This window comes from Platalea leucorodia (genome assembly GCF_965183815.1).
Source record: "Platalea leucorodia genome assembly, chromosome: W".
NCBI classification, from domain to species: Eukaryota; Metazoa; Chordata; class Aves; order Pelecaniformes; family Threskiornithidae; genus Platalea; species Platalea leucorodia.
In genome coordinates, this window is record NC_138859.1 from 26,784,415 (window position 1) to 27,361,130 (window position 576,716).

Consider the following 576,716-nt stretch of genomic DNA (forward strand, 5'->3'; position numbering starts at 1 on the left):
TTAAGGCTGAGGTGCATTAAGTATATTCATTTCACATTAGTTCATATGCAAATTTAAAAATTTTTGTACTGCATCCCATGTGTCCAAGAGCTTGGGAAAAGGGAATTATAATTTCACATACAATGCATGGTCTGAGATAGGGTGAATACATGACTTTAGTGTATATTTAAATCCATCCTTGGTCAGAACCTTCCCAGGGAGCAATATTTAATACAGGCTTCAATACCGTGCTTCTGTTCATTTAGAGGTGATTTAAAACCATGTCTGGAGTAAGCATGTGTTTATGAATTGTTTTTCAGGGTACAGATATTTCCTGAATCGGGCTGTAGAAGAAACCAAAAGTTTCCGAAACCAAAAGTTTCTGAAACCAAAAGTTTCTGAAACCAAAAGCAAAAATTAAAGTAATAATAGCTTATTATTGAGAAGCACATAAACACCTTTGCGGCCAAAGCTCCTCTTTTAAACTTCATCACTGGGACATGTGTTGCTAATTTGCAGTGCCCATTTTGAAAACTTTAGGCATAGTATTTTTTTGTATTCAAAATGTCAAAAACATTTATAAAAAGGAAGCACTTTCTGTAAAGAAAAAATTGGGAAAGGAACGCAAATTCGTTTTTACTGCTTGTCAGAGCCTTCACATGGGTTTTAATTTTGATGAAAACAATACACAATCATCGAAAACAAAACCAGCAATGATGATGTAGAAGATTTGAGCAACTGAAAGTTTTATTTTTGATTACTAATTCCTGATTTTTCATGCCTCCCCTATATATTTTCAGAGAAATGCCTTCTGGAAAGTAGCTACATATTATAAGCTAATTTATTTTAAAACTCTGGTTTGGTGACATTTACAGGATATTTAACACTTTCCAAAACTGTGACAGTATTTATATTCCTGGATATAGTTTTAGGAACCTAATTTCAAGTTTAAAAATACTGACTCATAGGCTTCTCGAGATGTGTGAGAAATGTCCTTTAGAACATGCATAAGATGACAAGAATAAAGGTGTTGGGCTAAAAACTTGGTCGGAGAAATAAAAACCCACCAGGAAGGCTGTTAATCTGCTCATGTAAAACTGCACTGAGCAGCCTGCAATCTCCTTATGCAAGGTTTCTAAACAAAGGATGTCTCGGGCTGTATAAAGACTTACTGAGCTAGAACTCAGTAAGTCCAGCTTAGTAAGTCCTCAGTAAGTTCAACTTGAGGATGCACATGCTAGGATGTAGCCAACAGGAGAGGAAACTTGGTTATTAACATTTTATTATTGAACTAGGCAATAACACTTTATGAAAGTTCAGTATTTCTATTTACTGGAGTTCCCTGAGTCCAAGAAGCAGGATATGTATTTCCCATGAAAAGGATTTTCTATGTTGGCAGCTTTCAGAATACCTGGTGCTTGTCATACAGACCTGGATTCAGGTGATAACACAATATCTGGTTTTATTATGAACCCAAAAGAAACCCCAAACAAAAATACTTTCACTATTAATTATAGTGGTTGCAAGGAAAAAAAAATATTGAAACAGCAGCCCTTACAGTTATGCTAGCAGAGGGCAAGGCAGACCCAAAGCTGTTCTTTCTTTGCCAAAAAAATATCTCATGATCTGAACTTCTTTTCAGGATTTTAGAAATTACTGGGTTAGTCAGTAGTTTTCTGAAAGCTTGAAAACTCACACTACAAATTTTTTTGGCAAATTTTCCATCACTTGGTTGGATTGAAGAAATTAGAAATGTTCTGCTTTCCTGGGGCTTTTCAGCACCTCCTCCTTTCCACCCTCCTACAGATTAAAAATGGTATGATATAGCAAGACTGGCCAGAAAAAAGAATATGGAGAAGCACGTCTCAGGCTTTCAAACTCCAAAAGACAGGGATGAAAGCTCCCGACACGCGTGCAGCCATGCTGTAAGAAGGTGTAGCCCCAAGATTATGTGTAATGTCCAGTTGAGAAATCTTCCCTTAAATTTGAAACTCACAGGCTGCTCCCCTCTGCTTCCTCCCTTGCTGCCTAACTCCTCCAGTTTTAATTAATGACACTATTATGTACCTCCGTTGCAATATAAGACTCTGTTCAGGCAGTATGCAGCAGCACTTTGAAGAAGCCCTCCAGACAAACAAGAACTGTGATTACTCTTTTCATGTTAAGACTTCTTTAAAAGATATGTGGACATATAGAGAGGTCATTGCAGACTTCTTAATTGAAATCTGTACCTGCATTAGTGCTCTTCAGCAGCCGAAATAGGTTGAAGAGGACTAAGTATAGAAAAAGCTCAGATTCATTTCTGTCTTCAGAGTATGCCCTTTCCTATCCAACCTCTAAATACAGTTCCTGTAGTGCTTTGTCCATGAAGACCATTCAGTAGTCCCAGTGATTTACCAATGGCCAAAATCCTGCATCCGGATATAGGCATTACCCTTAATTGCAATGCCCTTAATAATTTCCTATGCCCTTAATAATTTATTCTAACTTTTGGTCAGCCCTGAATTGGTCAGGCAGTTGGACTAGATGATTGTTGTAGGTCCCTTCCAACTGAAATATCCTATCCTATCCTATCCTATCCTATCCTATCCTATCCTATCCTATCCTATTCTAATTGCTAGCTCCAGACTCAGATCAGTACCTTATCAAAAGCTTCCCCTCACTGATGTATGGAAACAACTCTTCCTCTGGAGCTCCCTGCCTTGGAGGACAGCTCTGGGAATACAGCTGTAAGAGCTAGACGTTATGAGGATAGGGGCGAGGTACCACAGCCTGATCCGAGAGGTTTTTTTGACCTCCATCTGATATTTTCCCTTATCTCCATCTCCTGTACTGACACAGAGATCTTGCTACATCATTTCTGTCCCTGACCAGTATCGGTAGACTTCTTCTATTTACTAATTGCCTTATCTCTGCAAGGTTTCATCCTCCCCTACTTCCACAAAGATCTCTCAAGACAGTATGTGCCAATACAGTGTCCAGGTGTGGCTGAAATGGCCCAGAGATATAGGAAGAGATTAGTTCTCTGGTCTGGGACACAATGTTATATCAAACTGCATTACACAAAAGTAAATTCCCTTTTGCTTTACTGCACAGCAACCTTTGATTGCTTAAAGCTAAGTCATTTTTCTGAAAGAAAGGGAGGGAAGTATATCTGTAAATTGTTTTATTCTGCTTGTTTGGTAGTCACCATTGTGAATCAGACACTGCAGCAGATAAAGGCTTTTAACTTAAGCTGAAAACCAAAGCATCATGACTGCGGCCGTAACAGCCGCCTCTCCTGTGCGGAGAGGGGAGGTAGGGGAAGCTAATCACTGGATTACCACAGATCAATGCAAACTGAATGACCAAATACTTTCTTTCTAGTCTCTTTCACTTCCTGTGTTTTTGGTTTTTTTATTTTAGCTCAGTGTTTATGTGCAAGAGCCGAATGAATAAAACATCCTTACTGAAATGTAAAAGGGGAGAGAGAAGAGTGAAAAGAAAGAGGGGGAAATATTTCTAGGGCTGGTTTCTATAACACTGGTTTCCAGTGTGTTGCAAATCTACTGGTGTCCCTTTAAGAATACTCTTATCTTGGTTTATAAAAGCTAACAGCATTAAAAATACAGTAATTAACATGTTCGTAATGTAAAAGCTAATCATTTAACATGTCAAGCATCTTCATCCCCTACTGAATCAATATGAATTATTAAAACAGACTCTTTAAGACCTTTAAAATCAACTCTCAAAGCATGCACTAAACAACCACACTGTTGGCATACAGGAGCATCAAGTTACAAATTCATGTGTTAGACTGTCTGACACACTCGTTCTCTTTGATGGGAAAAAACAAAGCCAAAAAACCTCCCATCAAAATCTTATATTCAAAACTGCATAATATGTATGCATAAGTGAAATGATTTTTTTTTTCTCAGAGATTTTCTAACTTTTTAAAACATAAAACTTACAGAGAGGAAAAAAAAAGAAAAAAGAAAAATAATCTATTCAAATTAAGGAATAAGGTTTTCCACAACAAAATTGTGTGACAATCCAAAACGCTCTTGAAACAATAAGTAAATAAAGATAATAAAAAATAAATCTAATAAAGTAAAATTTAAAGTTCCTAGTTTTAAAACAGTTTCTCTCAAGATTGTTATTGGTCATGAAGAAAGCTGTATATGCATTTGGAAATTGATTTTAAATATTATAAAGACTAACTCTTAAAATCAAGGTTATTCCCATGTTTACTGCAGAAAGGGAAAGAAAAAGGTTTATTTTCAAATATCTGCAAAATAGAGATGGAATTATTAGATGGATGCATCTTACCTCACAGTCAGCTCACGATGCTTTGAGAAAGAGTCATGAAGTCTCTTTTGCGTATGTATATGTATGTAGAGACAGCCAAACGTCTGCATCAGATGGCTGTTTCCTGGTCAACCCATTGAAAGAAGATGTCAGATATGACTTTTTTTTTTGTTACAGATCCAAAATAAATGAAGTTTTGCAATCGGGTACAAAACCCATCACATAAACAGTGGGTCTCAAATACTTTCCTATCAAATTACACAATGCTCATGTTAACATCTCATTCTACTTGAACAACCAGATAACAGACTGGATGTTAATAGGCCAGAGGTTGTTCTTGCTTTGGGAAAATCTTCTATGCCCATGAAGTTAATTGATAGGCATTTTTCACAATGCCACAGTACTTCACTACAATGAGACCAGATTTTCAGTGGGAGTGCAAGAGTACACCCCCCCTGCAGTGTATACAGCCAGATTAACTTACACCAGCTGGGAATTTAGCCCTCATTTTCTATATTTTGATCCACCTGATCCAACCAGGTATAAGTTGAAGTTCTACCTGGGCAATCCTAAATCCCTTCTTTATTGTGAGAAAGGAGGAAACTCATTTCAGAAAGGTTAAAATTTTACAAAGTTTGAGTACTCAGGAATAATTTATGAGGGGTTATATGTCTGATTGATAGAAGATAAGAGCTCACGTATCTTGCTTTCCTAGCATGAAAAATAGGTCTTAACCTCCTACCACCAGACTCCCCAAAAAAACCCCAACAAACCAACTAGGAAAAAGTTCAGCACTGCCTCAGATGCTCTGAGATTAACCCAAATTACAGTCAAAGGGCAAATAGAAGATGGAGAATTCCAGATCTGGGGCAAAAATAAGTCAGCTGCAGTTAGGGAGGCTTTTTATGCCTGTCGAAAGGAGAAGAAGCTACTTTATATTTGAGGGACATGTCTTGCTGCCAGTCCCTTGTGACTTCATAGCAAAAACTTCTTTTTACAACAGGATATGAAATAAGCACAAGAGATGTGAGCATGGTCTACTGTTTTCTAACTCATCTAATGAAAAACATTACCTCCAAACCACTCTTGGTAAGCTCTTAAACCATTATGGCTATATTTTTATTATTTCTGAGAACTCAGAAGTATCATTACATCAAGACCTTCTCTGCATTCCTATTTGAATTTCCCAAACTGTTTGTTAAGGCTACATAGTCACCAGGTTGATGTGGGCTCTTGATGTTCTAATACCTGCCTCTGGAGATAAACACAGTCAGACTTTGAAGTTCTGTAAAAGGTGGGGGAGCTGAAGCAAAAATCTTGCTAGATTTCCCTACTTAGGTTCTCATGATGTGAATGTGACATAACTTTTCCTTCCTTTTTTTGTCTTTTTTTAAAAAACTTAAACACCTGTGACAAATGTTCCTAAAGTCAGAGATCCAGAGTCAAAAGTTTGACATAAATGCAAACAGAATTACAATACAATTAGCTTTTACAGGATATTATTTGTATTGCTCTTTCACAACATCAAAGCACATACAGAGCAAGCATTAGGCTACAAGTTTACCAAAGTGGTTAGGGAAATTACATAAAGGCAAGAAAACAAACACCAGGAGGAAAGATTGGGGACAAATGTGAACCTCCTTCAGTAGAAGTACAACCAAACTAGATTTTTACTTTTTTCAGTGATGGAATAGGACAACTGTCCAGGAGAGATGAGGTGAGGCTGAAGCCATGAAGAAGAAGGAAGAAGAGAGGCAAAGGGGGGGAGATGTTAGAGTTGAAGGGGATGTTCTTTGAACGTGATGGCTGTTTGTCACTGTGTAAATATAACCAAATAGTATGACCCTTAAACCACTCCAGGACTGTAATTATGTAATAGAAATAACAGTCCTGAATGAGAGGGACAGTGCAGAAATCCCTCAATATGGGTAAAACACAGATGTTGGAAACAGGAATCTTCTATAATGCATTACAAATCCTCACAAAATAGGAGACCCTAGAGCCTGTCAGTATAAAACTGATCAATAGTTAAGTGGGGTATGTGAGACTAAATAAGACAGGGTGGTTCAATGGATTCATTTGCACTTTCTAAGACTCACAATACTGTGAATTGTTGTCCAGGACCGAGCCTCCCAGAAACTTACATCACACTAATGTTGTCTTGTACTAGATGATTTGCTACGATTTAATTTTGCAGAGATGTAAATGGACACAGCAGTATCAGAATGTGGTAAAAGGATTATCATCTGGAAAGGCTTACACTAATGGCATGAAAAGAGGACAGGATAGAAAGCAAGCAGATACAACAGAGTTGTGATGAGATTACTTGATCATGCGTAACTCCAAACTGAGTCTTTAATATAAGGAATTATTCTTTAGAGAAAGAAGCACTGAGCAACAGAACATATTGTTCTTTTAATGTCCATAATTTTTTCCCCCAATATTTGATTTTAAAAATTATGTCTTTCTATTCTATAACAATGGTAATTTGCTCATTACCACATGAGGAAACTGATGATGAAGCACAGCCCTTAAGTGTGCATGGCTATAATTTAAGCAAATACAGTATCAAGGCAAGGTATTAATATACAAGCCAGCTTGGTAATGTCCAAGTTTAGATTCTGTACTATGCAAAGAAGGAATCAGGAAAAAAATCTAGAATTTGCCTTATGACTTGCTGTCAGCTTTGAGCATCTACTGACTTAGAAGAGGTATGGCCAGTAGTTTGTCATTTCTGTGGGAAAGGTACAGTGAGTGGCATTTCTATTAGGGATACAGACATGGTGAACTATACAGTATCTGCAGTGACAAACTATCTGCTGAGAAGAAAAATCATGTGGTTGTCATGCATATCTGATCCTCTAATTACACATATACACACAGACACTGTTTAAAGAAGGGGCTTCTCCAACAGAGAATGCTTCCAGCAGGATTGCAAACCTCTGCAGATCTGTCCATTTTAAGGTATGAAGACAAATCTTAAAAGATTAATTAACACGATGGTCTGGTATTCGTAGAGATGGGAAATTAAAAAGAGGGACAGGGAAAGGAAGTGAAGTCACACAGAAGCTTGTTTAGAAGACCAGAAAAAAGCTAAGGCCAACATTCTTCGAAGCTGGCCACAGACCTGAAGTCAAGATTAGCACTCTGGGGGAACCCAGAAGTTTGCAAATTTGACTTTCAGATGGCTTATTTCTGACCATGGCAGAACTTTGGACCTCATCTACCTTGGAATCTATTGTCAGCCAAAGAGGACCTGTCACCTCTGAAAATCAACCTGAATTTATTCCCTACTTCTCTTCAAGATCCTGTGCACAAATTTGACTTACATCAGATATGACTGACTTCACAAGGCAAACGCACAGAAAACTTGAATTCAAGCTGAAAACCTTTTCTAATTCTTCTATTACAGTGAGCAAAAGAATCAAAACTGTCATCCCACCTGTTAGTTTTATATGCAAAATAGATATTCATCATGTATTTCACATCAATGAAGGTGCTAGGTCATTAATGTTTGGATGGAAGGACATGGAAAGAAGTATATATTGAAGCAGAGCTCTGTGTCTCGGAGGTCCACCTTTCCTGGAAAAGGCCTCATCAAGCATCATCATCCCCATGAGCTGTGATGGTCCCTCTTCCAGCATGTGACATGAAAGACCAGACTCATTCCTGGATCTGATGTTGTCTAGGCTATGGAAAAAGATATGGACAAGATCTTTCTATCATCCCTCCTGCCTGATGAAAGGGAAGATGCTTATGCCATTTTTGAAAAATGGTGCATGCTGCTGTTATATGTTATGTTGGGACCAAAGGACTGCCAGACCAGTGACTGCATTTACACATTGTGAAAAAGGAGATGGGGAGAAATATCTGCTGGAGTAGAAAGAGATGGAATCACTCTTGCCTGAGCCCAGGCTTGGGTGGGATTCCTTAGGTCCCTTCCCAGACATCAGTGATTTTAGATCCTGTCTATGCGAAAAGAAGGCTCAAATCCTTCCTGAGCTCCTTGACCCTTTCCAGCCCATCATAGCAACTCCATGTATCCACAAATGGCCTTCAAGTTGCGCCAGGGCAGGTTTAGGTTGGATATTAGGAAAAACTTCACTGAAAGAGTAGTCAGGCACTGGAACAGGCTGCCCAGGGAAGTGGTTGAGTCTCCATCCCTGGAGATATTTAAAAGATGGGTAGATGTAGTGCTTAAGGGCATGGTTTAGTGGTGGACTTGGCAGTGTTAGGTTAATGGTTGGACTCGATGATCTTAAGGGTCTTTTCCAACCTAAACGGTTCTATGATTCTATGATTGTCACCAGTGAGAGTCCAGTCCTCAATTCCTGCAGGAGGACCAGTCTGTAGAGCTCACATGACTCCTCTCAGGTCCAGTCTAACAAGGAGTCAAGGGTGCCAATCCATGACAAGTTGCAAGATGTGCTCCAGAGAGCAGAAGGGCTTGGGGACAGTTTTCAGTACAGATTTGCAGTCCTTTAGGACTTTTGCACACATGGTCTGAATACTCTGAGCTACTGGACTGTCATGACCTTAATCTTGTCCAAATCCACCACAATCAGGTCTATAGCTGCAGCTGTAAGGGTTACACTGGATGGAGTAGGGGAAGCCAAGTGAGATAAGTCACACTGACTGAGGTTAGAAACCTGGTCATGGTACCTCCATATATTGGAGCCAGTTGATGCCAGGGAAAAGAAACAAAACACACACATCTGTTTCTTTCATTCCCTTTTTTCTTGGCCGAATGCAGTGACAGTGAGAGACCTTGGGGACAAGATTGCAGGAAGCAGAGGAAATCACAGGTTTTTCAATTTTATAGACTACCAGCAGGCAGAGTGGCAGCTCAAAACCAGAAGAAATGTACCACGCTGACACTCATATGCCTCCTGTGAGCTGGACTCCTTTATTCTGTATAAAACAAATGTTCGTTGTGGGATCAGTTGGCAGGGCATTAAATACCTCCTCCTGCTTCCCAGCAACACCAGTCCTACAATGAGGGATCATCTCGAAATCACTGCTCTTGCAAGGAAAATATTTCATGCATCTCCCAGTGCTCATCTTTTTTTCCATGGAAATGCTGTTATTTGAAGAAGAGGAACCTGGTTTAAACAATTTTCTCTGCTCTTACTGTGACAGAGTTTTATCCACCTGTCTTGCTATTTTTCATGCAAGTTTTCTGGCTGCCCTGTGTCTAAATTCACAGAGCTTAACATAAGTCTCACAGCTAGGAAACAGCCGAAATATAAGAATACAAAGTTATTGGATCTCTGACTTTAACCAGCTTCACTGTGGCTCTCCTCACCTTGCAGTTCCACTTCTATCACCAAAATTCTTTGCTGAAATATGATCCCTAAAGACATGGAGCCTCACACTGTAGCAGAAAAACAGTGTGCTTTTCTGGGAGCCACCCATAAGTGAGCATTTCAGTGTTTCACTTGGTGATTTTTCAGCTGAAAATATTAGGTAAAATAGTATCAATATATTTAGGCTGTGACAATGTCTCCCACAAATAATTTCCAATTTTTTTTTTAATCTTCCCCAAGGAAATTATTTTTTTTCAAAATTAAAAAACTTTCTTTTCCATGTGAAGCATCAATACAAATATTATCCCCATATGAGACATTGGTACAAATGAAATGTGTGTAGTGATTGAAATAGGCTGTGCTAAAACATAGTGATGAGCTAAATTCCATCAGCTGTCTGCAGTTTTCTGGAAAAGCTCTATTTTGTTTTGGTGTTCAGATAAATGTCTCTTCTCCCTTTACTTCTCATTTAGCCTCCCGTAGTACCAATATAACATGCATGCAGGGATAGATGATTCCAAGGAACAAAATCTTCAGGACTTCACCTGCCTTAAAGCAAACAACTCGCTGACTGTTTTTAACCAAAGACTTCTTGAGATTTAAAACTCTCAGTCCACAGTTTGCTGAATCTGGCTGGTGTCTGTCTCAGCTGCATGGCTGTGAGTCTGGCACCAGCAGGGTTTTATTTTCTGCTCAGACTCCAGCAAAACTCTTGTTGACTATTTTAACAGTTTTTACTTCGGGGACTGCCATATTATTTTTGACTCTAAGGAAGGATGGACAGTTTATAGCAGAGGGCCCTGGGGGACCTGTGTTTGGCACCTTGCTGTTATCACAGGTATTTGTTATGTGGATACTACTATGAGGGCTAGCTTCCCTCTGCCTACATCTTCTTTCTATGAAACAGGAGAGATGCAGCTATCATCATTAAGCTGGAGAGGAGCTATCAATTAGAGCAAGACACGGCAGTCAGAAATCCCTACAAGCACCTCACCTGCCATTCTGTTTCCACAACCACTAACTACAGAGGCTCCCGAGAAAAACAGGAATGCAGCTGTCTTCTTACTTCAAGTGAGATCATTCAGTTTGGTAGGCAAAGGAAATAAACAGCTGAGAGAGCACTGAAGTGGAGGCTATGTTTCCTTTGGAGCTGCTGTTTATAACGTATGTGCTGCAGAAGATGCTTATTTACTCCCTTTAAAATAGCTTCTGCACTCAGAGCAATTTTTGTTGTGTTGCTCTTACGATCCTCAGAGAACAGCAGGGAGTATCATTTTTTCACACAAATCTCTGAGAAGCCACTTGAGATTCAGGCCTTCTTTAACAGAGCCTCTCTCCACCTCTTGGGAGCAGGAAGACCTGTACCACTGCCTCCCTCTTCCTGAAGAAGTCTGCAATTTTGATGAATTAAGAAAAATTTCTTTTTTATTAAAAAGTAACCATATGGTCTCCTTCTGTTAGGAAGAGTAGATAATAGATAAATGGCTTTGGAGTCAGTAGTATAACATGCAACAGTTCACGCATAACCTTCACTATGTTGGCATCCTCCCCTCCACTTCCCTCAAGGTTTTTTCGAGTCTAAGCACACACAGCTATTCAGTCACACACATCTCTGCAGGTACGTTCTGCTCTAATCTGTACCTCTGTGGAGACCACCAGGGCATACCAGAAACACTGTTATGTGATCTTTTGTTTAACTTACTTGTTGCAAATTAAACCAATAAAAATATAGAGTCAAAAAGAAACTTTCACAAGTACGAGTGGTTGTGGCAACTCTTTTGTAGGTCTGTGGATAGAGATGGACTAGATCATCTTGGGAAGTCTTGTGTCATCTTCCTTCAAGTAACATGTTGTTCTGTGCCTAGACTTAATTACCCTGGAGACAATACCTTCAGGGCATCAGGGCACTTCCTAATTTGAGTATCAAATTTCAGATATAAGGAGATATTTTACTAGCTGATGTTGGCAACCTTGTTAGCAAGACTTTACAGAACTTTGAAAGAATGACTTGACTTACCACAAATACTTCCTCTTGTAACATAAGAATCTTTTGGTCTAGACACAGAAGTGGCAAAGGATATATTGTGCTAGCACATGTATGAGAGAGCAAGCTCGGCATCTAAACAAAGGTTTCCCACTGCCTGTCTGGCATTCATGAGTCCGGTTAATTTGTTAGATGTTAGAGAAGAAGATTGCTGAGAAGATTTCCCTATGTATTGCTAAAAGAGAATGCTCTCCTCAGAAATGTAGCCTGAATGGGAGGCAAATAGACTGCAAAAGTTAGTCCTGATTTCACTGTCCTTTGCTTACTGAATGCTAACTTAGAGAGAACAACTCCATTAAAAAAAAAAAAAAAAAAGGAGGAAGAGGTCTTGCGTTGCCCTATAACTATAACTATCATGCAATTGGGTATCATCAGGGGTGTGCCTCAGAGCACACCAAATGCACTTTGTCATGAATTCCCTGCCTGGTCCTGGAGCTCCTCTGCTTGTCTTTGAGTAGGCGAGACAAAGGACTGGTTTGAGATGATGAACTGACTTGGGACAAAGTGGTTGACTGAATTCTTAGCCACCTTCACAACAAAGTATTTGACTAACTGGTGCAGCAGCTCTCCAAGTGGGGATTTTAGACAGTCCTGGAGATACCCCAGCTTAAGTAGCCCCTGCTGTGCCCAGATCAATTCACAGACACTATTTGTATGTGATTTTACATAAATAAGACACTTGTAAATTGTTGATAGAAACTGTTCCTGCAGATACAGAAATTGTCACATAGTACAGTCTTTTGTACATAGTTTGGAGACATAGTGTACGTAGTTTAAGCAAATTAACAGCAATGGATCTGGTGTGGTCATGTAGGACCATGGGCTGGCTGGGTATAAGGATTGAGAAGAGCAGCAGTTTGGTGACCAAACTGCTCATCAGGGTCATCATTCCTGTGACTATTAGAGTCACTCTTAAAAGCATGAGGAGTTCTTTCCTTTTTCTGTTAGAAAGCATCATGCCACCAAAGTCCTTTATGCAACCTCAGATCACTTCATCCAATATGGCCTTGCCTGATAGATTGCAGGTACTATTTTCTGTATAGTGTTTTAGAAAGCAGGAAAGAAGTGTGAAGACCTACTGGCCAATTATCCTGCTAAGCTTGTGAGACAAGCCCTTAAGACTAAAGTTACTTGCAAAATACTGTGGGAAGTGTATACATGACTTTCCTGAAGCATCCTGTAGGTTTGAGTGGTTCTGGTTAATCTGATGGGAGAGGCAAGTGCACACACACATGTGTGTGTATGTGTGTACATAGCGAGAGATAATAAAAATAAATATATGAATCTTTATTCATAAGAGAAAAGGGGGATTCTTTTTCTTGAAAAAGCAGCCTCTGAAGTCATTCAGGGCAGTGCTATTCCAGCTCAGAGCAAGTTGCACAAGATGAATTCACTGAAAAACTAATGTTTTTTTCTTCTTGGCCTGGAACCTTTCAAAAGTGTTTGGCAAATGCCATGAAGGAATTTGTCTGCATGGACCTCTCCAAAAAGCAAAACAAGAGATGCTTCACACTCCCATGTGAAGAAAGCTTATTGTATCTGCTCTAGGGGGGAAGGAATATGTAACACATGCTCCTGCAAGAGATGAAATTCATTTTAATTAATGGAGAACTCAAAAATCAGACACAAAAGACATTAATCAACTAACCAGCTATCCATGGTGTTGGTTTTACCCACTAGCCCATGCTCCTTAATGACTCAATTTAGTGTGTGTAACATTTAACAGCCAGGACAACACCAGGACTCAAGTTAGAAAACTGTTGCCAATAGAACGTGTTGGATCCTGTCATTAAATCAAAGCATTGGTTCCCTTCGTATTACCCAAAGGTTGCTAAAGGATGCTTTTTTGGCAGGGAAATATATGTAAAATAAATAAACTGTCAGAACTGACTTTCTTCCTGTCCTGGTTTCAGCTAGGATAGAGTTAATTTTCTTCCTAGTAGCTGGTATCAGGCTGTGTTTTGGATTTAGGATGAGAATAATGTTGATAACACACTGATGTTTTAGTTGTCGCTAAGTAGTGCTTACACCAGTCAAGGACTTTTCAGCTTCCCATGCTCTGCCAGGTGCATGAGAAGCTGGGAGGGGGCACAGCCAGGACAGCTGACCCAGACTGGCCAAAGGGCTATTCCATACCGTATGACATCATGCTCAGTATATAAATGGGGCGAGTTGGCCGAGGGGGAAGCGATCGCTGCTCGGGAACGGGCTGGGCATCAGTCAGTGGGTGGTGAGCAATTGTGTCGTGTATCACTTGCTTTGTATATTATTATTGCATTATATTATTATTATTATTATTATTATTACTATTACTATTACTATTACTATTACTATTACTATTACTACTATTCTATTTCATTTTACTTCAATTATTAAACTGTTCTTATCTCAACCCACGAGTTTTCTGACTTTCACCCTTCCAATTCTCTCCCCCACCCCACTGCGGGGGGAGTGAGCGAGCGGCTGTGTGGTGCATAGTTGCTGGCTGGGGTTAAACCACGACAGTCCTTTTTGGCGCCCAACGTGGGGCACGAAGGGTTTGAGGTAATAACAGATTAATCAGAGTGTATTAAGGAATTTGTAGCTGTTAACAGTTGCTGGTCACAATATTGATTCATCTGTTCTCAGTATTAGTCTACCTGATCTGCACCATGCTCTTGTTTTTGCAGTACGTGTTAAAGATTGGTGTTGGGTGTTGCAGTTAGCTGTGCTCTGCAGTGATTTTAGTGATGTTTTGCCTGGGAGATTTGTTATTAAAACACTGACCTTGAGTGCTATCTGGTATTTGGGTTCTGTACTGAAGCCATTACTGTACTTTGGGTACCACCTCATGGAGACAATTAGCAATTATACCTCTTCCTCTGAGAGGCTTTTTATGGAGGAAATACAGAATGGCACCTTCGCTGCCTTCTTCTATGATGTTTCCTCCTTCATTACAACAACTTTTCATTATCTTGAACATCCTTGGGTAGTTAAGATACATCTATTGGTATTTCTTGGGTATATTGTTTCGGTTTTGTCTAGAGTTAATAAGCATTTTAAGAATATCATCCAGAGATCTGCTCCAAGGCTGGATAGTTATGAGTGGCAGGGGGTGTGGGAGAGCATGGGCAAATGCCTAGGATGGTGGGCCCCTCCAGTGTTTTGGAATTTCACCCCTGAACAAGTGCAGAATCCTGAAAAATTAGTAGAACATTTGGGAAAAGTATGCTGTCATCCTGACAATTCTAGGGAGACACAAATCACTGCAATGTGCTGGGGCCTGGCCCATGCCTACCGAGCCCTATTCAACACTATTCAGAACCCTCAAGGGGAAGAGAAGGTCTCTGGATCTGACGACAAAACAACAGGCACTGCAGCTATGCCAGCCCCAGCAACAGACACTGCGGCTATGCCAGCCCCTGTGACGAGCGCTGCCGATAAGCCAGCCCCCGCAACAGGCGCTGTGGCTACACCAGAGAACCAACCCGTGCCAGTATCAGTTGCCCCTATACAGAAGAAAAAATACACAAGGAAATCAGCTCGTTTAGTAAGGGCTGATGATGAACCAGGGCCATCAAGAGAACAGGAGGAGGAAGAGGCAGGACCCACAAATGAGATGGTAACAACCCGATCCCTGTCCCTGAGTGAGCTGCGAGATATGCGAAAAGATTTTAGTCGTCATCCAGGCGAGCACATCATCACTTGGCTGCTCCGATGCTGGGATAACGGGGCCAGTAGCCTGGAATTAGAGGGTAGGGAAGCCAAGCAGCTGGGATCCATTTCTAGGGAAGGGGGCATTGACAAAGCAATTGGAAAAGGGGCAAAAGTCCTCAGCCTCTAGAGGCGACTTCTGGCAGCTGTGAAGGAAAGGTATCCTTTCAAGGAAGATTTTTTATGTCACCCAGGCAAGTGGACCACCATGGAGAGAGGTATCCAGTACCTGAGGGAATTAGCTGTGCTGGAGGTGATGCATAATGACTTGAACAATGAGCAGTTATCCAAAGATCCAGATGACGTCCAGTGCACACGACCCATGTGGCGGAAGTTTGTACGGAGCGCATCATCATCATATGCAAACTCTTTGGCAATAATGACCTGGAAAGATGAAGAGGGACCAACGGTGGATGAAATGGCTGGCCAACTCCGACAATACGAAGAAAGTCTCTCTTCCTCCCTACGGGCCTGCATCTTGGCTGTGGAGAAACTGCCAGACATGCTAGCTAAGAAATTATCCCGGGAGTTCCAGCAATTCAAAGAGGACATGTCCTACTCCTCACCTGTATGGACCAGTATCTCAGCCATCAGGAGTAAGCATCCCTCTCTTCAAGAGAGAAGATATAGTGCATACACACCACGGGGCACCCTGTGGTTTTATCTGCATGACCACGGAGAGGACATGAGGAAGTGGGATGGAAAAATCTAGCTCGACCCTAGAGGCACGGGTACGTGAGTTGCAAGGAAAAACAACTACAAAAGGTGGTTCTTCCAGGAAAATGCTGCTCCAGTTTCCAGCGAGCAGTTCCCTAGACAGGGTAGAAGGGCTGATTTTGCTTGTGATCTTAATAAAGATTACAAGAAGTGAGTAACGAATGCTATGACCAGGACTAGAGGGGCCCTGCCTCCAGCCAGGTGGAGGAAAGGGACAATCGGGTGTACTGGACTGTGTGGATTCGATGGCCTGGCACATCAGCCCCACAGGAGTATAAGGCTTTAGTAGACACCGGTGCACAGTGTACCTTAATGCCATCAAGCTATGAAGGGGCAGAACCCATCTGTATTTCTGGAGTGACAGGGGGATCCCAAGAGCTGACTGTATTGGAGGCTGAAGTAAGCTTAACCGGGAAGGAGTGGCAGAAGCACCCCATTGTGACTGGCCCAGAGGCTCCATGCATCCTTGGCACAGACTACCTCAGGAGAGGGTATTTCAAGGACCCAAAAGGGTACCGGTGGGCTTTTGGTATAGCTGCATTGGAGATGGAGGAAATTAAACAGCTGTCTACCCTGCCTGGTCTCTCAAAGGACCCTTCTGTTGTGGGGTTGCTGAGGGTCAAAGAACAACAGGTACCAATCGCTACCACAACGGTGCACTGGCAGCAATATCGCACCAACAGAGACTCCCTGATTCCCATCCAGAAGGTGATTCATTGACTGGAGAGCCAAGGAGTGATCAGCAAGACTCGCTCACCTTTTAACAGTCCCATATGGCCAGTGTGAAAGTCTAATGGAGAGTGGAGACTAACAGTAGACTATCGGGGCCTGAACAAAGTCACGCCACCACTGAGTGCTGCCGTGCCGGACATGCTAGAACTTCAATACGAACTGGAGTCAAAGGCAGCCAAGTGGTATGCCACCATTGACATCGCTAATGCGTTTTTCTCAATTCCTTTAGCGGCAGAGTGCAGGCCACAGTTTGCTTTCACTTGGAGGGGCGTCCAGTACACCTGGAATCGACTGCCCCAGGGGTGGAAACACAGCCCCACCATTTGCCATGGACTGATCCAGGCTGCATTGGAACAGGGTGGGGCTCCGGAACACCTGCAATACATTGATGACATCATTGTGTGGGGCAACACAGCAGAAGAGGTTTTTGAGAAAGGGAAGAAAATAGTCCAAATCCTTCTGGAGGCGGGCTTTGCCATAAAACAAAGTAAGGTCAAGGGACCTGCACAGGAGATCCAGTTTTTAGGAATAAAATGGCAAGATGGGCGTCGTCAGATCCCAATGGATGTAAACAACAAAATAACAGCCATGTCTCCACCAACCAACAAAAAGGAAACACAGGCTTTCTTGGGCGTTGTGGGTTTTTGGAGAATGCATATTCCAAATTACAGTCTGATCATAAGCCCTCTCTATCAAGTGACCCGGAAGAAGAATGATTTCAAAAGGGGGCCCTGAGCAACGACAAGCCTTTGAACAAATTAAACAGGAGATAGTCCATGCAGTAGCCCTTGGGTCAGTCTGGGCAGGACAAGATGCAAAAAATGTGCTCTACACTGCAGTGAGGGAGAATGGCCCTACCTGGAGCCTCTGGCAGAAAGCACCGGGGGAGACTTGAGGTCGACCCCTAGGGTTCTGGAGTTGGGGATACAGAGGATCCGAGGCCTGCTATACTCCAACTGAGTAACTCCGCTATACTCCAACTCAAAAGCAAAGGACATGATGGCATTCAGACATGACCACTTCTGTTTCCCTAGTCCAAATGAGCAAGTACCTAATCACAGGGGTTGGTTAGTAGGGAACATGTTTAGATTGAAAATGAATTTGTAAATCAGAGCCCTTTGGAAATTCCTCATTACTTACTCTCTACTGAAATTTCATGTTGCTGGAAAAATCATTTTATTGTTGGAAACTACACAGGTGCCATATTAAGAAATGCACAGTCTGAAAGACAAACGTTACTGCTTAGTTCTCCCTTCTCCAGTTTTAATGCCTTGCCCTCAAACCTCAGTCCTGTTATCTGCTTTTACAGCGTCTCACATTGCCCCTGTCAGTTCCACTGAATAAATGATGTCATCCTTGTCTGCTTGAATGTTTACTTCTTTCTGCACTGCCCTTGGCACAGAATACTCTTCCCAAAACTAATCCACCCTGAAAGCCATTTTTCTTTTCCTTCCGATCTATCCTCAAGGCCCGCAGTAAAATGGCAGCTGCAAATGGCTAAGCAGATACTAAGAATGTAAAAGCTTTTTAAAGTATCTGCCTCCTGAAGCTAACTCTGCAATCTCAAAGTGAGCACCTAAACTCCCAACACAGGCACAGGAAGACCCAGGAAACCCAAGATATGACTGACTGCAAAAAGCAGAGCAAGGAGATGATTAGTGTTAGCCTGCTGAACAAGCAGCTTTCAAACCCACTAAGGGCTGGTGCATGTCTGAAAAAAACACCACAGTCTTTACGTCTTAGTTATCTTGGAGCTTCAGGGACACACCGCCCTCTGATCAAAGCCCAGTGGAAAGAAGCCAAGAAAACTGTTTTCCTTTACAATGGAAGGAAGTGGTAACAGCAGCTGCAGCTGATGCCTTGTGTTTGTACACCAGTTCGCTGGCTAGACTCTTCCACCAGGAAAGAGAAGTGACAGACTCACACTCGGTTTCTTGACATGCTGGAGAACATCTAAGCATCTACCATGCTTTGAAAGAAAGTAGTACACAAAACTTCCTCTGACAGACATCTCCTCTAACAGATATGTAATAAAACCATCACCCCCCCAAAACCACTACAACAAACCAGGGAGAGAAAGAGCTTACCTGTGAATGTAGATGGAGCCCGACCAGCCAGGTGGGGATGTGCTGAAATCCAGTGTAGCAAACCTGGTGAGCTTCTAAAACCAAAGGAAACCACTAGATGGTTAGGGTGAGGTGGTGGCTTGGAAGGTTGTACCTTGCCAAGGACTTAGGTCCCAGTACTACTCTAGATTTTCTCATGGTTTATATAATTTGTCCTGTGGAAGAGTGGAGAAGGTAACCTACATTTCTAGCATCCCATTTCCTAAGTCTTTCTCCTAAAATGCAGCTACCTGGTATTTCTAAGTTTACCACTGCTCTTTGGAGGACTATATATTTATACCTTGTCCAGTATAATGAGACCATAAGCTAAGTGTTTTGGGAAGGACTAATACAAGTTATGCAAATGATAACAGAAAAATGAAGAAAAGCTATGAATCTGGAGCAAAACCCCACATCTTCTCTGAGTGCTTGTTCCTTATTTATGAGCTCTGTTATACTGTGTGATTATGTGCAAGGTTCTGAGTGTGCTCTTCACTTTACACAGCATAATCCGAACAAAGAGCTATTTAACAGGCATTTTCTCTTTATCTTCTTACACATGTATCAAAAAACCACCAAGTGAGCCATTCAAATAAAGTATACTCCTTCCCTTTAATTGAATTGAATCATCACCTGGCTGCTCCAATGCTGGGATAATGGGGCCAGTAGCCCTTTGGCCAGTCCGGGCAGGACAAGATGTAAAAAATGTGCTCTACACTGCAGCCGGGGAGAATGGCCCTACCTGGAGCCTCTGGCAGAAAGCACCGGGGGAGACTCGAAGTCGACCCCTGGGGTTTTGGAGTCGGGGATACAGAGGATCCGAGGCCCGCTATACTCCAACTGAAAAAGAGATATTGGCAGCATATGAAGGGGTTCGAGCCGCTTCGGAAGTGGCTGGTACTGAAGCACAGCTCCTCCTGGCACCCCGACTGCCAGTGTTGGGTTGGATGTGCAAAGGGAGGGTCCCCCGTACACATCATGCCACTGATGCTACATGGAGTAAGTGGGTCGCACTGATCACACAACGGGCCCGAATAGGAAACCCCAGTTATCCAGGAATCTTGGGAGTGATCATGGACTGGCCAGAAGGCAAAGATTTCAGAATATCGCCAGAGGAGGAGGTGACGCGTGCTGAAGAGGCCCCACCGTATAATAAACTACCAGAAAATGAGAAGCAATATGCCCTGTTCACTGATGGGTCCTGTCGTCTTGTGGGGAAGCATGGGAGGTGGAAAGCTGCTGTATGGAGTCCTGCACGACAAGTTGCAGAAACTGCTGAAGGAGAAGGTCAATCGAGTCAGTTTGCAGAGGTGAAAGCCATCCAGCTGGCTTTAGATATTGCTGAATGAGAAAAGTGGCCAATGCTCTATCTCTGTACTGACTCATGGATGGTGGCAAATGCCCTGTGGGGGTGGTTCCAGCAATGGAAGCAGAGCAACTGGCAGCGCAGAGGCAAACCCATCTGGGCTGCCGCATTGTGGCAAGATATTGCTGCCCAGATAGAGAACCTGGTTGTAAAAGTACATCACACAGATGCTCATGTACCCAAGAGTCGGGCCGCTGAAGAACATCAAAACAATCAGCAGGTGGATCAGGCTGCTAAGATTGAAGTGGCTCAAGTGGATCTGGACTGGCACCATAAGGGTGAATTATTCCTAGCTCAGTGGGCCCGTGACACCTCAGGCCATCAAGGAAGAGATGCAACATATAGATGGGCTCGTGATCGAGGGGTGGACTTGACCATGGACACAATTGCACAGGTTATCCATGAATGCGAAACACGCGCTGCAATCAAGCGAGCCAAGTGGTTCAAGCCTCTCTGGTATGGAGGACGATGGCTGAAATATAAATACGGGGAGGCCTGGCAGATTGATTATATCACGCTCCCACAAACCCGCCAAGGCAAGCGCCATGTGCTTACAATGGTGGAAGCAACCACCGGATGGCTGGAAACATATCCTGTGCCCCATGCCACCGCCCAGAACACTATCCTGGGTCTTGAAAAGCAAGTCCTGTGGCGACATGGCACCCCAGAAAGAATTGAGTCAGACAACGGGACTCATTTCCGAAACAGCCTCATAGACACCTGGGCCAAAGAGCATGACATTGAGTGGGTATATCGCATCCCCTATCATGTACCAGCCTCGGGGAAAATAGAACGATACAACGGACTGTTGAAGACTACACTGAAAGCAATGGGTGGTGGGACATTCAAACACTGGGATACACATTTAGCAAAGGCCACCTGGTTAGTCAACACCAGGGGATCTGCCAATCGAGCTAGCCCTGCCCAATCAAGATTTTTACGTACTGTAGAGGGGGATAAAGTCCCTGTAGTGCACATAAAATATATGATGGGGAAGACAGTCTGGGTTACTCCTGCTTCAGGCAGAGGTAAACCCATTCGTGGGATTGCTTTTGCTCAAGGACCGGGGTGCACTTGGTGGGTGATGTGGGAGGATGGGGAAGTCCGATGTGTACCTCAAGGGGATTTGATTTTGGGTGAAAATAGCCAATGAACTGAATTGTATAATGTTAGTTGCTATATAATACTGGATGTCATCACTTCAATGATCACTATGTGCCATATCAACAGTATACAGTCAGAATCACCCAAATTAATGAAGAATGAACTTTGAGGAGACCGAACAAAGTGCAGTGGTGATGGAACCAGAACTGGCTTCAGCATGCAACAATCCAACACCACACACCATCTCTCCTGCCCTGAAAGGCTGTTATGACAGATGAAGCCCAAAGTCATGGACTAAATGAACTCAACAAATGTTTTAGAGGGATAGCCTATATATAGACTAAGGAATTTATATCTGTGTGTGTGTATATCTCTATCTCTATCTCTATCTCTATCTCTATCTCTATCTCTATCTCTATATATCTATATCTATATCTATATCTATATCTATCTATCTCAAAAGACTGGAAAAGTGGTGGTGATTAATTGGAATGTATTTGAAAGTGTAAGACCTGGGCATGACGTATATGGTATGGAATAAGGGGTGGATACTGTCCTGGTTTCGGCTAGGATAGAGTTAATTTTCTTCCTAGTAGCTGGTATCAGGCTGTGTTTTGGATTTAGGATGAGAATAATGTTGATAACACGCTGATGTTTTAGTTGTCGCTAAGTAGTGCTTACACCAGTCAAGGACTTTTCAGCTTCCCATGCTCTGCCAGGTGCATGAGAAGCTGGGAGGGGGCACAGCCAGGACAGCTGACCAAGACTGGCCAAAGGGCTATTCCATACCGTATGACATCATGCTCAGTATATAAATGGGGCGAGTTGGCCGAGGGGGAAGCGATCGCTGCTCGGGAACGGGCTGGGCATCAGTCAGTGGGTGGTGAGCAATTGTGTCGTGTATCACTTGCTTTGTATATTATTATTGCATTATATTATTACTATTACTATTACTATTACTATTACTATTACTATTACTATTACTATTACTACTATTCTATTTCATTTTACTTCAATTATTAAACTGTTCTTATCTCAACCCACGAGTTTTCTGACTTTCACCCTTCCAATTCTCTCCCCCACCCCACTGCGGGGGGAGTGAGCGAGCGGCTGTGTGGTGCATAGTTGCTGGCTGGGGTTAAACCACGACACTTCCTTTCATAGTTTGTGTTAGTTTATGAAAGCATGATGGAATTAATGGAAATATGGCTGAGATGCACAACACCCTGCTTCTGTGTCAGTCACAGGTAATCTGTGATATAACATACCTATGAAAATATCGCATAGTTTAAGAAGAATGAGGAATAACTTGAGTATCAGAACTCATGAATTCCAACAGCCAAAGTTTTTGTCTCCTGCACATAGGGCTAAATAATACTGAATACTGAATACATCCCTTACTAGACATCTGAGAATCTGTACAATCCCCTTGACTGAGAAAAGGCCTCTTTGCTGTCCCGGGTTTAGAGTATTTCTGATTCTCCCATATATTTTTTAATTTGTTAATAATTCTTTTAAGTCTGAATGTTAAATCTGTTGAATTCTTTCTCTTTGGGGGACTATTAATGGGGCACCTTCCACCACTAAGCCACTTCTTTTCAAGAGTGCTGTGAGGACTGGGTAGCTTTGACAGCATCACTCCTCTGTCAGATCTGCAGCTGATGAATGTATCCAGCAGTTATTAAGTGGGACTGACAGACAGAATGATCATCCAAGCCTCGTTTCCTGAAGAAACCAGGCTAAAAATTGTTCAGTAATTATCACTAATTGGCCAGGATGCATCTCCAGCATTCAACGAGGAATATTTAATCTGATATTTAAGTTCATAATTTTTTTTCCTTTCACCACTAAAGCAATGTTTTGTCCCTACCTTACACCCTCCCAGTGGTTCTTCCAAAGACCTGCCTCCCTAGAGCAGCCATCCAGGGCATTTCTCTGTCTAGATTCCTTGAACAGAGCTCCTAAGGGTCTTTTTATAAACAAGATCATCTTGGATAACATGAGGATAACTCATGGATAACTTGGATAACTATCAGCCTCTGGCAATAACAGAACTATTTCCTCAGGTAGTCAAAATAACCAGGTAACTGAGTCTCCTAACACCACCAACAAAATTGAGCATGAACTTGGATCACAAAGCTACCAGAACCTGGAGGTAGAATTGCCTTTGTCTTTCCATGAACAAGCTGAAACCATCCACCCAAAGGTTTTGAGTCTCTCATGCTGTGTTTTACTAGACCATGGAAAAGAACAAGGTTTTCAAATAGACACAACTCCAATTTACTGGGATGGAAAGCAGCTCTTTGTATCTACAGGGTCTGTGAAAAGCAGCTACTCTCCTGCAGTGTTTCAAAGCAGTTGCAGCTTCTTGGACTGCAACAAGCTGGATTGGAAACAAACCCATTGGAAAGCTTCCTTCAGCCACCCTAGACTTGACTATGTGTCTGCTCCCTGATCTTCTCAGCAGCCCCAGAGAACCCACTGTCTCCCTGATTGCTGGGTTTTTCCTCTAACGCTCTAACGTGGAAGAGAAGACGTGACCCTTCAGTGGGAAGCACTGCTGTACGTGTACATCTCAACTCTGTAAAATGGGTTTCAACACTGCTCTGTGGGATAAACCATGATGTTTGCATTAGGCCATAGTTTAACAGCTACTGACACATAAGGATGTCATGCTACAAAGAGAATGACATCACAGTGTGGCTTGATTGCATTACAAATGACCTCAACAGGACCCTAAAAGTGGTTCTGTGATATTCTGTTAAATACATTTAAAGAACTCTAAAGTCTAAGAGGTTATTTCCTTGGGGAAAAGTGAGGGAAAACAGTGGGGTTAAAGGTATTTACTGGTAAAAGACAGGGGACAGAGAACAGAGTAGTCTCTTCCAAAGGGCTGCAGCACTTCACCACAGTCAAACCAAAGTGGCCAGGTCTGCAAGACTATGTGGGTGAGATTTTTAATAAAAAAAAGATATATTTTTTGGTCTTGCAAAGGAGAGCACATGGCATGGATTTAATGTGGTAAAAGAGCAAGGTATTAGAGAGAAATTGCTTTTTGTGAGTGTCTTTTTCAGTTATTCAGTTGGTTATAAGGTTAATGTTTCCAGGAGAAGATTCTGGCTATCACAAAACTATACTTAATCTTATACTCTTGACTTCAGCCTAGCTCAAAGCAACAAAAAGTGCTGAATACAGAAAAGAAATACACATTTTAAGTGCAATTTTATCATTTCTATATTTCTTTATTTATAAAAAGATAGAGTCCAACAAGTAACCTATTATTTTCTTTGAGAGACTTGGCTTGTGACATTTTCATATAACTCAAAATTTTCAACATCTGTCTCTAATTAAGAGGCATTTTTCTACTAGGAACAACAATTACACTGTCTGAAAGTGCTGTTACATAGATATGATTCGTATCTCCCTCCTAAGAAGCTTGTCTTATGTCTTGAAATTCGAGATTTATAAATCCTTTAGCTAAACATTTATATCTGCTACTTAGGCCTTGATTGTGCAGGTGCTTAAATTTGCAATGTTTTGCTGAGGTTGATCTGTAAATGCATAACAGACATGTAAGTGTTTTGCAAGTCTTGGAACTTTTCTGTCAAGGCTTTTCCAGTTTCAGGTAATGTATTGAATTCTGTCTCCTGTGCAATGCATTTTACAGTAAAAAATGCCCCGTGTGAAAAATTAACTTCCTGCACTGATTGCCAACTGCTTTCCTCAAATTATAAAATAAGCAAAAAAATATGCCCAATTGAAAAAAAAAAAAAGAAAACTGGTTGTCTAAATTTTAATTTCAGATAAGCATTAAGGTTTGGTTGGTTGGTTGGTTTTGGTTTTTTTTGTCAGCTAATAAAAAGAACCATTTCCTATATTATACATTGTGGAAGACTGTATCAGGAATATCATCTGAGCTGTATTTATTTCTGCATACAATTCTCTGAGGTGAATTTATCTAGAGATTAAGATGACCTTTTCCCTGACAATTCAGTGCTGCTTGCCAAATGTTTGATGGGAGAATGATACATGACAGTGCCATGTCCTTTCCTCACCTAAGATAATACATAAGCTGTATACAACCTTGGAAAGGACACTGTTGTGCTTCAAATATATATCTGCACTACTCTAATTAAAAAGAAAGACAAGTAAGGTATTAGTATGGTTTAGCACAGACAGCACACAGAAAGAATTAAAAAAAAAAAAAGGTAAAAGTCACCCTATTAAAATATACAAAAGAAAGGGGAAAGCCCCTGCTAGTATGGCCAAGAGTCCTCTATTTAACTCTGAGGGCTGAGTGAACCAAAAGCAATTAAATTTTATCAGTGTGGTATTATCTAGCACAAGCAAAGCATAACACTTACATTGGTATTTGGCTTTTTTGTCCTAAGCTACTGTCTTTTCCCGTTCATCTCTGCTTTGTAGATAGGTTAAATCACTCTGAGTTGTCTCTGAACAGACAAATCTGTGTCATGGCTGTGTGGCAATGTTGGGTGCCCAAAGGGGCATATGAATTAATGGATTCAGTTGCAGAGATCCCATTTCAGATCATTTCTATGGGGTGCATTGAAAAAAGCTAATACTATGGAAAAGAGACATCAAAATATTTTAATATAAGGAGATTCAATTCTGCTCTGTGAACCTGTGAGAATTTGGGATCTTCTCAGCTGACAGAACTTCCTGTCCTCGGAGCTTGAAAGGATTGGGAGTTGGTTTGAATTTGGGATGGGTTTTTTTTGTCAAATATTTAAACATTGTCAAAATACCCTTTTTGGACACTTGCAAAGGAAAATATTTGGAATTTTATTAACCTATATTTTTGCTTTAAAATTTGAATGCATTTGTACTTCAAAAACAGTATAAGAAAAGGTCAAATTTTAGAGCAGTTAAATTCTTCATTTGAGGTGTAGATGTATTTTTTATTTCAGTTTACAAATGTATTTGAGGTTTTGAGTTTTCATCCCTCACTGGGATGAAAATAATGAAGAAAATAGCATTCATGTAGTTTCTTACCACCTCTATGCGTCACACTACTGCAATTGAATTCACCTAAAGTATTTATGCTTTATACAAAACAAAGGTGTGTTTTTCATGAAAAAGACTTTCTCTTTAATAGCTTTTTTTCCCCCTCTGGCATATGTTCCTTCACTCCCTTCTCCCTCAAGTCTGATAGATAACAAACACATTGTCCTCCAAGACCTTCAACATGGCATGTGCTCTTAAGAGAACTCAAGTAAGGGATGACTTAAAGAAGGAGGAGAATTATTTATTTTGTGGTGTTTTCTAGTTTTGTGATCTTGCTGTAAGTTTAGGCCTGTCTTCTTTGTCCATTTCGTTATTTTTTAAACATATTAGAGAAAGAGAGAGAAAGAGGTACCACTGGGTATTGCTTTATAATCTAAACAACATAATAATAATATTTAATATGGTAAATTACAAAGGAATAAATCACCTCTCTAGAATATTAGTATTGAAGAGGAATGACATAGAAGCATTTAGGGCTGGCTACATCTGATGCAGATTCAGACATTAATTTTGTATCTGCAGCCATCGTTAAAAGGGAGCAGATCTTGCAAAGATTATTTTACATACTTAGCCACAAACTTTGAAAGTCATCCTGTTGATTTAAATCAAAGTAATCATTTAGGTAAAACTAAAAGACATGATGACAAGTACGTAACCATGAAAATTAGGCCCTCTCCCATAGGAGAATGAAGCTGAAAGGTAGAAATCTTGACTGTAAAAGTAGTTGATGACATTTTAGGCTCAGTGACTTCCCTGCACTTACTTAACTGTGACCGTTTCAATGTGACCATGCTCTAATATGATTATTGTCCTTTATGTTGGTCTGATGCACTTGAAAGGAGTCAAAGTGTCTTCAGTGCTGTTCTCTTTTGGCCCCTGCCACATGCTGACCCACATCAAAGCCTTGCACACAGGTGCCAAAAGCTCCAGATGCGATAAAGTGTATGTGGAAAATATGCAAATCATCCTCAGGAAGAAATTTCCATTTCTGTACCAGTAGTTTTTACTTTAATCCTTTTGCCTTGAAGATTTCATTTTCTTGGAAGAAGGGGGAGGAAGGGGATGGTTAATCGCTCTCTAGTTCCATTTCAGTTGTTACAAGGCCCTGATACTGAGATCCCATTTCTCAAGCTTTATTGACTTTGATAAAAGCCTTTGACTTGCTGAACTTGCTCTCACTTTAGGTACAGCTATAGAATTATGGATTTCCTGACAAAATAATTAATCTTTCTCTTTCTTGCTCTCTCTTTACATATGTGTGGGAACCCAATAAGCTCACTTACTTATAAAATGTTTTTATGCAACTTCTATCTAAAAACAGTAACATTTTTTTTCTCATAAACTTCCAGGAGAAATGACCAAGATGATCTCTGCTTTGCTGTGCTAGATACAAGAAACCATCATAAGTTCTGCCATTGTACAAGTCACTCTAATGTCCTTGCAAGAGAGCTCAACAATGAGGCTAAGAAACAGATGGACAACTGGAATGAATTATCTCTTTTGATAAAACAACTAAATGGAGAGGGACACATTCAGATTCCACCCTAACCTTTTTCAGATCCCTACTGTTAATTTATTTAGGGAAAGACTATAAAAATTAATTCAGTTTAGCATCAAATTGTGAGATATAGTGAGACTGTTGCTCTGCCACTTAAGTGCTGTATTTGATGACCATAGTATATCTGGACTTGGAAAGAAAGTAATACACTATGACCTTAATGTATTTATTTTGTTATCGTATTTTGAAAATTTATTGGGACAGAATACTTTATATTCTGGATATAAACACCTTTAGGCAGAAAAAAAATGTACTGTAGCTAAAGAATTGTACAGTCATTTTAAAAACTTGGAAACTGGAGCCAAACTTCTTGAGTCACATAGGAAACCTGTGGTAAAACCAAGAAATTTATATCTTGGTTAAATTCTGTGACTCAGCTATTTAAGGAAGCTACCACATTTTAACAAGTTTCTGTGGGTCAGTTGAGCTGCGGTTATTGTCTGTGTGTACACTTTTAGCCCACATCCAACAGAAGATAATGCAAGTTATCTTAATGCTCTTCATTGCAGTCTAAGTTAAGATGGAGGATCCCACAGTAGCAGTAGAGTAAGAGCATACACAAGGGTGGTTACTGTACTCTGTAAGCCATGGCAAATTGGTTTGATGTTTAACCCCTCAGTCTGGTGAGCAGAGCGTGAGACTTTTCTCCTTTCTTTTACCAGGTACCCCCAAGTGACAGCTCCTAACTCTGGTGTTGTCATCACCTCTCAAAGTAGGGAAAGAATATCCCGATGGCTACTGACCCATGTGCAAAATAAAATCTAAACTGATATTGCAATAGTGAAGTGATAAGAGTTTTCAGTAATCTTTCTGGGTCAGTGTTCATGTTTTCCAGACACAGTGGCATGGTTTAACCCCAGCTGGCAACTAAGCACCACACAGCCGCTCGCTCACTCCCCCTACAATGGGATGGGGGAGAGAATCAGAAGAGTAAAAGGGAGAAAACTCATGGGTTGAAATAAAGACAGTTTAATAGGTAAAGCAAAAGCCACGCACACAAGCGAAGCAAAACAAGGAATTCATTCACTACTTCCCATCAGCAAGCAGGTGTTCAGCCATCCCCAGGAAAGCAGGGCTCCATCACGCATAACGGTTACTCGGGAAGACAAATGCCATCACTCCGAACATCCCCCCCTTTCCTTCTTCTTCCCCCAGTTTATACACTGAGCATGATGTCATATGGTATGGAATAGCCCCTTGGCCAGTCTGGGTCAGCTGTCCTGGCTGTGCCCCCTCCCAGCTTCTTGTGCACCCGGCAGAGCAGGGGAAGCTGAAAAGTCCTTGACCAGTGTGAGCGCCACTTAGCAACAGCTTAGCACTACTTAGCAAGAACCAAAGCATCAGTGTATCATCATCGACATTGTTCTCATCCTAAACCCAAAACACAGCCCCATACCGGCTACCAAGAAGAAAATTAACTCTATCCCAGCTGAAACCAGGACACACAGGCATGCTGGCCTTCAGAACTTGCAACAACTCCCCTTCCCTCCCCTTACACACACACGAGGAGACATTAGATATATGATGATGTGATTGGTAAGCTCTTTCTTTTTTGTATCAAAGTTGTGAATAGCATCATAAAAATTAGACTCGGGAATTCCAGAGAAGGGAATATCAATGAAAATTAATGATACAGATGCAATGGGTTTACTTCTGAGTCCAGAGTTTCCCTGTTCACAAGGATCCAAGTTTCAGTGCTTCAGGTGCCAAGGTTATTGATGACTATTAATCTCTTAAATCCATCTGTTTCTCGCAAGTGCACAAGCAGGAAAACAAGGACCCAGCATCCATCAGTTTTAGTGAAGAAGATAAGCTGTACTATGTTAAAGAAATCAGAATATTGCAGGCTTTTGATACAAAAATTCACGGATGCTTCTCCTCACAGTCCGAATCTCCCCAAGGGAGAAACGGAGTATTCAGAGAGTTCCTGAAATGAAACTCAATAGCAACGAAGTTACTATTAAGCAGGTATTCTTTATTGCAGCGCTGGGCAGCACTGGGGATTCTCCACCATAAGTGCTCCACCGATCTGGTGGACTTTCAGAGATTATATACTATAAAATCCTACATATTCACAGGATTTCCGAGAAATCATTTACATAAACATGAGATTTACTGGAACTTATTAACATATGCAAATGTCCGATCCGCATGCGCAGTCGTCTCCTGTGGTGGTCTTCAGGTGGTCTTTGGGGGTCTTCGGATGAAGGCTCGTAGTCTTCTTCACTGTGTTCGCTGATTGACCTTTGCTTCTGTGCAAACTCAGTCCTAGGATCATGTAAATGGTGTCCTTCAAGGCTGTTGTCATTCTTTTGTGACTTCCTATCTTCCATGCATTTGTTCTCCCAAGGCCCAGTTGTCTGGGATGGGATTATCCTGGAGCCCCCCTTATTTTATAACTATTCTTCTAGCTACTCCCTAAATCACATCAAACTGTAAGGCACCCTTAAATCACGCCAGGGTGTCTTCTGATCTAATTAAGTGACTAAGGTATTTACAACATCTTTCTTGCTCTTGTGGTTTTTAACCCTTTCACTTTTGCTGAGGAACCGATTTCCCAGTCTTTCTGTCTCTCTACCGTGCAGCCATCATTTTTGATGCCAGGTCAGATTGCCACATCCAGCCATATCAGATTGTCTTCCCTCTCCACCCTTAGATGCACGTTTAGGGAGAACAAACCACAGCAAATGCTCTGACCTACACAGCCTGATCCCTTCCTCATCGCTTTTTTATCTGCCAGAGTGTCTTCTGTTTATTTATTCATTTATTTTTTCCTGAGCCCCTTTGGAGATTTGTGGTTGATGATGATTTGTTTGTTGCAAAAAGCCTTTGCAATGGCATTCAGGAGCAAATTTCGTGTCACCAAGAGTATGAAAGGATGGAATGAAGTCAGTGCTAAAAGGAGCTGAAGGCTGCTGTGGTAAGTAAAGTTCCAGCTTTCTGTTCTATGGCTATAAAGTTATAACAAGAAAATAGGAAGGATTAAAGCAATGAACAAAAAAATGTGCTTTTAAAGAAGACTTAAAAAATAAAACAAGGCCTTAGCAGTAGTTTTTATAACCTGAACGTAACGGATAACTCTACTGAATATTTATCTGGGAGTTTTAACCTTTTTACTAACATTATGAATGGCTGGATTGTACGTTGCCTCTGAACTAGATAAAATACATAGTGTTCTTTTTCATATTGGACACAATAACTTTTGCAGCACAGATCTAAAATATTATCCTCATAGCAATGCCAGAACTTTATTTTATGTTTATTTCAAATTCCGGGTATAAGCAGACAGTTATAGGTCCTCATATTTGCAAATGCCAGAAAGTAACTATCTAGGAGAGGAACAACTTTTAACTAACCCAGTGGCCACTCCTTGTCCTGGCATAATAAATGCATGCAAAAAGTGTCCCATAAACTATTCTTGTGATACAATCTTCATTCTGCCTTAAGCTTTTTAATCCCATTGTAGAGCTAGTAACTTCCCAAGCTGTACAGTTAGGTTCTCCCAGTTCTCTATTCATACCCTATCTTTCAGGTTCTTTCTGATGGCTCATGATTGATGGGTCTGATGCAACAACAGAGGTGACTTGTCAGCTCTTCACCCAGTAATAAAACAGTTACTAAGGAATTAAATGTCATAATATACCTTTCTGTGATCTAAGCAGTAGGCATAAGCCTTGTGTTCACTTTATTTGCCACGGGTATTTCAAATGCACATAATGTCTTTGGGTGTATGTAACAGCGGAGTCAGGCAGGTATCCATGTATTTTGGCCTGTTACTCTCCTAGGGTCTCTGCTTCGCCCCATGGAAGTGGGAAATGGGTTCTCTTTCTTCAGCATCTCCAGCACACAAGAATCCATCTTCACGTAAACAGCCAGTGAAGGTGAGCTTGATCTGATTCATGGTCAGACTCCTCCTGCAGCATAATCATTTCTAGGGCAGAGCTGTGGCAGGGAGCCGAGGGGCGCCAATATCCAAATCCACTAGACTGAGATTTACCAAAGACAGTGTGTCAAAGTCCTAATTTCAGAGTTTTTCTTGACAGACTGTCATATTATAATAACAAAACTGGGAAAACGTTATAACATCCCAACAACCACATTTAAAATGCATATTAAATTTTCTATCAATTTAGGTATGTGATTGTGTTTGTGTAAATAATAAAGTGATAATAAAGTACCAAATCATTTTAATACATTTTAACTTCAGATCTAAGACACAGTTCTCCAAGGTCTGGAGGGTTGTTTTTTCCTTCCTCAGTATCAAAGACTTGTCCAACGTACCTTGCAGTAAGCTTAAGTGTGAATTTTTCCTGTGACAGCAAAATTCCTCCTGGATGGGGTGGTATTCTGGTCTTTTCAGACAATTTGAAGTCACTGGAAAATTGCTGTTCTTTCAATGTCCTGTTCATCATGTCTCATGGGAAAGTACATTTCATTAGTTTATACTTCCCATGGTTTTGTCTTGGGTTTGGTGGGAATGAACTAAATGGAAGCTTGGTTGAAATAATCTTACTGTCCATTACCATGTTAGAAGGTTGAGTTTTTATCTGTTCAAGCCATTTAGCTTGCTTCACAATGTGTGGTTTGTCCTGGGGAAATAAGTGAATCCTAACAAAATCTCAGCTATAGACATGGAAATGTTTCTACAATCCAATATCGAGTGTTGGACCAGGCTTCTGTTAAAGACTTCTGCGAGTTTCTTTACGAGCAGCATAGCAATTTGATCTGTCAAGCTGATGGCTTAAGTATGGAGATGATGTGATGTGACCGAATTCCCACTCTCATATAAATAACATAGCTCTCTGCCAGTAAACTGGGACTGCAGTCTGAAATTAAATAGTTTGGGATGCTTTGGTTTCTGAAGTACTACATTGCTTGCCTTACAGTATCCCAGTAGTAATGTCTAGTAGTTCATCTATTTCCCAGATGTCTGAGTATTAGTCTACTTTGAATAACTTGGAATGAAATGGTCCCTTCCCTGCTCTGCTTCTGTTCATCTTCTGGGGAGGCTTTGCATTTTACGTATCTCTTTTCTTTGTTTGCCCTGCTTTTGCCCATGTGTCACCCATGCTAATCAGGTCTCTGATGTCCTTGGCCATATTTAGCCAGGATACTGGTTTTGTAGACTCCTGTTTTGGGTTCCCAATATAGCCTCTGCTTTCAGTGATCAGAGTGTTATAATTCAACTGACTGCATCTGTGATGGTACTATGTATCCTTTATTCACACATCATGATGCTTCCAGCATTTCTGAGAGTTGACTTGGCCTTCTTCTGTGTGACTGTCAACTCTAACAGAATAGTACATCAACAGCTGGATATATTTCCTGGTAGATAATCATCAAATCTTTTACACACAAGCCAGCTTGGCTGAGGATTTCCATATCTTTCCATGTTTTCTTTAGTTTCCTCCAGTTGAGAATCTCATATGCTAGTTTATTTTCGTATTTTCAATATGCAGAGTTTTCTGGGTGAGAAACCAACTTTATACATCTCATTTCATTATATGTGATACTGCAGGCTTAGTGGCATGCATTGAACTCACACTGAAAATAGGTTTTAGCAATTTTCATTTCAAATGGTTCCCCTTCCCTGAAAAGAGAGCAAACCTTATTTGTGTCGGTCACAGTAACATCCATACAAATCTTACCAGGTGTCCCTTGGAGGCAATGATGCCATATGCTTCATTCAGGCCACTCTGTGTAGCCTCTTTCTCCATATCATCTTCTCTGCATGGATAGCTGGCCAGCAGTTTTTTTGAGACGAGATGATAGCTGAATCAAGTGTCATGGTTTAACCCCAGCTGGCAAATAAGCACCACACAGCCACTCACTCCCCCTCGGTGGGATGGGGGAGAGAATCAGAAGAGTAAAAGTGAGAAAACTCATGGGTTGAAATAAAGACAGTTTAATAGGTAAAGCAAAAGCCACGCACACAAGCGAAGCAAAACAAGGAATTCATTCACTGCTTCCCATGGGCAGGCAGGTGTTCAGCCGCCTCCAGGAAAGCAGGGCTCCATCACGCGTAACTGTTACTTGGGGAGACAAACGCCATTACTCTAAACATCCCCCTCTTCCTTCTTCCCCCAGCTTTATGTGCTGAGCGTGACATCACATGTTATGGAATATCCCTTTGGTCAGTTGGGGTCAGCTGTCCCAGCTGTGTCCCCTCCCAACTTCTTGTGCGCCCCCAGCCTACTCCCTGGTGGGGTGGTGTGAGCAGAAAAGGCCTTGACTCTGTGTAAGCACGGCTCAGCAATAACAAAAACATCCCTGTATTATCAACACTGTTTTCAGCACAAATCCAAAACATAGCCTCATACTAGTTTCTCTGAAGAAAATGAACTCTATCCCAGCCAAAACCAGCACATCAAGTAACTATTTTTTGGAGCACCTTTATCCAGTTGACATATCAAGGATTCAAAGACATTTAAGAAGCTTAGAAGATGCTTACTTTATAAATCCTAACAGTAATAATAATTTTTATATACTTCTGAGAAGATATTTGCTATTTAGTTATTTAGTTATTTTAGTTATTTAGTATTGGAAGCCATTGGAGCAGATGAAGTGTTCGAGCTATCATACCTCAACCAGTTGCAACCTTGTCTTAATTTTGTTTGTATTCAATTTCAAATGTATTCAGTGACTCATTCTTGCAAACAGATGGGGTCGTGATTGTGACCTGTCACAGCTTCTGTCATGCTGCCTCTGTGGCAGCTTGTAGGAGCTTAACTGAGGTATGGCAATATTTCAGTGGTAAAGGTAAGGAAGTATTAATGTCATGACATTGCTAAAGACTCTGAGAGGGACATATCTGCAATACTGGGTATAGCTTTGCAGCACTTTGTCACATTGCTGGTGTAAGCATGCATTTGCTTCTTGGACCCTCTGGCACTGCTTGTCAGTGAGATGATATCCCATTATTTCCTCCAGACAAAAGAAGGTAAAGAGACTAAGAGCTAAAACATACCCCCAAGGAAAGCTTTAGAAAAAGAAAATGGAAATGGATCCTAAACATGCAAAGCCAAGACTAGTCCCAAACAAGTCAGGGCACAGAAGACGAAAACAAACACCTCAACCTGTGCCTGCTTAAATGTGCAAATAAGCAGCTCTAACTCATGGTGCACAAGAATGAGCTGTATAAGGAAGACATTTGCTCTGAGAAACTGAAGAGGTGTGCAAGCACAGAGAGGAAACAGAGCTGTCAAATTCAATACTGCAGTCTGAAAGAGTTGAGAAGTCAGGGAACGACGAGGTCAGTGCTGTTTCTGAATAAGGACAAGGTTATAGATTTGCTGTACTATCTTGGAAAAGTGAAAATTTTGAAGAGCTTACGCTTAGGAATAAAGTAAAATCATCAACAGTTGAAAAACTGAGTGGCATAGAAAGAAGTGGAGGAATAACCAGCTCAGGGGTACTCAGAGGAGAGAGAACAGCTCCCAGATTAAGATGATTTAATTTAGGTGTTCATATGAAGGTGTATACATATGAGTTAGGTGCCTAAGTACCTTAAACTAAAGTCAATGGAGAGGGAGTCAATACAGTCAATGGAGACTGGTGTAAGATTCAGCTCATCATATGACTGCACTGGTTGCCTGAACAGTCTCTATTCAGCCTACTGTACTAATGAGATGCTTGATTCAGTTGCCAAAACACTGGCCTTTTGTGCCATCTGGGATGCCCTATATTATTTGAGACATTCCCTGGGGCTATCAGGTATGACCCAGGACCTATGGGAGGTACATACTCCTCTAGATCAACAATTAGAGACTATGTTGTATTCTAGAAAAGTCTCAGACAGCATCTGCTACCTACATTTAGTCAACTGAATTGGGCTTTGGATTGTACAGAGATCACAGATACTTATCTGTACACACCTAAATGTATGTGTCTCAATCTGTGATCTGAATTCCATCTTAAATAATCAATTACACTGAGATTAATTTGAACTTGATATTTCTCATGCAAGCGAGACTTGTACGAGTAGGAACATACAGAGATTTAGGCCTTGCAACAGGATGCTTTTCTTATCATCTAGTGTGTGAGGTGTATATATCTGTGGCTTTGGAAAATAGATTTTGCATTGATACTGTCTAATTTATTTATTTAGAAAGAAACTGTGAGATATGGGCACTCAAGGAGACAGAAGTAGCTAGGCAAGAACTAAATAATTAAGACAGAAAATGTCAGTAAATGAAAATGCTCGCATTGGTTTGAAAACAAAAACAGAAAAAAGACAGGAAATCATTGTATACTCCTTTACCCATCAAAATATTAAATATAAAGGGAATAAAAGTCATATTTTCTATGAGAAAATTTCAGATTTGCTGTAAAACTTTGATTTTCCATGAGAAAACTAAAATAAGGAAAATTGAAAATTACAATATTCTTTCAGGACAGTCCTGACATTTCTTTCTCCCTGTACAGGTAATTTATGGAAGATTATTTCCACAAAATGAAAGATGACAGTTGGGGGTTCCACACTGGTTTGGAGAAGTCCCCTCTCCTCTAAAGAATTAAAACTAAGGAGCTTGGTCTTGCAAAAAAAGCCTTTGCTATTTCTCAGACAGCTTTACTGGTCAGTAATGTTGTCATTCTGTTTTGCCAGTGATGTCATATGGCAAGAAGTGAAGCATGATTTATATTTATAATTATTATGTGCTACTGTTGGGGAAGGAATGGTTAGATTCCCCCAGTTCATAATGCTCCCTATCTGTGACATGTCCTGTTCCTTTGGCTTCTCTATAGCAGTTTTGAATAGGTTATTTTTAGTCATCTTATTATTCCTTGCTGCCCGTGCTTTCAAGTTTCCCTCTGACTTTAATTAAAGTGTCCTTAGGCTTGTGCATGTAAAAAGCTAACAAGTTCACCCAGTCAAGATCTCTCCTAATTACAATGCAAAGTAGGAGTTCAAGTGAGGAGAACATCAAACAGTTTTTATGTGACATATGAGAGCTTGACATTGTATTTTGACAGGCCTGTTGTAGAATACATGATGCCACTAAAATACATTTTAAAAGTAATATCCCAGCTTACACATCAGCCACAAAACAAGCTGATGGTGTAGAAAGCAAGCTGTACAACATGCTATATAGAGCAAAAGACAGTGTTTGGTGTGTTATTGATGTGTTCTATAAACAGTAGTAAGATCCAAAATACAACAACTTTTGGTTTTGCTTCTTACATGTGATGGCATTTACAGATGAACCAAATCTATAGGCCAGTTCTTCCAATCTAGGTGCCTACAATGTATCTGCTTGATGAAAGATTAAGTGGACCTTCACCATTAACAAACACAACCTGCCATAGCAGGAGCTAAACAGTGCAGCCTTTCTAGGCAGGAGTAGAGGGCAACCATATTTTCTGTAGATGTGACACAGAGAGAAGGCATAATACAACCTCATTACACTAGGAGTCTAGGCACCAAAATACATTCTTTTCACCCCAGTTGCCTTTATGAACACTATAAGCTGTAGGTCCCACACTGCAGGTGCTTAGAAAGCCAGGCTGTGAACCCAGCATGTGCCTTCCTTTTAGGCTGCAGTTCATCCACTCTAGGCTGAGACTAATCATGCCAAGAGGTTTCATTTTTTCCCACTGCTTGTAAGAGGAGCCAAAGGTGACTAGCTTAGATGTCAACGCTGCAAACATCTTCACTTAGTCACATGAACGCCACCAGTGTACCAATCTCTCTGTATTTTCTATGTTCTCTCTTAAAATTTTAGCTCTCCAAGTAAGCATATAGTATGTAAACTAGTTGAGGAAGAAGACAAGCTGGGACTGGGAGAAAGGAAGAAGGGAGGGTGGATATGATTAGTGTATATTATCAGAGCCAAAACAAACAGGCAGTTTTTACTGAGAGCTTTTCTCTTTCCATGGAATGTTTGTTGCTGTTGCTAAAATTGGAATTTTCCTGGAAAATATATTGTTTGGTTGAGGTCTTGAGGTATTGCAAATAAGATCGAGAAACAACAGAAGACGTGTGAAGAAAATGTCAGTGAAAAGTATGAGAGGTTAATTTCCTGACCTTCAGCTCCAGTCATAACTCACCCTTGTCAGCAATGCCATGAGCACCCTGCAGTCAGAGCTGACACTACATAGCAGGAATGTGTGAGTCAAGTCCTGTGGGTGTGCAGATGACTGTACAGGACTTCTGCATGACAAGCACCTTTTATTTCACCGTTCATGGTGCCACTCAGCACTCAACAGTGACCTCTTCAGTTGCAAGATCAATACACTGAATGAGAAGAGGTGGAGAAAGGAAGAATGGAAGAGAGAAAAAGACCAGAAAGGCATAGAAGAACAGAGAAGGGAAGGGAAGGAATGGGATCTACAATGTGAAAAGGGCACTAATTTTTTGTTTTAATAGTTGCACAGAGTCAATCATATGCCTCTTTGGTCAAGGGTGACACTTCTGGGAGATTCCCACAGCATCTCAGCTGCAATTTCTGCATTCCACTGTCAATACGAATGCAATGTTAATAGCAAAATTATTTCATACAGTGTGTTGCAGCTTAAATATTTAAAACAGCCTAACTGCAGAGCATCTGAACTGCAAAACAGCCACTTATCTGAGCAAAATTTAGGACTGAACAGCAGAGGTATTCTGCATTGCCTCACAACTCAGGCCAAAAGGAGGCAACAGACACCAAATTTTGCTTTCTGCTCATCCCCAGCTGAGAAAAGCAACAATTTCCTTAGAATGGGATGCAAGTACAAAATATGCTTGGAGGCAAAATAATGTGCAGAGACTAGAAACATAGTGTCTCATATCTTAGAACATCTTAGGCATCCATTATTAGAGCTGCATTTACCTAAACGTATTTCAGCGTAAATTGTTTTGTAAGGAGTGTATGTAGACAGCGTTGTAGTTATTGTAACAGCCACAGGGCCTCCCTGGATGGCATAGCACAACATACTGTACTTAATGTTGACACTGTTCAGTGAAACAATTACAATCAATTTGACTTCTAATGTGACTTCTCTTGTAAATCTCTGGGTCATTTGTAAATCTCTGGGTCATTAACCTTAACAACATCAATGTACTATCAGTATCCAATTCCACCAAATTAGTGTCCAAGGTAACAGGAGAAGGAATGTATTAATGTGTTATTGGTGATTAATAAAGACAGCAACCTTCTAATGTGCTATGAAGAACAGCTGAAGCATGCAAGGGAAGAAGAAGCAAAGTCAGGGCAACAGACACATTTGGTGGTATATATCAGGTCATCAAATTAGGTGTTAAACAGCTTAACCTCTTTACTACAGACTCAGGAGGACGAGGGATGGGGCTGGGTCCATGGCATATGACAAATGAGCAAAGCATTTCATTTTGGGCTGGGCAAAAAAGCCCTTCTTCACAAAGTAGCGCTCCATGTTCCAGCAGCTGAACAGCAGCATCATGTAAAATCATATGGCTGTACTAGAAAGAAAGGGAAAATACTCCAAACTATGAAAGGATTTAACTTTTTTAGCCCCCATTGTGCTCCATAATATAGCTTGCACTTCAGAGAACTCAGGTTATGCTGGGCTGATATAAATATGCCTTTGCATCAGTGCCATCCAGTTTATCTTCCAGCTGACAGGCTCTAAGTGACGTCTTCTGATATTGTTTGAGGCGGCTCTTTACTGAGACGATAGGTGTCACAGCCCATCACATCCACCACCACGAAAGGAACGCTGAGTGCTCACAACCCAGCAGAAAGGGTGCACCAAGGCTCCGGAGGGAGCGACCAAGTGAGTGCTGGAAATCCCACTGACATCCAAGTGTCGGGAGAAGTGCCGTGTTTGAAGTTGACTCCTGCCAGCTTGCATTAGCGGAGAACAGTGTGGTGGGTGAACATGGCACAACACAGGCAGGATTTGGATCCCCTTTAATGCCCTGCAACATCAGTCTTTACCTGCAATTACTGAATGGACAATACATTCCTCTTCCAAGAAAAGCTGTATTCAGATGGCAGATATAGCATAGAATAATGCTTTAACAGACATCTCTCAATAATAATAAAGAAAAGCTACGATAACATTATTTTCATCCCCACATTCCCAAAGATCTTTATATAGGTTATAAACCAAAATTACCAATTCAACACCAAAACAGAAATCCTTTAAAATCAACCTTTCAGAGCAGAAGAAAGGGACATGAAAAATTAGTGACAAGTTTAATCATGAAGGCAACATTTCTTGAACAAAATAGATTAGACACTTCATTTAGGGATTAGCAGGATCACGGGGTTAATACCTTTTCCTATAGAAAAAGTGCTATAGGATTTTAAAGTTTATCCTATAATTAGGATTCTTGTTTTAGGGCTGAAAAACATAATTCCGTATTCTGGTAGGGTACTGTCCCTGATGCTTAATTTCTATTCTGCAAATCCATACACAAAAGAAAATTATTATTATTATTATTAATGTAGTAATGCTTATATTTCGGCAAAGCAGATACTAAATGTATAAAAATACAAACAAAAGACTTCAGCAAGTTTTATATTACTGAGAACTTTTTTCCTGCACAGCCAATCAAGCCCATGGTTATTTATTTGCTAAAAATTCCAATTTTCTCATATCATGAAAACCCGATGAAACATGTAATAGAAAACTCATAATGAATGAAATTTTAACCATCTCTACTCTCTAAAAAAATCCAAAAAACTCTGCTATGATAGCCTGATACCAAACCTATCAAATAGTTTCCAATAGTATTGATGAGTTCTGGATGAGGCTTTTGTACATGGTTAAGCTTATCATTAGTCTCATCAAATGGGATTAGTTTCACCTAACTTCAGACATTTAATAGGTTAGGTGTCTAAACTGAGATAGCTAAACGATCATCTTCTATAACCAATAGCTTTAGATAAATCCCTTGGGGTGGGGTGTGGGGACAGAAGGGGTTGCAGTTACCTGAGGTAGGTAAACAGCCTGGGGGAAAGAACCAGGTGTCTCTCCATACTGATGGAGGAAGGAACCGAGATGACTAGTTTAAAGATGATTAAATCTTTGGCTTTTGTATGACTAAATACAGCTGTGAGATGAGTCATACTTCCTCTGATTGGTTAGCTTGTGAGGTGGGGCAGTGGAATGTCATGGAGTGCTTTGGTGACAGGCACAAAAAAGTGTTTTTACCTAATTAAAAATATTATAGCAATGGGAATAAAAGGTGGGACATACTTTCTTGTTTTACTGTGCTACCATGGGTTATCATTTTGATTTTCTCCCTCTCCTGGATGCCAAAGCAGCATAGAGTTTACCTTATCTTCATCTTTCTTTCCTTGCTTTTTTTAATGCTACGGGAACATGGAGTTTGACACTTGTATTGTTTTGCCTTGGGCTGTGCCTGCAAGAGAAAATGGAGGCAATAGCTCTACTTTCAGCAACGGGTAGCCTAAGAACTTTTTTTATTCAGGAGGATCAGATGAGGCAGGAAGTTTTTATTTCTCCAGACCATTTCCATGGCATGAATTATGAATATCATGGAACTGTGGCTATTACACATTTGAGAACATGTTACTGCATAAGACCCACAAGTGGGGAGGGGGGAGAGGGAGTATCATACTCAATTTTAAATTATGTGAAGAAACAGAGTGAATTTTCAGCATGTGTACAGATTATAATTTTGCTTTCTATTTCTATCATTTAGCCAAAACAAGTATGGTTTGTTTCATAAAAATATACAGGATATTTTATATATGGATTAATTGGTATGCCAAATGTCATAAATAATACCTAATATTTGATAGCACTGTCCTTCAATGTAATACTCTATGAACATTGGGTGGCATTGTCTCTTGTGATTCAGCCTCTTTGCACCACTCAGGAGCTGCAAAAAGACCTGAAACCATTAGAAACGGCCAAATAATGCAAAACAGCATATTCACATAGAATCATAGAATCAATATCCTGAGTTGGAAGGGACCCACAAGGATCATGGAGTCCAACTCCTGTCCCTCCATAGGACAACCCCAAAAATCGCACCATATGTCTGAGGGCATTGTCCAATTTCTTCTTGAATGTTGTCAGGCTTGGCGTCATGACTACCTCCCGGGGGAGCATGTTCCAGTGCTCCACCACCCTCTGGGTGAACAACCTTTTCCTAATGTCCAACCTAAACCTCCCCTGGCATATCTTCTGGCCGTTCCCTCGGGTCCTATCATTGGTCGTCAGGGAGAAGAGATCAGCGCCTGCCCCTCCTCTTCCCCTTGTGAGGAAGCTGTAGACTGCGATGAGGTCTCCCCTCAGTCTCCTCTTCTCCAGGCTGAACAGACCAAGTGACTTCGTCCGCTCCTTGTATGGCTTCCCCTCTAAACCCTTCACCATCTTCGTGGCTCTCCTCTGGACACTCTCTAGTAGCTTTGTAATCCTTTTTGTACTGTGGGGCCCAAAATGGCACACAATACTCAAGAGGAGGCCGCACCAGTGCAGAGTAGAGCGGGACAATCACCTCCCTCGACCGGCTAGCTATACAGTGCTTGATGCACCCCAGGACACGGTTGGCCCTCCTGGATGCCAGGGCACACTGTTGGCTCATGTTCAACTTGCCGTCGACCAGAACCCTCAGATCCCTCTCCGCAGGGCTGCTCTCCAGCCTCTCGTTCCCCAGTCTGTATGGACATCCAGGGTTGCCATGTCCCAGGTGCAAAATCCGGCACCTGCCCTTGTTAAACTTCATACGGTTGGTGATTGCCCAGCTCTCTAATTTGTCCAGATCTCTCTGCAGGGCCTCTCTGCGCTCGAGAGTGTCAACGGCTCCTCCCAATTTTGTGTCATCAGCAAACTTTGATAACAAACCATCCAGTCCTGCATCCAAGTCATTTATGAAGATATTGAAGAGCACTGGCCCCAAGATGGATCCCTGCGGAACCCCGCTAGTGACTGGTCGCCAGCCCGATGTAACCCCATTCACTATAACCCTTTGAGCCCGACCCGTCAGCCAATTGCTCACCCATTGCAATATGTGTTTATCCAGCTGTATGCTGGACATTTTGTCCAGGAGGATACTGTGAGAGACAGTATCGAAGGCTTTACTGAAGTCCAAAAAGATTACACCGACTGGCTTCCCTTGGTCAACTAGGTGGGTAATCTTGTCATGGAAGGAAATCAAGTTTGTCAAGCAGGACTTTCCCCTCGTGAATCCGTGCTGGCTGGGACCAATGACTGCGTTGTCTTTCAGGTGTTTTTCAGTAACTCCCAGAATAATCTCCTCCATGATTTTGCCAGGCACAGAGGTGAGACTGACAGGCCTGTAGTTACCAGGGTCATCCCTGTTGCCCTTCTTGAAGATTGGGACAATGTTTGCCAGCTTCCAGTCAACTGGGACCTCCCCAGATTCCCAAGAGCGTTGAAAAATCAATGAGAGAGGTCTCGCTATGACATCAGCCAGCTCTTTCAGTACCCTCAGATGAATCCCATCGGACCCCATTGACTTATAGGGATCCAGCTGGAGCAGCAAATCCCGCACAAGTTTGGGGCTGGTTGGGAGTTTGTCGTTCTCGCAGTCATGGTTCTCTAGCCCAGGGCTCTGGGACCCCCAGTACTGGCCAGCTTCAGCTCTAGTTGAGCTTTGGCCGCGCGTATTTCCACCCTACAGTGGCAAACAGCATCCCTGTAGTCCTCCCATGTCACCTGACCTTGCTTCCACTGGTCATACATTTTCTTTTTTCATCTTAGTTCTAGCATAAGATCCCTACTCAGCCAAGCCGGCCTTCTACCTCGCCTACTTGACTTCTGACATTTTGGAATTGCCTGCTCCTGTGCTCTTAGGAGGTGGTACTTAAAAAGTGACCAGCACTGATGGACCCCGGCACCTTCAAAAGCTTTTTCCCATGGGACCTTACCAAGTAGTTCCCTGAGCAGCCTCAAGTCAGCTCTCCTCATATCCAGAGTTGAGGTCCTGCTGGCAGTTTTCCTCCTGGTACGATAGATTTTAAACTTGACTGCTTCGTGGTCGCTGTGGCCAAGGCAGCCACCAATTGCCACTTCACCCACGAGACCCTCTCTGTTAGTAAGCAGCAAGTCGAGGAAGGCACCTTTCCTGGTCGGTTCTCTTAGTACTTTTACCAAGAAGGTATCATCCAGATGCTTTAAGAATCTTCTGGACCTGCTTGTACCAGCTGTGTGGTATTCCCAGTTGACATCTGGCAAGTTGAAGTCCCCCATACAAGACAAGGGCAGATGACTTGGAAGCATCCCTTAGTTCCTTAAAGAATAACTCATCCGTGTCATCATCCTGGCTGGGTGGCCTATAGTAGACTCCCACAACAACATCCGCTTTATTTGTCTGTCCCTTAATCCTTACCCAGAGGCTCTCAACTGTGCCATCGCCAATTGCTAGCTCCGTGCATTCCAGCCCCTCCACTACATACAATGCCACCCCCCCTCCCTCGCCTGCCCTGCCTATCCCTCCTGAAGAGCCTGTAACCATCCATCATGGCACACCAGTCACAGGACTCATCCCACCAGGTTTCGCTTATGCCTATGACGTCATATCTCTGGGACTGGGCCAAGGCATCTAGCTCCTCTTCCTTGTTCCTCAGGCTGCGTGCGTTTGTGTAAAAACACTTCAAGTGTGGTTCATTGTGCCTGTTGCCTCGTGGAGCAGCCTGAGGAATCTCACTAGCACGCAGCTCCTCGAACTTTGGCGTGCCATCCCATTGCTCATCGCTGACTAGCCAGGTATTGTCCCTTTCCCCCTTCCTATCTAGTTTAAAGCTCTATCAAGCAGCCCTGCTAGCTCCTGGGCAAAAACCCTTTTCCCCTTCTGAGAGAGGTGCATCCCATCGGATGTCATTAGGCCTGGGGATGACTAGACCATCCCATGATCAAAGAACCCAAAGTTCTGCTGGTGACACCAGCCTCGGAGCCACGTGTTGATTATCTGGGTCTGCCTGTTCCATTCACTGTTCTTCCCTGCTACCGGAAGGATCGAAGAGAACACCACCTGAACACCTGATCCTTCAACTAACCGCCCCAAGGCTCTGAAATTCCTTTTGATTGACTTAGGATTTTTCTTTGTTATCTCTTCACTGCCTATATGGAGAGCTAATAGCGGGTAGTAGTCTGAGGACCTTATCAGACTGGGGAGTTTTCTAGTGATATCTCTTATCCTTGCCTCGGGGAGGCAGCAGACTTCCCTGTGGGTTGGGTCCGGTCGGCCAGTCTAAACGGTTGGGCCAGTCTAAACTGACATAAACCAACACTGCTGTTGAAAGAGGTAGTCATATGTCCCATCATTTATTCCTGCTCAAGCCATACAATCCAGCCAACAAAAACCCAGGCATTGAATTGATTTGTTTTAATCAGCTCCCTTAACCTGTTCGGCATGTGGTTGCACAATGCTTTTGTTGGCATATGGAAGGAGGTGTCATAGGGATAGAGGAGGATGAGGCTCACTCCTTAATTGCTGCACTAGCTCATTCTGTCTTAAAGTTGAACATGAAACTGAAGATCATATCACCTACAGAGAGAGATCCACCAATAGTGGGTACTATGGTTCCACCTATATCATATGGGTTGTGCATGGGGAAGCAGCTGTAACTGAGCACTTCTTCCATCCTGTGTATTAGGACTCTCCCAGTACTGAATCTTCAAGGCCAAGAAGGGCTGCTCTACTGAAAGAACTATGTTAGTCAAATACAAATTATTGGACTCCATGCAGCAGTAACTGAATACATTTTTTATTGCCTGCGTTATGCCAGAGGTCAGACTCTAGATAATCCTCCTTTATGGCCTTAAAGTGTATAAAAACAGATAAAATTAATCCAGCGGACACTCTTGTGCCTGTAGATGCCTAGCAAGATATCTGCTCTATCTGACTTTTGGTATTTGGGGTAATTTTAATTCACGGTCTCTTATTTTTCTTCCATTATTGGATTTTCTGTCCTTGCAGCTCCCAGCCTTTATTGGCTCATAGGCAGAAGTAATGAGTGAGTAATGTGAGCAGCATCTTTCTTTGCTCTCCCTGCCAACCTGGACCACAGCCACAGTCCCCTTAGTTTTAAGGGATTTTAATTTTATATAGCTATGAGGAAAGTCAGAACATCTCCTGGGCAGAATACAGTCTGCAACTCACAGGTCAGAGGCCATTGTTCTAATACATGGCTTCTCTGGAAGAAGGATCACATACATGTATCAGGCCCATCTTTCCTTTCTTTGATTAATAAGAAAGGGGGATTTTTCATCTCCGTCATGGTTCAAAGAAGTCTGAAGGGTCAGGTCTGATACAACAACAGTGTCCCAGGAAAAAGGTTGAGAAGCATTGCCATAGTACTTTTCAGGTTATTTCTGTTTCCACTTGTTTAATCATAAAGTGTATTTTTTTTAATGTGGACTGAATGTGACATTTTGTTGTATACTTGCACCTCATCACATTAGCATACCAATAATAATGCTTTCTGACAGGTATTAGTGAATTTTTCTTTGCAGCTCCCAGGAGACATGAACAAGTGCTGTTCTTGGTTTTTTGGATGGAAATCAAGGAATAAGTGTCTTGCCTCATAATACACATTGAGTCAGTTACAGAGTTAGGAACCAAACATATGTGAACTTGACTCCCTGTATGGATCTGTAATCAAAGCACCAACTGTCAGTAAATTAAAATCTTAATAATACCAATATATGTGAAAAACATACATGTCTGAAGATGGATGAAGCAAAATCTGGTGGAAGTTTCTACAATACTTTTTTTTTTTTTTCATTTTAAATCTTTCCACCAGAAATGCATGACCCATTTCCCAAGTACAAAAAGAAATGTGGACAGTCAAAGAATACCAACTCATGGAAATAAATGGGAGGGGTGTCTTGTCTCTCAGTTACACAGATCCTTTGTCACAGCTCAAGTGTGTTCTTTTGGCTTGCGAGTGAGATGGTTTTCTTACTAAGTCAGGCACTGGCAGAGTTTTTATCTTCATCATTTTAATGGAGCATGTCCATTATTCGATGAGTTAATTTCAGAAAGGGGGCCAAGTTTGGAAGGATTAACTGCCAGCTAAAGAAACAAAGCTTTCATGATCTCCTGCCTATCTTGCTGGGGGGGGGGGGGGATTGATGCAGCTTTCTATGTGTGTGCTCATTTCCAAGTGCCTTCATGAGACATGGCATGACAAAGGCTGCCAAGTGTTTAGCACAATAAATGGAACCACATTTTAAACACAATAAAAACCTAATGAAACTAGCCTCTTTTAAAGCCACCCACCTTTAGCACATCACATTAGAGGCTTTGTAATAGGAAAGCAAAAGGAAACAATAAAAGACATTTCTTTATATAAAAAAACCCCTCTATATAGGCATACAAACACAGGACCCTTAGTGGAAATAAAAATAACAGCAGATTTAAAGTTATTGCTTAAAAGGCAGCAGTGGTAGAAAAAGAGGTGCACTCAAGGGAAGCAATCTCCATGGTGGAGCTAAAGATCTTAGGGAAGGAGCAGGCAACACCTCAAAGTGAGCTGTACCCCTAGAAGAAATGTGAAGAGTCAGATTGGTGATCACCACATTGGGAACTGAAGCTGATATTGAATGCTTATGAGGCTTTTTTCTTCAGCAAGGGAAGTCAGACAAAGCTTCTCCCTCTGGCCACTGTTTGGACTGGTCCAGCCTAGCCTAGCAAAGGAGATGACTGAGGACCAGGGAGAAAGAGCTATTTTCTGTGACTGTGAGGACGATTTGGAGATGCTGTCTGCTTCCAGACTGCATAAATTTCTTCTCTCCCAATAGAGCCGGGTGTATGGACAGGGTAAGAGGCGAGGGACATGAGAGAAGAAGCAGGAGGGGAATGTGCCCTTGAAGGGGTCTTTTCTGAGAGTATTTGGGGTCTCTGGGTGGCACATCCTTGGCTTTAGCACAGCTACGCTGGCTAGTTATTGGGCCACAGCCTAGGGGAGCAGCATTCCTGATTCTCATAGTTTTCCCCCAAAATGAGAGACAGGAAGTTCCCAAAAGCTGTGGTGGAGTAGACAAACAGTTTCAGTATGTGTTTTTCTCCAGGTAGAATTACCTGATCTCCAATTCAAGATACTAGAAATGCTAAAACTGAAGACTGGTAAATATATTATTGACAGGTTTTTTATGTTACTGGTTCAGATAGCAACAAAGACATTTCAGTTCTCTGAAAGCAAGTGTTTTTCAGCTTAAATGTATATATGTGTATATTTAGAAAAAAATAAGATTGATACACTTCTCTGGTCTTACCTTCAGCTAAAGGGGAAGGAGAGATCCTGTTGGGAGCGGTACATTTGTCTTTATCTTCTACTAGTGAAAGGTTTCTCAGGGAAACTTATAAACAATTTTGCAAGTTAAAATGGCTCCAGTGCACCTCTAACATAACACTGATGGCCCAGATCGGAGAGCCATAAATGGCTTCTCCCTTTCTTCCACATGTCCAAAAAAAGTGCAGAAAAGTGTGAGGCACCTATAAAAGTGTTGAAACCTATGTGGCTTCTAAAAAGAAATACTTCTCTAGAATATGGCACAGAGTTGCATGGTGTAGAAATGGCTTCATATATTCGTAGTATAGAAATGGAAAAGTTTTTAAAGCTGCCTTCCCCACACCTCACTCCTAGTGAGTACAAGAAGGCAAATCAGGCCAATGGGTGTACTCTGGCACTCTCCTCTCCCTCAATAATTTCTTTTTAATACTGGCTTCAGAGCTCAGAGAACAGAAGAAATTCTTGCCCTATTTGGTTGTCATTCAAGTTTTTCCTTGTATCATATGCAAAAGATATTAGTCAAATAAAATGTAAGCCTATCTGACTCCTAACCAGAAGATACGATGATGATACTATCTGTGTTTTTTTTTTTCTTTTGTGGTAACCTATTTTTGTTTGGCCTGAGGGAAATAGTGAATACTTAGCTCAGAAGCTTGCAATACATCAAAAGTTCTCAGACTGACATGGAGCTTCAGTCACATTCCTTTTGATTTAGTGACAATGACATTTTTTGTTGTTGTTGAGGTGGCTTTATTCTTTCAGAAGAACCAATTTCTTGGAAAGGACTGGTTTGAATATAAATCAGTGTCCTGAAGCAGCCTGCATATTTTCCAGTCTGACACTTTTAGGTCCCCGGGTGTCATCTCTAAGGAGAAAACTAGCAGTAAAGATGCCTGCAGTTTGTAAACAACGGCAAGAAGAACATCCTGACAGGAGGCTGTAATGTGGTCTTTTTTGTCTTAGTTATTTACTTGGCTGAAGAGTGGGATTTTTTCCTCTGGCCCCTTCCATGACAGAAGGATCACACTCTATGCACTGCAATAGCATTCAACACTTGCCATTTCCACAGAGATCTGCCTCCACAAAGGGCGCAAAGAGAAGCCCTTGGGGCTGCTGCCTTGGCATGCTCCCCAGCAAGCGGGACCTACAGAGACACAGCCCCATGTAACACGATTTGGCAGTTCCCCCACCATTTCAACGGAGCAGCTGCGTTACACCTCAGGGTCTCCAAATCACAAAGATATGATGCTTTCCAACCTGTGGTTAGTGTAAGGCATCCATGAATGATCTAGTCACAGCCAGAAAGTAAAGGGGTCAAGACAGTGATGGTTTCATGTAACGTGAAGAAACCCAAGTGTGGAGGCTTTCCCTCAATGCTGGAGACAGTTGCATGTGTGGCCTTGCTGTTTGCCAGGGAGATCCCAGCACCGACTGTGCCATATAATTCTGCCATATAACTCTGCCTCCAGAAGACAGGGGATGGCAACATCCAGCCTGTGCCCTCAGCTGGAAGAAGTATGGATGCAAAGACACAACCTGATATATCACAAACCATTAAATATGCTTGTTTTCAAAGAATAAGGAGGTTTTCTGAGTTGCTGAACAGAGCTATTTCTTCAGCTTTCAGCCACTATCTTTAACTAGTTTTAACAGACCAGGGAGTTTGCTTACAAATATTTCAACATAAGGCTTTTCAGTTGTTATGAAATGAGTCAAATGTGACTAGATAGAGCCAGCTGTCATGCAAGCTTCTCCGCATACTTTTGCCAGGCTGTTGCTATGTGCAGCACCTATATACCACCATATAGTATGTTGGCTGTTACAGCTAAGGATTTTGAATAGCAAGGCTGAAGATACGAGCTGGCCCTGAATGTCTTTAGTCTTGAGGAACATATATATGATCCCAAATATAGGAGATGCAAATTAATTGCCACCTTAAAGAAGACACATTGTGCTGATAAGTAGATGGCATTACTAACGGCTCCTGAATATCCTTTTAATGTTTCAGTGATAAATTTATATGTTCAGAGAGTGAGTTTGGTTAATGGAATCAAACATGCACATTTTCTGAGGTTAAGAAATTACGTTTCCCCATATCACTTTGAAGATTATTTTTACAGAACTGTTCATTCAAGGAACCTCACAGATAAGTGCATGGGGTGATCAGCAAAGGGCAACCCCATCTGCCCCAAACCCGGATTCCCTTTAGAGGATATTATTTTTAATGGTTTCTTCTCCTCCATTTGTTTCTAAGACTGCAAATTCAGGTTCCACCCATGTTTAAAAATATCATGAAAGGCCCTTTCAATTTTAAGGTGAAAAAGGTATTGGTACAAACACAAATTTTGCTCTTTAGATTGTCACCGGTCTCACTAACTAGTGAAATAGCATAAACACAGTGGTGAGGGAATGCAATACTTTCCACTTTCTGAAGGGAGGAGATTTTGTAGTCAGACAGCTTGCGATTATATTTGGATTTTAGTCTCAATGGTCAATTAATATTTTCTGCCTTTTCTAACCAAAGTAAAGCAATAGTCCTTTCAGTAGGCATCCCCAAGATCTCCCTGAAGACCCTTAGGAGAAGCTGGGACACTCGGCTGTTTGTGAGAACATTGATGGTGACACTAGTGTCATGCCAGAGCTCAGGGTCAGAAGAGGTCTGCCCAACCTCTGACCTCCAGCCTGCTCCCTCCAATTGTCCCAGGTTATTACCAGGGATATGTTACCACCACCTGATGGCTGTGAGATGGCTCTGAAGTGAAGTGAAAAATGCTCAGGAGACGTTTGGCTTTCTCCGTTCATCTCTCATTGGGCAGCTGTCACATCACCAAAAAGCACTACCAAGAGCTGACCCATCACCTGCCTGTCTTTACACAAGAGGCCAGAGGAAAATGAATGTGGAGACCAAGCGATCTTCCCCCATGTAAGGGTTCAGGTCAGGGTTGAGGGCACTTTGGCTGGGGGCCAGCCAAGCCAGGCAGGCTGGTGGGAGTGAGCGTGGTTTTGCCTCTGATGTCCCTGCGTGTTCTTTGGGTAAACTCAGGACTTCAAGGTCCAGAGCTGCCAGTGGAGCACTTTTCATCAGCACAGAAAAAATCCTCTCACTTCCCTCGCCTGCCACTTCCCAACGAACCTCTGAAGCCTGCTGAAACTTTTATAGCAGTTTCCTGCTTGATCCTGAAAACCAGCACTATGCTTAATACGCTGTTCAGGTAGAGTGGGCCAAATCCCTTGCTGGTGTAAACCAGAGGCAACATTTTACATTGCATTATATTTACATTAACCTCTGTGAACATGTACCAACAGGAGACTTGGCCCTTTAGCCTCGGGAGCTTTTAAAGAACACACATTAATGAAAATAAAATAAGACAACAGCAACATGAAAGTGCACGTAGACTTGCAGATTTCAAATCCTTTCTTACCCCAAACAGAGCACAAAGGGAAAGATAAATGGCATTTTGTTGCAAGCAGAGAACAGATGATAAATGTGTAGGGTTCATGATCTAATGTGAAAAAATGTTTATTTTCTTTGCCTGGGGAAAAGAAAATAAAGTAAATCCAGCTAACTAACAGCTCATCCATTTTTCTCTACACTCAGTTGCCCCCACCTGATTGCATTATGGCAAGACTGGCTCACGTAGGGAAATTGTTCATTCCCCGGTACAGCTTCATGGCAGGAGGGCAGGTTGAAGATGATGTTGTTTTCTTTTCTTCTCCTCTAAGGTGCCTCCTTCTGGTGTACCAGCTTGGTGCTGCTCTTTTTGTGTATGTGGGATTTCATCTCCCCACTCTGTGCTCCATGTTGGATGTCTCTAGTGTGATCATTTGGACTTGGATTTCAGTTGGCACTGATGACCCCCAAGCACAAAGGTCTGAAGATAAAATGGGATTGCTGAATCTTTTTTCTTTTTTTTTTTTTTTTTGATGGAAGAAGGATTACGGAAAAAAGACAAAAAGGAAATAAATTCAATTTTCATGTGAAACTGAAACCTTGGCTTAACTGAAGTCTTCAAGAGTTTGAGGGGTGGTTTATTTTAGAAATCAGAACTGGACTTTTCACTTAGTCATTAGAATAGAATCATGGTGTTTCTTTCTAGTCCACATTTTATATTGCTTTTTTTCTCCTTCTTCCATCTTCAATCCATAAGAAGTTTCTCTTTGGAGAAGGAGCTGGGGAAATGAACCGTACCAGGCCTCTCTAACGAGCAGTAGGATGTTCCCCCCCATCCCCCCTGCATTAGCATTGCTTTGGTTCCAGACCTGTTAAAGAGTTTCTGTAAGTCAGTACTGACTAATGTCAGTCTGGTTAGTCCTTGAACATAATATATTGGGGAGTGAATAGAGGTCTCATCCTGGTCCCTAGCTGACAATGAACCTACCCTTGAAGAGGAGGTGGTAATTAGTTTCTCTGCTGGCATCCTTCGAAGAAGTAGTTAGGGATTGATTGGGCTCTGTAGACCAAATTGCCTACTTGCCACTAAAAGAAAAAGATCAGCGTATTGTTTCAGAATAATGTAAGAAACACTGGTGCTGCTCCCATTCAGACAGTATGGAGTGAGATGGATCTTGCGTAGTGTAAGTGAGCAATGGTCCATTGAAGAGAAATTCAATGGGTGATCTTGTCTGGTACGAAGGTTTGTTTCAACTCATGAATTATGCATGAGGCTCACTCATTTGATCACCATTTCATGCTCCTCTCTCAGAGTCCCTCGCCCAGCCGCATCACAGGGAGAGAACACACTGCTGTGATGGTGTGCAGCTTTGTGTGACTTGTCCCCGTTCCGTCCCCAGCCCAAGGGTAGCGCCTCTCCCAGGCTCCTGCCTTGCAGAGTGAGTCCCTCCCCATCAGCACGTGCATTGGGTACAAATATATTTCAGAGAGCCCAGGATGAAATGGCTGCAGTGCCAGTTTGGCACTTTTCATGAACAATAAAATCACCACAAAATTTAAATATACAATGAACTAGTGATCAAAGGGTTTAGTTTCTTAGTAAAATTCTACTTTTCTTGTTGTACCTGATAAAACTCCTAACTTTTCCCAAAAAAATATTTGTAGGTAGTGTTTCTTTCCTGTCAACTAGCAATCACAACTAGAATGACAATATTGCTGAGAAATAGTACAAACCACCGTGGAACATCCAAAAGCTTGGATGGCTTCAGCCTGTTTTCTGCACAGCAGGCCCTGACTTTAATATATCGTCTTAACAGAGAACAATTTCTCTGGGAAAAGCAATAATCACACAATTTGCTCACTGTGCCTCTGTATAGTTGCAGGCTCTCAATGGGAAAGGAGGCAAGCCATTTGGATTTCTATTTTAATTGGATGCAGCACTGAAAAAATAGACATTGCTGAAACCTTCAGATGTGTTCATCTTATTTTTGGTTGTGGACTAGCTTCTGTATGCTCAGAGACACCTCACATTAATGATTAAACTTCTCAAATGAGTAATATGGGAAAGGAGAGAAAATCAGCTTTTTCCTTTGACAATCCTTTGTGAAACCCAAATCCCAGAGGTGAAAGTGGGAAGGCAGGCATGCCAACAAGGCAACTTACATGTCACGCTGGTAACAGAAAACATCTTATTTTGTGCTAAAGGGTCTCTCTGATAAGGTAGCTGGAGTGACTGCCTGTATTGGCATTCCAGGTTGATGCTGATTGGGATGGTGTAAATTAAACCTTTTGGCTTCTTCCTAAGACTCCAACCCCTCAGTCCCTGGCACTGGACTGAGTCCTTCAGTGATGACCCAGGAGACCTTTCTTCATCCCAATCTTCCCCATGAAATGCCCATGCTATAAATCCCACTTCCATTCCGACAGCTCACTACCATACCGGTCATTATATACTTTCAAGATTCTTTGAGCACAGTGGAGAAACAGAAATATTACGGAAAATCACCCCTGGGAGCACACGGCTGATCAGCACCGCTGGATATTTTCTGCAGCGTTCATGCCGTGGGTGGCATCTCATTGCTTTCACCATTGGGACCGTCTGCCTGTGTCTCCTGCGATCGTGGAGGGCTGAAGACCCTCGCAGGGGACATCACTCAAAGGCACAGCCTGGAGATGGAGGGGGGAACACCTGTGGAGGCAGAAAGAATGGGGGAGAGGGTGGGAGTAAGAGATGCTGTTAAGGTAATTACTGTAAAAAAAAAACCCTTACTACATGCTAAAATCCTGACTTCTGTCTTATCACTCCCTTTTTAAAGTGTGAATTTAATGCTGCTGTAAAGTGCCTGAGTGGCAGCTCTGGGGAGCGATGGTCTCTGTCCCTAGGACAGAGGGAAGAAACCAAGCAAACTTTCTTCCACGCGAGCCTGTAAATGTGTTCAGCTCCAGCTGTGTGGCTAGCTCAGGAGTGGTGGGGAGGGGAGCCCCTTCCAAGTAAGGAGCCCAGAGAAATCCCACAGCCATTCCAGTTACACGGTACAGGGCCTCTGGAGGAAAGTGCAGTGCAGCCGAGCAGCACCACACAGCCGCTCGCTCACTCCGCCCCCGGTGGGATGGGGGAGAGAATCAGAAGAGTAAAAGTGAGAAAACTCATGGGTTGAGATAAGAACAGTTTAATAGGTAAAGCAAAAGCTGCATGCACAAGCAAAGAAAAGCAAGGAATTCATTCACTACTTCCCATCGGCAGGCAGGTGTTCAGCCATCTCCAGGAAAGCAGGGCTCCATCATGTGTAACGGTTACTTGGGAAGACAAACGCCATCACTCTGAACATCCCCCCCTTCCTTCTTCTTCCCCCAGCTTATATACTGAGCATGACGTCATATGGTATGGAATAGCCCTTGGGCCAGTCTGGGCCAGCTGTCCTAGCTATTGTCCCTCCCAGCTTCTTATGCACCTGGCAGAGCATGGGAAGCCGAAAAGTCCTTGATTAGTGTAAACTCTGCTCAGCAAGAACTAAAACATCAGTGTGTTATCAACATTATTCTCATCCTAAATCCAAAACACAGCACTATACCAGCTACTAAGAAGAAAATTAACTCTATCCCAGCTGAAACCAGGACAGCAAGTTAAAAGCACAAATTAATTTAAGTGCATGGTTAGCTGCTTTGCCAAGTCAGGAATAACAAGTCGGTCACGTTTCATGCTTCTGGTTCAGATATGTGGCTGAGCAGTGCTGGCTGAACCAAGTCCTGCAGAGAGGTTTACAAGGACCACTCTGGACCCGCACACCTTTACTATGCCTGGATGGCTCATTTCACGCCGGTGTTAATTCCACTGGTGTGAAAACTGACTGAATTCGGGGGTGAAACGTGAGGCTGATGGGTTTCTTTTTCCAACATTGTTTGCCACTGGGTTACTAGGTCCAGCAGTTGCAAGAGCCGGGCTGGATGGCAGTTCCGGTTGTCCTGGAGATATGGCATTATCATTCTGCTACCAGCTTCGCTCCATCTGGCTCTGTCAGCATCATTCACTGCCACCCTCCTGTGCTCCTCTGCATGTCTCAGGCTGTCTCTTTGAATCTTTCCTTGAGACTGCCTGGTTTTCCTCCAGGCAGCGGCTGCGAAACACTGACTGCTCAGACCTGAGCGAGAGCCCCATGCTGAGCAATGAAGAGCCACATGCAGTTCGGCAGCCGTAGCCTTGGACTCTGTGTCGGTGAGCAGCAGTGCAGGCCAGGACTGGCACATGGTTCACATCAAATGCTGTGTTATTTTTATTAATGGCTGTTTCTAAACAGACTTCCTGAGCTGTGTTCACAATGCACTTGCTAGTGTAAACTCCAGTGTGTTCACACCTCCAGCTGGTTACATGGATACTGCATTTCTATGCCTTAGCTGGCCCTGAGTCTGATTTTTGCCTACTGGAAGCTTGCACTTATTTTGAATTTCCACCAGAACCAGTGAGGAATTGTATGAACCCAGAAAGCAGCCCACAAAATGGTGTCACAGGATCATAGTGTTGTGTTAACAACACTAGAACATAATTTAGATAAAGCTTTATTTCTTATCCAAGCCTGTTTCTATAAAATGATGTTATTTCCCCCAGTTAGAATACACACCTTGGTTTTGTGCTGCATTTTGTTTATTTTTTCTGGTTGAGATGAATTAATTTTTCCTTAGATGATGCTTATACTTCATGGAGCCACTTCTTTGCTTTCCCATTAGGATATTGGGGTTAAGTTATTTCAGAGCAGTGGTCAGCCTTAACTAAGGATAATGCTGTTTCCTTTGGACACGAGGCAGTAGGTTTTAATGTTTCTGTATAGCTAAGCCCTTTCTTTAACTGACTTAAGGAGAAGGCTGAAAAATCAGTGATAATGGGTTAAATCCACAGCTAATAGAGATGAATGCAGTTGACTGTTACAATTGGATGTTATCATACATGGCCGAAGTAACTTGCAGCCCTGAAATTACTGGTGAACTAAGGTATGATTTTATGACGTATGACATTTTTGAACTTTATAGACTGCAGTCCGTGGAAATCTAATGTCTGAGGAGCATTCACGTCTAGTCCATAGAGTGGTGGCTCATCGAATGCTGATTAGTATTCTGCTTGTTTCCAGCTTCTAAGGTTGTTTTAAGGAAAACTAAAACACTACTTATAGCTTTTTAATAGTACTTTCTGCTGGAAGCATTTGTAGAAGTTGGCACAGAGACATCCTGGTGACTGAAACAGACAGACATGGCTAGCAGGTTTGTAATGCAGAGGGGAAGTGCCTGTATAGAAATTTATGTGCTTGTTTGTGGTCTGCTCCCTACATTTCAGGATCCTTATTCAGATAATAAATTCCTTAGAACAAAATGAAAAAATTGCACTAGACAATTTTTTTTATTGTTCTATGATCATAAATTTCAAGGCCAAGCAGAATGATGGGGATCATCTGCTTCTTGCTTACCGCTGGCTGTGGAGAGTTACTTAGTAATTCTTACATCAAGCTCTAAATTCTGCTGTCAAAACCTTGACAAACTAACCAAAAGCAGAGGAAAATCTCCTTCATCCTGGGCAAGGTATTCCAGTGGTTAATACATGCTGTGGGTGAAGACTGACCTTTGTAAACAGTGAAAATGTTGTTATGGGCAATTTTTTAACTGCACTTTCCCATTCATTTATTACAGAGTCTTTTGAAGAGGAATTTCATGTTGATTCGGTCTTGCGTAAATTTAATACTTGGGGAAAATAAGTTAATAGCACTGATTTCTTCCAGGTGTACGGCAAAAAATGGATTTGCAACATTAACTACGCAGCTAATGTTCAGTGTTTTAGAAATATGCTTCATTTACTATTAAACTGAATTTTTAGTGTCAGAGGTGACGAAGGTATGGCTGAGCAGGACAGCATGTAAAAGAAAAGTCTTACACCATCATCTGCTGGCCATGACTACTGTTCCACACTACCCACCCAAGGCGAGAGCCAGATACAACCATCATCAGGGAGAGAAGGGCCAAGAGCAGTTTTTTAAAACAGCTGAGAGGGAAATTGTTGTACAAGTAGGCAAAGAATATTGGGAAAAAAAGCATGGAACAAAAAGAAAATTGTAACCAAGTATCTGAAATAACCAACAGTCCCCTTGGAAGCAGGAAGGTGAAAGATTTGGAAATTACTAAGGTACCATGCACTATTCTTGCTGAAGTAAAATGCTGTTTAGTTTTTCTACCATCAGATAGCTGGGTTTATTGTGCATAGAAATGAATCCACACCACATATCTGCCTAGATATCTAGCTCGGATGAGGACTGATATGCTAATCTGCATCTCAAAAGCGAAGGACATGATGGCATTCAGACATGACCACTTCTGTTTCCCTAGTCCAAATGAGCAAGTACCTAATCACAGGGGTTGGTTAGTAGGGAACATGTTTAGATTGAAAATGAATTTGTAAATCAGAGCCCTTTGGAAATTCCTCATTACTTACTCTCTACTGAAATTTCATGTTGCTGGAAAAATCATTTTATTGTTGGAAACTACACAGGTGCCATATTAAGAAATGCACAGTCTGAAAGACAAACGTTACTGCTTAGTTCTCCCTTCTCCAGTTTTAATGCCTTGCCCTCAAACCTCAGTCCTGTTATCTGCTTTTACAGCGTCTCACATTGCCCCTGTCAGTTCCACTGAATAAATGATGTCATCCTTGTCTGCTTGAATGTTTACTTCTTTCTGCACTGCCCTTGGCACAGAATACTCTTCCCAAAACTAATCCACCCTGAAAGCCATTTTTCTTTTCCTTCCGATCTATCCTCAAGGCCCGCAGTAAAATGGCAGCTGCAAATGGCTAAGCAGATACTAAGAATGTAAAAGCTTTTTAAAGTATCATCTGCCTCCTGAAGCTAACTCTGCAATCTCAAAGTGAGCACCTAAACTCCCAACACAGGCACAGGAAGACCCAGGAAACCCAAGATATGACTGACTGCAAAAAGCAGAGCAAGGAGATGATTAGTGTTAGCCTGCTGAACAAGCAGCTTTCAAACCCACTAAGGGCTGGTGCATGTCTGAAAAAAACACCACAGTCTTTACGTCTTAGTTATCTTGGAGCTTCAGGGACACACCGCCCTCTGATCAAAGCCCAGTGGAAAGAAGCCAAGAAAACTGTTTTCCTTTACAATGGAAGGAAGTGGTAACAGCAGCTGCAGCTGATGCCTTGTGTTTGTACACCAGTTCGCTGGCTAGACTCTTCCACCAGGAAAGAGAAGTGACAGACTCACACTCGGTTTCTTGACATGCTGGAGAACATCTAAGCATCTACCATGCTTTGAAAGAAAGTAGTACACAAAACTTCCTCTGACAGACATCTCCTCTAACAGATATGTAATAAAACCATCACCCCCCCAAAACCACTACAACAAACCAGGGAGAGAAAGAGCTTACCTGTGAATGTAGATGGAGCCCGACCAGCCAGGTGGGGATGTGCTGAAATCCAGTGTAGCAAACCTGGTGAGCTTCTAAAACCAAAGGAAACCACTAGATGGTTAGGGTGAGGTGGTGGCTTGGAAGGTTGTACCTTGCCAAGGACTTAGGTCCCAGTACTACTCTAGATTTTCTCATGGTTTATATAATTTGTCCTGTGGAAGAGTGGAGAAGGTAACCTACATTTCTAGCATCCCATTTCCTAAGTCTTTCTCCTAAAATGCAGCTACCTGGTATTTCTAAGTTTACCACTGCTCTTTGGAGGACTATATATTTATACCTTGTCCAGTATAATGAGACCATAAGCTAAGTGTTTTGGGAAGGACTAATACAAGTTATGCAAATGATAACAGAAAAATGAAGAAAAGCTATGAATCTGGAGCAAAACCCCACATCTTCTCTGAGTGCTTGTTCCTTATTTATGAGCTCTGTTATACTGTGTGATTATGTGCAAGGTTCTGAGTGTGCTCTTCACTTTACACAGCATAATCCGAACAAAGAGCTATTTAACAGGCATTTTCTCTTTATCTTCTTACACATGTATCAAAAAACCACCAAGTGAGCCATTCAAATAAAGTATACTCCTTCCCTTTAATTGAATTGAATCATCACCTGGCTGCTCCAATGCTGGGATAATGGGGCCAGTAGCCCTTTGGCCAGTCCGGGCAGGACAAGATGTAAAAAATGTGCTCTACACTGCAGCCGGGGAGAATGGCCCTACCTGGAGCCTCTGGCAGAAAGCACCGGGGGAGACTCGAAGTCGACCCCTGGGGTTTTGGAGTCGGGGATACAGAGGATCCGAGGCCCGCTATACTCCAACTGAAAAAGAGATATTGGCAGCATATGAAGGGGTTCGAGCCGCTTCGGAAGTGGCTGGTACTGAAGCACAGCTCCTCCTGGCACCCCGACTGCCAGTGTTGGGTTGGATGTGCAAAGGGAGGGTCCCCCGTACACATCATGCCACTGATGCTACATGGAGTAAGTGGGTCGCACTGATCACACAACGGGCCCGAATAGGAAACCCCAGTTATCCAGGAATCTTGGGAGTGATCATGGACTGGCCAGAAGGCAAAGATTTCAGAATATCGCCAGAGGAGGAGGTGACGCGTGCTGAAGAGGCCCTACCGTATAATAAACTACCAGAAAATGAGAAGCAATATGCCCTGTTCACTGATGGGTCCTGTCGTCTTGTGGGGAAGCATGGGAGGTGGAAAGCTGCTGTATGGAGTCCTGCACGACAAGTTGCAGAAACTGCTGAAGGAGAAGGTCAATCGAGTCAGTTTGCAGAGGTGAAAGCCATCCAGCTGGCTTTAGATATTGCTGAATGAGAAAAGTGGCCAATGCTCTATCTCTGTACTGATTCATGGATGGTGGCAAATGCCCTGTGGGGGTGGTTCCAGCAATGGAAGCAGAGCAACTGGCAGCGCAGAGGCAAACCCATCTGGGCTGCCGCATTGTGGCAAGATATTGCTGCCCAGATAGAGAACCTGGTTGTAAAAGTACATCACACAGATGCTCATGTACCCAAGAGTCGGGCCGCTGAAGAACATCAAAACAATCAGCAGGTGGATCAGGCTGCTAAAATTGAAGTGGCTCAAGTGGATCTGGACTGGCACCATAAGGGTGAATTATTCCTAGCTCAGTGGGCCCGTGACACCTCAGGCCATCAAGGAAGAGATGCAACATATAGATGGGCTCGTGATCGAGGGGTGGACTTGACCATGGACACAATTGCACAGGTTATCCATGAATGCGAAACACGCGCTGCAATCAAGCGAGCCAAGTGGTTCAAGCCTCTCTGGTATGGAGGACGATGGCTGAAATATAAATACGGGGAGGCCTGGCAGATTGATTATATCACGCTCCCACAAACCCGCCAAGGCAAGCGCCATGTGCTTACAATGGTGGAAGCAACCACCGGATGGCTGGAAACATATCCTGTGCCCCATGCCACCGCCCAGAACACTATCCTGGGTCTTGAAAAGCAAGTCCTGTGGCGACATGGCACCCCAGAAAGAACTGAGTCAGACAACGGGACTCATTTCCGAAACAGCCTCATAGACACCTGGGCCAAAGAGCATGACATTGAGTGGGTATATCACATCCCCTATCATGTACCAGCCTCGGGGAAAATAGAACGATACAACGGACTGTTGAAGACTACACTGAAAGCAATGGGTGGTGGGACATTCAAACACTGGGATACACATTTAGCAAAGGCCACCTGGTTAGTCAACACCAGGGGATCTGCCAATCGAGCTAGCCCTGCCCAATCAAGATTTTTACGTACTGTAGAGGGGGATAAAGTCCCTGTAGTGCACATAAAATATATGATGGGGAAGACAGTCTGGGTTACTCCTGCTTCAGGCAGAGGTAAACCCATTCGTGGGATTGCTTTTGCTCAAGGACCGGGGTGCACTTGGTGGGTGATGTGGGAGGATGGGGAAGTCCGATGTGTACCTCAAGGGGATTTGATTTTGGGTGAAAATAGCCAATGAACTGAATTGTATAATGTTAGTTGCTATATAATACTGGATGTCATCACTTCAATGATCACTATGTGCCATATCAACAGTATACAGTCAGAATCACCCAAATTAATGAAGAATGAACTTTGAGGAGACCGAACAAAGTGCAGTGGTGATGGAACCAGAACTGGCTTCAGCATGCAACAATCCAACACCACACACCATCTCTCCTGCCCTGAAAGGCTGTTATGACAGATGAAGCCCAAAGTCATGGACTAAATGAACTCAACAAATGTTTTAGAGGGATAGCCTATATATAGACTAAGGAATTTATATCTGTGTGTGTGTATATCTCTATCTCTATCTCTATCTCTATCTCTATCTCTATCTCTATATATCTATATCTATATCTATATCTATATCTATATCTATATCTATCTATCTCAAAAGACTGGAAAAGTGGTGGTGATTAATTGGAATGTATTTGAAAGTGTAAGACCTGGGCATGACGTATATGGTATGGAATAAGGGGTGGATACTGTCCTGGTTTCAGCTGGGATAGCATTGATTTTTCTTCCTAGTAGCTGGTATCGGGCTGTGTTTTGGATTTAGGATGAGAATAATGCTGATAACACGCTGATGTTTTAGTTGTCGCTAAGTAGTGCTTACACCAGTCAAGGACTTTTCAGCCTCCCGTGCTCTGCCAGGTGTACAAGAAGCTGGGAGGGGGCACAGCCAGGACAGCTGACCCAGACTGGCCAAAGGGCTATTCCATACCATATGACGTCATGCTCAGTATATAAACTGGGGAGAGTTGGCCGGGGGGCAGCGATCACTGCTCGGGGACGTGCTGGGCATTGGTCGGCCGGTGGTGAGCCAATTGGATAGTGTATCACTTGCTTTGTATATTATTATTATATTATATTATTATTATTATTACTATTACTACTATTCTATTTCATTTTACTTCAATTATTAAACTGTTCTTATCTCAACCCACGAGTTTTCTGACTTTCACCCTTCCGATTCTCTCCCCCACCCCACTGCGGGGGGAGTGAGCGAGCGGCTGTGTGGTGCTTAGTTGCTCGCTGGGGTTAAACCACGACATGGTTTCAACATAATTGCAGATTCAGCACTGTTATTTAATTTCAGGATTTAATGAATGTTGTCAGATCTCCTTAAGGGATACACGAGGCTGATGAATTGGCTCCTGGTTCACTTGTGCTATGTAGTCTTAAATTTCATTTAACCAAATAAAGGTTTAGCCCTCTTTCTTCCCTTGACCTATATGACACATTTCTGAACATCTCTGTGTGTTACACCTGTAGGAAAATATTCCCTTGTGTATGCAGCCCCCTTACACCTTCAGGGTCATTGCTAGCCTCTTATTCTTCCTTGCAGCTTCTGTTCATCTTGCACAGAAGCAGAAGAAAATAGGCTCTACAGGGATTCAGCTACTGCATTTTCTCCAGGTATATCTACCTGATTGGGATGTCATCCAGGTCTGTTGATCTTGATGTGGCAGATATAGCACAGTAGCTATCCCCACACAGAGGCATTTCATGATTTACCAGTGCAGTTGTTCAAAGGCTCCCTCCTTCCCCCAGATTATCATACCTCCATTGTGACGATTCATGGCCTAAGTTTTGGGAGGTGATAAGGGCACCTGATATATGAAAACTCACAGTACTGCTGTACAGGACAGAAATTAATGTACTATTGAATGTGATAATCAGAGTAATTAACAGAGATTAGTAGGAAAATATTTCAGAGACCTATTTTTGAGCTATATCACAGGGCCATTCTCCATTTTAAAAAGGACATTGTATTATCATTAGTCACTTTAGCTTTAAACATTAAGAAAATGTTTGTAAAAAACTTCTCGGTGCCCCGATGATAATTCAGTCTTGACTCACTACCACCTATGTGACCAACTTAGCCAGCTACTGTCTCAGAAAACAGCTACAAATTTTACTTTCTCCTTCCTTCTACAACCATGAACATCCCTCATTTTTCCTTCAAAAATCAAGAAAGAAAGAAAGTATTCTCAAAGGTCATAAATTATTACCCCAAATAGCATTATGTTTCTTCCTATAAAAATGTTACCAAAAATCTAACCTGCTTATAGAAATGGAAGATAAGAACCTAATGAGATAAAATTGGGATCAACTATAACAAATAAATGCCTTGCTTTAAGCAACTCGAACACAACTTGTAGGCCAGAATGAAGGAACAACTAATTGCTCTTGCTTTGCAGCATATTTCACCAATACCAAATAGAACTGATTTAAACAAGAAATTAGAGCTGGTAAAAGGGATGAAAAGGAGGGGGAAGAAATATTGATATGGGTTGTATCAGAAATAGTGTGGCCAGCAGGACTAGGGAAGTGATCGTCCCCTTGTACTCAGCACTGGTGAGGCCGCACCTCGAGTACTGTGTTCAGTTTTGGGCCCCTCACTACAAGAAGGACATTGAGGTGCTGGAGCGTGTCCAAAGAAGGGCAATGAAGTTGGTGAAGGGTCTAGAGCACAAGTCATATGAGGAACGGCTGAGGGAGCTGGGGTTGTTTAGTCTGGAGAAGAGGAGGCTGAGGGGAGACCTTATTGCTCTCTACAACTACCTGAAAGGAGGTTGTAGGGAGGTGGGGGTCAGTCTCTTCTCCCTAGTAATATGTGATAGGACGAGAGGAAATGGCCTCAAGCTGCGCCAGGGGAGGTTTAGGTTGGATATTAGGAAAACTTCTTCACTGAAAGGGTAGTCAGGCACTGGAACAGGCTACCCAGGGAAGTGGTTGAGTCTCCATCCCTGGAGGTATTAAAAAGACAGGTAGTTGTGGTGCTTGAGGACATGGTTTAGTGGTGGACTTGGCAGTGTTAGGTTAACAGTTGGACTTGATGATCTCAAAGGTCTTTTCCAACCTAAATGATTCTATGATTCTATGATTCTATGACTGGATATGTGGAATAAACATAAGCAAGAGGTAAGGAGTGAAAATAAGAGTATTGGAGAACAATGGCACACTATAAAAGTATATTTATATCATGGCCCTCCACTCCTAGGTCCAATTTAGTCTTACAGATAAACTATGAGTGAAGATGCAACTCTAAAGTCTGCTTGTAAATTACATATGTATGTTTGTTTAACAACAAAGATCAAAAATCTCCAAGCCAGTGTCAACCCAAGTACATGTTGGTGTAGACAGTTTAGATAGCAACAATACAACCAGACTGCATGACTCTGTCCCTTAGGTGACAAAATTAAATACATAATTACACCATTTCTGATTTCAGAGCCAGCTCTCTTGATGCATAGCCTGGGGTCATTTCACCAGGCTGTCTATGCAGGTAACTAGATCATATTGTACGTATATGCCATCCATTGCACTGGAATTATTTAGAACTGATAGAAAATCAGAACCTTTTGACTAAGAGTCCAGAAATGTAGCAAGCAGAGCTTACTACCATAGTGATCCTTTACTGTAACATTAAAAGATGTTAACAAACATATAAGAGAATGTCCTGGTTTCAGCTGGGATAGAGTTAATTTTCGTCTTGGTAGCCGGTATGGGGCTGTGTTTTGGGTTTAGGATGAGAACAATGTCGATGATGATACACTGATGTTTTGGTTCTTGCTAAGTAGTGCTAAGCTGTCTCTAAATAGGTGCTAAGTGGTGCTCACACTGGTCAAGGACTTTTCAGCTTCCCCTGCTCTGCCGGGTGCACGGGGGGCTGGGAGGGGGCACAGCCAGGACAGCTGGCCCAGACTGGCCCAAGGGCTATTCCATACCATATGACGTCATGCTCAGTATATAAGCTGGGGGAAGAAGAAGGAAGGGGGGGCACATTGGGTGTGATGGCGTTTGTCTTCCCAAGTAACCGTTAGGCGTGATGGAGCCCTGCTTTCCTGGAGATGGCTGAACACCTGTCTGCCCATGGGAAGTAGTGAATGAGTTCCTTGTTTTGCTTTGTTTGCGTGCACGGTTTTTGCTTTGCCTATTTAACTGTTCTAATTTATTTTACTTCGATTATTAAACTGTTCTTATCTCAACCCACGAGTTTTCTCCCTTTTACCCTTCCGATTCTCTCCCCCATCCCATCAAGGGGGGAGTGAGCGAGCGGCTGCTTGGTGCTTAGTTGCCGTCTGGGGTTAAACCACGACAGAGAATTTGAGGGAAAAGAGGGATTTATGTATATCTCAGCCTACCAAAACAATAAACAGTTTTGCAGCAGAGTAAGCACAAGTTTGCTGTGTGGCTTCCATTTCATCACGTACTCCCAGTTACTTAACAAATTGAACCAACTACAAAATAACAGAAGACATCTTGTTTTATTAGGTTAATGTCAATGAATTTAAAAATTATCTACAGCAACTGTCAAAGAGCATGTGCATTTTCCCTTCAATTATTTCCCAAACGGAATATATTTGAGAATCCCTGGAAATCAGAATGTGAGGAAGATCTACAGGCAGGTGTGGATAAAGAGAAAGAGTAAAAAATACTGACCAGAACCCCAGTGTTAGCTCAAAAATCTTCCTCCTCCTGTTGTAATCACAAACATGCAATCCAGTACTGTTAGCAATACTCAATGTGTTGGATGCTATCATCTTATCTTTTTTCATGGAAGCAGGGGACAGATGTGTTTTCTGAGTCAGTATCTCAGCCCCACTTTTGTAAAGATTTAAAAAGAAGCTTTCTGGATAAAAGGAGTGCTGATTGCCTCTTTCTCTCATCGTTAGCTGCCAATCTGTATCAACCACTGCTGAAGGTACTTCCCTGCCAAAGAATTTGTTTAAATTTAAAAATCATCTTTATCTATGATACTGAGCTCCCAAGCTGATGCTGATGAACTATTTTGATACTGCCACTATATCATTCAAGTATGATGTATGATGCATTTGCATTTAATTTCTCCAAGCTGTTTTCTAATTGGAGCATCAAACCTGTCTCTAGCTACAAAATGAGAATTTTGCTTTTCTTGTGTCAAGGATTTTCCCATAATTACATAACCCTCTTTCATCAGTGATAGGTTTTTTCTCAAGAGGACTCCTGCTATGAACATCCCTTAGAAAGAACTTTGTACGGATTCACAAGCAGAATGCAGTTAACCATTGTTTTCTCATCGACCCAAACTGCTTTGGGCACTGAGTTTAGTGCCTCTGGCAGTCATGATTTATGCCACGGAAGATCTAAAAGTGTCATTTTGGGTAAAGTACATTGCAGTTGCTGTATAGGAAGCTTCCAGGTGCTAGGTTTTTCTTTTGTTCCCTAAGAAAGGGAGCAGAAAACTTTCTTCCCTTGGTCTTGATTTTGTATCTGAAAGTTGCTCTAAAATTCTCCAGTAATGTAATGGGAATAAGGACCATGGAGCCATTCAGGAACCTGAAATTGCGTACTCAGCTGTCTCATTGATATACAGTGTCAACTATGCTGGGATGCTTCATCGTCTTGATTGTATTTCTGCTGCTTCTGACCTGCTGCCTGTCTTCTCCAGTTAGAATATAATCTCACCCAGGAACTTAACTGATTGCCTCCTATCACAGTAGTACTTTAGTGTTGAGTAGGATCACAGAATAATAATGAAATAAATCTAATTAATTCAGAAGATCTGATGGGTTTTCACATATTTTGGATATCCTGGTGTCTCAGCTGACCCTGAGTGAATGTACTTTCTCTTATCAGATCTTGAGCCTGAGCAGTCCCAGCTGTTTCTCTAAAGCTTGAAAGAGAGACTACTTGGAGATTCCACACAGAAACAGAAAATAGGAATAAACCCAGGAACCATGATGAAATGGATGGAAAATGTGAGGTGGCAGAGCTGGGACTACAATGGAAGAGTCCATTTGGTCCCGTATCTGTACCGCTCTTCCAGTGCAGTCAGTTTTTATCCTCCTCTACCAAAGAATAACACATTGCAGTGTCACTTCATGAGAAACAACTCTATATGCCTTGCTTGACCTGCGGTCCCATTTTCTGCTTTTGCAACAGTCCTCTAACAAGAGATTAACACTGTGGTTGGTTACTGGATATTGTGTAGTTGGCATCCAGCTGGGTGTCATTCCAGAACTTCCTCCTCCCCTCTCTCAACCCTTCTGATGTATTAAAGTCTGGATGCTTATTCCAAATCATCAGACCATATCATTTAACAATGTTTGACAAGTTTTATTTATTAAATATTTTTCAACCAAAGCCTGTAAAGCAACAGAAAAGTAAAGCATAAAATACATTTGACTTAATTGGCAGCAGCAGACTGCATGCATCAGAATGAATTAACCTCCAATAAAGCAGGATGTGCAGGAAACACAATGTACTAGTTTGATATGGTCTTTCAAAGATACCACTTCCTGGAACAGAGGCAGAAACACAAGTTGGCTAAGCCTGGAAAAGTCCATTGGATTTATGTGCATGCAGTAACTCTCAAAAGATCCCACACAGGCACATCTAGAAACTTAGCAAGAAGGAATTCAGGATTCTCTTGCCATGTCAGGGATTTCATACTCTTTTTCCCATTCAGTGTTTGGATCCAAGGCAGATGGAGCAAAACATTTATGCTTCATGTCCAGTGATTCACCCACAACGTCCTTGCCCAGTCTATGATCTGAATATCAAAGCAGTCAGACCAGACAACTATTGTTTTTGGGACACCCTTATCAGTGAAGATAGATACAAATAAATGACTGATCCAAAACTACATAGCTAGTATCTTCAGAAGCCCACTCAATGTGAACAGATGTGCTTGAGAACTATTTATAGAAAGCTGAAAAAAGAAAGGATTTCATATTATTTTTTGAGGTAATGAAGGATGGACAGAAACATACAGCTGCAGTAAAGAAGAACAAAGAAACCCTTGCCCTGGTTTAAAGATTCATTTTCACTTTGTTGTGTAAATGACACGACCTCATTTTTCATGGTTAAAAGAAATAAAGAAGAAGCTGACTTGGAGAGAATGTCCTGTCATGAAAGTCTTGATAAGGATGTTCTCTTATACAAATTGCACCTTTCCTGCAAGGAATTCACAGCCTTTTGGTAATGTTAACAAATAGTCCTTCAATGTATGCAAGCACTACTCATGGTAAACTGAGGCCTGGGGCTAGGAACACCTTGTCAGATTGTTTAAAACAGGACTCGATCAATTCCTGTTTCCATTCAATAAAATAATTAAACTTGAGTTTGGCCGACTGGGACTAGATTTTGGAATTGGAAGTCAGATAAATGCTCATTCTTGTAACAGCAATTAATCATCTACTTAATTTTAAAGTGTTTAAATCGTATTGATGTCAGTGGGACTAAACCAAAGCTTAAATGCAAGTTCTTGTTTATATTATGTCCTGAATTTCCATAAGTGTGTGCTAATGTGATTTTTCTGAATTGAGACGACAGCAATTCAGACCCCAGAAAGGCTATGCCTCCTCATTCCCCCTTTTTTTCAGGAAGAAAAAGTGAAGTCATTCTTGGCTGATAGGATCTGGTCCCTCAGGGTCACTCTGGCCATTCTGGAGATAACATTCTGGTGAACCACCATTTGAAAACAAAGCAAAGCAAAAAACCTTTTCACAGTATCCTGAGCAAAAACCTAATAGCTGGCTTCAAACCAGATTCTTCATTTTTATTTTATTCACACTTTTACAAAAATCACCAAGAGCCACATTTTGGAAAGTTTGTCTCTAACAGGCCCCTCAACTACCTCCATGGCCTCTTCTTAAAATATTCAGAAAACACAGAGCTATGTGTGGTACTTCAAAATGGAAGTACCCAATAGTACTGTACAACTTGGATGATATGGGCCTCATTTTCTTAGTGTTTCAGTTGCCTCCTCTAACAAATGGGATTGCTTGTTCTAGGGCACAAAGCACCTTGCATCCCCATGAGAAAGTAAGTTGCTGAGATGCATAGCAGGTGGAAGTATTTGACCCTCGGATACTTGGGGTAGATGTTCAGTCAGCATAAATTGTCCATGAGAAGCTACGGCATCAACAGCACCTAAATATTATTATAATATTTTTGAAGTAAATGAAGGTAAGTAAGTCCATTTACATCAGAGAGGGCATCTCCTTGAAGTCCCATCTTTGTAAGTAGACTTCTGTACAACTGCTGTCTTTATTATCAGAGCTTTGTTGTCATTTGCTGATCCTTGACCAGAATTTGGGGAAACTGTAAGTATCAATAATGCAAACAAAGAAAGTTTTACTTCTTGCAGTAACTATCTATTTATCTGCAGTTTAAAGAGAGAGAATTGAGGACTAATGGTCACTAACTATGCCCTGATGGTAGCTGTTTAATGAGGATAAATGATGAGTGTTGTGTCAGCTTAGAAAGCAACAATAAATTCCCAGTAAGCAAGCAGGCTGCCTCTTCCATCTTCTGTTGCAAGATCCATTTTTATACTCTCTCCATGACCTAAATCTTCATATCCTGCAGCCTCTCCCTCCCTTCAATGAATGTCCTTTTGTGTTTCTGAACTCATCTCTTCCCCTTCAAGTGTGCTGCCTTTTTTTTTTTTTTGCTGTCTTCGAGAAAACCAAGCAGTGTCCTCCTTTGTCATTATCTTCATTACAGCTCTGCCACATCATTTGCTTCCTTCAGAGATCACTTTTCGTCCCTTTTCTAATTGTGTTCTTGCCATGCTCTGAAAATGCTCACCCGCAGATGCTCTTCATGTGCTCTCTTCCTTGCCTTTACCTTGCAGAGGCTTTCACAGTTTGCCCTTTTTAACTAATTTTCTGCTTGATATACTTGTTCTTTGAGTATATAAACAGAATATTGGGCAAGGCAAGTAGAAGACACTAAGAGCTATTTGAGTTCACAAATAGTATTGTGGCATGCTAAATCAGGGACATGCAGCAGGGACTTTTGTTCCTTTTGAGTCAATGAAAAAACTTCTATTGATTAAATTGGAGCATTATTTACCAATAACATTTGTGGGGCAGTTTAAGAACTGCCAGATATGAGCATGTGTGGGAGTAGAATGGAGACAGGTAAGAAATTTTTCATGCCTTTTCAAAGATGCTCAAGGCCAATCAAACAATTATACCAGAGATTTTTCCCCTCTTCTGGAGCAGGTCACCTGGAAAAGGATGTCTCATCTTTTTCCCAAGGACTCTTGACTTCTTTTCCCCTCTTCTTTCCACCACAGTTCTTATAAAACCATAGTGATCTGACTGCTAGTGTTGCTGAATCAACTTTCCAAACATTTGATTTTTTAATAATGGTCTATATTATCAATATGACATTTCTTACAGGCAACAAACAACAGTAGTTTGTACTACATCATATTACTAGTGGCACTCCAAAGCCACTTTGGGATTAATAGTTTCCATAAGGAAAATGAAAACAGATCTTTTGCTCCTGCAAACTACTTTGATGCATTTGAAACTGATAGTGCTGATCTGCATAAGCTGAGAATGTGAACCAGTGGGTTTTGCTCTGTGTTATAAAGTTAATTGTCATAATCAAATGAGTTATGATTACACTAACATTCTGTTAATCTCCTCTTACAACTCCTGTGGTGCTTTCACACCAGTTATTCCTGCAGCTCACAGTAAAAAAAATAGATCCTTTGATACACCACACTTCTCTGTGATTTCTATACTTTCTATTAGCTCTGAAACCTCTATGTTAGTGCACTAGTGATGTGGTTCATTAATTGCCCATAGAAGGCTAAACATATTTTTTAGATTGACATCTATGCTTCCCTTTGCTTTCTAGAACATGCCAGATGTTTTTTACTGAAGGGTTTTGAGTAGGGTCCTGTCACTGATCCCCTCAAAGTCACTGGAAAATTATTCTACTTAGTAATAGTAGAAGTATTCTAAAATTATGTGCATACTTTGTGTTACAGAATAGCAAATAATGCTGTCATGAGCTCACACAACTTGCATACAAGCTGCAGGCATCTGCACCAACTAAACTTTCCTTGACACAAAATAAATTCAACATATGAGATAGCTGTGGAGTCTAGTGAGAAATGGTACCATGAGGGAGAGCAAGGCTGAGGTTGAGGCTTGTCTCTGCCAGCTGAGGATGAGTTAAGGTCACCATGGTCAGCCTCCTTATCCCAGAGGACATGAACAACCTCCACTATCAAAAGTGAATTAAGATCCTACTTTGACCCAAGGTATAGTAGTCATCTCTTTATCCATACCTTGAGGGTGGAGTGCGAAATTCCCTCCTAAGTTCAAACTCCAATAATATGGAGGATGACCAAAGAAGGTTTGCACAGAGCTTCACTACTTCTATGAGCAAAGGATGCTCAGAAAAAAAGGAGGATAAGCGGAAAAGAACATTATTTCTGATGACAGCTGTTTCAGACACACTTGGTGTTTTCATTATTTTCAGTTATTTCAGGGCAGAGATGAATGATGAAAGTATTCTAAGTAAATTTGGAAAACACTGAACTCATGCAAAATGAGACAAGAGAACAATATCTCATTAAACAAAGAGTACCTAAAAAAAGTTACAACCTACCAGAGCTTGTGTGTTTCCTAAACTTTGTTTCTAAGACTTTCAAAGGTTTTTCTCAGAGGTGGTTTAATCCATAGGAGCAGACAGTGCTGGAGTAGTTACCAGGGATGAAACAGTCGCAGAGAGGTCCTAGAAAGAGCCTGACTTTACCCTGAGAAAGCAGATGGGGATGCTGATCAAAGACTCCTCCCTGTCCAGAAGGAGACTGGTGAGGAGTATGGTACTCTGACACTGTACATGGTGTCAACAGTCTTCTGAAAAAGAGATCAGAGGCAAAAAAGCATGAAAAACTCACAGATGGAGTCTCTCACCCACCCAGCCACCAAATGACAGAAACCCAACATCCACAACTCTCGCTGTCCCAACGGCTGCTCTCCCATCCTTGCTCCATCGTGCTTGCAAGGTGACACCACAAAAGTACAGCAGAGCTCAGTGGCAGTGGGAGGTAAATCTCAGAAAAGAGCTGGCAGGAGGGGAGATCAGTCCTGAGATACTACAGCAGCAAGCACGAAACTTGACAGTTCACAGGCGCTTCCAAGGGAGCCTTACTGCAGGCCTTTCAAAAAAAATGTGGTTAGAGTTGGAGACCAGTGGCTTATACATCACACACCCCAATAAAAGCAGTGAGCAAAGATGTCAGCGCTTTTGAAAACTGTTGTCAAAAGCTGGGGCTATGCATATGTTAAAGCGAGAAAGAGAAAGAAAAAAGCACCATCACATTTGAGATCTTTGGAGCAGCTCTACTTCAGTAACATAAAGCGATAGCTATGAAAACAGCAGAGTCAGAGGGGTCAGCTTTGTGGTTGGATGAGTTGGTCTCACCAAGCCAACCCATCCTGCAAAGCTTCAGAAGGGAAGAACATGAGAGGACACTAAGTCATCTATCCTGCCTGAACATCACTGCCTTCTCCAGGAAACGGGATTTACTTTTCACACGCAGGTTGCTGAGCCGTTGGGAAGGTGGTGGATCCCCTCTGAGGAGGAGGAAAAAGAGGAAATCTGATGTTGCTGCAGAAGAACTTGTGGATGTTGAGGCTGACTGTATAATGGAAGCTGACCACTCTCAGTAGCAACTTGGAAAAGAAACTTAAAACCATGCTACAACCAACTCATGGTCCCATAGTCACAGTATGAGATTTCACAGAATGGAAAATACCCCTTGGCCTACAGCCCTTCATCTCTGATGCTCAGTGAGGAGAGGGTTGGCTTCTGTCACCCCCTTGTCCATAACCCAGCCCCTGAGACCCTGTGCCTGTGGACACAATTTGGACCAGAGATGTTTCTGTTCATTTGGTAATACACACAGCCTCAAAGTGTGAATCCCCCTTTTGTCCATGGGACCCATGGAACAGTCCATTTTTAACTTTTAAGGATATTCTGTGAAAATAAAAAAAAAAAAAAGAAAAGAAAAAAGAACAGAACCAAAGCATGTTTTTCATGTGAATTTCTTGTGAATGCATGGTATTAGTATCCCAAAAGCTATTAAACTCCTTAGTGACGAGAAACAGATGGAAAATAAGACAAAAGAATTCACAACTCATGTTAGACTGAATTGAATTCCTTTAATTTCACACAATGAATAACATATGAATAGGATTAACTTTTTTTTTTTCCTTTTTTTTTAGTTAAGTGCTCTATACTGTGCTAACCTGATTTGGTAGCAAAAAGACTGAGCTTTGTTTTAGAAAAACATGTTTAAAAACCAACATCTAAGATCATGAAGGAGCATGACATTAAAGCATGCCAGATGTACCTAAGCCTCAAAGAACATCAAGTCCATATTCATTTTTAAATGTACAAAAATGCTTCATGAATAAAAACTGTTACAAAAAGAACATTTCAAACAATGTACAAGTTTTTTCTTGCCTCTATATTCAATAAAATACAAATACATTTTTTTGCTTTAAAATATGTTTACATACAATCAAAGTAGAACATGCAAATTACACTTTAAAAAAGGCTTTTAAAAAACACTTATGAATACAAACTAAAAATTAGCCAGCACGACTTATAGAACAATCTTGTGCCCCATTCGTTTGATTTTTTTAACTTTTTTGAAAGAAAGTATATACATATTTAACATTTCATGTGCATTTATTATTTAAGAAATAGCTTAAAAATAAAGAAAAAGAAAAGTAAAACAAACCAACATGGGATTGAACTGCTTCCCCATGTTGTCCAATTGGCAGCTCTTTTCATGTTTTTACTTTTTTTTTTTCTTTTTCTTTTTTTCTACGTAGTGTTTTATACAACCTAGGCAGGCATCTTAAGGAGATCTCAAATATGTGTCCTTTGTTGAAATGTGCTTCTAATTATCTCAGAACTGCTGCACCCCAGTTTTTGGATAATATGGAAGGAAGAGGCATTGCAAGGGCATGATGTTTGTTTTCTCAATTCAGAAAACCATCCTGTTTTGTTGGGATTTTTCCTTTTTCCTGTCTTTTTTTTGTTGTTCTTTTTATGCTTCAGGATACTACTTAAATGTGCTTAAGTGCAGTCCTGAATCCAGGCCTGTGAAAATAAGAGTTGGGGAAATCCTTGTGTATGGAACAGTGATTCCTGTTTATTCGTCATATTGCTGTAGTGCTCAGAAGCCCCAGTGACGAACCAGCACCTCATTGTACCAGACGCTACCCAAAAAATGTAACAACACAAACAGAATATTCTACATGAATGATCCAAAGCATTGCTGTCAAGTGGAGAGTCATGGGCCATGCTGTAGGATACCCTAGTAGCTGATGACTATTATCGCTTACTTTTTTTTTCTTTTTTTTTCCTTTTTTTTGGTTTTTTTTGACAGTTACCCAAAAACATAGAATCATTAAGTTTGGAAAAGACCCTTAAGATCATCGAGTCCAACCGTTAACCTATCACTGCCAAGTCCATCACTAAACCATGCCCCCAAGCACCACATCTACATGTCTTTTAAATACCTCCAGGGATGGAGGCTCAACCACTTCCCTGGGCAGACTGTTCCAATGCGTGACTACCCTTTCAGTGAAGAAATTTTTCCTAATATCCAACCTAAAGCTCCCCTGGTGCAACTTGAGGCCATTTCCTCTTGTCCTATCACTTGTTACTTGTCAGAAGAGACCGACCCCCACCTCCCTACAACCTCCTTTCAGGTAGTTGTAGAGAGCAATAAGGTCTCCCCTCAGCCTCCTCTTCTCCAGGCTAAACAACCCCAGCTCCCTCAATCTCTTCTCATAAGACTTGTGCTCTAGAACCTTCACCAGCTTCGTTGCCCTTCTTTGGACATGCTCCAGCACCTCCATGTCCTTCTTGTAGTGAGGGGCCCAAAACGGAACACAGTACTCGAGGTGCGGCCTCACCAGTCCCGAATGCAGGGGCACTATCACCTCCCTGGTCCTGCTGGCCACACTATTCCTGATGCAAGCCAGGATGCCATTGGCCCTCTTGGCCACCTGAGCACACTGCTGGCTCATGTTCAGCCGGCTGTCAACCAACACCCCCAGGTCCTTTTCTGCCAGGCAGCTCTCCAGCCACTCTTCCCCAAACCTGTAGCGTTGCATGGGGTTGTTGTGACCCAAGAGCAGGACCCGGCACTTAGCCTTGTTGAACCTCATACAGTTGGCCTTGGCCCAACGATCCAGCCTGTCCAGGTCCCTCTGCAGGGCCTTCCTACCTTCCAGCAGATCAACACTTCCACCCAGCTTGGTGTCATCTGCAAACTTCCTGAGGGTGCACTCAATCCTCTCGTTCAGATCATCGATAAAGATATTAAACAGGACCAGCCCCAACACTGAGCCCTGGGGAACACCACTCGTGACCGGCCGCCAACTGGATTTGACTCCATTCACCACCACTCTCTGGGCTCGGCCATCCAGCCAGTTTTTAACCCAGCAGAGAGTGCACCCATCCAAGCCGTGAGCAGCCAGCTTCTCCAGGAGAATGCTGTGGGAGACAGTGTCAAAGGCCTTATTAAAGTCCAGGTAGACAACATCCACAGCCTTCCCCTCATCCACTAAGCGGGTCACCTTGTCATAGAAGGAGACCAGGTTAGTGAAGCAGGACCTCCCTTTCATAAACCCATGCTGGCTGGGCCTGATCCCCCTGTTTTTCCGCATGTGCCATGTAATGGCACTCAAGATGATGTGCTCCATGACCTTCCCTGGCACATGCAAGGTGCTTCACAGAAAATTTAATATTGAAGGGCTCAAGAAACTGGCAGTATGAAGCTCTTGGAGACACAAGTGGTGGGGTTTTTTTTTTTCTCTCTCATCTCATGCTTGTCCATTCCTGGTTTTATGCTGTGTTGAAGAATACAAGACCTACAGAGAGGATGCAAACCCGTGGCCTCATTTCATATGGCTCACAGCCATGTGATTTTGTTTCATGTTTTTATTGAATTATTCTAAGATATGTGTTAATCTGTGACACAGCAGAGGTATCTGAAAGGTCTTTTTGGTCTTAATAAGCAAAAGGGCTTTCACCCCAGTTTTATACTGTTCTTGGTAATGTGTAGAGAGAATTTAGAGAGTTCCTCAGTAAATCTTCCTAGTGGTAGGGGGAAAAAAAATCAAAAAACTCATTACTGGAATATTTTTGGGTAATAAATTGCAGGAGTGGGATTTTAGCCTTAAGCCCTAAAACTAAATCCTTTATGATCTGCATGTAGTACATCACCTTATAATATTATTTTGTCAGCAACTTGCTTATCATATTTATAGACTATGCAACATGCAGAACACAAATTCTGAGTGCCATTTAACAGTATTTTCAGCCTGCTTTCATATAAATTAACAAGCTAATCTTCCTGACAGCCAGGACTGGCTGCAATGGGCTGTTGTTTGGACAAACAGCCAAGGCTGTACTGCAACACCACACTCTACCAGCACCTTCTTGCCACAAAAAAAAACCCCTTGCGTATCTGGATAGAGCCCATCCTACGCTGACAGCTTGCAGCTACCAAGTCTTGAATGCTACCCTTAGTTTCTCTAGGAGGAGACTAGTACTCTGTAAGGTCTGACATGTCTTGAAGCCATGATGGGCATTCAGTGACAGAATTTGGTCCTTTCAGACCTTTGCTCCACTTGCTACAAATTGAAATGTCCTTCAGTGCTAATAAAGAGATCACTGAAGATAAAACTAAGGATAAGTTGTTGTTTCAGCTTATAAACTACCTGGAATACCAAATTTATAGTTTTTCTTGCATTTTAAGCAACACTGTCAGGCCCAAGGGAGAGATGGAAAAAAAATATTTCTGAATCAACTAAACCTCAGTCCAATGCTTTTTAAGGAAGAAGGGAGGAGCTTGAGGAGGCTTAAGCATTTTTTTCTGTAGGCCTACTTCTTCAGTCAATAACACTGTGCTAATTCAAGAGAACTGAAAAGCAAAATTGGTTGTAACAGAATGAGCAACTGGCCAGTTTATTTCTAAGCTGCATTAATTGGAAAACAAAAAGCGCAAATGAGTATGAAGGATGATGCAAAACAAATTGGAAACAAAATTCTGCAATCCCTCTTATCAGTTTTAAGGAGATAGGATCTCAAGATTTGTTCCAGCCTTTAAAAAAAAAAAAAACGCCCCCTCTCCCAGTCCCCCAACCTAATCCAAACCCCAAATGCATTCAGTTTTAATAAGCTAAGGTGCTATCACAGAAGAAAAATCAGTCTCTAAAAATAATGATGAGGTGTATTTTTACAGTGTCCTTTAACATTATAGTCTTGATATGATTTTTGTAAATAAATAACAGAATAAAAACACATTTTTCTTTGTGGGGACTTCTTTTGTTGGGTTTGTTGTTTTTTTTTTTTTTAGTGTTGTGCTATTTGAAGTTTCCTTGGCAATAAGCCAGTTCAAAGATTTCTCAAAAAAGGGAATAGCAGTTGGCTTGTGAATCATTAAATAATTCCAATTCCCGCTCCCTTGCTGGAATTTTCCCTCCCCCCTCCCATTTTAATATCCATCTTGCCGTGCCAGGTGTTGAGTGTACTGAAGGACTTACTTTAATAAGAAATGAAATAAAGTTGAAAGTACCTATTTCAAATTTCAACAACTGACTTTTTTAAAAGCATTGTTACTGCAATGGAACAGTTTCACGTTCAGTCTTTGTTTTAGTTAAACATTTTAATTGGGCTGTGGAAATGGAGCTCAGGTATTTTACCCAAGTTAAATCAATGACTAACGTACAATTCAAATGAGAAATGTATAATTTGAACTGACCATTTAAAGAGACAATTTGTCACACACAGTTTGCGTCCATGCAGACTGAGAGCTTTATAATTACATTATGTACAAAAAAAAAATTTTTTTAAAAATTATTAAGGCAACCACAACTTGGAGAACATGTCCAAAGTGGCATTAATACAATTGCAGTGGTGATACCCTTTGAACATTTTCATTTTTATTTTCAGATAAGAACACTTATTCCTTTTCTTTTTTAAGAAATAATTGCCAAGAAAGAACCTATTTTCCATAGGGTTTTGTTCTCTATTTTTTTAAAACAATCTACTTATCTATTTTCTTTAAAAGAACATATCAAGGCATTGCTACCCAATGCAAATTATTCGGATCCTGGGTTTCCCATCAATTTCACTGGGAATTGCAGGTGGTAAGAACTGGTAGGCTTGGGCCCTGTCTTTTTACTCTATTTTTTTCTGTCCTATTTTTTTTCTTTTATCTTTTTTATATTCTTTTTTTGGCGATTTTGTCACTACTATAACTATTCCCCAGAAGTGTCTTGCTGTTCTCTACTCATATGTACCGAGCATCAAAACAACTTGGTTGACGGATGACCCCTTTTTCACATACCATTGAAAATGCCAAGCTGCTTCATAGAAACATGCTATCGTAACTGAATATCCATGTACACCTTATTTTAAATGCTGTGATATTCCGTCATTCCTTGGGATAGCACTCAGAATGAGTGTGCGCGTGTGTAAGGCTCTACTTTTCTATTGCCTATATTGCAGCTAGTTGTAACTAGGCAAGTAAATGAGAAAGAAATATATAGTTCTAGCAGGAGTCAAGCATTTTGGGTTATGCTGTCCCAAAGCCTGGTAGGTATATAAAACTGGAAAAAAAAAAAATTCAAACAGATTATAACCAAGATCACAGTTGAGAAAATTAATTTTTTTTTGGTTGTTTTTTTTTGTTTCTTTTTTCTTTTTTACGGTGATTTCTACTATGGTATGGTTACTCTTAGTTTCACCTGGCCTGCCAAACAGAATCGGAGTCGAGCATGCAGCCCTAGTGACAACGTTCAGCTCTCCGCGAGGACAACCTCCTGCCTCCAGGTACGGTATGAGAACAGCAATGCTGAGATGCTGATTAATTCTGGAAACTCTGCAAAGTAGATGCTCTCCCCAACTTTGACACACATACCCTTCCCCCCTTACCCCCCACCTTTCCCGCACCCTTTCCCCCTCTTTCCTGGGGGGGCTGGGGCCAAAGCGATGGAGGAAGATGCGAACCCCGGCTAGCACAGCTCTCCGTGACGAGTTCCAGCCGCCGAAAGGACGAGTCAGTCTGGTGCTGCCACAGGGGCAAAGTGGACCGCGTGCCCCCAGTCCCTCAGTCCCGGCATGCCCTGCTACCGGCACCCAACATCCAACAGGGTGCACCGGCCTTAGGGAAGGCCTTCGCTTTCGCTCCCTCTGCCTTTCCGGTGCCGCTTAACTTTCACGTCCTCCTCTTCCTCCTGCGGGGACTTGCTTTTCCTTTTCCCAACCCGGGGCATCCGGGGCGGAGGGAGAGGGGGCAGAGGGGGGGGAGGAGGGAGAGGAGGTGGTGGAGGTGGCATCTCTCGAGCCATGTGTATGACAGCCTCGATGGTGGCCATGATTGTATCTTGAGTGGCTGCTTGCTCCAATATCAAAGGGTTGAGTGTCGGTCTCTGACCTCTTTTGCTGGGAAGGTCAATGCATTTTTCCAGAACAGGCATTTGGTCTCTGGAGTCTTCGTCAAAGGAGAGGGGTTGCTTCCTAGGACGCCCCCTCTGCTTCTTGACAAAGTTATTGCCTGTCTTTGATTGTCTCTGCAGCCTCTTGGCTTTCAGGATCTTGTTCACGTGATCCAGGTTCTTCTTCGTGGACAGGATCTTGGTGTAGTTGCACATCTTGCGCACCTCGCATTGGATTGCTTCAATTTCACGGCGCTTGAACCGTTTTTTCAGTGGTGGGCTGGCTGTTGGGAGAAAAGAACAGAAACAGGGGTGGGTCAAACAACAGTGAATGGAAACCCTCCTTTGCCCACTTTCAATGTCATGAAGACTAGATGCTTTCAAGCTCAGTAGGCTGAATGCGACTACTGAAGAAGCGATAGCTATGAGAAAGGACTCTACATAGAAAAGCACCTAAAAGAAAGTTAAAATATTATTTATTACAGTCCCAGAAGAATTGCTGTTACCTCCTTTTTTACTGTCCTAGATTAAAACATAACTTTGACTATTAAGCAGTCCTCGGAGATTTCTCTACAGCTCTCCCCTCTTCTAAAGAAACAAAGCTTTTCTACAGCAATGTTTTACCATGGGTTTGCTTCATTCTCATTTCTAAACCTCTAATGGGAGGGAAGGAAGGGCTGCTTAGCATAGCTGTCATATTGGCCCACCGTAACTATTAAACTTTCTATACTCCAAACATATACTCCTGATGTCTTCACCCTGGCCTTTAATTCTTGCCATGGATGCCAGTTAGTACGAAAAGTGTTTGTTACTGAAACTAGTGGGCACAGACAAGCTGTGTGGGTCACTTCACCTGTGGCAGATTCACTTCACCCCTGCCTGAGTTTCTTTACTATCATTTCCGCAGATACTAGATGAAGCTACCCAGTCATATAATTGACTTAAATGGCCCCCGAAGTAAGCTTACTCCTGGTTCAGATCACGTACTTACTTTAGATCTGAATGAAGTCCAAAGTAGTTAAGTCTCTTGCCAAAGTCATGTTGTGAGTCACTGTCAGAGCTGGGAAGAGTATCCAGCATTTCTTGGCTCCTGGTCCTTTGCTTAAGACACAAGACCTTGCTTGTTTTTCTTAAATTGTCTCATTGTCCTTTACTGAACGTGGCATCTGTTCAGAGTTCAGGATTTGCACATGGATTATAAGTAACTACCTCTTTGTGAGAGAAACAGTATGTATTAATTCTGCTATTGCAATAACTGGTGCTCCCTTTCACTCCTATCTGTTCTGCACTGCTGGAAAAGAAATTATGGAGTTCAGAATTTCTTTTCAGTAAAGCATAAAATATCCCACTAAATTAACCTCAGCCCACATCTACTTGCAAACTTAATTTACACCTGACTGTCAAGCAGTCATTTGGGTTTGAAATCCTTGAAGTTTCCAGAGCAGCCAAGATTTTGAGAAAGGTGCATTTAGGGGTTATCACTCCCTTCATGGCTAACAGGCTAATCTTCTAGCAGTAGTTTAAATAAAGTTGCTATTGTAGCATTTTCTGTAGATAACCAGGAGCCATCAAGTGGTAGAATCTCCTCTTGCTCACTATGGGCTATGACAGACTCAGCATACAAACCTCACTTGCTGTCCTCCCCTTTTGGAGAACATAAATTATTGGCTCTTATACCACCATGTTGCTTGGATTCAGCAAAGAACTTGCGTAAACAAACCCAAGTTACAGTGCAAGAAGTAGGAGTGAGTCATAAACAAAACACAGACATATGCTCTCTTGTAAATAAAGACCTGGATGGCCAACTTCCCAAAGTCTGGTTTTCATTAATTACAAAACAAAATATATTTTCCATATGTAATCCATCCCCCATACCAAAAAGTAAAATAAAACCCACTTGCAGTTTGTGATTCACAGAGGACAAAAGAAAAGAGGAATGCAGTCATTTTGGTACCAAAGAAAAAGAGAAAGGAAATGAAATATCCAAGTTGCTCAGGAGAAGCTAATTAGTTGTACAAAATTCCTCTCAAGTAGGTCACCCCTAAAAAGTGTGAATGCAAGAGCCCTAAGGGCAAGTGGCAGTGAGCTATTTCTCAGTCATCTGATCAAAAAAAAGGTTAGATCCCTGTCACACAAAATGATTACTCTCATCTGGCCTCACTGGTGATTGACATATATAGTCCCAATATTTCCAGCCCTAAGCGTTCAACTCCTTTGAGACCCTTCCAGATCCTGAGAGTAGCTTCAGGTCAGAAGATTTAAGAAATCAAACATTTTGCACACTCTTCGTATTCGCTGTCCACCTTTTGCCTTTTATTGCTATTGTGAGGGCACATTTTCAAGACTTTTTTTTTTAAATTCCCATATTCAAGATGCAATTTTTTCCAGAAAGTAAAGCTGAAAATTTTCAGTTGATGATGGAAATCTTGAAGATGGGAATTTTAGCAAAAATACAGGAAAAATTGCAAGGTTCATGGTGAAATCAGGAGATTTGGCATTGCTCTCAACTTTCATTGGAAAGAAAGTAAGCCAAAGGACAGGAAACGAATTTGAAGTAAAGCATTAGCCAAGTATCTGCAAAGATTTTATGTCTTTACTGAGATTTATCTGTAGTCGGTTGTTTCTGCAGCTTAGTATTACCACCCCATCGCAGTCAATGGAGATCTGTCTGTATAGTAGGTAGAGGATGACCTCCTTTTCTAAAATGGGAACTCAATGCAATTTAAGGTCACCATGGACATCCTTCTGACACCTTAATACTGGATAAGGAAGGTGCAGGTCTCCTGTCCATCCTGCCAAATCCAATGGGTGTCTTAGGCACCCAAGAGGTCCAGGTCACCCAAGTTGAGTGTCTTGAGTAGAGCCTGATGGTGAGTAGACAGTGCCTGAGTGGAGCAAAGGTAGGCATCTGCTTTCTGCCAAACTGCCTAGTTCTCCAAAAAAGACAGTTATGGATAGATATCTACACTTACATGTAAATCTATAAGCTGAACACCACTCTCAGTGTCTTCCTTCACATTGTTTAGATACTTTTTTGCCCTCCTAAAACTTTGCAAGCTGACAGTCCGTTTCCTTTTGGACTGAAACTCATTTTCTCATTTAGAAAAAAAAACCTCTATGCTGTTCTATGCTGGCTTACTGCACTAATTTTTCTTTCGTAAATACTTTGAGGCATTTATGACTTTCTCAGGAAGCTTGTTAGAAGCTACTAATAATGCTTTTGCTTTTCTTCCTAGCAAGCCTCTGAACTTGCAAGCTCTAGAAAGTATTTGAGTTGTGCTACATAGTCTGCCAATAGTCAGAATGCATGTACTGAATAATTAATATTTTAAAGGAGATATTAGGAAATCCAATATTATTTTGACTACTGAGAGTCAGGGACATCTGATTCTACATTTGGAGTATGGAGACTATGCGGAAAAGAGTCTGATGGGTCTGCAGGGGAAGATTTGATGAGGTGTGCATATGACAAAATATCAGGGAGATCTGCCAAAATAAACCACTATTGAAGTGAGAGCCATTAGGTGTTATCAACTCATCTGGAAGCTCTTGGTGAGCAATCTTTGATATAAAATATTTTGCTATATTGCCATGTGATATACTGCTCTGCTGAAAACCAAAGCTAAGTACTGATCTTTTCCATTTTATCCAGACAGACCCTGCCCAACCCTGGACCCAAGTTGGTCTGCATTGTTTTTAGGCTTTGTTGTTCTCTTCCTGCGCATACTTTGCTGTTTGCACATGGAAATCTTGCTTTGGGAGGAAGACTTTTGTCTTACACTATCTGGTGGAATTCATCTAAAAGGGGTTGAAGAGGAGGTGGGAAATAGTAACACTATGTCTGCATGCAGACATATGAAAAAGGGAATACGCTCCTACAGAGATGATACAACATGATGGCAACCTCCAGGTGCTGGGGATGCAGGGGGGGGGGACACTTTGCTGCCTGGGTACAGTTATCTCCCTGCAACTCCCCAGGCTGCAGGGCCACACACTGCCTCTGTGAAGACCTGAAGCTATTTGGCACAATCCAGCCTAAACTGAAGAGAAACTAGAAATATTTGATGCAGCCCAGGCTTTTGTATTTTTCCTCCATCCTTTTCTCACTCTCCAAACAACCTCACCTAGCTGCCCCAAACAAGCAAGAACCAGCATTTGTCTTAAAAAACAGCATTACACATTTAAAATAAGGCACATGGAGGCCCGGTGTTTCTCCCTTCCCCGGGGTACACAGATGCAGTGAGGCTCTGTCTCACAGACAGACACAAATTGAAACAGCTGCAGGCCATGCTGGGAAGTCACGGAGGATTGATATGACGCTGGAAATAGCTTCTGAGGCAAAGAGAGAAATCTCTACCAAAAATATACATTTCCCAGGGCAGCTTAAAGCAGGCTGGAGGACCCACTGCAGCACAGTGGTGTTGAATGAGGAGGTGAGCCCAGGTAGATCAGACCCCTTGAAAGTTCTCCATCGCTCCCCTAACTTTATTCTGGATGGCTTTGTTATGTTTGCAGCACTAAAGATCCTTATTGCCTGTCATTCTCCATCCCTTTGGAGTTGCCTGAGGCCACTTGAAAGAACATGACACAGAGAAGACTGTTTGCTCAACAGCTGGGCTCAGTTTGTTGACTTGGTTTGAATGGAGGAATTTTCAAAGAGCTCCCTATTAATTACAGGAAACCCATAGCACTGTCCTGTTTTCCCATTAACACAGTTTCTTTCAGTTTTCAACTAAATTATTTCAACATCTGGGCTACAGATAAACCAACAATTTAATTAGACTTCTGAAAATGGAAAGAATGAACTATGCAGTCAAGCATACACTTTCATCTTGAAACTGATCATAAAATATTTGTGTGCTTTCATTCTCTGCTGCATTAAAAATCTGTCCTTAGTTTATATATAGGAAAGTATTAAAGACTAAACAGACAATCCTGAATTTTTAATATAAAAATTTATCTTTATAGAGGCTACTTTACAGCATGGACCCCTTGTTTTCACTATTTATTCAGGAAATGAGAGGAAAATCAAAAGGAGTGCACTGAAACAGCACTTTCAATTGCATAATTAAATATGTAATCATTCCATAACTCAGTGATACGAATACATTTTTTGTGAATGTGGAATCAAAGGTTTGGCAAGACTATGAAACTCCTAATGGCTGCATGTAGGGAAATTAAGACACAATGCAAGATTAACTTCTCTATCCATGCCCAAGAAAAGGCATGATGATGCCTGAATGATTTGGCTCAATTTTTAACTGTATAAAGTTATCACCTTTCTGATCTGATTCAAAAGAGAAGCACAAAATAGAAGTTGATTGAAAAACATGCTATTCTGACTTATTTATTCTGATATATTTTAAATCACTGTTCATTGCCCCAGACAATTTCACATTTGCAAGACAGAATATTATGCTAAAATCACTGAAGGAATCTCAGCTGCTCCTTAGCTATTTACTGTGTATTCAGCATGTTCGTGCTACAGGGATGGGAACATTCAAATAAATGAACAACGGGGCTGAGAAAGGAACCCAAGAGTCTTGCTTCAGAGTCCTCTGCTAGACCATACAGGCTGGTGCTACTTGTGTCCTCATTATTGCACAGGTGGTGGTTTGTGAATAAAATAGATTTGATATGCCAAGATATGATCATGATAAGAAAGTGTTAGAAAAATTACAGCCTGATTATTACATTAGATGTGCACATTTGCAGCTACTTCTCCAATCAGGAAGAGCAGTACAAGCATATATTGTTCAGTGCAGTGCCAGGAGGAAGAAGATGGGGAAGAAATAGAGGGGATGGAGGGAAACAACATTACCTGCTTCAGATTTTGCTAATGATGAAGATAGGAGAGATAATACTGGAGTTGGCATTGCAACACTGTCAACAGCTGCTGGTTTCCTTCTGGTCATCATGTTACAGGCAGAACTTTCCATTTTACTATGAAGTGAAGTCTGGTCTGCTTTTAAGTGGGGACCTGCAATTCCTGGGGAAGGAAACAAAATTTGGATGAATATTGATAAATAAACCTGTCTGGGGAATATCTAGAAAAGAGTAGTCAGTTGCTGTCCTTGCTACCCCAATATATTTCCATATTTTCCTGTGTATGTGCCTGTAATGTGGTCTTGACACTAGCAAGGATTATGATTGCTATTTTTTTTTTTTTATAATTTTGCTTCAGGATGTACCATCACTGATCTCTGTAAACAATGGTAAACCAACATAATAATTCCATGTTACTACTTTTTATTCTCCAAGCAAAAACACACTCTGATATATGTATAAAGACAGACATGCTTCTTATCTGTATTTAGTGGGATTGTCTATTTGTCATTCTCTGGGTAGCGTATTCTCCACACTCACACACTTCTCTTCTATAATGACTTGACTCAGTGGATGTTTCATCTGAGTAAGGAGCAGGCATCAGGAACAGCCTCAGTATGTAATTACCTCTCTAAAGTACATTACACCTATATTTATTTTTTAGGAATCCCCTTCCTAATGAAAATTTACTTTAAAACTCATTAAAGAGGTGGGAGTTTAAAAAAAAGAACAATTTGTCATACATTTTTCTACCTAGGGATTACAATGCAGAAGAAATGAGCGGTAGAAATATACCAAAGAGGTCAAATATTCCAGAAAAATAAAACTTATGCACTCAGGGCTGGTAGATTCTTCCCTTAACAATGTTTCTCAAACTCTCTTATGATTTGAACCCATTTTGTTTGCTTGTAAACGTGTCAAATTTAAACTGCTGGGATTGAAATTTTACATATTAGATATCTGCCTAATACACCTGAATGTGTATCTACCCATTTATATGTAACATTTATGTGAGTTCGTGTGTGTATACATATTACATATATATGTATAAATATATGAATTTACCAAGTGGAAAGGCAGCTAAAATGCTTCAGTCACTTTGTACAATAAGACTGGGATTTTTTTTTTGCCCATTTTAGAAAACTCCTAGAAGTTGCTGCTTTGTAAAAATCCAGTAGCCCCGCTCTCATGAGACCAGAGCAAAAGTCTGCTAGTGTGAGGACTTTGTGTTGTGTCTTTGCCAACTTTAGAAAACCTCTCCCAGTCTCTGTGATGCTGGGCTTCAACATATCCAGGAGAGTCATTCATTTTTCAAAGGTAATCCTTCATAAATTCCTTCTCTTTTCAAATCTCAACCTGCACATGGGCCTCAGATAAAATGCATCAGATTTTGGCCATTAAATTACATGAAGATTCAAAAATCACAGAGCAGCTGAGATTGGAAGGCTCCTCTTGAGATCACTTAGTCCACCCCACCCTGCTCAAGCAGGGTCAGCTAGAGCAGGTTGCCCTGGACTATGTCTGGTCAGGTTTTGAATATCTCCAAAGAGGGAGACTCCACAACCTCTCTGGGTGACCTGTTCAAGTGCTCAGTCATCCTCACAGTAAAAATATGTTTTGTGATGTTCAGACATAACCTTCTGTGTTTCATTTTGTGCCCACTGCCTCTTGTCCTGTCACTGGGCACCACTGAGAAGAGTCTAGCTCCATCTTCTTTACACTTCCCCATCAGGCATTTGTAGACATGGATAAGATCCCCCTAAGTGTTCTCTTCTCTAGGCTGAACAGTCCCAGCTGTCTCAGCCTTTCCTCATAGGAGAGATGCTCCAGACCCTCAATCATCTTTGTGGCCTTTCGTTGGACTCTCTCCCATATGTCTATGTCTATGTCTCTATTGTACTGAGGAGCCCAGAACTGGACACAGTACTCTAGGTGTGGCCTCACCAGTGCTGAACAAATGGGAAAGATCACCTATCTATCTGCTGGCAACGCTTCTCCTAATGCAGCCCAGGAGGCTGTTGGCCGCCTTTGCTGGAAGGGAACATTGCTGGATCATGGTCAACTTGATGTCCACCAGGACCCCCAGGGCCTTTTCTGTCAAGCTGCTTTCCAGCTGGTCAGCCCCCAACGGGTACTGGTGCATGGGGTTATTCCTCCCCAGGTGCAGGACTTTGCACTTGTCGCTATTGAACTTCATGAGGTTCCTGTCAGCCCATTCCTCCAGCCTGCTGAGGTCCCTCTGGATGACAGCATGATGCTCTGGCATATCAATCACTCCTCCCAGTTTTGTATCTTCTCCAAATTTGCTGAAGGTGCGCTCTACCCCATCACGCAGGTCATTAATTAACATGTTAAATAGTTTTGGCCCCAGTATCAACATCTTGGGTGCACCACTAGTGACTGGCGTCTAGCTGGACTTTCTGCCACTGATCACAACCCTTTGAGCCTGGCAGTTCAACCAGTTTTCAGTACATCTCAGCATACATTTATCTAGTCTGTATTTCATCAGTTTGTCTATAAGGAGGTTATAGGAGACAGTGTTAAAAGTCTTGCTGAAGTTGAGATAAGCAACATCAGGTTGATCAGGCATGATTTTCCCTTCATAAATCTATGCTGACTACTCCTGATCACCTTCGTGTCCTTCATATGTTTGGAAATGCTTTCCAAGATTATTTGCTCTATCACCTTCCCAGGGCTTAAGATGAGGCTGGCCAGCCTATTGCTCTCTGGGTCTTTCTTCTTGCCCTTATTGGACTGACTTTGCTCTCTTCTAGTCCTCAGGATCCTCTCCCAATCACCACGACCTTTCAAAAATAATCGAGTGGTCTCGTAATGACATCAGCCAGCTCCCTCAGCACTTTTGGGTGCATCCTGTCAAGTCCCATGGACTTATGTATGTTCAGTTTGTTTAACTGTTCCCTAACCAGATCCTCCTCCACCAAGAGTAAGTTTCCTTTCCTCACCAGTCTCACAGGCCTGGGATTCCTGAAGGCCAGTCTTACCAGTAAAGATCAAGGCAAAGAAGACAATGAGTACCTCAGTCTTTTGCTGGTCTTTTGCTACCAGGGTCCCTGCTCCATTCAGCAGTGGGCCCACATTTTCCCTGGGCTTCTTTTTGATGCTTATGTACCTGTAACAGTTCTTGTTGCCCTTCTGCCCTTGCTAGATTCAACTCCAGATAGGCTTTGGCTTCCTAAGCTCATCCCTGTATGCTTGGACATTGTCTCTATAGTTCTCCAGGTCACCTGTTCCTGCTTCCACCTCTTTTTTGCTTCCTTTTTATGTCTGACATTACTCAGGAGCTCCTTGGTCATTCATGCAAGTCTCCTGCCACCTTTGCTTGATTTGATTTCCCACTCAGATTTGGTTTGGTATGTGTCCACAATTTCCCTGATCCAAGCCCCAGGCCAGCAGCAAACCTCCTTGGACAGCAGGTCAGGTCAGCAGATGGGGGCCTTTGTCCCCTGCAGAAGTGAGCCCCCACTGCTATCCCTGTCTGCACCTGGATAGCACCTGGTAGTTCCTCAAAGAGTTCCCACAAGTACTCTGATACCTTTCCCAGAAGATCAAGAAGATCTCGAAGCAGAGCCAGAAACTGCTGCACAAACTTCTATGTCTGTTGGCTGCACTCAGCCTCTCCAGATACCAACCAACATTTCCTTGTATTTGCAGCTTGGAGCTGCTATGAACAGTTCCTACCTTTTTCCCTTGCACATGAAATATGAAATATCAGACCTATGGGTTGTCTCAGAAACTGTGGAAGAGATCTCCAGAAGACTCAGGCACAGAAGAACTGCACTGGTGAGAGGAGTCTGAAAGATGGGGCTACAGAGTGGGCCAGTGGGAGATAAGAGTCCTGATGGACCTGTGACCTGATATTAACCTGGGACTTAACAGAGAAGAACAGGTCTGAGTGCAGAAATAGTCAGGAGCGAGACAGAATTACAGGTCATGGCTTGATGGAGATATGCAAAGGAGTTTCTGCCTATTAGACAATACATCCTTCCAGAGCCTCAAATCAAGTATTAAACATCTCAAATTGTATCCATTCAACTTCAGTCTCTCTCTGCTCAGCTTCTCTATTGCAAATGAGAACAATAATATACCCCTCATCTCAAGAGCAGTGCTGCAAAAATAAAATTATCAACATTCATGAAACATTCATCTATTTATACCAAGGCTTAGAAATGTGGAATAAATGAGACATGATGTCACACACTGAATAGCGAAAGGAAAATCCAACTACCAAATAGCTGTTCATTAGGTGAGCGCTATACATCGAATAAAGCAGTGTCCCATAGAATAACTGGGATATTTGACCAGGTAATTACGCCTATGGGATCACAGCACTATGGAACTGTGCATATGCAAAACTGAGGTTTCACCACTCCATAGTGCTTGAGTTTGAGCCTTAACATTATTTATTAATGAATGTAGTTTGTGCACAAGAAATGTGCATATGTGGGTGTATGTATCAATACACATACACATATATGCATGTGCATATGGTACATAATAATGCTAACAACCTCATAAATTCAACATCTGGTTCTAATTAAACTGAAGGGCCTATATAAAGAGCCATATGAAAACACACAGCTGTAACTTGTTGACCTCTATTGATAAAAAAAAAGTCTCTATGAAGCTGTGCTTCAACATATCAAGGGACAGTCATTCATTTTTTCAAAGGTAATCCCTCACAAACCACTTATCCTCTCAAATCTCTACCTGCACACAGTGTTTGCATTAGGGACCTTGATTTATGGATTCCCACTCCTTGGATAGAGAGGCTGACTTCCTGTTGCCGTGGTTACTTGGATCTTGGTTCAAGGTTAAACTGCTCCCAAATCAAAATCAGTGGCAGGCACAGCATCTAACAGCCAGGTTATTGACTACCCTAGGATGCTTAAAGGTCAAAGACCAAAGTACTGCTTACTGCCTTTGGGGTGAGTCAATATTTTCAATATTTTTATTCTGTTTCTTCTGAAGAAGTAGTTGCTGCTCAATTACCACCTATCTGGGTTCAGCAAGGTCATACAAATCACTGAGGAAAATCCTTCCCCTACCAAAGAGATACAAATGTAATGAATTACTTCAAAGTCTACATGGCCCAATTGCAGCTCATCATCGGTGAATCATGGGTTCAGCCATCTGTCTTTTATTTTAGGCACTTGGTTTCTTCAGCCTATATCACTCACCTCACTGAAATTCTCATCTAAATTGAGGAATGGTAGTAATTTATGGATCTGGAGCAGCCAATAAGGAAGAACCATTAGGTTTCTTTCATAGATACCAAAATGCAAACAGAGACTTGGAGGCACATTGGAAACCCACGGAGGTGCAGCGATTTGCTCACAAGGCTGTGATTCACACTGCAGTATTGGGAGGTCTATCCCTTGAGTGGATGGACCTGCTGGCTCAGTATCATCACCTTTCGTTGGACTTTTTCTTCTCATTTGGGGTGCTCTGTTCAGAAAGCCTTACATAAGAAAACCCCCCAGTTCAACCCATCTTTGAATCAAGTGAAAATAAATCATCTGCAACACCATCACAGAGGGCTCAGAGTTTAAGTGTCACACACAAACATCCATGATCACAATGTATTTTATCCTTTGTTGCTGCTCCAGAGAGAGAACAAGATGATGTATATGGGTGGCCGGATTCAGACCTTATTTATTGCCTGTTTGTTGATCTTTGTGCATTTCCTCCAAATTAGAGCCTGCTTCATCCCATGAAAGACCCATACCTTAACTTTCCTGAGTCCTACTGATAGCACAGACAACACTACGTGCACATGCAAGCAAGCAACAGGCAGCAAAACAGGGAGGAAATCAATCTTTATTTGTTTAATGAGAAAGGGCAAAGGGAAAGGACAGCTTCAAAAGCAAGGGCAGACATGAAGGAGATTATCAAGAATCTAAAACAATGATGGCATGATTATAAATAAATAATCATAATGATCATAAGTAAAAGGGTGAATCAGGAGAAGCACTATTATAGTTCAGGGCAGACTGGCAGAAAGCCTGCGTATGAGGGAACACAATACTTGTGAAACTGGCCTTTTTCTTAGATTTATGGGTCCCCTGATACTTTGGATAAAAAACTGGCATTCTTCATTCACTGGCTAAGCAACTTATGAGCTCTGACTGATAATTAATACATTAATTTTGAAGGCCTAGTCATTATTGCTGTTGTTATTAAGTACTTACATTGCAAGTAATGGGGTCTAGCTCCATTGTGCTAGGCTCTGTACAAATGGATTAATTAACTATCCTTGCTTTACTGTTAAATCATGCTCACTCTGCTTATTGCATTAATCTGTTTTCTCTCATCTTGTACTTATACAGAAAGGTTCTTGGACAACATCCACCATTTCTTCTTTAATTTGTGTACAGAATCCAGCACAGTGTGCACCCAGAGTGGAACTCTAAGTGCCAGTTCAAAAGAGATAATAAATGATAATTTGCCATTGGAAAACAGAGAAAAATCAGCTGATAAAAATTGATCTCAGTGAAGCTTCTGCTAGGGAAGATTTTTCTTTAGAGAATTCATTGCATTGGATTTCATACTCCCCACAGATTTCTGGAAATCCACAGCTGTACTTAAATTGTTTATGCATCTGACCATTGTTATCGGAAAACTCTTATAGATGATTTTTCTCCCAGTGTCTTTGCACAATGTAGCTATGCAATGCAGCTGTACAGGAATGCACATCTAAACATTAAGTTAGTCATAGTATTTGCATTTTGATAACTCCTCCGTTTTGAATAAAGAACCAGAAGAAACCTTGTATCTAGGTGAATCTTTTCTTAAGGCTGATTTTAAATAGATCAGACAAAAGTTTGGCATTGCATCATATTCCAGAAGGGAGAACTGAATTACTATGTGATAAATGTAGTTAAGGAAAGCAATTATTCTTCTTAAAGTGATATTATTACCTAACTTATGGAATTCATTTCCCTGGCTTCTATTTGACATGTATTATAATTTTAAAATAACTATACTTTCAATGTACAGCACTGCTTTATGGCTTTAGGTCCTTTTATCTTCCTCCCTTTTCCACCACTACATTAGAAACTTCAAATTCCACCTCTTCTATGAGGGATTTTCTATTCTGCAGGATGTGTCCCCCTGAGTAAAACCAAGTTCCTATAGAATAAAAAAAAAAAATTGCTCTCATTGCCAACAAGCAAAAAATTAAGACACGGAGACGGCTTTATTTCATTCCAGCTATTTTCCTACTTCTTTCTATTTTTTAAAAATCAGAATAGCTTTAGAGAAATAAAGAGGGAGACCGAGAAAGCCATCATTAGATAGATCTTCTGATCTTTATCTGCAGTAGCACAGTCAGAAGAGCTAATGCTATGATGATAGCTTTGAAATCTCTTAGGAATTGAATAAGGAGAAGCAATAGTGATGAACTCCCAGCTAATAAACACAGAGTGCTTATTTCTGCAGAATGATCAATTTCCAGATGTCCTGAGGCTTGTCTGATACAGTTGATTTACTCATTCTCCCTCACTTCACTAATAAAGCTCAAATCCAACATCAGATTAGAGAAGAGTCAGATTTCTTAAAGGGGCAGGAGGAGGGCTGGCATCATGGCATGCAAATTCTGGGAGACATACTAATCTCTTCTGCCTTCTCCTATAACCACCAAGCTGTCTTAAACAGCTGCCTTCCTCTGCTTGAAATCATATACTTTATCCACTTTGGGTTAGTACAGTAATACAGACAATTAATTTGTTATCTTGTTAGTGGAAATTTAATGCAATGATCTAAAAGAATTCTTACATATTGTGATAAACTTTAGTGCCTCCAGGGTGCTTCTCTTCCATAGTACTCATTTCACATCCCATCCATTATGTAAATGAGATGTGGAAATAGTTTAGTTCCCCTAATGTATCTGTACACTGATGGATTGCACAAAGTCAGCCCTACTGAAACTAATGAGGTTAAATGCATCTTGCCATTCCTTTCTACTTGGGTGAATCTCTGCGCCCAAGTTCAAGAAACGTGGTGCAAGTCTTCCTCTTCACTTCTTTATGAAGATAATTGTGTTTCCTGACAGGGAGCATAGTGGCAACTGCTGCATACCTGAAGCCTCGTAAGGCATTACTTAAGCAAGCAGAGCAGCTACTGTTGCTATATACAGCTGTGGGGTTGTCTATAGAGGCTTCAGATCATCTTCCACTTTTGGGAGGTAGGTCCCAGGACTGTGTGGAGCTGCAGGATGCAGGAATCTGCAGCCTACAATGACATGCAATGTTTGAAAACAACATAGCTGTTAGCGTTATCCATGCAAGAACTAAACCTGAGGAGGAAAGGGTAAGGAAGCATTCTTTTGCTCATCATCAGGATGAATCTCAAATTCCCATTGCCCCTCCAGCTAAGAGGATGATCAGCTGCAATTTGATTCAAAAGGCCAATCTTCCAGCTGTTTCAAGCTTATATTTGCTTAATAATTAATTAGACTTCCTAGGAGATGGAGTCTTGAGCCTTGCCTTTTGGTTTTGTTTGGAATTGCTTTTTTCTGTACTGCTACAGGAAGAATCATGAATCCTCCATCTCATTCCTTTCCCTCCTCCTCTGCACATTGCCAGCATGAAAACAGAGGGGGCCTCAGTCAGGAGACTGAGGAATAAAGGATGTGCAGCCTCGGTCATGGGAGATGAAGTGATATGTGTCTGGAAGTTCAGTCCTTCATGTACTCAAAGATGAAAATGGATTTCATATTCCAGGACAGTACAGGACAATAACCCAAGGAGGCTGTAAGTGTGCTCATACCCAGTCTCCTCTAGACCCCTGCATACCTTTCCCAGGTCCCACAGCCCTTCAGAGTGGGACTGGGATTTGAAAATGTCATGGAAGAAACCACCAAATTCTGTCATGCCAGGAAGTGATTAGCATGTGAAATGAGGATTTCCAGTAGAACTTGGATCAAAGTAAAAGAACATGTTGGTTATATGCAGGTGACAGCAATCAATAAATTTAATGAGAAAAAAACCTGAGGGTTTTTCAGGGCTAATTCAAAGTCCCAGGCCTTGTGAACATGGATTTAAGCTAGAGAGGCTTGCTAATGGGTTTAGAATGAAAGGCTTTTCCTGCCCAGAGCCTGAAACTTTTAGTTGAGCAGAAAGTTACAGTTTACAGTTGTTGGAGACTGACAGAATCAAGAGAGACAGACAGAGATTGATGGTGTCAGAGAAATGAAATTCGCCATGAAATATCTCAGCAAATGAATCATTTAATACATGGTGATGAAGAACTAAATTCTCTTGCAGAGGGGGAAGGAGAAAAAATAAAATCTTTGAAAGAAGTGAAATGAAAAAGAAATGTCTGAAGGAGGATGGTTAGGTGGAAGAGCGAGCTAAAGGGGTCTTTTAAAAAAGACATAAAAAAGGCATAAAAAGCCATTAAGTACACTGAGGGGCAGAAATAAAAAGACCTGCAGCTAGGAGCAAGGAACTACCTAGAGATGAGTAGTCACACTGAGATGAACTGTCATAGTGGATGAGGATACGCTCACTGGGGAGGAAGGAAATAGAAGATAGGATTTCTTTCTCAAGAACACAGCTGAGGAAAGACAGATGGGGAAAGTCTGCAAGTAATGAGAAAAGTCAAGGGTGGTGTTTTGAGTTGTTTTTCTTAACAACAGGGATGATAATTTTTAAATGTGGCAGATAGAGCTGATATCCCCTATGCAAATGGAGTTGGGAGCAGTTCGTATTTATCAGATTAAATGGGACACTGACAGCTTTGGTAGGAGACTGCTGGCATGAAACATGGGCAGAAGAGTCAAGTTGCTACTGGGGGAAGGACGAATGAGGCACAAGGGCTGGGCTGGTATAATGATGGACTAATTTTTCAGGCACATTCAGCATACAAAAAGTGATGAAATCTAAGAGAAGTTAGCAAAATAATTAGCAAAAATCTTGCTGAACAAGTTTGACTAAGAGACTTCCACTGAGAAAAAACAGCGCAATGTTCCTTCAGAAATGGTAAGGCTTCATTCTCCCTGTGTATGCATTCAGCAAAAGACAATATCTGTATGATGCACAAATTCAGCTGAAATTTTTTTTCTTTCTAACTGAAATGTAATATTTGCATTACACCAGTCTAAGTAGTCCTGTGGTGATGTCTGTGTTAGAAAAGTAAACAGTACTAGGGATGTTGCTCAAACCCAGCTGCCCATACTGTTACACAAAAGGAAAACAGAAGAACCAGGTGGGCATCTCCACCATCTAACTTAGTTCAGTAATATCTGAACCGCTCCCCAGATGGGTCCATACCTTTCTACTCACCGCAGCCGCAACCGAAGGCGGCTATGCTATGGTGGTAGACACTTGTGGACAGGTGGGATGAGGATGGGTTGAAAGTCATGGAGCTGATAAGAGCATCCAAGAATGTTGACTTACAAGTTAGCGTTCTCCCTACTGGGCAGCCTAGTCATTTCATTTTTCTTCTTTATCTGTAATAAGCTATGCCCCAGTTCATACAATGAGTAATACTCTGAATATGACACGCATTTGAAGCAAAATCTCAGCACTTAATAGAAGTCCCCATATACCCTGCAATCTAGGAGACTGTAATGGAGGAGTATTTATTTTTAGAAGGTTTCGTGCTGGCTTTGTTTTAATATCTGAGCCTATTCATCCCACTTTAATGCTGATTTATCACTAAAATGAGTGCTTGCTTTATCAGCACCATAGATGAAAAATAATGCACACTGGGAGTGTCTTCGTTCTTCTCTCTCCTTTTCTGTATTTCAGATCAATAGATATGGGGTATTTTTTTACCTTTTATTCTGAAAACCACAGTAATTGACTGCAATATGAAAACTGAAATCTGTTTAAACAGATGCATAGGTAAGATCATAAGTGTTATTGCCAATTAACCTCAGCAAAAAAGAAGTTTAATAGCTAGCATTATGGTATACAGGTCTTTAATTGTTGCCCTATTCTAATGGCATTCTGAAAACAACTAGAATATTTGAAAATTATCAAATAGAGTACAATGTTTGGCTTTATTTTAACAGCTCAGGGTTACTGTGAATGGAGAAAAACCAAACAGACAGATCTAGAATTCAGGATTTTTCCTGAAGTTCATCCTTTCCCTTGTATCCTATTAAAAACCTCAGTAATACGTCATTTCTCTGATATGAACTTTAGTGTAAAATCTTTGGATTTTACATATTTTTCAAAGGAAAATTCTGAAGGAAATACTTTATTGAGAGTGGTTTTCATTAAAATTCTTGCTGGAGACTGCTTCCTATAACAGTGTAAGAAGGATGGCAAAGAGACCACATGTAATAAGGTCAGAGACTGCCTCTGTGGAGTATAGACACAAGAAGGGATCTGACTGATGAAGAAGAGGTTAAAGAGGTGAAGAGTGCAAAGTGGAATTAAATAGGGAAATAGATGGAAATAGGAGACAAAGAATAGATTGGAAAGAAGCTGGAGGAGGCAAATCGCTTATTACAGAAATGTGTGAAAAGCAGATTGACAAGACCCAGAATAAAGAACATACTGGGAAAACTCTAAATGCTCTTAACCACTGACATTTGGAGTTATGCTATCAACTTGAATGCTGCACATCTATGCCTGAGCCACTCTAAATTTCTAGAGTGCTTTTCTGCACAGCTTTGTTGCAAGCCTGTCTTCAGTTTTCACATTTACTGGAGTCAAAACAGGATATTTTAGGTTCTTCAACCAATGAACTTCTCTCCTCTTAGCCTTATATGCTTATTTTATAGCATCAGGCAGACAAAATACAGAAAGGTGTATCAAGATAGGAATATGTTCCCTTTAAGCATCCACTCTGAGAGTGACGATGGAGCAAAGATGATACGAGCAGAGCTTTTCTTTAATTATGATTGCTTTCCTAGGGTGGCAGAATTTTATTATCCAAAAGGAAAGATTTAACAGTGGCTGAGTCTGCTGAAATTATGACTCTGACTGAGATTTTGGTCAGGTCATCAAACTATGGAAGCAACAATGAAATTCAGTAAACTGCCAAGCACAGGCTCTCCAACCTTTATGCTTGAAATTAAGTTGATGATACTTTATTTGCTCAGCACTCCATGTCCCAGTACAGATTTACCTAAAGATAGGTCCCAGTTTCAGACAATTGTTTGCAAAAGCTGGCTTTGAAAGTTTTGCAGAAAAACTTCCCAAGAGGAAGAAGTCTAAAGGGTTTTTATTTAGCAGTTTGGGTGTGAAAAGGCACTCAGGCCTTGTTTTCTCCTACTGGAACAACTGCCCAGTAAAACAGCTCAATCAAATTCAATATTTTGAATTTTATCTTCGAAAACAAATCTAAGGATTTGTACTTATGCCCTTCTGATGGTGGGGGTTTTTTTAGTAACTAAGGGAATAGGGGGTTCATCTCATCTAACTTTAGGTGGCCGCAACCTGAGTGTCTACACAGGAGCTATGTATCTAAGCTGCCACGACAGGCAACAGAGATCAAATTAATGCAGTCAGAAGAGTGAAGTGGGTCTTTCATCTGAAAAAGTGGGGTCTACGTTAGTCTAAGATTAATTACTTTCCAGGCTCCATTGGCTAAACTTTCGCTGACTATAATGAAAGCTGAGAAACCTAACTCACATAGTGATCTTATGCTGTAGACATCCAGATTTGGGTGAGAGGATCCATCCTCTCCCTGAAGCTCTGTGGCCAAATCACAATCTCTCAGGTGTAAATTCCTCCTACTCAAATGGCAAGGCTCAAATGTGGATGGTGCATCCCTGGGCCAGGAGTCTAAGCTCTATACAGGCACCTGGTTGTATTTGAAATGCCCTGAGGTATTCAAAACATCCAAGTGAGGCTGGCAGATATGATAAAGGGCTTCAGGCAAGACCTCTGCCCTTCTGCAAGAGCAGCCGGAGGCCAGGCAGGATATCCTAGGCATCTCAAATGACAGTTGACAACTACGTGTGGGCAAATGAATCGAGCCCCGAGCCTTCATTTTCACTTGTCCCAAAGCCTCTTGTGAGTAGGGAAATATCTCATCGTTGTAAATATCCCCTTGTCACCAATGAAGGAGCAGCACAAACATGCCCTGTCATGTCCCTGAATGGGAAGCAAAACAGCTGCAATGCAAGGCATCAAAGTATTACGTGCAGTAAATTTAAAACTGTGGAAATTTCCCATGATCCTTTAGGATGGATTTGTTACCCAGGAAGAAAATTAGAAATATTTTTCTTGTCCCATGACAAGGGTCTTTTGCTTGACATTATAAGGAAGTGAGTACATTTTTTTTCTTCCAGTAAACAAAGCATAAAAAATAAAAAACCCAACAACCCAGCAATTCAAAATTGCAGGTGAGAGAAAAACATAGGAACTTATGGGACACAGCTCTGTAATTGCTAGTATGTACAGAAGGAATCAATGAAATAAATATAGCCTATCCAATAAATAAAAGAACAAGCCACCCCAAGTGCATAATTTGCTTCATCTGTGTTTGAAGCTAACTCAAAGCAGAGGGCAAAATGTGTCAGAATGATTAGACAACTAGCTAAGCTCAACATTTCCTCTCCCCTCTTGTTTATCCATTCTTCATTGTTCATTTAGTGATGGGAAAAGGCTCTGGAAGCAAAACCGTCATGATGGTTTACACACATGTATCACTTAAATCCAGCTCAACCTCTCAAAGGCAGCCTAAGTTATGGTTAGGTCTTAAACTGGGTTTCTCGACAGGAATTTCTCTCCTCCCACAAACATAAGAGCCATTTCATCTAGAGATGTGAATCCTCAGAGATAGGAAAAAAACCCCACAAAACACTAAAGGTGCATCAGTAAAATATTTTCATTGATGAAGATTAACTGTTTCAATGAATAAAAAAAATGTTTAGCAACTGCTGGGCATTTCCAGGGATTGCTGTGCTATTTCTGTATAGCTGTGCGGCTGTTTCTCATTCCAGGAGTAAAAGAGAAAAAAAAAAAGTCTTCTGTTTTTTTAAATGATCTGGAACCACTTGGCATGTGACTTCTGAAGTGTTTAGCACAGTCTTACAAAAACGTCATGAAAATTTATCAGCCTAGGCCCCAAATCTACTTGCCTGCCTTGCATCATCAGTCATCATGCTAATGAAAATACTAATGACATTTCAATTGCGTTTCAAGAGAAATGAGCTGTTTCAACCGAACAGGAATTAGAAAAAAAAATTTGATTTTTTTGCCCAAAGAGTATATCACTCTCTTTTTTTATTATTATTAATTAGATGAAGCATTTGGCTTCAATGAAGGCTGGGGTCCCACTGTACAAGTCACAGTAGACATAAAAAGTGAGAAACAGGCCACATCACTAAAAAGAGAAAGGAAACAAAAGAGGTAAGAACAAGAAATGGAATGGGAAACAAACACTCAAAATGTTTTCAAGTCACTCAATGAAGTCTAAGCTATTTTAGGATTTTAGATGATCAACAGAAAGAAGACATCTCCAGAGGTCAACTCACTCCACCTGGGCTAAATGCCTATGTTTGGGTACGATTAACTGCCCCTGGAGTTACCCACATTGGCTAGCTCAGACCCAGACATCAAACTTTCAGAAGTCAAAGTATGGCCATATGAATCGCAGGCAAAGCATCTCCCCACCACCTCACAGCAGGTCAGTGAGAGATGGAGCTTCACTCTCCAGTTCCCCAACCCAATTCCCTATCACAGCCACCATCTCAGGGTCATTGCTAGAACAAGTGCAAGCAGTGCATCTCCTCTGGAGCACAGGGGCTGGAGAAACAGGTGGTTCAGCTCCCCAGGTGGCACTACATAGCCTGGCCTTGCATTGTCAGGAAGGAGCTGGACAGAGGCCCCCAGCAGATGAAGGTGTCAGTAGGTGATGCTGGTGACCAAGGGGTGCAAGCCTTGGTTTCACTGCACCAGTGCACCTTGATCATGTGCAGTACCTGTTCCCTCCTGCAGCTCACATTTTCCCTGGAGATCATACACATTCATCGCATCTCCTTCACAGACTGGCAATGTCTAGTGCAAGTTTTGCCTGTTATGTTTCTCAATTGCTGTCTTTATCTTAACCCACAAGTTTTTTCGCCTTATTTTCTCCCCCTGTCCTGTTGAAGAGTGGGAGTGAGAGAGCAGCTGGGTGGGTGTCTGGCAGCTGGCCAAGGTCAACCCACCACAGTAGGGGATAGGGAGGGGGTGCCCTTAGGGGGTCTTGTGATGGATGCATGTGGGTGCCACGGTCTTACAAAGGAGAAGCTGTGGCAAGAAGCGGGGACTGGTGTGGGACAGCAAGGAGGGGCACTTGCTCCCAGGCACGGTCCCTGCTGTGTGGCTTGGGAAAGCACCAGCACTAAAGTAGCTGCCTGCACCCATGGGTGAGCAGACTTGACAACCCAGGGGATGCTTGCCAGGTCTGATCCTAAACCAAACACTTTACATTTTGGAAAAATTGGAAACTTTTGAGCAAAAAGATGAAGGGGGGATGCAATGCCTTTTCCTAAAAAAAAAAAAGAAAAACAAAAAAGTGACCCTGGAAAGCCACAACAGTTCCCATGTTCCAAGCTGCTCTGCCATGAAACCAGAACAAATAGGCTACGGCATGGTTTTAAGAGTCTATTATAAAACACCCCATCAGAACATAAACATCCCACATTGACAAAGTAATCTCTGTGGATCTCAGTGGGCCTGACCTGCTGCTGCCCTCTTCCTTGTATAGTCATGAATACAAATGCAAGGTGAATGCTGGCTGCCTTCTGATCTGGTGACATTTTACACCCATGTTACTGATGTCAACAACTGCATGAGGGAGCAGAGAATCAAACTCAGTATAACCACTTGCAAAAAATAGAAGAGCAAGCTGAGGGCATGTTTCCAAGGAGTTTAGGTATTTCAGATCTGAAACTTACATGGCTAAGTCGATCCCTTCTGCACTCCCACATTTACTTAGGGAAAATCCTTGTACTTTACATTCCACTATAATGCATTGTTTGAACAGACGCTGCCCTATCTCAACAGGAGAGCTGTTCTCCATTCCTGCCATCTCACTTTGTGAGTACTAAATCAGCGCAGAGAAATACCTCCCTAACAAAACTATTCAGAAATCTTTGGAGATCAAAGCCTGCAACTTTTGTCTCTGGTATGCAATGGGAGAAAAATTGACTTGTGTCTCATTCTGTTCAAATGGTCCTTTCTCTTTTTAAGTAAACAAACAAATAAACAGCAAATGCCCTATTCCCACCTGGCATTAGTGCAATGTTATGTTTGAGACTTTAAAAGCATAAAAGTCAAACCATTCAAAATAATGGGTCCCATAGCAAATGTAACATGGTCCCAAGGGTACCTACGTAGTGTATGGTATTGCTGCACATGGTATTAACTTTTATGCCTTCGTCTATATATGCAGTGTGGCTCATTTATAGTTGCTCTGGGAACCACTATGTTTACATAAATTTTAATTTCCTGTCTTCTGTTTGTTCTCTTTATCATCTTTCTAAAACAAAATTTTCCTTGTGAGTTTTAGTGCTCAAACAGTTATCTGTCTGCAGATGGAGGCACAGGACAATTGACATCCTCTGATTTTTCCATGTGGCCCTGGCAATATGCCTCCACTTCAGTTTGGACCCATTAGAAACTGTGGAGCTCCAGCAGTGGCACTGTTTTTCTACCAGACCAGGCCTGTTCCCACAGGTCGTGGTGATTTTGGGCCGTTGTCTCCTGGGATCTGGCCAAAACCTTCCTGCTGAGTTGACATGGGACATATTTACTATATCATAACTAATTTTCCTGGTTTTGTTTTCCTTTTGAATTCACGCAGCTTGTGAATTGAATAAATTTGGTGGTTGACTTCATATAACCACACTTGAGTTATGTGCCTTCAGATTTTGGTGTGAAAGCCCTTTGCCACCTGCTCTGATAACTAAAACAAGGTGTTTACAGCTGCTTGAAATACATCTTTTGTTAAAGCTTGCAAAACCAGTGCCTCACTCAGCAGAGATCTGATGGCACCTTGTTACAAAACATTACTATAGAAGATTGAAACCTTAGAGATGCCAGTTGCACAGAAAAAAAAATCCATGATGGTCCAGCTATAGATTAATGCAGTGATCTTCATGAACTGTTAATTAAAATTCAGTGTTGACAGGACCAAGCCTTGCTACTATTTTTTAGGGAAACAAAGAATAACAGATAAAGCCAAATTATAATAGGTTGGTGCAGCAAATCCAAGAAAAATATTGCAGTTCTCAGCAGCTGTGATAGGAATCCTTCCTCTTTTTGAATAATAAAGGCTTTTGCTAATTTTAACCAGAGCCAAATTTGAAAAACCTGCAGTCGCGTGTGATTCAGAGAGCCCCAAGGGAATGGGAGGTGGGGGGAGATATTTGTGTGTGTGTATGACTGAGTGTATGATCTAACAGTGCCCAGAGCTTTTGAGATCCTGGACCACTTCAATAGCACAGGCCAGATTCATTAAAAACCCTGGCTACATTCCAGCAGTTAAAATTGAAGCAGCATATTTATTGCATTTTGCTCAAATAAATCTGAAAACAGGTGAATCATATTCCTTGGAGAGATGGGGAGAAGAAGTAAACAGTCTTGGGCTCACACTTAGAAGCAGGGTATGATGAAGAACAAAGATGCAGGAGGGTCATTGTTGCAGGGCGCTGCAGGCTGCTTGTTGAGTCAGAGGGTTTGGGAGGCTGAGGGCTCAGCCGCCATTTTCTCCACTGCTGTCATTCTGGCCTCAGATCATCTGTTTAGTTTTCTCTATTTTATTTATACCCATGCAAAAACACACGCACGTATATATTTTAAAGAGCTTCTTAGCTTATGCAACTCCACTCTGCGGTTCTCTGTGGTTTTCCAGATGCTGTTCATGATGCTGGCACCTCACCCCAATTGCAGCTGCATTCAGCTGGGATTCAATTACAGCCTGTCTTGCAAAGGCAGATTGGTTTTTCAAAGATAACATATTTTGGGGAGGGATTTTATTTTTTTTCCTCCCAAAAAACAATTTTTATTAAGAAAGGAGAGGCATGACTTGCAGCTTGATCTTTCCAGGTGCTGAATGCCTCCAGACAGGTCCTTAGCACCCTCAATATTGTTTTACTTCAGCACTTTTTACAGACCACACAGCCCCACAGGGTTCAATTCTGTGAGATTAAAGTGCTGGCAGAGCAGGCTCCAAGCCTGCTGCTCCTGCAGGGAAACTATCAGAAACGGTATGTTGATAACCAGTTTTCTCACGACTGATTTTGCAAACAGTAATTAGCTTAAAATTAGCAAACCTAATCATTGATTTTTTTGGACAGATTTTTTTGGGAAAGGGGGGTAGATAGGTGTTGCAAAACTAGGAGGTGATTGAATAGTCCTCCAAGGCTTTTTCCGCACCCTGGACCACCTTCTTCCTCAGGCAATGTGTAGCTCTCCCTGAGGTGATGCTGTGCAGAGGAGTCCCATGGCTTGGCTGGGTGGGATACAGGCAGTGTGGGAGGTGAAGGGAGGATCGACGCCGATGCCCAGCAGCTTGATGTGGCTGCACTACGGGCAGGGTGAGAGGGAACGGACAGGTTTGCAGGGCTGCGATGGACTCTGAGAGCAGGTTCCGTGAGTACAAGGGCTGGAGGGATGACAGGTTTTGAGCTTCCAGTCCTTGTTTTCACTTAACCACATTTTCCTATTCAATTATCGGTTGCACTAATGAACACAAATTAACAATGTTATTGCTTCCTTCCAGCTTTGGATGGTGCTCAAAGAGGCTGAACACAGTACTAGGACTCGGGACACAGACACTGCTGCTTCTAAAGTATCTTGAGAAATCAAACAGAGCGAAGTCATACATCACCTATTCCTGATATTAGGCAACAAAATAAGCAGACTGACTTTTGGGGATGCCAATTGCCCATGGTATCTGGTGAAATCCTCGGGAGCAGCTGATAGCAGGGACCTTGGCAACCCAGACAATAAAACGTGGAGTTTTGGTGACTAATATTGTACAGCCACTTTGGCAAGTGCTGGTCTACACTCTCCTGCCTCAGTTTCCCCTATCTGTAATAGGAGCAGAACACTTCTTATCTTGGCTAAGGGGCTGGCAAAAATAGTGAGTAATATGAAGGTGGAAAACAATTGCTTGTAAAGAAAAAACAGTGCTTATTAAATGAAATCATGCTGATGCCGTTTGCTCTTTTTGGATCAGACCAGGAGACAATAATAGCCTTATTTATTACTTGTGTACAGCTCTAACTTTCCTCAGTCCTTCTATATGTGATTTATTTGCATGCCATTAAATCCAACTGCCCTTTTCAGAGACTTACTGAAGTTTGTTAGTTGCAGGGGAAGCAGCTTTAGCACAAAGGAAGAGAATTGGATGAGGGATGGAGCTGGGTTTTGCTTTGCAAAACTTCACTGCTTGGAGTTTGGTTTTGAGAAACAGCATCCAGTGGTGGTTCAGATCGAGTTCCAATTTAATCTGAATCCTAGAGTATAATAATAGCTTTGCATGTGCCTCGTAGTGCCTTTTTCTTGGGCAGTACAAAACATTTTTATATATATTAACAACAAATGTGGCTACCCAGAACCCCTGGAGGTGAAAAACATGATCCTTATTTCTAGTGAGTGAAACTAAGAAAACCCATTGATTTTGTATCATGATTTCTCTTGAGTTTTAGTGGGGAGGCATGCACTGTACCTAAAGGCAGACTTTCTGTATTATACCAGTAGTATCTGTATGGGCATTTGAGATAAAGACATTGTTTAATTCCCCAAATAATCTTTCCTTTCCTAAGTAAGTAGTGAATCTGAAGACACAAAGAGTAATTGAAGGTCCATTCAATTGGTCCTAGGGGAGCATCGCCATCACAGCAGGAGGACACTGACATGAGATGGTAGCACAGGGACAGGGAAATAAATGAGGGATCTGACCTACAGAGGAGAACACCACCGCAGACCTTCAGCATCCCTGATGTTCATTCTACATAGTGCAAGCAACAGCCATTAATAATTATTTTAATGACCTGATCCTCAAGTAGGTGCTGGGGTCCATCAGTGCTGGTCACTTTTTAAGTACCACCTCCTAAGAGCACAGGAGCAGGCAATTCCAAAATGTCGGAAGTCAAGTAGGCGAGGTAGAAGGCCGGCTTGGCTGAGTAGGGATCTTATGCTAGAACTAAGATGAAAAAAGAAAATGTATGACCAGTGGAAGCAAGGTCAGGTGACATGGGAGGACTACAGGGATGCTGTTCGCCACTGTAGAGAGGAAATATGCACGGCCAAAGCTCAACTAGAGCTGAAGCTGGCCAGTACTGCGAAGGACAATAAAAAGGGCTTTTTAAAATATGTTAACAGCAAAAGGCAGGCCAGAAATAACATTGGCCCATTACTTGACGAGCACGGTCACCTCACGAACAGGGACATAGACAAAGCAGAGAAGTTGTTTAATGCTTTCTTTGCCTCGGTCTTCAACACCGATGATGGGCTCTGGGACCCCCAGAGCCCTGGGCTAGAGAACCATGACTGCAAGAACGACAAACTCCCAACCAGCCCCAAACTTGTGCGGGATTTGCTGCTCCAGCTGGATCCCTATAAGTCAATGGGGCCCGATGGGATTCATCTGAGGGTACTGAAAGAGCTGGCTGATGTCATAGCGAGACCTCTCTCATTGATTTTTCAATGCTCTTGGGAATCTGGGGAGGCCCCAGTTGACTGGAAGCTGGCAAACATTGTCCCAATCTTCAAGAAGGGCAACAGGGATGACCCCGGTAACTACAGGCCTGTCAGTCTCACCTCTGTGCCTGGCAAAATCATGGAGGAGATTATTCTGGGAGTTACTGAAAAACACCTGAAAGACAACGCAGTCATTGGTCCCAGCCAGCACGGATTCACGAGGGGAAAGTCCTGCTTGACAAAATTGATTTCCTTCCATGACAAGATTACCCACCTAGTTGACCAAGGGAAGCCAGTCGGTGTAGTCTTTTTGGACTTCAGTAAAGCCTTCGATACTGTCTCTCACAGTATCCTCCTGGACAAAATGTCCAGCATACAGCTGGATAAACACATATTGCAATGGGTGAGCAATTGGCTGACGGGTCGGGCTCAAAGGGTTATAGTGAATGGGGTTACATCGGGCTGGCGACCAGTCACTAGCGGGGTTCCGCAGGGATCCATCTTGGGGCCAGTGCTCTTCAATATCTTCATAAATGACTTGGATGCAGGACTGGATGGTTTGTTATCAAAGTTTGCTGATGACACAAAATTGGGAGGAGCCGTTGACACTCTCGAGCGCAGAGAGGCCCTGCAGAGAGATCTGGACAAATTAGAGAGCTGGGCAATCACCAACCGTATGAAGTTTAACAAGGGCAGGTGCCGGATTTTGCACCTGGGACAGGGCAACCCTGGATGTCCATACAGACTGGGGAACGAGAGGCTGGAGAGCAGCCCCATGGAGAGGGATCTGGGGGTTCTGGTCGACGGCAAGTTGAACATGAGCCAACAGTGTGCCCTGGCAGCCAAGAGGGACAACAGTGTGTCCTGGGGTGCATCAAGCACTATATTGCTGGCCAGTCGAGGGAGGTGATTGATTGTCCCGCTCTACTCTGCACTGGTGCGGCCTCCTCTTGAGTACTGTGTGAAGTTTTGGGCCCCACAGTACAAAAAGGATATGAAGCTACTAGAGAGTGTCCAGAGGAGAGCCACGAAGATGGTGAAGGGTTTAGAGGGGAAGCCATATGAGGAGCGGCTGAAGTCACTTGGTCTGTTCAGCCTGGAGAAGAGGAGACTGAGGGGAGACCTCATCGCAGTCTACAGCTTCCTCACAAGGGAAGGAGGAGGGGCAGGCGCTGATCTCTTCTCCCTGACGACCAATGATAGGACCCGAGGGAACGGCAGGAAGATATGCCAGGGGAGGTTTAAGTTGGACATTAGGAAAAGGTTCTTCACCCAGAGGGTGGTGGAGCTCTGGAACAGGCTCCCCCAGGAGGTAGTCACAGCGCCAAGCCTGACAACATTCAAGAAGCATTTGGACAATGCCCTCAGACATATGGTGTGATTTTTGGGGTTGTCCTATGGAGGGACAGGAGTTGGACTCCATGATCCTTGAGGGTCCCCTCCAACTCAGGACATTCTATCATTCTATGATTCTGTGATTGAAGTACACTAAATAAAATATAGTGTAAAGGAGGAAAAGGGAAGATATTTACCCTTCCCTTATTAGGCACCTGGAGCCTGTATCTCTCCATTGCCTGTATCTGTATACCTCTACCTGTATATTGCTGATGTCCTGGTTTCAGCTGGGATGGAGTTAATTTTCATCTTGGTAGCCGGTATGGGGCTGTGTTTTGGGTTTAGGATGAGAACAACGTCGATGATGATACACTGATGCTTTGCTTCTTGCTAAGTAGTGCTAAGCTGTCTCTAAATAGGTGCTAAGTGGTGCTCACACTGGTCAAGGACTTTTCAGCTTCCCATGCTCTGCCGGGTGCACAAGAAGCTGGGAGGGGGCACAGCCAGGGGGAGTGCTGACCCAGACTGGCCCAAGGGCTATTCCATACCATATGACGTCATGCTCAGTATATAAGCTGGGGGAAGAAGAAGGAAGGGGGAGACATTGGGTATGATGGCGTTTGTCTTCCCAAGTAACTGTTACGCGTGATGGAGCCCTGCTTTCCTGGAGATGGCTGAACACCTGCCTGCCGATGGGAAGTAGTGAATGAATTCCTTGTTTTGCTTTGTTTGCGTGCACGGTTTTTGCTTTGCCTATTTAACTGTTCTAATTTATTTTACTTCGATTATTAAACTGTTCTTATCTCAACCCACGAGTTTTCTCCCTTTTACCCTTCTGATTCTTCCCCCATCCCACTGGTGGGGAGTGAGCGAGCGGCTGTGTGGTGCTTAGTTGCTGGCTGGGGTTAAACCACGACAGCTGATTACATAGCAGACTGCTAAAGGTGTCTTGGTTGTTGAATGGTTTTTGACATCAGAGCATCTACCTCATCAGTTTTGCTTTCTAAAAATTATATTAACAAAAAAAACCCAACCCAAAACATAGGGCATAAGTCCCTGCTTCTGTTGACAGGAAGGAATTTAGGGTAGGTAAGGAAACATTGTCTAAATATTGGCTCATCTGACTTCTGGAATGTGTTTAATAAAGACATTTTTCATGATGGCACAGTCCAGTGTCCATTAAAGCCTTGACTGGATTTTTATTGACTGCAGTGTGCTTTGGATTGGGTCTTAAATGAATAAAATAAAATAAACATCAGCTTGATGCATGTATATTTAGTTGAAAGATTTCCACTAAATGGAGGGAGAGTTGTGAAGCTAAATCTCCAGGCGTGACATCAAAGATTTGGCTAAAGAAACATATTTATTAAGGCTAAGCAGGACTTTAGCGAATGCAGTTTAAAAATAAAAGCATGGGTATCAAAATGCAGTGCCAGCTCTCTGCTAATTCCCTCCTCCCTCATCACATATATTTTCCTTTAAGGAAAAATAAAAGCTCACAGACCACTTGTGTGGTATGTTATTTGCCGCCTGCAAATAGAAACAGGCATGTTACAGGCCTCCGAAAAATGCAGTTTGAAACTGTAAGACCAACTGACCTTCAACTGCAGTGACGCTTTGTGGCCCCCACATGCAAACAATCATCTATTGATTCCTAAGGCCTCCAGCTTCAAACACACTCTTGTTTTCAAGAGGCTTTCAGTTGCAGGCAAGACACTGTCCTTGCTAATTCTGCCTGCCCGGAGGCTGCTCAGTATTTCTGCTGCTCGCTTGAAGTGTTATCAAAATAATGACGGCTTGCAAAGCAGAATTATTGAATGTTAGTTTTTCACTGTTTCAGAGTAGAGGCAATGAACTCATAGTCGTACAAATGGGCTTTTATTACTGCCTTCTTTGCACGTCTGCCAGAAAGAATATTGAGGAATATGATATGGGGAATATACAGCACCAGGAGGAGGGATGGAGTAGATCAGTCACCACTGCAGTGATTCCCAGGGCAAATTTCAGTGAATCAAAGGCCATCAAGGAAAGCTGCTTAAGCCTCTGTGTTCTCTATAAGCACATTACTATATGTACGCCACAAACAAATCTGCTTTACGGACTATGGGGAAGACAGGGAGGGATCCTACAGAATGAGATTCAAAAAGGAAATGCTCTCAAATGTATCTCAGATCTTCATCATGACAGCAACAATTTGCATTTCCATTGCCCTCTTCATTTCAAAGTTGTAAATACTCAGATCACTTCAGTATACCACCAAAGTGTGGGTGTGAGGTACACAACAGTTGTGCAGCACACACAACACCGCTATGCCAGCAGCTCGGGATAGGCTGTGACTGTAATATGTTGGCTTGGAGAAGGTGGCTTAGGCTGTGATGGGCAGGGATAAAGCTGGTGACTGCACTCTCTCCCGGCCAAGACAGCAACTAATCTAGTCCAAGCAGAAAGGATTTGTGCTTTTGCTGGTAGGTAGATTAATATCACCTAAGTGAAAGTGCCTGAACATTAGATGGGTACAGTCAGAGCTTGTGACTCAGGGTTTGGAGATGTGTATCTCAGGATGGAGATTCCATTGACTCCTCTCCATGGACTGTAATTACTGACCTATCCACTTGTCATTAGCATCTCTCATCGCAAAGGAAGCAGTCCTTAATCTCTACTACTGAATGAGACCTTGATGGAAAATGGTGCATTACTCCTAGTGTGAGTCGTGGCAACCTAGAGCATTGACTTGGCACAGACTCTGGGAAAGATGCAGGATCTACTGAATTTAAGTCACAACCCTCACTCCCTTGCGGCATTTTTTCCAGGTAATTATGGGGCTTCACTTTACTAAGCATGTGATTAATTAAACACAGAAAAAAAAAAAAAGAACCTGGGTTTGAGTAGAGGAGTTAATAGGTGAGCACTGAAGGAGAGCACCTCATGGGCTAGGAAATATTAATTACTGCTTAGGGACCTGAACTTCCTAACTGTTAAATATCTCCCAATAGATACAATGAATATTTTTGGTAGAAAATAGCAGCCCTTACTTTCCCCTGGAAGAGACATCCAGCAAACTCACAAGAACGACAAATAACAGTCTAAAGCAGAGGAGCTGTAGCTACATACAAAGAAAGAGCCACAAGAGAATTTGCTTGTTTGTTTGACTGAATGTTACTGTATTAAAAACAACTGGACAAAGATTGCACGGGAAGTCTGGGTGGTAATCTGAGCATCCTATTCTGACCAGCATGCAGATAGACCATGGAAAGAGAGAAGCCACACAAATGAATACTGCCAGCTACTGGCAGCCTGAACATCTTGTAATTTTATTGCACTACATTTTTCTTAAAAGTGAAAACTTCTCAAAATGAGTGATGAGTGCATGTCAGATGTCTTTAAAAACAACAAAAAGAGTTACTTGTGATGGGGATGAGAAAAAACTGCACCCTGGAAACACATGAAATAACAAGTTGAATACAATGGAAACCACCTTTTTTGTATTTGCAAATATTGAAAAAAATTGAGTCATTCCCCAAATTGCTGGTGCCTGAGAGCGTTAGAAGCATTTGGGGTGTTACAGCATTGTTAGGACATTGGGATCAATGTCTTCAGATGATAATTCAAGAGAAGGAGGAGACCTCAGTGAAGTACTTTACTGGGAGGCTGTGGAAGAAATCAGCTCTCCTTGCAGTAACCCTGAAGGTTTATGTTTATGGGGCTCCAACAGCCCCTATAGCCTCCTATAGGAGTGGAGCAGCACAACCGAGCCTGCAGTATAGACCTTCTCCCCTACATGCCTGGCGTGCTCTGTGTATCATCATGTCGGCAAATGCTGGGAAGACAAGTCCTGCACTTATGCACTCAGGAAGAGACAGAGATGATGGGGAGGTATTAGTGTAAATGTTGGTGGTGTAAGGAGATATTGTTGATTGCACTCATAAATAAGCACAACAAAAGTCTCTCACAAAATCAGTTTACAAGTGTCAGAAAGTTGGAAAAACTGTCCACGAGGGACCAGATCCAAAGTTAGACAAAATGGAGATTGCGCAGTTTAAGCGACATGAGCTTACAGAGGAGGCACGTACGGACTGATTTTTGAGCTCAGCAGCTCAAAAAATGGGCTTTCACAGATTTTGAGTGATGCGTAGGCTAGTCTTCTCCAGTGTGAAAGATACCACCCCCTTGAACTAAAATGTAGTTAAAAAAACTCTTAGGTGAACACCTTAGTACTTTCCCCCAAAGACTTTCCAGGGACTATCCTTATCCTCCAGCCTGGATTTTGTTCCTTACAGTAAAATCACACTCCAGGACTGACCTGGTCTGTTTTCATCTCCAAGGGGAGAAATTACTGAGGCTTTCACTTCATTTCCCACATTTCACATCCCCTTGCTCTTTTGCCCCGTAGGATATGAGGTATAGAAGGGAGGCTGTGACCAGCGTTACACATTGCTAATGATAAACCAGCTTCCAGACTACAGAAAAGTTGTTTTCCCCTAAGAACAGCTTTCTCACTCTGTATCATTCCTGCAATCGTTGACTGACTTGTGTTGAAGTTATGCCAAATCTCTGACACTGGATCTCTGCTCAAGATACAGCTCTTGATGGGGGAATGTCAGTGTAATTGGTTGCTGTAGTAATTCTACAGCATTTTTTTTCCTGGAAGGATCCCATCTCATCCCTGAAGCTAAACTGACACAATTTGTGTAGTTTGTTTATTCTCAAAGCCCAACTTTCAGAGGGGAAGAATGATGAAACTATTGCAACAGAGATTCCCCAAAGAATTTGGGTTACAGAAACTGAAATGCAAAATAAAATAAGTATATATATATATATGTACACACACTTAGGCTTAGAATCATTCGTATACTCAACAATCACTATGAAAATTAAGTAATACTTTATTTACTTGACTCCACAGACCATGGCAAGAGGAAAAAACAGGTTATGTCTGAACATTAATATCCGTGTTTCCAACTCAAAGTTTATTTTTCCTGCTTGGAGTGATATTTGTCATTTACTTAAAACCTGCACCATAACAAGGCATACATTGATCGTCTAGCACTTTTTTTCTTCAGTGTTCCTTCCATAGTCTCTTCTCTTCTTTCTTTAACTGTTTCCCAAGTTCCCAAACAAGATGACATCAGTTCAGAAATAGGAGGCCTGAGCCCTTGCTACTTTTGGAGAGCAAAGTGTCTTAGCACAGAAGTTGGAGAGAGAAGAAGACAAAAAGCCACAACTGAATGTCCAGGGATCCTGTGGTTATGACTTGTCTGCCTACTAAAAATGCTGTTCCTCATTTTCTGGTGTGTTCCTTGAAAGCATATCTGCCTGCGTTGGTGGGTCCCGACAGTCCAAGTTTAGGTCAGATAGATATATTAGAAATGGAAAAGCCATATTAGCTCAGCTAGCCCATCCTTCCAGGCATCCCAGAATAGGTCAATCCATTCAGCCTTAAATGACTGGGCTTCCCCAACTTTCCTGGGGGACACTATTTCAAAGTCTGATAGGTTTTCCTTGTACGAGCCTCTCCTGATGTTAGATTAATTTAGTTTTGGTTACTGTAGGGGAGGGCTTAAAAACTGTCTTCTGATGTGGGAAGGACAGTGCTGCAGGTGCTTAATTTGAAAGAAGATATTTTCTCAAGCTGCCAAGCATCTTCAGAAAAGGACTTTTAAAGGACCCTCAACTGGGCGAGAAAGACACTAGGCACTTTTGAAAGGTTGTTTTTATATATGTATAGATATAGATAGATATACATATGTAAATATATACACATGTATACGTAATATAAAAATTATGGGTTATTAAAAACTGGTGTCAGAGCAGAACTTATGCTGAAATGCTTGTCTGAAATGTTTCTGAGGGGTCATCTCCCCGGTCCTTCTGCCACGGGCTTGTCGCTGCTTACGGGGCAGATGAACAAGTCCCCTAAGTAGAACTGAACATGATATTTTGCTGTAAGCAAATATGTTACATAGTCTCTTTTATACTCTTTGACATCATACAGTAAGACTTAGCTGTGGAAAGAGCTCTCCACAGCTATGATGAGCACCCTTCCAGGCTGTACATACGTGATGACCTAGATTATCTAACTATTGGCTGTGTATGAGAATAATAGCTTTAATTATAACGGCACAAAAATCTCTCCTCAAGCTGTGCAGCGCTTGTTGCAATGACAGCAGATGCGCTCCTGCAACTGGGAAGATGCTGGAGGAAGCGGGAGGAGTGGGCTGGCTCTGGCATTGCCCCGTTCAGAGTGACAGCCTTTTAGGAAGGTTTGTGCTGAAAACAGTTTAGCAATATTGCCACGTAGCCCACATTACCACTGCTGTTTGTCTTCCTCTGCAGGCACTTGGTGCTGTTATTCCCTTGTCCTGGCTCCAACATGCATTACTCACTGACCTTTTTTCAGTCTCCGTGGCTCTTTTAGTCAATGCAAGCTCCGCTGGCTTTAAGAAAACTGGCCCCAATTCCCCTTACTGGCCTTAACAAAAGAACTGGCAGTAGCTCAGCTCTGTTTTTTATCTGACCTTGATCTGATGTGCTACCTTCTCTCCAGAAATTTGCCCCTTACTACTTGCCTACTAAGAAGTGACTAATTTATGCTGGGGACATAGTAATAATTAAAAATTTAGAAAAAGCTACTGCCCCCAAACAAATGTTATCTTCCTCTGATAGAGACAGGAATAGATGAAAGGGTTTGGGTATAAATATTATGCCACTGAGGTTTTAAATAAAGACATCAGGGCTACATGTAGGCTGAGAGGGAAGGGGGATTAGGGAGACAACACACGCACAGCATCCTGACATATTTCACAAGACTGAGGGCCAGAACCCATAATTTGTCCAGCACAGCGTGGCAAATGGATCTGCCAGCTGACCTGGTCAAGAAACATTTGCCAAAGGCAATGTGAGCACGTTGGAGGTGGCCGCACTGGCATTGTGCCGATGGCACCTGTTCAATAGAAGCCCTAAGTCGTGTGGGGTAAGGACAGCTACTGCACCTTCCCTCTGACAAAGTGAGGGACTCTTCTCTGGGAAATTAATTGGAGGAAAAAAGACATCCCTGAAGACTTTGGTGAGGTTTTCTTGTCAGTCTTTTTTTCATCCTTTTGTCTTCAAAAGTTTGTGTGGTTTTGAGAAAGATCAAGTAAATCTGCATGAACTACATGGGACAGGCAGAAGGGAAACATTATCCTTGGCCCTTGTGCAACAGGGAAAAAAAAATAGGTTTTAAGGAGCAAATTAGGTGCTTTTGTGTCCTCTTTTTATCCATTAGGGATTCACTGAAGGTGGAGTGAGAAAAAGCATTCACTGCCTGCAAAGGGAGGCCAAAGACAGAGGGCAAATGGTGTCTCCCTCCAAACGAGCAGGTTTTGAGCTCCTGGAGTTGCTGAGCACTGCAGTTTCCTCCTGCCTTCTAGTAAATGCAGATATAACTCCATTGAGCTGACAATAACATGACACAGTCTGTGGCTATGATATTATTGTGATTTATATACATCAAAAATGGACTGCCATGACTGCTGCAAACAGACAATGTGATAGATGTGGATGTGAGAACAGACAGGTGGATAAATGGGCAGGGAGACAGAGCAACAAATAACACCCTCTAATCCCAAACTAGAAATGAAAAGCCACAAGGGTGGCTTTGCCCTCTCTTTGAGCTCTTATCTCCTCCCAAAGTTCATCATGAGGAAGTCACCAGGTTTCTCATTTCCCACCACCAATGCAGGGGAAATCCACAATGACGAGCGCTTAGGCAGTTGGCAATGTTATTCTCTGGAAACTATAAAATTCTGAAACCTTTTTTCTTAGCCATATGATTTCTTCTGACCGGAGACCTACAAAGGAGCAGGCCAGCACCAGAACAAAGCCTGAGGCTGCTGCAGACGGCCAGGTCCCTCAGGATCGCCTGTAGATTCAAAACCAGTCCAACAAACAGGCTGTGGCGCTCCAAAAAGTTCACAGCATCTCCATATCCTGAACCACAATGGTCTTAATACCAACCCTAGCTCATCAGAAATGCCCTCAGCACCCCGGGAACAGCTTAAACCCAACCATATGCAGCTCTCTCTGTGATCTCTCCACAAACGAGTGTTAATATTATGCTAAGACCCCATGTGTTCAGCAGACCCCCATTCCTGTGGATGAACCAAACTTGAAGCTGTTAATTTTACAGATGCTGCTAAACCAGAACCTGAGTTATGAGAATCTCTAAACGTTAGCACAGCTGCATGCTTTTGCCCAGTCTTTGCAAATATCCCCTCTCTTTTTAATGTACTGTACTGACCCCTTCCTCATCCACCTTTCTCACACCATGCTGGGCTGGTTGGGTCAGTGGTTCTGGGTTTGAGTCCACTCGCACAGCGCAGTATCTACGAGTGCTGCATTTTAGGTGCTGCAACTGTCCATCACTCACGTGTGGTGTCAGCAGAAATATACAATGCAAATGAATTAGCCAGAATCCTACATCCTTTTACCTGCAACACAGACCTATTACATGGTGCACACATCACCCTCCTTCCTCATATCCATGCTGACTGCAAATTTATGGCACTTAGGGGAGGACAACACTGTCTCTATTATCCCCTTCCTCTTCCCTGCGCCTGTTGCAACGTGCAGTATTTGCCTCACACTCCCTGTATGCAGCAGAAAGGACAGCAGGGCTTGGGATATGTCGCAGCAGCCTACAAAAATGTCTTTCTGCTTTAAACATGCTTGGCGGAGAATGAGGGTCTGATTCCACCTCCACCGTGGCATCATGAAACAGGAGTAACTTCCTTGCAACCAGGGGGATGAGATGAAAATGAGCCTGGGAGACAGGGGCTGCCTGCTTGATTGATTTATTGTATCAAATTTTAAGCTTTCAAAGCTTTTTTCTTTTCCCTTCATTTTTGGTTTTACCTGCTAAAGGGTAGTCGCTCCAGACTAAAATAATCATAATCATCATAAAAGGAGTCAAGCTGCTTCTCCCCTAAATGAGTTAATTTTCTTGGATTCCTCTCTTATAGTAGGAGGACTGAAGCAGGGCAGATAAAAGCTAGAGGCTGCGAACAGAGAGGGTAAAGCCACCCACACATTGTAATAACAACCAGTATTTTAAATCTGGCACTACCTTTGGAAACATTTATGGTCTTAAAACATAATTATAAAGATATGGGGGTGGGGGGGCGGTGGGAGGAAAGACACACACACCGAAAAGAAGAAAAATGAGTGAAACAACTGTTTAATTTCTTGCTGTCATTAATACCAGAGTATTAAATAAAATCTCCCAGATGAATAAAATGGCTCTGTTGAGACAAAAACAAAATTCCACTGGACTGGCCCTGGTTTTTGCAAATAGCAATATGTGTATGCAAAGGAATTCCTTGTCCCTGAAAATGTTTACAACTCAGAAATAATTGAAACCAGAAGCAAATCCTTTCCACAGAAAAGGGGCGCTTTTTTTTTTTTTGCATTTGTTTCTTTCTTTCTCTTTCTCCTTCTCTCCATTTCTGAAGGTAAGACTCCCTGTAATTTTAACCTTTTCCAGCTCAGATCAAGGCAAAAAGCAGAATTGCCTTAGAGATGTGCCAGGTTTTCCCCCAACAATTTCAAGAATAACAAACCTCTCTGCCTAGGTCAATTATAGAAGAAAGGGGTTGTAATTCACTTCATTTTTGTTATTTCATGTTTTTCAGACAAAGAACTCAAAGCATTTTACAGATTTTAGTGAATCAAACCTCAAAGGACCTCTGAAAGAGAGGAAAGTACCAGCATTCCCCATCTGCAGTTGTTACAACCACTTCTTTACAGATCATAATTAGAAACAATTGAAAGGTATATGGAAAAAAAAATCCCATTAGTAGAAAAAAACATCCTGGTGACTCTTTTTTGGCTTTGTTTTCCACAATACAAGGACTGTACAGTTGAAATTCCCCTCATTTTCCCTTCCCCTTCCTTTATGTGCACCATTGGTTAAGTCATCTCCAAGGATTAAAAAATACTGTTGTTCCCTGACTCATTTGGCCTTCAGACTCCCATCAGGACATGGCTAGAAGTGCTCATGAGTAACAAAACCTTGGTGATCTTCTGCTGTGTCTGCAGGGGATTTGAGAGCAGGTCTTCCCAGTTAATTCTTTCTAGGGTCCACTCTTGAATTTTAAACACACAGAAACTGGACAGTCTCACTTGTGCTTTTTTGGGTTGCTCAGAAACAATGTTGAAACAATGCAATAGGTATTTCACTTTTCCTTAAACTTAGTTTCTTACTTCTTTTACTTCTTTTTAGACATACATGTTTTCTATTGGAAACACCAAATTAAGTTTTGATTTTATTTTATTTTTTACATTTTTAATTGGAAGTTATTTTATTTTCAGATAAAGAAACCTAATGTGAAGAATGATACTTTTGACCAGCAGCAAGCCCTAGGAGGTTTCCTGCAGGACCAGCTGCTCCAGTTATTAAACTGTTTTGATATATTACTAAGAAAAACATTGCCTGTTTTCTTTTTTTAGAGACAAGCCACAGAAAATAGAGTACTATATATTAATTTTGATGTATACTGAAGCTTCCAGTTTGCACAAGGGGGAGGGAGGAGCCTGTTGTAGCCATTTTCCTCTATATAACTTCCCCAGGTGCTTGAAAGTGAAAAGCAAAAATGAGCAGCTGAAGATGGTTTATTCTATTTCTTCCTCAAAAACATCTAATGTGACTAAAAGGGTAACATCAGTCGTGCTCCCCTCTGCTCCTTGGAGGACAGTGTTAGGAGAAGGCAGGTTATCAAAGTGGTCCTTGGAGACACCTCCCATCACGTTGCTTCTCTGACATCCAGGAACCACCAAAGGTTTTTACTAGAGATAGCCTTTAATTGCCCAGAAAAGGAAGTCCTTTGACTAACTAACTAACTGATTGATTCAGATAAACACATCAGCATCCACACCCTGCTTGGCTGTGATGCATAACAGGGCAATGGGACATTGACACTACTGGATTCAACTTCATGAAGAAGTACTTGAACAAGTCAGTGCTCTAGATATGATCATTTATGGACTAAGTTGTCCAGGTGAAAGACTACATCTTCCATCATTGGTAGAGGACAACTTTTCTAACAGAGTGGATCCCAATACTCTCTGATGTACCCACACTAAAAACCTGCAGACTGTGTATGTCATGTGTGTTGGTCATCTCATTCATAGCAAGGGAAAAAAATTAACTGATTTGTGGATTGCCTTCATGAATATGTTTACTGTGTCCTTGGAAGTATCTCCATCCAGTGACCATCAGATTTCAAGAAGAGGCTTTTTACATATTTTCAATAATTTTGGATCACACACTTTTTCAGAGTTTCATAATTTACATGTGGTGTCTTTTTTCATCTGGGAAGACTGCAATGATACTTTGTGGTCTTTTTCACAGTACTCATTTAAACAGTACTTCAAATGATAATAGCCATTCAATGAAAACAATTTGTCAGGAAATTTAGAGGGGGAAAAAGGGCACTGGCACTTCTTTCTTCCTGATTTACATGAGGACATTTCTTGCTTTGGCTACAATGGGAGTTACCAGTTACCACTGGATCCTGTCTGCAAGCTGCCCAGATACGTTCTTCATAGGCAGGAAGAAAGCAATGGTAATACCTCAGGAGTGTGATCCTGCATCTGTGCATGGCTTTTGGGTCAGACTCACAGTCCCAAGAAGAGCAGTTGGGGGCTGGTGGTGGGGTGAGAGATCTCTGACAATCTGCACACACACAACTGGGAAGTCAAAGAAGATCCAACAACTACAAAATATCCAAGGTGTCAGAGTTACTGCACCACTTTTAGGGTATTTTAATTAATTAGTCAATTAATTAGCAATCTCAAAGCAATGTTAGCTGGAAAGGGATAGCGTGTAAGGATAAACTAGACTGTGATTTGTTCCAACTCAGTCTAGTTTCAGGGCATGTGAGATTTTCCAATAAGATCAGGTCATGTGTGTCCATGAAGACTGAGAGTGGCAGTACAGCAGCAAGGCAGCAGCCTGTTGTAAGATCAGTGTGTGTCTCTGTCTCATAAGATTGTACTGAAAATATTGCTTAAGATGAGGTGAATTTGCAGTAAGAAGACACAAAACTATACATCTGTGGATTTCTTTCTTTGACCCACCTTGAACTGTATTCAATACTTACCAACTGCCTACCTTTAAATTACTACATACAACTAAATGGAGACAGCACATACCATCATATATATTTTTAGCATCATTAAACATCATGTAGCAATTTCAGTCTTCTTGCTCCAAATAACAACAGACATTAAGACAAGGTCAAAATGGGCTGAATTGCAAAAGTGCCATACAGTCTTGAGGCAGATATGTGACATTTCAGCCATATATGATAATACCTGGCTCAGGTCTCTGTGTAGCCTCTTAGATCTGCAAAAATCCCTACCTAATGTCCCTTTAGGTAGCATTTGCTGCTGAACAGCCTCTTACTGCCTCCAAAACGTGGTGCTAATTAATGTGAACCAAGTTACAATATGTGCTAAAGATTCCAGCTTTGTTACTTATTTAATGAGCTTTGTGGGATTTGAACATGAGGCTCAAAGTAGCAGGGGAAACCTCATAATTAGTTTCAATTAGAAGAAGTTTCTACGCTTTACAACTATTTGATAAACTGCAGAGGGAAAAAGAACTACTAAACAGATACAAATCACTAGCTTTGTTTCATTTGTTATTATACTTATTTTCTTCTTAATTAGTGCTAATTGGCTTATGATCCTAATTAATGCAAAAGAATTTGGAATGGTATACAATGGTATGGCTTAGAAGATGCCAGAGTGTACAACTGCTAAATTATTGCTAATTGTTATTTACATGAGGACAGGAAGACTAAGTAGTGTGCTGCTTAATTAGCATTAAAGATATGGTTTCCATTTCCAAAGTAAATGAAGGTAAATGGGATAAAATCATTACGGTTACCAAAAAAATCCTCATCCTTCTCTCTGAAAGTCAACAGTTGCATTGCCAACAATTTTTTTAAAAAGAAACAACCAAAACCATCCAAGAAATAAAAGATCTTCAAGAAAATGTAGACCCTTAATCCAAAGTGGACACTGTTAAAACCTTTTCAGCTGACACTTCAAAATGTTTAATGCTATATCCATTACGGGGATATATTACTAGCAGCAAGCACCGTGCCAATCTTAATTAGCAAAGACTGTAATGATTTTAGCAGTTAGTACAGGTGTGCCCAGCCTATAGAATTGCTCTGCTTCAGTGGTTACAAAGAGCCAGTGTCTTCAGTTACTCCCTTCAGAGCTATGTGGGAAAGTGTCCAACCCTGAAACATCGGAAAACTCGGACAAAATTCCTGAATTTCACCCTGGCTTGGCCACCGACTCACTGGCTGTCCTTCGCGGTCACTTCACCTCTGCTTCATCTTCCTCACGGACAAAGCAAGAGCAATAGTCTGATAAATCCATTGGCACTGATAAAGCGCTTGTCGAAATAGCAGATATACGTACTCATTTCACAGCATCTCTACAAGAATCACTTAATTCTTTGAATACATAAAATACTGTGTCAGTGTCATGGTAATTATCTCCCTTTTTATTTTTAATCACTCAACATTGGAAACAAGATAAAAAGTCTCAACATTAAGGTTTATGGAAAAATTGTTATGTGAGAAAGGAAAAGCCCAAGGCATTTAAAGAAAGTTCCAAATTCTTTTTTCTTTCTGTATATCAGTTTTGACAACTGCACAACATAAAGCACAGTGGCTGTTGCAGGACTTCTGTTTGCGCTGCTATTGCTGCAAAAAATAGTCATTTTATAGTTTTAATGCTTTTGTTTATTTCTTTTCCTGCTGTCCTGTACCTTGGTGCCAAGGGAATGGCCAGGATGATCTAATAGGTCTTTTCTCTCTCTAATTTCCATGATTTGATGAAAAACTATATTCTGCACACTTCTCAGCCCCATATGCAAACATTATTCTTGGCCACTAGTCTATGTTTAAGGATGTCATTCACTTCTCAGAGTTCCTAAAGGTTACATGTTTATACATACATAAGCATGCATATATTCTGACACTTTCGAGGGCAGAGAGGCCCTGCAGAGAGATCTGGACAAATTAGAGAGCTGGGCAATCACCAACCGTATGAAGTTTAACAAGGGCAGGTGCCGGATTTTGCACCTGGGACAGGGCAACCCTGGATGTACTACAGACTGGGGAACGAGAGGCTGGAGAGCAGCCCCGTGGAGAGGGATCTGGGGGTTCCGGTTGATGGCAAGTTGAACATGAGCCAACAGTGTGCCCTGGCAGCCAAGAGGGACAACAGTGTGTCCTGGGGTGCATCAAGCACTGTATTGCTGGCCAATCGAGGGAGGTGATTGATTGTCCCGCTCTACTCTGCACTGGTGCGGCCTCCTCTTGAGTACTGTGTGAAGTTTTGGGCCCCACAGTACAAAAAGGATATGAAGCTACTAGAGAGTGTCCAGAGGAGAGCCACGAAGATGGTGAAGGGTTTAGAGGGGAAGCCATATGAGGAGCGGCTGAAGTCACTTGGTCTGTTCAGCCTGGAGAAGAGGAGACTGAGGGGAGACCTCATCGTGGTCTACAGCTTCCTCACAAGGGAAGGAGGAGGGGCAGGCACTGATCTCTTCTCCCTGACGACCAATGATAGGGCCCGAGGGAACGGCCGGAAGATATGCCAGGGGAGGTTTAGGTTGGACATTGGGAAAAGGTTGTTCACCCAGAGGGTGGTGGAGCACTGGAAAAAGCTCCCCCGGGAGGTAGTCATGGCGCCAAGCCTGACAACATTTAAGAAGCATTTGGACAAGGCCCTCAGACATATGGTGTGAATTTTGGGGTTGTCCTATGCAGGGACAGGAGTTGGACTCGATGATCCTTGAGGGTCCCTTCCAACTCAGGACATTCTATGATTCTATGATTTGGTCTATAGCATCTCCATGTCATTTTTCTTTTTTGAAATAATTTGAAATTAAAAAAAAAATCAACCCAAAATATCTTAAAGTCAGGGACACTGCAAATATTGGATGTTTTCTGACTAAATACTTGTATACGCATACACATCTATGTTATAAACGTATATGCATATATAACAGGACACTGCCTGTGCTTGTCTGAGTTGCCTTGTTCCAATTTGCTTCAGGGATCAGAGAGTTTGTGCTTTGCTGCCAGCAAGGGGCCTTTCATTTACCAGATCAATGCGGATAACTCAGCAAAGCCCTGCAGTATTGCTGAATGAAGATGCAGGCTTGTGCATGAAAAATACACAGTTTCCCTGGAGAAAAACAAGCACTGAAATCTGAGCAACAGACATTTCTGTGACCAGCCTGCACTTAAGGCTCCAATCCAGCAGCTCAGACTGAGTCCACTTGGGCTTCATTCTCACTTACATGAAGTTCCCTTTTAAATTACAAAAGAGGCATTTTCCCCTGTTAGAGTTTTAGCCTGCCAAACCTATCAAAACAGGGCTTTCTGGAAATGGGAACTCAGCCTGCAGCCTTTACTGATGCCACTTACATGCCTGCAGTTGTGTTTGTGCTTAAGTTGCTTGCTGAAGCCTGAAAGCCTTTAAAAGGTTTCATTTTTGTCTTGAATGGTGTTCACAGTCTTTCATCTTCACTGTAACTCACCCCATGCTGCCCACCCGCACACAGCTCCTTCCCTCCATGCGATTGGCTCTACTCCCTCTCCTGAGCCGCCTCATTGCCCTCTTGCACCCTGTATAGCTGCTGCATGCCACCCCAGACACAGCCATGGTGGCACTGCAGTGGTGGGTGACACCAGCATCATGTACATGGCTGAGGATCCATTTAGAAAGATGGCAGCATATTGCCCACTGTACCTTTCCCTGGGCCATCATCCCCATTTCAACAATGTTTTCCCTGGATGAACCATTCTAACATATTGCACAGCTACACCATGTTGCAGTCTCCTGGCTTTCAGGCTTTGGCTGTCTTCCACATGTCCTCCCTGGCTCACCTCTCTGCTGGCATATTCATATTGTTTAACCTCACTCATCTCTGGGTATCTTCAGCTACAACAGCTCCTACTCTGTCCCTTGGAAATGCCCTCAGAAACCTTCCTTAGCTTTGCCGTTGTACCGAGGACTCCCAGCCAGGCTCTGCCCTGCTGCAAAAATTCACCAGCTTTCAGCTCCCACCCTGCACACCCCTGTGCTTCAGCAGACCTCCATACCCCTACCAAAGCCTCAAGGTCTTGCAAGCAGGACATGGCGAGAGATGTGCAAACATGTTGATGACAGACTTGTCAGCTAGGCTAAACTCCAGCCCACCACACCAATGCTGGGGAAGGGGGAACAGCATTGAGCGTGCCTGGGTCCCAGATGAAGCAGGGGCAAGAGCTCTGGGGTGTCCCCAGCAATGTGCCAACTAGCATGGTCTCCTGGCATGCAGGACCTCACACCCTGGCTGTGCCTTGGCATGGTCCCTCACTGTCCCCTTGAGGAGCCCATGGCAGAGGCACAACCCAGGCACACACAGGAGGCAGCAGCAGGGCACCACTCCTTGCCAGTGCTGCAGGTGAGATCCAGCACATTTTCAATTCCCATTTAATTGTCATCTTGGCCTGGATACCGAACAACTGTTTTTTTCTCAATGGATTTTGCCAAGTTAGAAATTTTTTATTGTCTGGTTTAAAGCATAATCTGGCTGCGAGTGAAATTAATGGTTGCTGTATTCATTTCACCAAGTACAGGTCTATATATTTACCCAGGACCTGATACTAGCACTTATCACAGGAGCATCTGAGAGGCATCAGACTCCTATGCTTGTTATCTTTGGTTCAGTCAATTGACTGGCATTCAGGAGTAGAGAAGAAAAAACACTCTGTTCTTCATTTATTGGATGGGGGAGAAAAAAAGCCTCGGGAACAATGATGTGGATTAAAGGAGACATTCAAATTTGGAGGACATTTCCTGAGCATTATAAGAAATTTAGATGAGGTCACATTCAAGAACTCCTTGAATATATATCTTTCAAATCATTTGTACCTCTCCAATGACACACTGACAACATTAATAGAAATCAGAGGCTGTGAACTAAAATCAGAGTCTGCCTCAAACTTACGAATTTTCAATTCACAGAGCACTGCATGTGGATAGCTCACTGGGCTTGATGCCTTAAGCTAAAAATCAACTTCATATTCCCCCTCCCAGGTTGCTGCAGTTATCATAAAGTTGTTCCCATCCAATTCCTGTTACTAGTGGAGATGATCTTGTTACACGAATAGCATGAAACAGGCACTAATTCTTTGAACTCTTTTTCTCAGACCTTGAAGTAAGGGTTGAGGCAGGCTGGCTGTAGAGCAGTGTGGATGCTTGCTCTGTTATGGATTTACTGTCCTTGCTGAAGAGAAAAGAAGACTTAATTTTTTGAGAGTATTGCATCCAGTGCTTTTCTTCTCATCATTAAGCTCAATTACCTTTTCACTAAACACACAGGAGAGCCTTGGAGGGGGCCACTTGAATTTGCGCTTAGGAATTTATCTTGGATAGACTTTTAAATAGACTAAACCACTACTTATATTTTATCAAACACTGTGATTTTAAAAACAGGCATCATGAAAGTACTCAGTTTCCCCCTGTTTTTTATCGGGATTTGTTGACCTTGTGTGTAGCAAGGCTCGAGGACTGACTTCACCACTGTGAAAGTGTGTGACCAACTCAGCACAGTTTATTTTCCTGGTAAATAAAGGGAAGATCTGAATTCAAACCTCTAGACCTGCCTGGCACAGATGACTGTTTCCCACATTATCAGCTCTGAGCGAGGCCAGTCTTGGCAAAGGATAGAGGCCGAAGAGAAGGACCTGCAATAAGAAGCAACTTTCTAACAGTAGAGATTTACTAGAAGAATGGTAAATCCTCCACAGCCTGGCAGTTTTATACCTTGCCGGACTATCTCCTCCCATTCAATACCAAGCTAAGAAGGTTTATTTAAATAGTAACCAAGAGTCACTCTTTCCTGTGCTGGAGCAATTGGGTGATGGGTTTGGTTTGTGCTTTGCAGCAGGTCACCATGGATGATCCTAACAACCTCTTCTGTCTGTAAACCTCAGACCCAGATTCCTTGAGGACAGTCCCAGCAGCAAATGCTCAGCTTGATGCCTTCTCATAAATAACATCAGGGTTAACTGAAGTCACATGTGCGGACACCAAAACAGAAACCGAACATTGAAATAAACACCAAGTTCTTGATCAATAGTAATTATTAATATATATATTATCTGATAGGGATCTGGACCAGCTGTGACCAAGTCTGTACAGAAATATGTTAACATCTTTCCATCTCTCAGGAAACACAGTAAAACACAGTGAAAAGGCACAAGGTCAGAACCACTTGGTTGGAAACTATCTGATTGCAAATCAACCTCTGTATATCCATTGTTTAGGCAAAACCCCAATATATCCCTTGGAGAAAGTATCTTTGATAAAAGCATCAGTCACCCCATGAGCAAAAGGAATGTACTGACTTGGTCCTAGTACATGATTAGAAGCAATAAGGCATTTAAGAGGAAGGCTGCAGCAAACTTAATATTGAGAAGAAAGCAGCAATGAAATAATATATACAACACACACACACACAGGTGATGTATTTAAGAACCACAGAAAAAAAATATGTAGAAATATGCAGAACATGCTACTCAACTCATAATGCACGAGGGCCTCGAGATCTATGGAGGAAAAGCGCTACAGCAGAACAAAGACTTATTTTATTATCACAATTATTTATTTTTTTAAAGCAGCACATGGCCATTTTCCTCATCTTTTGCTGGTAACCAAATCTCCCTCCTCCCTCTTACCCTCACTGTTTTACTGTTATTGGCTTTAAATTTAGTCAGAAAAATGATGGCATTTTTTTGCAGCCTAACTGGTTAAATGCTGAAGTATAAAACGAATGGTGTCAAATTATATCCTCAAAGCTGATTGAAAGTAATCCTGCAGATGCTAAATATGGATTACCACAGCAATTATTGAAAATTCATAACCTTGCTAAAAAGGCATTCTGATTAATTTCTGCAGCATGCTGTAGTTAAGGGCTGTTTACTTTTTAAAAACAATTTGCAGTATAATGTGTGGAAACGTGGTCTTATACAAGCTTCATCCAGTTTGGACTACAAAATTGTTTGTGGCTGTTGAGAGCTCTCTCCTGGTATCTGATACCACCACAAACAGTGTTTTGGCTATCTCTATCTGCTATTGGACCAACTCTGACTCACATTATGTTCTCATTATATCTCTTTTACAGTTTAAAAAGATTTGAAATCTATTTCATTCCTAATTTAAGGCCATTTCATACTATATGTCACTCTAGGGCAAAGACACTTATTGCATTAAGGTCTGTATGTTCAAGCCTGCCTACTACATAGACTTTATTTAGCACCGTTACACCCTATCACCAGCGATAAAGTAATGAGTAAGAATCTGGCAGTTTTAACCCACAGCCTCTAAATAATATATGTGAACACAGTAATTATGAAAAACTTTCCATATCCTCTCTTCAATGTAGATTTAGCATTGCTTTCAGTGACAGTTAAATCTGTGCTGAGCTTCGGCAAATTCTTATATTGGCAACTCTGCTACAATTGAATTCTCGCCAAACGTCAGTGGTTAAAGTTGTCTTTTCCATGGGTGAGCTCAGATGGAAAGAGAACATCTCCCAGCTTCAGAAACATAGAAAAAAGAAAGGGAAGGGATAAGTGCTCCTCTGTGTTTTGCTGACCTTTCTGGCAATGCAACTCTGTTGACAACAGCAGAGAACTATGAATGTAACTACAGTAGACTGTTGCTGTCTTCCTGAAGTTCATTTTTTCTAGACTGAAGATTTATGATTTTTTTTAATAATAAAAAAATGAATAATTGGGACCTAACTGTATTTTGTTTAAGTGGATAAAGTTCTTAAAGATTTTCTTCGATACATGAGGAAATGTTATAGCTGTAGACTTTTTTCTTATCATCTCCACTTAACCTGGAGAAACAATAAAAATGAATAAGAATAATCCATGCATGAAGAAAACAGCGCTTCAGTTCACCTTACAGAGTTCCTAGGTAAGAGTATTAGAGGATGGAAGCACAGAGATTAAATAATTTGATCTAAAGTTTGGTTAAGGTTAACACATTCTACCCTTCCTCCTCCTAGTGACTTGAAGGCAAATGGGATACATTTGCAAGTTTTGAAATCCGATGCCTCGATTACTTTTCCATTCCCCATTAAGGGAAATGTTACTCTACATATGGGGGAAACTGATTATGAAGGTACAAATACTTTGCCCTTATCTAGCATCAGTCCACAGATGTCATATTGAAACCTAATCCCTCTATATAAGTCTGATAATATCAAAGCAAACAAGAAAGAAATATGTTTCAGCCGATAAAACCATCCTTCCTGTAACAACAAATGAATTTCATGAATCATATACTTAAAAAAAAAAAAAAAAGAGAGCTAGCCTAAGTATTTCTTTTTACACTTGCTGCACTCTCCTACTGCCTGCTGGCTGCAATTACATGCTCCCAATGGATCAGGTTGGTGGTGGTCCCAGTCCCACCAGCAACCACGATGACAAATAAACTCTGCTTGCTTCCACCAGCTCAGATTCCCAAGGAGATCGGTCACTAATGAGAACTTGCAATACAGGCTCTAGAGAGGGAAGATCCAAAATTGCCCTCCTTAAGCAAGATCTGTGCTTCTCTCTACACTCTTCCAAAGGCACTAATCAATTTGAGACCTGAGGACTTATTGTTGCCTCCCACTCTTTTCAGTCTGTGTTCAGTCTCCCCTAAACAGAAGATGCAAAGCTAATGAAGTTAAAACGTTAACTTAGATTTTTTCCAGCCTGCTGGTGTATTGCCTCAAAAGAGTTATCTTTTGTGCGTGTGCCTGTTGAGAGAAGAGGAAAGGCTTTTAATTATATCTGAAAAGGATTATCCCCATCTCTGCAGAAGGGCTCTTGACATTTTTTGAAGACTAGGCATCTTCTGTTGTGCTAGCAATGGAGCGTGTATGACAGAAACAGAGTGTGTTGCCTTTCCTAGTTGCTAAAATGACCCATGCTGCTAATGGCAAAGCCCTCAAAGCTTTCTGTTTAGCAGGATACTACACAAATACAGATCGATAGCTTCAATTTGATTCTCACCAATCCATCTGTAAAAACAGTATCATTCATATGTCTGCTGTCAACACAATCGCTCTCTCTGATCCAAACAATTTGTTGTTTGTTCCTATTTGTTCAGAAAAAAACCCTCTGAACATTTAGATTAATCTGAAAAAGCTATTCCTTTTCATACTCTGTGCTTTATAATACTTTTGCCCTATCTTCTATGCATTAAAGAGCAGTTATCACATGCAATTATTCTTTCTTCTCTTTTACGAAAAAAGCATGGAGTGACTTTGAATGATTCCTTCACTAATAGAATCATAGAATCATAGAATCATTAAGGTGACTTTAAACTAAATAGTAGATAGATTTTAATATAGAATACAGGTACTTCTGGATGGTAAGAGCACTCTTTACCATGCTAGAGATAATGCTGGAACACTTTAAGGTGTTTAAGGAGAAAAGAACATAGAAAGAATGATGGAAGTTTTGATTTGCAGGGAAACATTGCATGAATTACTTAAGCCCAAGTAAATGATGAGTAAAAGTAGAGATGATAATCTGCAGGTGTTTGATGGAGACAAACATAAAGAGGAAGAGGTTTTCTTAGGATGCTGGGTTGCATCAACAAGGGCATCACCAGCAGAAATAAAGAAGTCATTATCCCACTCTACTCGGTGCTTGTCAGGCCACACCTGGAATACTGTGTACAGTTCTGGTCCCCGTTATACAATAAAGATGTGGACAGGCTGGAGGGGGTCCAGAGAAGGGCCACCAAGATGATCAAGGGTCTGGGAAGCCTGCCATACGAGGATAGGCTGAGAGAGCTGGGCTTGTCCAGCCTTGAGAAAAGGAGGCTTAGAGATGATCTCATCACCATGTACCAGTACTTAAAGGGGAGCTACAAAGAAGATGGAGACTCCCTTTTTACAAGGAGTCACATGGTGAGGACAAGGGGTAACGGGTACAAGTTACTCCCAGGGAGATTCCGACTGGACACGAGAGGAAAATTTTTCACAATGAGAACAGTCAACCATTGGAATAATCTCCCCAGGGAAGTGGTTGACTCCGCTACACTGGACACTTTTAAGACTCAGCTGGACATGGTGCTGGGCCATCTCGTCTAGACTGTGCTAGAAAGGTTGGACCAGATGATCCTTGACGTCCCTTCCAACCTGGTATTCTATGATTCTATGATTCTATGATCCAAAGGGTAAAAGTAGCAGTAATGCTAGATGGCCAAGATAGATAAATTAATAGGTTTTCTCCACCTCTAATGACTATGATTCTATTACATTAAAACAGAGAAAAAGCTACAGAGAAATACTGAACCCATTTCTAATCCAGACCTTCGCTGACAGTTTAAATAGTACAGCAGATTGTAATTTCTTCTTTTGTAGTCAAATGTTAATTAGATTCCTCGCAGCTGTCTGTATATCCTTCTGAGTTGGCTGATGAGCACATTAACAATGTGAGCTGATTCAAGAGTAGAGAGAAACTTCCTCATGAAGGATAATGACACATTTGAAGCACAGACTGGTCCCACCAAAATACAAAACCCACTAGTACGCAGTGGCTCTGTTGCATATTTTATACCATGTGCACATGGCTTTGCTGCACTGGCAGGCTCCAAATAATCTACAAATCTCAGCTCCTCCACCAACGCAGCTATCGAGTATTAAAACAACAGAGAAATTGGAAGCTAATAGATATTTTTTTCCATCTTTTCCAACTAGTCATAGGAAATAGTCAAGTCACTTGACACTTCTAAGCCTTCCTCACACATCTGTAAAATGAGGAAACATTACTTCTCTTGTTAGTTTATTTTTAGTCAAACCTCAGTGTCCTTGGCTGAATATTACTGAGATGCAAACTATTATGCCACTACATCAGTGTCAGTTCCATTCATTCCCAGGCATTTTGTAATTTTCCTGGACCTTTAGCGAAGTAATAAACTGGAGATGGAGGTCTCTGTCCTTGTTCTAGAATTGTCTTGAAAACATTTCTTTCACAGTCAATTTTGTTTCCATTATATTAAAGGTAAGAATTAAAGTTCAAATTCGAAATGAAACAATCAATCGAATTCTTCTCAGAGACAAATGAATAAAATACTAAGAATGGGTTTAAAATTTAACTTTGGGTTCCTTCTTTTAGATTAAATTATCTTAAATCACTGCTTAAACATGTAATCCACCCACCTGAAAATCCTGGGACCAAGATTTTGACATATAACTTTCCACTGAAACGAATGAAACTTCATGTCTAAGTAAGTGCTCTGCTTGGCTTTGAAAATTCCACCTTTTATTTTAAAACCTAGCACATAACAGACTGAAACAGCTCTAATTGTAACTGTAAATTTAGAATAAATGACATATATATTAAAGATTTGGGGCATGACTTTTAAAACATCTCCTACTATGTGCTCATAAATAGCCGTGAATACAAATTAGGGCAGGCAGGTGAGCTGACACCACCTTCAAATCAATGAAACAGATATCTAGTTGCCACCATTTCCACCTGCTGTTTATTTTGCCAGCAGTTAGTTTTGGGGGTAATGCCTAAAAACTTTCTTCAAAGGGTGCAGTACTGCACTGTAAATGCCACAGTAGTTACATTACTTTCTGTAAGTCTGATGTTTTGTCCTTTTGAAATAATGAAATTAGACCTCAGGTCTGAAAAATGATTCTGCTGTGGAAGGAGAATGGAATATATGATCTAATAAGTCCTATGATTCTTACTTATGATCTAATTGCCAGCCAAATATAAATTCTTCTTTAAAATCAAATGCAATTTTTTTCATTACATCAAAAAATTGCTTGAAATGTGACTCTTCAAGAGGAACAAAATTTTATTTTTGCACTTTGCTGATGCAGCTTCTGCTTGAGCACTGTTCTTGTGATAACCACATAAAGCATTCCTGTTCAAAGGTTCTGTTATTGTCAAGGAGATGAATTATAAAACAACTTTATATTGTGCAATCCGCAGATTTTATTGACAAAGGCGTCAGGAGCAGAAGAACTGGGAGTGTCTCTGCTTGTCATGGGATAAATAAGAGGATCTTCAGAGCTCTTAGCTTTATTCAATTTGTTTAGATACAAGTTGACTGTGAGCATTGATTCGATGCAAGACCGGTTATGGATTTTTAGGTAGGTACATACACAGTGGGGAGTAATAGATTGCTCTAAAGTGAGTACAAGGCTGCAATTCACTTGTGAGGCTGCAGAGATCATGCAAGTCCAGCTGTATAAGCATGCTGGACCAAGGGCAGATGGGTCTGATCCTACAACAGGAGTGTTTTCTCCTCCCACTCCAGCAACAAAATATCATTTGATCTCTTCTCCCATGGGGGAACATCACGACAGGTCACATATTGGTGCACTAGAGGGTCTCCATTCATAGCCCCTCATTATTTAAAGCTTAGTTTCCCACCCATATCCTCCACAAACAGCAAAAGTCTAAGCTGCTGAGTAACGGAATCACAAAATACCAGCTAATTTGCTGGCTAAGACATGCCAGAGCATGTGACTAACACAATACTTTGCTCTTTAACTATCTGGTTTCTGCTACAACATGTCTTTTCCTCATTCATATGCCACATAGCCAGTCTGCCATTTCCCTGAAGACAGGGTCTTTGCCTTCATATCTGACTAAAAATTACTAGTTTGCTGAAGGCATGCTACAAAGCAGGTGCGGTTAATGTGAATGTCCAAGTAAAAAGCATGATCCTAAGCTCTCATCTCACATTATCATCATTAAACCTAGTCCTGAAAACTCTTCCTGCCTTCAGGCAGAAATACCCTTGGGAGTCATCTCATTGGAAGCCCAAACCCAGTGTGGGTTTCCCTAGGCAAGTGAAAGTCAACATGAAAGTCAGTGGGAATACATTGCTAGGATGGTGGCTGAATGAGAAGATCAAACTCTAAAAGATGATTCAACATCTTTTGCCCAGAGAATAATGTTTTAGTAATATTGGAAGCTCCCCCTGCACTTCTCTGCCAACTGAGCTTATAAAGTATTTCTGCTGGATACCTCCGATGGTGCTGTCACAAAGATGGATGAGGCTCAATGCAGAAGATGAGGAAAGAGGTAAGGGAGGGTGGGATTTATCTAATATTCCAGCCATCTAAAAGTTATTTATCTATCTTAACCAGTCATCTAGTCTGGCTCCATAAGGACAGGCAACTGTCATGTTGATTCAAATCTTTGGTCATATCTCCAAGAGGATAGGATCTTAACTGCAAACCAACTCATTTCAGGCTGAAAATCCATTACACTGCAATTTTCACTGAGTATCAAGATGGATGGGATTTGGTCTGAAATCTCTGGAATAAAGGATTACTTCCGTAGACTTTTGAGCCATGCAGGCACCATGTATTATATCAGTTATCAGGCTTTGACATTTCATAACCCATGCAAGGTAGTTCAAACTTACCCTTTGTTGCTCTGCATGCTGTTGAAGTAATTAAAAATGGAAAATGCTCTGAAACCATATTCTGGTAATGGTACTTTAAACATAAAAGCCCTCCTTCATCTTTTTTGAAACTCTTTGGATTTGCACTGGTATAAATTACTTGTTCAGCACCAGCAGATTTTTTGGCTTAATATAACACTGCAAAGAGAACAACATATTTATGAGGAATTTTTTTTCTTAGAAATTATTTTCTTTCAGCCAGGTCTCTAGCTAATTCTGTTTATTTTTCAATTCCCAGTGATGGTGAGAAACCTGTAATGTTTTGATCTTTCAAACATTCTTCCCAAAATGCTCCAAGGTCTTTATCTTACAGATAAGTCTGTTCTGTTTTATTATTTGTTCAGGCAGTTATTCCAAACTAAGAATTCAAACATTGTGTTTCTCACCACAAGTGTAAGCTGAAAGGGAAAAGGCAACTTGCACTTTTTCCTTACTGGGGTGAACTGTCTCAATAAAAAGCTAAAATAGAAAATGAATTAAAGCCTATATGATCCACTAAATATAACTTCACTGGCTGTTTTCAAGTATTCTGATAATTTTCCAACATCATTCAGTTTCAAAATAACAGATCATTAAAACAAAGCCATGAGAATGTTATCAGCTGATTGCTAAAGAAGAGGAGTGAATTAGGAGATCTGGCTCCTATTGCTAGATATAATCCAGGTTTGGGAAAGCCACTTAGCATCTCTGAATCTTGCCAGTGTTTCATAGAAGAATGTTGAAGAACTCCAGGTTGGACCAGTGCCCACTTCCCAACATCAGCAGCACTGAGTCACTGACATTGGAAATGCTGAAGGTCTACCCACGACAGATGGAAATACAGAACACCAATAAATCATAATACAGAGATGCTCAGATTTTAAGGATAGGGATCGCATTTCAATGAATATCTTTTTATCAAGCCAAGTGATTTGTGTGTGAATACACACTAGCAGGCACCCAGTCTTGATCTGTAATCTTTAAGAAATGGAGCATCTACACTGTGATAATCACAGTCATACCTTTATTATCACCTTGGCTTTCCTTTGCATTCCTCCCAAATTGCTCTTTAATTCCTTTGCCCGCATTCAGGTGTCTGAGCCTGGAGCTGAATCCCAGCCCTTCTCTTCACATTGGAGACCCTTCTGCATTCCATCAGCAAGATAATATCCCTCATTCTCTATGTAAATGGTGGCTGATCTCTGTGATTAATCTATCGCACCATTTTCCATTGGCCTTCCATATATTTCTCAAATTAAACACCTCTGCACTATCTCCCATGGCATTTCTTACACTTTGATGCGGTTTCCTCTAATCACCCACAGAGTTATCTCACTGTTTGCCTTCCAACTGTCCCTTTCTATAGTACCTATAAACCCTTTCAGTCACATCAGTGTCCTTCCTATCAAACTGACCAATACAGTCTCATTGCTCTTGCATCCACCTTTAGCCTCTATCTTTTGTTTTATAATTAGATTATAGAGGGTTTTCATCCCTGACCAGCCCTTGTTATTGTGGGCTAATGATGATGATAAAAACCACAGCATATGTGTGCAAGTGTTTGCGCTCACAAGTCTTCTCTGTATCTCTACAGCACTCTGCTCACTGCACTCATAAACAAGACAGTGGGCTGTTTTTGCAAGGCAGCCACAAGCGCTGGAGGCCAGGTCAGCACAGTCTTTGCACGGCAGACACCATTCACTGGAGTGGGATACCAGGTGCCTGGGACAAACAGTGAATCAAATCTGCAAGAGGTGACCAGTGCTTAATCATAAACGCAGAGTAGGCACGCAGGGTTGTAGCCCAGCCACTGGTACAGAAACTCCAGGAACAACATCCTGGGGTTTTCATTAAAAAAAAATCACTGTGTCTTTGAGTTGCAGTAATACAGTTCTTGCAAGATAAAGCACATCACTGGAGTGTTTTTTTCTCTCTTCCTCTCCCATCTTCCTTTTGTAATAAGGAACTGAAAGTGTATTTGTAGGAGGAAAGGGCTAATTCGGTTAAGGGCATAAGATTAATAAACTCCTCCCCTTATGAAAATATCCTGTGATTTTTAATAGCCATTAAAACCCCAAAGGATCTAATTTCTTAGGATTTAACTCAAAGGACTTGTTCTGCCTGTAGTAAATGGCCAAGTACTCAATAGATCTGCATTAGCTTGGTAATGATCCTGATGGCATTTGAAATAATGGCTAGACTGATCTGAGGCACATGGCTTAAGCCGCTAAGCCATTGCCTGTTGTCTCTGTTTTTCATTTGACTTGGCAACTTCCTGAGGTCCCAAATTCATTCTTGAGGATAATGCAAGCTTTTCCTGGCAGTGAATGAGCTGTCATGACTTACCTATGTGACATTTAAGTGGGGTAAAGAAGGATTACTCTAAATGCCTGACTTAACCCAACTAAAATTTGACCTGGCACATTATATTTCAGTGTCATTTTCGTGTGTGTGGTTTAGTTATTTAGACATTACTGTCTGTTTTCTTTGGAAAGTTTCAGATATTGAACAAGAGCCAATCTTTAGCTCAAGGTTAACATAAACAGCAAACAAGGATGTTCCTAGTACCTGTCTAGAAGCAGTTTACTGACATGCCCTGTTTCTGACAATAATTTTATATGCTTTTGAAAAAATGAACTTAAGAAAGTGTTGGCATGAGAAATGCCAAAATTCAGCCTTTTTACAAAAATGAACTATCATATGCTGCTTCAAAATAACCAGTTGATATCAACTGCAATAAACTGGTGCAAAGGACAGGAAAAGTGAGTCTAGCCTCTGCTAAAACGGCTGATAGCATATATAAAATACACTTGTCTTAAGAGGGAAGGAAGTAAAATGTAACTCTCTTTTCAGCTCTAACATCCAAGGTGGTTTTCTCCTATGCAGTGACACAATGTTTCCAGCAAGCAAATGGCACTTGAGTCACAGGGCTCCAGCCTGCTGCCTGCAATGCCTTCCTATACAGCATCACGCTGAGTTTTGTGGGATGGAGGAGAAGCACCTTGGACCTTTCTTTCATGAGTAGAGATGTTACTGGACTTGTCAGAGGCTGTGCATAGCAGCAGCAAGATGTACTGTCAATCAGGGATTGGGGTTTTGTATGTATCCTCCCAAACTCCCCCATCTCTCCGGCATGCTGTCCCTCTCCAGGTCAACCTCCAAGGCAGCTACTGCGTTGATGCCTCCAAAGCACTCATTTTCTGAGCTCATCACAGCAGTGATCATTTCAGCAGAGATGCATCATTAATCACATCTGGGACCAGAGGAATCCTGGGGAGGAGAGGGAAATCTCTCCAGAGTCATTCCTGCAAATAATGTACTCCTGCCCATGGTACCCCTTCCTTTTCCCAGGAAAGGCATGGCATGGCTGTCTCTCCCACATGCTCCAAAGCCTCCCTCTGGAAAAACAGCTCTAATCAGTGCTGCTCAGCAAATCACGACAGTCACTTATGTTAACTTTATGAGTTACACAACTGACATGCTCATGCAGATGTTGTTTGCAGAATATTGGAGACGATGCCAGCCAGACACTTGGCACCAAGACCCAATCTGGGAGATGAGGAGCTTTCTAGGCTCATTCCTAACATTCATTATTTTCGTATTTAATAAGAAAATTGATGCGACACATCAGGGAGACTGGTCAGTCAGCTAGTATGGAAACTATTAGTGCAGAAAAATGAATAGCCTGGCAGTTAAATGTCTGCAACACCCACACACTCCCTGGAAACAACTTACTTAGAAATAGGGTTATTCATCTGAATTTATCCCATGGTCCCTGGGCCTCATAATGGTGGTTGAAAGAGGCTGAAACACTTTGCGCTGCTTGTTGCTGGATCTGGGTACTCTGTGGTGAACAGTGAGTGTTTTTAAGGCAGAGTTGTCCCGAGTCTTAAAATCCAGCAGGCAGAGCTCAGAAACTTTGCAGAAACACTTGTGTGATACTGAGCATTTTCCTGGGTACAAACCCTCTGGAGATCAGTTTCCTAATGATGGCTTCAAGGGTGATCTGTAGTGTGGTAGGTTTTAGAAAGTCATTTAGGTATAGTGGGGTCCTGAAGTCTGTCTTTATAAATAGTTTTCCATAGTCACTGTCAGTCACTCTCTAGCACCCATACAGGGAATGAGTGTCTTTAAAATTTGCTTAATAAGAAAAGTCTCACTAACAGCAGCTCTTGTCTCTTGGGTTGCTACTTGCACCTGAGTCCCAGTTTCAGACAATGCAAATGAAAAACTCTCAAGTTCATCTTTCGTTATCTTATATTGCTTTCTTCACTGCTTATACCTCTTTGACTATATCTACGCAATTAAATAAAATAAGCCAGCATACATTTTCTGACCCTGAATGCAAGTGGATGGCATGGCTTGTATTGCTAGGGCTAAATTTCCTACCCAAAACAAGGTAGTCTTATCTGTGTCTTGCCAACTGAAAAGTGTCCCTGGCTCATGATGCCCACTGAATCATGCTCAGGTGTTATTTGAAGAGAGCTTAAAATGTGCCAGGGAACAGACTAACAGCAGCTCAGAAAAATCATCTCCTGTCCCCATTCAATCCACCAGCACAGATGTTGCCTTTGGGTTTGCTTCTCAATTCATCAATTCAACACCATTAAGACCAGTGAGTATCAAGGATATTTGCACTCATGTTCACAACAATAAAATTTCCCCCAACTCTTATCTTAGGATGAGATGAATCACCCTCTCAAAGTTCCTTCCTCCCTCCAGTGACTATAGGAGGAGCTCAGATGACTAGTTTCTACTGGTTGCCTAACTTTTGGGTGGCTAAAGTTAGATGAAAATCCCATGCTAAAGGATTAAGGACTTCCATTTTTAAATCTGAATGGTATTAAAACCAACCTTGATTTTTCAGGGAATGAAGATGTTCTACTTACTTAGAACATATGCAGTTCAGTTCTTTCCTGTGAATTTGCCATATGGCAGGGGAGTGATGGGAAGAAGAAAAATATTGACAGTGATGATATATCTTATTACAGAGCATACGAACCAAATTTTCCTCTCAGTTACACTAGTGAAAATCTGGAGTGAACAGCCCTGTCTTGATAGGAAAATCAGATCAGTCAGTGGATATACAAAGCCAATTATGAGAGTGAAACAAAAGCAAACTTGAGAAACATTATGGTATAGTAAAGAAGACGTGGTAGGATGCCAGAAGACAGGAAGTCATTGGACCCAGCATGCTTATTCTTCCTTTGAAAAAATCATCCAATCTACAGTAACCACAAGAGGTCAGGATCTTGTTTCATGCCTGAACTTGGCAAACTGAATGAAAGCTGCCCAAAAACATCTGTTCTGGGTTCCAAACACTTATATAGCCCTTTGTTAGAGTACCACAGATGGCATCACATCAGTAGAAAGGAAGTATTGCAGAAGAAAGTAATACAAGGATGCTAGAGGGAAAAGTCCAAGATTAACACAATGTTTTACACACCAATAACTTTCATTTATTCCTTGCTGAACATTCAGCTGATCAAAACTTTAAACTGTATTTGACAGACAAAACCAGCAAGCGCTTCAAGAAGAGAGACCATGGTGCATTCCTATTTCCATACTACTTAGAAATACATTATAGACAACTTAGCAGCAAAAGCTGCAACGATAGCACTGTTTGTCTACTATGTTACAAAGACATAAAGGCAAACATGTAGCTGAGAAGACTTCAGGAAATATAATGGGAAGCATATTTACTCAATAATAGTTGAGTATGGTTTATTTGAAACTTACTCTTGTAACCAACTATCAAAAGAACTATTTTTTATTCAGGATCCTTTTCAGCCTGTGTAAGATAATCAGAAATGTATAGGTTTTTTGGACCTATATGGCAGGATGATGCCATTCATGTAAACTAGAAGTAAACAGCAAGAACTCAGCCAGACAAATAAAAACACTGAAAAACCCAAATAGAATTACCATCAGCAATTCTGCACACAAAAGAGTTAAACTGCAACTTAATAAATAAACTATGTATATTTTTTCTTGAAGGCCTATAAAGACTGAGGTTTTGCAAACGAGTTCAAAGACAAACACTATAGCCAACTCAGCGTCCACAATTTCTTTGGAAGCAGCATGGAACATTTGGCCAGAAGAAATGATGCCAACTATCCAGTGCAAAGCTTATACTTTAATTTGCAAAAGCAAAAAGCTGTGATTTATACCTCTGAAAGGAAGAAGTAAAAAAAAAAATCTAACAGTACATTCTGTGTAGGTTTATTATTTTGCCAACAGTTTGTGGGTTGGATGATGAGGTACGTTCCTGAAGATTAGACATCACCATTTTTTTTAAACAAACAAAACAGCAGGAAAAATCCAAATTCCCCTAAAACAGAGGCAGTCCTTGTGAAAGTTCAGAGCTATTGTGGCTCCCCCTTGGCTCCTTTTTTTTAAAAAAGAAAATTCATCAACCAATAGCGTTAATCAGCTTTGGCTCATAGACAGCATTTTTGCTTCCAGTTGAGGACAATTAGAGGCACAGTGTCAACTGGTCATTTATTAGGTTGTGTAAAGCTCTGAGGATACACATTGTTTTTGTGACATCAAAAAATTCTCATGAAAAATGGTGCTGTTACATGTAGACATCCCCTGGTTTCTTCTCCTTTTAAACTCAACAGATTCGCTTGTTCAGAGTAAACTAAGTAGTGTTTTGGAGAATAAATGCACACTGAAAGCAAGTAGTGTAGCTCCACTGACAATTTCAACTGAGAAGTGAAAATCAAGTAGGGTAAATGGTGAGCTATTAATCCATTCGTTCATACCTGATGGCATCCTTCATAGCATAGCTAAGGGAATGGGGTCTTGATCTACATAAATGTTAAGTGAAGAAATTTAAGAAGATGAAGATTTGGTCCTTTACAGTTATTGTGACAATATTGCGATCACATTATTGTCCAACATGATTTCTTCAGGCCTCCTAAACTATCAAAACCCCCTTAGTGGATGTCTTTAGTAGGTGATCCACAAATATGTTCATGATAGAGCCTCAAGAAATTATCCAAAATTTGGACAGATGTTATGGTTAAAAATGGAATATTGTTTGTCAGAGAGGAATCTTTTTCATTTTCATGACTTCTCCTAGCCATCAAGGGCCTATTCTAAGACTGTAAATTAAAAGTCAAAATAAATATATCATCAGTGTGCAATAAAAGAGCCCTGCCAAAAAAAAAAAAGCGCGTGAAAACAATGATGAAACAATGATGAAACAATGTCATTCTGCAGCCTGAAAAATATCACTTATTATTGCTGAAAAAAGACACTCATAGGTTGTACATTGTTAGACGGTTCTTCTGGGTTTCTTGGCAGTCAGTCTGGAAAAATCTACTTCTTTAAACTTGCCTATAAAGTATCATCTTATATAATCCTAGTTAGAACAAGAGAAATTTGGGAAACAATAAACCACATTTAGGGCAATTCCAAGTACCTGTTGTAATGCTACTCACAGTCTTCCTGTCCCTAAAATGTGTGTGGGATTTCAGCAGACCACTACACAACTGTCACTCTCCTCCTTAGAGGTAGCTGCCCATTAATGGATAAATGAATTTTCTTTGTAAACTTCATCTCCTTTGGCAACAACCAGGGCAGAAGGCATTCAGGCAATGTAAAGGTATCTTTCTCCAGGTCCTACCTAGTATAAATTAGGATGTGTCCTTATTGAAATCTTAGCCCTGCCCACGGTTTCTCTCTGCTGAGCCTCATATTTTATGAATCATTGCTATTACTCTGGAGCTGGTTTCCATGAGGGCTCTCATCTTTAATGTTTTTGTTCCTAATAGACTGGTCACATTTCAACTTTTGCTTCCTGTGGCGGGATTTATTGAAAGTATTATGAAGACAAAAAAACCCATGAGTTTCCGAAGTGTAGATGGTAAGTGTTTACTATTACATTGGGAGAGAAAAAGAAGGGATATAAGAAGTGATTCACAAGGACAAAAGCCAATCTGTTAACCAGGGGAAGGAGGAAGAGATGCCTTCCACGGGCACATCATGCCATTTTCTTCTTCTATATGCCTTCTCTTCCACGTTCTTTAGATGGGATACCGGATGTGGTATATGCAGTATGGCAATTATTACATTATTCTGAAACATGGTAATTGAATAAAACACAGAAGTGTAGTACATCAAGTTGAAACATGCTTATAGAAATACATATGGCTGATCAGTCTTCATGGCAACTGGATTTTTCTTATTTGAGTGAATTTCACAAACTGCATCTTCCTCCTCCTTTTCTTCTTTTTTTTTTTCTTTCCTATTCAATTTTGTATTATTTTCTAGGACCTTTTAAAACAAGATTATGCCCCACTGGCAAATTTTCCTATAGGAGTGTGATAGTCATCAAGAGAACAATGTCATTTGGATGAAATAAGACTCCCTAAGGAACTCGTTAAGAGCTGGAAAATCTATAAAAAGTTCTTACTGAAAGGTAACCCAACTTGTGATTTGGTAAGTAAAATAAAGTAAAATATTAGGGATGCTTTATAGATTTGGAGCATTTCTCATTATGGGAAAGAGAAGATCACTGCTTTCTTAGGCTATCAATATATATTTGTGAGGCAGCAATAATTTTTCCAGTGAATTTCATGTTCCCATTGAAATGTCTTTACTTGTTTTAAACAAGGCAAGAATTACAAAATGATACTACACTGACAAGATCTAAAAATAAAGTCACTTGGCAACTGTGTTAAAATAAGCACTGCTACTAGCTTGATGTAAATAGGAGGGAAACCGTATCCTAAAAATTACCTCTATTGCAGGTGGAGAAATGGCACCTGCTCTTCTTTAAGTCATTTATCAGTTCTGGGGGAAAACGTCTCTGGAGAGCACATCCCTATCTGTAGAGAAGAGGTCAGTACTGCTCTATTTCTGTCTTTGGTATCTCTGCATAACTTTGCAGTTGATGCTGCAATAAGAATTACTGACACTCATGCACAATGATGCATTTAAGTCTGTTGCAATTAGCTGTTTCTCACTCTGACACCAACCTTCTGGCATTAGACCTCCCTCCACCTTGGTTTATCTGCCCGTGAAATGAGGGTAAAGATACTGGCCTCTGTTGTAAAACCAGTCTGAGATTTATTGCTGAAAAGCACCACGTATAAATTAGGTAGAATATTTAATACCTAAGAGCATATGTAAAAAGAGCACAAACTCCACTGACTTGTCAACTCTCATTGAGAGATGCATTCCTGTGACATTCACTTCTGTCTGAACTTGACTCAAAGTGGCCAGTTTACATGAGACTCCATTGACCACCAGACAGTTTATATCAGTAAAATTTTACTTTGCCTTCAAGGTATCTATCTCTTAACTCCTGAATTAGGAATTATCCCTGGTGGCAAATGTAAATCCTGTCTTTGATGAGGGCATAAGACATAAGGATGATAATAACAGAAGGGATGATGCTTTCTAGTTTCAGTAACGGGTTGGAAAAATGAATATTCTTCTGTGGCAGGGGTCAATACAAAGGGATGATTCATTCGGTCCGATTTAGTGGACTGAACACTATCAGGACAGTGCATGAGGGCCAAGCAGCAGTGCCAGGACCCCTCCTGCACACTGTCAGGAGCAACAGAAGCTGCCAGTACCATGTTATGTGTTAAAGGAGCAGCAGCTGCCCAAGCATTCACACACCATTCAGGGAGTCACACATGCACCACCTGAGACTTTAACTGCTAGGACCGGAGTCCCTTTGCAGTGGGCAGCTCCACTGAGCTGACGGGTGTCCCTTTTCAACTCCTCATTCACACACACACTCACCCTCAGGTGCTTTCTCTCCCCTCAGGCTCGACCCTAGGTTTCCCTGAAGCAGAGTCTCCGACATGACGTACACCAGGCGAATTTATTGAGTGGTACAGCGGTGAAGAGCAGCTCGAGCTGGGTGCCTCCGGAGAGGGACCCCAAACAAAGAAATCCCTGGGCAATTATACCCTTACAGTCTAAGTTCCCCTCCCCTCATGCGATGGTTTGGTCCAATAGCAATATTTGGGTCTGGGGTCTTCTTGTTCCTTATTGGATCCTTTCCCTGTCTCCAGGCAGGACATCCCTTTTCTCATCTTAATAGTTGCAGCTTCTGCTGATGGTTGTGGCTCCCTTATCTTTCTGGTTTGCACTGGTTTCAGGGCCTTCCTTCATGTAGCTAAGTAAGAGTTCAGCATACGGTCAGCATATCTAGGTGAAAGTTCACAGCTTGCAGTCTAAGGCTTCAGCAGGTCTTTGGATCCTTATTTGAGCTAAAAAGTCACTTCTACAACATTATGCACATGAAGAGAGCTGCCCCTGGTGCAGGAGACTTGCTGATAGGACTATACCAGCCATCTGCATGGCCCATCCAGCCACTTCCTCCTGAAGCCATCTCTTCCTGGTGGCTAGCTGAATGGCAGCATCCCTTGGGTGTTTAATGGCATCACCTGGAGTTATACTGTTTAGTGGCAGATGCTCCCCCTCTCTCCTGTCTTTACCCTGTAACATTTGCCTGTGTTTCACATAGCAGTGGAGGCAAAGTGCTTAATGAGTAAGTTTATAGCATTTTTCATTAAGAATTTACATATAGAGACAATTAAACCTGACTAGGAACCTAATGAGCTATTTTGTAATTTGATGAAATGGTGTGACCTACCAAGGGACTTAGTTCAAGGAGTTTTGTGTGCTAATCTGATGCTAAGCACAAGGACTTTGGGGATACCAACTTCTCTTGGGTGAGCACCATTGAAACCGCATGGCTATAATTAACATCAATCATACTAGAGAAATGGAAGACCAAAAGCTATCATCTGTGGGACTATAGCAATCAGGATGAGAATCTGTGCTAGCCAACACTGTCACTGGGGAGTAAGTAGGTCTTCTGCAGATCCTAGTAGGACTCTCACATCTCCAGCTACCTTCTGGCACATCTTGCTTAAACACTGAGCGCTGGGTGACTGAGAACTCCAGTAAAGGTGGGGTAATACTGAGAAACAGGAAAAAAAAAGGGGGGGAGCTGCCAGCACTTTGGCCAGCATTATTGGAGTGAGAAGTAATGTCTCTTCCCTGGAACATTTTAACCAGTGTAAATATATCAATACTATGCACATTTTAAGTAGGCTTCTTTGTGATTCATGATGAATTAGAGGATGCAGCTGTCCTGCTCTGTGCTCAGGTATGGTGTGAAAGTGAAGTAGAAAGTGCCGTCAAGTCATAATAATACACTTCATTTATAGACCTCATTTCATTTTCAACATTTCAAAGCCTTGCCAGTATTAATTAATTAAAATCTTGCAACAGCTCTTTGAGTTGGGCAAGGACTATTATATCATTATATCAGTCGGTAAACGTGGAGACCCTGAAGGTTAGATTGAGACTGCCTGCTTTAGGCACTCAATTTAGTTGTTGCAACATCTAAAAAAAATGCTTGGCTCCAGCAGAATGATTCAGATCACTTACAGCAGGTGCCTACGCAAACTATACAAGCAACGCAGAGATGGATGCCTCTGAAGTAGCACCCAAGCGATGTTCACACATTTCTCCATCAACTGAACGGTGAGCTGTGGGTTCTTCATGGGATGATTTAGCGTGGTTGCACACAGCCACTCATGCGTAGGCACTAAGAAATATTATTCTCAGGAGTGTGGCTGGGTAAGTGCTTAATTCAAGGCTCAACAGTGTGCAATCCTGCTTACGTGGGAATCACAATGCAAATTCCCCTCTGAAGGGCAAGTACCTGTGTTGTGGGATAAGTGGGAGGAGGAAGCACGAGATATTAATGGTTTGAGAATTTATCCAGAAAACAGAAAACTAGAGATCTCTCCAGCCCGAGGGGGTCTGACCCCAGCATTTCCACTTGCCTGGACTATACCAGGCTACAGGTAAGGCTGGAGTGGAGGCATTGCCCCCTCCTGCTGAAGGTCAACTGCTCAACAACCAGAAGTGTAAGATGCAGAAGCTAGAGTTTCAGACCAGTGGAAGGTGAGGTCTTTTGCTTGTAAATCTTCTATTTTAGAGCTCTATCAGATAAATGGCATGAATCAAATTAGGCCAGGGAACAGGCGTTCCCTCATGCCCCAGGCTTAGCTGGCACTTAGGAATGCCCAGATGCTTCCACGCTGTCAGACTGACTTGTCTCTCTCCTGTATCCACGTATCCAGGTCCTCCACACTCTGCACTTGTTAGCTGGCCATTAGGGAGCCATTTGTTCCATCCAAGAGGAAAGCTGGGCATGGCCAAGATGACAGTGTGCTCCAGGCTCTGCTCCAGGCACAGTGTGGACATGCACCACAACTTTGGTTCTTTACCTGGTGCAATATTGCAATGCTAGTCTGAAGTCCCTAAACCCCAGTATCCCTCCTGTCACTTCCCAGAGCACACAGGAAGCAGATGGCTGCAGAAAACCCCCTATTTTGGCATCTGTGTTAGGAAAAAAAAAAACCAGAAATAACTATAATTGTACCCCAGGGCTACAGGGAGATGTTGCCCAGTACAGATCAGGATCAAGCGCTGTGCAGCATGATTCCGTCTGTTCACTCCAGATGCTTCCAGCTCTCAGCTGTGTGAACACAAGCCAGCCTGTAACAAGCAGTCTAGAGGCATAGACTCTCTTTCTGGTTTGGCCCACAAAAACAGTATAAATATGCTCCAAATTTCTCTTGCTGAGGTGTTCCACGCTAGCTCAACATCACCTAAAACTGGTGGGTTTGGTCAGGCTGTGACTTAATGAAGTGGGCCCTTTTCAACACCTCGGGAGATATTAGCAGCTCCTCACCCACTTGTGAGTCATGATGGACTGCCACAAGCTGTCGATCACTGAACACATGCGAAACCTAATGCTTATGTGCTTAAGTTACTCTTAAATCCAAAACACACTGTCCAGCTTTATATACACACTCAGTTTCTCTGGGATGTAGGTTCTTCTTCAGATGAAACAGACTGAGCCATTCCCTGGGACTTAGACACATACATTTCATTCTCACAGGGACTTAAGTTGACTCATGGATGGTCTAAATCACATTCGCTGACTTCTTCAAACTATGTAGCATCTCAGAAACAGAGCTGAGAAAAAGACTCAGGAGTCCTGAACCTGGGCTTGAGCCTGATTTATTATCATTTTTAACTGCTAGGGGTTTCTTTGATCTCAGCAAGACTCTCCTGATTAGCAGTAGAGAAGGAGAATGTGGGTTAATGCATCCTGCTCTACCCACTCTAACATGAGTGGCTCCTATTAGCATTTTAGCAGTTTGTCCTTTTATGCAAGAACTTGCACAGCTGACTTGGCTAAACTTTTAATGGGTACACTTCTAGTGTGGGAGGAAATGTTAAGCACTTCTTATTGTTACTTAGAATTACACACCCAAATGCCATAGCTCCATCCAGAGTTCCCAGGCATCTAGCTGCTTTACTATCTACCACAGCACACTATATCACAAATAAGATCTTCCTTACTGCCTAAAGTAATGTCATGATGCACTGTAGCAGCCAAAGAATGCTGGGTTTGCAAAATGCATGCATTGCTTCAGATTGCAATGAATTCATTTAAGAGGAGATCAGGCAACAACCATTAATTTTAGTGCATTAGATTTCTCTGCTCTTATTTACTGAGATGTTGTCTCACCAGATCAAATCAATGAAATTACGACAATATCTGCCTAGCATCTCGGAGAGGCATCCCTTTATCAAATGCCTCCAGTTTCTGTTCTGCCACATCTCTACCATTCAGTCTGTTCTGTTGGAAATAGAAAAGTTAAAGTTTTCCAACGTACTTGGCTGAGTCAGAAGCTCTTTTGGGCAGTCATGCACAGATGCACATATTGACTGCCCTGCTAGCAGTAAATTTGGCCCCATCATGCCAAAGGAGATGTGCTATTGTCCTTGGGTGCAATTCTGGAGACCACGTGTAGGGCGTACACAACTCCACCCTCAGCTGAGGTGGGAAACTTGTTCAAAGTGGTTTTGAGGTTTTGTTAAGAAGCAAAACAGGAAATCAGCATGAATCTGGAGTTTAACTATTTTTTTAACTTGTTGCTGTTCTGCAGTATTTTTTTTTTTTTTTAAATAGAAAATAAATAACTATCAGAATAACAAACATTCTGCAACTGACCATGTCCCAGTTCTGGGATAAGCCCAAGGTTTTACTGGTACAGACTAGACTTCAGGCAGCAAAGAGAACCTGGAGTAGTCCAGGGATTTTTTCTTTTCTTTTTTAAGCAAACCAAGCAACTCAAAGGCTGTGTCAACTTACTTAAGTGCTCTTTATGTCAACTAATCATAGCTGGCACAGAAAACAATGCTGACTATTGCTCCCTTCCCTGCCTACACTGGAGGCAAGCAAGGCCAAAGACACAGAGCTGAAATGGCAGCTCTGTGCCATCTGGAGAGACTCTGTATCCTCAGCCTGGCTGCTTGGGAGCACAGGAAGGACCACTGAGTTGCTCCTAAAAATCAGTGAAAAGGACAACGAACACATCAGTGGGGTGAGGAGCATCAGCACAAGCCTGCCAGCCCCAACACGCTGACCCCCATATACAGTACTGCTACCATTGCTGAGGGCATCTGGTGCCCTTGTCCCTTTTGTCACCAATATTCCCTCTGGTAACTGAAAAACATAAGAGCTGGTTTTGTAGCCTTAGTAATGGGGGCCCTCCCCAGCCCTGAGAAAATTACGGTGAAACCATCAAGCTGTCTCGGGGAGAGTGCCAAGCAGCCTGGGAACAGGAAAGCCATCACTGCTGGCCTTGATGTGGGACCTAATGGCAAAAACCAGGACTGCAAACTGCTGTGATTTGTGGTACATTGCTGATTCACATTCTGTGACACTGCTGAGCAAACTCTACCTAGATGTCTCTGCAACTCTGTTTCTAGTGCTATATAACGCTGGGTTTGGGTCAGATTCTGTGATGAGATATGCTGATGTCATTCACAAACAAGTGAGTTACTGATAGGTATAATACAAATTGGCTGAGCTATATCTTGCAATTGGGATGAACCAGGCAAGTTCCTCACAGTTTGCTCCCAGTTTATTTAAGCTGCCTGTGTGTGCTGCCTGAGGCACTGGCAACACTTGCTGCTGCTCCAGCATCACTCTGACATCAGCACTTTTATTTGATTTTTTTGTCACTGTTCTTGTAGATTAAATTTCAACCAGTGACCCATGGCTTGATAGCTCATTAGCAAATCCCTCTGAGCCCTCTAGTCCTGCCCTTACTTGACAGTTAACTCTGCATTGCACATACTCCTGAAGCCTCCTGAAATCAGCACCACCCCATGTGAAAGCTCGGTCAGACTCAGTGCTGCTGCAAAAGCCTATGGGGATCCATGCCCAGCTGCATGTTTTCAATGACAAATCACTAACAATTCCTATTATGAGTCATTGGGTCTTTTCAAGTTTTTGAGGTTGTGTAAAAACTCCTCCATGGACAGTCAAAGCTTTCCTTTCCCACCCCTCCCCTCAGCCCTTGATCTATAGGGGAATTATTTTGACTTCTTTCTTGGTGAAACCTTAAAACAGGGCATTCTTACTCCTTTTGTTGTTCAACATCATTGCAATCAGACAAAGGCAGCTAGGATAATGCTCTTTCAGCTTTCTTTTGCTGTGATACATGAATATAAAACTCTTGGTAGGCAGCGGGAATGGAGAAGCTGCCTCAGATCATGCTCTGGAGGTCACAGACCCCAACTCTCACTTTTGCAGTTGGGTTGGATGGGACACAGGTTGCCCTGAGTGCTTTACGATCCCACTCACCGGCGGATATCTTGAGCTCAGCTCTTCCTATGCTCAGCTCTGAGTCACAGTGACCAGCAGGTTAATAGTGAAGATACAGCCATTGCTTCATTTTACTTCCTCTGTGCATCTGAGCCTTGTACCTAGATTATCAGTGCCTTTGAGTAAGAAATTATATTGTGTATAGTCCAGAGCTATAGCACACACTTTTCCTTCTAACTCTTCTTAAACTGCCACTTACACAAGTATCCAGACTGCGCACTGTCAAAATCTTAACCCAGCCTCTTCCTCCAAGCTAAGAAAATCTCTACAAATGCTGAAACAAGACTGTTTTCGGCACCCGGCAGGTAGAGCACAGACGCAAGGAGTCCGGCGCGCCCCTGCAGAAGCCATGGACGGGACTTCCCAGCCTCACAACCTCTTTTTGCCTTGACAGAAACTTCACTCCAGAAGTCAACCTCACCAATTTCAATGGGGAGACACTTGATTTATGCTGGGCCCAGATGAGAATCTGGCCGTGATTCTTTATTGCCTTTTAAAGCAAATAGCCCAGCAGAAGCCAATTGTCTCTGACATGAAGCTGCTGCACACCCAATGTGGAATCTGCATAAACTCCATAAACCAGCAGTTGTCTAAATAAAAACTTCAAACAAGACATTCTGGCATTGACCAGAAAGAGTGAAGATGAGTAGCTGGGAGCCGCCAAGTTGTGAAGGAAGAACTGCTTGACTGTTGGACAGAGAGCAAAGTAAGAGGCAGAAATTAGGCAGGGTGCTGGGATGCTTGTAACACTCCCAAAAAGCAAAGGGGTCACAGCATTTAATTTGATTAATTCATCGCCGGTCCAAAAGACTTTGTACTGAGCCTCAGGCAGCACAATAAACATTAAGAGAGGAAATAAAAGATTAGTTGGGTGGTAAATACTCCAGCTCTCTCTCCCACTCCAGCTTCCCTCTTGTTTCTTCTCTCCTTGGTCAGTGAAAACATTGAAAGCAACACAGTAAGCAAGTGGTAGCATTAAAACAACAACAACAAAACTCACTGTATTTCAAATGCCTTGGTCAAAACACTTTCAAGGAAAACTTTGACTTGCTTTCCCCATCATTTTTGTTTTCCCTCAACAGCCCATTCCTCTAGGAAACGCAGCGGGCAGAATGGAGTAACAGTCATGCTAGCTTGGCCTCCTCTCCCCAGGACTGGCAGAAGACTTAGTGAAAACAACAAGAAGGATGTTTATCCTAAGGGGGGTGGATAATGCTTTTGGTGGTCATTTCAGTAGTTTTGGTTGTACTCCTAAGCATCCAGGGGCCCAAACAGCTGTTTTGGTGAATGTAATTGTATTTACAAATAATGGTATTTTGTAAAGCTCCGATGCCAAATTTTATGGGCCAGATGGTACAAACACTCAGACTGTAATTTTATAGTGCCTGTCCCTCACCACAGGACGCAGGGGGAGGGCACAACCCCCCCACTGACACTGGGGGCTGGAAAATTTTTGCAGCTGCTTGAAGTCATGTAGGAGCCTGGGGTGTCAGAGGAAACCACAGCAGAGGCAGAGCTGGGGAAAGGGAGGGTGACTAATACTCCATACATCCTCATAGAGTAAAGTTCACGTCTGGCTTTTCTTCCATCCGTTTCAAGCAATGCCACTGCTCCCATGCTGCATTTGCTGGGCATCACTGTGTATCAGACCTCACTGTGGCTCTGTACAGCAGGAAACTGCTTTTATCCCCTTTTCCCAGACAGACACTGCAATTTAGACACTTTTCTGCAGTCACATGAGAAAACTATGATATGGAAGATGGGTCTCCAAACCCTGGACCATGCATCAGCCTGCCTCTGCATCTGTGCACACAATGCCATATGACACCTAGGTCCCATTGAGTCAAATACCACTACTGAAGAAAGCAAGGTGGCTTATACATGTATTTGAATTGATATCTAATGAACTTCATTTATCACCTGATTTTCACTTTTCCTGCCTTGTTCCAGTATGTAAAGGTGCATCTATGAGTATATATGCAAGACCCAGCCAGTATAGACATTCATTTTATGTCTCTAAGCTGGTCAGATGAGAAAATGTTCATCAAATATAGTGTTGGACCACTGTTTCCCCTATTACTGAAATAATGCATTCACTGCAGAATAATGAACCAACTCTGTGATTCTGGAGCTATAAAAAAAAATATTAGTGGAAAGTATTATTATACAAAAATCAGCAAAGTTTGATTAATAAGGCAGTTGTCTAACCCTATTTGCCTGTCTTCCATATACATTCAGAAGAACAAATACAACAAAGAAGAACCAACTACTGAAATACAGATCCTTTCTCGGTGTAAAAGTGTGGCTGATTAAGGCTTCATGATAATAGTCCAGAACTGCATATGCTGTTTCTTAAAAAAACCCCAAACAACACCCCCCTCAAACCAAAACAAAACTCATGGTGGCTTTGCCAATATTTCACCATGTTTGTTTTTGCTCATAGCAAGTCCTGTTTAAAATCACACTAATGCATTTGACTTCTGAGAAAGGATGAACCAGAGATTTATTCTGTGCTGTGTGGCAACGGCCCATTCCAGAAGGAAACTGAGCCGTGGAGGGGAGTTTTGTCAGGGAAGAAATCTCATCTGGATAAATGACACTCCCCAGCAGAGCATGGTTACTTATATGTGTGTTTGTACTGACATCAGATGAATGCTGTTCATTCGTTTAATTGTCACTTCTCCTCCCTTCCTCCAGTATTCCTCCTACTCTCCCTTTGGAAGGTTTAATCACCCAATGTCAGGTTTTTTAACAGGAACAAGGGCACTTTTAAGATAAAGATGTTGGAAAACAACTTTAAACAAATACAACATACATTCGTGCATTTAATAAGCGTGACTTGCATATGTACGCACGCATGACACAGCCCCTCTTCTCCCACTCAAGTCATAGGACCAAACACTACTCACTGTGTGATGCCCATCCTCCATCTAAAGCTGATACTGATTCCTTCAGAGTTAAACCAGCACCATACAGACTAGCTGAGGAGGAAAGGTCAAATCAGAAGAAATTCAGCTTGTAGCACTGCTGGACGTTCAGGGGGGAAAGCATGGGGGGGCTTGTAGGTAAGTTAAGCATTAATTTGTTAAGCATGTTTGTCATGCTAACTATCCAGCATTCAGAGACTGATGATTACTACCTTCCTAATAGCTGCATATGATTAGCTTTATATTCCTGTAAATTTACTGTGCATGGTGTCTGTGCTATATCTGATGAAACCCATGTACTTACTAGCTGATCTTTGAGCCATGATGCCCAATATGCAAGCAAGGCAATCTTTGCTTGTATAATCATCGTTTAAAAAAAAAAAAAGAAGTAGAAATACTGTGAGCGTAAAGTAGCATAGACCTTGATTAGTCTCACTACAAAGAAAAGCAGAAATACAGTCCTGCATATAGTGGCTTTTGACCTCTGCTTCACCCCCAGCTACATCCTGGCCTGCAATGATTGTAACTAGGACATAATCAGACAGGTTGTATACACAAATTGCCATCTTATCTATACATCTTAAAAAGTTAAATGTGCTTTTCCTCATTTGCCCACCTAAGGAAATAGGGAAGAGGTAACCATTCCTGCTTTTTTCCAAGGCACAAGCTATGGCATCGAGACTGCTCATCAGAAATGCAAGTGTCTTCAGCATCACGTATGAAAGTGAAGAAGGCAGACACGTGACAAGGAGATGTGGAGTTTGCTATGAGGACCTCTTTAAAATACAGCTCTGCTCTCAGTCTCCCCAGCCCAGCTGTGGCACTAATCTGTGGCCTCTCCCTGGGTCCCTCACCTGGGGCTTTAGTAACTACTGGAGAGCAGATAAAAGGATCAGCCATCCAGCTGTGCACAGTGCCTCGGGTCACAGAGTGCCAGAGGGGCCCCAACAAATTTTTGCAAATGCATGAGGTGTACTTCTGGCTGCGGGGAGTGGAAGGAGGGAGTCAACTGAGTCAATGCTTGGTGCACACAACTTGAAAGTTCAGTTTAGGATGTGCCCAAGTGACAATATGACTGTGGCAAGGCAGGATCTGAGACACCTTCTGCTGTATCCTTGTCTATAGGCCAGACTAATGCCACTGGACTAGTCTTCTGCATCAGCCAAACACGAAAGCACAGTTTAATTAGTTTTGATTAATTAGTCTTTCTAAATGCAGGAGGGTTAGGTGAGCACAAGGAATCTTACAAAAATAGTGATTTCAGAAAAATGCAGCAGGAAGCAAAAGGTCATGGGGAGTGGATAGGAAGGAAGGTGGGAAGAGTTATTAATTAGTGTTTATGGAAAGGACTCCAGTTTCTCCAGAACAATAGTGGACAAACAGGTAGTGCACTGGGAGAATAGCCATATGCATTAACACTGCACATTAAACCCCAAGAGGTCCCAAGAGATGTAAAATGAGCCAAAGCTCACAAGGTCCCCACTAATGAATGGCCAGTGATAGTCCAAGCTGGTGCAGTACAGGGAATGGACGTTTGCTGTGGCCAACCAAGGTGGCTGGTGGAACTCCCTCAATGGGACCCTTCACTCTTGGTACAGATTTCTTGTGCCAGGACTGCAACCAGCTCCTCCAGAAAGTAAGAGGGACAACTCTTCCCTTGACATCCTAATCTTTCTAGATTGTAAAATCATACATAGGCTTTAAGGTTATATGACAGTGTAGGAATAAGTGAGATTGTATTTTACTTTGATGAGATGCAGCTGTGCCCTTGAGGCTTGTTACAGGTTCGCAGGAATGCAGCTGTGGCCTTGAGGTTTGTTACAAACAAGCTTGTGAAACTTAGAGACAGAAAAATAAGGATGAGATTGGATACATCCCTGAAAGAGGAATTCGTGTGCACCAGCTTGAAGAACCAATAAGTAATGCTGAAGAGATGCGTGGACGAAAGACAGTAGCCAATGAAATGGGTTTTGCTTGCTCGTGAACACTAGATCATATTATAAAAGGGATAGATTGTAAAAATAAAGGGTCTTCGCTTGTCTTCGCCTGAACTCATATGCAGAGTCCGTGTCTCATTCCCTTCATGACAGGACTGTTTTCTACCATATGCATGACCACTACATAGCACCAGGGAACACTGAACTTTTCAGAAAGCTCTCATTTTAGACTGCTTTTCATTGCTATAGTCCAGATCCTGGTCTCAGTGAAGGAAATGGAAATGTCTAGGTGGCTTAAACATGAGCAGTCTTTGGATCTCAATCAGTTACAAGTCCATAAAAAACTTAAGAGCCTTACATTGGCAGGTTATACAAATTCTCTGCTCCCTCTGTGTTCTCAGCTGATTCTCTTTTCATTTTGGAGGCTATGAATTATGTTTCTTTGAAGCTCTTTTTTAGCACATCAGAATTTCATCCACCACTGGTTGGTTTAGTAAAGCTCACCCTTTTCCAGAACTAAGTGTGAAATCTGCTTTGTGATAAATATCTGATGGTGCAGGAGCTCTGGGCTTGCTCCCAAGCTAAATCCATTTATATTGCAGCAAAACACCTGCCTCTGTCATCATGAAAGCAGCTCCCTATCATAAAGTACAATTCAGTCTCTCAAACAAGATTCAGATTCCTTTTTTTTTTCCCCTCTGCAAGAGAGGAACAGATGTCCTTAGCAGCCAAAAGGAGCTTCCTCCCTCCTCATCTACGCAGCTTATATTTCCAAGTCATGAGTCCTAAAACTCTTCAGAGTCAATCAGCTAGGGTTTATTGTTTCCATGACACCAGTCCCTTCCCACAGATGCTCAATGCTCAGGATAATTACTTTACATGACACCTGCTGACTGGAAGTGACAGATTTACACTAGGATTGTACCCAGGGTCTCCATATATTCAGCCCAGCTATCACCGTGATGGGTCCCTCTGGATCAGCAGTACACTACACCAATCATGGGACACTAACCCAGCTCCACAACTTCCCACGCGTCCAGTCCATCCCATCAACAAATGGCTTTTGTACACTTTGTGGGCCAGAGCAGAGACTCTCTGCTCAGTACCGTGGCTGTTCTCCCAAAGGCTGGGCAACAACTACCACCCCATGACATTAGACACCAATAAGAGCGATGCCTACCTTGCTAACAGGTATTATAATTGTTGCTGCTGCAGAATGCAATGGTGAGATTTTTGGAGGAAGCGCAACAAGCTATGAGAGATAGGCAAAGGCAGGACAAATATTTATAAAAATGCTGTATAACAACTCAAAGACTTTTAAAGGTTTCGGCTTAATGCGTGACTCACTTTCTTGTCGATCTCCCCAAAGTTTGGATGCAGAATGGGAGTCAATTACAAAAAGCCAGAGAAGTTATTGACTCATAAACATATTGCTGTAAATGGCAAGTCCCTCTTTGTTCAGCATTAAAATTTAAATGCAGTAAGGTAAAATAGAATAAAGCAGAGCTTACCTGAAGAGGCTGAAGAATCATAAGTACTTCTGTCCTTCCTATTTGTCCTGAAGGGCTGAATGTCTTTTTCCCTGTAAGTTCCAAACCCTTCAAAGCTTCTTCTTTTATTCCCACTTGCATCGTTGTCCCGCTTCTCACTCGAGGAATTAATTTCACCAAACATGTCCAGGGACTCTGATCTTCCATTACTCTCAGTATTACCAGAGTATCTCTTTGAGCAAGAGTCAATGGGATCATTACTTGAGTCACTTTTATCTTTACTCTGTGTCCACTGTTGGGCATCAGAAAGTGATAACGTAGACAGCGTATCCACTTCAAAGTTACTCTTTGAGCTTTTGTGTCCGGTTTCACAATGCTGGTGCTTCTGCTTCTCCTTATGCTTGCTTTTCTCATTGAGCAAGGAAAGGTCTTTATCTGAGCCGCTTAGCCTTTCGTTGATCGCATGGCTGGAGAAGCCAGTGGACTTGCTAGCAAAGAGACCACTCAGATCTTCATGTGCCCCCAATATCCGCTCATCCTTATGCTTGTGCTTATGTTTGTGTTTCCTTTTGTGAACTCGACCACTTGAAAGGCTTGTTCCTCCAACCTTTGGAGGAGCCAAAGAGGACTGCATGTCTCCAAGGCCCATTCCCACAGGTGTTTGTAGGTGCACTCCATGTTTCGCTTTATGCTTGGCAGTGGTGGACATCTTCATATGAGAGCTTGCATGGAATTGGGGTGGGGGCACGGTAGGTCTCATAAATGGGGAAGCCGCTCCGAGCGTGTGAGACAGGTACAAAGGAGCTGGATACTGACCATAGTAACCAAGATTCATCATAGGCATTGATGTGTAAGGCATTCCATAGGGTGCATAGTAACTCCCACTGGGAATAGGGTAACCGAACCCTTGTAAAAAAGGCACCTTTGTCATGGTGTCATTGGTTTTGGCAGGTCTACCACGCTTCTTCTTAGACTTCATGTCAGAGGTCCTGCGAAGATAGAGCAATGGGTCATACTGGATATATGGCACAGGGTAGTAGTGATCAAAATTAATCCTGAAGATGCTGGGATATGGATTTTCATGATAAAATGTGTAACTTCTATGGGAAATCCTGAACACTTGAAACTTATTGATGAGTTCCTCAAGGTCTGCCAGAAACTGGAGGTCATCTCTGTTCTGCAGGCTTTTCCTTTTCCTCTTGTGCTTTGGCTTTTTAATAATCTCATGAGAGAGAAAGTTATCCACAATGAGATGTTTCTGCCGGTGACCATGCCTGTTCTTTGTGCTGGTGTCAGATGGGATAGCTTCTGGATTGTCCAGGGTGCAGAAATCAAAGGAGTATCTCCGGCGGGATTCTGAGCTTTTCTCTGCTTGGTCAGAAGTGCTGTTGTTGTCTGTACCTATCCCACTGTCACTCGGTATGGTTTCCTCGCTGTGAGACTCACTCACCGGTGACAGCGTGACTTCTTTCAGAGAACCTATTTCACAGAGGTGGGAAGGTGAATTAGCCATTAACCTGGGTGGAGACAGCTTCCAAGTTCCACTGTGCATTCCTTTCTGGGTTTTTGTAGGAAGAGCACTGATAGGCTGAAGATTTGGCATAGTTTTTAACTCTGAAAAATTTGTTTCAGTGCTTGCGGGGCTAAGGTTGCCGTTAGTCCCCACTAACTGTGTCGAAAGCGGATGAATAGCTGCTGGTGATGATGCCACAAGTGACTGCAGGTTGGAAGGCACTGCTGGGTTTTCTGGCTGGCTGGAAACAGGCCTTGAGTGCTTGATGGCTGTCTTAGATTCTTCTGGCTGAGGCTGCAGCTCTGCTCTTGGCTTTCTGCCCCGTTTTTTACCAATGTAGATAGTCCCCCTCTTGCTGACATTGATCTGCTTCCCTAATCTGGTATCAATAGTGGTTGGCCCAGCACTAGACAGTGGCTGGACTTTTGCTTTCAGAGCTATGCTGCTGGAGCAGGAGGACAAGATCTGATTAAGAATATTCTTCCTCTTGAGGGTCTTCATTTTATTAATGGTCTTGATGGTCTTCTTATCCAAGACCCCAATCTTCCCAACCTTTTTGTGAAACTTGAGTTCATTGATGGACTTGTCCTCTCCTGGGACCATCTGGGCCAACTTGGCCAGATTCCGTCTCCTCTTCCTTTTCTTCGTTCCTGGAAATTCGTGATTGATTGGACTCACTGGGCTGGTGGAGGTTCCCTCATGAATGGTTTCAACAGTGAGCAAAGGCTGTTTCTTTGGTCGTCCTCTTTTTTTCTTGACAGGTGTGATCACAGTAAGACTGTCTGTATTAGTATACAGAGGGCTGGATGGTGTGATGGGATAGGCTGAAGGAGGCTCCACCATCAGCTTCTCAGATGTCATGGAGGTCTCCCGAAGGATAGATTTAGGTTTGCTGCAGGTCCATCGCCGCTTAGCTGCCTGTTTGGGGTGCTGGACCTCGGATAATTTGCCAGCTGTGGGAAGATCAGTGGGTAGGAGAGTAGATCTCACAGCTACAGATTTTCTGAGTCTGGTGGCACTGTTGGGGGAAGCTTTTTCAGTGAGCACACTGCTGTTGATAGCTACTAAGGGGGACTCATTTTCAATCACTTTCCCTGGCTTTGTGGCTCGAAGATCTTTTTTACTCCCCTCTGGTTGAGAGCTAGTCCTGTTTGCTACTTCACTGCTCATAGCAAGTCCAGAAGGCAGGCTTTTCTCCTGGATAGTTTTCTCTATGGAAGATTTTGTGGATTGCCTTTTTTTCCTTTTGTGGCCAGATGTGTCTGTTGTCGGAGACTTTATTGGGATAGTAATTCGTACGTGACTGGTGTCACTTTCACAACTGCTAGCAGAAGTGGGATTCTGCTTTGAGGGTGATGTATCCAACACACTGTCCATTGAGTAAGACTCCTTTTTCCCTTCCATGCTGTCATGGGATTTGCTGTCAAATGCTTTCTGAGCACTCTTCACCCATTCAATGTCTGCGGTTTGGATGGTTTGACTCATCAAGTCCTTTTTGCTGGACTTCTTCTTTGTACTCCCAGTGGGCTGATCAGGGGCCTCCAGCTGCATATCTCCCTCTTGATCACTGAGAGGCAAAAGCCCATTGCACTCAGAGGCACTGCTCGGTTGGGCGACTGCGCTGATGTTGTTGGGTGATGGGACTGCACTGCAAATGGCAAGCTCTTTACTACTGGCCAACAGCTGCCCCCATGTGCTGCTGGCGCAGGACTTCTTTGCTTGGGATTTGCTGAAGGAAACTCCTGACTCCGGAGCGGAGACCTTGGTGGCACTAACTGCTTCTCGACTGGGTTCTGTGTTGATGAAGCAACTTTGAGAAGCAGATCCAGTATCAGAGCTCGCTGACCAGTCAAGATGGTGCTGGTTGCTACTTTTCTGCTGGTGCTTTGATTTTAAGGTGTCACTGGTGAAGTCTTGTTGGAGGCCCGTATCATAGTGCAGAGCAGAATGTTTTTGTGGCTTGTCATAAACCTGGAAGGTAGCAGAAAATAAATAGCAAAAAAAAAATTAGTTTAGCAGTCCATTCATAACCCCTGGTTGCAGCTCTTTATTTGTACAGTGAATGACAACTCTTCTTAACCAATGTCCTTGTAAGGGTTAGGAGCCGCTATAAAGTCTTCTTATACTTGAGCCAAATTTGCATTTAGATTCATGCACTGTAAACAAGTTTTTTTTGTTGTTTTTCCACTCTAAAAACAATGGAAATATTTCTATAAATGCTAAATTGCTAAGGAAACATATTCTATTGTTTTTTAATTTAAAACACAAGTAAAGTATTTCCTTTCAATGGATGAATGGTGCAACTCAGGCTCCTGGTGAGAATCCCTTTTTCCTAAAAAATAATCCCTCACAGAACTTGATGCTCAACAACAGCAATTAAGCTCATCGTTGTAAACAAGAAAAATGCAAAATTATCTCAGAAGTTGTAACAAACAAGAGGAAAACCCATGGGTCCACTTCCCTATGAAGCCAGAATCTGCAAAAATTTACTTGCTTAAATTTCCACATAGATGTGGGATGACGCCCCACAAACTTAGTGCTTAAAATCATATGCATAGCGTCAAGTGTATGAGGCACACTTGGCAGGTTCAAGATTTGCATTACTCCCTTTCCATTTTAATAATCTGCTATTTGCAATGTTGGTAAGAGATATTTTCAATATGATTTCTAATCTGACAGCAGCTCTTCAAGCCACAGAGGTTACAATAAGGGCAGAATTATGCTGAAGACTGTTACAGAGCAAAAGAAAGTCTACTTTTTTTTCTTGGTGGGCCTCCTCCAGCTAAAGAAATTATGTTTGCTACAGCTGTAACCTTTTGAAAAGTCTCTTAAATAAAAAAAAAATTTTTTTTTACTTTCATTAACTGACCTCTTCTAACCATTTGTTTTCTCCTGTTACGTTTAGGAGCTTTTTTTGTAAAGCTCTGGATCAAACTGTGCAACTGATTTCGTACACCTAGTACCGCAAACAACTGTTCTTAGCAAACTGTAATGACACCATTCCGAATGCCAAATAAATGATGAGAGACTTAAATTAAATGTGTAACCAAGCAAAGAACAATAGAAAACAACTGCTAAGTGTCTCGTGTTTCTGCAAACACCCTGTTATAATTAAGTTTCTATCATCAATCAGCAGCATTATGTTAGATCCCCATTCAGGGTGTTTGCAACAGAGGTTTTGGGGCAAGGAGGCTGTCAGCATAAGAGGGTTTTGAGCTGGGAAATGAGGCGTCCCCAGTTCTGAGCAACTTCAGAGGGATTTGAAAACTGCTAATCACCCCTAAGCCCATGGTGCATTATTTAGTGACCAGTAAACATATATGTTATTGGCAAATAGATGTTGAGATATCCTTCATGTGCATATAAAAATGGGCATGTGGCCTTTCTAGAATAGGCAATAACAATGAAGCTGTTCTGCTCCATCGTATGAGGAGTAATCAGGGACTCTTAAATCCTGTGGACAGTTCAGCTGTCGTGCACATGGACCAGCCATGCTCAGGGAAAGCAGAGATTTCCAGGAATTGTGGAGTGAGAAAATGAAAGAACACAGCTGCGGTGGAGCTGCAGATGTCACGGGCGAGTGACACCCGGTTTCTTCAGCCTGAGAAAAGAGCTGAAAGCATAAACAGCCCTCGGGGAATGAATCGGTTCCTGTTCCTGTTCCTCCTCCTTGCAGCAGCCTCCCACATGCGAGCCACACAGCACACAGCGGCCATGACCCATGCCACTGATGCCCTCCTTTGGAAAATGGAGCCCACTCGCATCCATGTCCTTGGGATGAGGCCAGGGAGGGGTCGAAAGGAAATCAGCAGCACTGGCACTGAAGCATGATAGTTTGTTTTTATTTTAATTTTTTAAAACTGATCAGAAAGCTCCTGAGCTTCATTTTACCTCAGCTGTTTGGGGCTTCTCCTGCCCCCAGGCCACCAGGCTGGGTATGCTGTCAGCTGGGCATGAGGAGGTGTGTGGGAGGTGGCCATCCCCTGGTGAGGTCCCAGTGGGCTGGAGGTGGGTGCCCTCCACCCAAGCCTCACATGAAACATCATCTTCCTGAGGTACCATGATCTGTGACTTGGAAAAGCCCTGGAAATGATGGGCTGAGGCCTCTCTTGGCCCCCAGGACCCACACCAAGGCAGGGCCAGTCTGTTTCTGCACAGATCCTGGCCTTACGGCTGCAATCAAAGCAACTCCTTACACCCATGTTATTTCCAAAATATTGAGCTGTGAAACTAAATGACCTGAAAAAATATCATTTGGAAGAAAAAAAAAAAAAAAAAAAGAAAGAGGGTTACAGCAGTGAGTGAAAACATCACACACTGGCAACACCCTGGTCCCTCCAAGTCCACCACACACACAAAGATCTCTAGTTTAAAAGGAGCAATAATCACTGATCTATATTTTAAGACAGTTAATAAGGGCTCAGAACTGAGAAGCCAGCTATATATCAGCGATGAATCTGATATATCACTTAGCTCCTCCAGCCTCATTTCCTTGGCCTGCACATTATAAAATGATGATGCAACTTCCAACATATCCCTAATGATAGCCTTGTCATTACTCCAGCACCGCAGGCCACCACATCTATATTACAATTCATGAGAAAGATATGCCTATGTCATCAAAAGTGCCAACTCTGGAGGCATTTAATTACACGGATAAGCACTCTTGATTTCAACAGGCCTTCAAAAAATGACCAGTCTGCAGGATCACGGGACTCCATTTCCTAAGAGGGATGTCAAAACTATATATCTGCGCAAGCACATAACAGTCCACTGGGTTTCCTCATGCAACTTCTTCCAGTTACTGTTACTTCTTAACAGTTACTATTCGCTCTCCCTTGCCAGATACGTCCATATCACCCCAAAATAATAATTCTTCTGCAGCCCAGCAACCAGAGATCATTTGGCTGCAGCAGGTTGGGTTTGACTGGCTGCAATGGATATGTGGGTACTGTTTACCTAAAAGCACTACTAAATCAGGTGAAAGTAATGCAGCCAAGTGTATTTTATTTCCCATGTATCCATCTGGGTTGCTGTCTGATCCCATTGGTCCTAATGTTTAGGCTTCAATTTTCCCTTCTGGGTGAGCACCACCCTAAGAAGCCAACAAGCCCAAGCTCAGCTAACCTAAGCCTCTGCTGAGCTAGTAGAGGATGCCAGAGCCGTCAATAGGTTGAGGGCAAACAGGGCTCTTCAGAAACCTGTATCACGATGCCTTTCACACAAATTCATTACGTTATTCGTCAGTAAGCATGCAATATACTGCAGCTCCATAGGTCTTGGCAAGGGGCTGTTGACTTGAGTAGAGTTCCTATGGCAGCACAGCCGAGACTGGCATCAAGAATAGTGGGCTTTTTCATGAAAACAGAAAGATTTACCTTCATTTACTTTTTGGTTTATGAGACCCTAAAAATACTTCAAACTTCAGCACCTGCCTCTATTTGTAGTTTGCCCTTTCATTAAATGGGATTTTCTTCAGCAGCTAGCTATTCTGCACTGGGAGTCTGCTCCTTCTTCTTTTGTGAAAGTAGAAGCGTAACTTAACCTATGCAATTTTATCACATCTCACCAGACTTGGTCAATATTTCTCTTGATATTCAGTTTACTGGATGTGCTTAGTAGGTAATAATCCCATCTCTCCTTTAAAGAAAATAAAATACACATAAAGAAGCTAATAGTTTTCATAACTGCAAAGAAGTTTGAGCAACATGATCCAGCACATGCTAAACCTCAGACTAAAAAAATAAAGCTTGAATCCTCTTATTAGTAGTATACAATTTTAATGCCAAACTCATGAGTTTCAGTCCTCAGCTTTGGCAACAGTGGGTAGACCTATGAGCAGGATACATCCCGTATACTGGCAACTGAAGAGCACTGGCCAGAGAGCAGAGGAGGTGGGACTGTGTGTTTACACCTGCCTTGCCAGGCCTGTGCAACCCTGCACCTGCAGAGGTGATTACTCCTCTTAACAGTTTTATTCTGGCCCTTGCAGCTGAGGGGATGAGACAGTATCAGTCCCATGATGAGCAGCACCCTACTCTGCAAGCAGTACCCAGCAGCAGAATCCATCCCTCAGGGACTCTTTTCATTTAACTACTGGATGTTTCACTCTGCCTCCCCATTCCCTTGCCTGAGCTTCTCTCTAAATCCACATGCTGCTTCCAGTCCCAAAGCAAAAAGTGGGAGGAGATGCCAGCAACCAAATCAAGAGCTTAGTAAAATAATAATAATAAGAAAAAAATACAAATAAAAATGAATGTAACTAAAAATAATAATAATGATAAAATATGCAATTAGAGAAACCCATCACCTGAAAAAAATCTGATTGCTTACAGGGGATGGTACCCCCCTGCTCCAAATGCACCTTTTTGAGGAGGTAACATACATACAGCTTGTCAAGAATCTGGCTTGCAAATCAAAGTTAATACTACAACACCCCCTCTTTAAATAATTCGCAGATCCATCTGTGCAATAGCTCCTCGAGTGTAATTCCCTATTAAGAGGCTTTATCTGGAGAGATAAGCAGCTGGTTCCCATGTCACTAATTGCTGTCTGCTGTGATTTTAAAACATCTGCACCATTGTGCTCTTCATTTTCATATTCTAATCACCCTGAAACTTGAAAAAGGTACATCATTGATTGTTTCTGTGGGTTAATTAGTACACAGTCTCCTTGTAGAGACAATTTAAAGGCAGTCAGAACCTCAATCAGCAAGTTTGTTTTAAAAATTAATAACATTGGGAGCATCTGTGGGGACTGGCATCCACAGTGACACATCAGAGTGTGCTCTGGGGACATGCCATCCTTTGTTATCTTCTTCATACGCTGAAAATAAAATTTAAAAAAAAAGAAAAGGAAATGAAAAGAAAAAGAGGAAAGGCTTTCCTAAACAAATAACGTCACTTAGAATCAGAGTCTTGGGAAGTGCTTGCTTTTATCTGAGGGCCACCCCTGCCTCTCCAGCAAGAACGAATCTCATCAAAACACTGTATAATACCTCTGTGTGGTCTAGGAACTTGTAAGCCATTTTTGGTAGCAATTTTGGCAACTGGGAGCCGGCATGTCATTGGAAATTCATGGGGTGAAGCTGTGACTGCTTGGATGTATGTAAGCATTTGCTCTGTTTGCCACCCGGGTTGGCTAGATGCAGGGTCACCAGGTGTTGTCTCCAAGCCATGCAGAGAAGGATATTAGCTCAGGCACAGCACTTTGCTATGACAGTGATATTGCATGCAAACTGGACCTTCCTGAGCCAGCTCAGAGCAAAGGCAAGCCTGAATTCATACCTGCTTTAACTTAAGCTCATACTCGAAAGTACTCCAGACAATGCTGATAACAGACCTTTGGTGCCTAGCAAAAGGTCAACCTGAGATTTTCAAGACTGAATGAATAAATCTGGCGGCACTGAGGTTAAGTGGAAAATGCAATGGGCACCTGCCTTCTGAAAAATCACTCTCCTTTGCAAGGTGCTCCTAAAAACTGGAGAAGCTCCAGGTGATTTCTTCCTCTTGAAAAAGCTTTTTCTTCAGTTTCTGCTTCCTAGACATGCATGAAAACATGTTACTGGAGAAGAAAACCCTTTGAGAGGAAGAAAAAACTGAGATTTCCAGCTCCAACACATGAATAAATAATCCTGGCTCAGCTCATACTTTTGCTCAAAATTGAGCATTTCTTCTTGTGTCCCAATGGGACAGCTGCAAACTGCTCACTCGAAGGCTCTAATCAGAATTACAGGTTGGAGATCTTTCATGCATTTTGGTGAGTACACTGAGCCTTCCTGGGGTAGCATTGCTCTGTAAATAAAAGATGCCAAGCAGAGGAACTTAACTCTGGCCTGATGGCTTACAGGTTGAGCAGTCTGACATGAGATGTGATCAGTTTATAGGAGGGGCCTGTGATCAAGTCAGGTCAGTTCATAATAGCAAGTGTCTGAAATGGTTTCAGGAAGTCCTTTAGGTCCTCAGTGACTCTAACCAGGGAGGAGGGATCACAAACTGGCATATGACACTTGCTGGAAGCGTCTTCTGAGAAACCCCACTGAATCTGGTTCAGAACTGAGGTAGGGGCTTTATTTCCAATTAAAATACTAATGGAAAACATGTCAGCAGGCACTAACATAAAATTCATCATTATCATCCCAAACAAGGGTGATTTTCCAGAGCAGTTTGTCAAATTTATCACTCCCAGAGTTTACTCCTCCCCCAGCTCCCTGAGTCTTCAATAGCACAAAGCCCAAACACCACCATACTCACAGAAGTGAGGATCATTCGTTAGACATCGAAAGAGAGACAGGAATTAACACGAAGCCGCAGGGGGACTACTTGAGAGCAAGACACAGCATGGGGTGGGAGTGCATTAATCAAAAGCAAAGCATCACCTGTTTGTGTGCATTCACTGAACACAAACATCACAGACTGTAGTGCAAATCTCGAGGATCTTCACTGAAGCTGCTGGAGGTCCTTCCAGATTTGCAGTCCCATTGCTATGTAGCTCTGTCTTCCCTGAGATATTTGTGTAATTGTGTCAATACAGAGAAACTGAAGTTCAGGCTTTTGTATTATAATTGTTTTGAGAATACCGATCTAAAGCACTTATCCTTAAGGAAAAGACAAAGAGATGCACAGAAATTACTGAAGGGTCCAAAGATGTTCACGTGGTTGCAAATCATAATTTTTCATGCATTCCTGGTAAAGCGTCATGATTTATTAAATAATAAAGAAATTCCAAAGTTATTCCAAATTAATTTTGCTACCAGCTTTAAACTGGATGATTTGCACACTATTTCAATCTTCTGATGGATTTCAGACACTTCCATTTTCCACATACAGGGATTGAGGATTTTATTTGGGCAAATTGCAACAACATGTTGAATTTATAAAGGTAGGATTTGGTGCTGCGAGCTGATCTGCTCCTTACTAGTGGGATAGACCCATCTCTGCACATATTTTCTTTATCAAATGTTTAAACAACCCTGCTCTTTTCAGGGCTTTGTATTAAGCACCGAGTCTGGGAAAACTCTAAACAATGGGATTTTTCTGTCTTCTCCAACAAAGAGCCCATCACCACTGACATAACAATATCACCATCGACAGTTTAAATATCGTGTTTAAGCATAACACAGTTTGCCGCCTCAGTTTAGGCAGCTGGGAGAGAACAATTGGGCACCAGCTAAGGTGGACTACAATGGGACTCATACAATTTTGCCCATTCATCTGGTGAGAGTTTGGTCCTTTTTTGGCCTCATGCCAGTGCAAAGATTTTTAAGTGAGCATTTCAGATATTATGTTTGTGAAGCCAGGGCTCGCAGAGCAAGACACCTTTGCTAAGCTGCATGCTTTTGTTTGTCCAAAAGCCTTGCTAATGAACTTAACAGCAGCAGTGATATTAAGGCTTTGTTATTCATATATAAAACATACTTCCATCCCTTCGGAAGTGGTATAGTTCCATGGAGCTTGACCTACTCTTCCCAATGTGTAACTATGACGGTGCACATCCAGGTTTCTATCTCATCCTGCTCTTCCACTTTGCTCTGTAATTTCAAGTTGTAGAGGGCAATGTATATCTGTATAGTGACTTGGCCAAAATCGAACAGCAGAAGGATCCCAAGATGGACTGGGACCTGCAGAAATGAGAGCAGTAAGGGGTTTGTGGTGTTGTCCAGGACGTTAATGTTTCAGCATGTCTCAGATTACTAAGCTGGAAATAAGGATGTGAGCAGCTGTGCACCATAAGTTTCTGCTATAGTTTTTAAAAGCCTGCAGTGCTTAATTTGCATTGAAAGATTTCTTTTATCCTTCATTTAGTATAGGAATTGCAGTGTTACCCTGAATACTTTTTTTTTCCAAGGGGTGGGGGAAATATAAATGGCTTTTCCATTGAGGCCAGTGATTCTTTCCACTAGAGTTAAATAATTTGATTATAAATTGAGTCCTTAAATGTTAAGGAGATGCTGAATTCACCTGAAAACAGGCATTTAGAGAAGCTCATAAAAGCTGTGAGCTCCAGTCAGTTAACTCATCATTCTTTCAGCATGCACTTCATTTAGCAGTTACTGACCGCCAGATTAATTCTTTCAAAGCATCCTGATTGCAGCTAAGGTCTAGCATGAAGTATTGCATGTGCAACAGCATTAGCAAAAAGTCCAGAAATCTGCCAGAACATCTATCTGGCGCAGCTGGGTTAAAGCTCATGAAAATTTGCGGGAAAGGTCAAATATCTAGTGTCTTCCCACCTCCCTGCATTAACATCTGAGTCCTGTACCATGAATTCAGAGAGAGAATCACCTGTGCCTTCAGCAAATTCACCCTGAAAAGATGAACTTCAGTGATCTGCAGCAAAATGTGGGAGGTTCGTTCCTTTTGGAAAATCTGCCTAAAGAGGTCATACGTGATGAATTTCTGGCTCCACTGGTTACATACTGAGTCGTCACTGCACTCTGTGCAAAGCTAGCAAATGGTGTGGGGTGTACCATCCGGAGATGGGACGTGTTCTGGACTCTCTCAAACAGCTGGTCTCAGATCAGACTCCCAAGTGGGAATCTCCTTTGTTTTCACCAGTAAAATAATTATCTGCTGATGGAAGGGAATAGGAGCACACTCATCTTCCCTTGCACTGCATGCAGTCCTTCTAACTGTCCAAGCAGGCATGCAGTGAAACCTGCCCCATTTGCAAAAGGCTACAGGATGAGTGGAGTTTCAGAAGCTTTATCCTTCCAGTTTGCCTATAACCTGTGCCTATTTTTCACCACTGTTGGCAGATAAAAAGTGATCCCTCTCCCCTTTTCCCTAGAACTGGCAGCAACCACAAGAGGTGATAACTGGGGAAATTTGCTGCACATGTTGAAGATGTCAAAAGTATGTCAGATGTCTCTGTTTCTGGACTAGAGGTGATGCCCCTGTGACATAGTTGTTGAGGATTTTAGTCCTCAATCAGGTGATTTTAGTTTACACCCTTAAGGAAGGCAGGTTTGAAGAAAGACACCCAGAACTGCACCAGGATGCCTGAGGCATGGACATGTGCTATGAGGATGCTAATGCCCACCTGCAAGTCCTCTTTCAAGACTGCAACAGTGGTGATTTTGGGCAGCAGCAAAATCACAAGCTGCCTTGGCTAAACCTGAATGCTCTCCTGTAAGAACCGATTTTACCATCCCCTGGATTCAGCTCTCTGCAGATGCCTCTTCCACCCAGATGCTTTTGCAGGCTCCCCACCACGCCCGTAGCAAAGGCTTTCCCACTGAGGGAAATTCAACCAGGCTAGCAATAATGTTTAGGAGCAACAAAAACAAACAAAGAAATGACATAAAATATTTCTGTGGCAATGCTAGGTGAGGTGATGATGAATGACACCACATTTTTGGGGCATTGCTGTGCTTTTTCTGAATGACACGTATCTCTGCTTTGATGTTCATCCCTCATCTCTCCTTCCTCCTCTCCCTCCCCAGCTATGGCAAAATCACCTTTACTAATAAACCTCCAGCTCAAATAGCAGGTTTTATTTAGTGTGCTATAAAAACAGTCATTTCTCAGATCATAAAAAGGGCTCAACTGGACTGCATCATTTTGCTGAAGTGAGTTTTCTGGTGGAGCGATTCTCTCTTCTAAATGCCACAGTCCTCCACTACCAGTATTTATGTACCAAAATAAAATGCAATTTTCTGTATTTTATTAAGTGTGAATCTCCGGTGGAAATCCATTTGGGAGCTGAACCCAAGATTTAATTGTCCCTTGATTTTATACTTTCAAGACTTTCTCAACTGTTTTCACAACAGCAGCACCAGGCTAACTACAGTTTTATTAAGGTACAGCAGCATTACTTAAAGGCCCGGACCAAGTTTAGATTTGGCTTCTACACATATAAATCAACAGCAGCACAGACCAGAAAAAGAGAGGGCAGGGAACAGTGGTCTAGAAAAAAGGACTGCAAAGCACCCCAAGCACAGCTTTGTACTTAAATGACTTCCCAAACTTCTCTAGCTTCTCACCTAAGAAATTAGGGGTAAAATTCAGCATACTGAGTCCCCAGTCTTTCACCCATGAGGTTAAATAGGCAGGTGGAAAGCCTTTTAATATAAATTCAGGCCTGGGATTAGCATCCAGAACAGCAAAGCTTGTAGCTCTCCTGGGTCAGAATTTGGCTTATCCTATGCTGAAGATCTGGTCTGGAGAAACCCTTAAATTCTTGAATCTGTGCAGAAATTCAGTGATTTCTATGCACATGCTCCCCTTAGGAGTGGAGACATCGAGACCAGACAGAGCGATGGTGCAGTACCACCTTCAGAGCATTGCCCTTTTAATTGCCCTTGTTCTAATAACTCACCTAAGTACATTTCTTTGCTCTGCACATGTTGATGAAGCAAAACCATTCCCAGCCCTGTTATTGCTTCCTCTTAAGTGCTGACTGTGTGCTCGAGTTGAATAACTCTATAAAAATACTGGCACTGAAGATACAGTCCCCTATCCAAGCAGATTGGCACACAGGGTAAATCAGAAGCAGGCAGTACATGTTTCAGATATCAAAGTGCATTTGTCCATCACTAAGGGAGCAAAGTTATGCTTCTTTCTTTTCAAAATGTAACTTATTCTGAAGGATTGGCATTGGAAGAGTTGTCAGAAAAGAAGTGTTTCCAAGAGCTACTTGAGGAGAGAGAGGGAGATTGGCTAAAGCACAGGTGAACTTGGTGTTATAAGCGTTTGAGATATACATCAAAGGGGCAAAAAATACATGGGGACAAGAGTGCCACAGAAGGTCCTTCAGTTTAGCAGATATACAGGGTTTGAAGACGAAGCTAGAAAAACTGAGATGAGAAACATGGCCCACATTTTTAATAGGGGGTATAAATAATCATGAGAACAGCTTATCATAGCAATGGATTCTCTATTGCCGGAAGTTTCTTTCAAATCAAGGCTGGGTGTTTTTCTAACTGATATGCATTAGTGCACAACAGCTATTGGACTTGTAACAGGAATACATGCAGGAGGTTTGACTAAGTGATCACAATGGCTCTTTCTAGCCTTAAAAATCTGTGACTATATATCCTCTCTATATCCTCCAGTGTTTTGTCCAACCTGGTGTTAAGCAATTCCAGCAACGTCTTCAACCCCTTCCTCTGGGAGGCTATATCCCAGTGTAATAAATCTCACTGTTCAGAGTTTCTTCTCTCTTCCCCTGGAATAATTTCCATCCCTAGACATACCTCAGTTCTGGATTCATCCCAACAATTCCTCCTCATCCTTGGCACCAAAAAGAATATTTCACATTTTTAAAAAATTTATTTCACTTGCCATATTCCTTGCTGCTGTAAAGCAGCGTGTCCCACTGGTACAACAGAGTTGATTTACTAGGAAGGACCTTTCTTTCTCGACAAGCCCACTGAGGTGTGGTTCCCCCCCAACAAGGATGGGCAGTGTTGTACCACACGTGGTTCTGCAAGCGCGAGCGATACCAAATGCCACTGGCTCAATGCACTCAGGCTACCCATGTGGCACAGGGGAAGTTACTGTGATTCCTGTTGCCATTCCTCTGCGCTGGCTGAGCATGGACTTTGGAGAGGCAAATATATGTGAAATATTTCTCCAGACTGACTCTGTCCTCACCAAATAGCCGAGATTTGGCCCTGAACTTTAAGAGGAGGCACCAAGTCTGATGATACTCAATCTGGATCTAAGTCTCACAGACATCTGTAAAACAGCATGAAATCAAAACATCCTGGATCTGAAGACATGAAGAACCCTGGAGTCAGTTTTAGGCATTGGCTTCTTTTTTCTTTCTTTTTTTCTGTTTTAAATATGGAAGAACATATTGATTTGGTCTTTTCTGGTTTAAATTTCTCTGCTGTTTTGTATGCTGCATCAGTCTCAAAACATGAGCCCAAATGCAAACCTCTGAGGTCTCTGCCTCAATCCAAATGTCACACTCCGTGTTGCGAAGATTGTTTGGGGGTTTTTGGGGAGCAAAAACTAAATCTCAAACCACTGTACAAAAAGGTTGCATATGTTGAAGTCACTGGTGCAAATACTATTCAGTGACTGCTTTAAACATACTTCAAATAAGAAAAAAAAATCTATTGCACTCTAGGTAAAGTATTTACATATTACTTAATAGTTATTATTTCTTTTTGTGTTTTTTCCTCCCTTTGTTCTGTTTTCCACTAGACAATGCACACACTTCTGCATAGTGCCCCTTTAAGGATTTCTCTCAAGGATACATGCATATCTATTTTCTGCAACCAGACAGAAAAACCTTCTGAAATCAGTGCAGATTCATCACCTACCCTGCACGTGATCTTATTGGCAGTTGCAATGGGTGGCCCCTGTGGAATACTATGGAAAGGGCAAAGCTGGAAAATGTGTACTTCAAAGTGCCAGAGACTTTAGTTCAGTATGTAGCACTTCTAATTTCTGCTGCTGCAGACTGGTCAGCTTGTTATGGGTATCTGAGAATTCAGGTTTTCCCTGACTAGAGGTCATGAGATTTATTACAGTAAAATGTTTTTTTTGCGTTTTTATTTTTCCTTCTGATGTAGGTAAGGCATAATTGAGGGTGCCAGATACCTGCATGTATAATATCTCCAGAGATGAAAAGAGAAAAGAAATAAAGCTTTCTGGCATTCCTTTCCCCACATGTAACATATTTTGCATTTACTCTTACTGATGAAGGGAATATTTAAAGAGAAGTCAGTGCTGTGCACAAAGGCTAGGCTTCGGTACAAGAGGTATGATTGATAAAAAAAATTGACCTAAATTCTTCCTGCCCCATCCAGGGACACATTTAGATTTGTCAGACTAACAAGGACTCAGGTGGATGGACTGCAGCCATAGGTATTAAAAATTAAGTTTTTAGTCTCATCAACATAATGTTCCCATCTGGTGGTATCTCCTTGTAAATATATCCAGAACAGGCAATCATTTTTATCAGCTTGCACGCACTTCTCCACCAGGAACCATGGACATATATTTTGTAAAAATACTACTTCAGTGAGTAAAAACTGTGTTTGTGTGTTTATGTGTGGCAGGGGGGTATAAACCGATGAATAAACAAGTAACAAAAGTTTATTACATGTGTTTTCTATCATGGTCTTCAGAATAACATTCACCACATCATTCACATGAAGCAAAAAGACCTTGTTGGTAGTAAAAGCCTATCATCTTCAATAAATCTCAAAGCACTTCATGAAAGAAGTAGGAGTCATTATTCTGCATACTACACATGGAAATACTAAGGCTCAGTGATTTGCCCAAGGTCTTTCCATATTCCTTCGCCAATGCCAGTAGAAGAAATTAGGTTTCCTCACCCTTGCTTTTGCCAGTGCCCATGAAGGTTCCCGTGACCAAGGTCCCAAGTCCATGTTCCCAAGGCATTTTACAGTCTAGATGAACATGACTTCAAATAAATGAATGTCTGGATGAAGCGCAAACAAACTGATCCTTTGCTATATGAGTCTGCGCGTGCCATCAAAAGTGGCCATGGGTATCACAGGCGCAACTGGAATCCGTTTGCCAAAGGAGGACAAACATGGGTCTGTGTTTCAGCACAGCGGGCACCCTTTCACAGCCAGCCAGCTTCGGGGAAGTCTCAGACATACAGGACTGGCGACAGATGGGGTACACCTGTCTCAAAGGAAGAAAAGGATCCTAGCACAGGAGTTAGCAGGGCTCATATTGAAAGAGCTTTAAACTAGACTGGAAGGGGGAAAGGGATAAAACCAGGCTTGCTAGAGATAAGCCTGGGGGCGGCACACCAATATTTGAGGGACAGTGTGCTAGCGAGGTCCTTCGGTCTGCCATCTCAGTGGAGGCAGGGGATGGAGAGCCATGCGGCAGCAAAGACGCAAGGGCTATGGATGTGTTAGAATCCACGGAAGCACCTCAGAATGGTCACGTAGGAACTAGGGCTTCTCCCCCAACAAGGTGGCGGGATCAATAGCCCAGCTGAAGTGTATCTACGCCAATGCACGCAGCAGGGGCAATAAACAGAAGGAGCTGGAAGCCACTGTGCAGCAGGAAAACTATGACATAGTTGCCATCACAGAAACATGGTGAGATGACTCCCACAACTGGAGTGCTGCAATGGACGGCTATAAACTCTTCAGAAGGGATAGGCAAGGAAGGAGAGGCGGTGGGGTAGCCTTGTACGTTAGGGAATGTTTTGATTGTCTAGAGCTTAATGATGGTGATGATAGGGTTGAGTGTTTATAGTGTTTAAAAATCAGGGGGAAGGCCAACAAGGCAGATATCCTGGTAGGAGTCTGTTCAAGACCACCCAACCAGGATGAAGAGGCAGACCAAGTATTCTATAAGCAGCTGGGAGAAGTGTCATGATCACTAGCCCTTGTTCTTGTGGGGGGACTTCAACTTACCAGATGCCTGCTGGAAATACAACACAGCAGAGAGGAAACAGTCTCAGAGGTTCCTGGAGTGTGTGGAAGATAACTTCCTGACGCAGCTGGTAAGCGAGCCAACCAGGGGAGGTGCCCCGCTGGACCTTTTGTTTGTCAACAGAGAAGGCCTGGTGGGTGATGTGACAGCTGGAGGCCGTCTCGGGCATTGTGATCATGAAATGATAGAGTTTTCGATTCCTGGTGAAATAAGGAGGGGGGTCAGCAGAACTGCTACCTTGGACTTCTGGAGGGCAGACTTTGGCCTGTTCAGGAGCCTGGTTGACAGAGTCCCTTGGGAGGCAGTCCTGAAGGGCAAAGGAGTCCAGGAAGGCTGGACATTCTTCAAGAAGGAAATCTTACAGGCCGTCCCCATGTGCCGAAAGACAAGCCGGCGAGGAGAAGACCGGCCTGGCTGAACAGAGAGCTTTGGCTGGAACTCAGTAATAAAAGGAGAGTTTATGACCTTTGGAAGAAGGGGCAGGCAACTCAGGAGGACTACAAGGATGTTGTGAGGTTATGCAGGGAGAGGATTAGAAGGGCCAAAGCCCAGCTGAAACTTAAACTGGCTACTGCCATAAAAGACAAAAAAAATGTTTCTATAAATACATTAGCAACAAAAGGAGGGCTAAGGAGAATCTCCATCCTTTATTGGATGCGGGGGGAAACACAGTGACAGAGGACAAGGAAAAGGCTGAGGTACTTCATGCCTTCTTTGCCTCAGTCTTTAATAGTCAGACCAGTTGTTCTCGGGGTACCCAGCCCCCTGAGCCAGAAGACAGGGACGGGGAGTAGAATGAAGCCCCCAATTCCAAGGGGAAATGGTTAGCGACCTGCTGCACCACTTAGACACGCACAAGTCTATGGGGCCAGATGGGATCCACCCAAGGGTACTGAGGGAGCTGGCGGAGGTGCTCACCAAGCCACTTTCCATCATCTATCAGCAGTCCTGGCTAACCGGGGAGGTCCCAGATGACTGGAAACTAGCAAATGTGATGCCCATCTACAAGAAGGGTCGGAAGGAGGATCCGGGGAACTACAGGCCTGTCAGCCTGACCTCGGTGCCAGGGAAGGTCATGGAGCAGATCATCCTGAGTGCCATCACGCGGCATGTACGGGACAACCAGGGGATCAGGCCCAGTCAGCATGGGTTTATAAAAGGCAGGTCCTGCTTGTCTAACTTGATATCCTCCTATGACAAGGTGACCCGCTTAGTGGATGAGGGAAAGGCTGTGGATATGGTCTACCTGGACTTTAGCAAGGCCTTTGACACTGTCTCCCACAGCATTCTCCTGGAGAAGCTGGCTGCTCATGGCTTGGATAAGTGCACTCTTTGCTGGGTAAAAAACTGGCTGGATGGCTGGGCCCAAAGAGCTGTGGTGAATGGAGTCAAATCCAGTTGGCGGCCAGTCATGAGTGGTGTTCCCCAGGGCTCAGTATTGGGGCCAGTCCTGTTTAATATCTTTATCGATGATCTGGCTGAGGGGATTGAGTGCACCCTCAGGAAGTTTGCAGATGACACCAAGTTGGGTGGAAGTGTTGATCTGCCTGAAGGTAGGAAGGCCCTACAGAGGGACCTGGACAGTCTGGATCGATGGGCCAAGGCCAACTGTATGAGATTCAACAAGGCTAAGTGCCGGGTCCTGCCCTTGGGTCACAACAACCCCATGCAACACTACAGGCTTGGGGAAGAGCGGCTGGAGAGCTGCCTGGCAGAAAAGGACCTGGGGGTGTTGGTTGACAGCCGCCTGAATATGAGCCAGCAGTGTGCTCAGGTGGCCAAGAGGGCCAATGGCATCCTGGCTTGTATCAGGAATAGTGTGGCCAGCAGGACCAGGGAGGTGATAGTGCCCCTGTACTGGGCACTGGTGAGGCCGCACCTCGAGTACTGTGTTCCGTTTTGGGCCCCTCACTACAAGAAGGACATGGAGGTGCTGGAGAGTGTCCAAAGAAGGGCAATGAAGCTGGTGAAGGGTCTAGAGCACAAGTCTTATGAGGAGCGGCTGAGGGAGCTGGGGTTGTTTAGTCTGGAGAAGAGGAGGCTGAGGGGAGACCTTATTGCTCTCTACAACTACCTGAAAGGAGGTTGTAGTGAGGTGGGGGTTGGTCTCTTCTGCCAAGTAACAAGTGATAGGACAAGAGGAAATGGCCTCAAGTTGCGCCAGGGGAGGTTTAGGTTGGATATTAGGAAAAACTTCTTCACTGAAAGGGTAGTCAGGCACTGGAACAGGCTGCCCAGGGAAGTGGTGGAGTCCCCATCCCTGGAGGTATTTAAAAGACGGGTAGATGTGGTGCTTAGGGACATGGTTTAGTGGTGGACTTGGCAGTGTTAGGTTAACGGTCGGACTCGATGATCTTAAGGGTCTTTTCCAACCTTAATGATTCTATGATTCTATGATTCTGTGATATGCAGAAAAGCTTAGTGCAGCTCATCAGTCAGAGCAGAGTATTCTCAGAGCTCGGCTCTGGCCACTGAACTCTGACCAGCACCTGGTTTAGAAGCCTGGATTCCCTAAACAGACCATGAGGCCTCCAGAGAGGACATCAGAGCATGCTAACTCACTCCGCTGACTATATAGGGCACCTGAGCAGCTAATTCAGGCACCTAAATTAGACATCTAAAGGGAGGCAGGATGAATATAGCCCAATTTACATCAGTGTCCCATAATACACATTTAACTCCTTTTCTGCCGCTCCATATCAGACTCGAAAGGGCTGAACTATGCCTTTACAAAAGTCTTTCGGAAACATTTCCTGACCAATAAAATGTACAGAGGCCCAACCTGTTCCTGAGAAAGCTTTCAAGGTTTTCACCTTTTTTTTTTCTTTTTTTTTTTTTTTTTTTTTTTGCGTAGAGATCCTTGAAGTTCTTTGAAAACGCATTTTGAATACAGTAAATTGTGATTTATTTGGGGGTTGCCTAATGTCATCCCTCCTGCCTGAAGCAGAGAATTTTTCATTCCTCGCCATCAAGCTATAACATCACAAAGTCTTAATTTGAATTGTTCTTGAATGAAAGACTTTCCTTTCCTTTTTGAGGTAAAACATGGAAGAGCAAAGATATAATCTTGGATACACCACAGTCTCTGTGTCTTTTCTTCACTGTTCCCAGGCAAATAAAAGTATTTTGAAAACAAAAACAAAGAACAAACTTACACATGCAATTTAAATTTAAACCCAGACTTTTTTTGTAAGTTAACAGAAGTTAACATTTCCTTGTACTCTCCCTGAAAATGCCGCGTTATACAAATGGGCATTTGAAAACAGAGAAAATCTGTTACCAGGATTCAAGCTGGTCATGCTGTTCAGATGACCACACTTCTAGCTTCTTGTTCAAACTTTTATTCGGCCTTTTGAGGTTTGCTCATCAGTAAAATCTCTTGTTATGGATATTCTGTTAACCACAGGGTACAGCAGCTAACCACAAGAAGAATGCAACTGAGCCAGCTGCCCACTGCCCATGGAGCAGCACCATCACCTGCCTCTGGGCATCCTTTGCTCCTGCTCCTTCTATAGGTTATTTCCAACAAGAGCACCTCTGCTTCATTTGTGGTGCTTCCAGAGAGGCTTCATCCCATCACCACACCTTTAATGAGCAGTGCATTACTCAGCCCTCTCAGCCAAGTGCAGACAATGGCTGTGAGACTAAAAAGGCTTTCCTCTGCTGTGATTAAATGTGGTCTGAGGTAGGCATACTCTGCTCTAGCTGGGTTTTTTACTTTTGGTCACTGTTCCCCAGGCTTACAGCTTCAGCAGAGGGGAAAAAAAGAACCTATTATGAAAAGTGCTAGGGAGAGAGCACTGTCTGATGTTAGACATCTAACCTGAGCATGGGGAGTAGGAGTCTCGCCACCCACGTGGTCAGTGGATTTTGACCACATTGATGCTGGACCAAGCCTTGGCCCTTACTTGGGCATCCTTTGGAGGGCTCATGCCCCCTCTTCTTTCTTTCAATTACCAATTTATCATTCTTGTCACCTCTAGCAATTTTACCTGGAAAACACACAGGACTGTGGAAGCAAGCATGGTCTAACTGATCTAGGAGTTTGGAGATTGTTGTTGTGCTCTTGTATGTCACTGACTTCAGCATTCCCTGGTCTTTGATACGTCCAGGGACAGTGTTCTGTAGTGTGATTATTGGGCAAAACCGAACCACAAATTTGGCAGAGGCTTCTAACTATAGTATTATATAAATCATGATTTTAGTAAAGAAGATGTTTCAGAGTTTTTTTCCAATTCTAGGGGAGGCCCTGCTGAAGTGAGGGTGTCTGCACTATTTCCTCAAAGGAACACAGGCTGAAAAGCATTAATTTAAAAGAAAAAAACAGTGGATGAAACTCATTAAGTTTAGCAAGAGCTAATGCAACAGTGCTTTTTGTTAGTGAACTGAAGAAAAGAAAGAGCTAAATTTCTCTCTTCCAATCAATACATTCTGATAGGAAAGAAGTAAAGTTTGGCCCTTTCAGGAGAGCAAGGCTTAACGCAGGATTTAGTGAGGGAGCCTAAGAGGCATCAGAGCAGCACAAAATCCCTTCTGAAGCACACAAGAGGGGTCATAGGTGCCTGTTTAAATTTTCTGCCCATGCTACAGTAACATGGGCAGCAAACAAAGCCAGGCTGCTGTCTAACAATCTTGTCTCAGAACTAGCAACAGTTTGGGGAAAATAACTGCAAAGCTATGGTGTAACTCAAATGAAAACATGAAGGTTACTAGGGATACAAGGAGACTCATGGAGTAATTAAATAACCAACAGACACACACACCCACACACAGAGCCTTCATTTACTCAAAACTCTGACAGTTGTTTATTGAGAAGTAGGTGTTAACGGTTCACTTGTCTTGGATGGATTTCTCCTGGAATAAACACCAGTGCTTTCAAAATGCCTGATCCCTTGATTTCTTGTAAAAGAAAAAATTAAAAAAAAACCAAAAACCCACAGACACTATATATAGAATGGGTATCATTACTGCTGTGTGCTGTGGAGAGGGGACTCCATGTATGGGAAAGATTGAGCTACAAGAGTGTTTTGGAAAACAAAGAGTTATTTCACAATAGGCCATGACTTCTCCCTTGGAGAAAACTTGCCCAGATTCTGCAGATTACTTTGCAGATGGAAAAGGGACAATGTCTGATTGCAATATACTCTCAGATAAAGTCAAATTTGACTTGATCTAGAAACTTTCCCTCCCCGGGGGGCCAACACTGAACATTGAAGGCATCTATCCTTCTTTAAGCTAATCTCTATATTCAAGTGCAGGTGTAATCGATAACATCAGTGTAGTCTCCATTGTAAAACAGAGCCCGCTGAATGCCAAAAGGCTGAGTAAAATTCCCCTTCTCAGTCCTGGCGCTGTGCTATCAACAGCTGAAGAGACGGCTGGCTTTTCACAACACAAATAGGAGGAAAGGGATGAAATGAAAGGAAATTCAGGCTTAATATTAGAACCTGCTGACAGCGAGATGTATTAAGTTATAGGGCAGCCTATCAATGCAATAGGAAACCTGGTTTTTGAACATGTAGGACTAGAAAAAATAATAGGGAATGGAGAAAATGCTACAGGGAACAATTGTGCAATGATAGGAAGAGAGACATCAAGGTGATCTATCTACATCTTTCCCATTTTTCCCTTCCATGCTTCTGCAGTAATCCCAGAGTTTCTGCTGTTTGCAGAATTTTATTGCACATAATCAAAACAAGGCTACTCTGATACAGGTCTGAGAAGTCTCTGATGGTCATAAGGGGCAAAACCAAGCATATGTAATGTTAGGCAAGGGTAGATTTCAGTAACTACACTGAGCTGCTGGACCAGCACTTTGATGTGCGTATTAGCCCACATTTACAAGTCTCTAACAGAGGTAAGCACCTTATAAGGATCCCACTCCTGACTTTCCTTGCATTAGAAATGTAGGCACATTAATCCAGGGCATGGTCTATGTTTGCATTATCAAAGCCTGTAGCAAGAATCAATCCTAGATAGCATGAGACTTGTTAGCAACACTCCAGACTCCTGTGATTCTTCTCTCTTTATTCTTTTACTTGGCTTCAAGTGCTTTTAAAACCACTCCAATCCATACATCTTTTTTGGGAAACATGCATTAGCAAACCCATCTGAAGATACTTCTTTTGAAGGTATAATTAAAACCTTACACGTAGTAAAATTTAATTTTTACACTGGGTCTGAAACCATTTCACCAGGATGCTGCTAGGTTTGCCACACTCCCTGACTTACCAGTCAAAGCAATCAAGCAAATAAATAACCCATCTCACACACATGCTTAAACAGGCCTTACACACTTGCTGCGTGCATTCTCCAGGGGACCTTTAGATGCTGTTTTGTATGCAGTGCAGTGTGGGCTTTCAGTGGTGTGAAATAAAAAGGTTAGTGCCATGGCAAAAGTTCCAAACACAGAAAATACGTCTCAGGATGCATAAATAATTAAATGGTGTGCATTTAAAATATGAGCCATTAAAAACAGCCTTCGTAAGGAAAAAAAAACCAAGAAACTGTAGGATGCAAGTTAATCTTTTGCAAGGCAAACCTTCAGACGGTTGCTTCTTCACGGACACTTCACAGTGCTCTGTTTCCTTTTGAACCAAGCATTCATACAAAAAAGCATTTTGACAATCCCACTAGGATGCTCATCCTCTGTGTTCAGAGAGAGATTTATAAAGATCACAAGGCAGGATTGTGAATATAATGTTCCCAGGGATTAGCCTTTCTTCAGAGTATGGTAGGGTGGTCCTTTGGACCTATGTGAAATCAGAGAGGGGGCTCTTGACTGTGAGCCAGCATGCAGCTTTCTTCTCACTACCACTGTCTCTTCCCCACCTTCTCTCACGTGCTTGCAATACTTTAAATACTTAAAAGTTTAAAGCAGTCATATGTTAACTATCACCCTTCCCCATGAAGAGAAAATGAAGGAATCTTCATTAAGAGTCAGTGAACTGTTGCTCCCAGTCAGAGTGGATCTACTACTGGGAAGTACTGTTAAATTATTGATAAAGGAGCATATTTAACCTACTGGAAAATCAAGCCCAAAGGATAAGAAAAAGCTTATTCAGAGGAAAGAAGGTTTTGTGATTAAGACACTGGATAGGTATTTAGAAAACCTCTTATTTCCTCTTATTCTCTTATACCCTCTTTGATTTTGAGCAAGGAACTTGATTGTTACCAGCCAAAACACCAGAAGAGGTCAGCTCCTATTTAGACATTTAAGAGTGGATCTAATAGGAGCTAGGCTCACTCCCTAGTCAAGATGCCTGATTTAGGAACATCGTCGGCAGTCACCCAGAGGCATTTCTGTGGTCAGTAAGAGAGAAAAAGAGGCACTTCCATAGGGTGATTAGGCTAATGAAAAACCTAACTTGTGCTCTCAAGGTCCATGGGCTATGGCTGGAGTCTAAGGATAAAAACAGCATTCTCAGATGATGATGAGACTTTGCAAAATGTTGTCCCAAATGCTGTGGCTTTCTGTCCAAAAAGGAGACGAATAATAATCCTTCCCTTCTCTTGCTGCATACGCCTGGTTTGGCTTTAGCCTATAAGCTCTGAGGAGCAGGACCCATCTCTCACAGTGCCTACCACAACAGGGGTCTTGTTTGGTTCAGGTCTTCTCAGACTATCTGAATACAGTGGAGACACACACATTTAACTGAATTAACTGCTTTAACCCCTTGCACCTGAGGACTAAAGGAAAGGGCAATAACATCATAAAAGTAGTTGAAATAGTATCACTCATACAAGAACAAACTAGTGTGCATGAGGAACTGTGTACTACCTGTCAATATTTCCCCAAATTTTAATGCATGTGAACTTTTAAGTAACCACATTGGTTTATATAAGCTATATAATAAGTAGATATAATAAATGACATAAAAGCTTGCCATAAAAACAGTACACTGGCAAAGACAAGAACCTGAAAGATCTCATGACTCGATGAGTTTATGAGCGTGACCTCAATTCAGTCCATTTCTGCAAACAGATTAATGGTACAGACTTTAATTACATGGTCACATACTGCTCTTTTCTGCAGGGCCCCTGCTTCACCGAGTGCCTGTGAGAGGTTTTCATTCCTGTTACTTTATAGCACATTAATCATGGGTGATGAGGCCATGAATCAGTTATGCAAGTCATCCCAAATACATACCGATGAAATCTGTAAACCACCACCCAGCACCCATATTCTGATTATCCACCTATGTTACAGCTGAACTATTTTTGGATTATTTTAAACAGCTCTGAGGACGTTTAGTGCTTTTGCAGTAGCACAGGGATATCTGACCCACCATCCCCATAATACCATGTGCCTCAGTTACCATGTGGTCATTTATGAAGGGCTCAGTAAGGAAAAACGTGATGGTCCAATATTTAATGCCTTCAGTGGTGACCTTCTGCATGGAAAAAAACTACCATAGCATCTTTAGACACAAGTTGTATCAAACTAAAAAATGTAGATAACCTTTTATGTGCTGTTACAAAGCCCCTAACTTTGTGATCCATTTAAAAAACATAAGCTCTGTGACAGTTTAATATATTTTAAAAAATCTCATTTGTACAAGTCAGAATGTTGCTCATTGCAATTTTACATCTATGTGTGTACAAACAAGACAGTCAAGATTTGGAGGGCATTTCTTTTTTTTAAATTTTTTATGTTTGGTGCTGGGTAGGTGAAAGGAGCTCTTTCTAGGAACAGCAGATGAAGTAATAAAAAGGCAAAGACAAGTAGATTTACCGTATTTCGTTCTTATTTGTCATACAGAGATATGTATACAGGTTGTTGCAACTATTGGTGTTATCCTTTCTTGTTAGTGGCTTGAAATCCACCACTCACTGAGTCATAAATATTATGTTTGGAAGGACCTTTCAGGCCATTCAAGCCACCCTCTTGCAATAGGTACAATGGTCCCTACTGAATATTCACAAGCATAATTTAGTTTTGCCATCAGAAGGGTCATTTGCCTTCTAATTACCATGGAAATAATGCAACGGACCACTAGTTCTTCACCAAAACACAAATTACTTTCCAGTATACTCCAATATATATACACATATATTGTACTTGCCTATTTAGTTCACTGCTAAAATATGTCCAGCCATGAGTACATTGTCCAATAAACCCCACTGCTGACCTAAAGTCTCAAACAAGAAACCTCTTCCTGTGTTTTAAAGTCTAATTTGAAAATGCATAGAGAGCTAAAAGCAGTTTTTCTTTGAAGAGTACTGATAGTTAAAATAATTTGCTTTCAAAAACTCTGTTTTACTAGGATTTTAGAGGAGGAGGAAATAAGAAACAATGGCTTTGAAGTAATTCATCTCAGAGAAAGAAATTAGATCAGGGTTCATATTTTACAGTGATTTACATCTTGTGCAACCCCATTACATTTAATGGGACTACTGAAGGTCTGTGTCAACATGGAATGTGACTCTTCAGGCTTAAGTGCCATGATTCATGGACTGGGTTACAGTGGTCACTGTTTTTAGGATAAGTCTTTATCTCCTGGGACTACTGATAGAGACTTTAGTTTTATTTCTTTGGGGTTTTGTTTTCCCTTTGTTTGCTTCTTTAGGAATATTCAAGGGGATTAGCCAGTCCGTTGGATGTCCATATTTCATGTCTTTTGCTGTCACAATTATTCTAAAGGGCGTACCCGGACTTCTGGCATGTATACTGTCATGTTTTTTGATGGCACACCACTTTATTATTGATCATAGAGAATATGTACCACTCAGAAGGGAGCAGTACTGCCTGCAAGTGAAAACTAAAGGCCAAGGCCAAGAGAGGCAGTATTTTATAAATACATATGGTGATATCCCCCCTCTTAACTTCTATTTGCTTTCTTGCTTTTTCTTTTTTTTTTATCCTACAAGGACCTGAAATGAGTATATGTGGGCTTATATATATTCTTTTCCTGTAAAGATTTATAATATTAAATTACTACCATGGATGAACCAGAGTTGCTATACAGTTTTTGACATTGTTGAAACAACAGACTGCATACATATATTCGAGATGCTATTGAATGAAAATATTTTGGTGCCTTTTACCATCTCTCAGGAGGGCTGTAAGAGTATAATGAATATTTAACATTTCTATTCTATTTTTATTAGATTTTGTAGCACCTTATAAACTACAAGAAGCACTTACTGCTTTGTCCCATATATACTTTTCCTGGCTGGGACTGTAAACTGCTAGACAGCATTTAGAAACCTTCCAGAGAAGGGAAAAATAGTCTAGCAAAATTACTTCAGATTGCTGAACTGCCCTGAAATATATGAATAATTCTGTGGGATATTTCATAACTATAGTTTCTAAGGAGGACTGCAAGCACATTTCTCACCTGAAATGCAGTACACAAGGCCCACTCCCACCCAGGAGTTTCTGTTCAAAAGGAGAAAAAACCCCATCTATAAAGTCACTTGTGTTTTGTGCAGAAACTAATGCATGCAGGAAACAGATATTTAACTCTCCCACCAGTTTATTCTGTAATGGCTGGTGAATTTACAATGGAATATTCCAAAGAAAACTACACTCAGGTCACACTGGTGCAGAAGCATTTTCTATTTGATACTATCCTGGCAGCTGTTGGAAGTGCCGTGTCCTTTCTCTAGGTGCAGCGACTATGCGGGAGTGGGATGAAATCTAATCTGGGAAACTCTAAATTAAGGCATGCCTACGCTTTGTTCTTAGCCTAGGCTCTTAAATTTGTTTTTGATCAGCTACAACTGCTGTCATGCAAAATCTTATTTCATTAAATCTTATTTGTACTTTGAGCTTGCAACTCCTTGCCCAGAAGAGGATATACATACAAATATTACCTTTTTGGTGTACCACTGCAGAAGACTGTGGGTATCCCCTCTCAAGTGGTACCTGAGTGCTCATTGCCTTTCACAACAGAAGTAAGATATTACAGGCATTATGGAAAGACTGTTTTCCTCCCCCAAATTGGACACCAGCTCATTAAAATCAGGGAAAAAGAACCCCCAAAACAAACACAGAGGCTTGAAGAATTACTATGACCCTTCCCATTTCAAATGGCAAGTGGGTGCTTTTGATGGTGTTTCAGCATTTATCCACTGCCTTCCTAAATACGTGTAAAAAGATTTTCAAGGCTCAGTTTGAATCTCCTGCCCTCTGACAAGGTGTAGGACCAGAGGCTGCTACTCTGCAGTTTGCTTCACTTGTCCTTTATTAATGGTTTAACTTTCTCCCTCCTGATACCTCCCAGAGTGAGCACAGAAACCCCAGCAGCTATGTGACCTTTGCAGAGGCAAAGAGGGGGAAGAGAGGAGAAGAGAGTTTAGAGGTAGATTTGATCTATTCCGCAAACACTGACCACGCCATAAAACAAACAGCTGCAAGAAAAGACAAAGAAGGTCTGAGAAAGGAAACCAATATATTCTGAAAGCTGGGAGTGGTTAAATGCGATGAAGAGCCACAGCAGCTGAGTGGAGCTGGGAGTGGGAGGAGGGAACACTCTCACATGCATTCGGTATATTATCATTTTTCAATACTCACATTAAGAACAACCAAACCACAAAGTTTCATAACTTATCATTTAGCTTAAGGGGGGAAGAAGAAGGAAAAAAAAAGAAGGTTAAAAGAGGAATAATAAAAACATCTCTGAACCACAGAGAACTGCAAGGTGACCTTAAAACAAAATCTGGGGTGAGCAACGCACTTCTTGTCTTCAGGCATTCATTTCCTAGCTTGCTCTTTGCAAAGGAAGGACAAAAGACAGTTTCTTGAGTTGGCTGCAGGAAGATGAACAGAACAAGGACTTTCTGTTTGTACTTCTGTGTTCCTCTTTTTAAAATAATAACAGTGAATAGTATGAACAGAAGTGACTGCCTGGGGGATTTTTTCTTTCAGTTTTTAGTGCACTTCTCTCCCTGCTGAGTGAAGGATCCATGCAAATAAGCGGAGGATTTGCACCGAAGAGACTGCACGGGGGAAACAGCCAAATTGATTGCACATCCATCAGTTTGCACACAAGCACTGCCAAGTGCCTGGAGTACACAATCCAAAAAAGAGAACAGCACATTGCGTTCTCTTGAACTGGTTTAACTTCTCGCTGTCTTAGGCACTCCTTATAATAATTGCTCACATTTAAGATACAAGTCTGATTTTTCACTTAACCTTCCCTTGCTCTTCTATTGCAGTTTTAGTTCATAGATCTCAGGAACCTCAGGAGTGTCAAGTTCTTTGATGGCATTTAGGTGGGGAAATGGAGGTGCAGAAAGATGATGATGTCATTTGGTCAATGATGTCACCCGTCCCGTCAGGAGATAATCCTGCAATCTCATTCAGACCTCCAAAATTCCAGTCCCTTCTTTTGCAAATTGCTATCATTTTAAAATATGTATGCGTAATAAGATATAAATTGTCATGTCTCAGGATATAAGCCAAACACTAAGCAGGGGCAGTGGATAAGAAGCTATTTTTTTATGAGCAAATTATAACTACTATTATTGTATACTACATGGTTTCTTGCATGGTCCTTTGAAGCATCTGGTGTTGGATACAGTCAGTAATTGGAAGCTCATAATAAGACAATAATAAGACTTTGACTGGTGTAACAGTTCCTGTGTTCCAATGTCTAATACATCTCAAGAGTTAAGAAACAACTCATTTACTCAATATTAGTATCTAGGAAGCTTTCCTGAGTGAATGAAGGCCAGCTTTTTTTGAATTCAAGTTTTCATTAGCAATAACAGAAAAGGGTTTAGATCCTTATATCCTCATTATAAACGTTAACTTTCTGAATATGAACCCATTCATTTAGTGATGAAATAAAATCTTTCTTGTTTCTCTGCCACTGCTCCCAACTCTGTCCTCCATGTGCAGCAGAGGCTCTGGATATAAGGCACTCAGCTGAGAATTATGAGACAGCGTTAAGCACCTCCCGGACTATGGAAGATGTTCTACATCTCCCAAGATGGGGTTAGCACCTCACAGGACATATGCACCATCACGGGATAAAAGCTATTATTATCTCTTAGTAAATGTTTCCCACAGTATGGTAGCAATGATGCACCTGTGCCAGAAAATCAGTTAGCAATGAGAAAGCATCTCAAGTCATAAAGAAGTCTGAATGGTGGTGTGTGTGTCTCCATGAGGGTGTTGGTGTCTCCATGAGGATGTTGGTATCTCCATGATATCAACTTCTTGAACTACTCCTTGAAGAGGTGTGGTCCTGCTTGCTCACACACTTTTGTATCCTCAAGCCAGCTAACGAATCTCACTAACTTTTTGCAATTTTCCCTTTTGGTGGGAAAAGGGTACAATCTCAGTGACTAAAAATGAGAATGATCCCAGTTTAAAACCAAACAAAATTAAAAGACTTTTCAGGAGAAAATTAAAAAAATTAGGGCTACAAATACAAAGAGGTTTCTGCACTTCTTACAATCTATCAGACCATAGTGAGCTCTGGCAAAGTGGGAAAAACAAATGTCACTTCAGAGCCAAGGTTTCACAGGTCACCCTAAAAGCTTCAGCTGTTTATTTCCTGCTGGAGAAACCCCTTAGGCTTTTTCTGTACCTGTGCAGCAAGTGAAGCTCCTGTTGACATCAGTAGGAGTGTGTCATGCAGGAGAGAAAACTGCACTAAAAGGCCTCTGCTTAATGGGATGGTGAATTTTTACAAGGGGAAAGCATGTGTAAGCTCCAAAAGTGCAAAGTTTCCTCTGTATCCACAGTTCAGGTCAGTGTACAGTGATTTTCTCCTGGGCAACCTTTGCACAGAAAACTCTGTCACAGCAAGATTTGTGCCTCCAAGGGAAGCAGCAGGTTAACACTCACCTCAACCACCGTATTACCATGGGCACCCTAGGAGGAGCTGCTACAGACAGAAAATTCACCACTAGCTGAGGCAATGTGCATACCATCATGTCAGCAACAGCTGGATGTGGCAAGAGTATCATGTCCCCCATAACTGGAGAGGATCAGATATCTTTGCAGCAAGTGGGAACCAAAGAATGGCTAAACAGCCTGTGGTACAGTATCACGGGAGCCTGCAAATTGCATAGGCGAAGAATCAAAGAGAGCTGCATAGCAATGACAATCCCATTCCTTCCCGTGCCATCTGGTTGCACTATTGCTGCTCCACATATCAGGCTGCGCATGCATAGTGATATAGGCAACATATTGCTATCTTCAGGATCAGTGGTGCAGACCCAATCTGGGCATGGCATCTGCAACGACACATGTTTACACAGCTCCTCTACTTCACAGAGCTCCCAAAATTCAAATTTATCCAAACCAGTGAGATATGCCAGGATTGCTCTGCCATTACTTAGGTGGATGGCAGCAGCTGTTGGACACTCAAGAGTAACTATCCAGGAAGATAAAGGACCAGGAGAAGGTAGCCTGATAACAGGCAACTAGCAGGGACCAAGACTTGCTGTATGACCATACTCGAATTCTCTGCAATTATATAAAGAGTGATAAACTCAGTCTGCCTTGGGAATCCTCTATCTACTCACCAATGCACTACAAAGCTTCCTAGCTAGTATGTGGTCCAAGGTCAACCAACATTGCCAATCCAAGCCATCTTGCAGTGGGAACATCACTGGGGCATCTAGGACACATCTCCCTCCCTGCAGTCCATAGAAAGACAACAACAGACTTTCCTGTGCTGAGGAACCTGCCAGAGGCACCCACGCCTTCCCTTGATGAGGGAGGGCGTTTAAGGTGGTTAAGCCTCTACGTTAAACACCACAGTTGCTCACCTCAGATGTGGGCTGAGCATTGCTCCAAGTGGCTCAGAGCACACCTCTAGCATGATGACAGGCTCATCATCTTGAGCGACAGGGCTAGACTTGAGGAATTTGAATATGCTACACAGGAGTCCGCTATTAACAGGATATGCAAGAGGCACAGGTCTAAATCAACACCAAGTGATGAAGTGAATTTGGAGCAGCGCCAGTAAGACTACAGGACAGGAAGAAATGAAAGTTGAAAGTGTTTTTAACACTGTCTCCACATGCTCAACAAGGATTTTCTCAAGAGTCTTTGCTTTATAAATGCTCTGTGATGTACGGCATTTTTTCCAGATCTGCCCTTCATCTGACCATTGCTTACACAGAAAGAATCAAATTGTTATGGCAGTTGGATTCATCCTTTCAAAATGGCTCATTTCTGCTTTTATTCTTAAGATGCAAGGCATGGTAATTCCACCAAAACCTGTGAGATTGCTGGGACTGTATACCAGAGTAACTCAGAACAGGATTTGGCCCACCTTTACCCACATCCGTGCCCCTAAAGAAATGAGAGTGATGTTCTCAGGTCCTCCTTTCAAAACACAGAATGCTTCACCAACATGGGAATACGACTCAAGCAGAAACTGACTCATAAATGATGCAAAGCAAGTACTATCACAAAACAGGTCTCTGCCCTATAAATTAAGGGCTGCTGTTCCACAACTCCTAGGTGTCCCACAGAGGGACGCATCTTTCCTCGGGCATCTAAAAATGAGATGCCAGAACGTGAATGAGTCACCGTAGGCTTCATTGATAGTCAATAGAGAGGAACAGGTACCCCAGAGGACAATTCGCATCGCACTAAAACAGGCATCTAAGGCACGTCAAATGGATTGCTCCCTGGAGATGCCTATTTCTTACTGTTGACTAAAAAGGGAGCCCAGGGTGACCAGTTCAGCCTTAGGCATCTAACTTTAGACATCTAAAGTTGTGTGAAATGAATCACACCCATAGCGGGATTAGTAGATAATCTATCTTTTATATGTCATAGAGCTTTAATTTTCACCCAGTTACTCTTTTGTTGAGCCCCATAACTTTTGTCTAAAATGTTTCCTCCAAAGAGGCCTTCAATCTTGAAGACATCAAAAGATGAAGAATTCATCACTTCCCCTGGCCCCTTGCTGTAATGATTAACCACTATCACTGTGAAAAACACTGCTGGTTCCAACTCACCCTTGGTTAATATTGCATTTCTCCCTGCTATTTTGAAGAGATTGCTGTATTTCCTCTCTGGAAGCACTGATGCAGTTTCAGATCACTAGGACTGAAGGCCAAGTGGTTCAGCCTTTCTTCCCTTTCAAAAATAAAGATGTTTGTACAAACTTCTACCCACCTAGCAGAAAACCTGCTTCATTTTTATGTTGAACTATGATATTCTTTAATAAGACCGATGTCTTTCCATACCCCAGCTTCCCAGGGATCTGAAAGAATGCTGCAAATATTAATAAATTATGTCTCAGTGTCTCTTTAAATAAATATTGCTACGCACCCGTTGGGAACAGAGAAACTAAAGGGCAGAGAGGACAAGTAACAGACTCAGCTCTAGAGCAGAGATGGGAGCAGATCTCCTCTTTCGTGATTTATAACAATGTCTCTTAAGCACTGGATTTCAGTTAGCGCTCTGCCACCTTTAGTCACATCTTGTTTCTTTTCTACTTCAACGGGACATACATGAATTGGAGAGGAGAAATTTTATCTTCAGTACTTGGTTTCCAATAACCAAGGAGCACCTTTTTGTTCTCTTTATACCTGCTCCAAAAGAAAAAGTTTCCAGTCTCTGACTTGGGCTCCATGGCATTACAATATAAATGTTGCAATACTCAACAAGTTGCAATCATAATCTAAGGTGGGATTCACTTATTTTTACCTCTACATCAGTAACCACACCAAATCTCAAACAAATCTTTGCATTTAGTGAAATAAGCATGTCATGGTTTAACCCCAGCCAGCAACTAAGCACCACACAGCCGCTCGCTCACTCCCCACCAGTGGGATGGGGGAGAGAATCAGAAGGGTAAAAGGGAGAAAACTCGTGGGTTGAGATAAGAACAGTTTAATAACTAAAGTAAAATAAAAATAGAACAGTAGTAATAATAATAATAATAATAATAATAATAACAAGTAATAATAGTACAATAGTAATACAAAGCAAACGATACACTCTACAATTGCTCACCACCCTCCGACCGATGACCAGCCCGTCCCCCAAGCAGCGATCGTTGCCCCTCCCCCGGCTAACTCCCCCAGTTTATATATATACTGAGCATGACGTCACATGGTATGGAATAGCCCCTTGGCCAGTCTGGGTCAGCTGTCCTGGCTGTGCCCCCTCCCAGCTTCTTGTGCACCTGGCAGAGCATGGGCGCTTCTGCCACTCCTTCCCGGTTAGGCTCACTTCAGCCTCCAATACAGTCAGCTCTTGGGATCCCCCTGTCACTCCAGAAATACAGATGGGTTCTGCCCCTTCATAGCTTGATGGCATGAGGGTACACTGTGCACCGGTGTCTACTAAAGCCTTATACTCCTGTGGGGCTGATGTGCCAGGCCATCGAATCCACACAGTCCAGTACACCCGATTGTCCCTTTCCTCCACCTGGCTGGAGGCAGGGCCCCTCTAGTCCTGGTCATAGCATTCGTTACTCACTTCTTGTAAATGCGAGTCAAAAATCCCTTTATTAGGATTGGAAACAGAATCAGCCCTTCTGCTCTGTCTGGGGAACTGCTCGCTGGAAACTGGAGCCGCAACTCTCCTGGGAGAACCACCTTTTGTAGTTGTTTTTCCTTGCAACTCACGTACCCGTGCCTCTAGGGTCGAGGTAGATTTTCCATCCCACTTCCTCATGTCCTCTCCGTGGTCACGCAGATAAAACCACAGGGTGGCCTGTGGTGTGTATCCACTGTATCTTCTCTCTTGAACAGAGGGACGCTTACTCCTAATGGCTGAGATACTGCTCCGTACAGGTGAGGAGTAGGACATATCCTCTTCGAGTTGCTGGACCTTCTGGGACAGTTTCTCCACAGCTGAGATGCAGGCCTGTAGGGAGGAAGAGAGACTTTCTTCGTATTGTCGGAGCTGGCCAGCCATTTCATCCACCGTTGGTCCCTCTTCATCTTTCCAGGTCAGTATTGCCAATGAGTTTGCATGTGACGATGGTGCGCTCCGTACAAACTTCTGCCACATGGGTCGTGTGCACTGGACGTCATCTGGATCTTTGGATAACTGCTCATTGTCCAGGTCATTATAAATCACTTCCAGCACAGCTAATTCCCTCAGGTACTGGATACCTCTCTCCATGGTGGTCCACTTGCCTGGGTGACATATATAACATCTTCCTTGAAGGGATACCTTTCCTTCGCGCCTGACAGGAGTCGCCTCCAGAGGCTGAGGGCTCTTGCCCCTTTTCCAATCGCTTTGTCAATGCCCCCTTCCCTAGAAAGGGATCCCAGCTGCTTGGCTTCCCTACCCTCTAATTCCAGGCTACTGGCCCTGTTATCCCAGCATCGGAGCAGCCAGGTGACGATGTGCTCACCTGGACGACGAACGAAATCTTTTCGCATATCTCGCAGCTCACTCAGGGAGAGGGATCGTGTGGTTACCATCTCATTTATGGGTTCCGCCTCTTCCTCCTCCTGTTCTCTTGATGGCCCTGGCTCATCATCAGCCCTTACTAAACGAGCTGATTTCCTTGTGTATTTTTTCTTCTGTATAGGGGCAAGTGATACTGGCACAGGTTGGTTCTCTGGTCCAGCCGCAGTGCCTATCGTGGGGGCTGGCACAGCCACAGGGGCCGGCGCAGGGGCTGGCGCAGCCGCAGGGCCTGTGGCAGGGGCCGGCGCAGCCACGGGGGGCCGTCATTTTGTCGTCAGATCCAGAGACCTTCTCTTTCCCTTGAGGGTACTGAATAGTGTTGAATAGGGCTCGGTAGGCATGGGCCAGGCCCCAGCACATTGCAGTGATCTGTGTCTCTCTGGAGTTGCCAAGGTGACAACGTACTTTTTCCAAATACTTTACTAGTTTTTCAGGATTCTGCGCTTGTTCGAGGGTGAAGTTCCAAAACACTGGAGGGGCCCATTGTCCTAGGTACTTGCCCATACTCTCCCACACACCCTGCCACTCATAACTATCCAGCCTTCGAGGAGATCTCTGGATGATATTCTTAAGCTGCTTATTAACCTTAGACAAAACTGAAACAAAATTCCCAAGAACTATCAACGGATATATCTTAACTACCCAAGGATGCTCAAGATACTGAAAAATTGTTGTAATGAAGGAGAAAACATCATAGAAGAAAGTAACAAAGGTGCCATTCTGTATTTCCTCCATAAAAAACCTCTCAGAGGAAGAGGTATAATTGCTAATTGTCTCCATGAGGTGGTACCCGAAGTACAGTAATGGCTTCAGTACAGAACCCAAATACCAGATAGCACTCAAGGTCAGTGTTTTAATAACCAATCTTCCAGGCAACACATCACTCATTATGGCAAAGCACAGCAAAAACAAGAGCATGGTGCAGATCAGGTAGACTAGTACCGAGAATGGATGAATCAATATTACAACCGATAGCTGTTAACAGATACAAATTCCTTAATACACTCTAGTTAATCTATTATCTCAAACCCTTCGAGCCCCACGTTGGGCACCAAAAAAGGACTGTCGTGGTTTAACCCCAGCCAGCAACTAAGCACCACACAGCCGCTCGCTCACTCCCCACCAGTGGGATGGGGGAGAGAATCAGAAGGGTAAAAGGGAGAAAACTCGTGGGTTGAGATAAGAACAGTTTAATAACTAAAGTAAAATAAAAATAGAACAGTAGTAATAATAATAATAATAATAATAATAATAATAACAAGTAATAATAGTACAATAGTAATACAAAGCAAACGATACACTCTACAATTGCTCACCACCCTCCGACCGATGGCCAGCCCGTCCCCCAAGCAGCGATCGTTGCCCCTCCCCCGGCTAACTCCCCCAGTTTATATATACTGAGCATGAAGTTACATGGTACGGAATAGCCCTTTGGCCAGTCTGGGTTAGCTGTCCTGGCTGGGCCCCCTCCCAGCTTCTTGTGCACCTGGCAGAGCATGGGCAGTTGAAAAGTCCTTTACCACTGTGAGCGCCACTTAGCAACTACTTAGCAAGAACAAAACGTCAGTGTATCCTCGACATTGTTCTCATCCTAAACCCAAAACACAGCCCCATACCAGCTACCAAGAAGAAAATTAACTCTATCCCAGCTGAAACCAGGACAAGGCATTTGCAGATAGAAACTGGGCAGTGAGGAGGGCAGTTACCCAAATCACTACCAAAAATGCAAAAGGCTATGTGAACACTAAATGTATTAGAATTAGCCCTTCGACACAAGTGTCTGTATTCTCTTTATTCGATTGCTATTATTTATATTATCATAGATGAGGAGTCTATTGCACCTTGCACTGCACAATCAAATAACAGAATTGATAGTCCAGGTTTCTATTTTCATAGGGCTCCATCTACTACAGCCAAAGTGAAAGAATATCCTTGAAAATATCTCCATATAAAAAAACCCCACAGCTATATATAGACGCTAGATGGAGTTAATCATATCATGCAGATAACATGTTTCTATGATCAGCTTCCAGATACACCTAGTAACAACAGGGTTCCTGCCAATTTTATGCCTTTCAAGCTATTTCATAATGGACTTGAACAGGAGACACCCTTAAGTATAAACAAACATCTCTCCTGGTCTTAGGTTCTGTTATCTTTATCTTTAAGTACTCTCTTCACTTCATATCTATTGTAACTATGTGCTTTGTTTTTCCTACTTCAAACTGAATACTCCTCCTGAAGGAAGAACTCAGCAACTTTAACGCATCTTGTTATCACTATGCCTGTCTAGAGCAGAATGTGCTGTTATAAATGGTCCCCACTCACAGTTTGGATGATACGGTGACCTAAGAGCTCTGTGATCAGAGTCAGCATAAGAAGATATTGTTGTATGTGCACGCATGCACACACACACTCTTCCAAATACTACTACTACTACTAATTACTATTATTATTATTACTACTACATTTTTCCATATATGTTCTTTAGCACATTTAGCTTTTGAAGAATTGGCTTAAATAGATGGTGAAATTGTTAAGCACCTGCAAGACAGAGCTGGAACCTCATTGGGTTTGCTTTTATACCAACCATGCCAGAGCCTGCCCATCAAACCCTGTGCAAATTACTTTTTCCAAACTGTCCAACCAAAATGTAGATTTAGAAATGTCCACATACCTTCCCAGAGTGTTTAACGTGCTTTAGATGAAGGTCATAATAAAAGTACTAGTTTTATTATTCCACACTTTCAGCAGATGGTCTGAACTATTAAGAATCAATTTGAGCCTATTAAGAATGTCATCTATTCTATTTCCAGACAATATCGCAGCAGTTCAACCTCATTAATTATCTGTCACTATGAAAAGTAGCTAAAACTTCATCCATCACATCCAGCTACTTTTTGCCCAGAATTCTTGATCTATTTTTCCTAGATTTTTTTTTCTGCTAAATTATTCCTCTCCTTTAAGTTAAGTTCTACAGCAATGTGGGCATCCATTCCCTATTCCCACACAAAAAAATATATATGCTATAAGAATATCTAGTCTTCATGTAGCACATTTTCTGAAGCATCTCAAAGTACATCACAAAGGACAAATGTATCATTACACCCATTACTCAGATGACACATGAGGTATGTGGTCATTTGTCAACATAATTTAACAAATTTTGTGATCTCTGAAGGTAAATAAAGAAATCAATGTTGACACAGCACAAGCTTCATTTTTTAAATCATACAGGCTCCCAAAATTTCCAGGACTACTGTCAGCTCTTTTTTCCATTTTCTGCTTTAGCTTCTTAAACAATCATTTTTTAAAATAATTTCCAAAAAATTATTTCCAAATTTTGCCTTGGCTCAAAGCTATTTTTCCTTGGAAAATATGAATAGTATTTCTGCAAATTCTGTTCACTGACTTTTAAAATCTACATGAATAAATCTTTAGAGCATGTATTTTATTTTATTCAAGGAATGAGTGGTGCTTCACACTGCATCTTAATCAATCAGCAAAGTCATTAGTAACTTATTCCCAAGTTTTTAAAAATGCAGTCTGATCTTTGGAGACCCTGTTTTGGAGGATTGAGATTCAGACCCGTATTACATACTCACATCTTTCTTTTATCTCTTTTATCCACAAATTAAGTAACTGCCATTTGACTATTAACAGGATTTAAAACTTCAAGGGCTATCCAGATACATTCATTTTATCAATCATGTAATGCTTAATTATGTCTAACCTATTGAAACAAGACTATCATCAACATCCATGACTACCATATTTATTCATGCTTCTGGACAGATGAGAAGTAATCACTAAAGGTACAGTCATCCAACATGTCCTCATGTGACTGCAGCTGTGATATATTTTATTGCATGAATTCAGAGGGGGAAAGGAAAATTTTGATTGTGATAACTCAATCACATTAGGAGAAAAAATATGTAATACATATCATCTATCTATTTTTATATGACAACATAGAAAGAGACACTTAAAAAAAAAAAAAGAATGATGCTTTGAATTCACTAAAGAGATATATTTGATGATATCTAATACAACTGCCACTTTAGGGGAATATGGCTTTTTTCCCATCACAGAGAATATCTGGAAACATGAGAAGCATCAATTAATACCTTCAGTTTCTTGAGAGGCAGTATTAAACAAGAGAAAAGACCGCTTCCTTTTCTGCTATGTTCTACTATGAGTGTCTACACAGAAGGCCTATGTTCCAGCCAAGGCAATTAATGATTAATGCAAAGCAGACATAGCTTGTTTAAAGAAAGGGGGGAGCCCACAAAACTGAGCACTGCATGATGGCTTCATTAAAAAGAAAAAGGCTGAGCACCATCTTGTGGGGGAAAAAAAAAAAAGTCCAAAGCCTTTTTCCACACTCTTTGAACTTCCATCAAGCAGGTTGCTGAACCTTTTTCCTATGGTGTTTCATGGACTACATGGGAGTAAAGACCTTCACCAGGTAGAGACCTGTACTGAAATTGGCCATCTATGGTGTTCCGTGGTTCTTCTCATCTCTGAGTCACCTGGGTGGGAGATGACTTTGGACTTGATCACTTAATCCACTCCCTGAGGCTGTGGTTACAGCCACTCTCACCATTAGCATCCTTGACACACTGTGGCTGGACTACGTCACACACTGGAGGAGGTATCTCCAAACTTGACAGCTGCTTCTACTGCTTGTAAGATCTTAAGAGCTGTAAATGTTTATATTTACTCAATTTCAGCTTATGGGATGGATTTTGTCTTTTGTAGCCAGCTGGAGGGGCAGTGCGGCAGTCAAAAGCACAGGAGAAATTTGGGCTGGCTTGGCCAGAATCCTGTCTGGAATCCCCTGAGGAGAAGACGTTGCCATGGCAGCTTTGTTGTTCCTTCAGCTGGTGCAATAGCTGCTGTTGCTACATTAAGCCAGCTCTGCTGGTCTGTGAAGGTGAGCAGCCTTCTCCGGGTAATTAGAAAAGTACCTGCTTCCCCACACATTTCTGTTACTCATCCCTCCATCTGCTTAAGATACACAAAGATTTTGTTATCCTTTCTGCAGGAGATGACCTGCCACAGCTGTCATGCTGTTCATCTCTCAAGATTGTAACAGCCAGCTCTGGCATGTAATGGGCTGCAGCTTTTACTGAGGGACTCAAGCTGGCCCAGTAAGGTACCTCCTAGAAATGAGAGTGATGTACTTTCATTTTAGATCTGAGCTCCACAGTGGCATTCGTCCTCTCCTTCTAGGTTTTTTGTGCTTTGTCTAGTGCCTATGGTATCCAAAGCTACTACAAAAAATACCCGATGAAGGGCTGAACCACTCAGGATTGACCCAGTTGAGATCTACAGCCTGGGATCTTCACCTGGTAAGAAGATCTGTGTCTTTTATTTGAAGAACTGAACAAGGTTGTCCCCTTTGCAAACACAGCCAAAGTGCTGACACTCCTTCACCTCTTACACAAGGCCTGCTGGCTGGATCACACAGATGAGCCAGAGTTGAAGCTCTTTGTCTCTCAAATCCATATCTCACACCTCACTGGAGAAAGCCCTAAGGCCAACGATGACTGAGCAGCAGACATTCACCCATCTAGCCTGCTGAAACTGTGTCAGATGAAATCAATGGGATCGTAAGCATTTAAACAGGAATTACTACTGCTCAGCCAGCTAAAAACATCCTTTATCAGACACAGCCTCAGTCGCATCCCTTTGCTTGAGCTATAAACAATGCACATCAAATTGGAGGTTGCGTAGATCTATGTGCAGGTAGCAGCCTCTGCTCCTTGTCTTCTCAAGGTAACAGCCATTACAGAAGAAGGAAGGAAGGAAGAAGTAGGGTTTATTGTATACGGATCTTGCAGTTCTGGAAATGGTACAACTATCATACCCATCTCACAGGGCAGTTCTAAGAAGTGAACACATGATTAAGAGCTTTGAGATCTCTATGTTAAAAAGAGACACAGCAATGTTGCTGTGATTTAATTCATGCATGCATGCACTTCAACCCAGACTAATTCCCCAGGGTTAAAATGAAATAGAGTTTAAATCTAACAAGGGTAGAAACTCGTAACCAATTCCTAGGCTTCTCAAAGAGAATATTAAATGACATTAAATCCTTAATTGCCCTGAATGAGACACAGACATCTGAAATGGAGTTACTTGTCTCCTATCAAAAAAAAAGAAATTAAGTTAATTCTTTACCTTCTTTCTACCACCCCTAGAAAATAAAACTTGTTCAAGCATAACAATAGACTAAGCTTTACTAAAACCAAATGCAGTTTTTAAGCACCTGCTTTAAAAGGACAAGTTGTTTGCGCAACTCATTTGATATTATGAAACTTTAGACATGTCTTTCACAACTGACAAGGAACTGAATGCATTAGGCCTGTTTCACATTCAGAAGCCACAAAGGCTCCCAAGTCCATATTCCTCTGGATTTTTCTCTGAACTCCATTGTTTGTGGTTAAAAAACCAAAAGGGTCTGACCCATTTTAAAAGAAGGAAATCATATTTCTTAGGCTGCAAATGATACTCTCTGCTAGCAGAAAAACAACTGGCGCTTAATCCTCCTGAAGAAAGGAAATGTCCCAGGTCAAAGTCACAACACATAATTCAGCACAGAAAGTAGGGTAAAAACCAAAATACACCAGATCCAGGCTGGTGGTGCAGAACCACATAGCACTGGCAAAGGTTACAAATGGCTCTGTCAAACAGCTGATTTCCATCTAACAAGCAATTAGAGCAGTGAGATGTTTTTGGTGGAAGGTTAGGATTATTTTTTTGGCAAGGCTGAATTGTACCTTTATTCTCAAATATCACTTCATGGTGGGAAGTGTTGCACACAATAATGAAAAACAATAATCTATCTTCAAAGTCCTTCTGAAAGGTCTAGCTCATTCCAGTTCCTCAGGGCAAAGCAAGACAAAGCTAAGTGCAATTGTTGCCATTTCACAGATGGGAAAGACGAGGCAACAAAGCAAAGGATTAAACTGGAGGGGGGTTGGTGTGATTCTGGCTTTGGGTGTTCAGATTGCAGTCACAGGCAACCCTTCTTTTTGCATTTGCATTTGACTTCAGGATAAACATTTCTGCACTTTTTACCAATGTAGCGCAAGAGATCGCTACATCTGCAACTCATTGTGCAGTGTGAGTGCACCAATTGGCCTGAACATCAGGGAAGTAAGCCCACAAGTTTGGATGAATCTCTGTCCTTTTGGCAACCGTGCAGACATATTGTTACTTAATTACTGAGTTAACCTCTTTGCAGGGAGAAGAGGAAATTACAGGAGCCATTTTTTTTGCCAAGTCTTAGCACAAGAACTCAGGACATCCTGGGTCTCTCTCCTGCTCAGATCACTGGGTTTCCTCTACGTTCCAGCAATTCCCAGTGCAAATGGATTTAGCAATAAGGAAGACACATATCCAAGCAGGGAGTTTGCTTCCACTGCTGAAGGAAAGAGAGACAAAGACTCTTAGCATGATTACAGATAATCTAGTACTGAACTTGTGGACTGCTTATTTTCCCTTGGAAACTCAAGTTAATCACTTTCCCTTTTCTTGGCACTCCGCAATGAGTTGTTCTCTAAGGCACTGACCCTGTTACTACTGACTACCAAGCCTAACACTTATTATCATGATAAGTCTCATTGGTTAAAGCAGCCTTCTCCTAATGGTTTTCACATACACTTTACAGCCTGGCATAATTCATCACTGCCTCATCCCAATGCAAAACAACAGTGAAAAACTGACATTTTATTTGCACAGTGTGTGTATTTTCTGTAGTGCCAATATTTCCAAGATGTAGGGCAATGTCCATTAGGACTCCAGTTTGTATTGGCCAAACTGAGGTTGAGAGGTTACTGAAACAAGTCTCTCTGTTGATCACAGATCAAAAGTAAGCAAGATAGATTTCATCTAGCCTTACCACCTGTACATTGCAGACCACACAATTACCCTGGTTACTCCTTGCATCAAGTCCAGTAAAGTTTAACTAAGTCACATAAAAAACCTCCTATCACGTCCCAAGGCAGCAAATCTCCAGGAACCAACTTAGTTTAATCTGTTAAACATTTGCCCCTTTATTGTAACTTGTACTTGTCTGGTTTTAACTTCTGGTCATAGGTTTTGTTCTGTTTTTCTCATTGTGGTGGGTACTTTCCATGGGTAATTTCTTTGTATACAGAACTCCATGACTTGCATTTTATTGTATGACACTCTGAGTTGCCTGGCAAGTCAGTTTGTTTCAGTGTCTGTCGTCATGAAAAAGCAATCTGTCCAGGAGAAGAAATTACAAAAAGGATGTGAAATCATGACAGTCCGGGTAAATTCCTTTCCAACTATAGCTCTGTTGACATTAACTACAACATTAGCAGCTATGAATTAGGTTTGTGATGTACACTCCATGCAAAGAAGAAAACAAATGGAAAAATTAAATATTTACTTTCTGACAGTTTATTTTTTTGCAAGTGTATTTTTAAACTAAAGTTCTCCAAAACCATCCCAAACCATTTTGCCAAGGGAACTGCTGTTTGCAGGATCAGGAGATTGTGTTTGCTTAAGCACGTCTGTGGAGCCAAAAGAAAATAAAAAGAAAATAAATAAAATTTAAAAAAAAACTTCTTTCACCCATTCCTCATCCATTATTTTATTAACCACAATTGCAAGGTTAGAAAAATATGTACTCCATTAACCTTCAAGGCATCAGACACAGGACTCCAAAGCTCATTTTGTACTTAGTTCTGCTAACTTTCAGCACCTACTGATATTGCATGGCACCATGCAAAGTAGACTGGACTGTGATTTTTTTTAAATGGCAATTTGGTCAAATCATGCTTTTGGTTATTAACAAATACCATACCCCAGGGTCTGTTCAAACTTTCCACTACATGCTTGAGGTGACTGAATGATAAACAAATGATCAGTGGGAAATTTTGATGCTGGTATATGCCATCTGGTTAGCTTTTAGAAGGAGGAAGTGAGAAGACATATAGTTGATCTGCCAAAGCAGTTTAAAAGAAAAGAAAAATATTAAAAAAAGAAAAAAGTACAGTTCTTCCATCTTCACTTTCTTATGCAGATACCTATAATCAGACTTTTACTTGTACAGAGAGGTGCCAAAATAAACAGGACTTACTCTCAGAGCATCCATTAACTTCAGTTTGGGTACTCAGTGTTCCTGGGTACTCTGTAAGAAAGTTTACTTTTAAGTGCCTAAAAAGGATTGAAGTAACTGGCTAGGAAACAGTCATCCTGATTTGGACATTTCTGGCAAGGCAAAAGCACAAGGATAATGGGATGTCTGAAACTGATTCATTTCCTGGTTAGATCAAATTCCAGACTGATTTAATATAAGTGGCCAAAGCACAGAGAAAGAAACTAATGTGGTACTGTTCACTGCAGGTAGCGCAAGAAATAATGTAATTAAACTGGGGTGAAGGAAATATAGATGAGACATTAAAAGAAACAAGTAAATGGTAAGGTTAGTTGCATGTCAGTGCAGGTCACCTGAAGGACTCACCGTCACTGAACATGCATAGGAGCAAATTAGATGAATGTGTGTTGAATAGTTTGAGGTAGAGTTGGTCCTCCCTTAAGAAGGATGGATGCAGCAACCTCTCGAGCTTGGTCTGTTAAGACATGTCATACATAGCTCTAGAGAGAAAGTATCCTCTAAAGATGACAAGTGCCAGTACCAGACTGATGCTTCGCTCCCCAGATGGCCATACCTTTGGTACTACTGTGACCCTATATTCTTAAGTAAGTGAGGATGTGATTTAGACCTAATTTAGAAGACTATAGGCCTACCCACACCAGGAGAGGAGAGGAGAGGAGAGGAGAGGAGAGGAGAGGAGAGGAGAGGAGAGGAGAGGAGAGGAGAGGAGAGGAGAGGAGAGGAGAGGAGAGGAGAGGAGAGGAGAGAGAGGAGAAGAGGTAATCTTTTCCCTCAACTTTGTGAGAACTTCTTTATATAAAGCCAATAAAAGAGGAACAAATATCATCTTTCCCTGTGAAGTTATATGGCATCTTTCATGTGAAGATCTCAAAGCACTTTTCAACCATTAATTAAACCCAGGGATTGAGGGGGATGTCATTAATCTGCTCATTTGTAAAATGCAAAGGGACCTTACAAGGTGAGGTGTCTTGCCTGCAGTCTGTATGGCAGAGCAGGAGCAAAGATGGAGGTGCAACCTTGAGGCCAAGTTTTGTCTAAAGTCAGGAGCTTTCCTCCTCCAAGACCACTGAAAACAGGACCAGGTGGCTAGGACATAATGACCTCTTAATTAATGACTAAATAATGACCACTTACAATTAAGCTGTCAGAAGACAGAGGAAAGAATAATGGTAAGTACAATTCCCTGTTTACAGTAGGAGTCCCTCCCATTTCTTATGTCCTGGACTCAGTTCTTAAACACCTTTCTTGTCCACACGTTTTTCCTTTCCTGTTTTGCTTGCATAAAAGAGAAACGCAATTTCAGTCCCAAAGAAGCCCTCCTCAGGAAATTAGGAGTATCTCTTTCTACATTCAGGTTGGGGGGCAGAAAGGGAAGAAAAGACCGCTTGAAATTTTAACAATTGGTGTGGAAATACCCACATATGAACTCCAGACCCTTGTTTTTTCATCTATAGCAAAGTTTCCCTACTGGGAAACCCTTGGGCCTGTCCATCTGCCGTACAGTATGGTGAATACTACTACAATGGCACTTTAACAATAACTGTGCTCTTTTGAACCTCCCCATTCAAATTACTCCATTGATTACTCGGAAGAATGCAGACTCTTGTGTTATTTGATCGGCACATATATTCTGAGCATTTAATCCCCTCAAATATTTTTCAGTAACTTCCTTTAATTACAAGGAAAACACATTGAGTGATGCACGCATTGAAGAGCTTCCCCTCATGTCTCTCTTTTTTTTCCCCCTGTTTAATGAAGAATTTGAATCACTTTTCAGCTTCTAAATCCTATAATCCTGGAAGGAATTCTCTTCCAAACCCTGGGGGTGGTAGGCTTATGCTTAGTACAGTACACCCTGGAGATCTTTCAGCAGAGTCCTTCCAGAGGAGTCCCAAATACCTGCATTCCTCAGCTGTGTGGCCAGCGTGTAACCCAGCCTCACTGAAAACACCTTGCTTAAGTGATTCAAGGACTGACTTCTCCATGGGAGGTGCAGGGATAACATAACACAGTAGCCACAAGGTGTTCAGAGAACCAAGATTTGCCAGGAGGAACGGGTGCATGGCACCAAGCAGGACAGTTTTACCAAAACATTCATTACATTCGATGAGTCCATTCTTCTGAAGGAAAGAAAAAGGCAGGGAAAGGGCCACCTTGCTAATGCTGTATCCTTGCACCCTACTGCCTCCCATTCCCTGGGGAGACTGAGGAATGATGGACAAGTCTGTACAACTGCTCTTGTTGGAAAGGTTGGCCTGAACCTGTTGGCTGTACAGTCTTTGCCTTGAAGGGAGCTGGGTGCATTTGCAGCACGCGACGCTCTCCCCTGTGCTCACTGCACAACTTCAGACTTGTCTCATTTTGTTCAAAGAAAAACCTTTGTTGTTGCAATAAGACAGCTCTTTTTGCAATGAAACCAAAGTCCAAGATTTTCTTCCTCCTGGTTTTCCTGTAGTATCAAGGAACTCCAATGATACCTGAAGAACAAATTTTCCACCTTGTCTTTCCAGGCCATTGTTTCTCAAGGGGTGGCCTGTGGATCTTTAGGGATCCATAAAATGTCAAAAAATGGTGCATGGAACAACTGCAAATGAGTAAAACCACAGTAACAACCCAAACCCTTCCCTCATAATTCCATACGTGCCACCAAGCAGACAGGGGAAAAGAAAGCTGTAAATACACTTTCAAAGCTTCCTCCTCTCTCCATCTTTCTCAATATAAAGTATGCCTTTCAAAAACAAAATTTAAAACATTTCCTTGGAAAATAGCAGCACTTCATGTTTCTTTCCAGAGTGCCTATCTCCATTTTTGGAGCCAAAATTACTGGGTGAATTTAGTCCCAAAATATGAACCATTTATTTGGGCAACACTATACATTTTTTCCCCAAATTTTCTGGTAAAAATACAAAAACCTAAATAATAATCACCAGTCCTCACTAGGAAACCACAGACCCATGCCTTTCTTCCGCACTTGCTGCCTTTGTCCTTGTAATAGTTGTATTATCAGCCATGACCCCAATGCTTACATGGCACTTCAAAGCCCCGTAAGGACTATTATCCCCTCTCAAAAAGTAGAAGAAAGTGAAATTCATTGCACAGAGGAATTGGTGAGCTTGTGGTGGGACAAAATAAACACTCTGGAAAGGGAGCCCTGGTGAGATGGCTCACCCCGAGCAACACAGACCAAGGGCTTTTCTGTAGCAAAAGTTTTTTGCTCAAAAAGAGCCCCGCGTCCAGCAAAGACAAACCTGGAAAGGCAGTGTCGCAGCAGCTGTAATCCTGACGGGATGAACCAGAGCCTTCATCTCGTGGATTTGTTGCCTCTGGAGGGTGTTGGAAGAGGAGACATGGGAGGGGGCACAGATATGTCCCCTTGGCGTGGGTGCATTTGGAGCTGGTACTGTGCATGGGAGCACAGGGGTGAAGAGGAGGGGGATGACCCCTGCCACATCTCTGCTCTCTGCAGCACACAGATGGGCAAATTAATAAAAAGAAAGGAGTCCAGCTACTGAAATTGCCCTTCTCCGTGCTTGCCATGGTTTTCATTATTGAAAGACTCCTTTTTTATAAGATCCCAGGTGTGCTAAATAATAATAAAAAAAATCCTAACCATTCTCATAAACACAGATTATTCTTTTTTTTTTTATCAAAGACAAAACCCAGGGACCCCCCTGCCCACAGCAATCCCTCCTCTCAGCCCGGGCCTCCTCCCTCCACAGACAGCAGGGCCACTATGAGCAAAGGAGAAGGAGCAAAGCCCAAGGGTGCTGGCAAGGGACAGCAGTCAGTGTGTCACTGTGATAATCTGCTTAAAGGAGGAGGCCAGGGCATAATTAAATATCCTGGCCTGAAGTCCTAATAGAGCAGCTGGAAGATCTGATGCTCTCCCCATAATAAACTGCAGCTCATTTATTACCACTTTGCATATGTATCTAGAAATGAGTTCAGCCCCAAGCCCTGACTCTCCCCATTCTCTATCACCAGAGATACCGACCTCCTGTTCTCAGATTATTGTTGTGACTATGACACATACTTTTATCTACATCTGAGAAACCACAAAACTAAGCAGGCAGATTTTGTCACACGTTTTCCTGTGGCAGCCACAAAACCATGCGTGGCAAAATCTTCTTACAAAATCATTGCAAATGCACAAAAAGAAGAGGTAGTCTTTCAGAACACACTTTTCTACGATTTTGTTTTCACAGTATCAAGGAGGATGCATTGAGTTTCCAAACATCCTTTCATTCCATTCAGCAGGATGAGGAGCAACCAGCTGGAAGTCACGCAGCAGCTGGCCGCTGGGCTCCTCAAAAGAGAGGAAAACCTCTCTTGGCTTGTCTAACGAGACAGAGATGATGCATTTGCTGTCTATGGTTTTAACAGATATTTAATAACAGGGAGGTAAGTAAGCTGCTTAAACTCATTTGCACACTGTGAGCATGAAAGAAGAGGGTATGAATAAATTTAGGGTATAGACTGGAAGAAACAGTGGGGACAACAAACCAAATGAAGGTTAAGATGGAACTTAACAGATTTGTGTTGAGGGGATTACAGAACACAGGAGATGCACTCACCGTGAGCTGGATGTGACAACCTGTCCAGCTTTACATTGACCTGATGCAACCTTTGCGCAAACACCATTCAGATAGTACAGAGATGATAGTAACAACGGTGGTTAGGATGCCTAGCATGCATGGCTCTCTGAGATGCCTAGAGCTCTGTTTTGGCTGTACAGGGAGCCTGGAAGTCCAGCTGGGACTAGATATCCACCTTCTTAAGACAGGTAATGGTAGGGTGATAATTGCACCCTTTGTAATCCTGTTTTCTCCTCCATACGTTTCCTTGTAGTCCTGAATTTGAATGGCTTTCCTCATTCTTTGGCACCAGCTATTTTTGGTTCTTCCAGAAAGTGAAATTGAATTTCCCGCTGATGTAAAGCACGATACCTCCACTTCGGCCATGGAGTTACACGAATGTAAAACTGGCAGGAGATCAGTCAGGCCTTCAGAGATACAGAGGACGTTAATGGCTGAAGTTCATTCAAATACTGTAGCTTCCACTTGGATTATCTCACCCTTTTGTCAGGTTAATCAAAATGTGCCTGGCTGCCATATCCCTGAAGCTCAAAGAACAGGCCATGTACTCCGACCTTTTGCAACATGCAAGAGGTCTATATTTCACATGCCAGCTATTTATCAGTAAGAATGGGTAAACCTAATGGCTTCCTGCAAGAATGCTATTTTTATAGAGATAAAGAGAAAAACAATCTAATAAAAGCACTATCTTAGAGAGCAGCAGCCATTTTCTTCTAACAAAAATTCATTTTTGCTGGTAAGACAAATCAAGTTGGCCTCATAGACCTTTTTTTTTTTGCTTTCCAACTGAACAAAAGTAGCTGCAAGGTAAATAAAGTGCTAATTTTCAGGGGGCTGGAATTTGGGAAGGAGCAGACCTTTTTCAGGACTCATTCTTAAGCAGAGGTAGTGGCATGCACCTTTAACGTTTGGATGCCAAGCTGTCAGCAAGCAACTTCAACACCACCTTTCTCTCTCCTCTTTTCTATTTATACATTACACAAAGCTATTTTTTCCTGGGTTTAATTGCACATCAAAGGACCAACTGAATGGATCGGTTTGGGAGGTTGCTGATAGCAACCCTGGGGAATCCTGCAAATGCAGGTCTAAAATTTCAGTTCTTTCCAGTGTTATATTACCTAATATGGGGAAAGCCAGTGAAACACTTAGCAAGCAAAAGCACCCTGGCTGTGCTTCTATTATTTGCAAGTTCAAGCTGGACATAGAGAAGATTAAATGACTATTTATTATATTAACTCCCTCCCTCTAACCACACATCTCCTATCGAAGGAAACACTGATGACAATGCTCATTTCAGTCTTTCAGAGACATAGTGGCAGATCTTTGAAGACATTCAGGTGGCTCAGAGTCCATCATGTCCTGAAAAATGCAGTTTAGCCTCCTATTCATTCAGCGATGTATGAAATGAACCTCCCGGTTACCTTTAGGCCAAATATATTTGCCTTGGCAAATATGGATTTTGAAGGACTGTTCCAGGATTACAGAAACACAAAAATCACATTAAAATTGATTATATTGGACACAGGTATCAGACTGAGTGGTTCACTGACTTGGTAAGTGAATAGAAATGCCTGCACCTCTATATTCCCATTGTAACAGAGATGTGACCACTGCAAAGTACCTCAGCTGGCTTAAAACCATTTTCCCAGCATCGAGCCCATCTCCTCCGAGATTTTATGCACAAGAAAGGTAAACAAGCACAACTCCAGTCTAAGTTGCACAGCCTTTTTTGACACATTGAGTTGATTGATTATTTTTGTCTACTTCCCCAAGCTTTCCAGCTCATACTGACTTAGCTTCTCTCAGATGAAACCTCCAGCAGAACTGCTGGTGTTTCAAGATCCTTAAAACTCCTTTGAATGTCTCAATGTCAGTTATTGCGGGGAAGGGGAAGGGGAAGGGGAAGGGGAAGGGGAGGGGAAGGGGAGGGGAGGGGAGGGGAGGGGAGGGGAGGGGAGGGGAGGGAAGGGAAGGGAAGGGAAGGGAAGGGAAGGGAAGGGAAGGGAAGGGAAGGGAAGGGAAGGGAAGGGAAGGGAAGGGAAGGGAAGGGAAGGGAAGGGAAGGGAAGGGAAGGGAAGGGAAGGGAAGGGAAAGCAAAACACACTGACCCAGACTCAGGAAATAATGAATAGACAGAGTTCTACATTCATAAATAAAACAATATACTTCGTATAGCTCTTACATAATCTTAAAGGGTTGTTTTGTTTTGAAGCCAGCACCATTTTAGTAAGTCTTTTTGTTCTACTACTGTTGTGCTACTTTACTTTTAAGGTGTTTGACAAGTGAATCTTCAGTAATGACAGCTGCAGCTTTTATTGACTTTTTTGAAAATATTGAGCTAACTCAGAATTACTGAGCTCAACAGCACTTGTGATCATAAACTGAAACAATATCTGACTGGTACACATTGCATGAGAATTTATTTAACATTAAACCCAACAGAAGCCAATGGCCAAACCTAGAGACACTTAAATGCTGTTGGAAATCCTTTTCCCTCCCTGGATTGGACATAATCCATCTCTGGGCTTTATTCCACTGCACACACACAAGTATAATTTACCATAATAATTTATGATGGGTGCATAAATTTCTAATAGGGCCGGTTTCCTTAAACTGTTTCTGTTCACTTGCAGAAACGTGACTTTCTCAAGAGCACAGTCATACAAGGAGATGGACGCAGGTTTGGGGTGAGGTAGAAGAGCTGAAAGATGGCTCAGCCCTAATTGACAGTGCTTTCTCATGCCACACAGCTCTGCACGGGCCAGTCCCATGATGAATGCCTCCAAATAGCTTAAGAGAGCATACCCATTTGCAGATACAGCAAACTAATTACTTGGAGCCAAATCTCAATGGAAATAATAATAATAAAAATTAGAATGTTCCAAACAGTACTCATCTGGGAATGTCAATTAGCTTCACAAACAGTAATTAGTTTAGCTTCTTAACTCTTTGCAAGGTAGAGAATTATTAATGTTCCCATTTTATGGATGGGGATATACACATGCAGAAATGTCTACAAGACAGTAGCTAGAGTTAGACAGCATGTCTTCTTATGGCCTGTTCTCTACCTTGTGCTGTCTCCCATCATGTCAGCTGGTATTCTCCCATTCTTTTTATGCAAAACTATATTCTGCTGTTTTGGACCAAAGAAGAAATGTCTCCAAAGTCTCCTAGGGTTTAACATAACCAAAGTCTGCAGTACTTGGCATGAGACCTGCATTAAATACCATTGCTTGGCTTCCCCTGTGCTGTGACAGAAAAATGTGTCCAGACAGGAACCCACTGGATTTGACTTAGTAACCCAACAGTGAAGTTTCCCTAATGAGGCCTATGACAAATTTGGCTTTATTTCTTCTGCTGAATACCCAGAAGATGACCCTACAAAAAAGCCTGCCTTTGACCTTAGATGCAGGGCATGAAGTGTCAGGGCTCTGAGGTCAGCACTCCAATGCGTTGAGATAACAGGTCCTTCCCTAAAATAAACACCAAGCTGGCCATACCAACAGAGCTGTCTCTAGCTTTATAATCCCTTTGCCATTTTAAATCTCCAGATGAGTTGTTATACTGCAACACACACACAATTAGTATGTCATGAACCCTCAATAGTACTCAGTAAGTATATAGAGGATAGGGATGAATAAAGGCTAGCTAAATTGATAGCAATCTTCTTAACTGAACTTGATTTACCTGCTTTCTGAAAAGGAAAATCTTTGAGTATCCTCAAAATATTAAAGATATTTGTTTTAGTTGAGGGTTAACTGAATATGGTATGGACTTAGTGACTGCTGAATTACTAGCTGTTCCACAAATGCTCACGCGTAAAACATCTTTGAATGTGAGACTGTCCCGCAGGTAAGACAGGAGGTAGGAAATGTTCTCATCTATTTTTAACTTGATTGCAAAGTAGGTTTGTGACTTGGAAAAATTATTTTTCATTGTGTCTTGGTTTCCCACAAAGAAAACAAGGCTTGCAGCTGGTGTCCATGGCAGCTGTGCTGCAGTGAATACAAAGTGGATGAAAAACATTACTCCTGGACTGTGTAAGGGGAGATTTCAGACCCACTCACATTTTGTAGCATTTTGGAGGACTACATAAACTGCCAGGCCAAGGGAAATAAAGTCCATTGCAGTGACACCACTGGAAAAAGGAACCACATCCTGGTGTGCTCCTCTTCTGAAGCCTACCTCTGCTTTAATTTTCCCAATTTAGGGTTACTAGACGGTTACCCTGCAAATTTCCTTTGCCACATTTCTTTGACGTGAGCCAGCAGCTCGTCTGCTTTGTGTCTATTTGTGGCCAGTATGAACTGTGAGGGCTGAAAACATGTCCAGAGGATCTTTTACAATTCCTAGTGATGAGGAGGGCTGCGAGCAGCAAAGTGTGTCACTTATACATTTGTCAGCTGCAAAGCTGAAACTGATAACAGGGTATGAATAGAGATCTGATAGCCTCACCTCTAGCTGATACTTCATGTGGCAGATCATGTTTCTGGGGGCTCCTTTGCCTGCCCCAGGGATGGCTAGAAACAAGTCCCGCTGCACCCCAGTGAGGATGTGCTCATGTTATCACACCAACTGCCTGGGATCGAAAGGCCAGGGTAAACCAGGTGCACAAGAAAGCCCTGCATGAACTATCTGCTGTTTGTCAGTGCTTAAATACTCACAGTCCTGTGTTGGTCAGGATGGTGCTATTATGGCTTTGCTATTACTCCCTGCTTGTGGTGTTCTCCGGGCACCTGCACCCAGGAGCCAGCTGTGAAGACAAGCCGGGAGGCAAAGCTGAGCGCAGGCTGCTAAAACCACGAGGCAGCTGGAAGCAAGGCTGGTACATGCAAAATGCACCATCACTGAGGAGTTGAAGATGGCAGTGGCTGCTAAGGGAGGATGAAAATTGGAGGGGAAGATGTTACGCACCTTGGAGATGACACCCTTGGTGTCTCAAGTAGAAGGACAGATATCTCTGGAAGATATCACAGCTGTTTACATTGAAGTTGTCAGTCAGGCAGATGCACTCTTTAAATGGCCATGATTAACCCTCTTCCCCAACTAGCAGGAGAAGAATCACAGCTCTTGTGCAAAGTGGCTATGGAGACACTCATTAATTTCCATGGACTTGAATGTAAACAGTAATGAAAAGCTCCCACTAACTTTCCAGGGAAACTCACTTTGAGCACGCATGTGTCCTTGTGTGCCTTTGCCATCTGGAGAGACACAAGGTCCCTCTTTCTCTCCCTGAGACAAAGGCAATGAGCTCCAGAGCCATCGTCCCCAGCAGATCCCAACTGCCCGTTCCTTGACAAGCTGCTTGACTTCTTGGGAGGATTCTTTCTTCTTTAAACTCAGCAGCAGAAAGGGAAAGGAAGGATCATCTTTGCATTCACAGAGTAATTGGGAACAACAGCACCATCTCTTGCTCCCAAGAAACAAATCACTCCTTGGCAATACCCTGCCCCGGCTGGAAACGAGCACAGGGGGAGGAGGGCTATTCTGGGCTCTGAGCCGGGCCCAGGGAAAAGAGAAGGCATGAGAAAAAAACAGAGAGAAGCTCTGCAAATGAACAGTCAACATAAACAAAGCCTATCAGTCAGCCCAGGCAAGAGGCTGAAGCACGACTGCACTAAACAAATCATGGTGGAATCAGCAATTGGTAAAGTAATTGGCGTTATTACAGCTGATGGAAAATTTTTGATGCCGCCCATGTTTGCTTTTGAAACACTACTCAGACATTTAATTGGCTCGGTTCTGATGTAGCTGATTGCTCTTTTTTTCTTTCTGGAGTGTATCAGGCTTTTATCTACAGACAGAAACTTTGGGATGTGCTTCCTGGCTCTGTCCACTGGCCATGAGATGGGGGATGAAGCTTTGCACAAACTAAGCAATGCAGGAGAAATGCATGGAGAGAAATAGGTCTGACCTGGGAAGTTGAATCATTTCAACCTCTGTGTTCCTCCAGTTCTTTGTGAGTTCAAATCTAGCACTACCAAACAGCCCTATGCTTGCAGCACCTAAAATACTGTGAGTTAAATGCGGGGATGAAAATCGCATCTGGTGATGTCACCAAAGGGTGGTTTTGGTGCTTTAGTCACAATGCAGGTAAAATTGCCTTCTCTCTCACACACAAATGCTCGTGTGAGCATCCTCTGAAATATTTCTCACGCTATTTGATAAAAAGTTAATAATGGCTCAGTGTCTGTGCTCAGGAAACTCTTCTATTTGCTAGACCCTTTGGCCAAAGTATCCTTATCCTCTGATTTGAGCCTTCTTCCAGAAAATCAACTGATCCCCATAGGTCAGGCCTTCATGGACAGGGAAATTTCAGCCAGACGCTTCAAAGTCTTTCCCCAGTGTTTTTTAAAAGCCTCACAGAATCATTAATCTGTAGGGAGCAGCCAGGTCCTTGAGGTATATGAAATTGGGGAATGGTGCTTTTTTAAGCTTTCATCAGAAAGAGCAGCTTGGCTTGGTGCTGAGACACACATTCAGCTTTTTTTTAACCTCCACTCCCTAGGTCTAGTCTTAGCCCCTTGATCTGCCCTTTGGAGGGCATCCAGGTCTAGAAGCAGAAAGCTCTTTCCTTTGCCAGGTGATGGGTACATAGGGCAGACAAGGCTGTGGAGGAAGGATGCTATTGCCCACTTCCCTCCTCCGCTCCTCTAGTCTGTTGAGAGCTGTATGACCACAGGCTGCCTTAATGGGAAACGCCATGGTGGCAGTAGCTCTGCAGCCATGTGGAGGGATGGCTCCTCAATTATCAGGGAGTCGTTTTCGAGTACGCCTTCTCCCTGGAAGCAGCAGGAAGATTTCTGAACCCACCTGATTGATTCATTCATCGGCTGATTTCACTGGGATATGATCCATTTAGATTTACAGCTCATTTCCAAGGAGGAGGGAGCCCAGAGAGGCTCATCCATCATATCCTCCATCATAGCAAATCAAAGGCAGCTCCATGCCAGGAGACTCCCAATGCTGAAGGGAGAAGGCATTTGGCAGCGTGGCTCCCAGAGATTTCTAGAGCTGCTGGACACCAATCCCCTTGTTTTTCTTGAAAAAAAAACCCTCCCTGTGAAACGGTCTGGTGCGTGATGGCAAAGGACACGTCGAAGGATTTGAAGGGATGTGGTGGCCCTTCAACAGTCAGCATTGCACGGCTGGACCAAAGCGTGGCCCCTCAAAGTCTGCAGGAAGGCTGGCCAGTAAGGCATTCTGTAACACAGCAAAGCAATTTGGGAACAACTCAGGTTCCCGACTTGGAGACCAGAAGGATGGCTTCAGGATTAAGCCCCTGCTCCAGGGCTTTTAGGATCCCCCCAGAAGCACAGGGCTGGGGAATGGGATCATTTTAAACAAGAAGCGCCTTTCCACCTAAAACAACTGTCTAATTATAGGTGACCCAGTGCCACAGTTAGCTTTTTCAGGGAATTACAATATTGCCCTCACATCTCTGTGCCTCCCGAGTCACTGCTGCTACTGCCAGACACCAGCACGGGACCTGATGAGTCCTACAGAGCTTCAGAGGAAGACCAAACCCAAGCTGCCTTCAAAGCAAGTTTGAGACCAGAAGACAACAAAGAGGCAAGTTCAACACAGGGGAGGTCAGCTCTTCCCTTCTCCATGCCAAACAAGACTTACAGAAAATCCCACCAGAAAGACCCAACAGGCTATGGCCAGTGATAAAAATGGAAGGAAAACACAAGCAGCCTCATGCTATTTGTTTTATCTACCAAGCTGAATATTTTCCCTTGCAGTTACCATTTCTGAGTGCTTGACTGTCACAGAAGAGCTGACAGTGCCCCAAGAAGCCAATGGGGAGATGCCCACTACCTTCATCTCAATTTGATGCAAGCCTTTGATTCACACCCCATATGAGCCTGTCTACAAATGGGTAAAGCTTCCCATTGGAGATGCAGTGGACTCCCGGGATGGGATTTAAGAAGATCAAGGTCTGTTCCCAGCAGTGCTGCTCTGTGGCCACAATCAAATCACCTCACTTAGTATTTTTTCTGTTCTCTGAAATGGGCATGGTGTCTTGCCCTGCTTTGTGAGACACTAAGATTTATGTGCAAAAAGCATGACATAAAAGCTAAGTATTGTCACATAAAGTAAGATGAAGCTATAAAAAGAAGCCAAGGTAATGTGAGTGCCATTAAAATCCTGACACTGAGTGCCAGAAGTGGCTTAAATTTGCTGCAGTACTCCCACTGTTCCCTTTTATTAAGCACAGGGAAATATTGCCTTGCAGATAAACATTGTGATGTGGTAAATGTCCAGAATTTAATGGAGTCCATTATAATTGATGAAAATGTAGCTTTCATTAGTTTATGAATGCCTTATTCATATATATTTTTTTAAAAAATCCAGAAAGAATGTTTTCCCTAGGCAAGTGCCAAGTAAGAGGGTAAACAACTGCTAATACACCTTCATCTCTTCCCCAAGGCTGTCTCTCCTGCAGAGGAAAGGCTCTTGTTACACATCCACCAGCCTTCTCCACAGTCCTCTTGCAAACCTCTCCCAGTGCGATGCACACAACCCCAGTAACAGCTGGCCACAGTTGGGTGTGTCGATAAGCACTGTGAAGCCTTTTCCCACTGCTGCTTGCCTGCCTCTGCCAACCCTTCAACTCCCGTCTTCACCTTTTAATGTCATACAGTCTTTGGGCCAAGAACAATAATATATTTGCTTTATGATGCTCTAACCGCGGCAGGGATTTTTATGGACTACCACAATATCATCTTCTTAACTGTGGACATGCTGCTGATTAAAGGGGTCACACTGGCAGCGAGGGAATCTATAATGTCTTCATTTGTTCACAGGAAGGATACACCAGGAGTTCAAGTTTCTCTCTCCAGCCTCAGCCTCTCGGTGCTTTGATCCTGACCACCTTTGAGAATAAAAGGGAAATTTAACTCTTAAATGTGATTCGGTCACTGGTGTCTTGGTTAACACCATCCATAAAAGGATTGGTTTCTTTGTTACACAGGACAAGGCTGAGACCACAGAGTTGAAATAGGAGTAGCATGGAAAAAATGTATCTTTTTAGCTAAAAAGGCCCAATCATTAACCATGTAAATAAATGAGTGGCTATTGAGTTTTGATAACACACTCTATTCTGTTGCTCATTCATGAAGAGAGGTGAGAAAATGTTTTGAGGCTTCGAAAGATTTTTTTTTAAATTAGAGAATTACGCATCGTGGTATTTCAGCACCACAAACACCTGCTGACAGTATGATTGCAAAACAGGACATTCTCGAGGCTGCAAGAAAATGGGCACAAAAAAAGAGAAACCTGTTATCAAGTAAAATATCTGAAGACTGTGGCTGAGTGTGTGGTTTTTTTCTCTGACTTTTAAAAGCGTCACATCCTCAAATTCAAACAAGCAAACGGCTGCCAGAAACACTGAAACCAGCAAGCTGCTTGTGTTGGACACATCATTTTTGGTGTCTTGGCCTCTTGACTGTCACATAGATTTTTATTTCATTTGGTTTTGATCCAAGGCAATTGGAGAGGATTTTAAAGTCACCAATGACCTCTGAACTTCAATGATGGCATTTTGGGGCATTTTATCTAAAAGAGGAGATAAGGGCAGAAATGGCCATTCACTCACCATCCAATGAAAAAAAAAAAATGACATAATTTGTGGTTTCAGTTGAAGCAGCTGAAGTAAGCTGCTGAGGCTCTACAGAGAAGAGGTGATACTGCTGGAGGAAGAAATGTTTTGAAGAGATTGCAACCATAGCATCACCTCTTTTTATTGATAGTACACAGCCACAACTGATGACAACTTCAGCTCTAACTCCATGTTCTTGCACAGTAGCAACCCTGAGCTATAAGTCATACCTGCTCCTGGCTGAGTGTCTGAATTTTTGTTTCTTCTCTCTGAAAGAGTGTAGAAATGTAATCTTTGATATGAAGTCGGGTCTTAGGAAACACCAGTAGATATAGAGCCTTGCATTGCATCTCCCCTGCAACTCAGACTGCTCTGAGCACATCAAACCTGACCTTGCTTCCTCCCAGTAAGAGATAATATGCATCTCTTGTTCCTCACATAGACTTCCCAAGACATTGTCTTGAGCTTCATCTCCCAGGTGTTAAATGGCTTGCCATGCAGGAGACAAGCTGAAGCTCTCGGATGAAGGATAAGGCTGATGAATTTGCTCCTTGGCAGCAAGGGGACCTCTGACAATGTGGGTAAAGGTCACCAGGAAGACAAAACTAAGCTGGTAACGTCATCAAAAAAAAATCCCAAGGTTGACACCCTGTGGCACACATGCCTCCTGCCAAGGGGAAGACTCTGGCCACCGTTAGTCATGTTCCTCCATATGCTGTGGGAAGTTTCTCAGACCCTGCAGGATAGCTGAGTGCATGACCATGTTAGCAGAGTGAGTTACTCAAGGTTCAGATGGCTCCATGTCAGGAGCCACATGGGCTAGGGTGCTGCTCCTCCTTCTGCCACATGGCAAGGAAGGCTCCTATGACAGGAGTAACCTAAAGAAAAAGGAGCCTCTGGGTGTCTTCCCAGTGATTTCAGTGGGCTTTGTGCAAGGGGCTCTTTGTTACTACCAGCCTGCTCCATCCATACCTTACCCTTCTGCTTGATACTGTCTGCGAGTGCAGCAGGTCCTGACTACAGTGAATCAAAGATGAGGCCACCTTCCCGATGAGGGGAGTGAGGCACTGCAGAGGGTACCATTTCTCCTGATTCCCTCTTCCTAAGGCATGTGTAAGGAAAGCTGTTTTCCTCCCTCACCTCGGTAGGGGCTCTCATGAACTCCTTCCAGCCATCTGAGGCTCCCATTTTTACCTTTCCATCACCATCCTGCACCTTTTCCTAGCCATGGTGGCATGGTGGAGCCACTCCCTTCTTCCAAATGCCTATATCTCCTCACTTATCCTCACTGAGGTTATGCTCTGCTCACATCCAGGTTACTTTCTCCCTAGCAATCTTATTATTGAAGTAGAGCCACTTATTAAAGAAACACTATATCAGTGATGGTAGCATCTTATAGTGCAGCTGCTGCTCAAATACAAGAGACCAGAACTATAGTATTTCTATATGAAGAGTACTGTGCCAACTAATATTGGTGGCACAGAGATAAAATATCGATTTAATTTATTTGGATCTAGTAAAATCTGAAAAGAGCTTATAGAAAATCATGCTTATATCTTAGTTAATGAAATTCTGGGCTGCTTCTGGGAAGACTGACAATTGTAAAATCAATCTGCCAAACTTTCATTCACAGCTTCATTGCGAGGCCATTACAGATATGGCAAAGACCGCCAAACTCACAGGGGTGTGTGTGAAGGCACATGCGGGAATGGGGAGCACCACATTTTCTTCCTCCCAAGGCAACCTGGCAGTCTGAGGGGGCAGGAGAGCAAAGAACGGATGCTCTTGACACTGCCAGCACACCTCAATGTTGCAGGGCTTTTTTCCTCCCAACCGATAACTTGAGCCTGAAGTCACCTCCGCAAGCAAACCACATGAGCCTTCATTAACGACATCATTGCTCACGATGCTTGGAGAAGGCTGCCAGAGATCTCAAGCCATCCGTCTGCAGCCCATTTCATTCTTCCCATGAAGAAGAGCACACTGAGACATTGATTAGTTTGGCCAGCCAAGCTGCTGCGCTGCACCGTTAGAGGAGGTTACCAGAGCTGATGCAGCTTGATTTCACCAGTGCTCTTTGCAGCTGGTTTGCTGCACGCAGAAATCACAGAAGGCTGAAATGAAACTATGTGCATCATATCTGCAGGTCATGTGTGCACTGATACCCTTGTGTTTATGTTCGTGCTCGTTATTATACACAGAAGGAGGGTGTGCAGAAAACATATTGGTCCCTGGGGGGGTAGCATGCCGTAGCGATTTTCAAGACAGTTGCTCTGCAAGTAAAAGCCAGGGTGCTAGCAAGTAATGCTTGCAAAGTTTGATGCCTTGATTTCTGCTGTGTGGATCAATATTAACAGTAATATTGTATTTCCAGGGCATACTCAACTGACAGAACTATTGATTATTTGGTATGTAGCAGTGCATTGATATTTGATAGCAAACTGGGACACTGAAACAATAAATGTGCAGTTGTTAACAAGCAACAGAGGGCATTGAGTTTCAGTGACACAACTGGGATATTGCTTCCTTTGTCTAAAATGGAACATCTTTAACATGTCAAAAATATAATTTACTTATCTATCTGACTTATGGAAATACCTGGAGAAAATACCTTCTTCACTGAAACCTGCAGATTAAGGTCATGTTTCCAAATATGTGCCAAATTACATCAATAATTTCATCCCCACTGTGACCAAACACTTGAGTTATTCTTGAAGGGAAAATGTTTTGTTTGATAAGTTTATACGTGTATTATATCAGATCACCTTGTGCATGAACAGATTTCAATGAAAGAAAAGATAATGAAACATTACACTTTGGTTGCAGTAGTCGAGCCAAAGTTATTTTTTTCACCTATGTTTTTGATTCAGTGTGAAAAAGTGTGTATGATCTTGAAGGTCTTTTCCAACCTAGACGATTCTATGATTCTATATATATTTGGATAGGGCAAACTCAAAATAAAACTTTCTTTATCAAAAAAAAGGGTTTACTCATATTTGAAAGACAAAATGCTATATCCTTCCATGAGCTGTTTTATTATATATAAGTCTACAATTGTCTCCTATGGACACATTTAACTATCAACCACCAAACAATTAAAAGGAAATTGTACAGAACACCAGTCTTATGACTGGAACCTATTGAAAAAGGAGGTGAGGGAGAAAGAAATACTTTCTGTCAATAAAAATAACTCATGGCACTCACTGTTGCAGGAAAGAACAACTGAATGGCTTAAAACTCTTAATCTGAGCTCAGAGAGGCAGAGGAGGTGACTACTAAATATGCAGGAAATACACCTGTACTATACATAGCCTTTTTCTGGGATAATATAGTCTTTTCTCTGCTATCAGTGTGTTGAACCCTGTAGGCTTAGCTGCCTTAGCTGCCATCTATGATTTGGAGAGGTCAGGACCAAGGGAGGCTGAATCAACCTCTGATGGTGGCTCCCCTCTCTCTCCCACTGCTGACAAATGGAGTTTAGGATGATGGAGTCCAGTTTCTCAGTTGGGCCTGAGCCTCTTCAGCCACTAGTAAATTAAATGTGCCCAGAAACATTCCCAGGTATTGAGGCCAACTGGCACAGAACGGTTCGTATCTCTGCTCGCAACCATGTCTTAGCTTCCCTAACGCAGCAGCTAAATGCAAACGGCTCACTGAGATGAACCCTGATCCATGTTTAGGAATGATTTAGGAGTTTGCTAGTTGTTGCGGACCAAAAGCATGCCAAGGGCTGGTCTAGTAGTTTGAGTATACCCGGTCACACTCCCGTGCTGAGTGACATTCCCAGACACTGCTTAACTTGCTTAAGACAGATGCAGCCTAAGACATTGGTATGACATATGTCCTTCTTCACCTTTTCCTGCCCAAGATCACCTCTTTCCAGTGAGGAGAAGGGATTTGTATGGCTCTAAGTTTGGTTATAACAATAATCTTTTGCTGATTCATGATATCACTCTTATTCAGTGAGAAACTGTAGATTACTGCTGTCTGCAATCTAAGAATAATTGCAAGGAACAAGATGTTATGTGTTTCAAATGACAAAGATGTTATACATGAGCAGCTTAACTTCATAAACAAACCACTATCCTCTTTTTCCCATCCCACACCACTGTCATCTGCCTGATACTACATCTTCAACATTTGCAACTTTAAATTGCATACCCCAAAAAAAGCATCCCACCTCAAGCAGTTGCCATATGCTCTAACCATGCTACACTGGAGGACCATAAGATGTCCCATAGGAATTTCTGTGCTGAGCTGCCCAAGGCAAAGCCAGTCTGTTTTCATGGGTCCCTCTGAGCTACAAGAAACTGAACACAAGCACTTTACTTTGAGAAGAACTGACTATATCAGGGCAGGGACCATCTGGCAGAAGGCACAGCAGCATTAACGCAATCCCACACCAAGAGGGAAGATCCTGGTATGGTGTCATCCAAGTCTGGGCACCCTCCTACACCCCACAGGGACCCAAGCACTACAAGGCAGCGGAGGGAGGCAGAGAAAACATTTGGTACCTACACCCTCTTCACCACACACACCACAAAGCCTTCTCAGTGGAAAGGTTTCAAAGCTGCATCAGAAGCTCTTACTCTCAGATGGAAGCCATTCAGAGAAACCCATCCCTTTGAATGGTTTTGCTCATGATGCTTGCAATGCTTGTCCGTGGGCATCACCTGTGCAGCAACCGACTCATGGTTTGCAGATGGAGCTTGGGAAGGAGCACCTTATCATAGTGAGCCAGCTGTATTTCAGCAATGGCACTTTCTTGGTGAACAGACAGCACCAAGGCTGCCATCCACCCTTTGCAGTGCCTGCTTTTCCCAAAGAAAAGGTGGCAGAGACTTGTGTCAGGCAGCTGGTGCCTCCTCCCAGCTCCTATTTGGATACCTCTGTGGCCCTGGCAGCTGCAACTAAAAGCACCATGTGGACTCACAGCCTCAACATTTCACGGTGGCTCGCTGACTCGGAAAGCTATAATGCCAAGAGGATGGCGGATGACTTCATGCCAGCAGAATCTAATACCTTATGATCCTATGATCTAGTGCAAAAGGCAGGAGGAGTGGGAAGCCCAGCAGGCACCTGATTGAAGAGGCTGGGGGAGATAAGAGGAGACAGTGTCCTGCTGTGCATTTCCTCCACCTCCATAACCTTCTCATTTTCAAAGAGTTTCCATAGGGCTGTGGCAGCTATTGTTCTCCCCACCTGGTGCATCAGCATCCCCACTACACTGACAGCAGTTTGGTATTTGCACACTGCCAGCCCTTCTCCCTCTTCCTATCAGGAAAATGAGCAGCTCATTTGGCTTCAAGAGAAAACAAAACGTGTACAACTCGGATACCCCTGTGCTAACGTGTACAGGTCTATGCTATATACTCCATAACCAGCATGGGCTGCCTGGGTATGCGCTCACGCTCAGACAGACCCAAACACATTTACATCAGGCTTCACAAACACATGTCCGTCCTTCCTCTCCAGATGCAGAGCTCTACACCAGGACCAACAGACAGTTTCTTTAACTGCAACTGGCAGTCATTTTGCTCCTCTCCATGCTTTCAAAGCTGAGAGCCATCAAAGATTAGCAGAAAAAATCATGACTGTTTTTCCCTAAGAAGCAGCACTGGTAATAGGCTTCAGGAAAAATCCTCCTAAATGCAAGTGATAAGTGTAGACTGTGTGAAGGCTGACAGGTCTGATTATAATTATCACTGCAAGGGGACCAGCACTAACCTCCCTTCTGGAAGGCAATGACAGTTCCTGGAAGGGAACATGCAAGTGAATTATCATAAACAAAATCATTGCAAGTGGAACTGTCTTTCACTGGGAAATTAAATAAGGCTCTGATTTGGCAGGAAAAAAAAACCAAAACCTTGAGCACTCATTAAAGTTCATCCCAACAGAAAATGGTACTCAATCATACATTTAAGTTTTGCTGACTTTGGGTTGATGGGAGTAAAAGAACGAAGCAGGACACTTGAAGCATGGGATGGAGTCACGCATGTACGAAGTGTTTGGAAATAAAGGATATCTTCTCAAACCATATTTAAAGAACATGCTCTACAACATAACATGAACAGAGAGTCCCAGAGAGCATGCTGGTCCAGACTGAGCTAAATATTCAAAACTAAGACAAAACTCAGGCAGCCTTGTACCAACCTTTCCCCCTTCCTCACATTGCAGCAGGAAGAAAGCCAAACAGAACCAACACAGCACTCTTCAAATTGCATCTATACATTGACTGAAATACCACAACATGGATTTTCAGCAGGGTTTTGAGGTAGATATGGTAGGTAGTATTCCTTCAAGATCATCCTATCCTAACCTTCTTTGTGCTTTCTCTGACAGCATTACATTTTTCTTAGGCTGCAGGTTGTTTTGGCATTTGTCATTCTATTTCCATTGGAAACTCGGAAATAGAGAAATTTGGGCAATCTGGAATAAGAGTAGCAGTACAGCAGCTTTTCCTTTCTGAACAAAGGGAAATAGATATTATCTTCTTAATAGTGGGCTATAACTGCAGAGGAGATGAAGACGAGAGCCTCAGAGTCAAAGGCAATTCTAGGAGTTTCATTCTCATTATATCTCAATGGAGTGAAGCAAATAAATTGCGCAAGTAGACATATGGAAGCTCACTATGCAAATGGCTTATTTAAGGCTCTTACTTCCTAATTAGGTCTTGGTGTCAGGAGATTGGTAACAATTATTCACACATAGATCTTTTGGATACAATACAAACCGTTCTAAAACCCAAACCATCATAATGGTATGCATTAAAAAGAAGCCCTATTTAGCTTGATCTTTTTAGACTCTCTTGCTTAGTTCTTGAAATATCAGTTTCTGTGCTATGCACATCCTAAATCTCGTGTCTAACACTGCAATAATGGATTTGGAAGGGGAAAAGGAAGAAACAAAAACGTTCACAGCCATAAGCCCTTGTTCTTACCTTGTTCACAGATTTCGTCACTGGACTCTGCACAGGGAACCCACACTCTCTTCCCAAATTCTTCATCTGACTCTGTGGCGTTTCCCAGAGCAAAGAGAAAAGAGAAAAACCTTGATTGTGAGAATGACCGTGCAGAACATGGTCACAAGCATCCAAAGTTTTGCTCTGCCCTTCTCCATTTCATTACATCATTCTGCGTGCCCACCACCACCTGCCAGCTGGGGCCCTCTGAGCACCCAGTGCTAGGGTTCACCCTCAGCCCCATTCAGTTTTAGAAGGTCCCCCAAGCTTCTCCTTAACCTACACAGATGCATAGGTTTCTCCTCCCAAGAAGCCCTGGTAAGCATGGCAGCACCACGGGGCCATCACAGCTTTCCCCAGCAGTCGTGGGGCACGCAATGAGCCATGATGGCAGGGAGTGGTGCCATGTATTCCTATGACAACCCGTGTTGGAAAGGCTTGGGAAGAGCAAGAAGGTGTCACAGGATGCCAACCCGCCTGCTTTGTTTAAGAGTTAAAGCAGGGAGCTGAAGCCAAGGATTACCACATTGCAAAACCATTTAAAACAGGGTAAGTGCTTGTGATTCAACATCGTGACTGTGGCAAATCCGCTCTGCCCTGTGCTTCTGCACTTCTGGTATGAAAATGAGATCTTCCTCTCCCCTTCTTCCCCTCCTGCCTCCTCTCCTCTCTTTTTCCACCTCTTGAGCCCTTCACACAGAAGTGAAATATTTTTCATTTTCACCTGTGGTGATGCAGATCAGAGAGTGTTTGCTTTGCTTTGCTTTTCACTGATTTTGCCCAAGGCATCCTTTTAAGCAGCAGCCTGTGCAAAGATAATAGGTGGCACGATTCTCTGTAACTGGAATCAGCAACAAATCAGCCATCTGCCACTCCAGGGGTCTGAGATTAACCCAGCTACTGGACCATGACTGCAAAGCATTTGCACATTTAGATTACAGAAATGTGAGGTTACCGGTCCAAAAAAATAAAAGACTGAGAGTGGGGAAGGTGGGGGGAGAAGGGGTGGAAGATAGCCTTGGAAGAGTCCTCCCAATTAACCCTTCTAGACACAAGTAATCTCCTAACAACTCCAAGCAGACAACATTTCTCATTATAAAGTGTTAAAATGATGAGGGATTTGAAGGAAGCAACTGGAGATTCATGAGACATCATGTTTCAGGGAAATACATCCAAAGACACTTTGATACAGGGAGAAATAAAGACAAAGACATTCAGCTGCCTTGTCAATGCCTTGCAATGTTCTTTGGGAATTATGACCAAGCTGCCCAAATGGCTTACTTGGACCACTTGGAAAGTACAAGAGTAACATTTTTGTGCCAAGATGGACAAGCTCCCTTACTCTAGAGCATTGTCAAGATTTCGAGGAAATGAAAGAGGTCTGCATTCTGAAATATAAAGGTTTAGGAAGGTCTCTTCATTCGCTGTCCTCAGTTTACCTTCCTGAATAACAAACACCATATTGCTACTTTGCACACATGGATGCTGTTGGTCCACATTAATATTTGTTCGTATCTTTGGGATCCTCTCTATAAATCTGTTGGGAATTGTTATTTGGTAACTGAAATATTAAGAGGTTTAAATCAGTAGTAAACACAAGCTGGCTCCACATCTAAAAGCGTGAGCCATGCTCTGTGCAGGTGCATGGCAGGTTAGGACAGCCACCAGGGTCTCCTCTGCTCACTTTGATGTGGGCTTTAATCCCCACTCCTGGCATTTGCTTTTGTAGGTTGGCATCCCATGGTCAGGGATCTCAGGTTAAAAAGAGGAGGTTGTGGCCAGAGAAAGAGGTGCAGCTGCAGCCAAAACTATCAGCAAGGACTTCTGGGAAATTCAGGCAAGGTCTGCATGGTGTGTGCCCTTGGTGAGGATGGTAGCTTAAATATACAACTCATTAAGTCAAAAGAGGCAACTGAAAAGCAAACAGCAAGCACGTGTGTGCATACAAAACCACGTATTTTTATGCGTATACTTTATTCATGAAAAACAAGTGGGATCTGGTGGAACGTACAATGGCACACAGATTACTCCAAGTTACTTGGCCAACCCTCTTGTTGACATTTGCCATAGTTTCTTCACCCTATCCAAGGTTTCCTGGGCCAAGCACTACATGCCCCTCACTTGTGACAAAGAGAAAAGCATAAGAAAAGACAACAGCATCTCTTCTGTGCAAGCTCAAGTTGAGCTGCAGCAACTACATGGTTCAAGGCACAGCTGAGAGGAGGAAGAGTGAGAGATCGGTTGCTGCAGATGTCCTACTCTATACAAAGACTGCTAGCATCACCTCAGAAATGAGTGCACCTCCTAGAAGCATTAATTTGGGACTGATCTTTCGATCCTCTGCAGAGGAAAGACCATTGATCTGCAAGGAGCTGTGAGAAGAAGAGGGTGAGGAAAGCAGGGTGGAAAACACGTTTAAGTCTCCCTAAATTCCCCGCTATTTATCACAGTATTTCCAAAAGGCATTACCTGAGCAGAATTAGGTGCTCCAAAACCAGGCCCACGTGTCTGAAACCAAAGGTGAGATTTGAAGTGGTTTGGATATATACTAGGGCATGGTTTGCAGGTGAGAGACAGGTCACAGGGATCGTCCCACACCTGGGACTATGAACTGGGCCAAGCTAACAACCCAACAACCCACAAGCTTCTGAGATGCAGCAAGTTAATGAGCCTCTGCCCATGCTTTGGAAAGGTCTCCTTGAACTTGACCTGCTGGCTGTGTGAGAACTAAAACTGCTGTTAAAACAGGAGCTAGACTCATTTTCAAACCCAAAGGCAGGGGTTTTCTCTTTCTCCAGTCTCCAATTTCTGTAAAGCTAACCTAAAACTTCAGATCCAAACATCAGCATGATCCAGAGAGGAGTATGTGTGTGCGTGTGGTGGAAGATCTTTGCATTCAGCTTCAACTATTGGACTATTACAAGAATGCTTGTGCTGGTAACAATTTTTAAAAGATTTTTTAAACCTCATATAAAAAAAAAAAAAAGGTACTTTCTTGTACCTTTTCCTAGCCTGTGAATGGAAGGAAGAAGGAACCAACACAGGGAAAAACCTTTTCTTTCAGACAAAAATCACGGCAAAACTCCAGCCCCGTCCCTTGCAAATTAATCAACCTTATGAATTGCTGTCGAATTTTCAGCCCGATATGATTTTTTTTGTTTGTTTTATCCAGGCAGGCTTTGCAGGAAGGGGCTTTTGCAACCGAAGCACTGACACTGCATTAACCAGCTCAGCTGAGCCGTGGAGCTACCTGGAAGTTGTGTCGTCCCCCAGCGAATGAGAAGCGGAGGGGAACACCGACACAGGTGACACTGCACCTTGCAGAGATTCGCGTGTCCTACAAGTAACCTTGCATCAGGATACAGAGCCACGAGAGCAGCCTTATGGGTACGGAGAGAGGAGAAGGAGGACAGCGAGGAGGAGAGGAAGGAACGGCAACAGGAAAACAATCAGAAAACTCCCTAGGAATCAAGTCTTCTCTTCCTCCCTAGGAAGAAAATTAAAAAAATAAAAATCCCTCCCCAATACGGAGATGGCAGGAGGGGATGAGCACACTCACTCCTTCCCTGCTTATAATCCTTTCCAGTGAGCATCGTAACAGACAAACATGGGCTAGAGACCAGCTACAAGCAGAGCATTTCTGCCAGGCACTTCCCACACTGCACCAGCTCCGGGGTACAAGGGGCTGCCCCCTTCTGCTCCCTCTCTACCCCAAGTCCCCAGCAAGGGTCCCCTCTTTTTCCCAGAACCCCTAAATATCACTGGGGGTGGACAATGGGGGAGAAGAGGGTCACATTTAAAAGGCAAAGGGGAAGTGGAGAGGCAGGTGAACACTCTTGAGCCCAGCGGGCAGCCCCACAGCCGCAGCCATTCTCATTCCCAGCACATTTCGCTGCTCTCCAGCGCAGCCCAGCTTCAAAATATTAGCGCGGCGCAGAGTGCCATTTTCAAGTCACCGCAGCTCCTTCTTGGCACTGGATCAGCTTTTTGTCTTGCCTTCTCCTCCGAGCGCCCAGCGGAGAGAGGAGGAAGGAAAGGAAGAAAATAAAGCCTTGTCGCTTTGCCACCGGGGCCATCAGACTCCCCACGGCACCCCCCACCTCACCTCTGCGGCACCCCACACCCTCCCAGCCCTCCCCCAACCGAACCCACTTGGCAAACATAAATCTCTTCCCACCTCCACAAGAGCCTGTTCACAGCCTCCTTCCCCCTCTCCTGCCACCCCTTTTCATCGCTCACTCCTTTGTACTCCTCTAAATTTTTCCAGCCGAGCGTTACAACCTTCCACCTCCCCTTTCTCCTCCATCCCCAGCCCTCCCACCTCCTCCCCTCACATGGGCAAAAAAAAATCATGCCATGGTTGCCAATGCACTGGCATCTCCTCGGAGTGGAGAGCCACTGCACCCACAACACGCCTGGCAGGTCCAATCCAGCTCACAGCTGCCCAAGTACAAGCGAGCTGCAGTGCTCATGGGTGCACATGCATGTGCACACACACGTGTCACGGGGCAGGACATACTCTGTTTGCATCCCTTGGCATTGCTGTAAATACAAACTTCCTGCAAGCCTGCGTTCGTTTGGCAACTGAATTCCTCCTCCTGCTTGTGGGGCCAGGAGAAAAACAGAAGCAGAATAGCGAGGGAGGGAGGGTGTATTTTTTTAAGCAACCCAAACATGACACTGAGCGCTTCCACCAACTTCTCAGCCTGCTGCACTGGCAACCAGCTTCCGGTTCCAGCCTGGCACCAGGACATTGATTTGTTTTTCTCTCCTCTTAAATGCCCTCCTCCCAAATATTTATTCCCTTATTTTTTTTCTTTTTAGTTTTTTTCTTCCCTTTTTCCCTCTTAGCTTGTCCAGAGGGGCTCCCTCCCACTCCCACCCACAAATCCAAAGCAGCACGTGTGGAAGGAGCACCAAAGGGAGTGAAACGTGATATAACACTCAATGGACCAAGAGGGGCAAAAAAAAACCTCATAGGTACACACAACATATGTATGCTTTTCTCTGACGAAGAAGTAGAGAGTGAGAGAAGCCCTAAAAGCAGGCAACACGACCCTTGTGCATGCCAGGATGTGCAAGCCCCAGCCCCCTCCACGAAGGAGGGAGGAGACAGGTTTGGTTGGGAGGTAGAGAAAGGTTGAGGCAAAATGCATGTTCTCCATGGAAAGGACCTGAGAGAGCCAACTTTCAGCCAGTGACGCGACTCCAACTAAACTGGAGTTTGAAACACTGACATATGCATGATGGAGATAAAGTGGTGTAAAATACACCTTGCCTGGTGCCTGGAGGAAAGAGATTTGGAGAAAAAATATAATAATGTCGATGCTGATGCTGGGGATGGCTTGGAAGGGGCATGGATGGAGGAGAGAAGATGCGCCGAGGATTTTAGCGTGGTGGCACGAGTGCATTAAGCTGCAAGCCAAGCTGGAGACCCAGAGCAGTGAACGGCCCCGTAAGCAGCCGCTTGTGTCTGTGGGGCTTTTTATGAGCCTGGTCGGACCCCCTTGACCACTGAGAAACATGAGGAGGGGCTCCTTGGAAGCCATGGGAGTTAGAGGGTGGTGAAACAGATGGGCACTCGCTGCGTCTCGGGCCTGATGTCTCTGCTCCCTGTGGCAACGAGTCCCTTGGGAGGCTCAGCAAAAGTGCCAGGAAAAGGCTGGTTCTCGCCAAACACACTCTGGCCATCCAGGGGAAGGAGCAACCAGCTTGAAAGTGGGGTCACAGAGACAGACAGACAGCATGCTCAGGGTGGTACAGACAAAACAGCAGTGTCCTGAGCGGCTGCCTAATATATATCTTGGCAAAATCTCACCTGGCTGTGGATGAAGCAGAAATCACAGGCTGGAATCATAAACCCATCAGTTGGTCTGACTTTTGCTTCCCTGGCCTGCACGTATAACACAGGAGGAAAGTGGAGGGCTGGATGACACCCTCTAGCTGCCAAGTGCCACATGGAGGAGCTGGTCCTTTGGCTGCTGCCAGCTGCTGCATGTGGAGCAGCTGATGGGCAGGTGCTGAAGTGGACTTAAAATAAGCAGATGCCCTGCTGTGACTGCACTCATTAAGGGATGTGTGCATTTGCATACTTAAACCGAGCCTCAGGCCTGTGCCCTTAGGAGCACCTCTGTCACTGGGACATGTCCCCTGCACAAGGTCCACGTTGGAGCTTTCTCCAGGCCACCACAGCACGGCTGGGGCTGGCTGGGTTGGATGAAGCAATACCCAAGTAGGGCTACCAAATCCCCTCTTCTGAGTTGTGGCTTCACTGTCCCAGGCCCTTTGCATAAGGATGTCATCCAGCATTGGCAATGGTTCCTCCCAACATCTGCTTCCAAAGTCAGCCGGTACCCATCTGAATCCTCTCTCCAAGCTGGTTTACATGTCTGTTTTTTCTCTTTGCTATTCCTCAGTCTTAGGGTGGGTTTCTGCCCTTCCCTCCAGCCTTTAGTACCAATTGCTGGCATTTGGCAAGGAAGACTGGGTCCCTCGCATGTATCCATGGCAAAGCAGACCCTGAAACGTCAATCGGAGGCCCCCACAGAGAGGTATCTGTAGCTCATTGAAGTGACTCCCAGATAGAGGCACTTTCAGATCCTTTGAGTCGAAAGGCGCTATAAATAAAAGATATTACAGACTAACAAGTTCTCGGTTGCAAACTGGAGTGGGAAAGAATATTTTAGCATCCGCTTTCTAAGCACATTAACTCTTGGCAAACATGATCGTTCAGGTCTTCAGAGCTGAAAACTTCACACAGTACGCAGCACATGGAGTCCACGTGCTCCATCTCCAGTTTCAACAGCTCTAAAATCTACACTGCCCCTACGCTATATCCCCCCAGTGCAGTGAGCATCCAAATATTGTGTTGTTTTGGGGGTTACGACAGTAAATATACACTCTGTGGTGATCTTTCCCAGGAAAAACTCAGCCTTTGCTGCTGTAAGCAAGCTCACAATAGATGGTGCCTAAAGATTTTTGTAAACTGGCTTCTGATGCTTCCCTTCCCAGGGTGAGCAAGCACTTTGTATCAGTCTAGCTTGCTTTAGTGCAGTGACCTAGAGCTGTTGCTCTGCTGCTGAAAGTTCAGGTCCCAGCTGTGGGGCTAAACTCTTGCTGACACTGTGCTGATTTCTCCATCTCTGTCACCCACGCTGCCAGGGAGCGGGGGGATGTTGTTTTTTTCCAGGCTGGAAAAGAATGAAAACAATCATGCAAAACACAGAGAAGATGTGGCAAAGGAGAAGGGGGAGGGAAGCAATCCAATCCCGATGTGTGCGGTGAGGTTGAGGAGAGGAAATCCTTTGGGCAGCATGAGGCAGTTCATCGCGTTCTTCTTTTTCTTCACCAAGGAGAAAATCTTGCTCAAGAGGTAATTAAAATGTTACAGGCAAGGAAAAGCTTTTAGGATGCCTTGAAGAACTTGTGTGCGTGCGCAAGTGCATGGGGAGAGATGCAGAGGGGGAAATCACTATTAGTAATGGGTAAACTATGAAAGGTTGGATGGTTTGTTTTGGATAAAGATCCCCACATGCAGATGCTTATCTAAAGCCCTCAGTCTTCAGAGCAGGGCTGGGAATGTCTGAAGAACAGACCCTTCTTGCATGATTTCCAGTATCTCTCAGAGCAGTTGCCCATGCCAAAAATACCATGAAAACAGCTTTTTTTCTTCTTCTTCTTCTTCTTCTTCTTCTTCTTTTATGCAGTGTTTTGGCTCTTCTGCTTCTGGTTCCAAGCAAAACCTAAAACTGCAAAGTCTTTGACTTGAAGGTTGGACTGTGCTTATTTAATTTCAAGCCATCCTGATTCTCATGACTGCACACATACAAGGGAAATAAGGAAAAACAGTGCTGTGATTCTAGGGAAAACTTTAAAAGAAAAGAAGACTCCCTGAAAATTGGCAGAAAAACAATCTGGCTTCCCTAATCATAGACTCATAGAATCATTAAGGTTGGAAAAGACCCTTAAGATCATTGAGTCCAACCGTTAACCTAACACTGCCAACTAAAAGCCCTGCTTTCTCCCACCTTAAGCAGACTACTTATCTGTAAGCTGGCTATTCTTCTCATAGATAACATGCAAGATCACAGCATTCCCAGTTCAAATGAGCCTGCTAGCCTTGGGTGGTTATTAGTTAGTGAATACCATTGAATCAATAAACAAAATAAGGACTTTGAAGAGTGTCTTGTTTCCCCACCCAATCTTGAAACTCATCAGATCTGCAGTATCCCTAATTTGACAGAGAAGGAAGAAAGAAAACAGTTTGAACATGATTCAGTGTCCTCCAGTTTTCTTAAATCAGAGTGTAATTGAGGTAAAATAGCCTAGGGATGGTGCTGTTGGGATGAAAGCGGTATGTTTTGCTTAAGTCCCCTGGACAAACAGGGCTGGTTTTGATCTCTGGTTGGATTTATACCAGGATATCTTAAGTAATGTTGCTCCGTGTGTAAGGCAGATCAGAATCAGGCCAGTGTGCTTTTAAGGATGTTGCCAGATATCCTATGTCCCTGGACTATTCACCTCAGGAAGGTTAAAAGCACATACGTTCATTCTACATGTAGTAAAGAATGAACATTTTGCTGTTAAAGACCAGATGATGCTCTTAAATGATTTCTTGTAGTCTTTTTTCCTGCCTTTCCTATTATTTATTAATTACTTAAGCAATGATCTTCAGCTCATCCAAGTGGTTTGGAGACCAAGACTCAGGTCTTTAGCTGGTACAAATCAGGACAACTCAGTTCAAGTCAACAGAAACAATGGACAAAGTCAGTGGAAAAGGTGTGAACCAAGAGTTTATACTACACAGGCTTCCAAAACAAGGGCACAGCCTTCTAGACAGCACGGTACATACAGTCTAAGTATTTTCTCACTGAAGTTGATGGCACTTCTTGTGGGTGACCAAGACAGGTACAGGAGGCCCAAGTCCCCATTCGTGTCCACATGCGTGAATTAGGAGAAGCTCCATTACCCATCACATGCTGTGCTCTTTGCAAAATCTGTTCGTTGTGTCCTGCTAAATGCTGCAGGATGCTGATAATTTTTGTTAAAACTTGGCTCTTGTGCAGCTTCTTAGTTTTGATGGTGGGAGGGATGGGTTTAACTTTTGGCTTGAAAGAAAGAAAGTAAAAAATCTGGACCCTTTCAAGAGTGCTGAACAGTTGAGAAATCTGGCCCTGAGCTTTTTTGAAAAAGTGACCCAATCTATCTAGTTATTACACCATTCTCTGCCTATGACTAACACAAGTATTGATATTTACTTGCAGGAAACACTGGCGAGAGATGGGGGTTCCCATTCACTCATGTTGTTTACTGCTTCTCTGAGATCACAGGCTTCAGCGATGACAGAGCAGACCGCTTCACAGGTGCACGGTTTATACGCCAAAACGGGTTGTAAATCAGAGCGGAGGAATAAAGGGCTGGAACAACGCTTGTTTGTAGAAGCAACCATTGGAAAGGGATGTTGACCACATTCATTTTACAGGTCTGATCTAAGTCTACGCCTGCTCACACTGCACTGGAGGGATTGGGTCCCAGGTCGGAAATCCAAGGAGCACATCAATAATTTGCCAGAGATTACACAGGGGGTGAACTTGTCCCTGATCTCCATTATTGGTTCAAAACCAGGAATTCTCATACCCTTTTGGACAGATGGCTGGTCCTATTACTTCTTATGTTAGATTTCCCATTAAGGCTGAAAGCAAATCCACATTCAAGCTGAAAGTAAACAACCTGTGAATTCAAAAGGCATTAACGCGAACTGCCAAAGCATTTGCTGCGTATGCTGCAGATGTCAAATAGACAGTTTCCCACAGCCCTGAGCCTAGACACGTAACTAAGTTACACAGCAAAACCTTCCACCCAGCCCAAAAATCCATCCTATGCAAAACTCGCTCTCCTCGCCAGTGTTTTAAGGGCTGGAGCTTCAGCTGGAGTGAATTAATGTAGTCACTCTGATTTGAATAGAGCTACGCCAATTTATACCAGATGAGGATTTCACCCTTTGGAGGCCAAGTGGGAAATGGCTATCCACTACTTTTTTAACAGTGTGGTTTGAGAAAAAAATAAAATGTGGTATATTTTAAAGAATGAAAGAGCACTAAGTAAGTTTCTTTCCATTTCTATGATTAATTTTTGAAGAAACCTATTACAGAGCTTGATCCTAAAGAATCAGACTTTGCAGAAAAATGAATATAAATAACACAACTTATAAATACAAACAATACAAGTTACCCAACTTAGTCCAATTCCTAATACCTTCCAAAACGCCAACAAAAAGTTAACTAGGAACCCAAGCACGACATCACTGTGGTATTGCAGGAAATTGAGAAAGTGGAAAGGACTGAATAAACCAGTCTGTTTTTTCCTGACAGGGCTGAATGAAGAGGACAAAAACCGTGAAACTAAACCATACAAACAGAAAAACCCACCCATATGCTTTGAAATGCTCTGAACATTAGTACCATGGTGTGCTCCTCGGTCGTAAAGATGTGCAAGATTGTTTTTCTAATATATTTTGGTGTAAATCAAACAGCACCACTGAAGTCATATTCTGTAAATCAGGATTCATTCCATTTAAAGCAACATAACCTCATGGTATACATTTAGGAATGATTACCCAAATTAAGCCTATGATTTATTCTTTAGTATAGGAGGCCCAACTCACAGACTTGGATGCGCCTTGATTTTCCCCAAAGTAAACTGGAGGTCAAATATTACACCAATAAAAAGATTGGAGATTTTTAAGATGATGGTAATGGGAAATCAAACCGCTAAACTGTTTAATTTAAAGCCACTAGACTGATGTAGCTCATCAGAAAATTCACCTCCTCTTTCCTCCAGCCATCCTTATTTTCACTTTACAATTCAGTGTAAGCTGGCAATTAGTAATACTTTGACTGTTTATAGAGCCTTCATTTGAGGATCTAGAAACACTTTGTAAACACTAATGAATTAAGCTTCTTAACACCCCCTCTGCGACAGATACTACTATCGCATTTGCACAGCTCGGAGAGGAGGTGCAGGTTTGCTGAGGGTTGGAGCCAGCCAGTGGCGGAGCTGGGAAGCCACTCTAGACCCTGAAGCTCACCTTCATCTCAATAACGCAAGGCTTTCAATGGATGTGGTGATGTGCCTGGCAACTTCTGAACCTTATAATTATCTCTCGGGACTGCCAGTGTGCCCTGATGTCTGACAGGCTGAAAACACAGAGGGTTGAACTTCTACCCATAAAGAGAACTTAAAAGTCCCACTTACTGTTGGACAGAAACACCATGAATATGGCATCCATCCTCACCTGAAACAATCACTCACAAATATGATCCTCTGACATTGCAAACAGGAGAGAAAATTGGGAAATCAGTTGTCCTTACTCAGTTTTTAATAATAACACTAACCCTGGACAAAACAATACAAAGGTCCATGAGGGTTCCTTTCCTTTTCTTTGCATCTTTAATTGTCCTTATCTTTTTCTCATGTAGAGGAAAAGTAAAATATTCAAGTCTGCTTGCAAGTCATGATGACAAGAGGAACTTAAAGGATTTTTAAAGAAAGCCTAAAGGTTTTGCTTCCAACACTATCAGGAATGCTTAGATCCTAGGCAAGCCTTAGGACAAGATAGGCATTGAGGAGATGAGTATTTTTTTTCAAAGCACAGTCTCATTGATTTAAGAGCAGCTAATGTCTGGTACCTATTTGAAGCATTTTTCCACATAGCCCTTCTCCAAATGCATGGCAATCAGACAATTTCCATGATGATTCATCTGTGTAAAAATGCACACCTCCCCCTCTTTTCAATTTATCACTGAGCCAGTCAGCCTGTTTATTGTTCAAGTTTTGCCCATTTAACAGTGCACTTAGGAAAGCTTAATACAAACATCGACCAATTCATCGCTGTCACAAAAAGAAAAGCCTTAGAAATCATTCATCTAGGCGGGAGCCAAGAGCAAGAGTCTCATTTAGAGATCGGTCAATAAGAAACAATATGTTATGGAAGCTATTCTAAACAGACCAGATTTTTTTTTTTTTTTTTTAAACACCTCTTTTCTTCCACAGATTGAAATTGAGGAGAGCAAAGAAAATATTTGGGTTTGCTTTCGAAATTTGTTGGTGACCTTAAATCCCAGATATGGGGCACTACAGAAGAAACAGGCATTTGACATATTCAGCATGTTGATTTGTGAACTATTAGCAGATTGCTGTTTGCCTAAAAGTACGTATTTGAAATTCTTTTCTAAAAACTCTTCTTGATCTCTTCCCAATTCATGAGCTGTTAAATGTCTGTACGACACGATGATGTTTGTCTCCCGAACAGAGGGACATTACGATCCCTAGAAGCAGGTTTCCAGCGGGAATATTAAAGGCGCTATTCAGGAATATTCTCCAGTATTCCAGCTTCCACAAACACTCCTGCTCACAAACATGTTTGCTGGAATATTTGTCAAGAGCAAACACGACGGGATGGTGGGAGAAAGTGTACAAAGTCTAACCAAGCTTATAAAAACCCAACAGCTAATGAATACTTGTGTAAAATGTCTTACGGTATTTCCTCAGCTACGGATGCTAATTAGGAAAGCCTATAAAGCTAAAACTCTTTTGCTGCCTACCTCCTCATGTACTCCAGAACTGAAAGCCACTTCCATGGCTCTCTTTATCATATTCATCCCCATTACATCTACTGGATCCAGAAGCAGTTTTTAAAAATTATTTGTGTGTGTATCAAATGGATGAGGTTATGAACAACTGGACAGAGGCCCAGAAACTCATTTCACATAAGCAGCTCGATGGCTAACAGCTTTTTACTGTCTCTGACCAAAAAAAAGACCTACAACAGATATGACTATATATGTAGATTGGTCAATATGTCTTATTGCCCAATATTGAATCACCACAGTGTTACACAGTACTATGGATCCTCTCTTTAGGCCTCTTTCTTCAGTGACAAAACAGCTTTTGGATTGGGTCATCTTCTATAAACAAGCCCAGTAGGTACCCAAAGAAACACAGCAAGCTCATGTTGCTACAGGACATTGGCTCAAAAGCGCATGGCCAAGGAAGAAAGGAAACTTGCAAGGAAAGCCAGTGGACATCCTCAGATCTACATGTCTGGATGCTTGAGGATGGTGAATTATGGATGCTGAGCCAAGTCAATGCCATGCAGATGAGCAGGAGTTTGTGCCTGAGAAAATAAGCTCTTACTGAGTGCAAACACTGCTTAAAAACCCAAAGCATTGACATCCAGCATTTTTAGTTAATAACAACCAAAGGATGCATTTGCGATGCATGGCAGCAGGACACAGAATGAGGTTAACATTAACCTGCCCATTGAAAAACCCATGCGTGGAGATAGTTTGCTCTCCTTCTCCCATGAGCTGTATTTTACAAACTCTGGACCAAATTCTGCTCCTAAAGGGAAACTTTAATTCAGTGGGACTATTGTGAACCTCTTCTGCCACACTACTGATGATAACACAAGATGGGCTAGTCTGTGGTCAGGGCCAGGCTGAGTTTGTACCTGGGTTCCTCAAAATGCTGTTGCAATGTCAAGGCTCACTATAAGCTCTTGTAACTCACCACCACATCTGTTTACCAGTAAAGCATGATGCTTCCTTTTTCACCTGACTAATACCGAGACCCTCAGTATGTTTTCTGAGCAGGAGTTTACTTAAAATGATCTTTGCTCTGCTGTGCATGCAGCCAGCTCACATAGTAACGAGACAGAGTTGTTCTCCTTTCTTTAAAAAAATGCAAATCCTAGTTCACTGCAAATAGGTTTTTTATTTCACAAATTCTGCCTATTATCTGAATACATCATTCCTTATGTTTCTCTCTTCTGGAAGGTAAGGGAAAGCGATGGACCATCCAGAATTTTTACAGACTGTCCCTTCCAGTCATGCATTGCTAGAGATGGTACTGTATAATGCATGACTTACCTGCAAAGACATTGGAGGAGTAATGAAATAAGCAGATGCTCCATCAGCAGGCTTTTAAAACATTAGTATTGCAATCTGAGATGCGGTCAGCCATTACATGCATATGCCCTTTATTTATGGAGCTGATAAAGGCTCTATGTCAGGAGCAGTCAAGCTGCCTTTCCTCACATTAAAGAAAGTTGCTGTCTGGTTATTTTATTCTCATGCAAGCTCCAGATTTGGGAGGAAAAGCAGGATTTACCTCCTGACTCATCTATTAAAAATAGAGGTCTAAAAACCAGACAACTTCATCCAAACAAATCACCAGGGACTCCCTATAGTGATTCCTCTCCTAACACAGATGATGTCCGAAATAGGTGGATCTCACTGGAGTTACCTATTTCTCTCCATTGGCTAGAAAAGGAGCCCAGGAAAACTAGCCCAGCTGTAGGTGAGAACACCACAGATGCCCACACTACTAGAGTTGTACACATTCGCTCATATACAATTTCAATTTTGTATACTTTTCTAAAATCAGTGTTGTTCTAGGTAATTTCATGACAGCATCAAACACATTTTCCCCCAAACTCCATTCCAAGCACCCATGGTAGATAAGAAAACAGGGGAAGGCTGGCATGGATCAAAGGGAAGGATGGTGTTAACATCAAGAGCCACCATACGAGGAGCATTTTGCACTATAAATAAAATAGCGTTGCTCAGCTGCACAAGGAGCGAAGTTCTGAAGTCACCAAGTCACATGGCTGTGGCTCAGGGGAGGATTTCGGTTCATGTTCAATGCTGTGTTTGATCACTGGCACATCACCCAAAGGTTCACAGCAAAAGAGATGATGGGGCAGAGAAAAGCTCTTCTTCCTAACACTGCAAAGGAAACTGCTGCTTGCTGACTGACAGCTCCCCAGCCAGCTTATGTGCATCTAATTATCGAGTCACAACCCAAATCAAAATGCCCTGTTGCAGCTGGTGTCTAAATCCATTCATAACATGAGATAATTAGCATTGATGTTTCTGGGCAAGTTTATTCCAAATGTGATCAAGTCCCAGGTTTTCAGCTTAGTTGCTAGGACCCATTGAGGATCCTGGGAGAGGCTGTGCTTCTGCCTCGAAGGCATTTTCTGGCCTGGTGATGGCTTAGGAGTGGGTTCAGGGGAAGATGCTGTGCTGGGCTGAGATGAACACTGGCATATAAGCACTGCTGCTAAGCTGCTCTTGCTGCTACACCCTACCTCCATGCAGAAGAGTTTGTAGCAGAATCAAGATATTTCATAGTTTTCCTCCTGTCTGAACTCAAATGTCCTGATTGGGAAAAAAAAGAAGAAAAAAAAAAAGAAAACTTGGAAAGTGGAAGAAGTCAAGGAACAATTCTGTACTTTATGTTATTCTTTGTGAGCAGAGCTGAGAAAAGAGGCCAGTTACCAGAGCTTTGCATTTCCTTTTCAACCTATGGGATCAGAAGATGAGAGCAGGTGCTAATGGGAATTTTGCCCATGGCAGAAAATCAGGATCCTAAATCTTCATCGCTGGAAATCACGAAAACCCCTAGCAATGATCTCTAATGGCTGCACTTGGAAATTGGTGATATAAGGAATTGTCACTTGGCAGAAAACCAACTTTCCGCTCCTTTGGCGTACCACAATTTCAGTTTAATTTGTAACAAGATGCAAGTGTAAATGAACTGACAACAGAGCTATCAGCTATTCTGTTGGTAACACTTGGAGTAATAGTTTCGATTTGACTAGACACAGCTGTCCACTGCATGGAACAACCTTTAGCCCCGTCGTTGGTGAAATCCAATTCTCTCCATGTCTGACTCCGTCCATGGGGACTTGATTAGTGGAGCTGCCAGAATAATCAGCACATTGCTTAATGACAGGCAGGGATTCCAACAAGCAACACGGTTCTGCATTGTCACAAACAGAGCCTGCAGCTCTGGGGAAGGTGGGGGAGCCTCCTTGTTATTCAAAAGGAAATAAAGTGGTTGTATAGGAGCAAACGCGGATGCGCGCAGCCGCCTTTGCTTGACAAGCATCACCGATGCGCTTGGCACTGCGTGCGTGTATGTAAACATAGAGTTTTCTCGTGTGTTTGTCAGCAAATATGCCTTTTTATTAGATTCGACTCTCAAAAAAGGGTGGGATTCTGCTGCTGCTCTGCATTGTACCACTGCAAAACGTAATTTCTATTTATATAAGTTTAAATGTGCATACATCCCATATGGTGATGCTTACATGGCAATCCAGATGTATATCATCTAACATGTGTATACATATGTATAGATATACACACTTTCGGTGTGTTTATGACATTGGCCACTGCAATAAGAAAGATGTTTAGACTGCAAGCATCAAAAAAATAGGAATTTCCCAACTTTACAGGCCCCAAGGATTTATCTCTTTGCTATTTTTGCTTTGGCAGCGCTGTGGGCCTGGCTCTGTGGAAGCTTTGTGTTCAGTTATTATTCTGACCCACTGCCAACATTTTCCTGAGAAACACAAGTGAGAAATGGAGAACGGTGATCTTGCACAGCTCATAACTCAGCCAGAACGGAGGGGAGTTTCATGGGAGGAGGAAAAGGCATGTCTTCAACCGCAAAGCTTTTGTCCCTGCCAAAATTCAAAGGCTCTTTTTCAAACAATAGAGATATTACAGCTTCTTTAAAAAAAAATCAATAAATAAAGAGGCCACGAGAACCTTTGATAATGGAAAACATTAGGAATGTAAAAACACTAGTCTTTGTAGATGAGAAAACAAGGTGGTCTCCAAAACTCTGTGAAATCATGTTACAGTGGAGCATGTTAAATAATCCAAATACAGGAGTGACTGCCACTGCCCTGTCACACACACCCTACTAACTGCTCCTGCTATTTATTCAGAAGTGGGAGAAATAACACAGACCCTAGATGTTTCTCCTCAAGTAAGGCCATCCAACAGCTTTGTGCAGACACGGCTGTGCACAGTTTGGCCCAGTTCTTATTGCGTGGTTTCTCCCTCCCCATCCCTGTTCGCTCCTCCCCGGCTCTCTCCTTGACCTCCCCCTCCCTGACCTACCCCACCACACCAACACTTTTTCACCAGCCCCTTCAGTGTCCCTTAATGGCCAGGTCCTCTCTTGCATTTGCCTTGTGCTAATGGGTTCACCATCTTCATTGCTGACATTCGTACCCTCCCTTCTTGCTTTTCCTTCACTTCATTTTTCATTTTTTCACCTGTAACTTTTGATGGCTCCATATACCTGCAGAAACATGCACAGCTAATATATGTTTTTTTATTCTCTCCCTTCTCTCCAAATGCCTGAATAATTCAGAAGCCACTATTTTAGGATGGATGCATAGTAGCAACAGTAGAATAGTATCACCTCTTTGGCTAACTCAGAAGAATATAGCACCTTGCTGGGAACTTGTATGAAGCATCACAAGAGTGTGTCATGCAAAGAGAAGCTCAGTATAGCTTTTCTGGATGCGTAGCAGAGATGTTATTCCAGTTCATAAGCACGTACTGCTTTTTATTAACTTAAAGCCAGATATTCTTGGTTCAAAGTCCTCAATTAGTAATGCAGAAATGAGGCATACTGAGACATCCATAAGATATCCACCCTGGTTTCCAGCAAGCAGACGACATGCACACAACTCAAAATACATATTTTTTTCCATATATATGCAAAAAATTTATTTTCCTCATTTGATAACCACTTTTTTTTCCCTCTTCAACTAAACCTGAATAGGCAAAGTAGAAAACAGACAAAAGTTGCAAAATAACTGTCAAAGGTACATAAATCAAACTCCTCATGAACAATCTTTCTCTTTTTGTGCTCTGCTATCAAATCCATTTATGAAGCTTGAAATATTTTATTTCTGTAGGTCCTACTAAAACAACACATTATAGAACAAATAGAAAGTCTCTCAGCAATGCAGAAAAAATATTTTCTACAGCCCTGAGAACTAGAATATTAAACTGATCCTTAGATAAATAATCCCTTCCCAGAATAGGTCATTGGAACAAGCAATGTAATACTAAAACTGGAAGGTATTTACCATCACACTGAGATGTACGGGCATTCCCCAAGTCTCCTGCCAATCTCTGTGGCCTAGAACCCTTCCTGGCAAGTCCACAATGTGCAACTGTACAAAGCACCATGTGCGCATACCAGAAAAGTATTACTAACAATGTAATACATGTGGGACTCCAGAAATTGGGTTAAGTAGGCAGGCGCTGCTGCCCCCATCACTATTGCAGAGGTAGCAGGAAGGGAAAAATAATGCTAGTTATCTAAATAAATAGATAGATAGATAGCAGGGAAAGGATGAAACACAGTCACAGTGAGAGCAGAGAAAGAACATGGTGACATGACATGGGCATCTCTGCTCCTCTCCAGCCACCCATCTCCACCAGGGCTGGTCTCCACCATCATCCAGTTCCTTAAACTCTGACTCAGACTCAACAGTTATGGAAAGGATTTGAAGACAGTCGTGCTCCCTGGGGGGAAGCAGGGAATAGGAGGAAGCCACCCTACTTTCCAGCTCTTGTTCGCCAAAAGCCCACACCTCCAGCTACTGTCTTACAGAAATGACTCTCCCATCCTTGAGAGTTGGAAACCTGCACTCATTTACTCACAAACAGGGAACTCCGCCAGCAGCCTCACAACCTGCAGATTTTGATTGCATTAATTTGTTCCGAAGGGGGTTTTCCTCTTGAGCCTGGAGTAGAAGGCAATTAAGAAAGACCCATTTTTTCCCCCCTATCGGATTAAAACAAATTAAATGGCAGCAGTAGGACAGCCTTGCCTGGGATAGGGATTCTTGGAGAAGCAGGGCTTTCTCTCTCCTCTGCACGGGAAGCTGATCTTATTACTTTGCTCAGCTGAGCTTGGATCATCTCTAAAAGGTGCCCTGTGTGTTTCCCAAGGCACAGAAGCCCAACTGCAAACCAGTGTGAAGAAACATACTTTCTGCTCAACCACTTCCATTACAGTTAATGAACACCATGCTGGGAATTGACTGAAAACAGCATCACGTACGAAAAAGCTCCTACTTAACTTGTTTGTCACTGCCACGTTAAATAGCCAAAAGCCACCAGTGCTCTTCCAAGGCCACTCTCATCCTCAATGGTGAGGAAGGGCAGAGAGGGCATTACAGGACATCCCTTTGGGATGCCACGTCCTCCTGGAAATACCCTCAGCATATGGTCCCCGGCCCAGTGAGAAAGAGTCATAGCTAAGCAGATGAGAGTTGAGTAATTTCTGAGCAATTAGAGATAGGCAAATCAATCAAATAAGTAAGAAAGAGCACCAAATGTACATCAAATTTGATCTACTCTTCGGAGAGGATTAGAAGAAAAGGAATTGTACATAATACACCCCCCCTCTGCCACCATTTTCCATTGTATTCTCCAATTTCCCAGCTAGAAATCAAACCCAAGGCCCTCAAACTTGCCCAGGTACCTAATTCTGCCCAGATTGAAGACTACAGTGATACTTTCACCCAAATGCATCACACAGCTTCCAAACACCTTATGCATTACCTGGAAGTTTGGCTCGGTTCCCACAGCAGCAATTTAACCTGCTTAAGGTGGAAAATAGAGGAAATCCTCTGCCATTGCCTACTACTTGCAGATGCAACATGCTAAGCTAGGGAACCATGTTCAGGATCAACCCACCAGCCCAAAGCAGAGCCTTTACCCTGGCAATGTCGCAAATGTCTTCACTGCCACTGGTACAAGACTTTACCCTGGGGGAAATGGCCAAGGTGGTGAAATGCTGCTCTTCTGTTTTCAAGTGATGTAAAGAAAAGTGAAAACAACAACAGCAAAAATAGTCTCCTTTTAATTGAAAACAGTACCAGTTAATGGTCTTTGAAGTGAGTGTGTGTATGTGTAAGTGTGTTTCGTGGGGGAAGGGGGAGAAATGGATCGCTGTAACCAACAATACCCCAAAGGACTATAAATCAAACAGCATACAGCTGTTGGTATCAAATATAACTCCTTTCACACTACATCAAAAAGCTTTAATTAACAACTAATTTATTCAAGTGAAAAAAAAAAATCCCTTGCACCAAATAATTGTATTATAACTTGGGGACTAGGCTGTGTATTTTCCCCCTCTCTAAAGCATGACAGGAGAGGAAATTGAGCCTTTAGAGAACAGCTAAGTAGAAAAGTGGATCAAAGATTCCGAGGTCTTGTTGATTGGCTTTTTGAGTCAGCAGAGACCAAATCAGCCCATTTAATGAAAAAAGCCACACTGCAAAGTCTGTTTGCTCTAGGACCTACTTTTAATAAAAATGCTTATAAACGGCATCGACTTGCACCAGGCATGGTGCAGACAGGTGTTGCACAAGCCTCCCTGCACAGCGGTGTCAATTCTGCTCCACGCCTCTGTTTTGTCAGCCTTGGACAAGTTCTGCAGCGCAAATTGCCAAGCAAGGTTTCAGCCGTGCAGGGCTATCGTGGTTTAACCCCAGCTAGCAACTAAGCACCACGCAGCCACTCGCTCACTCCCCCACCAGTGGGATGGGGGAGAGAATCGGAAGGGCAAAAGGGGAAAACTCGTGGGTTGAGATAAGAACAGCTTAATAACTAAAGTAAAATAAGAATAGAATAGTAGTAATAATAGTAATAATAACAATAATAATAAAAAAACAAGTAATAATAGTACAACAGTAATACAAAGCCAACGATACACTCTACAATGGCTCACCACCCACCGACCGATGCCCAGCACGGCCCCCAAGCAGCGATCGTTGCCCCTCCCCCAGCCAACTCCCCCCGCTCATATACTGAGCATGACGTCATGTGGTATGGAATAGCCCCTTGGCCAGTCTGGGTCAGCTGTCCTGGCTGTGCCCCCTCCCAGCTTCTTGTGCACCCGGCAGAGCATGGGAAGCTGAAAAGTCCTTGACCAGTGTGAGCGCCACTTAGCACTACTTAGCAAGAACCAAAACATCAGTTTATCATCAACATTGTTCTCACCCTAAACCCAAAACACAGCCCCATACCGGCTACCAAGAAGAAAATTAACTCTATCCCAGCTGAAACCAGGACAAGGGCTTTTGGCAGAGCAGCTAAATGTCTGCAGGGCAGCCGACAGCAATCTCCGAACATGCTTGCTTGGGAGCTAAACCACACTTGAACCCCAAATGTGAAAGACCAGGCTGGCAAATTAATTCCTTCCTTCCTCTCGTGCTGGGAAGCATGTGCTGGAGCAGCCCAGAGCTTGCACGCACCCAACATTGCTGCTCTTCCACAAGCCAAGAGCCCACGCACAAGCATCCCTCTACTCCAGAACCAGGATGGTGACCGGAGCCATGTGGCATGACCTGGGTGCCAACCTCACTAAGGCAAGAATTGGAGGGATGTTTCTTTTTTTTTTTTCTTTCTTTTCTCCATAACTTTGTGCTAGCGACGACTAACTAATCTCTAGTGGGGTAAGGTAAGTGCCATTATCCTGCTCTAATGGCTAATGAAGCCGAAGCAGAGTAAGTAGTTTACTGGTTGTCACATCTTCAGGGCTCTATCATGCATGTTTTACTGTTCCTCCGAGTGCAGTGAAGTTTCCCATTAATGCTGCCATTGATTACAGTGTACAATCTCCGGGGCAGGGACTGTGATTTTCTTTTCATTTGCTTAATGAAAAGTACACTGCCTTTTCATTCCTCTGGATTTGGTTGCCTAGGCATTAGGTAGGAGCCCCAATGTAAACGCAGAGGGGGACAGCCGTGTGGCAGTGCCATGTGGTGTGCATTAACCAGTTGAGGCTAATGCAGAAGACCCAGGCTGCAGCTTCAGAACCTTTCTTTGTATTCAACCCCTTCTCTGAATCCATGCCTGGGTAGTGCTGGTCCACCACCGTGCACAATGCTATTCTGAAAACTCTTTAAGTGTATATAAAACCCAATCAGGTTGTGACATGAATGATTTTTAGTAAAGAAATAGTTTAAAGAAATCATTGGGTTTGCTGCTGCAAACATCAAACTTAACTGACAGCGCAACATATAAACACTATCCAACCCAAAGAACAATAATAATGGAAAACTGGTTAATTGATTAGTTTAGGTACAAAATTAAATAATTGGGTACAGCATTCTAACGATATATCACACCATAGGAATGATTTGAAAGGCAGGCAAGATTTATTTTGCCTTTGTGATAGCTTTATCTTGTTAGATCTCAAAAATTAATAATAATGTTCAATAAAATCACTGTAATTTATAAAGAATATTCCAAAAAGCTAAAAAAGGGCTTAAAAACTGATCAGCTTAAATCTTTTTGCTGTATTTCAAACATACACATATATGCTAAAATGTTTGCTGTACAGATTTCAGAGGTAACTTTCACAAGTAACATTGTTCAAGTTTTTAAAACAAGATCTAAAGCTTTTACACATGTAAAACTCTGAAAAAGACCTATATTAGTGCTATAGGCAGATGCTGTTAAAAAGTCTTTGTCTGGTTAGTTTTATTTGGTATCCCACAGCCCTGAACATCAAGCCCATGAGCAGGACAGCTTTACACACAAAACTAAATATCCTGGTCCGCACCTCCCTGCAATAAATAACTATGCCATTAAAGATGTGAATGTGTTAGATAAGTTTCCCAGCCACCAAGACCTGCACTGGTTGTGTAAGAGAAAGGAAAACCAGAGAACATGGGAAGTCAAGGCTGCAGGGAGTGGATTGATTGGTGACCTGATGGTCAAGACCCCTGCCTAGGCTCAGGTCCTGCCTCTGTTAGTGACTACAAAGATGAGAAACACTTCATCGTTTGAATCCTCATTTATTAAATAAAGATATTCATCTCCATGTGAAATTCAATGGGCTGTGATGCTTAGGTTCCTTTGGGCATTACAAATTATGAAAAAAAATTATAATTTTCCAAGAACAATCTTCCTACTTGCTTCCATCAATGATCAATTTAAGCCTAGTGCATAAAATCTAACAACTCTATGCTGGGCTTAAGTATCTTTTGTTGTTGGCCATAAATTGTCTACCTCCTTATAAATCTAGTTACAGAATATAAATATGCTCAGGAAATGTCTCCTTGAAATTAAGTAAAAAATACAGCACACAGCAGTAAGACCCAAGCTAAAAGAAAACATGCTGGCATATGGAAGCCTTTTTTATTATTATTGTGGAAACTAAGTGCTAAATTCATGTTCTCTCCGATCTGGAGAATCTGCTTCTCCCACTGGCTGACCCACTTGGGGTGAGCGGAGCTTCACCTCACCCCATGCCCAGGAGGAGATGTAGAGAGGAGGTGGCATCACCGGTGTTTCGAGCAAGAGATGCTCTAAGCACAGCAGCATCCTTCATTTCTCAAGGGCCCTTTTGCATTTCGCACACTCCTTCCATTTCCTGTTTTCTCTTGCTCCTTCCCTTTCTTACCCCCCAAACAATGAAAGCTCAATGGAAATGCAAATGCAGTACTCTGTTTAAAAACCCAGCCAAGAAGGCAGTGTGTCACCCATATTTATGAGCTCTAAATGGCTTTTATCAAAGTGAGGTTGCACTAAATCACCCCCAAGCTGTCATAAATACAAATGACTCGAGATAGTCTGCAACAAGCCTTCAGGGGAAAATTATAAGAGCTGCTGTTGCAGTTACGCTATATCACACAGTAAGCTCGTATATTTCCACTGGCAAGGTAACCTGATCCTTCAAAGGACACTAATAGGTGAAAGGGGGATGAGAGAAATAGTGAATCAAGCGGTGTGTGCCTGCGCGTGTGCACACACGTACGTGCATGTGCCTCTGAGCTAAAACCCAGGCTCCTCTCCCAAATGGAAAAGGAGGTCCCCGTGGCTTGGAGTACGAGGTTTCCTTGGCTGCCTCAATGGAGCAGGGAAGCTGCCAGCCAAGAGAGAAAGATCCAGGGGCTTACCAGGGTATTTCCCATTTTAAAAATTCATGTGAAGGCATGAAAATCATTAAGATATGAACCAGAGCTATCCAGACTCCAAAGACTGTACCACTTCCAAGCAAATTAACGGAGCCATTCCTCCATCTCAGCTGGCAAAGCCCAGGATTATAGCAAAGTCTACCACAGGATAAAGAGGAAATCCTTATAAAAGAGGCATGAACTGGGCAGTGGAAAAAAACAGCTCCTGAGATAACGAGCACTAATTATTTTTTTTCATTAACCTCTCTTCTATATGAAAGGGAGATCCTGTTTCAGTAACCTGGTCTCCTTCTATGACAAGGTGACCCGCTTGGTGGATGAGGGGAAGGCTGTGGATGTTGTCTACCTGGACTTTAGTAAGGCCTTTGACACTGTCTCCCACAGCATTCTCCTGGAGAAGCTGGCTGCTCATGGCTTGGACAAGTGCACTCTCTCTGCTGGGTTAAAAACTGGCTGGATGGCTGAGCCCAGAGAGTGGTGGTGAATGGAGTCAAATCCAGTTGGCGGCCGGTCACGAGTGGTGTTCCCCAGGGCTCAGTGTTGGGGCCAGTCCTGTTCAATATCTTCATTGATGATCTGGATGAGGGGATTGAGTGCACCCTCAGGAAGTTTGCAGATGACACCAAGTTGGGTGGAAGTGTTGATCTGCTGGAAGGTAGGAAGGCCCTGCAGAGGGACCTGGACAGGCTGGATCGTTGGGCCAAGGCCAACTGTATGAGGTTCAACAAGGCTAAGTGCCGGGTCCTGCACTTGGGTCACAACAACCCCATGCAACGCTACAGGTTTGGGGAAGAGTGGCTGGAGAGCTGCCTGGCAGAAAAGGACCTGGGGGTGTTGGTTGACAGCTGGCTGAACATGAGCCAGCAGTGTGCTCAGGTGGCCAAGAGGGCCAATGGCATCCTGGCTTGTATCAGGAAGAGTGTGGCCAGCAGGACCAGGGAGGTGATAGTGCCCCTGTACTCGGCATTGGTGAGGCCGCACCTTGAATATTGTGTTCCGTTTTGGGCCCCTCACTACAAGAAGGACATCAAGGTGCTGGAGCATGTCCAAAGAAGGGCAACGAAGCTGGTGAAGGGTCTGGAGCACAAGTCTTATGAGGAGAGGCTGAGGGAGCTGGGGTTGTTTAGTCTGGAGAAGAGGAGGCTGAGGAGAGACCTTATTGCTCTCTACAACTACCTGAAAGGAGGTTGTAGCGAGGTGGGGGTTGGTCTCTTCTCCCTAGTAACAAGTGATAGGACGAGAGGAAATGGCCTCGAGATGCGCCAGGGGAGCTTTAGATTGGATATTAGGAAAAACTTCTTCACCGAAAGGGTGGTCAAGCATTGGAACAGGCTGCCCAGGGAAGTGGTTGAGTCTCCATCCCTGAAGGTATTTAAAGGACGGATAGACGTGGTGCTCGAGGACGTGGTATAGTGATGGACTTGGCAGTGATAGGTTAACGGTTGGACTCAATGATCTTAAGGGTCTTTTCCAACCTTAACGATTCTATGATTCTATGATTCTATATATTAAGTGCTGTTTATATGTGCATAAACATAGAAACACTTACATATATAAAGAAGAAGGAATTCTAATCAGATACCATCTAATCTGTAGACAGTGGCAGTAATTTGGGGGAGCCTCCAGAGATGGAGTTTAGAACAGCCCATTGAGCACTGTCCCCACCCAGCTCTTTGCAGACAGCCTCGCATGATTTGATGTGACAGTGTGGAGGCTCACATTCAACAACTCTTCCTACGGTCACGCTATGCTGTTGCATCAGTTTACATATAAAATAAGTCAACTCCAATGAGTGTTAGTTCATTTTTTTACATCTGGGATGAAGACAGTGCCTCTGTCTGCTTGGCAAATGGTTACAATGATAAGTCAGTTTGGGTTTGCTATCTCTAATGTAATAGAGGCAATATGCCAATTTCAGCAATCCAGGTCGGATGTGGGCATTTATAATCATAGAATCATAGAATCGTTAAGGTTGGAAAAGACCCTTAAGATCATCGAGTCCAACCATTAACCTATCACTGCCAAGTAAATGGTACCCTTCTCAGAGAATGAGGTCTCTCACATTAAATTATGTATTTTAATTAAAAGCTGAACTTACAGAACTTGAGCTACTAAACTTTATTTTCAACTGCCGTGAGCCTGGTGGAAAGCCAGTGGGCAGCGCTGCCATTTTCCATTGTTGAGGTTTTCACAATTGCTCCGCTCAGAAAACTTGCTCACTTTGGAGCTGAAAAGACAGCCCAGCAAAATGCACGTTTGAGTAATTTACCAAAAGCACACCAAAGAGGATGATAGGAGCAAAGCCATCAGAAATCCTGTGCTGAACTCCTTCTGCCACGATGCATCATACTGCTTCCACCAGGTGGATCATCTCCTGCAAGTGTTATGGGACAGGAAGACTTGCCTGGAGCTGGGGGATGAGGGTTATCAGCTCTGCCCTGCCTGCTGGAAAGCCTGCGCTGTCAGATGGGAAAAGCCCAAGGTGTAACTGAGCTAAACACGCTGCCTGAACCAGTTCATTGTGCTTCAGGAAGAACTTCACCAGCTTCCACAGTTGGTGTCTTGGCATGAGCTAGCACTGCTCGGCTTCATGGGTAGGGAAGCAAAAAAGACACAAGGCATTCTTGCAAAACAATGAGGTCATGGCAGGCTGACTTGTGCCAATGGGTCAAGCAACAAGGCTCGCCATCTGAGAAACGGCACCTGGAAACCATCCAGCCTTCTGTCCGATGTGATTAAAAACAAAATATGAAATGCTTCAGAAGAGGGAGAAATAGGATCGCAGGTCTGGATTGCATAATATCATGCATTTGTGTAACCAGTCTAAACAGAGCATGTGAGTCGAACAGATGTTTTTCATTTCAGTGTACAGCACTGCAGAGCAAATCAGAAACCAACAAGCACCAAACACAACAGTGGCTTTGCCAGTGCTGTTGTAATCGGAGCTCGACAAAGGGCACTGTCAACCCCAGTCTCTGGGCAGGTAGGTCAACCTCCTAGCTGGTTAAAGAAGCCAGCTCGTTCTTTACGCTGAATACCTATATCTAAGCTAAATATTAGTAGTAGCTAGTAAACATGGGGTTGGGGCTCAGTCATTGAGTCAACCATCATCAGAAAAAGAGCCAGCAGGGATGTGTATATGATTTGATCCATTCTGGGAGTGGGCCATAATGTAATATGTATTTATTTAGATAGAGCTGGATACTGACTTTGTGAGACAAAACCAGCCCATTTGAAAACATGGAGGAAAAATGAATGTACACCCTCATTTATGATTACAGTACCATTCTGGTTTGGAAACACTCACCTCTACTCAAAGACCAGTATTCTTCCACCTCTCTGGACAGAGGAGGTACATTGGGTCAATGCTCTGAAGGAGTGACCAACTTTTCTATGCTAGGGGCCACTTTTATTCCCAGATGGGCATGCATAGAGCTATAATGAATTAGTAAACCGTAGGCAGATGCAATCTGGATCTATATTCCCTTACACATACACAACAATATACTTGGTGGATTGACTCACTGATGACCCAGAATTCTTTGGCACCAGATAAACAACACACTGTGCAACCTAACATAGCCTTGGGACACCAATTGGTCATCTTTGCCTTAAACTTACATAGATAAGGATTAGTTACCATGCAGAAGTTGCACTGCTTTTACTACATGGATAGAATTATACTAAGGTAAAAATGCTTCTAAAGTGCAGTTATGTGAGAATGGGAAGAAATTATCTTTAAAGGCATCTTAATTCACAGAACTGTGTATAATCTAGATATTATATGACTTACTATTGTTATATTATATTGATAAAACATGGAGTGTTGTCCTGGCACAAAATGTATGCTGGTCTATACAGACCAGCCCTCCAAGTATTACCTGTGAAAAACACTATATGTCCTAGGTACATTAAAACTTTGACATCAGATGGCTAATATAAGTGATTTTTTCAAAGCTAAGTTGCCTTTTCTGAATGCTCTCCTCTATTTTCCCACTTATTTTTATCTATAATATTGAAGTGAATATAAAGCCAAGTATGAAAGGGCCAGAAAGCTTTGAGGCTGAAATCTTCTCCCAGGTCTGCAGCAGGTGGTACAGCACAGCTGTGCAAGCCACAAGGTGCTTCCCAACTTTCAACTTGAACAGCTCCAGCAGTGAGGGAGCAAACCTTTTCTCATGTCCATTCAAAACAGAAGCAAAACCAAATTTTAAAATCCTGCTCATTGGGAGCGTGACAGCAGGAGGAACCAGACTTGGAGTCCTACCTCTACGCAGACTGGCAAGCACAACACCAAGGAGGGACGCTCAAGTAATAAACTCGATGTGCAAGTCTCCATGTTCAAATACAAATTGTCTCTCACCAACCTGATTTTACCCACAAAAATAATAAAACTTGCAAAATCTGACAGAACAGTTTTCATAACCTTTATGAAAGTGAAGCCAATGCTCCTAAAATCTCCCTCGCAATGGCTGTGAGAAACAGAGGACTGATTTGCCTTGGAGGAACAGTACAAGTTGGAACCTTCTTAAGTCCCAGCTTTCATTAAAGGCTTCACTTAAGTGTTTTATCCATTTCTTTAACTCACACTTCTCCCAAGTTTTCCAGTCCAGCTGTTGGACTAGATTAGCCTTAAGTGTCCTTGTTTCCTGGGAGCAGAAGAAGCTTTTCCTACAACTTTTCCAGTTTACAACATTTTAAAGCTTTTCTGTATTTTTGGCCTTTTTAAACATTATCTATTGACATCTGGCCAATGGCTGGCTTGTCTGGAACCCTGAAATTCCCAATAGCACCACAGCTGGGGACTTTTTTTAAGTTCAGATTTTGTATTTTGCAGCTCAACTACATTTCAGTTGTGCAAAACATGAACTAATTTGAATGCCTAATTGGACCTTTTGTTACCAAGCAAGGGTTATTACACTGAAAATAAATGAAACAACTGAATTAATACACCTGTGCAAGCTTCAACATAGGCTAAGTGCAGTCAAAATGTAAGTATTGTCCTCCACTACTTCTTTTTAAGCCACTGCAACCCAACACAAAACGATAATGATTATTCCAGATGTGAACCCTGTTTGTTCATGCTTCCTTTTGCATCAAACACAGCATAACTAGACAGTCAAAAGAGGTGACTATCCCACTGTATTCAGTGTTGGTGCAGCCTCACCTTGAATACTGTGTGCAGTTCTGGACCCCACAATTTAAGAAGGATGTTAAGGTACTTGAATGCATCCAGAGGAAGGCAACAAAGCTGGTGAAAGGGCTGGAAGGAATGTCCTATGAGGAGCGGCTGAGGACTCTGGGTTTGTCTAGTTTGGAGAAAAGGAGGCTGAGGGGTGACCTCATTGCTCTCTACAGCTTCCTGAGCAGGGGAAGTGGAGAGGGAGGTGCTGATCTCTTCTCCCTGGTATCCAGTGATAGGACACGTGGGAATGGTTCAAAGCTGCACCAGAGGAGGTTCAGACTGGACATTAGGAAGCATTTCTTTACCAAGAGGGTGATCAAACACTGGAACAGATTTCCTCGAGAGGTGGTCGATGCCCCAAGCCTGTCACTGTTTAAGAGGCATTTGGACAATGCCCTTAACAACATGCTTTAACTTTTGGTTGGCCCTGAATTCATCAGGCAGTTGGACTAGATGATCGTTGTAGTTCCCTTCCAACTGAAATAGTCTATTCTATTCTATTCTGTTCTATTCTATTCTATTCTATTCTATTCTAAGCTTAGCTTAGCTTAGCTTAGCTTAGCTCCTCCAAGCTTAGCTTAGGGGTTAGAACAACTTACCCAGAAAAGAATTAAACCAATATTTGTTCTATGATGTGAATGATCAAAATGTTATATTTTAAACTGCTCTAGGATACCTTTCTGTTTATTTGTTTCTTGAGGTGGGAAGAAGGATACTTCCATCAGGCCAATTTAACTACGATTTGTAGAAACAAATATTTTTAGTTACAGTAAGTGGGTGACAATGACAACAATTATAACAAATGGATCAAGCATACTCTTGAGTCTTCTACTTACTAAAATCTCAGAAGGAGAAAATTTCTACCTTAAACAGCCTTGTAGTAGTCACTGGAAAAGACAACATGAAACTTGCAGGCAAGCCTTGGTAGCAGATGACCGGAGCATTTTTTTGGACCAAAAGAGAGCAGACAACACGATGAACATAGAGGTGATAAAATATATCACAGCAGATCAAACTTCAGTTTGGGATCTGGCCAAAATCAGCTTCCGGATAATCTGGACTTTCAGTGAGTAAATTAGTCAGTGCATTTACTAAAGACTTACCATTTAAGAAATCTATGCATTGTACTGGCATGAGTGAATGCCATTGCTATTGTGTGAAAGTAGCGTGACAATAGAGAGAATATGTTTAGACTTTCTTCTGTACTGAAAAATCAGCATAACCCAGGTGAGTTCCCCAGGCCTATTTAGTAAGTTTCAACTCTTCACGTTGGGAGGTCTCATCTGCTGTTGCATGTTATGTGTTATGTTAGTAAAGTGAGCTTGCTCAAATCTGAAATCCTCTCTCACATGAGTAGCAAGTTTTTCAGCAGCAGCTGAAAAAAACAGCTTTATGGGTGCAGGCTCTGAGCTGACACAGGTTTTACCCTGCGGTACTTTATTTGGCCCTACCAATTCAAGCTCTGGGTAAGATTTGGTCACACTAGATATGTACAATAGGGAACTCTTAAAGTTTAAAAAAATTCAGAAACTTATCAAAGGAACACAAGAAAACGATGGCACAACCAGAGCAAGATTCATCCATAGAAAAGCTGCAAGAAGCTGCTTCAAGAGCACGAGACTGCGATTCTCTTTCAGGTAGGGTTCAAGAAACCTGGCTCATAACCATTGACTTTGGAAGGACATTCACAGAAATACCTTGTGGCTATCTACCTGGGGTACACAAGATGCTACGCAGACCCTTTAGCAAATTCAGAGTAATTCACAGATTCATAGCTCTTAAGGCCAGCAGAGACCTGAGAGGATGGACAGACAAACTTTTTTGGCTGAATCAGATATGAGGAAGGAGTTACTGCTACCAGTCCATGTCCAGCTGGCTCTTCCGGACAGAAGTTGCTGCCGGCCCAGTTTTGCTGGCTGCCTCATCATCTGACTGGGTCCTAACCCACATCTGTTCTCCAACAGGGCTAGAGATCTTTCAGATGAACAGCTAAACAGAGAGAGCCAAGGGAGTAACATCCTGAAACCATGGGGACTGAGAAAGCATGGGAACAAGCTATTCAGAGCGTGACCTGCTCATCCCAGGTCTGCTGCAGACAGAACAATTTATCTATCTGACCTTTCGTCCAGGTTATCCAAGCTGACCACACAATTTTGCCCATCTACACTCTGAATGACGCTCAGAAATTTCCTGGTTCAATGAATCTTTGAGAAGGTCACGCAACCATGCCTGGAGACATCAGGAGACGGAGAGAGCCTATGACGAGTTTTGCTCAAACAATCGTATTGCCCTCACTGTTTAAAATGTGTTTACCAGCCCTGATGCAGCCTGCCTGGTTATAACTTCCATTCGCTCATGTACCTGTCTCTTCCAGGCAATATAGAAGAAGATTCAAGAGACAACAAGCTGCCTCTCACTGTCTAACAGAGAGGACTCTGCTATATGATAATGCCCTACAAGGAACGAATGTTTGAAATATCCAGCAGGAAAAAGAAGAAAAAAAAGACAGACACAGACACACACACATGCTGCTGTTGCGGTTTCCCCCCACAGTTCTCCTTTGTCCCCGTAGCTGCCATCGCCCCTCATAGCCTGCGCTCCCCTCTGTCCTCCCGACCCCTCCTTTCCCTCCATTCATTCTTCCAGAATTTATCTCATTTATTTAACTCAGCATGTGTCTGGGCAGATGTCCAAAAAACTTCCCTTCAGCAACCAGGGGGAGAAAATTCTTCCAATTCAGCCCAAGCTCTTTCCCTCCACCCCACTCCCCACCTTCACTCTCCCTCTTTTTCTTGCTCCTTCTTCTCTTTTAAGATGCTGAATGATTGATAACGCTCGCCTCGCCTCACCACTGCCTGTTTGAGTCCTTTCTGCCCAGCATCTGCAGCCCTGTAGGGAAACCAGCTCTCCTAGGCAATGGGATGTTGGGGACCCCCTTTGGTTCTTCTCACAAATTAAATAAATATAAGGAAAGAGGAGAGAAGCACAAGGGAGTCCGGAAAGTTTTGCGGGGGGGGAGGAGAACAGCTCGGAAAAGCCCTTGATTAGGACAGGTCCAAAGCAAACAAACAAATTAAAAGCAACTCCTCTGCATGTCCCCAATTCTCTGTTTGCCATGAAAAAGTGAGTGGAAAGCTTTGTTCTGTTGTTTTGCATTTTGGGCCCAAAGAGTAGGTTTGTGCAGAACTTCTGGTGAAGCCAGTTCTGTGCAGAAGCTGGTGAAGGGTCTGGAGCACAAGTCTTATGAGGAGAGGCTGAGGGAGCTGGGGTTGTTTAGCCTGGAGAAGAGGAGGCTGAGGGGAGACCTTATTGCTCTCTACAACTACCTGAAAGGAGGTTGTAGCGAGGTGGGGTCGGTCTCTTCTCCCTAGTAACAAGTGATAGGACGAGAGGAAACGGCCTCGAGCTGCGCCAGGGGAGGTTTAGGTTAGACATTAGGAAAAACTTCTTCACTGAAAGGGTAGTCAGGCACTGGAACAGGCTGCCCAGGGAAGTGGTTGAGTCTCCATCCCTGGAGGTATTTAAAGAACGGATAGATGTGGTGCTCGAGGACATGGTATAGATGGACTTGGCAGTGATAGGTTAACGGTTGGACTCGATGATCTTAAGGGTCTTTTCCAACCTTGACGATTCTATGATTCTATGATTCTAGCTTCTCATGATGCTGTTATGATGAATGAGTTTGTTGTCTTAAATTCACACCTTCTGGAGCCATTCATTTACTTGAAAATCTTGTCCTCCATTGAAAAATAAATAAAACTTTATTTATCTTTCCAACAGTGGAAAGAGGCTAGACAACATGAGTCCTAACACCTCACACTTCAGAATCAAAAAACATATCTAATTCTATGTGTCATGTCATTGTGCATTATGCTTGTACATATATACAAAACATCCTGTTTTCATAGTTCTCAAAGTATCCACAGGATGCCATGCTAATGTCTAGATTCTGATTCAATTTTCACGTTCACTTTTTAATTTGGGTTTCAGGCATGAAACTCATTAAAATTGATCTTCAGGTTATGTTATTTTAGCATCATATATAGTACATGTCTAGTACATATGTACGATACACATGCACTACACATAACAAACTCCCATTAAAGTAGTGACTTAAAACTTGATTATCATTACTATTATCATCTGAAATACAAGTGAGACCTCATGGCCTATACCAGGATCAGAGCATCATTGCACTGGGCAGCATGTGCAGAGACAGAGAAGCCCTGAGGAGGTTCCAGAAGGATGGGTAAAAAGGAAAGATGATTGTTACCTCCATTTAACAGAGGGAGTCTGGAGAAGGACCAAATTATGAAGAGAAGGGTTCATTTTATCTAATTTAGACATCCAAATGTCTACTGATTCCAGACTCCATCTATAGCCAACAAACCAGCATCTCCAGAGAGTTTTCTAAGAAAGAACTCAAGTGACTGTCTCAGACATGATATGACTTTAGGATATGCAAAGTTATGTCATTTTAATCCAACCAGCACCACTCAGAAAGTCTCTGGCAGAGCTGAGATTTCTGTCCATGTATCCCATTCCCTAGTCCAGCACCTTAGCAGAGAGAGAGAAAAAAAAATATCTATTTTTCTTAGCAATGCTACCTGTCTGTCTTCTCAGTAACAGAAAAATTGCTATTTCAAACCAGGAGTAACAGATAGCATAAACTCTTCAAATTTTATTAATCAAGATACTGAGTTTTGAGGCTCTGTCTGAAAATGAAAGGTAGGTTTCTGTGACATGATAATTCAAAGTAAAATAAACAAGTCACTGGCATTTAAAAGAAGTTACATTTAAACCTTAATAAGATGAGAACAAAACATAGTAATCAAAAAGTTGATTTTTTTCTTCTCTTTTTTTAAATCGAAGCAAAAGACCATCATGTCAATAACACCTGGGAAAACTCCGTGTTGAATATTTATTCCTTGTTAGCTCATTAAACTCTCAGCGGCCTTGCAGTAAGTGATCTCCCTCTCCTGGGCCTGGAGGGTACTTGGCGTTTCTGTGTAGGTAGCAATCTATCTATCTATCTGCTGCAAGCTGCCGACTACCTCATCAGGATCTGGGGAAAATAAGTCCTCATTTATTTATTTGAAACAACTATAAAGCGCTATTGGGAGATCTCAAATGTATTTCCTTGTCAGATGTGTCCACACTGAAGGTCTCCTAATGCAAAGCCAATAAGTAATTATTGAGAGGTGAAATATCCAACACAAACATCCAGTCTACCAACCCAGCACTCACCCAGCATCACTGAATGACATATCCCGTGAAAATAATAGCAATAATAATCAATTTTTCAAAGAAATTTCCCAACAGAAGGATTGCTTCCTTTGAAGGCAAGCACTAATGTTGCCCCACAAATCCAACATGACCTTCACAAATAATTCATTGGTATCTGAAGCCTGATCATGTAAAGACTGGCAAACTCAATTGTTTTCAGAGAAAATAGTAAGCTCTTGATTTCTGAGCTCCCCAAAGATCACTCAGGAGACTGAGGTGAAGAAATTATCATTCAAGCTCCCCAAAATGTCCTTGATACAGAACCGCTCATGTCCCATCTCAAAACATTGGGTGGTCTCAGCTGACAATTAATTTCACTTTTTTTGCGGCACCTACTGCTGCATTTATAATATGGCCTTTCCAGTTTAAATACTGCAAATTACTAGGTTAGAAAAGTGAGACGCAACCCTTTGCTGCCCCACCACCCAATGAAGCCTTCCTGGTGAGCGTTGCCAGCAGGCAGAGGCAGCTTTCAATCCTGGAAACATGGCCCAGAGCCAGCAGTTGCTCATCCCCATTCAAGCAATCCCTCGGTGGGCTCAGCTGTGGGGATTTGAGCTCCCAGGGGTGCCAACGTGAGGAATTCATCCCCACTGGGCTCTGAACAGGGGTCTGCTAAATGGCAACCCTACACTTTGGGTTGAGAGGGGGGAAACCTCCCGGATCTGTCGGTGGTAGCAATGCTTATCTGGTATCTTCTTTCCAGACCTCTCGTTGCTCTCGAATGTGCAGCCACTACAAACAATTTCAAGCCACATATTTGGAAGCATTACGGGTTTATAGTTTCCACAGATGTCTTTTTTTTTTTTTTACTCAAACACTATCTATTTAAGTATCTGTCAAAGTACTCTTGTTCTCCCACAGACAGACAGGCACGGTTTCAGGGACCGAGCCTACCCCTGCAATAAAGCCCAACCAATTAAATGTTTACTTGGATGAGAGAGACATGAACTAAGCCTTATGCACTGCAGTGGGAGAGACATCTACTTTTTGTTTAGTCAAGCATGCAGATAAGTCCCTATCTTTGATGTAGATTCAGATGTAAATTCAGCCAAAGTACTACTGGAGATCAGCCCCTTACCTCCGACTAATGCCATCTCCCCTGCACACCGCATCCCTGTCCCATTAGGAGGACTGTAAGGGTCGCCCAAAATCCCGTTGGTGTTGCTCTGCTCTGCACATCCATGGCAGGAAGAGCTGCCCCGAGCCAGTAGCCAGCAGGCTGGGGGATGCTCTGCGGGGACAGTCAGTGGGTTTTGAAAGCAGTATATGGCCACATTAGCATGTGGTTGTGCCTGAGCTAAGGGGCATCACTCCTGTAATTAATTTAGGTGCTGTTCTGTGAGGATGCAGCTTTCTTGTTTCTGTCTCCCAAGAGCAAACTTGGGTAAGAGGCTCTATAAATGGTGTATATGTAAGTGTTCCTCTGAGCCACTGGTCGATGAAGGTGGAGAAGTGACTGTAAACACACTGGGGTCAGTTCTCCTTACTCTCCTCATATTAATTCTACAGACAATTCCTCTTTGCATCTGTAAGCCAAAATTCCTGATGTTTTTTTTACCTGTGGAATCATTGGAATCTCCCCCAGGAAAAAAAAAATAGGATAGATTTATCAAAATCTATGCCCATAAAAACAACTGCAGGCTTTGCTCTGAATGGACCCAATAGGTTTTAAACCATTTTGTAACCACTAGCAGCTAAGGACCCATAATGTCAGTCTCATTTGTCATGGGTGCAGGGGGAAATAAATGCCCATTACCAATGATTTGTTTATGATTCCACAGAGAATGCAATACAGGATGAAAAAAAAAAGGGGAGGGGGGGAAGATACTAATTTCTTCCCATTTATTGAATAGCTTGAGATACTTGGTTTTGAACAAAATGTAATTGGCCATTGGTATGTGGCAGCAGAGCTATGAAGCAAAGGGAAGACAAGATAGTGGTGGGTTGGAGGGGTTGACATGAGGAGAACATGATGGGGCAGAAAGGAGACTATAACAATCATGGAAGGCAGAAAATCTTATTAATAATTAGTAGCATGGCATCATCTGTAGGCCTTCCCCTGGTGTGCCAATAAATCAGACTCCAAGCCCCATGAATGTCATGCCTTTGACTTCTGGTTGTATCCATGGTACAGGACACACTAAAATGGATATGAGTATCTATAGCTATGTCTGTATTTATATCTGTATCTGTATCTATATCTATAATCATATCTGTATCTATCTATATCTATACCTATACATATACCTATTTATCTCTATCTCCATGTCTATCTCTATCTCCATATCTATATCTATCTCTATATCTATATCTGTCTGTCTTTATATCTACTTTAGGACCATGATTTTTATTTAAAAGTTTACAGAAGACAAACAGAAAATGGCTGTCTGAAGGACAGCACAGAAATTTAGAGGGGAAAAAAATGTGACAAAAAGAGACAAATGAAAGATTATGCATCCCTGCATTGTCCTCTTCAAAACCAGCTTTTAAATGATTGTTTATGACCAAAGTTGGTCTGCATCCCTCTGGCCCTGAGTTCAGTGAAAGCTCCTGGTTTTCCCCATGTAACATATGAATTTAACCTTAAGGGCAACATTATCATTTGACCCGTGAGAGTGTAAGCCCCAAAGATCATCAATTCCCTTAAATTGGTGGTCCAGCCACTCATTTAACGCCTCCCCGTCAGCTTGAAATAAGACTTACAGTTTGATAGGTCAAAGTGAAAAGGGGAGGAAAGGAGAGGGGAAGAAGAAAAAAAAAGACTGATTGCCACAGCAATAATTTTTTTTTTAAAAAAGAGGAAACACTCCTCAGTGAAAGCATTGTCAAAAATATATATATGGGGAAGAGCAATTTTACAACCTCCTGTAACCCAGTGGTCCTGAGGTATTGCCTTTCACCGTCTACCCAGGAACAGGCCTCCAAGAGGTTGTAAAAACACCATCTATTATTCCCAGAGACCGAGGCATCATCTGGAGGGGCTTTCCCGTACCAAGAGTCTTTGCTTTTGGCACGGGCATCACATGCAGGCAACTTCCCGCATGCAGTGCCTGCGCCAAAAGCAAAGCTTCAGATGGGGTGAGTGGGTCAGAGGAGAAGGCAATGGGGTGCTTATCCTTCTCCAGCTCCTGCCCTAGGGTCCCCGCAGAGCCCTCCAGCCCTTGCAGGGTGCTGGCAGGGTGCTTTGTGGATGCAGCTGCAGGAGGCCTCGCTCCTGCCTGCATCATAGGGATGCAGGCAGGGATGGACGCAAATGATGCATTCGGATGTAAAGTGCACCCCGGGCTCTCCCTCACCCCCTCTCCAAGCCCATCGTCTCTGCTAGACTTGTTTGTCTTTGCCCCACGTGCCTAGCTGCTCTTTGGTCACTGGTTTTCTCCCCATTTCTTAATGCTCTGCACTGAATTTCCCATTTTTTTCCCTTCCTCTCCCTCCATACTAGTGATTTGTTTCCTGATTTTCTTTTTTTTTCGTTTTTTTTTTCCCCTGCACTACCTTGCAGCAATAACCAGAGCAAGGGAAATGATTTGCTTACGAAGTGTGTTGAAGAAACTCTTGGAGGCTGCAGTACCAATCAGCCTGGTTAAATAGACAAAATAATAAAAAACCAGTGAGGACACTAACTCTAGAAACCAAACCAAACCACATACACCCCCAAAAAGATGAAATAATAAACACCTACGCATAGAGAGTTTTCTCTGCCAAGAACCCCAAGAAGGTGGGGGACCAGTGGGTCCTCCATAAACCCAATCAGAGCAAGGTTGCACGGACACCCCCACCTGCCTCCTGTCTCCAAGGCTATGGTCCTTCTCCCCCTACTCAAGCACTGCAGGATGCAACCAAACAGTTTTCACAGCCACAAAGCTCACATTTCTGTTTTTTTTTTATCGAACACCATACTTGTGAGAAGAGTGAGGGGTTTACATGCAGCATTTGGCTCTGGATCAGGGCCAAAGCAGGACACATGGTCTCACCTGCGTTCCCTGTGTCCCCTTTTTGGACCATGCTTCAGGTTCATCTTTACAGGTGTATTTTTCACCCTAGTTTTCAGGCCCATAGACCCAGGTATGTGCATACCCACCATACCATCCACACTGCTCAGTGTCTCCATTTTAATGGGTTTACTTCCAACATGAGACACAATCCTTAACAGTCTCCTGGAAGAAGCAAAGCATAACTGCCATGGGTGGCAGCTGCTTTTCCCACCTCCCGCTTGGTCCCACTTCTCCTTTTTCTTTCCAAATATGTCCAGCCAACCATGTCAAGGGTGAGAGCCCTCCTACAGACGTCTCTTCTCATCCCAGTTATGACTTGAGACTTGGGTTTTTTTAAGTATTAATGTAAAATCCTCAAGCGGAGGTAGTCTGCAGGTAGGTGCAGCCATCTACAGTCTCCGCTGCTGGGAACCAGTTGAGATCCCCAGTGAGTGACCCCACCAGCCCTTCTTCCTTGGAGATGGAGGGACCATGGCCATAGGATCTCAGATCAAGGATGGGGGCCCAGCAAGTACCCCCGAGCCACCCTGGCTTTTCGGAAATGTGATAGTGTCGTGGTTTAACCCCAGCCAGCAACTAAGCACCACACAGCTGCTTGCTCACTCCCCCCACAATGGGATGGGGGAGAGAATTGGAAGAGTAAAAGGGAGAAAACTCATGGGTTGAAATAAAGACAGTTTAATAGGTAAAGCAAAAGCTGCACGCGCAAGCAAAGCAAAGCAAGGAATTCATTCACTACTTCCCAGTGGCAGGCAGGTGTTCAGCCATCCCCAGGAAAGCAGGGCTCCATCACGCGTAACGGTTACTTGGGAAGACAAACGCCATCATTCTGAATGTCCCCCCCTTCCTTCTTCTTCCCCCAGCTTATATACTGAGCATGATGTCATATGGTACGGAATAGCCCTTTGGCCAGTCTGGGTCAGCTGTCCTGGCTGTGCCCCCTCCCAGCTTCTTATGCACCTGGCAGAGCAGGGGAAGCTAAGTCCTTGACTAGTGTAAACTCTGCTCAGCAAGAACCAAAACATCAGTGCGTTATCAACATTATTCTCATCCTAAATCCAAAACACAGTGCTCTACCAGCTACTAAGAAGAAAACTAACTCTATCCCAGCTGAAACCAGGACAGATAGAAACCAACTTGTCTTATCTTTTGCTTTTTGCTGGTGTTCAGGTGCCTCCTGCAGCACCGGTGTCCTCGGTCCCCTGGTCCCTGGGGTGGATTAAGCCAGTTGTTCCCATACCTCGGGGGGGAGGTGGGGGGAGGGGGGACCTGCCTCCTGTTTACACGGTAATGAATATCTCTTAGCCATATCTATTGTAATAAGTATTACATTATCAAACAGGGCCTTGGCACTTTACCAGGTGCTCAAGTGTGACTAAGCATCCAGCCTCTTGCTAGAGGAGATGGGTTAAATTTACAGCCTGTCCTCCCTGGCCACAGCCAGGGCCTTTGGAGAAAAAGGCAGCTGCTCCTCCCTGGAGCACAGGGCACCCGTTATTGTCTGCCCTGATCAATGGCCAGAGGTCCCCAGGCAGAACAAAGCGCAGCGCAGTCCCTTGAGCAGCACCCCAGCTACACAGCACCTATTCGACCACGGGTCCAGCACCGAGGAAGCGGAGGGATGGGAAAGGAAGCATGGGAGATGGAGGCTGCCAAAGGCCCCGGTGATGGAGAGGAGCAACCTGCTGGCATCCCCCCGGACTCCTTTTTGGTGACTGGTTTGTTGCCACTTGTCAAGACAGGGAGCAAAAGGGTGCAGGCTAAAAAAAACCTCTGAACTCATGCTTTTTCCAAAGTGCTGGTGATCTGGATGCAATGATATGGAGCAGGGCTGCAACAAGGTGCATGAACCACGTGGCAGGATTGCTTTCCCTTTTCCCCTTCCCTGGGGAAGTACAGCAAAGGGAACAGCCCCATACAGCCCAGGGCTGGAGCAGATGAACGGATGCCCTTGCTTTTTGTATACAAACCAGTATCTACAGCCAGTCGAGGCATCACCACCTACATATGATTACTAGCTGCGTTCCCTCAACACATGAACTCAAGAACAGCCATTTCCTCACATTCACCTCTACAGAATACTCAGTTCCAAGCCATTTTGAAACCAGTAGAGGATAACTGCTGATTTAAAATTCAGAATTCGTTAGTACATCTGAAAATCCTTCTTTCTCCAGCTCCTCCTATCTAGTCCAGCTCTACGAGGTGATGGTGACTGGGAACCATTCCCAGAAACTGAAACAAATCAAACAGGGAAAAACAAACAAACAAATGACCTGGGACAGTTGAAACATAATATAATTTGTCTCAAGGAACTCTTTCTGTTCCCTAAAAGAATTAAATCCCAAGGCACAGAAGTCCTTTCCACTGTAATTTTCCAGCTTGAACCATAGTGAATGAAGCATGGGGAGGCAATCAAAAGAATAATAGAGCACACTAAGTATACAAGTCTAAGCATCTACCCTTGCATCCCAGAGGAAAAAAAAAAGGAATAAAGAAACCTCTTCAAAGGAAACTATAAATGCCTAATACAATGAAAAAGATAGAATTTTATGGGCCCAATTACATAACTGTGGAGCCAAGTGCATGCACAACTCCCATTTCTGAACACAAAAAACCCCATCTGCCAGTAAAATCCATCTGTTTACTGATATACATTGCATTATCCAGCCTTTTCTGGATTGTCCACTTGTTAAGCAGTTCTGTAAAGTACTCTTATGTTTTCACTCCACCCAGTAGCTTCCTCCATAACCCACAACTGTGGTATAAATATGTGGCATGCACTGAAATATCCAAGTAAATCTTTTTACTGTATATAGTCATATGGAATAGTTTGAATGTGATCCTACTCTTACAAAAGAAGCCACACTGGATATCTGATACCATAGAGAGGCAATATGGCATCATCATTATTATTATCATTATTATCATTATTATTATTATTATTATTATATGCCATGTTCATTTCCTTTCTTATCATTGACAAGATCGCAAAATCACGAGTTAGTTAGTTTATTGACACTGTCATTGGATCCAACATATCAGGATATAATCCCAACAATCCCACACAAAGAGGAACCACAGATCTCGATTTAGGGAAATACTTTCCAGCTTGGGCCCACCTCAGAAACTTCTGTGTCTAGGCATCCTTGATATATAATTGCAGGTCTGCCAGTACAGTAACTGGGACTGGGATTGCTTTCCACTACAGCGGCAGCCTCTTGTGTCTGATGAAACCCACCTGAGGGTTGGGTGCCTGCCATTGGAGATGCCCCCAAGCAAGGACAACTTTTAGGAAGGCAAGAATTGGTGAACACCATAAGGGGAAGGATCAGAGCCTGAATCATCAAACCTGTAGCTCTTTGCTTAGCTGTTGACTCTGGAAATCTCTGTTTTCTTAAGGAGGGTGCAACCACAGGCAGGTACTCTCACACAACCAAGACCACACTGATCATGATTGCCCTATTAATGAGGAAGGCAGCAAGGCTGGTTTTAGATTTGCATCTTGCAGAGGATTTTGCAGGGACAACTTTGCTTCAGAGCAACCATTTGCCTCCCAACAGTGTGCCAAGTAAAACACTTTCCAAGTCAGGCAGCCACTATGATCATATATATGATCATCCACTTCCCTTTTTAGCTATTGGGGTGATACACAGCCTCCAGTGCCTACCAGAGGGCATTCAGCTTAGAAAACACTAATGCGTAAAAATGTCTGCAGACTGACTACATGAATGACAATACACATTTTTAATTTGAATAATATGCAGTGTTTACCATAATTAACATGATTAAACCAGCGCTGCGGATCAGAGCGGCAAGGCACCCGACTCGAGTCTGAAGCCTTTATTGCCGGGAGAAGCGCATTATGCTTGTCCATTGAGCGACTGCTTGCCCTGCCCTTTTGCAGTGTGAGTTTGAAGCTGTCATTGCAGGGGGCAAAATTTTCCTTGACAAGCAAACAAATCCATTAACATGTTAACAGGTTTTGCGTGTATGTGTGGAAAATATTAAGCACGCCAACACAACAGCATGGTTAGGAGGATAATATTTATTCTAAGATAACAAAATGCTCAAGTTCTACTATGGGAGAGCAGGTGACGTGCTTTTACCTATCCTGAAAGGCAGGAAAGGAATTGATTTTCAATAGTGGTTAAAATAACAGAACTAAGAATCAACAGAAATCACTGCTATTTATAGCTGCTAGCTTGTTGATCTCTAGCATCTGTCGAATGGCCGCAATTATATTGCTATGTACAATTGCTTTGTGTATATCCTCCAAGTACTCCAAATCACAGTCTGCTCTCCTACTCGTCACTGGGAGCTTTGCCATTGATTTTAATCAGGCCAGAACTTCACCCTTGTTTCAGCCAGCAGAAATCCTGGCACCAGACCTTTTCTCTGCAGCAAGCCAAAGACGATGGAAAGTGGAAATGATGGCAAATGGACACAAAGGCTGCCCACACATTTAAAAGTGGGAGCATCCAGTTGTGGAGCTTTGGTGGGGTAGGGAGGGGTCTGCTGCATTTATTTAATTCTGAGCATTGGAGGAACGTGAGCATGGATTGCTTTAGAAAGATAGTAACTAGGCCCATAGGAAAGAAAAAATAATAATCAAACATTAAGTAAAAGTGGGTGGTGATTCACAATCCGTTCATGTTCATACTTTCACTTGCAATATTTGGTTTCTCCCTGTACATCAGATAAGCACCCTTGCTTTTATTCATGAAGGAATTTGGCAACAAGAGCTATTCCAAAACACAGCAGCTGCAGAGCATTAAGGGTGCTCTAACCATTAAGGGGCATCTGGAACATCTCAAAATGAGTATTGCATCAGTCCACAGGCCACAGATATTTCCACACAATGGGCACACTTCAATTCATTCCAGCTTTAGCTGTGTTCCAGCAGTATGCCCAGTACTTAAGACTGGGAAAGCCCTTGTGAGCTGCACTGGTTTCGCGACTGTCAGGAAATGATTTTCAGCATACAATATGCAAAGCAAAGCGGAGCAACCCACAATACAGCAGTAAGATCATATCTTAATTTTTACAAATGCTTTGCTTATGACACAGGTGCCTAAAGTCAATAAAATGTCTATTTGAGCAAGGTGTGATAAAAAGTTGCAGGGCATCTTACAGAGTGTGTGCTATGAATACCTAAAGCAGACACAAGGTAGGGCTGAGATGCAGTCTATAAGTAGGATGAACACTGTGACAGCTGTAGATATTGTTATTCCCTGACATCTTTGTCCCATTCAGCCTAGTTTAACAGTGGGGTCATCTGAGGAGGGGATTAGTGGGAAGGGAAGACAAAGAGAGGATGAGGCGATGGAGAACAGACAGAACTAAACTGCAAGAGCATCCTGGTGACACCAGCAGCCTCCTCAAGCCACTTTCTTGTTCCTCTTCTTCCAACGTAGCATCTGTAGCCAAATCATCCCTCCATTTTTCTTTTCAAGAGGGCACATGGCCTGGGGCTGAGAGAGCCATTGAGAATGGATATGGGAGAGGAAAAGAAAAAAAGAGTGTGTGTGTGTTGTTGGGCATAGTGGAGGGTGTAACTACGAGGTTTATATACAGTCGTCGTTGTAGTGAAGGGTGTTGATGCAAATTAAGAAGCCTCTATTAAATAATCTTGCCCAAGGGTTAGGTTTTGAAGGAGAAAGACAGGAGTAGGATATTCAGGAGTGTCCTGCATGAGCCTGCTCCCACTGCCAGGGAACATGGAAGCTTCACCGCATCCATCAGCAGCAACAGACAATACCAAGCCCTTCTGAAAATCTCACTCCACGTATACAGAAAAAACCTTAGAAGATCAGAAAAAAGAAATCCTTAGTGTTTTTTTTCTGCCTTAAACCCTCTCTGGCATTCCTAGAAACCCAAACGTAACTCTTTCACTGAATTTCAAGGAGATACGAGAGCGAAGCTCTGCTGGTCTCTTTTGAAGCCTTTGATGATAACAGGATGATAAGAGCAACATAAGAGAGATGGGGAAAGAAATACAGATCACAGGATAAGCACAACTTCTGCAAGGAAAGGACTCCAATACTTTCTCATGTCTCAAGACACCTAACAAGAGCAAGCAAAAAAATTGCTTTGTATCTAGTAACAAATACAAACTTTTCATCTCTGGTTTTCTCCAATTCCATGTCTAACTAGTGTTTTTCTTGCTTCCAGGAGAGAAAAAAATCCAGTCCTGAGGTTATTTGGGTGCTCCCACAATAACTGGGCTGGAGCATGCAAGGGTCAGTCCTGATGGAGCTTGGTGCTTGCAAAGGCCAAATGATTTCAGCAAGAGATGAAGATGCTTGATATCCTGTGTTCAACATGGTGGATGCTTTCAAGCCTCAGAGGACTCGCTCACAGACTGCAAGACTCAAAGGGACCTCCCCGGCATGGCGCAGGGCTCACTCACTCCTGGCAGTCTGACTACAGAGTCACAGCAGGGCTTCCCCGAGTCCGACTTCAGCACTTGGAAGAGGAGGAAGGGTAGATTTTTGCCTCTGAACTGAACGGCTCAAACTCCACTTTTGGCGGTTCAAAGCGCATCTCGCTGCAGCTGACTGCGCAGATACGAAAAAATTGGGTTAAGGAGTGAAGCAGCTTCATTTGCAAGGCTCAGCTGGGGGTCCAGCCTTCGCAGTGAAGCTGGCAGCAATGCTCTGATGAGGCCATGGCCGCGGACGGCACAGCGCCTAGCATGGATGAAGCTCCTAGTCCCACTCTGCGGCACTGAAATCATACTAACTGATAGTAACACTGCTGGAGAAGCCTCAGGCAGAATCAAACGTGTCTCCCTACTCTTGTAAAACTCATTATAGAGAGGGGAGATGTTCCCAATGGAATCAGTAGTGCCACTGGGACTCGGGACCATCAATCCCCGCTGTCGTCACAATATCAGCTTCCCAGGGATGACATCCCTCCTGTTCACATGCTCCCTACTCCATGGTGCGATGCCATTGCTTAATGACTGGCTCAAGCCAGCACCACATTCACAGCCCAGGGTGGCTCGAAACATACTAGAATATATATTCCAGGTTTGTCCCCCAGGACCCTGAAGCATAGATCATTTTTAGAGTGGCTAAGGGTTGTGACCTATCTCCTGGACTATAAATCTAAGAGGACAATCTACTCGCTCTGCTTTGCTCCTCATACTCTAAACCAAAAAATGATTGTCCAAAGAGTGAATGGGAGGGGAACGTGCACTTTTTCTCTATAAGCAATGAAAAGCAAGTATAAAAAAATGTACAATCTGTAATGCTCAGAGCATTGTAAAGGGGCTGTAACTAGAATTTACCAAATGGAATATGTGCAGTCCTTTTCCACATAGCCAGGGTTTGCTTGATTGTGTGTATGCTCAGTGAATGTGGAAGGACTAGAGATAAGAGAAAAAGCAAAGGTACAATGTTCTAGACCTCTTACAGATGATAAAGGAGAAAGCAAATAGAATCCTGGAACCCAGATCATTCCCTGCCATGTGTTGCTAGAGGGTTCATTATGATCCCAAAGTCTCCGTAAAAAAATATTGGTTCGTATTAACCATTGTATGTATGACTAGTCAGTCGGCGAGGAGCACAGCGGCGGCAACGGTAAGTTCCGCGGCTGAGCGCGTGTTGAGGAGGAAAGGGGGGTTGCCGGAGCCAGGGAAACCCGCGGACCTGCCAAGAGACCAGCCGGGAACCGGCTGCTCTCGCGAGCGGAGATGACGCGGCGGAGGCGTTGCCAGGAGCAACCGCGGGAGATTTAAAGGGCCCCTAGGAAGCGCAAGCGACTAGGGGCAGCAAACATGACATGGTGCGTCAGCCATGGCGTGGCGCAGCAGTTTGAGCAGGCAGGGCCCTGCCACTTCAAACGGAGGCTGCTACCCACTTATAAGGAGCTAAGAACAGCAGGAGCCATGGTATCCACCCGGCAAAAAGCTGTGCTCTCAGGGTCCCTCACAACCCCTCCAGCTGCAAGAACTGACGCAGCCACCCAAACAGAGCCTTCAAGGGAACATGCAGCTGTCCAGGTCCCGGGTTGCAGGGAGTGCTCAAGTTTCAGGTCAGTATGTGATGGCAGCTGTGAGCTCACCTGTGGGAGATGTGCCCAAGTAAAGGAGCTGCTCAGCCTGGTGACAGAGCTTTGAGAGAAGGTGTCCAGGCTGAGGAGTATCAGGGAGTCAGAGAAGGAGATTGACTGGTGGAATTGTACTCTACCATCCCTGAGACAGATGCACCAGCCAGCTGCAGCACAAGAGGCAAAGGACCCCCTACCCTCTTGCCACCAGGCAGAAGGAGGAGACCCAGGTGATGGGCAAGAATGGAAGCAGGTTACTGCTTGGGGTGGCAGGCAAATCTGCTCTCAGCCTGCCTCACCTTCCCAGGTGCCTGTACACAACAGGTATGAGGCCCTGGGCTCAGATGGGCAGACAAACGATGATGTGGACGCAGGTCCTTCCGGGATGGAGGGGTTGTCTAGGCAGCCTCCACCCTGCATCACAACCACCCATGTCAAGAAAGAAAGAAGGGTAGTTGTCATAGGTGACTCCCTTCTGAGGGGAACAGAGGGTCCCATATGCCAACCGGACCCAACCCACAGGGAAGTCTGCTGCCTCCCCGAGGCAAGGATAAGAGATATCACTAGAAAACTCCCCAGTCTGATAAGGTCCTCAGACTACTACCCGCTATTAGCTCTCCATATAGGCAGTGAAGAGATAACAAAGAAAAATCCTAAGTCAATCAAAAGGAATTTCAGAGCCTTGGGGCGGTTAGTTGAAGGATCAGGTGTTCAGGTGGTGTTCTCTTCGATCCTTCCGGTAGCAGGGAAGAACAGTGAATGGAACAAGCAGACCCAGATAATCAACACGTGGCTCCGAGGCTGGTGTCACCAGCAGAACTTTGGGTTCTTTGATCATGGGATGGTCTAGTCATCCCCAGGCCTAATGACATCCGATGGGATGCACCTCTCTCAGAAGGGGAAAAGGGTTTTTGCCCAGGAGCTAGCAGGGCTGCTTGATAGAACTTTAAACTAGATAGGAAGGGGGAAAGGGACAATACCTGGCTAGTCAGCGATGAGCAATGGGATGGCACGCCAAAGTTCGAGGAGCTGCGTGCTAGTGAGATTCCTCAGGCTGCTCCACGAGGCAACAGGCACAATGAACCACACTTGAAGTGTTTTTACACAAACGCACGCAGCCTGAGGAACAAGGAAGAGGAGCTAGATGCCTTGGCCCAGTCCCAGAGATATGACGTCATAGGCATAAGCGAAACCTGGTGGGATGAGTCCTGTGACTGGTGTGCCATGATGGATGGTTACAGGCTCTTCAGGAGGGATAGGCAGGGCAGGCGAGGGAGGGGGGGTGGCATTGTATGTAGTGGAGGGGCTGGAATGCACGGAGCTAGCAGTTGGCGATGGCACAGTTGAGAGCCTCTGGGTAAGGATTAAGGGACAGACAAATAAAGCGGATGTCGTTGTGGGAGTCTACTATAGGCCACCCAGCCAGGATGACAACACGGATGAGTTATTCTTTAAGGAACTAAGGGATGCTTCCAAGTCATCTGCCCTTGTCTTGTATGGGGGACTTCAACTTGCCAGATGTCAACTGGGAATACCACACGGCTGGTACAAGCAGGTCCAGAAAGATTCTTAAAGCATCTGGATGATACCTTCTTGGTACAAGTACTAAGAGAACCGACCAGGAAAGGTGCCTTCCTCGACTTGCTGCTTACTAACAGAGAGGGTCTCGTGGGTGAAGTGGCAATTGGTGGCTGCCTTGGCCACAGCGACCACGAAGCAGTCAAGTTTAAAATCTATGGTAACAGGAGGAAAACTGCCAGCAGGACCTCAACTCTGGATATGAGGAGAGCTGACTTGAGGCTGCTCAGGGAACTACTTGGTAAGGTCCCATGGGAAAAAGCTTTTGAAAGTGCCGGGGTCCATCAGTGCTGGTCACTTTTTAAGTACCACCTCCTAAGAGCACAGGAGCAGGCAATTCCAAAATGTCGGAAGTCAAGCAGGAAAGGTAGAAGGCCGGCTTGGCTGAGTAGGGATCTTATGCTAGAACTAAGACGAAAAAAGAAAATGTATGACCAGTGGAAGCAAGGTCAGGTGACATGGGAGGACTACAGAGAGGCTGTTCTCCACTGTAGGGAGGAAATATGCACGGCCAAAGCTCAACTAGAGCTGAAGCTGGCCAGTACTGTGAAGGACAATAAAAAGGGCTTTTTTTAAATAAGTAAATAGCAAAAGGCAGGCGAGAAATAACATTGGCCCATTACTTGACGAGCATGGTCACCTCACAAACAGGGACATGGACAAAGCAGAGACGTTTAATGCTTTCTTTGCCTCGGTCTTCAACACCGATGATGGGCTCTGGGACCCCCAGAGCCCTGGGCTAGAGAACCATGACTGCGAGAACGACAAACTCCCAACCAGCCCCAAACTTGTGCGGGATTTGCTGCTCCAGCTGGATCCCTATAAGTCAATGGGGCCCAATGGGATTCATCTGAGGGTACTGAAAGAGCTGGCTGATGTCATAGCGAGACCTCTCTCATTGATTTTTCAATGCTCTTGGGAATCTGGGGAGGTCCCAGTTGACTGGAAGCTGGCAAACATTGTCCCAATCTTCAAGAAGGGCAACAGGGGTGACCCCGGTAACTACAGGCCTGTCAGTCTCACCTCTGTGCCTGGCAAAATCATGGAGGAGATTATTCTGGGAGTTACTGAAAAACACCTGAAAGACAACACAGTCATTGGCCCCAGCCAGCATGGATTCACGAGGGGAGAGTCCTGCTTGACTAACTTGATTTCCTTCCATGACAAGATTACCCACCTAGTTGACCAAGGGAAGCCAGTCGGTGTAGTCTTTTTGGACTTCAGTAAAGCCTTCGATACTGTCTCTCACAGTATCCTCCTGGACAAAATGTCCAGCATACAGCTGGATAAACACATATTGCAATGGGTGAGCAATTGGCTGACGGGTCGGGCTCAAAGGGTTATAGTGAATGGGGTTACATCGGGCTGGCGACCAGTCACTAGCGGGGTTCCGCAGGGATCCATCTTGGGGCCAGTGCTCTTCAATATCTTCATAAATGACTTGGATGCAGGACTGGATGGTTTGTTATCAAAGTTTGCTGATGACACAAAATTGGGAGGAGCCGTTGACACTCTCGAGCGCAGAGAGGCCCTGCAGAGAGATCTGGACAAATTAGAGAGCTGGGCAATCACCAACCGTATGAAGTTTAACAAGGGCAGGTGCCGGATTTTGCACCTGGGACAGGGCAACCCTGGATGTCCATACAGACTGGGGAACGAGAGGCTGGAGAGCAGCCCCGCGGAGAGGGATCTGGGGGTTCCAGTTGACGGCAAGTTGAACGTGAGCCAACAGTGTGCCCTGGCAGCCAGGAGGGCCAACAGTGTGTCCTGGGGTGCATCAAGCACTATATTGCTAGCCGGTCGAGGGAGGTGATTGTCCCGCTCTACTCTGCACTGGTGCAGCCTCCTCTTGAGTACTGTGTGCAGTTTTGGGCCCCACAGTACAAAAAGGATACGAAGCTACTAGAGAGTGTCCAGAGGAGAGCCACGAAGATGGTAAAGGGTTTAGAGGGGAAGCCATAGGAGGAGCGGACGAAGTCACTTGGTCTGTTCAGCCTGGAGGAGACTGAGGGGAGACCTCATCGCGGTCTACAGCTTCCTCGCAAGGGAAGGAGGAGGGGCAAGTGCTGATGTCTTCTCCCTGGTGACCAATGATAGGACCGGAGGGAACGGCAGGAAGATATGCCAGGGGAGGTTTAGGTTGGACATTAGGAAAAGGTTCTTCACCCAGAGGGTGGTGGAGCATTGGAACAGGCTCCCCCAGGAGGTAGTCATGACGCCAAGCCTGACACCATTCAAGAAGCATTTGGACAGCGCCCTCAGACATATGGTGTGATTTTTGGGGATGTCCTATGCAGGGACCCGAGTTGGACTCGATGATCCTTGTGGGTCCCTTCCAACTCAGGATATTCTGTGATTCTAGATGATTTTCTGTAACTTGTGCTCTGGAGAAAGCGTAGAGGATGAGAAGTCTGGCCTTAATGGTTTGTGCATCCGTAAATCATTTGGGACACCGCACAGGTGCTGTCTGTGCACATTAGCTAGATTTAAATCCGCAGAAGCACACAGCAACAACGGGATGTGCGCACTCCTTTCTCCCAAAGAATCACAAATCTGGCGCATGTGGACTATCAAGCCTGCTTCACTTCAAAACTGTCACTTCCTATCATACAAGAGCCTTGGGCTTTCCTTCCCAGGAAGGAAAATAAAAAAAGGCTGTCTGAACTTCTGGGCACCTTGGGCATTGCCTTCAGCATCCCCGTGGCTTGCCATGTCTTCAGAGTTCCTTAATGCCTCTGCGCTGAGATGCGCTGTAACCCTGCGACGCTCCTCCACAGAGCCTGTCAGGATCAACACATTCCTTTCAACACCGGTGTTCTCCCAGCTTAAAAATAGCAGTCAAGGCTTGGAAGGGGAAAGGAAAAATAAGATTCAAATCCAATTACTTCAAAAGGCTTCATCCTCATTCACAGTAAGAGAAAGAACAGGCTCCTTTCTAGCTTTTCCATCCCCAAAGAATCAAGATAAAATCTCAGAGGTGATCTCTCCATGCTCCTCCTCCATGAAGTTGAGCAGAGGGACAGACTCTTGTGTTGACATCACAGATTTGGCATATGTGGACCATCTTTTTTTGGTCCAGGCTGGGAAAGGGCTTTTGAAGAATGCTTCTGGAAATGCAGATTTTGCCTTCAAAAGCACAACTCGGGGGGGGTGTGTGTGTGTGTGCAAGGTTAGAAGGGGAGTCCCATCTCAAATTCTAAATAGTGCATAAGAAAGTGTAACTGGGAAGGAGCGAGGGAGGAACAGAGGGATGGAGGATGGCAACAGAGGAAGGTCAGGGCAAAATATCTAAAGTATAAGTATTCCTCGCAGCTTTAACTGTAACTCCTGGGATCAGCCCGTCACCATGTATAAATCAGTGCAACACCACTGACATCGGGGAGCTGTGCCAACAGGTGCTGGCAGGAGACCTGTGTCCAGAGCAGCCCCACATCTCCCCTTGGGGCCAGATCCACAGCCCTGGGTGGCCGGCGGCAGGATTCCCACAGGGGTAGCAACGCTGGGTAAAAGAGCCCAGGAGAGCTCCCCAACCTAAAAGGAGCATCTGCACAGGAATAACATCCATCTGTCTGTCTGTTGAGCAGCACATTCTGTCCTGGCTGTCAGATGCAGCCCCGTGTACATTGCTGCCTGATCTATATTTAGTCCCTGATGTAACTGAAGTCAGTAGTATTCCATTAGAGTAGCTGCTCCTAACTCCTGAATAGGCTTTCCTACACCGGCTCCACCTATGCATGTCAAAAATCTGGACATATACAGCTACAAAACCTTCCCATGTTTATATATACAGCGGCACAGTTTTGAATAGAAAATATACGACTGTTAGCATAGTTTAACGGTCTGCTATATAACAGCAGCGGCACTTTTTTAAAAAGAGACATTGATTCTTCTTGTCCAGGGGTGAGTTTAAAGGGCTTAATCTTTGCTACAAGTCAATATTGGCCTTTCCCTTTTTAGGGTATGTTTCTGCACTGGAGCATTCCTTATCTCTGCTGCCGATGACAGGTTCTGTGAAGGGTTTTGTAGTGTTTTCTGGGAAGGAAGACATGCATATAAAAAAGAAGAATCACACTGCAAATCCCACACTTGAGCCTGTAAGAAGTTTACATCTGGTGTTTTGTATATTACTTAAATAAGGGCTTGCACCAGGCACTGTATGACTATTCCTGTATGATTGCTTTTCCAAAGCAAAATTCCAATTTAAACATTTTGGGTTTCCTTTCAGTTTTACTATGAAATGCTACAGAAGGCATTGCAATGCAAAGTGCTAGAGAATTGTAGTCCCCTACCACAGCCCAGGGAAGTGCAGGAATTAAAGTGATTATCAAGATAAAGTTAAAGGCACAGACCTAAAATTATGAATGGGGAGGGGGAGGAAATATCATATAACTATCTTCTGCAAAAGATCCATCCATCCCTCTACACGATGATGTACATAGTGAAAATAGCCGAAATACATTAAATCTAACAGTCCTGTAAAAGAAACACACTTCAAGAAATATTCAAGAAGTATGACAGGTTTATACCTGAAGTTAGTATTGCTTGTGTTCAGTCCCTTGACCTCCACCACGTGTGCTAGAAGGGCACGGAGAACACAGAAAGAGTTCTTAGTAAATATAAATATTTCTTCCACTAGCAAGGTACATTTGGAAATACAAAATGATGACTCAGGAGTCTGCAGACATGTTGCCATTTAGATCAGTGGTTAAAGCCAAGCCAGCTAGTTATTAAGCAAAGTCTATTCCCAACTGATAGCTATCTAATGGTTTTTAAGGAATGAACGGATGCTTCTTAATTTCTAAATATAAAAATTTAAATCAAACACTATAGAGGATGCATTCGGAGAGATCAGAGGTTTAATGGCAAAGTTTCCTTAACCATGCAGCCCAGAACACAAACAAAAATCTCTGGTCATGCTAGGGCATACAGTGAAGTGACACCCAAAAGGGCACCCAGACACTCACGTGTACCCCCTGCAGCCATGCATGACACCACAGTGCTGTGAGACCACAGGTCACACTTAGTTTTGAATGTCACTGATGAACCAGAGAAATAGCCCCATCTCTGCAGACCCAGACCTCAGCTGGGGCAGCTGCTGGGGGAACAGCACCCTCTGGAAGTCAGGCTAAAACTGACCACTACCTGAACATCACAGGTCACAGCAAAAGCCCCCAAATTCACCTCCTTAAGGTGATGGTTGCTCTTTATAAAGACATGGAGACCAAGCGCTCGAAAGCATTGCTGTTTACACTTGTTTGAAACTTGCACCCAGAACGGGAGGCACCAGAGAAGCCCCAGGTAGGTCAGGAAGGAATAAGAGGCAAGGAGGTAAAAACATTTCAAGAATATTGCCTAAGCAACACACTGACTCTCCAGTGAGGCCTGGGTACATCCTGAGGTCTCTGATTTCTTTTCAAACCTCTAGGCATAGAGACTTCTTTCTAAAGGTTTGCCTTTCTCTCTCCTCTCATGGTCATCAGGGGCACTGCGACGATGGAGAGAAGCCACCTGCAGTGACAGATACCTGGCTGTGCCTCTCCATTCCTGGGAGCTATGTCTCACCCTCCCAGGGAACAGCACAGGATTCATCACATCCCCCTTTTCTCAAGAGCCATGCCACTAACCAGCTGGTCCATGGACATGTCTCCTGGGGATGTGGAGTAACTCCAAATTACCCACCTGAGGGCTCGGAGGATGGGGTGATGCTAGAAATCCTTGGCATGAAACAGCAAGGCATGGATTATCTCAGCCAGATCAGCTCAAAAAGCAAATCAGTTTGTACTTCTCTAAATTATTTCTCTAGAATTTATTAGCATGGAGAAAACCCCTTGCAATGAGGATGCTCTCTGGAGAAGGAGATCAGCCTTAAAATAGGGGAAGCCTGTAATTTTTCTGGCAGTCTATTCACTTGTTTTTCAAAAAAAGGACATTTGGAGACGTGTAAATTCTGGAAAACGTATCCCACTGTGTAATGGCACTGCCCAAAGTTGCAGGGAGAAAAAAGAGAATGTTTTCTAATCCTCTTAGAAAGGCAAAATTTCCAGGTTTAAAAATTCAGGGTCAAAGCAGGTGCTTATGGTGACGCTTGCAGTAGAAGAACAATAGACCAGAACAGAAGAGAAACTCTATTTTCTTTATTCAGGTAAGAGCCTCACTAAAAAACAATGGGCCTAATTTATCCCTGAGAACATTCTGTTGAAGCCTGTACGTTTACCCTAGGGATTAATTTAGCCTAATGGGTCTTCATGCACAAACAACATAGGCAAGGTTTGATTCTTGGAAGTTACGGCATAGCAAATGCTACTACAGGACTTGATCCTGTCACTAGCAAAGACAAAGTGGGTTGAAGTATCTGATAGGCTCAAAGCCCTTGAATGATGTCCAAATACAGCCCGTGGTAAGTAAATGTTTCATGGACAATCATATGTCACTGTGAATCAACTTTTTTATTGATGGTGCTAATCATAAAATGAAAGAACAGAGATCAATTTATATATTTCAAAGAAAAAAAAAAAGACTTGTGATCTTCCGTTCCTTGTGGACAGTGGCAAAAGTGAGTCATCCTGACCTACCGTGATCCATGCAAGGAGATATTTTTCTCCAGTCCTAGAAAATGAGCATTTTCCTTGCAAGGCTCTGCTCTTGCAAAAAAAAATCTGAACACTGAAGAGCTTGGTTTCACTGAGAATACATGACAGTGAATTAGTGGCCCTCAGGTGTCAGTATACAGGCCAGCAAATTAAATTAAGCTCTTTGCTTCTGTCATAATGTACCAGAACTAATGCAGTCATAGCTCAGCACTGCAGCTTCTTAAATGTGGGCACTGCTGCTGCCACAGGGAAGGGAACCTAGTTTCTGTCCCCCGGGATGCCAGCTGGAGTCAGCAAGCAACCCTGGGAGCTGTGACATAACGTCTGAAGACACGGGCAGGAGGAGGACCAGGCAGCAGAAGCAGCTCCATCCAGTTCCAGTCTTAACATCATTAGAGGGGAAATCAAGCACGGTGGCTTTTAAGCATGATCTGAGGAAGCATCACGCTAGGAGACTGAAAAAAATCCCCAACAACAACAAAATCCCAACAGGGCAGCAGTAACCCTTTTGCTTTCGCTTCCTCGGGCAGAAAAAGGCAGTCCTTGGAGGTCCAGAAAAAAACTTTTCCATAGAGCTGAGGCTGCCACGATGACAACCAAGGAGTGTTTGGCTTAAGAAAATCAAGACAAGCCCTACAGAACTACTGGTGGCAGCACCACGGAATCATTCATCTTAAAAAAAAAAAAAAAAAAAAAAAAAAAAATAGAGACTGTTTCTGAAGACTTGGTGTTCCCATATATTTTGTGCTTTCCTGACTGTATCTTCCACTTCCCTGCTCCTGCCCCTCCCATCACCCTTTCTGCACAGTAGCAAGCTGGGTAAATATTAACCATGATAGGAAATGATTAATGAATTATCAATTGCAATCAAACTGCATAATGCAAACAGTTGGAGGGTAAGGAAAAGTACTGGCTGCTGTCTTTATTATTATATTGGAGAGAAGGTAGAGGCAGAAAGTAAGTTAGAAAGCTTACTATAGATCCTGAAATGTATCCTATACGCTGGCTATGCCAGGTAACTCTTTGGAAAGCTGAGCATAAAAACTCATGCAAAACTCTGTGCTTGATTTGCATGTAGACGGTTATTAAGACAGTGCATACAAAATCCCATCTTTGCCCATGCAAATGAAAGGGTAGAAGTGCTGCCAGTAACTGCTCGTGCGAAGCCAGGCTGTAACGGCACACACCTGAAGAAGAGTAAGAGCAGGGCTTCTCGGGCAGGAGGCTCTTGCTTTTATCATCAACCTTTCCAGCTGTTTAATGAACAAATAAACACTCTGAAACTTTCTCATGAGGTAGTCAAGGTATTTTTCCTAGTATCAGTCAAGCCTCATGATATAAAGAGCTGTCCTAACAAGTTCCTCCAAGGGTAAACTGAAGCAAAGTGGTGATAAGGTCAATATTTTCAAATGGGGTTGCCTAAAATATCCAGCAAAGTCAATAATAATCAAGACAACCACTAATTTGGATGACTCCACTGGGGCGTAACTACACGATTTGAAACTTTCATGTTTGAAAACATCAGCCATAACCATTTGCTCGTGGTTAAAGAGAGGATAAGGACCAGACCTGTGCTGGTTTTTGGACTTAACCACTAAAAACAAGGCATGAAAAAGGCTGAAAAAGCATTGTGGGAACAAGAACTTCCTCGTTTATCTCCTTGAGAGAGGGCTGATCACTAGGAAAGGGCTGGGATCAATGCTAAAGGCAATCAGAGGAGCATGGAAACCCATCTGTGGTTGAAGTGTTCCCAGCTGGCTCCAGAAAAGGGATCTGAGCTACTTGGCCCTTCTCGCTCCCTCTGGAAACACAAGTGCCAGTAGCTCAGCCACTGACTTCTTTTACATTCGGACACAGATGACATTGAGTGGCATATCTTTAACAGCTCTTGCTTTTCTAGTTAAGCATTAATGTTTAACGAGATCAGCCTGCAGTTACTTGTTAGTGTGCAGTGCTCCAGCTAATTAATACATCACCAGGAGAGCCAGCCTACAAAAGGACAGTGAGCAAGTGCATTCCTGAGGCATTTCTCAGCCTTCAGAAAAGAGAGGAAAAAAAAAAAAAAAAGGAAATATGGGCAAAGGGTTATTCGGGGGGGGGGGGAGTTGAGTCCTCCAAATGTTTGTGCAGAAATACTCAGCTGACTTTCTATGAAGAGGCTGTCTCTCACCACACCAGCATCCTCCCGATAAAAGATGAGTATGTAGCCCACAAGGAGCAGTGCTGGAGAGGCAGCTCGAATGTCACAAAAACACTTCGGCCCTGACAGCCACACACATTTTCCAAGCAAGAAGAAACAAACAAACAAACCATCTTCTCCCTGTCCCTGCTAATTCCTCTTGCCAGCTCACCTCCTGTAACAGGGATCACAGGGAGATCAGGAAAGTCTTGTCAGCACCTGGCTTGAGGCTGCTCCATTGCATTTGGTGGAGCTGGTACATGCTCAACAGGCAGGCATTTTTTTTAGAAATAATATGCATTACTGCTAATTCTCACAAACGTAATGGGATTCCCGCAAATTTTCAATTTATTGCACCTACAGTCCCATTGCCTGCATCAAACAATAATTTGTCAGCCTTGCTGCTGAAGATAAAATCTTTAAAATGCAACTCCAGTATTTTCTAGCATTTCAGAATCCAGCAGGAAAACCGAAAGACCCTTTTGTGGTTCCTTCAATTCAAATTTCAGCCCAATTTTTAAAGCAGGGAAGTACTTTTGGAGCTACTGAATGAAAAAAACCTAAAAATCTGGGGTTGCTCCTACTGTAAATAGTGTCTTAGAGCCTAGTGTTCATTTTTTACAGCTATTTTAGAATGTAAAAACGAAAAACATAATTCTCTCTTTTTATAGGAAAAGGCAGCCACATGGTGTAAAACCTCCATTTGTATGTAATACAAAAAAGCATCAGAACCACTAAGCATAAAAATTCGTAGTTTAGCTTTTAGACATTTAGTGTTGGGAATATTGTAAGGAAGCAGAGAGATGGGCCAATATACCTATCACAGATTTAGGAAGAGGACCCAGCTTTTACAAGGGAAGTGTGTTGCAGCTGCCAACATGGAAGTGATGGTTATTTGGCAGGGAATCATACCTGCTTTAGGATTAAAGATCATACCTATATGTGAGCCACTATCCATTATAATTGGAGTTGCTAATACTGCTAAAGTCAAAATATTTGAAGATTGTGGGCCAGGCTCCTTAGAAACACTGAATTAGCTTTAAAATCATACAAATTACATCCTATTTACGTGCCTTCTGAGTTTCAGAGACTTTATAATTTAAGCCTCATCACTCATTGATGCTGCTGCAGGTGTTCAAAAGGAAAAAAAAAAAAGGGAAAAACCAAACCACCACACACCTTGCATCATAACACACTTAAAAATCACAAAAGTTGCTTATGCAGGTCCCAGAACAAAACTCAGCCCATGCAAACCAGCCATCCTTTCACTCCTGGATCCAGCTGAGTGCTAAGTGGATAACATAGGCAGGAGGTAAAGATTCAAATGTTGATGCTTGAGCAAACTGAAATGAATTGGCAAAGTTAGGAACTTTGGCAGGGCAAGAATGAAAGCTTTTCATTGCTGCATACTGAGTCTGCAGAGACTAAATGGAAACTGTGCTCCACCGCCTTTTTCGTTACTGGGTAAATGACAGCTGATACAGAAGGACAATTTGCTACTATTGCTGGAGATGGAGCGAAGAAGGGAAGTGAGAGAGAAAGAGAGAAGTACATTGTACAAAATGGAACAGCTGAGAACAATGCTTTAGCGGTAAATGGGACTCTCCAGTACGAGATATGATCTTTACTTAAGCTATGCTGTGAGCATGCTTTCCATAGAAGCAAATATAATACTGGGGGGGGGGAAATTCTAACTGGAGAGGAAACACTCAATAGACAACTCAAGAGCAACTACATTATTTAAGAGAAAGATCTGAATTCATTTACTTTTAGTCTTAAATCTCAAAGACACAATCATGTATGTATGTAAATATGTCCACACGTAGATGCAAACTTTATTTTCAATAGCTATACGACCTGCATTATTAGAATAACTGTAATCTGTTACCATGATTGCTAATGGATTTCTCCTGGCACCAGTCTCTGAGATAAAGAAGTTGTTCTACCCTTCCTATCAGACAAGAGAACTCACGTAGAGACAAGCTCCAGGGTGACCCAGCAAGGCTGGAGATGAACAGAATTCAAACATGATTTTCAGTGGTCCAGGAAAGACTTGATTTAAGCAGGGGACAATTTGGCTCAAAATCTTAGGTAGATAATGAAAAGTGAAAATGAGTATGAAACAAATAACTTCATAACATCTGTATGAGGTTCAACAAGGCTAAGTGCCGGGTCCTGCCCTTGGGTCACAACAATCCCATGCAATGCTACAGGCTTGGGGAAGAGTGGCTGGAGAGCTGCCTGGCAGAAAAGGACCTGGGGGTGCTGGTTGACAGCCGGCTGAACATGAGCCAGCAGTGTGCTCAGGTGGCCAAGAGGGCCAATGGCATCCTGGCTTGTATCAGGAAGAGTGTGGCCAGCAGGACCAGGGAGGTGATAGTGCCCCTGTACTGGGCACTGGTGAGGCCGCACCTCGAGTACTGTGTTCCGTTTTGGGCCCCTCACTACAAGAAGGACATGGAGGTGCTGGAGTGTGTCCAAAGAAGGGCAACAAAGCTGGTGAAGGGTCTAGAGCACAAGTCTTATGAGGAGAGGCTGAGGGAGCTGGGGTTGTTTAGTCTGGAGAAGAGGAGGCTGAGGAGAGACCTTATTGCTCTCTACAGCTACCTGAAAGGAGGTTGTAGAGAGGTGGGGGTCAGTCTCTTCTCCCTAGTAACAAGCGATAGGACGAGAAGAAATGGCCTCAAGTTGCGCCAGGGGAAATTTACATTGGATATTAGGAAAAACTTCTTCACTGAAAGGGTAGTCAGGCACTGGAACAGGCTGCCCAGGGAAGTGGTTGAGTCTCCATCCCTGGAGGTATTTAAAAGACGGGTAGATGTGGTGCTTAGGGACATGGTTTAGCGGTGGACTTGGCAGTGATAGGTTAACGGTTGGACTCGATGATCTTAAGGGTCTTTTCCAACCTTAACGATTCTATGAACTATTACGGAAGAAACGTAAGGGCACTTGTTCAACTGAGATGCCACTGTACCAGGTCTTGAAGAAATACAGGTCAAGAGACTTGGAGGAGCTGAAGACTAGAAATAGTAATCTACTTTTAACTCCCAGTTACTGGGTGTAACTTCTCTAACACCCAGGTGGTGCGCACATGGGATCAGAGACAACACCACTCCTGCATCGAAACCCGAGTAATGGCAATGCTGACACGCTGCTGTTCAGCCACTGATCATTTCTGGAACCACCATACCTGTCCATGGGGCCAGTGACTCACTCTTCTGGCAATCAATTGTTAATGAATTGCCAGTAACAGTACGTGGACTGAACAAAACCCAAGAACTTTCATGTAATCCTATACACATTTTAAAACAAAAACAAACCCCAAAAAAACCCAAAACAAATGGATGATTCACTCTCCCAGAAAACTCATCCACAAGCCTCCTTTATCATCACCTGAAAGCACTGGAAAAGAAAGGAAAACCTAAACGCACATCTAGCAGTACTTCACTTGGACCTGAGATTGTGTCTATTAACAACATGACACGTGAAGGCAAAGCCTTCACCTCTACTGATGTCCTGACATTGCAGCTCACTTGCTGCATTCCCTGTTCATTTGGTTTCTTTACATGATATTGCTGTCTCTGGAAAGATGGCTGGACTGCCACTGCCGCTCGGGGAAAGCTCGTGCCGAGGAGGAGAGGAGGCAGCACCCTGGGTAGTGCCCAGCACATGGGGCCACTTCATCTCAGAGTTTCCCATCACTTTTAAGGGCTAGTGTATAATGGCATAACTGGAATAGTTTGGGCATTTTAAAGATTAAAAGATGAAAAAGTAAGTGTCATCTTCCCAAATGATAAAAACCAGCATGGTTTTAGCGATGCACTGAAAATCCCCCTCCTCTGAAACGAACTTGGTGTGAGTCTGGCATGCAGGAGGGGAAGTTTCAGCTCAAACACTGTGAGTTGCCACAGCCCAAACAACCAAATCAGGGACTTATCATGGGAAGTGACAGGCAACCTCAACTATAAGTGAGGTCATTAGCTCCATCTAAACACTTTCTTTGAAATATATCTGCAGGGGAATAAAAAACAAATGATTCAAGACTAAATACTCTGACATATCCTGCAATACCCTTTACACTCTCTTTTTGACTCCAGGAAAAGCCAGGAAGCTGAGTAGCAGCTCCGTTTCCATTCCCCTTTCACCTCCCCTCAAGAAGAGCGACTTTTAACCTTATTATTTATATTACCCTTGCATCTCAATTAGGTATTGCACAAACGCATGATCGGAGGGAAGTAACTACCCCAAGGAGCCCACAGATGGGCAGAGGCAGGGGAAGCATTAGACTAGGAGATAAACTGTCTCGTTCCACGTCACGAGGCAGAGCTGGGTGTATGGGCCAGCTCTCAGCTTGGTAACACTAAACCCCTCCTGTGGTGACACAGAGCAGCCACGCACCCATCTCCGTACTGTTGGCAGCATCTGCCTGTGGCGGCGATCGCCCATCTGGCTTCCCAGGTGAGGGAGGTCAAGCGCAGAAAGGGTGAGCGCATGCCCTGGCCGCGTCCCTTTCTGCTGGGTTGGATGCAATTAGCTGGAGTCATTAGAGCTGCCTTCATGCCTTCATTAGAGCCATCACCCGCCCCATGAAGCCTATCTTGTGGAAGATGGGCACACTCCGCTCCATCAGGGTCTTACCAAGGCCAGCTGGCTCAACAGGGGCTCGGTAAAATAAAGACCAAATCCAACTTGAGCAGTAACTTTAAGATTTTTATTTGTATTTTTTTGCAACTCCAGCCTTTTTTATCTCTCCTCCAATTTCTCCCTTTGTAGGCATCTATACTATCCCAGCAGGACCCACAGGCTGAAAACCTTTCATCCCTCTGCAGCTAGAAAGCAGCAAGATGTTTACTTTCTTCCTCTTTTCTCAGACTTAATGAAAGTTTGAAAATGGCTGGAGATTCACACCTTGCATCCAGAGTATACCTGAATTCACTAAAAGCTCTTAGGTTTCCTGTCACCTAGTGAACATAAACAAAGCCCACAAACAACCACACCTCCCCTTGGAAACTATGAAAAAACAGAAAGAGCCAAAACCAGCATTGAAGACATTTGGCTGACAGGCTGAATAACAAACACATGCGCGTGTACACATGCACGCACACACCTACCTTGCTCGCAAGTCAGTCCCTGCAGTGGAATGTGTAATACAAGCACAGCAGCTGCCTATACCACTAATCTAAGGAAAAGGTCAAAGAAAGGTATGTACCCAGCATTTGCTTTGAAATACTCTATAAGGAAAATGTGGTGGGCTTTTTCCTTTCTGCTGTCTTTCCCATACTTCTCCATGGCCCTTTCACATTCATGCCACCAAGAGAAGCTAACAGGGTTGCCTCTGATATTAAAGATCACTTATATAGTCCTTTGAACTGGGTTGGTTTTTTGGGGTTTTTTTTTGAGCAATCAAGGAGGGAAGGTATGATTTGTTTTGGACAGGGAGTTGCTTAAATATTAAGCAGTGAAATGTAGTTGCAGCTGCTACTCGGGAAGGATAGTGGTGATCTTGAATGAGGAAGAGATGAACCTTTTGATGTTTTGAGGTCAAAAGCAATCTAATACTGGAATCGGGTAACAGGGAAAAAATTAGAAATCTTAAAATTGCATTCAAGGAAAAAATCTAGATTAGCGCTGTGCAGGGTAATCCTCTCTACAGACACTGCCTCACTCTTTGAGACAGTGTTCATCAAAACCCAGAAGTATTCTCTAAAGGACACAATCCTCTAGCAATAATGCTAGAAAGTGGCCTTTGCCTTGCTTAATTTCTTTACAAAAGTGGGAGGAAAATAGTAATCTTTATAATTAATGTATTGATAGCAAAATGTTTAACATCTCAACCCTGAGAAGAAAAGAGTAAATTCACAGGAATTACTCTGTGAATTTGCCTCAAAAGGATTCCTTCTCCACCCCATTATTATTATTTTTTGGTGGTAGATTATTTTTCTAATAGGATTAACATTACTCTCTTGGCTTCTGTGTAAATGAGTGAGTTCACCTTGCCATAAGCTTTTTCAGCTGGAACAGAGAAAAGAGATTTCTCAAATCCTTGAAGTTAAAAAAAAAAAAAAAAAAAAAATATCTCCTGATGGGTTATCCTTCCCATAAATAGAGACATTCATATTGGCATCCCCCATGACAGAAATATTCTCAATAAAGGCTGTCCCAGATCCAACTGGTTAAACTTCAAGGAAAAGGTCTTGGAAAAACTTAATGGGCTACAAAGCTCTTGCCTTGTTATAAAAAAAAAAAAAAAAGCACACTTGAGGCTCAGCACTGCCAAAAACTGCTCAGATGGGATGGCTGCCCCCCCCCCCTTCATCATTTCTGCATGACAAATCTGTCGCCCTTCTTTTCATTCCTGTCCTATTGTTGGGGGTGATGCCTTTTCGTGACCCAGCTCTACCAGAAAAAGGCTTCATTTCAGTGCCGAGAGAAATGTAGAAAAGTCCTTCAGGATGAAAGGTAAGATAAGAAAAGCAACTTATTCCATCAAGTTAAAGAGCAGCTCTTCCAGGGGAGGCAGGCCATTTGCATGCCATTTGGGTTCACTGGGAGAGATGCCTCTATTCTTCTCCCATCCTTGCCTCCCAGTCCGTGAGCGAACATGGGGCTGAAGAGGAGAGTCTACATTACACTCCAAACGCATTACTGCTCCCTGCACATTGCTACAGGCCATCAGAATAAACCTGACAGCACTTTGAAGTCTGTAAACCGATTCCTAGGTAATTGCTTAGTTTCTCCCCTCCCCGTGCCCCAAACAGCTTTTCATTTGATGTTCTGGCACAGAGCTAATCTGAGAAAGGATCAGAAACTCGATGCTATTGACAGTAGTGACAGGAGTGTCTCAGCGTGACAGCTGATTGAGCCTGTCTTGCATTTCACTGACAAACTCAATTGCTCCAGTAAATCGAGTGACAGTCAATACAGGCAGCTCCCTCCTGGGGACCCTGGGTGTGTCCCCCCCTCCTCAAGCCCTCCTGGGGGTCCCTTGCTGCTGCCACCTCTTGTAGGACCCAGCTGAGAGCCCCATCCCTGTGTGTGATGGAGAAACGGACCCACAGCTCATGCGGGCTTCAAGGGCAACAATGCAGCATTCACCCTGCTGATAGAAAGCTTGGTTTATCTTACTTCTCCCCCTTCACCTTTTTCCTTTTTTTTTTTTTTAATAGAGACATCTCCTAGAAAATCAAGTTTCATCCTAAATCCTCAGCCCAGGCTTATGCCATAACAGCCAAGCAGTGTTGGAGGTGCAGGAGTGCAGTGTCTGCATGGCCAGCCGATCCCAAGCAATACCCATGTGGCAGTGCACGTTGGGGATAAGAAAGGAAATACAGATCTGTCTCTGCTGACTTTCTCTGGTGTAAATTGGCAATAAAAGCTGTCTGCAAGGAAAAAAATCTTATAAAGGTAAAAGAGGTGGGAGAAGAGGCTCAAGCCCATTGCAGATGGCAACCTTGTGTTGGTGGTGAGCAACCAGGCAATTAAGTCAGTGACTTAACGGGCTTTTTCCATACTTTAATTGTGAAGCAGGGGTGTCTGTGACTCAGAGCAAGCAAATCACAAAGCAGACTAAGCACCAGGCACGGGGAAACTGAATTTACGCAGAAAATGGCGCAGGAAGAAGGGCTCCATGGTGAGGAACATATGCAGGCTACTGTTTGCAAACGGAAATCAAATAGGTTGCCATTACCAATAATGAAGTGTGAGGTTGGTGTGGTTTCTGTCTCTCAGATTTCAGCACAGTTTATTTTTATAGAGGCAGCTTCCTCATGCAAAGTGTTGGCAAACAGGCTGCTGGCAGGGAGGCGAGGAGGGGGGAGCAGGGAGGATGGGGCTTCTTGGGGAGAGCACAGGAGCCTTTCCCACCTGCTGGGATGGAGCAGCGAGCAGCAGAGATGGAGCTCTAGGAGAGAAAAGTGAAATTTCATAGAGACAAATGGCTGAACTATTGATCTTCTTGATGAGAGGAGTAAGAGAAGATGCAGGAGCAGAGGGAGGGGAAAGTAAAATGGTGCTGAGCAGTTATCAGGTGCTGAGAGGGCAAGGGTTAAAGATGGCAAGCTGAAAGATAGAGCCGTGCAAACGAAATAACAGGCGCTCTGCCATGTGGAGTCATAGGAACGAGTAACTACAGACACCCCTACCTAAATATATTCCCCCGTCCCCAAATTCTTAGAGCACGTCCAGCTTTGCCTCCATTTAGCCTACCCGGCAAACAGCTGAGGATACAAAAGCTACACCATCCTGCCTGCCTTAAAAGAAATCAACTTAAACATTACAACACCTCCACCCCAGCGTTACACTCTGATGCCAGGATCAACACGGAGACGAGCTGCCTGCCCCGCTCCCACTACTGCTCCCTGGTAGCTCAACACCTCGGAGCTGAAGCATCCTGCAGGCTTCCCTCCCTCCCAGCTCTGCACAGACACATGTGCTCCCAACCAAATGACCTCATCTGGACCAGACTGAACCTTCCAAGTCAAAATAAATACAGCATATTGGAACTGGCAGCAACTTTCAAAGGTTTAAGTTGGGTCCTTCTCAATTTTCACTCAGCACTTTATACATTTTGTCTGCTACAAAATAGGAGCATTTTATATTCCCAGCTCTGATACATATTTTATGAACCTTCAGAAAAGCTGCCTCCTATGCAGTTAATATTTTGGTTCCAAAGTTAACTTGGTTAAAATGCATATTAATAGATTGGGCATGGAAAAAAAAGAAGGAAGAAAAAAAAAAAAAAGGCAGGTGAGAAATGCTGGGGGAAGAAAAATAGCAGCAATGTTTGGAATGGCTCTGCAGCCAAGACAGCAAACCTGGTCTTTTTAATGGGACCACCCAAGTGAGCAAAATCTTAAGCTCTTACTCACGTGTGCTATGCTCACTGCAGTGTAATTCTAAGTCCAGAGGGGAGTTAGAAAAAGTAATAGTGGGGTTTAATAAGGGCTTAGCAGATGAGAGAAAGTACTGGGTTCCCACCAAAGTTCATTCCCAAACTTGCCAGCAGAATATCATGTGATCTCAAGTCCGGTTCAATAAACATGGGAGCAGGGAGATGGTGCTGCTGGAACAAGCTGTCACTGCCTGGACTTGCCAGAAGTCAACCATTGTTCATCAGCTTCTCCTGAATATACTGTTGTGGGATTTTTCTGGAAGTGAGTAACACCACCTCCTCTAAACACATTCCTGACTTCCAAACCAAAAAAAACCCCAACAAACCCAAAAAATCTCTTCTGAAGGCCACTTAACAGAATAGCATTTGACCTTGTGGTATTTTCTCCAAAAAGCAGCCTATACAAGAAGCCTTCCTTATTTTGAAGTCATTAGTTAATTCAACACCAATCCTTTATGCGTTATGAATAGTTCAGTTGGGTTGGCTGAGTCAGGTCTAAAGTTCATTTCCAGGTCATAATTAAAAATATTGCCAGTGAGGAAACTGTATTTATGATGCTGTAAGTGCCAAGATAAGACAAATCAAGAAGTAATAAAGGAAAGAGAAGCTTAGAAAGCCACTTAAAATAGAAGTGGATGGAGATATAACAGATCACCCAACAGCAGCAAAGCTGGGTTCTTAGATTACCGCCCCTATTGCTTTCTCCAGTCTAGCTGAAACAGTCCCATCAGCAACGGCCTATCGTTAGATTTAGCGATGGCATCTCCAAGGACAGAGCAATAGTCATGTGCAGGATTGGCTGTATCAGTATCCATTCTCTCTGGGATTACACTGTTTGTATCCTAGCCTCTAGGAAAGAGGATGATTGATGTATAACAGCAGAGGAGGAAGGAGGGGGAGAAACAGGAGGGGGAGAAGACAGCAAAATCTAGTGCCCAACATGAAACATTTAAGCCCTAAACTTCTGTGGGGATATGATCCTACCCTGCAGCGTTGTTATTTTTTTGCCACAGAATTAAAAAGAAGGACTTTTCCTGGTGTCACTGCAGGCCACAGAGGATAAATCCAAATGACAGGGCTTAAGTTATGAATACGGGGAATTCAAGATGAGAAGTAAAGCAGCTTATAATGACTCTCCCATTTGCTCTTTGGAATACAAGCTTCAGTACTGATTTTGAAATGCCCTGTCTTCATCCTAGCAGCTTCTCAAAAATGAAGCTTGAGAGTTTCTTCACCTTGCAGCCTCTTCAGCATGATTTGATAATGATAAAAAGAGAATATAAAAGCTTTTGCAGGCTGTTATTCATCAGGAATCATTCCCTTGTTTTCTAAGTACAACAAGGGAGGATGTTGAGAGAGATAATTCAATTGACTTCCTTATGAAGATAGCCATGGTTCAACTCAGAGCCTCCGTTCCTGACACAGTCAGTGGAGGGAGGTATGGATGCCTCAACAACACGTCAGTCAGTCAGTCATCTAAAGTCAAACCATAGGAGTGCCCTGCAAAAAGCCTACAACAGCTCTGACCTTGCAGCAGTGGGGAACACAGAGTTCATGGAAAGTGGCTAGCATCTCCTTGTCATCCTGTTTACATGGATACTCAGGCAGCCTCAGGACACTTATCCAAGTCTTGGCCCATAACACCTATAGACAACACAAGTATCCATATCCAAATGGAAACTTTTGCACCACCTCATCATCACACGTTTTCCCATGCCTACAACATGACAAGGTAAAAGATCAAGCAACCCAGGGCATATTGAGAAGAACATAGGGTTGGGAAAGTTAATTTTATCATCTTTTCTGACCCCAGCTTTGGGGTAAGGTAATCACATTTCCCACTCAGCTGCAAAACATTTTGAGCTCTTTTTAAAGGGCTTGACATCAACTACCAAAATAGTCATGATGGGCATCTTTGGTGGGACAAAACACAGGGCCTCATCCCTCATAGCTTTTCCCTATTTGCTCAGTCTCAATGTTGCGCAGGTAGAGCCTAACCCGTTCCAACAATGGAGTGAATTATTTATTCTGTCAAATAACTCACATCCTTGAAGAGATAAGACTAAGAAAGAAAACTAAGATGAAATAACTTGGCTAAGTTTGTAGTACATATCAGCATTGGAGAATGAGAGTCGATTTCCTGGCCGCCTACACCAATACTCAGCTGCTAGACTGATCCTGCTGCCCTCCAAAAACGAACTTCACTACCTGAGGAAGGACAGTGAGGTTTCCTGTGGCTTTTCTTTTTCCTCTCTGTATTTTTTCCTCAACAAAAGAAAAGCCATTAATATTCAATCCTTCCTTCATGTAAGATGCAATTGCTAAAATGGTTTTGCACTTAGCCTCCAGTTGTAGACTAAATTGATGACACTTAAAATGTGCCCATGAGCCATAGCAGAATTATCCCATTACAGCAGTGCCTTAGTAATGTTGTGTTAGTTAAGGTTATGTTGTCTGGTTTTAAGGGTTTATAACCCAGCTGTGAATATATTCTCCAGGCTGGAACCAGTTGCAGAGGGGATTTAGTCCTGCAGCAAATCATATGGCTTTTCCTTTTATTTTTTTTCCTACTTTAGATCAGATTTTTGTCTGGTTCTTTTTAAGATACAACATAAAAAATGAATAAAACATCCCTCTGTCAGGATGCTAGTAGGAGCCATGCTATATTTCAAGCTGGCATTAACCTACCTGAGGCAAGTCTTACACCACACTAATATCCAAGTACTCCCCAGTCTTTAACATGAAGGATATCCATGCTGCTTTGACTGCTTTATAAAGAGAGCTGAGGTCTTGCAGGAATTAAATCACACATCTGGTTGTGTAGGAAACCTGTGGCAGACTGAGGGACTGAACTAGCATCTCTGAAGGGTGAGCTGACTCCATAGACACTGAACCACTTCTTCTTCCACCTGCTATAAAGACTTTCAAACTATAGCTTGAATGATTTCTCCCCTGCAGAAGGGATTTTTTTTTCTTCTACAAAGACCACTTTGGTCACAGTTTTATTTGACAGAGCTTTCTGATTGGTTTCCAGGAGGTAATGTTTTAAAAACTGATTTTGACCTATATAAGGAAACTTTCTTAGGCTGCTACTGTCTCTCACCAAACTGACTTGTATGCACAAACAACAAACTCACAAAGTGGGATATAACAAAGAGTAAAAGGATATAAGGAACAAAAGACTGTTTAGGTGGAGCAACACAAAAATGTTCCTATCAGCATGGTCAACCCAAGAGCAGAACAGACTCTCATGAGAAAATCAGGAAGAGTCATTGCCTGAGCTGCTGGAAAATTCAACTGAATACATTTTCCATGAATAACCAATGTCATGAGTGAATATTTGCTGAATGCAGAACAACCATATCAGGTACAATTCCAGACAGATGACCTGTTGAGAATTAGGACCTGAATTTCATCTTGTCTTGACATTGACTCTGGTACAATGTGAGTAAAAGGAGGGTGCAAACTGCCACCATTCTGCTTGGGTAGCATTTTGCACCCATGCCGAGATAGGTATGAAGTGCCTCACAAAGTTGCAAGCACAACACTCCAACCAATGAGAGCGGGTCCTTCTCTCCATCTGCCACCCTCCGCAAAGCCTTTGCACTTTCCTTGCACCTCACAGCAGCTCTGAGCAGGCCGTTCAGTTTGCATGAACCTCAGAGTAGATGGGATCTGGATTCACGTGGCATCTGTCATCTAAAAGTTGGCTGACTGATACTAACCCTGCCATGGTGTCTTCACACATTGACATCTGCTAAGGGGAAATGGGAACAAGAGCAATTTGTTGACTGCCATTTCTGAAGCCTTTCCTGCAAAAAAAGGGCACTATGAGGTTTTTCGTCCCCCCCTTCCTGTAGAAAGGAAAGGCTCTATTGAACTTCAGTCTACACTGTTGCTACACTTTACAGGAAGCCCAACCCATTTTGAAATGAATATGAACTGTAAGAGGAGACCACAAGGTGGGAAACTCTTGAAGTGATTACAAGACTATTCATAAAATGAGTGAAAAAAGGAAATAGGTGATTATAAAAGGTCATTAGAAATGTCAGCTTACCAATGGCATTGTATGAACAGAGGTGTAACCCACTGCAACACAAACCTATTACAGCTGAACTTGCAAAGGATATCCATAACCTCAAATCTCTTTTGTTCAGAGGCTTACATTTAGGAAGTTTCTTTCATAACATCATACCTCCAAAACATAAATCCAAAGAATGGGGACTTATCCACCCAACTTCCATTTCACAACTGCTTCAATTCCACACAACAGATGAATGAAACCAAAAAACTTTCCCAGCCACCAGGAACACAGATGCTTATCACCAGCAAGAAAATTGTAGTGGGTGAATGGAAAAGCAAAGGTGGTCCACCTGGCTGAGACCAACACTCATATCATGGGGGCAAAAAAACACACTGATCTGGCAGCAGGAACAAGACGCAGAAGTATTATATGAGTATTTTGGAAAGTAAAAGATTAATTGGTGGGATAAGCGTAATGACAGAGCTACAAGGTTTGCTTTTAATAGGTACCAGTGCCAAAAGGGATGTGTTTATCAGTGGTGCTATATGTAACAGTACCCTGAGATCTCAAAGGACTGAATGATCTAGGACAGTTTCCTATAGTCCCGTGTTCCTTGTATGATTACCTAGCCTGCTTTATTGAACGAACAAAATATTTTTAAGGGTGCTTTGCTGCCCAGACACCTCAAACATTTATCATCCTCTCTCTTTTTATTTTACTACTTGTTTTAGCTTTTTAGAACCTGTGCAGAATCCAATGATTTTTCAAGCAGAGATTCAAACTCTGCCATAAACTTGGAGGAGATGGTGAACAGCATACCTTCACTCCTCCAATTCTCTCCTCCTGCTTTCTTCCACCCACGTATTTCCAAGTTAACCAATGCTTTAATTTATTTTTATTACTCTTATTTCTTTTAGCAGAGAGAAACATTAATCATGGGGGTATGATCCACACTTGCTCAGATGGAGTGTGGGAGTCTTTGCACTCCCTCATTTTATGCTTCAGTGCATTTCTTGCTGACAAGTGGAAGAATGCAAGGGAGAGCCAGTGAAGCTAAGGCAGATTCTCCGAAACCTAGTCTCAGTCCTCTGCTACACCCTCAACAGATATTACAGTGCTGGCTGCCAAAGGAACTTAGCTCCAACACAGTTCAGGCCAGGCCAGTTAGCTATTTAAAGAGGTGTGTTTATTTATATACTTTTTACCCTCCTTCTCTCCCCTCCAAACTGCCCCCCTGTTTTTTAGGACAGGAAATTACCAGTAGCCCTGAGCACATAAAATTTGACAGCGGTTTACCAGATAATTTGTATTGGTCCCTTTGTCTTTGTTGGTACTTTTATTCTTCAATAAATTCCTTCAACCATTAAACAGTGTTACTCCCACAACAACTTTGGCAGAGATCAAAAGTGTGGCAGGTTTGCTCCAAGTTTCTACTGCTACCCTCTAGGTATCAAAGAGCTAGATGAAGACAAAAGATGTTTTTCTTTCCTTTGCTCTCTTCTAAAGGGTTTTGTTCTGGATTTCCATACAGTCAATGTAAACATTTTTAAAAGTAATTAAGGTGGATTTTGGAGGGTGGGGGGATTGGGGAGATTGGTTTCAATCCAGTATTTAAGTCATTGTGCTTTTGCTGAAATAATCCCCAGTCCAGTGACCTGGAGAGAGAGAAGCTGGACTTCTCACAACTTTGTGCACAAGGTGAACAGTGCTGCACGCCTCACCTCAACAGCGCAGTGTTTCTTCAAGGAATCCAGAAATCCTCAAAAAAGGTGGTTGGTTTGGGGTCTACTTGGTACAACTGGAGTCCCAGAGAGCTAAATTCATCTGCAGTCTCGTCAGCTGTTGAAACCTGTTACAACTACCAGAATAGACCTTAAAATCTTATCCTTGCAAGGATTGCACATGCATTAGGTTATACTGGGATCTACCTATGTTTAAAAAAGAAAATCAAGTGGACAAATAAAAAAGCATCAGAGAGATTATTTCATCCCCAACACTGAATTCAACCTTTGGAAAGAGGCAAACTCTCAGGAGGCTTCAGGGGAAAGGAGGACACTCAGATGAGGCTGAAGCAGCCCACAGGGGAAGCTGCCTATTTCATTTCTGGAATGTGGACCATGTGCGTCTATTTTTAATTTTGAACCGAGTTCCTCTGCCTCCTGCCAGAAGCCTTTAGCCCTGTGCCAGTGCAACGAGAGCAGTGGCCCAGCCATCCCCTAATAGCTATTACTTCTTAATAAAGAGCAGCACTTCGGCAAGGGATGAGGTTACTGTCGGAGGGGCCATGATTAATAATGATTAATCTGATCCTTGCCAACATGAACTGGATCCACCATTCACTAAATAATTACTCTGCAGCATAGATACCATTTCCAGAGGAGGCATACATTTGTCATATTAAAACCAAAAACAAACACGCGGAAGGACAGGAGGATCTGACTTCTCAGTAACACTTGAGCTCACATAAGCCACTGGAAAAGTTAAGCAAAGAGAAAAAAGAAAAAAAAAAAAAAATCAAAGGATAAGAGCAGTTAAACATTGATGAGCCGCCTACCTTTTGGGAGAAGCAACAGAAAACAAATAAAACTAAACCCCAAGAAGGCAGAGCTGCATGTGCTGAGAATATAGAGCACTCTGCTACTTCTGGTTCTCAACCTTATGCATACCTCTAATATGCACATTATTTGTACACCCACACATTTTTCCCCTGTTTTTAAATGACATTTTGCTTTCCTCAGAAAGTACACAAATGAAATCACTCCCCAGGAACCATCTTTCCTGCTTTATGTTAATATACTACTTAGCACAAGGAAATCCTAGTCCAGGATTGCCATTCTTATGCAACAACACACCTCAAATAATAAGCAACAGTATAATAATTTATGGGGAGGCATAAATTACTGGGAAACTAATAACCACTCTGAAGAGCATATATGAACCTTACAATTACAGTAGGATGTTTGTGGTGCAGAGATGGTTCTGGACCTTGGAGCATGGATGAATTTCACTCCCACAAAGCACACAAACAACTGGCAACGGTGCCAATGGCAGCCAAGGACACAGGGGTTTTGCTGCCAAGAGGTGACCCTATTTTGGGACTCCTCTCAGTCATCCTGCTTCACTGACCCAAAGCTTCATCAAGACCATCCATAGAGGATGGGACTCTAGTTCTTCAGTGTGCTCAGCTGTATTTCCTTTGAGGTTTTCAAAGCTTTTATGGGATTTATATTGCACTGCTTAGCCTTCCATCTCATCTTGTAGGGTCTGATTTGGACTGGAAGGCCATACAACATAGACCACCAGCCCCTCTCCTGCTCTGGTGCAAATTCAACATGAAGGTTGGGTTCCTTGTGACTGTTGTGAAATCCCATCCCCATGTGAGCCTGTTTGGACTTCTGCCCTCAACAGTGACGGGGCCAGGATTTACACACTGGTGACTTGCACCATGGAAAATACCATGCAGATAGGTGCCTTTGCACACCAGACTCAGGGAAGCAGATCTCAGGTCAAGGAGGTTAAGGTGCCTTCTCTTCTAGAGGCATACTGGAGAAACACCAGTAAATTAAATCCTCAGCAATGGGGTTCACAGTTGGGGATTTTCACCGGTGGGGCAGTGTGTCTAGGACTTTTTGCAAGTTTCCAAATTGACTTGAAAGAATGAAAAAAATTAAAATCTTTGCAAACCACCACCTTCCACAAAAATTCAGTCAAAATGTAGCTGGTTAGTCCCAAACCTTTAAATGGTATATGGGGTTTATACCATTAACTTATTTATGTGTATTTTCATGAAAATGAAAACTAAGTTGCATTTTCACACAACTTTACAGAGGCATCACAGGAAAACACAAATCAAGACTGAAAAAAGAGAAAGAAAAAGCCCCCAACAACAATGATGATAAAGGTGAATCTTTAAAATCTGAGACAGAGCGTGGGAGGAAGGGGTAAAACTCGGCAAACAAAACTAAATCCAGTGCAGTATTTTTCCCCTTCACAAAGTGAAACAAGCTGTTCCTAAATTAATGCTTCCTTGGTTTTCTGGCAATTAGTGTCCTGAAGGATGAGCCTACAAGCGTTTGCCTTTCCCAGCCAATGTCACCATAGAATTCTATGTTTATCTACAAGGCCCAGGGGATAATTTATAAGATGAGCTGAGGTCCTGCATTCACAGACAAATGTTCCATGCTGCCACCCACCCTCCTGTACTAGTTTCCTCCCCATCCACCCCCTGTCCCCTGAAATACTGACAGGACCCTGCCAGGGGCACGACGAATGAGCTTTACAGCCTCTGGAGCAAGCACTTGCCCAATAGTTTATGCTGATACAGCAAAAAAGAGTTACTGATATGGTCAACACATCACTAGACATCAAAAATTAGATTTCAGAAAGTAACCGAACGCAAAGGATAATTTATCACTGTCCCAGAAAACATAAAAGAGAATAGGACTTTTTTTCCCTCCAAAAACTATTGCCTACTCTATAATTAAAGTATTGCCATCAATGAGTTTTAGGTCCAACACTCAGGGTTTGTTAGAGATGGTGTTTTGTAAAACCTCTCTGCAATCGAGATGTTCCCATTTCATTTGTAATCTCTACTACAAGCGATCTGACCCTGCTCTAGTCCTGTTGTAAATCAAAAGTGATTCAACCAGAGTATATCAAAATACAAAAGACTGAAATTGGTAAAAGTGTTTAATTTCTAAATTAATTTTCTCCTGGTGTGTTAGAACCTCAACATGAGTAAATTAAGCTTGTATTTGAGAGAGTGGGAAGCTATTCTTTAAAGAAAAGGAATATGAATCCATCTCGATGATGAACTGATAGTATAGCTCATTACAATTAATATGTTATTTTGAAAATACTAATTAAAGAAAAAAAAAAAAACCAACATCAATGAAAGACTCAATCCTACAAAGCATTTATAAGTGTGACCAATGTTCCTCACAACAGAGCCTGCCACAAGATAGATGATAGATCTGTTCTCAGATCTTCTCAGACATTAACAAAACAAGGCTCAGAGACATCATTATTAATTAGGGTTGATGAACATGCATGTTGAAAATGAAAAATATTTTTCCTCCTGAGAATTCATCTCTTTTTCCATCAGTAAATTATCGGGAGTTCCTGGAGCTTTGTGGACATTGAATCTGCTTCAGGTTTATACCTGGTCACAGGTTGTTCACAAGGTACATCATTAGAGAGCAAAGTTATTTGATATTTGAGATCAACTGCTTTACCACATTTAACATTGGATGAACCAATATTTATAAAACATTTCTGCTCAAATCAAATTTTGTTCCGTCTTTGGAATGAATGATCTCTGGATTCAAGCTCCTCTTTAGCTACAAAGCCGGAAGGCCGTAATAACTGAAAATTTTGACAGGGAAAAACTCAGCTGGTCTGAACAAGTGCATAATGGTAGGAGGTAGGAAGAGACCACCAGCTGGCTGTCGTTCAGAGTGCAGTCCACCTCACTTGCAATTACTGAACCCTACAAGTGGTCCCACTGACATCAATTTGACCAATTTTAGAATAAGGGGCCATTCATTCCAAGTAATGAATATTGAAACCTGGCCATCAGTTTGTGAACAAGTTTTTACATGTCTGTCGTGAGGAACCTCAATAAAGAATGTTCTTGTGATGGTGTCACTTCAGAACAAAAGCATGCAATGAATGGCATGTTTCTCTGTAACTATCACTCATCCAGGCAGCTACAGTATGAGACCAAAGGTTGCATGCATTTAGCCAGCAAGGAAGTGCAATATTCTTTAAGAAAGACATTGCCTGGAGTGGATTTTTATAAAGGGACAGAATTCATGAATAAATAAACCAGATGGGAATAAGTCAGGCTAGGGCATTAACAGCTCCTAGTGCAATGAATCTCTGATCTTGCTTGAGGGTTTTTCTACAAATAACAAATACAAAAACATTAATATTGTATCATTGTCAACTACGCCAAAGACTCTGTTTGTGTCCAGGAACCCCAATATGCAACAGCACAGTTCAAATCAATCAGATGTTAACACATTCTTTTATTTCCACCAGTTAAGGTACATATTGACTGACCTGATCTGAATCTTTCACTTGAGCATTTTTCCCTTTTCTGCAACCACAACCCATGAGCAGTTTTGCATCTCCAATGACTTTTCCCTACAAGAGATAAGGCAAGAAAAACATCAGCACAATCTGAACCACCAAAGACCAAAGGCTTGTATTTACGACCAGAAGCAGGGGAAGAAAGGGCATTAGTGAAGCCTGTGGACTCATCCTGCGTTGCTGGGAGATACCCTTCCACAGAGGGATAGCTCCCAAGCTTCCAAGGAGACTTCCCCAAAGGCCAAACATCACAGCATCAGGGATGTCACACAGACAGGGGCAGAAGGAAAGCAAGATATATAGAAAAACACAGTGGGAATACAGGCAAGCCAAGCTGAAAAGGAACAGGTTATTTTAACCCAATGTTTTCATACACATACATGAACAGGAACAAGTCTACCACACTCAGGGAGTACAATTACCAAACTGGAGTGACTTGAGGTAAAGCTCATACACCAGCATTTCTGTTCACCATTACCAAGTTAGTGCTTACTTGCTTCTAGCGTAGCTAGATTCGGTGAAATAAAGTCTACAGGCGTGACTTGTCCACATTTGGACAACTGGTCCATATAACCACTGACAAGTCCTTGCCAGGCATTCAACAACTCACCCTCACCCAACGCTGCAGTTTGCTCACGCAGACCCTGCAGCATCGATAACACGCTAGGGCCGACGGAGATTTTCAAAGAAACAGGGTCATCTCTCCCTCCTTTTGCTTACATTCAACAGCTTAGGAAATAAACTGAGCTCAACCACCTCCTTTTCATTGACAACCCATCAGGTTGACTGAGTGTGATCCGAGCAGCAAGGTCCCTCATGTTAACCTGGTTCTTTTCCAGGGATTATTTGAGTTGCTTTGGATCTTCACTAAAGCATTTTTGGAGCTTATCAGACCTGGACATCTTGATAAATCACCATGGCAGAAAGGGGCTGGGATTCCATGTTTGGTCAAAATGCTCCTTGAGCTCAAACAGTAACACAGCCAATTGAGTCCCCACAAACCCATCACAATTATTTGCTTTCCCATAGACGCACACACACACAGAGACATTGCCTTTTTTCAGACTTTTGCTGTCCGCAGCTGAAAAATAAACACTCTCAGCATCTGCTGGGCAACAGAGGGAGAATCTGCTTGCATGCTGCTGTGAAGACTAATGAGATTTCAGCTAGATAGATAAATTCATATGGAAAAGGAGACCTCAACATTAAAGCAGTTAATGAGTTTAGCCAAGTGGAAGTGCTCTGCCCTAAACGATGAGGAAGGGAAAGGGCACGATTAAAAGGAAATGCAGCCATTGCTCAATGTCAGGGCACAGCAGAGAGATGACCCTTGGCGGCAGGAATTACAAAGAGGCAGATAAACTTCTGGTCACCTTGGGAGAGCCTGCAACCTGCTAGGTGTGGTGAGGTCTCTTACTTGGTGACCCCAGCATCGCGCAAGTCCCAGCAAGGTCAGATAATGTGAAAAAAATATCTTTTTTCCTCTTTCCAAAAGAGATACTGGAAAAAAAAAAAAAAGACACTGAAAAGGCTGTACCTACACCTGATCCCTAACCAAAATGCCCAATGTTTGGGCTGCTGATTGCAACCTGTCAAACTTTGATGTTTTCAGAGGACTACTTCCAACTGGCATCCTCTGCCTGTGACTCCCATCTATCAAAGGTATGTTGCTCTTGCCCCATTACTACAGTCCTTCAGCAATTAGTCTGTAATCTCTTAAATCTGAAAACCATTCCCCAAAAAGAAATGATTAAACTAAAATTTAAAGCAATTGTATTAAATTATTATGTTAGAGATAGGAAACTGAGGCACAAGGAGAGACTTGTCTGTCTAACCAAAGGAGACTTTCTAGACACCCCACAGTATATGAGATAAGTTAGAGATACAAAAGGACCTAAGGGAGACCCACACATTTCCTAACAGGCAGCTGATGGACAGCCAGGATACCTTAGGGTGCCTATAGCAGCAACATACACCTGTGTTTAGGAAACTGGATCCATACATGACTTGCTGATGGTCAACTTGTGCCAGTATCCACTGCAAAGTCATTATATTGAAAAAGATACTCCAGCCCTTTTTACACCACAAACCAAGGAAAAACTCCCATTTTAGACCCTTCTCTGGCATCTAGGATATACTGTCATGCAACCTGAGCTCATGGCAAACCATGGCCATGTTCTCCTGTCCGGCTGGAAGTATCACCAGCTTTATTTAACAGAGAGAAATTGCAAGATGTTGCCCATAACCACCTGGAAAATCAAGAGCAGAGAGGGAATATGAACCCAAAACTTGATAGTTTTTTCTTTTTCCCTGACAGTACAAGAATGCAGGGGCTCTTCCATTCCCTAAAAAAGCAAACAAAAGCAATGCACTGGATGAATAATCCCATCTCCTTTTCCAACTGCAGATGCACCTCTCCTAATGCGCATCACCTGAATTAGCTACTACCTCCACCTTTTTTTAGGAAAGCCTACTATGAGCAGATGCTTAATTTGGGGATAGGTGTCTAACATTAGGCAGCTAAGTTGAAAGGCAAAAAAAAAAAAAAAGCACATGGACAACATTTGCAGCCAGTCACAACTCCATTCAAGAGCAGATGGAGGCCTTGTAATTCAGGGGTTTCCTCGCATCTCGCATACACCAAGCAGTTCAGTGGGGATAGGGAAAGGGGCTTCTGTTTGGATGCTTCTGTCTGGAACCAGATTAGAAGAAAGCACGCTTTTTTGCAGAACACGCCTTGTGTTACGTTAAACATGCACATGCAACTTCAGCTTTTATTCAGCGATCTGAAACAGAGCCCTCCATGGTGCTAAGGGTCAGTGAGTTTTTGTTTGTTTACCTGTATGTTATTTTACAGCTTCTAGTGCCCAAGGAGTTTGTTAAGAAATTAAAACACCTCACTGGGGCTATCCTGCTGTGGTTGTTGCCTCCTAATATAACCCTCTCTCCTTCATCCAGCAGTGCCTGATGTGTGCAGGGGTGGGACAGGAGAACATTGCAAAGAGAGGAGCCTCATCTCACTGAGTACTAGAGATGCTCGGTCTTAATTTATAGAGCATCATTTCCATGTTTCGTGGCCTTTTAATAACAGGATTGGGGAGGAGCACAGTGGTCTTGAAAGCTCACAGATGTATTACTACTAAACGCTCTTGTGCCACCCGCTCTTGATGTGATGCTCTAGTTTAGAAGTAGGTAGGCACAAGGATTTCCAACAGAGGAGCTTGCTTTGCCTTCTGCTGGCTCCCACCCATCATCAGGCATCCCCCTTCCCAAGGCAAAGAGCAAGAAGGCTCCTCGGCAAGCACTGAAGAGCAAAGCACATAGGTCCTGTTATCCCACCTCTTATAGGGAGTCTCGCTGGCCTCACCCTCCTCCTTGTACTACGAGCAGTTGGCCAAAGTTTGCACAAAAAGAAGAAAAATAATAATAGTAATAGGCTTAATTATCGCAGCTGTACGGGTGACAGAAGCTGATCAGTCATTAGTTTTAACAGCCTGTGGTCGAGAAACACCAAACTGCATCACCCAGAAGTCAAATGAGGGACAGTCACGACTCGCTTCATGCCAGTGGCTCTGGGGGGAGGCACAGGGGCACGCACAAATCACTGCTGCTGGAGCAGCCCCAGAGGCTGCGGCAAGCCCCAGTGCTGCCGCGTTGCTCAGAGAGGTCCCACACGGAGCTGGCAGCCCTGTTTAAAAGGAGTCAGACGTGACACACATGGCACTGGCGGGCCTCCATGGAGCTGCCAGGCTCTGTGCTCCGGAGGAGCTGGCTGGGAGTAACTGGAGGATCCCGTCTTCCTCCCACTCTCCCAAGTCTGCGTCTGGAAAGATCAGCTTGAGAGGTGGGCTCGACTTAGCAGCATTGTGCCATGCACCTTGCAGCTGCTGGCAGGTCCAGCTGGGCTCTGACCTGCTCGGTTCCCATCAGCCTTCCTTGGTTTTGAGCAACAGCCACTGAAAATACTGGCAGTAGCCTCACCCCCAAGGAGCTGGTGCAACTCACCTCCACTTGGCCCCTGGAAGGTCTCAGTGGCCAAACCTGGCCCTGGCTTTCAGCTGTTCATGCTCTCTCCAACCTTCCTGCCTTGCAATACCCTCAAAATGTCCCCCACCAACAGGTAAAAACATGAGGTGCAAAAAGGATAACTGAGCCTTGGCCCATGGCAACCTGGGGAAGAATACAGCTTCCAGGGTGGCCTTTCCAAGGCTTTTATCAGCATTTCAGCTGCTGAAGCAGCCTGGCTCTTCACAGAGAAGTCTTTTTCTGAAAGAACTTTGTGAAGCTGAGCAGCGCTTCACAGCCTCTCCCCTTTTCTTCTTCTCCTGTCTTACGCCACCAAAATAGCTTTCCAGCATGATACCCACATAAACACAGCGATCGTGCCTGCTCAGGAATGTCAAGTGTGTAGGAAGGCGATGCCATCCTTCTCCGACTCCTTCTCCATCCATCCAAATATCCCAACATTTTCAGGACCGGAGAGCACATTTGCAGCTACCTCCCCCTGACATCCTGCACCAGGCATGCTGTGCAATTCAGTCTGCTGTCCTGCCACTGAGCTTAATGGTTATTTTTAAATAAAATCATTACTGTTTTTCACTATGGGCTACTTAGTAACAAGCCAAGAGGAATACGGTGTATTTATTTTTTTTTCCCCTAGGGCCATAGTTCAGTCTTTCACCAAGAAGAAAACATGCGTATAGCACTGCAACAGTGAACCCTAAAAAAAAAAAAATCCCCACAGGTGCATAAATGACATTGGGAAGAGCAATGTATTCAGTGTTTATGTTTTTTACACTGTTCTGTCAGGGTGATCCACATGTCTTGAAGAACCGGTGCCCAAGTGCCTACAGTGGTAGAGTGGGAGAGGAGAAGGGGGAAACAAAGGGAAACGAGAACTGAATCCAAGGTGGAGGCAAGCGGCAGTACAACAGACAGCTGGTGTTTGGGTGGTGCTAAATCACCCTGAAATGAGCCTCTTCCCTCAGCTCAATGAGGCCTAAACAACAAAGGAAGGCACAGCTTGCAGCCGGACAGCCTGCTAGCCAACCACAGACACACACGACAGCTTCATTCAGGAGCCCAGAGTCAATACAAAAGCTTTAAAATCAATCCGACATCCTGTGACCTCAAACAATGCGCCAAATCTTCTCAGAATTGGAGCCCCAAATGAGGGGGAGCAGCATTCAAGGGAGATCAAACCGCAGGGCTGGCACTGAAAGGGACTAAAAAGGAGAAGAATGTTCCCAGTTTATTAATGGCGAAGTCTGGCCGGCTGCATCCCAGCCACATTAGGTTACGTTCATTAAAGGGCAACGCTTTGCATGTATTATGCAGAGTGCCTGGAGAGTATGTGTGTGCGTGAGCGTGCCCCTCACTTGCTAGAGATCAGGACGTATCTTTCCGCTTACCACTGTTGTCTCCATCAGAAATTCCTCCTGTGTGAACCACAAATGGGTTTTTTTCCCACTTGAGTGACCGTATGGGCACAGACGCGTGCACACCCTTGCACATAGGCACGCTCTCTTTCATCCCTGAGCCCGAAAAGCATAAAGGAACTCAGACAGGCTCCTTCCAAGTTAAAAAAAAGCCCAACATTTCACATCCCCTTCCCTCCTGGCTATACTTTCAGCTCACACACACACAAAATCTATTACAAAAGGCTGAAGCATTATGCAGTTGCAGCTGCTGCTGCTGGAGTTGATTGCTCCATAAACCCTTGCCCGCTCCTACATGCCATAAAGGACCTGGTCCCACAGCACAACAAACCCACAAAGAGGAGAAAAAGAAAAAGAAGTGCTTCGGTCCTAGGAGTTGCCCCCTCCAGGTAGGATTGCCCCCTCCAGTGTAGTTTCACCTGCCGCATCTGTCTTGTAGCACCACACACAAATGGCACCCTTCCCCCTACAGCAACAAAAAGGCCAAGCAAATCCTTTTTATCAGCTTCCCTTTGAAGGCAGGTGGAAAAGTAGAATATAGACACACATACACACACAAAAAAAAAAAAGATAAATACCATTTGCAAAAGTACTGTTTGGATTTGCCTGTCCTAATTATCATCTTTTCAGCTGCCACATGTTTGAAAGAGTCAGACCTTGCAAGTTTTCTCCTCCTTAGCTGCACAGTCCAAGACTGAGTGCTTGCTAGAGGAGGTCAGACTTGAGAAACACTTCTTTTTTGTGCTGAAATGGAAGAAGATGAAGAGAAAGGGCTGAATTTTTCAAAGCCATCTACAGATTTTGATGCACATTTCCCATGCATTTTAACTGAAGACATGTCAAAGTCCAATGAACTTTGCTTTTAAAGTGTCACACTGATCTTACATTCAGAACAGATACGGCTGTGGGAGCTAGTAACCTCCCTCAAATTTGAAGAAACTTAGGTGCACAGAAACTGAAAATAACAATAAGTGTTCCTTAGGACGCAGCAATTTCAACATATTTTATTCTCAAAAAATGGGGAATCCAGCATTAAGGCTCCAAAAAAAAAACTTTATGCTTTACTCATCCTTTACTTCACTGAGCCTACACTACTATTGCCACAACTCTGGAGTCCTATGAGCATGATCCCTATCTCCTCCTCTGAGAAGACAGCTCTAGTTTTGCCTTGTGAGCATGTTATCCAGATATCAGAGGGCAACTGGGCAAAGACAAGCATAGCAGATTCAACAGGCTTTTTCTCTAGCACAAGGTAGGATGGAAGATCAACTCTACTTGCAAGACAAGATGAGGTGATATTCGAACCCCAGGTCGGAAGACTGGAGAGGTCCCTGCCTGGTTTATCAACAGTAAGACAAAAAGCCTCTCAATTAGCATTTGTAGAAAGAGGAAAACTGCAGCCAGGTTGGGCGAATGCCCAGAGATGTGGTAGTTGAGTGGTAGGAAATGATGGAGGGCTGCAACAACTCCTAGCACTGCAGATGAAACAGAGTCTGCAGGGATCAGATGGAGAAAGATTCAAGGTTGGTTGTTGGGAGGATAATAAGGTTGAAATCTTTCATTTTAAAATATGTTTTTCTTTGCACTGAAATAACACTTTTTGTTTCAAATACCTAGCAAGTCCAAATGTACTTTTTTCAAATTCAGGAAAATTGAACTCTTATTTGAATGAGCTGCCATTTTTTTTCTTTTTGCTTGCTTGCCTGCTTTAAACTCTGCTATTTCAATAATTTAACAATCTACCTTAAATATTTCACCAATAAATCACAGGCTTGTGTTTCTATTTCATGTTAAAACTAATCAGTAGAGGAATGCCTGAGCTGATAGTCAAAATTCTGCTCCACCAAGCCAGCGATGCGTAATCATTTCTCTGCAGACTCTCTGGTGAATAAGAACTTCTCTGCAGAATTAATGTCGTATAAAAAGTTCTTTGTGCAGGCATAGAGCGCAACCATGGTCCAGGATCATCTGCATCCTGCCAACAGGACTCGAGATTTCCAGAGCTAATTGGTTTGTAGAGCTTTCCCATCCCACCAAGCACAAGCATGGAGCTCACAGCTGAATCCCATCCATGGGCGCATCGAGCCGGAGTCCCACTCCACCAGTCAGGATGTTGATAATATTCATAGAGCTCCGAATGGTCCACACAGATGATGATTGTATTGGGATTCCATGCTTGTTCACATCAAAGAGGAGCAAATAGAAAAAAATACGGATGTTGTTGGCAAAAATGAGAGATTTTTAAAAATGCCTCTGGGGTGAAGGAGATGAGAGCCTGTACCAAGGAACCACAAATCTCATTGAGCATCAACAGGAATAAAACTTCTCAAGTTCCTAAATTGTGTAGGCATTTTTAACTACATTTCAATGAAGTTCTGATGCAAAATCAACACATTTATAAAAGCTAAGAAAAGCACACCTACCCCTCCCCTCCACTGTCTCCCAAAGTCCCAGTTCATCAAAATGAAGCCAGGAAGACTCACAGATATCTAATTTAGTGCAATTAACTCTAATTTTGTCCCTAAATCACTGAGACATATTCAAGGCAAGACCCACTTTGGTCTCCGTCAGCAAAATCCAAAATTCATGAACGATGTGAATAGATAGCAAGAAGTTGATAGCTAACATTGAATCCAAAAAGCAAAACAGAAGAAAGAAAAATGAGCGTGAAAAGAGAGGGGGGAAGGCAGTAGCTGTAAACTACGTTATTACTAAGCTGCCTTTCATTTTGTTTTGTGTCAACTTTTTACTTAGTTTTGTAACAAAACTTGAAAACTCATGCCTTTTGCTTCAAAAAAGTCTACCATGGATGATCTCACACTGATACCCATAGTAATGTATGAGCAAAACATACACAATCATATGCACAGATAAAAATCGTCATGGGCAACATGATTCCTCTCCTGCAGCTGGGCAAACTTCTCTGCATCCCTCCTCCTAAGCCTGACTGAAGCTTGCCTGGAGGAGGGGGGGCGAGCTGGAAATTGGAGACATCTCCTCCTCCTCCTCATTTAAGGACAGACATCTCCATCTTTCCTCCCCACGTGCAGCTGACAAGACTTCCTACACAAACTGACACGAAAACAGCTAATTTACTGCTTTGTTTCAGGAATGTGGCCAGGGCTTCGGTCCCCTGTGCCCCGAACTCCCTCAGCTGGGCTGCTTGATCCCAAAAGGGGTTGCCCCTTCCTCCTGTCCCTCCCCTCCAACACACACTCCTCCTCTTCTGCTTTTGTAACTTATCTCCCTGCAAACTACTTCCCAACAGGAGTCGAAATTAAACAGGCTGCCCATATGCCATGGCTCACTTGTTGTCTGTTCCCCTCACTGCCATCTGGCCTATTTTGCTCAGCCAAAGGGAAAAAAAAAATTAGGGGAAAAAAAAAGAAAAAGGGGTGGGGGGAGAAGGAGGAGGATAAAGGCAGACACAACAAGGATGAGGAGGGAGGTGATGATGCTGTTTCTCGCATCTGCTCTTTGGCCAGGCTCCCAGATAGATCAGTAATGGAGAGCAGCAGAACCAGTGACATTTAACCCAAACACAGTCCTGTTTATTTAACCTGTTCAGAGAGATCAGCTCATGTGCTGCTCCCCTGGCAAGGAGGCACCACGCTCCAGCAAGGAGCTTCCCACCAAGAAACCTCCAGCCAGAGGAAGCAAAGAGAGATCTTCATCTCCTGAACCGCGCTGGAGAAAACCCCCCAAATTCTTCAGAGTACAACTGTGCTGCTGGGCTGAGGTTTTTCTTAACTTTCCAAATCACCTTATTTTTTTTTTTTATACAGCAGCACAGGCAGAAGAGCAAGGAGAGATGTGACTGGGTGTGGGGGGAGTTGCAGGTCTGCCCTGGTTTTGATGCACACTAATTTCTAAAGCTCCTGACCCTGCAAAACCAGAGGAAAGGAAAGAAAAGAAAAAAGAGAAAGAAACCAGAAAAGAAAAAGCAAAACAATCCCAAAACACCTCATTATTTCCACGCTACTTCTCTAAACACAGAAAAGTTTTCAGCCCTGCAAGGTGCTGAGCACAGAGATTGTTGTTTTTGGGGTTTGTTGTTGTGGGTTTTTTTTTTTGTTTTTTTTTGTTTTTTTGGTTTTTTTTTTTTTTTTTAAAAGGAAAAAGAAAAGAGGGTAGCTCAAGAAACTGCATGGCTCACCATCACTAAACATTTGTGCCAGGCTGGGGAAAAAGTCTGGGAGTGGAGCTGTGGGAATAACAGAATTTATGTTTGTTTTTCAAGCTGAAATGAAAACCTCAAGATTAAAAAAAAAAAAAAAAAAATAGATTAACTTGAAAAATAGTTTTCTAAAAAGGACAACTACTTAGCTATTTACTCAGCAGAATGAAAAGGGGGTAAGAAAACTGCTTTTTCAACACCTTTTACTGCTTCTTCTTTCTTTCTTTTTTTTTAATTTGCAATGAGACATTGCATACACATGCAAAGGCAGGTGCATGCAGTGATAAGGAATTTAACTGCGTTCCAGTCCTCTTACCTAGTTTGGCACGTATTTACCTCTGAGAAATGGGAGCAGAATTCAGTTTGTGTTTGTCTGCAGAGCGCAAACTGCAGGTAGTACAGAAGCATGTGTGCAAGAACATGTGCCTCACACTGAGATAGGTATCAAAAGCCATACGGTTGGTTCATCTCAAGGCAGACACCGCTGAGCCATGAGACGATGATAATTACCATTAGAGCTCCATGAGATCGTGGTGGGGAAGCCCCTGCAGGGAGAGGTGGCCAGGAAGGAAGAGCAGACCTCCTCCTTCCGAGGCAGCAGGGGTTGCATGTGAGCACAAAGAAGCCCCAAGTGCTTCCCAGAAGGAAAGGTGTTGCTGCACAGACCATTAGGGAAAGAGCCCTTCCATTAGCTCTGTGCCTACACCTGAGTCCTTCACAAACGCAGTGGAGAAGAAGAGATGATCCTGCCTGAAGACAGTACCTTCTGATTCACACTTATATTTTCCCATTGCAGCCTGACTCTACAACAGAGCAAAATTGAGCAGGTTGAATGTTTTCACACATGATCATTCCTCTGCTTGCAACCATTGAGCAAAATGAGCATTGCCCATCTTATGCTCCCCATTTTTCTACAACTGCATCTGCACACATAGGTAGGTAACATGCAGAGTGTGGTAACAGGTGCCCCAAAGCAAAGGCTGCATTGATTTTTCCAGCAGTTGAGCTTGTGGTCCTTACTAATAGAGAATAACTCTTTCCCCATCCAAGCAGCCTGCTTGCAGCCTTTGGAAAGGAAATGCTTTGTGAATGCAAAATACTTTGCGATAATGGAAACAGAAACCAGAAATTCGCCTAAAACCAAAACACAGCAGCATTTTTGACTTTATCGCTAATGCAGTCACTCCACAGTGGGGCCTCCTACTTTGGGAACTGTTAAAAGCAGCAACAACAAGAGCCAGAGAGAAGTCCTCTGCGAGGAAATGAATTCCACTGCAGGTTTCAGCTGACATCACCAGCCCATCCACACTCTGTGCTTGTGGTTTATGATCTTACCACAAAGCACTTCCATGGAGTCATTCCCTCCTATCTTACTGCAGCCCATCTATTATTCTCTACCTAATTGCTTCCACAGTGTTGCTGCAACAGAGATATTTCCTACAGCTGAACATCTGTATTCCCAAGAGTTGGCACCTGCTGGGTCAAGTTTCTCAGTCTTTACATTTGATGTTACTACAACGGGAAGATGTTCCAGTGAACAAAAAAGTACATGGAACCAGCAATCAATCTGATTCCCATTTGGATTTTCTTTTAAATAAAAGGGGATTTGCCAAAGATTATTCTATGGAAATAGGATGAAAGGAAAGGGGAATGGTGTCAAGTGCAATCTGTCCAACACACCATTAAATCAGAATTCCCCAGTTAGAGATAACAATGAACTGCAATAAAATCAAAGGGAAGGGGGTGCAGTATGGAAAACTGGGAAGGGGGGGGGGGTTCTTTGTGTTTCTGTTTTGAGATGTGGGAGCGACCAACACTGAGCTAACTGTCAGCTGACTCCTGAACACTGTGCACCTCCCCCCCCCCCCCCCGGGATCTCAGCTTCCCACAAAACCAACCAATTCATCCTGTGAAGAAAATGAGGATGCTCCTCATTTTGTAGCCAGCAGTGAAAGCCCCAGGAGATCCTCGATGTGCCCACTGTCAGGATGGCATCTGCAGCAGATCAAAGAACAGCAGGTACCATCTTTCACATTTCTGACTGGAGCTTTTAAGCACCAAGCCACTCCAGAAACACATCATTTCACATTTCCACTCTCTGTAGTGAGGTTCCAAAATACTTTGCATCTGCATGTTGGGCTAAGGGAAGATGCTGTCTTCTCATGACTACACTATTGGTGTGATGCTGAGAAATTTTGGGTTCCTTGACATGCTTTCCTCTGCAACTTTTTTGTATTTGGAAATTCCCTTTAACTCTCTGTGATTCTTTCTCTCCTCCCATGTTTAAGGGTAAGAAATGCTTTCATTATAGGACTTCTCCAATGAGCCTGAGAGAAGTTTTTCAAAAAAAAAAAAAAAAATATTAGGATCATCTCTAATCTAGCATACCAAAGGTGTTCAACTGTGACTGCTTGATTTATGCCAACAGAACCTAAGGCCTTCAAAAGCTCTCCCATCCAAATACTGGACTAATCCAGGCATACTGGATCTGTCAAGATACAGATAATTCAACCTCCAGCAATTATGTCCTGGTTTCAGCTGGGATAGAGTTAATTTTCTTCTTGGTAGCCGGTATGGGGCTGCGTCTTGGGTTTAGGATGAGAACAATGTTGATAACACACTGATGTTTTAGTTGTTGCTGAGTAGTGCTTACACCAGTCAAGGACTTTTCAGCTTCCCCTGCTCTGCCAGGTACACAAGAAGCTGGGAGGGGGCACAGCCAGGACAGCTGGCCCAGACTGGCCAAAGGGCTATTCCTTACCGTATGACTTCATGCTCAGTATATAAGCTGGGGGAAGAAGAAGGAAGGGGGGGACATTGGGCATGATGGCATTTGTCTTCCCAAGTAACCATTACGCGTGATGGAGCCCTGCTTTCCTAGAGATGGCTGAACACCTGCCTGCTGATGGGAAGTAGCGAATTAATTCCTTGTTTTGCTTTGCTTGCATGTACAGCTTTTGCTTTACCTATTTAACTGTTCTTATTTATTTTACTTCAATTATTAAACTGTTCTTATCTCAACCCATGAGTTTTCTCCCTTTTACCCTTCTGATTCTCTCCCCCATCCCACCAAGGGGGGAGTGAGCAAGCAGCTGTGTGGTGCTTAGTTGCTGGCTGGGGTTAAACCACAACAAGGTACAAGACCAATAGTAGTGAAACTCAAAGGATTGTGTTTGCCTATTCTTGGCCTCACAAAGGCTAAAGGACAAATTTTCTTACCCTTAAAGAGGAATTTCCTCAGTGCTGTATCATACCTAACCATGCCAGCAAGAGGGGGAACAAACTCAGGGACTATTGCTGTTGCATGTTGCCACTTGTTGGCCAAGGAAGCCTAACCACATCACTAGTATGAGGAGTCAAAGATGTGAGAGCAGCCTGAAGACCTGAGCCTCTCCATCCTGAGAATCCCACATCTCCCAGCCATGAAGTGGATGAGTGCTGGTGCAAGGCTGCAATGCTGGTCTTAGCTAGTGGTTCACATTTTACCCCCTTAGGGTAAAAGGCCATTTCCCTTCCCCAACTCCCCATATCAGCTGTCTCAGCACCCAGTTTGGAAATTCAAAAAATCCCCAAGGCTTTGAGTCACAGTGGGCTGCAAATCCACTATTTAAGACTGGACCTAAGCCTACACCTTCATACTGCTGCAAGAGCTGGACCTAAAATTACAGGAATCGGAGTGGTAATAGGCAAGTCAGTGGCGAGCACAAGGAGATAGCCAGCAGCCAGCCAGCCTAATTTGCAGCAAAGGAGACTAAGCACGACTGAAAGCCCCTTAATTCCCAGCAGAAGCTAGAGGCAGCCCAGGTGAAGCAGCAGGGCCAGGGCAGCGCCACAGGGGCTGTGGCTCCTGCCCACCGGAGCCAGCCTCCTCCCTGGCCTGCCTGGAGTTTCAAAGGCCTAAATCAAAACAGCGGGAGGAACTTAAATGCTTATAAATCTTCAGTTTGGAAGTTTGGACTTGGTTTAACAATCATGTCATTTAAAAAAAGAAAAAAAAAAAACAAAAAAACAAACAAACAAAAAAAACACACCACACACCACAGAACACAAAACCCAAACAAACAAAAAAAACCTCAAAAAACAAAAGCCCAATGCTCTCTCCTATTTAGCCAAATGTGGCCAAAAAAAACCCATGTTTATTATCATTTAAATTCCCCAAAGGCATTGTAGATTTTTCTTTGGATGTCCAAAGCCTAAAACATGGTCCAATATCTTTGACAAAAGAATTATACTTTTGGGGAAGGCAAGGACAACTTTTTTTTTTGTTCAAAGTCTCAGCGAGATCTTTCCAACCAAACTTATCAAACTTTACCAAACTTTTCCTTTTCTTCAACTCCCACCCATGTTACTTCACCATCTTTTTCACATTCAGTGTTCACTTTCACCTACACTTGCTCATCGTATTTGCCTCAGGTGTAACAAGAAAAGTCAACGGGGGAAGGATGAAGTACATGTATAATTCCTAAAATATTCCAAGGAAGCAAAGTGTCCTGTAGGAAACAGGAACAAACTGAGCCACTATCCTGGTCACAAAATGCTACAGTAACGGGGCAAGCGACTGAATTAATATCACGATGTCTATAGCCCTTACTGTAAAATACCATCCCTCCTTTCAGCCCCAGATGCTAGGAACTGTGTTGCTTTGAACTGTTATCACCCATCCCTCCCACCCACTCATTTGAGAAGATAAAAATCAAGGTCCGGGCTGCTGAGTCAGATTACAAACACCCAAACAAGACATTTACTCAGACTTGTTATCGATCACTTCTTTGCTGAAACTCTGTGTCATGGGGCTGGCAGGAGGCTCTTTTAACCTCTTCCAGAGAAATGAGCCACTGAGAAGCAGAAACCACATGCAGGGAGGAAAAAAAAAAAAAAAATAAATTTGTTTTGTGAACAGGGCAAATTTCTAAACTTCTGGTCAGAAGCTGTTTCTTCTCAACATAAAATCCTGAGCAACTGAGTAGATGACCCGGAGAAACATTGTGGCCTGGAGGATAAAGCACTACCCTGGAAATTGTGAAATTTAAGCTTTTTGGAACAGCAATGTCACATATGAATAACCTGTGACAACTCAGGTTACAGCTGTGAGCCTCAGTTTCCCCTGAAAAATTATTTCCAAAGCGGTCTGGCTCTCCTCACAAAAAAAAAGCTCTACTAAAAGAGGCCAATATTATGGGTATTATTTTAGAAACTAAAACCTTTGAGGTGGCCAGACTCGCCAGTCCCCTGAGGGAAGCTCTTCTCTTTTTGTTACATGAAAAAGTACGATTTATCACTCCAGGGTGAGCTCAACCTTCAAATCATTACAGCTGACAACACCCCAGCAAAGCTCAGTTTCCATTTCTCTTTGGCTTCTTAAAGTCTCCTTTTTAGTTTCAGTTTTTATTTCCTGTCTCGCTCCCCCCCTTTCATTTTGGGGGCTTCAAATTCAAACAAAAAACAAAAGCATTGCTGACTCAACGTCTTTTTGCATTTCTCTCATTTTGACTAGTAACCAGAGCAGGCTAAATAAAATGAAATGACGCTTAGATATCACTTTGGGGTTCAAAATGCTTTGTAGACCTTAGGAACTACCTCCTTTATCATAAAGGATGGTGTGTGCTGTCATATCCCTTATTTGCAGAGAGGGAAATCAAAACAGAGGAAATTTAAATGGCTTGATATTTTCATTTTAGGCACAAAATCCATGCTTCCAATTCCTTGGCATGCATACTGGATGCACCTGGGTTTTGAAGTCCAAACCCCTTTGGAGTTTAAGCCCCAAACCTTCATGCAAATGTGATACAGCACATGTGCCTGAAAATATACATGATTAAATATAACCAAACCTCCCTTGCTGAACACAGAAGGGAGAAACTTCCCTTTTGGAGGCGAACAGGGGTTCATGGCTGGGAACCATGGTCTGCTGCAAGATACAGTTTCGTGTTGGTCTCAGATCTGCTGGCCTCTCAACATCCCCAAGCCAAACAATGAGGTGTTTTTAACTGATTTTGATTGACTTCTCATCCTCTTGCTCAGTTTTTTCTGGCAGGGTTGTAAATGAAGGATCAGCTCTTTAGCAATTGCAGCTAGAGCCATTAAAGCTCCCTTGCTCCCTGTCCTGTGAGGAGCACAGAGGATGAATGCTCACATCTTTCTCCCAGTTTCAGCACCTGGGAATTATTCTCCCCTATCCTGCAATTTTGACTTCTTTTCCTTTCAGTGCCACTTGCACTCAGAAAGCAAAAATCCAGTCCCGGGGGAATATACGGGATGTTTTACATCCCGGGACAACACTTTCAACACTTTGCTTTGGGACTGAAAAAAGAGGCAAGACAATCACCTGCTTGAGTGAGCTCTTTGGACAAGGCAAACAAGTGTCACTTTGTTCTCACTTGTGCAACCCAGGCAGCAACTGAGGGGGGTACAGGAAGGTCAAGACAGACCCATGATTTAAAAGCAGGAAGATGGTTTGGTGACTGAATGAGCTTGGGGTTGCACTTTCAGCTCTTGCTGATACAGAGCATTACGCAGAGAGGAGGCATGTTAGTGTCTCAGTTATCCCACTGTAAGGTGGTGAACGTGCTGCCTACTCCCATCACAGGACTCCTAAAAAAGGACTCCTGAATCAATGCACAAATCTGCGGTGCCAAGCAACCCAAAATACCAGCTGCTTTGTGGCTGTGCGCCTAGAAAAGAGTTGTTCCTTGCCTTGCTCCAGGAGCAGGAGTATCACTCCGACCCAGTCACTCACTTTCCAGGGCCAGCTGTACAGCAAGGCCAGCAGAAGGGAACCTTGGCAGACCTCAGCATGTCCCACTTGAAGATGAGCCACAAAGCAAGGCAAGCTCTCTTTCCCTTTGCTTAACAAAGTTTTGGACCTGCTGATGAATGCTGAAGCTTTAACCAAGCCCATATTGACTATAAAAAAAGCTCCCAACTGCCTCTTGGGTATCTTTAAGGAGCACATAAGTCTTCGAGGGCCCAAACACAACACAACTTGCTGGCCACGAATAGGATATACCCCTGCCAAAACCTTCCTCCACTGCAGCTATGGCATACACCAGAAAAGATTTTATAAGCCAGTCTGAGTTTTATGACATGAGCAAATAGAAGCAAATGAAACGCCACTGACCCTTGTGCTGCTTTTTGGCTCAAGGAACTGCTTTTTACATATTTCTTCCCTTTTCCCTGGCTCCTTAACTAACCACATATTTCTAAGAAATAAAGAAATTACGTTAATTGAAACCTTTTCAGTACATTATCAGCTTTAGTGGGAGCATTTGGGGAAGGGGGAAGCAGAAGGCTTAGGGCAGAGAGGATGGGCAGGATTAAATCACCCCTTGGAAGAAGATGCCAGGGTGTGAAAGGCCAGCTAACTGCTTTTGGTCACATCAGGCTGGAATTTCCTTCTCCCAAGTGCCACCGGAGCCTCCCACCCCAAGCGCAAGCAAGGGATGCAGGAGGGCCGGGCCAAGGCATGAGTCGGTGCAGCTGACCTGTGATGGACCAGACAAACACAATTTCTCTCCCTTCATTTTCACAATGACTGTAACAGCCCTTCCCGGGCACACAGGCATCACGCATCAGTCGGGCTTGAAATGCAGCTATTATCCACGCTACAAGTGGACGTACTCAAGGGGTGAGCAGTTGTCATGTTTTACCAACACACCATCAAGTCTCATCCACATCGTGCACTGAAACAGCTCATTCACCTCCTGACCAGCAGATGATAGCTGGATCCTCACAACACCCAGATTTTTCATAATAGCACCTCCATGCAAGAAGCTAGACTTGCAAAGCAAGACTTCTGTGGCCGCAAAAACATCAGGAATGAGTCAAATTCCGCCTGGGAGATATTTTGAGTCCAGAGGGGGAGTATTTTGATGCCACAGTTGCACGAGAAAAATGACTGAACAAAACGTAAGCACCAGGCTCCAGGGATTTCCACAAGCATAAGTGCAAAGTTTTTGGAAACGGGTTTAGCATGAATGGTGTTTTCCACTGAAGTCCTCCCATCCTTCCCCTCCCTGGCTGGCTGACTTTCCCAGAGTCTCAATTTGCAGCCTGCCTGAATACCACTCAAAATATTTTCCTCAATTAGAGGAGAAAACAGGAATTTGCCACTTGTCTGCCTCTATTCTGCTGCCTGTCAGCATTCAGCAAATATTTCAATCTTAGCCCTTTGCACGCTGCTAGCCCTGCTCATTTAACCTTTGGCCCTTCCCTAGGCTAATCCATTGGCCTTTACCTTCAAATCTTTACAGCCAAGGGCTGACTGCAGGACAGGCTGGCAGGGAGGGGAGGATGAAAGGGGTTTTGGGGGGATAACTTATGCCAGACTCCATTGCAATTTTGGAGAGAAGCAGAAAGGGTGCAAATCTCTGACCACGCTCCTTGAAGAATTTGATTACCAGCAGCTGGGATTTGCACTTCCACATCTGGAAGATGATGAGGAAAATTAACACATTTTAAAAAAAAAAAAAAAAAAAAAAAGGAAGGCAGGCCTCTGTCACCTCAGCTCTCCTCCATGCTGCCAGAAGCATCGAGGCAGGTACCTAATTGTCCGTAGAGCCTTTGCTCTTCTTCTCCTGCCTTGACCGCTCTCCTCCCCATCTCGTGTCTCACCAAGATTAGTAGCTAACGGTTCTGCTGTCAAAAGCACGTGTGATAAAAATAATGCCCAGAGCACAGCCTGTCAGCCTCAGAAGTGCCTGCTCGACTTTGATGACAGAGGACCCCGAAAGCCCACGCCTGCCCAGCCTCCCCCCCAGCTGGCTGCTCAGCCAAGCATCCATCACAGCTCTCCTGGGGCCATGCCCAGCCGCTTGCTGTATGAAAAAAATCGCTGACCCTTCCGTCATGTGGACACTTTAATTGTTCACATCAGTATTTTGTTTCTCTCTACTGTAGACAGTTTGCTGTCTGTTATCTGTCCTTCATATGTAATTAATTGTGCTGTCTCCCGGCTCATTAGAAACAAGCCCCTCTCCTCCCCTTCCCCCTCTACCCCAGCCAAGTCACAGTGTGCATTATTTAGGTTAAATCATGTTTAAGTAACTACATAAACAGTAGGTTGAGTTTGCCTTTTGTCTAGGCTGAGACTGTTGCTTGGCTCCTTTCTCAATGTGCCAGACCAGGAAAGCCCTTATCACTGGAAGCTCTTGAAGGGAAACTCTCACTGGGCAGAGCAGCCGTGCCACCCCAGGAGCAAGGGAAGGTCCTCTGAGCAGAAGGCTCGTCCAGTAGGTAACAAGAATGAGCTGCCAAGCTTTAATAAGGCAGGCGTAAAAGTCAGTGCTGCAGAGCAAAAATCCTGCCAAGAGGATGTTCATCATCTAGCAAGAGGTAACAGCAAGAGGAAGGCGAGGTTTGGTTTGGTTTCCTTTTCCCCCTCCGTAGCCTATTCTAGCCAGTGAAATGCACTTCAAGTGACATCACTTCACACATCCCAGGTCACCTGCTACCGTCCGAGCAGACCTCTCTTGCAGCTATAGCATTGAAACTCAGGTGCTCCGATGCAAATGAGAGACTTCTGAATTTTCATTCAATTAAGAACAAAATGAGAGTTTCTGAAGTGGGTTCCCTCAGTGGACCAGTTAAAAAAAAAAATTGAGGATGTGGGTATACAGGTTCAAGCGATCTAAAAACCAACATGAATCATCACCTCAAACTCAAACAAAACCTGCACCAAACTGTCTTAAAGGGTTAGAGTAGTTAAACTAAAGCCTGTAAAGTTCATTTCCTCACTTTTCTGGGCCAAAGCTTAATGTCCTTGTGGACCACTTTCCTGTGCAAAAGCACCTCTAATATCAGCTGATGTAAAGATTTGAGGATTTAAATATCTGCTTCTAGCTGGGAATAACCACTGACAGAACAAGCATGAGAAAGCTTGTTTCCTCGAGATTTCCAGCTTAGCTTAAGAGATTTAATCATCTGGATGAGCTTCAGGTGAATCACCTGAACTTTTGGATACCGACTGCAGCCAAGACCTCCTATCTTCTTTGTGTGTGCACATCCTCACTGATAGACCTGGTCTAGCCAAGTGCTTTAACTGATTGGACCAGGCTCAGCTTTGCTGGATTACCTGCACAAAGGTTGTGAAGGGCTTTGGTGAAGGCTTCCACATGAAAAGCACTGCAGACATTTCCAGTGGTGTTATATGAAGCTAAATTACTGCTTGGGAACACTGCTTATACCAGGAATGCAAGGCAATGAAGTTCTCTCTTCCCAGCACAATCTGGGTGCAGATGATGGCAGAACAAAAGCCTTCTGGGCTGCCTAAGACCAATGAATCTCACCAGTGACATGGTAAGACCACCATGAAGAGCCAGGGCATAGTTCAGTTTTCCAGTCTATCTACAGCTGGCTCTCTCCACCACAAGGGCTTAAAAAGGATGGAGGTCACAAGCACGTGTCATGCAAGTCACTAAAGTTCTATCAGAGACCCTCAATCTAAACTTGCTGCCTGGGCTTGATATAGCTGCTGATCTACTGGGGAAATGTGCTGCTATTGAGCTGAACCCACCAAAATAGCAGTCTGGCTTCCCATCCATACCCAACTCAACCTCCTAACGTTGCTCATACTGCTTCAGGAGGAGACAGTCCCCCCCTGCAACTTTTTTCAAATCTAGGCAGACAGAAATAAAATATCCACAGCTTGATCTATCAGAAACACACTCAGCTTTTAGGTGATGTTGTATTATTAATAATACATGCCTTATAAAAAAAAAAATCTCAAAAAGGAAAGGGGAAAGGAAGGAAGGAAAAAAAAAAACACACACACATACATGAGTGGGGGAAGGGGGGAAAAAGGACAGCAACCTGAGACTTTCAATGGGAATGTCCAAAAATAACACAAACAGGATCTCCCTGCCATCTGCTCTGATCCTCTCTGAATGGCTTTCAAAGCAAAAAGCCTTGCCAAAACCTGACAAACAAAGCACCAAGCATCAGTTTTAATGGAATACCAATACTGCGTTCCCCCTTCCCCCCCTTTTTGCTACATATACACACACCTTCCACACCCCTCCAGTTGCCAAATAAATGACACTATGCAAAAAAATTTGCTTCAGTTACAAAGCTGAATAAACAAGGAATAATTTTGCAAGTGCTCCCATATGTCTCTGCTTACAATGGACACTAATAAGATTTGCCATAACTAATTCATTCTTTCACACCATCGCCCTATTCTCTACCTTAAAAAAAAAAAATCTGCCTATCCCACATGCATTTTTCCACAGCTTTCACACAGTTGAAACACAAGGGTTTCAACAGCAAAGTCCATCACAGAACAGACACTTTCTACTTAGTTTAGGCCCCTCAATGAGGTTTAAAGGTGAGTTTTACTGAACCTAAAGGAACAGAAAAATGTTTGTTACTTTTTTTTCTTTGATTTCCCATTCCCATTTAAAAAAGCAAGATGTCTAAAGGGAATGATGGGGAACAGGGACACATAGGAGAGCTGCGATCTAGACACCAAAGGCAACGTGTTAGTGTACGTCAAGTAGAAAGTCTTAACTCCAAAGGCAATGCGCTAGCGCATATAAAGCGGAAAGCAAAATTCATTAGCTGCAAAAAACAGCAACTCTCCTATGCTTCACCTCAGCCTGGCTAAGCAGAGCAGACACACAGCAGCGACACCCAGGAATTGATGCAGACTTCAGCCCATGCTCCGCTTTTAGTCCTTCACAACTAAAGACAGCGCTGGGATGAAGAGATTTCTGTGAAGGTCAGAAACAGATTTTACTTTGGGGTTTTTTGGGTTTTTTTTTTGTTTGTTTGTTTTTTTTTGTTTTGTTTTGTTTGTTTTTTTTTTTTTTTTTTTTTTAAACGATTCACATCTCTACTGACAAGCCTGAGAAACAAAACTGAAATGCTTAAATCCACACTACTTTGTTGTGCTTTGTTCCTTCTGCTATTGAGATATTTTTATGTGCCAGAAGCACACCTTTACCAGCACTGATCAAGCTTTTCCCCTCCCCCCCTTTTAAAAAAAAAAAAAAAAAAAACATCTGAGGCTTAAATTACTTGAACAAACAAAAGAGTTTTCCCTCCCTCTCTCCCCCACTGCTATCCCCCCTAGTGCCGGATCTGCCCCTCCTCCTCCAGCACCACAAATGGCCTTACACCAGATGGGATGGAGGGAGGGCTCCCAATTACGCCTCTTTATTAACGAGGGGCCACGGCGAGGAAGGGACTGAGGCGGGGTGGGGGACAGACAGCAGCTGCCAGCTCCTTCCTGCCACCCAAAATGGGGAGCAGGGGTCATGGGTAATCTGCTGGGAAGGAGCCCGCACACAAGAGTTTTGGGCCACATGCCAGCCCACCCCATGCCATGGGATGCCATGGTGGGCAGGCACTGCTGGTCTGCCCCCACCACCACATCTGGGAGAGGGTGGCAGGGAGGACCTGCAGGGACCCCAGTTGTTTCTTGCAGCCCATGGATGAGGAGAGCTGGGGGGTGGTGGGAACCTGATGGATGCACCAAGCCACAGGGGTGGGCACAGGGACTGGCAGAGGGATTCTTGCTGCAGTTGGAGTAGCAGGTGGGATGCCTTCTCCAGTGGCCCTGGGTGAGGCACCTCAATTTTCTGCTTGCAAACTGGGGAGGATTTAGGAAAGTGCTGAAAACCTATACTCTTTGGTACTGTTAAACCATGATAGTTACAGGGCACTGCCTCCAATTTTCTGTCTGTACCATCCATCATCTAACTCCTTTCTCCCTATCTCTGTGGTGATTCACTTTTTTTGTTCCACTGGGAAAGATAGGAGGGTATTTTTGAGAAAAAGCCATGGTCAAAAATCTTTCCTTCTCTTTCAACCTCAGGTCACTCTTTGTATTCACCCTTCAATGCTGTGGCATCACATCTGATAAATTTGCTGAGTCCCTCAGGCCTCTGATTTACCCATCAGACCCTCTCCAGCACTGCCTGCGTGGCCATCTCCATCTGGCAGAGCCCAAATCCTCCTTTCTCCTTACCTCACTGTTTAAATTCTTCTCCCACTGGGCTGCCAGCTTTTCCTCAGGAACAAAGCGCAGCCCCTGTGAGCAAACATTTCTACCCATCTGTGTCCAGCAGCCATGACAAAAACGGCTCCCCTTACTTGCAAAGCGCCCCCCATAATTTTTCCCCAGACCTCACAACACACTTGACGTCCTTTACGACTCCTTCCCTACTCTCAAAAACTAGATTTGGTCGCTTTGTCCAGTCTTTGAGTTTATTTATTTTATGGACCTTTATCCTACCTGTGCGCCTTGTCAAGGCTGTTTGGGGTCAGCCTCTATCTGTGTTTTCACACAAGGGGCAAGGACTGCAGGCAGGCAGTGAAGCTGCAGGCAGGCAGAAGGAAAGGAGACTATAAGGGAAGCATAAAACATTTTGACTTTTTCTAACCAGGGATTAGCACATGGGTTTTAAACAAGGGGACTGCCTTCCCAGCTGACAGCAGCAGCTGCAGCTTCTGACTTGCTCATGGAGTGGCAGGGAATCGAATCAAAGAAAAAAAGAAGAAAGAAGACAACCCTTCCTTGGGGAGTAGGAAACACAATACAAGCTATTCTAAAACCCCTGCAAATACTGGCTTGGTTTTAGGTCAGGCTCTCCTTCCCCCTTCTGTCCCAGTCCCCCCCCTCCCTTCTCACAACAAAGGGAAATTGGTATTTTTCCAAAGTTCTTCTGAAAGGCAACCCAGCAGATGGTTCTTTCCATGCCAGGGAGGGAACAAAAAGAAAAACCTGCCAGGATACACATCACCAAGATGTGACAAAGATAGGCATGATGGCTGGCCTCTGACCCAGGGATTTCAGAGAGGCCTATTAAACCATGTGGCCAAGATAGACTGAGTCAACTTATATCTCCAGCACGCAGCTGCTGTACCCCACAGGCTCGTGCTGTTTTATTGGCTTAAGTCAGGACAGACAGACTGAAAAATGACAGGGTTTCCTCTACATTTCCATCCCACCTTTTCAGCGCCTTAGGACAACCCCCCACATCAACATCTTAGCAGGTAGAAGTGAAGTTCAGCGGCCAGATTCACAGTGTAATAGTAAAAGACTTATTTAGACAGTAATTAGCAACTGTTCTACTTTACCAAACTCTTATGTACACATCAGTAATATGAACTCCCACAGATGCAGAAAGCCAAGGGTAAGTCACTGTCAGTCCCTCTATTGCACTCAAATTCTTCAGGTTAAGGATCTGGCTGTCTGTCACAAGCTGCCCTCCCCTGCCTTTAAAACCTCCTCTTCCCTCTAGACGACATCAACAGCCAAATTCCCACTCTTTTCAAGGGTGCCCCAAGCAGACCCAAGGACTCCACATCCCAAGCACCCAAGTTGACTCCAAGGATGAAGCACGACTTGGTTACGCGCCATGTCTGCCAACCAAAGCACAGGGAGCAGCAAAGGACGTAATGCCCTCCCGCAGAGCTGCCCCATGCTTCACAAATTCCCATGAAGCACATTGGCAGTTGCTGTCCCTGAGTGACTAATAGCAGCTCGTGCCCACGCCCAGAGTCAATGACCTAAGGACAGATCAATTTCTCCCCATCACGCTCTTCCCAGTTCCTCTTGTGATCACTGTGCTGTAGTCACAGAAGGAAAGAGGCTTTCCCCCCCACACCTCTCCTTCAAATCAGGAATATAATTACAAGTAATGCAATGGAATTAAGACAAGAGAGAGAAAAGGCTGGAGGGAATTCATCCTAATGATTACATAAATTATTGAAGAAAAGTATCCCATGGAAAGCGAGAGGCTGTCTTTGGGAAGAGTACTCAGCTGAGTGCTGGTGAACACAACATCAGAAAACAGGCAAGACAAATTAATTATCCCCATCTAACCTGCACATACATGGGGTATAAGAAGTAAAACATGTCATCAATCCAGTACCATCAGTTCCCAGTGGGAGATGCAACAGAACAAGTGCCTTCAAGCTTCCCTCTAATACAGATTAGGCAGGATACTGATGTAGGGAGTGTCCCTACAACTGAAAAGACTTTGGTGGGAGGCAGAAATGAGGGCTGATCAAGCCCCTGATAGTGCTGCTTCTCCCCAGTGGAAAAATATCTGCCTCAGGTCTATTTTTTAGTCTTAAGGGTGAGCTTTCATTAAATTACACACCTGGGAATACAGCAGGTAAAATTTAGGTGAAGCTACCCAAGCCAGCACAATATTTTAGCATATACTGGGGCGCAGTGGAGACTACTGAAAAAAAAAATGTCCATTTAGTAATTATAGTGTAGGCTCTACCTCAAAGGTACGAGGAAACTATTTCCTACTTATCCTCCTGGGAAATGCTTGCCAAGTGCATTACAGAAGTGCCTTTTCACAGAAGCACCAGGTGGGGAAGCAGCGACATTGCCCCACGCGAAGCAAGGGCATGATTGGTGGTGACACATCCAAGCATCCACTGCTCAGCCCTCTCCTGGTCAGACAGAGCCATCAGTAATAAGAACAGGGGCCATGGCCTCTGGCTCATTTGCTTGTGCCACCGCATTCCTCCTGAGAGCACTGGGCAAGGCAAAATTACCTGCAAATCCCCTCCGGGCTGGTTCTCACCTTTCAGCCATGCAGATGGAGTGCAGCTACAACGCTGCAAAGTGCTGAAATTCCTCAATGAACCACCCAGGTTTATAGTGGTAGAGCTGTTGTAACACCGATATCAATAAAAGATACCATCTCTCTCTACAAACCTTGCCACCCAGGTGAGACAGAGAACCATGAGAAACTGATGAGAAGATAATGAGTCCTCCAGAAAACATTCCTCATCTGACTCTTACCACATTTTAGGGTTTACAGACCAAAGGGACAATCAAGGGCATCTAGATCAACTGATTGCATGCTGGCCCCAAAAACTCCACCCCCCCCTCATTTCTGCATCAAGCCCTAACTCTTCCTTGAGATAAATTTTATTTTTAAGCTAGCAGTGAAGATGCAGAGAGTTAATAATTTTGAAACAAAGTCACCAGTTTCAGTGACAAGTAGAAGAGGACTGGCTTCCAGAAGGGCTGTGCACCCAACGCTTGAAGATCAGGCCACCAGCTGGGAGACTCAGTTGCGTCATGCTTAAGCAACCACAGCTCCATGAAAAAGGCCTGAGTGTTACCCTGACCTGTGACAGGTTCCTTCAGTGAGTCACTTAATCTCATTATTTCACATACTGTTCTAAGAGACAAGATGGTTTCATTTCTCCTCCTTTTATTTCTACAGAGCTTGTGAACTTCTTGCAGGAGGACAGGCTCTCCTGATGCCTTCATACAGGACCTGCCAACAGTACAATAGGAACATAAGGCACCATCTTAAAACGAGCCTGGTAGAGACACACTTAGTTCTGCAAACACAGCTGCAGTTGACTGTCCATCTTGAATGACCATCATCAACAGTGCTATCTTCCACAGCAGCCACAGTCCAAGCCACATCCCAAATACGCAACCTCATTTCTGTAGTAAGACACCTTAGCCCTTCCACTGTCCCTTTCACTGTTAGCCCACAGCTCCAGAAGAAGAAGAAAGAAAAAAAAAAAAAAGATAATAACAAGGTGTTTTGCTTGATACCACCCTGGAGAAGTAGAGTTTTTTTCCAGGCTGACCATCCTACTTGGAAGCAGTGTACTGCTACCAGTGCATGCACCATGGCTTGAGAATCCCTCTCCTGATAGCAACTGCCTGCTGCTCAAAGTCCAAATATAATCATGATGTAGAAATAGCACTTCATGTCCTGAAACAAAGGAGCCAACAGCCACTGGTCTAATTCACATTAGAGGTCATGGCAAGAAATAGAAAATAACACTCTTATGAAAACAAACACAGCTAATTGGACTTGTCCTTGAGGGACACATATCAAATGGAATCATTTTAAGGTTCAAGAGTTGGAAAAGTCTCAGTGTTAAAAAACAAAACAATGCATGTTTACTCTGGGTATTTTTAGACTGGTTTCCTAAGGAAACAAGGCTAACATGATCACACTGTGTTTGTGTTTATGTGAATGCACACACAAACTCCTTGCCTGCCTGCATGATCCTCTCCTCAATGTTTTTGGAATATTTTGACCAATTTTGATCAAATTTGACATAAGAACAGAAATCTTTGAGATGATACAATATTCAAAAAAGTTTTGTTAAAGTTGTTCGCTGAGAGGCTCCCAAAGAGGGCTTGGCCAGCAAGTTCACTCATCATTAGACACCAGAGAAGCCACATAAAAGGAAAGTGGTCAGAAACCAACTTTCACAAGTTTCAGTGCTCTTAGAAAAAGAAAAAACAAACAAACAAAAATGATAAGCTGAGGGCACCAGGTGAAGCCCCTCTTTCCACTCAAATGAACTTAAGACAAGTCCATCACACAGTCCCACTATGCAGGGGAATGTGGGCAGCGAGAGGCCCGTCTGGGAATGAAGCACGTGAAGAATTAGACCTGACCTGAGGGGGCTAGCTGGGTATGCATGTGTGTGTGAAAAAGGGATTGAAGATGAAAAAGCTGGAGGTAAATCAGAAGGTATCTGCAGTCAGGCATGCCTAGAAGGAGAGGAGAGGGAGCGCTGCATGCAAAAGTTGATGCTGGAAGAACATGAGCATGTGCATGAAGGACTAACGCCCCTGTGCATCCCAAAACCTCTGCAAATGAAGACACAGCCAGTACAGAGGTTTGCTGCTCTGGGTGCATGTGCCAGCGCATCGTGTCTCCAGCACATCTCTGTTAGCCTGGAGGCCACAGTGCTTTTGAAAGACAACTAGCATGCACTGACTTGGCCAAGCCTTTACAAGGCTGCCAGGAGCAGCGCTTGTCCCCTCCCATGGTTTGGTGGTGGGGACTGTGGGACATTTTGTCAGAGTTTGAAAAGAGAGGCACAGCTCAAGCAAACAAAGTGTCACTGAAACTCAGCCATGGGAGTGACTGCTGCAAAACAAAATCTGTCCTCAACACGGACAACCTTCACAAGCCCTGGTCATATGGCAGCTAATCAAATACAGCGAGTCTTCCTCATTTGGCACTCCACGTTAAGCAGTAAAAGTCTGCTTAGATTTCTCCAGCCCATCCCTTCACTGCCAGATGCTTGCTTCTTTAAGAAATACTTGACTACATACTAAAAAAAAAAGTCACAGTTCTTTGGGAGCAGACAGACAGTGAGAGATGGGCATCAGCTGGCTCAGGCAGAGCACTGAGCTGGAAAAGAAACTCTGCCTTATTCCTGTCACAAGATATCCATGACACAATGCAAGGCGGACACTGCTCCAGCAGGCTTTGGAGAAAGAGAAGAAAGGGTAAGAGCTGGGATCCAGCCCTCCCTGCTCTTCACAGGGAGGATGAACCATCTTCAGGAGGGACCAGCCTCTTCCAGGTGACTAATGTGGGGGTCCAAGAGAACTCAGCTCCCAGTCTGGGAACCTCAGATGCCTTCAAGGACCAAGATCAACCTGGGCCTGAGTGGTTCTCAGCTCATAGCAAAACTGGTTTCTTAAGCTCTAAAGTTTTTACAAAGAAATTCATTCCTGCTCTCTTTTGGGGGGAGCCTGAGGTAGTTGTGGTGGGAGGGCACCAAACTGCAGCTGTGTCATTTGTGCCTTCAACAATGCAGTAGAAAGAAAAGCTAACCAAAAAGAAACCTGGGATGAATATCAAAGAGCTGAGTTTGTGTAGCTTTGCACCCATACATTTGTGTAGAAAGACTGTAAAAACGCCAGGAGCCTCATGCCTGTTAGAGCAGCTCTGAATTGGTCTCTCAGCTGCTCAAAAGCCAGTTTCACCTTAAATGCAACTAGAAGATGACTTCCCCACTGTGCTGGCACTTCTGGGGCTCTACCACTATTCCATAACCTGGGCAGAGGCTGAGGTCTGCACTACTGGTGTGAGCTTCCACCAGCATCATTTAGAGCAGCCTCAAGGCTTTGCTAAGCAAGAGTGGGGACCAAACCAGCACAGAAACAGGTCCAGGCTGAAAGGGCTATGGAGGCTCCATCCTTTAGAGAGGGGAGGAGAGGGGAAGAAAAAAAAAAAAAAAAAAAAAAAAAAAAAAAGAGAGAGAGAGAAAGAAAAGGAAAAGCAGCTGTAAATCAAAGCCTGCCACTTCAAGCAGGTACCACCACATATGTGCAAGTGCCTTCTCCTTGCTAAGCCACACGCAGCACAAGGAGCAAGCACTTACGTCAACTCCCTGAGACATGTTTGGGATCGCAACAGGAAGATGTCTCAGACGACATCTCACACAGGGATGCCCTTCGCAAAGAGGAATAAGCATGCACTGTGAGCAATTGGATGATCATGCATACAAATCACCAGGGAGAGGAGTCCAACACAGGGGTAATCCGACAAGAGCTGCGGATGCACATGAAAACCTGGAGGGAAAGTGCAATGTGCAGTCAGCGATGCAAAGAAGGGGGAAGGAGGGGGGAGGGGAAGCGTTCATGATCTTCTGGAAGAAGGAGGGGTGCGAAGGGGAAAGCATGCAAATGAGAGAGTCCTCAAGGAAAGGCAAACCACAGGAGAAAGTTGTGTGTGTGGAGCAGAGGAAAGGAAGAGGATGAACTGGATTCCAAGGGAAAAAGTGCTAGAACCGCTTCCTGTGGAGAAACAGCAAAGACCTACAGCAACTCAAGGAGAGAAGAAAAAAAAAAAAACCAAAACCAAAAAAACAACATTGCAAGAAAATCCAAGGATAGAGTTTCCTCTAACTGCACACAAGGAAGATTTACTTCCAATCGACTTGCTGCCGCTTATCTCTTAGCAATAAAATGCATTCACCCATCCCAAGCTCTCAAAAAAACCACAATGCAATAATAATTACAAAAAAATGAGTTTACATCCCCCGAAGTAGGACATAATGCATATGATGGAAGCTCCAAAGAAACTTTGTCAGGCTATGCTTAAAGAAAGAAGGGGGTGGAAAATGAAGTGCTTACAGACACAAGAAAATAGACAGAGCAGCAAATGCAGGGAGGAGGGGGCAAAAAAGGAAATAAAACGAAACCAGGGAAATATTGCTCATCTGGAGCTTGTTAAATGCTACATGACAGGCAAGGAATGCTGATGGATTGCTTCACTGTATTTGATGCCACGCTTTCAGTGCCCTTCCAGACTGACAGCAAGTTTCCTTATCCAAAGGAAAAGGCACCTTTAGTGATGCTGAGGATGCTGGACTCGAGCAACCCTGCTGCAGTTGGGAGAGCAGCTGCAGGGCTTGCCAACATGCCAGCAGGACATCTTTTGGACTCCTGGCTTTTTTCTTCCCTCCCTCTCCAATGAGACTAAATGAAATGGAGCCATTTGTGGGTTTAGAAGTGGCAAGGGTTCAGCCCACTCCATCCCCAGATGCTGAAGGGTTGAAATAAGAGCAAATGCTTACGGAACATTTGTGCACTTTCCAATTGCTGCACAAGTGGCTGCACGAACAGCCCAAGCTACAATTCACCTTCTGACCGGCCCCAGGAAAGGGGTTAGGAAACTACCTTCACTCTTATTTTCAAGAAGGGGAAGCTGATGTGAAACTTGGCATGGTCACAACTTAAAAGAAACCCCAGAAGTTGTTGGGTTGCAGCCAAGCATTCAAGCCAGCAAAGCAGAGGTTCCCAACGCTGATGCCCTCTCACCCTCTGCCTCCCTCCCCACTCCGGGATATCAGAAACTGTACCAAGCAAGATCCTCTCCTGGATTCCCTCCCCTCCCATTCATGATCGCATAACATCCCCGGGGCAATTGCTCACATGGCAAAGCAACATGAGGAAAGTATTTAATGTATGTTTACATCTTTTAATGTAGTGTAGTAGCTGGAATCAAAGGCAAAAAACACCCCAGACCTTGGCACATGAGCAGCATGGCTCTCCACAGAGCCCCCTTCTAATCACCACTGCTCCTTGGACCACAGCTTTAGAAATCAGGCACTAGCCCCTATTGCCTAATTAGCAAAGCAGTGGAAAGCTTAGGAACAGGCATATCTTCTTCCTCCCTAAGCAGCCACTGAATAAATGCTATATCCCCAGTTCACAGCCCCTTTTTACATTGCTGGCATTACCAGTCCTTTGTGTACCCACATGCTGTTACTTAAATTGCTTCCATGTTTTCATTACTTGCCCTCTGTGCTGTGTGTATTGAAATTCCTGCAAGAATACTGAAGTGGTATTTCAAAGCGCTGGGGACTACTGGAGATGTGGCTGAAATTATGCAACAAACTTAAATGATTTTTCAAGTCCTGATAGAGTTCGCTCCTCCTCAGGGGGAAAGATAAATTCAGGTGCTATTCCATGAGGTACAGAACAACTGCTCCCACCCACCAGAGAGACAAGCATGGCACTTGCAGCTCAGGTTATGCTCAGCTCTCCATCCTTATGTACAGGTCTGTGAGGCCTGCATATATGCCCTGCATCCATAAGCAAGGTGGTAAACTCAAATAATGATGCTGCTCCCATGCGCAAAGGTAATGTGTACATTGAGCCAAACTCTCCTGGCAAAAATCCACTGAGGATAGTAGAGTGATGCCAGCTGAAGATCTGCCCCACTGGTTTAAATGCATTGTTCCCTGCTGCTGCTGCCGCCAGTAGCTGCTTTTCTGGAGGTTGTGCTGATTGATTAAAGCAACAGGCAATCAAACAGCCTAACTCTGAAATATCAAAACCACCAGAATTATTTAAATGTAACAATCACTTTTTTTTTTTTTTAACTACTACCACAGCTCTCAACAGTTCTGCAAGTACATGCAGAAAGGACCCACATGCTCCTCTCTCCCAGGGAAACCCACAGGTGGACCAGACAGCTTCAGCTCCATTCAAGTTTCAACTTGCTGTTTCCTCCTATCTTGCCAAAAAAAAAAATCTCCATAACTGCCATGACACATGCATCGGCCATGAAAGCAATCACCCTACCAACACTGGAACCCTTCTCCCACCAATTTCCAACCTCCCTCTCCTGTAGGGCCTTTCATCACCCCTTGATACAAGATGTTTGCAGCCAAGGCCTGATCCTGCAACCCACAAGCTAAGAGGCAGTCATGGGCAAAATCCCTTCAGCTGCAGAGACGCAGGATATTTACCATCCTGGGGAGGCAGGCTGCAGAGGCCTCCAGGCATCAAACCCCTTGAGATCTCAGCACCAGGGTCCTCCAGATCCCTGCTGAGGACTTCTCTGCTACGGCCCCAGCTCAGCAGCTGCTGTGCAGCAGCCGTTGGGTGTTATGCTAATGCACGTGCCAGTGCAGCAGCCCTCTCCCCACCTGCTCAGAGCATACACTTGCTGGGGTTTATTTTTTTGTTTGTTTAGTTTTAATGGCCAGATTAGGCCAGTGCTGTACCAGAGCGCTTCCAGCCTGAGCACAGGATGTGAACACAGCACCAGCCACCTCAGACCTTACAGCACAAGTGTAAGCTGGATGCAGCCACGTTTGGGCCATGATCTGCTTCTTTCAAACTCCTTATCTTTCTGCAATTAAAGTCTCACCCTGAGCATAACCACACTACCAGGTGCTTTTTGTTTTTGTTGTTGGGGTTGGGTTTTTTGCACATAGTTTCCTTATAGTTAGGTTTATTTATTTAACCTTTTTGGATGGCCACATGGAAGAATGAACATGCCTTCCATACCTGTCTGACTGGGTGATAAATAGAAATGAAAGCTCTGATTTCTAAGCAGTCATATTCTCCACAGCCCATGCATGTTAGGCAGTGGTTTGCAAGTCTTGTTTTCTCCCTGCACGGCCATGGAGGGACTGCTTGTGACACCTTTGCTGTCACCAAGCATGGTCTCACACAACCGCTAGTACCCCTGAGGCCTCTACAAGTGTTCAGGGAGGAAAGGGGAGTGGAAATAAGACATTGCTTAGTGCTAAGAAGACAGCCTATCCTTCTCAATAGATGGGGAAAATCTCTCCTCAGTGTATTACCGGGCCAAACCTCTGCTGTGTTAAGAAGACCTATTTTTTTTTCATGCACACAGAGTATGCCATTTAGCAGGATTCTAAGAAAAAAAATCCCCTTGATTTTGGGTGGTTCCCCCCCCCAAGTTCAGCTTCTAAGAGAAGTACTCTCAGAGTGCGCAATATTAATCTCCCTGGGCTCTGCCTTGAGTTAGTGGGAAATGTTGATGCTTCAAAAAGTGATTTAGAGTTATCAGATTTTTGATCTAAGTCAGTCTGCCAAGATGACTGTCTCCAGGGAGAGCCATTGACAATTAGCCTCCTCAAGGCTTAAAGTAGCCCTGTGAGCATCCATCATGTATATAAGATATGGGAGAAGTAGGGATCTTCTGCACAGCAAGGGATCCAAGCTGCATGTGCAGGAAAGCCAAGTCACCCCTGAGCTCTAATCAGTGGATGTCTACATCCCAGATGAATTTGTCCAGGTTTTGGAGATACTCATGAGTCTTTCATCAAATCTGGGTTCCTGTCTGAACTCATCATTATGCTCACATGTTGCAAAGGAGGCAGAGGTGAAATATTTGTACTGTGATAAAGCCTCAACCCAACCAAAGCTCCTTTGTCTAACACCTAGGACAGAAAACACCAGTACACCCAAAATAACATAAGTAGTCACCAGGTGTCCCTCCCCCCACCAGTGCTGCTTAAAACACTTGAACTAAATTTGTTTTAAAGACTAAGTATAGGGCACATTACTGAAAAATCAAGCCAACATCAAAACAAAAGGGTGCTCCTGAAAACAGCTCATACAAAGAAAGGATTTTCTTTCTTTTCCCCTCCCTCTTCCTCTCCTTGACTAAATGGGGGGGAACAAAAAAAAAAAAAAAAAAAAAAAATCAATTTTTACCCAAACTTAAAAGTACCAAAAATTTCTCTCCAGAAGGATATTTCAAGAAAATGATACGCATCTGGAAGAAAATGAGACTTATAATGGAAGTATTTTCTGAAGCATAACTACTGTGTTGCTAGCACAATGCTGTAATCAAGACTAATGGAGCCCTTCAACCAGTATACAGGAATGGATTCAGTTGTTCACCGTGCACATACCTGTATTTTAAAAATGTAGTCGAAAGCTTTAACTGCCAAAAGGCTCAAGCATTAGCACTCAGACACAAAGCGGTTTAGAAGTGGGCTCCTTCATTTATCACTCATGTAATGATTAATCTTAAATCTCAAATCTCAATTACGCACAAAAATAGAAGAGGCCTGGCTGAACTTTTGTTCCCTTCCAAATTGGTTCCTCTGAAGGATAGCTCAAGATCATCCCTGCAGCATACGCGGAAGTACAGGATGATACCCACTCTGTATTACCTCCTCCACAGCCAAGCAGGATTTTGCAAACCTTGCAAAGGTTATGCCTCGGACACAAACTGTTTGAGCAGGTTTAATCCTACCCTCTCCCTCTGCTTTCAGGAGAAAGGGGAAATGTGAGAAAGAATAGGACTTACCTTCTTTTTGGAGTGTGATCTGTCCTCCTCTTTAGCTGCTTTGCTATTTTTCCCAACTCTGGAAAGCTTCTGCTCCCCAGACTGCTTGATGGTGATTTTGATCTCGGGAGGACAAATATAGTTCTCCAAGTTCTTTGGGGGCTTCTTAGCTCTCTTGGTGGTCTGGATCTTTAGTTTTAAACTCCCCTCTGTGAAGTTAGCCTCCTTGATAGAAAACTCCTGCTCCTCCAGGCCGTCTCCTGCCACCCATTTCTCACTGTCTGCATTAGAAGTGGAATCCACATCTCTCCCAGAACCCAGCTCATCCTCTTCCTCGGGCTCCAGCCTCTCACCGCTCACTGGGATCCCTTTCCCTGAGCCCGCCACAGGCAACATCGCCTCCCCCATGCAGGCAGAAGCAGGTGGAGGCTTCGCAGAGGTGATGGTGGCTGGCAGAAAGTCTGCCTCGCCCCCCCTTTGCCGGGAGCTGCCCAATTTCTCCCTGGGCTCCATAGCAATACCGCAACGCCCTGGAGTTTTATCAGATGGAAGGGAAGCGCAGGAGGGGATGAGGAGGGCAATGGCAAGTATGATCCCAGGGAACGAATGGTAACTGTCTGCTGAATTCAATGTCCTGATCGCCCAGAGGCTGCAAGTTGCTCAGAAGAGACCAAATCTGCCACTATCAAAAGAAAGGAGAAGAAAAAAGGAAGTTAGTTAGCACATACATCGAACACGAGTGTGGAGATGACTGAAACTGGGCACACTTGGGCTTCCCCTGCAGCATCTCAAGGGCCTTCCTTGAAGCAAAATGGGAACCAAGGCTGGCTGGCATTTCTGAGGGCTGGATCTGGTATCGCAAAGCAAGGAACAATAGCCATGTGTATTGCTAAATTGATGAAAATGGATATATAAAAAAGCCCACAAAAAATGGTGTATAAATGCAAACGCCTTCAACTCTGGACTTGGGGAAAAAAATGAGGGGAAAACCAGCTCTTCACACCCATGAACCTCCTTGTTACTTCAAAGTGCTCACTGTCACAGGGTTGTTTTTTTTTTTGGGGGGGGGGGGGGGGGGGGGGAGAGGCAGACACTTTCTTGCCTCAGGTTAAAAAAAAATAACACAGTGACCAGAGCACAGAAAACATGGTGTTGCCCTATGAATCAAGGAGAAGAGTTTCAAACTCTTGATTTCCCCACTTCCCAGTCAAGAGAGAGATGCCTTCAGCTGCCAGCTATTCTGGGGGGAACTCTGCTTTGGATGAATTATTCATTACACGCTGGGCCAGGCTCACACTGTCTGCAACCCAAAATGCTCCCTGGGATGCTGGAAGTGCAGGAGGATCCACCTGGGTCTCTTGCAAGGCATATTAGGGACCCAAGTATTGAGAGTGATGGAGGAAAGCTAAACTCAATGTTTTCCAGAGTTCTTCATGCCCTTTGGTACCGCTGCTCTGCGGCAAAGGCTTGGGCTGACTAAAGCAAAGACTGTGCTCTCATCCTTTCAAATGTGGGCTTTCTTTAAAACATCACAGATTGAACCCTTTAAGATGGAAGCACTTGTATTCAGTAACTCACAAAGTCTCGGCCAAAATTAATGGGAGAAGGTGTGAATGTTCAACTGAGGCAAAAGAAAGATGTATCACCCAATGACATAGAAAGGCTAAGCCAAATACCAAACATTTGGTTAAAAAAAAAAAAAATACACGTAGGGTGTTTTTAAAGGTGTTGAGGTGCTTTCATACACCCTCCCTAAAATCCCCCATACAGCCACCCCCCACCACCCATCATGGCAAGCCAGTTTAGGCTACAAAATTAGCAGAAGAGTATCTCAGAGAGAAACAAAGATATTTTCTACTACTTTAGCAGAAACAGCTCCCTGGTGGGTCAGAGGAGTATCACTTCTGGCATACAGAGAAGGAAACAAGACAGCACTACCAGGAGTAGGTGCTGGGGGTGCAGACCTACTCTTACAGCAGTAGCTCCCTGCTAGATTAGCTCTGCTGCACTGCCGAACCCTACCCCTTGACCAACTGCAAGCAAGATCTGAGCACAGCCAGGGATTTCCCAGGTCATTCTTAGTAACAATAAACTGTAAAGGAAAAACAAAAGTTATCTTGCTACCTATCACTAAATCATAACAGCATTATCAGTGTAGACTACTGTAAAGCACAGCTCCTCAAGAAAAAAATCACATGTCCTTGTACCACTGGCTTCTTTCTGCTTGTCAAAAAATACCTTGCACAAGCTTAAAATTAAAAAGGAAGTAATATCAAGCACCTTTTATTAGTTATATATCCACATTTCCACTGGAGTATGGCCACAGGTCACTTGCCTGACCCTGGCACATATGGCTACAAATGGAAAGTCCTAAACATCCCAGAACTCCATGAAATCATTGGGTGACCTCCACCCAGGTCCCAGCAGACACAAATGCAAATAAAGTTCCCATAAACAACACAAGCTGACAGCCCAAATAGAAAGAAGGACAAAGAGGGAAAAAAAAAAAAAACAAAAAAAAAAAAAAAAAAAAAAACACAAAACACACTGTCATGGAGCCTGAACTGCCATCTGGCCTTAGAGGTGGTTTCTGTAGCTCATAGTAGATAGAGGTACACCATAAAAACACTTATGCTTAAGTTGCACATCTTCTGGCAATAGGAAGGAGACTTATTTCCCAGAGCTACTGCCACTAGTCTCATTTAAGGTGATCTTGAAGAACTCATAGACTTGAGGTCTTCTGTATGCCTGCCTTGACTCACCCTGCAGTCAGCAAGTCTCTCTATTCTACCACCTGTAAAACAAGGATAACACTTACCTCATTCAAACCCATTGTAGGGGGGGTTAGTTAGTGCCCTTACATAGTTTTGAACCCAAGTGTTTACCATGTGGTAGTCACTAATTACTAATGCAATTAGTACATTAAAGCCACCCAGTTGCAAGGAGCTGCTCCACCTAATTGACCAACCTTGCACCTTGCCTCTCCTTTGTGCCTATAGAGGTGATGGGAGTCAGGGTTACCTTCCTCTTCCAACTGGTCCAATTAAAAAAAAAAAAAAAAAAAAAGGCTGTCCTACTTATCTGCCATTTAGCATTGTTAATCTCCTTGGAGAGGGACACAATGTACACACACTCCTGGGCTGCAACACAAACACAAGGTGGTGCAGCATTCCAGGGAGTTACTGCTCTGGTATGCACACATGTACAATGGGCACTCTGTGCCGGCCTCTGCCCACGGGCTTTTAACCTCTCTCGCTGTTGGTAAAAAAGAGCAGGCTTCTGGCAGACAGCATCTAGCTCAGCAGGCAGGGCAGCAGGATGCGCCTGCAGCCACCAAGGGTGCAGGGAAGGGACCACAGCCACCGGTGTAATGAACCAACTCCCTTGGGACCCTATGTCAAATGGGAGCTGAAATAAAACTCACAGCTCCAAGCTGGGAAGGGTCTTTCAGGTGTTGAATCATTGGGTAATGTTTTATGGAGGGTGAATAAAAAGCCAGGCTCCTGCTCTAAAGTCTGGTTGTGGGTCTTGGACCCAAGCTCTGGGTCATGATGCCCAAATCCTCATCCCTGATTGGCCATGTGCCTCCAAGTCAGTAGAAACAAGCAACAGATGAATAAAGTTATTGCATTACACCAGTGTCAGGTGAGTTCATGCCAAATCCACCTTAAAATCCTATTTAAAAATATTGGCTTCCTGCTCTGCTGAGAGCCTGCAGATGATGATATCACCAGACTCACAGGTAGCAACAAATAACCCTGTGCTCAAACTCCATGCAGAATTAACTGGGTCATTGTGTTAGGTATCTCCTTACTCTCCTCCAGGGTTAATAGTTAAATGACTTGGGTACAGGGACATTATACTCGTCTTTCTTGTTTGGGCAGGCTACCTGCGCTTTGACTAATTAGGAAACCTCACTTCAGGCTCCTGAACGTGTAACCTCTTTTGGAAACCTCCCCATCTCCCCTCTCCAGACTGCCTGCGAGCAGAAGCACTGAAGGGACAGCAATGAACACTCTTCCTCCAGCAGCTCTTCTGCCTTAGCTGGCAATGTGCAGATCTAGAAACATAGGGAGGAAGTGGATTTTCCAGGAGACCTCTAGGTCTACTTTAAACACCTGAGAGATGGGGGCCATCTAGACTTTGAAATGCTCATCCAAACTGCCCTTCCAGGCCTCTAAGGCTCACTAGCATCAAGTCTCATTCAATAAGCAACTACAGAGGCATTTTACCATCCAAATTAAGCTCCAGGAGGAAAGTGTTACCACTAGTAGGCTTCCTGCAGTCAATTTAAATTTGAGGAGGATAATTCACAGGTGAATGACAACAAATTTCACAGAAGTTGGCATTAGCTCTTAATTAGGGAGAGATTCACACTTCCTCTGATAAGTACTGAGAAATAATCAAACACCTGCATGCTCAGCCTTGCTATGGCTGCTCACATGTTTCTTATCAGCTCCTCTGGGCACCTCAAACACACTTCTGGAGGCAAAGGCCTGAAGTACAAGATCTCCCTTTGGGTCATACTAGATGCCTCCCCATTAGGGGTTCTGAATACACTCCCTTCTCCTGCCTCAGGCAACTACTTATGCTTGCAAACATTCAGATGCCAGGGCTATAAAGTGATTAAACTGAAAATTTGCTGAGGATAAAAACAGAGGTGAGAGCCCACAGCAGGGGGGAGAAATCCACCTATTTGGGATTCTCTATGAAGTGAAAGTGGGTATAACACTTGGCATGGTTTTTGCCCTATGCACAGGAGCAACCACATTAGTAACAAGCAAATGCTGATTAGACAAATGCAAGCCAGCCAGGTTCAGCTGCCTAGCGTTTGTGCTGCTGCTCTGATTTGCTCAAGCACAAGGAGCACCAGCAGAGAGCTTGGAGCAATATTAAGAGATGCTCCCCAAATCCTATAGTACACTAATCCTGACCACGCCTGTAGCTACTGAGACTGCTTTTGTTTTATCCAGAGTCCAAAATGCCTTAAGATGAAAAAGAAAAAAAATTCTATTGAACAGTTTCAAGTGAGGGGAAACTGAGGCACGAGTCCGAGAGTGTCATAGTGAATGTGAAGTGGAGCCCACATCTTCTCGAACCTCATGTCTATCATGTTGCCTTTGGATGTCACATTCTCTCATGTGACATACAGTTAAATCCCTAATCTCTACAAAATATCAGAAATCCTGGAAGCCTCTTTACACTCCATCTTTTTAAAACCATTCACCACAAAGCACTGGAGACTATACAGCAATATTTAATGATGAGATATCACCTTTCACTCCAAAGACTCCCAGGTTACTTCCTTGATTATATATGCCACTGCTGAAATGCAGCTGCCTTTGGGGCAGAGGCCAATGGACAATCCACATTACACCCAAGGGAAAGTTTTGGTCAGAAACCTGCTTTTATGAGAAGTGTCAGTGAAACTTCAGAATCCATCATGGGACATAAAAACCCAACAGCCTGGCATGCAGCAAGCTGCACTGAACTCAGTTAACCCACATTAGGAATTAACAAAAAAAAAAAAAAAAAAAAAAAAAAAGCTTCAACCTATTTCTTTATTATTGCTTTGCAAAAAAACTGGGAATTTCAAGCGTGGTTGTGGTTGCGGTCTGTGCACACTGCCAGATCACCAGCAGCACAAGTTCGATGCAGATCAGGAACAGACATCTGATCACACTTCTATTGAATGGACCAGAGCACATAAGATGGGGGTTAAGAATTTGTTCATGCCAACTTAAAGGCAGTTCCAGAGGATGGGTAAAACTTGTGAGCCCACAAAGCCAGCGTGATGCAGACAAATGACATAGTATGATGCAATACAAAGTCTGCTGGGATAAAATTAAGCCACTGCAAATTTTTTTTAACAAATTTGAACCAAGAGAATGAGTTTATACTGGATCGATATCATGCACCAGTAGCATATTTAATCTGCCGCTCAGAGCCCTGGAGCTAGATTTATCGCATCTTTGGACCACAGCCTTAGTTACTTCCTGTGGCCATGATACTCTGAAAGAACAACCCAGCTTTGGCAGGGAGCTGGAAATATGACTGTGACAGCTATTTTCCATCCACATGTCCTATAGATCCCATAGGAAACACCCTCTCCCTTTCACCTGCCTTGCATCAGTCAGGACAGAAACAAGGCAGAAGGACTTCCCCTTCAAGCAAAACAAATGAACATCATCCCTTAATAAAGAATTGGAGATGGCCTGGTGATGCCTAAATCCCAGCTGGGCACAGCCCTGAGCATCCTGCCCTAGGTGACCCTGTGCTGAGCAGCGTGGTGGACTGGATGATCCCCAGAGGTCCTTCCAGCTCCAGACACTCTGTGCTTCTATGACATATTATTTGGTCTCTCTCCAGTGCTGGGCAAATTGGTCTCTCTACTGCATGACAATTTTAAGCATGCTGCTAAAATTCCCATCTATAAGATATACCTGGATATAGGCATGTATAAAATAGATGTGAATATACAACAGATACAGTACGAGATCCTCAACTGATATGAATAATTGCGAGTGGAATGACCATATGTGAATGTTTGTAATCCACAGATTATCTATAAAAATAACTAACTAACTAAGGCATGTGATTCATTAATAGGGTGAGTTAGATGCACAGGGGGTTACACAGAAGAAAAGTGGTTCCTTTCCATGTGGTCCCCCTGCCTCCAACACTGCTTTTTTTCCAGTCCTTCCACCTCTGCCTCTGATTTTGCATGGGTTATGTGAGGGCTTTCTCTGAAGGGAAGAGGTGCAAGCTCTCCCAGATGTGGTCTATCCACATAAGGAGCAAGGATTAATGGCAGTTACCAGAACAACAGCAGAATGTAATCTTCACTCCTTTCCATCGGATTGCCCTGAATCTAAGTGCTACCAGCCCTCTGCACCTCCACCAGCATGACTGAGTAACGCTGACTGATGGCTCTGCCTTGGCATGCCCAAGCCTGGCAAAGGGAGCCAGGAAAAGCCACACTGGAGGGGAAAAGACAAGATAACCCAAAGATCTCTCACAGTCAGATGAGGCTGCAAGCATCTCTCCCAAGATAAAGAGACAGAAATAAATGAGAGCCTAAGCTTATCCATAATTACGGAGGCATGTAAGTGTGCACATTACACACGTGTATCTGTCTTCTCAACATAGAGACATTAAGAGTAGATTATGGAATCATATTTGACTCCATAATTAGGTTTGAGACTCCATAATTAGATCAGATGATAGTCACCTTTCTATGTAAGTAACTATCGTACAGTGCTGAAGGGAGGGCCAACTGAATGATTAAACAACTGACACGGCCATAAATCACAAGGCCCATAAAAGCAATACTGCCCAAGGTACAGCTGTGGCAACAGCCAGTGTAGCAAAGCACCCATCTGCAGCAGGAAGAAAGATGCCCATCATGTTGCCCAAGGACTTTTACAAGCTCCTGCCTAAGAACTGTGCCAAGGTTTTACAAATCTACTCACTCACAACCTAAAGCTGTATCTGGGTGTTGGGGAAGGGAGTACGGTCATCAGACCTGTAAACACCTCCTCATGCTGACTTCTGGTCTCTAAAGGACCAACCTCATCCCACTAGTGCCCCCCAAGACAAATGCTGCTGCAGGACTGCTATAAAGCTGGGCTCGGTTCACTGGATTTACATCTCTGAATCAAGGAATAGTGTTTGATCCCAATGAAATCAGGAGTTGGTCTGTCATTTTTACCCATCACCCTTGTGAAGATTAGGCCTCTGGGACACTAGAAAACAGAATGAGATGCCAACTGTGCTCCAGCTCATTACAACACAAAGAGCCAAGCCAGGAGATTTGCCTATGTCAGGTCAACACCAGGTTGCTGAGCTCCCAGACCAAGCATCATCACTCTCAGTGTGATGTATAATCAAAGGTGACTCCTGAGATGATCCAAGAGAATACCCTGAGCACTCTGCTGGGTGCAGCAGCATGTGCCATATACAAGGATAAAACTTATTCCATTAACAACAGCCATAAAACTCATTGGGGAAAAGTGTCAACGTGCATGAGAAGGGGACTTCAAATGCTTACTCCGTTCTAGCCAGGTATTGCCAAGCACACCATCCTGGAGGTAGTGGCAGCCACTCCAGGCTACAAATGGAAAGTTTTATAGGTATTTAGGGAAAAGTTATTGGCACAGAGACCAGCCACAGAAAGCAAAACCCTCCACAATTCCATCATCTGTGTTACCAAACTTTCCTAGATCGACTCTGCTCTCGGAGAGCTGCCATCAGACACAGTAGCCTCCTTCTAACACCATTGTGGTGGGGCAATAATCTCTCCTCTCTCTGATCAAACATTTCCCTCTGCACCCTGAAATGTGTGGAAAATGATTTCCCTGTATAAATCATTAACGAGAGGTTTGTTTTTATTTACTGATGCTGCCATGGGACTCCTCCTTCCTCCTTTTCTTTTTTTTCCCTTCCTCCATTATTTCATTTTCGCTTGCACAAGTGCCAAATACACCAGCTTTCCCTCCCTTCAGGAAAAACAAAGAAATAAACAAAATAAAACAACACATCTGATGATAGAGAATGCACCAGGTCTTGGCTCAGCATCCATTCCTCAAAGCTATAAATGATGGCACAAGGAGGACCAAAAAGGCTTCGGTCCAGGATCTATCCAGTGCCCAGTCTAGAGGCTGCACAAACAACACATCCCATATTAATCAATTCTGCATGCTTCAAATGAGACTAGGAATAAGAAAAGTTGGATTTTGTCCATGCAGACTTGCACTGTGTGTTTCCATGCTGAGTAAGCAGTGGTGTCTTGCTTGGTGCTGTATAACGTACCAAGCATCCCCAGCATCGAGGGGGGACTGTGGGAAAATAGGGCATATAAAGGGCATGCAAGAAAAAGCGCAATAATTTGAGGTATTTAGAGGAAGGCATTGAGACTGCTTTGCTTTGCAGAATGTATCAGTCTTTTGGCTTTGAGGGATAAAAGAGTGTCTGGGTCAGCAAAACAAAAAATACCCTTAAAGCCTCATGGATTGCAGAAAAAAAGCAGGAGGCAAAAGTAGTGCAGGACACAAGTGGATGCGGCTGGATGCACACAGGGCAAAGAGCAGCCCACGGTGCCGGGACAGCGACAACAAGAGGTATAAACGTTAGTTGGGAGCGTGCTGGTGGGAAGACCCAAGGCCAGGAATAAAGGCAAGATAACCAACAGCTGCTATGGGCAAAGGAAAGGAGTAGCTTCACCCCTAATGAGGCTGAAGAGGAAGCGGTTACAGAAGTGCTGGGAGAAGTTGAGTCAGATGGGAGATAAGAGCCTGCTGAGTATCCGCACGCCCTAAAGGCCTCTCCAGCTGAACTACTTCATTGTGCTCTTTGTGCTGCGTTGCACACATCGAACTCTCTCCAAAGTGGCAAATAGGATTGGGAGCACCAGATTCACGATGCAAATCTCTATTCAAGCAGGACCAGAACTTTGGACTGTTATTCCCTTGTAACACCACTGACTTCGGGAGGATGTTAAAGGTTGGGATGGGGTCAGAATTTGAAGGAATCCAAGGCCAAGTGAGTCATGGGTGCCCCCTCTCTCCATTGATGACATAGGGGTCTCTGTCTCCTAATCTAAGTCCTTCACTTAGGTCCCAACCAAGCAAAGTTTGGTCTGTGGGCTCTGATGCGTCAAGAGACCCCTGAACTGAGGCATCCATACCACTGCTCCCCAGCTGGAGATGGATGTAGGTTTGAATAGGGCCCCAGTCCCTACCTAGGGCCACGCTACAGTTTATTGTTATTTTAATTGTTGCTCACACTGTTGTTTTCAGAGGTTTTCCTCAAGGGCCCTGAGAGGTCTGTTCACTGAGCTAAGCCTGAAGAAAATGTTCTGGCCTGAAAGCCACACTTAAAAGGCAGCATGTTTTAAGAGCAGATGTGTCTTCATCTCTGATAAAAGGATGGAGGAGCAGGACCTATGTTTCTGTGACCACCTCCCACGACACAGAACTGGGATCTAATGTAAACCAACACCTATAGCAAATGCCATTTATGACACTTATCCAGCAGGATTTGTAGGGGCAGTGCCACTCTCTTTAAGCCAACAGACTAAAAAATCTTGATTGACTTTAGGATGCCTACAATGACACTTTTAATTTGTCATGGCTTCAGAAACCATGACCTCCATTTTTTCATCCCCCTCACACACCAAAAGAAGACAGAGGCCTTCAACAAGCCCTATGTTTATATCCATTTATCAGCTCAAAGTCCGGCAGGTTAGACTGCTGCCCTGTTTAAAAGCATGTAATAATTTAAAAGGGAAAAGTGTTTCCTCTTCTTCCCCCACCCTCACTTTTTCTGAATAAATTGGGGGGAAAAAAAAGAACAACTGACAGCTGGAGAGAATTTACTCAACCTTTCAGGAAGAAAATTGCCATCAAGCAAAGAGAAAGCATGACATTTTTCAGCCCATTAGGTGAAGGTTTATGGAAGTTACAAGGATGTGAATATATGGGTTAATATTTTAAACTGTTTTGCAACCTTAGGAATAATGGGCATGTATAATAACACTTTGCATGTATACAATCCTGTTTGAACACTTACTAAACTCCCCCAGTTAAGCTTCATGTCTCTGATCCCTTCTGAAAAAGAACTGAAGAATTCAGTAGAGAATTATTTCCCTGTACAGAATTCTATTGAATCCCCACTATAGAGCTCCATAGGAAGGCTTTAGAGAGAAAAAAAAAAAAAAAAAGAAGGAAAAAAAAAAGAAAGAAAAAGAAAAAACTACAGGAAGTATTTCCTTGTCTAGCAAACTAATAGGGGTTCAGAGGAGTTTCGGTGGAAACCCCAATGCATTCTCCAAAGCCAAAAATTTAGCAAGACTCAAGGAGAGGTAGGCATGGATCACAGCATCACTCCAGAATATGCTGGGTCTGGAAACACACAGGGAAGTTAGGCCAGTGTCCAAGTCTCAGAAATCACATCAGTAGGATATTCAGGATATGTGGATTCATATGGAGGAAAGACATGCCTGTAACGACTTGCAGCTTGACCTCTGGTTTGAGTATCATCATTTTCTCCCTTCCATCTTAAAACCAACTTCTCCATCTGCTAAAATACCAGGACAGAAACAGAATGATTCATTGTATACATATATATCTCTCAGTTTTAAAGGTTAAGGCTAACAAAAATTTCAAAGTAACAAAAAACCTCAGGCTTCCGATCTTTAACCCATCTCTAATTTTGAGGTATTTAAGTGAGTCCTGGGTTACCCCATGGTTGCCTACCACACATTCTTCTGAACAGCTTTCCCAAGCACTATTATAGGAGATACCGTACTACAGTAGAGGAAACTTTGCTCTCATCGCTGCCACATTCGTAGAGCCCTTAACTGCCCGGGACTGCACAGAAACCCTTACAGAAACAGGAATTCACTCCTTCAGAAGCAGTGAGAAGCTAAGTAAGTCACCCCACAATGGTGCTTAGCCACAACCCCAGCACCCCACTCTGCCAGGCATTTGCATCCCAATATATCACGTACTGCACAGCCGAGCCTTGGGCCATGCTGTGCTCTGACATTCACTGGAGCAGGTCAGAGCCTTGCCACCACCTTCTGACCTTGTGTTTGCATGGAAATTGGTCTCTTCCTGCATGGCTTTTCCACACATTGAGCTTGCTTTCAAAAAAGTGCTTCAGGCTCACCAGCCCTACATAGGGAGGACAACTCGGGCTCATCCTTATCATCTGCACAACTCCTTTTTTCTCTGCAAGACCCCTGCGCTGGATGCACACATACATGAGCCCCACCACTGTCCCCACTCAAAAACAAGAGTAAACCTGATCCTGGGATCTGTGAGCAACACCAGTGACCAGATTCCACTGAGTACTTCTCTGGCCACCTTCCTGTTTTGTCACTTGTGCTTCAGTCCCATCACTTTCCCCTTCACATCTGAAGTCAACAGGGTCATCGTCACACACTGCCAACAGCACACAGGTTCAGTGGACAGGCAGCCAGGCAAAGATCATAGAGATACAGAAGCCTGAGACCTTGCAAAGATCCCCAGCTGGACTGGGAAGTAAACTAGGGCTCTAAAGATCATAATCAAGCCTGGATCAAATCCTCCCAATCCTCAGGGTGTTTGAGGTCCAGGGTTTCGATTTGGCCTTTTAGAGAGAGAGGTGAGTAACCTGAGAACTCTGAAATTTTCAATATCATAAAAGACAACAAAAGCCTAAATGAAATAATGTCAGAAGATTGCTTTTCATATCCAGATGCCCCACAGCTTACAGTAAAAGCTCATCATTGTGTTTGGACAATCTGTGCTGCAAAGTAAATCCAACTCCAAAAGGGCAAAATAGCCCCTAACTCTTCTCCTTCTCAAGAGCTGATAAACAGAAATTACCACCCCCTACTTCTGTCACACATTTCCTCAGCTCTGAAAGACAAGCTGCATTATTCTCTGACTGCTTTTATTCAATTTAAGAAATGTTTTTGCCTTCCTTTTTTTTTTGCCCCCACCTATTTAGCCCCTTTGCTTTGCTCTCTCTACAACCAGTTAAACATGAATGCAGAATCCGGGTGCCTGTTGGGGAGCTGCACTTGTTCCCAGCATCCAGCAGACCTGTAAGAAGGTCCGAAGACACAATGAACTTTTGAAGCCACATCAAGTGAAGCCTTCACATATTGGGAGAAGGAGAAAGAAACCATCTCTAAGGGTTTGAGTGCACCTCAGAAGCAACTGTGCTAACAACAAGTGCTTGCAATCTGATTTCGTGCCCATATCAGAAGGCAAAGCAGTCCCAACCTCGAAAGTTTGGAAATTGTTTTCAGATCTGGCAGTCCTCCCAAGCTAAAACCTGTAGTTGAGGGGTTTTAAAGCTCATCTTTAATCAAGATGACAATTTCCTAAAAGGATGAGTCATTTTATTTCCTCAACAATAATAAAAGGAAACTTTTTTTTTTATCAAGTTGGAAAGAGAGAAAGTAATGACAACAGAACCTATAATAGCAGAAAAAACAGTCCCAGTAGAAACCACAAGCCCTGCAACAAAACACTGGGAACTTTCTCCACTAAAGTTCTCCCACAGACTCTTGCCTTTCTTGCTAGGCTTTGGACTAGCTCTAAACCTTGGATTGCTGCTGTCCTAAAAGTGCCTGGACTTCCCAGCAACGAGGCTAGATTTTGCCATGGGTTTCATCTGACCACCTATTTTTTTTTCTGCACAGATTTGATGCCCTTCTCTCATCATCAAATGCATGCTTAATTGCAGCACTTAACACTCTCAAAACCCTGAGTGCCTGCATGTTATGGTAGGCAGAAATGACATGTGGAATTCTCTGAACATGGCTTAAATCCTATTCAATTGGCCCTACTGTGGGCCATGCATCATGGAGCACATTTTGGCAGTTATTAATGCTGCCTTTCAACATCATCACAGACCCACAGATCACAGATACTCCAGAGATGGGTAGTTAATGGGGAGCAAGAAAGACCGCCTAGGCATATGGTTAAACAAATCAGTCATCAATTCACTGGGAGAGCTTTCATTTCCATCACAGCAATCTGCTGGATCCCAGAACTGTTTTTATGTGGTTCATTAGACAATAGCCTTTTTTGCTACTAGTCGGGTCAAGAGTCAAAATTGCTGTGTAATTGCAAGCCTCTGAGCACAAGGCAAGAGTTTTTCAGTCCTGGAGGGTGTTGTCCAATGGGGAAAGAAAACAGAAGGGAAAGATAATGTGTGAGCAATTGAGCCCTACTGAGAGGGCAAAAAAAGTCACTGAAACTGGGATTAGCCAAATCTTGTAAAGGAAAACAAGAGTCTTGTTGGTAAGCTGGCACTTACACCTAAGAGATGTGTGTGCTGGGGAAAAGGAGCTCAAAGGATGGGTCAAAACAGACCAGAAGATGAGATTAAGCAGCATCCGAAGCCAAAAAATGATGGTTGGACCTTTTTTTCACTCCTTGAGTTAATTAAGAACATGGAAATAGCAGCTATTAAAAAAGAACAGTTCCCAACTTAATCAAAGTACATTATTGGAAATGATACTGAGGAACCTCAGTAGAGAAACCCAGTAAATATCAAGTCAAGCTAAATAGCTCAGTTATGATTATTATTAATAATAAATCATGGCCACTGTTTCTTTTGTTTGCCAACAAATAGAATAGTTTATGGCTCTGCACAAACCTAACACACCATTTTATTACATTTCAGAGAGTGCATCCTCCTAAAATGATAATGTGTTAATAATCTGTGCTGGGCTTTTTGGCAGGAACCAAAGAGCTCAAACAACTTGAAATAACATCAGCAAAAAATTATTTATTCCCCATCCCTAGTTGCAGAGAAAACAGAGGTTTTCTTGGCTCAGTTACTTCTCAATAGATTTCTGGTTTCAATTAAAACTCTGAGTCTGAGAAGTTAAAAAAAAAAAAAAAGCCAAAGCCAATAAGAGATGGAAGAGAAATCTCCATTCATTGAGTGTTTCTGCTTTTCCCCCCCCCCCCCCGCTTTTACATAACCCTTCTGAGCTAAGAGCAGAGATTAAAATACAACTATATGGTTTGGAGGGGTTTTTCTCCTTTCAGCTAAAAAACAAATGGAAATGAAAAAAGTTTCTCCTTTGAGTGGAAGTAGGTTCAGACTGAGGGGAGTAATCTCAGCGAAGGCCGAGGAAGCGCAGGAAGGTGTGCGTGAAGCAGCCACTTGCACATTTTCCCTGATTGATAGGCATTTTTTCTCCCCTCTATGATAAAAGGTCCTAGACACTTGTTTCCTCAGGTTCATGCTATTGCTGCCTAACGTTAGACGGCCGATTATATCATTACTGTAGCCTGCACCAAGTTAGTCCTGGCTGCAGGGGCTGTCGGATCAATAATTGTTCCCATTTGGGTCCATAATATTCAACACGGGACTGGATTTGCCAGCAGTCCTTTAGTCCTGAAATTCTCCTGTCAATACCAAAAGGATCAAATTACTTTCCCTGACAGCAGAGGACTAGCAGGCTCAGCGCTTTGCTCGCCTCGCACATCCTTTGCGGTTTGACAGATGGACATATAAGGCAACACGGCGGGTCCCCCCCCGGCCCGGCACTGCCCCGGCTGGGCCACCGCGGGCCCGCGGCTAATGAAACACCTCTGCTTGCGGGGGGAGAAGCCCTGCCCGGCTCCCCCCTACCTCCTCCCCCTCCCCGCCGGTCGCATTTGCTTGTGGCGGATTCCTCCCAGTGCCCAGCTCGGCTCGCCGTCCTCACGGCAGCCGCCAGCCCACACCCCCGGCCCGGGGCGGGGGCACCGCCACCCCACGGCACCGGGATGGATGGGCAGTGCCCCCCCACCCCCACCCATGCATATCCTCCTCCCCCACGGGGGAAGACCCCCGCATCTCCCCTTGCAAACCCTCCCGGGGACGGGGGACCTGCCCGCCAGGGGGTGGCCGGGCCGGGTCCCCCCCCGCCGCAGGCGGCCGCTGCCCGGGTCCAGCTCCCGGCGGCGAAATGCCCTTTTAGCATCAGGCGTCAGGCCCGAGATTATCAGTGCCGTTTATTTGAAGCGGAAACGAATCGGAAATCCTTCTCTCAACTGCCTTTTTAGACACATAAATACACACAGGCAGGGGCAGGCAGCACAGAGGACCGCCAGTGCCCGATGCGATGCACACACACACACATTTACACACACACACACACCGGGAAACAAGGGCGGGAGGGGGCCTCCGCCTCACCGGAGGGACTTGATTTCCCACCGCCCGCCGGGGAGACCCGGCGAGGAAGGGGTGTGAGTGTGTGTGCACGGAGGTCGGCAGAGAGCCTTGCGCCAGGGCTGGAGCTGACAATAGCCGCCCGCGGCTGCAGGCTGCGTTTTGCCCCCCCCATAAACAACCCCCCCCCCCCCCGATAATATCGGCGATATTCAAACCGCCCAAAACTGAACTCCACTTCCACCCGGGAGGTGGGGGAGAGGGGCCACCGGGGTCCCGGAGGCGGCAATCACCGGCTTATTAATAACCATTATTAACGCGCCTCACTGCGCCACCGAGCAGGGGGGAGCGGGGGAGTCCCGCATTGCTAATTACTCCCCTCCCTTCTCCACCCCTCACACCCCTCCACACTTCTTTGCTCCTGCAAATAGCCGCTTTTCGGAGCTGCGTGTCCTTTTCAATGTCAAAACAAGCGCGGGGCAGCGGCGCTCCCCCCACCCACCCAGCACCGCCGCGGACCCCACGCACATACACTCACACACACACTCACAAATCCCCATAAGGTTACAATGTTGCTCTCTAGCTCCACTTAACCTGCAATTTACGAAGCGGGGGGGAATCTCCCCCCCCCCCCTCCTTTCCATACGCACACACATAGCTGCCACCTACCCCCGGCACCGTCGGGGAAACACATACAGGCTACCAAAGGGGTGGAGGGGAGATAAGGGGGGGGGGGGGGGTAAATACATTACGCAAACTCCTAAAAAAATTGCAACCCCTTCCCAGCAGCACGGTCTTACTCCCCAGCCACACACATGCACGCATACCCACCAGCCACAAAGCATGGGGAGGGAAAGGGTCGGAGGGGGAGAGGAGGACTCGCATGCATTGCACAGCGGAGAAATATCCCCCCCCCCCCCCCAAATAAATAAAGCCCTTTCCGCGCCATTGCAAAGTCACAACACGAAAAAAAGGAGACGACATTAACTTTTGCATGCAGAGGGGAAAAAGGGGGGGGGGAGGGGAAGAGAGAGGGGTAAAACCCTCCCGCAATCCGGATCAAGACAGACCTTTCCTCGATGGCTCAGGTTTTTTGTTGCTTTTTTGTTTGGTTGGTTTTTTACTAACCCATATCCCCAAAACGGCAGCGGGGGCTTCTTAGCAGCTTCCTCTTCTTCTTTCTTCCTCCTCCTCCCTCGGATTCCCCCCTTCTTGTCTCTTCTCTTTTAGATCCCGGTTTCAATCCCTCGCCACAGCCCCCAAAGGTGCTTTTGCTTGTGTTGCGGCAAACCCATGGCGGTGTTCATCTGTCAGATTAGGGGAGCGCACGGCCGCGCAGCACACGCAGAGCGGAGAGGGAGGAGGGCGGGGGGGGAGGAGGGAAGGCACCCGGGGAGAGGGAGATGGACGGACAGACAGACGGATAGATAGCTCGATAGATAAATGATAGACAGATAAATAGAGCGAGACAGAGCGAGAAGGGGGGAAAATGGCGTCTTCGAAGCCGGAATCCCGGAGTAAATCAAATTAACACGCAACACCCAGAGCAGTCCCGGCTAATTTTAGCAGGATCCAAAATAAAATTAAAAGGAAAAGGGGTGTGGGAAGAAGGAGAAGGAGGGGGGGGGGGTGAAAAAAAGGAGGAGGGGGGGAAGGAGGAAAAAAAAAGGGGAGAGAAAAAAAAAAAAGAAAAAAATCAATGCACTAGATAAAATCCTGGATTTGAAATCGATGGAGCTTGTCTCTCCGGCTCCCTCGCTTTTCCTTTCCTTTTCTTTTCCTTTTTTTTTTTTTTTTTTAGGGGGTCTTTTTTTGCTTTCTGTTTGTTGTTGCTGGTTGTTTGGGGGCCTTTTGAAGGGGGGCGAGGGGGGAAGCGTTTTCCTTTTTGCTTTTTCCGGCGAGGAGTTTAAAAAAAAAAAAAGAAAAGAAAGAGCAAAACCCCACGATGAGAAAAGGGCTGCTTTGGCGGCGAGGAAGCTGTTCCCTTTATTCCGGCTCTCGTCTCCGGAGCGGGCCCGTGCTGGTGCCGGAGCTCCGGCGGGCTGCGGGGCTGCGGCCGCCCGCTCACCCCGCCGCGCTGCCCCGCGCCGGGCCGCGCCGAGGGAGGGCAAAGGGGAGGCGGGGGGGAAAAAATACTCCCTTTTCCTAACGAGCACGAGATCGATGCTCACACACACAGACACACACACACCCCTCCTCGCTGAGAGTACAAAGGGGGCGTCTGGGGGCTGCTTTTTGCTCCCCGCTGGATTTTCCTTTCTCTGTCGTTTATTTTGTCTTTTGGTCTGGTTCCCCCCCCCCCCCCCCCCCCTTTCCCTCTCCCTCCCTGCAAGGGGCGGCGATTTGTTTAAGCAGATCTGGGGGCTGATGGCTCCGTCTCTCTTTCCTCTGTTTCTCTCGCTCGCTCCCGGAGTCTTGCAGCACTGGGGCGAGCGGGGGGGTGGGAATAAATGGTAATGATCAGGCGCGCGCGCGCGCGCACACACACACAGACACACACACTCGGTGTGGCTGCAATGCTCAGCCCTGGGTTAATGTACTCAACAGTGCCACTACCTGACACAACAGCAGCAGTGATGGGGGCAGGGGAGAAAAGGCAGAGAAGGTGAGACCCAAGTTAGTGGTATTTATCCCACTCCAGTCTCTCCCTCTCCCACGCTCCCCCCAAATCCTTTTCACAGCACAGCCCCTGCGGGCTCATGACCTATGCAGGAGATTTTTGGGGTCCAGTGGCTGCTGTTCAGGCTTGAGATGAGGAATCCCTCTCTGAGGCTGGGGGAGACAAGCAAGGACTCCCAACACCTATTTTAATGATTAAAGCCCCCCCCTTTTAGTATGAAGCAGTAACAGTGCCTGAAATACAGCACAAATTCAGCTCCAGGCCAGTGGAGCTGTGCAAAATCCAAGTCCTTGGGCTTTTGCTTTCCCATCCTTGCTCTGCCAGCGGTCTGGATTATGATGCTGTTTGGGTTGCCAGTTTGGCAAACCTTTACTCACAGGAGTAAATTGTTGGCTTGCCTGAGTAATCACACAGGTGATGAGGAGGAACCCCCAGAAAAGGGAAGGTTTGTGGGATGGAGCTGTGGAAGTGTACTTACAGGTGAAGGTGACGTTGGGGGGGAGTAGGGAGTACCCCCCTGGGTACCTCTGCATGTTTGATCCCTTGCACAGATGGTGCCACAGGGATCCCTGTCCCAGAGTGTTGCAGGAGGCTCAAGGTACACTGAGTTTCTCCCCTTTGCTCTGGGACAAATGGCAGGCCATCATCCAACTGACCTGAATTCAGGGTTCAACTGATGCAAGGACTATCTGGGTTGACCCCCACCAGCCATGGAGGCTTATTCATATGCCACAATCCCTTAAACGTGTAGCAACAGATCTACAACACAGGTCCCAGTCTAACACCAGCTGGGTAGGAGAGCTTTGTGTGGCCCACAAGATGCCAGTGTAGCCCTCACCAACCCTCAGCTACATGGTTGAGTATGTGCCCTCAGCCCCACCGTGTTTCCTCATGCTTTCTGGGAAAAGCTCCTAGATAAAAACCACACCAAGCCATTATTTCCCTTTGGATGTCTCCACATGACTGACCTCTGCCGTGATATCTACAAATCCTAAACTGATGAGCTTGGGTAGAGGCAACAGGCTGTGCCCATCCTTCTTCTCTCATGGTCCTTTCCTCCTGCTTCTCTCCACCAATAGGAGAAAACAAATAAACAAATCAATAAAATACACAAAAAACTGATGACCAACAGATCAACCCCACCTCCATCCCAAACAAATATTCAACTCAAAAACTTCTGAATTGGAAATGTCACACTGAAAATGTTGACATTTCTGATTGAAACCAAACAAGAATTGTCATTTTGAATCAGCACTTTGACATGGAAGGGAGGCTTGTTTGTTTAAATTAAATCACCCAACTGGAGCTACGTTTTGTCATTTTGTATCCAAATGAAACAAAAATAAATAGTTTCAATATTTCTTGGCAGAGCTGCCAGTGACATTTTCCTGCAAAGAATTTTGGTTTCGAAAACTTTTGGCAGGTAAACTCTGTATGTCGAAGAGCTCCATTGTCCATCATCTTCCTCCTTGGAATAAGCCAACACATGGTTATGAAATAATTGGTTTAATTGGTTTGACTGGATTAACACAGAAAACCAAATTATGGACCAAAATACTCAAAAAAAAAAAAAAAAAAGAAAAAAATCACTTTTGATTTTCCTTTGTTAGAAAATAGTGTTTTGTTTATATTTAATAAGTTTGGGATAAAAAGTGTTTTGTGAGCCTTTGCTCTTTTTATCTTGTATTTCTTTTCTTCTGGAGAGTATACATATACATATACAAATGTATTTAATCAGACCCACTTAAATAATTTCAAACTGAGAAGTTCAATTTGGGAAGCAATCGAGATAATGACTTATTTAATGCTCACTCACTTTGAAAACATGGGGGAGTCTAAAACAATAAAAATAAAAAAAGCCTCAAAACTACTAAAGGAAGTTTTTGATTGACCCAAAGTTATTTTTAGTCCTGTCTTATGTATAATTGGAAAAAAAAAAATCACACCTGGTTACCTGTAGACCTCAAACTCTGAAAAGACCTGTCAGGATAAATTTCATAAGCAGAAAAAGACCCATTCCTTTGAGTGGTCACCTTGTAGGACGTGTGTGCATAAATCATTGTGGATCAGGGTTGATATCAAAGGTTTTCTTATCTATGGTTTTGTCTTCTAGATCTAGAACATTTTTCTTTTTTTAAAAAAATCTCCTCCCTCTGACTCTGCTGTGTGTCAGGGAGTTTGTACAATGTAAGTGGATAATCTGAAAAAGGAAATTTCCTTCTCTTCGTTCTTTTCACTTGAAAAGTACTATGGCATTCATAAAGTTGGTTTGGTTCCTGCAGAGGACCTGAGCTGAGTTTCCTATTTGTGTCTAACAATCTGTACATAACCTTGACTGCATGAGACAGGCAGATGTTTCATAATGAAGGCCATGAGCCTGTTATTTTTATATAAATAGCATATTGAGTTAAATATGTATATAAGTCTTCCTAGGTTCAATGTATGAATTAATGTTATGCAGAATTATTGGGTGATTTGTAAGTTAACGTGAAAGAAAAAATGTCTCTTGCAAGGCCCCCAATAAAACACTGGTAACACTTTATATGATTCAAAAATACAAACAAATCATTAAAAATAACTATTTACAATTGTTTTAATCGCTTAAATCAGACCAGTTTCCTTATGTGTTTTAGCTTCTCAGCTGTCTAGCACACTTCTGAGCTTTACATAGAAGATATCTTACAACATAAGTGATGAGCGATTATATTCCAAGACAGTTGAAAACAGGGCAGAAATGTGAATATATTTCAATCCTCCCATTTTTTGCTCAAGAATTGGAAATCCAACTGTTTGAACAATCGGCCCCAAAATAGAAATAGCAGTGATTTTTAAAGTTGCCCTTTTATTTTGTAAATCTTCTTGATATTGACAAAGACTGTGCCACATTCACTACTGTCCAAAAACAAAAGAAAAAGATTTTGTCTCCAATTTCTCAATATCAGGACAATTACAAGAAAACTTTGGTAGCTTAGCAACATTGTATTACAGTGTGGGAGATGACCGCATGGGAGGCTCAGGTTCAAGTCCAGACTTTCTTATCTATCAGATCTTTCCGCAGCCTTCTTCCCCATATGGAGCCAGTGACTAAACATTTCTCTGTAATCAGGCAGCATACAAAAGTTGTAGGGCTCAATGATGCAGAGCTTGCTGACAAACCAGCAGAAGACCAGGACTTGCCCTTTGCTCAGGCTGCTCAGACATGCGAGTCCTTTTGAAAACCTTTGAATGTTTGCCTCCTGTAGCTCTTTCAACATCTATCAGTTTGTTACTGCTCTTACAGTTGTGGTTATATTTCGCAGTCTTTCCTGAGCAAACAAGTAACTGATCTCGTAAGCGCACGAAATTGTTTGTCTCATAAATAACTTCAAAGAAACTAATTACTAATAAGCATCAAAACCTATCCTGGATTCTCATGTGCATCGTTGATCTTGGTGTGGATTTCAATCACAGTTTTCATACTGATTACAATTTTGCATATATATGTACATATAGCCTTGAATATATATACTTATATATATTTAAGGCTTTATAAACTAATATAGAAGCAGTAACATGAATAAGAAGCACAACACATTAGCAGAAATGTAACATCAGTCAATGAAGCACAGGAGGTAATTTAAAGCTACATAATTTAGGATAAGGAGTGAATGGAAATACCGGATCTGATTGGGAATTCCAGGTATAAAGAACTGTTTAATCTAGCTAGGAAAGTCATATAAGGAATTGATAACTAGAAGTTGAATTCAGAGAAAAGATCACATTGCAATGAAGACGTACATGGTTCATAGTGATTAATCATTCCAGAAACTTAATAGGATGATTGGTAAAAATCACCATCTCATGACATTTTCAGGTTGGAGACTAGATGACTTCCTAGAAGATATGTTTCAGCCAAGCAAAAGTAATTGGGTTCAGGACAAGAGCAGACATGAAATGAGTTAAGAACTGCCTAACTGACAGGTATCTGAAAGTAATTGTCAATGCAGAATTATTGTCGAAGAGGAGTGTTACTAGAGTTTTCCCTTATGCTATTCATCAGTGATCTGGAAGTAAATATAAAACTACTCCTGATGACATTTGTAGACAACATTATGGTTGGTTAAATAGCAAAGAATGAGAGTCCGGGGCAGCCTGACATAACAAACTGCACTGCCTGGCTTGGGCAAATGAAATGCATTTTAATGCAGTAAAAGATGCTAGTTACAATAAGATGCTTCTTGCAAACACAGACAAAAACCTGGACAAGCACTGCAGTGCTGGCTTTGAGTTGGACCCTCAAATCTGAAAGTGCTGATGTGATCCTTGGCTCTGCAGCCAGGTGACTTGTGGTCTATGGCACTAGTAAGGTTGAACTCAAAAGGCTGTTTATGGGTCTGACAGCCACATTTTAAAGCATATGGTGACAGAATTGGAGAGGGTACAGAAAAGAGCCACAAAAAATGATTGAGGGCTGGAGAAAATTATTTGCAGGGCAAACGTTGAAGAATTATGTTTAGCTATCAGAAATAGATTTGATTCCAGGGGAAAAATGCCTTGTAGGTGAGGAAATTACATGGTACCAAGGGACTGGAGTTAGGTACCTAATTTCTCAAAGGAGCAGGGCTGGGACCATTCCTCCCTTCAACATTTCCTACATAACAGTTTAAGTGACCCCTACCCACTGTAAATCCAACTAATTTCTAACTCTGTCCACATATTGTAATTGAAAGACCTCACTTAAAGCTTTGGGGTCTACTTTGGGGCTAGGTGTTATATTGCCCTGGTGCAATTCCGGATTTGGTCTGGGATTCCTTTCTGGAAACAAAGTTTAACTGAATAAAATAAAATAAAACTATTCTTTAGCCTAAGCCAAGCTGAAGCACTGATGACCCTGACAGGCTGGAGACAGACTAGATGGCCTAGATGGTCCTTTCTAGCTTGGCAATCTTTGAAAATGAATTTGCAGAAGAATGTCTCTTGAACTTTGACTGACAGCTATGTATACACAGTGCAGTTCTCATGAAAGGTGTCATATAGTACCAAGCAAAATCTTACTACTCCTTGTTGAAAGTAGCCATCCAATGGCTGAAGAAACACTGCCATAAGGTGAGGACAAATCATGACTTTTCCTAAGAAATTGTTAAATCACTGAAACTGGAGGTTTTTGCTTTGACTAGGTTTGGCTTGGAAATTTTCTCCAAACCAGGATGGACTTCTTAGCATAGAAAGGGACAGAGCCTTTATGGTAAGATCCCACTAGTGATGTGTGATATCATCACTTCCATTTCCAACCTGTCCAAATCAGAGCAGATACCTGAACATCATCTTCCAGATCAGTTGCTCCAAGTATGACACAGTTGGCTGTTCTTGGATGGGTCTGCTATTGTATTTTATTGTGCTGCTCTGTTAGGCACAGATAACATTAATTGGATCAGAAATACTTGATTTCTCTTGTCCAAGTTTGTTCTCAGTCTGATGGAGAGGGTAACAATTTTTATTTCTCATGATGAAAAAACACAGAATGGCCTTGGCTTTATTAAAATATGAAGTGTACTCCCCCCCTCCCGCAAAAAAAACCCAAACCAACAACCTTCAGAGAATATGAAAATGTCTTCCTCCTTTGCTCTGTATGATTTCATTGGGCCAATCACACAGTAGGAAACACAGACCATGAGATAACATCAGCAGTCAGAGGGTGCATTTCACAGGTGAGCTGAGGTTGGCCTCAGAAATTATTTGGAGGAAAAAAAACCACGATGGCTGATTGATTCCCCGTGCTCCAGGGAATGTGAAGCACAACTTTTTAATTCGCACCTCGGTCATTTATCAATGTTTTTTTTATCGCAGAGTTTCTCTATCAGCGAGTTTAATTTAGAAAAAACTCAAAACTACGTGGGTGCCTGGGGCTGACATGGGTGGGTTTTGCCACATCGCTACAGTACTCCCTTATCTCTTGCACCACAGCATCTTTTTCTGCCCTTTTCCCCACCAACCTCTTTAATTTTTTTAATTTTTCGGTGTTTTTGGTTGAATAGCCATAAAGCATTGCCCCCTGCCGGCAGGTCGCACACCTGGCTGCGAGCGCGGGGATGTCCGTGCGTCTATCTGCAACAGCTCCTGCAGAGTTTAGGCTGGGGAGAGGATTAAAAGGGTAAAGATTTGCAGCTCGATATTTAGATTTTGGAAAAGAAAGGAGAGGAAAGTCAGAAAGAAATCATCAGCACCAAAAGCATTGCTTGTGTCTGTAGAATTTAATACACAAATACGTTTTTATGTTTTTTTTCCTTTTTTTTTGGTAATGCTTTAAAATATTAACTGACGAAGCATTTCTTGCTCCAGCTGCACAACATTGTGCTCATGCAGCAGCATGTGTAATTGAGAGAGACTCATGCAGTCCCGTTGTTCATTAGGAGTGAAATGCAGACTAACAGCATGGGTGGTAAAAAAGTCACTGACAATAAAAAATTGTTTGAGAACAGAATGCAGCTACCTTAGGTGCTAATTTGGCTCTTGATTATAGCAGGATCTGAGCAGCTCATAGTCTCATAGAAAAACATTTATACTCACAATCTGCAGGACTTGAGGGGACTCCAGTGCTCCTATTTTACAGACAAGGAGGTGAGGCATAAAAAAATGAAAATTATTTACATTGGGTCGCAATGGGAGCCTTGGGCAGGAGAGCTTGAATTCATGTTTCTCACGCCCTACACTTTTCTCACCCAGCTCACAGATGGGTTTTCCTTGCTCCAAAGTTTACACCAGCTCTGTCCAGCTTAAGCTGCAAGGAGTTTAGGTAGCAGGATACATATTAAACTTTTTTTCACTTTGATGAAACTATATAATATAGAGCAGAAAACTTCTAGTGAGAGCAAGCTAAAAATATAAGCTTTTTTTTTCTTTTTTTTTCTCTCCGTCACAGCTCCTGTTCCCAAATTACACTTGCCTTGCTCAAAGTCTTAGAAAGCTGACAAAGAACAAATTGTCCTATGTAAATTGCAAGTTTCCCTTCTGATTGACAGAAATCCACAAAGATGGACTAATTCCAGAGGAAGTCAAGCAAAGACTGTGTCATAACTATTAACCCAATTTTAAAGATGTTCCAAATTGCTGCAGAGTTGCCAGCACGCCCTTCATATAACAGCGCACGTAAATCCAAAGTATGGGAGCCAGATGAGTACACGTGAGCAGGATGTAGTGGGTTATAGGTTGTATATGTGCAGTTTTTCTCCCCTGGCTACTTCAGCCTGTGTTGGGAAGGGACAACCACATACTCCTTGCTCCCTCCTGGAGACTTTGATCTTGAAGACGTGCAATGGGCAGTCAAGCATATCACCAGTTACTTTCTTTCTGCCTGTTTTGGCTGCTGTTGTCCTTAAACCAAAACAAGTCATTAAGGGAGCAAGGACAATTATTTTTTAAGATTCATGTAAGGGAAAGGGAGAGGGAATATGGGCTGCTGTAAAATTGGTATTGTCACAAGGCTGATTTGATTGTGCCACTCTTTACCGCAGAGCCGTGACTGAGTTTATCGAGGTCTCCCTTTGCAAGTGATAATAAACCTAATAGCTGCCCACAGCTTAATATTTTTTCTTGCACTACATATGTTCACTTTTGGTCCTTAGTTTATTTTTTTCTCCAGTCTCCATCTGTTCTTTTGCCTTTGAGGTACTTTAGTTACCATGGAAATGACAACATCATCTGAATGGGTGGAGCTTCGTGCAGTGTAAAGTTGGTTTCCTATATAAAGTGGTTTGCAAGGTATGGGGATGGCTGACAAAAATACAGCATTTTATGTGATAGCTTTTCATATTTTAGGTGTGCAACAGAGAGATACCTATGTGTGCTTGTGAGTGCACGAGGCATGATGTGCCTGTTCCAGGAGGGGGCACGTGTTTCATTTTTGCTCTGCCAGATGAAATCTTTCACTTGAGTCTTTCATGCCTGATTTCTTACAACCTCTAGTTGCAAGTTGGCTTTTATTTGTGAGGGCCCTATTGTAAGACACTTTCTGAGTCCTGTGATTGTCAGATGGGTCAGGCAAGGTGGAGAGCTCATTCCCTGGAGATGTGCATCTTTTGTCATCATTGCCATGAAGAAAAATAGGAGGAGTTAATTTAGTGGGAGTTTGTCACATGGGCTTTGTTGTCTAGTTATGTGTGTGGCATTGCCTCCTTGGTCTCTGGGAGGTGTCTTGTGCCTTCAACAAGTCCACACAACAAATGATCCATGATCAATACAATCCAGAGATCACTCAAAACAATTGTACACGGATATCACACTTTCCACCTCAACAAACCTGGCAAATCCAGGGCAGAGCCCTCGTTTATACCGAATCAGACCTTATTTCAGTAGTGACCCCATGGACTTTAGCACAGTCCTAGAAGCTATTATCCACTATTAGCCCCTGTAGCACCTGGCAATATTGATTATACAGCTTCGTGGAGATGAAGGTATTTTAAATGAATAATGATTTTTGGCAAAGGATATTAAGAGAAAGGCCAGATAAATCAAAAAGATGAGAACTTGGTCCATGAAACTTAATATTAAGGCCTGTACGGTCTCCAAAATGCTTTTAGGCTAGTTCATAGATTCAGTGGATGTCTCTTAAAGAACCTGAAGTGCTCTCTGTTTAACCAGGTATGTGGATGGGGCCAGGGGATACGTCACAGAAAAGGTTTTAATGCAGTTCCCACTGAGACCAAAGGAACAGGAAAGTGCTAATTCATCAAAGCATATGCAAACATGGGTTCCTGACAGAGAGTCTCTCAAAACAGGCACGTTTGGCTGCCTGGGACAGCATTCAGTTCTTAGAAAGTTTGGTGGGGAGAAGGTGAGGATCCCACAAAACAACAGGAAGCCCCATGCAAAGTCCATGGGGATAACTTTGGTCAGTGCTTAGAGTCTGCTGAAGAGAGGAGTCTAAGGTCAAATCCTTGGATCTTCTATCCTAAGCTTACTTTGTCACCTGGCTAGAGTGACAGTATTTGCTTATTTATTTCGGTTATGGTTATTTTTAGGTGCTCTAACTCCAGCTGCAGCCATTTCTTACCACAACAATACTTTCAAGAAACAACCTCCCCAGCAACACTGGAAATCTTTCCTGGTGAAAAAAAAAAAAAAAAAACAAAACACCAAAAAAACCCTAACAAACTCAGCAGCCAGCAGTAGAAATCCTTCTCAAAGGCACATTCCAGCAATAAATAAACTTGTGATTCTCAGAAAGCTCAGAAACTGGTGGTGGTGCTGGGTTTTTTGCAGCAATTCAGGAAAATCCATCTCTTGGTCCAGCATGGACGGCAAACTCCAGGGCCAGGGACCCCTCAGCAGTCTCCCTTGATTTCTTTTTTGTGTCTTGGCTGTGGAGAGCTGGGGCATTCATGTGTCAGGCACCATCCTGGCTAAAACATGAGCAATTGCACCAGTGAACTCCGGAGCAAAGAGTGTGACCTGTTATAATCGGTGCCAAGAGCTTTTAGCCGGGTGGTGACAGGCACGAAGGGAGCACAGAAGGAGTGCTCATCAGACATACTCATCAGGAGAAAACGAGGGCCTGGGGGAAAAAAAGGCTGGTTTCAGCCCTCTTAGAGATGGGTATGTCTGAAGCGACACCTCCGCAAAGGCTGCTGGCAGCCGGGGCTGCTTCCAGCATTGCGGTGTCACACTCTTGGCGTGACAAACCACTTAATAAGCTGGCAGCTGCTCCCAGCATCAGTTCATCTCCGAAGCAGTTTCCATCTGAGCCCTGCATGGAGTGTGTTGGAGTCATAGAAAAATAGGGCTCAGAGGGACCGGGAGAGGTCACCACCATCACTTCCACCACCCACTGACACAGCCTATGCAGCAAGCGCCAGATCTGAGAGGACAGCTTTGAAACCTCTTGGGCAGACACAGGCAGGAGCAAAAAACCAAACAAAAAAGCCCTTTCCTGCTATAATATGGCCAGCTAAAAGCAAGTGGGGATCTAGCAGTGGATGGCCTCCAGGCATCTCAGTGGTGCATTTCAAGCCTTTTTGCTGCTCGGCTTGCTTTCTGCTCAAACTTAAAGCTGAATTTGCTGGGGTTCCTTCAGAGGTCCTCAATCATTTTTCCTAGGGGTCAGTTTTCCCAGAGTCTCTTTAGCAAGTCACAGAATCTGCTGTCAGGTCCTTTGTCAGGATGGTTGGCCACCAGACATGGCTTCACCTGTGGCAATGCTCCTCACAAGAATATGGGACCTTCCAAGGGAAGGGAGGAGATATTCCTCAGCCAGGAGCTCAGCAATCTCCAGCACAACATACACAAGATCCAGATCCAAAGAGAGATCAGCTATGAGGAGACATGGACTAGTCCTAGATGTACAAATGTGGTTTTCTTACATTAAGCATAGGGTTGTTACAACCTAAATTCCAGTTGTCTCCTCACTTTGAGCTGATTCACAGTGTAAATCCAGCCTAACTGAAGTAAATCCAAGTGCAGAGCCCAAAACTGAGGTTCTTTGTTCTGATCTGCTGTCCAGTTGAAGCCACAGTGGGGTAAGCAGATCCCTTATTTCATAATAGGTCTTCCCCTCACACTTTCTAAGAGGCATTTTACAGCTCAGATGTAGCAAGAAGAAAAGTAGGATTTGATTTTTTTTTCTGACTTAGACCTCTATAGGGATATGCACTGTAAAAAGTTAAAAACTTGGGAGTTTGTCTTTAATGTATCTGTTTTTAATGAATTATTTGTATTCTATGTTTGGATTACAGCTTTGTGAGCAATCAACTTTTTGATCTGCTAGCCAAACCTCTCAAAATAATATGAATGTTTTTCTTTGAGGCTATTCAGCTATTAATTTTTTTCTTGCTCTTTTTCCCATCAAAATGGTAACATGGGGGGAAAAATTAGGTTGAATTCAATGTGTTTCTTTTTGTTATCATTTCTTAATTTTAGATAAATATGGGAATTAGAGAATGTGAAAATAAAAGATTTTTACTTGAAGAGATAAGCCTTTTCTGACCAAAGCAATCAAAGCAATTAAATGAATGAAATATGAATTCACACATAGTTTCAATAGATATGAATCTGTTTTTTTTTGTTTTAGTGTTTTTTGGGGGGGGAAGTACATATTAGTTTGCAAAATGTCACCAGGATCTAATTAGGATCAAGATGTTAAACTGGCATTGAAAACTAGAGTGGAGGGTCTGGTACGTGGGCTTCATGTATTCAGTGTTTCTTCACTCCTGCAGGAAGTGGGGAGAAGCGGTTTGTATCAGCTGCACCCTGTACACTGTTTTCTCATTCATCGCCAAATGCTAGGAGCTGCAGTAATCCATCTTGGAAGTGACAAACATATGATACCATGCGGCCTGATCCTGTGGGAGGAAGGGTGGAATTTCCTATGGGTGCAGATGCCTCAAGAAAAAGGACTTTTTTCAAGCCTGGAGTCTCTTCCTGGCTATCCCAGGTTAGTGACAAATGGAACATGATTTCAAGGCTTTGTACCATTTCATTAGTCTTCTCTAGTAATTTATGGTGTTTTTATTGTGAGTATTTCTCTATTGATTCCAGAGGGACCATTGTGGATTTGGACTGTGGTAGGAATCATTCCCACATACGAAAGACTAGGATTTTTTTATCCTTAATTTACTGATTAGGTATTCACCGCATCTGTTACTTGTACCCTTGTTTCTCACAATCCTGTATCTGTCAGAATATACTCTGACCTTTAGCCACAGAAAAAAAAATCTTATAACAAGATTTACAATGAAAATGTGTACTTGTTTGATGAAAGCCGTTGGAATGCCAGCCATCCTCTTAAGGGCAGGATTAAGGTTACAAAGGCAGAAGGAACATTATTATTTCCTGATCTGGTGAGTGTTGGACAGTCCAGCCTCCAGATTATCTCACATCCTATACAATTTATCCATAACTATGAATCAAACGCAAAAACTTGTTTGCTGGAGTTCTTCAACAGATGTTCATAGTCCAGAGAAGTTGGGTGATTTCCATGTCATGTGCCAATATCTCCTCTCCTTCCTCACACTCCTTTTCAACATCCAAGGCCAAGACATTTGGAGCAGAAGCAGAGCTGTACCCATCACCTCTGAGATACTGCTTGTGAACGCAGCTATGAAAACTGAGGTAGCTGTGGATTTGTTGCTGTGCATCCACACATATAATCACATGCAATTACACTGGTCCATGGGTGTTTAATGATGTGCTGTTGCTACATTCACATCTGGGGAAAACCCTGCTGAAATCGGTTTTGCCCCCCCTGTGTTGCTTGTGAGGTTAAGGGAGTCCTTGGTTGCCTGTTACATTATGGCTATGCAATCTATGATGCAGCTAACACTGTATCTCCTCTAAAGGTTTGGCTGATGTGCTTTGGGCATCATCTTTCAACACATGGACAGTGCCAAAGCTTTTTTGATGGAGACGGAAAGTGTTTACTGCATAAAACAGACAAGTGTTTTGCTCAGACTATCGCCAACCCATTGTGCAGCTGCACCACCAGCTCATCCCCTTTCAGGAGAGACACTGCTGCTGGTCACAGCAGTATTTACCCCAGGCTTAGGCAGGGATGTAGCTTCATGAGAAGCAGAAAAGAACAGTGCAAGCTGCAAAGATTTACAAAGCTTGGCCTTTACATCACCCTGGGGACTAGTTCCCCATGAGCACTGCATCCTTTGGTTTGAATTCTGGATACTCTTTCTGGCTCATCTTTTCTCCAGGTGCCTTGCATCTAATATCTAGCATTCCTTTATTTGCTCTTCTTCTTCTTTTAAACTTACTCTTGCTCTCACAGAAGCACCTGCGGTATATAAAAACACAACAAAAGCACTTAATCTAGTCTGACATTTTCACTCTGGAACTTTGGTGTTTTTTCTTGAGTGAAATACCTTGTTTCCTACACCCATCAGTAGCTTTATGCTCAATAGAGCTGGTAAGAAAATACATTTCCTGTCCAGGAAGAAATGTTGTTTTTTCAAATTTGTTCTGATTCAAAATTGAGCTTATAGAAAAATGTCTTTTCAGAATTTCCCATGGAATGAAAATTCTGGTTAAAAAACTCCACCCACCACACATTAAAAAGCTCCAAACAATGAAAGGATTTGCATAGCCAGAGTTCAGACTGTACATTTATTATTGTAAAAGTAGTATGACAGTGATCCCGATTCAGTTATCCATATATGGATTTCTAATGCTCTTTGATATGTCAAAGAGTGTCTGGGGTATTTCCAGGGGCCTGAAGGATATGGCACAGGACTTCTGCCCTTTTGGAACAGCCCATAAAAACCTGGTGGGATACTCCAGGACATCTCAGATGCCAACAAACATCTGTGTATGGGTAACAAAACTGAGCTCTGAGATTGTGCACACCTCCTTTTGGGGGACATAGTCTGTGAGCTCAGTCCTACCTCTGCCTCTTTGCTGAAGTTTGATCTAATGAATCTCACTCAGTATCAGCACTGTGCTGATTTCAGCATGTGTGCCCATGTCTGAGAGATGGTCCACTAAATCTCCTGCATGACAATGTTTCCAAACCAGGGTGTAGACCTGTGAAGCTTGCCTGAGTGCTTAGTGCAAATCTTGGAGTGTATGTTTGAGTGTGGACCTTGACTTAAATTTGACACGTTTATCCCTGTAACACTGCTAACACTGACAGTTCTTGTGTCACACCAGAAAAATTCAATTTATACCATGTTTCCCAAAACCTTGCAAAGCCTGGGCCAGACAGACATCCTCAACGCTGGATATACACACCCTAGTATCAGTTCAAATAACTAGGAAAAAAAGAGGTACATAAATAAAAAGAACAGAGCAGATTAAAATAAACTGAGTTACAGATGCTGGACTCACTTTTATTCAGAGTCCAGCTCATCGCTAGCACTGCCTTGATAGTGCTCCCCTTCCCCCTTTTGACCTTCTCTTTATAGGCCAAGCCTGTGACCTTGGGTGATCCAGCTCACTTTACACCTTGGCCTAATTACAGCCAGAGGAGCAGGGAGTGGAATATGATAACCGTCCACATTTTTATCATAGGTGAAAACAGGCAGAGTAATCATTTAGGGTGGCTGAAGTAGGTAAGGCTGGGAGTAATGAGATGGAAAGTTTAGATTGAATATCAAGATAAAATTAACCACAAAACATTCTTTTAGGCAAGGGGATGTATTAAGTCTCAATTAGTGGCAGTATGATCTAATAGCACCACAGCTACTGACAGCATTATGGTCCCTTGGCCTATTAAAACATCTTTCAAAGAAAACAATGGAAGGCTGAACTGGACAAACCACCAATAACTGTAATATAAGGACTAATCCCATGATGGAGCCAGAGTGGAATAAATAGGTAATTTCCATGTCACTCATGAGAAGATATTGTACCAGGTAATGATATCCACCAAGCTCTGTGTCTGTGCAAAGATCCTTGATGGCATTTTCAAAACCGCCTAAGTAAGTGACTTAGGAGTCCTAATCCTCTTTTGAAAACCAGTATGGTAATTTAGGCATCTAAAACCTATTGTATCATCTAGCGAGAATGAGATTTATGAAGCTCCCTCTCTTAAAAGTGCTTGGGTTTGAAATGTCCATCTAGACACATAGATTCATATTTACGTGGAGTACTGCAGGCAGACACAGGCTTGCTCTGTCTGTTCTCTACAGCGAAGGACTAACAGAAAGCTTGGTACAGGATAAATTAGGCCCCTATGCTTTTTTTTTTGGCACACAGCAGGAGCTTACAGTGCAAGCAACCCTAAGCCATGATGAAAGTAGGATGAAGTCTCCCAAAGTGGCATTTTGTGGGATGTTTCTGAGTGCATGTTCTGATGACACATGTACTACATGAATCAATGTATATCACCACCAAATGTAATATATCTTCGATGCAAAAACAAGTTAGTGGCGGATAAGCATCCAGCTCTGAATCTTCATGTCACTGCCACAAGCCTGAATGTTATAGAAATCCAGAGCATCAAGGGTATTATTGCAATTTGCATAAGTAGAAAACACGGTGATTAAAAGTTATCAAAGAAAGCTATTGCTCAGTTGTCAGCTCCACAAGCAGATTCCAGTGATGTCTGTAGAGAACTTCTAATGTAAAACAACAAGATGTCTCAAACAGCCTGGGTGCTAAAACCACAATGCAGAGCGACGGTCGCTAGGACCCAGGACCGGACAGTACCTGGAGTGAGGGTGAGGGAGGGAGCCCTGTGGAGACAGGGTGGCCTTGCCTCGGCCCCATTCCCCATGGTCTGTGAAACGTCTTATTCCCCCCCCACACCTACTGCCTGGGGGACAGTCCTGGTATCACTCCTCTTGGTTTGACTGGGCGCTGATGTAATCTTCCAATTAGCAAAACTACTAACCACTTGTGCCTTGGGAAAGGAATTTGGGAGGGAGCTAAAAGATAACAAACTGTGGAAAACTAAGGGCTCTAACCTTGAAGAAGAGCTAACAAGCCGACAAAAGTGAACATCTTGGCACCAAAGACTGGACGGTGGCCAGAGAAGATAAAACTGCAGAAAGTAGGTGAAAGGTAAATGTGGCGAGGGGAGATCACGACCACCGACTCAATTCAGGACCGAAAAGACTTGCCCCCCCACACCTGAAAGGAGCATGCGTGCTAATTTACATAGCAAGCGAGGCTAATTTAAATACAGTAAACCAATAGTGTACGAAATGTTAATCACTAACCAATAAGTGTAAATTTAGGCGGGTTTATACTAATCATGTAGCCTGATAAATGTGCTGTAGTTTGTGTGTGTACCGGTGCTCGTGTGTGTACCGGTACTCGTGTTTACGTTCGTGCTCATGCTCGTGTGTGCGTGATTTGTGGAATTATTATCACCGAGCACCCTGTGCAGAATCAACATCTCTATAAGAATCTTCACTTCTCCTCACTCTTTTTCTTCCCTCACCGAATACCCTTGTTGGCAGGACCAACGCTGGATCCAGGACTGGTGATTCTCTCTCTCTCTCTCTCTCTCTTTTTCACTTTTCCTAAGGTGATTAAGTTGTTAAAGTTGTTAAACTGAAGTCAAGTACTGCATAGCCTACCTTGATTTTCTGTAAAACCGCATAGCTGGGGTGAATATAACTGTGAGAGGGTTGGCGGGTATCGAATATTTGTACTCAATATTTGTCTCTATAGAAGCTTTCTATTAAAGCTGGTGTTTGTGTACGGACCTTGAGTGTTGGCCCACCTTAATCCACACCGAGAGGATTTGCAAATCTTTGTCACTCCTCCTCCCTCCTCCCCAGGTGGGACGTGACACTGTCTTTCCAGCTCCTTCATAATAATCGCCATAAGTTCTTGCTAAGAGCTTCATTGAAGTAACCTGTCATTTACTCTGTCTTTTACCAGTTCAGCTCAAAGAGATGCTCCAGCTGTGATCACTTGGAGTCAGAGCTGCCATGTTGCAAAGCATTGCTACAGCTGCAGGCAAAATGTACAATCCAGAGATCTGCCGAACCAAAAAGTCATGGAAAAAGCAGAGCCATACCACCCATAGCACCCTACCATCGCAGCAGGAGAAGAGAGAGGGAGAGGAGAGCTCAGTCTCCGGCATGCTTTGCATGTGAGGAACAGGAGCGCCATGTAGGAAGGAGTACCTTGTCTGGATGATGTTGTCTTCGCTTTTCGTGGTTTCTGCTGGCCTCTGGTGTGGAAGCAGGGTGAGCAAAAGGCTGTAGAAAACACCACAGGTCACACCTGCTGGTGGATCTGGAAAACCTGATGTTTCGTTGATGATGGGTAAGTCTTCATCTGATTCAGTTTTCCCAATATGTACTGCTTAGTGCCACAAAACCAAGGAGGGGTTATAAAGCTCACTCAGGCAAGATGTTGTCATTTCCAGCCTACATGTGCTTTGGAAGGATAGAAAATGCCATTATCAGTCAAACATGACCATTCAAGGTAGAAAATGAGATTGAAACATAGTCTGTTCTTCCCATGGCCATGTTTCTCTACCCTAGAAAGCATCTCCTGATACACGTGCTCCCAGGTGGCTGGACTTCTGTCTCCCCACACTCAAGATTTATCTTTTTTTTTTTTTTCTTTCCCTAATCTCTGAGTACAAGTGTTTAATGTGGACCAGTTTAGCACAACTGTAAATCGGTGCAATTTTACTGAAATTTCTAGAACTGACACCAATCTTGCATCTCTTCTTCTGCCAAGCAAAGCTCATTTGCTGAGGCTAAAAGTAAGACCAGCTCTCCTGCTGACACTCAGGAGAGGGGGCAGCCAGAATGGTTCTGTGGGCTGAGTCTTGCCGTTGTGCTTCACTCAGACATTTGTCCCCACTCTCCATTTCATTACCCTTCGTCTAATGACTGATATCTCTGGGTGTAAAACACAAACACCCCTGTGACAAGGTTGTCTCAAACATTTGGGCTTCTTGGAAACCTCAGCCTATCAACAGCTAGTGGGTTCTTGGGGCTAAGTGGGATAATTACATTTTCTTCTATGGAACCACTTAGAGGCTGATAACATTATCACAATTATCTGATTAAACTTTTGCTCCCTATCCTTTAGAATTACTTCCAGTCCTCTTCAGACAATAAAAAGCATGAGTCTACGAAACAACGGTAGCAATGCCAAGAACTTTCTTGGTGCTGTCATTGCCAAGAGACTGGGTGCCACATGGTTCAGGTCTTCTTCAGCCAGGAAATCTGGATTAGTCTGGAACCAAACAGGTATATGAAAAAGGCATGGGGCATAAGCAGGCCAAATAAAAAAAAAAAGACTCATGGACTATTCTCCAGTGTCATGGTTCCTGGCCAGTGGTCCAGGTTATGTTTCAAGCCACCTTTATCATGGCACACCAGAGTCAAACCTCATCCTCAGGACAGCTTGATTAGACTAAGGATCTGTCTCCGTATAGTTAGCCTCCTGAACTTGATTTAGTTTGTTATATTGCTAATCTCTAAGCCCATTACATCCAGAAGCATTTAAGACTTAATTTACTAAGTGAATTGTGAGAGAGAAAAACAACAAAGGAAGGAGGAAAAAAATCAAATTAAAAGGAAATTCCAAGCTATTAAAGCATGCTTTTGGGGACCAGAGGTATGTGAGACCTCTCAGTGTGAGTTAATCATCTGGGTGGTTTTCTCCATATAACTGTGATACGACATAAGTCTCTTGAAGTTTGGAAAAGCATGTGGTCAGACTTGCATCCAGATCTTGGAGCCTGAGGGACTTATCTGGGCTCTATTATGGCAATACCTGAGCACTTCAGCTTTTATATTTAAACAGATGCCGATAACTATTATTTCCAGATGAAACATGGAGGCACAGAGAGCTAGGTAATCTCTATTGGATTTACCCATATCCGATAGCAAATCTGTGACAGAGACAGAAAATACGCCTGAAGCCTACCTGGCCCACAGAGGCCGCCTTCTCATCTGTAATTCATCTTTCTGCTCTCAGTCCAGGATTTTGAAGGTTCAAGCAATGCATGCAAAGAACTGCCTCTCTTTCCAATGTATGAAACACCATTGCCCTGAGTTCTTCCAGGGCAGGGCTAAAGTTCTGTGGTTTGTTGAGCCCAGTTTTTCAGTGCCTCCTGTTTTGGGTTGGAGCTTCAAGACTGAACAAGCTTCACAGTTCAGCTTGGCTGCTTGCACAGCGACATCATGTGGAACTGCACACCAGTCCAATGCGAGACCCTGACAAGCTCCCCAGTGAACCTGGCCCTGAGCTGGGTTTGCAGCCCAGCCCAAATGAACCTGGCTTCTGCTCTCATTTTCAACTGCTTCCCACGCCTCCCATGTTTACTCTGGCAGCAGGTACCTTCAGTGCCCAAATCTCGTAAAACCTAAAGGTGGTCCCAAACCACATCACTTGGTTTTGGATCAAGATTCAAATTTCCAAGCATGTCTGAGTCCAGTATTTCTATTATTTGGCCTGCCATAGACATGAAGTCACCCTAGAAATATGCATCTGGAAAACAGACAATTTCCGATCATTCAAGAGAGGTTTTGGATTCATGGGTACATCCATTTCTGCATCTAGCACAAACACTGGTATTCCAATATTTCACTAATGCCTGTAAATGCAATGGGGTTTCTAGGTCTTACTAGAGCACTAATAGGAATGAGGCCCCTTTTTGCTCTGAGTTAAGATATGGTGTTCAACTCAAAAAAGAAAAAAAATGCTCCTATATTACAGGCAGGTTTACTAACATTTTCAAGGTTACAAGACAATCCGTTACAAAACTGAGAGCAGGACCTGTAAATCCAATGTTTCATTAAGAGGGTGGAACACGTTAATAGAATAGAAGATATCATCTGTTGGCAAATGCTATGAATCAATTTATTTTATTCCTGGGTACACGTTCATGTGAAATTGGGCTACCGTTCCTCTCTATCAAATATAATACATATGGTTCTGGCAACATCTGTTTTGTTTCACTTGCTAGAGCTGTGGGACTCTAGACTCAGTAAGGTCTTTCCAATTCAAAAAATAAAAGCTCCCAGGAAAGCTAGCCAGAGGCCCTGTTTCTACAATAGATTGCTTGGCTTGTTGCAATCCACTCAGCCAAACATTTTTTTTACAGAGTTTGAGAGCACTGTGCTGAATACTAAGTACATGAATTGTGATTAGCAGCTTCCCTTGGAAGTCTCCTTCTAGGACCTCTTATTTGATTTGATCTTGTCTCAGGTAAATAAAAGGAACAAAGTGGAAATGGCCTTTGACCCACTAATTAATCACTTGCTTCTGTTAACTATTCCTCCGTCAATGTTATTAAGTAGCAGCATCCGAGGGTAAACAGGCAACCGTGTAAAGAGGCTTAAGTGCCATCTGTCCTTACCTGCTAAGGTTCTTTTGCCCTTTGGAGTTGATTCCTTTGTCTTATTGCCTTTTTTTTTTTTTTTTAATCTTAGGAAAAGATTTGTATGTAATATGATTAAAATACACAGCTGGCCAATTCAGCCCTAGCTCCACGGCTATTTGAAGGCACTCAGCGACTGCAAGCAAGTGTGGTTACAGATGCACTGTTTATCTCTCAGTGATCAGAGTAACAAAGACAGCAATTGCTGTCACATGCCGAGCAATGGTGATTAGCAATAGTTAATGTGTGTGTTGAATATTAGCAGGGAAGTATTTACTCATACAGCCCTGATGAGGACTTGCAATGAATGATAAATACTCCTTCCAAGAACAAGCCTGGAAGATCACTATCTGATAGTACTCTTTCTGTTAGACCAGTTAGAAGCATGGCTTTAAGTCTTATTCATCGCCCTCTTCTTATGGCATACATTTTGTCCTATGCAAGCAATCAGATATGTTTTCCATCTAGATGTCATTTAAGTGGAAGAAAACAACACAGGAAGACAGATTTCATTGATCCATCTCTGGGATGTGGGTGAATTGCTCCTACAGGTGTGTTGAAGGATAGAGAATATAGCCACTGATGCTTACAAATGCTCGTGCAAAATGATTGTACCCTCATTCGCACATCTAGTTGCATCTTACTCCCTATTATGTGATCTTTCTATGCCTGGATGGATGCTTGTTTTTATCAGGTGGCCTGACACCAGCCTTATTCTTCAGGTTTCTAGTTAATGTGTAAGGTCAGCTTTTGGACAACCTGTTACATTATAACAAGCATATTCTGTACTTTTGCAGAAAGAAATACTAAATTAGGTTGTGTGCAAGAGTGCACAGCATAAATCTCAGAGTTCAGAGAGACCAATAGGACTTCTTCGTGTTTTGCAATGTTCACAACTTCATCTCTACAAAAAAGCAGGGTTGAACAAGATTCTGACAATCTTCATGTCTACTGATGGAGGTGGGAGTTGTGACACTTGTCAATTTTCAGGATTATGGGCCCTTATCTCCTGAGATTAAACTGGACCCATGTATTGTAAGGGTCCAGTCATAAACCATCAATATTGTCAGTGATTTTTATAGCCTTTAGGCTAGATTTATTGTTGAGCAGATCAATACTATTTACTCAAAATCCTTGCAAAAGTACAATCATTGTTGCTTCTTTGCCATAAGCTATCCACGAATGTGGGTGGGCTGTTTGAAATCTGCATACTTGCAGTGCAGAAGCGAAAAGTAGTATGATCGGTGGAGTTTTGCAGACTGGTAAAATGACCCTTGAATAAAAAGTGGCCAAGTCAGTGGAGTTGCACTAATGTAGTTGAGGTTACAGCCAGGCTACCAAGGCAGGGTCCTTCCCTCTACCTTGATGCATCAGAGAGCAGAACTTGGCCCAGAGCCTGTAATCAGTTTGAACAATCTGTCAGGTGCTTTGGGATTCGGAGGTGAAAGGTGCTATGTAAATGTCAGTCATTATTTGCTGGAGCACTACATCCAGGCTGAGAAGCACAGCCTGCCAGAGACACTTCAACAGGGTGTTAAGAGTGATCTTCTTGTGAAACATATTGCACTAGACGTATGGATGTTTGTTGAGCAGAATCATGCAATTCTGGTTACTATAAATCACCTGACACCCTTTCCTTTATCTCCCTATTTTATCTACTTTTCTCCCAAGTTTTCTTTATTATTTAAATAAATCAAACTAAATAGCCATGTGCTAAGATATTTATTTATACAAAAGAGGTGTGATCCCAGCTCCCTAAAGCTTTTTATAGAAAATAGCAGAGCAGAGTGAATCATTTAAGCTGGATGGTTTATTTGGTTGTGGGTTGCTCTTTTTGGTTCATGAAATGTTTATGAGCCAATCACAACATTCTTACATGCATTTGTTATTGAAAACAACCTGTGAAGTAATGAATAGCTCACACAGGGGCTGGGGAGGACATTCATTGCTGAGACTTCAAAACACACACAGCATCTATTACTTTCACTAGTCACCTGGTTGTCTCTCTGCTTCCTGATTGCATTACTTAATTAATTAACCAACATTGCACCCACATATGTGGCTTGATGGTTGCTCTGAGGGATATTCAGTGCCTCAGAAGACTTGAACCTAGGCCTAGATAAGCAAGATAGTTCCAGGAGAGGGGATGTGCCATAAACAGCCTCTTATATGGATGTGATTTTTTCCTTCGGTGAGTATTTGTGACTTTATGTTCCAGGTTTGCTTTTTCAACAGGCTAAAACTTCCTAAAAGTGAGTGCAAAAACAAAGAAGGGATTATTCTCTTATTTGGGTCCTCTGTGACACAAAGCACCTTTCTAGGGGAGAAACTGAACACAAATTCATTTCTCTGAATACCTGCAGAATACTTTTTATGCTATATGGCACCAATAAAGGGATTCACCTTTTCTTCTCTGGGAGAGAGAATAGGTGGTAGAAGAGGGAGATGTTGGGCGGCTGTGTAGAAAAAGGGCAGCAAGGCTCAGGAAGGATGAGAAGGAGCTTTTTTTACTTCAAGTCATAAGATGTGGGGAGACTATGGGGAATGTGAATGTAGATCAGGTGAGGTTGCTCTCCCAGGTGTTCTCTGCATGCTGTGCTCAACACAATTCCCTTCAGAGGGCAATTCAGAGCTCTCTTGACACTGTCTTCAGGAGGGGTCTGGGAAAACCAGGTTCAAGAAAGCCTCTGTGAAGACTTTCTCACCTCTCACTGTTCCTCCTTCTGTGATCTATTCAGTTCTTGATTTCCATTTTCCTCTTTTCCCTATTAGTTTCTACTTTATCACAGCAAAATCAAAGTTAGGAGCTGTTTGTGTTTTTCACTTCAGTTTTGAAGGTGGAACATGCAAAATCCTTTCACCTGTGACATACAAATCCAAGTTTTCCTTAGCTAATAGCATGTTCTTAGTCTAATTTAATTGTAGTATCTCTAAAGTGAAGGACTTCGTTTTCCCTCTATATCTTCATAGGTTTGCGTATGTAAACAGCATTCAGTACCTAAGAATTGCAGAGGTACAGTTCTCGGCAAAGTAATCTGGGAATAGACCAACCTGTAAGTATCACTCTAAATTTTGTACATTTGTTATTTTGTGTGTGTTTGCATGCTGGTGGAGCATGGTTGTCTTTTATAAGCGAAGGAAAAAAAAAAGTGAGAATGCTTACAAGCTAGAAAAAGGGAGATACAGGAAACAGCAGCTATTTCTGGAGCGGTCTTTTTGGAGCAGAGTTGTTTTGATTTGATCTGTTAAATAGGAAGGTCAAGAAAGGCAAGAGAAAATAAAATTCTTGTGTAAGACAATTCTGTTGTTGGAAGTGCAATACTAAAAAGTTATTACTAAGAAAGGAGCTTCTTCAGTTTTGCACGTACCATAGGTTTTAGAAAGCTATTTTCCCATTTGAGGGCTGAAAAATAGATAGCATTCTTGGGAACCAGTAACTCTTTCTTTTCTCATTCCCCCCCCAGCACTCTTAAAATCAAGATTCGACTTCTCAACCTTGTGAACAGGGCTGAGAAGTTTTTTGTCTTTTTAATGAAAAAATACCTAAAAAACATTAAAATATTTAAGTCAGTCAGTAAAGGCGTATTCTTTAAAAATATATTCTGGACATAAAACAATCATTTAAAAATAAGGGGAAGATATGAGACATCCATCCACCTACTTATCTTTGGTTTTGAGCATTTATCATATACTGGTAAGTTTAGAGAGTGAACCTGGCAGCAGAGACCTTCATGAAATGATGGTGATATTTATGAGAGATACTTGTGGTTTCAAGCCCTTGGAAAGAGTGGGAGAAAAAGGCACCAGCTTTTCTTGGGGCACTTCCTTGTCACAATCTCAGCTGAGGGGTTTTTTTGTGGGGGTTTTTTTTGGTGGTTTTTTTTTTTTTTTTAAGCCTCCCGTGTGTTCACTAGACTGACTGGGGGAAAAACAAAAGGAAGCTCACCTCTAAACATTTCTAAGTCATAAATAGAGGGAAAAGCAGGAATAAGCCATCATGGGAAAAATAGAATGGGATGTACTGCAGAGGCAGAGATATGAAACATCAGCTCTATTTAATCTTCTGCTTGCAGTGCCTAGCCCCAAACTTTTGTTTGAGGTTAAGTTGTTCTGGTTTCAGCTGGGATAGAGTTAATTTTCTTCTTGGTAGCCGGTATGGGGCTGTGTTTTGGGTTTAGGATGAGAACAATGTCGATGATGATACACTGATGCTTTGGTTCTTGCTAAGTAGTGCTAAGCTGTCTCTAAATAGGTGCTAAGTGGCGCTCACACTGGTCAAGGACTTTTCAGCTTCCCCTGCTCTGCCGGGGGCACAAGAAGCTGGGAGGGGGCACAGCCAGGACAGCTGACCCAGACCGGCCAAAGGGCTATTCCATCCCATATGACATCATGCTCAGTATATAAGCTGGGGGAAGAAGAAGGAAGGAAGTGGGGGGGGGACATTGGGTATGATGGCGTTTGTCTTCCCAAGTAACCGTTACGCGTGATGGAGCCCTGCTTTCCTGGGGATGGCTGAACACCTGCCTGCCCGTGGGAAGCAGTGAATGAATTCCTTGTTTTGTTTGCGTGCACGGTTTTTGCTTTGCCTATTTAACTGTTCTAATTTATTTTACTTCGATTATTAAACTGTTCTTATCTCAACCCATGAGTTTTCTCCCTTTTACCCTTCTGATTCTCTCCCCCATCCCACTGGTGGGGAGTGAGCGAGCGGCTGCATGGTGCTTAGTTGCTGGCTGGGGTTAAACCATGACATCAGTACAGACTGTCCCCTTGATGAAATATATTCAGGAAGACCCTCTTTAAAAATCCTGCCAGGGTAGTGTTGAATGGTGTTGGGGTCTTGATGGTTTGAGATGTGGAAACCTGGCTGAGGCCTCAGCTGAGGCTTTGAAGGCTTTGGGATGATATCTACACAGGGAATTGGACTCCCTTCTTTTGGGTCTTATTCTTAGGCTAGAAAATGGTGTTTAGGCTGTCTGTCTTTCCTGGGGCAAGTAATTGAGCATCCAGTGTGTTTCACCTTTATTGGTTAGGAAAAGAGGTGATAAAAGAATGTAGTTTATTCCTTAGGATTTTATGGTGTCATTTCAATGAAGTTAGATGTTAACTACTTGCATGAAACACTTTTTAATGGAACACGCTTTTGCCAGATGGGAGAAAATATGCTGCTTGCTGCTATTTTATTTTTCTGCATTTCCTTCAGGCTCCATCTATATTACAGCCATAACCCAATCCCAAAACCCAATCACAACAAGGTTGCCATCTTACCCCATTGCAGAATGGTTAACAGTTCCTGAGCTGAAGGGGTCTAACCACGTTTCTGAAACAAGGTAGGATGTTAGAGGGTACCTTAATACCACTTGCAGTTCAAAGATTTAGCAAGATCAAAAGGAATTGGTTAGCGCCTCATCAGTCCTCCTGGTTCAATCATGTTGAACCATATTTTCTGGCTGAGGTTAGTTGTATTTTAATCCAGGTTTTAGGTTCACATCTCTCAGCATGCAGCTGTGCGAGCAATCATATTCGAGTGAACGCTGTTCCTCGTGATACTAAATGCTGCAGGATCAAGGGCCCAGCAAAAATACTAGTTCTTGTCACTCTTTCCCCTTCACAAGAGACAAAGCTGGGCTGTAAGGCCGACTTATAAAAACCCTGACCAGCTCCAAACTTTGTCAAAGGTTCATGTGATTTTTTTTTTTTTTTTTTTTTTTTTCTTTCCCTCAGGGCAGTGGAACCACCTGGGACCATTCAGGTCTCTGCCTTAAACTGGCTCATGGATCTGGGATACGGGAAAGGTTTAATGAGGGGGTCATGTATTTAATACAGCCAAAATCAGGCTGAAAATGCAGTAGCTTGCAGTGCCATCAAGACTGTGGCACAAAGACTCAGCCCAGGGTTTGACTGCCAGTAGTTATGAGCATCCAGTTCTTCCTGCAGTTAAATCTGCAGAAATAGGTGCTGAGTGTTTAGGAGTGTGAGCCCTAAAAGGATTTTACCTTTCTTAGCTTTTTATTGCCCAAGGCAACACAGTTGCCTAGAAATAGTTAATGGTGCTCCTTGCAAAGTCTTGTTCCCCTTTTAAGGGTCATCGTTATCTCCATTTTAAGGCTGAATTGAGGTTTAAATTTAACTTCATATTGAGATGCAAATCACCCTGGTCTCATAAGTATTATATATCTAAATCATATTTTTCATCATGAAACTCTGCCTCTTTTTAAAAGTGTTTCCCTTTAAGTACATTTTTTCCATTAAACTAAATATATGTTTATTTTTTTCTCCTCCAAAGGCAAGGTCCTTTCAACTCATGCCAGTGTTATTTCTCAAAACGAGTTTCATCTTGATCCATAAACATTTTATGCCAAGAATAATGCAGTTATAAAGACAATAAGTATCTGTTTCTGCCTGAGGCCATCAGAAACACTGTAAAGGAGGCAGTAGTAATTAAAGACACTTAATCATATTTCCCTGTTTTTAACTTTTTTTTTTTACACTCTGAAGCAGTTTTTCTATCCTTGCTGAGTCCTACTGAATGCCATAAATCTTAATTAAAGATGTAATTTTTTTCTTTATGAAATCTGAGCTGGAAAGAACATTTCTTACTTTTAAGACTAGCACTGTGTGCAGGCTCATAAAACAAACTACTTTTACACTCGCAGGATTTCAAAACCAGTTATTGCTGCCATCATGTCAAATTAGTTCCATAACTATTATTGTTGGGTTGAAAGGGTTAAAGCCAAGATAGACAAAGCCACTGCATCAAAATGCCTCCTGAAAGCCTAGGGGCAAGGAGTATATTTAAATATCTTAGTCACTTAACTAAACAAAAGAAAGGCCTTTGTGATTTAGAGAGTAGTTAGAATGGTTGTAAGGTAAGGGGGCTCCAGGATAATCCCATCTCAGACAAGTGGGCCTTGGGAGAACAAATACATGGAAGACAGGAGGTCACAAAAGAATGACCACAGCCTTGAAGGACACCGTTTACGTGATCCTAGGACTGAGTTTGCGCAGAAGCAAAGGTCAATCAGCGAACACAGTGAAGAAGACTACGAGCCTTCATCTGAAGACCCCCAAAGACCACCTGAAGACCACCACGGGAGACGACTGTGCATGTGGATCGGACATTTGCATATGTTAATAAGTTCCAGGAAACCTCACGTTTATGTAAATGATTTCTCGGAAATCCTGTGAATATGTAGGACTTTATAGTATATAATCTCTGAAAGTCCACCAGATCGGTGGAGCACTTATGGTGGAGAATCCCCAGTGCTGCCCAGCGCTGCAATAAAGAATACCTGCTTAATAGTAACTTCGTTGCTACTGAGTTTCATTTCAGGGACTCTCTGAATACTCCGTTTCTCCCTTGGGGGGGATTCAGACTGTGAGGAGAAGCATCCGTGAATTTTTGTATCAGTTTTGGCACCCCAGATGGGACCCTCTCTGCTCGGCTGCAGGACCCGTTGAGAACGGGACTCCCTAGGGTACCCCCGGAAAATTTCCAGAGGGACTCCTTGCCTCAATCGGATCGCTGCGGGAGCAGACAAGGACCGTCTTCGGAAAAAGGTATTCTTTCTTAAATTTGGTTTGGGACTAGTCATCTGTCGGAAACCCCTGTAAGCCGTGAGTGGTTCGCGCTTGGTGGAGTATACCGGGCTGCTAGCGCCTTAAAGGTATACACTGGGAGCACTTTGATGCTCATCTGGGGGCACTTCGGTGCTCATTTGGAACGCCTGCATTTGGGTACATTGGATCTTGGCTTTGGAACTCGGTGATTTGATTTTGGGATTGTGTTTGGCATGTTATAAGGACAAGTAGTTGCTCTGTGTTTGCTTTTAGGATTTTTGTTCATTGTATTGGTATGTGAGCTTTTTGTCGTCAAGAGTGTGTATGCTGTCCTGTGTGTGTGTGAATGAGACGCACTCTTAGTACGAAGCGAGTGCGGAGTCCTGATCCGCGGTTTCGTTGTCCCGCGAGGGAAACGGCCGGAGACGGACGAAGCGAAAGAAAAAGGTTGTAAGGATGTAAAACAGTAATTCTGTAACCCTCTAAGTGGTAAAGTGTGGACCGTGGAACTAACAGTTAAGATACTGCGGGAATACAGGAGAGAACTGGGACCAATAAAATGGGAGGGTCACAGCAAAGTAAAAGAAATCTCCATTAGGTTGCATTTTATATCACTGGAAGGACACAGGGGGTCCTCCTGGAGGAAATGTGAATAAGAAAACTCTAATTAAGTATTGTAATCAGTGATGGCCATTGTATAAATTAGATGATGAAGAAAAGTGGCCTGTGAATGGGACTCTGAAGTATAATGCCTTGCTGCAACTCCTGTTATTTTTAAGGAGGGAGGGAAAATGGGACGAAGCTATGTATGCGGATATGTTTTTCACCCTCCGAAATCACCCTGAGCGGCAGAGAGATTGTGGTTTTAATTTAGCTCCCCAAGATCCCATGGTGTTGGCTTTGGAAAGGGAAAATCAGAAAGAGTTAGGGAAGTTGAAGCGATGTTGTTCAGCATGTAGTATTGGACAGAGGTGTTTGAAGGTGAAAGAGAAACCCAGAAAGGCGGAAGAAGAGTGCCTTTCCAGATGGATGATGTGGATAGGTGGAAGGATGCAGTTAAGGGGTACAGGGAGGACCCAAGTGGGATTGCGAAAAGGTTTGAGTGGATTACTGAGAATTTGGACCCGGATTGGAAAGATATGGATCTTATGCTAGACGCTATGACTGAAACTGAGAAGCAGCTTGTATTAAAGGCAGCCCGAGCTCATGTAGAAACGTAGATTGAGGGACGAGCTTTACAGGGCACGGCCGAAGATCCTGTGCCCTCCAGGGACCCAGGTTGGGACCCTAATGATCCAGCTCAGTACCGTTTGTTGCAACGATACCGAACCTGGATCAAATTGGGAATAGAACATGCCTCTTATGATGAGACTGTATTTGTAGTATCTTCCTGTAGCTGAAATGGAAAACACTGCAGAAAGGTTTTGATTTGAAGCCCATTAAATTCAATGGGAAGATTTGTGTTGGCTCTTGGTAACAAGCAGTATTTGCTCTGTTTTAATGGCACCTGCTGGAAGTATATCATTTGACAGTTTTGTTCTGAGTACTAAGGCATTTTAACAGCCTGCTCCAAAGTCAAGGAAAATCAACATGAATTTTCCCAATAATTTCACCACCTTTTTTGATTGAGCTTCTTATAGACTAATTGAGGCAGATACCATTGCAGTGAACTTACCTTGCAATGGGGAGCATAGGAAGCACTGGCTACCAGGTTATGATGGCTTTCCAAGCACTTCTCACCACGGAAACAGACTGATGCCATCGAAGAGGAAGCCATTAAACTTAAATTACTGAGCACTCCTGGTGTGGAGGAAGTAGCAATACAGGCACATCCATAAATGTAGTCCATCTATTCACAGCTTCCAGCCTGGCAGATGCTTAGGGAGCCCATTGACTTTCCATGGGATAATTTCAGGCTTCATGTTAAGGTTAGTTATGTATTTATATACTAACACACTCGTGGTCCTGCTGGTTGGTAATTATAAGTCCATTTAAATTTGGCTCTTGTACCTGGAGTTTTTCCAGTTAATACTGGTATGTCTCTGCATTTTGGAAAATAGAACAAAAGAAAGGCTGGAAGTATTGTATGCCAAGGAGCAAGCTGTTGGTTAAAGGTGTGAGCTAGCATACGAAAATGTGATTCTTCACTCATTAAGCACATGAATAATGTTGCTCCTGTGAGTAATGCTGCTGAGTCAACAATGAAACATTCGTGTGAATAAACCTACCTATGGCTAAGTCTTTGTGGGGGTGCAGCCTCATGCTCTCACCTTCTGCTGTAAGGTCACTGTGTTTCCACAGCTGCCAAGTCAACTGATAAGACACCACTGGCTTTTATTAGATACTCGTAGTTACTGTTCCTTAACATAATGTGACCTTCCTCAATGAAGCCTGAATCAAAAGGCCATTGATTTACTAGTTGTGAAGTGATGGTTCCTCACTGGCATCTAATAATTTATTTAAAACAGTTTTGCCAGGAAAATCTCTCATTATTTTAGATTCACATCTCTGCTTTCAGAGGCATTTTGGAAGATAGCAAAAATGCAAAGAGTATATGTTTCCCATCACTGACTGGCAAGAATACCAGTCGCAGACTGTATTTTGTGTAGGTTTCATGCTTGCAGCTACAGTATCTCACTTCTACATGGGTACTGAATTTGGGAGAAAAGCAGGAAGCACTTATTCTGTATCTCAAATCAGTTGCTGCATTTGGTAGTTTCGATTTCATGCATGGTAATAATTATGTTGTTACAGCTATTCTGAAGCTTCCTAGTGAAGGATCATCATTTTCATGCTTGCTCTATTTTATAAAGAGTAAAAGGACTATGATGGGGGGGGGGGAACCCAGTCAGTAGCTTTTTTTCTCAAGGTGGTATAATTTTTGGGGCAAGGATCATAAAAGAAAGATGAAACTTTCTTCTGAGGATCCCCTGATAAGTACTAGTAGAAGGAAAGACCAGAAGCGTTCTGGGGTTATGGATGGCAGGGAGAAAGAGTGGTTCTGAGTGGGGTCATGTAATTAGGGAAGCTGGTTTGAAGACAGGATAGATCAATATTTCCCAAACTTAAAAATCCAGATCAACTACTCTGGACAAAACCCAAAAAGTTTAAAAAAAAAAAAAAAAAAAAATCGAAGGATCATCTTGTGCAGCATTACTCCAACAGGCTCTATGACAAAATCTTTTTAGGAAGAGGATTTGACATTGAGTACTCGGTCATTTCTTGTTTTCCTTGCCTTTTTTTTTTTTTTTTTTTTTTTTTTGCTTATGTTCCTAGGACTGTGCTCCTGTGTGATCTTACAAGAATTTTAGCAGTCATTTCACAGACCCCGTTCTGATGCCTTCCAGACACTCAGCAGTCCATATACTACAGGCTAAGAAACACAGGACAGGACGATTCCTCCAGGCTCCAGCCAGCCAGCTTTATTTGCTATAATCCTGTGATCTTGCAAGCTCTTGGGTGTACAAGTAATTTAATGCAGGTGAGCAGGGAACTGACATATGTCATGAACTGAAAAATTAAATTAAGCTAAAATAACCCAAAATGACCTATCTTGTTGAAAGCTGATTAACTGTGTTTTTGATTGTTATATTACTTTTTTTTTTAAAACAGTGATGAAAAGAACCCCTCCAAATAATAATATTAACAAAACCTCCTTCTACTACCTCTGACAAAGGTTAGTGAAGTTTGCCCATGTTTTTCAGTCTTTTGGGTTTTTTTGTTGTTTTATCAGCTGTATATATAGTGTATATGTAAAGTTATCTATTTTCTTGTTCAAGTCCTAAAGGTAAGTGGTGGGTACTGAGGTCGAGTATTGGTAAAGCAATGTTTTGAGGGGAGCTTAAAGCTGGCTTTTCCGTATGTACATTTTGTGTACAGCTCACAGGTTGAAAGGGTAAATATGACTTCTGGATTGGTATGGATATGTACTTTATTCCAAGCCACTGATGCAGTAATGCTGTTGACACCAGATGGCTGTTCAATATCTGCAGAATGGTCAAATGTTTCTGGTAAATGTCTGCAGCTGATGAAGTTAGTTCTTCTCCTGGCAGTCTGGTGAGGAAATCAGTGGCTTTTTTGTTTTTCTTTTCTCTTTTCAGTAAAACTTCTGTTCCTTTGCAGTGGTGAACCTGGTACTACTAACCAAACCTGAAGAGAGTATTACCGTTTTCAACAGAGATTAGAATATGCCTCAAAACTGGTATACTTGGACAGGTCTGGGTGGAGAACCTTAACTTATTGCCTTGCACTTATTCTATGACTTAATAGAAATTTTATGTTTAGGATTTTGTATCCAGTTATTTACTAAATTCACTGGTACTTTAAAAAAAACCCTGTCATTCAAGGACTACTTTTATACCTGAAAACATCATCTAGGCTGTTCTAGGTATTAACATCAGTTATTAGAATACAAAATCTCCTCTCTATTGTGACCTCAGAAGACATTCAGATGAATATACAATGCTGGACTTGGATCTATTGCGGCTTGAATTAGAAAAGCAGAATCTGAAAACCATCAGCTCTACAGATGCTGAGATTCAGATCTGCTTTGATAGCTAAGGTTTATGGCTCAGGTCCATCTTCATAATAACATTATGTTAACTTTAAAAAAGACTTCCCAGCAACTTAATAGGCAAATTATAGCAAATAATTATCGGTTCCTAGCTCAGTCTTTTTTTCAGTGGGTTTAAACAGTGCAAGTACTTTAATTACATGATTATTTATGCAATAACATCTTTGTCAAAGTTAATGTTTTAATAAAGAAACAACAGTTTTCTGATAATTTTCTTCATTGGTTATTTAATTATGCATTCATACTGAGAAATGACTGGTCTGCCTTAAATAAACAAACACATTTTCACAAGCCTGTGAGCTGTTTGTCTGTGCTTCTGAACATGAGAAGCTCTGCCTCTGAATGAACCAAAGGACACCTTTACCTCCTGGTGAAGGCAATGGAGGGAGTTGTTGACGTCAGTGAGAAGGGGATCGTGGTGCATAGCTGGGGAGGTGAGCAGTCCCCAGCTGCACAAACAGACAGCCAGGTTTGCACATGTACAAGAAATGAATCTGATCATCTGAGTCAGGCCCAGGAAAGGGCTGTGCATCTGAAACTCTAGGCTGCTAAAAAAAAAAAAAAAGGAACCTATATATACACACCTATAGAAGCTGACCTAAGTGAATAGGACTAAGTTGTGTAGAAAAGGCCTCCATTCCAACAAAAATACAGATGTTCATCTTTTATGACTTCACCTTCTTCATGAGCGTATTCCTGCCACCTACTTTTTCAGTTCTCAGTTAATTTCTTAACCAAATGATATCTTCTGGAAAATACAATTTCATAATAAATGAGAAAAATATTCCAGGGGTTGGCTGAAAGTCCAGGCATTTTGAGCAGGTAAAGGTGAAAGGCATCAATTGAAGTTGTTGCTGTCAGGTAAAATTTTTCATTTCAAGAAGATAAAAATATTTTCCTCTGACTTTTTTTTTTTCCTAAATAGATTTTGACTACTTAAAATTATTTTTTTTTTTAAAGTGGAATGTAATGCTAATAGTAACTCTTGTAGTGTACATACATATATTGCATTCTTACTTTCTATATGTAAAAGCCAAATACAGTATTTTACTTCATCAAAAATGAATTATTTTGTGGTTCCAACCAAAATGTTTTTCAAGTCTTGTTCATCTCAATTTTTACAATTTTAGTGTGATTCAGAAGAGAGAAAAGAAATATTTTTACAATATTAGAGCTATACACAGATTATTTGTATCTCTAAATGCTCTTCCTTTCATTGTGCCTCACCTGCTCACCAATGTTCATGATGGCCCTGCAGCAGCCTGGCACAGGAGAAGCGACCTGGACAGAGGACAAGAAGCTCTTGTGCTCCTGGGTCTGCTGCAGCCTGACTTTGCACCGTGAGACCCAGCTCTTCTGCAAGAACTGGTTTATTATCCAATATATGACCTAGCTGGAGGGTTTAAACCAGGCTGTGGCCTCTAGCAACTGAAAAGACAAAAGTGCTCAAGCTGTGTGGAAAACTGCCACCTGTCATTAATGAACATCATCTGTTTCCAGAGCAGTGTGATACCACACACCAGGCCTTTGGGGACTGCGGGTGTGACAGGAACTGTTGGGTTGTTTTTTGTTTTGTGTGGGTTTTTTTGTTTTTTTTTCTTTTTTTTTTTTTTCAAGCTACATGAACTGGATTATTTATCTGTTTTGTGTTACAGTCAAGCATCTAGTAAGCTGGGTGGATCCTTCCCTCTGGTTAGTTAGGATGCAGTGCAGTTGGGTGAGTCAGACTCATCAGATTAGGGTGATGTGCAAGACAGCTATGAGTAAGGTGAGTGAACGTGGCTGAAGAAGTGTGACTTGTGGTGGTCCTGCTCAGGGTTGGTGTGTTGGCCCTGCGCAACGAAGCTCGACTTTGAGGTTTGGGAACGAGGCTTTAGGCATTGAGCTGGGGGAGGTGCTGAACCTGAAACATTTAATATGTATTTTCTCAAGACAGGCTCACTGCATAAACCACAGAAAACTCAGGTGTGAGCCTACCAGCTGTAACCATTCTTGTCACCCAATGTTGCATGTTGTATTTTGAAGGCAATAAGGCCTTATGCGCATGACAGGAAATTGTCACAGATGTCATTATACATCCGGTATGGTTAAATTCCAGTGCAATATGTATTACCACCCATCAGTTAAAAAAATCACCCTACAGATAAAATCTGTTTCCTGATAAAATGCAGAGGTTCATAACACACTATACATTGCATTCATAGAGAAAGCCCTGCCTGTGACTCAAGGCCCTTTATCCACTTTAATTGTTATTACTTGTAGCTGTGTGGTACCTGGGGGATAATTATTCTCATATTGTATGCTCTGAAAGGGCAGAAGCTGTTTAGGCAGCTGAACTGGTAACATGAGAACTAATGATCTGGATGGGGGAAGAGGTCCACTCTTGGACAGGTTCTCTTACTGGTTGAAAGGCCACCTGTGAATTGGATCATAGAATAATTCGGGTTGGAAGGGACTGCTGAGGGTCATCTAGCCCAGCCTGTCCTGTTGCATGGGGTTAGCCCATCTCAGATACTGGACTCGACTTTGGGAAGTTTCTGCCAGCCCATTTCTCCAGGCCATTGAAGTCCCTCTGAATAAGAGTTTTGGCCTACAGCATATCAAGCTCTCAGTCCAACTTGTTATCATCCACCAGCTTTCTGGGGGGATACCCCATGTCCTTGTCCAGGTTGTTAATAAAGAGGTTGAACAGTACTGTCCCCAGTAGCAATCCCTGAGGCTTGCCACTGGCAGTTGGTCACAGGTTGGACTTTGTACCACTGACCATCAACCTATAAGCCTGGAGATCCAGCTAATCTTCCACACTCATCATAGAATGCTTATTCAGTTTGTATCTTGACAATTTGGCTATAAGTATATTCTGGGAGACTGTATGAAAGTCTGCTCAAGTCAAGGTCTATAACACCTGCTATTCTCCCCTTGACCCTAGAGACGTGATTCAAATCTCAAACACAAAACATCCCACTAATTTTGTAGAGTAGGAAGTTGAGGCATAGATAATTGAATGTCCCACTGATTTCTCGGGTCACAATGAAGGATATTAAGAAGGTAGATATGGTTTCCTCAAGGTCTTTGAAGGGTTTGTCTCTTGCAGGGGTAAGGAATATTTTCTGCGTATTGGTAAGAGTAGGTACAATGGAGCTACTTGTATAAGAGGGCTGGATCCCAACAGCACACCACTGATTTGTCTGTGCGCGATGCACCCTTTTAATTACCCTGGGTTTACTCTCTTTATGAGCGTGTCTTCCATTATTTGAAATTAGGCTTCAGTGCGTCAGCCTACCCCACCAGCATGGGTCAAGAATCCCAACCAAAAACATTGCCCTAATTTAACTAAATCAGGGGCATACCATGTTTTTTAGTTAAACAAAGGCAACTCAGCATTTAGATCATCGTTCTTCTTTCAGCTGCTGCCCCTTGCCTGGCGTGTAAATTAAGAGCTCTTGTGCTAACCGTTGATTTTTCTCTCCAGTACTAGGATCCCAAGGGGGCACATCCTGCTGGGTTTATTCTTGAGGAAGCTGCACTGCTGCACAAAGCTGGTATTGTCAGGAAGATTTAGCTCCCAATGATAAAACATCTTTTGTTGTGAATTCTTCTCATCGTAAGGAGCTTACAAATCCTAAATCACAGTGGGGCCACCCCTTCTTTTGCTCTCAGTATACCATTGTAACTCTTCTACCTTAACTATCAGAGCAATGCTGTCTATGCCTCTTATCATGCCTGGGTCAAAGGTGAATATCTGAGCTTCTAGGTCACGGTGATACAAAGTGCTGTGAAATATGGTAATAGCAATTTTTCAGAAATCTCTGAGGCCATTCTGTAAATGTACAAGTGGGCCTGTGTGACTCTGTTTTTTGTCTTCCACTGCAGACGTGATGCTACCTTGAAAGAAGAGGTTAAAAATCCTCCTGAAAGCAGCTTCTGTGTTTGGGGCTGTGAGGGGGAAAGGGCTGGGTTTTAGCCATTGATAGTATTGAGGAACAGCTGGGAGGAGAGTTTACATAGCTATCTCTGGTCTGCAGTTGAGCTCACAAGCCTTGCAGGCTTGATGCAGGTCACTAATGTAAATAGACACTGATTACTCTTGGAGTCATTCAGTAACCTTTCAGCACTCCTTCTCCTTAAAATAGAGCTCTTTGTTCATGGGAGGGAACAAAATAAAACAAGAGTCTCATCCATGAGCTAAAAGCTGCTTCTAATTATCATTTATCCTTCCCTGAGATAAGCTTTTTTTCCCTTCCTGCTGGACTTCTGGCTTCCAATCTCATCACTGCTATTTTTCTTTAAAGATGAAAAAGGGAAGGTGGGATACAAATGGTTTAACTAACCACCACTGGCCTCCACAGAGAACTGCATCTTTGGGGAGTGCTTTCAGTCTTTCTGGAGCCTGAATGAATCTTGGGTATGGAGTGTCAAGGTAAATGACAATAAGAAATAGAGGAGTTTCCCTTTCCCTGGGCTTGTGGTAAGCAGCAGGGGAAGGCTAGAAGAGCTGTCAAACAAAGTGCTCTTTATTCTGTGGAGCACGGGGAGCAGTGTGTGTGCATGGTAATTAGAGGAGAAAGGCCAGCTGCTGCTGGTGTGTTCCGAACCCGTAATAATCATAATTGAAATAAAAAAACACCGCGAGATGGAGCATGATTTTCATCACCAGGCGCACAGAGAGAGCACGGAGGCTTGCTCACCTCTTGCTGCAGAGACCGGGAGACACAAAGGAGGCTTTTCCTCTGTGCGTTTAGGTAATGGGCAGAATCTAAATAGACTCTATTGTTGTAGACAGCCCTGCTGAAGCAGATGCAGGTCGCTCCCTCAAAAACCTGTTGCATTTCCCTAACCCCAAAAGGAATTAAAATAAAGACATGCTTCTCGGTAGTGCAGCAAATGTGCTGTAATAATACCGTGACATTAAATTTAGCATTCACTCAGCAGCAGATAGCAGTCCCATCGTCACATTCTGCTCAAAGCCCTTTTGGTCTCTCCCCTGTTCTCCTTGCCCCTTGCACTCCCCCTCTCCCACCATATCTGACTCCTCCTCCCTGGCATGCTTAATATCCAGAAACTTGCTCTCTAATTACTGTGGTTATGATTTGCAACCTGTCCAGTGGTGCTAGGAAGTGAAACACAGCCTTTTCAAGTGTGGAGGAATCAATCTGGCTCCAGTCAAAACAGAGATATGTTTCCAGCTAATTCAGAGGTTTGGCAATGACAAGCCCCATTGAGCATAGATGATTGGCTGTCAAGTGTGCAACGAAGTCAGGAACTCGCCCCATGGGAAGGGAAAAGGGCTTTTTCTTTTTTATTTTTCTCTTTTGTACTCAACTTATATGATCGCATGCACCAAGGAAAAAAAAAGGGGAGGGGGGGCTGTCCCTGGACAATTTTAAAGCCTGTTTTCAATCAAACTGATATTTTTTTCCCCCAAGGTCAGTGTTCCTCCCTCTCCCCTAGCCCTGCTTCTGCCTCCCCTTTTCTGAGCTCTAGCATCGAGATATTTTTTTAAGGATTGTGACAAGAGACTTTGCAGACTTCAGATTTTTGATGTCATAAAGTGCAATTGGATATGTAAGAAATATGAGGACTAGAGGAAAATAAAGGTCTCGGGCCTGGCTGGTTTTGTAGCATCTCTTGACTGAATAGTAATTCTAACAGTTACAACAACAGTATTACTAAATAATATTGTAGTGGTAACAAAGAATAATAGCCAAATGTAAGAGATTTAGTACAATATATAGAAAACAAAAATAGATTCTACATTAATTGAATAGTCAAGAAAATGTGAGAATGAATACAAGTTTTCATTTACAGTTCTGACAGAACCAGAAAATAACAGATTTTAAGACCAGAAACAGACCTTAAACTATCTGCTTTTTCAACCTCCTATGTAACAAAGCTTGAAAATATCATCCAACTTTTTCAAAGGTTGAGAAATAGTAATTTAATTTCCCCTTTCTCCTTGTTACATTTTAAAAAATGGGAGAGGAAAGCAAAGGCATGAAAAAGTTGATGCAAATTTTCCCCAGTGTTGAAATTCACAGGTGTAAAACTTGGATTCTTTGGATCACACTCATATATATCCAACCACCAGGACTGGGGCAACAACCTGTTCCTTATCATGCAGCCACAAAACATTATAGCTGAGAAGATCTATTACATGCAATTGGCAGGAGGTCACTCCCAAACCCTTGTCCTAATACGAGCAAGCTGAGAGCTTGTGAAGGGGCTCCCATTTGCTTCTGTACATGACATCAAAGGAAAAACCCAAGTCCTACCTCTTGTTCGGATGTATTCACCAGTCTTGCAGAGAAGTTGTGGATGCATATTGCAAATACTGTGGATGGATGATCCCAAGCCCACTTGTGTAAAGAGCAAGTGAAATGGTGTGTAGCTGGTAACAAAACTGTGAGTCTCCCCCATGTACTCTGTGTGTAACTGTGAGATTTCTGTATATGAAGATTGCTTTTTCCTTATGCTAATAATACTGAAACAATTGTATGAGAGGGAGAATGATGTGTGTTCTTATACTGACTGTGATGCTGGTCTGGTTGGTATCACTGAAATCTTGGGGGATGTTCAACAAACAAGAAGTTCCCTGGATATTGAAGGAGTTATTGCAAAGGCAGTGGATATTTTTCATGTTTAACTAGGCTGTTCAACTGATCAAAGTAACTTACTGCTGCATCTTGTTTGCAATCATGAGTATGGGCAAAATTATCTTGAACTAAAAATGAGCAATCACAAAGTATTATTGCCCTATAAATTGCTGTATATAACATTTCAGATGTATGGACATATATTTAATCACAGAGATGCAAAAGGAAAGAAAACAAACATCACTTTTCAACTTCAAGAGTAATAATTTGTGCTTTTGCAAGCTATCTTTCATGCTCTAAAGGAGGAAAAAAGGGATATTTTCGAGCTCCTTAACCTAATTAATAAAGCCAATGAAAAATTATGTGTGATCAACCATAATCCTTTCTAGAAGATGTATTTTAGAAAAAGCAAAATTTTCAAGCACACACAATCAACGATAGACTGGAATCACAGGATAATAGAGTTTGGAAGGAACCTCTGGAAGTCAAATCTTCAGCTCAAAGGAAGACCAAATCAGATAGCCCAAGTCTCTACTGAGATAATGAAAAAATCAGTAGGATTTTGTCTCTTGAAATACCTTAATTTGCACATCATTCCTGAATTTGAATCTAGCACCACTTGATATTTCCGAGGCCTGTTAGATGTCAATGCTGAGATTGCCTTAGCAAGGAGCAGGAGACCAGCACTAGCTCTGACAGGCAGCTTCACGTTGCCTTCAGAGTGAGAAACTGCCGAGCTACCCTAGCACTGCTCCCTCAGAAAAAACATTTCTTTCAGCTTTAGACATCTAAGTTGTAATTGAACTAGTTTCTTCAGGCTCCTTTTCAGTCAACCAAGAGAAACAGGTAATTTTAAAGCCTGATCCATCTGAACTACTTTAAATGTCTACTTTAGGATTTGATGAACTGCATTTTAAAGCTCCTCTTTCTCTCCACTGGTTGTAGGAGTGATATTTGGGGTGATACCTGTAATGCAGCAGGGTCATCCAAATGAGGGTATCCACAAGGCAGGTGTCTTTATCACTTCACTAGCCATCCACCTTTAGCTCACTTTATAGTCAGCAGAATAGAGGGCATGATTCAGCTCATCCTAAAGTAGATGTCTGCGTAGGCAGATGAACTGCCTAAACCTATACTGGTTAGATCTCCACCAACAAGAAAGCGAGACCATGGTAAATGTAGATGCATGAAATTAAGTAAGTGGTTAATTCCGCTTTCAGTGCCTAAATTTGATCAGATATATTCCAACCTATACATCTGGAACCTTGTTGAGGTCTGGGCAAGATTTTGTTATAGGTTGACTCAAGAACTGTCTCAGACAAATGTCTTTTAAATAGCCAAGTTTGAACTTTGCAACCAAGATGATAGACATCTTACTAAAAATGCTTGATAGCCCTAATTAGGAAAATGCTATTTGAGCTGTATATCTTGTTCAGGCATACTTTTTAATGCTTATGTTAAAGAAGTGAACCTGTTAGAGATTGGACTAATTCCCAAGGAAATAAATAGGAAGTCCTTATAGAAACCCAGAATGTGGCTGAAGTGGGAAACAGCCCACTGTAACTCTCACAGTTGTCATATTTTTTTCAGTTTCCACTCCTAACACATTACAGTTGCTTTCACTGACTGGAATATTTAGTATTTACAATTCAGTTACAATATAGAATATTTACAATTCAGTTAATTATAGAAGGAATTATTTTTTAATTCTTGTTCTCAAGAAATATAAAGAACTCTAAAGAACGTAGTGATTGCTCCTCATGGGGTCTTGTCTTCAAGAGTGACCAAGGTGACATGTATTTCAGAGAAAGGGAGAAAATGATACCTGCATGGGGTAGTTCTGACAGCAGCAGCCCTGAGGAATATTTCTTCCTCAACTCCAAATACTTAAAAGATTACTTTAAGTCATGAAGCAGGAAGGATTGCTTTGGTATTGTAATAGGAAGAATTGCACAGGATTCCCTTCTGAGTATATTGGTTTTGAATGTGGAAAAAAAGAATTTCAGGTTAAAACAAAAGGAGATAAAGAAGCACCTTAATAAAGCTGAAGCTGTGAGATTCTGGCACTCAAACCTGCCCACAAATTGAATTTATTTTAAACAGAGCATCATAGGATGCTGCCAAATTTCACTTCCTGGTGAAAGAAAACTGAAGCTGAGACACTGCTCTTAAGTAAAAGTTTGGATTATATTTTTATTCCATAAAAGCTAATTTGCTCAGCAGTTTCTTTCTCCTGAGCTCATTCAGCTTTATTTATGACTGCAGCATTACTGACAAAAACAAAAAACAAAACCCACACCAGAACAAGACTGCTGTTTAAGGGAAGATGTTTAAGATGTTTAGCTATTTCTTAAGAATCTGGGTGACTTTTGTATGAATAGGTAGGCATATGTTAGAGTGGAATTTCACTGAGCAGCTTAATTAACTATGCTATTTAATGTTATGATAAATGACTTACCAGAAGTTATTAATTAAAGTATTAAAGTCTCATTATTTGTTAGTAATGGGGCATATGGGAAGAGGGAAAGGAATAGGACTTTATTATTAACGAAATTTCAGGGAACAGTGAGTAAATTGGATAAACAGAGGAAATACACATCTGGCTGCTTCCATTTGTTGTATAAATCATTCGATAGTTTATACTTGTTGCAGGAATCATAAATATGTCCAAATACTTTAAACTACTAGTACTGTTGGCTGGTGGTTAAAAGAAACCTTTCCATAGCCAACTTTAGGAAATCAGGGCTTCCTCAAAGGGAGTTCTTGGCTCCTCAGTGTGCATCTGTCTGTATTTAGCCACACATTAAATCCACTGTGTGAATGGTCATTTCACTTTGGCATATTTTTAATAGTGGAGATTGCAGGTGATTTGCTTGTTACTGGGCTGATGAAATGCTGTGTGTCATGGTGACAGAAGGAGATGAACCTCAGTATCCTCTCTGCTCACCCCTTCCTGTGTCACACCTTCAGGGGGTGAAGGCTTGAACTTTCCACTCTTCCATCAAGGGTTGATCTTCAAAAATATCATGTTTATCCAGGAGCTGAGACTGTATTTGGAGACCAGGGTTGCAGTTTCTCTCACCTGCCTTGAGGTGTCTATGGTGCATGTGTGTCTGTCTGAGTTAGGTTTCTAGGTTCCCATTATCTAGTCACTATCTGGGCGCAATATGAAATTGAGGGTGTCATTCATCTCATCAGAAATTATGCCTAAATGTGGTCAGAGGAATTTGCCCCTGAATGCTATTGATAATAGTGTTAGATTTCATTCACCTGTAGTGGGAACCCAGATAACTTGTACAGATAGATATTGATACCGCAGATATCTTCAGTCAGGAGGGAGGAATCTCACTGTGGTTTTTATTTGCCAGTGTTTTCCTGTGGTGTGTATAGTGATCAAACAGTTCTGCAATGTAAATGTGGGTTCATTCATTGAGAATGCATGGGGATAACCCAATCTGATGGTGATGAAGGCTTAAATTACTCTGTCAAGTTCACCCTCTGAAAGGAAGAGTTGATGCAATGGAGGAAAATATCCATTTTGGATAGCTTTGCAGCTTGTATGTTTAAAAAGTATCAGAGAATCTAATCGGATCCCTTTTAACCTTCAGTCCATTTTCTTCAGATTACTTATGTATTGTGATCTTCTCATCTTTTATGAGTGGTTTCTCATTCAAAGCTCTGTCTAAGGATGATGCTCAGAAAACATTACTTTATTGCTCTCATAAGGCAGAAGCAGTTCTGGTTACGTACAGAAGCAGAGTGTGTCTATGGGGCCAGCGAGTGGTTTAGAACTTCCACCTGGAATTCAAGTCAGGCATGCAAAGGAGAGAGGTGGAGACATACTCCCTCAGAAGCCTGATGATACCCCCTGTTTTAATGAAATGAGTGAGTAGATCTCTAAGGGATTCCATAATTTAATTGCACTGCTAAAAGTGCAAATAAAATCTCCTACAGAAAATCTGAGCAGATTTTCTCAGACTTCTGCTGAAGCTTACATCAGGTCTCAAAGAGACCTTGAAAACTGTTCCTAATGAATGACAATCATAAAAACTTAATCAAAAGAATCAGCACAGATTTTGGTCTTTGTCCAAAGAGAGAGAGACAGTTGTTTGGTGCTGTTTCAACAATGGGATGAAAAGGAGAATTCTGGGTCTTATTATTGGACATTTCCTCCCCACCACAACATTATAACGACCTGGGGAAAAAAGCTAAAACAAGATCAACAACAGCTTGAATGCACTGAAATTTGAAAAACTCCATAGGGTTTACATTTTGTCTAATTATGCAGCATGTCAGCTAGGACAAGGAGGAATGCTGTGCTCAGCTGTGGAAATATCTCTGGTCACTGAGAAGTATTTTGGCTAGGTCTCCTCCCCACAATCAGAAAGTCTCATGTCCCCTCTATTTGTTGATAAATTCCAAGTATATGTGTATGGAGGGAAAAAAGTGTGCACAGTAAAAGCACAAAGATGAATTACTACTCAGGAAAAAGATCTTGAAGTCAGCGTTGAACATCATAAGGGTTATAGTAAATGGGGTTACATCGGGCTGGCGACCAGTCGCTGGCAGGGTTCTGCAGGGATCCATCTTGGGGCCAGTTCTCTTCAATATCTTCATAAATGACTTGGATGCAGGACTGGATGGTTTGTTATCAAAGTTTGCCGATGACACAAAATTGGGAGGAGCTGTTGACATTCTTAAGGGCAGAGAGGCCCTGCAAAGAGATCTGGACAAATTAGAGAGCTGGGCAATCACCAACCGTATGAAGTTTAACAAGGGCAAGTGCTGGATTTTGCACCTGGGACATGGCAACCCTGGATGTCCATACAGACTGGGGAACGAGAGGCTGGAGAGCAGCCCCGCGGAGAGGGATCTGGGGGTTCTGGTCGACGGCAAGTTGAACATGAGCCAACAGTGTGCCCTGGCAGCCAGGAGGGCCAACAGTGTGTCCTGGGGTGCATCAAGCACTGTATTGCTAGCCGGTCGAGGGAGGTGATTGTCCCGCTCTACTCTGCACTGGTGCGGCCTCCTCTTGAGTACTGTGTGAAGTTTTGGGCGCCACAGTACAAAAAGGATATGAAGCTACTAGAGAGTGTCCAGAGGAGAGCCACAAAGATGGTAAAGGGTTTAGAGGGGAAGCTGTATGAGGAGCGGCTGAAGTCACTTGGTCTGTTCAGCCTGGAGAAGAGGAGACTGAGGGGAGACCTCATCGTGGTCTACAGCTTCCTCACAAGGGGAGGAGGAGGGGCAAGCGCTGATGTCTTCTCCCTGGTGACCAATGATAGGACCCGAGGGAACGGCAGGAAGATATGCCAGGGGAGGTTTAGGTTGGACATTAGGAAAAGGTTCTTCACCCAAAGGGTGGTGGAGCACTGGAACAGGCTCCCCCGGGAGGTAGTCATGGTGCCAAGCCTGACAATTTTCAAAAGTATTTGGACAATGCCCTCAGACATATGGTGTGATTTTTGGGGTTGTCCTATGGAGGGACAGGAGTTGGACTCGATGATCCTTGTGGGTCCCTTCCAACTCAGGACATTCTATGGTTCTATGATCATTGACAATATCATCTCATGTTCAAAAGTGGTAAAAATGTGAATAAAATACTAGAAATTACTAGAAAAAAATAACAGTTATTGTATAGGTCCATGGATTGTCTATATTTGAAATTAGTCTCAGAAAGGGTATGGGAGAATAGTACAAAAGGTACAGCGGTGCAGACTGACTTCCATTTGAAGAGATGCTAGGCTGTGATCTTAACAGCTTCAAAATGAGATAGTCAGAGTGGATGGTGGGTTGTGACTAATGTCCATAAAATCATGAATGTTTTATGGGGAAAGTACATAGTAAATAATAATTAGTGTTTTCACAGTTAAAAAATAACTATCAGAGGGCACTGAATGAAATTGTCAGGTAGCAGGTTTAAAGCAAATCTGATGATTAATTACTTTGTAATAAAATGCATGGTTAAACTATTAACTCATTGCCAGAACATATTATGGAGGTCAGATATTAATTATTAAATATAGTCATTGTGAAAGAAGCTGCTGCTTGGAAAGTTCATAAGATGGTGGAAAAGGGAGGTTATACCAAGAGGAGGGTACTATTCTACTATCTCATTACTCAGATATAAATTATTTTCCTAAGCATCTGCTATTAATGCTGGTACAGATGAGATAACGGGCTAGATAAGCCTTTGGTTTGACCTCTTATTCTTAGATTTCATGTTATATTCTTATGCCCTGACTGCCAGATCTAGACCTCCACCCTGAACGGGAAGAGGAAAGAGTGTGGATATCCCAGACCTGACTGTGTGTGCATACCAAACCATAAGAACCTGTATTATGTAGCGGGGTAGATGTGGTAGGATTTAGTTGTTAGATGGTTGCAAAGGAATGAGCATAATACAGTGGTAAAAGTGACCAAAATGTATTTGACTGAGGAAGAGGGTCAGTAGGAACACCCTGAGCAAATAAAAGGGAAAATAATATTTCTCTTAGAAGTTATTTTTATTACTTCTATGTGTTTTAATGTCCTCAGTCAGAGAAGACAACCCACCAATGTTTTTTCCAATCTAAAGTGAGCCCTTAAACAATTCATCTGGTTTGGAAGGTACACCAGTTCTCTGGAGATATTTTGAATAAATGTGTCCACCCTCTTTCAGTGGAGCTCAGTCCCAAAGCATTTTGTTGGTAATTTTGTTGAGTACCCAAAGGCACTAACTAGGGATTTTAGGGAGCCTGACCTTCCCTGACAAGTCAAGACTTAATGAGAATAGTTGAACACTTAAACATCTGGCCTACTCTGATTAGGTTATGTCATGTCATACTCTTTTTATGCAGCAGTTAGTTAAAAATAATTGATCTTCTGTATCTTTTGATTGTGTTTGTTTACTAATTTAGTTGCTTTTCATCTTTCTGTCATTCAAGTACAGACAAGAACAGCCATGGGAAACAGCATTTCAGTGCAAGCAGAGCAGAAGAGCACAAAAATTTTGTTGCTGGAATGCCAGAAAGCTTTGGGTAGATGTGAACTGTATCAGAGAGATGGGTTTAGTGACAAAATGCACCTTTGGCTCAGGAAACGGTGAATCCTAAGATTATATTAAGCCTAAGGGAATGCATAATAATAAAAAAAGTGGTATTGAATATTTGGCAGGGTGTTTGAAGAAATATCTTGCTGGGGATATTAATTTCTGGTATATCTGGGAGGGAAAAGATGGGACCGAGAGAAGCCAGCTATTAAAAGGAAAGAACTATGAACTTAAAAAATCATCAAGATGGATGACACTGGGAATGTAAAGTTTCAGAAACAGATTTTTTATTATTATCTTACAGCTTTTGCAAAGCTCTGTAAACAAAGAAGTTTTTTATTTTTAAATGTGTACCTAGGTAAACACTGTGTTAAAGATGTCAGCACTAAGGTATTGCTGATCTTTGTGCAGGATGGGAAGATATGAAAGGAATTAAATTTTTCACATGTGCACATTCTGAACGTTAGATTAGTAATAATATTTTACAACAAATCAATACTTTTCATCCACAAGTTTCTCAAAGAATTTCACACAGTAACTGTGTGGGGAGGAAAAGCCGGCCACGTGCATCCACGTATGTCCCTGTGTACTATTAAGGTGGCATGAAAATGGCCCATATTGCACAAACCCTGAGCAAAAACTATGCTTATGTAAAGGGTCTGACTGACACATGGAGACCTTACCTGAAAAATATTTAAGCTGTTACTGTCCATGACTTTTCAACCCACTGAGTGCCAAGATTACCATCCCCTTAGCATAAATGGCAGAACAGTGAGTATCCCCAAAGCTCAGCAAACCAAAAAAAGGTAGAGCAAAACAAACATGTTTTGTCAATGCCTCCAAAAAGAGATCATCGACACATGTGCGCACGCACACACATACACACGTGGAAAGAAGGAAGAAACATTTCCTCTTTCAGTTTGAAGATGGCCAACTGCACCACTCATCTGGCTACCAGGAAGAGGCTTTGCTTCTTGCCTCCTCAGTTCTCTTCTGGATTTCACTAATAATGTGTCATTATCTGCAAAGATTATAAAAAGTGGAACTATTTTTGACATGCCTATCTTCCAATACAATTCCTTCATTTTCTTCTCACCTCCCTGATGTATGGAGCACATGCTGTAGCTAGAGGATGGTGGAGACTGCTTTCCTAAAAGCTGAGATGAATCACAGAAAAGCTATGGATTACAGTAAATTCAAGATGTCAGTGTAGCCTGGACTGGAGTGGGGTGTACTTCTGGTTATCACCAAGGAAAGTGATTCAAGTCCAAAAGTGATGCAGAAGAGGGTTTCAGGACTAGAAAAGGGACTGGAGGAGCTCTCAGAAAGAGGAACTACTGAACGAGCAGAGATGAAATCTCATGGGATTGCTCAGCCCAGTGAAAACAAAGGTGGCAGAGAAATGACTGCAGTCTCTAAGGAGCAAAGAAAGAGAACTGAAAGGACAACAGTTACACAGGAAATGTCTATGAGCTGACCACATATAAATTTTGGCTGGAAACAACAGGAACTACAGATAAGAAAAGGAGTTCAGGAGTACCCTCTAACAGGAGAAGGATGGACAGAAAAGATCTTTAAGTGGGACCCTCACATCCTTAGAAAGGAACTGCTGAGGTGATTGCTGGTGATACAAGAATCATTGCCTTTGTGACCAAAAATGTCTGATCTGGTCTTCTGATCCACAGAGGATGTCTTCTAACACTTCAGCAATGTGGGCGTTGTGCATCTACTTAAACCAGTTTCACTGCTGGCATCTCTCTTCCTCTTCAGTCCCTCTGACTGTCTGTCCCAGCTTGTAAAGGTCTCTGGAATTGACACTGTCCCCTTAGATTCTTAGCCAGCACCTGGTCCGTTAGTTACTCTTGCTTTAAGTACTACATTAAAAGACTACTGTTAATACTGTAATGATCATTATACTGAACTTAGTAGAGAACCAGAGCTTAAGTTTTCCATGTGGCCCTAATTCTGAACTCCTGTGCAAATGACTTGTAAGTTTTAAATTATAAGTCCTCATGCTCTTTTTTTTTTTAAATTCAATTCACTAAAACAGTGAGTTGCTCCATTTTATACATGGACTTGGCAGATGCTAATAATCATATTTCTTTTCTGAACTTGGGAAAATTTGGTTTTCTGCACTGAGCTCCAATTTGTTTCTTCTTTGCTCTGTGTACGCATGTTTGTGTTCAAATAGAGAATATGAGCAGCCCAAAAGGCCAGCCCTCCACTCATTTTCAAGGAGCCTTATGACCTTCTTGCTGCAGGTTCTTCTTTCTGGTTTAGGTGACAGCAGGATAGGGAGCACCACAAGGCAGCCTCACTGGACACATATTCACTGCTCATGTGCCTACAGTCAGAGACAACTTCATTGACCATATATAATGAGCATTATAGCTTATTACACCCAGGAAGTTCCTAGGGGAATATGCCTCTGCCCCAGGAGGAACTCCTCTACCCTCTCTTCATTCACAGGTGGTTGTTCTCATGCTGAGCTGCTGCTGCTGAGCCTGTACTGGAATGAGAGCACAAAAGTTATTTAGTTCCCCTCAAAAGTGGATCATATGACAAAACCTGTACAGAAATAGGTCTATAAACAATGTGCAATTCTAAGCAGCCATCCGTAAAAAGTAATTAAAGGGGTAGTCTAAATCACGACAAAGTGCACAGAATTTTAAATAGCCTATGTATATTCCTGTCCTTTAGCTAAGTCAGTCATTCACAATCAGTTGTTTTTTTTAACTACATATTAAAACTTGCCTCTTCTACAGAGTAAGCATTCATATAAACACAGAGATCAAATCCATTCTCCCAAAACTCTTCACTATAAACTTTCTGAGAGGATGGGAGGAGACTGCAAATAATTGAGCTGCAACTTGACTTTCCATCCCAGCAAATCTATTGCCAGGCACTGAGTCTTCAGGATCCGCAGGGATGAAGGATAATAATTTGCTACTCTGAAAGAGCAGCCTCTGAAATGGTCTCTAAGTACTCCAGGCTCTGCCTCTCATCCATCTCCTGGCCATACAGATGCCATGCAGATAACCTGCGAACTTAGTAATGAAGGCAGATGGTGGTGTATTGAACTTGGTGTGCATGGACGCTGCTCTCTGGGGCTCTTCTGTTAGCAACAGAGGTGAGTCTTGAGAATCGCCACAATGCCATGCACAGATGGTAGCTGGACTACTGGCAGGGGTAGGTTCAAACAATAAATTTCCCTTTTATTTAGCAATGCCACACTGTCCCACACCCTCACAAGTAGTTAACTCATGGGTTGGATTCAGCTACTGTGATTAATAAAGCATTAAGTCAGCAAACCTCTGTGAGCATCCATAGCTCTTAAGGGGTCCAAGAAGAAGACAAGATATTGTCAGTTCACCTCCTTCATGCATTTGTCCTTGCTTTGCTTTTGTTTGCATTTTTGTTTAAGCTGTTCTCCTGGCATCAGTTTCACACCATTTTGTTTTAACTCACTATATGACTCCTATCCACACATAGACACCCTTTTAACCTAGTGATGTACTCTCTGCTCTGGCCACTTTGGGGTTAATCATCTGAGATGTTTTGGTGTCCTGGTTTCAGCTGGGATAGAGTTAATTTTCTTCTTGGTAGCCGGTATGGGGCTGTGTTTTGGGTTTAGGATGAGAACAATGTCGATGATGATACACTGATGCTTTGGTTCTTGCTAAGTAGTGCTAAGCTGTCTCTAAATAGGTGCTAAGTGGTGCTCACACTGGTCAAGGACTTTTTCAGCTTCCCATGCTCTGCCGGGTGCACAAGAAGCTGGGAGGGGGCACAGCCAGGGGGAGTGCTGACCCAGACTGGCCCAAGGGTTATTCCATGCCATATGATGTCATGCTCAGTATATAAGCTGGGGGAAGAAGGAGGAAGGGGGGACATTGGGTGTGATGATGTTTGTCTTCCCAAGTAACTGTTACGCGTGATGGAGCCCTGCTTTCCTGGGGATGGCTGAACACCTGCCTGCCCATGGGAAGTAGTGAATGAATTCCTTGCTTTGCTTTGTTTGTGTGCACGGTTTTTGCTTTGCCTATTTAACTGTTCTAATTTATTTTACTTCAATTATTAAACGGTTCTTATCTCAACCCACGAGTTTTCTCCCTTTTACCCTTCTGATTCTCTCCCCCATCCCACTGGTGGGGAGTGAGCGAGCGGCTGTGTGGTGCTTAGTTGCTGGCTGGGGTTAAACCATGACATTTGGTCAGACAGTAATTGCCAGAAAGCCTTCCCCAAACTTTGCAGACATGGAACTGATATTTTTACAGTCAGTGCTGAGTCTCTGCTGGTTGTAATCCACAGCAATGCACCTGGATGCAATTGTACTTGGATAACTAAGCCTGACTGATGTGTTTCACTTAGTGGGGACTCCACTTGTTTCATTGTAAAGATTAGGGAGTGATTCAGCATTCATGAGAAAATGTGGCAACAAAAGGTTAGCTGAACAGTGCTAGGAGTGGAGTCATATTGGGAGCAATTGAAGGAGGAAATGGTCTGGATTTATTGTCTGCATTAAAGATATTGTGGGTCCCGTGGATACCAGGAGTGTCATGGAGACACAACTAATAGGTTTTTTATTAGATTATTGTTGGGCTGTTGCACCTGCTTCTGAAGAGGACGGTGCAGTTGGTTTTCTGGCACAATTCTTGAACAAGGAAGCAGAAAGGAGCTACGGGAGCTGGAAGTTCCAATATTAATTTTTAAGGAAACTTTTACAATTGCCTCAAAGCCATTTCAAACCAGCCAGCGAGTACCCCTTCTGTCCCTTTACAAAATGCTTATGCATAGAAAATGTATTGCTGAAATGAGTGAAGATACCAAAGACCTAACTTACAAGTCTCTACTCTCCACAGTCCAGATCTAGGTTAGATTTTATTTGAATTAACTTGAAGGAAGGTTGCTTTTTTATTTTTTATTTTTTAAAATTGCAATTTTGATTACTGCTGTATTTCTGGTTTTTCATGGTAACATTTAGCAATCCATTTGGTCTCTCATTTCCCCTGTCTCTGGTGTATTAGATAACAATACTTTCCTCCTCTGTAGCCTGCTTCAAAGCTCTTACCTGCATGTGTAAGTATTACAAGATTTTGATAAAGGTTCAAGGTGAGTGCCCTTTGTGGTCATTTCAGCCCCTGCAGATCTCACACATGGTTTGCCTCTATGCTTCACATTCAGCAAACCATTTCCCAGCTCCCTGTTTTTCTTTTTATTTATTCAAAGCAATCAGAGCACATTTTATCCAACAGAGAACTGAGCTGAGGGGGGAAAAAAAAGGGAGTTTCCATCACCAGTTCATTTTCATTTTCACCCCTGGTTTCTAATGAAGCTGAACATTAGAGAAACTCGGAAGCCATCTAAATTCAGGTCTCATGCTAAACACATCTAGAGTGATTTAAGAGTGTCTTATTAGATTTTAAGTAGATTTGGATGAATAATTTGTAACAAGTAATCTCATGAATTGTATCTCATTTCTTTGTTCAGGAGTTGCTTGCAAAGGGAGTCAAATTACTCCATCCAGGACCTAATCCAAAATTCTCTGTAGTTAATGGAAGGAAATCAATGCATTCTGGATTAAGACACAAAATACATTCTGTTGAGTGATATTGGTCTTGTAATTTATTCACAAGAATCCATTCCTAAGATCATCCAGTCTCAGAGAAGTTGTGCTTTAATATGTATCTCTAATACATGTTGTAGTTCTGTCCCCACATATCAGAATGCTGTGACTTTTTTGTCTACATTTCCTTTACAAAGACAGCACCTCCTGGAATTTTCTACTAGTGTCTTGTGAATATTTTACATATTTTACTTTAAAGGTATTGTTTTAGAAAGTATTTTTGCCAGTTAACACTTGTAGATAGAAAACAGAGATGATTGTGAATCTCTGAAGTCAGCTACTTTAACCTCCAAATGAATAATGACCTCTCATTTTCAGTTAATATTATCATCAAGGATTACAGTCAGTGGCTTCTCCACATGTTTTTTTTTCTCCCTTCTTCTCTTTTTACTCTTTTCCTTCAGTTATGTTATTTACTTGCCTATATACTAGTATCTTCTTCCAACAACTCGACTAACCCTAAGGATGTTTGTAGCTACTTCTATTTTTTCACTTGTTTCTTCACCTGAACTTCCTAATCTTTTCTTTCTCATTGAATCAGTTACTTCCTCAGATCTCTGATTTTTTTAGTCTTTTGGTCCATCACACTCTACTCACTTTCTAGTAACCAGTTCTCCAGTTATCATATTTTTGTTCCCTTATTTCCTTTTGTTTCATGCATTATTAGACCAGCAGTCAACATAGTATGGTATGCTGTGCCTCAAGAGTGACTAATTTCTGATTCTGATAATGAATTTAAAGAAAGCCTGCGGATGAAAGGAAAGTCATATGGTTTAAAATATGGTTTGTGTTGAAAGAGATATGATTTCAATTCCAGACTTCATTTTGAGGTTGTATCATGTCTTTGTGATCAGTTCCTCATCTCCAAGAAGTATATCATTAACAATAATACTATGTTGGAGATGTAATATAAGAATTTAAATTGGTAGTGAAAAGATATAAGAATAATTTTCTTAGATAAGGCAAATCCTTCCAAAATCCTGCTGGCATTTTAACTTTGCTTTCTCATTAATATGCTACTGCTAATTCAGGATCAATCAAGTGAAATCTATACTGGCACACCACTAGAATCTTCCCTGATGTGATATTGGCCATTGGCAAATAACTGTCCCAAGCACTTCCTCTGAAGAATTTGGGAATTTAAACATTATGGGGCAATTCTTAAGAGAGCTGGTGGTCTCCCTAGTTTGGAGGGCAAAAGACCTTAACAATAAGTATGTAGGCTCTTCATGACATTCTCCCTCCTTGCCAGAGTGTGGTCCTGAGTGTGCTTAATTTTCTAGTACAGATGAATCCCACAGTACTTATTGTGTTGTCATCATTTATAGTGCAGGTGCCTTCATGCAAGCACTTGGCTTTCTCCACGTCTTCTATGAGGCACCTACCAACATTTCTGTTCCTTTGTAATGGCTAATAATAATAATAATAACAACATCTAAAAATATTCCACCTACTTTATAACTTGGCTTGTCTTAACCCTAATGGATTAAGCTACACCCACTTTGAGATGTATTTCAGAAGTATACTTTTGCACCCAAAGAATGGTGATGGGTAAAATTTAACAGAAAGACTTTAGATGAGGAAGTACCTACTTTGAAATATTGTCAAGGAATATAAACTACCATTTCAGTTACACACTTGCTTTGATGACATTTTTATCTACACACAGTATAGGTGTGTATTTACACTCTAACAATAATAGATTTTTATAATTAATAAAAGTGAGGGAAGACAATTCATCTCACCATAAGGTAGGTTGAATAATTGCCTTCTGCAGCTGCTTTATGAATATAAAAGTGGCCTGAAATTACTAGCTCAGGGATCTAACTCTGAGACTTTTAAAGCTAGGTAAGGCAAATTCTAACCTTAACATTTCTCTGTCTCAGTTCTTCCACCTGGAAAATGCAGAGAATCTGAAATCTGTACTCATTATCTCACTAACATGCACATAATATTTAAGGGGCAAGCTTGAAGATGTGATGGTAGAAGGCAGTTTAGAGCTAATTAGCCAAGCAAGAAATCTGTTCCCAGTTTACTAGAGGAAAAGAGGTTGACTAAATAAAGGGAAGAGGGCAAGGTACTGAATTATCCTGCAAGTGACCTATCTGTTTGGGCTATGAGATGATTAGGATATGGATTGTATCTGTCTTTTAATGTGCCATCTAACTCATGCAAGGCAGAACAAACACAGAAGTTGGCTGCATGTAAATTGGAAATGTTAAAATATATCTGTAATCACTCAATTAGACAGTTCTGGGACAAGCTCATGGAGCTCCTTTACCCTCAAGGACGTGTTTGCTAAGGTTGGCACTGGTGTGGATATATTTGTATTTCACTCCATCACTTAGTGTGCATACACCCTGTGTGCCTCCAGGCACTCTCTCAAGGTAGGTAGTACTAGAAAAAGCTGAAAAGGGGAGGAGAGGGATGTGTCCCACAATAACGGAAACTTGGCTCAAAAGATTTGAAGAGAAAAGAGGGATTGCTGGTACTCCATGCAGTGAACCTAGCTCTGATTGTATGTGAAGTTACTGCCTGTAAAATATGCCAGTTTAATATCTCTAGAGAATAGTTAGGTTTATTTATTGGCCGTTCTGGAACCTCCTACAAAAAGAGCAGGAGAATCCTGCCGAAGTGTCAGCTCTGGTCAAGGACACAATATCATAAACTGAAAATGCAGTATTAGAGACACACTTATTGTGAACAACACACCACCTTGTAATGATATAAATGAGATTAAAAAGAAAAGTTTATTTTGGGTTAAAACTTTTCCCCCAGATTTCTGTTTTCTTAGCTGAAGTTTAAAGTTTTGACCATTTCATTCCTGTAATTCCAAATATAAATAATAAGGCTACTACTAGAAAGCATTGACTCATAATACTCACTAATATTGCTCCTGAGAGAATAATAGGGTCATTAACAAAACACAGTCATCATGTCTATCATCCTCTATGGCACCAGCCCAAGCTTTGTAAGAGTGTTCCTCCCACAGGGGTTGTGAGCTCATTCAGATTTCTGCCAGTTTCCAGGATCAAACCCATGAGTTCAAAGGATTTGTCTTGATAATTGGCTGCCGATTCCAGTGCTCCTGTTCCTAGGTAAGAATGGCCAAACATCTCACTGCTCTTAGACATGATGCAGGATATGCTTCCAGAGTCAATACTAATAATGTACTAATAAGAGACAGAAATGCAAGAAAAAAACCAAACCCTTATACATACATGACATCATTGATTCATTTCACCCAATCTTTTGACATCTAAGAGAGACACATTTATAGAGCAGTTTATTCCATCCCAGCAAAATGCCTGTGAGACTTCGGATGTATTTTCCTCCATGATGACAGAGGGAGCCTAGATGTCAAACTCTGAATTAGACAACTAGATACTAAATCCAAATTTAGGGGAGATGAATCCCAGCCTATAAGCAATACTTCATATAGCTACTGGGGTGGAAAGAGAAGTTTGTCCCACACATGCCCTCATCTTATTTATTTGTTTTGCAAAGCACCGGGTTTAGGTGTTTAGCTGCTATACAAAACAGCAAGACAAAAAGGTTCTTGATGATCAGCATAAATGATATATCATATCATGGATTCAGAACTCTCTCTAAATTTGCAAAAATGGCAAACAGTGCGGTCTGTGCAATCACTCACAGTCCCAAGCACATGAGCCTGTACAACACTGTTGAATCAGCCAGTGAACCAGCTGGCCAGTGGTGACTGTGGTGGCATTTTCTCATCTTAAGAATAGGTCACAAGACAATGAACTGCTACAAGCAACAACCACTTCAGTTTCATCTTGGCTGATGAAATAAATACAGTACAGATATGAGGTGGATTTGAACTGGTAGTTTAAAAAAAGAAAATTCCTCCTTATCTTTGTCATTATCAGATGTGAAGATTCAGTTGACAGCATAAGACATTTCTTAGAAAATGAAAATTGTGTTAAGAAATCTTGTGCTGAGGTTAGATTTGCTGGAAGATTCAAAAAGGTTCATGAACACTTCAACAAATATAGGCAAAGTATTTACAGAGCTTGGCCCAAATTTTAAGGTAGAATGTGCCACCTCTTTTAAGAACAAAAGTCTTGGATATAGCTAATGTGGGCTGACGTATAGATATACTTTGCAAAAAAATTAATATTTCCTCAGCATTTTGTTATATAAGAAACTCACAACTATTCCTTTAGTTGTTTTAATTTTAGTATCTTTAGAATGGTTCACACCTGAATTTTAGATGGCATGCCTGACTCACAGACAGTATGAGACTCAATTGAAAAATACAAAAAGAGACATATGGAGATGACATTATAAGGATCAAAACACAAGCTGTCTTATATATTAGATTTGAGTAAACCTCTGAACTTTCAATCACATCATTAACTTTAAACTGTTGAGCAATTTCTCTGAGATTTATTTATTCTTTGCGCATGATTAAAAAAATCCATGTAACTATGCATGTTATTAAAATGTTATCATGGATCCAATGCGTAGTCTTAAATATGAGAATCTCTCAGTACACTCAGTGACAGTTTGTTCAATTACTATTAAAAAGTCAAACAGAATATTTTTCAACCATCTCATTTTGGTCTTAAGGGCAAAAAAAGCACTATTTTGCATAACGTAGGAGGAAAAAGGAATTGCCTGATTCAAGGAAATAGGTCTGATGATGAAATTTTTGCTTTTCTGAAATCGACTCTCAAATTCTTTGAGTTCACAAAAGGTCAGTTGTACATTTTTTTCCAGTGATCACATAAAATCTTGGCCTTCAAAATAAGAACATTCCTGTTAAAGTGTTGCTTAAACTGCAGAGCAATATCTGTCATATATGTTATTTTATTGGAGATGACACTATTGCTCATTGAGCAACTTTTTTGATAAATAGTACTAAAACTATGTAACTGGCTGAATACTTCATGAGATCATTTGTTGAGCAAATCCCTTGAATTTTGTCAATGGATATATTCATAGAATAGTGTAAGAGAAGCTCTACAATGAAGTCTTATTGTTGAGCAATAAATGAAATGGCTCAAATGAACAAAGAAGTCTGTTTTTTTTGCTTAAAGTCAGTGCGAACATGAACTGAATTTCAGGTTTAGAAAGGTTTGGTTGACTCATCCTTCCTCCTCACCTCACCATTATTTTTCACTTCACTCTGCTTCTTGGTTTCGGTAAAGAGTAAAAACACATGCACAGATAAACTGTGTTAAAGCCTTTCAGACTGCATATTCTCTTAGAAAACATAGGACTTTCAACCCTATTTTGAAAAATCAAAAAGCTCAGCTAGATGAGGGTTTTTCTCCATATCAGCCTTTTGCCAGACACATTAATTTATTCTCCTACATCCTGCTTGCGTGTTCAAGGAACTATCCACAGGGTTATTTTCTCTCCTCAAATACTGATTTCTGTTCAGATGATCTCCTTTCTTTCCACCTTCAATTAGAAACAGTGGATATGAGCTTAGCTCTGCAGCCATGTGTTTATAAGCGCATGTGCGTTTACACGCACTCATTGCAAAATGTGCTTTGACAGCCCCCTGCTAAGGCATTTCCCAGATTAAGGAATAATAAGCAGTTTGGGACTGCTTGACCCTGCTGGTTCATCATTTATGATGTTCAAAACACATACATGGCCAATTTGAGTTTATCTAAACACTTAAGAAGAAACTCTTCAATTAAAGATCATACTAAGTGACACTGACAGTAACTCTCTTACCAATATTGTGTGGCTAAATCACCATCAGATGCTGGGAAAAGTGCTCTTCCCTTCATAAAGCAAATCAGAGAGCATTGTATTTGGACCAGTTCTTCCTTAGAACTCATTTTTCATAACCTTGAAAGGAAAAAGTGGTTTACCGTCAAACGTTCCAGCAAGATTTCACTGCAGAGTTTTGCTTGGGATGTAATTTCTGAATGCTTTAGTTTCAATGGAAAGAAAAATATATTTATATATAAAAAGGAATGATACAAGGTATTTTCAGTATCAATCACAAAGAATGCTTTATCATTTTAGTAAATGATGCTGTATAATCTTTGTGTCACATCAAACACCAAAGCAATAAATTCACTGGGGGATATTTACAAGGGTATCCAGGCTGAACTGAGATGTCTTCTAGTCCTTTTTCTAAATTGTCACATTTACTGCCTGCTGTAGAAAGGGGAAGCCACCAATTGATTTCTAATTCTGCAAACCCCAGGGTGTAAATGTGATTAGCGGTAATTGGAGAAGTTCAGCAACTGTTATTTTCTCCTCTCTTTGTTGTTTTTCCTATTTAAAATATTAACAAAATGCATATGTAGGCCAAAACTGACTCCGATGCAGCTGAACAAAGGATACATATTTAATCAGAGCTGTGGGACCTTGATGTGGTTGTCTGAAACAAATGTGACATGTGCTTCCTCTCAAAAAAAGTCAGGCAGCTAATAAACAGCATCAGTATTTTGTTGTAATGTTCATTGTCTACATGATGTTGAGTTTAATGGCATTACACTATGTAAAAAAGCCAGTAGTATACTGCTAAATTTGTCTTTCCCAGTTGGCTGTCCCTGAGGAGATTATAATGCAAGCAGTGGGTTTGTTTGTTGCATGCATAAGTGTGCACATGTTCCTAAGTTTTAAGTTGTAAAGGAAGGTGGCAAGAAGAGACATTAACCCCTGCATGGCTGAGCGTCTCCTTAGAATGAAGCAGTTTTACAGGTGCATCAAGTAATTATGAAAAAATAGAATTTACTCTCTAACTACATAATATCTCACTTGTGTTTTTCTAGACAAGATTCTCCCCCATCCATAGGCACAAAGGTTTGCTAATAGTTTTTAGCAAGGAAATGGCTCTTATATTTCAGCCCTAGAAAGGAACCTATGTTTACCTTTAGTCCCTAGCATTAAATATTTTTCTTTATTAACCTAGAACTGGGAAGGCTGTGTGCACAAGTGTGCAGTCCTACTCAAAATGCTTTCAGCATCTCAGGAAGCCAACTGGAAGCTTTGGTTAGCTTAGCATGGATAGCTCACTCTTAGATGCCTAAAACTAATGGTTCAAAGCTGCACTGGAGGAGGTTTAGACTAGACATTAGGAAGCATTTCTTTACTGAGAGGGTGGTCAAACACTGGAACAGGCTTCCTAGAGAGGTGGTTGATGCCCCAAGCCTGTCAGTGTTAACCTTAACAACATGCTTTAACTTTTGGTCAGCTCTGAACTGGTCAGGCAGTTGGACTAGATGATCATTTTAGGTCCCTTCCAACTGAAATAGTCTATTCTATTCTATTCTAGATGGATCTCATCTCCAACCCTTTTGAAGCAAGAATCTTATAGAATCATAGAATACCAGGTTGGAAGGGACCTCAAGGATCATCTGGTCCAACCTTTCTAGCAAGGTTCCAACCTCTCTAGCAGCCTTTCTTATCTGGGAATGCCTGAAAAAGAATTCAGTGAGTTAATATAGATGTTGATTGAAAAAGGCAAAAAGATGCTCTGTGGGAACAGTTCTTCACAGAAATGCCCTGAGGGCATCTTCTCATTGAGTAGTGGTGGGGCTGTATGGGGCTTATCATTTGGAAAGCTAAAGACCACAGTAGTGGCAAATGCCTAATTCAATTTTTGAAAGGCTAGGAGATTGGTAGGCATATTCATGGCTGGAGTTTGTATGTTTCTAACTACCATCCTGAAAGATCACAGATATTACAGAGATACACCCCAAAACAGATCTCTTGGAAAGGCATGAACATGTTGGAAACAGGAGCCTCACCAGAGCCACCTGCTCCTGAGCTGCAGAGCTCACCCTGGAGAGTTAGTATGATCCTGCAACACTCTCTACCAGGCAGGGAGACCCAAAACTTCAATTTACCTGTCTCACAGGAGATCAGTAGTAAACTAAACCCTTTTGTAATAATCCCAAAGATTATTCCTTAGCAAGTTTTACTCCTATAGGAAGAGAAGGGAATCAAAAGTCTTTTGATAACTCATCACTCACGTTATCTGATGCTTAAGAGATTTGGGAAGCAATAGTTCTGGGTGTTCAAATGCAGAAGTACTGATCTCACAGAGAAACTTCCAGTTTGGGAATACCTTTCCCTCTTGAACTGACCCAGTAATTAACACATTTATAAATAGAGTAACACCCCATAAGTATAACTTTTATGTCTGCCTGATGCTTGTTGTCTGCTCTACTCTGCTGAGAGCTGAGGAAGTTTGCAAAATAGAGCATAGGTGCCACTCTGAGCTCAGACAGGGTGTCCGTAGCAATATGAAGTTTCAGCTGACACATGAAGGGGCAGCCCACAGAAAATAGATCTGTATCACGTTGTGAGATGGAATAGATAACTCCACACTCCAGTTCTGCCAACTCTTGGTAATCTATAAATTTAATTTATCATTTATTCTATATTTCTTTCACTGGAAAACACAACTTTGACTTCTTTTGCAAAGAAAGGTCAAGAGACTCATTGTCTTTTTGCTCACTTGACCAAGGTCATAAGGATCCCAAGTATCATAAAGAGAATGAATCTTCTGTTTTTCAGTATTTTGAATTGTGTTTGGCATTGCTGATCTATTTTCTTTTGGCAATCCAACCTTGACTTTAACATAGGCAGCTATTGCTAAAACATTTTTCATAGAATCATAGAATCATAGAATCATAGAATACCAGGTTGGAAGGGACCTCAAGGATCATCTGGTCCAACCTTTCTAGGAAAGAATTTGCACAGTCTAGACGAGATGGCCCAGCACCATGTCCAGCTGAGTCTTAAATGTGTCCAGTGTAGCGGAGTCAACCACTTCCCTGGGGAGATTATTCCAATGATTGACTGTTCTCATTGTGAAAAATTTACCTCTCGTGTCCAATCGGAATCTCCCTGGGAGTAACTTGTACCCGTTACCCCTTGTCCTCACCATGTGACTCCTTGTAAAAAGGGAGTCTCCATCTTCTTTGTAGCTCCCCTTTAAGTACTGGTACATGGTGATGAGATCACCTCTAAGCGTCCTTTTCTCAAGGCTGAACAAGCCCAGCTCTCTCAGCCTATCCTCATGTGGCAGGCTTCCCAGACCCTTGATCATCTTGGTGGCCCTTCTCTGGACTCCCTCCAGCCTGTCCACATCTTTTTTGTATAATGGGGACCAGAACTGTACACAGTATTCCAGGTGTGGCCTGACAAGCGCTGAGTAGAGAGGGGTAATGACTTCTTTATCTCTGCTGGTGATGCCCTTTTTGATGCAACCCAGCATCCTATTGGCCTTCTTGGCCGCAGCAGCACACTGTTCACTCATATTGAGCTTCCTGTCCACCAGGACCCCCAGGTCCCTCTCCACAGAGCTGCTCTCCAGCCAGGTGGGTCCCAGTCTGGGCTGCACTCCTGGATTATGTTTTCCCAGGTGCAAGACCTTACACTTGTCCTTGTTAAACTTCATAAGGTTCTTGTTAGCCCACTCTTCCAGCCTATCCAGATCTTCCTGCAGGGTGGCTCTCCCTTCCAGAGTGTCTACTTCCCCACTCAGTTTGGTGTCACCTGCAAACTTCATCAGGCTACACTTGATCCCGTTATCCAGATCACTTATGAAGATACTGAATAGCGTTGGGCCCAATATCAATCCCTGGGGGACCCCACCTGTGACGGGTTGCCAGTTTGAAAAAGAGCTATTTACCACCACCCTTTGGGTGCGTTCCACCAGCCAGTTCCTCACCCACTGCACAGACCACTTGTCCAGGCCATAATGCATCAATTTCTCCAGGAGGAGGCCGTGGGGAACCATATCGAAAGCCTTGGAGAAGTCCAGGTAGACAACGTTGACCGCTTGTCCCATGTCAACCGAGCAGGTCACTTTTTATCATAGAAGGCCACCAGATTTGTCAGGCACGATCTGCCCTTGGTGAAGCCATGTTGGCTTTTCCCAATCACATGCTTCATTTGACTCGTGATGGCCCACTGGAGGATCCGTTCCATAACTTTCCCAGGGACTGAAGTAAGACTGATGGGCCTATAATTACCCAGATCCTCCCTTGAGCCCTTCTTGTAGATAGGGGTAACATTCGCCTTCCTCCAGTCCTCTGGGACATCCCCCGATCTCCACGACTTCTCGAAGATTATAGAGAGTGGCCCCGCAGTGACATCAGCCAGCTCTCTCAACACCCTCGGGTGGATGGCATCAGGGCCCATCGATTTGTAGGGGTCAGGCTCCTGTAATAATTCACATACTGACTCCTTCTTCACTGATGGTGGGTCTATGTTTGGATCCTCCTGGATTTTTGTTCCCAACGCCTGGGATCCAACAGTGTTGGTAAAGACAGAGGTGAAGAAAGTGTTGAGAACCTCTGCCTTTTCAGCGTTGTTGGTGACTGATTCACCTCTACTGTTTAACAGCGGGCCTATGTTTTCCTTCTGTTTCCGCTTGCAACTTACATACCTGAAGAACCCTTTCTTGTTATTTTTGACATCTCTGGCCAGTTCCAATTCAAGCTGAGCTTTTGCCTTTCTAACTGCATCTCTGCACACTCTGGCAATGCCCTTGTAGTTCTCAATGGATAATCTTCCACTTCTCCATCTCTGGTACGCATCTCTCTTGGTTTTAAGCAGACCCAGGAGCTCGTGGTTGAGCCAAGGGGGCCTCTTGCTCTGCTTCCTTCCCTTTCTTTTATAGGGGATAAACTGGTTTTGTGCTTCCAAGAGAGCATTCTTGAAGAACTCCCAGCACTCGCTGGCTCCTTTATCCTCCATGGAAGCTTCCCACGGAATCCCTCCCAACTGAGCTCTGAGCGAGCTGAAGTTTGCTCTTCTAAAATCTAGAACCCTTGTCTTGGTGCTAACCTTCAGCATGCTCAGCCGGATCCCGAACTCCACAATATTGTGATCACTGCAGCCAAGGTTGTTACTGACCGAGATGTTTGTTACAAAGCAGGTTTTCTTGGTTTGTGAATAGCAGGTCCAGCAGTGCCTCCTTCCTGGTTGGCACATCTAACATTTTTAAGAGGAAACAGTCCCCTACGCATTCCAGGAACTTGATGGATGACATGCGAGCTGCTGTATTGTTCTTCCAGCAAATGTCTGGGTAGTTGAAGTCACCCATGAGAACCAGGTTCTGTTGACCAGAAGCTTGCCTTAGTGTCCAAATATTGCTTCATTGGCTTTATCGTCGTGGTTTGGGGGTCGGTAGCAGATGCCCACTGTAAGGTCCTGCTTGGAGACGACCCCTCTGATTTTAACCCAGAGGCATTCAATAGAGCACTCACAATCATCATAGTTGACTTCGATACCTTCGAGGTTTTCTTAAATATAGAGTGCGACTCCTCCACTTCTTTTTCCCTGCCTGTCTTTGTGAAACAGCCTATAACCATCCATTTTTAATATATTATAGATATGAGATATATTAATAGAGTATTAATATTATATAATAACATCATATAGTAATCATATATTGTATATTATATAGTATCACTATGTGTGCAGTATGCATTTATATATATTATTTTATTAATTCTAAAAAATATATTATTTATACACACATAGATACCTACACATGCACACATATACATTTGCAACATTTTCCACAGAACAAATACTGAGCTTGGGAACTAAATAGCTACAGGTGAGACGGCTTTCCCTTCTCTAGTAAAATCCAGTGCTTGCTGCTATTTATTTAATGATTAATATTTCTAAGACACCTTTTTAAGTGTAATAGAGTAATTTTTTTCTTCTGTTTTCTCTGGATTACATCCCAGATACAGAGAGACACCATTATTCTGAAAGTCAGAAACTGGAAACATGCCCCCTTGCTGTTTTGTTATATTTTATGAAGTAAGATGGAGTTGTCCAGGAGTTTTGTTTCCTCTTCTGGCTGCTGTTAAAAACAATTTTTGGACAGAGTGCTTTGCTTCAATGACACGCTACACAGCCCTATTCTGCACAAGAGGCACGCCTGAACTTGGGCTTCAGGGGAGCATTTCAGACACTGCTGGGCACTTCTTTTCCTGGTGTACACTTTTCCTTAGACCCCCAAATGCTTACACCATTGTCGTGGTTTAACCCCAGCCAGCAACTAAGCACCACACAGCCGCTCTCTCACCCTTCCCCCACCCCAGGTGGGATGGGGGAGAGAATCGGAAGGGTAAAAGGGAGAAAACTCGTGGGTTGAGATAAGAACAGTTTAATAATTGAAGTAAAGTAAAATGGAATAGTAGTAGTAGTAATAATAATAAAAACAAATAATAATAATACAATAAGCAATACAAAGCAAGTGATACACTGTACAATATAAAATAAATATGCTCTTAACCCCCCTCCGAACAAACCTACTGCAGATTTCCTCCCAGAAATACCTTCTGGAAGAAGTGGTACCATTCACCTCATTAAAGGGTAGCTCCGAAGGCAGGAGAATAGTCACTGCAGGACCTCCATATATGCAATAAAAGGATATAAGTGTCTCCAGAGTATTAGTCAAATTATAGCACTCCAAATATCTTTCTCCCTCCTCTTTGATTCATGAGGGAAGCCTAAGAAAAGGATGGGTTGGACTTAGCTGGCTTAACTTCAGATGCCTAAGTCACCTGTAGGTATTTACATCTTGGCTTATCCCTCCTAGGTTGCTCCAGTATTTGGAAGAGGGCTTGTCAGTATAGTCAGTGGAGTAATTATTCATCTCATTAAATATTTACCTAACTCTGGTCATGTGAAAGACACTGCAGGCTCCATTGACTACATGGACTACATTTCTGGGGAAACTGACTTGGATGTGAACACCTACACTGTAGACACCTGAGGTAGGAGAGAGGAATCTGACGAAAAGCTCCCAGATCCCAAATGTAATTTTTTGCAAAGTAGAACCCATCGTCATGAATTTTGTTTAAACCCCACTTCTTTAAATGAAATGAAAAAAAGGAAAACAAACTCTTCAGTTTTCAAATTTATCTTTTTCCAGTTTTAGTAGAAGAAAAAAACCAAGGAAGGCAGAGTAAAAGGGAACTATTTTTCACAGAAGAGCTTGAAAGAAACAAGAGTGTCTCCTTTGATCAGGAGAAAAGTACAGTTCTTCACTGGATACTGTAGTAATGAAGTAAATTAAGTTTAATGAAGTGAAATTATAATAAATCCCACTCTTTCTTTGTAGAATAGTACCCAGATGGAAAATATATAGACGTGCCGCATGAAATGCTGGTCTTGTTACATTCCCAAGAAAAAAACATTGCTAAATAGTTTCCGGAGTCAGAGGTTTGAATTTTTCTGCTGTCTCCTTTTATGTATCCCTCTCTCCTCATTTCCATCTCTGACATTAGCCATTGTACCCCTCCACTTCTCTGCCTCCTTCTATTGTGTCTCCTTTCAGGGAGTGCTCTTACTAAGCCTTTTTATCATGCTAACCTTCAGCTTGTTTGGAGATCTCTCATAGGAATTAATTTTTCTTCTCAGTAATGAAAAGGCAGTTCTAAACAGAAAGCATGCAAGAAAATGTAGTTAATAAAGATGCTGAGAGCTATTCATACCTGAGTGAGTCATTGATATGTCTATACCTCTGAACAAAAGAAGTCAAGGACCAATTTCTGGCCCAGGGGCTATGTGACAGTGACTGGCTCATATCCACATTGCTGCCTAGGGATAGATCTCTATCTAGCAGAATTGTCTTGGAGAGAGTTCATTGCCATGGTCCAAAGCCAAGCCAAAAGAGAGCTATCAGTTAGGTGGCTTTATTTCTTATTTTCTCTTTTTGATTTATTTCATGGTAAAGGTGAACCCTGTGTCTCTTGCTCAAGTCAGCTGTAAAACTATGAAGAATACCATGGATTTTTAAACTTAGATTATAGACAGATGAACAACACTTGGTTACAATATTGTCCACTGATTTAATCACCATAATAAGTCTGAAAACACCTCTTTCCCCATGTGTCACTGATATACTGTTATTTCTGCTTTTGGGTTGCCGTTTAGATACTGCAGAGATAGGTACTATATAGCTTTGTATGCAAATAATTTTAGAAAAGTTTGCACTTCTGCAAGCATTTAGCTCATTTTTTTGGTCTGAGTGGTCACAAAAATTTTGGGCTCCAAAGCTGGTAGAAAAAAATCGTTCAGCCACAAAGAAAGTCTTGGTGGAAAATAAATGTTGTGCCTTTTATACAAGATTAGTGAGATGAGAGGAAACTTTTACTTTAGAGCTCTTCAGCTCCTGTTACAACTAGTCTGTGTCTTTATTTCTCAATTTGCATATTTTCTCTCTTCTTACAGCTGCTCCACCCACATTTTCTCCCTAGAACAACCATAAAATTGCATTTACAGCTAAGTTACTATGCTCAGAAATGCAATTTAGATTCTTTAAGTGAGGCTGCCTCTTTCTAAAAAGAGAGGTCTCTTACTGCTTCTTTTTTACCTGGCATACATCTAACCCTGCTCCTCCAGAATGGCAAGTATGATAAATATGTCAAAAACATTCACATCAAACCCATGTGATACGAGTTGTTATTTTGACTTCTGTTGACACCTCCTGTTCTCTTTCACCCAGATGTTTCCATGAAGTAGCACAAAACTTTTTCTTTTTCTTTTTTTTTTTTTTTCTGAGAGTATAAACAGACATTTCTGTTTCTAGTGAAACTGAAAGTCTTTCCTTCCTCTATTATTGTGTGTGGGTGCTTTTATGCAGGTGTGCATTTCTTTACTGGAACTGTCTTCAAGACCTGGGGAGGCTTTCTGTCCAAACATATCTTTGATTCAAAATGAACTAGCTATAGATTTTCAATTCATGCAAACCCTATGTGCATTTGCAGATATTTAGCTCGAACAGATTGCTCCCCAACCAAAGAGTTCAGATTATCATAAGAAAAAAAGTCAATATTTTGTAGGCCAGAAGGTACATTTTTTATGGCTTTTAAGTCACAGAGTGTTAAAGGTGTCTAGATACCTAACTGCTATTGAAGTAATTGGCTTTTAAATACCTGCAAAAGGATAGTTCTAGTGATTATTGACATAAAAGTTCAAAACTGCGACATTTATCCAAGGTCCTGTGCCCTGCAGGACATCCAGCCCTGACTTAGAAGCTCAGGATCCTGCTATCAGGTACTGAAGAAAGAGGTGCCTATGAAAGGGGCTGTGGCCACCAACAAGGAGCTGCCTAAACTAGCCACAGTGAATTCCGAAGAGAGGAGTTAGGACTGCCCTTAAGGACAGGTAATCAGCCAGGCACCTAACTATGGATCTGAAAGCAAAGTCTATTTTTATTCAGCATTTCCTAACATGACTCCCTCCTGAAGTCAGAGTACCAGCCTGGGCACCTGGACAAAGGTGCCCTTAAATCCAGTAAATTGAACATGGATGAGGATGATCGTTTAGCAACTGAACTCTTTTCAGTCCCTACCTGTACCTGACCTGAAGCAAAGACTTGAATCCTGATGACCTTTGTCTTAGTGGAGTGCCCTACCCATGAAGATACTGCAAATCTGGGGCATATCCACCCTCTCTTCTCCCCTCCCACACATTCACCCCAGTCTGCAAAAGAGTATGATGTCCTAAAATGCATCTTGTAAAGATTTTCATAGCATTAAGACCAGAGGGGATCATTGTAACAATCTAGTCAAACCAGAATATTTTACCCAGTGTCTCCTGTGTTAAAACCAATACCTTAAATTAGAGCAATCACACTTAGAAGGAAAGACAGACTAGATTTAAAGACTCGCATGATGGCAAATCCACCACATCCATTGGCAAAGCTGTTCCAGTGATTAATTGCCCTCACTGTTTAAAAAAATTACATCTTGCTTCCTGTTTGAATTTTCCAGTGCTACTTCAATTCTTTCAGTCACAAGTTTCTTAACTTCTAGGTTCTGGCCATAACAGGAAACAGAAGTGCCAAAATACCATGAAAAAATATTTTTGTCTTGTTTTTCCTCCCTCAGAAGGAGAAGGAAGCAATGAAACTAGTGAAAAAGAAACTAGAGATTTGCTTGGTCTGGACACAGCTTCACCTCTAATCAGCCTGCAGAGGCATTATTTAAGCTAATCTCTTGTTATCAAATCTGTCTCAGCAGTTTTTCTCCAGAGTTTCTGAATCTAAGATATCCAGTAGGTAAAGTAGCTCATTCCAGCTGAATCACTGAGACTGTGATTCAAACAGCATTAACAGCTGCACAAATGCTTATGTGCTTTTCCACTGCTGCTGAAAAATTTGGCAAGTCTCACAAGACTGGGATTAATAAGAATTCCAGCACTTTTTGATTTGGGTCTAACTGATGCACCTCGTTTTCTTACAGCATTTGACTATTAATTCACCTACTTTCTTTACATCTGATTGCAGGGAAGCTAGCTCTGCTCTGGGCATATTATTCTGTGGTTTCTGACTTTCTGCTTGTGTGTTTCTCTGCAGCAACTGGCAGGAAAGCATGCAGCAAGGGCACTTAGTGCACCCAGGGAGAGCGAAGCATATGTTTACATCTCTTCCTGAGCCAGGGTCAGAGCGGAGTTACTGGACTAGATTGCTTTATTCTGGTTTCTTAACATCAGGATTTGAGTTTAGCTTTTCCTCCAAGAAGTGTTTTAGTGTCAGCTTGGATTCAAGGGTAAAATTCTGGTCATATACAACATCATCCACAATATTTGAATTGTTAGTAAGATGAAAATTCTTGAGATTTCTTACGACTTTCTTTCCTCATTCCTTTCCTTTTAATGTGCTGCTTTAATAGCAGGATGAATGTATGTTGTGCATTTCAGTTTACACATGGTTCTACCATTAAGCACCTGGATTTGAAGTAGTTTCTTCCCTGAGGATTTAAATAAATGCATTGCCCCAGTTTCAGTATCCAGGTTACTATGAGTTAGCCATGTGCCACACAGGAATATTAGCTCAGAGTGCTGTAGCTGTTTGTACTGCAAATGCAGCTCTCTTACCAGTCATAATAAAAGAAATCAGCTTGTATTTCTTTAATGACAAAGCCTCCCTGTGTATTTATTTGGTTCTACACGACAATACATCTTGTCAGAGATGTATTCTGTTTAGAAGCAAAGCACAGGAAGGCTCCCTAGAAATGTATATACTTATAAAATCATTTGTTGGCAAAATCAGTTCTAAAACAAACTCAGATTTCCTTTTTCAAAATATAATCTAGTACTTATATGCTGTGATATTAATATATAGACCTTGATTCCTGGGTCAAATACCTGTTTGCTTCTTTGGTTTATATTCATTGTATTACAGAGCTGGGATTTGTACTGAGGGACTGTGTTCCTTGCAGTAATTTGAAAAGGCTTTTTTTATTAATCCATAAATGTTATGATAGTCTAGCAGACAAAGAAAGGCACAGTAAACTGGACACTGAAATTATGACAATATCAAATTTGAAGTAAAATGGGAATACCAAATGAAATTTGGACTGAAATCCGACATTCAGTTTGGAATTGAGTTTAGTCTGAATTATCAAAATAGTGTAATTTGCCAAGAATTAATTCATGCTGTATCATTTTACTCTCCAAAATCAAGACTTGTTCTTTTATATAAAATATGCCATACTGACAAGTTACTGATTTCATTTTTTTTTCCTTTGCACGGGTGGGAAGAATTTATCTCATCGAATCCAGGAACCTCTGAGTAATGTTATGTAGTTAGATAAGTTTATGCCACAGGTTAATCTTGATGATTATAATAGCCCTTTCTGACCTGAAAGCCTATAAATTTCATAAGCTATCATTTTAATTCACTTTAAATAAGATGTGCTAGAATATATCCTTTGAAAAGGTTTGTGCATATAGGAAAACGTGTAGCAAGTGAACTGGCAACTATGCTGATGTAGAAAACACTTTTAACATCTCATTCTTTTGGATAAGGATGATTCATCAGGAATCGTTTGCAAATCTTTGGAATTTGCAAAGTGGTGTCTTTGTGTAAAAGAAAGCAAACAAATATCCAGAGTGCTAGTGCTTGTCAGCTTGATGCTTATAAATGTTTCTATTCTGAGGACTGGGTTTTGAAAAGGAAAAAAATAACCCTAAGCATTGCAGTAAGGAGTATAACTTCAAATATGAGCTCTGTAGTCACCCTGAAAACAGACTGTGGAGTGAAAGGTGGTGCCATCCCAATAGCAGATTAGCTACACAGGCACCTTTTCCATCACTAAATTTCTCAGAGGGCAGGGTTCATATTATGTAGCTCAATGGCTCCAGCCAACAGGTTTTCCACATATCCCATTTCACCAGCTGTCAGGCTCACAGCAATCAAAAAATTAGTCCTACGCAGTGTTCAGTTTTAAATTCCTGTCTGCTTAAAGTTATGCATGGACTGAAGTGCTTCAAAGGAGTGTGTCTTAAACATGCATGCCCACACCAAGAAATTGCATTGGTAACTGGTGGTATCTCAGATATGCCTCGATGTTTAGAAGTGACCTCGTGTTGGAGGCTGAGATGAAATCTCAGTTGCTGACATATTGATTTGGCTTTAAAAACAGTAATAAAGCAAGCACCAGAAACATAGCCGGAGACAAATATTCAAAAGAGAAGAGAGTCCCTTTCATTCCCCTTCCCAGCCCTCTGGCCCTGGAAAATCCTATGGTTTCCCTGCAGCCCAGGCTCCGTTAGCAAGTCCATCACTGCACTCTGACTGTCAGAGCTCACTTGTGGGAAATTTTCAAGCCATGCTTGTTTGGTTTTCCTCTTCCTGTTTGACTTGTATCTTTAAATAATGCGGTTACTTCACAACAGCTTGTTTTTTGACTGGGGCACAGGGCATATTTTTCTAGCAAATAAAAAAACTACCCACAATTTGCCTTGTGTTATTTCCTCTTTTGAAGGGAGAGCTGATAAATTCAGGGTAATATGTAATATATGCTTTCCTGGTTTTACTTATTGCTCTGTCAGGCTTGTCAGCCAGAAATTTATTAGCTCGTTTTGTGGCTGTAACATTTAAACAAGAGAGAGTAAGCAGTACACTTACCCTAAAGAACAAGTGCGAATAACAGTGCTTATGTATGTCGTATCCTGCTCCATAGACTGGCATCTGAGAGGGATGGTAGGTCTTTTCCACACCAATAAGTCTTTACCTACATACCTATCTTTTAATTTTTAATGTTTATTCTCTCATTTCTCCTCTGTGCTATTCTCACCTTCTGAGTAATTGGGAAACCAAAGGAGGGAGGGTAGGAATAGCTGTCAGTCTTAACTTCATCCACCTAAAAGTGAGTTGACCTGTCTGAGCAATCACTGAAGCTTCCTCTGTAATCAATGGAGTGAAGAGATCTCCATGAGCTGATCTACCACATTTATTTCTGGATAGGGTAGATTATCCCCTAGATCTTCTTGTCTCTTCATTGCATGTAGGGAAAGCCTAACTGATTAAATAACCACAACTGAAGTGGCAGAAGTCAAGGAGGTGAATGCCTCACTTCATGAGGTGGCCACAGAGAGAAGAGTCGTCTCAGGAAAAATCCAGGAACTGAGGCTATGTCTGCCAAGTTACCCCAGTAGTACTCCTGACACTCACACATCCTTCCTCCCCCTCCCCTTGCTTATTCTACTGTTCATATCAGTGTCTGATGGATATATTACCTTCACCTGACCAAGACTGACCCTACCTGAGGAATCAGTGCCACAGCCCCTCTGCCATTCAAAAAAAGACTGCATTTGCCCAAAGTGAATGACTCAGATCTAGTGAGGGATTGATGTTTGGTTGTTTTGTTTGTTTATTTGTCTGGAACCAAAATCCTTTTTTATAAAGGGAGGATATGAGCGAGTATTTCCTGGGTTGGAAGTTGATGTGATAATGGGTTGGGGACAAGGAAAGGAAGTGGCTTATGTGACACATGGGGTGCATGCCACACAAAATGGTGATAGGGGAGTAAAAGGATACTATAGATCTCTTCACTTTGTGATAAACCAGCTTCTGAATACTCTCAAAATCTAGAGAGGATATAGGGAGTTGATTGAAGGTGGCAGAAAAATCTGCTTTGCTGAGCTTAGTCATTAAAAATCTTGCAGGAGTCAGAAGCTTTTGAGTTGAATTTTCCCCTTTTACCCAAACATGGGGAAAAATGCTAGTGTCCCCTTGCACTTCACAGCAGCCATCAAAATGCTTCCTTATCTGGAGTTTCTTAATCATTGCAGACTGCCGCACGCAGCAGGCAGAAGGAAGCACTGGTCCTGCAGAGCAGCTGTGCAGATGGCACTGGTGTGCTGTCAGACTCATACCTGCTGGAGCAGTGTCAGTGGAAACACAAACCTGGCCAGGACAACAGTCTTGCCAACTGGGTGGGGACTGAGGAGGCAGTGTATTGGGCACTTTCTGTGGGAGGTGATGTATTGGGCACTTTCTGTGGTTGGAAAACATCCTGTTTTCTGTGCTACCCAAATAACACCTACCTAGGGCTTCAGAGCTTGCACATTGCATGGAAATCAACTTTCTTCTACTGATTTTGCAGCCCAGGATTGTGGCCTACTAATGTAAATTATCAAACGCATCCTTTCTTCCAGCCTGCAGATCAACAGAACAGTCACACACCATAAACTGCACTGCACACAAGAATTTTGTGGCACTTTTGAGACAAGAGGGGATAAAGAGAAAGCAAAATCATAATGGCCAAACTGAGTCAAGTCAAAGGTCTCTTGTTATTGGTCTCCTTACTTTTTAACACTGGGTGATAGCAAATGATAAAGAAAAGTGTAAAAAGCAGAGTACCCCCAGAGTATCTCTAAAGTGATCTTTCCTTGATGCATCCAAGGTCTTGTTTTTGGATCAGATAAATCAGCATCAGCCTCCAACAGTCATGGTAGGAACTGGCCAAAAGATATCGCCCAGAACACTGTTCTGAATCAAAAATATATGTGTTTTCTTCAACCCAAACATCTGCCTGCCCATGGCATCACACCCTTTTGGAAACTAAGGTCTTTTCCTTCCACAGCTTCTCCGTGTGAGTGCATCCAGACTGAAGATTATTTTGTTCATCAGCTACTGCTGTTCTGAGTTTGATCAATTTAGGCACTTCTTCCACTTCGTTGACTGCAGATCCCGCCAGTATTAGCCCTGAGCGAAACACCAAAAGTGGGCCAAACATTTCTCCTCTTTCTAAGAATGTCTTGAAAATCCAGACAATGTCATTTGCTTCACCATTTTCCATAGTCAATGGCTACTATATTCCCTGTGCCATTACTATACTAAGGAACTGGCCAGGAAGTAATTTCTGTCAGATTTTCTAAGGTGGAGAATTCCAGCTCTGAAAAATAAATCATCTACGGACCATTTTATAATCCAGATACTTGTAAGAAAAAGGAATATCCCTTTATCCTGGAAGAGTGTAAGGAAATGGAAGCACAGTTTTGCAGTGCTACAGGAGGAACCTCTGCAGTGCCACTATAATAAACTTCAAAGTATGTTAGAATTTACTTTCCATCCCTATACCCAGACACAAAGTCTATACATTCTGTCACTATACACATAAAATGAAAACACTTTCCAATCCAAAGCAGGAAAAGTCTTTGCTCCTTGTTCAGCAATTAAGAGGTTCAGTTATGGAAACATTGTGTGTTCTTCAATTTGAAAAGAACCTAGTTCCTTGTGTTGCCTGACGTTATTAAATCCACATTAAAAGGACAAGGTTTACAGAAACAGTGAAGTCATACATCTGAATGGAATAGCACCATAATCCATTTCTATCACATGTTGTGTTTTCCAAATTACAGCTCTTCATAGCTGTAGATTGAAGGTTGTATTATTCTATTTAGCTAACAGAAAATAACTTCTACCAGTTTTCCACCATCAGTTCCTAAATCACCATAAACATAGAGCTTACCTAGAGTTTTGTGAATATATACTTTTTCAATTTAGTGGCCAATAGAAAAACAGCCAAACAAAACACTCCCTTTTGGTCTAAGTTAAATGTTTCACATGACCCAAACTGTACAATTTCCTTTTCTTTTTCACCTGTTTAGTGATAATATGCCATTTTGAAACAAAAGTATCAAAACATTTTGTTTTGAAACTATTAAATGCTTTATGCAGAAGTTTACCACTTTCCACACTGAACTACTCATTCCAAAATTGTAGAAGAATTTATCAAGATGGAGTCAGGGTCTTCATGGAGATGCATGGTGCATGGATATCAGGCAATGACCATAAACTAAATGGGGAAGGTTCTGACTTGATACAAATAAAATATTTCTCAGCAGGAGGACAGTGAAGCATTGGAAAAAGTTCCCCAAAGAGTTTGTGCAATCTTGGTCCTTGGAGGTTTTGAAGACCAAACTGGACAAAGCCCTGAGGAACTAGGCTGAATTAAATGTTGACCCTCCTTTGAGCAGGAAGTTGAACTAGGGGTCTCCTGAGGTTCTTTCCAACCTAAAATATCCTATGATTTCATGAATTTGGCAGAAACAAATAATTTTTATTAACCCCAATCTGTCTTGCTCAGGAAATAAACCTATTCAGCCAAGGACATCTAATTTAAAGCTGGTCAGCCATGCACCCATGACTTTAACCTGAAGTATAACAAGGAACATATTGTAATGAATTTGCTGGCTGGTGACAGCACAGCAGGAGATAGTGTGTCAGAATTGTTAGGACTGAATTTACTACTCTAATTTCCCTTTTGTTCCAGAATTCCCATCTTAAGGAGTCTTCAGCAATATTTAAGTGAGAACTGGTCACAGATGCTCAGGGCTCAGGTTCCCCTTCCAGGAAGGGGATGTTATTTTTAGATAGTTGCACTGGAATATACTAGAGCTTTAACAGTGAATAGTCTTTTCTTGGATGTGCAAAAGCAACAAAATGTAGATTTTTTTCTTTTTTTTTTTAATAAGAAAATTGTACTCAAGAACAATTGTTCTTGTACCTGTTGCAATTTTAATTGTTCTGAAGAACATTTTCTGAACCATTGTTCTTCCTTCACAGATTGCTAATAAAACAAATTGGTGAACATTGTTGTGTTTTACTGCACAGAAATGGAGCTGCCTAAATGGGCTTTTGGAATAGTCACTGTCTACATAGGCAGCTTTGGTTACTGAGTCAGAAAATGAAGTTAGATGATAACTAATATTTGATGGAGAACATTCCCCAGCCAAAGCATGTAAGAGTGAGGCTCTCAACTTCTCACTCAAATGACTCTTGAGTAGTACCAGCAGGTTCTGGACTAACCTTATTACAGGATGAGGCAAACTAAGTCCTGATGGTTTCCTTCTCCTTGTCAGTCCTAATGCAATCATTTGGAAAATCAAGATTTTGATTCCAGTAAGGAAAAAAAGCATTAAAAATATATTGTCATTTTATAGAATTAATTCCATGCTTTTGACCAACAGTAATTAGTCTACCGGCAAAATCTGGAAGAAATAGGCCAGCTGCTGCAAACTAGGTGGCTACTCACAGTTGGACTCTTTATCTTCCAACAAGACAGAGCCTTATTCAGAGATCCCCAAGACAGTGTTGACCAAACTAGCAAGTTTGGCCATGGTTTTGTTTTACACATACTAAGACAAGAGTTTGCCCAATGGTGCATGAACATAGCTGGAGAGTTTTCAGGGCCCACATGCCACTTTGTAGCATGGTATGGATGCCATGGCTCTGGTCAGTGCTGATTTGAGGAACATGTTCCACCAAGATAAAGCTGGCATTCCCTTATTAAACTCCCTAGAGAGGGAGCATGAACCATTTACTACCTCTTTTGCATCCCCCTTGTGTTTTGTTTACTGAGTTGCTGTCTCTCCTTGTGTGCTTAGACCATGATAGTTCATCAGGGAGGGACTAAAGCCATCTGGTTGTTACCTATCTACTCGCATTGGAGTGGACATTCCTGAATACTTTGGTGCAAATAAACAACAATAAGAACATAAGGAAGTCCAGGCTGGTGGAGTCTATAAGCCAAGGAGCTGGGGAAAACATGTAGCCAGAGAGACGTTACAGGAGTAGAGAATTACTTTGCATTATTCTGATGCTTTTTCATTACTTTCTGCAGTGCGATATGACTGGGTGAGTCCTCACAGCAGCAAGGACTAAATTTAGGACATCTTTGAAATAATGACCCTTCACTGCCTATGCTAAATGGCCTCTGTTTTCTAACTAAAAGGCTGTTAATTCAAACTGTGAAAGGACAGAGACTTGAACTTTTGGCCTAATACAGGGTCATCGGGGTGAAATCATGACATTCGGGAGATAACCATCTACTGGTGTCCTTTGGCAGTAAACTCTTAGAAGCCATACTATATAAAGCAGGAGTTACGGTTTTCTTCTATCTTCTGAGACAAATGTAGTAGCAGTCACACTTCCTAATGTACTCCTGTAACTGTAAACTAATTATTATGGACAATAATTGCAGTGATAGGGTCAGTTACAGTTCTCATCACTGCATTTTCATTAGCTAGCATGCATTCATTAATGATGCTAGCCATTAGCATAGCATATACCAGCTATTGGAAATCTCAGGGGGATGATCTGCACACAAATTGCAGGGAAAATTTCAAATAATTTTCTTTTACACTCTCCATCTACATCCTCATGCACCCACTTTTGTGATGACGGAGCCCAAAGTTATATTTTAATGATGGGGAGTTATACCTGGCAGCCAAGTATCTGTGAAGCTGGAAAGACCAGAAAAAGCTGTCAAAGAAAGCTGGCGTTTGGCAAATGATGTCAGCCACTAAGAATCTTACAAGGCATATGATCAGAGTTCCCTGACTATGCGCCAGTGACTCCTGAAAAATACCAGCTGTCGGCCATGAAAAGGAGAATGGCTCCTGGAATGGTGGCTGAGAGCTAAAAACTGCAGCAGTCTTGGGAGATGCAGACCTTGGAGCCTTGTATTTGCTCAAGCACCTGCAGAACACCATCAAAGAGAAAGGGGTAAAAAATGAGGAAAGGGAGGAAAGAAAAAACAAAAAAGAATATTAAAAAAGGTTGTTAGGACTTGCCTGGGGCTTGGGGAGCGTGAAATATCTTCCAGAATGGATCACTCTAATAATGAAACTTTAGAACCCGATTAAAGCTCACAGCAGTGGGGAGAGGCAGCTCTATCAGCTCACAGCTGCGGCTGAGCCTGGGAGGAAGGAGAGCTCTGCCTTAAAATCCACTCAGGGAGAATGCAATGCAGGGAACATCTGGCACACCAGAGGAATTAAAAGGATCAGTTAGAGTGGTAAGTAGGGGAATGCACCTGGCAAGACCCAAATGAATTAGGTCGAAGCACCATACAGCATATACCCAGATATATGGCAGGTCCAGCCCCCTTCAGACTGAGAGCCCACAGAACAGCAAAAGAAGGAAAAAGGGTTTTCATGGGCATGACTGTCTGGGAGGGGAGGGAGAAATCTGAAACCAGGTGACTTTTTTGTAACAAATAGTTCACAGGAAATATTAAACAAGAAGTCCACAGAATAAAATTCTAATGATGTTAATGCAAAATACATCTTCAGGAAAGTAGGCAGAACAAAACTTAGAAAGTGAAGATAGCTTACATTTCCCGAGAAAAATAAAAGCATATGCCCCTTTGGAAAGTGAGTGCAGTAGGATAAAAGAAGTCCTGAGAGAAAGGGCACTTGATCTTTTCTTCCTCTTTCTTTTTCTCTTGCATGCCAGAATCTTTGCAAGACTCCTGGCCTTCTGAGGAACGACATTAAAGCAGAACTGCAGGCAATATGGAGTGCTCACAGGGATTTCTAAGGCATATTTAGAAGGAAAGAATTTTCAGAAAACTGCAGACTCAGAGAGAAATAGATGACTTTCTGTTCTTATTGAATCCAGTGGCTTCGTATTGACTATTTGCTTCAGGAATAAGGGCAATTCTGAATAGAGGACAAGCAGAGGGGAGTGACCACGAGTATCCATTCTAAAAAGTGGCACCTCTAAGTATTTATGTTTATGTACCAGGTCAGCTCAGGCTGTTTAGAATGACGATGGACATCATTAGGTCTCATTAAGTCCATAGTCTGGATAACTGAGGACAACCTCACATGTTTGACGATTCAGGTTTCAGCTTCCTTTCATAGAATCATAGAATCGTTTAGGTTGGAAAAGACCTTTAAGATCATCAAGTCCAACTGATATCACTTTGTGATAAGTAAAGAAAGTTAAATCCTAAAGTGAGAGATTCAGGGAAATCTTAGGATGGTTTTCAACACCTTATTTTTTGGAAATATCCAGAAAGTTGGAGAGATCCCAAAAGCAGCTGTCACAGAATTTAGTTCATTTGGAGCAAAGCTCAATTGGTCCAGACAAGAATTGTCTTAGAAGTTTGGAAGAAAACTGTTTTACTCTCCTGTGCCATAAAACTAGTCCAATGATAGATGGTGGCAGGGGCAAACTTTTGGGAAAGGCAATTTCACTTCAAAAACAAGCTTCCCTCAGACTGCTGTAGAAACCTGGACTCTGGGGCCTCCGTTTTCCTCCCTCCATCCTACCTAGGAACTTTATACAGTTGAAAAGAAATCTAAAAAATCGGAGGGAGATTTGGCTGGGAATGCTGAGAGCTGGCAAGGCCCTGCTCCCTCCCTAACTACAGTGGTTTATGATCATTAAAGCTAGTCTCTCTAGGAAAAAAAAAAAGGACAAAATGTGGAAGTGCATGAATCATACATTCCAAGCAGTAAAAACATAAAATTATAGAAGTTAGACTGTATGATTTTCCTGTCCCTCCCCCACTTCGCCTCCATTCCCTGACTTAAAATAGAGAGAAGAAAGCTGCAGAGAAGTGAGACCAGGGATTAAGCGAGTCAAGAAAGGAATCAGCGGAGCTGCTCTGAGATTTGCTGGCAAAGCAAACAGTGAGCAGCAAAAGAAATAACTATAGCAACATGTAGGGGGAAAAAAAAGGCAGATTAGAAGGGTCACAACAGATTTATCTAAATTTATTTAGGATCCCTTATTCTGTTCTGTGTCTCAGACCTTGAAGTGATATTAGGATCTCATACATGCATTGCAAGAGAGAATCCTCCACCTCCCAGTCTTAACAGACAAAACAGAGCAAGGTGGCGAAGAAAAAGTCGAACAGTAAAGACATTTGTGGCCCATCATTGTTCAGGGGGCAGAACAGCCTGGAGCCCATCAAGGGATGACAATTCAGTTTTGAGAATATAGTGCCCTAGTTATATCATAGACTCCTGTATTGACCAGTTTAGTCTCCATGCACAAGTGCTCTAACTTCCCAGCGATACATATCACCTAGAAAAGTGCACAAACTTATCCATTTCCACATTTTCCTTCCTGGATCTGGGTTATTCTAATTTATGTATCAGTCAGTCAGGGTTAAAATTGAGTTAAACCCAAGAGTAACAGCAATTATAGGGATGGCTCTTAGCTCTGTTTTAACTATTTGTCATCTTAGTTTTTGGAGGACGTTTTTGCTACAGCTGATGGCATTTAGGTCCGAAAGACTTTGTGAAATGCAACAAAACCAAAGACAGCCAATGCAAAAAGGGCAAGCAGTGTTTTGCTCATTTTGCTTTCAACATTTCTTTTCCTATTTGGAAAAATCTGCACACCAGACTCAGTGAAACCCTATCTCCAGTTGGCACAAACCATCACAGCTTCACTGAAATTAATGGAGTTTACACCTGCTGTGGATCTAGCTCAATGAACAGAAACCTGTGAAATCTTACACTAATCAGGAAAGTGGGCAAAGTAGTGTAACAACGTTATTGTCAAGCCCCTCTCCCAGCGGGTGCACATGTGCTCTTATAGAGGTAAGTAACATGAGTTTCCCTCAGAGGAAAGAGAAGTAGATTTGACCAAGCAACTCTGACGAAGAAAGCCAAGAAGCTGCCAAAGCTGGGAAGAAGATGTGAAATAGTTGTCAACATGTTAATGATAGTTCTTCAGAAACAAATCCATTGGAAAAGGCAAATTTTAGATTTTCTGTGTTTTCTTGCCACTTGCAGAACTCAGCCTAAATCCCTGTGCTATTTAATGGAGAGGTTTCATTCAATTAGAGGGTTGATGATGTTCCTATCAGCTCCTCACTTCATTAAATCAAAATGACTGTGGAAGTTGATTTTGACTAAACCCCTAGGTTAGAAGTGCCAATTATGGAGCCTGATGAAGGGGGAAATTTTAGAGTCAGAACAGCCAAATAAAGGAGAGTGCGTTTGAGTCCAGCAGCTTGTTGCAAGCCCTAGTACCGCTTTGCTGAGTGATCTTGGGATTGCCCCCTCACCTTTCCATGCCTTACTTCTGTGCTTCCACTTTTAATGCACACCTATAACTGTCCTCCTTTCCAAAGTAATGAAAAGTGTAATGAAAAACAAAAAGCAAAACAGCCCTGCCTGTTCCTGCTCAAGAACTTTGAGATTTTAGATAAAAAACAGAGGTTTAGAATGAAATTTATAGTCTAAAACCTAATTTTAGGGTAGCTGAGCTACCCTGAGGCTTTCAAATTATCCATTTAATGATACTTTGCATGAGCAGTTTTGTTCAAAGAACTGTACTTTTTGCAAAGGCAGAACAAAGTCTCGTAGGAGAGATTTGGGTAATCTGTAAACAAAGGATGTCCATGTCCAAAACAACAGCCAGCATCTGAAACATTATGACAAACCCAAGGTTCATCTTCCTATTCTGGGCACAAGAAAACATAAAAGTTCAGTGACGCATCCCAAAATATGATGACAGCCTACCAGGACAACTGCCTGTAGCACCTGGGCTATGGGCTCTCACGTGACTCACAGCAGAGGATAATAACTGGTCCCACTTCTGACTGAAAGTTGAAATCAGGAAGCTGATAAGAAATGTTGGTCAATGTTCCATGGTGGAGTATGACTTTTAATAGTTCCCCTGTGGGGACCTGAGAGCCTCTGGGAAGGTGAGGGCATATGTGCAAGAAAATACCCTTGAGGACATCTGGGAACATGAGTTGCAGCAGGCAGAGACATTTTTGTCCCTATGGCAGGGCTCTCATTTTGGCGCTCCCTGAACACCTCTTTTCCTCTCAGGTCCCATCTGCCTCTTCATAGCAATGCTGGGGATCAGGCCCAGCAGTGAGGATCATGAGATGATGCAAAGATGGACATCACTAAACCATGTTGACCAGAGCATGGTCAAAGAGGGAGGAACAGCTTGTGTGCAACATCTAGGAGAGCTTGGTGAGATGGGGAATAGGGGAAGGCACTAAAATTCAAAGAAAATGAGCATATAAGAGTAAATATGGGTAATGTGTCTAAAGCTTAAATCAGCATTTTATTTCTCCCCCATTCATTCTACTGCGACTGATGAAACTACCAGCCTTACTTTATTTGCTGTCAGTGGCAACTGCTGATGGGAGGATGAGGCAAAGGTCCCAGTCACAGTTTTGTTGAACAGTGTGCACTAGTGTGACACAGCTTGGACAAACCTACCAGCAGGGATGTAATCTGCAGACTTGTGGAGCACTTTTGTTCTTGAAGCATTGTTTGTTTTACAGCTCTACAGCACTGAGAAGTATGTGGCCTGAGGGCGAGAACTGACAACTTGTGATGTTGCCATTATCCTGTAGGGTTACCTTGGGCAGCTCACCATACATTTTTGCCCTAGTTTCTCGCTCTTTCTTGAGGACCATTATGCTATCATTTGTTATAACTCATTTTGAAATAAACTTTTGAAACATGCTGTAAAAAATTGGATTAAAATTACTACAGGTTTTATAGACTATAGATGATGTGAATGCCAGCTGAATATAGATCTTTCTGTAGACTTAAGGACAGCATCTTTTCAGGATTTCTCTATCCACTCTGAGTTGTCTGGGTCAGGTAGAAATTCAGTGGCACTACACCAACAAAGGGAAAGATTTTCTACCATGTTTGAGCAAGACAGTCCTGTAAGAGAGGTATTATTTTTAGAAATACTCTTCTGCCACTCATGAGAAACCCAAGGAAACCAATGGCAATGAGGAGCTGCTCTTACTGGGACAAAGAAGAGAAGGTATGATACTTACAGCAAGGTTGCCTAAGTTACTTTTACAAGCTGATCTTACAACAAAGTACACATCTTGCACACAGCAAAGCCTTTCAGTTATTTTGGATACAAACTAAGGAGGTTTAGGGAAGGCCCCCTTAGTGATAGCCCAGGGCAACAGAAGAAGGCAACTGACTTTTGTGGGTCAGATGGGAAGGCAGGTACCTTTGCTCAGAAATGCCCTTGCCTCCCAAGCTTTGCATGTCTCAGCATCAGGAGAATTACTAGTGGATGTAAGAATATGAATGTCTCTTTACCAGCGCTGTCTATGTAACACTGTTTTACCATCATTCATAGGTTAGAGGGCATGGCAGAGGTAAAACATTTGTCCACATTCATACGGAAAATTCATCTATTAATACTTCAATCAAAAAACATAACTTACCATAGCCTAACTGAAAAGGCCATCTGAGTTTTCCAGGTATTTTTCCTCCAGTAGCAAAGGGACCCGAATCACAACTGCTGAATATGTAGTGGGAAGACATGTTCACTGGGATGGTGCCAGTGGATACTTTCAGCTTGTCTCTGTTGTCAACCATGGCACAGACTCTCCATGCACAAAATTTGAGTACTCCCTTCTCTAGAAAAAGAAGAACATTAGGAGAATAGAGGAGTGCTGAAAAGGCTTTGAAGAAGTGGCACAGCTATTCTCTCACTTTCCCTTTCTCTCTCTGTTCCCAAAGGGATCTTGGTAACACATCCCTCCTCAGCTTTTTCAAAGGAGCTCCCTTCCAGTTTGAGAGCTGCTACTACACTAAAAGGGTAAAACTACCAGTCTAGAAGACACACTCCTTGCATGATTTATCGACAGCCCAACTTACAATTGTCCAGCTCTTCCCATGACCTTCACCTGTACTGAGGAGTTCCTCTGAGGATGTTGGAAGTTGCAGAGGTCACTATCACGGTGTCCTCGTTTCAGCTGGGATAGAGTTAATTTTCATCTTAGTAGCCGGTATGGGGCTGTGTTTTGGGTTTAGGATGAGAACAATGTCGATGATACACTGATGCTTTGGTTCTTGCTAAGTAGTGCTAAGCTGTCTCTAAATAGGTGCTAAGTGGCGCTCACACTGGTCAAGGACTTTTCAGCTTCCCCTGCTCTGCCGGGTGCACAAGAAGCTGGGAGGGGGCACAGCCGGGGGGAGTGCTGACCCAGACTGGCCCAAGGGCTATTCCATCCCATAGGACGTCATGCTCAGTATATAAGCTGGGGGAAGAAGAAGGAAGGAAGTGGGGGGGGACATTGGGTGTGATGACGTTTGTCTTCCCAAGTAACCATTACGCGTGATGGAGCCCTGCTTTCCTGGGGATGGCTGAACACCTGCCTGCCCATGGGAAGTAGTGAATGAATTCCTTGTTTTGTTTTGTTTGCGTGCACGGTTTTTGCTTTGCCTATTTAACTGCTCTAATTTATTTTACTTCAGTTATTAAACGGTTCTTATCTCAACCCACGAGTTTTCTCCCTTTTACCCTTCTGATTCTCTCCCCCATCCCACTGGTGGGGAGTGAGCGAGCGGCTGCATGGTGCTTAGTTGCTGGCTGGGGTTAAACCACGACACACAGCACCAAAGTCTCCTGTGGGGTTTGGACATTGGGAAGCCCCAGCTAAGGAAGGGAGCAACACCAATACATCTGCTTGTGAAACGCCACCTCTCCATTTCATAACAACGTACCCATATTTCAGTGCATTCCTTCATGAATATCACTTTTTCAGTGCCCCAGTTAATCATTGCATGAGGGAGGTAGGGAGCAGAGTCTTCCCAGAGCTGTGTGAATTAGAATCATAGAATCATAGAATGGTTTGGGTTGGAAGGGACCTTAAAGATCATTTAGTTCCAACCCCCCTGCCATGGGCAGAGACACCTTTCAGTAGACCAGGTTGCTCAAAGCCCCATCCAACCTGGCCTTGAACATTTCCAGGGAGGGGGCATCCACAACTTCTCAGGGCAACCTGTTCCAGTGCCTCACCACCCTCATAGTGAAGAATTTCACTATGAGCAGTTTCATGAGGGGGCAAAGTTGATAAGAACAGGTCAAATGGTTACCGGGACCTCTGCACGCCACCATTTTAATGATTGATTAGTGGGAGTGTGGAGGAAGAGCCAAGGACATCAAAATTAGGAAATGATAAGGTCTCAATCAAGAGGTTCTTATAGTCTCTTTTTATGGCTCCTATTGAAGTCCCTTATCTTCTTGGGTTTATTAGTAATGTGAATAGACTTTGTGTTGCACATGGAGATCATTTTTAACAACAGGTTTATTGAAAGATCTGGTGGTTGCATGTAATGAGTTTGATGGCTCCAGTTCTGCAGAGGCAGGTCTTGGCATCAGAAACTGCCCTTCCTTCAATATAGCCTTCACATGTTGGGTGGCCCCAAGAGGTGAGGGTCCCCACTGGCAGGGAAGCTGAATGCTCCGTAGTTCTGGGATCAGGGCTATGCGTGGCTGCACACCTTCTGGGTATCTCACAACACACTGCAGCAGAATTGCTAGATGGGGAATTGTCTCCAGCACAAAACTTCCTAAGACCCAGACATGCACAAACATAGTAAATTAGCAAAATCTTCAGACAAACTGATAATATGTCCACCACAAATGTGCGGACTGGAATGTGGGAGTGCATAGAAGAGTGAGCCTGGAAGAGGGCTGGCTGGAGCTGTATGCACAAAATCCCCAAGCAAAAGGAAATACAGCCCCACAGAGGTGTCACAGCACAGAAAGTCTTGCTTTATTCCATTTTCCTCTTTTTCTCCTCATGCATCACTCCAGAAGACGTGCTGTTCAGAGGGATATGTTAAGCAGGGAGAACAGGCTAGTTGAGAAATAATTTGCAGGCTGGATTTCTGAACACTCAATTTTTAATCATTCTTTCCCTTCAAAACCCTGTGCACTTAATATGGAGAACACATACGTGAACACACAGTTGAGTGTATCCCTTTCCTGAAGAGCACAGTACTTTACAAGTATATTTTATTAACAATGGCCGGGACTATTAGTTTCTGTGATAAACCTGTTGCAGATTTTGAACATTTTGAATTCCATTGCAGAGCCATCAATGTTGGTTTATAATGAGTATAAATATTGGTTCAGTGCAAGGATATACTCACAGCACTGAGAAAAGAAATTATAGTCCTTCAAAATGGGAAGAACACATTTTCTTTAATCCATCTTTAGCCCTGCTTAGTATCTCACGCTCATCAATACCGTTCAGAAGTGTGGTAATGGTCCATATTTAGATATCAACCAATTTAGCTGTGCTGTATTTTGTATTGAGATAGCTGGTTCTTAAATTCTCATATTTTCCTCCCACTGCTGTCCTGGTTTCAGCTGGGATAGAGTTAGTTTTCTTCCTCATAGCTGGTATAGTGCTGTGTTTTGGATTTAGGATGAGAATAATGTTGATAACACGCTGATGTTTTAGTTGTCGCTAAGTAGTGCTTACACCAGTCAAGGACTTTTCAGCTTCCCCTGCTCTGCCAGGTGCATGAGAAGCTGGGAGGGGGCACAGCCAGGACAGCTGACCCAGACTGGCCAAAGGGCTATTCCATACCATATAATGTCATGCTCAGTATATAAGCTGGGGGAAGAAGAAGGAAGGGGGGGACGTTCAGAGTGATGGCGTTTGTTTTCCCAAGTAACCGTTACGCGTGATGGAGCCCTGCTTTCCTGGGGATGGCTGAACACCTGCCTGCCACTGGGAAGTAGTGAATGAATTCCTTGTTTTGCTTGTGCACACGGCTTTTGCTTTACCTATTAACCTGTCTTTATCTCAACCCATGAGTTTTCTCCCTTTTACTCTTCTGATTCTCTCCCCCATCCCATTGTGGGGGGAGTGAGCGAGCAGCTGTGTAGTGCTTAGTTGCTGGCTGGGGTTAAACCATGACACTGCACAATCTCAATAAATAAACCAAAATATTATTTCATGGGAAGCCCTGAAAGTTCTGAGGGAAAAAAAATCAAGACTACTGAAAAGAAACATTTTGTTCATGTAATATCTTCCACCTCAGCTGTGCTTCTTCATCTTCAGATGAAAATACTGAGTTTAAATTTTGTCACCAAAGTCCAATCATAGCACAATAAAATAAATTTTATCGTCTGATTCTTTACCTCACTAAGAATGTAATTGAAATCATCACAATTTTGCAAAATGGTTCCATTTACTCAGAAAAGGTTTTTAGCAGGAAGTATGCTGATGTTTTTTAGAACTGGTCTCAGGATTTGATTTTTGGGAGGTATATTTGTGTCAGTAATGCTCCTAGGGTGGTAAAGCTACACCTTAGCAATCTCATGGTGATGGCAGGAGAGCCCATCCTTCCTTTTTGTTCCTACAACAGTATCTTAAACTGATATTGCTTTTACTTCCTTTCTTGCACAGATATAAGACCTGCTATTATCACTCTCACACTACAGGGAACGTGGTGGAAGCACTACTCCACCTATTGTGCGTAGACACAGACTACCAATTTATTGGACCTTTCTGTTTTGGGTTTTTCTGGATGCTCAGTGGAGCAATACAATATGAGATGACATTTTCAACACAACCCAGTGTCCTAGGGCAGAACAAGTCCAGAATCAGAGGAGTGAAGTGGTTTACTTAAGATTTATAAGCCGAGTTTTAAAGAGTAATAAAGGGGAATGTAATAATATGTGGCACTTTGAAGCCTGGAAGCAAAACTACCCCGATGTCTGTACTACTAATCCTAATTATGTTCTACTATTAAGTAATGAAATTATAAACTGTATCATACATAAAAGTGCTTTGGTTGTTTCTCTTATCTATTTCCATTCATTTAATCTTCTGATTTACCAATTCTATTGGCAACAACAATATTTATCTTATTTTAGACCTTGAGTAGCACCTGGCACAAAGAAAATTCAAGGCATGACCTTTTGGGGCAACAGCAGGAGAAGTGACAGGCACCTTCAGTGATCTGCAAGATCAGGTACACATCTGATTATCTCAGGTGTAATGCAGCGTTGTCCTGGTTTCAGCTGGGATAGAGTTAATTTTCTTCTTGGTAGCCGGTATGGGGCTGTGTTTTGGGTTTAGGATGAGAACAATGTCGATGATACACTGATGCTTTGGTTCTTCCTAAGTAGTGCTAAGGTGTTGCTAAATAGGTGCTAAGTGGCGCTCACACTGGTCAAGGACTTTTCAGCTTCCCCTGCTCTGCCAGGTGCACAAGAAGCTGGGAGGGGGCACAGCCAGGACAGCTGACCCAGACTGGCCAAAGGGCTATTCCATCCCATAGGACGTCATGCTCAGTATATAAGCTGGGGGAAGAAGAAGGAAGGGGGGGACACGACATTGGGTATGATGGCGTTTGTCTTCCCAAGTAACTGTTATGTGTGATGGAGCCCTGCTTTCCTGGGGATGGCTGAACACCTGCCTGCCCATGGGAAGTAGTGAATGAATTCCTTGTTTTGCTTTGTTTGCGTGCACGGTTTTTGCTTTGCCTATTTAACTGCTCTAATTTATTTTACTTGAATTATTAAACTGTTCTTATCTCAACCCACGAGTTTTCTCCTTTTTACCCTTCCGATTCTCTCCCCCATCCCACTGGTGGGGAGTGAGCGAGCGGCTGCGTGGTGCTTAGTTGCTGGCTGGGGTTAAACCACGACACTGCACAATCTCAATAAATAAACCAAAATATTATTTCATGGGCTGGATTGCTTCCAGTTCTGGTTTAGCAAAGGGATCCACTCATTCAAGTATATGCATTTCACTGCCATTTTAGGGCAATGACAGCTCTTAAATATTCTTCTGCCTAATTGCTCTGAGGAGCCTGTTTTGGTACTAATCATTTGAATGCACCATGCAAGACTCCTGCAATTGCAGCTTTTGCTTTTCTTTTCAAGTGATGTGGTAACACCTATACGTTGCAGCTATTTACTCGCGAAAAATGCACTACAATAGCTGCGGTGTTCAGATAGGATTATCAACTTTTTTTTTTTCTTAACCTGTAAGTATTTTTTTAAATGCACCAGCTCAAATTAATAGCAAATTTAATGCTTTGTGAGAAACAGAATAAACAAATTTTTCATTGCCTTTTTTTCCCCTTTGTTGACCTGTGCAGGACGCTCATCATTTCAGCCATTTGTTATCAGATCCTTTGATTTTTTTTTTTCTTTTGATGAGAATTAATTTAGTTTCAAACCAAAGAGAGAAATTGGGAGATGGACATCATTATTTGTATTAAAATAAGCAAGACTTTGAAATATACTGGGCTGTGACAACATATTAAAATGAAACCATACTATCCCAGAAAGCTTCCAGTTTAGGATTTTGGGGTTTAGGAATGAAAAAATGGTTAGGTAGCCTAGAAATGAATAAGATATACTAATCACTGAACCTGAAGTGGGCTGCTTCTATTTTAGCCCTCTAAAAGAGGGCTTGTGTGCCTACAAACTGGATCACTTTTCTTGACTATATCAATTACTCCAACTAAAATATTATTTCTTACTGCCTATCTTGCTTCTCTTATTGTATGCACTGACATTAGTCAGATTTCTACTGAAAGTGTAAATAGACTGAAATTCAAAAGTGCTTTTAAGTCCCTTGAAATTATTACATGTCAGTGTGCACAGGATTTTTGCCATTTACCCTTTATATTTCCAAAACACTTCCAATTTAGACTTTGATTATGCCATTCCAGGTAAACACATTTTAGAAAAATTAGTTTACAAAATTTCAGCCAAACTAGATTTAAAAGAAAATCTTTACAAATAAATAAATAAATACAAAAGATATTTAACTTCTTGCTTTTTCTTTTTTTTTTTTTTTTGGATTCAACCTGAAAATGTCAATACTTTAATATGGCATAACTTCACATAAGCAAATATGACCACCCAGGGTGGAGCAATTTATTACAAAGATAAGAAAAAAATGCCAGACTTGAAAAGGGTGATGTAATACATAGGTTAGAGAAGTGGCCAAAATCTAAGTTTTCAGACATAAAAGACTCTTTTCTATGTGATATGAGATTTATAGTAGTTTGGCATTCTGCATGAATAACATCATGCATTGTCTTTCTTGACTCCAGCTTGATGACAAATATCATCGCAACACAGTTTGTAGAGTCAATCAGCTGAGGAAGAAGGTGATGGACAAAGGGATGAAGACACCAGAGGAGGACAAAGAACATAAAAGAAAATAAAGCAGTTTCTAGTTAGTTAGCATCAGAAAGGCTTTTCTTTTGGGACCGGTGCTTAGACTCCATGGCAATGGGTGCAGAGTGAGAGCCCACGGCTCAGGTGGATGAAAGCCTTGCCTGCCTTTGTATGCCTTCCTGTTGCATTTCTCCACAACATTTCTCCCTTTCTTCCTCTTTCATTTGCAGTTTTCTTTAATTTCCTCTTGACTCTTTTTCAGCTTTTCACACCTTCTCAAGGCTGATTGATAGAGAACAATCTGGCAGCCAAAAGGGCCAACCCTGTTCTAGGGTGCATCAAGCACTGTATTGCTAGCCGGTCGAGGGAGGTGATTGTCCCGCTCTGCTCCGCACTGGTGTGGCCTCCTCTTGAGTACTGTGTGCAGTTTTGGGCCCCACAATACAAAAAGGATACGAAGCTACTAGAGAGTGTCCAGAGGAGAGCCACGAAGATGGTGAAGGGTTTAGAGGGGAAGCCATAGGAGGACCGGCTGAAGTCACTTGGTCTGTTCAGCCTGGAGAAGAGGAGACTGAGGGGAGACCTCATCGCGGTCTACAGCTTCCTCGCAAGGGAAGGAGGAGGGGCAGGTGCCGATCTCTTCTCCCTGACGACCAATGATAGGACCCGAGGGAACGGCAGGAAGATATGCCAGGGGAGGTTTAGGTTGGACATTGGGAAAAGGTTGTTCACCCAGAGGGTGGTGGAGCACTGGAACAGGCTCCCCCAGGAGGTAGTCACAGCACCAAGCCTGACAACATTCAAGAAGCATTTGGACAGCGCCCTCAGACATATGGTGTGAATTTTGGGGTTGTCCTATGGAGGGACAGGAGTTGGACTCGATGATCCTTGTGGGTCCCTTCCAACTCAGGACATTCTATGATTCTAATCCTATTAAACTACCTGCAATGTATGTTTCTGGCTTTCCCTGCAAAGACCCATACCTAGCTTTTGTCCATCATCATCCATAGGCATCCCCCAATCTCATGAAGCAGGAGCTGTGACAGGATCTGCCATTTTCTGATCAGGAGGAGGAGTGTCAGAATACCCTTATTCCTAGGCACGAGATATGCTGGGCAATAGTAGGAGCTCCCTTACTTGTCCTTCCTCTATATACCCTCAATAACGAGATGTGGTGATCACATGGTTGCAGGGAGTGAGGATCCAAACTCATCTTAGCTATTATCTTAACTGTGACTTGATCTGAGTCTGGTTCCAGCTCTAATCTTCTCATCTTTTACATTCTCCTTGAAAATGCTCTGTAGGACCAGGCACTTAACAGCATTTTTAGGTATACCTTGTTTCCCTTTGTATGTATTTGGTAGATTCCACATTAGGATTACAAATGCAGTGTGCCTTCAGATCCATTATATGGAAATTTCCATAAAATGTGATTTTAAAACTAATGAAAATTCAAAGATTAGGGCTCTTCTTGGTGGTGCAGATCAGGAGGACAAGAGACATCAGGCATAAGCTGAAACAAGAGAGGTTCAGACTGGATATCCTATCAACTTCTGCATCTTTTCTTCCAGATGTAGTTATCTACCTGCTATCGAAATTCTCGATGTGTCATTTCACTTCCATTTCCCTAAATCCTTCTGTACATAAGATAAGCATAATTATGGACCTCATTTCCTTTGGAGTGCTTCAGAGATCTGTGGGTAAAGTAAATCAGGTTATACAACCACATGCAATGAAAGGAAGAGACAAAGCAGAAAATCACAGCAATGCTTTCTATGAAAGTATCAAAGCGTGTCTTTGCTTTTAGGCTTCTTTTCCTTGTGTTTCTGCTTCCCATCAGGAAGATTTCTCCTTTTGGATTGTCAGAGCTATGTGATGATTTACAGTTTGTTAGAAAAGCTTTGTCTGAACCTTCACAAGGCTTATATTACATGGTCTTGTGCCTCTCAAGATACTGGCTTGTGTAAACATAGAAATAAAGCTGAGGTTAAAACAAGCTGAATTTGAAATTAGATATGAGAGACACACATACACACATATATATCCCACGCAGTTTGTGTTTAACAAACTGCTAGCTGAAAGAGAGGTCTCTCCATGTTTGAATGGCTTCAAATGTGGAAGATGTCTTAACCAAATACAATTGAGTTCTTCAATGTATGAAGAAGTATGTAATTCGATGGAATGTATTATATATGACTGGCTGAGTGGTTTAATGGTCAATCTCCCTCTTAAAATTGTATGATTTTTGCCCATTATGGGGCAGAAGTTTGGAATTCCTTTATTCCCCCAAACTCAAAATCAGATCAATTCTGCCTTAGTAAAATATCCAGACTGGGGCAGCAAAAGGCTATGAAATATCACCAGACCTGTCCTCAGAATGGCACTAGTAGTAAAAAATTGAAACCAGATGGTATTTTCCCCTTTCTTCTTCTCTTTGCAAAAGAGACAGGAAGAAAGTAAGTAAGGTAGAGACTGACTCCAGCCCACTGGTGAAGGGAGAGTTCCCAGGGAAACCCTAGATGGTGAAGGCAATTTGTTTATTTTGTACTAAGGAATCATTAAAGAAGGTGAAATAAGAAACTGAGAGCTGGAAATACTACCACCAGTATAGTCAATAATTTCTGCTCTAGCTGGATTTTTAAATAAGTTTTTCTGGGTTGTTAGGAGTAGGTCAAAGAACAACAAATTTCAAATGTTTTTAAGTAAGGAAGATGCAGAGGAGACATGAAGTAGAAGCTTTTAAGCGAAATGCTGACATACATTAGTTAAGGGATCTGTAAATCTTCATCACTGATGGTCTTGAAGAGCAGCTAAACAAGGATCCATAAGGATTGGCTTATCTGATGGAGAAGGGCAATGGTTTGTAGGAAGGACCTTGGTGTCTTTTAGCTCTGTTGTATAGCTGTGCTACAGCACACATTTGGACAACAAAATGAGCTTTCCATTTTACCTTCTTGGGGAATCCTGCTAGGTGGAATGTTTCTAGATAGCCATTTGGCAGGACTTCTGCCATGAGCTTATAAACAGATGCATAAAATACTGTGGTGCTTATTAAGCAAGTCCTTTCATGCACATATATATATACACATATAGTTAAATTAGACTGTGCTTTAAACCAGTGTTTCTTTAAAAATTGTATATTTAAATTACCTATGACAAATAATAGCATTTATAGCAAGATGTGAAAATGTTACTGAGGATGGTGTGGTGGGAGGCATAGCTGCACCCACTAATGCATCTTGTGAGTCAAGATAAACCTTGCACTGGGCAATACGGAGTGGGGTGTGGAGGGGAGAGGAGCTGCCAGGGTTGTACATCCTCTGTTGCCTTCTAAATTCTTAGCTGTTTGGGACCAAGGTTAATAGAAGAACTCAGGATCTGCAGAAGACTGCTTTAAGTACTATAAATTTTCTAAGCAATATTTGAGATTCAGATCCCTCAGAGGTCCCTGAATTTGGGTTCCCCCATCTTCAGAATATTGGCTGAAGCCAGGCTAATGATTTTAGACTCTTCGGCATGTCTTCAGTATACTGTAAAAATTCAGAAGGTTCAGTAACCAGTCCTTTCTTACACCCTGTCTATGCAAATCAGTCCCCTGTGCTATGTTTGGAGAAAAGAATCAGTCTTTAGACTAACACATTTTCCCCTGGCACAATTATACAGTTTTGCTCATCTTCAAAACATATGAATTTGATTTTCCCTGATTAGATGGGAAAGTTTCTTGAAGTTATTTAAACTCGGTGTGACAATATGACACTTCCACTCCTCTCTGCCATCAAAAAAGGAATGAAGATGTTAGTTTGGGGAGCAATCTAAATTATTCAGATCCAAAATTTTTAAGTTAGAACAGTTTTTCAAATTCATTTGTATCTGGATTACAACAGGCTCAACCTATGTCTGTCTAATGAAGCTCCTGCTGAAAATCTCAGCTGGAAATTCAGGGAATCAAGTCTATCCATCATCTCAAAGTCATGATTATTTCATAAGCAACACTCAGTGTTCAGTCAAGTCTTTAACTCATCATTCGAGTTACCATAGTTTAACCATACAGGCATATTTTAGAAGAACTCATGCTGAACATTACTTGATGAAGCTAAATTCCATTAGCAGAACAAACAGAACAAAAGTCTGTGTCCTGACACCACAATAAGGTATACTTAAATATTCACAAAGGATACAGGTGCAGATCTCTCATCACATATTGGAGCACATCCAAAGCCTCTAGGAAGAATATTAATAACCCCTTCTGTTGCATTTCTGTTGGAGGAATAGCTCAATTAGTTTCAGTCTGCTGTCTTTCCCTTATCTATTATACATTTGAGTGGTTATACTTTGTTTCTGAAAGTGCACATGTAAAGATATGCATCAACAAGGTAACAGTACACAGGGGAGCATATGGGCACTCTATACCAAGCTTCTTGAGCTGATGAAGACCTCTATCCACTTGTATGTGTATGTACACTCTTTGCTCTTCTGCTCTTTCCCCATGTTGCTTTGCATATTGAGAACTGTCGAATGAAACTGGTTGGAAAGCCCAGTGTCCCAGGTACAGCCACCTCAGTCAGCTTTATGTGGCATATGCTACGGGTGGAATGAAATGAAAACATAATACAGAGAAGGATGAAAAGGGTTAAAGGAAGCAGAGACCTGAAATGGAGAGACAGGATGTTGGTGAGGAACATAAGCAATGTGGGAGACTGCAGCTCCAGTGAAGAAAACAGAGGTGGGAAGGGAGAAATGGTTAAATCTGATAGGAAACACAGAGAAAGGTCACTTCTTTTTGAACTGTTCCTCGAACAATTTTATTTACTGTAATATATCTGTGGGCCTGTAAAAGAATGGGTTGTCTGTTAGCCTTTTGCCTTTTGATTTCCACTTCTACTGAGTCATGAAGGAGACTTGGATGATTAACGATGTAGAATCATAATTTGTGGTATATGCACGTTCCCAAACACCTTCTAGAGTTCAGTGAACAGGTCAATTAATAACACCTATCACCCCTTAAAAGTGGGTTAATCATCTATGGGGGATAATACTGTACATATTTCAAACTGTAATTACCTAATGTGATGCTCTAACAAGGTTCATTTTCTATCATGCCATCCACCATAAATGTTTCCCATGTGATATATATATCATGATTTGACTTTTGAAAATCTTATAGACTACTATTATCTCCTAGGATACATATTTAAAAAGTCTAGAACACATATAAAAATATAAAAAGAATGTCATTTAAGCTGGCCAGATACATTCAGTTAATAAATGATGGTTTAAGTTAAAAAATAATCATAATAGTTGCCAGAAAAGGTTTATTGAGTTCTACATTAAAATAGTGTAGAATTTCCTAGGCAGAAAAAAATATATCTTCCATTCAGCTTGAAAAAAAAAAACCTTCACAACTTTGTGGTTTGCAGAAATAACACTACAGAACTCCTCCAAAACACGAGACTATTCAACTGAGGCTACAGAAAAAATTACCACCATCTGTTATCAGTATAGAGCATATAACACAACCAAGGAATTCTTTTTCTAGGCAGAAGGAAAGGTACCATGTACTGCAATAACAAAATTACTATGTTCACTGGGAATGAATATTCTAAATATTCTAAATATTCTGTTTGAGGTAGCTCTGGTACGAGGCTAGGGATATGCCTTGAGTCATCTCTCATTCCTGTTCAGAAAACACATTGCTAGGGAGTAAAACAGTCTGAAATGCCACTGAGACTGCTTGCATAGGGGATTGAGCCTTATTTGTGCTCTATTCTAACAATTTCTCAGTCAGAGCACTGAACTGACTATGTGAATTTATGATTTATGATTCAGTGTGGCTTGGCTTTATGTTTGTGTTTCTCTTCAGAACAGAATTAGAGCAGAATATCACCATCACTAATAGAATACCCCTTTACCAAGTCTCCCGAGTTAGGGACAGACCTAAGTCTCTCAATTAATAATCTAGAGCTCTTCTAGCTAGACCAAACTTTTTTCCTAGCAAATGTACTCTCCCATTTTAAAGTGCTTTTTGAACTCCAACAGCCTGAAAATCTTGTAGCACTAACATCTCAAATGTGTTTCTTCATTCCATGACTGTTGCATATAAAATGCTAACTGTTTCTTGGAACATAAGCCAGAAACTTCTCTTTTCCCTCAAAGGAGAATACTGTAACCTTTAGGTTCCTTCTGGGCCAAGAATTTATTTTCTGATGGGTGGAAAATGTCTCTGCTCAGAACAGTTAGCAGCTGCCAGGGACATCTATCTTCAAGAGCAGGCTAGACATGGGCAGAAGCAGGGACTGAGTCTAGGACTCCCCCTTCTCACTTTGAAAGTCTCTAACTCATAAGCTGTTCTGTTCCCTTCTCCCCTACATGCTTTGAAAGAGGAGACAGGTATCTTGTTCAATTGTTTGAAGGAAAGATCAGAGGCATCTACCTGCAGAAGAACGCTCTGAACTGCAGCTTGCCTGTGAGCAGAAGTATCTCCTTCAAATACAGAGAAAAGCTTCTGAGAGGGAGGATTTGAGACTTGTTACCTGCTCAATATGTAGAAACACCATTGGGAAGCTCTTGGCTACTCTTTGCTCAGCTTGCTGGCTGATTTAAATCTCCTTCTAAAGTGTCTTAACTCTCCTTATTCCCTGTACATTGAGCACTGGGACCTTACTCTATGATATAAATCCCAGTCTGCAGAAAATTAAATCAGACACTGTAATATGAGGGGAGGAAGATGACAAGAGGCAATGGAAGGGAAATCTGACTTTCATCCTTCCCATCTAATACTTTCTTATCTCCCAGAGCTGTGATGGAGAGAGACACTCAGGGAAGCATGTACTATACTACTCTAATAGCAACCATGTAAGTTCCCACAATTAATAATGAAGTTTTACCTTAAAAGCACATATGAAATAAATCGTGCATGGAGATGGGAGGAGGATCACATCCTTTGTGTTGCTGCTAAGGGAAGGTTACAGGAAAGGTTAGTCCCCTTAAACCTGTGCTATATCCACTAAACCCATGAAAACATCTTAGGTAGATATTTTAAGACATCTAAAATAGTTCTGGACAAATGAGGCAAATGAGTTGAGCTTCAGGTCTCCACTGACAGTAATGGCACCCATCTCCTAGCTCACATGTGACACATATGTTAGATACTTAAATTTGAAACATAATGTGGACATGAATGCAAACTTAACTGACTTGCCCAAGACAACAGACAAAGTATATGGCACAATAGGAGCTAAACTCTGTTGATTCACCAAATGATGTAGAGTATTAGAAAGGAAGGTTCCCACCTTGCCACCACCATCTACCTCTAGCAAAAATGAGTTGTGCTTGAATTAATGATTCATATGGTTTTATTGGCTGATGTTGTCAGACGACATAAGGAAGAAATTTTTTACAATGAGGGTGATGAAACACTGGAGCAGGTTTCTTAGAGAGGTGGTAGATGCCCCATCCCTGGAAACATTCAAGGTCAGGTTGTGATGTCAGTAAAGATTAACCTTGCTCATTTTACCCTAACAATACTATAGCATCATGAAACAGGATATCTGTCTCAGAACAACGAACCCTAAAGTGAATGATAGTTTGCTTCGTTAACAGTCCATAAAGGACTGCTTAGTGTTGCCAAAGTTAAGTGAACTTAGGGGAAAGGTAATTCCGGCAAGGGGAGATCACGACCACCGACTCAAGGACCACCCACTCAAGAAACATGCTGAACCAAAAGGTTAAGGAAGTAAAGGTCTTAAGAATCATAGTGAGCATGCATAGCAATTTACATGGCAGGTGAAGAATTTTAACCAATCATTTAACAGAGTGACAATGAATATGTATTAGATGATTATATAAATAACTGTTAGTTTACATCAACGGTGTGCTGGTTTGTACTGTGCACCCGTATTTGCACGTTTACACAATAAAGGAATATACTTTGACTCTGTGTGTGAATTGGGTGACGCACACTGGGTAACGGACCCAAGTTTTTGGGACAACAGTTGGACAGGGCTCTGAGCAACCTGATCTAGCTGAAGATGTCCCTGCTCATTGCAGGGGGGTTGGACTAGATGACATTTAAAGGTCCCTTCCAACCCAAACTATTCTATGATTCTATGATTCTATGATTCTATGATTCTATGATTCTATGATGATTCTATGATTCTATGTTAAGATTGTAATAAAGAAGGTAGATAAGATGTTAGTATTACAACAATGAAGCATGGTGGATGATATCATTAAAATTCAAGGAAGATTGTTTTGTAGCAATTCAAAATGCAAAATTTAAATGGCATAATTAATTTATTTTATTAGGCTACTTGTGTAAGTAGTTGCTTATTATTGAAGAAATAATACCTGATCACACAACAGTGTTATAATGGAACACCACCACCTTTGGTGTGTATCTTGTTGGGGATTATTATCCAAGAAAATATTTATGTGCTGAGTTCCCAAAATGGAACACAATTATTCACATACTTAATCTGAGGAATATTCTTGTGCTGGATCAGGGTCTAAAACCCTTTGCATCAAATGTGAGAGTAAAATGAGAAAGAGTCTGTCATCTTTACAGAATCATAGAATCATAGAAACATAGAATCGTCAAGGTTGGAAAAGACCCTTAAGATCATCGAGTCCAACCGTTAACCTAACACTGCCAAGTCCATCTATACCATGTCCTCGAGCACCACATCTATCCGTTCTTTAAATACCTCCAGGGATGGACACTCAACCACTTCCCTGGGCAGCCTGTTCCAATGCTTGACCACCCTCTCGGTGAAGAAGTTTTTCCTAATATCCAACCTAAACCTCCCCTGGCGCAGCTCGAGGCCGTTTCCTCTCGTCCTATCACTTGTTACTAGGGAGAAGAGACCGACCCCCACCTCCCTACAACCTTTCAGGTAGTTGTAGAGAGCAATAAGGTCTCCCCTCAGCCTCCTCTTCTCCAGACTAAACAACCCCAGCTCCCTCAGCTGCTCCTCATAAGACTTGTTCTCCAGACCCTTCACCAGCTTCATTGCCCTTCTTTGGACATGCTCCAGCACCTCGATGTTCTTCTTGTAGTGAGGGGCCCAAAACTGAACACAGTACTCGAGGTGCGGCCTCACCAGTGCTGAGTACAAGGGGACAATCACCTCCCTGGTCCTGCTGGCCACACTATTCCTGATACAAGCCAGGATGCCATTGGCCCTCTTGGCCACCTGAGCACACTGCTGGCTCATGTTCAGCCAGCTGTCAACCAAGACCCCCAGGTCCTTTTCTGCCAGGCAGCTCTCCAGCCACTCTTCCCCAAGCCTGTAGCGTTGCATGGGGTTGTTGTGACCCAAGGGCAGGACCTGGCACTTAGCCTTGTTGAACCTCATACAGTTGGCCCCGGCCCAACGATCCAGACTGTCCAGGTCCCTCTGCAGGGCCTTCCTACCCTCCAGCAGATCAACACTTCCACCCAACTTGGTGTCATCTGCAAACTTCCTGAGGGTGCACTCAATCCCCTCATCCAGATCATCTATAAAGATATTAACAGGACTGGCCCCAACACTGAGCCCTGGGGAACACCACTCGTGACCGGCCGCCAACTGGATTTGACTCCATTCACCACCACTCTCTGGGCTCGGCCATCCAGCCAGTTTTTAACCCAGCAGAGAGTGCACCCATCCAAGCCGTGAGCAGCCAGCTTCTCCAGGAGAATGCTGTGGGAGACAGTGTCAAAGGCCTTACTAAAGTCCAAGTAGACAACATCCACAGCCTTCCCCTCATCCACTAAGCGGGTCACCTTGTCATAGAAGGAGACCAGGTTACTGAAACAGGATCTCCCTTTCATAAACCCATGCTGGCTGAGCCTGATCCCCAGGTTGTCCCGCACTTGCTGCATAATGGCACTCAAGATGATCTGCTCCATGACCTTTCCCGGCACCGAGGTCAGGCTGACAGGCCTGTAGTTCCCCGGATCCTCCTTCCGACCCTTCTTGTAGAGGGGTGTCACATTTGCTAACTTCCATTCATCTGGGACCTCCCCGGTTGACCAGGACTGCTGACTGATAAATAATGGAGAGTGGCTTGGTGAGCTCCTCTGCCAGCTCCCTCAGTATCCTCGGGTGGATCCCATCTGGGCCCATGGACTTGTGGGCATCCAGGTGGAGGAGCAGGTCAGTGACTGCCACCTCTTCAACAACTGGGGCTTCACTCTGCATCCTATCTCCATCTCCCAGCTCAGGGGCCTGAAAAACCCGAGGATGACCAGTCTGACTATTAAAGACTGAGGCAAAGAAGGCATGAAGTACCTCAGCCTTCTCCTCATCCTTCGTGGCAATGTTACCTTCTGCATCCAACAAAGGAGGGAGATTCTCCCTGGCCCTCCTTTTGTCACTGACATATTTATAAAAACTTTTTTTTTTGTCTTTAATGGTGGTGGCCAGTTTAAGTTCCAGCTGCGCCTTCGCCTTTCTGATCTTCTCCCTGCATATCCTCACAACATCCTTGTAATCCCCCTGAGTCACCTGCCCCTTCTTCCAAAGGCGGTAGGCTCTCCTTGTTTTCCTGAGTTCTAGCCAAAGCTCTCTGTTCAGCCAGGCCGGTCTTCTCCCCCGCCTGCTTGACTTGCGGCACATGGGGACGGCCTGCTTCTGCGCCTTTGAGATTTCCTCCTTGAATAACATCCAGCCTTCCTGGACTCCTTTGCCCTTCAGGACTGCCTCCCAAGGGACTCTGTTAACCAGACTCCTGAACAGGCCAAAGTCCGCCCTTCTAAAGTTCAGGGTAGCGGTTTATGCTAGAGAGTGCAGTGGTTTCCATAATAATTGGGCTCCTACTTAGTGGGAGTAGTGATAACTGGTTGCAGAGGGCTGGTGTGGAAATCAAAATAAGCCATGTTGAGAAGCAGGGCATCTTCATCTGACAGAATCACACTTACATTGAGCCTTTTGGTGTTATCTTTAGTGTAACAATCAAGTGAATTACACACCTGCACTACCAGACTGGTGACATTTTAAGCAGAGGCCAGCATTAAGTGCAGAGCAAACACCCACCACTGAAAGCGATCCTAAGAGGTAAACAGACTGGATCAAGTAGGCTGAATCCAAGCTGCTGAACAGCTTGCTTTGACATGCAGGGTCCTTCACTGTGAAAAGAAGATTCCTATTGAAATTGTTGACAGCTTTCAAGTATCTCTAGTGCCTCTCCACCTAGGGAGGGGACTTAACATTTGCATTGCTGTGACACCTTGAGAAGAAAGGCTCTGAAACTGGAAGGAGAGATCAGAGCAGAGAATAAGCCACTTAGGTCAGTAAAAACGGCTGAGTAGAAGAGAAGGAAAAATTGTGCTCTTTGGGGGAAAACAAAACAAAACAAAACAAAAAGAACTTGAGCATATGGCTCCAAATCTGTGAGTATGCACGTATTCCTATCTCTGCACTAGCAAATGGTCTTATTAGCACCCAAGGATGCTGCTGATACACAGCACCTTTGCAGATCTGGGTCCAGTTTTTAATGTTATGATATGGCTCAGGCCAGAGCCCATGAGCCATCTGGATGAGCTAATAAAACATGTTCCTTTTTTTTTTTTCCTTTTTTTTTTTTTGTTTTTTTCTTTACAGAGATTTAAACCGTTCCATTTGTTGTTTGTAGTGTCTTTACTCTTTGGTCCAGGGTGGAAAACTGAACCTTTGTGATTTCAAATATCTATTCATTTTACTTTACTTCATATTTATCTGTGTCCATTCAGTCTTCCTCCAAGGAATAAACTCCCAGTGTTCCTTCTGGGATCTTTTTTCCCTCTTTGATATGAAAATCTAATATTTTTCTATTGGCAGGTGTCATAGGTGAAAAAATGGCTTAGATGATAGATTGTGAATACAGGTGATAAATACTTGGGGGTGTGTATATATATACACACACACATGCACGTGTGTGTGGGAATGTCCAAAGATAGCTTTTGAACTCACAGGCAGAAGACTGGTACTTGCTAGCTACACCTGGTACAGGCTAGTTGTAAATTTTGATAACACCTAGACTAAACAAAAGTGGCATTTCTTGAGTCCTCCAGTATATAAAGAGACATGAGACAGATCCACCAGTTTGGAGGCTGATCGTGTGATGCTCTTCTGCACACAGACTGTTTAGACTGGGAAAGCCGGGGACTGGGTACCTGGAAAGAAGAGGTGGTGCCAAAATAAAAAAAAAGAAAAAAAGAAAAAAAGAAAAAAAGAAAAAAAGAAAAAAAGAAAAAAAGAAAAAAAGAAAAAAAGAAGTGTTCCTGAAAGGAAGAAACAGCCTCAGAAAGAAGATCCTGGTGGGAGGAAAGATCCAGGAACTGGGGGAAGATCCTGGAGATCAGGGAGGTGCATGGGGATTAATGCTGGGTGATGCCCAGGGACCTGACCAGGGACACCTGAGATGTAACTGGAAGAACAGCATGGATCAGCACGGCTTTCTGCCTGACCTTGCTGGGCCAGTGGCCACCTCCCTGTGGGGAAAGACAGTTGAGACCTGGTAATCTCAACACTGTCAGAGAAGTGAGCGAGTGAGTGTGTGAGATAATCCATTCAGGTCAAACTCACATCTCACTGGTTCTTACATAAACTCTGGGGTCTGGATCCCCTACGGGCTGTCGCTCCATCTCGCCCATGGCAGGAGGGAGACTGTGATCCCAGATGTGATTCCTTGGTGTCACAGGAAAACAGGTCCTACCAAAGCAGTGCTTAACAGCTGTGGGTTTCACAAAAATGAGACAGCTGGGGAACTAATGGGCTGGTGGGAAGAATGAAAAGATTGTATAACAGGAAAAACATGTGATCTGCTAAATTAGTAGTCGTGGAGGTCGGGGCATGTGTAACATAGATGACCTGGTGAAGGTTCTAGAGCACAAGTCCTATGAGGAGCAGCTGAGGGAGCTGGGGTTGTTTAGCCTGGAGAAGAGGAGGCTGAGGGGAGACCTTATCACTCTCTACAACTACCTGAAAGGAGGTTGTAGCGAGGTGGGGGTTGGTCTCTTCTCCCAACTCACAAGTGATAGGACAAGAGGAAATGGCCTCAAGTTGCGCCAGGGGAGGTTTAGATTAGATATTAGGAAAAATTTCTTCACTGAGAGGATTATCAAGCATTGGAACAGGCTGCCCAGGGAAGTGGTTGAGTCTCCATTCCTGGAAGTATTTAAAAGACGGGTAGATGAGACGCTTAGGGAACTGGTTTAGTGGTGGACTTGGTAGTGTTAGGTTAACAGTTGGACTCGATGATCTTAAAGGTCTTTTGGCAAGGAGCAGGAACTGTGCACCAAGGTCAGACAGAGCCCACTGGTATCTCTGGAAACCAGCTTGGGAGCGTATAGAGAAGAGGAGGAATAAAGACTCAAAGGACAGTTGCTAAGTATAATCCAGAGAAGCAAATGAACTAGAAGGGAAATGTTTTGCCCATGGAATAAATCCTTCAGACATAGCTGAGTGTGGATTGTTTTTAAACCCCGATGAAAAGTAGTCTGAGACTTTTGTTTATCTTGGCTTTGTTGGCAGAGGTTAGCTAGACACTTCTACTTGTTGTGATATACAAGGGTCTGGGAACTTCTGAGAAGAGAGTGCTTTGGAAGGGGGAAAGGGGTAAAACCAGGCTTGCTAGAGATAAGCCTGGGGTGGCACACCAATATTTGAGGGACAGTGTGCTAGCGAGGTCCTTCGGTCTTCCATCTCAGTGGAGGCAGGGGATGGAGAGCCATGCAGCAGCAAAGACGCAAGGGCTATGGATGTGTTAGAATCCACAGAAGCGCCTCAGAATGGTCACGTAGGAATTAGGGCTTCTCCCCCAACAAGGTGGCGGGATCAATAGCCCAGCTGAAGTGCATGTACACCAATGCACACAGCAGGGGCAACAAACAAGAGAAGCAGGAAGCCATTGTGCAGCAGGAAAACTATGACATAGTTGCCATCACAGAAACGTGGTGGGATGACTCCCACAACTGGAGTGCTGCAATGGACGGCTATAAACTCTTCAGAAGGGATAGGCAAGGAAGGAGAGGTGGTGGGGTAGCCTTGTACGTTAGGGAATGTTTTGATTGTCTAGAGCTTAATGATGGTGACAATAGGGTTGAGTGTTTATAGTGTTTAAAAATCAGGGGGAAGGCCAACAAGGCAGATATCCTGGTGGGAGTCTGTTCAAGACCACTCAACCAGGATGAAGAGGCAGACCAAGTATTCTATAAGCAGCTGGGAGAAGTGTCATGATCACTAGCCCTTGTTCTTGTGGGGGGACTTCAACTTACCAGATGCCTGCTGGAAATATGATACAGCAGAGAGGAAACAGTCTCGGAGGTTCCTGGAGTGTGTGGAAGATAACTTCCTGATGCAGCTGGTAAGCGAGCCAACCAGGGGAGGTGCCCCGCTGGACCTTTTGTTTGTCAACAGAGAAGGCCTGGTGGGTGATGTGACAGCTGGAGGCCGTCTCGGGCATTGTGATCATGAAATGATAGAGTTTTCGATTCCTGGTGAAATAAGGAGGGGGGTCAGCAGAACTGCTACCTTGGACTTCTGGAGGGCAGACTTTGGCCTGTTCAGGAGCCTGGTTGACAGAGTCCCTTGGGAGGCAGTCCTGAAGGGCAAAGGAGTCCAGGAAGGCTGGACATTCTTCAAGAAGGAAATCTTACAGGCGCAGGAGCAGGCCGTCCCCATGTGCCGAAAGACAAGCCGGCGAGGAGAAGACCGGCCTGGCTGAACAGAGAGCTTTGGCTGGAACTCAGTAATAAAAGGAGAGTTTATGACCTTTGGAAGAAGGGGCAGGCAACTCAGGAGGACTACAAGGATGTTGTGAGGTTATGCAGGGAGAGGATTAGAAGGGCCAAAGCCCAGCTAGAACTTAAACTGGCTACTGCCATAAAAGACAACAAAAAATGTTTCTATAAATACATTAGCAACAAAAGGAGGGCTAAGGAGAATCTCCATCCTTTATTGGATGCGGAGGGAAACACAGTGACAGAGGACAAGGAAAAGGCTGAGGTACTTCATGCCTTCTTTGCCTCAGTCTTTAATAGTCAGACCAGTTGTTCTCGAGGTACCCAGCCCCCTGAGCCAGAAGACAGGGATGGGGAGCAGAATGAAGCCCCCATAATCCAAGGGGAAATGGTTAGCGACCTACTACACCACTTAGACACGCACAAGTCTATGGGGCCAGATGGGATCCACCCAAGGGTACTGAGGGAGCTGGCAGAGGAGCTCACCAAGCCACTTTCCATCATCTATCAGCAGTCCTGGTCAACCGGGGAGGTCCCAGATGACTGGAAGTTAGCAAATGTGATGCCCATCTACAAGAAGGGTCGGAAGGAGGATCCGGGGAACTACAGGCCTGTCAGCCTGACCTCGGTGCCGGGAAAGGTCATGGAGCAGATCATCCTGAGTGCCATCACACGGCACGTACGGGACAATCAGGGGATCAGGCCCAGTCAGCATGGGTTTATGAAAGGCAAGTCCTGCTTGTCTAACCTGATATCCTCCTATGACAAGGTGACCCGCTTAGTGGATGAGGGAAAAGGCTGTGGATGTTGTCTACCTGGACTTTAGCAAGGCCTTTGACACTGTCTCCCACAACATTCTCCTGGAGAAGCTGGCTGCTCATGGCTTGGATAAGTGCACTCTGCGCTGGGTAAAAAAACTGGCTGGATGGCCGAGCCCAGAGAGTGGTGGTGAATGGAGTCAAATCCAGTTGGCGGCCGGTCACGAGTGGTGTTCCCCAGGGCTCAGTGTTGGGGCCAGTCCTGTTCAATATCTTTATAGATGATCTGGATGAGGGGATTGAGTGCACCCTCAGGAAGTTTGCAGACGACACCAAGCTGGGTGGAAGTGTTGATCTGCCTGAAGGTAGGAAGGCCCTGCAGAGGGATCTGGACAGGCTGGATCGTTGGGCCGGGGCCAACTGTATGAGATTCAACAAGGCTAAGTGCTGGGTCCTGCACTTGGGTCACAACAACCCCATGCAATGCTACAGGTTTGGGGAAGAGTGGCTGGAGAGCTGCCAGGCGCAAAGGGCCCTGGGGGTATTGGTCGACAGCTGGCTGAACATGAGCCAGCAGTGTGCCCAGGTGGCCAAGAGGGCCAATGGCATCCTGGCTTGTATCAGGAATAGTGTGGCCAGCAGGACCAGGGAGGTGATAGTGCCCCTTTACTGGGCACTGGTGAGGCCGCACCTCGAGTACTGTGTTCAGTTTTGGGCCCCTCACTACAAGAAGGACATGGAGGTGCTGGAGCATGTCCAAAGAAGGGCAATGAAGCTGGTGAAGGGTCTGGAGCACAAGTCTTATGAGGATCAGCTGAGGGAGCTGGGGTTGTTTAGTCTGGAGAAGAGGAGGCTGAGGGGAGACCTTATTGCTCTCTACAACTACCTGAAAGGAGGTTGTAGGGAGGTGGGGGTCAGCCTCTTTTCCCTAGTAACAAACGATAGGACTAGAGGAAATGGCCTGAAATTGTACCAGGGGAAATTTAGGTTGGATATTAGGAAAAACTTCTTCACTGAAAGGGTAGTCAGGCACTGGAACAGGCTGCTCAGGGAAGTGGTGGAGTCCCCATCTCTGAAGGTATTTAAAAGACATGTAGATGAGGTGCTTAGGGACATGGTTTAGTGATGGACTTGGCAGTGTTTGTTAGGTTTACGGTTGGACTCGATGATCTTAAAGGTCTTTTCCAACCTAAATGATTCAATGATTCTATGACTAAAGGGGACTTCAGGGCTCCCTTTTTGCTATATTTCCATAACATGGGATTGTAAATATCCAGTGAAGGGACAGAAGAGGGGTAGTGACTCTGGTCAGTCATCCTCCACACTCCCCAGGCCTATCCCCATCCTAAATTTACACAGCAGTTGAATACAACCTGAGTTGAGTTGATGTATCCCCCTGCCAGGTTTTACTAACCACAAACTTAGCTAAGTTTGTGGCTAAGAAAAATAATCTATTTCAATAGATGTATAGTGTAGCCAGAACAAATACAAAGTTTTAGAGGGAAACACAGACTCATAGATATACATGCAGGCAAAATAAATGCAAATTATTCAAAGATAAATCTTAAAAAATGCAAATAAAATTCAAGCAATGTGAAATATCAAATATAGTGCAGAAGCAGATATATCAAAGCAGTGCCTTGTTTTTAGACAGAGCTTCATTTATTTGTAAAGCAAACCCATTGTAGGAAAGTACCAAAAAACTAGAGTGTGCACACACAGACACACACATGCATATTGAAAAATGAAGATTTCAGAAGCAATGTGCATGAAGCACTTGAGATAATCAGTAGCACTCCCAGAAGATGTTACACCATATCTGTTCTTCATGACAGCTACATCCAGTGACTAGAACACTCCCTTAACTACTAGTGAATATCTTATGACTTTTAGGTTGAGCATTTATACACAAATCATAATGGGACAAAGTTAATTTGATTTTGTAGAGTTTACTCATAGACAAAAACCGTGATGATATTGAACACACATACAGAAAGCAGTATATACAAAGTATAATTCATACGCAAGCATATGATGTGATGAACATTCAGGTAGAACAAAACTATAATCAAATAAATATGAAGATACATAAAGAGAAATGTAAGCTAAAACCAAAGCTAAAGGAAATAGAGATGAAACAAGTCAATAAGTCAAATTCTTATCAAGGAGAACAATATTATGAAAAAAGCTGGGAAAGAAAAAAGGAAGAATAAGTTTCTGACATTGAAAGATTAAATGTATTTGTAAAACTAGATCTATGGTCCACAGTTGGCATAGATTTGTTTGTGTATGCTGAAAAAAATTACATACTGATTCTGGATTATTATTACTATTACCCAGAAATAGTACTGTGTTAGAGAATACAGCTGAACGTGTAATCTCAGATATAAAATCTATATTTGCTACCAACCATGGTAATGATAGATAACGGACCACAATTTGTTTGCTATGAGTTTAAATGTTTTGTAAGATGGTATGATATTAAACCTTACTTGGAGTCTAAGGTAGCCACAGTCTAAAGGAATTATGAAAAATGTTTTAAAACATGTTAAATGCATGCTTTAAAAGGCTTAGGAGTCAAGTTCCGATCCCTCTTTGACACCATTAAGTTACAAGGCAGCATCCTGGAAACATCCGTGAGCTAAAATATTAAGAAAAAGATTGGACTTGGGCTTCTCTGTTATAAGATCATTTATGTTAAAAATAGGGGAATTGAATATTCTTGTAAAAATCAAACAAATAGAGGATCACATGAATGAAAACCTTGCTTGACTGCAGGTATGCTTTGACGAAGGCAGTAGAAAACAATAAATATATAAAAGAAACAAGAGCACACCTTCACCAATTTCTAAGACAAGGAAAGTGTCGTGGTTTAACCCCAGCCAGCAACTAAGCAACACACAGCCGCTCACTCACTCCCCCCACCCTGGTGGGATGGGGGAGAGAATTGGAAGGGTGAAAGTCAGAAAACTCGTGAGTTGAGATAAGAACAGTTTAATAATTGAAGTAAAATGAAATAGAATAGTAGTAATAGTAGTAGTAGTAATAATAATAATATAATACAATAATAATATACAAAGCAAGTGATGATACACTGTACAATTGCTCACCACCTGCCGACCAATGCCCAGCCCGTCCCCGAGCAGCGATTGCTGCCCCCCGGCCAACTCTCCCCAGTTTATATACTGAGCATGACGTCATATGGTATGGAATAGCCCTTTAGCCAGTCTGGGTCAGCTGTCCTGGCTGTGCCCCCTCCCAGCTTCTTGTACACCTGGCAGAGCATGGGAAGCTGAAAAGTCCTTGCCTAGTGTAAGCACTACTTAGCAACAACTAAAACATCAGTGTGTTATCAACATTATTCTCATCCTAAATCCAAAACACAGCACTATACCAGCTACTAGGAAGAAAAATTAACTCTATCCCAGCTGAAACCAGGACAGAAAGGAAAGGAGTTTCCAAAACACGACACAGAAGAGATGTTGGAGAAACCAGGGGATCAGACAGTGTCAAGGGAAAAGACGATGCAGAGGATTGCAGTGGCTGAATTCATGAGATGTTTCTCTAGGAGAGGAAGGCTCAGAGAATGACTGAGAAATACTGATGCATGATCGTATGACTAATACCTGTTTCTTCATTGGAGAATGGCAATAAAAGAGGAAAGGGGCTCTTGAAGAGGATTATGTTACAATATATACCAACCCCTGGAATACATGGGTCTATATCCAGGTTAGCTGTTAAAGTCAGTTGTTATTAGGAACCTGAAAACATACCCATATGAAAGAAACACACTCAGACATAGGGACCCTTTCACCTCCCTCACAGGCTTTTTGCTGTCACTCTCCGATATAAAGAGCACATGCATCTTTAATATCATCTCTATGGAAAATTCCTACATACTTTTAATAAATTATAAGTTCTGTTGGACTGTTGATTTTATATATAAAATTACAGCGAGTGTTTGTGTATTTCTTCATCCACATCCACAAATTTTATACCCACACATGTAGAGGTTATATGTATTTCAGCCACTATGGCTTTGGGATATTAGGAAATAGAATGAAGTTGACCAAACCCAACAAATATTAATAAATATTAGTAAACAAAATAAATATATTTTTCACTGAAAATGGAAATTTAATGTTGAATTCAACTAAGTCAAGTTACACTTCTAACTGAGCTCCAAGAAAATCATAGGTATAGGAATTACTTGGAGGGATTTTGGGGTGAGGTGGACTGGATTAATTATTTTTAAGAAAAATTCAAAATTAAGAAAAAAGTTGAGAAGAAAGTTATCTATTTAAAATTTGGTTGAACACTTCTGTTAAGGAAAGGAAGTATTGCCTGCTATTTATACAATTTTATTAATAGATACCTCATGCTATGTACAGAAACAGACTTTTCCTCTTTCCTACATTGCAATGTCTGTTAATCTACAAGAGGAAATTCTTAATCCTCTTGAAAATTTTTCAAATAATGGATGGAAAGTGAAGTAGCAGGATGTTTCCCAGTCCAAATGTTGTCCACAAAATCTCCAAAGTAATCTTATAATTTCCAGTATGAATATATCTCCATTTAGATAATTTAATCAATGCAACATCCCCCCACTCCAATAAAAAAGAAGCAAAAAAAAAAAGGAGTGGTTCATCCAAAACCTACTGAAATCTTTAGAATCTTCTTACTAATCTCAACATGTTTTGTATCAGACACCTAAAGGTTCAATACAAATTCTTAGACCCATAAGTACAGTTTGCATATAAAAAGAAATGAAACATTATTAGGACAGTTCAGCTCAGTAAGAAAGGAGGACATCAGAGCACATTATCAAATCAATGGCATAGGGGAGGTTAATTATTTGCTTTAATTGTTTTCCTAATGCAAGAGGAGAGAGAACTGCTAAGAATGGCTTTTGCCAAACACAGTGTGCAATTAACTTGCATCTTACACCATTAAGTGCTTGCAGATGCAAACAGAAATATTACCTAATTCTTACAGAGCACTTTTCATCAAGATATCTCAAAAGTGCTTTAAAAATGATATAACATCATCCATTCCACTGCTAGAAGTAGAGGCATAAAGAAGTGACTCACAACACACAGAAGCCCTGGAAGAAAATCAAGATTTCCTTTTCATCCTGTAGGTTGCATCGCTTCCCCAAGCCAACGTGTGCCATTTCTTAAAAAAATCAGAAGGAAAAAGCAATGAGAAGCAAGTATAAAGAATGACTACAATAAATAAACTGAGCAGACACTGTAGCTGTTTGCAAAGCAGCCATTAAAAGGCTGTTTCCAAATGTAAAGGGCCAGTTCCCAGAAAGGCACACTGGAAAAACCTCACATTGCAGCAAAGTGCAAGATTTCCTACGGAAAGCAAATCTTTTCTGGAGAGTGTTAGTGGGAGAGAAGAGTGTCCAGAACATACGTTCAGTCTATATCAGGGCATTACACTAAAGGTTATACTTTAAAGGGTCTTAGTCAGACAGTTTAATGTCCACTTTAACCCCTGGGCTTAGTCAGAGGAGAATACAGGCACATCTGATAATTCAAAGATTTAATTAGTGTCCCTGATTTAGGAGTCTCACAGACCCCATCAAACAAAAGCACCAGAAACAGGGATGTAGCTGGAAGTTAGCTTGAATATGTCTTTGTGTCTTTATTGATCTTCCCTAAAAAGACTGATGTGCAGATACTGATCTTATCTTCAGAAACACAGAGAGGCTGATACCAATCCTGAGGAACTCAACCAAAATGGTGTTACCTGGTGCTTCATAGTTGTCAGGCTCAGGTTCAAGCTGCATATAAAACTGTGCATACAAGTGATCTAATTATGCATGCAAATACCTCGTTAGTGCTCCAGCTGATTATTTGCCTGTGTAATTCCTGCAGTAAAGAAGAACATACTATACCCAAGCATTTTTATACATGCAGTTCTAAAAGGCTGAAGCTCATCAAGCAAACAATTTCTTCTCCAAGGACGATAAAACTGAAGAACAGCAGAAGCAGCAGCTATATGATCATCCAGTGGGGGCCACGGCCACCCACTCTGAAAGGCCAGAGACCTTGCAATTAAGGCAAAATCTGCTCAGAGAGCAGGGAAAGTTTCTTCTTGATTCTCAGTAGTTAAAACCTGGTGCACACCAAGGAGCACGAGAGCTTCGACCTTTCCGTAACTCTGAATATTTTATCTAAATACATGCCAGACCCTTTGTAATCCTCTGAAATTCTTGGCTTTAATAATAGACTAGGGAATCATTGCCACCGATTTCAGAGAACTGTATGGAAATACGCTTTCTTTACCATATTTTAGATTCTAAGTCCACCTTCAGTGGATATCCCCTTAATCTCATGTTAAAGAGGAGAGTGGATATGCAGGCAAAGACCTGAATTGTCTCTATTTACATTTTTGCAGAATGTTCAGGAATGCAGCCTTGACCCTAATTTATGTTTCTACATTTTAATTATCAGTTCATACCCCTGATTCATGCCCCAAGGATATCTTTTCAATTTAGAAAAGAAGTGGACAGAGGTTGCAGAGACCCAGTTTCAGCTCAGTTTTCTACAGATTGTTTCAGAAAACATTGCAAGGTTTAAATTCTTTTAATTATTTCTCAGATTGATTTCTACTGAATTCAGAGATGGGGGCTGCTCTGTATTCATTGTCTTTATAAATGGGGAAATAATAAACAATAAAATAACAAACAATAAAATGCTTCTTTGTCGCAGTTGTTGCATTGCTTGTCACATCCGTTTTTTCACATTGCACGCAGCAGGTATCAATAATTCATGTCTGAGTGAAAGCACTTCTGTAAAAGTTTACGTACCTCATACCATTAGCAATAGAACACTTTGAAGCATCTTTAGAGTCTCCCTTCCTATTTCATGATCTTGGTAGTTATCTTCATTTCAATAAAAAAGATTTATTTTAAAAAAAAGCAATACACCTTAGGCAACTCAAATGGCACAGCTCATGAAGGAGAATGTAATTCAAGTACAAATACCTTGCCAGCATTTGCAAATAGATCTCATGTATAAACCAAAAGCCAAAGTCAACATTTTCAAGAGCTTTGAAGCATTCCAGAAGCCTAATTCCCATTTTGTAGAATTAGACACTTGATGCTATGCAAAGCTCATATTTCAGCCCCTGGTCACCTGGAGAAAAGTTCAAAACCTGGAATTAGATCTGTGTAGCTACTGTACACACAGATTTACTGGAAGGAGAGGTGCAACATCCAGACCATAAATTAACATGATCAGCATCATGCAACCTGATCCTAACCACACAGAGCATTTACATCATGGCCATGAGCTGCCTATATGGTGCCTGACAAATTTAGGTCCTTCAATACAATGACTGCACCCAGGGAAATGGGAGCAGCCTCCACTTGATGCCAATGCTGGGCCAGGAGCAGGTCACAGATGCCTGTCTCAGGCTTGCAGGCAACTATCTCCTTCTGCTCTGGTTTCAGAGCTCAGACTCATTCTTCAAGGATGTGTGCTTATGTCTCTTCCAAAGACCTGAGCCAGAGTAGGGCTTTTCTTTTAAAACAGGACTTCTAGAGAAGGTGGTGCAAACAGCTCTCCTGTATATTGATGTCAAAGATCCCCAGGAGAGGAATAGATCACAGTTTTGCATCTGTGAGCTGAGGAGAGCCAGACTGTCAGCTCCTTTGCCCCAGGAGACTGAACTAAAAGGCTATGGCACTGGCTAAAGAGGGGGCAATCACCAACCCCTTGCTGAAACTGCACAGCAAGGACACTAGAAACTGTTGAGCTAGCGAGATGAGGAACTCAAGCATGAGTGAGTGCGTTGAGGCAAGTTTGCTCTATTTGTCATCTTACCCTCATTTTCTAATGTGTTCTTGGAAGTGAGAATGTGTGGAAAAGAAAATGTAGAAAGATAGAGGAATTGCACCTCCAAAAGGAGCCCAGTCTTTAGGAGGAGATGGATTTCTGCCTGGAAGTGAAAGCAGGATAGGTGTATCTATTACAGACTGCATCTTGCCAGCGGACCAGAAAGTGCTATTGGGATCTCTCTCTTAGGAAAGAGTGGGGAGTATCATCTATGCAAATATGCAAACACCCTAAGAAATGCTAGTATGCTGAAGAACTGTGGAAAACAAATATGGTCTATTTAGAGCAAGTGTATATTTGTAGCAGGTGATGACATTATTTCAAATTCATCAGGTTCAGAAGTTTTAAGAGTTTTTTTAACCATTATTTTCCAGCTTTGATGAAGCTTTTGCAGAATTGCTGATAGTACTCCTGATAATTTTATTTGAAATCTGAAAAAAAATGGTAGCAAGTATAATACTCCACAGAGGCACTGTTTTCTCCTGGGGTGATAGCTCAAATGCAATATGTTGATAACTGTAAAAGTGATGCATTGCCTTAGGGAACAGAATGGTCTATACTGATAGTAGAGATTTGGACATATGAAATTTGAACATATATTTTGCTTTTATTTTGGTAGTGCATAGATGCAATAACAATGATCAAATTCCTCAATGTCCCTGGCACTGTACAGTTGCAACATAAACAACATGTATTACTCCAAATGATTCAGAGACCATATTTTTAAAAGCCAGATGTTAAAAACAATATTATCTGCTTGTAATATGGGGAACTGAGGCACAGTGAGAGTTAATTCTTCACCCACAAGCTGAAAGACTATGTTTGGCAGAGATGGAAACAGGATAGTTTTCCCATGTCTAGGCCTAATACCTTTAAGATTATCCTCCTCCATTTTCCCTATAGCTTCACTTCTAAGCATATTATTAAAAATAAATGCTTGGGTTTTATTTTGTTTTAGATATTCTTTGACATAATCAGTACTCAAATTCATTTTGTCTAAGCCCACCTACAGCGCAGTGGTTTGTGTTTGCCATTTCTTTTAATCAAGTTGTTGATATGCTCCAGGAGAATGCTAGACTTCCTAGAAATTAATTGGTGCACATGTTTTTAAATGAATTTTCTCCTTTTGTTTTACCTTTATTTTGTTTTGAATGTTTTGAGTCTTTTCTGGCAGACTTTCTGCCTTTTGGATTGTTCTTTGCTTCCTGTGGAAACTTTATGTAGTTAGTTTTGATTCCTTTCTTTTCTTGCTTGTAATAAAAGGGTGTCTGAATAGCTCAGTGAGACTTTTCCAGGTCTAATTTTTATGTCACATATGAAATTAAAATTGCATCCCACCAAAATAATTAAGTGTTAACTAGTCACTGCTTCAGCTCTATGCAGTAATAAACCTAGATATACCCATATTTTAGACCATGCCTTCCAGGTAGCTATTAGGAGAAGTTGCATATAAGAAGAAAAAGTTACATTACAATCCCTTCTGTCTAAATATGTGTTATGAACAGAGTCTATCATTTCCCCTGTGCACACAAGACTGATGAGCAGCCGGTGTTCAGATTTGTTAAAGGGGAATAAGCTAAAGAGTCTATAATCTATGGCTGAGACTGCCCAGTGTTATATACAGATCAAGAAATAAATGTCCAATCTTCTGTGCCAAAGACAAACAGAAAATAGGTGTAAATTCACTTTTGTCTATGGTAGGAAAAATATTTCTCAAAAAACACTTGAGCATCTTTTGCTTGATCGTAGCTATATGAATATGGAGAAAGTGGCAAAGTTAATTTTATGTATTCTGGCCAGACTGTTAGAGCTTGCCCTGGCACACTGGGGCCAAAATATCTGACTATTAGTGCAATACATGTATATGTGTTGAAGACAAGAGATGTGTGAATGCCTCACAAAAAATATGCCTTTTATTTTGGAAAGAATTTGCCATATCTCTGAGTTTAGAAGAATTAATACCAGAGCGGAGTTTGTACATGTACTTTTTAGACAATCTTATTATCTGTGGCTTAAAGCAGATAAGATAATAGCCTGTCTTGAAGGCACACATACAATTTTAATCTACAAGAGGAAGATAAACAGGCTTAAATAGGCAATATTTTCCCTAACTTTAAAGAGTTCAACATTTCTGCCTCAGACACTCAGGACTTGCTTCAAATTTCAAGCCCCAGTTATTGTTCTGGCTCATGGTCTAGGAACAGCCTGTCCTCCATATCCATAAGCATGGCATGATTTCCACTTCAGTGTGATGCCATTTTATTAGGCCATGTGAGCTGTGATGTGTGTTTCAGTAGTGTGGAAATTTCAAAGACTACTATACTGAAGAACAATAGATGCTAGAAGGTATAAATTGTGATATATTCCTCTGTGGTCAAAGTGAGACTTGAGAAGTTTTGGTGAGAGAGAGCGAAAAAAATTAGCTGGCCACCTTTCTGCTGGATTTCTCGTTTGAGGAAAGTACTTGTATTCCACTGTGAAGTATTACCGTGGAGTATTGCCATATACAAGCCCTTTCAAACATCTAACAGGAGAGTTTTCTGTGGAAGAAAAAGTCACTCCAGATTAACTCGTATATGCAGCTGCTTTCTTTCCCTGTGGAAAATAAAATATAGTGGTTTGATGTGGTTCAAAGGATCTGAAGAATTTCTCTTGAAGATACTGCTTTATGAAAAGTTTATTCCTTTTTCCAATAAAACAGTTTTCATGACAGCAGAGCCACCGCCATCCCCTGCACCAGCCCTCTTCTGGGATTACAGCATTTAAAAAAGGAAAAAAGACTGGGGAAAGAGTGACTTATACTGCATTCCTGTGTGATTCAAGTCTCATGACAAAATCATTCCTTCACAGCTGTAATGGGTTTTGCTTTTTCAGTGCTTTACCTCAAAATTCTTTCCTACATCAAAAACTTTACAAAGCAGAGCATATGCTTCTTCGGGACTTTCAGACAACAGAAAATCTCCCCTCTCTCATCAGAAAGTACACGCAAGCATTTCAAATATCCTTTCTCCAAATATGTGGCATGGCAGCATTTCCACAGCTGCAGAGTGAGCAGTCACAATGTCCTGTACTTTAAGGAGGTCATTCAAAAAAGGAAAAGGAAAAGGAAAAGGAAAAGAAAAAGAAAAAGAATAAAAATCTTACACAGTTGCTTTAATTGAAACTGGGACTTAACATAAACCTATTTCATAAAATCATAGAATCATAGAATCATTTAGGTTGGAAAAGACCTTTAAGAAAAGGTTGGACCAGATGATCCTTGAGGTCCCTTCCAACCTGGTATTCTATGATTCTATGACTCGTAACATCGAGTCCAACCGTAAACCTAATACTGCTAAGTCCACCACTAAACCATGTCCTCAAGCACCACAACTACCTGTCTTTTTAATACCTCCAGGGATGGAGACTCAACCACTTCCCTGGGTAGCCTGTTCCAGTGCCTGACTACCCTTTCAGTGAAGAAGTTTTCCTAATATCCAACCTAAACCTCCCCTGGCGCAGCTTGAGGCCATTTCCTCTTGTCCTATCGTTTGTTACTAGGGAGAAGAGGCTGACCCCCACCTCCCTACAACCTCCTTTCAGATAGTTGTAGAGAGCAATAAGGTCTCCCCTCAGCCTCCTCTTCTCCAGGCTAAACAACCCCAGCTCCCTCAGCCACTCCTCATAAGACTTGTGCTCCAGACCCTTCACCAGCTTCATTGCCCTTCTTTGGACATGCTCCAGCACCTCCATGTCCTTCTTGTAGTGAGGGGCCCAAAACTGAACACAGTACTCGAGATGTGGCCTCACCAGTGCCCAGTACAGGGGCACTATCACCTCCCTGGTGCTGCTGGCCACACTATTCCTGACACAGGCCAGGATGCCATTGGCCCTCTTGGCCACCTGAGCACACTGCTGGCTCATATTCAGCCAGCTGTCGACCAATACCCCCAGGGCCCTTTGCGCCTGGCAGCTCTCCAGCCACTCTTCCCCAAACCTGTAGCATTGCATGGGGTTGTTGTGACCCAAGTGCAGGACCCAGCACTTAGCCTTGTTGAATCTCATACAGTTGGCCCCGGCCCAACGATCCAGCCTGTCCAGATCCCTCTGCAGGGCCTTCCTACCTTCAGGCAGATCAACACTTCCACCCAGCTTGGTGTCGTCTGCAAACTTCCTGAGGGTGCACTCAATCCCCTCATCCAGATCATCTATAAAGATATTAACAGGACTGGCCCCAACACTGAGCCCTGGGGAACACCACTCGTGACCGGCCGCCAACTGGATTTGACTCCATTCACCACCACTCTCTGGGCTCGGCCATCCAGCCAGTTTTTTTACCCAGCGCAGAGTGCACTTATCCAAGCCATGAGCAGCCAGCTTCTCCAGGAGAATGTTGTGGGAGACAGTGTCAAAGGCCTTGCTAAAGTCCAGGTAGACAACATCCACAGCCTTTTCCCTCATCCACTAAGCGGGTCACCTTGTCATAGGAGGATATCAGGTTAGACAAGCAGGACTTGCCTTTCATAAACCCATGCTGACTGGGCCTGATCCCCTGATTGTCCCGTACGTGCCGTGTGATGGCACTCAGGATGATCTGCTCCATGACCTTTCCCGGCACCGAGGTCAGGCTGACAGGCCTGTAGTTCCCCGGATCCTCCTTCCGACCCTTCTTGTAGATGGGCATCACATTTGCTAACTTCCAGTCATCTGGGACCTCCCCGGTTGACCAGGACTGCTGATAGATGATGGAAAGTGGCTTGGTGAGCTCCTCTGCCAGCTCCCTCAGTACCCTTGGGTGGATCCCATCTGGCCCCATAGACTTGTGCGTGTCTAAGTGGTGTAGTAGGTCGCTAACCATTTCCCCTTGGATTATGGGGGCTTCATTCTGCTCCCCATCCCTGTCTTCTGGCTCAGGGGGCTGGGTACCTCGAGAACAACTGGTCTGACTATTAAAGACTGAGGCAAAGAAGGCATGAAGTACCTCAGCCTTTTCCTTGTCCTCTGTCACTGTGTTTCCCTCCGCATCCAATAAAGGATGGAGATTCTCCTTAGCCCTCCTTTTGTTGCTAATGTATTTATAGAAACATTTTTTGTTGTCTTTTATGGCAGTAGCCAGTTTAAGTTCTAGCTGGGCTTTGGCCCTTCTAATCCTCTCCCTGCATAACCTCACAACATCCTTGTAGTCCTCCTGAGTTGCCTGCCCCTTCTTCCAAAGGTCATAAACTCTCCTTTTATTACTGAGTTCCAGCCAAAGCTCTCTGTTCAGCCAGGCCGGTCTTCTCCTCGCCGGCTTGTCTTTCGGCACATGGGGACGGCCTGCTCCTGCGCCTGTAAGATTTCCTTCTTGAAGAATGTCCAGCCTTCCTGGACTCCTTTGCCCTTCAGGACTGCCTCCCAAGGGACTCTGTCAACCAGGCTCCTGAACAGGCCAAAGTCTGCCCTCCAGAAGTCCAAGGTAGCAGTTCTGCTGACCCCCTCCTTACTTCTCTGAGAATCAAATTATTTACTCATATCACATACAGTCAAGAATATATTTTATAAACATTTTTGCATGTGACCAAAAAAGGAGTCATGATCACTGGTTTGGAAACCTCCAAACTGAGGATCCAAATGACACAGCAACCACACTGAATTATCATATGTGCTACGTTAACACCTAGGGAGAGCTTGATGATATCAACTGCCATGAGTGAGTCTCAGAGCAACTGATATTTTATAAGTCTGAGCTCCGGGAACTACGGGATGGCATGAGAGGTTCTGCAGGAAGGAAAGGGGCATGGGCATGGGTAGAAAGGCAAAGCAAGGCAAGGTGGTTTTGCATTTGTGGAAAGAAGCTTGAGAATATATCATAAATGCACTCAATTTTTAATCCCCAAATACATATAAAAGAAGATCTATATTTTTTGATATTTTAAGCAAACTCCAGACTTCCAAGGACTCATCATTTTTTAATGCTGGTAACTGAAAAATTCTACTCCCTAAATAAGTGGTATAATTTTTCAGAGACAGTGAGTAGAGAAAATAACTACCATACATATTAGAAGCACAATTATATTATGCATAAAATTTACACAGCATTGCTCTTAATACCCATTTGACAAATTCTTTGGTTCTCTAACATCAGTTGTGTTGCACTGAACACTGAAAATTGAAGTTCTTAGTTGGAAGCCAAGACACAAATTTAGGCATAGGTAACCTCCTTAAAATGCTGGCTTGCCTTTCCAAACTGTTTTCAACCAAGTATATTGATTTCTCCTTTCATGTGTAGGAAAAGTATCAACCAGCTAAAAAAAACTCTCCATGAAGTGCAGTCTTTTTGCTTTCAACCCTTTGCCCATAAAGACTTAGATATTTATCTGATGGCTGCTTGCCTTCTTTAACAGGCTATGGTTACCGGTGTGAGCTTTGACAGGAGACCTGTTACATTTTTATTTCAATGCTATGTCCTACATAGAAGTTGGCAATAAGAGAAAGTACTCTATAGGATACGACTCCCCCATGGTTTCTTCCTTCACACACTGACCTTTTTTACATGTCAACAATGCTCAAGTGAAGGTATTTTATTAAAAAAAAAGCACAAAAAAACAGAAAGACAAAGAGGAAGAGAAAAGAAGGTGGGGGGGAAGGCAAATAAAACAAGCTCAGGCATCTTCTGGTCACAATAAGTAATTCAGATGTTCTTCATGGCTTTAACTTAGAGATCAATTTATGAGAAATTTATTCAGATGTAATATGTAAAAGAGGAATATGTGAGTTAGGTAGCCTGATGCAGGTATGAAAATTCAGTTCCTTAGCAACATTCACTGTTTAGAGCCCCTTTCCTTTGCCTTGACTGTGCTCTTGCCAACCTGATCACACCTCAAATCTGTTCCCTGACTTCACTCATGATCATGTGGATGTTTATGTCCATGCCTGTATACTGCCCCTATTCTCACACACTTGCTTTCTCTTACCAAAACTGGTGTTAAAGTCCATGGTTTAGCTTATCAGAATTTTAATTAGATACATTTTCTGTTGAAATGTGATCCTTTTCAGGCCTTCAAAAATATTCCTTTTCAGTTCTGTCTTCATGTTTTCATCTGAAAAGGGCAATATAAAGTTGAAAAAGGCAGGAAGTCAGCTTATATTCTTTGTTACATATCTTAATATGATGTTTTTTCTCCATATCTGCACAAAATCATTGGCTTGTGTTCAGCTTGTGGTCCTTGATGAACTCCTCATACAGAACTTCTATCAAGCCTATTATTTCCATCTTACAATTGTATATCTAATTATGCTTCCCAAAATATACTACCTTGCACTTGTCTCCACTGAATTTCAATTTATTTCTTTTTCAAAACATTTTCCTAATATATCCAGGCCATTTTGAATAAAATTTCTTTCCACCAAAACACTTCAAGACTTTCCCATCTGGCTCTGATCTGATAATTTATAAGTCATATTTTATGCCACCATACACATCATTGATATCAGGAATATCAGGGTAGAACTCCACTTCCTGTGCCCTTCCATTTTAACTGTGAACTGTTGATAAATACTCTATAGTAGTTTCGTATTGTGCTTCTGATTAAATAATTTCTAGTCTTGGCTTAAACAGGAGCCTTTTGTTCCTGATGAGCTGGATAGCTCATTCAGATTTCTTTGCAGAGATGGATAGATGGATACAGTTATATCAATCCTGTTTGTTACCGTTTATGTTTTCAATTGCAATAACATATCAACTATTTTCTTGTTCCACAAATTAGGATCTTTTGCATTTGCTCATGATAAGTAGCACCACTGGCTCAATTTGTTTCAAAGAATATCGTAATGTAAGCTGATTTAAACTACAGTACAAAATTTTGCAGTAGCCTGTATTTAAGTGATTGTATTCCCTCAGTTTTTTCCTCCTGATTATTATCTTTTCTTTTATTATCTTAACTGCTCTATCAGATGGCAGTTTTGTGCACTTTTTTTTACCATGCTTCCTATTAATAAAAATGATGGCCGTTGCGATGAAATTGAAGAGCTGCAATATGGACAAATGACACCTCAGGACTGCAATCTCAGCTGAGCTCATCAGCTCATTTTAGAGACAATTTCATTTTAATTGGGTGTGTGAGAACAGTCTCAAAGCTTTTACATTTAATACTGAATGAAGGAAAAGCCTTTAATAATGGAAATTACAGCACTTATTAGCTGAACACGTTACTTGAAGAATGAACTGAGTGGTAACTCTTACTCACCATCTTAAACTGTTTAATCCTCACATGTGTAACTCAGCAGTGCTGGGCTGAGATCAGGCTGGTTTCCAGGATGTCTGGTCCATTACAAGTCACCTTTGGAAGGATGTTTCAAGCCCATCAAGGAAAAATAGTGGTCAGCTATATGAAGGGTGGGAAAAATTCTGTCTCTCTAGTCAGTAACAAAACACACTGTAATTTCAGCCGAGCCAGGATTTCACCTGTTAGCTTTTAAATCTCTAGACATTAAGTTTGTTTCTCTGCTTACAAGCCCTATCAACACCAACAGTGAGCCTACACTTTGGCAATCAGGGGAGCTGCTCATTTCCTTCAGTCACTCCTATCTGCTGCCAACGCTTTCCAGAATAACAAAGAACACAGGACCATTTGTGTTTTACTTCTTTCCAGTTTCAATGGGAAAAATCAGTCTTATAAATTTTTTATATCCATGTGCAGCAATATCAGGTTTGATTGGCTTTGCTCACTGCCACATGTTATTGCCTTGGAAGTAACTCCTCTCTCTGCCTTTTGCATGTGCTGCTGGAGGTATAAGGTCCCCATATCATGTCTGAGCTTTTCTGCATGCACCCGGCATCACAGCACCTTCACTTACACCTCTCACAAGGCTTTTGGAGACTGCATTTGTGTAAGCAAAATGCACAGACCAATACTCTTCTGATCCAAAGTCCATGGAAATGAGTGTCTTCTAACTGCATTAAAGTAAATAAATATAAATGTAGGGTTTAAGCAAACCGGGACATATGAGTAGTTTGCAGTAATACACAAAAGAAGGTGTTTCAGTGATCAGTATTTGAAGCGTGAGTGTATGCTTTGACAGACTGAATGGACTGTTGCTGTTTAACAGCTATCTTGCAAGGATGCTAGAAGACATGCATAACCCTGTGGGTGAAAATGAATACTGTTTTATTGACTCAGACTCTGGGACAGGTTCACAGACTATGTAGGTAGGTTTGGTTCCCCTGAACAAAAAAAAACGCTTATTTGTGCTATCTGGCCTTCTGATTTCAGCAGCAGTGATGATTTATTGATTTCTTCAGCTGAAATTCTTCAGTGGCAGTGACAAGTGGTAAAGAAAAAAAGTGAAGCAGCAGAAGGTGAGATACTATTTCTCAAGAGCTATTTTAACTTTTGTTGTCTTTGTGTTCTCCTACAGTAACTGCTCTGAACCAAGTTATTACATTGCATTTTACACAGCAAAGTCAAGGACAGATTTCTTAAAATAAGGGAAACATGACTGACCCCATGCCAGGGCCTGATTTTCTGGCTGAACATCAGAGAACTCTGACCCATGGTCATCATTAGAGGGGGAAACAGAAAAGTACAGCAACCTGTGATCTTATGGCAAATGTTGCTTACTTTTTTCCTCCTGCATTCCTGAAAAATTTCCCTTAAGTCACTGTAACTCTGGGGAACGGTATATATTGTATGTGAATAAAATTGCTGTCCCTTTTAGCAAAGGTACCTCAGACTAACTGCTGAACAAAAACAACAGATGGAAAGTGTGTATCTGGAAGATATGTTTTTTCCCATAAATATCACTGTGATTTTGGTACAGTTGAAACTCATCCCTTCCCGATAAGAATAACTGATGTGGAAGTCATTTGGTTCCTCCAGATTTTAGAAAACTGCTTGATCCTGAAACGTGTAGGTTCGAGCCCTCCTAGAAACCCATATTGGGGAAACATTTTTTTTTTCCCAAAGAAGGACCTGAACTTTAGTTGACCATGAATGTATGTATGTGACAAATTTTCTCTTATACATGAAGCCTGGTACATGGGAAGACCACAGCATTTCAGATATGACAGCTGTCCTGTCTTAGGGGTACAGTGAATTAATTACTCATACAAATGGCCTGCAGTATCTCTGTGGAGCACTCATATTATTGGAGCAACATCAAAGAGCCTGAAATATAGCACAAATAAAATTATTTTTGTTTGATTGAGTCTGTCTTATAACTGTATTACTTGGACGCAAAAGTACTGTTTTAATATCACAGAAACTTGCTCTGGATCAAAATCAAAACTGGTCAGTTCCTCTTTCACCACTATGAAGCTCCAAATTAAAAAAAAAAAAAAAAAAGGGATTTAGATTTAATCACTGTGCTATTCCTTAGTATCTCTTGCTGTCAGGCCCAGGTATCCGTAGTGTTAACTGGGGAACTGCCTGTGTATGTATAATGTTTTGATGTACTCTGCCTTAACGTTTTGTAAGTAAGTGCTCTGCTTTCTGAAGAGCTAAGCAGCCAGTTTGGCCTCAGTTCAATGTGGCCATATGGACATATACTTTCTTAGTAGGTTTTGCTTTCACAGCTTGTCTACATGGGGAAGTTAGATTAGCATATGAATTTACTACACACTAGCTACTGCATATGGTTGAAGCACAGGCTCCACTGAACCCCATGAGCTACAACTTTCTGTTCACCTTCCTGGCTGCCAGGAGAAGCTAAAATTAGGAATAACTACAGGAAAACTGCCCCATTTTATGTTCGGTCTTGCTCAAGCCTGTTCTATCAAGATTGTATGGAAGATGGCTTGAGCTCATGTTGAGATGCCGTATTGTTCCCCTTTCTTCAGAAAACTCAAGCTACAATTGTAAATGTCTGCCAAGGCTTAAAGAGGCTTTTCAAATGATGTTGAGGACAGGTGAAAATAAGCAAAGGTGCAGTTCCCACTTTCCACTCATGGAAAACGTGACAGTTGCATTGCTCTGAGGGCTATGTTCACTGTAGAAACTGCATGGGAAGTACTACAAAGTTTCAGCAGTGGCACTTAAAGGAAGGATTATGTATTGGGACAATATCTTCCATCCAACACACATGGGAGTACCCTGGAGCCATGTCTGAGTTTAATGATGTTAACATCAGCAAAAGGTCCACTTGAGCAGTGTTAACAAAATAGCCTGGAATAAAATACTTTTCAGTTTCCAGCCATTCTACAATATACGTGGCAATGACTATGTGCCCCACTCAATTATTATGAAAACAAAATCAGATCTTCATTTAAGAGACTTAAATAATGAAAATGTCAATTTTTTGTTTTCTTTTAGTACATTTCCATTGTCCTGGATGACAATTCAAAAGCCCTTTTAAGTCCTATTTATGTTACAGCCCACCTATGAAAATCTAAGTAAGCATGGCTGAAGAATCAGTACAGTGTACCAATGCATTCTGGTCCATTTTCTAACCTCTGTAAAACCATGAAAGTGAGGAAGAGATGCAAGTTTCTATCTGTACCTTGTACAAATGGCAGAACCAGCAACATTTCTTTAAGAGCTGACTCTGCAAAGCTCCAGACTGGATGCACAGAGGCAGTGTAAGTAAGGTTAAAAAAAAAAAAAAAGCATCAGTGTAAATGGACTTGTTACATGCAAACTTCTCAATCTTGCATTTCAGTTATCACAAGCTGCCTGCCTGTTGAACTAATGGTGTGATTTCAAGCAGCCATGGATTTTAAGGGAAGGATTGAGGACAGATGATCTCACTCTGATATTATACCTTTTTCATTATGACTTCCCTAAGTTTTCAGAAGTTTGTGGCTTTGTCTCCAGGCCTTTCCCCTCTTCAGCCTTTGATTCTCAATCATTGGGGAAAAAAATGTTAATATTCTTTAGCACAGCTGAGGTGCCATATACTCAAGGAATTGGCAAAGCTCCTCATCCCTTGGAGATGAAGAAAGGGACAGCTGGAAGGAACTAGATGGTTTCTGACAAGGAAAAAAAGGCACTTCTGTACCAGAAACTGCTTACTGAAAAAAAGAAAATAACTCTCAATGTAGGTTCTGTAAAAGACATGATACCATGGTTGTGGTTAGATGGCTTCAGGCCAGGCAAAGAGAATAGATGAGAGATGGGTTAGCTCTGCCACTATAGATGGTAAAGCAGTGGAATGTGTATTATCTACCCCAACAGTGGAGTGAACTCTCCCAGACACACAAATTCTGGAGAACTACCAATGATAGCCACTGAAAAGTTGACTGTAGCAAATCTGTTCGGACTTGACAGCACTTACCAAAGCTGAAGGACATTACAGTCAATTGATTTGTCTAGTGTAGGCAACACCTGAAAATAACCCTGGCTGGAGTTAGTTGTTCTGTGTTTGTTAGTTTTGTCTTTAGTTATTGCCTCTTTTATAAGCCTTTTGTGTATTGTTCATCTGGAAGTTGAGTACTTTCTTGCTTACTCTGTCAGCTTTTTTTTCACCCCATTACAGGGTCACCTATGAAAAGCTTTGAAGGTTTGACTCACAGGCATGGAACAAAATTTGTTTCAGGTGATAATGTTTCCCAGTAGGAGAGTGTTTGGATTGTTGGAAAAGTAATTTGTTATGAGAATATAAAACCAGTTTCCAGGATGAATAAGGGAATTGTTTTGTTCCTTTGCAGTGCAGAGTTAGTGAGCAATAACCTGAGGGGGTCAACTCTAAATCAAGCTGGATAATTCCTTGCTTTCATTTTGATATCCTTTTGCCTCCATCCAGCCCAGCTCTACAAAATTATTTTCCTTATTGTATATCTAGTTGGGCTGTGGAAAACTAAGATCAATATTGCAAGTGTGTGGCCTGGAGATTTAAAATTGGGTAACCATGTGATACAGGCAATGCATGAAACTCCAAGGGTGGGTCTTACAGGGAGAGTACCTCCTCACTGCGTGATCGGGACCAGGTGGCAAGGGCGTGACAAGCCTCCAAATGAGGGACAGGGAAAGGTGACTTCCCATACTTCCCACAGCTGAATGTGATAAATATGATCTCAGGGATGGTTCCTTTAACTGGGCACCATGACCCCTCCACAGATATGGGGCTTATGTGAAGCATATGCCTGCCTATGCAAAAGGCTAATGTTAATAGACTAATGCTAATGTTCTTTTTTAAAAAGAACATACTGAAACTGGGGTTATACTCAGGTAACTGAAGTTTACCCTCTTCTCCTTGGAGCATTAGAAATTTCACCTGCTTTTTTTTATTGCCTTGCCTGAAACATTAACTTGGTGAGCTTACTCACCTTTTAAACTTACCAACATGTACCTCTGTTTGCCAGGGGAGATGGATTGATTTTTCCCAGATGCACAGCTCAGATCAAAAGCATACTGTAATAATAGTTGCTACTAGCCTGTGGACAGACAATGAACTGGGGCCCCTGTGCAGATTCACTCATACCCTACTCACCTTCAAAGGTCAGATTTTCAACTCCTCCAGCCCTTGGGATTACATGCAGAGTCTGACTCTGCAACTAGGTTAAAACTTTCTTTAAATCAGTAGAATATATTTGGGATCAATACATGCAGTGAGCTAGCTAGCCTCTCTGGCACAGGTGCCTGAAATTGAGTAATAGTTTAACAGATGTAGTAGTAACTTGCCCCTGTGTCCCAGCTGCCTCACTATTATCACCTGGCAGCTCCTTCAGACAGAGTACTTGTGAAGAAAAAAATCTGAAATATTGAATCCTTTTCACATATTTTTCCAGAACACAGTTTGCCTCCTAGATATTGCTCAAAGGAAAATACCCTCGTGTTTAGCAGAGAAATAGGAAAGAGATCATAAAGGCTGGCATTGCTGAGACAGCAAGTGATATTACCTTAAGTCACTAGGAGAAATATTCACTTTACCTAACTTTGGACTTGTATGGCGTGTTGTGGTTTAACCCCAGCCAGCAACTAAGCACCACACAGCCGCTCACTCACTCCCCCCACCCCAGTAGGATGGGGGAGAGAATTGGAAGAGTGAAAGTCAGAAAACTTGTGAGTTGAGATAAGAACAGTTTAATAATTGAATTAAAATGAAATAGAATAGTAGTAATAGTAGTAGTAGTAATAATAATAATATAATAATAATATACAAAGCAAGTGATACACTATCCAATTGGCTCACCACCCGCTGATCAATGCCCAGCACGTCCCCAAGCAGCGATTGCTGCCCCCCGGCTAACTCTCCCCAGTTTATATACTGAGAATGATGTCATACAGTAAGGAATAGCCCTTTGGCCTGTCTGGGTCAGCTGTCCTGGCTGTGCCCCCTCCCAGCTTCTTGTACACCTGGCAGAGCATGGGAAGCTGAAAAGTCCTTGCCTAGTGTAAGCACTACTTAGCAACAACTAACACATCAGTGTGTTATCAACATTATTCTCATCCTAAATCCAAAACACAGCACTATACCAGCTATTAGGAAGAAAAATCAACGCTATCCCAGCTGAAACCAGGACAATATCCACCCCTTATTCCATACCATCTACATCATGCCCAGGTCTTACACTTTCCAATACATTCCAATTAATCACCACCACTTTTCCAGTCTTTTGAGATATATACACACACACACACACACACACGCACATATAATTTCCTTAGTCTATGGGCCATCCCTCTAAAATGTTCGTTGAGTTCATTTAGTCCATGACTTTGGGCTTCATCCACCATAACAGTCTTTCAGGGCAGGAGAGATGGTGTGTGGTGGTGGATTGTTGCATGCTGAAGCCAGTTCTGGTTCCATCACCACTGCACTTTTCTTGGTTTCCTCAAAGTTCATTCTTCATTAATTTGGGTGATTCTGACTGTATACTGTTGATATGGCACATAGTGATCATTGAAGTGATGACATCCAGTATTATATAGCAACTAACATTATACAATTCAGTTCATTGGCTATTTTCACCCAAAATCAAATCCCCTTGAGGTACACATCGGACTTCCCCATCCTCCCACATCACCCACCAAGTGCAAACAGGTCCTTGAGCAAAAGCAATCCCATGAATGCGTTTACCTCTGCCTGAGGCAGGAGTAACCCAGACTGTCTTCCCCAGCATATATTTTATGGGCACTACAGGGACTTTATCCCCCTCTACAGTACGTAAAAGTCTTGATTGGGCAGGGCCAGCTCGATTGGCAGATCCCCTGGTGTTGACTAACCAGGTGGCCTTTGCTAAATGTGTATCCCAGTGTTTGAATGTCCCACCACCCATGGCTCTCAGTGTAGTCTTCAACAGTCCATTGTATCGTTCTATTTTCCCCGAGGCTGGTACATGATAGGGGATGTGATATACCCACTCAATGCCATGCTCTTTGGCCCAGGTGTCTATGAGGCTGTTTCGGAAATGAGTCCCGTTGTCTGACTCAATTCTTTCTGAGGTGCCATGTCACCATAGGACTTGCTTTTCAAGGCCCAGGATAGTGTTCTGGGCGGTGGCATGGGGCACAGGATATGTTTCCAGCCATCCGGTGGTTGCTTCCACCATTGTAAGCACATGGCGCTTGCCTTGGCGGGTTTGTGGGAGTGTGATATAATCAATCTGCCAGGCCTCCCCATATTTATATTTCAGCCATCGTCCTCCATACCAGAGAGGCTTGAACCACTTGGCTCGCTTGATTGCAGCGCGTGTTTCGCATTCATGGATAACCTGTGCAATAGTGTCCACGGTCAAGTCCACCCCTCGATCACGAGCCCATCTATATGTTGCATCTCTTCCTTAATGGCCTGAGGTGTCATGGGCCCACTGAGCTAGGAATAATTCACCCTTATGTTGCCAGTCCAGATCCACTTGAGCCACTTCAATCTTAGCAGCCTGATCCACCTGCTGATTGTTTTGATGTTTTTCAGTGGCCCAACTCTTGGGTACATGAGCATCTACGTGACGTACTTTTACAACCAGGTTCTCTACCTGGGCGGCAATATCTTGCCACAATGCAGCAGCCCAGATGGGTTTGCCTCTGCGCTGCCAGTTGCTCTGCTTCCATTGCTGGAACCACCCCCACAGGGCATTTGCCACCATCCATGAGTCAGTACAGAGCATTGGCCACTTTTCTCATTCAGCAATATCTAAAGCCAGCTGGATGGCTTTCACCTCTGCAAACTGACTCGATTGACCTTCTCCTTCAGCAGTTTCTGCAACTTGTCGTGCAGGACTCCATACAGCAGCTTTCCACCTCCGATGCTTCCCCACAAGACGACAGGACCCATCAGTGAACAGGGCATATTGCTTCTCATTTTCTGGCAGTTTATGATACGGTAGGGCCTCCTCAGCACGCGTCACCTCCTCCTCTGGCGATATTCCGAAATCTTTGCCTTCTGGCCAGTCCATGATCACTCCCAAGATTCCTGGGCGACTGGGGTTTCCTATTCGAGCCCGTTGGGTGATCAGTGCGACCCACTTACTCCATGTAGCATCAGTTGCATGATGTGTACGGGGGACCCTCCCTTTGAACACCCAGCCCGGCACCGGCAGTTGGGGTGCCAGGAGGAGCTGTGCTTCAGTACCAGCCACTTCTGAAGCGGCTCGAACCCCTTCATATGCTGCCAATATCTCTTTTTCAGTTGGAGTATAGCCAGCCTCGGATCCTCTGTATACCTGACTCCAAAACCCCAGGGGTCGACCTTGAGTCTCCCCTGATGCTTTCTGCCAGAGGCTCCAGGTAGGGCCGTTCTCCCCAGCTGCGGTGTAGAGCACATTTTTTACATCTTGTCCTGCCCGGACTGGCCCAAGGGATACTGCATGGACTATCTCCTGTTTAATTTGTTCAAAGGCTTGTCGTTGCTCAGGGCCCCATTTGAAATCGTTCTTCTTCCAGGTCACTTGACAGAGAGGGCTTACGATGAGACTGTAATTTGGAATATGCATTCTCCAAAAACCCACAACGCCCAAGAAAGCTTGTGCTTCCTTTTTGCTGGTTAGTGCAGACATGGCTGTGATTTTGTTGATTACATCCATTGGGATCTGATGACGCCCATCTTGCCATTTTATTCCTAAAAACTGGATCTCCTGTGCAGGTCCCTTGACCTTACTTTGTTTTATGGCAAAGCCAGCTTCCAGAAGGATTTGGACTATTTTCTTCCCTTTCTCAAAAACCACTTCTGCTGCTGTGTTGCCCCACACGATGATGTCATCAGTGTATCGCAGGTGTTCCGGAGCCCCACCCTGTTCCAATGCAGTCTGGATCAGTCCATGGCAAATGGTGGGGCTGTGTTTCCACCCCTGGGGCAGTCGATTCCAGGTGTACTGGACCCCCCTCCAAGTGAAAGCAAACTGTGGCCTGCACTCTGCTGCCAAAGGGATTGAGAAAAATGCATTAGCGATGTCAATGGTGGCATACCACTTGGCTGCCTGTGACTCCAATTCATATTGAAGTTCTAACATGTCCGGCACGGCAGCACTCAGTGGTGGCGTGACTTCGTTCAGGCACCAGTAGTCTGCTGTTAGTCTCCACTCTCCATTAGACTTTTGCACTGGCCATATGGGACTGTTAAAAGGTGAGTGAGTCTTGCTGATCACTCCTTGGCTCTCCAGTCAACAAAACACCTTATGGATGGGAATCAGGGAGTCTCTGTTGGTGCGATATTGTTGCTGGTGCACCGTTGTGGTAGCAATTGGTACCTGTTGTTCTTTGACCCTCAGCAACCCCACAACAGAAGGGTCCTTTGAGAGACCGGGCAGGGTAGACAGCTGTTTAATTTCCTCCATCTCCAATGCAGCTATGCCAAAAGCCCACCGGTACCCTTTTGGGTCCTTGAAATACCCTCTCCTGAGGCAGTCTGTGCCAAGGATGCACGGAGCCTCTGGGCCAGTCACAATAGGGTGCCTCTGCCACTCCTTCCCGGTTAGGCTCACTTCAGCCTCCAATACAGTCAGCTCTTGGGATCCCCCTGTCACTCCAGAAATACAGATGGGTTCTGCCCCTTCATAGCTTGATGGCATGAGGGTACACTGTGCACCGGTGTCTACTAAAGCCTTATACTCCCGTGGGTTGGATGTGCCAGGCCATCGAATCCACACAGTCCAGTACACCCGATTGTCCCTTTCCTCCACCTGGCTGGAGGCAGGGCCCCTCTAGTCCTGGTCATAGCACTCGTTACTCACTTCTTGTAAACGCGAATCAAAAGTCCCTTTATTAAGATCACAAGCAAAATCAGCCCTTCTACTCTGTCTGGGGAACTGCTCGCTGGAAACTGGAGCCGCAACTCTCCTGGGAGAATCCCCTTTTGTAGTTGTTTTTCCTTGAGACTCACGTACCCGTGCCTCTAGGGTCAAGGTAGATTTTCCATCCCACTTCCTCATGTCCTCTCCGTGGTCACACAGATAAAACCACAGGGTGCCCCGTGGTGTGTATGCACTATATCTTCTCTCTTGAGCAGAGGGACGCTGACTCCTAATGGCTGAGATACTGGTCCATACAGGTGAGGAGTAGGATATATCCTCTTCGAGTTGCTGGACCTTCTGGGACAGTTTCTCCACAGCCGAGACACAGGCCCGCAGGGAGGAAGAGAGACTTTCTTCGTATTGTCGGAGTTGGCCAGCCATTTCATCCACCGTTGGTCCCTCTTCATCTTTCCAGGTCAGTATTGCCAATGAGTTTGCGTGTGACGATGGTGCGCTCCGTACAAACTTCCGCCACATGGGTCGTGGGCATTGGACTTCGTCTGGATCTTTGGGTAACTGCTCATTGTCCAGGTCATTATAAATCACTTCCAGCACAGCTAATTCCCTCAGGTACTGGATACCTCTCTCCATGGTGGTCCTCTTGCCTGGGTGACATATAACATCTTCCTTGAAGGGATACCTTTCCTTCACGCCTGACAGGAGTCGCCTCCAGAGGCTGAGGGCTTTTGCCCCTTTTCCAATTGCTTTGTCAACGCCCCCTTCCCTAGAAAGGGATCCCAGCTGCTTGGCTTCCCTACCCTCTAATTCCAAGCTACTGGCCCCGTTATCCCAGCATCTGAGCAGCCAGGTGACGATGTGCTCGCCTGGACAACGACTGAAATCTTTTCACATATCTTGCAGCTCACTCAGGGACAGGGATTGGGTGGTTACCATCTCATTTATGGGTTCTGCCTCTTCCTCCTCCTGTTCTCTTGATGGCCCTAGCTCATCATCAGCCCTTTACTAAACGAGTTGATTTCCTTGTGTATTTTTTTCTTCTGTATAGGGGCAAGTGATACTGGCACAGGTTGGTTCTCTGGATCTGCCGCAGTGCCTGTCGTGGGGGCTGGCGCAGCTGCAGTGCCTGTCGTGGGGGCTGGTGCAGTCACAGTGCCTGTGGCAGGGGCTGGCATAGCTGCAGTGCCTGTTGCAGGGGCTGGTGCAGCTGCAGGGGCTGGCGCAGGTGCTGGCACAGCTGCAGCATCTGTCATTTTGTCGTCAGATCCAGGCCCCAGTACGTTGCAGTGATTTGTGTCTCTCTGGATGATATTCTTAAACTGCTTATTAACCTTAGACAAAACTGAAACAATATTATGACCAGCAACTGTTAACAGATACAAATTCCTTAAGACACTCTGGTTAATCTGATATTACCTCAAACCCTTCGTGCCCCATGGTGGGCACTAAAAAGGACTGTCGTGGTTTAACCCCAGCCAGCAACTAAGCACCACACAGCCGCTCGCTCACTCCCCCCACCCCAGTGGGATGGGGGAGAGAATTGGAAGCGTGAAAGTCAGAAAACTCGTGGGTTGAGATAAGAACAGTTTAATAATTGAAGTAAAATGAAATAGAATAGTAGTAATAGTAGTAGTAGTAGTAATAATAATATAATAATAATATACAAAGCAAGTGATACACTATCCAATTGGCTCACCACCCGCTGATCAATGCCCAGCACATCCCCAAGCAGCGATTGCTGCCCCCCGGCCAACTCTCCCCAGTTTATATACTGAGCATGACGTCATATGGTATGGAATAGCCCTTTGGCCTGTCTGGGTCAGCTGTCCTGGCTGTGCCCCCTCCCAGCTTCTTGTGCACCAGGCAGAGCATGGGAAGCTGAAAAGTCCTTGCCTAGTGCAAGCACTACTTAGCAACAACTAAAACATCAGTGTGTTATCAACATTATTCTCATCCTAAATCCAAAACACAGCACTATACCAGCTATTAGGAAGAAAAATCAATGCTATCCCAGCTGAAACCAGGACAGGCGTAACTGTTTATAGTTGAGCTAATCACCTCTTGAAAAAGCAGAGATAAATATACATATGGTATGATTCATCTCATCGTAGTGTAGATCACCAAAAAGCCAAAGTCAAGTTAGTTAGACCCTAAAATTTTCCCTTGATACTCTGCAAAACATATTGAATCTGAAAAGCTCATTCAACTCCCAGTCTAGCCCGCACACCTTTCCTATGCAAACTTTTATATTCTTCCAGCAGAGATTCACTAAGCAACCTCTCCCACTACATTTGACTTTCCAATGTAATTAATTTCTATGAGTAATTAATAATTGTATGGTTGGTGTTTTCAACATCTAACCATCCTGCCACTAACACTGAGGTCAACTTTGCAAACCATATGGCAACTCTGTACAAGACTGTCTTTGAGCAGATTATTAGACTCCTAGGCAATATTGGAAAAAAGATGTGTTATCATGGTCCTGTAATGAACCTACCTATCAAATATGAGGGATGCACTGAGGAGCTGACTACTCTTTACAGTCCTACTGGGATTCATTTAAGATGTAGCTGTCTTTCTACAGTTCTTTGCATTTTCTGGGTCTGGATTCTTTGAGCCTTCTTAGTTACTCAAAGAAATATGAGTCTCAAGTGTCTTACCTGAGACAGACTTGGTATTTGACCCTTGTCCTGGTTTCAGCTGGGATAGAGTTAATTTTCTTCTTAGTAGCTGGTAGAGTGCTGTGTTTTGGATTTAGGATGAGAATAATGTTGATAAGACACTGATGTTTTGGTTCTTGCTGAGTAGAGTTTACACTAGTCAAGGACTTTTTAGCTTCTTGTGCTCTGCCAGGTGCATAAGAAGCTGGGAGGGAGCATAGCTAGGACAGCTGACCCAGACTGGCCAAAGGGCTATTCCATACCATATGACATCATGCTCAGTATATAAGCTGGGGGAAGAAGAAGGAAGGGGGGGACATTGGGTGTGATGGCGTTTGTCTTCCCAAGTAACCGTTACGCGTGATGGAGCCCTGCTTTCCTGGAGATGGCTGAACACCTGCCTGCCGATGGGAAGTAGTGAATGAATTCCTTGCTTTGCTTTGCTTGTGCGTGTGGCTTTTGCTTTACCTATTAAACTGTCTTTATCTCAACCCATGAGTTTTCTCACTTTTACTCTTCCGATTCTCTCCCCCATCCCACTGGGGGGGAGTGAGCGAGCGGCTGTGTGGTGCTTAGTTGCTGGCTGGGGTTAAACCACGACACCCTCCAGTAGATAGAAGGGAAAGATCAAAAGGTTAAATGATATTGTTAACCATACAGTGAATTTCTTCTCCTGAATCTACAGAGGTTCTTTTAAAAGGACTGCTTAAACTGCAGCCTGAATCACTATACCTTTTCTCAGCAAGGTAGGATAGATAACACATAAAAGACTCTTTGTGTAGGATATGGTTTACATTAACTCAGAATAACATTGTTAAAGCTTTTTTTGTAATTTTCAAGCACCAGCAGAGAAATCAGAGTTTTCGTGCTTCCTGGCTTCCCAAAAGAACCTTTTATTAGTTATCTTCCAACCTTTGACTTCTACATGAAAATTCTAAAAGGCCAAGAGATATTCCTTTTATTTGACATATAACTATGCCACTGACTTGAATCTTTGGGCAAAATTTCATAAATGGTTGCAAACCCAGTGGAAGTCTCTGATTCCAGTTCAACAAAAGTATAAGGTGTCTAGAATATACATTGCTGAGAAAAGTGTCATAAACAGAATGGATCATGACATGGATTACACTGGCATACAACACAATGGAGTATCTAGTGTCTCTCTAAGGACCTGTCTCTGTAAGAAGCTGGTGGGCTGTATGCTTGCATACAGCTTTAAAGCAAATCTATTTCTGAAAGCATAGTGCTTCGATGGAAGTAATCTTACCAGATTTAAAATGTATAAAAGTTAGGAATATAACTTTAACTAGTCTACTTAGTTCCTTCTATCATCACTAGTAGGTGTGCTGAGTTGTCGTTCAGAGACACCTAAACTTCACTCCTATCTTGAGAAAGGCAATACCTATACAGTACCATGTCGAAAGAGAGTAAACATTAAGGCTGGGTACAAATTTACTGTTCATGAGCTACTCTGCAGTAATAGGTGTATTAAGGGCCAATAAGGATGAATCAAGTAAAGAAGCTCGTATGATCCCAAAAGTACATGACCCAAATGTTCATTCTTCTGTCAGGCCACATTTTTTAGTCAAGGAAGACTGATTTGTGTCATGAATGTGCAGTCTAGAAGCAAAGCAAAGCACCTTACTTCTATCAAGAACACATTGTATTTCCTGTTGTGTGATCTCTCCCTGGTACCCTATGGGAAGATATTTGGCCTCATTCCTGTTTAGATCCATTAGGTATACCAACAGAGCATTTGCAAAGACCGTTTTATAGTATATACTGTGCACCCCCCACATGTAACTGATAGTGAAAATTGAAATTATGGTAAGGGATGGAAAATCCAGATTAAGGCTTACTAGTAGATAACCTGACATCTATACACATGCATACACACACACACACACACACACTGTAAACAAACCAATCTACACACATCAAGTATAGACTCACATAATCTATTGACATCAGTTCTGCTCTTGAACCATTCTATTGAGGATACTAGTACATCTATGTTTCTTTACTGACTAAACTCATATTTTAGTATAGTTCTGTGCAATACTATATAGACTACCAATTCAGGTGAATGCTAATACAGATTTCAGTAATATCCATTGTGCCATTTAGATGTGGCCTTTTAAACTGTGTGCACCAATAGATTCATTACAGGCCAAGCTCATGTTTGTTAATCCTCTGGGGACATGCAGCTATAATACCTTTTGTGGAAAGGCATTGGATTGCTAATGTAATATCTGTAGAACATGATCCATCTAAAACTTCTTGAGCTTTGTTCATCATTTCAAGGGGGAAAAAATACTAATTAAATCTGACAGCATTTGCATATATAGTCTAGTAATTAGATGAAAGATTTCTCTCTGTAATTCTAGAGGGCAATAACACAAATTATTAAAGAAATTTGAGAGCTACCTGGAGTAAACAGTCACCAAGATATGCAGCAACCATAATATTCAGTGTTTTAATTTACATATATAAATGGCTATAAAATAACTTCTCATGAAAATTGGAGATCTAAATTAAGAAGCCTTTTATTCTGGGCTTGATCCAAAGCTTACAGGAGTCAGTGGATTTTTTATATTGACTATAATGGGCTTTGAATAAGGTCATAATAAAAATTTTCTCTAAAAGTGAATGAAATGAGTGATGATTGTGAAAACCCCTCAGAATCTGGTTCTAGAACATTTCAACACATTTCAACATCTCCAGCCAAAGAGAATCTCTCATTACTGCTTTTCCTCTAGACTTTTTTTCATTTAAGGCGATTAAAGTATGGTTGACATCCAGTTTCTGAGAAAAGTATGTCACAATTTCATATTGGCTTGGGGGCCTACATTTATAAGTGGACAACTCCTTACAAAAAGCTTCCTGATGGCAAACCAGAAGCAGCATAGATAGATCCTCAATGAATGGGTCTCTACTGTCCTCTGTGGAAGAAGAACAATACAGTGGCAGAGAGATTTTACGTGTGTACCATTTTTTACTTTGAAATCCTCTAAGCCATTAGGAATTCACCAAAGTTCTGTGTGTCAAATCAGCAATGTAATTTACTAAAGAAATTATGAAAATGGTGTCTTTCCTCTTCATAAACAGTTGAAGTGTTCAGTATACTGCCAATGCCTTTCTAGAACTAATTTTATAAAGGTAGTTCTACCATAGAAAATATACAAAAAGTGAACAAGACAAGATCCTAGTTCAGCCAGTTTAAAATGCTACTTAGTCAGAAACCAGTTGCCAACAGGAGTCAGTAATAAATGCGTAAAGAAAATAATTACTAGAAAGAGGGTACTGAAATATCCTCCATTATCTGGCAGTTCTGTTTAAAAATGTTTTCCTTAGTTAGGGAAATAATCAGGACCATGATTCTATTGTGAATGCTGGGCCTGTCTTCCAAAAATTTGTCTAATCTAATTTTGTACTCCACAATATCCTACAATACAGAATTCGAAAATATGGTTGCATCCTGTATGAAAAAAAAAAACCCAGCAACAACTTAACTTTTGTCGCTTTACACTTACTGCCTGGTATTTCATCGTGTTCTTGTGCTGTGATAAACAGTAGAAATTCATTCAGTATTTTGCTTCAGTAGTCAACAATCAATACTGTTCAGGATTTTTTTTAAACCCCCTCAATTATCTCCTTTGAAGAAGAGGAGTCCTGGTCTATTTAGTCTATCATATGGAAGCTGCTACAATCCTCCTCATTACCCTTCTATGAAAAAGATACTGCAGTGTATGTGTGTATGACAGTTGAGAGATTTTCATTCATGCTAAGTTTTTTTTGCCCCCAACTTGGCGTTTTATTCCCTCTTTCCATAATAAAGCGTTCCTTGGTTTATTCCTCATCCAGATAGTTAAAAGTGAAAAAATATTAGCTCCTGTGGGCATCCATTATTAGTTATTTAGTTTATACAGGTTTTCAATAGATGGGCAATCCAGCGACATTCGTTATTTTTTAGAGATGGTCCTTGTTGCTACTATAAACCTCCCCTAAAGGCAAAGTAGAGGAGGTTGCCCTGAGAATGGCTGTTCAAAGAAAAGGAATGAGCACTGAAGGATGAAAAAATGAAAGTTGATTTAGCCTTGCTCAACATGATTCATCCTTTTGGGTGAATAGTCAACAATATCATTAGTTACTACACAGAAAATTCTTTGTAGACTTCCAAAGCTGTGTGTATAGTTTCTGCCTTCAGAGAATAACAGATATTATGTATTCATTAACTCATCCAGTCCCTCCACCTGCCAATGCAGAATTATTCTCTCCAGTATATTTCTGAGGGATCTGGTACTTGCAGAGACATGCATTTTGGCCAAAACTTTGACATAATTTTTCTTGATATACAGTTAGTTTTACCATGGCTGGAAATTTAAAATGTCCTTACTTTCTCTGGGAGTTCAGTTCCTGATGCTTTTGTGTTACTTTGAAAATGTTAGTTTGTACTATTCAGTCTATACTTCCACCTAAGAAATAAGACTCTGACCTGAGTTTCTTGTGGTTATAGATGCAAATGACTGTACAAGTGCACAAAAATAAAATAAAATAAAAAAAGATTAAACTTGATCTTCTATATTTTCATAATAAACAGTAATGATAATAGAGTTTGAAAGACCATCACTTCAGATGATAAAAGAAGAAAGGCCTCTTTTTCAGGCTGTGAAGCTAATCTGCTGCTGCCATAGGCATGAAGGTTGAGATTAATCTGATAAAAGATAATTATCTACGGCCTACTGTGTCTGTTTCTAGCTAGTAACCATAAGGGACTCAATGGGGTGAAGTCATCATATCAGGGATACAATTCATGGAAACATGGAAAAATTTAGGTTTGAAGAGACCTATGCAAATCACTTAGTCCAATCCTGCCTAAACCCAGGCTAAATTCAAAGAAAGATCTTCTCACTTGTCCAGTCAAGCTTTTTGTGGACTCCTAAGTTTGTGGAGATGTCACAGCCTCTCTGGGCTCCTGTCCCAGTGGTGAACCATCCTTGTTGGGAAACATTTTTTTTGCTACTTAATTGAAATCTCCCTTGTTGCAACTGGAGTCTGTTGTCTCTTGTTCTTTTACCGAACACCTCTAAGAAGCATCTGGCTTGGTATTTTCTATAGCCCTTCTTGGTAGATGGTGAAGGACTATGATAAGGTTCTTCCATAGCTACATTCAATCTTAAAATGAATCTCTTGCATATGTCAAAGTTTCTTGATCTTCATTGGCTATAATGGAAGCACAGAATAACCATATCAATAGTAGACAGATACAGTGTAAACATCTAAAACTACACAAGGTGAATCTACCACAGATGAGTTGGCTGATATATCCGTAAGCTATCATTGTGTGAAAAATTCTGGGAAAATTTACTTTGATTACTGTTTTTATTTGTTCACTAGTTAGAATCTCCCCCAAACATGAAGCAGTTGCTGGAATCAATGAAACTTTTCAGGCCAAATTTCCTTTGGCGGTTGGGTGGAGCTGCATGACACTTGAGAAATAATGATCGTGACTCCAGAATAAAAAAAAAAAAACAAACAAAAAATCACATTCCATAGTTTTACAGAACTGCCCTTTACTAAATTAGTTGTGATCTCTTAAGCCACTAGACTTATTACAGCCAACTCTCATAGTCTATGATGTGTTGCAGTAAAGCTCCTAGAAAATGTTCAACTGTGTGCCAAATGACAGTATCCTGAAATAATTGAGATAATCAGTGTGCCCAGGTTACTCCAGGAACAGTTGGATGGATGTTTTCCTTGGAATAAACCTGGGAAAATGTGCTATCAAGTAGCACATATTTTTAATCGCTGTGGTAGCCCTGTCACCAACCTCTTATGAAACTGTTATAGGTAGTGATGTTCTGAACTGTCTCTTGGTGTCCATCCACACAAGGATGAGAAAAGCAGTACAGATGTGATAAGAATGAGACTTTGTTTTGACCATGAACCTAAAATCCTCAGTTCTAAAGAACTTTTTTTCCTATTTGCCCCTTCTATGAAATCAGGACTAGTTGCTGAAATACTAAAATATCAGGAAACAAGTTTTACTTCTAGTTTTTTCTAGTTTGCACAAAATGTCCCAGCAAAAGTGTTTTGTCTTTCCTAAGAGTTTAAGTAAGTCTACTATTCTCAACACAGGTATGCATCTGCTTCTTGGTGAAAAAATGCCCAAAAACCTTTGGCACCCATCCTAAAGCAGATGACTATTTTAAGGGTCTTCCGGCACTAATCTGCATAAATTTCATTTACTTGCTCCATAACAACATATACTAGTGCAACAATCACATGGTGAGTAACACAACCAGAGAACAGGGAAATAAGCATTTTCAAGTGTATTAGTACTGGAGATAATAAAAATCTCAAAATTGTTTAACTGAACCTAAGTGTTTTGGAATAGATTCACCTGCTGTAGTGCTAATCATTTAAATGTTAGAACTCTAGCCTAAGCTATTTACATGTCGGTTATCCTCTGTGGTCAAGGGAGAGAAACAGACACATCCAGAGATGAACTCATCATACTATAAGGGTCTGAGAGGTCTATATGTACACCTGTCTCTCTACACTGATGATGGAAAGGAACAGATGAGCTTATACTAGGTACCTGACATTTAAATGGCTAACACTGAAGGAGATGAATCTCATTTAAAAAAAAAAAAAAAGAAAAAGAAAAGAATATATACTCATAATTAAGCTTTCACACCCTGTTATTGTCATATTTGTTTCCCTTCTTTCTCAACTGCCAATTTTGTCAATTATCTGATAATCCCAGAATTAACTGGAACATAAAGCAAACTAGGTAGTTTTCTTGTGTAAAGACAGTAATAGATGATTGTAAATATTCAGTTGTCTTTACTGCTTTTTAGATTACTACTTTCTCTACTTCTAGCTCCACATTTAAACAGAGCCTTGCTTATAATAGGCATTATCACCAAGCCTGTTTATCTGGGAGTACCTGTGTGATGCTACTCTTGGTGTCTAGGGCTGCCTGAAGCTTCAGAAGAAGCCTTGTGTGGCCACAGATGTATGGCAACCATGTACAGGGAGATGGTGCTGCCTCATAAACAGAATTTAGAAAGATCTGATTGTTGTTCCCACCTTGGACTTACTTACCTTTTATGACAATTTGTTGGACACTTTTTGAAGTACTTTTATTTCACCTCCATCTTTATCTGGATGGACAGAAGTTTCTTTCATCAAGTTATTCTTTCATCAAGGTTATTATTCATCAAGTTTGTGCAGCATCATAGGTCCTGAATAAAATGCTGCACTATCAGTCACAAATTTTTCAAAGGACAGCAATACATCAATGGATAGCAGTGAGTGCAGATGATTTTTAACTTGTTATAAATTAATACTGCTTTCCTAATGCTCTATATTGAATGGCATATTCCAGAGTTGTCTCACTAATACAGCTGGTACAAAGTTAGAATGACTATTTCACAGGACACTGAAAGACTGTTTTTACCCTAAATCATGGCTGAAACTCTAAACGATGAGGTCTTTGCAGCAAACAGTACCAAAAAGCTGTGGAAATACCAAACTAATACCTTTTGGCTCTGTGTGATGTGAGTGGATCTGGGTGATGTCTTAACACAGTGCCTGATGATGGTTGTAATTTTTCTAACCTTTTCCTATTTCACTTCACAGTGGGCTTGGCAGCCGAACTAGACTGTAATTCCCATGTTGTGTTACGAGGCTCCACTAATGCACTGCAGTGATGTGTTGCAGGAATTGCTGCCATGGAAAAGAAGAGAGGCATGATCTATCCATGCTACTGCACACTTCAGGTAGATTAATTTCAAATGTTTATTTATAAACATTTTAATCCTCCTCAGCCATTGTGACTTCAATACAGACATATAGAACATACATATAAAAATGTATGAAAATGAATAGAAACGAAACATTTTCCTGCCACTTCCCAGAGGGAATATTGAGAACTTCAGCAAAATCAGATTCCTCATAAAAATTTCACCAGAACCACATAGACTTAGAAAGATAATGCTGAGAAGCAAGGGCAGTAAAATCCTACTACAGGTGTCAACCCAGGTGGTAAGACTGCTTCTGTCTATCAGCTGTATATACAGCAACCTTTTGGCAGGGCTGAGGAGGCAGCCTGTACTGTTCATCACCCCCTTGAACTCAGACATAATAGACAAGATTTGTCTGCTTTTACTTAGGCTGTTACAAGTTAAATGTTTAGAGTCAGTGAGTAGATCCCTCAGGTCCATTTACATTCGATGGAGGAAAGTAAGCATGTTCAGAAAGCAATTCATTGCATCTTATAAGATGAAGCATGAGTCACCCGCTGGGTATGCCAATTTCTCTATTCACTTCAAACAGAGCCTGGAGTGACTGGCTCAGACTTGCATTTCTAATACTCAGATAATCAAATTTAGGTAAGGAGTACCCTACCAAGGTAGACTACAACACCAACAGCGTCTAAGTCAAGCACCTGCAGCAGCCAGCCTAGATTGACGCCCCAGTCACTACAAAATGGGAATCTTTTTTGCCACTCCACAACATCTGAAGTTATTAATAGCCACAGGTTTTCAAAAATCACGAGATTGTAAACTTGGATTTTTACTTCATTGCTAGTTGGTTTTAGGGCTGTTGCAGATCCTATTTTTGCATTCCACAGCCAACAACATGAGTCTATTGCTTTGCTAAGTTTCTTTTAAAATTACATTCCCTGAGGTGAGTTTCTAAAAAAAAAAAAAAACAACAAAAACCCCGAATACCCTTGCATTTCATATTACACATAGTGAAATGGTACAAATTAGCAATAAGAAAAATATCCACCTCCAGTATGTATGAAGATTTCTATTTCCTCATCACTTTTACTTGTTTTGTGTGTGTACATCACTACATAAATCAACAAAGAATCAAGAATTTTACATCCAAAAGGAGATTTTTCAGGAAAAAGATGAGCTTAACAAAAACGAACAAACAAACAAACAAACAAACAAACACAGTGGTGTTTTGCTCAAAGGAGGGTTATTGCACTTTTCTGAAGACCTTAAGAATTAATGAAGACATAGTCAATGTTTATTTAGATACTCTGGTTACTATAGTGCATCTAATATGTGCAAATTTTCCTTTAAGAATATGATTACTGTGTTTTAGTGTAATTATGAGTGCTTTAGAAACACAGTATTTTCACTACCTCTTCATCTCTCTGATCACATACGTGTATTTTGGGATGCCTGTCAAGAAAATTTGAGCAATACATTTCAACAGCAATAACCTTTTGAACAAAAAAGTACTCATGAAAAGGCACATAAAAAGCCAACTTTCTGAGTACTCAAATCAAAGACGGTTAAAGAATTATGCTGAAGCAGCCTGGCAGAGTTTGAATAAAGCACCTTATTTGGAGGAACTATTTATTTCTCTGTATTTTTCTACAAGAGTAAAATTCTGGATTAAAATTTTACTTAATGAAATAATTATTATAATTATTCTTAAAATAAGTTCAAACAAGCTTCTGCTTGTTTCAGTTTTTAGGAGTTTTTCTTCTGAAAGTTCTCAAACTGCTCTAAGAACCACTTATTATTTCAAGGCAGTCACCTCTGGTGGCTGCTTATGTTGGTATCATGGTCTTGGTCTGGAGAGGTAAAGATGTGTAATGGGGCTCATGCTCAGGTAGGGCTCAGGTCGGGCTCAGGTCCTACTACCCTGAGTTGGAAAGGGCACAAACATTGTGTTGGAAGGCAGCTAATAAGTAGTTCTTTAAAGCTCCACCTTGACCTCTTGCCATCATGGCCTATGGCCGGAACTTGTTGTCCCGATAATTTTTTACATTCTTTCATTGGTATTGCAATTTCTGATTTCTGGTTCCATTCAGACTTAGCTTCGTTCAACTGGATTTATTGTCTGGATTAGTGCCATCTTGCCATCGCTGGCTAATCATCTCATGCATACAAAGTGGGAGTCAGGTACAGAATCAGAAAACTAAGTTTTGGTGTCTACTTGTAAAGATAGCTATATCTAAGCTCTGTGTCATTCCCACAAGTCACAAGTGATTCAGTTGATTAAATATAGATTTCAAGTGCTATTTGAGATGTCTTATTGTATCCTAGATATCTGCAAGGGATTAGTAGATATTTCAAATTACATTCATACACTCATTCACTTGTGGAATGCCATTTGGAGGTCATGCAAGACATCCTAGAGCTTCTGAAATAGTACAAGATGCCTTCCTGCATGAGCAACTAAGATGATACCTGGAGATCTGTGTAGCCCACTAGACTATTGACCAGCCACTAGGGACAAGACTAATGCCTAAGCATTAGTGTCCAGTGCCATCTGACTCATTCTCTAAGATCTATTGGCTAGATCTCCATCAACTCTGAGTGTTCAGGCATCTAATTAGATGGCATACAAATTTCAGTCATCTAAATTTAGTTTCCTAAATCTGGTGTTGAAGCCTGCCTCATGAGTCTCTATGGTTCCTTCTGGATTATTCACCCAGTGCGAACACTAACGAACTCATGCTCCCATGACTTAGTAGCTCACCCCTGTGAAAGCAGCTAAGCAGCTCCTGAATCTGGGCAAGCTTGGAAAACAAGACAGCTGCATTTACACAGTATTGCATCTTAGCAAAAATCCTCAGTCTGACCCCATCTTCACAGAGCCATCTCAGTCTCTGCTACCATGGTCTGATTAATGCCTAGTGTGACAAAACCAACCAGGGGGTCCTTTTGAGGTTAATAAAAGGTGGGGGTAGGGGTGTCAGATGTAATGGCCCTTCATATTTGAATTTCTGTACCTATGTTTCTCTCTTAGTCCTGTTCTGCAATTCTGTGTATATGTGAATTGTTGCTTCTTATCTGCTTGTATGAGTCTGGATGGATGGCTCAAGTTCCAGTAGCAGGGTCGTCATATTAATGAGAAGGAAGAAAGCAAAGGACAGGAGTGATAAAAGGACACAGATGGAGACTCAGAAAACAGTCTATAAAAACTTGGGATTTTTTTTTCCGAAACTCTAGGCCCAGGTTCTAACATCAATTTTCTTTTATATTGCATTTATTATTTTTCAGGAAGTACCTGAAAATAAAATCCTATATATATATATATATAGTTCCTAAAATAGGGTTAGAGTTTTTGTTTTTAAAGAATGTTTTATACCTTCCAACACTAGTCAAGTAAGAGCCATGCTTCCCCCACGATTCATGGTTAATAGCTTACTTTCTTTAGACAGCCTTATTTATCCTACAATAACATACAAAATATGCCCCAACTGGCTTTATTTTTAGCCAATTTTATGTTGGCATTTCTTTAACAGCACATAGAGGCAGGGGTACAGGGAGAGTCAATAAAGAAGAATGTGAAAATGTGTCCTTTATAAAAATCAAGCCTGAAGTAGCAGTTGGACTTTGGCACATGTGTGGCCTATTATTGCCTTCTGTCATAATCAGCCTTCTGGCAGAGCAATAACACCAAGGTGTTGTTTATACACTATAAAATGCTAAAATGGCATTGTAAAGATTAGCTGGAAGGTAAGGATTGTTTTGAGGGCTTTTTTTTTCCTTTTCCTTTTTATTCTTGCAACAAAGAAATACTGCACATGAAAATTGCTTTCCTCAGTACTTTCAAAGACTCTTTAATGGAAAAACTGTTACCTGCAGAGAGGCAGTATGGCCCATGGCCTAAAGGGACTAAGAAGAAAAAGACTGCTTGAATCCTCAGTTCTGCCACAAATATGTTTTGTGACCCAGGTTCACGTCACCTCTGTGTGCCTCTTACCTCAACCAACATTTGATGCAACTGAGAGTTCAGGCACTGAGAGCCCCAACAGCATTATTAAGTTTCTGCACTACAAACAGTTAAAGGTAAGGAAAGTATCTACATTATGGGGTTTCTATTTTGACCTGTTTTTACCTAAGGGACAGCAGTATAAGACCATCAAGTAGTGTCATCAAAGTCACCACTTTAAATTTCCTAAACTGGAAACAAGTTCAGTGTCCCTTGTGTATATGAGGTATATAGGAGGGGTTCTTTACAACAAATTAGCGTGAATGGAAACGACTGTGTTCAGAACTTGCTTGGACTAACAGACATCCCCATGATCACAGGGACAAGAAGATTATTACACATGAGCACGGAAGAGACATTTACTCTGGGCTTAATTCAGCTGCCCACAGATTAGTTCTATAATGCCACTTGAGATAACTTAGGGAGTTCAGGACATCTTTGCAGAGCTCATAGATATGATGCAGAAACTATGGGAAGTCTTCCCCCTCCTGGTGTGACAGCTGGAGGACAACCAGGATACAGACACAAAATAAAATTAAATTAAATGTCTATGAGTCAAGCCCCTCGTTTCTCCTCCAGCATTTCACACATAGTGATTGTTGCCTCTGTCATCAAGAAGACTTCTTGAGATGAAGAGATGAAGCTCATTTCAAACCCAGCATTAAAGGCTTTAAATTGACAGGTTAAAGGGTCTGAGCTATGTCTTCCAGAACATTTTATCAAAATCCAGAACTGTGTGGAAGAAATAGAGTTGGAAAGTCACAATTTTGAATTTCTAAACATTGAGTACCACTTTCCCAGCTCTCCTCAACGTTTTCACTCCTCTGTTGTCAATTTCCTGGGTCCCAGCTGGCTCCTGAAGAGTACCAGGGAGTGGGAATGTATTTAAAACCTTAGTTGCTTTCCTGGGAGACAAAATTAGGGATACCTTTAAATAATCTCATGGGAAAAGATGTTTTATTAGTTCTGTTATATTAATTGTCATTATTGCATTATTTTGTGCCAAACATATCAAATGATTTGTAACACATGTTTCCAAGACACTGGTTTCAAACTCTGGGTGCTTCCCCTATCTCCAAAAATCCCTAAGCTGCAGACTGCTGAGAGCTGGGAAGATGTACCAGTCAAGCAACCACTCAGCACTTGTTCTGTTTCTTATATTCTCTCCCAAAACATCTGTTACTGATCACTGTCAGATGCAGGATACTGGGCTAAAATGAGTTTTGGTCTGGCCTAATGATTATGTCCTTGTGTAATAAATAAATATTTCCATGACACCAAGTACATTCACATGAGCAGTCTTTATTCCTATCACATTCTTCTGATCAGGTTGGGAAGGAGGGTGGATCCAGGGGAAAGCCATGGGCTGGAAGAAATCTCAAGAGATTATTTAGTTAGGTCCAATTATTTCTAAACTGTTCATGGCAGCTATTTGTCTAACCAGTTTGTAACAACTTTCAGCAATGGAGGCCCACAGTCTCCCTGGTGTTCATTGCCATAACAGCTGGAAACATTTTCCTGATCTCCAAGCTATATCTCCTTTCCTATAATTTAAGACCAGACTGACTCTCCTATCCTCAGTAGACATGGAAAATAGCTCATTCCTGTCTTCTTTCCAACTGCTTTTTTCACGTTTAAAGGTTCTCACAATTCTTTCTTGTCATTTCCTCTCTGAACTAACATCCTCATGTGCATCAATCTTTTCTGATAGGTCATGGTTTCTACCTCAGGCCACTCCTATAGCTCTCTTCTTGATTTCCTCCTGTTGGTCCACTCTTCATTCGAAGTCTAAGGCTCCAAAATGGTGACAGTACCATGGCTGAAGATTTATACCATTTGAAAGTTGCAGGGGAAGATATCGTTGTTTGTATGTTTGAGTATCATGCTTACTTTTTTTGAGTAGGTCTGATTGTGCCACTAATTTCCTTGGGACTCTTTCCTTCAGCAAAATCAACTTAAGCTAATATTTTCAGAGGAGAGATCCCAAATAAACAATGACCATATCAAAGAAATAGACTCTAAAACATTAAAGAAATGATCAGACATCATTTATTTTATTAGCACCATCATCACAGGGCATCAGATTTCACTTCACACTTCCATGTTGCAAAGGGCGAGTTATGTTTTGCGGCTTACATGTAGCCCAAGCAGCAAGCACCAAGAGAGACAGCAGCATTTTAATTAAAATTTATAAAGCCTCTCTGAAAATTAGTCTGGGGGAAGCACATTTTGTAGAATACAGAGCTGCCAAGTTTTGGCTGGAGGCTGAAGCAGGGTTTGCAGGGACTGGAAAGAGCCTGTACAGGGCCAATGGGAGACTGGGAGAAGAATCACACTGGTACAATCAGTTCTGCTGAATGAAAAAGCACCCAAGGAAAGAAAACATCTTTAATTACCAAAATGCCATCATGTGCAAACAAAAAGGCATTGAAGAGCTGGCCTCCCATGTCATATCTAGAAGGTACAAAAATCCTTAGCTCATTTTGCATACGTTTGATGATGGAAGATAGCATGGCTTCCTGTCCCTTCTCTCTCCTGAAATATGGCCAGTGTGTTCTCTAGAGCAGGAATAATTCCCTATATAATATTAATGTGGCCTAAACTGTAACTTGTGTCTACCTACTCAGTGTCCTAATAATTGGTGAGGTTTAAACCTAGTGGGGAAGAATGAGGTGGAGGCATGTACCTGCTACTGCAAATGCAAGTTTGGTATAGGGCTGGAATGCAAGGGAGTTATGTGGGAAGGTCTCATGGCTATGGATAACTTACTCAGCCCTGGACATGTCACCATAGTCTGGATTTTTTTCCAGCCCTGTGACTGTCTTGTCTCTTCTCACCCTCAATGTTAGCTGCCCTGGAGATATTTATCTGTCCTAAACATCCTCTAAATTTACTTCAACTCTTACCCATAGGAAAGGACATCTTTGTTATCTCCTGGATTTGGAAAGCTGAAGGACAGGAAGAAGCCTATAGATCTATATGCAGTGCCACCTGCTGATGCTCATCAAAGATGGTCCTATAGTTGTGGTATACATCAGGAGACGTGTAGGGGCTGGGGAGGGAAGCAAGGGGAGAGCTGCTTTGCCATCCCTGCTGCCTCCCCGGCTCCACTCATGTCAAACATCCCTTTGGCAGAAGCTCACAGTTGCTGTGCAGGAGCATAAAGCAGGAGATGTGTGCAGGAGGCAGAAGATTGGCAGGCCAGAAGCATCAGCTGTGCTATAAAAATTATGCTAATGTGCTAAAATGGAGTTTATTTGGAAATAACTTCTTCACATTATGGAGGACTGAGTTTCTTGGACTCTTTAGCTTTTTTGGTGTATGTGCCTCTTTCTCCCACACAGCTTCATCTTGACCTGGTTCCCCCAACTTTCTTCCACAGACACCCAGAGCCAAGTGCAGAAGATGGGCTTTGTGTTAACAGCAGCCACCAGCTGGCAGGAATAAACTACCTGCCCCATTAAAAGCTTGTCACCTCTGCTGTCAGCTTTACAGAAACTTTAAATCCCAGTAAAACAAAACACTAACAGCTGCCTGTTATTGCATATTGTGTCCTCTGTTATTCCATCTGTGCTGTAGTGAAGTTTACTGGGGAAAGAAAAAAAAAATCCCACAGAAAGAAGAAAAAAAAATCCCACAGAAGCAAGATGTGCATCTGGAGAAGTTTTCCCAGTGAACAAAAATTGGATATAAAGCCATATTATGAGGAAATTGCATTTTATCTCATTTCCCATTCTGCATGAGCAATTATTTGTGTGGATGTACAGGTTCTTTAGTCTGCATGTGCCTGTGTGTTTGACTGCTTGTGACTTCAGACCAATGCTAGTTTTGCGCAGAATTTGATTGTAGACAAAGACTCTACATAAATAAATAAATAAATGAAAACACATTCACCCAGAAAAACTACACCATCACCAAGAGAAAAGCCCCTTTTGTCATTGCATATGCAGTAGCTCTGCAGAGAATAGCCTGTTCTTTGTTGCCATCCAAAGAGACATTATTTTATTCGACACCCATGGAGCTGCACAAATGAGAGTCAGCAGGCATCAAGCCATCCTCTTGGAAAAAGAGTTGGCATCTCCCTCCCCGGCACATCTGGTGAGTTTGAATGGCGTTCATTGGCATGGCTTTGCAAAATTAATTACATCCCAAAGCCTTGTCACAAACAATAAACCCTTGTGCCAAATGCTGATCTTTTGCTTTCTGCCAGATGTAATGCATCTGCTTTTCTTTATCAGGTTTAATCCTATTTGGCATCGACAGTGCAGTAAACAATGCTGTGGAAGTTGGAAATGAAAAGTGGAAGAATGTGGGAAGGCACTGAACAGAAGTAGAGGCAGAGATGCCACGTGGTTAAGACACTTGGCTTGGAGCAGCTGGATAACGTGATGGCATGGGACTCAACCGTGGTGAGAAAGGCCTTTCCTCCTTAACCAGCTTGCATCAAGCAGCAACGTCGGAATAGACCCACAGCAAACTGTCAGAAATCCTACTGAATGGGCTTGGTGTTGAGTGTCTTAGTTTCCATGCCTAGTTTTCTCAATGATTTCACTGTATAATCTGGCACAGAAAGATACCTCTCAACGCTGTCCCACAAACCCAAGGAGGGCTCAGTCTAGAAGGAGAAATGAGGTGCAGGTAAGCTCCTGTCCCATTTTCCTTATTCTATGCTTATGGCTACCAGACACTAAAACACCCCTCAGCAGAACTAACAGTGGTTCAGGCTGTGCTCAGGCACTTGTCTCAAAGCACTACCAGTCCTCATCCAGTAAAATGCCCAAATGGGACTCCAAGACGGCAAACAAACTGAACCCAAAACCAAAAGTGAAAATGAATTCAAACCCTTTTTTTTTCCCCATATCAGCACTTAATCAGAGCAATTATTCAAATTATTTGTTAAACCTAAGCCAGAACTGAGTGGGCTCAAAACCAAATTGGATCCCCCTGCCACTACCACCAGGCAGTGGTCTTGAAAAGATCTGCGATTCTGCCATGTTGGAGGACTTGGTGTTGTTGCTGTTACTCCCATACAGCCCACCAGGGCTGTGTGTTGCAGCTTCCCTCTCAGCCAGCCTCATGTACCTCATTATATAGAAATACCCATGTCCTTCTACTTCTGTGCTAAATACATTTTCAGTGGTGCACATGGCTGAAAGCCTGTGACCCTCTTCAGTCATTAAACTCCATCTCCCGCTCTCTTTTCTTTTGCTCTGGTACAACTGGGATCTGAGCTCAACAGCTCGGTTTCTCTTAAATTCCTTAAATTAAGCAAGCAGCGGTACAGTTGGCACTACTGGGAACACAAACATTGGCTGGACTGTGACAGAGGACCAGAAAAAGTAGCCTGAAGTTCCTTCCTGGTGGGGTTTGTGGTCTCTAGCAATGCCTTCGTCATATGGGCTTTTCATTTTTAAATGTATTTTTCAAGAGGAATAATTTCTAACTAGTTCAAGGTTAGTAGTTTCTGACTGGTGTGAATTGGAGCTGAACCAAAACAGTTTCAGTCACAGATGAGCTGGAACTGAAGTAAAATTTACTGGTTCAATGGTCTTCCCTCCAGCTGTATTGAAATCAAACCGGTATGACTGAAAAAGCAGAAAGGAGAATGAATGAGGGAGCAGGAGACTGGATTTCAATTTACCTGCCTAGTTTGTAATGTTTCCTCTATTTCAGTTCAAGGACATTAATAGCCTCAACTGCCTGATGTATTTAGAGCTCTTTCCCACCTGGGTCAAAAATTTCTGTAGAACTTCAATGTATGGACACCAGTTTGGACTCATAACTGCTATGCAACACCACAATTTTATCTTTATTTAAGCTTTAACAATGACAGGACATTTAGGCAGTTGATGATTCCTTGAGATCTCCTCTTTCTCTTCCTGTGTTTGAGTTTCACACCTTGGGTATCTACAATAGTTGTTGCTGGTGAGCCAATCCAGATGTCACCCTGGGAACAACCCAGATTGTACCACGTGCCGCAGAGAAGAAATAGGGCTGAATGAAACATCTCTGAGGACCTCCATCAAAAATGTTTGTTTTCAAAAGGAAAATGCCAAGTTAAGGGATAGCAGGAATCGGAAAACCAGGATCCAAGAAGCAGCTAGCGAGAAGTTTCCAGAAGCTGCAAGAAACAGTTTGTTTTATTCTAAGCATCTTAAAAGGGACATGAGAGCAGCTTTAACTTTTCAAAGGTTAGTTTTGGAAGATAGCTAAAAGTTTGTCAGTGATTATTGCAAATTAACTTCTTTGCTCATTGTACACAATTCACAACCACCTGAATTCCCTATTCCCTTGACAATTTATGTTTGGTTTGGAGTTAGAGAGTTGGTGGTCTTCAAGCCCCAGTCTAAGACTCCAAAGATCTGATCTCTGCTATCATCTCTGTGACAGTCAGCAGGGACAAGTCACTTCATTGCCATGCATTATAGCTTCCCTGTCTGAAACATGTAAATGATAGCAATGGCATCCTCAGTAAATTGCTCTGAGATCTACAGGTGAAAAGTGCTATATGATGGTGGCACTGTATATATCAGCTTTGCTGGTAACACCTGTAGCAGTCATGGTCATGACCTATGAGGGTTACCCAACCCATGTGTGTGTAAAGATCATGACCGTGGGGTTCTCGAGATTCTGCAATAAATAATACACAAGGACACAGAGGCTGGATTTCTGAGAATTTCTTTATAACAAATTACTACGAAACTACTATTAGTAAAACCAAATATATATATGTGTGTGTGTGTCTGTGTCTGTGTCTGTGTATAGTATACCATCAGCCACTACAAAATTACCACTAGGAAAGCAAATATATATATTACAAGGGTAAAGCAAATATAAGTATATTACAAGTTATTACAGAACTCCAACTAGTGAAGCAAATACATACATACTTATGAACCTTTACCTGTGTGCATGCCTATAAATATATTATGTGAAGTGTTACCGGTACAACATGCACCAAACCACTCCCAGAAGTTGGTCTAATCAATAGCAGAAAAGTCTCACTTCAAAGATGACCTGCATCATGGAGTCTGGAGTCAGCCAGGTGTCCCCATCGAGGGTCCAGTCTGTCTGGGAGATCTCATGCAGGGAAGCTCTTGCAGAGAAGCTCATTTTGGGTAGGTAGCAAGAGTACTTTTTATACCTTTTTGGTGTAGATATACATGCAGGTGTAGGACATCAGTTGCCAGAATAGTTGTTGCTGAATCCTGTGTTCCTGGAAGGTCAGTTTGTTATTAGTTTCTTTGTCCTGTACCTATCAAGGTTTATTTGTCCTCCCAACTACTCCCGCATCAAGGAGGTTTCTGCTGAGCTTAGCAGGGATGTCTCGGGCTCCCGGCTAAGGAGATATCTTTCTTTGTCAGTATGTCTACCTGCTAGCCTTTGTAGTGGCTCCATCAACACCTTTTTGAGTCTGTGGCACACAGTGAAAACCCACTTTGATATCTTTCCTGTTAGGAAAGTGCTTTCTGGTTCTACTCCTCTTTCCACTGACTTTTGTGGGTTTTGGATATGACCTTGCAAAACCTCCTAATGGCTACAGGGCTTTTTGAAAGTCCAGCTCCTTGCTTTAGAGCTCTGAGGTAACTTCATGTTCAGGGATGATGCACACAAATAAAATTTTGGGGTGGTTCATGTTCCCTCTCTCACTGGCCTTCCATGAGGAAAGAGCAATCATGAGTTTCTGGAGGGAAGGATAGACTTTTAAGTCTATATTCATACTATATCTACAATAGTGAGATCATGGACTATCACCAGAACTGATAAAGGCTATGGTAATATGCAGAATAATAATAAAGAGTACAACTTCAAAGGGAAATCCTATCCATTTTAATTCCTACTTCTACTAATGTTATTAAACATGAGGAAGTTGCAACCCACTTTGTGACTTTTTAATTTGATTTTATTTATTTGATTTGTGTTAATATTTGTGTGCAAATGCCGTAATCAATTTGCACGCATGCAGTAACTCGCAGTGGGTCATCCTAGAACATCAGGGTCAGATCAGAGCCACAGACACCCGGACATGAGATCTGCTTCCAATGAGAGAAACATCTTCTACATAATCTGAGGAGTCGTAGTCCTAGTTCTTCACACTTCCATTTTTTCTAACACAGTCTGTTCCTATTATACATTTTTAAATAATTGCATCTGTACCTAACTGAACTGTGGCCTTTTCCTCTTCATTAAGTCTTCTCTGACATTGGCCAGGACCAGATAATTAAGAAAATCCACACAAGATAATTACGAATAACTAATATATTCTGTCAGTGGCTTTCTTCTGTCTGTTATTCCCTTCATAGGCTCTGCTTACTCTCTGATTGTCCTTATTTATCCACCTGCATGTCTAGAAGGTTTTGTCCTGGATAGCCTGTTGCACTTGTCAGTTTTACAAGTTAATGAAGAACATACATAATGAATAGTTTTTATCTTCCTTTTTTCCAATTTTGTTGCCTTCCACCTTTATCAAAGATATCCTACTTTTGCATTAGAAGGAAAGAGTTCTGAAGCATTCTTTATTTGTACCCAATTTTTCCCCTTTCCTTCATTTAAGTTTTGATTCAAAATCCATTGAAGAGCATGAGAAGACAACTAAATGTCACTGAAGTCAGTAGATATTAATACTCTGTAAATTGCAGATTGCAGTAACCTGTATAACTCAATGTATCAGTACTTGATTTCCCTGTTGTCACTTTCAGATCTCTATATTTCACTCAGCATTGTTAGCTATACAATTTTGTTGCAATAGCTGAATACCTTTAGGAGTTGCATGGCACAGCACTTATGAGGTTTAAAGATTTCCTCTTCCACTGCAGAAAAGTTAATTGCACTGGGACTGTGCTTTGCCAGCACCAATTAACACAGAAGCTGAAACTACAGCTTAACATTCTGGTCATGTGCATGTAGTCTGATTTGTTGACACCTCCTCAAGTACCTGCCCTCCCACATCCATCCCTTGTTCCTTCCTGAAGCTCTGTAGAGGTTGTTGCAACAGTTTGCAAACACCGGAGTTTTGTTTTACTGCTACAAAGTAAAAGCATTGCAAATAGAAGGAGATTTTAGAGTTTCTATACATGTTTACAACTGAAGAAGCTCCACCTAGTTCAATTATACTTGAGCCACATGAGAGCCCAACCCCAATTCCCCAGCTTGCATAAACCTGCAGATGGGTATCAATTACTCTGCCTTGCAGAAAACAAAACAAGATTTTGGCATTTGCATCTGTATAATTAAAAAAAGGTTTTAAGAAAATCAGACATTTTCTTATTATTTTAATATCTGATCATCAGTTTCTAAACAAGAGGCTAAAGGAAGTGGCAGGAAGGAGAATGGAAGAGTGTTGGGATCTCTTATGCTTGATAGTCAAAGTGGAACCCATGGGTTTTCAGCTCTGAAACAAAGAAACCCTTGAAGCAAACAGCATGGCAAAACCCAACAGCATTGCATCTGACTTGAGCAACCATCAGAATCCATATCCTAGTGGTATGGTCAGATTAGGAGGAGAAATGGACAATGCAATAAGGTACCTTTGATGGTTTTCTACTTGCTTACAAGAACATATGTACTGCTTTCCTGAATAGAGCTGAAATCAGTTGGGCACTCTCATACTCACAGAACAAAGTCACTTTCAGGCAGCACCTGTATCTTTGCCTTCAAAACACCTTGGATAAAACCTCAACAATATTTGCCCTATGCTAGAGACAGGGAACTGTTGTATAAAGAAAACTAGGTTTCATCACTGTAATAACTAATTTTAAGTCACCCTTAAGTTGTTCCATCCATCTGCAGGAGCAGAAGTTCACCAAATTAATCTAGCTCACCATGTTATCAGGGTAGGATGCTAGACAGTTATATAAGGGAACTGTACTCTCCTACACTCCATACTGGTATGTTAGCCCTTATGCCTTGATCCTTCTGTGTTTTCACTTTTTCTGGAAAATACAAAAACATGCCTATGTTTTAAAAGAATCTACATTATCTCTCAAAAATGCACACATATAAGTATATACTCTTATTACTCTTATTATTTATGCAATAACTGCTACCTAACTATCACAACAGCTATAGTCCTAGCCCCAAGAACAAACATTAGCATTATCACACAACTTGCCCTTGTGGGAGTTTCACGGATTTTAACCCTTTCACTCTTTTCTTATTGTTTAACTTTCATTTTCCTAAGTCCAATATTTATGAAATACCTGCCACAGTCAGCTTCAATTATACTTGTTTAACTCCTTAAGTGTTTAACTCCTTAACTCCTTTAACTCCTTAGGTTCCTAATGTTATGTATCTAATTTTCTTTGTATTCATCATCCAAAATCACTACCAGCTAAACCTCATCTCACCAGTCAACTAAGAAAGTGTTATATTTTTCTGAGGAATAGGTTAGTGATGTACCCTACTTCACAGAGCAAATTAAAATGGCATGAAGAATTGGGAAATTTGACTACAAAGTCTTTGCTTAGCCCATGAGACCATTCTTTAGGAAAAGGTGCTTAAAGTGAATTAGCTCCATGAAATAAGAACACAGCCTAAAATGGCTGGAGATTGTAAGCAGTTAGGAAAATGCAGGACATTGGAAGGACAGGTCAGCACTCAAATGTTGGTAAAACTCAATGGAATCAAGTTGCTAACTCTCACTTATGCTTTTGTAAATATTCCCCAAAACTCCTATGTAAGCAGCAACATGTCAGATGATAGCTTGGACACACCACGGAGGCAAATTCTGGATAATGCCAAGTAGGCAATTGCAGGGTTTCAGTGGCATAAACCTGGGATAAAATATAGAACCAGGTCTTCTGAGCTCATGACAGGATGTAATATCGATGTTTCCACTGAGCAAGTCATAGTTTCTCCATTCACAGCTAAAAAAGTGAAAGAAAAAATAAGGATGCAGAACTGAAGGCATTCTGTGGACAGAGGAGGCATATGAGCTGTTGAAGACTCCTTGATGATTAACTATTACTGGACAGACTCAAAACCCAAAATGACCAGACAGACCAGTGTCCAGTAAGTGAAAGACCATATAATTACCAAATTACAGAGCATAAAAACCACTGAATGCTTCCAATTATAATGTGAAAGGGCAACTTCACAGTTGTGCCACTTAGTAGTGCTGGGGAGAGGCAAAGGAAAATGTGTTAAAGGCCTAATGAGGTGTGTGGGTGGAAGTTACTGCCATAGTTTATGGCTGTTCAGGTTGTTAGTTCCTACAATGTGTCACTATTTGAGAGAGGGAAAGGGAGGGAGGCAGAGATGGGAGGATTTGTGTGGGAAGGCATTTTCTCACCGGGCTAACTGCAAGTAAAGATTTGCTTTCCCTTACTTCCTGAACAGATCTGACAATATATTTTAAAAGAGTCATTTAAGATTCTCAGACAGTTTCAGTAACTGATTCAGCGTTTTTACAATCCAGGAGACATACTTGTTTATTTTAGCAGGCTGGGGAATTGTTCCCTCGAAGCCCTTAAAAAGCACAACAGGGAAAAAAGAGATAGGGGCCTCAGTATATCAGCAGGAACAGACAGCACAGAGGGACTGCTATATAAAATGTCAGATGAAAACCCAACCCCAATGACAAAATGTCAGCTGTGGCCTTTCCCAGAATGGTCAAATCCTATCCATGCAGCAGGGGACTCAAACAACTGACCCTTTGCGAGCTTCCACCTTCAGAGGGTATCTCCTGTGATGGGGTGGCTCCGGGACTGCTCACCTATAAGGCTGGGGCTGCAATACCAGCTGAGACCCCATGTTGGAAGGAGCTGCATTGCTTACAAGCTCCCAGGATGCACTCAAACCATATAACCTTCTCCTCTTGCATGGCCTACTACATCCTCCACTTCATTGCAGACCACACCACCTTGTCACACATAGCTGACATATAGACAACTGAGATGGTAAGGAATTAACCACAGTATCTAGCTCATTCGACAGTCCTCAATTTAAAAGAGAAATCACCTCCTGAGCAGATTCACCGAGTTTTTCAAAAGATATTTGCAGCTTATTCTGTAGGCAATGGGGCTCTCAGCACTGCCTTTGCACCTACCCTCAAGGGGTGCAGAGGTCAGCAGCCTTACTCTGTGCAAAGAGACTGCGCGCTCTGTAGAGAAATAGTAATAAATAGCTATTTGGTAGTTTGTGATGACACCACAATATCAGCTCCTTGAGACTCCATTCAGACTATTCAGCCCCACATGGTCCTTCCAGGCCTGATGTACTGGGGAGGCTCTAAATCTTGAGTTATTAAGAAGTATCTGGCATTAAAGGGAATGGCAGCTGGAAAAAGGCACACAGAGTTATTGTTGCTGTTTTCTTACTTTTCCAGAAAAATAAGACCCTGCAAACCCATAACTGTATGTTGGATAGGAGGAGGGTGTCTTGCTTTTATTGATGAGCAGGGGTGTTACAGAATTTCTACTTCTTGGAAAAAATCACATTTTGTTTTGTTTCTGGTTTGGACTCAAAATACTCAAGTTTCTGCAAGATGAGCCAAGAAAAGAAGTAAGTACCCTGCAAAGAATTTAGGTGACATTTAAATACAACAGCAATTCAAAAAGCCCTCTCACAGCCAGCTTACAACTTCTATAGCTGACCAACTCCTTGCCCTTTTGATCCTTACAGCCCATGTTGACCCCAAGGGAATTACTCAGCAGGTTTTTAAAGGGAAATCCCTTCCCCTACACCACCAAACAACAGGATCCAGTAACATTCTCAAATCAGTATTAACTGACAGGATCAGAGCCCTGGACACTGCAATTATGGTCACTTTTCTTTGAGGGAGAGGTGGGAGTGCTCTTTATGTGCATTGTAGACAAGGGTTACAGCATTCACATCCCAGCTCCCCTACCAGATTCAGACATGCTTCCACCACTTTACACCAAAGTTTCTTAAACATATGGTTATAGTGGGCAAACTCTAGCTCTCCTGCTTTCTGCTGCACAGAGAAAAGCACAAAAATCACTGCGTCCCAGATGCCTTGGAGGGGTCTCACCCAGGGAGGCTCCAGGGGCCAGTGCCTGCTTCAAGAATACTTATTTCATTTTATCATGTGAGTATTGAATGTACGATGCATTAAAAATTCCAAAATAAGAAAAGCTGATTTTCCCCACCTGCAGTGACTGTGTAAATCACTGCACTGGAGAACTGTACTCATTTATTTTCTGAACAGTGGAACAGCTCCAAATCCTTCCCTTGAGCTGTAGGAGGAATCATTGTATAATGCAGAGTTCAAGACTCCACCAAAGATGCTCAATCTGGATCTGCCAAGGCCTCTTCTGTGCCTCTCCATCAATCAAGTATACTTTTATTTTCCTTGAATATAAAAAACAGCTATTTCCCTAATTGCTACAAAAGCTGCGTATTCCTTTTCTTGTTCAAAGTGTCACAGCTTATACACAAACAAGAGATTTTTTGATCTTGAAAAATGAGATTTTCAGTCAACAACAAGCATGTTTTAATACAAGCCTTTCCTGCTTATATTATTTCACAGTATGACGTGGTACATGAGTTTGCGCACTATGGCTATCAGTATGCCATGTTGTGACACTATGAACGACACTGGAACTGCTGTTTACCTACCAAGAAATCATGTCAAAACAAAAAAAAGAAATTAAGTGAAAAAGTAAATTAAAGTGAATTTTTGAAGTTCTATTCTGGTTTCGTTCTCTAGTTTATTGTTGTCCTCATGGAAAACTCTTTTCCATAGAGATAGTGTGAAATGTTTTTTATTCTTACTTTGATGAAAAACTATCAGAAAAAAATTAAACTGAGCTTCTCTCAGCATAAGAAGCCCATCTCAGCAGAAAGGGGAGCTTGGTCCTGGGCTGGGACCCCTGGCAAGGAGCAGGAACTGTGCACCAAGGTCAGACAGAGCCCACTGGTATCTCTGGAAACCAGCTTGGGAGCGTATAGAGAAGAGGAGGAATAAAGACTCAAAGGACAGTTGCTAAGTATAATCCAGAGAAGCAAATGAACTAGAAGGGAAATGTTTTGCCCATGGAATAAATCCTTCAGACATAGCTGAGTGTGGATTGTTTTTAAACCCCGATGAAAAGTAGTCTGAGACTTTTGTTTATCTTGGCTTTGTTGGCAGAGGTTAGCTAGACACTTCTACTTGTTGTGATATACAAGGGTCTGGGAACTTCTGAGAAGAGAGTGCTTTGGAAGGGGGAAAGGGGTAAAACCAGGCTTGCTAGAGATAAGCCTGGGGTGGCACACCAATATTTGAGGGACAGTGTGCTAGCGAGGTCCTTCGGTCTTCCATCTCAGTGGAGGCAGGGGATGGAGAGCCATGCAGCAGCAAAGACGCAAGGGCTATGGATGTGTTAGAATCCACAGAAGCGCCTCAGAATGGTCACGTAGGAATTAGGGCTTCTCCCCCAACAAGGTGGCGGGATCAATAGCCCAGCTGAAGTGCATGTACACCAATGCACACAGCAGGGGCAACAAACAAGAGAAGCAGGAAGCCATTGTGCAGCAGGAAAACTATGACATAGTTGCCATCACAGAAACGTGGTGGGATGACTCCCACAACTGGAGTGCTGCAATGGACGGCTATAAACTCTTCAGAAGGGATAGGCAAGGAAGGAGAGGTGGTGGGGTAGCCTTGTACGTTAGGGAATGTTTTGATTGTCTAGAGCTTAATGATGGTGACAATAGGGTTGAGTGTTTATAGTGTTTAAAAATCAGGGGGAAGGCCAACAAGGCAGATATCCTGGTAGGAGTCTGTTCAAGACCACCCAACCAGGATGAAGAGGCAGACCAAGTATTCTATAAGCAGCTGGGAGAAGTGTCATGATCGCTAGCCCTTGTTCTTGTGGGGGGACTTCAACTTACCAGATGCCTGCTGGAAATATGATACAGCAGAGAGGAAACAGTCTCGGAGGTTCCTGGAGTGTGTGGAAGATAACTTCCTGATGCAGCTGGTAAGCGAGCCAACCAGGGGAGGTGCCCCGCTGGACCTTTTGTTTGTCAACAGAGAAGGCCTGGTGGGTGATGTGACAGCTGGAGGCCGTCTCGGGCATTGTGATCATGAAATGATAGAGTTTTCGATTCCTGGTGAAATAAGGAGGGGGGTCAGCAGAACTGCTACCTTGGACTTCTGGAGGGCAGACTTTGGCCTGTTCAGGAGCCTGGTTGACAGAGTCCCTTGGGAGGCAGTCCTGAAGGGCAAAGGAGTCCAGGAAGGCTGGACATTCTTCAAGAAGGAAATCTTACAGGCGCAGGAGCAGGCCGTCCCCATGTGCCGAAAGACAAGCCGGCGAGGAGAAGACCGGCCTGGCTGAACAGAGAGCTTTGGCTGGAACTCAGTAATAAAAGGAGAGTTTATGACCTTTGGAAGAAGGGGCAGGCAACTCAGGAGGACTACAAGGATGTTGTGAGGTTATGCAGGGAGAGGATTAGAAGGGCCAAAGCCCAGCTAGAACTTAAACTGGCTACTGCCATAAAAGACAACAAAAAATGTTTCTATAAATACATTAGCAACAAAAGGAGGGCTAAGGAGAATCTCCATCCTTTATTGGATGCGGAGGGAAACACAGTGACAGAGGACAAGGAAAAGGCTGAGGTACTTCATGCCTTCTTTGCCTCAGTCTTTAATAGTCAGACCAGTTGTTCTCGGGGTACCCAGCCCCCTGAGCCAGAAGACAGGGACGGGGAGCAGAATGAAGCCCCCATAATCCAAGGGGAAATGGTTAGCGACCTACTACACCACTTAGACACGCACAAGTCTATGGGGCCAGATGGGATCCACCCAAGGGTACTGAGGGAGCTGGCAGAGGAGCTCACCAAGCCACTTTCCATCATCTATCAGCAGTCCTGGTCAACCGGGGAGGTCCCAGATGACTGGAAGTTAGCAAATGTGATGCCCATCTACAAGAAGGGTCGGAAGGAGGATCCGGGGAACTACAGGCCTGTCAGCCTGACCTCGGTGCCGGGAAAGGTCATGGAGCAGATCATCTTGAGTGCCATCACACGGCACGTACGGGACAATCAGGGGATCAGGCCCAGTCAGCATGGGTTTATGAAAGGCAAGTCCTGCTTGTCTAACCTGATATCCTCCTATGACAAGGTGACCCGCTTAGTGGATGAGGGAAAAGGCTGTGGATGTTGTCTACCTGGACTTTAGCAAGGCCTTTGACGCTGTCTCCCACAGCATTCTCCTGGAGAAGCTGGCTGCTCATGGCTTGGATAAATGCACTCTGCGCTGGGTAAAAAAACTGGCTGGATGGCTGAGCCCAGAGAGGGGTGGTGAATGGAGTCAAATCCAGTTGGCGGCCGGTCACGAGTGGTGTTCCCCAGGGCTCAGTGTTGGGGCCAGTCCTGTTCAATATCTTTATAGATGATCTGGATGAGGGGATTGAGTGCACCCTCAGGAAGTTTGCAGACGACACCAAGTTGGGTGGAAGTGTTGATCTGCTGGAGGGTAGGAAGGCCCTGCAGAGGGATCTGGACAGGCTGGATCGATGGGCTGAGGCCAACTGTATGAGATTCAACAAGGCTAAGTGCCGGGTCCTGCACTTGGGTCACAACAGCCCCATGCAATGCTACAGGCTTGGGGAAGAGTGGCTGGAGAGCTGCCTGGCAGAAAAGGACCTGGGGGTGCTGGTTGACAGCCGCCTGAACATGAGCCAGCAGTGTGCCCAGGTGGCCAAGAGGGCCAATGGCATCCTGGCTTGTATCAGGAATAGTGTGGCCAGCAGGACCAGGGAGGTGATAGTGCCCCTGTACTGGGCACTGGTGAGGCCGCACCTCGAGTACTGTGTTCAGTTTTGGGCCCCTCACTACAAGAAGGACATGGAGGTGCTGGAGCATGTCCAAAGAAGGGCAATGAAGCTGGTGAAGGGTCTGGAGCACAAGTCTTATGAGGATCAGCTGAGGGAGCTGGGGTTGTTTAGTCTGGAGAAGAGGAGGCTGAGGGGAGACCTTATTGCTCTCTACAACTACCTGAAAGGAGGTTGCAGCGAGGTGGGGGTCAGCCTCTTTTCCCTAGTAACAAACGATAGTACTAGAGGAAATGGCCTGAAATTGTACCAGGGGAAATTTAGGTTGGATATTAGGAAAAACTTCTTCACTGAAAGGGTAGTCAGGCACTGGAACAGGCTGCTCAGGGAAGTGGTGGAGTCCCCATCTCTGAAGGTATTTAAAAGACATGTAGATGAGGTGCTTAGGGACATGGTTTAGTGATGGACTTGGCAGTGTTAGGTTAACGGTTGGACTCGATGATCTTAAGGGTCTTTTCCAACCTAAATTCTATGATTCTATGATTTTATGATTGTCGTGGTTTAACCCCAGCCAGCAACTAAGCACCACGCAGCCGCTCGCTCACTCCCCACCAGTGGGATGGGGGAAGAATCAGAAGGGTAAAAGGGAGAAAACTCATGGGTTGAGATAAGAACAGTTTAATAATTCAAGTAAAATAAATTAGAACAGTTAAATAGGCAAAGCAAAAACCGTGCACGCAAACAAAACAAAACAAGGAATTCATTCACTACTTCCCATCAGCAGGCAGGTGTTCAGCCATCCCTAGGAAAGCAGGGCTCCATCACGCGTAACAGTTACTTGGGAAGACAAACGCCATCATACCCAATGTCCCCCCTTCCTTCTTCTTCCCCCAGCTTATATACTGAGCATGACATCATATGGTATGGAATAGCCCTTGGGCCAGTCTGGGTCTGCACTCCCCCCGGCTGTGCCCCCTCCCAGCTTCTTGTGCACCCGGCAGAGCATGGGAAGCTGAAAAGTCCTTGACCAGTGTGAGCGCCACTTAGCTCCTATTTAGGGACAGCTTAGCACTACTTAGGAAGAACCAAAGCATCAGTGTATCATCATCGACATTGTTCTCATCCTAAACCCAAAACACAGCCCCATACCGGCTACCAAGAAGAAAATTAACTCTATCCCAGCTGAAACCAGGACAATGATTCTAATAGCAACCGTAACCAAAGTCAGAAGAGAAATCATATTCCCAGGTGTGCACATTTTCTTACTTGCAGATTCTTCTGTATGAATATTATTATATAGAAATATATGATAGGATATTATTTGCAGTTCTGTATTCTGAACTCTGCACAGGTATCTCAGTGCATATTTCCACTTTAGAAAATTAGAATGAAATATTTCCATTTTCCTGAGATCCTTGACATGTAATAATTGATTGAGTCAAGATTTAGGCTGCTGTTTTCTGTTAACATGTACAGTAAGAGAAATAAAATGATTCCTATGTATAAACTCCTTGTAGCTATTATTGCACCAGCAGTTGGTTCTTCAATCTTCTATTAAAATATCAATAGTATTTTTCAGAGCTTAAATTGAGCAGTGATTTTATTTAAGGCTGCACCTAGACACCACTTTTCTTTGAAGAATCTCTTGTTGTTGCTAAAAATGAAAGCCATTCAAACGAGTGTGATTGAAACAGGGTCAGGGAAAGGGAAAAAATCAATAGAACGTTTTCCAGGGTACTAGCTCTGCTTTTGAAAAGAGAGCATTAATAACATGCTTACAGTAAAAGCAGCTGCTTGTTCAAAGTGCATTCAGGGGTGAGCTGAAAGGATGGCGCTCTCTACACAGCCTCCCTGGAGAGAGAGTTTGCAAAGATTTCAAAACCCAACCTCAGACTATGGACAAAAGCCTTTCCTAGGCATTTTAAATATTCTTATCTAATATTAGACTGTGAAGCTGGGGCTGAAATGCCTTCTAATATTTTGCTCCTTATGAAAGGCAATGTGGATGAGTGAATGAGCTATTGGTCTGAAAACCACTTTACAGACAAAACATTGCAGGTCATATTTGTATCTCTGAGGACTGTAGGTGCCATGCTAATGCAAATTGCTACAGCCCTCAACAGTGATGGGCAGTGCTGTAGGGCATATGCAGCAGTTCTTGCTGAAACAGAGGACTCGATCAGTCCATTCAGAAAATTATGGTATCTTGAGACAAATTCAAGTTAAGGGTTTGGATAGGACTGAATATTGGATCATCACCTAACTTTTTCCTAGTATTATTTCATGTGCTGAAAGGTATGCAATGCTTTAGAATACATAAAAGGTCAACAATGCAGTTAATATGTAAGAGAACTTTTTTCACAGAGCTTAGCACTCTTGGGTGTAATTTTGTAATCTGTTTTACTTGCTTTGTTTAGATAGCTGAAGCACATCTATAGGTTTTCAGGAACATCAGGATGAAATATAAGGCATACCTATAACAACAAGCATACCACAGATGGCCAAAGACCGGAGCTTGTACTTAGAAGTTGTTACTAATTGTAATTTACTATGCACTTAATTCTATGGAAACAATATAGTCACTTGAAGAGCCTATAACCTTCCAGTGTGTGAATGTTGTTATCTGTATTATACTGCTGATTAATCTAGCTCTGTCCAATCCTTGTGATCCTGATTCCAGAATCTGGGTAGCTGGAGAAGCTTTGATATCTCTGACATCAGTGCCTAAGGGCCAGATTCATCTCATCTCACCTCATTAAGGCCCCCAACAGCCATTGCATTGATTAAGAACAGACCAAATTCTACATTCTGTAGGGTTTTGATCAGAGATGTCTGGAGAGAATATCAGACTAAGGAGTCACAGCTTCTCCTTTCTGCCTTTGACTGCTTGTTCCTACACTCACATTGCAGGAAGAAACTGATCTGGGTTAAAAAACCTCAGTACTACAAGCAATAACATGATAGCAAAAAATTCTCCTTCAGAACCAGAGGGAGAAAGCTCAGTTTCCTGATCCATCTCACACGCAGATACTGTCAATAGTTGGCTTGAATCAAGAGAGGAAAAAGCAATGTGGAAAGGACATGGCTGCTTCTGGCCCTGATTTGGCCCCTAAAGCTCCTGCATTTTGAAATCACAGCATAAAATTAGCAGGAAATTCCAAAACATACACTATAATGGCATATATTACTCTAAAAACAGAGACCATCACTGAAATATTCAGTTAATCCTTAATGCCTTTCTTCCTGGTCTCAGCCCTGCCGACTAAAATTCCATATATTTTGTACAACGGTAACAATTTGGCATCCTTTATAGCAATGGATTCGTGTGGGCACTCAGGATGCCAGATCTTATTGATTATTATATCTCTGAGTTTCTATTCTAAGGAGGTGCTACTCTCATAATCTGCTGGGTTGATAGATGAGGAGATGGCATTATTGCAATGCTGTCTGCAGCCCCTTTTCATCATAGTTATAGCTATGGACTAGCAGGAGCCCCTCTGGAAATGAATGTTGGAAATCATAATCGCACTTTGCATAGTGCAATTTTATTTAGGGAAACCCTATTCAAGACATAAAATAAGGAGCTCCTGTAAAAAGAAATAAACAACCAGAAACTTTAATATGATGGTTTCAATAAGGATCCTTATTGTTTTCAATAAGAATTCTGATGGCACTTTTATATTCTAGATTTTACCTTCATTTGCTTCAATTTTGTCCAAAGATTAATGAGAGATGTTTCTATTTTCTATTTTTTACTACTAGCTTTGAGAATCATCAGTTGTATAAGGTGTTTCTGGTGGTCATTTTGTGCAAAGGAATAGTCTTCCATTCGAACAAGCAGATAGGAAAAAACTCCTGAAAAAATTTTGATACCACTTAGGGATGAAGGGTTAGACCTCATAGCTGGGGACAGGGGTTTAGCCTACTCAAAATACCTACCTAACCCTCATTAGCATTTTAAAAATAATATTTATTCTCTGAACTGCCATTCTCCCTACCTTACTAAGGGAAGTGCTACTATCCCTATTTCACAATGGGAAACTGAGACATTGAATTATTTAATGATTATTCAAGGAAGAGAGGGAGTCTATAACATTATACTAAAATTTCCCTTTCCCAGCTGCTCATTAAATACCCCCCACCCTGTCTGATTGTCAAGTGAACTTATGCATTGAGGAATCCTGAAAATTTTGCCACCTTTTTTTAGTGAATGAACAGGATATTAATTTGATAAAAAAAAAAACCTGCTGATGTCTGTCAGAGTTTTTTTTCATTCATGTCAGAGATTTTTCAATTCATCCCTTAAATTACATCCACTAACCACTCAGTTGCTGTTGTAGATGGTAACTGCACACATCGACCATATGGACAAAATAACCATTTTGTGCATGTAACACAATTCATCTTAAATGAGGGTACACCAGAGCTGGCAAGATTTCTATTCTGAGGCAAATTTTGACTATTTGGATTGTGAGCGTGACCCGAACTGAGTTTTAGATGTTGAAGTGTCTTGAGGGGGACTGTCCAGGACTTGGGACCTCAGTGGGTTTGCCTGTTTTATTGACTTGACCTCATGATTAGAAACTTGGGGGTGAAGACCCTTCAGGCTCAGAGTGCATTGCCATAGCATTTCTTCTGTTGAAATAAACTGGTTTTCAGGGTATTTCACCCTTCAGCAGACCTGTCACAGAGCAGAGAATACCCGAAAGCAGGATTCCTGTTTTTGTGGTTCTCTACCAGGAGTTTGCACAGTCTGGCAGAAACAATATGTTGGATACAGCAAAAGTCTGTCAACCCCCAAATCTTTCGAACAAAGCAGTTTGATGCTCAATAAATCAGTGTTTTTAACACGGACTTTGTTTAGTCAAAAAGTGTTCATTTAGCTCCATTCATTTCCAACATTTAATCAGGGGAAGGGAAGATACTGTCTGTAATCACAGTCTGCGGTACTTAGCTATATTCATTACCTAAGCAACATCTCAACTGTAAAAATAATACTGTTTTTTTATAACTGGAATGGTCATTCTGCAGCAAAAAAGCAAATACAGACAAAAACAAAGACAGAGAGTGGTCAGGATAAGGAGCGGGAAGAGCAGCTGCAGGGTCAGGATGCAAGGAAAGAAAGAAAATGTAGGGACATTCTTTAGGAAGAATGTTAGTCTGGCACAATATATGGGGGGAAAAGGGAAATTGATTAATTTTGAGTATAAGAAAAAGTGAGATCTGATAATGGAAATGTAGAAAGAGGTTTAGAGCAGTAGAAGAAAGAAGGGGATGAGAGAAGAAGGGGGAAAGGAGGAAAAAGAGCAGAAGACAGCTCTTTTTCAGAAATCTTCTCTCTTCTTGTGAGGCACAGGCACATCCTAGCATCTGTAATGAGTCTTTGCCAGTAACCACAAATGGATATGTGTGTCATCTATACCACATCTGAATGAAACTAAGCTACTTCACTGATGAAGTCTCTTCAGAGAAGACAATTGAAGACAACTTTTCTTGAATGAAGCGTGATGTGAGTTCAACATGTGTATTACACAAGTCATACAGTTTTCTTTATACAGGTTTCTTTATCTGTTGGATGACTTTAGATTGCTCCAGTTGCTGCCTGCTGAATTGAATACATCATATTCAGCTTAACATCCCTTTATCTCACCAAGTTATTAAAGGAAGATAGAACTTCAGTACCCAGCAACCAGGGTGCATATGATAACATTCATCAAGTTAGTCTCATTTAATTACTCCAGTGCTCCAGTTATTTCTATACACATGCATGTGTTAAAAATTAAAACAGTAACAACAGTAACCAAAATCCTTAATGATGAAAACTTCTCCATGTGAAAATTAATTAGGTTTATTTAATTGCGATATATTTCTTCTCTAGTCTCAATCCCCTTGTGAGGACATTGGGGGAATGTTACTACCTGCTGCAGATTTGTTCTGTAAAGTTTTCTCAGTTTAACACGTGTATGTACATGCTTGTATGTATATATAAACCTACGTGGGAAGATCATTCAGGAGCACCATTTCAAAAAGCAGGAGGTCTTTGTCCTTTACCAAAATTCTGTGGTTCCAATATTACAGAACAAAAAATTGCTGTCTAAATGGACTGTAGGTCTGAAGGACAGAACAAAAAAAGGGTACAGAAAAGTCTAGATAGTTCCACATAGCAGAATGAAGTGGGCAGCAGGTAAGACCTTTCGTAACACAACTTGTCAAACAGGAAAAGTGTCCTGGAAAAATAACAAAGCCCCGCTAACCTTTAGGAAAAGCCATTGTTATGTTTAGATGTATTAGGAGAACACAGTGCTCATTGCCTTGAAACGCCAGAAAAGACTGGTCTTCTTTGAGTAGATAGGATGGGTCAATTAAATACCTGTTATTTAATGAGATTCACCCTTCCAAACAGTCACATGAAAAGTTGGAAAGATATTAGTGGAAACACTCTACACTGACCTAGCAAAACCCACACAATATAAATTTAACCTTCTTTGTTACCACATTGCACAGTCTTTTAACAGTATAAATAGTAAGGACTTTAACAAATCTGAATAATTCACTATCATATTCCCTACACCTTTGGCTTAGTAGCAAGATGAATTAAAGATACTGTATAACTCAGGTAGCTTGAGCTTTTCTCTCTGTATGTACCTCTTTCCAGTAAACCCCCTGTTTCTGCACTTCACATTCTACTTAATTTACTTTTGTCTATCAATTAATATGATGCTTGCATTAGAATATCACCAGAGATACAATGTTGTCTAACACCAACTTTGCAGGCAGCTTGAAAAATGCACCCTAACTTCATTAATCTCTCATAGGAATACTTGACACTAAAATATCTTCATTACCTAGTACAAAGATTTTGTACCTAACATGTAGTGAATTTGCATGGTTAATTGCTTGGATTACTCCATTAACAGGGACTATGTGACATTTTCCTTGTATGTCCAAAAACTTAACATTCTTCTGCCTTACAAAAAAGCTTACAATCATTTAGCTAGACATTTATCTAGGCTTTTAGTTTTAAATCCTCAGTAGAGAGATACCTGTAAATCAGAGGTTGGTACCAAACATGACAATCCATCAGCTACAGTCATCTCCATATTTCCATGCATGATATTTGCTCAGCATAGCAGCTTTCCTGCAGGCTACTTTCAGGTATCTACCTTTCCCAAAGCCTGGATTTGGAAACCTGAGGGAGTTAATTTCCAGCTGGGGCAGGAATTGAAGAGTTAGAATTTGTAAGTCTGAGTCATACAAACCTAAAAGTGGGAATTAACCTCATCCAAATGTAGTTGTCTGAAGATAGTCGGAGCTGAGCTTTTAGACTCCTTCTATGACCAGGGGACAGATGCAGGAGAATACAAAAGAATATATCCAAAGAGATATATTTAAATCTGAGAACAAGTGACCCTACCTTTCTCTCCATTGACTATAGATGGAGCTCAGATGAACCACTTTTAGGCAATAAAAATTAGACATAAATTGCGCACATAATAATAAACACCCATAAATTACATTGTTCTCCAGCTACATGAAGTGGATGAGCTAGGGAAGGTTAGATGGCCACTTCAGTCAAACAAATCCAGGCATAAGAAAAAAAAGTATTTATGACACACCAGAAGTCAAATATGAGGTTGGACACAGTTAGAATAGCTAACCATTGGAATAAATTATCAAGAGAAGAGCTGGATGGTTTTTTTTGTAAGTAAGTCAGATAAAGGATACTGAGTTCTGTATAGGGTGATAATTTAAGGTGTGAATTAATTATACAGGGTCAGACTAAAGGTTGTACTAGTCTTGTACTAGTTGTGCTAGGCTGGACTGAGTCTATTAATTATACTTTTTGAAGCAGGATAGCTTATGCAAATACTTATGACAATGGACTCCAAATACAGCTTCAATGACTACTCTGCTGTTTCATTCCAATATATTCTTATTAGGAAGCTGGCTGAAAAAAATGCTTTTTAAAATTAAAATCACTGGCAAAATTCACTGACTGGTGAAGAAAATTAAATTTACTAATTCATGAGAAAAATTACTTAAAAATGGATCTGTAATATAATAAAAGAAAAACTGTGTAAATGGTCAGAAGAACATTTTTGAGATTTTTTTTTTATGTAATCATTCAGTTCCTCATGTAACACTGAGGCTGCCCGTAAACAAATCCACTCCTAGATTGATGTGATTCAAAAGAAAAATTTGCAACAGCTGTTGTGTGAATAGCACTGTTCTGAGATTTGAGTTCCTAAGCTGATTACAGGCGAACATCTGGAAAATTGAATTGAATCCAAATCTACTAAAAATTACTCTGTCTGTTAGTTTGTTGTGTTCACTTCAGGAAATGAGCAATTTTATCATAATTTAAGGAATTTCATTGCACGGTTGGCGGCATATACATTGAAAGAATGAAGTAATCCGTATTCCTCTGCTATGAAGAAAACAATCTTTATAAAAGGGGAAACTGTCCCACTTACATCTCCAGACATCACTGTGAGATCCTTCTTATGGAGTCTGGGCAACTAAATGAAACCCCAGACCTCTGCTTACTGAAATGGGAACTTATTTATGTACACAGATAGATACACATTCGTTTAGACCTTTAACCTGTGAAATGAATCCTGCCTCTGAAGTTAAGATGAGCTGAAGCCCACCCAATGTACATGGGATTGATTGATACTCAAATGTGAGCACAGGTTTTTTACATTATGGATGAAGGGAAAAACAAAACGAAACAACCTTTTGACAAAATCAAAGGACTTTTTGTTTTGATTTTGAGTTTTTTATCTTTTACATTTAGAAACATATAAAAGTTGAAACCAAAAGTTCTTTTCAGCCATTGGAAAACATGTACAAAATGACCTGTCCAGGATTGCTTAACAGCTTATATTTAAACAAACAAACAAACAAAAAACTGTAAAATCATCAGGTACCATCTGCTCAACTAAGGACACTTTGCTGAAGGGGGTCTAAGGTAAAATTATTCTTTAGGTGCAATAAATTATGGGGGCAGATAAGGGAACACTGCAACAGTCACTGCAGTCTGAGACCTTTCTGGAAGATTTCAGGGTTATGTAAATTGTCTAAAATTTTGCACAGAAGTGCTGTAGAAAGATGCTCCCTCTGTCATTTTGTTGTATTTTTGAGGTAAACATACATCCCAAATAGAGAAAAAAAGGTGAGGTTTAAATGATAGGCAGGTTCACATCAGTGTGGTCCTTCATAGGCACATAAATAAGAAGAATTCTAAGCAGTGTGGTTAGGGGCAGCATAAAAACATTGATTGGTTTCAGTGAAGTGGAAATTGTTTCATGTAACAATATGGGACATATTGCCTCATTTAACATGGGGGCGGGGGAGAGGAAGGAAGGAAGGAAGGAAGGAAGGAAGGAAGGGAAAGAAGCAAAGAAAGAAAGAGAGAGAGAGGAAGGAAGGAAGGAAGGAAGGAAGGAAGGAAGGAAGGAAGGAAGGAAGGAAGGAAGAGAAAGTCAGCCCTTGCTATTACAGCTTCAGTTTAGATGACAGAAATAAAATGCTGGCCCCAAGATCTGCATGGAGTCATTCAAACAGATTAATAGCACCAGGGATAAATCACTATTATTATTATGAAACAGGAGACAGAGTTCTTGGGACCTGGAACTGTGCAGCTCAGCTCCAACTGGTGTTCAACATTCAGAACTACCAACTTCATTTCCTCCTAGCATGTAATAAATAACATATCTATCCAACATAAAAGCATTTTTATAATAGCAGTAAAGGAACTGCAGAGAGTGTGATTATCATGAATGAATAACATCCCATAGAAGATATGCAACACAGATTGGAGATGACCTGAAAATGAGACTATGGTTCACGTGGCTGGTACTGTACCTGACCAGACATTGTCCCATTTTGATCATGCTATCCCAAACTGTTACCACATTTTAATATTCTCTCCCCCGCCACAGTAATTTACACAGAGGGAGTCCATTTATCATTGTGGGTTTCCTCTTTATGTGATGGCTTCTAGCACAAGAGCTAAAATGAATGCTGCATTTTAATTCATGGTGCTGTTAGCTCTGTTTGTGCATCAGCTCACACCGCCTGTAATATTTTCACAGCATCACACATCTCAAGGAAACAGAAGGGAAGCTCAACTGGTCTCTTTTTAGTCCCTCTAGTGATACCCTAGCTTTGCAAAGGTAATGACTGTACCCTCTAACGGGAGAGAAGGGTTTGCCTGTAGGTTAAAATATACAGCTGGCTATTAGCCAAATCGGATTTGCTCCCTACATTTGCATAGACTTGTGTGACCAGTGACTTCATGCCTCGCTTGTACTGTGAAGTGGATCCTGCCTCACTCTGTTCTTGCGTGTGGCTTTTTGTTCTTGCACGTGGCTTTTTGTTCTTGCACATGACTTTTTGTTCTTGCACATGACTTTTTGTTCTTGCATGTGTTTTAAAAGGGACCCCAGCACACATCTCAGTACTGATGCTTGAATACCTGTGCAGGGGGAAACTGCTCTGGTTACTTACTCCACGAGATGCTTATTCATGGAGGAATGTTTCACTCGAAACACTTGCACGTGCTTTGAAACAATGAAAAATTAGCCCCACATCTGGTATCATTGGGAGGGAATGAATGGGAACACAGAAACAATAATTTAGTACAAGTCCATCCCTCAATTAAAGCCTCACATAATATCCCTCAGACAAATTTTAACAGTGTGTGAAAGTCACATGAACTACATAATCTTCTCACATCAGGAAAGAAGCCAAAAACATTGTGTTCCTATGGCTGGAGTGCCCTTTAATTGTACTCACCCTTGTAAATGACTTTATCTCCTCTCTGATGGGTGTTTGATGACGAGAAAATAACTGCAGTGATCCAGAGCAGTCTTCTATGACAGGAGCTTTTAATCTTCAGTTGAGTATTGGTATCCCTTTTCTTGGTGAGTGCTTCTTGATAGTGCTATGCAGCAAGAAAACATGGGCAGCTCTGGCTAATCTTAGAGTTTTCGGTCTGAAATTCACACTTTTATGGGATTTTATCAGATTTTTGGAACAGCTTCTATAATCTTGGTATTACAGATGTAAAATCATGTGGAGCAGAAGACAGAAGCAGTCACAGAGGAAAGACTAGCCACATCTTGATGGAAAGAAGACAGATCTGTGCTCTGATCCTCCTCAGCCATCTACAGACAGTGAAGAACAGACCAATAATGGTCTGTTTGTTAGTAATAATCTTGGTAGGGCCCCATGAAAAAATTCTTTTTTTGCTTTACTTGGCAGTTGAATTAAAAACTGAAAAAAGGGTTAGGTTGATCAGAAAGAATTTTTTTTTTTGTTTCATTTTCTCACTAAAAGAAAACAAAATACAAAATCTGGTTTGAACATTTGTTCTACTTGAATTGGGAAGTTTTATTTTTGGAGGAGGGAAGTGTCTTAAATGACCTAAAGTGCCTGCCAATCTCATTTTCCTAAAAGTTATGATTTGGATCATTCTGACACAATTCAAACAATGAAGGAATAGATTAAGCAAGAGGATATTTGTCTTATACTCAACAGTATTGCACATTGTCTGTAAGTATTTTACAGTTTTGTGTTAGGGCAAGCTTTAATATATATCAGAAAGATAAAGGGTTCTTAATCCTTTTTGTTGATGCTATTGCACATTGTAGGGACTATACAAATATCCATCAAACAAGAATAGTGAATTTTCTTGGAAAGAGTGAAGAGACATCAGGCAAGGTATGGCAAAGTGGAGACTCAGCTCAGCCTCAAAAGAAGTATGATATAATGTAAGAAATAAATAAGAGGGAAGGAAAGTAAAATTATATAATTCAGAGAGTGAGGTGTAATCCAATCCCAAACTTATTGCAGTGGGAACAGATTGTCAGTCCCTGAGGGAAGAAAGCAAAGGAAGCAACTGTATGCAAATGAGTATGATTATTTATGCAAATTATATTTACAATTGGTCATAGGATTTTTGTGGGCCCAGATGATTTCTGTGAGAAGTGAAACAGCAGGATCTGGGCTAAATTTATATACTAGTCTAGTCAGATTTTTTTCCCCCATAACATAGAGATGTAAGATACTGGATCAGGACAAACATTTATCAGGACATCATTGTTTCCAATAGTAGCTACAGCAGTTGCCTAGAAGAGTGTAAAAACAGCCTAGGGGTGTGAGAAAATGGCATCATGATCCCCTGGGACAACTTTCCTCTTTCCAGCAGTAAGTAGTATAGGGACTGCTGAGCTGGCGACCACAGATGGGCTGCTGTGTTTAATAGCTGCTGGATCTGTGGAGTTCCATTGGATGTCTAATCTCTTCTTTGAACTCATGTATAATTTTTGACTGCTGGAAAATTCTGTGGCAGAGCTTCACAGTTCAATGTGCAGCATAGGGAAAAAAAAAACAACCCAAAAAACCCAACAAAAACCAAGAAAAACAGAAAAAGGGTTTCCTTACCCTTTTAAATTTCCTGTCTGATCATTTCCTTGGGTGTCTTGCAGATATTGTACTGTGAAAAAGTGAATTATTTCCCCTCTTCACTTTCTTCACACCATTCCTGATTCTGTAGATCTCTGTTATATCCACCATAACCATTCCTTTTCATTTTCTAGAGGGTGTTTTATGCCTTTGATCATCTTTGTCACCTTCTCTCTACCTCTTCCAGTTCTACTATATCCTTTCTGAGACAGTGTGATCAGAATTGAACATACTATTCAGAATACATGAATGAAGTACAGTGATACAAAGCTTATTTGGAGCCATCACTGAATATGTATAGTTGCAGTTATTTTTCCACATGTGCATTACTTTGCATTAGTAGAAATTAAATTTTCTCAGCCATTTTATTACCCAGTCAGACAGTACTGCAAGATAATCCTGTGACTCTTTGCAGTTAGCATTAGATTTGACTACCCTGAATAATTTCTAGCACCTGCAAATGTTTTTCTCTTTTCAGATTACATATGGATACCGTGAAGAACAGCGGTCACAGTGTGGTTCATGGGGAAACCATCTGCTAACTTCCCTCCACTGCAAAAATAAATGATGTGCTCCCACTACTTGTTTCTTTATCTCTTAACCATCCCTAAGAAGAGCGCTTTTCTGTACCAGTCAGACCATGACAACGTGCTCCTTGCAGGAGCAGCTTTTAGATCTACCACGGAATTATTGTGTTGCTCTGTGGAGCAGTGCATTTCTTCACCTCATGGTCCTGCCTGGGGAGAGCAGCAAGTGTCCCCAATACAGGGAGAGCTGAGGTCTCCACCAGCACCTGCTGCCCACAGCGGCCTGTTGTGCAGGAGTGCCCATGCCTGGGGCAGCGCTGCCCTCTCGTGTCTGCTCCGCACAGCGAGCTGCCAACCCACCCGCGATGGAGACAGAAGGGCACCAGTGCCCATCTTCGGAGAAGGGGTCAGCAAAGAGGCAGGTGCAAGTATATAATATTTGTGACAGAGCAGGAGACAGTTCACATCACCCACAGTTAGGTCTGCTGGTGCACGCTAGGGCTTCTGTTGCCCCTGAATTAGGAGGGATGGCAGAAAGGTTAGCTGAGCTGGTCAACAGTTATCTTTTCATCCCATAGCATTGCCATTAGTTGTGTGTATATATATATATATGTATACTAGCTAATGCATGGGAGATGAGATGACCTCCCTCACATAGCGGTAAATGAGTGTTGAAATTGGACAGAAATTGGTGTCCCCTGAAAAGTTTCTGAAGCTGTGATGTTTTCCAGTTGATAAAGATCAGGTTGGACTTGATACCTTGACATGAAATCTGTTAAGTGAGGATGAATTTCAAGCTTCAGATTTTTCAAGTCTTCCAGCCAGAAGACACATTTTCATGCATTATAGCAGTATGTAGAGGTGCTTAATATAGTATTAATTTCATACCAGAGCTGCAGACTACTGTTAGTTCTCTGAGGGAGCTTTACCTAAGCTGCAGGATGTGGGCACTTGAGTTGACTATGAGCAGATCCCACTGATTAGCCCCTTGGCAGGAGGGCCTGAGAGCACAGTCAGCTCAACCCTACTTGGCTTTCAGTGCAGAAGTCTCCTCCTCAGTCCCAGCATAAGCTAACCCCCATAGCCACAATCAATAGTCTCATTGATACCCAAGAAGTGTATTCCTAGATCCTGAATTTCTAAATCCATGTCTGCTCACTCTATTTCTCACATTACTTTCATATTACTGTGCTTACATAAAAGATGCACCACATGGGGCTGATTCTTCCTTATTTTCATCTAGACAGGCATTGCTACTCATAAAAAGAATAATTCTCTTATGCTAACAGTCACACGCTGGTGTAAGAGCAAGGAAAACAAGGCCAACATATACTCTTGGCTGCATTTTGCTCTCCCAGGAGGAAGAATGGATTAGATTTTTGCTACATGATGGACAGAGAAATGGCACTGAGTGAAGCTACTCCTGATTTACACCAGGGAAGAGAGCAAACAGCTGCTCACAAAGCTGGCAAGGAGAAAAACAAAATACAAAACAGTTGGAGCTGACAACAGCAATGCTTTGTTTCTGGTCAGCATAATCAGATAGCGACAGCTTCAGGGCTCTGTTCTCCCCTTTTGAAGAAAACACATAGCATTCACGAGCTGCAACAGATCCCAGCAAGCTAAACAGAGCAGCAGCAGATCCTCTGATTCCTCCCTTTGGTGTTTGCTGATCCATGAGTGCTGTTCTTACTCTGGGTTAATTATGTCCATATTTATACATCTACCAGAAGCTCCTCATGTTTAACATGTTCTCTAAATTTGGCTGTGCATCTTTTTTGTGGTCTATTCTGGTTGCCTTTGTGTAGTAGACTCTGCAGATTTCTCTTTTCTGCCTGTATTACCTCAAGGACCATTTGAATGACATCTTCTGTGCATTCTTTTAGTGCAAAACATTTGCCAAGCACACATAATGTATATACCAGGCTTATGGCAGCAGGGACATACAGCCCTACAGCTAAGCCAAAAATAATCAGTAAATGTTTGTTGAAAACACTTACCAATGAAAAGTGATTTTGACTAAAAATGAGCAAAATGAACCATAGACAGAAGATGTTCATTTTGGTTGAACATTTTCTGTGTTTAGATAAAAAAAGTTCTCTTTTTGGAAACTTCTAAAAAGATGTGTTGTTGTGAGTTTTTTTCCCTTTTTTCCTCTATTTAAAAAAATAAAAATAATAATCAATTTCTTAATCTTCTGCAGGACCAATAGCCAAATTGTGGCTCGAGATATAGGGGATGGGACAGGATTTCTCAGTCTTGTAGGACTTCTCACATCATGTGACTGAGACTTTGTTGGTCCTCTGTGCAGTAACTGTGGGGGAGGAGGAAACTATTGTCTGCTCACCACTTCTCCCCTGAAACCCTGGCAGGTGCCCATCTACTTCCTTTCTTTGAGGTATGAGGAAAGGGATTGTTGTTGTCGCCTCTAGCTGGTAAATGATTTAGAAGCATCACTCAAAAGACAGAGGGCTATGCGATGCCCATAGCTGAGATTAGAACAATGCTATGAATAAGTTTATTTCAAGATGTGATAAGGATATTGTATTAATTTGTCATTTTTTGGCAGTTCTAGATGAACTCATGATGAAAGTTTTAAAAGCAGGCTTCTAGCTGTGGGTCCCTTCCTTGCTCCAGAATAATCTGGATGGGAAGTTCTTTGAGCAAGAAAACAAAATTCAGCATTGCGGCCTGTGGGTAGCACCCACTTCTTGACAACATTAAGCTTGGCTTTAGGGCACTAGCTTCAAATACATTTATGGTAACGATGATGACCTTTAAGCCTGGGCTGGCCTGTTGAAGGACTGGAGCAACTGCTGTGGATATGTCATCAGCACAGCTTTGTCAAGAGTCCTTCATAGTGTGGAAGTTTGTGGTGGGAGAATTTCACCCAAAAAGAGCCATGGGGGAGGTTCTAACAAATCTAAAGGAAACCATCAAACCACAGTGCGCTGCCAGCCATTGCATAAGGGAAGGGAAAGGAATTGTAAAGAGAGCTTTACATTTCACTGATAACTGTCAGAAGTGGGAGCTGGCTGAGACAGAAAGGATTTACTCAATTTCTTAATTTACTTGTTAATAATTCATTAGCTATGACAGTGGCAATTAAGCCCCAGACTAGCTTTTTCTGTCCTTTCATCTTTCAGCCTGCAAAGATGGACTTTGGCTAATCCATTCCTAGAGATCTTCTGTCTAATTTTCATTTCTCTTCCCCCCTTTCATTCATTGCAGCTCTATTTCTACTTTCAGTTACATTAAATTCTTCATAGCTTCCTTTCCCAGCCATATACTATTATTGCTCTTCTATTTCCCAGTGTGATCCTCCTAGTGCCTTCCTGACATTATCACCCACTTTGCTGCAAGAAACCTGGTCCTTACTCCATCATGCTCTTAATTGGCTTTTGACCTTCCCATACCGCTCTGCCTTGCCTGTTTGTAACCTTGATATTCTCCACACCATTCTACGCTCCAGGTTTCACATTCCGCATTGCCCTCTCTTCACTTGTTGTCTTCCTTAACATATTGCCTTCCTGGAATCCCTGCTCCTCAGCTTAATTAAGTGTGATTTTATTAACCCCTCTTTTGAAGGAAAGGCTGTTTTTCTGAGTCTACATATGTAGATGGCATTCATTTCACCTCTCCTTTGCAAAATTAAAAGAGGGCATCGTATGGTAATGAGGAGATGCATTAGAAATGCAGTGTGTTTGCTGTGCTGAGAGATGGGTTTTGTAGACCTTATGTGATAATCAGTCCTTAGGTCTTAGCCCATAAGCAGTTAATTTAGCTATATATACAGTATTCTCTCAGAAGAGGATAATGAAGAATGTAACATGTTAAAAGCACCAGTAAAAGAAGGGAAATCATCATCAAGAGTGTAAAATATCTCTGAGTGTTTCTGTGAAACTCAGAAATAATACTTGGCTATCTTTCGCACCATTTGCCTATTTTCCTCTGTTTACTTATATGCAGACATGAAAGATAATTTCAACTCTACTGTGCTCTTTCTATATCTGTTTGTAATCAGAAATACAAGCAACTTGTGGTTCTTCTCTTGTCTGAATCACACAGGCAATGTCTTGGGTGGTATAGATCAAGCTAGCACTAGTGACACAGAGATATATTTATTTATACCAGCTGAGAGTTAGACACCAGGCTTTTCTCTGCCAGTGGGGAAAAAATAACACTGACTTTCTCCTACTTCAAGTGAAACTGGACAATAACAGGTTCAGGAATTGCCTATTCTAATTTTCCAGGACAGGATCTTCCTGTCTGGGTATTTATACAGCAGATACCACTGTGGTATCCAAACTCCCTATTGATTTATTAAAATGCACTCATAAAGCTGTCTGTATTTTTTTCCTTGCTCTGTTATTTTATGTGGTGTTATTGTGGGAAAGCAAGGTCAATGGAAAAATGTTTTACATTTTGTTCTGAAAGTGCTGAGGTTTACAGTCATTCTGATGTGTTCCAGAAGCAACTATCACAACGTGGATCAGTAGCCAAAAAACCTCTGTCTCCTGCTTTCATGAATGTCCTTCTAGCCATTGTTCGTGAAGAGTGGAGTTCCCCTGTGTGATCTCTCCAATAACGCTGATAAATCAAACTGGGATTCTTGGAAACTGAGGAGCAAATTCTTGACTTCATGTAAGAAGTCATCAGCGTGAGCTCAAATGCTGGTTTGCTTTCAGCAGTCGCTTGTTCAGCAGATGGACTATTGTGCTCTCCATAAGCTGGAGGGTGTGTTTTGTTTTGTTTTGTTTTTTAAGCTTGGCAGTTGCTTGCCTATCTACAGTTTGATATAGTCACCAAAGCCAGGAGGTGTAGGGGTGGGTAAGCAGATGTGTCACCCTTTGAAACTGCAGCCAGAGATCACAAGATGAAGTGCAATAGTACCCTAGTTGAGTCTGAGACACGCGGACCACTTTGGGTGCCCACAGTGCACATGGGGAGTATGAGGAAGCACCTTCTCTTTAGACATGTGAATAATAGCAGTAATCTTCAATGGAGTGGGAATACCACTGGAAAGGAAGCATCACCTCCACTTTTATCAGCTCTGGCTGGAACAAATTGTTCTTCATTTAACTGTGAAGACAAGAGACTGAACAGCTTGAGTATATTCCAGGAATGGTAATATTTGAATCAGGTGATCCAGAGGGAAAACTTGCTCATGTGTTTCTGGCATTCTTGTTCATGTTATCTGTCTTCACTTCACAGGTTGGACAGGATGGAGCTGAAAGCAGGGCCCAAATGGAAGTGTGCACAGATGTAGTCTGGAAAGAAAGGGGCAAACAGTAGTTACGAGAAGGCATGAGGCATGGCCAAGTTGTGCTCTTCCACCATCTAAGGGAAGACAGCAGCTCACCTATGCCATGTAGGGGTGCGGACAATGTAAGTATATCAGGTCCTTGGAAGAATGGATGTCAAGCCTCATGCTTTGCAGCACAATTGCTAATAGCAGTCACTAACAGCTACGGGTCACTCCAAAGACTTGCAGTAAGACCCAGGCCCCATATAGCTGTGCAATAACTGTTTCCCATCAATGACTTGCCATAGGAAGCGACAAACATTTATCAATGATACAATTTCCATAGACATTCCTATCTGTCCTCCAAACCTGCCAGAGTCCTGACTGACTAGTAAATTTTCTGCCGTGGTGGTAAGGATGGGTTGGGATATCTGTAGGGAAAGAACTTCACTACTGGGAAGAGCTGGTTAGTACAGCACTATAGGAGATTTCTGAACTATGTACATGGACAAGATTACACATGGACATTTTGTATGGGCAGGAGCAGCAGGACTAGGTCATCCAGAATATTTGCCTGAAACCTGCATACAACAAAGCAAACCAGCAATATTAAAAATCCATAAATATTTTTGGACATTTTAAAACAAATTGAACTTAAACTGGTATCTGCAAAAACCAATATGTTGTAAATTAAAACCATTATGAGAAAAAAATATGCCAGTGCTTATTTTTTTTTTTAATTAATGTGTATTAACTACAGCCAGCACTCATTCATCACTGTGCTGTGCTGATACTGGAACAGACATAAATATAATCAAGGTCTCTTTCTTTCTCTTTCCTTCTTTTCCATTCTGACCAATTCTTTTTAATTCAGTCCATATGAATGAAGTTCAACCATTAATTTTATATAACCTGATCTATGCCACAGAATAAATAATACAGTATCTGTTGCCAAATTAGAACAGTCTAACTGAAATAGATATGTGCATTTAGTGAAGCCAAGGCATAATTTGCTTGAACCAATATTAGTACGGCAGCCAACATATGGGATTTTAAACCCAAAGTACATTTGTATATGGGCTTTATAATGCAAATGGATATACATTTTTCCAAACCAGTGTATATTCAATAAAACCCAGCAGCTTCCTGAGTGTCAGCTGATACAGCAGTGGATAACATGCTATCTTTCCTCCTTTCATTTTCATGTTTAGCGAACATCTTTCTAAACTTGTTTGATTTGATTTATTTTGTTTCTGGCAGAAACATCTTCAAAAGCAGAATTCTTCTCTGCAATTCTAAGTTCACTCTTCTATTTCTCGGTAGTAGTCCAATGTCATAACTTAATCTGGAAGGAAAGGCAAATTTACAATACATACCAGTAATTATTTTACAGTTCTCTCCATCCTTGGGATCTGTGCATTCTGAAATAAGCATGGAATTGAACTGTTCAAAGGAAGAGTTTTCAGAAAAGAGGCACTGAGCCAAATCTACTTCAGTTGTTCTAAATAGGGTAACTTATTTTGAGCATTGATCTGCATAAGCAAAAATGTTATTATCTTTGTTGAATATACTAATCCAGAAAGGTGCTTTTATCATTCACATTTTCAGCTGCTGAAAAGAAAGTTCTATTAATGCATCCCTTGCAGGTTCTGCTACTAGATGAAAAAACTTCAGGTTGAACTGTTTTGGTGTGGTTCACCAAACCAAGAAATCTGTAGCTGATGGTAATTTGGGAGGAGGTGAGAACTGATGTCAGTGACAATAAACTGTGTAATTGTATGGCTGCATAGAGAAATTTCTTCCTAGCTCCAGATGTTAGTGTTTGGCTTATGTTTCTGGTGAGAATAAATAGGCAACCCTCCCTGCATAAGTGTTGCTGAGTCTGTACGATATGATCAGCCACTTTGTGCTTGAAGAGACCTTTTGAGTTTCTGCTTCCTGGAAGTATCATATTTGGCTAAAATAAACACAGAAGATGATTGACCACCAAAATCTTGGACTGCTTGTGCTGCAGAACCTTCTCCAAAAGTTCAGTGAAGTAAAATGTGAAGCCTCCAATGACTCCAACCAGCCTTGGCTCTTGCCCCAAATTTTGATGTCTGGCTCACATTACAGCAGAGGTGGCTTATGGATAGAAAAGACTCAAACCCAGCTGAGCGTACAGATATGTATTCCAGGTGCTAAACTATATTACACTTTTCCCTCACTTTTGAATGTTGTGCAGATTTAATTTCTAGGGTTTAAAACCTGCTGATATCTCTCATGAATCATGTTTTGCAGAAATGCTAAAGAGGATATTTAAATTTATTTTTAACATCACAAATGAAAAGTTTTTTGTGGGTAATTTTGGTTCAGTTGCAAGATGAGTGGCTCAGAGTTTGCTTGAAGGTAACTGCTACTTTGACAGTAAATCAATCAATACATCTGTACAAAATCCATCATGAATCTCTATCTGTGTTCTCCAAGAATGTTACATATAGGTTATTCCACCATATGAACTTTTTCCCTCCTGATCATTGTTTTTACCTAAAACAGCTATGTACTTAGAATACTGAAAGTTTTAATTATAGTCATCACAAGCTTAAACTGAATCCAGAACTGGAAACAACATAAAGGAATACATGAGTATTCCTTTAACCTTCATCTGTCCTACATGGAGAACAGGCTAGTCTCCTGGCCACCAAAGCATATACATTTGAAGTGATGTTCATCTTACATACTTTCATGTTTCTACTGTGTGGCTACATCCAAACTAATTGTCTTGATTCTCACTGTAACCAATGGAGATTTAGTCAATATAGTAATATGGCTTAGAGCTGTATAGTCACTGGACTTTCACCAATGCAGGTGATCTCATCCTATTTTAGGATGAGATGAATCATATTCTGTTGACCAGACTGATTAAGGGTTTGAATCAATTGCTTAAACATATGCCTGTAATGACCATTGAGACAGCACCACAGGCTGGCAGATACAAAACCTATGGGAGACCCACACTGTACATGTGCTTAGACAATTTAATGAAGTCATTAACTAACATGTTTAAAAGGATCAAAGTGAATTAGTATCTTTCTGTTTCGCAATATTATTGAGAAATGAGAGCCTTAATTCTTTAACCAAAAGGCAGGATAACTAGTATACTTGTTTGGATAGATTCGGGTGAAATCCTGACCTCATGGTAGCTTAAGGTGAAATTTGTACTGACTTTAGTTCCCAGGAATTCTTTAGTTCTCAGGAAACAACAGTTTTCTGAATGTTCTTGCTCAACAGTGCTACACTGACACTATTGGGACTATGCCAGTAAGCATCATATGAGGATCTGGTGCTGAATTACCCATTTATGGCACGAGGGCAAGTAGTAATAGTACAGACCCACATTAAAGAACGACATTTGTTTCTTATGAAATCAGTTAACAGTCACAAAACCCACTTGAAATTAATAGAAACTAATTGAAAGTAATGGAGAATTACCTGAAAATGTAGCACAAGTAGATGAAATTAATTGAAGATAATTGATAGTGACTGGAATTAATAAAAAATGGAAACAAATCGGGCTTAACTGAAATTTATTGAAATTGAATTAAAATCAATAACTCAAAAGCTATTAAATTTAATAGAATATAATTGATATTAATTTTATGTAATGTTTAATAGTAATATAACATTCTTATAAGGGATTCTTATTAGATTTTTTTTTTTGTATAACACTATTTTCACATAATAGTAAGAATAAATTTAAACAGGAAAAAATGATGCAGAGCATAGAAACTTTGGGCTCCTTTTGGAATAGTTGTATGGATGGCATGTGATACTGATGATAAAAGTTCCTGACAGGATTTAGTAAGATAAAAAAAAAGTCTCATGGATTTTATATCATGGTTGAGGCTTTTATTAGAGTTTAATGGGAACATTCTACCCATTAAGATGTTGGCTTTGATTTGATAAATAACTCCTTGACCAGATATTGAATCCAGCATCTGTCGTCTTTATGAGTGCACTGTGAGAACCCTTATTTGTTGTCTTTAACTATGAAGCATTTTAAGTCTTATGAGCTTCCTTGCAGATTTCCTTCTGTTATATCACTAGTGTTTTTACCAACTATTTCCACCTCCCTCAACCTTTGTCAGTTGAAAGAACTAAATACTTTCTCACATAAGCCCGGTAATAGATATATTCAGCTCAATTATTGAATTATACTTTCCATGGATGTGTGTTCTTGCAGTAACTTGCAGGAAGCTAAGAGATAATGTGAAATACTTTTTACTGAACTGGCACTGAGATCCCTTTATTTCAAGAATGTGAAAGATGAAGAAACCAGAAAAATCAGGAAGAGAATATAAAAATAGAACAAAATGTATTTTAATTGATTATTTCTCAAACTAAAAAAAAAACAAAACCAAACCTACCTATGGTATATCTACAGACTCTAGTTCTAATTAAGACCAAATGTGTAAGTGTATGTGGAAGACCAATACCTTTCAGGAAAGCTGAAAAAGCAGATGCTACTTTTGAAAAACAAACTTATGTCCCTGTAATGGCAAAAAAAGGACATGGTTTAAGCTAAACACAGGGTTTAACTTTTTTGTTTTGTTTTGTTTTGTGTAGGGATGTACTACTCAGTGAAAATCTCAGGGAGGGTTAGATTTTGTAAAATGACTGATGGGTAAATAGTTACGAATGCTTAACACATGCCTGAAAGTATTGGTGGTGTCAAACGAATCTGGTTTTCCTATGCATACGTGTGCAAATCCCTACTGTTTGAACATATCTGCCAATTTGCTGGAAAAATTAGGTGAAGGTAACAGAACTGAATTCCTTTACTTCATGTGCCTTTCTTTGTGGGACCTACACAACTGGTGCAGCTTAAACCTAGTTTTAGGAGAGAAACAAGGTGGGATTCAACTTATAAACAAGGATACCAAAGTTTAGGAGACCGAATATACGTTTTTACAAATGCGCTTCTGGCATCAATTCCCACTGTAGTAATTGGAAATCTAGTCAGTGCAGTCAGTGGAGCCTAGAGTCATTCAGCTGACTAAATGCAGATGTCTTCTTTTTAGATCAGGTTGACTAGATCTCTAGACTCCACTGAGTATCTTGTGGCTTAATTCTGTCCTACACATAGCACCGACTGCCATTCAAAACATGTTAGGGATCCAAGTTATCCATGGCGGACATTACACAGGTTCTACAGGATACTTGTGGTAAACTGGAGATCATGCAGGATGCCTTAGGACATCTCAAAGAGTACTCAGTGCTTATGTTAAAGCTACTGAATCATGCCCCTGACAGTAATAGGAACTTAGACACTTTGGTCACATTTAGTCACCTATATGCCAATGTCTAAATTTATGTACTTTAACCAACAAGTTGAATCATACCACTAGTTGGAGTCAGTAATTAAAATCAGAGTAGAGGGTAAAATATACATTTCAATGTGGTTTGCACTCAGCAGTCCTTAAGTAGATTTTGCTGGCATTTCTAAAAAGAATAATGTTTTGGGGAAGATATTTGTTTAGGATAAAGTGTAGGGGTGCTTTCTGACAAGGACAAATTAAAAAGAAGTTGGAGAACTGAGGGAGAAAAGAAGAGGCATGAAAAAAGGAGCAAAGGAAAATAGGAGACAGAAGAAGGAAAAACAAAAGAAGGAGCTAGAAGGAAGGAGAACTGGATGAATAAATACTACTCAATTGCCCTCCTGGTCATACAAAAACAGTTTTCATGTGTTCTCACACAAATCCCCAAGAGTTTGCTGTGGCACCTGTAACTGGTCATGTATTACACTACAGCTCTGATGCCATGCAGGAACTAGGCAAAAGTGGTTGAGTCTCCATCCCTGGAGGTATTTAAAGGACGGATAGACGTGGTGCTCGAGGACATGGTATAGTGATGGACTTGGTAGTGATAGGTTAACGGTTGGACTCGATGATCTTAAGGGTCTTTTCCAACCTTAACGATTCTATGATTCTATGATTCTATGATTCTATGAAAACTGCCTCCTGTTAAGTTTCCTGAAGTGCAAATAGCTTTAGAAGCATTTGTCAGGGAAGTTCTGATGGGAAACAAAGCACATACATTGTGAAGCTCTGGAGAGAGCCGTGAAATGCACCTTAGGAATGAAACTTGAAACCGAAATCTATCCCCGTTTGTCATTGTGAGTAAGTTAATGGCCTGCTCTGCCTGATGCACAGCAGCAGACAAGCCTCTTTTTGATTGATTGATTATCTGGCTGATGTTTGAACACATACACTGCTAGATAACACTATGGATTCTCCCTGCCCCCTCCAGCCTATTTACCCACTTCTGGCTTCCTGTCGAGACATGATTTCCTTTGATTAAGCACTTGAGTTTAATTGTAAAATGGAAACAGAAACATAAGACACATAATCCTTTTGAGCTGAGAGAAAACACCAAGTGACTTTTGGGTGGTGTTGTAGAAGTCATTTTTAGCTCAAATAAGGATCCAAAGACCTGCTGAAGCCTTAGACTGCAAGCTGTGAACTTTCACCTAGATATGCTGACCGTATGCTGAACTCCTACCTAGCTACATGAAGGAAGGCCCTGAAACCAGTGCAAACCAGGAAGATAAGGTAGCCGAAACCATTGGCAGAAGCTGCAGCTAATCAAGATAGGAAAAAGAATGACCTGCCTGGAGACAAGGAAAGGATCCAATAAGGAACAAGAAGACCCCAGACCCAAATGTTACTATTGGACCGAACTGTCGCATGAGGGGAGGGGAATGTAGACTGTAAGGGTATAATTGCCCAGGGATTTCTTTGTTTGGGGTCCCTCTCTGGAGGCACCCAGCTCAAGCTGCTCTTCACCACTGTACCACTCAATAAATTCGCCTGGTGTACGTCATGTCAGAGACTCTGCTTCAGGGAAACCTAGGGTCGAGCCTGAAGGGAGAGGAAGCGCCCGAGGGTGAGTGTGTGTGTGAGCAAGGAGTTGAAAAGGAGTGCCCATCAGCTCAGTGGAGCTGCCCACTGCTAAGGGACTCCGGTCCTAGCAGTTAAAGTCTCGGGTGGTGTGTGTGCGACTCCCTGAATGGTGTGTGAATGCTCAGGCGGCTGCTGCTCCCTTAACAGGTGGGAAAGGGCACAAAAATTGATTTCCATGTCCTGTGCTCTTGACTTCAGCCAGCAGGTCGTGGGATGGTAGAGGAAGAGGACAATAAAGTGAATCCTTGGAAATTTAAATAGGTCTGGGTAACCTGTTCCAGTGTTGCACTGCCTTCCTACACCACAATCTATGGCTATCTTACCATCTGTTGCCTCTGGAAAGAGTATAGCAACATCATCTTTGTAACTCCAATTAAAAAGGTTGCTATTGGATCCCCTCTCAGCATCCTCTTCCCCAAAATAAACAAGCTCAGCTACTAAGCTTGTCATGTAACCCAGGACCCTGATCACCTTGTTAACTCCACAGTGGACCTTCTCTAGTTTTTCAACATCCTTCTTTAGCTGAGGAATCCAAACCTGTACATAATAGTTGCCCATCCAGTTGCTCATCAGATTAGTCACTGGCTTAATATTTTGAGGCCTTGCATGAAAAAAAACAGTCTTAAAAATAGAGGAATGGAGGATAATTGAAGGGACCTCTGAGTATAACAGATGCCAGAGATCTGTCTAAATAGTTTGCACAAAAATAAGACAATTAGTCAGAGACAAATAACATGTTAGATTCTGATGACAGAAAAGTTTTTTTCCCCATTGCTTTCGGGGAAAAAAAAAGCATAAAAACTGTAGTAGGTTTATCAGATGCTCAGGATTCCATTAACAGGCCTATAAGAACATTTGGGAGGAGGGAGAAACCTTGAAATAAGAATAATGCATGCACTAAATCACCTAGAAATATTAACTGCAACAGTTTTGTGAGCAATAAAAGCATGTTACAATTTTAATGCATTTCTCAGTTCAGTCTGATTTTTTACAAACTAGCTTTGATTGGCCAAGGAGATTTCTGAGGAGATGGGTTAAGTTCTGTGAATAGTTCCGCTGATTCAAAATTGCTGTTTAGATATTCTGAACTGTCACATCATATCCTAGCATGAAAGTACACTTTTGCCCTTTCTTATAAATCTTGAATTACATTATAACACAGCTCAACATTATTCAGTATCAGCTTTTTCCTCCTTCTTCTTCTTTTCATTGTATTTATTTATTTATTTCCTGATAATAACATCCTTGGGGGCATTGTATAGGCAAGATGTATCTTGGCCTCCTCCTTTCCCCAGGAGTGCAATTGCCTTGCAGTAATTATAAGATGTCGTATGTTATTATGAAGGTGCCTTATTGCTCAAACACATCAGGGATATCTGATAATGTAATTACTTCACCTTATAAAACTATTATAAATCATGCATGGGGAACATTTTTTTCCATAGCAAAGCTGTTTGAAGAATTATCACGTTGCATGGAATGGGAATATCATGGTATGGCTAGCATTATGTTCCCTAAGCCCACAGTACACAATGGGAGTATTAAAATAAAATATTTAACATGAACGATCAAAGAAAACACATTCAGAAAGCATGGCTCCTTTCTAAACGTCTAGGAGAACAGATTATCATCTAAGTGAGCATATTCTGCACTTGTGCCTTTTGAAACATGAATAGCAGCTGCAGATTTGCTGTTTCTCTTTTTTTCCTTGACTTTCCTCCTTCTTCCTCCTCCTCTCCAGCTTTCCTGAGTGCAGTATAATTGTTATAAAAGAAAATCAATAAGCACTTGAAACATTGGCCATTGTACAAAGAACTGTGTTTCTATTGGCCATCACTTTAATAATGTCTAATGATTATTTCTCCCTCTTTCAGCCTCTGAGGTTTCCCAGCACTTTATTGATTAGAGCTTGTGACAGAGTTCTGATTATAATTAAAAATCATCAATGGCCAAACAGAAAGCAGTTCTACTTAGCAATAAACTGAATGGATAATCACTAGGTTAGGTGATGTGACCACAAAATATCTCCAATAGTACCAGGTAGAGAATAATTGAAAGTCACTTGACAAGTCACAATTCAGTAGGACTTTACTGAATCTTAGACAAAGGCTTTTGTGTCCTAAGTAAATAGGTAGTGTTATTGCTCTAAATCAAACTCTTTCACACCCAGGGTCCCTGATTACCACAGTGGACCAATTTTTGAGATTTTTGGTCTGAAGGTGGCAATATACCCCTCCAGGATTCATTCATAAAAATGCAAGACTAGATCTGATAATGTGACAGGCAAGTGTATAGAATAGGAAAAAGAGGGAGAGGACCTCCTTTGGCGGTTCCTGGTAGTGCATGTGCTTCTGGAGGCATGACCTTGAGGTCAGTCCAGCATTCACCTATTAGCTGTACCCAGTTGTGCACGTTATAGAAACAGGATCTAATTTCCAGAAGAAGCAATGTGAAATGGCTGCTATGAAACTCTCCAGTGGAGCTAGGATCAAGTAAGATAGAAGCAAGAAGAAAAATTACAAGGCTGTTGTTAGATAGGGAGGACAAGAATAAGCATCAGTTCAAGTACTTGGATTTGGAACATGAACATCTCCAGAAGGGCTCTGACCAAATTCAGCTACAAATTTAGTTGATAAACTGATATTTACACCATTAAGTAAATGGAGGCTATCTGGTTTAATGAGAAGGACTGGATAAAGAGTCTAGAGACTTGAACTCTTTTTCTCACACCTGCTACTTTAAGATCTGAAAGCTGCTTTCTCTACCCATTAATTTGTCCATAATAAGTACCCACATTTGAGAAGATAAATCTTGGATACCACAATGTGTACTAGATCTTTTATACCGAGCAGCTATTTTTCTTTCATATATTTCAAAGGATGCATTTTAAGAGCTGGAAGCTCTAAATATTCTCCACCCTTTCATCCAGAGCTCCACACAAACTGATTTATAAGATGCACTGGGAACTGCTAAATGGCTTCAGCTTTGTCATAATACTCTGAAAAGCTCATCTATATTCCTTCTGGCTGTTAAACTTGCATCAAGCTCAACTGTTAAACAAATATGAGGGAAGATGGTGCTTTTAATTTTATGGCCTGCCTACAGTACTGTATGTCCTCTCCAGTTTGGAGGATGTTCTAGGTAAGTCTGTGGAACTGGGCTGAGTGAATCCCATTTTTCTCACAATACATACAGCTGCTCTGGGAAATCATGTTGGGTGCATTTATCTGAATCACCCTTCAAACCAGTCACCTTGACATAGCTCAACTTTGTGCTTCAGCTTAAAACTTCACAAGATGGTTTCTTAAAAGGTAGGACAATTGTCTTTTGTTGTGAGGAAGTAAAAATATGGGACCCGCTATCAGTCTTCATATAGCCTTTGTGAGCTTGCATGAATTATTTACAGAGTCATTTTCAGGCACATAAAAAGGAGTCAGTATCCTACTTAATTTTAAGTTACTTTATCCTTGCTGTTTACCATGCATTGGCTGGAATCAATAACCTTATGCAATTCAACATGCTTCTTTCCTTCTACCTTTGGTGTGTCCAACTCACTTGGAATGCAACAGTCATAACCCAGGAGCTATCCTGTGCCATCAGCCCAGCAGCAGAGCCTCCCTGATCTTGTAGGAGTCTCTACATGTTGGAATTGTAAAAAGTTACTCACCATCATTAACCTCCTCCTCATCATCATAAACAAATGGATGAAAAATGTCCATGTAATGCAGAGCTACACAGTAGGATACTTAGCCACTTGCTGTGTCTATAGGCTCCTGCTGAGTTGAACATCATTATTTGTTGAGTTGAACATCATTATTTGTATATACAAAAGTGCAATCATTGTCTGGTTTGTCAGGTTCTGCATAATCACCTTTTTTCTGTTTTAGACTGCTTAACACACAATTAGGTATGAAGAGCACTGCATTTCTTTGCTATTGCAGCATTTTGGAAGTGCTTCACTAAGGAATTTCTAGTCCTGGTAACTGGCATATGTGTGCATATGAGCTTGAAATCTACCTTCAGGGGCTTCCTCTTTGTCCAGGCAAGGGGTAGGAGGAGTAATGTGCAAGTGCTTCTTCTCAAATAGTTGCTGCACTCTGCTGGTCAGCCTTGACATGCCACAGAAACCTTGCATTTATTTGGAGAGCAAGTCAGTAAGGATATGTGTGCAAACGCACAGGTGGGAATAGAGTAAGCAGCACTGGTTCTTCCCCATATATATTACTAGGAATCATTTAGTTTTCCGTGTAGTGAAAATTTACTATGAGGGTGTGGGGCTGAATCTGTGGATCCAGCTGAGAAGGCAGGTACTCCATGTCCCATGGCAACAGAAAGAGTGCCCCAATAAGTAATGCTTCAGACAGAGCATTGCACCTGCATCTATCCAAGATGAAGTCACCAAGTTCACAAACAAGTGAATGGCAGGAGAGCCACACTCAATGTGTGACTGTTTAGGGTAACTGATGGGAGTCAGCAGAGTGGTCACATAGGAGAAAGCTGCCTCCCTGTTTATATAATGGAGAGATGGAAACTGTGCAAGAGGAAAAAAGTGAAATAAAACCAAACATCCAATCTCTCACTTCATTTCCCAAAATAAATACTGTCTGTGAATTCAAGTAGCTTAAAATCTCTCACGTTAGACACTTCCACATTTCTTTAGGTGATATTTGGATGTTTGGAAATTTCTCCTCTTAGTTGATTCCATGTCCTACCTCTTCTCTAATGTTAAAGCTCAAACTAGGAAATGCCCATTGCACACACCTCTGTCTTTCTGTTTTTCGTGGCAAAGCTACATATGACTGATGCTGAGTTTTACTGATAGCTGACACAGTATTATCAATTAATGTTTGCTGTGTCTATAGGCTCCTGCTGAGTTGAACATGTTGGCTGCTATGTATGATGTGGAGCTGCTTGCCTCCAATTAGAATGTGTGTTGAGAGGACAAAGTTTGAATACGATAGGTCAGCAGTGGCTATTCCTCAACAGACTTCAAAATGCTGAGCAGATGTAAGACTGTACCATTGAACTATCATTTGCTAATATTGTGTAGTCTTATACAGTGATACAAAACATCTGCGGTCCACTATCTGCACTGCTGGCTCATCTGGAGAAGACATTTTTGCCTCTATCTGTTCTTCCTGTGCTCTGAGGAGGTCAAGCATGATCTAGTCCAGTCTAAAACTGGTGAAGCTGCACTAGTCCTGAAGTACACCTGACGTGATAAGGACAGTTAGACAGACACTAAAGAGGGCAGTTCATCACAGCTATCTTAGATCATTAACTTGGGACTAGCTTTGTGTTGCTATTTTTATTCCCAAACTTCTGCTGCCCACATGTCAGAACAGTGCTTTGGCTCTTTTTGGCTAGGAACAGTGTTGTTCATATTCCAGACCAGACCAGAGCATATTTTTCATGTTGGTTTTACTAACTCTAAGATGTAGAGTTATCTTCATTAGACACAGCACAAAAGTTACAATTGTAAAGTCATAGAAGATGTACAAAATATTGCTGAATGCAAATGCCATGTATAGCCTTTTTGACCAGACACCTCAAGACATGCTTGCAATGCATCTTCCTGTGCTTACAGAGTTTTCACTTGAGAACAAAGCAAAGGGGATCAGATCTTAGATGCTATCTTTGGTGTAAAGCAGTTTTATTTGCCCCTTCACCAACATATCACACTTTCTTTGCTTGTATGTGCTCACTGACAATGCAGAATGCCTCTGAAGGACAGTACTTGCTGCTTTATTCATAGAATCACAGAATCATAGAATGGTTTGGATTGGAAGGGACCTTTAAAGGTCATCTAGTCCAATCCCCCTGCAAGGAGCAGGGATATCTTCAGCATTGGTTCTCGTGTTGTGGCCAGGCTCAGGCCAGATTGCTTACTCTTGAATTGGTATAGTCAACAGCATGTTCCTTCCCAACTAACAGGCCTCATCATTCTGAAGGAATGAAGATTTGCACCATTACTTGCATTGTTCAGCAAGTGCCTGTAAGAGTGCCAATATTCTCCATTAAAAAGTGAAGCAGTAACAGCAAGTCAAGTAGAAAAAGAGTGGAAGAGTATACAGGGAAAGGAGTTGGGATATAGTCTACAAGTCTCATGTTGAACAAAGTGCTAATGCCCTGTCTAGCCTGAAGTCAGCAGGACTCTACATGAATTTGTCTACACAAAACTCCATGCAGCGTCAAGGACAAGAAACAAGAGTGAGAAGAAGATCCTGAACTCACAGCTTAGTTAGGAAGGCTGCAGTGCACCTTCTTTAGAGTCTCTTTTTCTGTCTTATTTTCTGGATGGTGGAAAGGATTGAAGATCTACAACATAATTGCATTTCACTACAAATACCAAGTCTTATTAGCAATGAGTCTGACTCTGAACTCCCACACTTGAAAGTCTGGGATGTTTTTTCTCACTAGCCCTGGCATATCTAAATCTTAGTGCAAATTGGGTGAAGTATATAAAATAAATCTGAAAGCTCAGAATCATCCAGCTGGAAACTAACAGAACTGCAAGTCAGGTGAGATTTGAGAGATCCTATTTTCCAGCAAACAGACAAATATTCAGCAGAGCTAAGCATATTTTCATTATTAAAGCAAGGTAGTTTAGTCTATATGCCTATGTGTGTATGTCACTTGAAATTAAAGGTAGGTCAAATTACCCATAAATAATCTGGCTGGTCAGTGAACCACAGGGGCTGGCATTTCCCAGATGCCGTGAACGTTTTCCCATTCACTTCACTTTCATTTTATTTAAAATAAACTATTTGACATCTAAAATGACTGGAGTTATTGCAACTGGAAAAAAAATACACTTGGAGTGTAAAGTCCTTTCCCTATTCTTGTTTCTCATAACACCCTGTAAAAGGACATGTTTTGATTGATATAAACTATTATGACAAACAGGAAGAAAAACGTATTAGAAACTGAACAAGGTGCATCATTGCTGATTGTTCACCTATTACTCTAATGTACCAAGCAAACATGTAGTCTTGATATTGCAATACAGTCTTATACATTTAAGCCTGATATATTCCTATTGAAATCAGTGCAAAACTTTATATTTCTGTGGGTGTTGAATTAGCCCTAATGAAATTGTAAAAGCTCCCCGTTTGTTTAAAATATGCTCAGAAGCAAGTCAAAGTGAGAGGTTTCCCTAAACCCTTTACAAAAGGCCTTCTGAGCAGCACAGATGAAGTAAAAACTCTGCACAGCCACTTCCCTTTGTGGTCTCTAATAATAATATATTTGTGAATAATCCATAATTAAATAAGAAGAGCATAACATTAATTATTTCACTAGATTGTTAATCAGCAGGGTATTCTATGCCCCCCTCTTCCTAGCAGCTAACCTGTCAGGGTCTAATAATTGTTGCCATGAACGGGGTTGGGTTAAGGTCCCTGAGGAATGCTGATTCTCTTGTTCCATTAGTGAGAGCACATATAGATCATTTTCAGTACTAATCTAGGGCTAAAATCAATTATGTCTCTTGTATTTAAAAATTAAATTGACTCACCATGGGAATAGGATAAAGGGAAAAAATACATTCCTCCTATTATGTGTAATTACAATTGTAAAACATTTTCCTTCGAAATGTAATTGCTGCCTATAGAGACTGAAGCTGGAGAGCTTAAACTGTTTAGCTGACACATTCAGTTGTCTTTCAGGTTTTTCCTTTGGATAATTCAATGTGCTGAAACAGTCTTAAAAACTTCTTGACTTTTAAAGGCTCTCAGAAACAACTCAGAGTTTAAGAAAAACAAAGAAATGACTGGACAATGAATTAATTCTGTCATCTTATTAAAAAACATGATGAAAGTAATTTATTCTTAGCAATGCTTTTCCCTTTTAGGAAGAAAAATGATCAACCAAAGTTTCCATTTTCTTAAAAACCATATAGCTTGATGCCTATAGTCATGTAAGATATCGCTTAGATAATCAACAACTTAGGTGCAATGAAAGTCTGGGGTCAGGCTGCAGTCCTACAACACTTTATCAGATGTTTTTGGTTCTCTGCAGCCTTTCATGTTGACCATTAGTGCCAGGTCTGTGCATCAACCAATTATATATGCTAAAGAATAAGTTTCATATAGCATAAGAAATGGCTGATGAGGAAATTGAGCTTCCTTATTTACAGATATATATAGATCTCTGAAGGAATTCTGAGTAGTAACAGTGCAAAAATTGCCTGTATCACCTGTCACAATAATCACATACTAAGAAACTGCTTATAAAAGATTTGTAGATTATCAGTGTCTTCCATAAATCAGTTGAAAAATAGGAATATGCTTTTGAGGAGACCTGTATCCTTATGTTCGTTGACAATTTTCAAGCTCTCATTGTTTTTGCCAGCTTTAGAACCCCTTGAAGAACAGGATGAATTGTTTGCAGGAACATACACAATAAATGTCTGTTTTGCATTTTGTTTCTTATTGTATTATTCACCAAGCCTAGTTATATGTATATTATGGATATGAATGCTTATCTATATAGTTACAAGCACCTTCCAGGATGATGGTTTCTGGACAGCTTATTATTCATGTGGTTTATTTGCCATGTTTAGAAGTAACCTCTGACCTGTGGATTCTATAACGATTGATTAGTCATTTATTAAGACATCTAAGAATCCATTATTCATCCTCCATAAATGATTTATAAATTTACTTCTAATTTGATGCATGACTGCTATATTTAGAGTACATAAATAAGTCAAGAAAGGCTAATTCCTGCAGTGTCCTAGCATTGATAAGGATTGTATCAATAACCAAGTACAAATCCAATGGGAATTTTAGTTTAAATGAATATTTAGTACTGAAACAATGACAAATTTCACCTCAGTCCTTGTGAGCCAATCGGACAACTTATTTTAAATGTTTTTTAAATTATAGAAGTCCATCATTTCTATCACCCTGAGCAGAATGAAACACTAACCTTTGATTTGTGTGAAATTAAATCTATGTTTTCCAGGGAGTGGCAAATTCTATTTCTTCACAAATTTTCTACACAGACATGGCAAGGTATTTACATTTTTCATAGCTGTGTGAAAAGGCTGAACTGAATCACAAGCACGCTGAAAATCCATGGGTGGTTTGACTTCAGCCTGGTTTAATAAACTGAATTTTTTGAGTCTCATGAAGGATTAATGGATGTGAGATGGAAATGGCTGTGCCACTGGGAAGCCAACAAACTTCTTGGCATTCATCTGATTTCTGTTCTGTCCTGTCCTGTCTTATCTTATCCTATTCTGATTCATCATGTAGTGCCTGAGTCAGAAAACTACATATTTATCCGAGTTGTTTTCTCACCATATCAGACAAAAAACTTTCAGTAATTTTTTGTTAATTTCTGTTTTATAAAAACATACCCATTTCCATGTAACTTTTCAGAGCAGAGGAAATCTAAGATCCAAGAAGCACTCTTTGCACTTGGAATAAAAGGGGGTGAGGTGGGTACTGGTCTTTCTGAGGTCATTATGTAAACTTGTACCCGAAGGAAGAGGTTGTGAAGTACTGACCACAACTCTTAGATAATGATGTGGGTCAGACCATGAGACATCCCAAAGGTAAAGATCAAAACGCTGAACTGCATTGTGTATTGTGTGTCAAGCCCACACAGGGAGTCTGGTGAACTCACAATTTCTTAAATTCTGATCTAACTGGAATTACCTAAAAAACTGGAGAGAACCGGACATATTGCAATAATTTACATCAGCTGAGAAGTAATTAACATTATAAACAACAGAAGTAACGACACATTGTCTGTAAAAACAACAAATGAAAACAAGTGGACATGATTGTCTGGCACATCCAACTTCCAAGCTAGGGTGATTTTCTTTGCATATGTGTATTTTTAAGTGACTGAGTTGAATAGTATCCATTACTGTGTGGGTTTTTTTCAAGGTATATACAGAAATATGCTTTTACTCTTGGGCAAAAATGAAGAATGATCTTCTCTTCATTCCTTTCATCTCTGCTACACCAACACTCATGAGTGACAGTCAGCACTGGGACTTTTACTAGCTCTGGCATCATCAAAAATTGTATGGTTGGTAATTTGAATAGTTTGTTCTTCATTATACAGTGCAAACTAAATAAAAGTACTGGGATTACAGAACATGATCTGGGATATGATTCAAGGGCAAGAAAAATCTATGTTACTGATGAAAAATAAAAAAAAGTGTGATGTTCAGATCACAGAATGACTACACGGAATTAGGGGAAAATGTGTTTTGATGCAGCAGACATCAAACTCCAGCAACACTATTTTTTACAGACCAGATGCTCAGCTTGTTGAATTATAAGAGTGCTGGTGACTTTAGCTGAAGATCTGCCCCAGTAAAAAAGTAATTTCTGACTATAAAACTTTACCTCATATGATGCTGTTCATTCCTCTGAAAAGATTTTCTTTGTCTATAAAACTGTCCATTAAGAAGTGTTTCTAGGGCTGAAGTTCAGATGTTATTGTAAACAAGTATTATTCTGAATTTTCACAACTAGAAAATGACAGAGGTGTTGCAAAGCCCAGCAGAAATAAGAAAGCATCATAATTGCTTGAAAATCTACATTTTACACTAGAAGGTAGATGCTAGAAGGCACAACAGAGCTGCATTTTTTTTCTACATTCTTTCCCTGACTGTGCCTATTAATGAGATATAACTTGTGAAAAATCAGGAGGAGCAGGGAAGAGGCCAAATATAGAAAGGCAGTGAAAAGTGAGATACCCTCTCCCCCTTCACCCAGAGGTGACCAGTCTATTTCAAGTCTGATCTACCTGGGCTTGCGAGACAATGGGGAATATTTTACTGCCTCTGCATTCTCTGCAGATAACTATCACTCTCCATTACTGTCAATATGCAAGTGCCAAAACAGATATTGCACAAATACAAGCTTTAGAAATGCAGGCAGACAGACAGTAAGAATATGACACTATTTGTCAGCAGTAAGCCATTTTAAAACTCATAAGGTGTAAACAATTATTTTAAATCCCTTCTTGGTATAACTGATGCATAGAATAATGAAAGGGAAAGAGTAAGTGTACCTGGGTGTTTTTCATGGATTATTTCCTTTTGCTCACCCTCACCATAGAAACAAGAAGCATCATGTCCCAGTGACATCTGACTCCCTCCTCGCTATCTTTAAATGCTTCCCCAGATAATACATTTTGTGTTTGCAGCATCTTCCCTGTGGTTCCCACAGCGGCTTCAAAAACACTCTGGTTTGTTGACAAAACAAATGAGCCTGAGACATTGTGACGAAGGACACTCTTCCCCAGAGTTTTCATGTAGAAAGGGCCACTGCGATATCCATAAACATGCTGTTTAAAGCAGAGGCAGAAGGAAGATAAGCAAGCTGGGCAATTTGATCGACTGTACACAGGGACTCAGAATCTTATTTGACTGGAAAATATCTGATTGACCTTGAACCTGAAACAACTTGTCAGAAGATCTGTTGGTTCAATTGCTCTCTGTCAGCTCCTCAGCAAGCAGCACACTGTTTCTCCTTTTCAGATTTCATCTTCAGAAAACCAGGCTGATGGGAGTATGATAGCACTGGGCCAGGACAAGGAGAACTGCATCTTCAGACAGGAAGAGAGTGTATTTACAAGAATCTTTTGCATTTCTTCTTATGAAAAATCTAGTGACACCTACTGAATCAAAAGATATGCAAGATCTGAAAAGGAGGTGCGTGGTTTAACTAAGCACCACACAGCTGCTTGCTCACTCCCCCCCAGTGGTATGGGGGAGAGAATCGGAAGAGTAAAAGTGAGAAAACTCATGGGTTGAGATAAGAACAGTCTAATAGGTAAAGCAAAAGCTGCATGCACAAGCGAAGCAAAGCAAGGAATTCATTCACTACTTCCCATTGGCAGGCAGGTGTTCAGCCATCTCCAGGAAAGCAGGGCTCCATCACGCGTAACAGTTACTTGGGAAGACAAACGCCATCACGCTGAACATCCCCCCCTTCCTTCTTCTTCCCCCAGCTTATATACTGAGCATGACATCATATGGTATGGAATAGTCCTTTGACCAGTCTGGGTCATCTGTCCTGGCTGTGCCCCCTCCCAGCTTCTTGTGCACCTGGCAGAGCATGGGAGCTGAAAAATCCTTGACCAGTGTAAGCACTACTTAGCAACAACTAAAACATCAGTGTGTTATCAACATTATTCTCATCCTAAATCCAAAACACAGCACTATACCAGCTACTAAGAAGAAAATTAACTCTATCCCAGCTGAAACCAGGACAGGAGGTTAAAAAATCTCAAAAGAAATGTTGTGGCAAAAGGTGGTCAGGCCTAATGTGAGCAGATTGAAATGAATAAGCAACTAATATAAAGATATTTATGATTAGGGAACAATGCACAGAGCTAGATATAGGTTCAGTCATTTAACTTTGGGACAGATTTTGAAGTGTTATTCACAATATACAGTGCATTACTATGTGAATGATCTTCATTTTTATAAGATTATTTATGGATTAAAATACCTACCAGTAACATCATATGGCTAGTGGGTACTTCAGGTGGTCATTTCATCCCCTTTCATTCCCCCCAAAGTAAGATCAACATTCATATATCGTTCCTGTGGTCTGAGTAACCCACTCTTAAAGACTTTTAGTATGGGAAACTCCAAAATTTCCAAGACAGTCTCTTCAACTGCTTTGCTGTCTTGAAGTGATGTGTTCAAAACTGATCCCAGCACAATATTGCAGTGATGTCCTAAGAGTCTGGAGATAACAGAAGACATCCTACTAAGCACTATTAATAATGTTTGGTTTTGATCATTACAAACTACCCTTATGACATACAGAATTGATTAATCTACCCTAGAGAAAATAAGTTATCTTATCTTGCCCAAAGACCAAGGAAGCTACACAATGCTGACTAGGTCTTTCGAAGGTATAAATTAGTTTAACTCTACTAACTTGAAATAAAAATCAAGTGCATCCACTAAACAATTCCTTCAAATCCATTTCATTTTTTAAAATGGCACAACTGCACAATAACATGCCCAATTGCCCCCAGTGACAGTAAGGAGAACGTAGTGGACTTAGATAACCATCCTTCAAATTTTTGAAGATAGGCAAGGTGAGACTTACTTTCAGTCACTGCTTTTGTGTTTTTCTAGTGGTGCTGCAGAGTAGGAGAAAATATCTTGGCACAATCCCTTGCCACTTCCATGCACTGTAACAAATCTGCCTCCCTAATACCAGTCATCTGGTTTTCTCTGCTATTTATCCCAGGTGTTTTGGAAGCCAAGAAACTCTAAGAGATGAGACTCATGGTTAAGTTACTATATCTTAACTATTACCACACATCAGCTGAGCCACAATCCATGTTCATACTCTTACACTGCAGCAGCTAGGAGGTAATTTGATTTACCACATAAGGGAAGGGGTTAATCCCAGCTGAAGAATTTTAAATTTACTGATGTTAAAACCTGCATATAAGAAGATACTGCAGCTTAGGCAACAAGTTTAAATTACAGAGTGAGGATCCCTTAAACTGAAGTGACTTTTTCAAAAGTCTGAGACAAAAGATATTTCCTGAAATTCTTCTTCTCCAGTGTTTTTGATGGTTCACAGGAAACAGATAAAACATAACAGCAGCCCAATTAGCAAATGAATTTTGGTATTAAAAGACCCAGTATTAATGATGGTTAGTTACAGTACCTCCCACTTACTAACATCATTACTGTGACATGTCCTTGTCTTCAAGGACATGTTCTTGTCCTTCCTTTACTTCAGCTGGGTCCAGCAGAGCTTTGGCTCTGGCACAACACTACATGAAAGCATATTGCTTCCAAGGTTATTTCAAGACCAGATAGCCTCCTTCTCATGGTGCTCAGAGCCCAAGTTAATTAGCATGGAGGACACAAGCTGTCCCCATGCAGAACTGGGGTATCTCTGCATGTTTCTCTTTAATTAAGTAGTTCTGGGGAGTTTGGTACAGAGGCAAGCCATAGTAACTTAGGCTTAACATGATCTTTGTGCTCAAGCATAGCATTGACCTTGCTGTGCATGAGCTGGCTTCATGCAGTTTCTCGTGGATGTCTTCTTTCAATGTTTCTAAAGCAGCAGTGATGCTCTATGCATTTCCACAACAAAATGTCTGTGCTAGTCACACTTGCTTGAATCTGTAGAGAGCTGATGGAACTGGGTTTGTGGCAACCAGCTTAGGTCTGGAGGCATTAATATTTTTAATGCCTATATTATCTCTGTTGTCTATATTATGCCAGACCCTATTACTTGGAGTACCTGTCTGAATAGGCTGAATGGTCCATTTTTATGACCACCTCACTGCATATGAAGAAATACCATGGGTAATTCAGTTTTAGTCACAAACAGCATATTACTTTCTACATGGAACCCAAGAAAACTTAAAGTAGACCCTTTGGGTCTAGAATAAAATTACTGAGATTGTGTCATGACTGAGCAATACTCATATCTGATCTCTTCTTAGAGTCTACAGACTTGCTAGCTGGACTAAAGACTTGCAAAACATGCTGGAAGGGATCGTAGCATTGTTTTCCCAATTCTGTAGTTAATGGGCTAATGACTTTCCCATCTTACCTGTACATCATTTAGTGCTGAAAGTGGGCAAGTTGAGATCTCAGCGATGCCAGAGCACCACTGAATTGTCTAAGAGCAAATCCCACCTCCATTTCCAGAGAGCTTCATCTGGTTCCTGAAATTCTCTCTGCCATGACACCCCATCTCAATCAAGCTTTTGAGGGAACTGCAAAACCCACAGATAAAATTTACAAGGAAGAAAACCCCAAAACATTACAAAACAATTCTAATTGATATGAAATACATACCCCTATCCTCAGCAACAGTAAATCCCAATTCTCAACAATCACTCTGTGGAGGTTATTTTCCTCCATACTTTCCAACAATGTTACTGCTCAAACAAATAACTCTCCCAAGACTGAACACTGAATTTTGAATAGGTGATAGAACCAAAATCTCCCCCATGTACTTTGTTCTGAAAAATCTTGATCATTAATTGTACCATAAATGTGTCAAAAAAATGTGCCAAAAAATAGCATGAATAATGTTTCACTTCTGCTGACATTTTTTGTATGAATTGGTTGTTGAAAAGCCCAAAGCTGCAAAGCTTAATTTTCTTAGGTATTTAGTTGCTAAACACTTTTGGAGAGGGTTGGTCAGCCAAGATGTATCTTCTCTCCTCCCCCCTTATTTGTTAAGTTTGTGAGCAAAAGAGAGGGAAAATTTTGCTTTCAATAAAAATAATATTTAAATAAAATATTTTATTCCTATAGAAAAGTCTGCCTTAATGAAAAACACATTTTTCACCGAAAGCAACATTTCAAATGAAAATATACACAGAATAGATGTGTTGTTACACAGAGTTAAGTCTGAGCACAAGGGAAGATGAATGATTGCTTTTGTAGTTTGAGGGGAAGAACTGAAAGAGCAACAATGGAGGCAGAATAGTAATCAATGGAAGTGATGACTAAGCCAGTTTTATTTCTAGCAATAGAAGTAAAGAGAAAAACAAAGACACATTTAGGAGATATTAAACAGGCATAAGTGACAGGATTTGGAGTCTGAATATGGAGTTCTTCCTTAAGAACAAACTGGCTTTTGAATTAGACCATCCATCAGCATGGTGTCTTCAAAAGGAAATGAAGCAAAAGATGCTTCATATGCGTCTTCCTACTAACAAAATTATAGAACATTACAATCTGGGAAACAGATCATCCACTGACAGATCAGTTATGAGGAGAGTTTCCAATAGCACTGACTATGGTCAAGGAAAGAATGAAAACATATGCTTAACTTCATCCATCCACCACAGAAACAGAACTAAATAACCCTCAGTGTGACAGTAACTTAGTAGCTCCCGAGTTTTAATGTATTTATTCTCACCATCATGAAGTTGAAAGTGCTATTTATTATCCCTGATTTACAGGAGGGAGCTTAAACACATTTAGAGTAGGTTTCTAATTCCCACTGAGTTCAGTGCTTTTGAGGATCTGGGGCTACAGATCTGCACAGTGCAAGGAAGCACAGTACAGAGATATGAATCACCGCCAACTGAGCCTGCTTGTAAGCAGGGCTTATTAGTGTGGTCACAGCACCATCCTAATGCCGCGATGTTGCTTCCAGCCCTGAAATAGAGCGCCTGCATATTTGTCATGGATGAGTGGTTAGGCCGCTTAAAAATCACTGTCAAAGAAGAAAGGGGGGGGGGGGGGGGGGGAATGCACCACCACAGTAGTGCATTGTGTTTTTTTCATGGGCACACCAGCTCAGAATAATGCTAGCTTGGAGAGCGCTGTGCTCCGTTAAGCAGTGTATATTTAAATATCTTTGCATTGGTCACCCATCAGTTCCCCAGCATACAGCAAGACTGAATCCAGCTTTATGACTCTGACACTATTATCCTAATGAATGGACTACTTGTCTCTAAGGAGCTGGACAGATAGTTCCTTTGCCTTTATCAGGTTTATCTACATATTTGCTTAGAGATAACCACATTCCCAGATGCTTCCTAGAACTGGGGCTGAGATGTTACTACAGATAGGGATTCCTGGGAAACAGAAAAAAATACTTGCTGAATTTCTAGACAAATGGCATTCTCAATGCCACTAAAAAAAATAGAAAAAAAAATTTCTATTCTTCTTTCTTTAAAACTTGTGAATAATTCTAGACAGGGATTCTAGAAAACCATTTCAGCTGAGAACAAGACATTAGACAGGAGTCAAACTTCACATTGCAGCCCTTAGTAATCAACAACTGACTTGAGCATTAATGAACTAACTTTTCCATTAGGTAGCAGCCAATAGATTGCTGCAGTCTTATATTGTCTGTGTGTTCCAATGTCCTAGTTTTCTCCAGCTGCTAATTTAAAATGCTTTTCACTGTTGCAAAGAGTGTAGTTAACTTCTAAAGAACAATTTTATTGCCCTAAAACAGCAATATATTTGCATACATTACTATGAGTCTTAAAACCTATTACTGATATAAAAGAGAGGATAACAACATGAAGGGTTTGAAGGGCAGTAGATAATACTCTGAAAAGGGCTCTGAAATGCCTGAAGTATCAGACATAAAATAGGAATGATAAACAAGTTCATTATTTGTTAGTGACAGTTATGCTGGAGGGAACATTTTTTTATATTATTTTTTTCCTTTTTAAAGTTTTATGGAGAATATATTTCAGTCCTAAGCTGGGCATAAATTAAACATGTTTTAGCCAGCTGTTCAGTTAAGAAATAGCAAGAACTAATGAGTTGTATAGTGGTAAAGCTGTTAAGCCAATGTGAAAGGATTCTATATGGCAATCTATGAAGTATAAAAGAGAGAAAAGTCCCCTTTCCATAGCCATTTACTCCTTCTCACACATTTGGGTTGAGCTCAGCTCTATACCACCTTTAGGTATATGTGATCAGCAGAGACAATCCTATCTTGACTGTTTGGCAACCATAAAGGAAAAATCTCACTATAATATGAAGGGACATAGTGATTCCTTAAATAAAAAGCACTCTTCCAAATCCTTCATTCTGACAGGTTTTAGATTTGTTGTTCAGTGCCTGATTTTTTAGGTCCTGATCAGCTATTACTCTTAGAGGCTTTGTTTAAAGGTAGAGCTGCTCAGCTTCTCCAGAAATCAAACCAGTGAGGGTATCTGGGCTGTTCAGTGTTTAAACACAGTATTTCCTTTGGAGAACCTTGGCATAGATTGGTGGTTTTCAGACCATGTTTGAAATTGAACATAGTCAGACACAGATTTCTCTTCCTTGCTTGGAAATTTTCTTCCTCAAGTATTGGTTGATTCACTTGTCTTAGCAGTAACCACTCATGAAAGTTTGGGATTTCCACACAAACTGTTTTAAACATAAGAGAAAATACAAAAAGCAGTCTGCAGATACTTACAGTGCAAAATAAACATCTTCATTGCTTTCTTTACTAATTCCAGTGTGAATGATTGAATTCTGCTCATTTTATTCTCTCTAGCAGTTGAGACTGAAAAGCTATCTATTTCCTTAAACTATTGCACAGTATTGCTTCTCAAATGGTTACAGCTTCAAAATCAATAACTCATCCAGTCCTTACATATTCCTAGGTTTTGAAGCTGTAAACACTCAATAAACCCTAGCCTTTCAGTTCCTCCTGGGAAAAAGTTGAAAAGACAAGTTTACCAGAGCAGCTCTTCTTGAAGGATCCTCTGCACAGATGGGCAGAGGTCTTTTGATTGACTCATCTTGAGATTAGATACCAATTTCACCATTAGAAATCCAAATGGAAAGAGATGCTTTATCAAGTGATTGCAAGGATGTACTCCACTTCTATTCCCATCCTTGAATATGAAGAATAAACTCACATTTTAGTGTGTGTGTGTGGTTTTTGCATATCTGATTTAGCTTAGCATGTTTGATTAACCCCTAAAGTTTCCATGATACCTAATATAATGGGATCCAGTCTGCCTATAATTTTTAGGTACTACTGCATCTTTCTCTTCATCATTATCATCATTATCGCCATCGTCATCATCATTCCTATTATTATTGTTGCACTTGTCATTGTCGTTAATAGAATCATAGAATCATAGAAACATAGAATCGTTAAGGTTGGAAAAGACCCTTAAGATCATCGAGTCCAACCGTTAACCTAACACTGCCAAGTCCACCGCTAAACCATGTCCTCAAGCACCATGTCTACCCGTCTTTTAAATACCTCCAGGGATGGAGACTCAACCACTTCCCTGGGCAGCCTGTTCCAATAACTGACTACCCTTTCGGTGAAGAAGCTCTTCCTAATATCCAACCTAAACCTCCTCTGGCGCAGCTTGAGACCATTTCCTCTTGTCCTATCGCTTGTTACTAGGGAGAAGAGGCTGACACCCACCTCTCTACAACCTCCTTTCAGGTAGTTGTAGAGAGCAATAAGGTCTCCCCTCAGCCTCCTCTTCTCCAGACTAAACAACCCCAGCTCCCTCAGCCTCTCCTCATAAGACTTGTGCTCCAGACCCTTCACCAGCTTCATTGCCCTTCTTTGGACATGCTCCAGCACCTCCATGTCCTTCTTGTAGTGAGGGGCCCAAAACGGAACACAGTACTCGAGATGTGGCCTCACCAGTGCCCAGTACAGGGGCACTATCACCTCCCTGGTCCTGCTGGCCACACTCTTCCTGATACAAGCCAGGATGCCATTGGCCCTCTTGGCTACCTGAGCACACTGCTGGCTCATGTTCAGGCGGCTGTCAACCAACACCTCCAGGTCCTTTTCCACCAGGCAGCTCTCCAGCCACTCTTCCCCAAGCCTGTAGCGTTGCATGGGGTTGTTGTGACCCAAGTGCAGGACCCGGCACTTAGCCTTGTTGAACCTCATGCAGTTGGCCCCGGCCCAATGATCCAGCCTGTCCAGATCCCTCTGTAGGGCCTTCCTACCCTCCAGCAGATCAAGACTTCCACCCAACTTGGTGTCATCTGCAAACTTCCTGAGGGTGCACTCAATCCCCTCATCCAGATCATCAATGAAGTTATTGAACAGGACTGGCCCCAACACTGAGCCCTGCAGAACACCACTTGTGGCCGGCCGCCAACTGGATTTGACTCCATTCACCACCACTCTCTGGGCTCGGCCATTCAGCCAGTTTTTAACCCAGCAGAGAGTGCGCTTATCCAAGCCATGAGCAGCCAGCTTCTCCAGGAGAATGCTGTGGGAGACAGTGTCAAAGGCCTTACTAAAGTCCAGGTAGACAACATCCACAGCCTTCCCCTCATCCACCAAGCGGGTCACCTTGTCATAGAAGGAGACCAGGTTAGTCAAGCAGGATCTTCCCTTCATGAACCCATGCTGGCTTATCCTGATCCCCTGGTTGTCCCGCATGTGCCGCGTAATGGTACTCAGGATGATCTGCTCCATGACCTTCCCTGGCACCGAGGTCAGGCTGACAGGCCTGTAGTTCCCCGGATCCTCCTTCCGGCCCTTCTTGTAGATGTTAAAGCATCCTCATCCCAAAACAGAAGAGCTAGCAGCACAAAAATCTTATTAAGAAAGGATGAATAAGTGCTTAGTTGGTGCCTGACCTAAATTTTAGACTCCCTTTATAGCTGATGTAGAGGAATTCACCTGACCTGGTTTATAAATCCACTTTAGAAGAAGATGAATCTTTCCCTAGCACGCCTGGAGACAGAGGTCTTCACTGTAGGTGTGTCTGCTGGATGACAGGAATCCCACACATCAGTTCTAGGTTACAGTCTGTTTCCAAAGCAAACTCAGACATCTTTTTTTAAACCCCCCATACAACACACCCAAGAAGTTCTTTGTAATGTTATCAGGATGCAGAAACCTGTTCTGATGTGTTTCTGATTTCATAAACTGCACCACATATATTATTAGGCTGTCACAGAACAGCCCTGTGAATTTGTAGTTCTATGACCAGCAATGAGAAAAGGAAGCTATGAAGGACCATCCTCTTCCTTTAAAATAACTAGGCATACAGTGAAGGTGATTGTGAATTGTGGTGAAAAAAAAAGATAGATAGGAAGAAAGAGAAAAAGAAGAAGAAGGAGAAGCAAAAGGCAAAAGGAAAAGGAAAAGGAAAAGGAAAGGAAAAAGAAAGAAAGAAAAAGTAAAAGAAAACGAATAAAAGGAAAAAGAGGAAAAGGAAAAAGAGGAAAAAGAAAAAGGAATTACTGTGTTGCATTTCCCAGGTAATTTTTATTCACCTGTGCTAGAGCTTCTGCGCCCACTAATCTGCAGTATATTTCAGAGGCCTGAAGGGGTGCTTTGGCTTTATACAAGTGTCAAGACTGTTTTCAAAAATCATTGACAGGATCAAAGAAAGATAATTAGATACAGATAGAGTAGAAAGAAACCAATCCAAAGTTTCCATAAAGATTAGTCAAAGTTTGTGTTACTATAATGTTGCAGTCACTAGTGCATTTCTGTTTTCTTCAGACGTAGCACTGATTTTTTTTTAAATTTTTTTTAACTAAAAATTAGTTTTGTCATTACATAAGATTCAAACATCCCTAAGAAATCAGCCAGTCTCTCAAAACAAGGTACCAGTTGCTAAAATATGGGGGATGTGGTCATGCTATATAACGTGGTAGGACTGAGATTAACACAGTCATAGATGGATCACCCAGTCTGCAAATGGTGATTCCTCATAAATCATTATGAAAAACAGACTGACTGTGCCAGTTCATAAATTCAAGGCAAGTGTCTATTTCCATAAGGCCCAAGCAGACAGACAGTGTTAGGGATGCAAACATGCCACCACCACATGCAGTAGTTAATGTGTTAGCATTTTAACAAATTGAGCCACTTCACTGGCCTATTTATCAGTTCAAGCTATTTAGAAATGTTGCTACCATATGTTGTCCATTGAAATGAATGCTAAATACTGTATTTATAAATGGTAATTTATGACTCATAAATGTCTTTGCTATTAGAGTCATTCTGCCACTGTGAATGGAATTGCTAGCAGCTTCTGCACTTCATGTTTTGTTTTTTCACTCCCCTCATTTCAAGGATATTGTTGATATTAAAGCTTTAGTGCCTTGTAGAGGATGTTATTTAAAAGACTGTGTGTATCAGAAAGAGGTTATTTTTGTGTGCTACCCACCCTGTAAATTGATTTCAGCTTCCGAGTAAACTTTTAGGACTAAATATTCAAAGAGGACCTCTGGAGTATGCAAAGTGATCAAACAGTTTTCAGTTACAATAAAACTGGCTTAAAAACCAAATAAGCAAACAAATGAGCTACCTGTTTCCCTTCTCCTCCCCCTCCCTGCAAAGCCTTTTACCTATCTATATTTACCTTGGTACAGAGAAGTTGAGCCTTAAGTTACATCCTCTTAAATCCCTCTCATGACAAAATGCAAATGCTCAAGCAGATTTGCCTAAACAGTTTTGCTGCTTCTTAGCCTTGGAATTAATTTTGGTCAAAATTCTTGACTGGATCATTTAAATATACTTTATGAAAATGTTACCTATGTGCTTTCCTGTGAATGTTACTTCCTAAGGATAAAGAAATTCATAACAGGTCTTGTTGAAAACTCTGCATTTATCAGAAAGGGTTATTTTTACCAAGTAGGTTGATTGCAAGTTCCAAGCTGACTTTTAGGCCTAAATTTTCAAAGAGCCTTTGGAGTGCCACTCCAAAGTGAAAATAATCTTTAAGTTCTATGCATCTAAAAGTTACTTAACACACAGTTTGGTGACTATAATTTCTCACCATGGAAAAGACCTTGACAGGTCAGTTCGTCCTGTGTATCTCAGACAGATCTTGACATGGCATGAGTTGCTCTCAAGAAGGGACTAAAGAAGGAGCTTTAATAGTTAATTTAGACCAGATACTTGATTTTTAAGTAGCTCAAATTAGGTAGGTGGAATTTCAGCCTGGGAAAACACTCATTAATGTGTCTAATGCATCTGTGCAAATATCCAAAGGCATCCAAGGAAATTAGATTTGTGTCTAGAAACGACTGTCTCAAAATGTATCAACTGTCTGCAAATACAAATCTGATACATGTGAACACAGATACACAGCTCACTACTCATTTTGAAAATTTCCCCAAAATATAGGGATGATTTCTGTAAAGTTGGACTAGATGATTGTTGTAGGTCCCTTCCAACTGAAACATTCTATTCTATTCTAAAGTTGACTGTGTTACCTAGACTGAGGAAACATGTATCATTGCAATTATGTCACCCATTAGTTTTGAGAGATCCCTGCTGTAGACACACCACACTGCACTGATATAAACAGTTCTGTTTTAGTGCTGAAAGATGTATTTTGTACAGAACATAGTCCCCAGTTTCCATGGGATTGTGCCTCTGACCAAGCAATATCAGTGCAAAGCATCCAAGCAGCATCTTGGTGTAGGAACATTATTTACACCTTGATATTGAAAGTGTTTTGGGGGTATTATCTATAAAAAACACTTCTAAAGAGCTACTCATGTAAATCTTCATTTCTTATTTGGCTGGCTACTAGGTGGCCTGAGTTACGATGGATAACAATACATTTGACCTTTTGTGTCCTTTTTTGAATATGGCCTTTGTGACTACCAGCAAGTCATTTGGTCCACCATATTTTATTCAGTTGTGGAATGGAAATAATGGTTCATGCTTATCTCAGAGATGCTGAGAAGAAAAAATCTATAGCTGAGTGTGACATACCCAAATACTATGATTGTGATGGTCAAGGAAAAGAATGGACAGAAATTCATTAAACATGCAATAATCACAATTTTAGGTCAGATATTCATCTCAGCGAGAATCTAGTTCTTAGTTTAAGTATTTTGGTAATATTGTCTCAAAAACACCTGGCTCAGGATCTTGAAAACTCTTTCCATGTCTAGAATAATCCCTTCAAGTAGCCTTTATTATTAAAAAGAAATTAAAAAAGATCAGATCTGCTCTTAGGGGTTGCAAGTACATAAAATGTTGAAAAACAGGCTTCATTAAAAACAGGAAGTGTGGAACAAGTAAAATGAAAAACAGCTTTTAAAAGGATATGTTATCAGTGGCAATAACACTAAGAAGTCATATTGATATCCTGCAAAAAGTGAAAATTTTCCACTGAGCAAAACTATGAACCACCTGTGCTCTGGGAAAGGAATTTGGGAGGGAGCTAAAAGGTATAAGAGTATTTGTTTAATTAATGAACTGTGGAAAACTAACGGCTATACCCTTGAAGACGAGCTACTGGACTGATAAAAGGGAACATCTTGGCACCAAAGACTGGATGGTGGCCAGAAAAACATGAACTCTGATAAAACTGCAGTAACTGGGTGAAAGGTAAATGTGGCAAGGGGAGATCATGACCACTGACTCAATTCAGGACCGAAAAGACTTGCCCCCCCCACACCTGAAAGGAGCATGCATGCTAATTTTAATATAGTAAACCAATAGTGTACGAAATGTTAATCACTAACCAATAAGTGTAAAATTAGGTGAGATTATACTAATCATGTAGTAAAATAAATATGCTGTAGTTTTGTACGAAGGTGTGCTAGCTTTGTGGATTTACCACCTAGCACCCATCTCTGCGCAGACATGAAATAAAATACCTCTGCTCTGTGTGTTAATTGGCGTCTGCACACCGGGCAAACGACCCTGCTTTCGGGACAACAATATTGCAATATTTGCAAGGAAATGTCTTTGAAATATCTTCTACAAACATTAGACACTAATTAGACATAAAAATTAGACCTTCTCTGCAAACCACAAAATATTTTATCGGTAGAACACTAAGAAACAAAATTACTTGCTCAACATGCTGACTTTCGGATGGCAAAATCCAGAGCAGAAGGCAAGGCTGGAGCTCCCTCTTGCCCAATTTTAACAAGCATTTTGGGACATTGTATGCTGTGCTGCTGGCTTGTGCTGTGAGTGTTATGGCTTTTACAGCTGATGTGGAGTCCTGTGTGGTCAGCAGATGAGTGAGAGTGTTGAAGGAAATGGAATTGGTATCATGAAGTTTTATTTCCTCTTTTTAAGTGTTGTGTTCTGTGAAAATGCCAGTTTGGGGGTGTTTCTTCAGTTTTTCAGGAAACCTTTGCCACCTCACCCCCATTTGAAAGTAAATGGCTTTTTTGATTTCTTGACAGAAAAAAAATTAAAAGTCAGGATTCCCACTGAAATGTTTCCTTTAGAGTCTGTTTTATTTATCTTTTATTCAAAACAACATCTGTTTGTTTGTTTTTTTTAATGCTTATGAAATGCCAAAACAATTAATCTATTTATTTTGCAAAGGCTAAATTAAATCCAGACTCGAGAGCTTGACTTTCGGAAGTGCAGGTCACTTTCTGCTCTGGCTAAAGTAAAAATCACATTCATGAACTCAACACCTCTGACTCATGAAAATGTTACTTAGAAATGTTTAACTTTGTTTTAATAAGTTCATTACAATATTTGCATGCAGTGACTGAAAAAAAAGTCACTTTTAAAGAACCAGTTAGAAGTCTGGTCTGTTATGTATTGCTAAATTTGAGCATCAATCCTTTACAGACAGTGTGATTTTAATTCAAAATCAATAAAAATTAAAAATAACAGATGGCAGATGTTAAAAAATATTTTTTGGCAAAGGAATTGCTTTTCAGCTGAACAGAAAAATTGGAGACCTTATTTATATTACTTCTAACTTGGACCTGCTCTTAGAGAATTTATGTGCCACAACTGCCTTCTTCTGTGGTCCTTTCCAATTCCGAACTGCTCATGTGTGTGAGGAGAAAAGGACATTATTGTACTGTTGAAATGGAGTAAAATACTGAAGCATAATTCCAGTGCAATTTGGGATTTTTTTTATGCTCAATGTTTTATGCTCATTCTTCCAGTGGCAATGCTACATAAAAAAATGCAGAGAATAAATTAGATATTCGATTTTCAAAGCGAAATTGTTTCATTCTGAACAAGGTGACAAGGTATTGAACATACACAGTTTCAGTATGCTACAGTGACTTCTGATGTCTAATAAAGTCAATGGGGAGAAATGGGCATTTGAAAAGAATGATTCATTTGATCTATTTTCAATGTCCAGAGAGGATGAGGTGAACTGCACCCTAGCCTGCCTGTTCCTAAACTGACAGCAAAGGGAGCCTGAGGTGACTAATACAGGTGTATAGAACTGGAGTTTAATCTTTTTTCTTTTTATAAGCTAAACCCCAGAAAAAAGAAATGTTTCACATCCTTGATGTTTCTCACAATAGCCATAAGTAACAGAAGCATCTAGGGGAAGATGGAAAAAACAAACTTACTTTTTAGAATTATATAAAAATCCATGAAAGCTGAATCTGACCTTAAAAATGAATAAATAAGTAAATAAATAATAATAAAAAAAGAAATAGAAAAGAAAATGGCATGACTGGAATACAAGTGTCATGAGTTTTCCTTAAAATACTGTTCCTAAAAAAATTATCTAGCTATTTTGAAGACTTCAGGGCATCTGTTGTGGCAAAGCCATCCACTAGACTGACCGTGGAATTGGTACAGTCTGCTCAGAAAAGAAGGAACCCACTCAAATCTGTACCATAACAGTTTCCAGAATGCTATTGCCAACTGTGCAGGGAACCTCTGCGGTGCTGACAACTTTTAGGGTATACACATAGGCTTGTAAATATGGATTTACAAGTTTAATTTTAGGGATGTTTTTTGTTTCATCCTGTCTTTTGAACACCAGCAGGATGCTGATATAGTATTGACTTTGTTTCCACAACCAACAGAATAAAGTCTTTTTTTACCATTTATGTTAACAATTGAGTACACAGTGATCTATAAATATTTTCTGCTATTAATGCTAATTTCCCAATACGATTATTCTCTATAATAGTTTTATTAAATGGAAAGAAGCCATGGCAGCCAGAAAATGAAAGAATACACATTGTTATAACTTTTCAAGTAAATATTTCTCCCTGTTTCTGATTCTGAAATAACTGAAATTATCAATTTTCAAAAGCTGAAGCTGTGTTTCAAGGTTGCACCAAATATCTAAAGTATGAAGGCAAAGTTATGTCCCACATCAGCCTAATTTGTCTCTGAGGCAAACACTGGCCTTCCAGAAGCTTATTTTATTCTCTTTGAAGCACCTCTTGCTAGTCATATGAATAGCCATTCTAGTCCATCTGGCCATTGTCACTAACAATTACTGGAAACCAGAAACCAAGGGAAGGGCTATAAGACTAGGCAAGCCCCTACTGAAACTTTCCTCAACATGTCAAACTCTATAAGAAACTTAGGAACTTCAGTGCCTGGAGTTCTTGAGCTAGATATTTGAATTTAGTAGCCATATTTTTTTTCCAGTACTGTGGGGAGCCCAGTCTCCCCTTGAGCTGACATCAGCTTGTAGCACCAACAGCATCCCATAGCAACTTAACTGCACGTTGTGCAAAGATGAAATCCCTCTTGTTTCTTCAAAACCCACTCTCTGACAGCCTCCTTTGATACCCTTACTTCTTGCATTAGAAGGTACAGTTAGAAGTCTTTCCCCACTCACCCTCTCCATGCCACTCACAGCTTTATAGACCTCTATGCTAGTTCCCCTCAGCTGCCACTTTTCAGGCTGAAGATTCCCATATATCTCAGTGACTCCCTATGTGAAACCCATTCTCCACTTTCCACCTGTCTGACCACTGTTCTCTGACCCTCCTTGATTGAGACACTGAGAGTAATGAGATTTTGGGGCATAGAGGCAATGATGCTAATCCAGCACAACAGTTCCTGGGGGTCTTGATAGTCAAGTCGAGCCGTGCCGATTTATTCCTGACAGGATTTTCATTGCAGATGTTTTCAGTTTAGGGGTTGTTATTATACCCACTGGAAAACCATTTCACAAACAAATATGCCCCTGCATTAGAACTTTCTCCCCAAAACTCCCTTAATTTAATTTGCTTCACTTCAATAAGAAAAGCTGAGAAATAAAAAGGAAACAAAACTTATAAAGTAAAATAGAAATTTCCTTCTTAGTTATAGCCTAGTCTCTCCATCACTGGGAGAATGAGAGGCTGAACTGTTTCTTTCCACGCAAAGATGTGCGTTCGTTCTTGGGGTTTGAGGCCATATCAGACAATCATAATTATTTCCTCTGAGTCTTTTGTTTCTTTCTTGCTTGGCTAAAGAAAAATGGCTGTGTCTCAACCACAATAGGATATCTCTATCTGTAGTCTTGTTACAATACTAAAGTTTGACTGCCAAGTACAACAAGAACCAGTAACAGAGAGGTGTAGATGCACTGATATTATGAACCTGTACTCTGGCAGATGGTTAGATAGCATACCAATAAATGTAGAGATAAGAGAGTAATTAATTTTGGCTTTGAAAGGTACAGCAATGGAGGAGGTCCCAAAAGCCACTGTTAAAAGCTGGAATTTAGACATAAAATAGAAAGATTTACATATGAGTGAGTAATTTTCTTTGTGGTCCTTTGGCTTTCTTTATAGCTGCAAAGTCCATACACACTTGTAGGGCACAAATCATAGATTCAGACATGTTGGAAGGGTCTTCTGGAAGTCTCTAGTCCAAACCACCTCTCAAAGCACAAACAATTAGATGAGGTTGCTCAGTGCATTGCCCAGTTGAGCTCTGAATATCTCCAGCAAAGGAGATTTCATCATCCCTCTGGACAACCTGTTAAGTGCTTGACCACCCTCATCACCATCCAGATTTTTTTCCAAATATATAACCAAAATTTCCCACATCCAACTTGCATCTGTTACCCCCACTCCTACCCCAGTGCACCTTCAAGAAGTCTGACTCCACCTTTCCTACATTCTCCCATCAGGTAGTTGCAGACAGCAGTAAGATCCAGCTTAGCCTTCTCTTAAAGCTAAATAAACCCAATTTCCCACTTTCTCCTTGCATCTCCCGAACTCTGCTCCCCTAATCATCTCCTGCTCACACAGCCCAGAGTGCAGCTGGCCACCTTCACTGCACAGGCACACTGGTGACTCCTGTTCAACCTCTTGTCCATCAGAACTCCCAGCTATTTTTCTGCAAAGCTGCATTCTATTCAGTCAGCCCCCCATCCTGACAACTAAATAGATTGAGACAGATTGCTCCTACAAGCAGCTATTTTTCTCTATAAATTGCAGATGGAATCTGAAGTGATTAGCTCAAGTGTAGCTATCTACACTGAAGATGCCTAAACTTAGGTAAGAGGCATGTATCTGTAGACTCTTCCAAATTCCTGCACTTGCTTGACAAAAAGTTTGATTCTCTGGAAGAGATGTTAATATTGTTAGGTTAGAATTATGGAGAGATATAGAGGGACATCAAGGAGCAAGAAGACATCAGGAAAGATTGCCCTCCTTCTTGGACTCTTGCTTAGATTTATCTCTGGACATTAAATTGCTTCCTAGGAACTTAACACAGGGCTAAGATTCCAAGAAGAATAGTTTATCTTGCCTGTTGTTTGACCATTTCATGCTAGGCTTGTAAATAAAACAAATTACACTTAGAATACATCATATAGATTCCTTATCACTGATTTTTTTCTTCTTTTGTCTTAGGAGACAAACCTGCTTATGTGACACTGACATCAAAACAAGACAGTAAATTTGGGAGAAATAGTGAAACATTTTCATTTTCTTTTAACTTCAATTCCCCCTCCCCATTTTCCTGAATCTATTGCAAACTTCTTTTTTTTTTTTCCCAGTTCCTGGCTCAGAACCAGAGAGGAGCGCATTGAGGAAAGGCAGCCCACTTCCTATTGAAAGCAGCTGGTTTAAGAACAGTCAAACAATTTGCCATCATAAACATCCACCCAACCCTTTTGTGAAGTTTATTTTCTTTCATTCAAAATCACTCTATAATTTCATAATGTTATAGTGATAATGGCAGAACAATAACCTTTTTACATATTCAGCAGGTTCTTACCTAGCAAAAAACATCTGACACATCAATTAAAGTGATAGGCATATATTTTCAGTGAAAGATTTTTCCTCCATCTGTTCAGATGGTGCATTTTCCAACTAAACCATCACCAAGCTTGGTAGCTTAGGAAAAAATAAATATGTATTTAAAAAAATAATCAGCATCACTTTGTGACTGACTTAGCTGGGGAACAGATGACTCTCTGCTTAACACAGGATAAGAGCTATGTGGGATGTGTCAACTTTGCAACACAGTGGTCACTTCTTCAGTTTGGATTAATGCACTCTTTCTTGCTTCTCAATGTAGAATGAGAACAGAAGTTATAGAGCTCACCCTTCTTCATGATGAAATTAAAGGCCATGGAAACTTTTACACAGCTTTGCTAGAGCAGGGTGAGTAGTGGGGACAGAGCAGTAGAAACAAAGTTTCAGAGGAAGTGTACATTACTGTCACAGATATGTTTCTACCACCAACACTAGAGCCAGTCCTGGAATCAGAGTTGCAGAGCAGACAACCCCATCTAGGACTATGTGGGCAAGTTCAGGTCTGTAAGAGTATTGTTGCACCAGCAAATACAGCAGCAGCACTCTAGGAACCCAGCTGGTAGGGCTGAGGTATTTACCAGATAGCTTTGCGGTCAGCTCAGGGGACACAGTAGCACCCAGGAAAAGACAGATCTGAGCAAGGGACAACAGTACAAAGTCCCAGACCTACAAATATAACTAAACTCTATCTTAACCCAGCAGTTCGGCAGCAACAGGATTCCAGAAGTTGTGACCTCTCTCTCTAGCAAAGGTTTTTGAAGGTTTGGTGTTCAAAATTAAGTTAGTTATCCAAAACTCCTTCTATAATCAGTGGAGAAAAATAGCTCCAGAGAATGAATCATCTTGTTTAAGGACAAGCATCAAAGATGGGTCAAATAATATGCCCTTTGGCATATTGAGTCTCCTCAGTTAGATAAAAAGGGTCCAGCCCAGAAACTAGGTCTAGTTGAAACCGACATGTGAATACCCAATTGATCTACAGCATCCAGAAGCTTGGTTTCCCCTGGGCCTGCATGAGTATTCTCATGAATGCTCTTGGTCTGTGTTTGCTTAGACTCTGAGAGGGAACTGTTTTGTAAGGGATGGATCCCTAAGTCTTTTGAGAAACTGCAGGTCCAAGATAACTTACCGCTTAAAGAGCTGAACTGATTTGAATGATTTGATCAAAACCTACCCAGGAAGGAAGTAGTTGTTCTCTATTCAGAAAACCAGTGGGGATCCAGCCCTTTAGAATTTGCCACCTTGTGGGGATCTGGACCTTGCGCACCTACTGACCTTAAACTCATATCTAGAGCGCTTCGTATTCACTTTAAGTCACCCATGGGAAATTAGTTAAGGTTTGGGCAGGATGCTAATGCTAGATACTCAGTGAAAGTGCATCTTCAGCTCAGTAAGAATTAGCTGCACCTGACAGAGTAATATCCCTTCTGCACCTCAGCTAGTCTACCCAGGGCTGGTGTAGGTACCATCATGTGAACCTGTGTTTTGTTGTATGCCTCTAGGAGCCTAATCTGGTAAAATGAATTCTTACAGATGCCTCTGGCCGTCTATCTCTTGGCATCTAAATTCCTTTGAAAGTTTGTGTTGACTAACAAAATAATATATTTGTGAAACAAGTTCCAAAACAACTACTCTAACTTTGCTTTTCAGTTCATGGCACTCTTGCTGTTCATTCAACTTTTACAATTCATTTGCCTCCTTAAACCTCTCTCTATCTTTCAGCCATATCTCATACTTTTTAGTTTCCCACCCCTCCCAGTGAACCCTGCACTGTCCCCCTATCCTGAAGCCCTCAAAGCTGAAAAGATAGCTTTAATTTCACTTTGCATTTCTTTCCTTTTATAATAATAAACCACCCACAAACACAGGCAAACTTTTGACTTAATTTAAAGCCAGCGCTCTGATGTGTCTCCAGCTTTGCCTTCTGACTTTCTGTCTGTGCAGATGTAAATTATTCAGTGAGGGGTGTTGTAGACATGCCTCCTTCATTAATGTCAGTGGGACTTGTGAGGCTGAAGGAAAATCTACCCTCCCCACAGGCATCTCATGTTGGAAATTCACACTTTATGGCTGTCTAGTAGGACCATATATCACCACACTCTTCATAACTGTTATTCATTCTCCAGAAGGAAAAGAAAAAGAAAATAAAAAAGGAAAGCTTTGGTGTTCTTTGCATTATACAGATCCTTTGCCATATAAAAAAAAGAACATAAAAATAAAAAATGCTTCTGCTAGTGTTTACCACTCAGTACTGTCAAAATGTGAAAGGCAAAGAAGTGCCCAAAAGTGGGTGTCATTTGTGATGCTGTAATTAATCACACATAATTGCTTACAGTCTGTGTAGTACCTACTAAGTGATTTTGTAAAACATGGTTAGACCACAGATCTGATCCAGTTGGTGCTTTGTACCCTTTCCTAGATTTCACTGCTGTGATTGTTAGTTAAGACATTGACAGCCCACCACCAGTATATCATGTGATCCCTATCAAAGCATTATTTGGCCCATGGGCAGTATAGTATCACCATTGTTGCATAGCACAGAATAAGGCAGAGACATATACCGACAGTTTGGGATAGCCAGATTCATCTGATTCATTTTAATGAACAACTAGGCCAGAAAAGCAAACCTGACCATCTGTGCTGCAAAGACACTGAATGCTGGAATTTTTTTCCCTTCATCGTCATATTGCTATATCAGCACATGTGCTAACTTCAAACCTTTCCCATAACACATGTGCTCCAACTGCAATCATTTGGATGCAATTTGGTTTATGCTTCCATTTCCCCCCTGTTGATATGAGTAGGACGGTGGTTGTTGCCATTGGAAATGCTTTGACATCTCTGTTTCAATTTCTTAATGTTCTTCTCTGTGACCTTGTCCAATCAAATCTAACAGGTACTGGCACACACACTTCTGCCTTGATCTGAAAATACGCACAATTATGTGCTAGTCATTTGTGACTGGTAATTGACGGTGCTTAAAAAATATGCATATAGCTTCCTAATGAGGTAAACAAACAGGCAGTGCCCTGTTGCAGAATATGAGGGTGCAGGAAAAGGCATCTTACGCGTTCTTTCATTGAATATTAAACTACTAAACTTGAATTAATGCCAGGTGACCCACAAGCAAATACAAACAAATAAAACAATCCTGGTCACATAAAGCAACCAACAGCAGTCTGAGAGCCGGCAGCTCTTTCAGTCATTTTTGCCTGGACTCATTTACCCATATTAGGCACTCCATTTATGCTCCTGTTCATCCCAGGCTTCCTTTGCAGCCATGAAGAGGGAGAGAGAAGGTCACTTCAGCATCACGAAGGCAATGTGCTCCATCCAAGATCTGACTCAGCCTCTGGAAATGCTGCTTTCTCTCTGTCTCCACTGCCCTTAAAAGAACATGGGGGGACCAAGCTTCCTATCTAGTACCTCACGTAAAACCTTTGCTTCTGCAAGATGAGTTCAGAAGAATTAATATCTAATCACAAATGTAACCACAAACATAGTGTCTAAGGGAACCCCACAGAGCAGTCAGCCTACTTGGCAGTATGGGCAGAGCAACCTTTGGATCCAGACCCATTGTGGCCACATCAGTGAGTCCTTCTATCTGATGGAAACCTTTACTAATGAAGCTTCCTTGCTTTAAGGGCATAAATGAGTACTTGTGCGTGGCTTTTCACTGGTCTGAGTGGATACATCAGCTCAATTGGCACTAACTCAGGGATCTCTCCAATTGCTCTAGGCGGACATAACCCGATTATTAAAATTGCTATTGGGTTAAAATGAGGCACACGGAACAGTGCTGGACGCACTGATTCACGGTAATTGTGATAGCTCCATTTCTCTTTGCTGAGCCAGGGGCGTTTGGAAGCTGATATCTGTTCCATTAACAAGGCTGTTACAGTGCCACAGGGTGAAAGCATATTACAGGTGTTAAACGGATGGGCTGAGTGACTGCAAAACAGTTTCAATAGTTGAATAATTTTGATTATTAGCTTTTTCAGTTGAAGGTGGCAGGATGCAAAGCTTGCATGTGGGGATTACATGGCGAGAGGGAAAAAGAGGAAACCTAGTTAATGGACAAAATGTGGTCATGGTTAAAAATAATGGTAAAATTATGTCTTTGTGCTCCTTCTGTGGTGAGAGGATTAGTCTATAACATACTCACATGGATATGGCAATGCTATGTGAGAAGTTTTAGGGAACATCCATCTTGTAATGCATGTTTCCAGAAGTCTCTCCATACTTATTCTGACATGAATATTTGTACTTACTTACTAACCTACTGCCTCAGTGCTTGTTAGATAAAGCAGAGCTGTCTTCTGCATTTGTTGAACTCCAGTTTTGGTCTCACATGCTTTCTAGAGAAGAATCTTTTACTTCATTTCTGTAAGTTCTTTTATTCTGATCCCTCTGGAATTTTAGCTGATGAGTAGTTGTTGCTGGGTTTTGTTTTTACAGAAAAGCATTGTTAAAATTATTGTGGTTAATACATGTTAAGGTTTAAAGAGACTGTAGCAATTTTCTAATCTGTCCTGTGTGTCATCAGCCTGGTAAGTTCTGTATCTATCCTGTCACTTACTTTGGGACAGTAGTATACTTTTTAGACAGAGACATCTGAAATGAGGCATTACAGGAGAATCTGTTGTTCTCACAGCTGCAGCTATGTGAAACCTCAGGGATAAACTCCCTACGAACCCCTCCAAAAAAGGCATATTTGGATCAGCTGAAAAGAAAAGTCTGAGTAAAAAATAAGAATTCTCAAAGAAATCCACAGTACATTGTTTTATTGAGAGAGTTTAAATGTTTCATTTCATCATAACAGTTTAGAAACCTGAACACAGATGTCTAAATCCATTTAAATACTTTGGTGTGTCTGACACATCTACATGGGCCTGAGACATGCAGCCCAGGAGCCACTGAAGAAATTTTTAAGGAAGAAATTTTTTACAATGAGGGTGGTGAAACACTGGAACAGGTTGCCCAGAGAGGTGGTCAATGCCCCATACCTGGAAACATTCAAGGTCAGGTTGGACAGGGCTCTGAGCAACCTGATCTGGTTGAAGATGTCCCTGCTCATTGCAGGGGGGGTAGACTAGATGACCTTTAAAGGTCCCTTCCAACCCAAACCATTCTATGATTCTATGATTCTATGAAGACCTGCACCTTTGCAAAGTGACAGCCAGAGGTCAGGCGGACAGAAGACACCCAAGGTTAGGCAGCATAATCCCACCCAGAGCATCTCAGTTCTTGGTTTCAGAATATCCTTTTATTTATTTATTTATTTATTTCTATTGGTGAGTTTTCCTGGAAACAAATATATAAACAAAAAGTGAAACAATTCACCACATTTGAGGTCACTTAAAAATTCTGTTCTACCCAAGGGTATTTTGGGGGTTCAGCAGATAAAACATTCCCAACTCTTCCTGCCTTCCAGAATGAAACAACACCAAATCTTTTCATTTACTCTTCCCTCCTCAAATATTTCCAGTTTACCCAAATATCAGTCACCTAATTCCAAAACAGGTATTAACAAAGAACCACAGTTAGAGCTGCTCATTTCTGCATGGATATAAAGAGAGCCTAGATGAAAAACTGTGGTCAAATGCCCAACATTCAGTCAGCTAAACTGAGTTGAGATGAAAAACACCCTTACAGGCAGGGTTGCCTTCTACTTCTGGGCTGCTTGAGGCAGGATTTTCTGAAGGGCATATACAGTTCAGGGCAAATGGGAGGGGTTGAGATTGTCATTAATTCTATGGTTTAGGACAAAATTACTTAAGACCCTAAACACTGTTTAACAAACTTGTGATGGAAGTGAAAAATTTACAGCAGAAGAATTCAGTTATTTAGCTGATTATGTGCCTGATGATAAAAATTAATGAAAATACCTCAACAAGGACTTATATAGTTAAAATATTATTAAAAGTTTATAATCACTTGCTAATTGGCATCATTAATGAAAATTAGTGTGGCTACATGCACTTAAGTATTTCACCCTGTAATGAGGAAATGAACAGTGACATGAAATACTACTAATAATTAATACTACAGATATTTTATTAGACAAATAGGATGTCCAAGGCTTTGCCAAGAGAAGGAAATACAATTATCCAGCCTGTGTGTAACATGCGGTGGTAACGACTTAGAATTCTAACTACAGATGTTGAGAATGATGCTTAGTGATACAGATACATCAAAAAGAGATCCCATATCACAGAAAAGACAGTAAAGGCGCTGAACCTTAGGCAGAAGTTTCTAATACATCTCCCTTTGTCATGTTGGACAAGTTAGTTGCTATCTCTCTGTACCTCAGATTGGCATTTGCAAATACAGATTGTATCATTTCCCTCTCAGTGTGTGGTTAAAAAAATGTATATACAGGAATGGGGGAGAGGCTTTGGCAGTAAGGCTACATAACTGCAAAGGCAAGATGCATCAAAGGACCTGCAGATCTTGTAGGTAGATCCTATAACAGCAGTAAAAGCTAGAATCGTTTGTCAGATACCTGGGCTCCCTGCACAGTGCATTCAGATCAGCATCATATCAAAAGCATCCAACATGCTTGGTTGAGAACTACCTTGTAAGAAGCATGAAAGACAGAAATATATATTCCAGGTCTTATCCTTTTCTGAATCTTAGACACTTTGCTCAGTCTCTGGGATGTACCATAACACATCAGGATTACAGTGCCAAATCTCTCTGGAACATATTTATTTATGACCTTTTTTTTTATTTCCAAAGGAATGATGTGTCTTTTGTGACATTCATATGAGAGCTTGGTGATTAGAGCAAGCCTTAAAAAGTGGGTGGCTCAATTTTAATTTCCTCTTTTTCTTATAATGATTCAAATGTCATCTTCAGCTTCCTGGGATAAACTTGAATTTTTTAACAGCTGGATGAGATGATAGAGAATCAAGAGCAAGCACTAGAGCACTGGAGTCCATTTCTGGCTGGACGTCCTAGGACATACCCGTCCATTCAATTTTATTCCTTTTTCTTGGGGCCAATTAATTAATCCTTAATTCCTTCCTATAAAATTAAAATGATTGCAGAGCAGAGAATGCTTCTACCCTAATCTCATTTGTAACATAATAGATAGGATACTTTCCTATTATGAACTGAGGAGGGCAAGAGTACTTTCCTGGTTGTCGTGGTTTAACCCCAGCCAGCAACTAAGCACCACACAGCTGCTTGCTCACTCCCCCCCAGTGGTATGGGGGAGAGAATCGGAAGAGTAAAAGGGAGAAAACTCGTGGGTTGAGATAAGAACAGTTTAATAGGTAAAGCAAAAGCCATGCGTACAAGCAAAGCAAAGCAAAGCAAGGAATTAATTCGCTACTTCCCAGCGGCAGGCAGGTGTTCAGCCATCCCCAGGAAAGCAGGGCTCCATCACACGTAACAGTTACTTGGGAAGACAAACACCATCACACCCAATGTGCCCCCCCCCCCTTCCTTCTTCCCCCAGCTTATATACTGAGCATGACGTCATATGGTATGGAATAGCCCTTTGGCCAGTCTGGGCCAGCTGTCCTGGCTGTGCCCCCTCCCAGCTTCTTGTGCACCTGGCAGAGCATGGGAGCTGAAAAGTCCTTGACTAGTGTAAGCACTACTTAGCAACTACTTAGCAACAGCTCAGCACTACTTAGCACTACTTAGCAAGAACCAAAACATCAGTGTGTTATCAATCAACATTATTCTCATCCTAAATCCAAAACACAGCACTATACCAGCTACTAAGAAGAAAACTAACTCTATCCCAGCTGAAACCACGACACTGGTGCCCTGTTGAAGCTTTGTCATTTAGCACAAAAAAATTTCAAGATTCTTCAGATGTACGAAGGGAAAAGAGACTAAATTCCTGCAGGGAGGAATTGAACAAAGCTTTCCCAGTCATGGAGGGCTGCTATAACCACAGAGTTACTGTTATAAAGACAGATTCTATCATTACTTTTTCAATCTTGTTCTCTGGAGGGAAGCTAGATGAAAGACTTAGAGAATGTAACTTGGATTCACTGTACTCCTCTGAAATGCAGCCATGAAAGCCAGGGTTTTTATTTTGTTCTTATTTTGTTCTGGGCCGTGAGTCCACCCACAGATTAAATAGCTTTTATCAATTTTGTCTCGGGGTGATGTAATGAGAATTAATTGTTATTTGTGAATTACTCTGAGATCTTTGATATAAACTCCACTGAATATGTGAGGTCTTTTATTGATGCAACTTGTTTGACCATTTTCGAGCATTGCATGGACTAAATTGGAAGTTAACTCTCATGGGAGTTAGTTTACCTTTCCACTATCCAATGTGCCCTGCATTCAGAAAAGTATATAACCATGCACCAGGTGTTCAGCCATCTCCAGGAAAGCAGGGCTCCATCACGCATAACAGTTACTCGGAAAACAAATGCCATAACCCCAAATGTCCCCCCTTCCTTCGTCTTCCCTCAGCTTTTTATTGCTGAGCATGATGTCATATGGTGTGGAATATCCCTTTGGTCAGTTGGGGTTAGCTGTCCCAACTGTATCCCCTCCCAGCTTCTTGTGCACCCCCAGCCTACTTGCTGGTGGGGTGGTGTGAGAAGCAGGAAAGGCCTTGACTCTGTGTAAGCACTGCTCAGCAATAACAAAAACATCTCTGTATTATCAACGCTGTTTTCAGCACAAATCCAAAACATAGCCCCATACAAGCTACTATGAAGAAAATTCACTCTATCATCCCAGCCAAAACCAGCACAAGCATCCATTCCATTATCTGCATTACCGAAATAAGCCAACTTGCAGTGTAGCATTAATTACACCTAATTTTGAACATCTGACTTGTAGATGTTTCCATCTGAGCTGTTATTATAGGTTCTTTTTAAGGACTGTAGAAAGAAATAGGCAGTTTTACAGTGAAATGGGAGGCAGTCCTGAAGGGCAAAGGAGTACAGGAAGGCTGGACATTTTTCAAGAAGGAAGTCTTGAAGGTGCAGGAGCAGGCTGTCCCCATGTGCCGAAAGACGAGCAGGCGGGGGAGAAGACTGGTCTGGCTGAACAGAGAGCTTCGGCTGGGACTCAGGAAAAAAAAGAGTTTACCATTTTGGAAGAAGGGGCAGGCAACTCAGGAAGACTACAAGGCTATTGTTAGGTTATGCAGGGAGAAAATTAGAAGGGCAAAAGCCCAGCTAGAACTTAAACTGGCCACTGCAGTTAAAGATAACAAAAAACATTTTTACAAATATATCAGCGACAAAAGGAGGGCCAAGGAGAATCTCCCTCCTTTGTTGGATGCAGAAGGTAACATTGCCACGAAGGATGAGGAGAAGGCTGAGGTACTTAATGCCTTCTTTGCCTCAGTCTTTAATAGTCAGAATGGTCATCCTCAGGGGTTTCAGGCCCCTGAGCTGGGAGATGGAGATAGGAAGCAGAATAAAGCCCCAATAATCCAAGAGGTAACAGCCAGCGACCTGCTCCTCCACCTGGATGCCCACAAGTCTATGGGACCAGATGGGATCCACCCAAGGGTACTGAGGGAGCTGGCAGAGGAGCTTGCCAAGCCACTCTCCATCATCTATCAGCAGTCCTGGTCAACCGGGGAGGTCCCAGATGACTGGAAGTTAGCAAATGTGACACCCATCTACAAGAAGGGTCGGGAAGGAGGATCCGGGGAACTACAGGCCTGTCAGCCTGACCTCGGTGCCGGGGAAGGTCATGGAGCAGATCATCTTGAGTGCCATCACGCGGCACGTACGGGACAACCGGGGGATCAGGATAAGCCAGCATGGGTTTATGAAAGGCAGGTCCTGCTTGACCAACCTGGTCTCCTCCTATGACAAGGTGACCTGCTTAGTGGATGAGGGGAAGGCTGTGGATGTTGTCTACTTGGACTTCTTTAGTAAGGCCTTTGACGCTGTCTCCCACAGCATTCTCCTGGAGAAACTGACTGCTCATGGCTTGGATGGGTGCACTCTCCGCTGGGTTAAAAACTGGCTGGACGGCCGAGCCCAGAGAGTGGTGGTGAATGGAGTCAAATCCAGTTGGCGGCCGGTCACGAGTGGTGTTCCCCAGGGCTCAGTATTGGGGCCAGTCCTGTTAATATCTTTATAGATGATCTGGATGAGGGGATTGAGTGCACCCTCAGGAAGTTTGCAGACGACACCAAGTTGGGTGGAAGTGTTGATCTGCTGGAGGGTAGGAAGGCCCTGCAGAGGGATCTGGACAGGCTGGATCGATGGGCCAAGGCCAACTGTATGAGATTCAACAAGGCTAAGTGCCGGGTCCTGCCCTTGGGTCACAACACCCCCATGCAACCCTACAGGCTTGGGGAAGAGTGGCTGGAGAGCTGCCTGGCAGAAAAGGACCTGGGGGTGTTGGTTGACAGCCGGCTGAACGTGAGCCAGCAGTGTGCTCAGGTGGCCAAGAGGGCCAATGGCATCCTGGCTTGTATCAGGAACAGCGTGGCCAGCAGGACCAGGGAGGTGATAGTGCCCCTGTACTGGGCACGGGTGAGGCCACATCTCGAGTACTGTGTTCCGTTTTGGGCCCCTCACTACAAGAAGGACATTGAGGTGCTGGAGCATGTCCAAAGAAAGGCAACAAAGCAGGTGAAGGGTCTAGAGCACAAGTCTTATGAGGAGCAGCTGAGGGAGCTGGGGTTGTTTAGTCTGGAGAAGAGGAGGCTGAGGGGAAGAGACCTTATTGCTCTCTACAACTACCAGAAAGGAGGTTGTAGAGAGGTGGGGGTCGGTCTCTTCTCCCAGGTAGCAAGCAACAGGACAAGAGGAAATGGGCTCAAGTTGTGCCAGGGGAAGTTTAGATTAGATATTAGGAAAATTTCTTCATGGACAGAGTGGTTAGGCATTGGAACAGACTGCCCAGGGAAGTGGTACAATCACAGTCCCTGGAAGTATTGAAAAAAATGTGTGGATGTGGTGCTTAGGGACATGATTTAGAGGCTAGGTTAACGGTTGGACTTGGTAATCTCGGAGATCTTTTCCAACCTAAATGATTCTATGGTTCTATGAAATTAATCTCATCTGGAATTTGACAGTTTAATGTAGGACAGAAGATTTCTGCTTTAAAGCACTTATTTCTTTTCATAGAACATAAAGAGAACCAGTGATGATTATCTCAGATGGAGACATCTGTATTGTAACCGTCTAAAGTTAAGGAAGATGAATCCCATCCAGAAATGAGAAGTAATGGTAGCGTACCTAAGACCACAAGAATATGTTTCCTCTCTCTGTTCTTCCAGTCAGAGGGGAATATAGTGGAGCTGGCCACACATCACAAATAAGATAAAAGGCACAGCCAAAGTGAATAGATTAGCACAAAGCCATATGTAGAATTGCTCAAAGCTGCTGACAAATAATGTTGAACTTCTAACAAAATGCTGAAAATCAAAGCCTATTAAAAAAAAAAAATTCAAGAATGGGGGTGGGGAGATGGAGACGGGGTGGGGGGAAGACAAGTGTCATTCATTTAGTAAGTTGCTCAGTGAGAAGGCAAGTGTAATCTCAGGCCTATAGCTCGTCTCTTGAGGTTGTTAAGTGTTCTCCTGTATTCAGCAGAACGGGAAAGGTTTACATCACCCTTCCAACAAAGCGATATTTGGGCTGCTTTCTCTCCAATCTACTTAACATCCTAATTTATATTCTACCTTTCTGACTTCTATTAAAATCAGGCTCCTTTTCCACAGTCCTGCTAAATGCTGCCATTCTACTGTCCATCATTAAATTACAGGCTTTTCTTCTCTTCCTCCTTCTCCCTTCCTTTCTTTTCTTTACCCTGCATCTCCCAGAGATATTTGCATTTGTGTGGCAAATATACTGATTCTTTTTGCATGGGTTGCTCCAGCATGACACAAACTATTTAATTGTAAATGATTAAGTCATCTGTACTTTCCTGAAATGATTCACAGTGGAATGACAGGA

General features: G+C 42.2%; 1 protein-coding gene across 1 annotated transcript; it reads right to left on the minus strand.

The window, feature by feature from the left end:
• Positions 1–79,439: 79,439 nt before the first annotated feature.
• On the minus strand, positions 79,440–331,824 carry LOC309601557 (SET-binding protein-like; the record flags this gene model as incomplete). Its single annotated transcript, XM_082334619.1, is given in 8 exon segments — positions 79,440–80,034; positions 85,572–85,739; positions 155,174–158,636; positions 221,687–221,758; positions 252,417–252,437; positions 252,440–252,499; positions 297,365–297,448; positions 331,333–331,824. Coding segments are annotated over 8 exon segments (4,917 nt in total). The 3' UTR covers positions 79,440–79,477.
• Positions 331,825–576,716: the final 244,892 nt, after the last annotated feature.